The sequence below is a fragment of the Thunnus albacares genome, chromosome 7, assembly GCF_914725855.1.
Source record: "Thunnus albacares chromosome 7, fThuAlb1.1, whole genome shotgun sequence".
NCBI classification, from domain to species: domain Eukaryota; kingdom Metazoa; phylum Chordata; class Actinopteri; order Scombriformes; family Scombridae; genus Thunnus; species Thunnus albacares.
This window is the reverse complement of record NC_058112.1, coordinates 23031533-23530161: the sequence shown is the minus strand read 5'-3', so window position 1 is coordinate 23530161 and position 498629 is coordinate 23031533. Positions and strand designations below refer to the sequence as shown.

General features: G+C 40.2%; 12 protein-coding genes across 38 annotated transcripts in view; 5 read left to right on the top strand and 7 right to left on the bottom strand.

Moving 5' to 3' along the window:
- Positions 1 to 7834: 7834 nt before the first annotated feature.
- On the bottom strand, positions 7835 to 9848 carry LOC122985831 (SLAM family member 9-like). Its single transcript, XM_044356782.1, has one exon. The coding sequence runs from the start codon at positions 9675 to 9677 to the stop codon at positions 8658 to 8660; it is 1020 nt and encodes a 339-aa protein (XP_044212717.1). The 5' UTR covers positions 9678 to 9848; the 3' UTR covers positions 7835 to 8657.
- A 51907-nt stretch (positions 9849 to 61755) lies between these two features.
- prickle1a (prickle homolog 1a) lies at positions 61756 to 88488 on the top strand. 2 transcript variants are annotated; one of them, XM_044357343.1, is made up of 8 exons: positions 61756 to 62142; positions 81326 to 81529; positions 83440 to 83553; positions 84454 to 84591; positions 85295 to 85498; positions 85722 to 85908; positions 86013 to 86882; positions 86989 to 88488. In XM_044357343.1, exons 2-8 carry the CDS (start codon positions 81341 to 81343, stop codon positions 87852 to 87854), a joined length of 2568 nt encoding a protein of 855 aa, XP_044213278.1. In that variant the 5' UTR covers positions 61756 to 62142; positions 81326 to 81340; the 3' UTR covers positions 87855 to 88488. The 2 variants fall into 2 exon arrangements, with proteins under 2 accessions (XP_044213278.1, XP_044213279.1); XM_044357344.1 differs by lacking the exon at positions 61756 to 62142 and adding an exon at positions 75253 to 75495.
- A 191-nt stretch (positions 88489 to 88679) lies between these two features.
- LOC122986284 (periphilin-1) lies at positions 88680 to 106868 on the bottom strand. 4 transcript variants are annotated; one of them, XM_044357466.1, is made up of 10 exons: positions 106668 to 106868; positions 106039 to 106105; positions 104786 to 104859; positions 103303 to 103533; positions 102904 to 102965; positions 99781 to 99843; positions 99167 to 99330; positions 96299 to 96375; positions 95266 to 95400; positions 88680 to 89639 (listed from the first exon to the last, which is right to left on the bottom strand). In XM_044357466.1, coding segments are annotated over exons 2-10 (1029 nt in total). In that variant the 5' UTR covers positions 106040 to 106105; positions 106668 to 106868; the 3' UTR covers positions 88680 to 89417. The 4 variants fall into 4 exon arrangements, with proteins under 4 accessions (XP_044213401.1, XP_044213398.1, XP_044213400.1 ...); XM_044357463.1 differs by having other exon boundaries at positions 99167 to 99333; positions 106668 to 106864; XM_044357465.1 differs by having other exon boundaries at positions 99167 to 99333; positions 106687 to 106864.
- A 1067-nt stretch (positions 106869 to 107935) lies between these two features.
- Positions 107936 to 112218, top strand: LOC122986389 (YY1-associated factor 2-like). Its single transcript, XM_044357625.1, has 4 exons — positions 107936 to 108094; positions 108412 to 108537; positions 110913 to 111065; positions 111218 to 112218. The coding sequence occupies exons 1-4, from the start codon at positions 108069 to 108071 to the stop codon at positions 111456 to 111458; spliced, it is 546 nt and encodes a 181-aa protein (XP_044213560.1). The 5' UTR covers positions 107936 to 108068; the 3' UTR covers positions 111459 to 112218.
- Positions 112219 to 113311: 1093 nt separating this feature from the next.
- LOC122986190 (glucoside xylosyltransferase 1-like) lies at positions 113312 to 121530 on the top strand. Of its 3 annotated transcripts, XM_044357322.1 has the most exons (9): positions 113312 to 113413; positions 113534 to 113676; positions 114267 to 114359; positions 115113 to 115296; positions 115651 to 115782; positions 115867 to 116118; positions 116917 to 117040; positions 117201 to 117373; positions 120308 to 121530. In XM_044357322.1, exons 2-9 carry the CDS (start codon positions 113630 to 113632, stop codon positions 120458 to 120460), a joined length of 1158 nt encoding a protein of 385 aa, XP_044213257.1. In that variant the 5' UTR covers positions 113312 to 113413; positions 113534 to 113629; the 3' UTR covers positions 120461 to 121530. The 3 variants fall into 3 exon arrangements, with proteins under 3 accessions (XP_044213257.1, XP_044213255.1, XP_044213256.1); XM_044357320.1 differs by having other exon boundaries at positions 113316 to 113676; XM_044357321.1 differs by lacking the exon at positions 114267 to 114359 and having other exon boundaries at positions 113318 to 113676.
- Positions 121531 to 172648: 51118 nt separating this feature from the next.
- On the bottom strand, positions 172649 to 295135 carry LOC122986282 (PDZ domain-containing RING finger protein 4-like). Its single transcript, XM_044357461.1, has 10 exons — positions 295011 to 295135; positions 294401 to 294833; positions 294195 to 294275; positions 197722 to 197975; positions 189638 to 189740; positions 182777 to 182875; positions 180464 to 180526; positions 178411 to 178512; positions 177442 to 177570; positions 172649 to 176445 (listed from the first exon to the last, which is right to left on the bottom strand). Exons 2-10 carry the CDS (start codon positions 294803 to 294805, stop codon positions 174973 to 174975), a joined length of 2709 nt encoding a protein of 902 aa, XP_044213396.1. The 5' UTR covers positions 294806 to 294833; positions 295011 to 295135; the 3' UTR covers positions 172649 to 174972.
- Positions 295136 to 297798: 2663 nt separating this feature from the next.
- LOC122985946 (contactin-1a-like) lies at positions 297799 to 368824 on the bottom strand. 4 transcript variants are annotated; one of them, XM_044356983.1, is made up of 26 exons: positions 368654 to 368824; positions 367540 to 367777; positions 331102 to 331236; positions 328634 to 328672; positions 321148 to 321274; positions 320048 to 320226; positions 319575 to 319670; positions 318320 to 318526; positions 315927 to 316026; positions 315292 to 315473; positions 314858 to 314982; positions 314217 to 314334; positions 313744 to 313891; positions 312695 to 312822; positions 311789 to 311961; positions 309867 to 309990; positions 307782 to 307943; positions 307310 to 307459; positions 306660 to 306730; positions 305558 to 305792; positions 304376 to 304479; positions 304086 to 304275; positions 303857 to 303969; positions 303589 to 303745; positions 301875 to 301931; positions 297799 to 301644 (listed from the first exon to the last, which is right to left on the bottom strand). In XM_044356983.1, the coding sequence occupies exons 3-25, from the start codon at positions 331154 to 331156 to the stop codon at positions 301924 to 301926; spliced, it is 2991 nt and encodes a 996-aa protein (XP_044212918.1). In that variant the 5' UTR covers positions 331157 to 331236; positions 367540 to 367777; positions 368654 to 368824; the 3' UTR covers positions 297799 to 301644; positions 301875 to 301923. The 4 variants fall into 4 exon arrangements, with proteins under 4 accessions (XP_044212918.1, XP_044212917.1, XP_044212916.1 ...); XM_044356982.1 differs by lacking the exon at positions 301875 to 301931 and having other exon boundaries at positions 368624 to 368823; XM_044356981.1 differs by lacking the exon at positions 301875 to 301931 and having other exon boundaries at positions 368635 to 368823.
- Positions 368825 to 375838: 7014 nt separating this feature from the next.
- Positions 375839 to 418643, bottom strand: LOC122985801 (neuronal cell adhesion molecule-like). 15 transcript variants are annotated; one of them, XM_044356720.1, is made up of 31 exons: positions 418602 to 418643; positions 401234 to 401409; positions 400251 to 400262; positions 399569 to 399674; positions 397779 to 397972; positions 397282 to 397404; positions 396178 to 396348; positions 395581 to 395637; positions 394226 to 394337; positions 393935 to 394119; positions 393634 to 393768; positions 392476 to 392619; positions 392251 to 392362; positions 392008 to 392174; positions 391230 to 391377; positions 390988 to 391112; positions 390635 to 390664; positions 389687 to 389788; positions 388751 to 388948; positions 388401 to 388471; positions 387936 to 388161; positions 387659 to 387774; positions 387358 to 387562; positions 386260 to 386382; positions 385598 to 385774; positions 384082 to 384141; positions 383711 to 383830; positions 382836 to 382997; positions 381988 to 382119; positions 381046 to 381124; positions 375839 to 378056 (listed from the first exon to the last, which is right to left on the bottom strand). In XM_044356720.1, exons 2-31 carry the CDS (start codon positions 401316 to 401318, stop codon positions 377810 to 377812), a joined length of 3924 nt encoding a protein of 1307 aa, XP_044212655.1. In that variant the 5' UTR covers positions 401319 to 401409; positions 418602 to 418643; the 3' UTR covers positions 375839 to 377809. The 15 variants fall into 15 exon arrangements, with proteins under 15 accessions (XP_044212655.1, XP_044212657.1, XP_044212661.1 ...); XM_044356722.1 differs by lacking the exons at positions 384082 to 384141; positions 418602 to 418643 and adding an exon at positions 384613 to 384657; XM_044356726.1 differs by lacking the exons at positions 384082 to 384141; positions 418602 to 418643.
- Positions 418644 to 453815: 35172 nt separating this feature from the next.
- Positions 453816 to 476185, bottom strand: LOC122985778 (calcium-independent phospholipase A2-gamma-like). Its single transcript, XM_044356675.1, has 10 exons — positions 476010 to 476185; positions 474429 to 475753; positions 473186 to 473335; positions 471529 to 471680; positions 471101 to 471195; positions 469788 to 469959; positions 469131 to 469188; positions 468472 to 468666; positions 458680 to 458875; positions 453816 to 455697 (listed from the first exon to the last, which is right to left on the bottom strand). Exons 2-10 carry the CDS (start codon positions 475692 to 475694, stop codon positions 455420 to 455422), a joined length of 2562 nt encoding a protein of 853 aa, XP_044212610.1. The 5' UTR covers positions 475695 to 475753; positions 476010 to 476185; the 3' UTR covers positions 453816 to 455419.
- A 2055-nt stretch (positions 476186 to 478240) lies between these two features.
- dnajb9a (DnaJ heat shock protein family (Hsp40) member B9a) lies at positions 478241 to 482610 on the top strand. Its single transcript, XM_044357543.1, has 3 exons — positions 478241 to 478411; positions 479501 to 479731; positions 480132 to 482610. The coding sequence occupies exons 2-3, from the start codon at positions 479515 to 479517 to the stop codon at positions 480566 to 480568; spliced, it is 654 nt and encodes a 217-aa protein (XP_044213478.1). The 5' UTR covers positions 478241 to 478411; positions 479501 to 479514; the 3' UTR covers positions 480569 to 482610.
- Positions 482611 to 483215: 605 nt separating this feature from the next.
- Positions 483216 to 493615, top strand: dnm1l (dynamin 1-like). 4 transcript variants are annotated; one of them, XM_044356325.1, is made up of 20 exons: positions 483216 to 483451; positions 485047 to 485191; positions 485680 to 485709; positions 486435 to 486481; positions 487025 to 487096; positions 487285 to 487371; positions 487454 to 487616; positions 487773 to 487893; positions 488030 to 488161; positions 488320 to 488526; positions 488646 to 488766; positions 488852 to 489007; positions 489169 to 489258; positions 489348 to 489440; positions 489664 to 489717; positions 489923 to 489994; positions 490864 to 491040; positions 491373 to 491482; positions 491617 to 491776; positions 492697 to 493615. In XM_044356325.1, the coding sequence occupies exons 1-20, from the start codon at positions 483350 to 483352 to the stop codon at positions 492751 to 492753; spliced, it is 2196 nt and encodes a 731-aa protein (XP_044212260.1). In that variant the 5' UTR covers positions 483216 to 483349; the 3' UTR covers positions 492754 to 493615. The 4 variants fall into 4 exon arrangements, with proteins under 4 accessions (XP_044212260.1, XP_044212261.1, XP_044212262.1 ...); XM_044356326.1 differs by lacking the exon at positions 485680 to 485709; XM_044356327.1 differs by lacking the exon at positions 489923 to 489994.
- tnnt2d (troponin T2d, cardiac) overlaps positions 493521 to 498629 on the bottom strand; it is a 5230-nt gene continuing 121 nt past the window's right edge. Inside the window, exons 2-12 of the mRNA XM_044356330.1 lie at positions 497591 to 497646; positions 497463 to 497470; positions 497352 to 497373; positions 497208 to 497265; positions 497002 to 497118; positions 496845 to 496922; positions 496622 to 496732; positions 495104 to 495216; positions 494919 to 495009; positions 494415 to 494452; positions 493521 to 493703 (exon numbers count right to left, since the gene is read on the bottom strand). Of these exons, the coding sequence (XP_044212265.1) occupies positions 493658 to 493703; positions 494415 to 494452; positions 494919 to 495009; positions 495104 to 495216; positions 496622 to 496732; positions 496845 to 496922; positions 497002 to 497118; positions 497208 to 497265; positions 497352 to 497373; positions 497463 to 497470; positions 497591 to 497628 (720 nt within the window). The 5' untranslated portion in view covers positions 497629 to 497646 and the 3' untranslated portion in view covers positions 493521 to 493657. The remainder of the gene's footprint in view (positions 493704 to 494414; positions 494453 to 494918; positions 495010 to 495103; positions 495217 to 496621; positions 496733 to 496844; positions 496923 to 497001; positions 497119 to 497207; positions 497266 to 497351; positions 497374 to 497462; positions 497471 to 497590; positions 497647 to 498629) is intronic.

Sequence of the window (498629 nt, the reverse complement as noted above, 5' to 3'; positions counted from 1 at the left end):
CTTGCTTAACTTTAATTTGTGTATTTAATTTTTTTCTGAGCAATTCACTCAAGCGGTTTGTCTCCATGGCAGTAATAAATAACCTGCGAACACGCATTTTTTCCCAAAAGCTCTTATCTGTTTTGGTGATAAAGTACTTTTCAAGGCAATTTTCCAGTATAAGGCCAATGCAAAAAGCAGACCATATTTCAAAGACGTTTGAAGAAAGCGAGGCCACACAGACAGGCCATTGGTGGTGTGTTGATGCTTTTCCAGATAGACACGGCATAGCCAAAGCAAAACTTTGTGTTGTTAGCTCTCCGTCGCACCTTTACACCTCTCTCATCTTGAACTATTGTTGCATGGCCCTTCACTGACATGCCGTTATCCCTGCATGAATCCACACACACAATAAGGTTTAAGGGATCCTTTTCTCTGAGAGGAGATAGGCCTGCAGACCAAGACAAAGGCTTCAAACTATCCAAATTATCTCTTCTGGGTGTTCCTCAAAGGGTATTACAGCTATCTGGGGGAATCATCTTAAATGTGTTTGCCCTACATGTCAAAGCAAAAAGTCTTATTGTGCAAAATCATAAGCAGCAGGGTGCTGATTTTTTTTTCTTCTTTTTTTGCCAGGTTGTAATTTAATGTTGGAACACACGCACTACATCTCCAAGAATGTTACAGAAATGTTTGATCTTTGTATGAACGTTGAGTCTGTACACACAAGATGCTTATTAGAGCAGGAGGTGGAATTTTTCTTCCATCTGATTTATATCAGGTGCAAGACCATGGATGGGTAATTTGGCTGATAGAGGCATTTTTATTATAGAGCTATGGTTGTAGTGGAAATGATAGGCCTGCTTTACAGCATTTGTGGACTGGAGTTTACCCCTTTTTTGTCTACAGCTGATTCCCCTGGAATGTCTGTTTAGACTCATTGCCTGTATGGGAGATTCACCTGGAATTTGTAGCAGCACCCAAAATGGGGACAAGTTCTGAGATACACCTGGTGAGAAATAACAAACAGACCAAACAAAATTAACCATCCTGTAAGGGGTCCTTTAACCACTGTAAACATATCTCACATGATCTAAACACAGTCACATTAAGTGAAGCAATAGAGATTTGGAGAAGTAAAACTCTGAAAGTAAGTAAAAGTACAGACTTAAAAAACAGATGTGATTTTGATAGGACTTAAATGTGTTTATCTAACTGGTCCAGTGTTGACTGTATCTGGGAATCTGGGTAAACAGCCTGATTTCTGCAACAATGGTCGCATAAACCTATTTAAGAAATATATTTACAATAATAGCAACAGACAGCTAAAGTGTATTGCCGTTGCTTGCTCATTATACCAAAATGAATATAATTAGAAGAGACATAGACAGGAATTTTTATAGTTTACTGTAAGGTGATGTCAATTACAACATTATACACTTAAAAATGAGTGGGAAAATGACACTACCAGGATTTAAGGTGGCTTAAGGCAATTTAAATTAAACAGGTTGGTGTTTGCACAAACAGCTCCATGGATATCTTCACATTTTTTCCAGACAGTGCACACAAGCTTTCTAACTAGTCAGTAAGCAGTTTATTTTTTCCCTCTTGCCACCAAAAATATAGTGTCATGTTCTACACTTCTCATCTGTGGTGATTCACATGTGTAAAAAAGAACTTGGGTGTGTCGTCCCAAAAATGCATTGTAAAGTGGGAAGCCAGTGAGGGATCAAGTCATTGTAACTCCTGAAGTTACAATGTTTTGAAGAAAGAAAAGAAGACCACACTCGCATCAGACGAGGCACACAGCTTTCTACACACTTTCCAGGCCAACAGTGAAATTAGCAGTGGTGTTACTCAGTATTCCAGATGAACCCATACGATATCTTCAAATAATAATATTATAAGTATTGTATAAATGTTATTTTATTTACTTAAAGGGGATATTACATATCATACACATATCCAGATCTATATTTTATTCTCTATTCTACTGGAATATCTTTGCATGAATTACGGTTTTAAAAAACTCCTTATACTGGTCCTTTGTGAAGCCCCGAAGTTCAGCCTCTGTTTGGAAAAGGCCATTTTAGCTCCTATCTTTTTAAGGCCTCCCTCCCGATAAGACCACTCTGCTCTGATTGGCCAGTTTCTGGAAGTTCCAAAAGCTACATAAACAAACAGTAGCTGTCGGATTTCAATTATTTTTTGTGTTATATGTCAGTGGACAGTGCAAACAACCTTAGCAGTAACCTTAGCAACAAAGACTACAGGCCACTTGTGGGCATGCACGAACAATCTGATGTCATGACGAGGAGGGAGAAGAGGTAACATTGCAAATGACGTGTTCAGAGCAGGTTGAAACCTAGGCTTTTGACTTACAGGGAACATTTTTACATACGTTCACCTCAAGTTTTGGACCTTTGACCATGTTTAACATAGACGTCTGACATCATAACAGTATAAAAATAAAAGAAAATCACAAAAAGGCATAATAACTATTGAATATACAATACACATTACAGTAGTTCTTTGCTGCACTGACCTATTTATACTGAGAGCAGTGATGTTCTGTATCATGTCTGTAGACCTTGGTGCTGTCACATTCCTTCACTAGCTACAAATGGCAGCAGTGCTCCTGTCTAGGTCTGAGTCTGACAAAGGGCTGTTGTTTTCCCAGCCTTTTCTCTTTTCACACGCCAGCCCCTTTGGCTCAGAGCAGCTGCTGAGGCATTAGAATTAAATTATGGGAATATTTGTTCTACTTGCTGTCGATATGGTCTGAACATTGATTCTGTCCATCTCTTCTTCCTGTATGACCTCTGAGTCTCCTTTTCTTGGAACATGATATGGTATCAAAGTGATTTATACATGCATTCCTAACTACTGCCACAGATGCCAAATTTGAGACTCAACCAGCAATTTCTCATTAGGCTTCTGCAGAGTTGGTTCTAAGGTGATAATCGTGAATTTGCCTTTCAAAAAGCAGAAGCCATCACACAGAGGCGTACCCAAATATGCATGTTTGGATTTCTTTTCCATGACGTCTAAGTAAACCTATGAACTCAATTTTAATGAACAGTTGCCTTAGAAAGGCAGGTGTTAGATGGACTTAGCAACGAAACACAAAAATTCATCCAAAAATGTATCAAACCTTCAAAAGTAATCAGTCTCTTTTATTTTTCTCCCAAAGATTTGTTAGAAAACATGCACATTTGCAACTTTGAGTCACCCATGAAGAAATTTATGAAATTGTTAGCCTGCAGATCAGAGACATGTTGGAAGCCTATTTGTCACAGTTTCTCATGGAATCAGCCTCTGCAGGAGTCTCTTCCACCATGTCAAAGTAGACAACGATGGAGTATTTGGCAGGGGTGCAAGGAACAGACTGAGAAACGGCTCTGCTAGGGAAATCCGGTCAAAAAAATCCTTTTATAAACAGGGATTCAACAAGCCATCCCTGTGTAACCATGACAAAGAAGCACACACTACAGGCAAACTTTCCTAGGACAGGATGTGTTGTCATACAAGCTTTTGGTTTATACTTTATTTCATCCAAAATGTCAGGTGACCTCCTTTCCCAGAAGAATCTAAGCCTGTGCAAAATTTATATGAACAACATGTTATACTTTTCAGGTTCTTCAAGGACTCATACCAAAGGTTCCCCCTAGTCGGAGGGTCCCTGCTATAATCTCCCGTGATTCCAAATGCCCGCTGATAAAGACACTGGAAAATCCCTTCTGCATCTGTCCTCAAATTTCAGCTCACTATAGCTCTGACTTGTGTGCCTAGCTGTAATGTTGTTTATGCATATGATTCTTTTAAATAACAGTATCAAGTGAATCTAAACATATCATGTAAATAAATCTCTTCAATCTCAGGGGGTGGTCTCACCAACTGTTTCAAGTTCACCGGTTCAAACTGAATGGGCCTACTTCAACCTAGTTCTTACATAAGATTAGTTGTTACTACATCCATTCACTACTACATACATTTACACCCATTAACTTCCAGGAGGGTGAGGGGGTACCTGCTTCTCTCCCAGAGGAACTGAACTCCCCCTACGCTCACTTTGAGAACCACATCATGCCGGAGGTTGTGCTAGAGCAGGACAACAGCCCGCTTCAAATATCTTGGGCGGATGTGTATAAATCCTATAAAAAGGTAAACACACGCAAAGCTCCTGGTCTGGCAGATGTCTTCACAAATATCTTTAACCATTCCCTACTCCAGTTTGTGGTTCCTACATGTTTCAAGAGGATACTCTATCATCCCAGTCCCGAAGAAATCAAACATGAGTTGCCTAAACAACTATCGCCCAGTAACACTAACCTCCATTGCCATGAAGTGCTTTGAACGGATAATCAAAGCTCACATTACATCCTCCCTGCCCACCACACTAGACCCACTCCAGTTCACTTATAGGCCAAACAGGTCCAGAGACGACATGATTGCATTCACACTGCACACTGCCCACTTCCACCTGGACCAAAAAAACACTTAGGTGCAGATGCTGTTCATTGACTATAGCTCAGCTTTTAATATCATAGTGCTGTCCAAACCCATCAGGAAGCTCCAAGACCTGCACATCAATTCCTCCCTGTGCAGCTGGATTCTGGACTTCCTGATGGGCAGACCACAGGCGGTGCGGATCGGCAACGCCACCTCCTCTACACTGACACTCAGCACCAGTGCCCCCCAGGGATGCATGCTCTACCCCCTGTTGTTCTCCCTGCTCACCCATGACTGCACAGCCACACACAGTTCCAATACGGTCATAAGGTTTGCTGACGACACCCAATCATCAGCTGTATCATGGACGGTGAGAAGTCAGCCTATAGAGCAGAGGTGAGAGCCCTAACATTGTGAGATTGTGACAACAACCTCCTGCTCAACGTCACCAAGACCAACAAGCTGATCGTGGACTACAGGAGACTGCAGGGGTGTGTGTGTGTGGGGAGGGGGGCGGGGCGGGGGGGGGCAAGCCCCTAGCCACATCAAGGGAACAGCAGTGGAGAGGGCTGGCTGCTTCAGATTCCTGGGGATTAACATCAGCGAAGATCTAAGCTGGTCACATCACACAGGTGTGGCAGCAAGACAGCGGCTCTTCTTCCTCTGGTGGTTGAGGAGGTTTGGTATGGACACAACACAACACAAGGACTGAGCTGCCAGCCATCCAGGCCCTCTACAACCAGCACTGCAGGAGGAAGGCACAGTGGATCCTCTCAGACCCCAGAAATCCCAACCATAGACTCTTCATTCTCCTGCTGTCTGGCAAGCAGTAGAGGAGCATCCAGACCCGAACTAGCAGGCTCAGAGACAGTCTGTACCTGCAACTCATTAGGCTCCTGAACTGCTGACACTTTTGCTTACACACACACAATACTCACACAGTATAGTAACAATGGTGCACAATACCATGATTCCTTATTTCACGCCTCTGAAAGGTTGTGTAAAGATTGTGACTGAATGACTATTAGTTACATACTGTTTATTGTTTACCATCCATTGTTTACATTGCTTATATACACTGAATCACTTTAATTCATATCTGGACTGTGCTACAGATGTTTTCTAGCCACCAATTTAAACATTATAAAGGTCTTTAGACATAAAGATCCCCTCTAGACATGTATTAAAAGATATAAAAATGTTCTAGTTGGAACAGTAATGTCTGTCTAATATGGCTTTTCCACGAATAAAGTATAGCTAAAATCCTTAAAATGGCATCTACTTCTCCCTCATTAAAAATCACAGAAACTATGAATATGTAAAATGTCTCCTATTTCACTGTAAAGTCCATTCTCAGTGTTTGTCCACATTACGCTTGTGTAAGTTGAATATTACACCAGGATTGGCTCCAAAATAGTTGTGATGTCACAAATCATGCTTGCAGGCCCACCCCTTAAAATTGGATTTTCAGTGAGCACAGAGAAACTTTCCACTTTCAACAGATGAACACGAAAACAGCCTTCCAGTGTCAAACACTGAACATAAACCATTCTGCACAGCGAAGCTCAAACATCCAACTGTAAGAGCAAAAAGGAAAACATCTTTTTGAGTTGAGGGGAACTTTAAGTTTCAATGGTGCAGCCTGATTTAGTAAATCACTAGTTTGACACTATAGTAGTTAGAAGAACAGAGGAACAACTTAACGCACAAGCTTAGTAATGGACAAATAGATGATGCAATCCAGTTGAGGGGTGCTGCAAAGTGTGACTGAACTTGTCAGGTGAAAAGACAAATTTCCCTTGAAAGACACAATCTTTTAATGAGTCAGATTAGAGTCTATGTTACTATAGATTTAGAAAACCCCTGTGCACTAAGCACTGCTTCAGTCCCAGACATCCAGTGTCTATGAGATGCTAAATCTTGCTGAGGTCTGGAAAGTACCCTGCCTCCATTAAAAATCAGTGCAGCCTGATTCCTCAGCAAATTTGTGAAATTGATTTGGTGTGTTATAGCCAGCCACAGAGTGTGCAGAGCCAATCCACAAATTGCATGTACTGTGTGTGAAGAAAATAAGTGTGAGGTGTACAGATGGAAGAGAAAAAATAAGTAAGACCAGTGTGTTGACAGATACTGTGAATTGTATTCTTAATGGGACATTTGAAAACGGGATTTAATGCTGTTTTAATACATTGCTATGATGTGTTCAGCAAAACCACAACCTAAGCTTTCTACTTATTTTCCATACTGAATGACTTTTAAAGGCTTTTACTTTCAACAATATGGAAATCAGAGTCATAATATCACTATTTGAGTCTCAAAAGTAATTGGCCACACTGCATTTTCATTAAATTGGGAACTGATTGGAAGATTGTGGCTTTAACTAAATAAAGGTTGTCACCGCTTTGTACACTTTGAGTTTCAGAAAAAGACCTGAGGTCAAGGAGTGCTAAGTTGCCTCAAGAATGCTAATAGGTCATAATCATCTCTGTGTTTTCAGTCAAATCTGATGAAAAAGGCCACAGCGCTGGCTGACCTCTGATTTTCTGATTTGGTTTGTACTTTCCCCAGACTTGGCAGCCCGTGACAACGAGAGAACTGTAATAAGAATGATCTGACATGAGTATAAATACTTTCCATGGGTAATTGACCCTTTTCCTGGACACACACACTCCAACATCAAAAGGGTATATCCTCTAGACTCCAAGAGCCACTGATTAAACACATTTCAGAAGTATTTCCCTTCCATTTCCAGGGCAGATCTGGCAAAGGCATATGAGATGTGTTTCATTAAGTTGTATCATGAAATATAGTCCCTTGTGTGTGTGTGTGTGTGTGTGTGTACTGTATGTGAGAATACAGTATGTCTATGAATCTGCATGTGTGTTGCTCCATTTGTCTGTCTATGTATATCTTGCACTTTTTTAGCTGGTGAGGGGAAGTGACGTGGCGCATTGCCAGCTATGTCTCAGTGTTTCTCAAGAAAGACAAATGGCATTGTTCCAGGAGCAGATACCGGCTTTACTGCCAAATCCCTGCCGGCTGGACTGAAATTTCAGCCATGTAAAGAGAGCAGGAGTGGAGCAGGGCCTGACAAAAGATGACATTGGCTTGTAAGTTTTAGGCGATGACGCTCAGGGGGATTCTATTATGTGGCTGTCACACAGCATTAGGCGAGACAGCAAACACTTTCATGTGTGGATTACCATTTACCCATTGGAGATAATAGATATTTGCCTTTGCTAATCCATTCCTCTATTGATTTTTTTTCCCCTTTAATAACTTCTTGCAAGCAAGCAAATTTTAATAAGTGCAAGAATGCTGACATGTAAGAAGCAGGAACAAAGGACTGTGTTTGACAAAAATAAGCAGCTTATTATAGCTTTCCATAAAAATATGAGATATATATGATTTGTGACAACTTTATTTATTTCAAACAACATATACGTAGACATACAGTGTGATTATAATGCAGAAAATCTAATTTTTTTTTAGTACATGCAAACTGAGTTAGTCTTGAATTCAGGAAAATCTACATGATAATCTAGGAATTAGATCAGATCTATGTTGTGATACAGTATTTCTCATACCATAAAAATCATTATTACATATTCAAAAAACCTAAAGTTGTCATGCCTATTTTACACATTTTTGGTCTAAGAAAATGCTTTATTGCAATACATTCTTCCAGGTACATTTGCTCTACTGTCATAATAAAACAGATAAGATCATCAACAACATAAAAAACAGAAGAGCACCTCAATAATGCAACTCATCTAGCATGGTTTCTGTATCATAATGTGTAGCAGGGATCAGACAACCAAACTTTTATAAAACAGAACTTTAACTTTACACATGAAATTACATTTAAAGTTGATAGGAAAATACAGATGATGCTGCCCCAAATCCTCCCTCCCTGGCCCACAGCACATTATGATTAAACCCAATAATCCTTGACACAGATAGCTCCATTGTCAATATACTGTACATATAAATGCTATTGATGAAGTGAAAAAAACAATGTGGAGGTTAATAATTCAGAGAAAAATAAGGCTTTTTTTTGTACAATTTTCTCCATTTTGTTTCAGTTGTATGGCCACTAAGCTAAAAACAAAGCCATGTCATAGTTCCTGAAACATTTGCTTTTTGGGAAACAAGGTTTTAACTTCAACCAAATTAGCAAATTTCAGTGAGAACTCAGCAGGTCAGACCTCAAGCTGAACCCAGATTCAGACGTTTGGTGTCTGGGGGCCCTTCGTCCTCGGCTTTGGCACTGGTGATGGTTGTTGATCTTCAGCAGCTGTGGATAGCTTTGGAGGCCTGTTTTCAGTCTGAACTTCAGGCTGAGCAACAATCTGGTAAGAGGTTCTGGGCGAAGGCTTGGGGCTCGGGGGAGTCGAAGAATCCTCAGTCGGGTGCATAGTCTCGTACTCTGGGCAGATGGAGTCAGGTTCCTGCTTGTTTAGCGAAAGCATCCTGATCTCCCCTTTATCCCTGAGTCTCATTTTCTTTTTGTTGCATCTGTGGCAGCAACATAATATGATGATGATGATGAGCAAAAGCAGAATAAGACTTGATCCTCCTGCTAGCACTGCTACAACTGTTTTGCGTGTGAAACAAAGTGAAATTGGAGGTGATGGTGATGGACTTTTACAGGTTGGACGAACAGGGTCACTCATCTCATTGCTGACTTTGTTTGCCACACTGCATGTAAAGCTCCTATCCCCTTTCAAATGTGCCAGTGATATGCTCAGTGTTTGTTTTGTTTCACTCGATAAGATCTTTTCATCAAGGGTCCATGAGAACGACAAACCCTGAGGTTTTGCTACATGGCAATTTAGATTAACAGCACTAGACTTGAAATCACAGACATAACTGAGTTGAGGTTTTGATACCTTGTCCATCATGCAGAGACGGCCAGTCCATGTATTCGTCCATGTACTATTTGGATGGAGCACATTTGCTTCGTAAATCCCTGCACTTGAGAATTTTAGGTTGTTCAGAAAAAGAGATCCGGTCACAGAGATGTCGCCTGGCTTCCCAACAGACAATTTGTTTTGCTGTTTGTAGAAAATGATTGTGTTATTATGGGTCCATCTCAGCCCGTCTGTTTTTGCTAGTCCCCCGTTGACCAACGTCAGACTTTGCCCAACTGCACCATAAAGGTCACAGATGTCCTTGTTAGCTGCCGAGAGTTTGATGAATCCTGATAGAATGATGACTCCAAGTGTGACAGCAAAACACGCCATGATTTTTGAAATGATGTCCTCTTTGGGTAGTCCTTGAATTTTATCCAAAAATTGCTTGAGTGTTGAATTATTTTTCTTATTTTTTCATATCATCTGAATACATGCAGTTAAATAGATTCTTAGTCCACGACTTTCAAGCCCTGGTCCAGAAGCACTCCTGTCAAGATGACTTTGAACCAATAATACACGTGACATAAGTGACAAATTTAAAACCTCTCAAGAGAAGTGAATCTACAGAAAGGAGGAAACTCTATTTGTCAAGAGTCTACTTTCAGTTCTCTAAAGAATAAATAAACCTCTGTCAAAATCATGTGGCAACTCAGTGAGTAAGTCAAGGTTACATATTTAAAAATATATGACTTATATACACAATTCATTGCAACACTTCCAAGCATAACCTGGTATGGAGCCAGAACAGCGACAGTAAGATTTTGGCATCGAAAATAAAATTTGGCATTGAAAACAAAGCCTGAACTGAAAAAGGACACACTGGCATAGACCTGATGGTAAAAAAAAATGTGGTTGAAACATAGCTGAGCAAACTACTACAATCTTGTGAAACTTATTCTTCTATTGGATGGCCCCACAATGTGTCATAAATAACTCTGGTTGAGATAAATAATACTTCAGTGTGACATGTAGCTTATATTCACTCTTTGGCTTGTTAATCTTAGAGTTGTTGAAAAAAGTTTTATAATGAGGTCAGTTAGGGTTAGGCTAAAGACAGAGTAAAGGTGTGGTGTTACATAGTCAGTCATAATCATTGCAATGCAATACCAAGTAAGAATTTCAAACCAAAATGTAGAAAGAAATAAAATTATATAAATATTCAGCCAAAAAGAAAAAGAAGAGAAAAGGGGAAGATAAAGCGTTAGATAAGGTGGGGTTCGGCTGAAGTCAAGGTAGAAATTTTTGATAACTCTCCCTGCTTTGTCCATTGACTGTGCAAGGCATTTCCTGGCATATGTCACTCAAATTACGTGTGTCAGTCAAACTCTTAAACCCCTGGCAGACCCATCCAACACAGTGGATGATCTCAATGTGTTGAGTGGACTTTCTAGCACAGCTGCTGAGGGTCTCAAACTCAAGCCCATTCCCTTAAATAGTAGCTGATACTTAAACTTGTAGTATTTATTAACACTAGTGTATTATTATAAAGTGTATGTTAAAGGATAGGTTCACAATTGTCAGGTGTCCAAATGAACATTGACGGATTTCAGGATACCCACCAGATTTTACTAATCTGGATAGGTGAAGCCTCATAACAGCTTCAGATAAACAGAATACATATAGGAGTACTGTGGATTTTGTCCCGCATCCATTACATTGAAAGTGCAGTGGGAAAGGATCTCTTCATGGCTAGTATGAACAAGAAGAATGATTACAGTGAGTAAAACCTCTTTCAGAGTTTATTTGGGCACCTGACCTGACTTGAAAAAATTGTGAACCTATCCTTTCATATAATTAATACTTATAGCTTTCTAAGGTACAGATTTCTTTGTAATATGAAGCTGTAGTAGTCCTATGAAAATTACTTCCAGCAAACAAGCTCAACCTAAGTGTGCTAAGCTGGTGGCTGGTGAAGAAAATCCAGCATCGAGCAAGCGAAAGACACATTTTTTTCAGGAATATTGTATATTGTGTATAATTTTGTATATCTATCAAGTGGCCAGTTGGTTGTACATGCTGCTCTGTGTCTGTTGGCTATTTAAGAATGCAACTGTTAGCTAACATGTCAGCACAACAACTTGATAAGCCCTATATCTATATCTATATATACCTAAACATCACCTAATACAGCTTGAAATGCTAAACAACTTATGCTTTAATGTGTCATTTATGCATTAATTTAGTCTGTGCTTATTTTAAAACCTATGTGAAACTGCTGAGGTGAACACCTTCCTCATACTTACATACTGAGTGAATATGGATTTGGAAGACACCACCATGTGTTCCGCAAACAGCGCACAGCCAACAATGCACAGTATATTAAGTTGCTGAAATAATATTAAAGGAGTTTCAAGATTTATTGTCAGTCGGATATTTCCCTGCTGGCTTTTGTATTATTTGCCATGGTTATTGGTTTTTGCCTGTCAAAGAATACAAATGACTTTGATTTGTCTGCTCTCAATTGGTTTAGTCATGGCTGCCTTTTCTGATAAAGCAACTGAATAATGAGAGGCCACAGCCTCATGTAAATATCTGCTGCAAAATGTTTTGTTTTACCGTGTAGCTTAACAATAAAGTGGCTATGCCGTCAATTAAAAATTAAATGATTTCAATACATTTTCTCTTGGGAGAAGAGCTGTTGTGCAGAAAGTCACAGATAAATACAACTTTTCTTTTAACAAACAATAACTGAGGCTCCAGCCAAACCCAGTAATAGTAGGCTCACTGGTTCTAATCCATTGAAGTCTCCAAGTTACACATAACTTAGCTTATTTGCTCAGGTTTTGTATTTGGTGAATCTCAAATTGAGTTGGTATTTTTTCATGTCATTTATAAACAATTTGCTATTTAAATGTACCCCAATCATCATAATCAAGTGAGCTTTCTGTAAATCCCCTGAAGCATTTCCAAAAAACCAGAGTCATCAGTTAACATCTAGAAATACCCTCATCATTCCATAATTCATGGCATCTACAACGCTCCAAAGTACTACTAGAACTGCATTGGCTCGAACCTCACTAGAATGAGTTCATTTTGCACTCCACAACTATAATTTCATACAATTAGCAGTGATTCACAATCTTTCTGTAACTCTCTGCACCTTCAAAGATACTCACAGCAAGAACACCTGTTTCTTTTAGTTTCACCGTCATTACACTTTTTCCTACCCTGAGGGAAGAGATTGATGTAAAATGTTAGCTAGTTGGAGGGGGCGTATTGAGAGCTGAATGCAATGAATTCCTAGTTACAAATGTTGTAAAGATTATATCTTCAAGAATTTTCCCTGCCAGCTCACAAATAGGAACATGTGTGTACTGTGCTTGCATGTGTGTGTGTGTGTGTGTGTGTGTGTGTTGAGCTGAAAGCAGCAGGTTCATAGAAACTGGTAAAAAAAAAAAAAATGACATATGGTATGCTTGTGTTTTATATTATAGCTGACATGAGCCAAAGAAGGTGCCTATTCCCATCTCTCCACCTTTTTGATCAATGTCAGCAATACTGTACCTGGCAACAAAAACGTGCACAGAAACGCAATGAAAATTGTCAGCTGGAAGAGTTTCATGACCCAGCTTTTTACATTCCGCATTTCAGCACCCACTGCAATTAGGTTGCCAGGAAAAGATCAGTGCATTGAAAAAAAAGGTGTTATAGGTGTTATATAATGATCTGTTGGATCCCATTAATTGTATACATGCAATTCTGAAAAACACCTCTCCCTATTAAATCACTTCCCATTAAGGAAAACTATTCTGCAGGAGACAAAAATGTTCATGAACATGTGCAATGACATTTCAAACTCTTGTCTGTGGTTGTAGGAGCCCAAAATGTCTCTAAGTATTATTTTATTTTTTGCTAAGTGTTTCAGTGTATTGAATTTGACATGATCTTTAATTTAAGGGTATTACGCCCCCCCCTCCCTTAAAGGTAAAAAGACCTGCACAGTTCATTCAATATCAATAGCCGTTATATATGAACTCCAGAAAATCAGGTGAGAATCAGGTCCTGACATTTTCCGGAGTTGCCCTTTCAGACCCTGGGTGGAGCGAGCAGAAGTCAGGACATCACCCAAAATATGCAAGGTCACGTAGCTGGTTCGAGTCTCTTGCCATTCTTTGAATTAGTCTGACGATTTTGACATCAGCCCTTACCAACAGTTAGTAAATGACCCTTCCTCTTCACCCTCTGACGTTTGTATTCTTCCCGTTTTGTGCCAGTCTCATGACAGAATTGTCATCAACATGCTTGCTGTGAATTCTCCAGGAAATTACTTGCTGTATTCATACATGGGCTCAATCAGACATTACATGGACTTTGTACTTGGGAGCTGGCTCACATACACTACAGCTCCTCAGGGTAATGTTGGGATAATTTCAGGGTTGCAGTGAATGAGTGAAAGGGGACAATGTGAACACCCACACCGTAAAAGCTAAAAGTCAACACTTTAACCTCACAGAAATGTTTCATTTCAATGTGCTGGAGCAGAGCCAAACAATGAAAAATATATCACTGTCCTAATATTTACAACCTGCATAGTAAGAAGATAAATCCTGGACATATTATTTGAGGATGCACATGGCGCTGCTCCATGAAAGCTAAATCAACTACTCTGTGCATTCTGTTACACTACAAATGTTTTTCTCATTCACAATCTAATTAAACTAAAAGATAATCAACAACAAGGGATATAATGACCATGATTATTTTTCTTGACAGGAAAATAATGATACTTCATTTGTGACATGATTTGCTCAATGGTACCTTCTTATTATACAACATATCAAAGCACTTTGTGAGTGTCCCATGCTTGTGATCATCTCCATCTGTTAGAAGTAAACAACTGTCCTGCTTCTGTTCACTTCTGCTTGTCATTCAGTGTGTTTCCTGTTCTTATATCATCTGCGGAAGGATTTCTTCATACTAGACTGGTGTCAGAGATGGAGAAGAGGAACTGAGTTGCAGTGTCTGATGCCATAGTGCCATAAGGAGTCAAAGTGTGGCAAGTGGCAAGGTTTTCCAAGTTCAGTATACTGGAAGAAAATATTGTTGGTGCACTTGGAAGCTTTTAAGGAAACCAAAGTTCAAGTATATCCAATTATTATTGTCCAGAGAATTCTAAATGAGTTTACTATAGCTTACGGTGACAGCAATCATTGCCAAAGACAAATTGCTCCTCTTCAGTGACTCGGATTTTATGCAAACAGCACCCTCTCTGTCGGATATCAAATCAAACTCAACCGTTTTATCACCCTTTTGATTCCCTTCTGTAATATGCCCTCTTAATTGGCTAAAAAGTAAGGTCTGAATAGACTGGGCATGGGTTAATTGGCCTCAGTTCCTGGTCCCTCAAGCTTTCAGGCAGGGAGCCCGTCTGCCTAGCTGATGTTTAATTCAGGGGCCCAGATGGAGGCGTAACAGCCTGGCTGTGAGATGCTTGAGTCGCACTTTCACCAGACGTGGCTGTGGCTCTGGATGGCCTCGGGGGATGAGGGGGTCTGGGTGGCACCTCCTGCTCTCAAAAGTCAATGTAATCTGGGCAGCAGTCATTGCAATAGAATTGCCCTAAACAAAGGATTTGCATGTGCAGGCTACAGTAAGTCAATCCACACAGAGCTTTCATGTAGAGTGCAACTTTAGGGAGATTTGTGCTGCTGACTTGGAAACCCTCTTGACAGTGCTGACATTTGAGATAACAGAGAGCCCAACAGGAGTCCAAAATGGAAGTTATTAGGCATGTTAAACCATTCAATTTTATATAACCCTTCTCTGCAGAAATATAGACCTCCACACAAGAGGTTTGCATCCAGTTGTGACACAGGAGTTGGTGGTATAATATCTCTTAAATAAACAGTATCAACTTTTGTAATAATAATAATAATAATAATCTAATATGTTTGGCTAGTGCTAGCATGTTAACAGCACGCAAGCTAACAAGTTAGCTCACCAGCCTCAGTAGCATGCCAACTAGCTATGCAAGTACAGTAGTTTGTGTAACCAAACTTATCAGACATGAAAATTAATTTTGCTGTGCCACTTTATGGGCACTTGCTAGCTGCATAGTCAAGACCTCTTTATTTTATCTATACACTCTGAAAATTAAGGAGGCCCTCTCTCAGACTACCAATTTACAACTTCAAACACATTGGTATTCTTGATTCCAACTTTCTGAATATATGTGCACCTCTGTTAGTCCTGCTTTGACCAAATGAGCAAGTGTTACTATATGAGATCTTTTCTAAATGAATGATTAATTGAGAGGCTACAGGTCACAAAGTTAATAGACACATGTATGTGCATTAACATTTGCAACATAATTAACCTTATTCACCATTCAACACCAAAAGCAATCTCATCAGCCAGCAGTGCATACACACACATAATAATCATATTAGCCCTTTCATTAACATAATACTGAGTAATCCCTCACAAAGCTCTTGTGTTTGGAATATGTGAGAAGCTGAATGCTTTAAATCCTGGTCACAACAACAATTCATTCAAGTTGTTTAGACAGTCATGTGGTTATCATACAGTATCTGTGCCAACAGAAATAATGTTTGTTCCTGGTAAATGCAACCTCTAAAGTTGGATCCTTGCTCACCCCGTGTCATTCAGGCCTGTAGCACTGTCAGCTAAATCCAACGGGAAATTGTGCATCCCACGAAAATATTTGGGTAGCATCCATCCACTTTGGGAAGCATCCAGGAAAATTTCCTCCTTTAAAAAACGATTTTCTGTCCATATGTTAGGACTGCAGTCTCTGTAGAGTATTTGGCGTCAGCATCATTTAAGAAACATCTTTATTTGGGTGTTGTGTCTGTCAGCATGCTTAGTGTTGGTCTGATTTATCCCAGTTTAAGAGGGAATCTTTGACTTTGAAATTGTGGTTTTTCCAATGAAATATGTGAATCTCTGTTTCATCTGTAGGTGTTTTAAAGTTACATGGGAAATGCTCAGAGTCTGGTTCAGTCTTATTGGTTTTAGGAAGTGTATGAGCATTTTGAGTGCTGTTGTGTTTCATTGACACTATGAGTGTTTGTCATTATGGCTGATTTAAAACAAGCGCTCCATATCCCCCACACAGGCAACAGAAGAACAAGGAAACAATTTGTCACATTTTTAACTCAAGAGAGGAATCTTTTCATCATATTTATGTACAGTTATATCCTGCATAGCTCAGTACTTCCCCCATTCTCCCTTGCTGACACAGAGGCATGTTTGAACGGTGCTGGACTGGTAATCTGGCATATCGGGCATTTTCTTGGTGGGCTGATGCACCTTGGGGCCAATATAATTTTAATTTTAATTTTTTTTTTTAATCTATCATGACACCAGGCTGGCCCAATCATATTTCTTACTGGGGAGCCCCCACCAACACCCTTCTCGCCACCGCTGCCACCCCAAAGCAGTCAACCCGGGGGAAAGACTGCTGTATACTTGTATAGGCTACTGAAATTTTATTAAATAATTTGAAATTATACTTCATCCTTTAGCAGAGCTTTTCTTTTGACAATAACTTCTACTTGAGTATGGATATTGTGTACTCCACAGCCACCTCTGATCACCAGGGAGTCAGTCAAAAGTGAGTGAGTACACTTGTCCACAGCACTTACTACTCAGCTCTGTAGTGGTTTGGAGGAATAGTACAGTACAAATATTTAAGGGGACAGCAAGGATGGTGTATGAGCGATTGTGGGGGGCCAGTCTGGGCCAAAAATGCCACGGCCGATTTTTTGTCCCACTACAGCCCTGTGTTTGAATGCTTCAGCACAGAGCTGGACTGATCACAGTCACTGCAAGTTAAAGTCACTCCCACTACTTTCCCAAAATGGCTGTAGAGACAAAAGCCAGACCTTTTCTTTTGACAGAGTTCAAGAGATCACAGTTTATATTTCCTCTTGCATTACATGGGTCTCTAAATTGTCTGGTTTTGGTGGTGGTGGTAGGGGGGGATGCTGTGCTTCAAACACAATATGGGCTGGGTCTTATCATTGTTGACTGCTCTGGTGCCGCCATCAAGGAGGAAGCTGCTTATATCATCTTTGTTTTGCTCGGACCCAGCTGTTTTTGTTCACCGCGTTGACCAGCTATCTGCTGATGCAGAGGATCTTTGATGTGCGCAGGGAGGCACTGCATAGAGGGGAATCACTCCAGCACGGATGACCCCAAAACCTACCTCCCATCAGTCTGTTGGAGTTCAAGTTTAAACAACTGGGATGGATTGTTTTTGTTCCTCTTTCCCCTTTTTATGGATGCAGGGCATCTGTTCTCTGTTGTCTCCCCACACTAGCCAATGAAAACTGAGAAGAATATTTAAATTAGATATTTAGTGGCTGACCATAAACTCTGGACATGAACAACTCACAGCATTAAGTTAATGCACTTGTGTGCAATAAAGTCCAATCAGAAAAGCTACATTCCCTGCAAGTGTAAGTTTATATGTAAGATCTTTTGGTCCATCAAAGCCAATTCTAGAAATTCCATTAAGGTTGTTAAGAGTTTGCCAGACAGCTGGACAGAATGAACAAACACTTGTTCTCTGAGATTTCACAACAGATTTAGTCATTTGTACTTGCCTGAAGGTTATCCTGTGGTCTTCACTTTGCTTTTATGACTAATGAACAGCTAATCTTCCACTGATGAAACATCCCACTTGTTCCAGGTCCTTTTTTTTTGTTTTCTGTGTGTTAACAATTCTGCCAAACCTGAATGTTATAATAAACACCATTCTGCTGTTACTTTGGCTTTTGCTTCTTTCATGTACTCTTTTGCATTGCTGTGCACTTAGAGTGTAAAATTAAAATCCATTTTATGTACCTTGCTTCCCCTTTACTCTTCTCGAAAGATTTTCTCCTTTTTCTCTCTGCTTTGTTTATCACTTCTTCACTTCACTTCACTTCACTCCACTTCACTTCACTTCATATTACCCATCATAACTTTCAACACAACTGGTCACTGCACATTACCCATCCAGATATTTAAATTCCATAATTACCTGCATGCAGATTAATGCAGTCAAGCTGTTCAACTATTTTTTCAAAAGCACAGTGCACTATCAGTGATGTAGTGAAAGATGGATGTTCGGGTTGAAGGGTGTGGGAGTAAATCAGGAAGCATGTGATTAAATGCTTGAATGTATGCTTAAGTGACTGTTGAACAAGCTAAAATATAGTGTGAGTCAGCCTGGTCAAAATAGACACAGTACCAGGCTGTAAATCCCTGCACAGCTGGAGGTGAGACATAGCAGCCTAAGTGCAATGAAAAATGGATTATTTCATCGTGTTGACAACCCATAAGAACACATTGTCAGTTTTATTTATTGTTAAGGTCTACTGCACTCAAGATCTGGGACTACTGCTTTGTCAGACGGTCTGTGTAACAGTTACCTGAGGAATCCCACCAAAATTTAGCTGCAGTACTTTAGACACTTTGTTTAAGTTTGGTATAATAGTATAATTGTTGATATTTCTCTAAACAGTGGAATGTTGGGTCTTGGTTCTCTTTAAAATGGAAAGATAATTAAAAATCAAAGTGACTGAGGCATGCTCAAGATATACAGTACCGCAGCAAAATCCTGTTATTCCAGGTAGAATAAAAGGATTTTGTATCCTTTCAGGTTCCTTTCATCTCTCTAACTTTCACTTTCATTTTTTGCAGAGCTAAGCCAAATAGTGCACTGTTTAATTAGTAAAAACTGGTGTAATGAGTCACACCTGGTGGCAGATTTCAAGCACCTTAATTGGGAGTGGAGTTTAAAGTAGGGTTGTGTTTGGTGGCACCTGTTCTTTTCTTCAGGAGATCAAAGAAGACATTAGTCTCACTTTTGAAATTTTGAGATATTAGCATTTAAAATTTGTTGAGCATAATGATGGTGATAGACCCGCCATGAACCTGAGTCAAAAATATTGGGTTCCAACAATGGCTGTGGCAAAAATCACTGCCTTGTTCACTCTTTCACTTTTCCCTTCATAATAAACACTCAGTGACCCAGACTCAGTGATATTTCTGACACTTATCATTAATCATCATAACTTTGTGATAGCACTGACACTGACTATAAACTGTGGGGCACTGCATTCTCGGACTGATAACATAAATTAAAGTACATGCAATGGATTGGCATGAATGTGGATTATTTTTGTTTCATTGTTACAATTTCTGTTTGCCCTATATAGGCTTAGATCCTACATTTCATCAAATTAAGACACTAAAACAAAAAGCACAGTAGAAATAGTGCACTATACAGCATAGTCTCATGGCACAGGGAGTACCGCAGAAATAATTTGTTGCTCCAGCTAGGGAAATTTATTAATACTCAGGCTTGCAGCTATAAAAGCTACTCACAGGCTGCAATATATACTGAGCGCCATTGGAGACTATTATTCATAATTGTATCAACAAAGGGAGTCTCTCACTACTCAGCAGTATAGCAATGTTCTTGCCCTTTTTCAGAGTCTGCCTCTGACAGGCTCATTTTAGATAAACACCCGCATTCTTGGCATTTGGCGACCAATCAATCGGACAATGACAACCACATGACCGTGACAATAGTAGAGCCTGTCCTCCCAAGAAAAACCACCCTATAGGTCGCCAAAAACAACCTATAGTTACATTTGACTGTCAGACGTCATCTAGCAACTGTAGTAATTATGACCCAGAGAAGTGAGACTGTTCAGATGAAGTCTATATAATGTGACTTGCTTATTAGGAGGAGGCTGGTTGGTTGGATGACTAGATAGTTAGTTAGATGGCAAAAAGTGGACTTAGCTGCAGGAAACAACAAACACTATAGTGTGTCCTAATGTATGCAACAGCATTTCCCAGCTTTTGAGTACTTTCTCAATCACGTGCTGTCTTTTAATAGAACTTTAGGAGTATAAATTTGTAGTTGATTTTACAACAATAAGAGTCTGAGTCTGTGTGAACATAACAGAAAGATGTTCCTTAAAAAAGATCCTTATTTCCAAAAAGTGAAAATATTTATTGAAGCTTTAGATATGCACAAAAAAGACAGAGGTAAAAGTGGCTGTAATGACAGATTCTTACGCAAAGGCTGCAGTGCTCTGAATACAGGCTTCATGATTCTGCAGGTCTGGCAATGCCCCTTGCTACATCTGTACATGTTGGCCATTCATCATCTTCATTCCTCTCTGCTACTTCCGCCTGGATTAGATTAGCTCACATGAAGACAGGATGCCATATTCTCTACGCTCTTTGAATTGCTTAAATCCTTTTGATGTGGGTTCAAATGTGAGAAAAGATCAAGAGATCAAAAACCTAGTCACATCCAAGAGATAAAGCCGTCGGTCATGTCTGTCAGTTGACTCAGACCTGTCAACTCTCCTGTTCTTCCTGGGTTTCTCCTGTATTCTCCCCTCTCCTGCTGTGCTCCTGTTTCGTAATTTTCCCTGTAAATCTCCCATATTTCCCTCTTTTTATTTTTACAGTCATACACAGGGCTGTAGTGGAGACTGAATGCACATAAATGCCTTTTACCTACCTCTCAAATTTATGCAGACTTTCCATCACTTTACAGCTGTTAGTGGCTCAGACTGGCTTCCTACCACAGTTTCTGTTGTAGCTTCCCAAGCAACCCTCTGTGCTGAAGTTAGCAGGCAGACTGGAGACACTTTCATGGGACAAACAAATGAATCAGAGTTCAGAGGATGATATATCAACCAATCAAGTCTATTTGTCACATGTAATTATATAAGATACAGTCAAAGTGAAATATAATCCTTAATATAATCCCTATTTGAATAAAATAGGAATAGTAATAAATATACTGTATGTGTATGATTGGAGGGGGGCACTCTTAGGCAGTGACCTCATTTAGGATCCTTGTGGCCTGAGGGTAGAAGCTCTTCCCAAGCCCCTCAGTGCTGCACTGGTGTATTTGGTACCTTCTCCCCAACTGCAGCAGGGAGAAAAGGCCATTATCTGGGTGGCTGGGATCCTTGATGATTCTCCTAGCCTTATTCTTGCATCACCTGGTGTAAATATCGGTCCTGTTCGGTGTTGTTTCTGTACCAGGCAGTGATGTTTTCCGTCAGCATGTTCTCGATGGTGTAGAAATTCCTCAGTATTTGGGGGGATACCCAGAATTTCCTCAGGTATCTGAGCTGAAACAGTCTCTGCCTTGCCTTTCTCACCACTGAGTCAGTATGCAGCGTCTAGATCAGGCCCTTGATAATGTGGACACCAAGGTAGTTGAAGCTGTTCACTCTCTCCACCGAGGACCCACTGTTATTAAGAGGGGCGTGGTTTCGTCCCTGATTCTTCCCAAAGTCCACTGTCAGCTCTTTAGTCTTGCCAATGTTCAGGAGTACATTGTTGTCCTGACACCAGTGGGTCAGGTCCTTTGTTAGCTGTGATCAGGTACACCACAGTTGTGTCATCAGCAAACTTGATGATGGTGTTGGAGTTGAAAGTGGCTACACAGTCGTATGTGTACACGGAGTACAATAGGGGGCTTAAAACACGGCCCTGAGGTGTTTCTGTGTGAAGGATGAGGGTAAGAGGTGTGTCTGCCTACCCTCACCACCTGGTCTCCCCATCAGAAAGATCCACATGCACAATGAGGTCCTTGAGCTTTGTGACGAGCCTGGAGGGAACTATGGTGTTAAACACTGAACTGTAGTCAATGAACAGTAATCTCACATAGCTCCTAGCTTCTTGTCCAGGTGAGATAGGGTGGTGTGGAAGACGTGTGCTATGTGTGTCATTCGTCCACAATTCCTGTAATTAACACCATACAAGTTAAAGTTCTCCTTCATGCTCTGTCAATTTTTTAAAAGGAAGCCTTTTACATCTTCAGAGTGAGTGAAGGAATCAGAAAAGAGGAGACAGAAGTGGGGAAGAATAGCAGGATGTAATATTGTTGAAAGAAAAAAAAGGAGAAAGCAAAGAAGACGCAGCTGACTCAAGATTGCAATAAAAGTTTAAGGAGGAAAGAGAAACACAGAAGCAGGTGTTAGGTGATGGAGTGACATGAACAAATTCAAGGCAGGAAAACTGTAAGGAACTTACACCTGTATCTAGATGAATTACTGTTCTGGTAAATACCCTTGAAGGCACAATCTGTTTGAAAAATGTCAAAATGCAAATCCAAATGTACACTAAAGGTTATCCCCACTAACAAAAGTCAAAGCACAAGATTGAAACCTGCCATAAAAAGATTTACAGATCTTTTAATACCGACATTAGCACTACACAACAACTTGATTAATGTGTTTTCTTAAGCTGTTAAAATGTTGTTGACCTCAGTAACTGTACCTTAATTAAATAGGTGAAATGCCAAAAAAAATCTCTGGTTTAAACATATAAATACTTAGGAAACTATTTTCCCATTCCTGACAAAAGGCATGTTAGGAAACAACAAAGCGTTTTGCAAGTTGTGTAGGGTGGACTGGTAGTGTGTTGGTCATGGTGGGGAAAATGATGTTAGCCAGCATGCTAAGTCTGTTAAACATAAGCGCGCCCAAGAAGCCACAAAGAACACATCAACCATAGTTTCAATTACAGCAGGGTATGCAGTAAAGACACCTGGTGATTAGATCTCTGGGGCCGAAAAAGGAAACTATTTTCATAATGTAAAAATTATGGTCAGGTGGGGTCCCGAAAAATCTCCCTTATTCTCAAAGCTCAGTGTTGACAGGTATGGTTGACTAGATCTGACAACACAATAGAAAGGGTATGCTCTTGGTTTGGTGATAAGGTTGCAGGGATTTGGCAAGTGAACCAAGACAGTTTGGCTCGAGCGACACTTGGGTGCGGTCTGAACTGATCAAATCCGCACAAACAGCTATTTGCATACAAGAAATTCTTCAGCCAAGGGGATAAGCCAAAAGGAAACAAGTTATTCTGGAAGTGATTGTTCTCTTCCCAGTTCTTTTGAAGTGTTTGGCCAGTGTCTGCTTGTGTCTTCAATGAGCGGATGACAAGGATGGAGCCTTTTCAGAGATTAGCCAGTATCAGATTCAACAACATCCAACCCTCTCAATCTTCCTGCTGAAAGACATCCAGGCTTTTGTGGTTTTGTTTTGGCAAACTGATGGTACAAGAGGGGAAAAACACAATGGATGTATGAAGGTTATATCTAACTTTTTTTTTTTACAGTATTTTTCTTCATTTTTCTTTCCCTTTTTGAAATATTACTGGTGAAATGAGACAATTCCCTTGGATGTGATAACAACAACAACACGATAACAACATGTGATAACAGCTCCAGAAAATTAAAATTACTTTTCATATTTGGCTGCATGAAAATTGTGAAGTACTCCAAGAATTCTGAACCTAAAAATGTAATTAAATGCTATGGTTGAGTTTGTTTAACACTGGGAGCAAAAGAAAATCCTATTCCCTCACATACCCTTGCCAAAGTGTACAAACAAACTTCACAAAAATGTATCTTGTCTCAGATGTTTTTATATTTTCTGGCTTTTAAAAACAGCTATATCTCATTAAATTTTTATCACCAAACCCACAAAGAAAGAGGCCTTCAAATGGCTTCCTGTAGAGTGTGTCTTATCTTTGCTGACCAGAGATTTATTTAGCAGAGATCAAATGATTTTTTTAAAAAGATATGGTGACCAGTAAGAAGAGGTCATCCTCTTTGTTCAACCATGACACTTTCATGTAGGTTAAAGAGCTTAAAGCATCCTGGTATGGTGCCCTACTCGTGACAGCAGAGACTTGACTGTCTGTGGACATAAAGAGAGACACAAAGGGAGGTTTAATTTAATGCAGGAAGGAGGCCATTTTCTCAGTTCCTTGTAATCCTCATGCTCCTTGCCCATGGGTTGTAATCGGGTTGCAGCATCAACTTCGCCAAGCATTCCTTGAATACTGAAGCTTCTGTGTTTTAGTTGTGGGTAAAGTTAAGACAGAGGAAGAGCCATTTGGCTGCCTAAATGGCTTGAAAGAGGATAGTCTGTTGGTCCTTGGCCCAACAGAAACAAAACAGTAGGATTTCCAAGTTGCCTCTTACAACATGCACAGACTGCTTGTATGATGTGATGCACAAGCATAAGGAATCAATGGGGAACTGGTACATGGACTTGAATGCACAGAATTATCCATATTTCCTCCTTGCTCAATAAAGATCAGCTAGTCATTATAGTCTTTCTGCAAATATATTTCATCCCAAAACTTTCAGAATGTAAGTAAAATGTACAGTATGTATTTCTTAAAAACATACATGTTACAACTCCATCACAGCCCCCTCTTCATCTTTTCAGGAGTTGAATTTTCACACTAGCAAATAAACTCAGCTTGATAGGTCAAACTGATGTTAAAATATGTGCTTTTTTTGAGACTGCAGTCTGCAATCTTTGTGGAGCATGCAAAATCAAAACATCGAAAGAAACCAGACTATACATGACAAGAGTAACTTGATAGACAGATGAGTACCCAGTTTTGATGAATGAGTTATGCCTCCTCCAATTAAAGATCAATAGAACTCAATATCAATGTCTACATGGCTCTTAAAATAATTCAAGTATGGCCTACTTTCACTATAATCTAATTATGAAAGTGTATGTAAATGCACATAAAAATGAACTTTTGCTGTACCACTACAACAGTCTTCAAGTCCAATGCAAAAGAGCTGCAGCCACAACCCCCTCGTCTCCATGACAGACACTTGACTCCCCCTTGTACTCTTCACACACACCCCAACGAACAGATACAAAAACTGGGCCCATGTCAGCGCCAATAAAGGACCATCACTCAGCTGATCCAAGGCCATTTTAAAGAGGACATAACATGCACATTTCCAGGCATATATTTATATTCTGGGGTTCTACTGGAATATCTTTGCATGATTTATAGTTCAAAAAAATCCTTGTTTATCTTATACTTACCCTTTACACAGCCCCTCAGTTCAGTCTCTGTCTGAAACAGGCCGTTTTAGCTCCTGTCTCTTTAAGGCCATCCTCCTGATGAGCCCAATTGGTTAGGTCCTGGAAGCTGCCCACCAGAGACAATGTAAACAGTAGTAATCGGATTTTGCTTCTTTTTCTTGTTCTTTACTCTAAATATAGACTTCTCAAATACATACATACATGTTTGAATCCGATCCCAAATATGAGACTGGATAACGTGAACAACCTATTTAATAACCTTAGCAACAACCTTAGCAACAAAGACTACAGAACAGACGGCCGTTTGTGGGCATAGGCAAAAGATCTGACGTCAGTTTGATGGAGAAGTAGAGGTAACTTTGCAAATGGAGCGTTCAGAGAAGGCTGAAGCCCTGGGTTTTAATTGAAGGTGGCATTTTTACATATGTCCACCTCAAGTTTTGGGACTGTGACCATGTTTAACATCCACATTATAACAGTATGTAAATGAGAGGAAATCACAAAAATCATGTTATGTCCCCTTTAAAAGATTAGATCACGGAAAAGATGACATATCATCATGATTAGAGGACTAATAAGCGTTAATCTATCAAATTTCTTTTGTACAATAAACTTTAAGATATGAAGAGTAGTTAGTGATCTTACAAAAATCTACTTCATGATCAGGACATATTTTGAATTTTTGAATTCTGAATTGATACCAAGACATCTTGTAAGCCATTTTTCCCACCAAGTCTAATCACATAAAAAGGAAAACTGGAGAGAAATCATCATCTTTGACCATCATACTCTAAAAGAGACAGATGGACACAAAACAATACATTTTCACTGACAGAGGAGTGCAAAAGTGAACACCAAACATATTCCCCAACATACTTCAGCCCGCTGTAGAGCCAGAGGGAGCAAAAGTAAATGGGAGAATTTTAGTGGGTTGTACCTACAAATCACAGAGATAGTGGGCGCAATTGTAAATCTTGTGGATGGAGAGTTGAAAAATGTGACTCCATCTGCCCTGCAGTGGAATGCAGCGTTGTCTACGATAAGAGTGAGGTCTCACTGTAAAGCCTGAACATGCCATGGGGGCAGAGGCCTTGGAACCATTGCTGATCTAATGATATGCTACACTTTTACTTTGCACGTCTGCCAAAAGAGAGAGTGCTGGAGAGGAACGAAAAGTATGAGAGAGAGAAATCCCCTATTTAGAAAAGCATTATTTGCAAACATCACTGCAACAACAAACTGAGAAATGTTCATCCTAGAATAAAACATTTGTGTGCAGCAGAATTATTTTTTCTTTAGCTGCAGATATGTCCCAAAAGATCCTCGGTAGTTTTTGGTTTCAGGTCAGCACTGCTATGAAATTCAAATAAAATTTTGAATAGAAACTTCACCTGCCATTTATAATCAGAAATAATGAATTACAAAAAATGAGTGAAATCCCTCTCTAATCTGGAATAATATCATATGGGCCAACAATGTGTGTCATATGACCTATCTCGGTGTCAACCATGGTCTGCCAAGTATAGCTTACCGACCACAGGTAACATAGAGTTCAAGGATAATCTGGGGATAGCAGAGGTTTTATAAACTCCCAGCATGCTGTGTTTGTGATAACATTCCCAAAAGCCTTGACAAAATATCGCCTACGGTTCCAAAATCAGCCTGGAGCGATTGAAAGTAAATTGGTGTTTTTCTTTGGACAGTGCCAAAGACTACAGCTCTCAGGATACTCAAAATGCAATCAAATTTGGCATGTTTGTAAAGACTTGTAAAGTGATGTTGAATACTTCCCTGCAAGCAAATGCCTCTGTACTCATTACGACTTAAGGTCTTTTCATGTGGTGGTGTCTACGGCAGATGATGGAGCTTTTGAGATGCTGAATTGGGACATGACAGATACAGTATAGAGAAATCATAGGACATTGTTGACCAAATGCAGGAGAGATATATTGGAGGGCAACGTATGTGGCTGTGTGAAATATCTAAAGTTCTGCTGACTAGCCTCTGATACTCAAAGCTTAACACTTACTTCTATTATTTGACCCTACTTATTCAAATTAAGTTTATTTTCTGTCTATAGGTTTAACAGCTGTTGTATGAAAGCATGTGTTTGATGTACTGCAACCTTGTTTCTACGTCTATACTTATAAATATAAAAGTGCATCTGTTAATGTTATAGTGTTTTCTAGCTGAGTTGCACCAAGACAAGAACTTCTTTAAGCGCCTCTTTAGTCTTTTGTATTTTCTGCATGAAAGAAGTCATGTCACTGCAATTCTGTGCAAGAACCTTGTTTAAACATCTTTACACTACAGTAACACAAACTCTGTTAAATGTTGCTGCACTTTTATTTGCTGGGTAAACCTTACATATACTGTGTGTTGATTGTCTTAGCCACTTACAGACTTAAAAGTTTTTTTGTTTGTTTTGTGGGGGGTTTTTCTGAGCTATGTGTCATTTCAGTGTAGTATTGAGAAATTAAACCTGAAAAGCGTGATGACTGTTAATTTTTAGCAGAAGATGTGAATGTGATAGCATATTGTAAAAGACGACATTCACCTGCTGGACAGGCTAATTTTATTTAATTAGGGCCCGAGCACCGAGTGGTGGGAAGAGTCCACATCATCAGATCTTTCACAAAGTTCACATCTGAAGACAGGCTAATACTGAATCATAGTCATAGCACTACCTACTGGCAACAGGAAGTTATAGGACCCATACTTACTAACTTACCAACTACTCCTAGCAGGTTAACCAGATCCACCTTAAATTTGGTCCACTAAGTTGTAAGACCCTGATGATGCTAAATAGTAAAGCTTTTGAGTTTTCATCAAAAGTTGTTGCCATAATGACACATTATTCAGGAAGCTGTGTGGGTCTTAGGGTGTGGCAAGGGGGCTCTATAGTGCCCCCTAATATTTTAAATGGAGGAGTCCTCGAGGTAATATTTCACCTAGATGTACAAAATTCAGGACGCAAATGTAACATTTCCAGGCCTTAAAAAAGCCTCTGGAGTCACAAACTAAGACCAACAGGAATCAGCCATTTTGAATTTACTCCTCATAGAGAATTAACCAGAGCGACTTCAAATTTGGTCTGTGTTATCTAAAGACCTTTGCGATGCGAAGTTATCAAAATCTTGAGTTTTCATGGAACACCCTTGACGTGGCATGGCATCCTGGCCATGAAACAGGAAGTTGTTGTAACTCCATTGGCCTTTGTCCAGTCTGCCCCAAATTTCACATGCATGATAGGAGTCCAGGTCTGAACACATCTACATGTCAATAGTATCTCTTATTGACAAAGGTAATCATGGCGTTGCACTCATGTTGTACACATCAAAATCTTTTCCCAGACATGACAACTACTGCAAATTGTTTACTCATACAGTTTGTGATGAACCACTGTTAGAAGGAACTTTTCTTTATTTACCTCTAATTTTGTCAAACTGTCAGCCTTTGTGGGTTCTGTGGCAGACCAGGGTAAAAATAGAGCTATTATTTATATATTTCCTGCCACTCATCTCAGTCTTTGTGAGTTAAACCAAAACACTGTAAATCTGTTGCCAGACGATTTGTTTCCTGTTGATATGCACAATATAAGCGCTTAGGATGGGATCGATGGTGCTCAGCCAGCTGAAAGCAATAACTTTGAGAGTGAATGCAAAACATTGTAGGGACCGAATAATTATGTGGCAAAGTCAGACCCAAAGGGTTTGTTGTTTATTGTGTCAACGCTGCTTATTCACTGACAAACACTGCTGAGTTGGAATTTTGTTGGCCGACTCAAAGATTTATGAGTACAGATCTAACACAAGCATATTTAACAGAAGAAGCATGCTCTGTAAGCTGGTTGATTAGCAAGCAAAATTGGCAGGATGTCTTGAACTCAACACAGCTGGTGGCAGTTTAGGACCCAGTCCACTCTACTCTGTACAAACTAATCTTGAAGCTCAAAACATTAAAACAGATAGCAGAGTTTTTCCACAATATCACTGTCCTGACCCTCTGAATTAAGACTGAGAGTCAGTGTAACAGTGACCTGACCCTCACCACTCTAATAAAAGCCAAATGTTATCAGGCTTTCAACAGAAGCTTGGCCCTGCGATCCTTTCCTCTTCCCTGTTTACAGGTACAATGACCCTGCTCTGACCTTACAGACATTTGGTGAGTAACCCTAGTTTACCTCAGGACCAGGGTCAAGAGGGCATAGAGGTCAGCCTGTTGATTTCATGCTCCAATTTAGACTGTCACACACAGATTACAACTGGAGACAGCTAGAGAGTAAACCTAAAGCAAAGTTGTCTTTGATTTTTTTTTCTTTTAACAAGGCTTCTACATTTCAGAGAATTGCCTGTGACCCTTAGCAAAGTCATTACGCGTGCATGTAACTGTAGCTTACAACTAAGCAAAACAATTAGGTCATCAAAGATGCTCGGGCAAGGTACCACTGGAGAGAAGCTAATGTGGAACGCCTCTACTTAGCTGTAACATTTATCTGTTACACTGTTTGCTTTACTCTGCACACATGTCTTAAGTATTTTAAAGTGTTTTGATCTGTGTTTAGCCATTAATGAGAATGTGTAAGGTCCAAAAAACACTTTCTTTGTAAACTTCTACATCAACACTGAATTTACTGCCTGTTTAATAGTGTTTATGATGAAATACATGTGGTCAGATCATTCAGGAATGAAGGGAGGGTAAATACTAGGTATATATTTTACACGCAGAATATACATTTCGGAGAGATTCAAGGACTGGAACATTCCTTGAGATCGAGCTGCAAGAGATGGCACAAAGCAGAGCGCTAGGTAATCTTTGTGTTTAGGATAAACCAAACAGTTATTTTATCTTCATGTCAAAAAGTTAATGTTTTTACTGTAATTCCAATATCTGTACCTGTGCTTTTTTTATATTTCAGAATATATTGTATCACTTCAAGGATTACTTTTTGATGTTAATGTATACACTTACAAGGTCCCTCCTTTCGTAACACAAGGGTTATGCACTGAAGTAGGAAAATGGATTTGCATGCCATCTAATCAACAGAGCCTAGTATCCCAAGGAATTCCTTCTATATAAGACTATCCTGCACCTTATGATTTAGGTTGGATTGCATTGCAACATTCAGAGCCAATGCAGGAAGTAGCTAGACGGTGTTGGATGGGCTTTTAGCAGGTCTGACAGTCAGGAGGTCAGAGTTTGCACACAGACCAGCAATTAACATTCATGTTTTCATTAACCGTAACCATAAACTTTCCCTAACCTGAACCACTGTATGTTGGCATTGGATGTAAAAAAGAAAAAGAAAAAAAACGCAGTCTGGGGTTTTACAAATTCACCCAATGTCAATGTTCGAGTGTTCGATAGGGTTGTTCATGTGGCACTGGCATACATCATTTGGGATTCATTTTAAAAGGGGAACAACTAGGAAGTTATTCCTCTTTACATGAGCAGGAATATACATTTAATTAATCAATGAGATCAGTCTACACAATTAAATCATGTTTTAAAGGGATGACCATCAATATCACGCTTACAGTAACACTGTAGTGAGATAAAAACACACGTCACTAACTCGGACCAATTTTAGGTCAGTTGACTATCTCCTGAGTAAATCAATACAACCGACAAAAAAAAAAATCACCCTGAGAGAAAATAATCATAGAGAAAAGCACAGCAGAAAGATAGCATCGCATTTGATTCAGATCTGAGCCGCTCTCCACGGGCCTAACCACCCAGAGGCTTGCAGCCTCCCACTTTGGCCCACCCTGGACACTTCCTGTTGGGCCACTCCTCTCTTCTTTAGTTGTGGGGAATGCTGGATCTCAGTGGAGTCTGGCAGAGCTGTACTCAGGCAGCCCGTTGCTTGGCGTGATTGTGGCAGAGGTTGGAGGAGGTGGGTTTGATGTTATCAAAGGTCTTGGTTGGTCAGGGCTGGAGAGGGGGGGTTGTCTGGAACGTGGGCAGCACCCCTTTGTCTAATGACTCTCTGTCGGCTGGTAATTGTTGCCTTGGCTTATGCTCAAGCCTTTGTGCGTTCTAGGAGCCAGCAGTCATGATCAAAGTTGTTCTTAACCTAGCAATACCTTAATCCCCTCAGTAATAAACAAGGCTCGGTGACAGAGGCCGCTCTGGTTTCACTGTGGATTAAAGCAGCCCTCCAAAGCTTCAGCTTCTTTATTGATATCCTGTGTTGTGCCTTTAGCCAGACAGAACACTGGAACTGAAGATTAACTTGCTCAGCCCAATCAGCAATCAAGTCCCACCTGGATGTGAGCCATTTTGGCACTGTCAGTTCGCCACTCATGTCCTAATTACCAGTGATGGATACTGTGGTCAGTGGAGGGACTTCCCAAATTTACACAGAATTCCTCTCATTGACAAGATGAATGGAGCTATTCTCTTGTATATCACCTGAGACATAGTAGGACTCCTCTTAACTTAGTGGGATTACAGACAGATCAAGGCAATCTCATAAGAACTTCAACAAGCCACTTAGCCATTCCATAGATTCCTCCAGACCCCAGTACTAAACTCTGCACCACGGAGGATCGAGCCCTCTGCTCTGCTGCACCACACTTGTGGAACAGCCTTCCTAACCATCTGAGGGCAGCACAGACTCAAGTCTCTTTTAAAAAAAGGCCTAAAATCCTTTCTAATCAGGAAGGCTTTTTCATCTTAACTCTTTTTACTATTTTCTTAATGTTGTGTGTTCTATGTTATTAATATGTTTTATTATTATTAATGTTATTAGCACTTTCACTATGCAAGTGTGGTAGAAATTAAATGTATGGTTAACATCATTATTATTTATATGAAGATTGTTTCCATCAACTGGCACTGACTTTTTTAGTCTTTGACAGTCAGGATGGATCATAAATCTTATGACTGAGTAATCACGCAGACAACGCACTGAACCACTGGTTAGTAACAACTGGAGTTCTGTGGTCAAATCCCACAAGTCCCACCAGTTATTTCATGTTCTTGTACTTAAACAAACATGTCTTGTACATGCTTATACTGTTTACATGCAGTCTAATCTGTGCTGGAAAGGCAAAAAAAAGAAAAAAAAAAAGTGCAGAGTTTACGTGAGATCCTGGATGTAGAAGCATGGGTAACATGGACTGTAGAAAATCGGAAGATTAGCGATTCGAATCCCTCAGGTGACACACAAGTAACGCCATTGTCAGTCAAATATCAAACATGTTTAAAAAGGTCTTTATGAGAACGACTGGATCTGAAGACTCAAGATTAACATCTTTACACATCACACACTATGATTTTATCTCCCGACTGTCAACACTAACAAATGCAGACTGGCACCGTCCCGTTCCGACTCTGTCCAATCAGTCATCCGAATCATATTCATAATCGGCTCAAGTCGTCATGTGCATCCCTGACAGTAGCCGTTGCTTAAACACTTCTTTTCTACCAGCTTATAGTCCAATGGTGTGGGGGAAAAAAATGCACACTGTTTAGATTCTCGTGATAAAGAGACATAACCTTCAAATGCTTCAGCAGAGCTGTTTATTGGAAAACAGAGGCGAACTGGTAGCACTTGGCAGATGTAAATGTTTGTAATTGCATGAATGAGGAATATAGTAGTGCTGATAGGCAACATTCACTTTTACCCAAACACTTTCTTTTTATGAATAAAGTTTGAAACCATTTCCTTCCTGAATTCCATTATGTGATTCTATAAAAATACCCAACAATCACAAATCTTTCAGTGTCCTTCAGCACGGTCCTGTTTTCAGTAGGAGTTCAATAGATTCTCCTTTCACCAGTGTAAACATGTTATTGTGGGGACAGTGCTTCAGCAAACACATGCTCACTCACTGGCGATCCGACATGATTGACAGCGATGGTGTGAGCACAGGCGCCAATTTACGACTCTGAATGTCACACAAATATGCCACAATATCCTGAGTGTCGCCACAGTGTTTCTCTATGGGATATGTGGTCTGTCTATGTCCCATAAACCAAATTTGGCTATTGTAAACATGATTTTTGATATCTCCCATGATACCTATCAAACATTTTCAAAAAGATATTTTTAAACGAGGAGCATGTGAACAGCAGTGTCAGCAATAATAGATAGATGGAGAGATAGATACAGAAAGATGATATGAAAAATAATACACCATATGTATAGATAGAGACATACTGTAGACAGTGTATGTCTCCATACCAGCCACAGCACTGGACACCTGTTTCCACTTACACAACATACCAGTATCCACTTGCTTAAACCAATAAACAGTTTGAGTGAATTATTGTACTGTAAAAAGTAAAAGTACGAGCAGTCAGCACGCAATTTTCCTTTTTAGTGTTTGAGAATGTTAATAATTTTCCACTTCTGTGATTAAAGCTTTTGAGTCAAGACCTTCAGATGTTAAGAACTGTGTGACAGTTGTGGACACATGAATAACACAGTGAAGAGAAACAAGTGGGTTTATCTCCTGCAGAATTGTTGCCTTCTCTTCCTATTTCTGCTTTTGGTCAAATCAGAAACTGTTGTCAGGGTTTAAAGGGAAACTTCAGTATTTTTCAACCTGGACCATTCTTTCCCATCTTTTTGTATTTAAGTGACAAATGGGGACAACAGTTTTTGAAATTGGTTCAGTATTGAGCGAGAGCGCTTCAGCCGGCAGCCACGAAACAGTCTGCAATGTCCGATGGGGAACTAGCGCCCGATCAATGTACATCCACTAAAAGTGCTTGTTTTTGCCACTGACAGGCTCAGATTGTAAGTGTCTGACAACATTATGGAAAGAACCATACAGAGAAATAAAATGTTTTTCTTTACATTTTGCTTGATCCAGTCTGTTTATTGTTGTGTCTAAACAAGTCTCGCTCAAGGAGAAGTCTCACTCTGAAATCTCACAGGAGTTGAGGTGTTGTCAATTCAGCCATGACTTTGACAGTCTTTTGGATAAAGCTAAGCTACACTTTCTTTAGTACAACACAACAAACTCCTCCTAGCACTCTCTCGTGAGATTTCAGAACAAGACTTCTCCTTGAGCGAGACTTGGTTAGACACAATAACAAACAGACCAGATCAAGGTCCTTTCCATTATGTTGTCAGACACTTATAGTAACAATCTAAGCCTGTCAGTGGCTAAAACAAGCACTTTTAGTGGATGTACATTGACAGGGTGCTATTGCGCCATCGGATTACATTGCACCTTGTTTCGCAGCTGCCAACTGAAGCTGATACTGGACCAGTTTCAAAAACTGTTGTCCCCATTAGTCACTTAGACACAAAAAGATGGGAAAAGGGTTGAAAGGTTGAAAAATACCGAAGTTTCCCTTTAACAAAATAATTAAGAACAGTAGAACTTTTATGAATTCTAGTATTAAAATATACAAAGAAAACACATCATATTAACATCATTCACATCAGAAAATTTGGATGATTTAAAAAATACAACACTGTCCAGTCTACTCTAAATGCTTTGTTGTGCCATGAGTGTCTTCTTTCATCTTGCTTGCCTCAGAGCATGGTCAGTCCATATAGAGCCTGCAGTTCTTTGTGAGTTTGGTCCCGCCTCACGAGCCCGCTGTCACAACCATCATCACTCCAGAACAAAAGCCATAAACAGCAAGCTCTGTGGTATATTTCTGTGTTTGAGTTCTCATGATTTATTATCCAGCTGCCCTCAAATATGTTCCAACTTGGCAGCGACTTCTGCTGAGGATTAGCAGCAGCCGTGGCTAACAGGCAATTGAATATTTATATACTGCTGAGCAGCAGCAAACAAATCCCCTTTTGAGGGTCAGCAGTATGAGCTGTGAAATTGCTCTATTTATGCGCTTGTTTACATAACTCTTACAATATTTTCATGGCAAATGAATGCAAATTCTATCTCAATCATGACCTAGCTCAGGGGTTAAATGGTGACAAAATGCATACACAGAAAGTGCCAAGGGACAAGTCAAACAATCTATTCTTTCTACATAAAGAGCTTTGAAATAAGGGTGGTCACCCTCTGGCCATAATGACCTCTTGTGCCGGCTGCAGCCAATAAGGGCAGCAAGGGCAGCATGGTGTTTGCAAACAGCAGACAGACTGAGCAGCAACAGAGCAGGGATCCTCCTCTGGTCCCTAACCTGAAGGTGTGCGTATTAACTTTGTCTGGCTAATCCTTATGCCATAGAGAATAGAGGAGGATTAAGACTTTAACCCCATTCTGGAGCAGAGAGGGCCCTTGGCCAGCATCTCTCTGCTGGAGCTCCTCACGGACTCATTGTCCCATCACGAAGGCCAGCTGTCAGTGTCCTTGGGATGACGAGATGAATGAGGAGCCCTTGAGCTGTGCGTCTGCTCCCTCTGTTTACTGAGGGGCCTCTTGCTGCGTAAATCATGACTTCAGGGCAGAACAGGGCTTTATGCTGGAAAAAAAAAATGAAATTACTTTCTCATCTATGAATGAGTCAAAACTTACAATGCAGGATAATGCATTGTGTTTCATTGTCCATTTATTTGTATCCCCATTAGCTGCAACAGCATATTTGTTTAGGGAGAAAAACAATGGAGATTAAATTCCATTGTAATCAATATAATAAGGGAAGGTTTTTTATGAATGTATCTGCAAAGTCACAATATTTATATTTAACTTATTTAATGTGTTAGACGTTCAGTGGAAATGACTTTCATTTGTTTTCCCCACGTTAGCTGCTCCAGCAATACAATGATGACTCAAACAGCAGAAACTAAAACTATTCATGTTTTTATGGTTATTTTTAGGCACTTGGTTAAAGTTAGTGAAAGATTATGGTTTTGGTTGAATATTGAAAATGTCAAAACTAATTTGAAGCATGAGACAGGATGTGTTTACATTTCACCAAAATCATAATTTCTCCCTTCCCTTAACCAAGTACTTTTGTTGCCTAAACTAACCACACACAGGACTCCATTACCACAGCAATTTGAATAGAACGAGGAGATTAGTATCCATCATTTGACTGAAAAAATGTACATTTTTGTCTTTATTTTCCTCTTTTATGGTTATGAATAGCACATTTTATTCCAGAAGATTCAGCTACAATGTTAGTATTGTTATTGTCATATGAAGTGACCAAAAGAGCGCTGTAGCTGTTACTAGGAAAGTATTCCCAGGTATGAATATTTGTGACACTGATTAAAAGCAAAACAGGCTTGAAAATTGTGGTAATTCTTGTATAAATAAAAACTTACAAAAATCTGAAACCATCAAGAATTCTTTACATAGCTTTGTTTTTCAGTATCATTATTACTGACTCTTTCCTTTAGTTCTATTACTTAAGACGCCTTCCAATGGGAGGGGATGAGGGGCATGGGGGTGGGAGGGTGGGGGTGATATCACTTATATTGAACTGGTCACAGCCAGTAAACATATAAAAAAAAGGGGCAGACATTGTTTCATTTTAAGCTAAATGGTGGGAAACACTGTTTTTTACTATCCAGGTATTGTTGTACTTGCATGGAAATCATTTTAGGTTTAGGCTTCATTAATAATAGTATACTAAAATATGCACAACACAAAATACAGCTGAAGCTGATGGGAATGTCATTAAGGCTATTTGGTCTGAAACCAAAGCACTGAACAAATTGTAATTTTGATCTGATGATGGCAGTGGATGTTAAGGGATCACCAAAGTTATTACAATTCATCCTGAGGGGGACGTGAATGTCTATACCAAGTTACATGGCAATCCATCAAATAGTGGTGGAAACATTTAACACTGTTCCAAAGATGTCAACCTACTGGTGGCACCAGATGAAAAGTCAGAGGATCACTCATTAGAGATGAGGCATTAGGATAAGTTCCCTGGGGACCATGAATGTCTGCACAAAATTTCATGGCAATCCATCAAGCAGTTGTTGAGACATTTCACTCAAAACCATAACATCACATTGGCAGTAGAAGACAAGTCATGGATCACCAAAGTCCAACTGACCAACAGACCAATAAAACAAAATGGCCATTCATAAAGACATGCTGCTTGTGTGGATAAAATGAAAGAAAGAGGCAAAAGGAGACAGGACAAACTCACATGACTATGAGCTGACTGCTGTCTGCTGGTACGCCTACGCTGTTTATGAGGGACTGGGAGGGGAATGTTCAACAGTGTGTCCTCTCATTTCGGACTGTAGGTGGTCTGGTCCCCACACCTGCCTCTGGATCCTGGGCCTGCCAGCCGCACAGCTGCACCACAGCACTGTCGCTCACTTAACACCATGTCTTAACAGAGTTTCTGCATCACAGGTATTCACTCCCTTGGGCTTACATGATGTGGAACCTCCACTGAGTGATCAGTGATCAAAACACACTCACTGATAAGGGTGCTGGGTCAACAAGCTGAATCGTTCCACTGGGCTGCTCTAACTCAGGACCAATCAGTGAACCAACCAAGCTAATGTGTAATGTTTCGCTTCACTGCTGTGCAATTGGTGGTCTTCTTCTCCCTTACCTCCTACATGTCTTGCTTGACTTTTCTTGCTGTTCTACATCTATTGTGCCACCTGAAACCCCGCATGAGCCTGCATGATCAGACGTCTCACTGTCACTCTCTCAGGTTCAACATACGGCCAAGAAATGCCACCAACAGAGAAATTTGAGGACTTCTCAGAAAAAACAGATGTCCTGAGAAATCCCTCATGTAGGCTTCCACAGCCACCCTGCAATCATCCAAGGCCGTCAAAGATCCCATTGATGGTGTAAGCTTGAGATAACAGTAAACTGTCTGAGATAGTGGTTGTCGGTAAAGGGAGTGTCCATTTCATGTTGTTGACTCAGCTCTTGCTAAGCAGGATGAGTGACAGAGGAAGGGAGGAAGAAGAGTCCAAGACCAGCTGTTTTCCTGATGGTTACCGCAAAGGGTTGGATGATCCTTACCCATCCTGACCTGGAAGTCAGCTCTGCTGTCAACAGCTCTTGGGAACGAACATGTTCATCCCTTTAATCTTGGAAGTCTCTGTGAGATTGGCAGCACTTTCCCATTCAAGCATCTTTCAGGCTTCAATGAATCAGCAACTGTTGCCTGTGGGGGAAAGTAAGCTGATCTTGCATGTTACAAAATCATCTGGGTGGAGATTTAAATTTCTATTGTGACTGAACTTTCTTTTTATATTAACAGTGAAATAATTGACTCAACATGACAAAAAATGGTTTTTGCCCAGATGCAGTCACCCCTCCACACAATTTAACTTAACCTCCTGGAAAGCGCCTTAAGAAATGTGAGTGATATCTTCAGGATGGTTAACCATGATAGCTCCCCCTCCCCCAGACTGCCTACCCACTGTTTCCAGTGCAAGTGCTCTCCATTTGTCTCTGTGGATCAAATGTCCCAGCGACTGCTCTGTTGATCAGCAAGCCTCCTTATAAGGTCTGAGCAGAGAGAGCAAAGCCTTGTGAGAGCCCTACCAGCCCTTTCCCTTTATTTACACAGACTCTGGGTGCACACAAGCATGGAAAATCCACCCTATCTGACTTTCTGCACAAGCTCCAGGAATATCTTTATTGTTGAACATAACCAATAGCTGCAAATTGTATCCTCGTTTATGCACCAGAAGATGGATACAATTTACACTTTTATGTTAAACCATTAAACACGCCGTATGAAGTCAATGTTTTCATTGCCATTGCATTAAAAAGGGGCTGTAAATGTGTGTGTGTGGTTCAGTATTTCAACTACATATAAAATGTCTGACATGCTGCCAAACACCACTGAAAGTTTTCATCTATGAAACTTAAATGACTGATTTCATTTCATATCCCTTAAATTTATAGATTACACTCATGGAGGCCATTACAGCGCAGATCAAAATTCATTTTGTGACTAATGTAGAAACGACAGTGTCCCTCATAGCATGTGAAACAGGAATTTCCTGCGCTGGAGGGCTGTTAACCTGAATCTTAGGGTTAATCTGTCTGGAAAAGGTAATATGATTTTTTTTTTCCTGCTTAGATTTGGACATGTGACTGGTTGAGTAAACATGTATTCAGAGAGGGCCTTGTGTGAACAGTACCTGCATTCAGACCAGCGGTCTCCCGGAGTCCCTTTAAACCACTTTCTTCAACACGTGGTAACTTGGCTTTGTACTTATTTTGAGGGATTGTAGAAGGTTTTAAATACACTTTTTTTTTTTTTACATGCAAAACATGCAAGGAGTTAAATTTGAATTACTTTGTTTTCCACCACAGCTGCTATTGATTTTTTTTACCCCCCCCCCCCCCCTTTTTTTTTCTTCCTCGTTCTTTTTTATCAGCCAGGCATTTTTCCAGATCCTCTTCAGATAGTTAACATGCTTAAAGGCTCACACATGCTTAGTTTATTAGTAAACCGCTAATGGAACTTAAGGTAACGGGATTGTGGGGCTTTGCCGTAGTAGCAGCTCATTTGCTATGACTTCACATTTTAATTATCACAAGCTCCAGTCTAGCCCCAGCCAATTAAAAATGATGTATGGTTTTATGTTAAGACGAGTGCTGGCTCTCAGGAAACGCACATCCATCAAGCTAACAACACGTTCATTTACTATTTAGGCTGAGAATCGGACCGACCTGATTGGCTGATATAGCTGCTGCACTGAGACAACTGAAATCTGAAGGAAAACTGTGTGCAAGAGGGATGTTGTTGTTATTGTAATGGGGTCTCAAGTTCCACTTAATTGAAAGGATCTTATTTTGCCACCACTTTTTAAATTTTTTTTCATATTTCCCTCATGTTCTTCATGCTTTCATTCAGCATTTGCAACATTTTGTGTTGCAGTCATTACCATCACTGACATTAGATTTGTAAATTAAACAAATTCAGACTGATTTTTTTTTCTTGTAAATCCCTTCATTGCAGGAAAACAAATTCCTATGTGTATTTTAATTTGGCCTCCCAGACTCTTCCAGCTTTGTCTCCATAAGTTAATTCAGCCTTTGTTTCAATCCCCCATCATGAATCACCTGCTCAAGGGGAGTCCCAATCTAACACACACAGACATGTAGAAGCAGCACCATACATGTAGCTAGAGGCAAGGAAGTGTGTGTGTGTGTGTGTGTGTGTGTGTGTGTGTGTGTGTGTGTGTGTGTGTGTGTATGAGAAAGTCTTAAAAAATCTGACAGATGCCCAACGTGCGTGGCAATACTGTACTTAATTACGGTTATGCTAGTAAAGCAAATTTGAATTTGAATCGACAGAGAGAGACTGTTTCTCAGTACTCCATATTGTAAGCTTTTCAAATTTAATGAACATCAGAACAGGACATTTTAACCAAACCAGTGAAGCCAGACAAACGTATTCCTGTACCAAAGGTGAATTATCATGACTGAGATATTTGTCTGCATTGTGGAGACTTGGCTTGGCCACTGAGCTAAAGGTCTCAGACATGCAGTTATACAAATAATGAGGGAGTGGAGCCGGACAGAGGACAATCAGACCTGTGTGTGTGTGTGTGTGTGTGTGTGTGTGTGTGTGTGTGTGTGTGTGTGTGTGTGTGTGTGTGTAAGTATGTGGACAAATGGGCAGAAACAGTGCGTCAACCCAGCGTCAAGGCTGGCACGCAGTAACAACCACTGCAACTGACAGCAGCCTTCAGCAGTCAACACACAGAAATGAATGCATGTGTGGAGGCACAGAATCTCCAACGCTTTGCTGCAATGATTTGATTCTGCATGCATTTCTTATGCAAAAACACTGCGGATAGTCAACAGGAGTAGCAAAACTGAACACATCCATTAAAACACCTACACACTGTTTTCATTAGACAGAATCCCTCTTCTTTGACTTTTTTGAAAGTGGGTTTACAAGCCCCTTGTGTATGCACTTTGATTTGTTATTGTGGGGTAAACCTGTTAAAAAATACATGCATGTTTCTTTGTATGTCTATTAGCTAGTAAAATGAGCCAGCCAGCCAGTTAGTCAGTCAGGCAGCGAGCAAGGTCCTGGGGCAGTCTGGGTAATTACTGGCGAGTCATCAAGGCCAAATGGAATGTTTACTCTACCCTAGGGTCAGCAGGCGTTATGAGAGCGCTCTTCAAAAAGCCTTGACAAGATTTGCAATGGGCCACTTTGTTGTTGCTGTCCCTCTTTAGAAGATAATTAGCTCTTCAGCACAGATCGGTTTAAAAGCTTTGCTGTACTGTATGTGCACCTATAATCAGCTGAAGCTCTGGGATTAATGCTGTTGTGTTGATAATTTGTTGTGTAATGAATGTTTTCTTGCTTTGCTGTGACTCAGTGATTTAGTTCTTCCGAGCTTCCTGTCATTGCTGTTACATATCCTTTGTGTTGTAGTTTTAGAATAATAGGCTGTAAATTATGTTCCAGGGGCAGGACACAGGTAAACACTTAGGCCATAAACAGCTTTGTTTGACAATCCCGCCCATGCTCTATGTAAACCTCACAAATCAACTTGCAGAGTATGATCTTTCAGCATAACTGTCAGCCACTGAGGCTGTGGCCTGGCCCTGGGCTCTTGACCCTTGACCTCTAGGCACAGAGTTCACTGAGTGGTGAACCTAGTGGCTCTGAGGGCAGACCTTCCATGACTGGTTGGGAACCATGCAGGCAGACGCCTCAAGGGCCAAGGGGACACATCAGCTTCTGAGTCAGACTTCAAGTCTTTCACATGTTCGGCACTGCTGAGACTGGAATACTTGAATATGAGGTCGACCTCTCCTGTTCTGTCTGCACAGGGAGTGTTGCTCGCTGAAAAGCCAGCCAATTCTAGCATTATGATTTTTATCTGAGCCCTAATACAACTCCCCATCGTTGCTCAAGTCTGTGCTATAGATGTTATCCTTTCAAGAGTAGATACTTATTGACAAAGCTGTAGAGGGTTCATACTTTATGGGAGAATATTTTGTAGCTGAAGCACAACTCCCTTTCACTGACTTATGTACTGTGTTCATCCAACTTACAACCATATAAAACTTGCACAATTTGTTTTTAATTAAACTCAGGTCAGTAAATAGCTTGTTCCACAAGAGCCCAGGACTTGTTCGGAAAGTGTCAGAATGATCTTGTTTCCTCGGCTGAGTTGCTGTTCTTGGCAGTAAACATCTCATCACTTCCAAGCCAAAGTCTGAGCGGTTGTAATCACCCCCCCCCCCATCATTCTGAGCTGGCGCTTTTGCCTTCAGCTTGTTTTCAACAAATTGTCCAACTGATGGAGCCAAGTGATTGTTCGAAATGTATTCTTGTTAAAGGCAGAAGTAGCTCGTCTTTCACTGCTCGATACTGATGTTTTTCTTGTGGTTGGGCTCAAACTTGAACACAGTTGTTGGATGTGTTGCTGAGCTTGGTGCATTAACATGGTGTGTGGGAGAAGTTTCTTTTTACCTTTTTCACAAGTTATATTTTGCACTTTGTATCTTCTATGATGTAATGATGTGAGTCACTGTTGCCTCTACAAACAGTCAAATTAAATACATAAGGGTTAAGTTACCCCCACGATAAGGAAAGATAGGATCTGTTTCCGCTGGGCAAGGTATAGGGGAAGTATGATGGTACAGTAGCAACCAGTTCGGGGGATTTCATGTGAAAGCCCCTCTTGTTGGCTTTCCTGCTGCCCAAAATCCATGCGACAGAGATCTCTGTTAGGATAGCTGCGCTGCTTCCCACCACAACAAAGCACCCCGGGGCCTCCTGCTTAAAGGCCAATACTCCAGCAAAAACTATGCCAGCACATATCCGCTGGAAACTGAGTTGTGAATCATATCAAGATCCCGTAAGAAGAGATTGTATTTAGTTCTCCAAATGCTCTGTGGAAGAGTGACCAGGCTCAGATGTGGGGAGCAAAATGAAAAGCAGAGACAGGATTAAACACAAGCATAAGTAACTTTAGGGTCTGGCGGAGTCATGGCCTCCGGTAACCTGTTGCTGGTACAGTGGAGGCTTGTTCAGCTCATCCACAAATCACACCATCAGTGAGAGGAAACGGAACAAGGAGTGTTGTTTTGAAAGCCTGCCCCGGTCGGGGCTGTCTGTGTGGTGCTAGAATCTCAGCCTCCTGTCAGTACAGCACATCTCTCTGGTATGAGGTCATCTCTGTGATCCAGGGTGCCATAGGGGCAACCCCCCCTCACACCATGCATGCTCCATCTGGCACTGAGATATGCAGAGGCATTCACCCTTTTATCTTACCAGTAATCGCACAAATCACTATGTAAATATGTTCGTATAACACAAACACATGTCAACACAGTCCTGACAAGTTTATGACTTTCCTTGTATATGTGCTGAGAGATAATAATTAATTATATCCTTTTAAAATAAAGCAGTTTATCTGTAGAGGGGTTTATTTTTGAAGGCTTTTGGGGGACTTTCTTTTCTTCTAAATACAGAGGGGACTAATTGTTATGCAGATTTTGTGCAGATTAAATATTAATGGACCATTCAGAAACTTGGCCATTTTTAGCGTGCGTGTGTTTTGTTTTGCTGTATTGTCTGAATGCAATTCACCCACCTCGCATATCCAGTCTGTGCCAAGAAATGTAAATGGTGATAAAAAGTATAACAGACAAGACAGTAAATTCATAACAGAAATTTTCCATAAGAAATATGGCCTAATTAAATCCACATTTAGCATCAGATATCACAAATTACAACAAACTGACAAGTATAGACAGTTAATAAATGGTGGCATGGTTTGCTAAGGGCAAGAGGTGTTCAGCCAAGTCTGATTCCGGTAACAGGGCTGTGAGATGACACATCACGTTCAGCTCAACCTTCCTCAGAACTGCTGGCCAGACTCAGGATGTGCCAGAGCATGCCAAACTGCTTCCTGCTGGCTGCCCAGTCCCAGAATGTCAGAGAATGTCATCTGGATCAAAGGAAAATAGAGTCATTAGCATCAACATGCAATAACAATGGAATAATAATGAAAGCATGATGTTTGTGTTTTGTGAGTGTTTGGTCGTGATGTGGTGGTAAGTGTTCTTGTTAGCTTTACACTGTAAGCAGACGTTTAAATCCTGACCCCGGTGGTCTACTAAGGGGCAGAAAACTTAAAACTGCTTTTTGGAAAACGTGTGTAGCTTTATTTGGGGAAGGATCAAACTGAGGGTGAGTTGCCTAATGAAAAGCTAATAAATGAATGTGTGCTGAGGAAGTCTCGTGTATCTTCCATCCAGTCTGCGCTCTGATCGGGAATGTTGGTTCACTTCCTTACCTTCTGTATCTGACTGTAATTACAGGCCTTGATATTTCCTGCTCCAGTTTACAGTGCTAACAGAGTGATAGGGCCCCTCTGTGGGTGAAAAAGTCTGGTCCATAGAGCTATTTTCAACTGTACACTTGGCCACTACCTACACTAACGTCCAAGATAAATGTAGATTTCTCTGATAAATGAAGGATTAGGAAGTAGGTGTTTAATAAAGCTTCACCTACAGTTTGTTTGCTTGTCCTGTGTGCCAGAACGATTTAGAATTCATCTTATGCAGAAGAAGAAATGGTGCATATTTTTGAGGCTGTGCTGCATAATTGAAAAATATTGGGTATCAAATGAACAGCCACAATCCAGGTGTGTGTGTAAAAGTAAATGCTAGCACTTTTTTTTCAGGAATGCTGAGACTTGAGAAAACATTTTTTGTGCACCTAGCAAAGGTGGGGGAATGAAAACAACATGGAATGAATGCAGGGCCTCAGAGCGCCGTGTCCGGCATGTGCTGACGAGAGCCAGAGACCAGACCTAATCCACACTCCCGGCTTGAACGAACACAAGCACACGCAGAAAATGCCTGCTCATGCACGTGCACCCCAGAAAACTGCTAATGTTGCTCAAACTAGTCATAAGGCACACAGTGCAAAATGTGACACCAGTTTTTCAAGCTAAGCAATCAACTGCATCCAGCAATGAAATGTAACTAAGTCCATGCACCTCATACTTCTATTCAGAAATATTGTATTTTTATTTATTTGACAGCTATAGTTACCAGTTACTTTTCAGATACAAATTTTATATGTAAAACTTGTGATCAGATATGTCTTGTTATAGATTTAACAGTCAATGGAGTTGTTATAATCAGTTAAACTTCTACAACATTCAAATGCTGCTCATGCATTAATGACTCTTATAGAAGATAAATAGAATACTCTGAATGAGAACATTTTGTATAATAAGTACTTTCACTTTTACATTTAGTCAATTTTGCTGCTAATATTTGAATACAAGACTTTAACCGAGTACTTTTTCATTGATACTTTTACTTTCAGGTAAGCATTTACACCGATGTTAAGCAATGGATTAAAGTCTTTGCAATGTCTTATGAGAAACTAAAAGATGAGTTTAAACATTCCTCCAACAAAGTGAACATCTGCTGATGGTTTAGTGGTTTGGAAAGCATTCCAGCAAGGTGATGCTCGGATGATGACACACGAGGAACTCGAATATCCTTTGTGTCTGTGGGATGAAGTCATGAAATCACTCCCCTTTTTCTTTCTCCTTCGCTTTAAACCCTCTGAGCCCCAGACAAGAGTGTATCTGCCACATGCTACTGTTAAATACCCCAGACTCAAAGCAAATTGACATGTGGTACATAACAATCTCACTCACAAACCAACTTTTCATTTTATGAGACTGCTTGCTCTCTGTGGGCTTTTCAAATTGTTTCTTTTTGATTATAACAGTCTCGCTGTCTGGGATAAGCTACAGTGCTGCAGTGCATGACCGGCCAGGACCCGACGGGACCAGAGACCATAAAGCGTCCTCTTTATTCATCAGAGAAATCTATCCGTGGGTATGAGTGCGAGCTCTGGCTGGACTGCAAGCACACTGGTTGGCCTTAATTCATGGATGCTCCTCCTTTGACCTCTACATAGGCATTTTTTTTTGCACAGATGAAAAACCATTTGGTATGCAGCTTATGATAACCTGATGAGTTAAAGATATTTGGTTCAAATTTCTTCCTAAATGTGGGTAACTGTGGATCTGAAACACAGATTTTTCTGTTTTCTCACTAGGAATATCTTCAGATTCTTGATCAGACATGTTAGAGCCGCTCCCTCGGTTTCTTTTTAGCATAAGGTACTCGGTTATGTACCTCTTCTTCTTCCCACAATGAAGCGGTAACAGTCGTGCCTTCATATAAAAGTAAGCTGACTCCCCCCATTTCAATCACTGAGCAGTTCATTAAAAACCCTCCCTCACATGGATACACAGGGAATTCCTCTCCTCTGAGTTCTGTTGTGACCTAAATAGAAGACCACACCTACGAAAATGGAAACATGAGCTTTACAGAGCGCATGTAGGAAAGTATATTCCTCAAAGTGAAACCATATGACTCAATCCCTTGCTATGTTTTTAGCTGCAACATTGCCAGTCAGGGGAAAAGGTGTTGGGGAACACAGAACTATTCTCAGCACGAAGCCGACTGAAAGTTTATTATGGTCTTCACACATTTTGGAAAGCTGAGCATGGTCCTTTTCTTCTTCTGAGTTATTAATACTGTATCCCCAGATCCCAGTGTGAGGAGAGATTAGATTCAGACTACATTTTGTTCATTCACAGCCATGAGTTGGTGTATTTACATATTTCATAAAGACGTTGAAAGATTACTGTCAAACGCTGTAGAGGGGCAAAGCCACCATGTAAATTTAGCTATTGCATGAGAGGGAGTCTGTACTACATGGTTCTGAGCAAAGTCAAAATATCTGCCCATGTGCACCCAGTTGTTTTGGAAAAGGCTGTGCTGGTAGTGATAGCGGTAGGATTATTAAAGGAATAGTTCAACATTTTGGGGAATAGGCTTATTTACTTTCTTGCGAGTAAGATGAGAAGATTGATATCACTCTCTAATCTGTGCATTAAATATGAAGCTACAGCTAATTAGCTTGGCTTATCATAAAGACTGGAAACAGGGAGAAACAGCTAGCCTGTCTCTGTTTAAAGGTAACAAAAACTGCCCACCAGCACCACTAAAGCTCACTAATTAACACATTATATCGTGTTTGCTTTAACCATACAAAAATCAAAGTGTAAAATCGACAAATTGTGGTTTCACCAGGGGTTGCCAGAGTATTTTTTGGCCTGGCACAAAGGGAATAAACTGATTTCCCAAAATGTTGTCAGTCTGATTGTGGGAACATGATGTAGGGTAGTATGGTTTTTGCACAAAAATGCAAAACCATAACATATATGCTGCTCCATTGTTGAATAAATATAGATTTTAAGTCTGCAGCGCCAAAACAGCACTCTCTTTTTCAAGTAAGTCAACTGTGAAGTAAAAAGGAATTTGGCATTCAGTATTTCAGATACACTGTTTCTCATTTATTGTACACATGCACCGGTGCATTTGGGAACAAATGAGTCCGTAGTTTGCTGTGACAATCTCTCTTTTAAAAGTCTCTCGCCATTATTCATCGGTGGCATTCAATTTGTCAACGTTGTACTCCCAGTCATCTATTAATGTCTGGCTGCAGATGCTGCACAGCTCCCTGAACAGGGATTGCTTGTTTTCCCTGCTCAAAGTAGACATGGTCCCTTATCACAGCTCGCTGAGTTCACATCTATTAAGATACACCATCTGCACTGCAAAATCTCTCTTATTTCATCCAGGTTTTTCCTACAGTCTCTCCCCTGGCTCATTTTGAGGGAGAATGAAACTTCAACAAGCCAGCTTGCCCACTGAGGATGGTTTTTATTACTGGTCTCCTTTTTTTGCTCAACAAACATGCATGACTTATTTAACTTTGTAACTACAGCCAAAGAGTGCGGTTTGACCAAACCAAGAGAGTTTTTTCTTTCTTTTTTCTTTTTTTTTACACAAGCAGACATAAGTAGAACTCCACTGCTTTTGGTGACACCTTTGCAGTTATTATTTCTGCAAAACAATCAATGTTGCAAGTACTGCGATGGCCTTGTCCAGCATTTCTACTTGAATAAGTTTGTGCTTCTTCAATGCTGAAATTAAACTAACTCTTAACCACTCAAGATTAAATAAATCATTTTCTTTATTTTTCCAACCACCAACCATGTTTTACAGATTCTGAAAGTGTAAAACACCTGAGTTCATGTGCACTAGAGGACTATGACATGTTTATAACAACAAATATGTGGGTGTTTCAGGAACCACAGGAACACCTGTGTTATATGAACTAATGAAGAGAGAAAACTGACATTTCTATAAATGCCAAAAAAATCACAGATTATGACTTTAAAGCAGCAAACCTACACCAAATCTGTCTACCTTCCTATGCCTATATGAGCAACTGAGCTGTCAGGGGGAGGATGGATGGGCCAAGGGCCACCACATGTCAAAAGCAGAAGTTACTGTAGCATGGAGAGCGCGTTTGGTACACCCTCATCTGACCCCCACCCCTCCCACCAGCTCCAGCCAAAGCTCCCAGACACAGTCAGAGGGTGTGGGTTGCTTGGACACAGCTGGTGGACAGGCCACGGGCTCTGACAAAAGATCAGATTGACTCAAGCATCACTGAACCAGCCACTGGAGCCCTCCCTCCACAAAACGAAACATTAAAACCCTCCTTAGGTTTGTGTGTTGATAATAGAATAATGTGTTATTCTGCTTGATTATTATGATTTCCTGCAAGAATGACACAGTTTTGGCACTTTTTTCTTCTTCTTCATACCGTTATAGCACATAAAAGAAGAATGTTCCATATAATTCATGCTACTTCCTTGCACCACTTGGAGTGGTATTGACTGCTTGAGGGTTTGGACCATTTTGGGTTATTTCAGCTGTGGTTTGTGCTCAGGCAAAAGGGTGTAAATCCTCAGAGCGTGAACCCAACATAAATCTTTACAGACTGTCAGACCTTGTTGTGTTTCCACCAGACACTGGACACTTGATATGTGTTTTATGCACAGATATCTTGGAGCGATTGGCGCAGCAGGGGTAATTTTACATTAATCATACACAAATAAAATGACACCATATTAATTTATAGAAATACACTGTAACTCATTGGCTGCTACTTTTTTGGTGATTTGGGAGATCACTTAGACTAAACATTGTTAGTACTTTTTGATTATTTCTTCACAGTATGGTTCTGGTAGGCTTATTTGCAGTTATTTATTTAACAGTCTGCAGTATAGTCCTTAGGAAAATTTTACTAACTTTACTGTATATATTTACCCTACTGTCTGCTCTATTCTCTTCTGTTCCCTCACATTTACACACACACACACACGCAAGCTCCTCTACTCTTCCAGCCCAGAACTATATTGCTGACTATATTGCTCATCTCCTCCTTGGGCAAAGGAGGTGGTCTGATGACTATGTGTGAGAAATAACAGTGAAGAAACAGTCTGCAGGGTGACTCACGTCTCTTAAACTATGTCACTCATGACACAGCTTCAGTCCACTCGTCATTGCTTGTCTCATGCACAGTGACATCTGTCTGGCATTGTACTGTGGTATCACCATAATAACAGACTGGAACACATCACATTTTCCTCTGATACCTTATTGTTGTGTTCAGCAGAGTTTAACTGCCCTGAGGGGAAGTCATGAATAGCTGAAATTGAAAGAGTCAGCTTTTATGTATAGTTTAGTAACTGTCAAGACATGATAATCACTGGGAAGGGTTAGTGTATGTATATATATATATAAATATATATGTATACATATATATATATATATACACTATATACAGTATTTTTTTTTTTTTCAGATTCAAGATTCAAGAGGTTTTATTCTGTACCATTTATAGCTTTAATGCAACCATCTCTTCTACGTCACCGACTCCCAAGAAAAATCTTTCTGTTCTTCTGTTGTTTCACTGTGTTCAATAGCTAGTTGCTAACTTTGTCTGCTTTCTGTGGCTGGACATGAGGTTAATGAGAGTGAACTATAACTGTAAAGTTACCGTAAAACCAAAACAATGAGCTGAAAGACACTAAAACGTAGAGCTGAGGTTAATTGCAGAGTTGGGTAATAATACTCTGTGGGTTTCTCACTACGAGGGACTCATTTCGCATAGTCATTATACCAGTTTTTGATATAAAAATATTGATTAATGAAACTTTAAGCATCCAACCTTTTAGGTTAATGTATGTTGTTTTTCTGTGTGTATTGTTGACTGTACTGTATATGTTGTGTTGATATGTTTTACAAGCTGTGCAGGCCTGTGACATCATCAGCCTAAGTGATGCATTCAGCATGCACACCTGCTATTTATTAGCTGTTTTTTCCTGACACTAAACTCTTCCTGATGATGGTTTCACAGTAAAACTTCTAGTCTAAAAATAGTTTCCCTTCATGCAAGAGATGTCTTTTTAAGAATAAGATGTCTTTTTTTTATATTAAGTGCTTCTTTTAAGATGGATATTTTTTTGCAGCGTGATCCTCTCTTGGCCTGCGCTCACTCTCTGGAATAAACCGTTGCCTAATATAACACAGAACAATATGTATGCCCTGACAATGAATAATGTTTCTAGTTTACCCCGTATTTATATCTTCATACTGGGCTGATCGGCCCCATTGTCCAACTCAATTGCAGTTTCAGTGCTGGCTGAAAGAGGATAATTTGTCTACATCACAAAGTGCCTGCAGAAACTGTGAGCACTTAAACAACCTTCCTCCATCTTATTTTTCTCTCTCACGGGCATATTTTCAAATCCCATCCCATTATGATGGTGACAGACTATATCCGCAGTGATGGACACAGCTTTGACAGTCCAACCGTCACCCCCCTGCCCTGGATGTGTGTAGGTGTAGCTTTTTGTGTGTCTGTGTATGACTGTGTACATGATCCATAGCAGAGTGTCTCAAATGCCTGATGCCTGAAGCAGGGAAAGGAGGGCGATGACACTCTCTGTTACCCCCGGCTGTTGCTCAGATCACTCCACACCAGGTTGATTGTGCAGGAGACAGTGAAGGAGTGTTGGGTTAAATTGATGGATAAGCACTTAAATAGGAGAAATAAGCAGTTGACAGGGATGTATACACAGACGTCAGGCTACACCACCTGAGTGGCAAGACCTTTTGTTCCCTTGACAGCTTCTCAGACTTTGCTATAACTGATCTCCAAGTGGCCACTGCCTCTATTATATGATCTTTGTATGACACAAAACCTTAAGGTCGCTGACTCCTTGTGTTTCAGTGATTCTACAGTTACACAGTGTGTAATGTAATAATGCAGAGCATAGATTTTAGCAAGCATGTGTGATTTTCCTTAATTGTTAGAGGACATATAAGACATTGTACCCACCATCATATGTGTAACTCTAGGTGTGAATTAAATATATGAGTAGAAATCCAGGGTTTTATGTTACACATCCATTAGATCATACAGGAATACAACAGTAGAACTGACCTCTAAATGGCCTGCTAAGCAGATGAGGCCCAATATAGACTACACACAATCACATTTTTAAACAGGCTGAGATATGCACATTTGAGTCACTGACTACTTTGCAATGAGGCTTTTAGAAGTGCTGTCTATTGTTCTTCAATACAATGTTGGCCATCGACGTGGTGAAAAACTGAACCCATAACAATCAAAGCAAAATGAAATTGGATTAAAAATAAATAAATTAATTAATTAATAGGAAGAGAATATGAACTAATTTGCCCACATTCAAATATCCCATCGATATTGGACAAATCTAAACCTCACAATTTACATCCAATGCCAAAGTTCAGTGGCAATGTAGTAACTAGCAATGCAGAAAGTAAAGGTGTATGTAAAGGCTCTATACTGTAGACAGTGAGAACTTTTAAAACGTTGCATAATCTGTGGTTTTGCAGAATCATCCAGTATTGATGTTCTTGTCTTAAGATGAAGTTGGATTTTTCACAGAACCTGATTTTCCTCTTTTTTAAGAACCCAGTGATTTATTACACACTATCTAAAGTCAATATCAAATTATACTTTTCTTGAGAACTAGGCGTTTCTGCTCATACTACTACTACTAACAAACCACTCTCCAGGTTTTGACTTATTGCATGCACTTGTTAGACACTGGGAATGCTGCTTTTATATCCTAATCAATTCTTCTCTTTACGTTTTGTGTCTCAACACTTCATGTCCTTTTTATTTTTTATCAACATTTTTTAGTAGGCAAATCTTATTTTGTAGGTTTGCCTAAAGAAAGGAGCATAAAAAGACTCAAATTCAGCTCATCATGTGAGTGCTGACATACCTGGGGCTTATTGTCATGGTCAGACATTTACTAAGAAAAATTACAAGAAACATGTCATTTTCATTCATCTTCAGAGTGAAACATCAAATAATTAGGCCACCTTCATGAAGGTCACAATTAACTTTCTGAATTCAGTTGACGCAAATAGAAATCAAATTCTCTTCCTGTACTAAATGATTCAAAAGTGATTTAATGATAAGTTCAATCCTGCAGTCCCTGAGTAATGGAAAAAACAACGCAGGAAAAACTAAAACCAGCATTTGATTGATGCATTTCATCACGCAGTCACAATCCATCACTGTTTCCTCAGTCACAATCACCCGCATGTCATTTCCCCAAAAACATTTATCTAATTTTCTTGCACATGGCAGCTTTTGAGAATGAGTCATAAATATTATAATAGTGTTTGTGTCTGAACGTCACAGCAGACTGGCTGTTAATGGTCCAGCGTGACCCTCGACTCTGTGTATGTGTGTCTGTGTGTCTGTGTGTGTGTTCTTGTGTGTGTGTGTGTGTGTGTAGCCACATGCAATACCCTCCAAATACACCTTAAAATGGAACATGGTTACATGGATTTAGACACACAAACGCACGCAGAGATACATGCAGGATCAAAAGGTAACTATTGTTTCCTTGGATATCAGATTCATGTAATCCTCTGGCACAGGTGTCGGATTATTTTCCAAATCTCAAAAGGTTAAGTGTGTGTTTTTAGAAGCTGACCTCAAGGGAAAGTCCTTTTTTGGCTAATTAGATGGATCCATCCCTCAAAGGCCACAGTTTGGTTTCTTTCAGGCTAAAGAAGTAAATTATCTCTGGTGACACTTTTAACGAGCACAATGTACAATAGAAATCACACAGTGGAAATGGTAATGATGTGCTGTGTCAATCGTAATGGCTTGATCATTAAGAAAAGCACAGAAGCCGTGCACATGGTCTAGCTTTCTTTCATTGTCCCCACCTCATTAAATTCTCAGTAAGTGAGAGACACAGACCGTTGTGAAAGCAAAGACGCCCAAATGAAACCAGATGACATTCACAGATAGAAAGCATCTAATTAGGAAAGTGGTGATTGACAGGCAAACGGTCGTGTTATGCATTCGATGCCAAATTGTGTGTGTGTGTGCTTGTGCTCGTGATTGCATATGAAACAGACAGACAGCCATAGAGACAGAGAATGTCACCCGCCTCTGTTCTGGGCTCCTTCCTTCAAATCACGCGTCTGGTCGTCAGCGTTTGGTTGGCAAAAGCACATTTAGGACACCGCATTCACCACCATCAAAAATGGGCAAGGCACTCAAGCATTATGAAAGAACCAAACAGCTTAGAAGCACTATTTTCTTTTTCAAGCAGAGACTGTCCTCAGAAAAACAACACCATCGTTTGTTTGTTAAAATACCTAAAATGACCCGTGTTTGCATTTTAATGAGCTTCTTAAAGGATAATTCTGGTCTTTAACAAACTGGGTCTTATTTTTGTAGTTTTAGCCGCCATTCCTATCAATAATAACATTGTTATCACCAAGTTAATTACTTAGATATAATGATAACTTAGATGGGTCCAGAAACACGAGAAATTATACGTCTCACAGTTTACAGACTGCTCTCCTTGTTCAGTTTTACACCATATTTGTGCACATATATAATTTTCCTGTGTAATGAGGGTTTTTTTTTTTTTAACAGTTTTTGGGCGTGCTCATTCAAATAAAGTGGTTTAGATAATCTGATTAAACTGCCATTTATATACTGTACAACCTGTGTGATTGTCTGACCGCTAGTGTTTTTTGCCCCATTGAAGTTTCATTTATGTCACCATGTTCCCATATCTCAGCAATTATTTTGGTAAGTATGTTGTTGTAGGTTGTAAAAATGTAATTATCCTTTAAGTGGCTTATTTTGGCCTATTTCAGTGTTCTGATGATGTTAGTTAACAATTATTTGAGGGAAATTCATGTGAAAACAAGCAAAAGGGAATGAACCAAGCAGTGAATGGTGGAAAAAGGACGGAAAAATGAAATAACAACCAGTTGGCTTCACATACTGTGTCATGTGGTTGCTGCCAATAGAAAGAGCTGAGATGGATTAACACGTTTTATTCTCACTGTCCGTTCCAGCCTTCAGAAACCTGGGTGGCCATGTTTTCCTGGTAATGTAATGTAGATTTTTTTTGTAGTCTGAGGCCTGATTGGATGAGTGGAATTGGTCCTCTCTTGAGACTCATCCGGCCTGTTTGTCCCCAGCCCAGGGGGATGAAAGGCGACACCTCCTGACCACAGCCTTGTGTTTTATATACTGCTCAACATACTTTCCATTCACCATCACCATATAATCGCACCATCAAGGACAAGCGGGCAGTTCTGCATGTCTTCTATATTTAGCTGAGTCTTCTCCTTTGTAATGCCTGTTTCCATCAGTCTTTAACTCTCGCTCATTGCCACATTTTCTGCTCCCCTCTCTGTCTCACTTTCTCAGTGTTTTGCTCCCTCTCCCTTTACTTGTCCGACGGTTGTTTTGACATTTCCGCTGTTTATATCCTCCACAGGCACAACCATCTGTGGCTGACCCTGACCACACTGCGTTGTCCCCCAGGCACGGACCCATGTTATTATCATCCAGAGCAACATTCGTAGAGTGGAAAAGGATTGTCAGGACCACAACTACACCAGTTTCACATTAGGACTGCACATAAGAGCTGCAGAGGGAAGCACACACAAATCCCTCATCCTGGCTCAGCGCTTGGTCGGTGAAATAAAACAAAGGCAAACAGCGGGCCCATGCAGGGATGGGTCTGCTGATAAAGATCTGTCAATGGTGCATTTCCACGGGACAGAAGGTTTGAAGAGGGGAGGGAGGGAGGGAGAAAGCAGAATTTAAACCCCTTTAGAGAAAGGGGTGCAGAGCAAGGGCCTCTACTTTTCGAGAGTTGCAGAAAAACTCCTGCTGGGCATCAACAAACAAGCATCTCCAACTGAAACACGTTCCTCCAAAACAAGTTGCCTATAGTGAGGAATTTAGGGAATGGGGCAGATTCCTCTGAGAGGCTGCTACCTTCAGACTACCTTTCCAAGACAACCCCCCCTAAAAAAAAAAAAAAAAACACATTCCCCCATCAGCACGTCTTGCAGAGGTGCCGACAGAGTTGTACTGGCGCAACCCCAGGTTGACGATCCTCAGGATACTGATCTACAAGAACATGAAAAAAACCCTGCATGGAAAGACAGCTTTCATCAGAGCAAATTCCATGAATCGGAGTGTCACGAGTTGAAGTAAAATGAAGAAACTTATGCCTGCAAGTGCTGATACTACAAGCAGGAGTGTAAATCTGGTTATCTGGCTTTTTTTCAGCCTCTAACAAGTCTGTAAAAAGTAATGTGTTATGCGTAAAGTGTCGCCCAGAAGTGCGGCTGACCTCATTTTGTTAATGTATTTTTTTGTGGCGGAACAAAGCTGTTGATGGTATTTTACTGAAGCAATATGACCTGGCGCTGAATTCCACAGGCACACATTAAATTACAGCCTAGTGCCGCTGAAAGCTGCACAGGATTGCAGTTGAAGATGTACAGCCCCTGTTATGAGGGAAACAGACACTATCCACTGGGTCGGCCCTTTGCAAATGGTTCCCATTGCCAAGTAAAGAGAGGATAATGCTGAAAAGGAATTATATACACCAGAGCAAGAATTTATACAAATAGCTTCCAGGCGACATCTCTCAACCACAGCAATTCTGAAGCTTGTGTTGAGTGTATAAAGGTGATAATTTCTTCATCAGTCTCTCCCCTGGAGTTTCAATTATGCAATCAGACACTCAGTGTATCTGTACAGGAAAAATTGCCGACAGTATAATGTCAGTCTTCCCAAGTTCTTTTAACAAGGGGATAACTGCTGGGGGAGCAGTCCCTAAGGAGGTGTTGGTTGCAGTCAGGGGTGCCAAATAGCAGTGTCAAAGTGCTACAACTGTGATACAGAAACCAAACACTGGAGCCAGTGAGCTAGTTCTCATTGGGCAACGTCTGAAAACTCAAGACAGGGAGAGAGATGGAGCAAATATGCAAGCATCAGGAATCCCTAGAGAAGACAGAGGGGAAGAGGAAGGAAGGAAGACATTATAGAGCCAAAAAAGAAAGTGGATGAAAGTAGAGAGAAAGCAGAGGTCCTCTTATGTCCCTTATCTGGGTAACATAAGGAATCTTAATAGTAGTGCAGGTTGTGTGCTCTGTGCTATCTCACAGGCGACAGAAGAGCAGCCCGGGGAATGCAGCATGCCTAAAGGAGCTTCAGTTCACCGCTGGGGAATTAATAGCAGAAGCGTTGCAATGTCTGGGATAAGAATGAAAGGCTGAGGGAGGACACAAAGATGGAAAAAAGCAACGGAAACCAAGCTCTGATCCTCTGACAATTTATGTTTGGGGCATAACATTTAGAGGGACGTGAAAAATTCAGCAGGGAAGATCGCCCAGACGAACAAAGATGCAGAGCTCATCAGCCAAACCGTGTCAGGAAAGGGAAGATAATTCACTGAACTCAAATCTGTTTAGTGGCATGGCTTGAACACTCTCAGTGTTTGTCTTTTTCCCAGCTCCCTGGTTTTCCTGTCTGGAGGCCTACAAACCTACCCCGGTCAGCAAACCTAGGACTGGGAAAGCATTGTATACCATCAACTAGTGCAATCCCTTAGATTTTCCCCCTGCATGTGCACATTCCCTTCTGAAATGACCCAACTTAAAGCCACACAAATTGGCAAAACATCAAAGTCATGGTAAGGAGATGCAGAAGCACCACCCCTGACTAGCTTTAATGGAGTTTAGATGGTTGTATGACAGGTAACCATGTGTAAAGCCTGGTTTTGTATGTAAAATCAGTGCTAGACTTTACTTTTTTGGGGTATGTACTTTAATAACAGTTATTTCATCATAATTTGGTCATACCAAGCCTTATTTTAAGGTGGAAATACTACTCCGTTAAACAATATATGCTTCAGGGAGCAGGATTATTGAATATGTAAACTTCCTTCAGGATACACCAAAATCAAAGAGTGGAACTTCTGTTTGAAAACATTTTCAAGGATGCAGCTCTTTCACAAATGACTGTTGGGGAGAAAAGTTGAAGTATGATTGCAGATGGTGGATAGAATAGCAGGAAAATACATTAATTTTGAATAACTGCTGAAAGGAGCTTCTCCTGTAAGTGTGCAAGAACAGAGGAAAAGCAACCAAACATGAACTGAGATTTTATGTGTGTTTTAGTGTAACCTCAATAGATGGAGCATGGCTTCAAGGAATAGTTCAACACTTTTAGAAACACGCTTATTCACTTTTTTGCCAAGAGTTAGAATGAAAAGGCTGATACACGCTCTCATGCCTGTACAGTCAATATGAGGCTGGAGAAACAGCCAGTTAGCTTAGCTTAGCATTAAGAGAGGAAATAAGGGGGAAACAGCTAGCATGGCTGTGTACAAAACTCACTAATTAATGTGTTATATCTTGTTTGTTAAATCCATACAAAAACCGCAGTGTAAAAATAACAAGTTGGAGTTTTAAAGAGGGTTATGTGCTGTACTTTTCTTGGCCAGGCTAGCTATTTCCCCCAACTATTCCTTTAAAGATTTATAGCACAAGAGTTTCAGTTTCTATCCGAAGGGGGACAAAGAATGCATGTTCTCTTGCTACTCAAATGTGCTTTAAATGAAAGCGCACACCAAATAGTTGAAGGATTCCCTCCTCTCTGTAGACCATTAACAAACAATGATAATACTAGCAAACCCCAAAAGAGAAACAGGGATGGAGGCCAGCAGATATCATGACACTGCCATGAGCGGTTGGGCAATACTTCTACCCTGTAACAATTCCATAATTAGCATGCAGCAAGCAAACAAGCCTTCTCTTGTTTCAGTGGCTGTTTGTAGTTATTTTGGGAGAGCTACAGCAAGAGCCAATTAGAGACTACAAAGGCTAAAATGTGGCATATCAATTATAAGAGTCTGGTATTCACAGAATGCCTGATCAACAAGCCAAACAAAATGTCAATACCCTATTGTTATTTTAACAGTTCATGTAGGCCCTGGGGTCTATTACCAGATTTCTTTAGGGGACTCTACAGAAACAGTGGAAGCCAATAAGGATCTGACTCACTCATTGTATCTCCAGCTCATGCATTAACTTGTTTGTTTTAGTAATGTCATCCCATTTGTCAATCTGTGACAAGCTGCCCAACAACAAATCAAGGCATCAGACTGAGTAAAGTTGTGCCTTTTGGGGCTCTGGGATGACCAATGGTCCCTAATTGGTCAGCAGTGTTTAAGTATGGACAGCAGCCAGGTGACTGATCAAGAGGTCCAGCTGCTCCACTGCAAGGTCCCGCCTTTGCCTTCAGCCATCAGCCTCTGACCGAGTCACTTGTTTGTTTGTTTTCCTGCCTTTGTTTGGACTAGAGATTTCCTGTGTAAACTGAAAGAAACAAGAGCCCTGTTAGAGGAAGAATCCCCTCCAAATTTGTTTGAATGCACCTTAATGTGGATTTATTTTGTCTCTTTGCTCAAGTAATGTACCAAGCAACAAGCAATTATCAGATATCCCAAATGGAATTAGAGGGAAATGGAATATGTTTCAGGGCCAAACACTGGATCTCTTTATCTCATATATTCCAATATGCAAATATCCCAGTAGGTTACATGAAGTCATAACCTGCATCATAAAAAAATCTAACCATCTCTGCTAAATCAGTTTACACGTGCACAGCAGCTTCATGTTCACCCAGGCTGAGCCCAAGTAAACATGCAGCCGCACATAAAAAGTAGAGCAAACATGAAAGGCAAAGCACGCTACTTGATTAAGACCGTGCTAACACTCCAGCAAATATACTCACCCAACCTGGCAACCAGAGTTACAACTACATTACTGTTTGTGGCTTGAGGTGCTGAAAAGAGAGCCCAATTAATGCAATTTCCTGCTAAAAATCAAACAACTCTAGAGGTAAAACTTATTCTCTTGAATGTATGCCACTGTTCACTACTCAACCGGATATATTTACACTTCCTGAGTATTAATTATAGATGCAGTTGGGAATCACTATAGCTGAATGCAGAATTCCCTCAAGTTTGTAAAACTGGGTCTCCAAATCAGTGGCCTGACTTTGAGACATGCTCCATTATTGTTTCCGTGCAGCTGAAAACACAAAGGTTCACATAGGAAAATTTTCCTTTAATAATTAATAGAGGAGAGCTTCTACTGAAGGACAGATGTTCTGCAAGACAGAGACAGAAGAGTGCAAAGAGAGACAAAGAAAGTGGAAAGTCATCGCACTCTTACATGGGTCTACATACAAACAATGAACAGGACTTAATAAGAAGCATCTTCTCTAATTAAAGCAGATTTGCCGGAGAGCTCCTGTTGCAGGGGTTACAGCGCCTTAAGCTCCTAAGCTTGTTAAAGGGATTGACGATTTAGGCAACACATTCACCGCTGCTCTGTCACACAGCACGACAAATATAAAACAGCTGTGACGGGGAAAAAAATTAATTGGTTTGTTGACCAGTTGATACCCAGCAATTCACCGGGATTACATTTGATACAGGGCAATCAGAATCAAATTCTGTGTTATTAAAATCAGGGGGGGGGGGGGGGGGGGGGGAATCACATGCCACATGCAGTGAGATATGCTGGAAAGTATGCCGAGCATCTTTATGGTCTAAAGCCATGTAAGTGATGCTGCTCAGAGTTTTTTGTTTTTTTACAACAGTCCCATAAATATCTCATTAGATAGAAAGGCTTTGACTTTCAGGTCTGGCCAGTTAAACATTGTTGTCTAAGGCAAAAAGCCTCTTCAAAATAATTTACAGAAACCTGACATAAACAGCCCATTTGTTTGTAAGTGTCCTCCTCTCAGATGTTTTGCTCTACTTTGGATGCCTGTCCTCAAGATAATGCTGACTGTGTATCTTATTTTGACACTTGAGTTTGGTTTTGAAATACGAAGCAGGAAAATATAGAACAGAATAAGGTTAAATATCTCCAAATATATCTACAACTCTTGAGATTAGTCTGATGCTACAATGAAACACATTACAAATAAAGACTAGAAAGAAAAGTATTTTTAGGGTTTGTTAAGTTCTTTGTGACTGACAGAATACGTGGGCTTACATGAGGTGATGTGATGGCTTAAATGAGGAACCACTCATGTGATACTTCATTTAGATTATCTTGAATTCTATGAATTATCATCATATCTGCAGCTCCAATAAAGAAGATACACAGTAAGTGGTTGCAGTGAAATATTAGCATACTGGTCTAAGATCTGGCAAAGCACTTTTCTTAATACCAAGGCTGTGTAAAGAATGAGTGACATGTTTGATCTTGCTAAACCTGTTCTTACTTAAGATGCATTAACCCAATCAGATCTATGTGACGGTCACTGAGGTTGTAACCCAGGTCAACCAAAGATGTAGCGTCTGTTCCTGTGAAAGAGAGACACACACAGGTCGGAGGGCATGCAATTAAATCGATGCATTTGACACATTTATGTTTCATGTTTCAGTGTTTTAAAGAGAGGACAAAATTTCAAAGACATTTTCAGATGCTGATTTCACATACAACAAATGAAACAGAATTGCTTGGGGGCGCGGTGTCACTCTTGAGGTCATGAAAAGGCCTTGTTTGGGTCACAACAGGTCAAAGAACTTTTTAAAAGTCCAAAAGTTAAAAAACTTGGTTGTATTTGGATTGTCAGCACATTTGACCCACCAGGATTTTAATGATGCAGTTAAGTTACCAAAGCACTGGGCTGATTCTGTGCAAACAAAATTAAATCTACAGAAAACACCTTTTGTGTGACTTTGAGTATGGCAAAAACTGTGCTTCATCTCATCTTTACTATTGTATTATGGCCATGCACTGATATATGGGTGGTGGCCGTTCTCCTCAAATCTTTGATCATCCCTGAACATTCTGTCTAACTCAATAGACAGCGAGGCAATAGCCCCTTTTCAGTCGTTGCATATAGACTTACCTTTCATGGCCTTTCATGGAAATAGGACTAGTGTTACACAGTCTGTGTGGGAGAACATAAAGCACATTGTGAAAATTTCATATTGGTGGCAAGAGGAACAAATAGGTTTGCAAAAAAAAGATCATATTTCTACACCTGGTGACAAATTGTATGTGGGGATGGAGGCACAAAAGAGAGCGTTTGTGCACATAAAGTGATCTTTGTTGATGATTTGAGATGGTATGAATGAATTATTAGTATTATCATTATAATTAGTAGCAGTTCAATACATTTTAGAGTGCACACGGTTTTATTGGTTCATATATAGGCCAGACAGAGAGAAAAAGTCATATAATGGTAAGGGTAGGCTTTAGGTAAGGGCAACAGAGGAGGATTAACTCACTTGGTAGTTTTCAAGCACTTAAATTACGCAAACAGTTCTCTTCAAACTCCCCACTGCCGCTGCAGGAGTAAACTCACAGGAGCATTTGTCCACTGGGCTCCCGGCTGGTCCGTCTCTCCAGGATTGGTGGGGGCTGCTTGTTTAAGCCAATAGGCGGGGAGCAACGCTAATGTCATTTCACTGTGACCACTGAGAGGAGCACCATAGCGCACCGTGCGCCGCTGAAATGACTGAGATGTGGTGACAGTGAGTGAAGTCAGACCAGGCTCTCTCAGCGCTCCTCTCCAATGCAGCCAGCATCAGGGGTTTAAGCTTATCGCTTCGCACAGCTCTCGGTTCAGCTTTGCGGCACAGTGGTGCACCCTCTCTGGACTTTTCATCTTATGCCAATGAGACGCAGCGTGAATCGCTTTTCGCACTTCAGGAATATTGGTTCTGGATACTCTGTTTACCACGACTGAACACTTTGGGGGTGAGTGGACCAATTTATTCTGTGTTTTTAACAGTTGTTTTGGATATAATTTTCACTAGTGTGGACGGTTTCATAACAATATACGGATTTTTATAAGAAAATGCGAAAATTTCGACCTCAATTTTGCGATTTGATAGGAAAAACAAATGGCACGTTGAACAAGATATAGTGAGAAAACAACCTACTAAACTTCCATCAGTTGAACTGATTCTCCATAGAGTTAATGGACTACTTGTATCAGCCTAAAAAGCCACGAAAATGGCTTTCATGTCTTATTCTCGGATGCTGCTTCCCTGTTTTTACGCAGCAACATCCAGAGACACGTTTCACTTTCCCTGTGCGTATAGTGTGAGCAACCTCATTTCTCTGACGCTGAAGAAACTTGGTTAGAGACGTGAGGCGTGTGGAAGTGCGGAGTCCCCGGGGCCTCCAGATGTATGGACTCAGCTGTCGCCTGTCACTTTGGTGACAACTGGTCGGCGCTCCCTGACCGCTGCCTGTCCGCCACTGTAGGGCTCCATAGCTGTCAAGAGTGTTGTTGAGTGAGGGAGAATGTGGTCACACACCCCGGCCACATACAGTATGAGAAGTCACTCTCACTTGCTTCAACTCAAACCAAGATGGATATGGTGGGAACGGCTTAACCAAACAAAAAGAAAAAAGTGCACAGACTGCAAAAAGTGAGTTTGAGCAGTCAGTTACTTGATATTTATGCCTTTATTAAAGCAAGTTAATAGATCCAGTAACTTGTTTTGACTATAAATCAAGTTGTTTTGAGAATATTCTTGGATTAGGTTGTATTCCCTTGATACTTGATCTGCATTGTTTCCAGAGAATCATGAAACTTCCCAAAGAAAACATCTTACTCAATAGCTGCTCTTAAGACTGTGAATCAAAAATACTTATTAAGATGGACCTTTTTGCAGTGCACTCAGCTCTTTGAGTAGAAAAAAAGTCTGCAAGCTGCCTGAGTGAATTCATCACTCCTTATGGACCTCTCACAGAACTAAACATGCCATAAAGTGTTTCCTTTGCAGAACAATGACACACCCTCAAGTTTCAAACATTTCCATTCTCAGCTGTGATAGAAAGTGTTAAACCTACAAGGCACAGGAGAGCAGTTACTGTTGTATTTAACCAAGCCTGTCTAAAATAATATTTTGCTCTGAATAGACACACAGTAAACATCACCATAAGCCATTAAGTCCTGTGCGTGCCCTCCTGGGGGCTGACAGAATGACAGACCCACTTGGCTCAGTCCAAGCGAAAGAGTCAGACTGGCCTGAAATCTGTCACTATGGTCACAGCTGACAAAAACAAGAGTGCCGCTGATCCCAGGACAGTTAAGCTTGAAGCCTGTCAGCTAGGTGAGAGGAGAGACCCCAGACAAGGCATGGTCTTTATTTTGGACACATAGGTTGTGGAGGTGATTTGAGGTATTGCAGGACAATTCAAGAGTGAAAGTGGGTTTAAATAAAGTGAATTGTACATGGGAGCATTTTGGCAGTACAAAGGAGGGAGATTAACTGCAGGATTCTGCTTCATGTCAGTGATGCCACTTCAAAGTCAAACTCACCAGGTCAAAATCTTGCTGTGATTGTACCAGAAGGTATTTTCAAACAGGGTCACTTCAATCCATGATTACAGCAACACTGTGTCACTTGTATTGTTTTTTTTCTGTGGGACACTCAACAGTAAAAATGGACAGACTAAAAAGAAGAAGTGTTTTCATTGTGAGTGTTGTGTACAGAGATACAAGGAGGACAGAGCACAGAACCATGATGGTGGTGTCACCTAGTGGACAAATAAGAGGCTGACTGCTTTAAAAGTCAAAGAAACTCCATCAGTAGCAGCCTGAACTATTTTAAATTTAGACCCACGAAAGTGTAAAGTCAAAAACAAAAATCTTTTGAGGTTTCATATAGTCAAGTCCAGCTAGTATACACATAAAGCCTTTTACAGTGATTTAACCAATATTCTGTTATTGTAAGAATTAACTAAAGACTAAATGAGGGCATGTAGGTTTACATTTGAGATTCAGCTTCCAATACAAAATCAAGTGCTATGTTATCATACAATTTCTAATCAATGATATAAATGTATTGCACTGTATCAATAATGTATCAACACACTGTATATCTGCTGAAATCTGAGTCTCGTACTTCACAGCTGCAGTCGTTTAATGTTTTGATGATCTCGCAGGCAAGGCATGTGTTAGGGGAGATGTGAGCTGAGCTTACTCTCAATGATCTGCTGCAGGTGAGAATTCTCTGTGAATATTAAGTTATTTATAGACTAAATGATTTACAAGTGGTGTTTTTGGAGCGACTCCACATGTCACACGGTGCCTGTTCACGTCTCATTTCGAAAGCCTTGAAGTGAATCAAAGGTACCAGTAATAGAATCAAAATACTTTTTAAACTGTTTTGTTCTAGGTTTGTGTCTGAATGTGAGAGGGAAATAAAATAGCTGGCCTTATTATTAATTTTCTTGGACACAGCAATGGAAACAGTTCTGATTGTCCTCGGCAAAGGTGATGTTTATGAGTACTCGTGTAATAAATGTGGAATCTGTTGATGGTTTTATTTTAGTACCACAGTGCATTGTTAAAAACTGTAGGATTCAAGACTGGGCAGCTGAGAGCCCTGCTTTCCGTATGAGCACCTCGTAATGCACCTCTCAACTAGAAAGGCTATCTTTGCAGCATTGCGTTAGTGCACAGCAAGACTGGTGGAGGTGGAGACAAATCACAGACATGAAGCCAGTCTCAGACATAAACAGTGGGGCATGGCGTGTGTTTGTGTTTTTGTCCGACAGAGGCAGATGGAGAGAGACAAAGTGTTCACCTATATGTGTGTGTGTGTGTATGTATGACTGTAAGTGTCAGAGAGTGTATGCGTGTGTGGCAGACACCCAGCTGAGTGTGAATGAGCAGAATGTAAGTCCCAGTGCCTGTGTGTATATGTTTCCCACTGTTGATTTAAAAGCCCAGTACCAGTGAAATGTACACAGAGGCCTGTTTGTGCAAAGCTAGAATGAATCACCCTCGCGTCCGTGTAAATCGCCTGCAAGCCAAACACTCTGGCAGCCTTTTATCCCCAGACGTGGTCCAGCTCACCGCAGCAGGGCTAAAAGCAGAGCGGGACAGGGCCGTGTGTTGTCAGGAGCTGTCAGAGGAGGCCAGTCTTTCATGGCTCTGGATGGGGAGATGTGGCATGCAGTAGGGCTGCCATAGACAAACTCCAGAGAGCAGAGCCCATTGACTGTAAACTGTTTGTGGTAGGTTGGCAGGAGGCTGGATGAAATATGGCTTGTTTAAACGCTGGTGGTCTCTGAATCTGTGGTCAGTGGGCCTGGCTGAATGGACGGTGGCCTGGATGGTCAAATTTAGGGCACTGTTACACTGTGGTTGCAGAGAGTGGGATTACCACAGTGGATGCTGCTGTCTGTGGGAGAGATTATAACTTGCCTGCAGCAGTGGCACACATTGGATCCACATGCTAAGCATTATTCTAAAGTGATTAAAGGTAGTTAGTGATTTAGCGCTCCCAGGCACAACTCCGTTTATTAGGAGCTGCAGGATGATGTTAGAGGAAAACGGGTTTGGCTCACACGCTGGAGTTTAATGCCCCAGCAGATCTCTGGTAACCACACGGCATAATTGTGGTACTAACCATCAGACCACCATGATGATGAAAGTCATACTCGACACACATGTTTCATTATCACCGCCATGTATAGGCATGATGCTCCGCTCTGTAGGAATACTGCACAATAACCTCAGTGCGCTACTACGAAGCTGCTTATTATCGACATGTCTGTCTTTGATAAGGGGGAATAACACATGTAAAGATGCCAAATGTCAGCAACCTTGGTGATGGAGTTTTTGGAAAGTTTTTCTGACCCAGTCTGACACACAACAATGCCTGCAGGAGGGTGTGTTTTTCCCTCTGTCCTCAGCATCTATAGGGATCCATCCAAGCAGTCGCAGCATCACAGGGCTAGAAGCAAAAGAAAACATATTACACTGAGATAGTCATTAAAAAGCCCAGCTCATTTCCCCGGCACACAACAGGGGATTCAGTTAAAGCTTTCCGGACCCCCGGCTGGAAATATGCAAAACACACACCCCCCTCCCCTTCCTGTGGCTCTTGTTCCTCTTGCTCTGTTGGCATTGTCACAGGGGTGGAGTCAGTAAGCTTGGATGATATGGAAAAGGTCAACAGGGTTTAAAAATGGACTCTGCATTTTTGGACTAACAACAAAGATATTTCCTGAGATTCTTCAGAAAGGTTACGGTTACAGACAGCAGTTTCTGGATGTCTGCCAGATTTTTTTTTTTTTTTTTTTTTTTGAAACATTCACTTATTAAAACTTCTATCCAGTCATATTTTACACTGCTATTAATCAGGTTTGGAAACAAATTCATGCACGAAGTACAAGAGTTTGGCTATATTCCCAAATCACACAGTACTGAATTCAATTATAATAAAAGTATCTCCCAAAATAAATAATAAGAGGATTAACAGGAACACAAAGCAATATATCAATACATTATCCCTTTCCTGCACTCTTGGGCAAAGATTTAAAGTGTTTCTCACTTTGTTTTTCAATGGAGTTTTTAATGTGTGCTTATTCAAAGATAAATCCTTCCTTGGCTCTTCAAACTTATAATAGTGAGTGCTCTTTATATCATTAGATATACACTACAGCGTATGCTTTGTACTAATAATGAAACACTAGACCCCTTCCCATTTCATCTGAAGCATTAAATTGGTTTTGCTCCCAAGGTGTTGCACATTGGCATTATTATTATCCATTTACAGTTGCTATTAACAATCATTATGCTCTGTATGAGGGCTAGAGTTGGATATCGAAAACAGGTTTTGAATTGAAGTCATTTCTAAATTTACCAAAAAAAAGGGTTATTTGCTATAATAAATTGCATTTTGGAGCTATTATGAATCCATCTACGTTGCAGATTATGCATGCTTCAAAGTACTTGTATAATGTTTATAGAATGGCAATGAATACAGTCCATCCAACATGATAATGCATGGTAGGAATAAGACAGACATGCCTCAGAATCTGCTAATATTAGCATTTATAACTCAGGTAAAAACATGTGTAATACAGGAACCATTCAAGTGTTTCAAGAGAATATTTACTCTATTTACTCTAACCAAGATGATGTATTCATTTCATGAAGAAAATAAATATTAAGGAGAGGTAAATTGAGGTAAACCATGTAGCCCTGGACACAAATAATGCAATAATGCAAATAAATTGATCAGGAGGTCTTATTTTTGAATTTTGAATACTCTTACAGTGAGGCATTTACTGGCAGCGTCACTTTTTCTGTATATTATTATTAATTGAGACTGTATTCAAGTGCTATTTTGTTATTCTATTTGTCACATAAATCAGTTTGTGATATTGAAATTAAAAAATGTCTAGTGTATTCTCCCCCCTACATTTGGTAAAGCTATAAATTCACTGAGCTATGGCAGGTATTATTAAATTTACTATCACAGGACTTATGGAAATCATTTACTACCTGGTAATCTCACATATAATTCTTTTCTTTTGGATGTGGTCATACATCACAGTGAAGATAGATGTTCTAGGATAACATACAGATGGGTCAATATTGACAAAGGCAACTGAGGACATTTCTTGCAGAGCAGTAGCCTGAGGCCCACAATGGGCCCGCTGAGCCGACACAGAAACAGTTCGTTTGGCCACAGCAACCTGACAGCAGCTCCTAGTGAGAGGACAGTTCAAAGAGCCGGGCTTTTGTTTGCTAAGCTTGCACTGTCTTCCTGTTAGGGGCTGGGCTCCCAAAGAAAACAAGAGCAGTGGCTCACCAGATGTGTACATCTGTGAGTTTGTGTATATACTAACACACACACACTTGAACATTTAGGGAGATCATGAAATGTTTGTTGATGATTAAAGAAACTAATAAAAACTTGAAGAAAAGGCAGCTCAGATTTTATGGAAAGAATTATTATTTATACACACAGAGAGTGTGTGTGTATAAAATGTGTCACTTGTTCCTTTATGCTGGCCTGTGATGCTTACTGAAGATAGTTGGGTGTCATTAGTGACCTCAATATTAGCATCTCCAAAAATAACACACTGATGTTGACAGAAACAGACGTATTACATGCTAGGTTTCTAAGAATAAGCTCTGCCCTGGAGGACTGGTATCCTCAATTTGAGAGGGTGATAAGGCAGCCAGTTGTGTCCTTTTTTCCATTCCACACATACATTGTGCCAACACATACACACACACATAAAGTACATGCATTCACACTTACACACTGATCCCAGGCACTAATGACCCCATGTCTGGCCTGTATATCTGGAAAACTCCTCCTAAGGGCTTCAGACTGGATCTCATAAGACCTGAATACACACAAATACTGTAAATAACTTGCACATAGTCCAGCTCATGCACCTATCTTATCTGTCACAGGCGAGCTTCTAAAATACACCAACTTGCACCTCAAAATTCACATGACATATATCCTGGGTTTGAAATTGTAAAGACAGTTAAGTATACAGACCAAGTCATGTGATGCCACATTGTCATCTTTGTGCTGAATTTGTCAAATTAAGCAGATCAATTATGATTATTATCTATCATGACATGACTGATCCACATAAATACAATTTCTTTGTTAATGTTATGATATTAAGTGATTCTGCTATCAATTATATTAATTTAGTCATGGCAGGCCGTCACATTTTTAGTGCCACAGCAACCCCTGGCCTTGTGTTACCTTAATACACACAGTGAGGAAAATGAGAACGCTGGTATTGGCAGATACCCTGAATCAAAGTAGTGGAATTAGTATTGGGAGATAAAAACTTGGATGGGTGCATCCTGAGTTTAACTATTTAAGAAAGCAGAGGTCACTTATCTGAATTACATGTTCAGCACCTTAAATCCTTGGGTCATCAGGACGCCCCACTGTACGTATTCTCATAAAGGAACTTTACATGATACAAAAAGCCCAAACAGTTGACAAGACAAACAACAAACTTCTTAAATAGAGGAAGAATTCAAATTGATGTCAAGTATTACCATTTAAGTTATCGTTGAACTTGTTCCCCAGTACATGCTACCATTCTGGTACAAAAAAATGTATATTACAACAATTCATTCGAAAGTATTACAAATATATGTCAAAGCAACAAAGGGCACAAAGAAAGACAACTCAATGTAGCAAACAGATGTATAGATAATCAGATTTATTTTCAGTTTGCCTCCCAAGATGCAGGACCTCCAAACATGTATAACCACTAAAAACCTCTATGGAAATACATTAGAAATACATTTTACAACCAACAATTCTCAAAGTCAAACAAGTCCAGACTGCTCTCCTTAGTGTCTAGTCGGACATCTCATAATGAAAGGTCTACAATATCTTCCTGTACCTTTGAATGTGGGTCACATGAGGAGGTGAAAGGGTCAACAACATCAGAGCAACAGGGAGCCTTACAGGGGAGATGATTGGGCCTCTCTTCTGCTCTTTCTGCTGTTTTTACTACCACCTTAATGACTTAAATTGTGTCCAATTAAGCAGAGCTGGAAAGAAGCATCCCCGCTCTCAGTCGTCAGAGTTCCCTCTGTGCTGTGGCACTGGAGCATGTGTTTAATTAGAACACTCTAAAAAGACTGTAACGGAGTGTTTCTCCAGGAATGTTAATCATTAGTGGGATCCTGACTGAGCAGCTCTTAACTGTTTCAGAGTATTGTTGGATTCCATGGTTTGCCTTTTGAAGCTGCGCGGCTCGGGAAAATGCTTCCACGTGTGGAAATTGCCAACTTTTTCTTCTTTTTTTTTTTTTACTGCATCCTCTCCTTCTTACAATGACTTGCTCGTAGCACTCACTCCTGAGTATTGCCTGTTTTGTTACGGCGGTTTCATTCATGTGTCCGTTCAGCCCGGGGCTAGAAACACAGGAAATAGTTTTGTTGCCATATGAAGGATATACTGTTGAACTTCGAGGAAAGTTGAGGAGAAAAGCCCAGATGTGTGAGGTGTGAGGTTTAAGTGGTGTGTGTGTTCAACTCTGAAAGTGTGAGGTCATGAGCTAAAAATCCAGTGAAGTCTTAAAGGCCACAAGTTTGAACCGCGACACTGACGGAGTGCTGTTTCAACAAGTATGATCAAACCTTTTCAAATGGCATGTGAATGAAGGAATGGAAAACCCAACAGCTTTCCTGGTCATGAGGAAAATTTTAGTTTCACTAAAGAAATAAAATAATATGGTGAAGACTGAGACCTGTGTGTTGAATACATTGGTATAAAGTGTTAATAATGCTGTTTTGTAACATTATGTCTATATATCCCAGTTTGCCCAGGGAGACCACACATGGCAGGGTTTTCCCTTTGCTGATCCAGTGCTTTTGTCGGTGCAAGTGTGTAGTGTAAGAGCAGCCCATTCATCCTCGGTCCGCTCTGTGTGTAGACAGCCACAGGCTTTTGTTGAGTTATAGTGTCCTCAAATAAAGGGGCTTCCTCCCTTTAACAGCCCCAGGAGCTCTGCCGCTCCACTTCCCATTGTTACCAATGAGGTCCGGCTTTTACAACTAGGTGAGAGGGTGTCAAATTGAGGGTGAAATATGACCAGTCCCAGTCATACATCTCTGCAATGTTTGGCAAAGCAGTTAGACAGTGGTGTACGTATGATAAAGTCAAGAAACAATTGGTGTGCTGACACCAGGCTTTGTTCAACCAGTGGTGTGTAATGCAGGCTGAGATTTATGTAATGTATTACAGGGTCACTCCATGGAAACTGGACATTCAGGTTGTATTACATCATGCATGACACAACAGTGTTTCAGCAGATTAGATAAAGAAGAAATAAGTGGGTAGATAAGTAATATTTTCATATACTGCGTCCATGAAATCGGGACCATTCAACCTTACATCCTTTACTTAATAGCATTACATGCTGTATAATCTAATAATTAAACACAGACAACTTGGCTACAGATAGCTAATACATAAAATGACATGAAGTATTGTGATGGTTAGTCAGAAAATAAGATTTTCATATGTAACCATATCTCATTACCAATTTAGTCCAAGAAATCTTTCTTTTTTTCATTTTGATCTTTCCTATCCAGAGCTCTTGAGAAAGACATGATCTTGAGTAAGGTCAAGTGTCAAGTGAAGAGATATTTGTTCTTTACTTTTTACAAATGTCTCTTGTCAGCTTAGATCTAAGGTTTGCGCTCAGTTGCCTCCAGTGTGTCAGAGTGAAACAGTAAAAGGGGTTATGTGAGGGTTATAGGGCTAACAAGCCTACAGTCTGACCTGAGTTTGTCAGTGCCAATCTAGCTAAGTCAATATCAATGCGCTGACTGCTCCACCAGTTGACCTTTTCCTCCCTCTTTCAAGGCGTAAAAAGGATTGTTGTTACAGTAGAGTGATAGGCTTTTATTGGCCTTTATAACTGGAGCTTTTGTTGGGCCTGTGTCCTGCTAATACCCGTTGGCAAGTCATTTAAACCTTGAGAATGCCTACTTTTTATAAGGTAGCTCACACAGTAGTGAGAGCTATTCTCAACAATGGTCATCAATGACACTAAGTTAGAGACTGACCTTCCCTTTGCCCCTTTGGTATTCCGATTTATGGCATGTCTTGGGACTTAAGTTTGACTTGTTTAAACAGATTACATTAGGCTTGATTCATGCTGATCTTTCAAATGTTTACTATGAGATACTGCATTCAGCTGTGACTGGATGTTTTATTTTATGGGTCCCTTTCTTCAAGGACGTGTTTGGACCAGAGAAGAATGCAGGTTTATCGTCGGGCGTTGGTTCTGATGATCATCATCCCTGTCCTGTCAGTGTCAGGGCATGCTGGTCATGGACTAACTCGCCGCTAGCACAGGGCGTTTTTTTACAGCGGTGAGAAGGTGCAGACCAGGTGTGAGGTGCTGTTCAGGTCGTTGCAGCTATGACAGGGGAATGGGTCGTAAAGCCCCGGGGCCATAGATTTATGGGTCATCTGGTGCTCTCTAAGGTCAAGGGTCAGGGATGCATGACTTGTCCAACTTTATATTATTCAACTATCTGAGGTGAACCTTGAACTGTGCAACCAGCTTCTAAATATAGTTGTACAGAATGAGATTCGGGATGTTGTTATTCTGACACAGGTTCCCTGTTTGAGTGCAAGAGACTAAAGATAATCCACAGATGCCTTCAAATAGTTGTCCACACCTCAGTTCATTGTCAAAGGCCCTTGTTTCTCCTTTACAATTTCAGTCCTCACATTTGAACTTCAAAGATATCTTAGATTGCCTTAATGAACTTATAAACTTTTTTCAAAATCTGCAACTCTGAAATTAGGAGGAACTGTTTATGTAAGGACACAGTTTCCCTTGAGCTTCAAATGGGTCAAATAAAGCATGGAGTAAACATGTTTTTGAGGAAATCAGGCAAAACTCTGTTTACTCACACTGGTAACGCTGAAAAGGCTCTGCGACTTTTGTCCAGATTAGTTTACCATCTTAACTTTGCATTTCATGAATGTCCCCCCCCAAAAGGCAGGATGCTGTGTTGTCCCTCCCCTCTTAGACTTGCTAATGGAGTAAGGTGCTGAGTCTTTTGGAATTGCACAAAGGCTTGAGGTTTGCTGTGAAAGGGTGCCTCTCCTCCCTGGCCTTGGCTGCTACAATGGCTTTGTCCACACACCCACACACATCTACAGTACACACACCATGCAGGGGTTAAAGCACACTTGCTTTCAAACATTACTGAGTGAAGCTAAGCCCCAGAATAGCTATCATACATGTATTCCCTAATATTTTCCTGTTTTAGTTAGGAACATCTACCTACCTAAACTTCCTTGAGTGACGGTTGCCATTCGTCACCCACAGTGTCATATTTTAGCACATAATGAATGTGAAGTGTGTGGATGAGCAAAGGGTGTCAAAGATTGCCAGTTAGATGCTGTCAATCATGCACAGATGAGCTAAACTAGGAATGAGTGGCCAGAATTTAGCTTTTCATGTTTTGTGACTTATGTTTGATTAAAGAAATAGAAGGTGTACTGAACAGTTAGCATGCGGACAACAATGTCCTGCCATACAAAGTTTAACACATCAGCCTATGTGGCATCTGATTAAAGGAGACTTTGTAGCAAACAAGCTTTGAATATACTGTGGATTTGTCTTGAAAGATCAAATAGTTGACAGAATTCTGTATATAAATCGGCAAGTCTGTAGTGTCTGATCCATTTTTAATGTTATGATGACACATTTTTACAGCAGTTCACTGCTTCTGCTACATAACAGTGCTGGCCATTGTGAACCCTGTTAAATCAGCCCCTCCTTAAAAAACCCACAAAATGCTTCATGCATGTGTTCAAGTTCATAGAATAACATACTGACGTCAGCTCAACAAAATTAAACAGCAGCTAAAATGTTAATAAAGAAAGCAATTCTAGCTGTTTAATAGATTCCTCTCTTCCCAGTAAAATGTTCTACTGCTTTGTTTTACAGTCTTAAAGTGTGTTTACCCTATACAGCAAAACGCTGTGTTGAAAAGGAGGAACTTTTAGCGGACACAATTTTGTCTGCTATAAAGATGTCCTTTTGGGAGAAAGTAACACTTTGACATTGCAACCAAACAACAACAAAAGGATGCAAAAGGTGCAACTGTCCAGAGATTGACCAGAACCCATTCACTTTTGTTTTCTGAGGCAACAGGAAGAGCCTCATGTTCTGACATTCCTGTAAAGGTGAAGGAGAGGCAGAGGTCAACTGTGTCCTCCCCAGGGAGTTTCACTGGATGTACATTTGGTTTTATTGTACACGCCTATAATTTAAGCTCCTATGCTTCCTGTACATGGTAAAAGCAAGAAGATATCTGGGCGATTAGCAAATATTAGCCATGTAACATTGATCTTTGTCATTTTTTGTACAATTTATTTCAATACATGTTGAATAATCTGGTTATTAATGTTTGGGATACAGTACATCTAATTGAAGTTGGGCAGCCACTAATGATTATTTGCTTGATTAGTCATTTGGTCTACAAAATAGCAAAAAAAATTGAGCCCAGAGTTTCCAGAGTTGACATATTGAAATTCCTTATTATCATTATTATTTTATTATTTTATTATCAATGGTCTAAAACCCAGAGATATTCAGTTTATTGTCAGAAAAAGCAAAGAAAAGCAGCAAATTGTCACCACATTTGAGAAGCTGGAGACAGTGATTTTTTTTTTTTTTTAGCATGTCATCATAAAATGTATGCATTTGGTATGACTCAACAAAGAAAGTTTTTTGTTGAGCTGTACAATGTTGGACATTTTTAAACCTCATTGAGACAATGTTAAGCTGATAATAGCAGCTTTGTGGTTAAAGTAATTGCTTTGTATAGGGCTTCTGTGATGTTTAAGGCCTGACAGCAGGTCTCATTTAGACTTGCTGACATCATGTTAAGTTAGAGGGATGGGTTACATGAGGCTGAAACAAGATGCTTTAGCTGGTAGGAAGTGATTTTTTGTAGTGGGATAAATAAAGCATCTTTTGTTCACTCGATCCGACAATCACCCTATAATCATAAATCTGTAGTTAGCAAACAGCTCCCTGTAACTAAATGACATTTTAGCGCGCAAGAGAAGAGAGAACAAACCACCAGATAAACCAAAGCCTGACTGTAACGTTCACCACCTTTCCCACATCTTTAAGCTGCTGATAGGGAAGGAGAAAGAAGAATGTCATGTGAAAGCTGTTGTGGATATGGGGCGGTCAGTGTGGTAAAACAAGCTCTACCATCACTGATGTGCTACTTAAAAGCGCAGTTCCTGTGAGTCGGAGCTCTACCGGTGGTTCTCATTTGGAAGCATATGTTTGAAGTAAGAGGGGAGGGGTCACCGGAGGAGAGACGCCTCGCTCTGCCATACCCTGCCATGACTGGCTGCTCTGAGGTTAAGGGGCCGGGCTGAGGTTAAGAGTGTTGGGTTGGGGGAAAGAGGGGGAGGAGGAGGAGGAGGAGGAGGAGTGGTGGGTGAGAGAGACAAGGGTGGGATGACCATCTGGTTGAGCTCCTCCATGTACACGCACACGCACACACCCCTCTCAAACACTCTCTCCCACACACTGAGGCAGACATCTCCCTGACTTTTTACAGTCTTAGCTTTGATATGGGCTGTTGCTGTGCTGACAGCTCTGGTAGAGAAGGCTGACTACTTCTGTCCTGGAATTAGAGCTCTGAGGATCCTGCATAGATATGGAGCCTAGGGGCTGGAGAAGAAACTAGGACTGGATAGAGTGATAAGAGCCTTTTTCCTGCTCGTCTCAGAAGAGTTGGCCTACACTGAGGTAAGACCGCCAGGGAAATGACTGAAGACAGAAGATGTAATCTGGTTTCTATTGAGGAATGTGCTTTGGTTGTAGTGAGGCTGAAAGAAAAACTGCTTGAGGAAATTGAGATGTTAAAGAATTGCACCGGATCTATTAGATGAAACAAGCCTCTTTGACACCGATGCAGATTTGTTATGAAATGCACATGAAATCTCTTGGATTATTTAGGTTAATGGGGGATAGTTTCATTATTAATCAGGGTTTTGCATAATTTACAGACATACAGAACATCACAGGTATAGATGGAACTTTATGATCTTTGCTTCAAAGTCTGCTTTCAGAAGGTGGAGTGAAGGGTGCCGTGTTTAAAGAGTTCAATTTTAGTCTCCAGTACTGCAAACTGAATCCCCTGGGATGCAAATGTGTTTGATGTCCACTATGTGACAGCGGCACGTGTTTTCTTCGCTCAGTCCAGCCAGTGCATGCAGGTGGTCTCTCTAGTGTAGATCTCTGTGGGGATGTCACTCCCATCCATTTGGTCTTGGAAAAACACTTGCCTGAACACGAAAGGAAGCCTTCATAAGCTGACCAAACTCCAGCCATGTAGCACCTCAATACTGCATAAACCCAGCTCTTCTCTGGTTCTCTTGTCATCTGATTTCTCAGCAGCACATCCACCTTTGCATTTTCAAACTGATTGGATTAAAGTCTTCTGCAAGAAAGAAATGTCATGAATGAATGTCCTTAGTGTTTGTTTTTTAGTTCTTGGTTTTATGATGCTTGGTTAGTTAATTGGATCATTCAATTACGGTTTAACAATTAAGGTTTAACCTTAAATACTGATTTATTTAGGTATACATGTGAGGCTGCTGGTTCACACAGGGATCTAATTGTCTCATCTGCCCTGCAGTTGGATGATTGTTCATTTTTTTCACAAGGGACACAGCACATTAAGTGCCAACTGTTGACAGGCTGTCATTTGAAGGTATTTTTATGTACAGGGTGAGCATTAAAATGCTGCGTATTTTTCTAAAGTCAAGATATATCTTGTCTGACGTAAAAACAGATTTGTCTGAGTTCAAGCTCAAGTAAACAGGAACATTGAACAGAAAACCTTGTTTTTCTCTTCAAGTAGAGCCTATCCTGCGTTGCTGAGCTCACAGGAGCCAAGTTAAACATGTTGAGCCAGTCCAAACTGACAGGGAGCACTGTGTTGCGTTTTGTGCATGTCCATCATTCACTTCCTAGAGGAATATTGACAGTAATTCAGACCAGAAGCTGCTTATTTTTCTTGTGTAATCTCTCAAGGGTTGTTAATCCAAGGCTCCAGTGTCTGGATATCGGGGGACTTGTTGAATACTCTTTAAAAATGTCACTGACGGCTGTATTTATTGGTCAGTTGCGGTATGAGGTCCTGTGAGAGGTTTGTATTCCACAAAGTGATAAATAACATTGCACTGTACTTAATACATGATGCAGAGTCTGTACAGTACTTTCTTAAATCAGTGGTTATTTTATTCCTTAATGAATCAAGTTTGCCCCCATTCATTCATTGAGCTCCTGTTAAATAGAGCCTGTTGGAATATAAGCTTACTGTGTAACAAGACTATAGGAGTCATTGTGCACTTTTTCTAGAGCACAGGTCTCTTCATTCACTCAAAATATCTTGTGGGATGTTTTAAAATCCTCATTCACTGAAAACCTTACAAAGCAAACGTGTGTTCGAGCTTCATTCTTTCACCTCCCTTGACTTAAATTTCCTCTTTTGTTGAACAAGACAAATTAACATTGTCATACATGTCAGTCACCCCATTTTTGCCTCAGTCTGATAGCACCCCCACCACCCTCTGGCCCTCTGTGGGCAGATCAGTCAGATATGCAGGCCTGGAGCTCCCAAAGCCATGTTAACAAGCACCTTTACAAAAGAGTAAGGGGCTGTTAAACATTCAGGACTGCAGGGGTCTGGCTAGTGTGGGAGGAGGGCAGGGCAGGGGGAGTGGAACAGTGAGAAGGGGGAGTTCAAAAACTAATCTCACAAACCATAGGCCCCTTGTTAGGAGAAAAACTTTAAAAGCCAACACAAGTGATGAGTCAGTGACTTGGGAAGTCCGTATAAGCATGGTTAAGTTAGTTAGCTCGGCGCTTCTGTCATTAAAAAGGTTCAGGAAGTGTTCTGGGCAAAGTCAGAGGAAATGAACTGCATGACATCCAAAGGAAAAATTAGCATGCGAGCAGATGTGGTTGTATGAAAAAGCGACTTTGCCTAACACCAAGCCACGTACATCTTGTATTCCTCTTTGCAGACCTGGCTGAAGTTCAAGCCTGACATTCCTGTGAGTCAGGTTTGGCTGTGTGAGACATCCTCGTGGAGACTTGGCCAACATGTGAAAGCAAACATCTTTCTAACAAATGTAGCGCATGAGTGAGTCTCTGCCTGATAAAATGTGTGGCTGTGAAGTTGGAGTCTCTTGGCTCTTGACTGAACCTGCCTATAGTTAGCTATCTCCCACGTGAAACCCAAGCTGCTCTCAAACAAGGCCACATTTTTGCAGGTTATTTTGGTCTCATTTGCAAGTCAATAGATGCAAAAAGAACAAGAGAGTGTCTTATTTCTCACCCCACTCTCTCATCTGAAGACAGGTTATCTGGGTTTGAGGGCTTTAACTGTCATGTATATGGAGATAACGCGCCACATCTTCGGGAGAAAAAAAAAGACTTAAAGCGAGATAAACAGGCTCTTGATGCAACAAGTCTTCAGTGGATTCCTTCACAAAGGCGCCATTGTTCAGGACATCAGAGGCAATTTAATGGGACATGTCATAAGCCAATCCGCCTGACTTGACACTTTGTGGTACAAAGCAGTCACGAATTCCAAAAAAAGCCCATGAATCCGTTGCCAACACTATCCTTCACGCTTAACTCTGATGGTCTTTGACTGGGCAAGCTTGAGAAGGGCATGCCAATTGTTGGCAGTAGCAAGGCCGTGGGGAGATGAGCTGATATGAATAGCCAGTAGCTGCCTCTACTGGCATGCCCTTCGTGGAGTGTTAATCATCCACTGGAGGGTCTGGCGTGCCACTATCTCAGAAAGAGTCGTCAAACAGAAGCAGGGTACACAAGCATACAGCTGACTCTGACAGGGTGTTTATGGAGCTGGATGTGTGGACCAGCATAGAGTATATGTCTTAATGTCTTCACGTCTGCATCCATGTTGGCTTCAGTATAAATGTGTGCATTCCCTTTTCATGTATGCATAGGAGCTGCATGCTCCCAGGGGCAGCCAGGCATATATATCATTCCAGGAGAGAGCGCAGATTTTCAAGCCCCTTTACTGTCACGCCTGTGTTCAAAGGCTGCACTCGAGTGTGTCTGGTTTTCTCAGCTGTCTCTCCGCGGCCCCGGGTGCCCTTGCCGGCCATAGGGGGTGTAGGTTCGGGGGGAGGTGGTGTAAGGGCCAGGCTGCTGGACACTGGCTGGGCTCCCATTTGATCTCAGCTAGAGCCCTTGGCCTGTGAGAAATGACCACAACTGGACACACATTCATCATCGCTATGTCTGCGTTGTCCTGCAAAGCTAACAGCAGCTCAAGAAATAAAGTTAGGAGGCTTTTAAGAGTGATTTGAATAGTGACTGATGATCACTCATAAGTAGCCTATACAAATAAAGTTTTTGAATTTATTTGCTTACTTAGAACTTTCATTCATTTCATTTCGTTCATTTCCTTTTGAAGAACAAAAAGTTCTCTGTCAAATTGCAAATTTACAATGCTCTAATAGTTAAAGTGAGACTATGTATGTAAGAACAAATACATTCTTCCTCTAAGCAATTAAAAGTCTAATTCATATACAAAAGCAAGCACTCTTTTTTGCTGCTATAGCTTTACTTGGTCTGGCATTACCAGTAGCATTGTGGTTAAGAAAGATATTGCTGTTTAAGAGACAATCAGTTTGCTAACTTGATGATTCATTGTGCCACTGTTAAACTAGAGGTGTGAATCTTCATTTGCCTCATGATTCCATTCGATTACGATTCATCTATCAATGATTTGAACACACAATGATTCTCAATGCATCTTAATTTATCGCATCCTCAATTTACTATATTACTGCACATGGCTACTTTTTTATCAATTAATACAAGCAGTCAGATAAATCTGAACTACCTTTTTATTTTGAAAGTGCTTTCAAAAATCAGACTACAAGTCTATAATATAAAAAGCTTTTCAATACTGGTATCTGTTTGACCCACCTCAGTACATAAACATTACAAAAACAAAATATAAATCCTTCTGCAGTGCATTACAAGTGTGCTGTAATCTACAAAAACAAGGTTGACTCCATTACCTGGGCTTTGGTTTCAGTGTATAGTGAAGGCATAGTCGTTTCTTTAAGATGACTTTGTGATGGGAGCTTATACTGTGGCTCCAGGCTCTTCAGCAGGTGGCGAAACCCGGGGTTCTCTATGACCGAATAAGGCCATAGATCCTTAGCTATGAAAGCTGCCGCAGATTGGGTGATTCTTTTCCCTCTCTTAGAGTAGGACAGCAAAGTTGAAAGTGGCTCGCTGTACTCTTTATGGTTGCAGACATTAGTTCAGAGTCAAAACAGCTAAAGATTACTTTAATTCAAAGTTGTTGTTTTTTTGTTTTTTTTTGTATTCCATCCAGCTATGCAATGATTTATTTTGTTTCTATCTTTTTCACTACTGCAGTACAGCCATGTCAGCAAAAGTGTGGATGTGTAAAAATGCATTAGTGACTATGAGCACCACACACATAGGTCAACACTGTGCCAGTCTTTGATCTCCCTTCCCTATTTTTCTCCTTCTGTTGCATTGTCAGTATCCAGCCGAGTATCAGTCGACCCTATCCATCCACTTCCCCCTCTATCCATCCGTCCCTGTCCAACTACTTCACCTGTCTGGCATTGCTCTGTCCATCTAAAAGATGAAAGGATGATCAGACACTCACTGCAGCAGGTTGGAAAACAAACAGTCAAAAGAAAAAGGAAAGATGAAGGGAGAAACCAGGCTTGTGGACATTCCCCATATGGTGGTCCTGTCCTAATGCCAGGCCTATGTTTATACAGACCTCAGGCTCAACTGATCAAGCCAGCATCAGATCCCATGTGGTGGTCCCTCTTGAGACATAGTATGACATAGCACCTCAACAGGCTAAATTGGTGACTCATTCAGAGCTAAGCTCCACAGATAAGGTGAAACCTTAAAAATGTAACAGCCAGTGTCTTGTGTTGTTCTTGAGTTAATGGCAAACTGAATTACAGTATAGGAAAGGAATGGGCAATCTGTGCAACAAGACTGGATAAGCAATTCTGCATTCATTTTGTGTATTTATGAATAGCTAACTGCTTGTTATTGTCACCATAATGAGATTGGACGCCACCTCATGAAGTTTTGGGAATTTCCTAATGGTCTCTATATCCTCAAAAGCCACACGAGGAGGGCACATGTTTAACTGCCACCACAATGGCAGTGAAATGGTATAGTTCTCTTTATGAGTGTCTCTGTGTAGTACACTCATCACCAGAAGTGAACCAAGAAAAGCTTGCTCATATACCATAATGGGCTTTTAAGGGGGGCTGGAGCCCTCATGAAAGAGACAGTGATGGTGTGATTCAGCTGGCGGTTAACATTCACTGAAATGGCACTGACATGAGAAAACCAGATTAGATGGAGTGAGGATAGCATTATGTGGGGATTGGCTGATGTAATGGCTTGTTAACCAACATTTTGTTTCTTGTCTATTTCAATCCTCCCTCTTCTTCCTATCCTTTCTCCCATTCCTCTTTCTTCTCTCTCCCTTTGTCCTTCCTTTTTTTGCTTTGTCTAGTAAAAAGAGAGTCTGATGAGCCTGGCGAGTGCGGCAGTGTCGGCGGCTGGCTTTCAGGGTGGGGCCCGCCAGCGAGACTTGATGATGGAGCAGAAAGTCAGTAAGCTGACATCTGGCTTCCAACGCAGCTCCACCTCTGATGATGACTCAGGCTGTGCGCTGGAGGAGTACGCCTGGGTACCACCTGGCCTAAGGCCTGAGCAGGTGAGCAAAATATTGCTTACAATGGACTATTTGTGCTATCGTTAATGGTATTCATGAAGGTGCTCTGAGCTGAGCTTCAACAGGTTTGGAGTAGTTTGGATATCTCTTTCTTGCACTACAAATAAGAGTCACAATATGATATTGTTCTCTTTGATTGTGGTATATCTGTTTCATTGGTTCACAAATCATCATTTCCCCAAATCACCAAAGTGAATAATGGCGTATCCTCCTGACAGAGAATAAAAGCAGCTCTGACCTGATTCTAACTCCCTTCTTGCCCATTTGCCTGGCCCAGATAAATGCTATTCAGAACGTTACTGAATAACATACCAACTAGAGTCTCTGGATAATGGCACCTATGGGACAGACACCACATTTCATAAAAAAATTTGCTTGGTCGCTTTGTTTGAGGCAGACTTGTCAGGCTCTACCATGCAGCCACTTACAGACAGGATGTATGTACTTTTATTTACAAACTGTGGTGCGGCAAAATCTGCTTGTGATTATCAAAGATCTGTGAGGAGGAGGACTTACTGTTGCTGGCAGGATCGTGAATTGAGAGGCCGTCTTTTAACAAGCCTTCTCCTCCACAAACACAGGCAGGGCTGTTAGTTGTGTCCGCAGGGCAGCCAGTGTGATGTGGCATTTTTCCCAAACCAGCTGCGTTTTTCCTCTTCTCTCCTCATTTCTCTTTCTTTTCTTGCTGAGTTCCTCTCCTCCTCTGTATCTCTCTCCATCCCGCTTCCCCTGTTTAACAACACACATGGAAGCAATGAGAGGGTGATGGGCAAGAGGAGAAGAGGTACGCAGTAACAGAGAACCTTAAACCCCAAACATTCAGGGTCTTTTGTTTGGGAAATGCATGGGTCAACTGTAATGCCTTTACTGCAGCCATTGCCCTGAATGGGCCGTGTATTATGGGACATCATTACAGTGAAGAAACACATAGGGCCTGGGTGATCACTGACTGTCCCCCAGCCCCTAGGGAGCTGGATGAGGGGTAATAGTGGCATGAAAATGTGCATAATTTATGGTGGGGGGCAACGTTGGGGTGATTGTCAGGGTAAATTGCTGTCCCCCCCCCTCTTTAGACGACCCAAGCTGCAGGAAGTCCCCAAACACACAAGACAGGCACATCCCACCTCTTTATCTGGCTGGCTGTAATGGCCCCTCCCTCATAAAGTTAAGTTTTCAGTGGTCAGCCCCAAGGGTCAAAGTGCCACCATGACAGGCTGCTTTGTCCTGTCCCTATAGAGACAAGCATATGACTGGAAAAATACAACCTTTAAACTGATTTGACCTGTTGACCTGTTCTGACTTGTTTAGTACTAATTTATACACCAGTACCATCGTCAAGCAGCATTACTGCTATGTGCTGTCCCTTGAAATAAAGCTGATCTAGGGGTTAAGGAAAACATTTTGATTCCACAAAGTCAGTCTTCCATACATGATACACAGAGCTGTCCCAGAATGTGTCTCATCACAAATTAATGCGTTGGTTCTCTGGCTTGTTGGAAAGGAATTTATTCATAAATATGGACTGTTCTCTCCAAGATCATAACTATAATTTATTGCTGAGTGTAGATAGATGAAAATTTGAAATGCTTAAGTTCATGGGGAACCAAAAACATCCAGCTATATGTTGAGATTGATGACCACACATTCTTGAAAATATATCATTTTTAATGGGTTTTATTTCTCTTGTGTGGCGATATTATTCCTATAAAGGATCATGCAAACCTTTCATTTAAAATGAAACATGTTTTTTGCCTCAGCGTTAGTGGATAAATTTGTATTTTTAAAAAATGTTTTTCAGTACTAAAAAATCAAACCTAGTACCTGGACTTGATTCCAAATTCAGACAGCATTCCTTTGCCTAATCTCGTTTCTCCATGCTTTGATTCCCCTAGGTCCAGTTATATTTCTCCTGTTTGCCTGAAGATAAGATCCCCTATGTGAACAGTCCAGGAGAGAAGTTCAGAATCAAGCAGCTCCTCTACCAACTGCCACCACATGATAATGAGGTAAGAATATTCTGTATGCATGTGTTTTTTAAAACATGCATCATGAAACTCATCTCAGCAGGTCCCCTCATTTACACCACGGCTGCAGCAAAGATCCACTTTCCATTTTGTTTGAGTAGCTGTATCTGTTGTTGCCCACTAAACCCACAGTGTTAACAGCCTCACCATCTCCATTCCATCCCTCTAATGTAAGCTTCTGGCATTCATGTTGACATCACACTGGGGGATTTTTGTTCCACAATCTTGTAGACATGTAGTGTGGGCACAATGTGACTTTTGACTTGATGATTTTATGATGTTTGCCGGGAGCCCCCACCAGCTGGATTCCTGTCATAGCAGTGGTTTTTACAAGGACTGCTCAGCGGGAGAGAGGGATGCTGGTTGAAAGAGGCTTTATGTGATGCCACCACCGCAGTGGCACCACAGCTCGAGTTGGCTGTCTCTCTTCCTTTGTCGCCCGTCCTCTTGATTTCACTCTAAACACAGTCCTTGTTTGTGTAAACGTCTGCTTTCCCTCTTGTTAAGGCTTTGAGAAACATCAAAAAGGCCTGTTGTAAAATTGAGGTTCTCAATCAGGCACTGTGGGTGGAGATATGTAGGGGGTGTAGGAAGGGCAAGCTGGGGTCAAGAGTTGCCTTTGTTCAGCATGCTCTGGTATGCATTCTGCCCTCTCTCATACTTACCTTAGTTTATAACCTTTATTAGTGGCCGACAGTCTTGCAATTGGATCTTTCAGGGGCCGTAATATGGAAAGGTCATTTGAAACACTTGAACAGAGTTAATTTCCCACCCAGCAGTATATTTTCAGTATTAGATCTTTAAAATAAGGAATTTCTTGATTGACATTGTATGATTGTCAAAATGGCTTTCTTATCTATAACTTATCACTTTCCTTCCCAGATCCGTTATTGCCAGTCCCTCAGTGAGGAGGAGAAGAAGGAGCTACATATGTTCAGTGTCCAGAGGAAGAAGGAAGCACTGGGGAGGGGCACAGTGAAACTGTTGCCCCGCAACCTTCTGAACAGCATTTGTGAGCATGTAAGTTCCACATGTTGCATATAACATTAAAAACTGTGATCACGCACTAATTTAAACATGGAGATGAGAGTGGTTATGGTATAAAGCTGTTTTGAAGTTAAGAACCTAGCCAATATTCTTTAAAAATCCAAAAATCTATTTCAACTCTAGTATTTAAAAACTATTTGCTGCCTGTCGTCTGTGCATATCCTTCATGAGTTGAACTAAAAATTCTTCTCTGCTGTGTGGCTCAGTACAGTTTTTCATTCAGTATTTACAATGATTTTTTAGCTGCCACTGGATGACCATAAACCTTAACATGTCAAAACATAGTTCCACTGATGTAGCTTTCCTCTAGACATCTATGCTTTCTCCAAGATTGTTTTCCCGTGTTTTCTTCATTGTAACTGCCAACCTTAGTCACTGTAGTTGATTTGAAAAGTCGTATGATGTACTGGTCAGAAGACAGCCAGGAAAAAAACAAAAACAAATCGGCCACTCTGGGACTGCAGTTAACACAAGCCGATGAGCAGATGGGCCACATATTTAACCCCGTATTTAACAAATTCTGGAAATACAGCTATTGTGTTAATTATAATTAAACCAAAGTCAAATTCTCTGTATGTGTAAGCATACTTGGCCAGTAAAGATGATGATTTGATTATGAAATATAATCATTTCAGGATGTTATAATCAACCATGTGATCATGTGTGCATGTTGCAGTGTGGTGAAAACATCAATGGTGGAGAAATGTCAGTGTTCGCTTCGAGGGCGGGCCCCAGGCTGTGCTGGCACCCCGCATGCTTTGCCTGCTCCACATGTAATGAACTGCTGGTAGATTTGATCTACTTCTACCACGATGGAAAGATCCACTGTGGAAGGCACCATGCTGAGCTACTCAAACCTCGCTGCTCAGCCTGCGACGAGGTAAAACCACAAGACTGAAATACTGAGAGAAAACACTGTAGTGGAGGAAAAACATCCAAAGTCTTAAGTTTATGGCCTTTCAAAATTCCTCCGTGATAGCAATAACATTTATTTTATTTCTCCTGTGTCTTGAATAAATCCAACATGAATATATAGACTGATGACAGAAAGGGAAGCAAAAGAATGCTGTGTTTTCTCATCTCATTCTCATCTTTGTCTACAGATTATCTTTGCTGATGAGTGCACAGAAGCTGAGGGTCGTCATTGGCACATGAAGCACTTCTCCTGTTTTGAATGTGAGACAATTCTGGGGGGCCAGCGCTATATCATGAAGGATGGCAGACCATACTGTTGCGGCTGCTTTGAGTCTCTTTATGCAGAGTACTGTGAGGCCTGTGGAGAACACATTGGTAAGATGATGATTTTCTTGATTTCAAATAAAACACCAGTCATGATTGTCTAGCCTTTAGAGTAGTATTAAGTAGTAACCATCTCAACATTTCCCCTTTTCCAGGTGTTGATCATGCTCAGATGACCTATGATGGGCTCCACTGGCATGCCACCGAGAGCTGCTTCAGCTGTGTCCAGTGCAAGAGCTCTCTACTGGGCTGCCCCTTCCTGCCACACCAGGGCCGTATTTACTGCTCCAAGGCCTGCAGTCTTGGGGAAGATGTGCACGCTTCTGATTCCTCCGACTCTGCTTTCCAGTCAGCACGCTCACGTGAATCCCGTCGCAGTGTGCGCATGGGCAAGAGCAGTCGCTCAGCTGACCAGTGCCGACAGTCGCTCCTCTTTTCACCTTCCGTTAACTATAAGTTCCCTGGCTTCAGTGGAAACACTGACGACACCCTGACCAACAAGCTTGCCCACATGAACTTATCTGATGAGCATTTCTGGAGGGGACGTGCTGAGGAAACAGAGGCACCTGAGGACCAGGAGGAGGAGTGGGCTGAACATGAAGACTACATGACTCAGCTGCTATTGAAGTTTGGGGAACATGGGGTCTTCCAGCAAGCCAATGATTCCAGACCCACGGATTTCTGGATTGCAGAAACAGATGCCAAGTCGAAGCAGGAGTCCTCCAAAGCTGGCAGTGGCAGTGGAGGAGGAAGGGGGAGCTTGGCCAGTAAGAAGTACCAGGCTGACATGTACTGGGCCCAGTCACAGGATGGGCTAGGAGACTCAGCCTATGGTAGCCACCCAGGCCCGGCAAGCAGCAGAAAGATCCAGGAGTTGGAGCTGGATCATGGAGCTGGAGGAGGCTTCCAGGGAGACGAGCCACAGTGGTACAATGATTCTTTGGAGTGCATCACTGATGAGTTCAAGAAGACAGATCAGAGTGTCCGCGACTCCATGGACTCATTGGCTCTCTCTAATATTACTGGTGAGTAGAAGTGACATGATTCAACCAATTAACTAATTAATTCAACCAATAATGTAATTATTAGAGCGTGTACAAATATCCTCTATTTTTTCTCTCTCCTCTCCAGGGGCCTCAGTTGATGGTGATAGTAAAGATAGACCTTTGGTATATTCCCTGCAAGGCTTCCATGAACTTGAGACAGAAGACTGTGAGAAAACAAGTAATATGGGAACCCTCAACTCCTCTATGTTACATAGAAGTGCAAATTCGCTGAAGAGCCTTGTGTCTGAGCAGGAGGAGGAGGTGGAGGAGAATGTGCCAGAAGAAGAGGAGGTGCCTCTGCCAGAGGACAGACCCAAACCCCATGTTCCTGCCCTCAGGAGGACACGTTCACAGTCTAGGCCGCAGCAAGTCAAATTCTCTGATGACGTGGTGGACAATGGCCATTATGGAGATCTCCCAGTGCGTCAGCCCCCTATGAGCGAACGGACTCGCCGGAGAGTTTACCACTTTGAGGAACAGGGACAGGAACTTAACTCTGGGCGCCACCATCACCACCACAGGAGGCGTCGTAGTCGCAAGTCTCGCTCTGATAATGCTCTTAACCTTCTGCCAAAAGAGAGGGCCCAAATGTGCTACAAAATGGACCACAGAGGGAATGCCCTTGGACCCAAGGGGCACCAAGCCTTCCATGGACACCCAACTCCTGCCACCATGTCAGACTACGGGTTACAAGGCCCAGCCATGGGGAGGTTCTTTGGGCTGTATGGGGATGATGATGACTGGTGCTCTACGTGCTCTTCATCCTCCTCTGATTCTGAGGAGGAGGGATTTTTCCTGGGTCAGCCCATCCCTCAGCCCAGGCCCCATAGACACTACTACACTGATGACTTGCCCAGCCCTGTGGCAGGCATGTCCTCTCCCCCTTATGGCCAACGGACTAAATCCAAAAAGAAGAAGGGGCATAAGGGAAAAAACTGTATAATTTCATAGACGCTCTCATCGTCAGCTTTGGGTAATGCTCTGCCACTCACCTCTGCCTCTTATGTCCACTGTTTGAAATGCAATAACAGTGTGCCTGCTATTACATGCTTCACATCACTCAATTTACTAAGGTGTTTGTGTAAGACACAAGTCCTTATTCTGATTCTTCATAAGTGTACGCTTCTGTAGCATTACAAACTGCTGGTAAAGTAACAAAGTATTTCAGAGTAATGCATATTTATAAAAACACCATCTAAACTGACTTTATTTAACATTGCAGATATTAATGTATATATTGTAGAGTTAAAAAAAACAACAACAAAATGGCTATTTTTATACCCTTGAGTTCATGACATGCTTTGTACCAAAATGGCATTAACATTAAACTATTGGTAGAGCCATTTTTTTTCAATGAGGGTGTCACAAATTTAAATGACAAATGACTGTGACCCAAGGTCTTCAAATGTGTTTTCTTATCACTAACATAACAGAAACACTGTGTGTATCAAAAGGCCTGGTTGAGTGGTGTATTTATGGGCCATGTTGTATTGTAAGCCAATCATTGTAATCTGTATAAATGTACAAACTGGAATATAAGGCTAAGATAGATGATAATTGTAATAAAAATATCTATATATCATGATTTGTGTTGTTTTTGTCCAGCATCAAAGCATACGATGTATATTAAAAACAAGAGAAGACATCAAGTTAATTCAAGGCATCAACTTTTATTCCAAAAGTTAACCCAAAAATCTAAAAGATAAAAACAGTTTTGTTTCAACTGAAAATTTAAAAAAAATAAAATAAAAATTAATCTGTTTTTGTATAAAATAGTGCTGCACTGAAAAACACAATGTAGAGCTGGACTCTTTTATGCTGGTCCCAGAATACTTGCATTACAGTCAATGTTAGTTGCACTTGCTGCTTCCACAGAGTTTAGCACAAGTCTCCACTTATCAATGAAGACTGAGAAAAAGGTTATGATTGGAACATTTCAATATTTGACTCATTCATTCTGCTAGTGCTCTTAATTGGTGGGATTGAACAGTAAGACCAAGCTTCTAGCTGAGTAAATGATCAAACATTTCACTTATTTCCATCTCAGATGTAGTCTGTAATCAACTGAATGTAATATTTGACAGTTTGTCCTTAATGTAGCTCGTAGTAAAAACCCATCTTAAGTGTCAAACTTGAACTATTCAGGCGTTCATAGTTTTTACCTTGTGCATTTCACTCCACAGATCCCCTTTGATTTTACTCACAATACTATGGGTATTTCAGTAACAACATATTAATTTTAACAATTATTAATCTAGCTTTGAGTCTTAAATCTTGTTTATGTTTGCAAGTGGAAAAGCGCCACCACCAGAGATATTGTCTTTTGTTTCTAAAACATATGAATCCATTTTAAAAAATAAAAAGATCACTGTTCCTATAAGTTGACGGAAAAACATAATGAATAATGCATGAATAAAAGTAAAAAAAAAATATATATATAAATAGTTAAGCTTGTCAATCTCCTGGGACATTTTTCTTCTTCCTCCAAAAATAAGATTTTAAGACTCCATGTTGTCACTTGAGTGGTTTTTCACCTTTGGCTTGCGCTAAGGTGTCCGGCTGCTCTAATACCTCGTCCAGCTCCTTCACAAAGTGCCTAAGGGCATCTAGGCAGCGCTGTTTGATCTCCAATAGGTTTTCATCCAGTGAAGCTTGTAGTAGATTATCCAAACTGGGTTCCTTAGCCACCAACATCTTCACCACTGTGCGAAATGTCTCACAATCCTGTCTGTAATGCTGCACATAAAACAATAATGGCAGAAATGTCAATACTAATGATCCAAAGAAGTTTAAAAGACAGTGCCCAACATTTTTGAATTAAAAGAACATGACAGTATCAAATAAATTGTTGTACATTTTGCTCTTTAATTTAACACAATGAAGTATATATTTGAGTATTGTATTGCCTTCCAAGTTTGCAAGTTACAACATTATGCACCTTATGGCTGAGTTTGATGGTTCATTGTTTTTATTCCAATTGAACCACTTTATTCATACAGAAATAGTGTAACAAATACTGTATTAAAGAAAATGTGTTGTGTATAATTTATTAATTCATTGATATTATTTATGAGCCCATTGAAAAGAAAATTCAACTGACCTCACAAACAAGCATGTCTACGTCACAGCCTTTTGAATGCTCCTCATATATCAACACCGAACTGTGAACTTAATGAACCCATTCCTGCTAAATTGGTGTATTCCATGAAACAGGTGTGTGTGAATGTGTGTATGCAAACCTATTCAAGTGCATGTCCGCCCATGAGGTGTCAAAGTATGTAAGCGGCGCTGTAGCATTCTTTCACACCACATTGTAACAAGCTCTCACATCCCTCACGGATTTTATTGCCGACCCAAAACTAGGCTGTTAAGTTCTTTATTAGTGTCCCAGGTGCAAGCTCACAACATCTTTATCACCTGGGGAGAAAAAGCTTAATGTGTGACCCTGCCCTGAAGCCGCCTAGAGGTTTAGGGCTACACTAGCCTGTCAAAAGAGCAGTCCGGGACAACGGGGTCCTCCAGGGTTGAGTTAATGCAGGCCAGATCACGTCGCCCCTCAAATTAGAGTCACTGGGGTAGACAGAATGCTTTTCTGTGGCTTAAAAAAACCACTGTGTAGGCCAACATAAGTAAGAAATCCAATCCAATTACTAGTTTAGATTAGATACACATCGACTTACAAAAACAGGCTAATATATGTGCCCTTAGAGGACATACTGTATTGACCTCCAAGAACATTTCATCTCTAGAGATGATTAAGAGATGATTAAGCTTTATATTTTAGGATCTGCTGTCAAACAGTCACTCTTTACATCAATTTTACTGAAATGTCAGGAAATATGACAACGTCATCAAAGAGGTGATTTAATTAAATAGTTGCAGCTTCCTTTCATGTTCAGACCACATAGCCATTTTAGGAATGTGGGCTATGCAAGCCTTAGTTGTCACCCATATTTAGTTGACAGTATCTCATCTAACATTAACTGTCTGTTAAATGCAATATAACACAAGCCATCACCTTTGGTAACTTTGAAAAGAAAAATACTGCCTGTCAACTTAAATCAATGTCCGGTCTTGAGCAGAATGTGAGGTTAACCGGTTAAAGGGCTATATTCCAGGGTTCTGTCAGTTATGGGGAAATTTAAAACCACAACTGCTGTTTCTTTGCCTAGATACACATTACATAATGTGTATCTAAGCTAACTCATGATCGTGTATCCATCAATTTGTATCACGATCACGAGAGCGTTCATAAATTCATTTTATCACTGTCACACCACTTAACTATACAGTGATGGGAATTTCATGACCATTTTGAGCAATAAAAAGTGTCTAAAGTACTGTGCTACACTAGATATACTATATTGAAGGGTATAACTTTCATCACTGTGGGAGAAAAGAACAAAAATCCAATGTAGGACTGTGAGTCCACAATAAAAAAAAAAAGAAATGTGAAATTTGCCACCGTCCATATCACGAAGATCTTTATGACCAAAATGTGAGAGGGAGCTCAGCTGGGTGGGGCTTTTCACACACAGAAAAAGTCAAGGAAACAAAAATAATATGACATTTAGGTTGGAACAATAAAGATGGAAACAATTCACCACATGGGAACCGCTCACTTGTTTTTCAAGCAAAAGAAAGGTCCCACGTTAAAACAAACAAATGAAAGGCTGAGCGAGGCTACTGAGAGTACCTGCTGGGGAGAAAAAATTCCAAATGAACAATTTTAGTGTGTGTCAGACTGAGACAAAAGCAGGCTACATAAGGTAAGTAAAATAATAAAATTACACAGACGCACAACTTGAAGAAGAAAATGAAGGGTCTCCATTTTATGCTCTACCTGATCATTACGACAAAGTTCAAAAAACGGCAATGCCTCCAGCCCCTAGATGACTTCAGCTCTCCTTAACAGCTTTATTTTATTTCTCTTTCTCTCCCTCCTCCCCTGATAATTCCCCTGCTGAACTAGCTACAGCATGTTCAGATAGCTGATGAACACCCATCAGTTCATTCACGCATCCTTAACCCACATTCTGTCTTACAGTACATGGAATAGGAACGCCGTTTGCTCCAGTTTCAGGGAAAAACGCACCAAATGTTATGGTAAGATTGAATTACTGTAACAGCTATGAATGTTACGGGAACACAGGTTATTATCGGTGTATCACAACATACTCTGTACATACACAGGGGAAGGCGAGTCGAAAAACCTGACGAAAATATCCCAGACTGTGGGATATGTTTGGACTCAGGCTGATGCTTTAATGTCTGCAGATCATGTCAAGCGAATTCGCGGCCCCACATAATAACAGTCCTCAGTTTCGACCACAAGGAAGTGAGAGACTCACGACACGTGTGGCCAGCTAAGCTCAGGGTCAACTTCATTCAACAACACAGGTTTTCCTTCTCTGTCTTCATACTGTATAATATGAGCTACCACATGCCGGGCTGTTGCAAACCTTTTCTATTATCTGATCATAACTTTATATTAAACAGTCTAAAGTTCAGGTGGCTTCCTACTATCTCTTAAGTGCGGATTTCTCATTTGTACAACATTTTCACAAAGTGAGCATTATTTAGGAGAAGCAAAAATTGTTTCCAGGTTTAACGACGTGAGAGGAAACATGGGCTAAATGAGACACAAACATGTGGTGAATATCCCACAAGCCAGTACCCCTCTAATCACTTAAGACTGATTATGTTTGCCATCTTTCAAAACAAAACCTTCCTAAGCTTTTCCCAAGCTACAGCCTTTGTTGACAGTGATTACATTTTCACTTCATTATATCCTATATACACAGTTTTACACACTTGAAAGCTTCAGAGAAGGATGAGGAGAGGGGTGGAAAAAGTGGCCTTATAATGAACTATGAACTCAAATTAAGAGCTTTCCCTTTGATTGTACTGCGGCTTAGAGGACTGTAAGCTATCATGTGCGCATATGCACATGACTATGCATGTAAATTTGTGGAGAGATGAAGTGCATCGCTCCACGTTTATTACAGTACTGATCGATCGTGGAGTGACTTCAAACAGGCTGTTATTTCTGTAAAAACTTGCTCCCATGTTACTTGAACAAACAAGAAGGGTGCTTTTGACCTGAGCGTTCTCTGTGTGTTGTGAGAAAAGGTTACGGCGCGGTTCTGCCTAAATTCCCTCCCTAGAGTGGGAGCTATGAGCTGATCTTTAAGCCTGATACTATGGGGCCACACAGGACGGGAGCCCCGAGAGAAACAGCAACACTAGGGGCCTTGAGGAGGAGCCTTAAAAAGCGGGCTTCTGCCCAAATCGGATGTTTGTGGAGGTCCAAATTGTGAACATAACGACAGGAGTGTGCACTGGGATACTGGGTGGGGGTTGGGGAGTTAGGGGTCTGAGTGAGATTATACATACGGCTCTCACATGGACATTTAGTGAGGCTCTGTTCAAATGAGCACTGATGCAGGCAGGGGTCCTGCATAATAAGGGAAGTAGGGTAATGACTTGAGGGCTGGTACACATTAGGTGATATTAAAAGAACCATTTTAATCACTCAAGCTGCAAACCGGACCTCTCGATGGAGGGGCTAATAGCTGAAATGGATATGTTTCATTTGTGCTGATTGAGATGATGAATGGACTTCTCTGAAAATCACTCCCAGGCACTTAGCTGAATTTTGAATGGATATTTTCCGAGTTCCTATGTTGTTGTTGTTATTTTATATGCTCATTTGTTCTGCGGTGAATCCCCGGAATAATAAACAGCTTCTCTCTTCTCATCTGTGATTTCAGAAAAAATGGGCAATGATGTATTGTGATGAAGGTTTACAAAACAACAGCGTGTTTTTTCATTACGTCTGTAATGAAATGATTTAAACTTTCGAAGCGTGTTATGACGGGAAGTGTCATAAGCAAGAATGTTTACTGTGTCGATGAATTTGTTTGAGGTTTTCGATGTCCTTTATAACCCTGAAACACCCACAGAAAGTATGTATTACAAATTATTGGCTGAACAACAACGCTGGTGTGACAAATGAATTTTCAACAGAACCAGACTTATGCTAACAGGCTTGTACACAGTATTATGACCTTGCTGAAAAATAGACAAATGGCATATTTAGGAAATTAGGAAATGCGTTTATGTGGTGTATGAGAGAGAGTCATCTTACAACTGCTGTGCATTGGAGCAGTTCAGGAGGTCTGAGCTCAGACCAGCTTTGCCCACTACCTGATCTGCTCAGCTTGGCAATCGACAGCAGCAATGGATCAGTGTGTGTTTAACTGAGCCCGGGGCAGATGTTACAGTAAAGACACAGTAGAGGTTTTTGCCTCTCACCACGTCTGTAGAAGAAGTTGGAAATGGCAGGGTAAGCATATGTGTGCTAATGCCAGGAGACGTACCACACTGTGGGTGGGCCGCCTGCATCCTGCAGGGCAATTCCTGCCCTGCTTTAACGGGAACAGATAAGTGGTACTGTAGTGCAGAGCGATGAAGGGGAGGGAAGAAACTCCAAATAGCACGCCACGAGAGGCGTCACAACTTGAGGTATCGAGGACTTTTCTGCTGACTCATCCTTCTGCTCTACACCAAAAAAATGCCTCTCAAATACAGTGTTTCACAAATGTTATGAGTTGCACGCCAGGGCACATTTATACACCTTTTATATCAACTCTATACTCCAAGTTACAACATAATGCAAGTGAAGGACGAATCACTTCGATATTAAGGTCAGACCCATGCATGTAACACAGGACACTCAATGAAACACAATAAGGTAAAAACCCTTTAGGAACCTTGATTATGGGCCTGTATTGTCTCAGCGGCTATACAGAATGAACAAACTTGTTACCCTAATACAGTATGTGTATTGTTTAATATTGTAGTGCTCCACTTTAATCTCTCACCAACCCCCCTGACATGCTCCCTGACCTGTATAAACATCTTGACTCTGAATATTAAGGGTGGTCAGGTGTGGTTTAACAGAGTCAATCGTGGGTCAGCCTCTACTGACTGCTGTACACACACTGCTGTGCATTGTCTTGTATCAGAATCTGAAACAATGCAGAATGAAACAGACTGCTGTCCCAAAATGAATAAAATGTCACCTCAATCATAACCTCATCTGCAGTGTGTTTTAAGAAAATACGATTTTAAGGCTCAATATTAGAAAATGTCAGGTTAAGATTAACATTTTTGCCATATATAGTACAGTATAGTATAGTATAGTAGAGTGTATATATAGTAAGAGCCAGTGATTCTAATTGAGAAAGGTTCAGACTGAACAATGACAATGTTGACGTGCTAATTTATGACATACGCAGAATCAGGAAAGTAGAGAATTCACAGCAGTTGTGTTGTTTCATGGAGCAAGTCTTACTACCTTCTCAATTTCCAGAGCCTTAGCCTGAATGGCTTCCAACCGGCGAGCCTTTAAGTCTTTCTCTGGTGTCGGCTTTGGCTCCATGCTGGCAGCTACCGCGTCCTCCGTCTCCGCTGCAGATCCAGGAGGTTTTTCCTAGCAGGCCAAAGGTTAAGGGTTAGAGCTGAGGTCACCGGGTTTAGAAACTGGTTCTGATTTCAAAGTGTTTCAAATAGAGACGACTCGCGGGTGTTGAATTCTTGTTTTCGTACATGCCTCATTATGCATGCCGCATGTCAACAGTAAACAGACCCGCTGTCACAAATACATCAAAAAGTTGCACTTGCAATTAAAAGGAAACACAACCTACATGTCCATGATTCAAAGACAACATATTTTTCATTTTAGACTTTACAGTACCATACTTGTGGTTTTGCCTGTCTTAGCCCATTAACTGTGAGTCATGTACTATATATTACCTATTTTGTCAAAGTTGCATTATTATTGCTTGATAATGCTTTAGTGAACACTGTGAACACTGGAGTTACATTTATTATACAAAAACAAATATTGTAATAATATAAATCTCTAGTGGTGAGATGGTATAATGTTGTTTCCCTTATTGTTCTATTCATTATTATTATGATACTATTCCAAGTGATGTATTCTTACAATTGACCAAGTTGAATGTGTTTCATCATAAAATATCTAAAAATCTGATTATATTGATTAACACCAGCAAATATTGGTATCATACTGCAAAATTGCACACCAGTAAACCTCATAATTCTACCATTTACACTCTGAAGTTGTTATAATCTCATCCCAGGAAGAAAGAAAGGGGAGACTACAATGCACGCACCCTTAGTTTGGGCCAATATAATTATGCAACAAATTCCATTTGCTTTTCTGGGGAGTAAATTTATTCTACCAAAGTTGTTGCTATGATTGGGAAATGTGTTTACATATTCATGTGATATTCAGCCCTGTGCTGTATTTTATTTTTCTTTTGTGAGCAACGCTGGTTGACACCACATTCAAATATCAGTTTTACCTTTGAAGATCCTGAGCTGTGAGGAGACCCCTCTGCAGAGCTGCTGGGAGTGTGGCTTGTCATCACATTTGGCTTATCTGTGGAGAAAAGTATCATGAAAGATGGAAATGGAAAGTGAGTAAAAAAGCAGATAATCATCCTCATATAATTACATTTAACAAAACTATAAAAAAAAGAGGTTGACCTGAAGAATTCAAAGACTACCACAGCATTCTTCTTTTTTTTTTAATTTTGCTCGGTTTTAAAATGAACCCTGAGGGAGCACTCTGGTGGGTCAGTGGTCTGGGATGCATGCCATGTTAACTGCAGCATCCCCGGTTCAAATCTGGTTAGAGACCTTTGTTGTATTTGATTACCCTCTCTGTACACACGTTCCGCAGCTCTCTCCACTGCGCTGTCTAATAACTGCAAAATACCATAAAATAACAGATTTTTTAAGAATACCCCGAGGAACAATTACTTTCTACTTTGAGACATCAAACAAAACTCACTTATCATTGTGAACAATCGTGAAGCCAAGGCACTATGACGCAGCTGAAAAGAATAAATCACTGTGTTTTTAATACTCCCCTGTTTGAGCCTCCCACACAATAGCGGTCGAGGAGTTCAGCTGTGCCTAAATTGAAATATTGTCCTCTGCTGGCTCCTATGTGTCTAGAAAGAAACAAATATGGCCGAGTTGTTTATTTTTGCTGAAGGAATCTCCCATAGTGATTAGAGTAGGCCAAGATAAAACCTCCATCTTATTTTGAGTCCCTCAGCGGGGCTATGGAGTCCCCGGTTGGCTCTCTCTCCATGACTGAGACTGCAAAAAGGCCCGACAGACAAGATATTGCGGTTTTGAGCAAACAGACAGACAACAGTGTTAAGGTCGGGGTATGCTTAAAACAAACCAGTTAATATGACACATTGTTTAACAGCAAAAGGGTTTATAACTGTAGTGAATGGCCACAAAAAGCTTGCAATCCAACAGAGTGGCTTGATGCAATAATTATTCAAATGCACTCATCTGTACCAAAAGGAACAGATGTATCTGAGTGCATAGTTCTCACCTCTGCACATCTCTACACATGGACATTTGCTGTATAAAGTGGGCGTGCATCTTAGACTGTTCATTGCAGACAAAAATTGCTAGGCGCACCCCACCCCACCCTCCAGAATGTCTAAAAGGTCTCGGGGGAGGTGGTTCTAGACGCTGTTTGATGATCTGACAAGCACTTCATTTGAAGCATACTGACCGCTTTACTCTCTGCAAAATGCAGTAGCATAGAGGTGACTCTCTCACTCTTTGACACAGCGAACCTGAGCTGCATTTCACATTGTAAGAGCCCCAGAGGCCTTCAACTGCTCCCCTACTGCCAATTCACCTGAACCCTACACCAGGCCATGCGGGTGATAGCGGCTCCAACGTTACTCGCCAATAACAGTCATCATCAACCAAGAATTTGTAAAAAAGGCACTGCACAGAGCCTCTGTGTGCAGGACAAGGCCTAGTATACATACCCAATCACCTAAACCTTATTTCAGTGTACTCTGCTGTGCTGGCCTAATTAGTATCCCAGATGGGGGTGGAGGTGGGAGGTACAACTGTTTTCTCACAGGTTTATTGCATCTTCAAAGGGTGGTACAAGCAGCTAAGTTTTCAGCACAATAATCTACATATGCATCTTAGAAATCAAAGCACTGGTGAAATTATTGTCCACACTTCTTCCCCTCAACCTAATACTCTTGCTTAAGTCAGATCACTTCAAAACAAGCATTTATTAAATGTAAATTCATAAATTTTAGCCAGCTCAGCATCGCTAATTAAAGCTCTAAAGCCTGTAAAAGTCAGAAGAAAGCATGTAAAGTGAGGGATCCAAAGTGATTGTGAAGACATCGTTAAACCACCACATAAACTCACTGAAGAAAAGGTCAGGTTCTGAATCCAAAGCCAAACCACCACCAATAAACCCAGGGTATCCTTTTTCCCAGACTCTGAAAGTGTGTGTGGTGTTAGTGTAATTAACATCTTAACATGTTTCAGCACACCCTGACCCCTCACACTACACACCACCTTTGAAAACAGATGCTTCACCTGGAATGGCTTAATTCCTTCAGACATTATAATTATGCGTATGCTTTGGTAAAATGATGTCTATTGTTGTCACTACGGAAGGTCTAACAGCTGCAAAGACAAACGTTGTATTCATCTGTATTTTTTTGTAAGATGAGGGTAAATACTGCAGCAGTCCCACTATCTATGCTCCTTCAGGGTTTTTCATGCTGTGGTCAATCACAGTGTCAGTGTAATTCAGAGGGGGTGCTTTGTTAATGGACTTCATACTATCCGCAGGGGCAGCAGGTCAGACGGCTAGGTCCATTACTGCTAGCTCTGCGCAACAGATTTGAAAGAAAAAGGTGAAAGTCAGAGTAGGAGAGTGCAAAATGGATCTGCCTCCCTCATACTGTGATAAAATATATTTTATTTTCTTTATTTACAGTGTGCTTTTACATAGTATATAGTATAATATATAGTACTACTGCTATTATACCAGTTTCTTAATTCATATTCATGAGTAGGTGTGTAGATATTTATGAGGTTTTGTGAGGAAGCTTCCTGCTCTTCTGGTCATTTTCAGCTTGTCCGATAGAACTTCTTGTCATTCCTTTCAGCTGATCACAGTCCAAGGTCGTAACTTTTTTAAATCCATAATCTTGAGCTCAGGTGCCCATTTTAACACTGAATTGGGTTTTGCTCGCTCTGATCATTCCTCCTGTTCACGCTGGCCATTAAAAGATCCTCCTCGAATGCGCTTACAATATAAGTGATGTGGGACGAAATCCACTGTCTTTGTTTTGAGCAAAAACCTATCTTTTCATACTTACTCCTCTGTTGGTTCTGCTGATAGGTGTAGCTTTTGTCTCTGTCGGGGGAGAAGCTCCTGTTGCTACTGTTTGACCCGGAGCGGACAAGTACAGGTGGCTGGGCGTCTCTCCTTGTAGGAGAGCGATCCCGTACGTTTATTCCAGATTGGGAGTGCCTGTTTTCTCTACTGAAATAGATATAATATATAATATTAGCCATGGGGATCTATGTCACTTCCTTCAAATTTTTGGCATTAATTCTTCTTTGTGAGCAAGTCAGTTTGCTACAGGAGGGGCTTCAACTAAATAATAAAATCAGCTTTTATGCTTTTTTAGACTTTCCTAATGAGGGAGACTATAATAAAAAAAAAAACAGGTTTCTGATAAATGTAATGTGTCCTATTATGAACACCTGGCACATTGGACACTTACTTCTGTGTCAGCATGTCAATTAATACAAAAGCATCTGGTCATTGCTCTTTATAGACTAATTTTGTCAGCTTTGAAGGTAAGCAAAAAACTGGACAAGTGACTTTAAGCCCTGCTTGCTCACAGAGTTGGCAGTTTGTTACATGTATACCAGAAAACCATATGAATGTGAGGGCCTTGACTTGTCTTTTCTGGCTGGTACTGACCTTTGAGAAGGGGCTAACCCTCGACCTCTTTTTTGGTAATAAGGTCCAGCTCTGCCACTGTGCCTGGAAAACACAAAAAATGCAGACCATCAATGACTGGAAAGTCTGCTCTACAACTTGGCAACAACTGTTTGGTGAAAACAGGTTTCGGGGGAAATATGATAAATAAATCAAGAGTATATCAGGTGTAAATTCAAAGTTCATAATTTTACTGGTTTAAAAAGAAAAAGTGTTGGATATTTGTCAGTGAACGCCTTCAGATGAGCAATGGAAACAGAATAAATAGAAGACAAAACCACAAAGTTTTAAATTCAGACTTAGTGGGGCACTGTGGCACACTGATCAATTTGTGGAATGGAGGCAATCTTCCACTTTGGCACAAGCAACAATTGGACCAATTTTGGTCTTCTTTCAGTACTATCTGTCTTCAATTGAAGACAGAAGCCACGATTAAGCCTAGTATGGAGCTGCAGTCACAAAGCACCGCCACCAAATTTGTTATTCAACCGCGTAATGTAACGACCCATTTCAGAGCATTTATCTAACATGTGATGGGCCCGGCACAAGCACTGGAACGTCATTGTTCATTGCACCTTGTTTTTATGATTTTCCGGACTCAAAGCTTGTGTTCGAACAACAACCTTTAGGTCCTGAGGTATAAATGACCCAAAGGCACCTGGCTGTCACGACCTCTGGCTGAACTCAAGCTACATCTCAAACAAAGAGCAGGTCTAACAAGGCCTCGAACTTTTACGACTCTGGTCTGTTTGAAGTAGCCAAGACTCAGCCTGCCATTTGCCAAACACTGAATTACCGTCATGCAGTACAGGACACATCTAAAAAGGCAAGAAAAAAAGTTATGTAGGAGGAAACTAAAATTCCGACTAAGTCATTACACAACAAAAAACAAGAAACAACAAGACCAATGCAAAATGTTGGTGAGTCATGCAGCATAAAAATAACCGTGGGTCCCCAGAGATATAACAAAAACAACTGATAATATTTGCATTTTTATTCCCTTTGCTTTCTTTGATAACTACAAAGAGCCAAACAAATAAATTAATAAATAAATAACAGCCTGACTTTAATTAACTGGATGGATTTAAAAAAGCAGCTTCCAAAAACAAGACAGAGCTTCATTTAGGATGGTAGCCTTTGAATGTTCATTAAGAGAGTGACTAATAACTTGGAGCACTACATCAGACAGTTGACTAATTTCATGATCTGTAAGCAAAACCTCCACAAGGGAGCAAGAAAAAAGCGTTTCAAGTGTGTGTCACCAACACTCCACTGCAGAACTTCATTACAGTGATGCAGCGCTTGCTTTTAGCCCACACAGCTTAAGCTTGATTTATAGTTGAATGTTAAGGGGTTACAGAGCCTACACACGTAGCTGCACTGTTGTTCCCCATGAGTGTGAGCGCTGCTTGGGCTTACAGAGCCAAGAGTGCCTGGAGTTTCTGTCTTGCGCTAGAGAGTCATTTTATATTTGGCCCCTTGTCAACATGCCCGCTGTAGCACCTTGTACATGAAAGGGCCCTGCAGACAGACTTCCTGCCTCGCTGTCTGGGAGATAGGATGCAGGGAGAGGCGATCAGTTGCCTCTTTAGAGAAGAAGCTGAAGCATAAACTTTCCTTGAACCAAAGCGCTGTAATACTGTTCTCATAGAAGTGATGAAGCATTATTACAGGAGCGCCATTTTATTGATGATGTGTTGTTCAATAGCAGCCAGAGTTTTAATGAAACTTAGCGCAGACTGCCAGGGCTTCTATATGAATTGAAATTTTCATAATTAATGCGGTCATACCACACATATAAGTTCTTTAACATTTGTTAGGGTCAAAACTAATCCAACTTGAACCTTAAAAGTTATAATTCAATGTCACTTCCATGTACTCTGCCAACACCTAAAGCATTATGATAAATTAAAATTGGCAATCCACCAGGGTAAACATCCAAGAGCCACAAACTGAAGCAGTAACAAATTAATGATGGCTATGATGTTCAAATGCAGCGTTGCCACAAACACTTTAACAATTAAATGTGATTGACGCCTCAGAATGCCTACCGAAGCATGTCCAAAATTGTTCACGGTTGGCAAAATAAAAAGACTCTGTCTGGTTTTGAAAGTATGTTTATGAATAATGATTCAAGGTATCCAGATAACATAGTATCTACTGTCTATTAATGTATATGGGTCTAAATTTGCAGTTTAGGTGGGTAAAATACTTAATAATAGTAATATCAAGTACATCTTCACACACTAAATAATTTGACCAATATGTACCTCACTTGCTACATAGCATTACAACAACAGATAGATTATATTATATTATTATATTACAGTATACATATATTTTAATTTAAGGCAGAAAGGATATAATTGACCGAAAAAGACACAAGACGTGTTCTGCTCGGAATATCTGAGGTGTGTGTGGGTGTTTGACTGAAGAGGGAGTGGTCCAGCTGTTTTTCCTCTTAGGGTGGGGTAGGGGGTTGGGGGGTGGGGTTGTTTGGCTGAGTGAGTAGACAGTAGTGCCTTTTGTCCCCCTCTCTAGCCTGGTATGACTCCTGGAAAGGGGGGGCCCGTAAACTGTTGGTATGTTGAAGTGGCCAGGGCAAGAAGAGTGTCTGTTGATGTAGGAGTTATAACTTCTGGACTAAGCTGCTCTGTGTGGGGTTAAGCTCTTGAGCTTACCTTAAGAGCAGTGTGGTCACACATAATTAATAACAATAATATGCTTATACTTTTCTTCTTAGGCATTTGCCGAAGGAACAGTTTGTACTAATAGATGTTAAATTCTTAACTATTGAGTGGAGTTTAGGAGCAAAGAATGTGAATTTGAAAGTGATTTTACACATATAAGGTTGGTTGACCAATCTTTTCTCAATGACATTACATGCCAAGAAAGCCACAAAATATAAAGGTCATTACATGTCCATTAGCGTGATTATATTCACATTTCAAAGACAGAACTCTGCCTCCTCCTAGAGGTCAGTTTGATGCATTACAGTAAGAATTCAGCGAAGCCACTGACAGTCACCATCATCATCATCAGAATGTTAACAGAAATTGATAACAAATTTGGAACCTTTGAAATAAAATAATCAATATAAATTACCTTGAGCCTAACTGGTGCCTCAAATCGTCTCTGTTATAACGCAGCTGTGAATACGATGCCTCCTGAAAAACAAAATCACAATTACAACAACCTTAATTGGGAAATGCTGCAAATGTGGATAGTTTATGCTCATGTTTAATGGCACTGTTGGGAACTACAAAAACACCTACAAGAACCTAATTAAATAAACGTCATTTGCCATTCTGTTGTTAACTTTCTGACATACTTGTGTTGGTCATACACATTGGTATGCTATTTCCAGATGTTTCTATTTGATCAGCTAAAATAATCAGGACGATTCAACACTTAAAAAGAGACTGACCTGGCTATAGTGCTGTGATTTCTTTAATGGTGGTAACACATTTAATTTATAAAGCAATCATTCCAAGCTTGTCTTACATTACGTGGGGGCGAGGAATTTCTGCGAAAACTGCCAAAGTTGGGGTTTTCATCAAAGTATCGACGATCACTGTGTGGGTAACTGCCTTCCCCGTGACATTCTCTTGCGTCCTGGTAATTTTGAGGACCGCCATACCATTGGTCATCATTAAAGCCTCTGTCAAATTCCAACCCCGGCCGCGGCATAGAACTCCTCTTTTCAACAATATTGACAACTCGATGAACTGTCACCTGAAATGACATCATATTTTACATGAAGAATAATTAGGAATAACTTCATATAGCCAATAACATGTTCTTCAAAGTGCTCCAGAGTTCAGTGATGGATACAAAACATGCATTGTTTAAATATATAGCTGTTCTTCACAAAGAGTTTATATTTGTGGGCAGAATGTTTGGAGGCACTTCCATTTTAAAACCCTAAACCCTATAACTGTGATGAAAATCAACATTGCATTTACAATTAAAAGTGGACACAACATCAATATCTCCCTAAAGAGTGACCTTAAAAAGTGACTTCTCCTGTCTTTGATGGAGAATAATAAGTTAATGAATGAACAGCACTACCATAAACACCTACCATGGTCATAAGAAGCTTATCACAAGACTGCAACTTAAATAACAATTACAGTATCATGTTAAAAGGGATTGTTTACGACCAACCAATTCTGCTTGCTAATTACGTAAGGGCTTACTCAAATAATACATTTTGGACACACAAAACAACATTTTTCATTATATTTTTGAATAAAGAGACAGTGACCATAATAATACAAAAAAAACAAAACCAAAAAGGACCCATTTCAAAAACTGTTGTCCCCATTAGTCACTTAGACACAAAAAGATGGGAAAATAGGGTCCAGGTTGAAAAATATTGAAGTTTCCCTTTAAGGTCTCCATCCATCAGAATGGGATAATCTGCAAATTTTGCCAACACCAAGTTCAGTTTTGATTATTCTGTCCAGTGCTAGGAGCATACACATTAATTAAAGTCCATTTTTCATTTTGTAGGAGAGCTGATAAAATTATATATCTACCATCTTTATCAACTAGTTGTTTTGACAGACTAAATGATATTCTCTTTGCTATCAAAACACTGACTCCTCTAGAGGATCCACTGCCTGGTGCTGAAAAAATTCGACCCACTCATCTTTGTCTCAATTTAACTGATTCTATTTCCTTTAGATGGGTCGCCTGGGGCATTGCCAAATCACATGATAGGGATTTCAAATGTGTAATCATTTTGTATCTTATTGTTTTATTTGAGATCCCCTTTACGTTCCAGCTAATCAGATTAATATTATTTGGGCCCATTTAATTTTATTATAGACCTTACAGTTTCCTCTTTGTAAACTCTGTATCAACATAAAGGGACAGACAAGGAAAACAGAACATTATATGTAAGTACATAGACTATACAAAATATTCCGTGAGGCAAAGGAAAAATGAGCAAAATAAACAGCAAAACCACATTTTCCCTTACCTCTCTTGTGTCCATTCCTGAGAAGTGCTCTTCATACGCCTCTCTAATTGATTTTGGGCCACGTCGATACGACACTACAGGGAAAAAAATGCAGTGAGTTCAAAGTACAGCTATGAAGAAACTTTTAAGTTGTGCATAACATGAAACAAAGCTGAACGTTTTCTAATCAAAGACATTTCATATGAACTTGAATAGACTGTTCTATAGGCAGTCACAACAAAGGCCATGTACTTTCTGTGATACATGGGTGCAGAGTCTTCATTCCTGGTAAGCAGTGGAGTAGGCTTTCTACTCTCTATGCCACTTGCTGAGCCAGGAAAAACTCGGTAGCCAGTATATCATCCAGTGGAGTAGTGCCTTGACTCAAAGTGTTAGACTTCCTCTCCACTCTGGTGAAGTATGACAAGCCAGAAATCGTAGCCACAATCTTTGAAAGTTTCAACCACAACACCTCCATACATTCTCAGAGTTCCACTAACTCTGAGGCAACAGACAGGCCTTGCTCTGCTGCCAGGCTGCAGGCATCCTTCACCACTGAGGTGCTGACAGGGGATGGGAGGTGGAAGCTGTTGGCTGACCAGTTCTAGTTGTCACAAACCCAGCCAAGAAAATTCAAGTCAGTCATGGCCTTCTGGTAATGCTCAACAGGCATAAACTTGGAACAGACATCATTTCAAGTAGGGTCTACAGTTTTCTCATTCACTCATACATTGACATGATCCTCCCTTACACCTGCTTGGGCAAAAGTATCTCTTACTGGCCTATCACTCCAGTAGTCTTTTCTTCTCATTTTTAAGCTGGAAAAAACTTTGTGGCAGTTCTTAAAAGTCCTAAACTATATAATCTATATAAATTATTTCTTGAATGAACTATTTAGCATGCACTTTTTTTTTAATCACAGAGATGATTACTCATGTCAAGTGATCCTCTAAAACCCTGTAGTGAAAACAGCGCTCCTGTAAGGTTAGCAGCTCTAATGAATGTGGGAAAATCCTCTTTCACCAACTAGAAAAAATAACAATGAAGGAGCAGCAGGCTGCAGGGACAGAGTCAGATTAATCCATCCTCCTCGACATTGCCATCATAAGATGTTGGAAAATGTGCACTGCTGAGCATGTGTAATGAAAATTTCTGAATGCTTAAGAAAGTGTTACAGCCAAAACAGTCAATTTAGGGATCAAGGTCTGAAGACTACAAATTACATTGCAATAGTTGTTTAAAAAACGTGCAAAATGCAGCTCTTTTCTACTCACTGTTGAAGGTTTGATTTTGGCTGCCTGTCTGGTATGCTCAAGATGTCACAGAAAGGGAATGACGAACCTACATGATGGAAAAATGTATTAGCTTTGCACATATAAGCACATTTACCCCAGATCGTTTTGATCGCATATTCAAACACACAGAAAAAAGAGCCTTATAAACACACTCACACACAACATTCAAATGAACTCTGACCCCAGCTCCACAACATTTCTACACCATCCCCAGCCCACAATGCTACAAATAACCTCACAACAAAGCCCTAAGGGGACAGGAAAGCCTGGTTTTAGACAAACAAACACGTCTAAATTTCTTCATTTAAGCCACTTTTTTAAATATTTAATTGATTAAAACCCAGAGAATATTATATACACTTAATAGGTAATGGATCACCTTCCGGACCCTCTTTTCATAAACAGTGACTTCTGCAGAGGACATTGCTTCTCCGCTCTCCCTTCTTTCAAATGCAATTATCCAAAGTATCCAAGTATTTAAGGATCGATGAAGAATGTGAAATTAAATCTTAATGTTGTAGCTGGATGAGGAATCTGTAACGTTACTGTTGTTAGCAAATCTAGCTAGTTAGCATCATACTAACTCGGGGAGGTCGTAAAAAACTCACCAAACAATGATTTGAATACCTCTCACCACAAAGTGCGTTTTACATGCTTCTCCAAGGCCTAAAAGACCCTTATATCCAAATCCAAGTTACGCAGCAGACCAGACTTTCCCTCTTAGTGTAACGTTACAGGTGCATGTAAAACATAAACAATCATTCGGTCATGTTCCGGTCTGCTCTTCTTCGGTGGTAAAACGTGCTTCTAAAGATCAATGCGCTGCCATCGCCTGGTGGCGACTGGAGGAAATGTCTAAACTTCATTATGTTTGCCAATTGTGGAAGACGTATTCACACCTTTACTTAAAGTACTAAAATTAGGAATATCTCAGTGTAAAAAAGTTCATTTACAAGTAAAAGTACATTCATATTAGCAACATAATTTAGTGTAAGTAGCACATGGCCCCTATCAGTGTTATATTTTTCATAATCTGATTCGTGTTGCATTAGCATGTTAGCAGGATTTTAATGTAGTTTGTCAATGTGGAGAATATTCTAACCAGTGCATATGCTACTGGGAAATTTAATCTATAAAAAGGTATCATATTTTATTAACTCATTATAGATTTTCTATGTAAAATCTTAATCTGATGTGTCTAACTATAGCTGTCAGATGACTAAAGTACAATGAAAAGTAAAAGATCTGCATCTGAAATGTGCATAAGCATAAACACAGCCAATATCATTCCTTCGAGTGCAATTTTTGCATTTAATTATTTATTGCAACTTCATTATCCCCCCATTTTATTTGTGATTAATTGTATTTCAATACACTTTGTAGATTCTCTTTATGTGTGGTGTATGTAGTAAATTTTATTTTTGTTTTTCATACTTCATATTGCAGAGGCTCATAATTTGAAAGTATTCTAGTTTTTTCAAGGTTACTTATTTATACGATACATGTAACTTCTGCTGCGATGGATATATCACGTTGAAAATGGAAAATACAAGCAGGAAATACCTCTAAATTAAACTTCATTGTACATACAGTACATGCCTAAACTGCCTATTATTACAGTCACTTGTATAAACAAAAAAAGAACAAATATAAAACGATTCACAAATCACTCTCCATGTGGCAGTATATTTCGATCATAAATCCCAGAGTATTTATGGCAGTGCAGATGAGAGATACCCTTTCATTTTTATATTCAGTGTTACTTCTCCCTGCCTGCGTCTCGCACTATTTTTACAATGCTGTAAAATGTACAAAGCGCCCTCTTGCATCAGTGTTGTGTCACATTTATAGCTGCCCTCTGTTGTGATTACATTACAAGTGATTGGGTGAGCCCCTGTCACGTGACCACACTCGACAGGAGTTTCCACGACAGCTGAGTAGCAGCTAAATGCGTTTTTTCACCTGTAACATTGGCCTCGTTTAACTCCACTGAGACGAAGTTGCGTAAAATGGGAGACAAGAAGAGTCCCACAAGGTAAAGCTGTCGCTGGTGTCTTTGAATGAAGACTTTACTGGGCTATTCATGAGCAGAAAGCTGGGTCAATGGATGGAGCTGTTTTACTGAAGTGTTCATGGCGGCTAGCTAGTTTAATATGGGGCAACTGCCTGTGTAAACTGAAAGCTCCCTTTTCCTCATTGACTGACTGACCTCTGACGAGAAAACACCCTCTCTTGAGTCGTTTCTCTTCCTGTCTACATCGTCTTTATTTAACTGTTTGTTTTTTTTGCAAACAGTGTTCTCATTGAAAATTTGCCCGCTGTCGCTGTGTTTTTGTTTTGTTTTGTCTGAAGGCCAAAACGGCAGTCCAAGCCCTCCTCCGACGATGGTTACTGGGACTGTAGCGTCTGCACATTCAGAAACACCGCTGAGGCGTTCAAGTGCATGATGTGTGATGTCAGGAAGGGGACGTCAACTCGGTGAGAACAACTGAAGCTTTTTTATTTTTTAACGAACAAAGCACTGCTAAATTATTTTTGAACGGCGTCAGCTGTGTGTAACCCGCATTCATGTAACGATGTTTCTTAAAAAAAAAAAAAAAAAAAGATCCATGTCTCTTCTGTGGACTGATTTTTAATATAAAACTAAATGCACGTTCACGTGTTGAGCCAATTATATGATCGAGCATTGTGCATTCACTTAAAGGGCGGGTTACCTTTTTTTTTTTAAGTCTGTCTTAAAACAATAGTCAGCTGCACAAATGAGCATTCATTTTTTTTTCTTGCCATAATCATTACTCCTGCTCATACTGGCTCTTAAAAGATTTCTTTATAATGCACTTATATTATGTAAGTGATGGGACCAAAATCCACAAGCCTCCTTCTGTGCAAAAATGTATTTAAAAGTTTATGTAATGCTAATATGACGCTTCAGTTGTCCAAATTAGTCAAAGTAAGTAGATATATTTCAATGTTACAGTCTTTTTAGTGCCAAAGTTCCTCTTTTTATTACTATACTCCCACTGCAGGAAACACACAGAGGGAATTTTATGCTAAAAAGAATGTAAATGTGGCAGATATCTTGATATGACTAACTCAGACTGCTGAGGCCTCAGATGAAGTGTCAGATAAATTTTCTAAATGCACTTTTGCACAAAATGACAAAATGTGGATTTTTGCCCCCATCACGTACATTGAAAGCAGACTTGAAAAATTGTGAACCTATCCTTTAAAATTAATACATCATACAGAGTTCCACAAGTAAAGATATGAAAGCTTTTGCTCATACTGCTACTTGCTGGTCATAAAGAATTGATTAGTGGCTGTAGGTCATGGTTTAGACACAACACATCCACTGCATCACATTCAACCTAGTAAGGACGTGCTCATTAGATTATACAGAAACACTGGGGCAAGTGTTTATGAAAATTAAATTTAAAAAACAGGGAATCAAAAAAGCGTATACTTAATCCTAAATCCAGTCTTGTGAGCTTAGTGGTGTCTCATAATCATAAAAGATGGAGGTAAAAATAAACGTATACCTCCTTTTTTCGTTTCAATGTACATGTATGCCAGTCAAATGATCATGGCGATAGCTGCAGAGAACAGCGAACTTGAAGAGGATTCATTCTATCCATTGAACCGTACTTCAGAATAGCACTAATATATGTAATAATACAACCTCTAAACAAAAAATTAGGAGAGTCAGTCTGAAAGTTTTCATTTCCTCTTGTCTCTCACCAGGAAGTGACTTGTATGAGATGAAATGATGAAATGTGGGGTGGAAAGGACAAGGAAAGGAAAATATCATTAAGACTGTGTTATACGCATCGCACTAAGCTTTCCATAAATAAAGTATGATGAAGATTTTGTTATTGTTTCATGCTTATACATTTTAAGTCCACAAGGGCTTACAGAACACCACAAACACGATCCCCTCCAGACACGTTGTAAGATATACAAAAATTACTCTGCTTGGATTATGTGTCTAATGTTTTGGGGGGTTTTTTCCACTAAAAAAGTACGGTTACATCATTAATCCATAATCGATGAATATGGAAATTTTAAATGGACATTTTAAAAGTTTAACTGCTGAACAAAGATGTCTTGTATTTCAATGATAAGTCCATTTTCAGTGTATGTGCACTGGAGGCTTCAGGCTTCCACATGACACTTGTGTAAGTTACATACTGGACCATGATTGTCTCTAAACTACAGTAGTAAATCATTCTCATATGCCCACCACTTAAAATCTGATATTCAGTGATCACAGATAAACTTTTCCCCCTTCAGCAGATAAATGTGGAAACAGCCTTGTAGTGCCAAACGCTGCACATACATCATTCTGCACGGTGAAAGTCAAACATCAAACTGAAGTAACAAGAAGAAAAACACATTTTTGAGTGGAGGGTGACTTTAATAAATCTAGAATGTATCAAATAACACTACACAAAGTCCAGAAATAAACAATACCAATTCAGTCTGATGGTGGTAGTCGTAGCAGATAGTGTTAGCCTGGTATTTGCATTGTCCGATCTACTTTACTTCCACACTACATTTGTGCAGTGCTAGTGAAAGCTCAGTCTGATCCCACTAACATTGTGATTGTGTTTGGGGAAAAAAAGGGATCTGTGAATTTACTGTCACATCTGCAGTTCCACTTTTTGTCAAAGTTTTATGTCGTTTTGGAGATTTAAGATTCAGTCGGAAAGTTCTTCCCTTTTTTCAATTGTTAGTGTGAGTCTCCCCTTCTTCCTGCTCATATTGAATAGTCACAGATGCTAATTGTATTTACAGGTACAGTGATATAAATCTAACGATGAAGCCAATAACCTTTTTTTCTGTGTGTCTTTTAGAAAACCACGGCCTGTTTCTCAGCTGGTTGCACAGCAAGTAAATCAGCAGTTCGCGCCACCCACACACCTTAAAAAGGAGAAGAAAGAAAAATCAGAAAAGGACAAGAGCGATAAAGAACTGACACTGAAAAAGAAAAGCCATAAAAAGATGAGGTAATGAATTCACATGGAAAAGCCATGCTCGACACATTCATCGTCGGTCTTTGATCTTGTCGCTGTGCTTTGCCACCACTGAAATATTTAGTTTCCTCCTAGCACCTTTTATTAAAATCCTGCCTCTGTTTTTTTTTTTCTCTCCTCACTAGGCCCAGGTTAAAAAACATAGACAGGAGCAGCGCTCAACATCTAGAGGTCACAGTTGGGGACTTGACAGTAATAATCACAGACTTTAAGGAGAAAGCCAAACCCACGTCCACTTCAGCAAGCGCTGCCTCAGCAGACCTACACAGTCAAAGTGGCTCAAGCTCTGACAACACTGAACGAGGAGTCTCCAGATGCTCCTCACCGCGCGGGGAAGGTTCATCAGTCAATGGAGAGACTCACTAACCTTCATACTCAGTAGCACAACCCATTCCTCTGCACTCTCAACAGCCTCAACCAGAGATTAACTTCAACATGCACGTTTTTTAAAAAAAAATAATACTATAAATGCCAATATGATAGCATTCACTTCCATTCTTGGGTTGCATTTTTCACCGCTTTCCCATGACGACAAAGCATTCAGGAGTCAGGATGTATGCTGTATGCTCAATTCAAAGAACTGTCGCAGCAAAATCTGTCATGATGAACTGAGAAACAGAACAGTAGCATTAAATCCTGGATGTCAGTGGAACTGTGCCACGCGTTGCGGTGGCTTGTGTTTCAACACTTCAGTGTTTCGTCAGCATCACACAGTTGGTCGTTCCCATTACGGACTATTGAAAATATTCAGTGATAGCTGCAGAGAATACATGATGCATTATGAAAGAAATGTGAAAATCATCTCAGAATTGTAGTTTATTCTTGAATTTTGTTATCGTTATTTGCACTTGATGGTATCCTTTGTTCATGATAACATTTTTTTAACGTTATTTTCACTTTGCCATTATCAGTCAATCATAACACTGTCGGTTACTGGCCTTATCCAGCTCTCATTTTATGCCATTTGATGCAATAATTGTTTTACTGTCTAACATTTGAGTAAAAATATTGAACAGTTATTCTAAGTATGCTTCTTCTTCACTTTGTAGAGTTGAGCATGATTGAATCTATAGGATGGTTTATATTGTAAAATAATGTGAAATAAAATAAGTTTTAGATACTTGGATATGTTTTTATCCTTAATTTTTCCGCTATGAACAAGAACACTTTTTTCTCAGCTTTGTTAAAGTTGCTTTATCAGAAAAAAAAAAAACTTCTCTGATATGTATTTTCGGAAGTTTGTGGACTTTTTTTACAGTTGGCACTTCTGCATTTGTGAGCAACTTATTTTCACAGTATGACTCCATAAGGCAGGAAAAGGCAATAAGCATTAGATTCACTTTGGTTTTTGACGTGTTGTTGCAGTTGTATCATAAAGAGGCCAGTGTAGAGCAATGAATGACTTGGAACACTGTGTGTGTGTGTGTCTGTGTGTTAATATTACCCTTCACCATGCTCTTCACATTTGTTCCAGGTGAAGAAAATCTTTTTTCTCTCTGATGTTTTAAAGGGAAGGTCATAAAAGCAGTGGTGGAACTAAGAACATTTACTTGAGTACTGTGCACGAGTCCAACTTTTAGGTACTTGTACTTCTATTTCTGTATTGCCATTTTCAGCTACTCCATTACATTGCCAGGTTTTTGCATAAGCAAGACTTTTCAAACAAAACATATGATCAGCTTGCAAAATATGGATTGTTATGGATTAAACAATCCAACAGCTACATTAAAATGCTGCTTACATATTAACACACCAGTAATAATAATGATACAGTGAAACTTTTATGTTTGATGAGAACTTGCTGATAACAGCGTAAAACACAATAATACACAGTAATTTTTATTATTCTATGAAAATGTAGCTATGCCTTTTCATACCAATTAACTGCAACTTTTTACACCTTTTTATAAAAAAGAACTTGGGTATAGTATAGATTATTACAGAGAGAAAGAGAGCTACCACATGTCAATTAGTTTCCTTGAATTTGGGTCAATGCTGTTTAGATTCATTCACTTCTATCTACCAGAATGTTTGGTCGTGTGTTCCCTTCATAAACTGTATGGTTTCCATCCTGTGTGATATATTATGAATGAAATATTTACTTGTGCACCGTGCTGTGAGTTGTTGGTAGTGACCTGCGTAGAAATCCGAAAACCTATCTGTCAACTGTACACACAGTACTGACAGATGGCGGATCAAATGAAACACATGTGAAACAGAAGTGGGTGGGGCGGGAAACTGTAAACACCAACTGTGCTCTTCAGCTTACCTTCTGACTTGATTTATGAGATAGCTCAGCTAGCAAGTCAATATATCAGAAGGTCTACAAAAATGTTCCGTTAGCGCATAAAAACTGGAAACGCAAAATGCGATGCTACCTTCATGCATTTCTCCTGTGCATGGTCTTCACCTTTTTTTCACTGTTGTATGTGTTCAATCAGCTAGCCTCCACCTTGGAGGACCGAGACGAGTGGAACCTTAGAGAACAGAAGGTATCCGACAGACGTAGTCATGACACCGGGAACCTTCTCAGGAAAATGCCCGGACTGGCAGGCCGTCGAGACCGTGAAGAAGGGCTTGACAGGTAGCTTAGTTACGTTACCCATGTCACCTAATTTAATTTAACACGTAAACACATTTGTAGCAGTTAGCGCTTGTTACACTAGCTGTTGTTATTTACTAAGTTAGTGTAGGTTGGACTAAAATCAGCTAAAACATAATGTTGGTGTTGAAACGTTTACCTCAGGTGTCTTGCTACAGTCAGCTAACAAGCTAACTAACGTTAACGGCACATAACGTTACTACAGCGATAATTTATGAAACAGTTTATGTACTAGCCACCACAATGATAGTAATTTATAGTTGGCAAGGTTTATTCGAGACTATACAACACTGTTTGGCACCCACAGTCTTTACGAGTTCAAAATAGCTTGCTAATGCTATATCTCTAAATCTGACATCCATCACCTTCATACAATTGATTATCCATTAGCATTACTGCCCGCTAATTCCGTGCCTGATAAGCTTTTGGCTGGGTTTAAAGGACGGCCACATGTTTAACATCCAGATAACCCTAAGAGGCATTTAAGATCTAATCCAAAAGCACACAGTGCTAATGTCTGAGATAATAATTCAACTTTGAGGCTCCAAAAGATCATGTTTTTATTCTGTCAGGTGTAAATCACTGTCAGTCTCTTACTGGAATCCATATTGGAGACTGCCTGCTGATGTTTGTGGAGTGAACTGCTTATTGGAATCATCTTTTAGGTATGACTGATTTTGTGCATCTTTATAAAAAAAAAAAAGATACAGTGGCCTTCAATGTGTAGTAAATTTCTGCTCTCAACTTTCACTTTTTCTTAGGTCCACAGTTCAGTGTAAAGGCTGGGCCTGTTGCTGCATTCCCAGTGTGCCTTGTGACTACTCATGAGGTTTCTAAGTCATAAATTCAAGCAGTTCTCAGAAATTGAACATGCTAACACATATTTACTACTTTGGAGTAGGCTATATTGCTTAAAAAATACTAATCTCTGTATACTTGTCATATGTTGACATTCTTATATACACCATTACACTTGCCAATATGTCACTGACAGACTTTTCATCATCTCTTATCCCAGAGAATGATAATAGAAATCTTGGGGCATTATTTTGTCTGTCTTGCCACCTCCTTGTTCTATCCTAGGCTTGTCATACTATGACATATATGCAGAGATGTGATTGAAAATTGGCAGAGTGGTCCTTTAAATGTGTGACAAGGTACATTTATGATTTTCAAACTTGAAAGTAGTAGTTTACAGGGAGCGCTCGGAGGCAGCAGAAAGTATGAGTTCTACATCCATTCATTAAACCTAATGACAGTTCCAACCCTACAGGGCTGAGTACCAGTCAGCTGAGCCTGCCTGCTGATATCTTCATTACTTTGTGCTCTCCTGCACTTGTCAGTGTATCCATGCTGTTGTAAGAATAAAAGCCGGGGGGGTTAATTAATGATTAATTTAATTTTGTTTTGGCTCTTAGAGAGAGGTCAGGCTCTGCAGTCAAGAAACGTAGTGATGAGGGGAGTCACCTGGCTGTGGTGGCTTGTGGCCCCAGGCTAGAGGAGACTCTCACCATGTTGAAGTCTGCTGTTCTGTTCAGCAAAAAGCCTCTGAACTTTTACATCTTTGCAGAGGATGATCTACATGACAGCTTCAGAAATTCTGTAAGTGTTCACCCATTGTCCTCCCCAACAACACTGCATATTTTAACTTTGATTTAAATGTGTATTTATTGGTCACAGACAGTTTCCCATAGTAGTAGTACAATCTGTGCACAGAAGGCATTGCAGTATTTTTGCACAGGCTAACTGTGGGCATGATTGACCAACTGCCAGTCTGTATGCATGCATAAAACCCATAAACTCTTTCCATTAGCTTTGGTTACACAGTTAAGATGATAAGATGCATCATTCATGAAGGACAACAAATTATACCATAATGATTCAACATTTGAGTCTATTGATTACATGTGGATATTGTTGAAGCACAATTTTCTTTGTCTTCATCTTCTCTTAAAGCTGTACTCCTGGCCAAGGACGGTCCAGAGCAAGTTTAACTTTACCATCTACCCCATCACTTTTCCCAGGGAGAATGCAAAAGAGTGGAAGAAGCTCTTCAAACCTTGTGCCTCTCAGAGGCTCTTCCTGCCAGTAGGTCTAGAGTCATCTTCCACACATATGGCTTGTAGCAGTGATACATTTGTCCTCATAAAGATTCTGCTGTCTTATTTGCAGCTGATCCTAAAGGAGGTGGATTCTTTACTCTACGTGGACACAGATATCCTTTTTCTGCAGCCAGTAGAGGACATCTGGGCCCTCCTTACTCAGTTCAATGCGAGCCACTTAGCTGCCATGGCTCCAGAGCATGAGGAGCCACGTATCGGCTGGTATAATCGTTTTGCCCGCCACCCTTACTTTGGCAAGACTGGCATCAACTCAGGGGTCATGCTCATGAACATGACGCGCCTCAGGGAGAAATTCTTTAAGGTAAATGGCAGATAAATGCTTTTCTGTGACAGGCTTATGTTGTTATTTTGCTGTATGTTAACCACTGACACCTGTTGCTATGTGTCAAATATTTTGTACTTCAACCTGTCACGATATATGTAAAGTTGGAACGATTTACACCAATTTAATGTAGTCCTTAATGATGGCCGTCATGACATTAAAATACAGAATATGAATAAGTACTTGCTTATGAAGGCAAGGATTATTAAGGTGTGAAACATCTAAAATGTAAAAGTTTAAATTAAAATCTAAAATTTAAAATTAAGTTTATTATCTCCAGGTCTGAAATTTTCCCAAGTCCATGAGTATGGTGATAAGTATGGCTTTGTTGATGTAAACATAACTATAAATTTAATGTGGTAGGTTGTGTCAGTTAACATCTTTTGATATTTGTAGTGAGGAATAATCTGTCTATCGGTGAAGTAATATGTCATATTATCCAGTCATATTAAACATCAACATTTTTTACATTCAATTAATGATTGAAACATCTAGAGATGTGTGAACATTTGACATTGGAAAATAGTTTAGACAGTATTGAGGGGCACCCCAGGAACAGCTGCACTACCACAATTGACCAGTTGAGGTCACTCATGTACTTTCGTGTAAACTCTCAGAATGAGCACACTTGTTTGACAAACAAAACCGTTTCTTTGAGTTGATGTGAAGTGTTGACATGAAGATTGAAAGGGATTCATTTTCCAGAATTGCGGGTTTATGGTTTCCTGATGCAAAATGATATGAATGCTCTCTGATTGCTGTGTTTTGTCCTTCAAGAATGACATGACAACAGTTGCACTTAAGTGGGAGGAAATTCTGATGCCCCTTCTACAGAAGTATAAACTCAATATCACCTGGGGGGACCAGGACCTTCTTAATATCATATTTCACCAAAACCCAGGTTTGTGTAACTACATGCACATCATCATTTTAGTCATGGATGTCACACACTAACAAGACTTCACTGAATACATTTCTTCTTTAAAACGTTTACCATCAAATAAGTGAACAACGTGTCTAATGGGTTCTTATTAAACTGATCCACTCTCGCTGTGTTACAGAGAGCCTATATGTGTTCCCTTGCCAGTGGAACTACCGTCCAGACCACTGTATTTATGGCAGCAACTGTCACCAGGCTGACCAAGAAGGTGTCTTCATTCTCCATGGAAACAGGGGAGTTTACCACGATGACAAGCAGCCAGCATTTCGATCTGTCTACGAAGCCATCCAGAAGGTAGAGACAGGCTCAACTCTGAGCTCCCACAGTAAAATAAAAACCTGTTTACACTTAAGGGAGCTGATTTGTTACCAAACGGCTTGTCTTGCAAGTGGTTTCTAGATGGCATTTAGTATATTTTTTCTTGCAAAAGTTTTAGTTAGGTATTCTAGACACAGCTGACTGTAAAATTTTATGCAAGCTTCTGCAACAGGAGGAAAGAATAGTAATGGTTTACTGTAGTTTTTATAGACAGTCTTTACCTTTGCCTCTTTTTCTTTAAAGGGAAGTTGTGTAAGTGGACCAGACTATTTGGAAAACATTTACTAGTCATTACATTATCAATAGGCACTCCAGGCCATTGCTTTTCTCTTATGCATGCATCCGTCCACCAGTGCTTAATCAATAGCCCGTTAAACATTTCCGTCATCCTATCTTAGCTCTCCCAAAGCAGACAAATCAGCCCCACCCGGCTTCGACCAGTGGAATGGTTGCTTGGGATGGTGTCAACTGTGAGGTTTAATTTCATGGAAGTTGTTGTAGATTTAAGGCACCGTTTATAATTTGAGGCATTCATTCTAATATTTCTGTATCCTCGTTACTAATTCTAGAGTGTCGAATGGACCAAGTCAAAACAGGTCTGAATTTTACTAAGATTATTAGGGGCCCAACTTTAAATTATCTTTTAACACAGTGAATATCACCATGACCAGGAATCAGGTGACAAAAATAAATATCTTAAATCAGGGTTGTTAGGCTTATTCTGTCCATGTTTACTACTAAAGATGGATGCTTTACAATACAACAAAGATACACTTAAAATGATACATACATGCTTACTTAAGGGATAAGGCAGTTTTTATTATTGTCCACAAATCCCATGAAACGACCGAAACCAACAATGTGTCAGTCCATCTCTCAATACTTCCTGACATCCTGTCTGCAGCACTCGACCACTCGTTCTTGGTGAAGACATAAAATCTTTAAAAACAGGTCATGAATATATATGGGTTTTTTTTTTTTGTTTTTTGTCTGTAAGTAATTGATGGTTTTGGTCTTTTCATGGGATTTGTTGAAAATAATAGAGCCTTATCTTTTAATATCCTCCTCTTGGGCTTGTGTATGCCTGGTTTCACTTGGTTGGAACAGCTGGTTAGGTCTGGTTTTATCTTGACACCTTCTGTAAAATCTAAACTATTTCCGAATTGTAGCATCCTTAAATTGGTATGAAACCCCACAGAGCGCTACCAGCGCATGGCTGGCACTTGAAAATAAAGACAGAACTTGGATTTTTAAAAGTATGACATCTGTCAAATTTACTTTATACAAGTTCCAACCTTTCAGATCTTTACTGTCCACTACACGTCCGTCATCAGTGATGCAGCGGGTCAGCTGGAGAGCTCTCTCACCGCCGCGCTGGAGGCTCGCCTTCGATCTGCTCTTGTTGATTTCAGCACAGCAGTCAACATGCAGGCAGCAATCGGGGGAGTAAGGGAAGCTTCATTAGCTGGTCTCCATCCATTACCGCCACAGGGCCCAGCCTGGCCACTATCAGTGCGGGCAATGTTCTCAGCCATTAAGTAAACGAGCAGGCTTCATTATGGAGCACTCGGCCCTCATGCCTCCATCAGTCTCTCCGACAGCACAAACACGCACACAGCATCCAAGACAGCACATACCAGACTCCACCTGATTTTTAGGAGGTGGAGGAAAGCTGTGATTTGTCTCGGGTAAACATAATATGTGTATGAAGTAGATTAGTATAAGATACAAGGCTTTGTAGTGTCCTTTTATGTATTCTTCAGGTAGCTTATTAGAATAGAGACCGGTATAACTGAAGAGCATTTCAGCTTTGTTGTTATAAGCTATATTTTGTTGAAGCTTATATCAGTGCTCCCTATTGTTCCAACTCCCCGAGCCCCCTCCCAGTTTGTTCCCACTCAGTCCTTCGAGGACAGCATCCTTGCAGCCCAGAGCATGCAATTCTGGCAGAAACTCTCATTTCCACCTCACCAAGAGCTTCTTAGCCAGTCCGTCTCCCAAGGCAGGCTCTCCTAGCCAGCAGAGGAGCTTGCAATAAAGGGCACCACCATTACCCAGCCAAGCCCACAGAAGAGTTGTAAAATTTTTAGTGCTGATGCTAGTTTGAGACATCATGATGGCTGTGTGGACAACGCACCAGCAGCATCCACATAAAAATCGATAGGAGGCTGTTAATAGTGCTTTATTGCCAGCTGCAGTATATGAAAGGTAATAAAGAAAGTGTGCTTTGAGTAACCTAATGCTTGGCCAAACTGGAGTCAAATGAAATGCTGTAAAATAGTGATTTCTTATTTATTTACAAGAGAGCAGTAAAAGAACGGTGCACCTCACTATAAAAACAAAAGGTCTGCGTCTTTATTTACATACTGTACATGATGAAAGCCTTGCCTGCTAATATTAACTTGCGGTGGAGCTGGAAGGTTTCATCTTTCTGCTGTTTATTTGGTGGCATATAAGCATACAATAAAGATGCATATCTTGAACACTGCAGCTGTAGTTTTCAGCAGTGCTGTCACGGCTTACTGAGCCCATTCTTGAATAGCTGTGGTAATTGATATTCATAATCCAAACACACTCTGAATTGACAGATATGAATCAAATGCGAAATGTTATTGTGTTGAACTGACAGTGACAAATGTGGCACTAAATTTATGCGATATGAATGCAGTTTTTATTGTGCCATAATAGGAAGCAACAGGTGGAAAAAAAAACAAATCTCTGTTTAATTTTGTTTTGAGTGGTTTTTTTTGAGTAGTGTCAGGAGCAGGATTACAGCACAAATTGAAGTAGATGCAGCCACCAGAGAGACCCATTACCGTGGATGTACGACATTGTAATAAAATCTGATCTTCATTGTTAAATGTCTGAAATCAGCTATGTGACGCCTGCATATTTTTCTTTTCATCACAGTACCCGTTTGGCGAGAACATGGAGACCTCACTGCTTCAGCCACTGGAGGCGTTGCTGCGGACCACCACACATACCTACTGTGGAAGGGCCAGCCACCTGTTTACAAAGATGTTAAAGCAGAGCATCATGTCGGCTCAACAGGATGTCACATAGAGAGGATGATCAGACGCCACTGTATTACATTTCCATGATTATTATCTAATGCCTCTCTGGAAAAAGAGGCTTTGATTCAAGACACTCCACAAACGGACTATGTTCATCTGTTTACAGCTGCATATCAAGACTGTGTCGAAATGGGGAAGGATTTCATTTTCTTATTTTTTTTCAAATGAAGCCAATGTTGGTACATATCTGTCCAAGGAACACACAAATGCTGTGTCACCATGGTGGAAAATGCATTTAGTCCACTTTACCCTGCAGAGATTTTTAATTTTATAGCTTATAAGCAGGATACTCGCTGTATTCCAGACAATCAGGTTGCAATGTTTGTTGTTTTCTAGAGAGAACCTACAATCACTTTATATAGTTGTCCAAGGTCTTCAGGAAAGCAAAAAAAATCAGCAGGGTCCTTAAATACGTTATTCTTATCAAGAGTATTTTATTAGAGTTGTTTTAATATAATTTTACATACATACAGGCTTTGTCTTGGTGTTTTTGTCACTGCAGTATATCATGAAAAAGGGTTGTTTATAAGGTACTTGTTAGCTAAACAAGAATGTTCCTCTTTTTTTTTTATTTAACATGACAAGTGCTCATTAAGAATACTTTGAACTTATTAAATATCAAAATATCAGTATTTATTATAGATGGACATCTGTGACAGGAAGCACTTTTGATGTCTACCGTTACCATGACTAATGTTTTCATATTCTGGTAAGTTGTTTTCAGACAGTTGTTTAATGTACAGTGAAGTAGTTTTATAGTCATTTCATTCACAATGTTACCACTATGAACAGGTTTTCCTATAACTGGAACAATTTTATATAGAGCCTTTATTTTCCACTCAAGCTAGCTAGTGTCAAGACATTTACTTCCAGACAGATTAAGCAAAAATTTGCACTATTGATTTATAAAAACAAGGATTGTAATAATCTAAAATCATATGTGAGATTCATGTTTTACGAAGAAGCCAGCATAAGCATTCAAATGTATATCAAGTGAACTATAAACAAATATTTTGTAAATTTTGAACATTTTCAGATGATTAAAGCATTTCTAATGGGGCCTGTGACTATGTACTATATCTAAAATACCTATATTTGTGATAAGGTTAAATGAAAATGTACAGTGCTTTGAGCTGCTAAAATATTACCTTTAAATCAAGGAATTACAACAAATTATGTTTATAATGAGGTACATGTTATGTCTCTGGTGTAATGAGAATTATTTTTATTTCTAATTGAAATTCCTAAAACTTTTAATTTAATCTTTCTTTTTCTTTTAAGTTTTCTTATTAAGTCTTTTGCATCAGCCATCAGAACTGCTGTGCATAAACTGTATTTGTTGCCCACACACTCCACACAAAAAAGAGAACAGGAGCCATGTACTAGAAAGCAGCAGCAAGCTGATAGTAAGAAATCAATGTGTGAGTGTGAAGACTTCAGAAAGTGTTGTTAGATGACCAAAAAGAAGCTGATGTGTCTGGGTCAGTAGCCTCTGGCTCTTCATTTCACAGGCAGATTGACGGACGTGCCTGGAGTAGGCAATAGGTCCGTGTGATGAATTTAAAATGGTCTCTATGTTAAGAAGCTGTTAGATATATCCTCTTTTTTTTGTCCAGGAATTGTAAAGTATGCAGTGAGTGGGGGAAACATTTCCTGTATTTGAAGAAAGAATGAGCCTTTGGGAAGTTTTATAAGTTACATCTGAAGCTCTGGTAGCATTTTAAAGCAGTGCTACAATGGTTGTATTGCATTGTAACCTACTGAGCAATAATCAAGTTTTGGATTTAGTTTATTTCATTGGCAGAGGCTATAGTCAAAATGGTAGATTATTCCAAACCTTAGGGCATATTACTCTTAATAGGGGTAGGTGATATGCTACAGGCTATCAAGAAGCTTTATAAATTGGCAGTAGTTCATATTTTTATCAGAGAAGATGATACTTAAAGTTCAAAATGTGGTTTGCTGTTCGCTGCTGGTTTCAAAAAAAGCTCTACACCAAAAAAACACAAGGTCACTTCATGTCTCACATGAAGTGATTATATGTTTGCATAAAAATGCTAACTGATATTATTGAATACCGTCAAGCTTGACCTTTAATAAGACAGATGTGTACAACTTCAATGTGCAAAGCATATTCAGTTTTTAGAGGGAAAGGCTAATGCTGCTCCTGCCTGGTTACACTCCCACTGAGTATAATGGTGATTATCTCATTCTCTTTCAGTCTAACAGGAACTGCCAATGGATTATTCATGTTATTGCTTGCACCACTTGGCCTCCGTGATGTTCAATAGCAATTTAAGACACAGGCATAAATTAAAACAGTCGGAGGCAAATGGCCCAACACAGAGTAAAAAGGGTCACAAAGTAAGTATTATGCAATATTAGGCAGTTTAAAGTCATCAACATCCTCTTTATCTTAGGAAAGTATGGAGCTCACGTCAATAGCAGTTATGTAAAAAGGACATTTAGAGTTTCAAGATAGCATTATCTGTTTTTCACAGTACATTACACCCAGATGTATAAATTATGCATACTCACAAAAATGATGCACACTCATAAACTTTATAACAATGTAAAGAGCAAGTTGACTACATACAAAATATTGCACTGCTAGTCTTTTGTAACTTACCTGTGAAAAAAGAGGGAGAGATGAATATGTAACATATTAGGCTTCACAGACAGAGCTTAGGTTAAACCAGGATTAGGCCTTAATGTGTATTAGTTAACCTAGGAGTACCTAAGTAGCTTTCATGATCGTGGCTTAAATTTGGCTTAGTTAGTCAGAAACTATGGAGTCCTGGAGTAAGGTAAGTAAACCTAAATGAGAACACCTGGGTTAAGCCTCATTAGGTTAAGTATGAGCGCATGCTGTTGGTCTAATGGTGCTCATAAAATATGTACATATGAGCAATTTAGTTTTTATCGTCTAAGGCTGTAATTTATTTCATTTCATTTCAGCGCCCCTGTTAACAGGTTTGAACAGCCACACAGCCCACAAGAGTGGCGCGGCTCGAGCTCCTGAGCAGCTCATGCTGAAACTGAGCACACAATAAAGAATTGAACAAAATCCTTGAATAGTGAGTTGCACCTTTAAAACTCTAAATTAGGAGTGTATTCACCCTGAACATTGATGGAAAACTAGTTCTTATGGTTCCTGTACACCTCAGCATCAGGAGTTGATGGACACTTGATAGGAACACGACATCCATCTATACAGCCAATCACTCCTGGCAAGTTCCCATATTCATAGAATTGTACTTAATAGTTGGCTTGACCAGAAACTTGATGTAAAGACTCCTCAGTTCACAAATGTCCCTGCAGACTTTGTGAACTATTCTACACACAGTTACTTTACTGGCACCACACAAATCACCAGTTTCATGATGAAAAGATTTCAGATGCCAAAAACCTCAAAGTGATCAGAACTTGGAGAGAACTGGGTAAAGGCCTTCCTCTTTGAGAGAGAGAAGAAAGTCTAGGCTCAAGCAAAGATATTATCTCCAATGCATTTTCTTTGTACATACGAAAGCGGTCTCCAAAAGTTATTTCATCAAAGTAATTTAATGGATTACTCCTATCCACAAGCACTCATCTGATTGGCCTCTGTAGTGCATGTTGATCTTTATTTAGGTATTCCAAATAGTCCATGCTCCCTCAAAAAGAGTACTATGCAGAAGTTAAACCTGCCTCTTTGAGGGATTCATTTAAACTTCAATTAAGTCCAAGACTGACTCTAGTCCGCCCTCACCAGCTAAATCTACAACTATTTTAAGATAAGTCTGTGCTTAGATGTGACATAGATAGGTCGCTTTGAGTTAAGACAGCTCAAACAGACATTTTAGTCTGGGACTAGGCTTAAACCTTGTCTGTGAAACTGACCCATTGTGTTTTATGATTTAAATCTGTCATACCTTAACCAAAATTCAGAATTTTTCTGCTCCCATCCCCCCTGCCATAACAGAAATATGACATTAGGAGCATTACATTACTTTACTTTCATTTTGTATTAGGAATGTGGTGTAGTGGAAAAATAACACAACAATGTTGCATACAATGCTTTTAAGCTATGAAGTGATGTTTTTTTCCAAACTAAATTTAACTTTTAAATTTTTAATATTTTGTCAAAAACAACACACAATAACAAAAACACACCATTTGTTCATTGTAGTTTTCTACTTATAGAATTATGGAAATGAAACAGATAGCTCAAGGACTTCAGATTTGTATTTATATTCTACAAGGTGTCCCTGTTCCATATGATAATTATAATCAAGTCAAGTCAGTTTTAATTTAACTCTATCTTTTATCTACCAAAATATGTGTGAAGCATCTTAATTAAGCCTATGATAGGTCAGTCAAGACACTGGTGGTGGAGTAAAGCCAGCAGCAGAAAGGCCAAACCTCTCAGCTGAATCTCCCAGAACACCCCAAAGGTAACTGTGGTGATTTGGAAGTGCTAGGTTGTGCAAGAGTTGGTGTGAAAGACAGGATGGCAGGATGGCAATTATATTTGTTGAACAGAATCCAATGACTGGTTGGCTCAAGGATTATGGGCAGAAAGGTCATCGGTCAGATATGGTTTGACAACATGGACTTTGACAACATGAGAAAGCAAAGGTGACAGAAAAGATTAGAGTAGAAATTCACCCATCGAGGAGTAAAGCTCAAACATAAGAGAAAAGATCATTCTTGCTGAACTTTTACTTTAGTTACTGTGCTTGCCATACACCCAAAAGAATGAGCTAAACAAGGCTTAAAAGTCCTGTAGAGTTATGGAGTTGGGTGATGATTCTCTGTGTTTACAAAATAGGAGCAAAGTCCTTTTATTGAATATCAATATCATGTAGAGTTTAAGGAAGGCTTCATACAGTTTTGTTTGTTTTGAGGGATAATTAAGATTAAATTAAAGGACTGTTAAGGCTTCTATACATAAAACGTATTACTCAACACATGCCATGACAACATATAAGTTTCAAGGGCACTTCTAAGGAATGCTTTGTCCTCAGTCTGTTAATTTTGCAAGACAGCACTTCTCAGTGAGCATGTGACTCCAGTTAGTCAAGACACAATCCTGACTGATCATCATGTATCTTGTCAGTTTGATAAACTGAACAAAGTGACAAACCAGAGTGGTGCTGAGAGGAAAGTAAGAAGTTTATCACAGCTGAATGAACCAGGTAGAAAATCAGTTTCCCCCTGCGCAACCAATCCATCTCTCTGCTCTCTACCTTTCCTTGCTGCAGAAGGATATCATTTAACTAGTGAACATTTTGATCAATAGTACATTTGCCTGCACTGCTGAGACAGGTATAATAGTGCTGATATGTCAGGGTTTAAAACAATTAATGTAATTTACCGTTGAACATTAGCTATGCATGGATCCGTCGGTATCATGCGGAGAAATGAATTTGCCACTGTAAGCAGAACAAGATGAGAAATATGCATATGCAAATAAAATGAAATTGCTAGTTCAGTACCTATAGTCAGATATGGAAATCATGTCATATAATGAAGTTCAATTTAATCAATTTATGACACGGTAATCGTATGTGGTTTGGATGCTGACTAAGCACTTAAAACACTTTCCTCTGCTTCTTATTTGGCAAAAAGAATAGTTTTCACTCATTTAGTGATGGACAAAAAAAACTGAGATTGTGTCTAATTTCAGGTAAGCTTTGCAGCTCCGATCTTCCTCGCATCAGTGTCTAGTGTGGGATTTGGCATGTTTCATCATTTGTCTGTGACAAATTCTTTAAATTTATTCCTCAAAGAACAGAAGGTGAGCTAGATTAATGGCACATCACCTTAAGGCTACACTGTGTGAATCAATGTTTCAACAAATAATCCATACCCGGGCTACGCAAGTGTGGCGGCTCCCCTCCTCTCACTCAGCAGCCATAAACAACAGCTCAAAGAGCTTCCGCATTGACCCCCAAGGGCTCTCACCTCCACTGCCATCATGTACAAGATACCGAGGCATGTTTTATAGATGCCTAACATTCAAACATATAAAAATAAGGATGTTATTACTCAGACTCACTCTTATATTGGCTTTTTATGGCTAAGTTGGAGCAAATGTCATTGAGATTGAGCATTCAAAATGCGCAAGTAATACCATCTGTCTGTATTACTACTCATAAAAGACGGTATCAATCACTTCAGCTGACCTTTTTTTCCCCTGATAAAGTGTCTCATCAATGAGCCACATCCCACTGCCTGAGGGCTAAAGGACTATTGGTTGAAATCAATGCCATGCCAAGTATTGTTAGTGAACAATATGCCCCATGATTCAATACGCCGCACTTTCTTGATTGCATTGTAGACACCACTGACAAGCAGCATTAATGGACTGAGCATTTGATTCATGGTAACTAATTGACTGTGTGGACTATTATGGGCATCCACTTTCATGCACAAGCATGACAGCAGTATCAGTGACCATAAATTGTCTGTGACTTGGCCAAATGCCAAGAATGTGTTTGTGTTGTCTGTTTGCATGCAGACAGATGTATGGTTATGTCTGTGTCTGTTGACTTTTAGAAAACAGGCCGATGGGGCCAGCTTTGACTCACATTTTTAATTGTTTGCTGAAGTTCTCCAGGACCCCCTGTAGCCTATATGCCTTCCTCTCACCACAGTGACTTCAATTTCAGTGTTTGTTGTTTTCTTTTTTGACCCAAATTGTTCTAATTGCTTAATAATTACCTTGAACTGAGCAAACTTTGTTCTTTGCACTTGTTTTCAGTCCCATGAGTCCTCAACCTCATACTGTAGGTCATTTAATTGTCTTCCACACGCAACCACCCCTCCTTCACTGGCATTTCCTAATGAATCTATCCTCCCAAGGCCCACACACAAGAGGTTGCTTCATTGACTATTGGAGCAGCTCGACCTGTGTGTGGAACCTTTAATTGTTTTTCCCGAAGTCTGACAGCCGACGACACATGATGGATTTGCCAGAACACTTATCTCTGACACGGAAAAAGGGCAATCTCTGTATACCTTGAAAAACATTCACGGTCAAATGAGAACTTCTGCAAAATACATGATAAGTGCAATGCAAACAGATTTTTTTTAATGGATGGATTTTTAAGCTCGGTTTTAGGCCAAAGAAATCCTTCGCATTTAGATTTGAGAGTATGCTCACAAAGTAGCACAAGGAAATCCCCACGGCTAAATGGGCTGTTCAACAAACTCCACAATTTAGCACAAATCTCTCTCCACCTCATGAACTGTTGGCTTTGATAGAAGTGTTAAATGAGCTGGGGTTTCTGGAAAAAATGCAGACATGCCCCTCATGTGAAAGTTATTATAAAAACCTAATCTCAAACTAATTTAGCATTCTATTTCTTGCACTCTAAGGCATTCATACAGTAACACTGAAATAGATTAATCAGACACATTACAGCAACAATGCAATTTAAGGTTACCAAGCTGAAAAATGCATAATGAGCTGTATGGTTCCAACTGAGGAATATAGCACAAATTGCTCCAAGAAAGCCATTTTTCAGACTCCTTTATTATTTTCAAGGGCACCTTGACCACCAAAACACAGAGATGGTTCCTCATCAAAGCTCCTCAACACCATTATCATTATTTATGCATGCTCGGAGGAAGGGAGGGCCTAATTTTTCAGTGATATGACGGATAGTAGGTGGGTGTAGATTACCAGAAGACTTGCTGGAGTATTTTTCAAGAAAACCTTATTCTGATGGAAGCAGATGTTAAAGGTGAAAAACCTCAAATTAAAGCTAATCTCGTAAACAAGTAGCATTATCACATTATAAATTGTTTTATGGTCCATGGTGGCATCCTGTTAAAAAAACGGACATTCAGGATTTTACTAGCTCCTTATTCAGTTCCTACTAGAGACCAGGAAAATTGTTCACCATAGGCCAAAACAATTCCAGATTAAATGTTAACTCCAATCAGTCCAATCCTCTGACAGGACTTAATGCCAACGTTCCTCACCTTAAGGACTCATGGCTACTGGTGCTATTTGTGAGTTCATCAGTCATTTTCTCCCAAAGCCACCATGTTCCCTTAGTCACAAATTCATAATTAAATTGCTTTCTGTTCATAAAACATAATATTAACAATAAAATTAAGAGTAAAAAGCTATTACAGAAAAAGTCAGATGCCTTTATAATGGAGCAGCTGTCAAGGAAAGGGAAATGAAGGGTCAGAGAGAAAACTGCCTTTATTCAAAAAGTTGTCCATCAAGACTAGAGAATAACCAGATTTCAATTAAAGGAGAAAATCTTTATTGTCATGGGACCCAGAGCGAGTCGCTGGCATATGCCTTAAGGGTCTGACTTCACTCTTTTTCATTATCTCTCTACTGCATGCATGGATTTCCTTTTACCTTTACCCGGCAGCTATTCACATTTCGTTCACTCAATAATCTACCTATAGTTGTTCAGGAGAAATCAATTGAAAACTGTGATGTCGAGTCAATTGTAAATTGTCACAGTGAGTGAAACATTTACACATGGTGCTCTAAGTTTTTATAAATTAATCACTTTTGTTGCACTAACACCCCTATCAGACCGTTTAACCACAAATCTGGAAAATTGATGAGTCACTATTTGACACAAAACCACCAATAAATTATTTGCACTTGGCCTCATTGAAGACATATGGGATAAAGCTATACACAACCCCTGTGCCACAATACACAGACTGCAGGAGCCATTTGGCATTTCTAATGAAGGTTTGGATTTATTTTGCAGGAGAGTTGCAACTTTATATAACATGTGAATGACAATTTAATAAGAAGATTAAGTTCTAATCCTGTCTGCAGATCACCAAGCTACTGTCTGACATTGGAGGATAATCCAGGATTCTTCTCCAATGATTATCTTACCAAAACAAACTGTGATATCATAATCCTTTAAGCTATTATTGTGGCTGAGAATATATAACTGGTATACTGAGTAACTCATACATAGGCTAACAGACATCAGGCTAAACTGTCAAAGAGCCACAGAACCAAAAGGCAGCATCATTCACTAAGCACCTGGCTCCAATATTTTCTAGATTGCATGTGTAGGAATGTGCTTATTCCCATCCTATACACCAAAAAATGTCAGTCACTATTAGAAATACTATTTTTAAATACTTTTTTTTAAAGGTAGACGTCCTATCAGCCTCCTGGCAGTTTAAGTTTTAAAAGTCTTAGTCCAGAGTTTGAGATTGTTTGGTAGAAAAACAGAAATTGTCATGAGGTTACACTACAAAGTTTACCGCCATAACTTTACGTTCTGAGAAGAAGTTTTCAGTGTTTGCATCGTTATCTCGATTGGAGAACCTGAGGGCATCAGAAAATGTCAAAAGGTGCAAAACTTTTTAGAGCTGAGTATTTACTTTTAAAAGTATAATTTACACAGTTTTTTCTGGTATCTACAATATTTAATCTGTTTTCTCTGTGCAAAATAAGTGGGCATAGAAAGGGGATGGATAGATGGATGGAGCTGTCTTTTTGTCTGTTTTTTTTTTTAGGATTTTGGATTCCTCTGTTCACTGTGCATTGCAACTGTGGATGAAAGGTGGTACACAAATGCTGCTCACTAGTCTGCTGATCTGTGAAGACAGTAAATAACTGCTATTAAGAGTTGTGAGAGAAGAGAAACAAGTGAAACAGAGAATTCAAGAGCTAGTCTTCTGGAAAGAGTCTGCAGGAAGAGGGGACATCTGTTGACAGCCTCTTTCTCACTTCAGACACTGATGGCTCTGTGGCAGCAAAACCAATTCTATTGGCAAGACCTTTCTTATGATCCCTCTCACTGAATTATTTTCCTGAGCAGGCGGCAGAGGAGCTGAAATTGCATGCTGACCTTAGTTTATATTTCCCTGATTTTGGGTGAAAACAGTCTAACTCCATTTTTAAAGTGTGAATGCTGACAAGCATTCATACTTTTGTTCTTCAAATCTTTATTTATTATCCTTCCGCATGTTTTTCAATCTTTCAGCTACAGAAACCATTCAAATATCAAAATACTCAGCTCTTTAAGGACATTTATGTTATTATTATTCTTTCTAGAGTATCCCAGTGATTTGATTTTATTTTTTTTAAATATCAAAATTTATAATGGAATGTTCTATGAGAGGAATGTTTGAAAGTTGATATCTCAAAAACTAAAAATGCTGAAGTGTTCATACTTCATGTACAGGTGTCCCATGTGGAAATGCTTATCATTAAAACATGGTACCAATAGCGCCACCATGTGGTCTGTTATTACATGTTTTACATTTTGGCCATTTTGAACCATGAGGCCTATCAAAACAATATTTTGCACAGTGTATTCCTCGGACAATGTTGATTCAACTGATATAGGCCATGCCCATTTGCACCTGGAAAAATTTTCCACTATTTTGGATTTTTTTGGTAAACACATTTTTTGCTTCTGTAGGCACATATTTCATCTCATCTTCATCAAACTTGGTACAACCCATATTTAGATAACCCTGAATAAAACTTATGAGTTTGTTTTTGGATGTCATTTACCGTTTGTCTGTAAATGGTTACCAAAATTTTGAAGGCGTGGCCTGATGCACTTAATGGGCCATAACTTTTCAATGCTAAATTCGGTTGCAACCAAACTTGGAAATATTGTACATACAGCCACACTGCACAAGTATGTAACATTTGATACAATTCTATTCACACGGGGCGCTACTGTAATATTATAACATGATATTTCTACAATTCTGTTGTCTTAAATAAATGAAACTTGGTACACAAGTTCTCTATGAGAATGTGCACGACATACTGAATCATGGCACCAATAAACCCACCTTGTGGCCATTAGTGAAACACTACAATACTACTTATTAACTGTCATATCTCTTGAATGTAATATTCCATGGTAACCAAATTCAAGTTATACAGATGGGGACACTAAACAAGTCTGCAGGATTTTCAGCAATGCTTTGCAATTTATTTTAGCTGTCAGCATTCACACGCATTTTCCTCAGGAAATGCATTTTCTAGCTCATGCTTGTTTTGAGGCTTATACTGATTTTTACCTCCCTTTGTTAATTTTTGAAAAATTGCTCTTAGAAGAATAAGTGATTTACATTATGGGTGTTTTTTTCATCCAGCTCCACACCAGTACTAAAGCTTATTCACAAAGCTTTTTCATTTTTTGCACATTAGGAAAATAAGGAAGGTGAGTTGTTTTCAATGTGCTCAGCTCAGCTGTTTAAGTGACACCATTGTGTGGTGGTTACTTTGTGTAAAGCTGATTAAAGTATATAAGGAAATCTGCTACATTCACTGTTAGCAGCATGTGCAGGTGTATTAAGACCCAACAACTGATCTATCTTGCTTGTAAATATAGTTGAAAACCTTGTTTAGCCACATGATCATTCATTATAAACCAGTAATAGCAGGAAATTGTGCTCAATCATAAGGGTAAACCTTGCTAGGCCTTTATATATTAAATGCAAATTCATTGAAATTCAGATTAAAGATGTAGACATCACCTTCCAAGTGTCAGCCTAGATGGGCTTGTCATGCATGAAATGATGGCACTCTAACTGATTATGTATTATCATATGACAGTGTTTTCTGCAATCTTTCTGCCGCAGTCTTTCCTGCTTTGCTTTCTAATGAAGAGCACTTCTGAGCACCAGAGCAGAAAGTCATAAAAGTATCAGTTGGCTTCATGCTACCACATTGTGAACAACCTGTCATGCCACTGCACTTCCCTTTAATTTCATTAGAAAATGTGTAAATGGGAATAGAAGATGGGAATAGAACAACTCAGCAGGACTAACTTCTTAGCATCCGCATGCTTTTGATCTAATTATAATCGTCATGTGCCCTCCTTAGCCAAAAGATACAATTCTTAATCATCACACATTCATCTCAAGCTATTCAGGGCGCTATCTGAATACCTAATTCAATTAACATTTGAGGGAGATGCCTTCTCCTAATCATAATTACAGTATATGCGCCAGTATTTATATGGCTTGTCTACAAAGAGCACCGTCCCATTTAATCTTTCACAGCACACTGTCGTGATAGTTCCCTGACTCCAAGTGATAGCTGTAACGGAGCTCCACACAAGTGATCATTCAGCTCTTATAACATGATTGTTCTCACCATCAGCTCAGCTAAATGTATGAAATGCAGAGAACACGCAGCTGAATAGACAGATGATAATCATAGTGTAAGCTTTATTATTATGATAAGACTTATGAGCCATATATTTCTTTCTTGCATTGTGTTTAGATTTTTTATACTTGCACTTTACCTTGTTGTTTACTTTACTCTGTCCCCTCACTTGTTGCAGTTTTGTTGTGGAAGAAAAAAGGATCCACACATTTTAAGAACTCTTTTCTACCCATGTTGCCTCCTGGGAATTCACCAATCTTGCCACAATGACTAAAAGCTATAATTCCTTTTACTTGAAATACCTTTTTTTTTGTCTCTGTTGTGACAGAGTTGGTTTACAGAAAACACTCCTCTCTCCTCAGTTGTCAGGCTGTGTCATTATTATTCAGGTGTTGATGTCCCATGAGAAATCCTCCCAGAGGTTGCATCTCCGTTTTTTCCCACATACTCCTTCATTATACAGTGAATACAAATAACAATCACTATCTCTCACTGTTTTTTTCTGGCCACTCCCGCAGTCTGTGACAACAACATGCATAGTTGTTGTTGAATAGAAATCCTCCTCTATTATTGTGGAATGACAGTACCTCTGGAAGCACAGCAAATCTGTTTCAGTGCATCAGTGTAGTAACAGTGCAAGTCATCAGCTGTACCGTATTTTCCAGCTGTGCAAAGTCGTTGAACACATTTACATGCATATTAACATATGTGATTGGAATGTAACTAAGGCAATAATGCAGTAAAGTCTTATTGCAATGATGCAATATTGTGTGTAGCTGCTTCATCCTACTATTGTTATATGCAGGTAAAATTCCACTGATCAACAGGATAATGTAAACATTAATATAATGTTTACTGAAGTGATGATGTTATGTGGCACTGCCGGTGTTAACTGACAAACCTGAGCTGTACTTTCACTATTTTAACCTTGAAAAGCTGTAAGTGTAAAAAAATAAATTGGAAAGCACTGAAGGTTGCTACCATAGCGCTAAAATAAACTCACTCACTTCAACCCACATTTTTTTCTTAAAGGTTAAGCTGGCAGTATTCTATATTATCAATAAATCCCATGAAAAGACCAAAACAGCTCAATACTATCCAACTTTTCCAGCCGGTCTGTGGCTCTCCCAAGTCCCAAGCCCACTGGTTCTTACTGAAGATGCAAATCTTTAAAAAAGGGTTAATAATATATACTTTAACATATCCATTTTTCAAATGGGAGTAAATAATGCTGTCATGGTTTAGCTGATGATTTGGTGCGCTGGTGAGTTATTATGGCAGTAGGAAAATACTGCTAAATAAACTATAGTGCCCATGTTCCTGGTAATGAAGGAATATGTCACTCATTATAACTGTGGTGCTATTTGATGTGTAGTTAATAGTTTTTGGACAACAATGGAAGTATTCTGGTGGCTTATATCAGGCTTTGACTATATAGACAATATTTGATAGTAGGATTCATTGTTGTTTTTTTTACTGGATTTGTTGACATTAAGAAAAATGTCGAATATCACCAGATTTATCCTTTAAATGACACATATTCCCAAATGCATTGAGTGAAAGATGGGTAGACACCTTGGATAGGTCACCCATCCATCAAAAGGCTAACACAGGTAGGCAGACAAACATATCTAATACCTGAGGGAAGTCTGTGATCCAGCTGACCAAAATGTGTTTGGACTTTTGGATGACATCCACATAAAGAGGAGGAGACCAAAGATCCAGTCAAACACTGGTTGGAAAAGTACTAACCACTGACAACAGTACTACTTGTGGTATCAGCAATAGTCACAATTATCTGCCAATGCACACTTTAATAAATGAAAATTGGTCATATCCTCACATTTCTTTTACTGTAATCTACATGTACATTGAAATCCACTAACATTCTCCAAACAACAACAAACCTCACCCCTCCCCATCTACTTAATCCACTATTAATCAATAAAAGCATTGCCTTGCAGCAGAAGGCAGAGTCAAGCGCTAGACTTCTGACTTACTCTGTAAAATGCCTTTTTTCCCTTGTAGATGTATTCAGTGCTACAAACATTCAAAGTAGAGATAGGAAATAGTTATCTCGGTACAGATGCCTCCAAGCCAGAAAACCTTTTGTACTTCTTTTGTACTCTCAGTGTTGCTCTCTCTCAGTCATGCTCCAATGGGGATAGAAGTGTGGTGAATGAATTTTAAAAAATCTCGACAGGAGACAAAACTGACATATTAAAGCCAGAACCATTTAATGGATGTGTGGAATATCTGGGGAAAAAGTGCATAAAACAATGAAGCCGCAAGCAAATGGCTCTCCTGAAAAAGGATTCGGCATACAGAGCTTGACTGTAGTATTCAAGGTGGGACCTCTTCATACAGCAGTTTTTTCTAGAACATTTCATGCACAAATTGACTTTAGATGTGCTTGGAAATGGACACTGCAACTAACTGAGCTACTGTGAATCCTACAGTATATACAAAGCAAAGATAGCTACTGAGCAAATGATACTTTTATTCCCAGGCTCAAATCTGACTTAAACCGGACTTCTGAAATAGTAATCCTCATGTGCTGCAACAGTGAAATATTTACCAGCACATGTAAAAGTTAATGAGCAAAAAGGGAAAATAAACTTTTCATTTCATTACATTTATATATTTTCAAAATGAATTTCCCAAAACCACACAGTGGAACAAAGGTCTGCCTCATACCGAGAGGCCTGATTGTAACAAAAGAATTTGTTTCAGGCAAAATCATATTTTAACAAATGAGAACATAAGTAAAGCTGCTCATGGGGGATTTTTTCACACTCGGTTGCACTTCTAAGAACTTCAAAATGAAATAAATGTGTCTTTTCCCCCAAATTGTGTATGTATGTAAACTGTATAATATCCAAGGCACACATTTCTAGTAATTTTACAGTTAATTCTCATATTGTATTTTCCGACAGTTTTGAAATATTTTTCCTCTCCCAAAATTTGTCACTACTGAAACACAATAATATATAAAATAATAAGAAGTTTGATATTTGACCTATTAAGATTTTGTTTACATCTACCTTGCAAATATATTTTTTGCTATTTTATTGAAATGTTTCACAGGTGAATCAATAACAATTACAATTTTAACAAAATTTTAAGTGTAATTTATTAGATTCATTGTATTTTGAATCCAGTCTTTCTTTATAAAGGGCATAAAGTTGATCATACTGATTTCAAAGTTAAGGATTCATTAGTTTTAATATACATTGAACCAAACACTATCATAACATCTTAATTGATAACTCAATATACTTTATTTTTGACAAACATCCCATGTTTCGGTCATGACTGCACATTTTCGGTAGTGACAGTAATGTTTGGTAGTGACCACAATATTTTGTTTGTCACAGCTGAATCATTTTATGTTAATAAAAATAGATAATAACTCATAAATGTTGCATATATGCAGCCAGCACATATAGCAGACACACATCTGACAGTAAATATTTGAAAAGAACACAAAACAGTACTTGGATTTCAGATTACACTTCACTTAAGAGGTATTGGAGAGTACAAGTGAGAAGAGGTATGCACACACATTGATCTTTCTACCTAAAAATCAATCAATAAATAAAAAATCTTACAATGTAGACTGTTTCAGAATCACTTACATTTTTTACATATTTTTATGTTATGGCACCAACATTTTGCATTTGAATTAACCAATTTCAGATAACTCTTCAGAACCACTGAACTTGTGTGTGTGTGTGCTTGCATAAAATATTAATTTGAGGATACTTTTTTCCTTTGCTTCTATTCAACTATTTAACTTCACACACTGCTTTGAACACTGCTGGGTTGATTTGGACATGCCTACTTGTGAGTTTTTGCAGGTGGGCAGATTCAGGTGATGACCTTGTCTACCCTGTACCAGATCTTGTCCTCCATTCATGGCTAATAAAATTTGTTTCACCCAATGTTGTGCATGACTTTGACCTCCACAGAGCCTGAAGACAAATAATGGGTAAAGGACATGGCAAGTAATTTTACAAAGCATGATTCAAGTGTTATGGAATATTAGAATGGAAAATAGCTATAGAAGAAATAAGCAATGTTTGTATTAGAAATGCAATGCAATGTTTTTAAGTATTTAAGTGTGAGAAGAAAATGAACATGTCTCACTTTCATCCACGTCTTCAGTGATTTCAGGGTATGGATCATTTTCATTTGTGACAATACACCACTTCCCAATAAGGTGTCTGTTGATATCATGTACTGGACAGAGAATCCCTTCACACCCAGAGTCTGAGGCAGAATGGCTCCTATCTTCTGGGGTTGGTGGAGACACTACATTTCTTCCAGGATGTGCCTGTGGTGCAATGTTGGTGGACATTGGGTGGAAACAGGGGCAGATGGCCTCTCTGTTGCAGAAGCAAGAGAGCACTCTAGAATAGACTGTGCCTGGAGTAGTGCAGATTACCTGAATGATGCCTAGTGTGCCTTTGATGGTGGACAGCTCTTTTGGCAGGAGTGCACTTACTCTAGAAATCTGTTCTTCTCCCACATAATAGAGCCTGACTTTGGTGAGAGGAAGGAGTGTGTCATAGAGTGCTTTTGCAGTTGGTATATCAGTACATATGGCTACCTGTGAATCTTCCATTCTCTTTATGGTGGCTCCAACACCATCAGCAGGCCCTTTAACATGACCAACTTCTAGGAAACTCCAGTTTATCCAGTTTAACCCATCTGGAAAGGAGCTCATGAAGTAAAAGTTCTTCTTGCCTCTATATTGCATAGTTGGCCCATCATTAATGAAGAGGAGTTTTTGAACCCTTGGATAGTTCACACTCAGGAACTGAATAACTGGTTCAAGTTGAGCTCAAACAGTAGCAGGGTCATGTTTCACTGAGAGTGACAAGGTACATAATGTCAGTGTATTATCTGTGGTGTACAAAACAGCTTTGTGCAGTGTTGTCTATCTATGAGATGCTCCAATATGGACTTCCTGTACCTCCTTTACATATTTGCATTGTATAGTTTGTATTTTCTGAGCAACCCAGTTGTGAAAGCTCTTCTGAATGAATGTTTCTCTTTATAGCTTGCAGACTTGTATTTTTCCTTTATTTGGTGTGTAAGCGTGTTGTGAAAAAGAAGGGTCTTTCTGACATGGTAAGGAAGTATGTGCATCCATCTGAGTCTTCGATCTTGGAGAATATTTTGACTGGTCTGATGTCAACTTCAGCCTTAACCTTTGACATCACTTTCTATATTTTTCTTCCCTCCTCTGCATTACTTTGATCTTCTCCTCTAACTTCTGTAATTTTCTATAGTTAAACATTTTTGCTCTTTTAATCCTTTTTTTTCTAGTGGGAAAATATGTATTTATATATGTAAAAATGTATTTTTTTTAACTTCACTATAAAAAATCAAAAAGATCTTTTTAAAAACAACGATGGAAAAATATACAAAAATTATTTCAGTATCATTTTCATAAGTTGAAATTTAGGAGTTGAGAATTTAGGACAGCCACCTCATAATTGAGAGTACCCAATGAATGATGATTTTATATATGTATTAAGCTTACTGCTATACTTACTGCAATAAATATTAAGGTATTTTGGGTTTCAATAGATAATAGAATGATCTTAGTAAACATCTAAGATTTGCATACTTAAATGCTTTTTAAATTTGTTTTTTGGTTGTGGTATGTCCCTTTGTTTTGTGAAAATCAGGATAATCTGAAGGCTTACTGATTACTAATTTGTAGACTCCATTAAACTTGACTTGAACATTTTTTTAACCATTGGAACTATGTAAGAAAATTACATTTATTTGAGAGCTACAGATTTTAACAAACTCTTTTATTTAATTAAATACATAGTTGATGACAATTCAGTGAGCAGAAACACCTTTCTCTTTCATTTCCTAAGATCATAAATGAATTTCAAGTTTAAAAAGCATATGAATAGGCTACATCTCTCAAAGGTTGAAAAGGGATATGCCATAGCCTTAATGAGCCTGAAAGTCCCCATTAAGAGGAGAGCATATAGGCCTATATATGAATGATATGTGAAGACTATGTTCTGTTTGTGTGTGTGTTCAGAGAGCCTTTCAGACTTACACAACTAGCTGATGAGTTCATGGAAACCCCTTTCCAACTAGTCGATTGTGTTGATTGAAAACACCTGCTTCTCATTAACCCTTTTCTGATTGGCCATTTGCTGATTGTCTGGTTACAAATTCGAGCCTCTAGAGTTACATGATGTAAAAACTATATAACAATAGCAACCACTGTCTTTTTAAGGGAAATATTGTTTTCTTTGTCACATAACTGACATATCTTCCCCATTTTTCATTGAATTCCCCCAAATTGAGTGAAACAGCGCCTCTTTGGGTTGTAACAGTTAGCAAACATCAGCCAGACTGTGCGGTCAAGTAAAGAGAAGTGAGGTGAAGCTGACATCCTCTGATTAAAAAAAATAGCAAGTAACAAACAGATGCAGTTATTAATATCACGCCACTGCAAAACTGTGAACAGACAGGTCTCTGGAAAAGAAACTCTGAAGTGAATTGTGAAATCACTCATAGTCTGGCCTCACAACAAACAAAAGACAGTTGACAACATCAATTTAAAAATGTTAGCTAGCAGTGATGAAGAGAGGACTTCTGCCTACAAATGAACTAAGTGACCTCTACAGCAGCAACTGAAGAGGAACTTGACAAGGATATTTCCTCTCCATGAAAGACAGAACAATGGGCCTGGACATCAGCTAATGTGAGTCACATGTCTCTTTATCTGTCATTCTCTTCGTTGGTTTCTTTCCTGCTGGTTAAATGTTTCTCCTTGTCTGTCTGTGTGTATTTAACTCTTGGCTGCCTTCATGTTGACTGTATAGAGATCACGTGAACTTTATCTTGTTTGCCTCTGGACCTGTTGTGTTATGACGTGCCGTCTACATAGACACAGTCCTGGGGAGATGGACATGTTTTGAATAACTATGATTTTCTACATTTTTGCATTAATTTGCGTCCAGTCACCTATTTGTGAATGAGCCATCGGCAAAGCAGTATGCTTGTAAGAGGCATGTGTTTTGTGTGACTCATTAGCTTTAATGACTAGGCTATCATTTTTTTTCCAGCCATAAAAATATAGATAAGTGTGTAAGTCATGTATTTGATACATGCATTGGAACTAGGCTATTTGATGTGTGTTTTATTTATCAGTATTCAATAGTGAGCTATACTACTTGTGTCAGAATATATACTTTGTAGCTTTATTCATATGAAATGAAAATACATAAATGTATCTATGGTATGTGCATTGTTTCTGTTTGATGCGTACATAAATCTAAAGTTTATTATATGAATGTTGTGGTTTTCTTGATTATATCGCAATGGGACAGTGCAACAAATCTGAATTTTTAAACTTTAATGGTAAAACTACACATTGCCCTCCTTTACACATTATTTCTTTAGATGATCAGTCAGACGTGGCTTGTTAACCACTCCATTGCTAAAATAAGTCCTTATTTTCAGAGGTTAGGTCTGGAAATACAAGTTATTTTAGTTTTTGAATATATTTTTTTAATATTTTCTTTGGCAGTTCTTTGGCTTTTTTAAATACAAGATCTGTTTATTTTATCAGTGTGCAAAAATACAACTTCTTGAGAAAATGTAGAGCTGAGAAAAACCTGTCTTCAGTCCTTAGTTTTTAACATTAGTCCTTCCTTTTTAATAGAATAAAGACTTTCCCCAATCTTCAGACCATAATAATTCACTTCCTAATATACATTTGCAAGTCAGAGTAATTATTTCGAGGAGATTTTGGGAAGAGGGATCAATTAGAAAACGTATCACCAAGCTTTCTAAACTGAGTTGAGATGCTGTTGACCTAATGTTTTGAATACCTGAGCCATTTCCCTGAAAAGTTAACTTCAGTTGAGATTAACTCGGATCAATACTAATTTGCCCTTGGGCTGTCTGTCACTATAGAAAATTGGAAAACTCAGAAGACAAGCAAACAGAAATTTTAATTAAGATCCTTCTAATGTTTTGTTGTGCATGCTGATCTGACATAATTTAGAAGAATCTTAAACTATGAAGCTTGTGAAGATGGCTGAGCTATTTGTTTACATTTTATAAGTTTCTGAGGAGGTGACAAATGAAAATAAATGCCACTGTTTAGAAACAGCTTAATAAAGTTTTCCTCAGCAAATAGATTACAATTATTGTGGAATATTTAGCCTTTTGCCTATGTTGTAGATTAATTAGACAAAACACTTCAGGGGTAGAGGAAATCAATTTTCTCCATATTGTGAACAGTAATTACCCTCTTCCTTGATAACTTTACATTCCCCAGAGTTTGAGTTAAATGGAATCACAAAAACACAGAGGTCACAAAAGGTTAAAGCCTCATATTGATTGAAAAGATAATTAACTTGAATGAGTCTCGACAAGTAGCTTAACCAACAACAGACGTGTTCAGACGAGACAGGAAACTCATTTGATTGAGCGTTTTTACCAGGGAATGAAAGAGCACTGTGGATGATGGACAGATAGACGGTCAAACATGAATATCCAGTAATTACAAACAGGTTTTGGGCATTCTCCCTTTGACCGTAAGTGCCTTTTAACAAATGAGCATCACAAGCTCAAAGTCCCATCTCAGCCTCTTCACATAGGAATTCATCTCAGCAGTAAATCGTCTGTTTCTTTCATTCAGGTGTAACACTTATCCAATATTTTCTGTCCTCAGCAACTCCCTAATGCAGCTTGTCTAAGTCCCCTGAATGGCTACAGATTTGGAGTAAAACACTTAGAGAAGCCACTCTTTCATCTCTCCAGACATTAAAATGAACTCACCCTAGCACAGCCAAATTCTCATAGCAAGATTTAACAATGGTTGACATCAACACATTTTTGATCAATGACTCATGTTTTCATCTCAAAGGCTTGTTGCTGATACTGGATTTTACTGGATTACACTGGTTTGTGATAAGGTATTAAAAACTATTTACTTGTGGTATTTCTTGTTACAAATTGGGCATATGAAGGACATACTGTCTCTCATCTAGACAGGTGCACTCCATGTTTGAAAAAATAACACAATTAGTTTGAGATAACTTCATGGATTAACTATGAAAACTTTTTGGTGAATTAATTCTCCACCATTGCATTAGGATTAACAAAAATGGCATCATACAGTGATGTACCGTTGGTGTTAATGACATTAACTATTAAAATAACTGGAATTTCATTTCTGATTTCATCATTATGAGACATCTGTATTTAAAAAATAAGGTAGAAAAATGTCTTTTTCTGCAGAATATTGTCATGCAGGAATAATGACGTGAACTTTATCTCTTAGACACCACTATTCCCATGGTTACCTAGTAACTGAATACCGATTTGGTCATTAAAATGTAGTTGGGTTTTTCAGACAGTCTGACAGTTATGTCAGTGTTTAAAGTAATGAGGGTCTGTTTATCCTTTATAGACAGATCATGGCATAAATACTGTTGGGGTTAAGATTTGTTTCCATTAAAGGCCAGTCATTCTACAATTCTATGTCCTAACAGTATATATCATTTATCCAAAAGATGATAACAATGTCCATAGAATGGCATACTGTTACAGGCTGTACATATTGTGTGTATTTAATGACAAGTTGGATTAAAATAACATTAACATTAACAAAATAATAATAAATAATATTCTGCCCAAAGAAAATAATTCTTCTCAAATCTTACCGACACCCACAAAAATGATGCAACACACTTCTTCTCAACCACTGACAAATTCATTACCTCCTCCCCTGATGTTTCCTCTGATACATTCTCAACTGCCAAATGCAATGAATTTGCATCATGAGAAAATTCTCAACATTAAGCGCGATATTCAAATGACCAACTTTACTTTTAACTGTGACGTACCTTCACCCTTGCATATAAACAGTCTCAAGTATTTATCCACTGTAGATTCCAGGGATCCAACTGACATTGTAAGTCAACTCAAGTCCTCCACCAGCCCCCTTGATCCACTTCCAGCATCCTTTTTTAAATCTGTTTTCAATTTTTTAATAGATGACATATTGTCAATAATAAACTTCTCTCTCCAGACTGGTATCTTTCCCCACTGCATGAAAACTGTATTTGTATATCAGCAACTGAACAGCTGTCTTGCAGATAAAATATATATATATATATATATATATATATATATATATAATTCAAGTCTGGCTTCTGCACATCTCATAGCACAGAAAGTGCTCTTTTGAAAGTTGTTAATGACATGACGATCAACAGTAACAAAAAAAAAAAACTTAAGTCTAATACTATTAGACCTAAGCTCAGCATTTGACACAGTGAATCATGGGATCCTGCTGGAAAGGCTGAGAAACTGGGTGGGTCTGTCTGACGCAGTTCTCCAGTGGTTTGAATTCTATCTGCATAAACAGAGTTTTATTGTCACAATTGGAGACTTCCACTCCAACAAATATGACTTAAGCTGTTTTCACATTTGAACTCCAGACAGTATCCAGAGAATCAAGTCCCAACATTGTCCAGAGTTGCCCTTTCACACATGTTGCACGCAAAAGGAGATTGTCCTTGTCAGACGCATTTTCACCTATTGGAAATACTTTGTTTGGTTTAGGCAAGGAGTGGCGCCTGGGTAGAGCATGCAAGAGGCAGGACTTGGCGCAAAAAATATCTTGCGGTTGTAATTCTGCGTTTTTAAGCTTTTCACCATAAATGAAACTACTTTTATTTTACAAAAAGTCACAGGAAGATCTCTCTCCCAATAGCTATAGCTTCACAGCTGAGCATTCAGGCCCAGTCAAAACAATGCAGCTTAGCTCGCCTGCTGCATTTATCCAGCGCCAGCTGCATGATAGAAACATCATCAACACACCTACTTGCTTGCTGTGAATTCTCTGGAGAAAGACCTGCTGTATTCACACACAGGCTCAATTGGACATTACATGGACTTTGTACTAGGGAACTAGCAGGGTAAAGTCTGTTTAATGTCCAGTCCGAATGATTTGGTTCACACATACAGCTCCTCTGGTTAATGTCGAGAAAATTTCAAGGTTGCAGTACATGTGTGAAAGGGGTCCCTCAGGGCTCCGTCCTTGGTTCTCTCCTTTTCAACCTATGCAACCTGGCAGTGTATTCACAGCCAGTGCCAGGTAGAGCCAGTGGTAGCTCTCTCCTTGATACTCTGTTTTGTCTGATTACACAGTGCGATATTCGCTCCGACATTATGTTGTAAAGCTAGTTGTTAGTGTTAGTGTTAGTGAATCACAGAGAAACTCAGCAGCTGAAGTTCGTCTGTGTTTGGCTTCGGCTGTAGCTTAGTTCCAGTGGTTGCTTTGTCTTCCAGACTCTTGTGTCTGATTCAGCAGTGCAATATTCAGCCTTGTATCATGAAACTGGTTTTCTTTCAAATATGCTGATTATTTTAAAGTATTTAGTAGTATGATATTTTAGTGTCTGACATGCTATCAGTATACAATCCCAGCAGATCTCTTAGGTCACAAAGTGGCAATCTCCTCCATGTGCCTAGAGCATTTTCAAAGTCTGCTGAGATAGCATTTAGCACATGTTCAGAACAGTTTACCTGCTGATCTTAGACTTGCTCTGTGTTCTTTTATAAGGAAATTAAAGGCCTTCCGATTCAGTTGAGCATTTTCTTAAAGAACTCACAGTACATGTATGTATATTTGTATATTTGTATGTACAGATGTATGTATGTTTGTGTATAAAGCACTGCGTAAAGCACTTTGAACTGCCTTTGTATCAGGTGGTGCTATACAATGATAATTTGATCTGAAATTTGTTTTAAAGTAGTTTTCGTCAGTGAAATTTTACTCTCATTTTCATCATGCATTTTTAATACTTATGTCTTCTAAACATTTTTCAGCTACAGCTGTCACCATCTTTATACACTTACTGTAACATGGACACAGGTAGTGTTCTTCTCTCAAACACAACATGTACAACAAATACAACCCACTGATTCTCCTCAGTAAATCCAGTTGTCATTCCTAAAATCTGGCTGTTAAACTGCAGAGCTGAGAATCATTGAGAAGCAGGATTCACTACCCTTTTCTCTGAAATACTGTTTATTATCTGGTCTAAGCTTGACAGGAGACACTGTTTTGTTTCTGCTAATTTTCAGTGGATTGTAGATTAATTAAGTCCATAAATCGTTTTTTTTCCAGAACCGGTAACATCAGAAAACATTACTGGCAGAGGATACTGTTCTACCAATCAGAAGTTAGGCTATAGATACAGATGCATACAGGTCTTTGAGTAAATTTTGTATCAAAACAGAAATTACCACAAATAAACATGATCCATGAGCGTTCAGATGAAGTCTGCTCCCTCTGACTTGGTTGACATATCAGAGCAACAGGTAGGATTCTAATTAGCGCTCTCGGCATTAAAACAACCTTTAACCTATTAAGTTCAGCTCATAACGCCCAAGGACAGAGGTACCACAGAATCAGAAAGTAATTCTCCATTTGCATTTAGATTGTGCTTCCATAATAAAGCATGAGAATGAGCTTGCCATGGAAAGACATAATCCTACCTCTTTGTTTGAGCATTAGTAAGATCTCATAGAAGGCCACGGAAGAGGGCTTCTCTGCTGACAGGCCCTCCGGTAGTAAACAGTCAAGCAAATGTTCAGCAGATCCAAGGTCTGAATGAACTGAACTAGTTTTAAATTAAAGAACAATTATAAGAATTGCTATGTTTTTACTGCAGAGATTATATTTGATGAGGCAGAATATTTATATGGTAGAATTTGAAATATCTTGTATTTTAAAACTTTATGAATCAACCTACTCCTGTTTTTCACGTTGAAGAGCTTTATTTCATTCCCATATGACTCATTATGCTTCTTTGGTCTATCTGAAAAAAGTAGTAGTCTATAGTGTAGTCCTGTAGATAAGATGATAAACTCTTTCATGGTTTCTATATCACAGGGCCATTCTGTCCCACTAGGAGGTGTTACTCCTTTTATTAGATGTATTGATGAAAGCAGCTCTGGCAATCAAGTTGAATGGACCAGGCCATTCATTTTCATTAGCTGCTCGTATTTCTTTAGGCTTCACGGCGAAGGAGAGGAGCAGACCATCTGTGAGGCTCACAGTGGAATCATCTGTGCTACCTTTCAAAGGATTACCACCCAATTTATAGGCCAACGCTCTGCTCATTTTATCTGATGCATAGCTCTTCCAATACACACTGATACCAAAGCAGCAGGACTTTGTTGTTATGAGTCTCAGATTATCAAAGCCTTCATATTACCATATTTACTCAAGCACACCTACCTGGATGTCAGATGTGACTTGTTTATTGTCCAAGCTTTATTGGACTACCTATCTGTCTCATTACATTATCATATCAGAGTAATTTGACAGACAATGCATTTGGAGAAGATTTCTTACAGACAATGGTGCTCCTGCATTTTCTACTTCATACACGTGTTCCCTGCTCTTTTCGCCTACTGGCTCTTCTGAATATGAATAGACAGGTTGAATAAAATGATGATATCTGTGAATAGAGCCTCAGTCTCAGGGCAACGGCTGACAACAAATGATAGCGTATCCCCCCCATCAAAAGGCTCATTATTCCAGACAATTTCAGTACATTCATTATTTGCAGAGTTTCTTCATTCCCCTGCTTCTTCGTCATGTAGAGGGTTTCTTTCGGCTGTCTAGCACTCAGTTAAAATAGTGGCAGATCTATTCATGGGGGCCTTAATATTTCTCTTTCACTCACAGTCAACAAACCTGTTTCAGAGGCTTGCTAATGGGATAATGGTGTCATAATAACCCACACAGTAGCGTCTCGGGATCATTCTCACATAGTTTGCTGAACAACATGAGGAGTGACTATCTATTGAGAAGTTCATTATGAATGTTCCATGCAAGGCATATTTATCTGTAAAAACCTAGATGGCTGCCCTAATTGAGCTATGAGGTGCAAATGGATGAGCAACACTGTAAACACATGTAAAAGCACATTCTTTTCAATATCTGAAAAGGATTTCAGCAATAGATACATAAATATAAGTTTGCCTGTTGCTCTGTAAAAACACTCCTATGTGATATAGTAGTGATGGATTTGGACACTTACATTTTCTCTGCAACAACAACCCCACTGTGTTTGTCAAAAATATGCATAGTGACAGTCAGGCTAAGTTAAATATGGTAAAATTATTATTCACATCAGTGGTTAAAAAAACAAACAAACAACAACTCCCTATTACACCAATTAGAGGTCTCTAAAATTAATGTTGAGTCAGTTTGTACATACGCAGAGTGAATGTCGGACTCTGTAGTTTTCTCTAGGCCCCTGCCAAACCTGACCAGTGCGGCTATACATGTCATCATTCAACCGCTGGCTGTCAAGGTGGTGTCTAGCAAATGATGTGGGTTTTGTAGATAATTGGCCTCTGAGGAAGACTTGGTCTGATTACATACATACGTCCCACATTGGATGGAGCAGCTCTCATATCTAGAAATCTACTCAAGTTTATTAGCGGGCCAAAACCATGACGACCCAGAGCTGAGACCAGGAGGCTGAGTTGCAGTCCTACATGCTTCTCTGTGCTACTATCAGAACAGTTATCCACCCAAAACCCCAGACTGTGTCTGCCCCCCAACCACTTAAATCAATTAAATCAAAAGTAAACAGAGGAGGAGTTATACATAAAAACCTAATACAAATTAACACCACCACTGCAATAGTGCAACAAAATAGGAGAATTAAATGTGGAATCTTAAACATTATTTCTGTCATCTAAAGCTGTATTAGTAAACAATCTCATATCAGATTATCATATTGGTTTATTTTGTCTTACTGAAACCTGGCTGTTTCATGCAGAATATGTTAGCCTAAATGTATCCACTCTCCCCAGCCATGTTAATATTACATTCCTCAAGACACCAGCTGAGGAGGTGAAGTTGCAGGTATTTTTGACTCAAGCCTAATTATCAACCCTAAACCTACTATATCATAACTAATTCGAAAGCCTTGTTCTTAGTCTTTCACACCCAACCTGGAAAACATTACAGCCAATTCTATTTGTTATAGTGTACCGTCCTCCTGGCCCGTTCTGACTTTTTATCTGAATTCTTAGAGTTTTTATCAAACTTAGTCCTTAGTACAGATAAAATAATTACTGTAGGTGATTTTAATATTTATGTGGATGTCGATAATGATAGGATTTGCACTGCATTTATCTCGTTATTAGACTCAATTGGCTTCTATCAGAGTGTAAATAAGCCCACTCACCCACACCCTCGACCTTGTTCTGACATATGGCTTCAAAATTGAACATTTAATAGTTTTTCCACAGAATCCTCTTCTATTGGACCATTATTTAATAACTTTTGAATTCCTATTACTGGACTACATGTCATTAGGCAAAAATGTTTTCACTAGATGTCTATTGGATAGTTTTGTAGCTAAATCTAGGGAAGTGATTCCATAAGCATGTAATTCAATGCCATGTCTCAATACAACAGAGGACTCCTATGCTAACTTAAGTTCCTCCCAAATTGATAATTTTGTTGTTAGTGCCACAGGCTCACTGCAAATTACACTTGACTATATTGCCCCTCTAAAAAAGAAGATAATAAAACAAAAGGATAGCTCCATGGTATAACTCCCAAACCCCCAAATTAAAGCAAACATTGGGAAAATTTGAAAAGATATGGCGTTCCACAAAACTGGAATAATTTTGCTTAGTCCTATATTGCATATTACTCATCATAAACAGAGGGAAATAAAAACAGCCCTAGGTTCCTTTTCAGCACTTTGGCCAGGCTGACAAAGAGTCATAACTCTATTGATCCATGTATTCCTATAGCTCTCAGAAGTAACAGCTTCATGAGCTTCTTTAATGATGAAATTCAAACTATTAGAGACAAAATTCATCACTTCTTGCCCTCAACCAGCACCATTTACCCTCAAACACAGGAACCTTACAAACAGCTGTAAAACCTGGTATATTTTTAGACTGTTTCTCTCAATCGACCTACCTGAGCTAACTTCAATGATTTCTTCATCAACCTGTCTCTTAGACTCCATCCCAACTACACTGCTTGAGGAAATCTTACCCTTAGTTAGCACATCTTTACTAAATGTGATCAATCAGACTATGTACCACAATTCTTTAAAGTAGCTGTAATTAAACCTGTTCTTTAAAAGCCTACTCTTAATGCACGCATTGTAGCCAGCTATAGACCTATATCTAACCTTCCCTTTCTCTCTAAGATCCTTAAGAAAGCAGTCGCCAATCAGTTGTGTGACTTTCTACATAACAATAATTGATTTGAGAATTTTCAGTCAGGGTTTAGAGCACACCATAGCATAGACACAGCACTGGTAAAGGTTACAAATGACTTCCTAATTACATCGGACAAAGGACTTCTCTCTGTATTTGTGTTGTTAGATCTTAGTGCTACATTTGACACCACTGGCCATCACATCCTATTACAGAGACTTTAACATTTATTTGGCATTAAAGGAACCACACTAAGCTGGTTTAAGTCCTATTTATCAGATCAATTTCAGTTTGTACACTAACGATGAATCCTCCATGCACGCAAAAGTTAGACAGAGTTCTAAAGCAAGACTATAACATCCGCTGAGCAGCAGCAACAGCGGCCTCTGCTGCCATAAGTGGTAATTACAGGATGCTGGTGGATGTAATTCTGTTCATATCAGGGTGACCAAAAATCCGTTAAGTGTGACTAAACATTTTCATTGGTTGCACCGATGGACGTGAAATTTCTCTCCTGTGTTCCTGTTTGTACTTTCAGATATCAGCCTTATTTTACTGTGTCCTGATTGCTTTCAGCTGTGGCAGAGCCGTAGTAAGTTACTGCTGATGAAAACATGAGTATGTGTGGATGGGCCTTCAGCTAATAAGTGACAGCTGACTTATCTGATGAGCCCTGCGGATTGTAAGATAACAATCACTTGTTATCTCACCAGTACGTAACTATATCGTTATCAACAGAACTAAGATACACACTAGCATCCATCAGACTGTATTTTCCATGGTGAAGATGATGTGGATCGTAACGTAAAACAGTCAGTATAATGCTAGCTGTTAGCAACTACATTTTAGCACACAGCTACTGTGGCTTCAGATATTGACCATCATGGCATAAGATCAGCCAGAATCACAGCAAGGGATTCCACAACAGTAAGTGTTGATGTCTGTTCCCCTTCAAATAGTGTTCCCTCATGTTACATTAGTGCAGTACCCTCACTGCCAGGTTAAATAAGTTGTTTAGGCTACCTGTTGGAGATGCGCTGTTTGGCAAAAATGCACTAAGAGCCTGTCGTCTACAGCTCTTCATCAAACATTTTACTGTGGCTGTTTATGCTTGTACTGTTCTTCTCTGCAGTATTTGTAACTGATCCACTGAACAAATGGCTCCAAATATCTTTAGGATCTTGTTGTGTTGACTTGTGGTTATTTAAGAATAGCACCGCTAATGAAGCTCCGCTAACTCGATTATAAACACATTCCATTTACTGTAAGTTCTTCATAATAAAAGCCTTCCGTTAGTTTGTCAGTGGAAAGCTTTTAATATGAAGCAGCAGTAAATGGAGTTACATCCAGGTAACTACTGTTTCTGGCAGGTGATAGTACTCGCTCAACCCAAGTTATATAGTGCAAGAACAGGCATTTAGGGCACAGAGTGGGAAAGAAAGAGGTGCCATTCTTCTTATTACAAGTCAGTGTACCATCAAAATGATTTGACAGCTTCTCTACCATCTGCTCAGCAGATTAAGAGGCTTCCCTCAATTTAGATCCACACTATGTTACTTTTCATCAGCTTATATTTTTATAAAGGATATTTTCCCTTCTTTTGTCTTATTGCATTACATCTGTTGGTTTAATTCTACTAATGAATTCCACATGTGAATTTCTGTAACTTCTCTGTATTTGTTTCTAAGTTTTAAAACTACTCTATTTATTCCAAAAATTAACAATATTTTTTAACTAATTTATTGAGCTGGCATGTGCATGAACTTTAATTTATTGAACTGTCATCTGCATGAACTTCAATCTACCACACAAGCCCTACATATTATTGTGTGTATAAGAAATGCAAGTTGCGTAAATGAAAATATGTGACAATGAAGTATTTGCGCACAACTCACCATCATGGTCTTTCTTCTGACATGTGCTGTTGGTGAGCTCTATGAAGTCTGTAACGTCACTCAAATCTGCATATTGATGGGAGCGCTGATTATCCTGGTGTAATGTTTTGTCCTGACAGCAGCATTTTACATCACAAGCCTTGTCAGCAGGCAATGCCTTAATAACTCCTCCCCTGAGCTTTTTACCTGGAGTAATGCTTGATTAACAAATTTCAATTCATTAAACCCTCTCACAATCCTGATTTAATTATGCATTTATTCAACAAAATAGCAAGCTAATTATTAACAAGATGAATCAATGCAATGAGGAAAAATTAACAAGATTAATCAATGCAATGAGGAAAAATCAACTAATAACAAATGGTTGAAAGCATTTTATAAATCAAGATCATGCTTTGAAAACATCTCATTAAATTGTGGGCATGCGTTATTAATTTGTCCCAACAACAAGTTAAAGTGCACAAATTAATATTTTTGCTTTATTCAAATGTGATCTACATATTTGACTGATTTTACAAAGCTAAACCAAATTAAAGGAAACTGTCAGTCAGGAACACCCCTGTCCTAAAATTAAATCACTATGCATGAATGTTAATACAGTTTCATTTGATGGTACAGATTCTGTTCTCTATTGTGCTCCTAATATTAATCCAGGCAGCATATTCTAAAGATTCAGTGGGGGCTGCAATGAAATTCCCCAGAGATTTTCAGTACAGAATCCTGCAGTCACATGTCATTGAGATATGGAATATACGTACTGCAGAAGAGATGCTGCATAGTATGATTAATAAGAAACCAGACAGGAGGAGACTGGCGGCTGATGGTAGAGGGAGAAATGAACACAGCCACAAACAGCTGTATATGAGAGCAGGTGTAAGCAGCATAAACAGTCACAGAAGTGTAGCAGCACAGGAAACAATAACATGTAGCAGTGTGGCACGAGAAAAAAATTGATATTTCCCAAAAAAAATCTAAAGGTGTCAAAAATGACTAGAGATTGTTTGGATCACCTGATGTGTTGTGCATGAGTCACATGAACTAATAATGATTAAATAAAGTAAAACTTGAGGTGAAAGATTCCAGCTTCACTTAATCTCCTTGGTACAGGAATTAAACCCACCCATCCTTTGCCAATCTTTCCACTGAACCATGCTACATCATTATCATAAAAAACTTTTGCAGTCAGAGCTTTACTCATTTCATATTGGGAAAACATATTTCTGTCGCTTTTTCTGCTCATAATGTATCACAACATTTACAGGATGAGAAAAGATAACTTGCTTGGGTCAAGAGAACTTTTGAGTTCAGGGAGACAAGCCAGTGAAGTTGTTTTTAGTGCAGTATCTGTGCATTGCTGAATTAAGAATCTAGAGCATATATAATGGGTCACAGTAGAATCAGTATACTCCATAAAAGGTGCGTTTGAAAATGGATATGTGACTGTTGAGATCAACCTAATGTCCACAATCACTTTGACCCAGTATGCAAACTCAATTTCCCATGTCCATGTGGCACGTGCCTGTGCTGTAAGTGCAGAATAAATGTCAAAATAAGAGATTTGATATTCACAGGCCACATTTTCCAGTATTCTCCATCTGTTGTGAGGTTGTTTGTGGAGCTGCTGAGGCCCCATGTATAATTTTGACAGGTGCCTTTCCCCATCCCACATGCAGCTGCCAATGAGCCTGTCAGCAAACAAAGGAGGAGTTGGCATGTAAGAAAGAACAGCTGGTGAGTGCTAATATACAGGCCCACTGAACTGCCAAGGCCTCTGTGGTACACATATGTAATCTCAGAGACATACTCAACTTCAGACTTCAGCCCCTTCAGGACCTCCAGACAGTCTAGCCGTCTTAATCCTAAATCTGGGTTCATACCACTGCCACCTGCATTGCCATACTTTCTTCCAAGGACTGATTAAGGCAAAATATATAGCTACAGCTAGCATGTAATTGGATACTGATGACAGTATGAGGCAATAATTTTTCTCTGCAGCCAAATGTTGACAAATGTGGAAATGAGGTTACTGTGGTCAACAACAGCTAATGTTCTGGTTTTAGAGGAGAACAGTGAGGTTTCTCTAGCAGGCAGTGATGTGAATGAATACATTTTGTCTTTGAAAATGTTTAGTTGCCACGTCAGAAAAAAGAGAGTAGAGCTGCAACAATTAGTTGATTGACAGAAAATTAATCAACCACTATTTTGATAATAAAATAATTATTTTAGTCATTTTCTGAGGAAAAAATCCTTCAGGTCTGGTCTCCATCTCCTGAGTAAATATCCGTTTCTGTACCAACTAGATGCTTTACTGTGGTAACCACCTCTGCTGTTTGGTGCTAGTCAGGTACTGTACAGTGGGTTCATCAGAGCTTTGTTGTTGCTAAAGATGGCACCGCGATTGGCTGCCTTCGTGTGTCATTGTTTTGTCTCCCTCATCCCATCTGTGGAATTACTGGACATTTTAGTCAAAGGTTCGCTCACCTTTGTTAAAGCAGTGAAATACGGGAGGAGAGGGAAACATGCTCATGCGTCTCAGCAGACACAGACTATGCACTCCGGTACTGGGAATATTTATCTCTAACGTGCAATCAAACAAACTAGATGAACTTCAGCTAGTGGTGTGGAAGAACGGAGACTTTTCTTCATCTTCTGTTTAGTGCTTCACAGAAACTTGGCTGTGTGGATCGATACTGGACTCTGCGCTGTAGCTGGCAGGCTTCCAGCTGTTCAGAGCAGATTGTTACACAGAACTCTCCAGCAAAATGAAAGGTGGAGGTATTGTTTTTATACTAACAGTGGCTGAGTGTAAAGATTTGACAGTGATTCTGCAGTACTGTTCTCCTGTTCTGGAAACTTTTTTCATCAACTGTAAACCCTTCTTCTCCCCCCGTGAGTTTGCTTCATTCATTGTGGTCGATGTTTACATTCCACTACAGGACCACGTGCAGGAGGCACAGCGTATTCTCTCTGACCAGATACTGTGGGTGGAGCAGACAAACCCAGACTCTTTTGTTATTGTCCTCGGTGACTTTTTAACAAAGGGAATCTCAGCCATGAACTCCCTAAATACCATCAGCTGATTAAATGCCTGACCAGAGAGAACACTTTGTATCACTGTTACACTACAATCAACAGTGCCTATCATGCTGTCCCCCATGCTGCACTGTGACACTCTGACCTCGTAGTCCACCTGATTCCTACATACAGGCAGAAATTAAAACTTTCTAAACCTGTTGTGAGGACATCTAAAAAGTGGACCAGTGAAGCTATGGAGTATCTTCGCGCTTGCTTGGACTGTAAAGACTAGGATATTTTCAGGACTGCTACCAACAGTCTGGATGAGTACACAAAGGCTGTGATGTCATACATCAGCTTCTGTGAGGACAGCTGTGTACCATCACACACCAGGTTTAGTTACAACAACCCCAGCTCTCAGCTCCTCCTCCCATATCTCAGCAGGGGCCTGGACCTCTCCACAACTGCCCACCTCAGAGGCCTCCGCCTCCCCTGCCACAATGACAACTCTCTCTATCCTGGAGAGGGATGTTAACAGGATGTTCATAAGACAGAACCCCCACAAAGAAGCTGTACCAGACTCTGTCTCTCCCTCCACCCTGAAGCACTGTGCTGAACAGCTGTCTCCAGTATTCAGACATGTTTAACACCTCACTGGAGACATACCATGTACCAGCCTGCTTCAAGACCTCCACCATTATCCTTGTCCCCAAAAAACCAAGGACCACAGGACTCAATGACTACAGACCCGTCACCCTGAACTCCATGGTAATGAAGTCTTTTGAGCGCCTTGTATTGTCCCACCTTAATACCATCACCAACCAACTCCTGGACCCCCTGCAGTTCACCTACAGAGCCAACAGGTCTGTGTACAACACAGTAAACTTGGCCCTCCACTTTATCCTCCGGCACCTGGACTCTGCAGGAACCTACGCCAGGATCCAATTTGTGGATTTTAGCTCTGTCTTTAACACCATCATCCAAGCTCTGCTGCAGGACAAGCTCTCCCAGCTCCACATGACTGACTCCAGCTGCAGGTGGATCACTGACTTCCTGTCTGACAGGAAGCAGCACGTGAAGTCAGGGAAACACATCTCTGACTCCAGCACCAGTTTCCCTAAACAAACAACTGTATCCCCAGTCACCAGTCAATCAAGCTCCTGAAGTTTGCAGATGACACCACCCTCATTGGGCTCATCTCTGGTGGGGATGAGTATGTCTACAGGTGGGAGATTGACCATTTGGTGTCCTGGTGGGGCCAAAATAACTTGGAGCTCAATGCTTTTAAGACAGTGGAGATAGTTGTGGACTTCAGAAAGAACCCAGCCCCACCCGCCCCCATCACCCTGTGTGTCCTTCCTCACCAAGAAAGCACAGCAGGTGATGTACTTCCTGCAGCAGCTGAAGAAATCCAAAGCCAAAGCCAATGTTGGTGCACTTCTACACCGTCATCATTGAGTCCATCCACACCTCCTCCATTGCCATCTGGTACGCTGCTGCCACTGCTGCTGCCACTGCTGCTGCCACCATCTAACATGGCACGTTACATTAACACAACTATAAGTATTCTTTGTATTATTACACTTGCACATTACATATACTGTTTATACTGTGAACATTTGTACATTCCCGGTCAATATCCTGTACATTATTTTTATACTCAACAGCTCTCTTCACATAGAATATATTTCTACTTATTCATTATTGTAAAATTTTATTTATATATTTATACCACCTGTCTTTTGAGGTAGTTGTATTTTTCTCACTTTTTATAGATACTTGTTTTTTCTCTTACCTTCTAATTTTTTATTGTTATGCACCACAACACCAAGACAAATTCTTTGTATGTGCAAACTTACTTGGCAATAAATTTGATTCTGATTTGTTGTAGCTGGAAACCAGGTCATTGAGAATGGTGAGCCAAAACAGTAAAGTTGTGGGCCTTAAAACTAAAAATTGAGCTGAACAATTCTAAAACACTTTGTTAGAGTTGAGGGGAACTTCAAGGATAAGTGGTAATTCTCTGTGGGTTTGTCACAATGAGCAACACTTTTCACATTACACAGTCATTTGAGCCATTGTTACATAAAATATATATTAGAACAGCATTTAATATGACAATAGATGTAACTGACACCTGAGAAAACCTGTCAACATCAACATCCAGCTACAAATTGGATGTTGATGTTATGTGGAATAACCAAACATATCTTTTAGTGGAGGCTAAATCTTGATAGAATTCACTGTCAATGTTAGGCTCAAATCCAGCAGCAAACAGTATCATTGCTTGGTTAAACCTTACACTTCTATCAGTCACCTTCTGCTCCAGTTTTTCCCAGCCTCAATCCACCTTACCCAGATAAATCACACAAAAAACACAGATAAACAGCCAAGCTCCATCTGTATTCACTCCACTGGGGTCCTGGCCAGGTACACAACCCTGTGATGTCACATTAAAGCTGTGGGAGTCTGGGGATCTGGAAAAGAGATGGGGAGCAGGAAGTAGGACATGCAACAAGAGGTAAAATCAGCTTAGAAAATTTCCTCAAGGGGTTCTGAAGGTATCTTCACACAGACAGTTGCCACACACAAGCGCCCCCCCCCCCCCTCCCCACACACACACACACACACACACACACACACACACACACACACACACACACACAGATGCAAGGCACAATGGTGATCCATTAGGGCAATGATAAGAGGGGTGTGTGGCAGGAAGAAGACTATAGATCTCAATGCAAATTCTGTCTCCTGGCAGAATGAAAAGACTATTCTTTAGAGGAAAGAATGCTGCTGTGGCAGGAGCAGGCGGCTTCACTGGGGCGAAAGGAAGACTGGTAAACAAGAATTAAATGATGCCGAGTGTGCACCGAGGCTGCCGGCATGACATTTCTGCTCTGTGAGATTAATAATGAAGGAGATTACAGGCACCTCGATGGGGACACACAAATGAGACAAAACCCAGGAAGATTATTAGAAGGCTGACAGCCCACGTCAAATAACAGAGGGCCCCAGACAGCTGTTGTGAAATTAATATTTTATGGCCTTCCATCAAAGACCGCAAGGAGGGATCTCACTATTCACAACGAGGTTGACTTTATATCGACAAAACTGGGGTGCCCCTGTGTTGAAAGTATGTGCCGGTTATCATTCTCACAATATAATGAGGAAGACTATGACTCTACCCCAAGAAGGGAGAGAGTGTGAAATAATTCATAGAAGATACAAAGAGTTATATTGTTTCTGTAAACCTCACTGCCTTAAACCTATTTTTCTGTGAATCAAATGGGACACCGGATTTGCCAGAGGAAGCAATCAAGGCAAGGCAGCAACATCTGAGGAGCCAGGAACACATGGTAGGGGGCAACTGGAGGTGGATCGAGTTGTATGCTATATATGATAGTGAACAAAGATATTTTGTGAAGTTTATAATAAGCTACAAGTCAGAAAGAGTCAAGTCAAAGAAGAGAAATAAATGTTTTTTGCCATTTACAGCTGGCTGAAGGCAGACTAACAGTCTGAACACAGTTAGCATGCCCCGTTTATAGTCTTCAAATAACGTTGTGGTGAGGAATGTTGATGTGGGCTGACAGTGAAACAGGATCAAACAGATTTAGATTGACAGGTGAATTTAATTTGCAAGTTTTTGCCCCTCATTGAGCTCTGAATGTTGATTTCTAACAGACACATTGACGACTACTGCCTGTTCTGCTCCCTCCAAAAAGGCAGGGAAGTCGTTGTTGATAGACATCTCACAGAATTGTTTTATCTCTTCTCTGCAACAGACAATGCATTTGTTCAAGTCAAACCCAAAAGATGTCATGGTAGAGCAGGGTAACATGTTTGTTTTGCTCCACCTTAGGGGACATGATGCACTCTTGACATACTGTACGTGCATAACCAGCTTAACAGTCAGAAAAATAATGGCCTGTTTTGCAGATGTGGTAATTCCCTATGACAGGGCCTGGTGAAATGTAAGCCATTATAGTTGCATAACATCCCTGGCATTTGAGCATGAGGCCAAATGTAAATAGCTGGTGACGGTTGGTGATACACGGTTATGTCAGTCTCCATCTCAGTGTAGCTGAAGGTCATTCAGCTTTGCAAGAACTGTTCATCACCCGCCATGTTTGCGTTGTTACAATGGGAGATAGAATTCATTGCTTTTTGCCACATGCATTCCATTTCACCACACTATAAACCCCATAATGCAAATAGCAAAGCAGTGGCAAAGATGGCAGAATTTGAAGTATTACTGTACCATATACGAGGCTCCACTGACTTCACAATCAACAATAGGGACAAGCCAAAAACAATCTTTGTCATAGGTTAAGAATCTTTGAATTTGTTTAATACAAAAATATTAATACATAAAAATTGCAATTACTGCACATATTTCCAATAAGACCATACTTTCTAGCTTTGTATGCCAGTTAACAATAGTTTCACAGCTTATAGGATATTAATACCAAGCATTGGAGTGAATGGACCATGAGATATAACTGCCATCACTCTCTTAAAAGACGCAGGTGGATGTCAAGTTGTCAGCTAATATATATCTGACGACTGTGTAGTAGCTAAATTATGCCATATTGATGTCCGCTTCACACCTGTTTATCACCATATTAATCCACTCCCCCCTTTGGGAATTGCTTGTGATGTGCTTATTTACATAAAATTTTATTCAATATATTTTCACATTACGAGGTTTCACAGAGATAGCTGTCAGTCTGTCTTGAGCTGTGATGTATATTTGATAAGTTTACGGCTGTAAATTACAGCCCATAGATTGCAGTGTAATTTTGTTATAGATAAGGGGTTACCAATAAAACCTGTAATAACGCCTACTTTACAAAAATGTGTGTACATGAGGAGAAGATAAGAGGTTAGGTAATAAGTAGCAATTTTAAATAACAAAAAATAACCATTTTGTGATTGAGAGGCATGTAGAAATCAATTATATTGGTAGTATTCTAGTAATTTCAGAGAACAGTTACCGTGTAAAAAAATGAAAATGTAGGGGAAAATAACTTAAACATTTATTGTTTTATTTATTTAAAAATTATAATAAGATAAGGTTAAATTTGTGTAATAGGACACCTCAAACCTGGCACAAGTTAACAGTTTGAAACTGGTTTAACTCAGCGCTCAAGGTATATTAAACTGCACGTAATCATAACAACAGCACTTTTGCTTCATTACCAGTAACAATGGCTACATTCCATTTAGTTCCACTGGCCTCCTAATGTACATTCTGCCCCACTTATGTACACTACTAGTGTAATGCAATCAAGCCATCATTAATGTTATTGTACCTTTTTTTTGCGTGAAAAGTTCAAACATCCACTGTTAGAAAGGTGTACAGTAGTTGTACTATAGCCTATCATACTTTCTTTAGCAGCACTGTGATTGTGCATCAGAATTCGTCTGATCTGTCTTCATAATGACTCATTATGTGTCTGTTATGGTAAATCTGTGACTTTACATTTACAAAAATGTGTTTCCTGTACCAGTGTTTTTTAGTGTACCAAACATGGAAACATGAATATACTGCACCATTTAGACACCTTATATATACAGTATATAGTCTACATTCTTGTAATTGTGGATCTATAAACTGCAAACAGCAGTAAATTTCTATCTCTTCATTTATATATCATATTTCTTATATTAACATCAATATGTTTATCTGACCTTTTATGTGCTGAAATTTGTTGGGTGTACTATTCCCTGATTCTCATCAGAAACCACCAAAAATAGGAAATTAAACAGGATGTTCATATTTGAAAGAAATATTGAGCCCTTTGGATCATTGGTAGAATTAATGCAATGCATTAGTCCAACAATATGACCACACATGAATGGCTATCAGGTCCCTCTGTGTTTCTGATCATCAAAAGAAATATTAGCTAAGCTATTCAGCCTCCACTGTTGAATGGAATCCAATTTACAATATGCCTACAAGACCTTTTGATAGTAATATGAGGTGAGCATGTGCATGTGTGAGGGGGAGATAGAGGACTATGCAATAGAGTAGGAGAGAATATTAGCGAAGGATACCATTCAAATGCACTCTACAATACAAGCATATTTTAATAAATAATAATTGGATGTCGAACAGTGAACACAGCTAATCTATGCCATAAAGCCTGCAATGTCACACCCACTTGTCTTTTGTCTGAGTAGCAACATGTTATGTCGGTGTTGAATGGTGCCTGGCAAAAATAAAATAACAAAACAATAGCTGTTTTATTTTGTTTAAAAAAGTGCTCACATTTTAGCACCCAGTACAGAAATACTATGAAGTAATATAGACAGAAAACCCTAGAAAGCACGTTTCATTTTTAAGAGAGATCAAAGAAAGAATAATCAAAGCAGAGCAGAAACGTCTTTCAACTGATGTCACAAACCAAAAAAAAAGGAGAAAATGTAGTTATCTTTGTCGACACTTAATTGCTGTGTTCAGTCTCATTTCATAAAATTTCAATACATACCTACCTGCTTTTCTTCTTATTTATGCAAATGAAATGATGTGATCAACACCAAGTTAAAATATTAAACTCATAAGGAGCTGTCTACACATCAGTTTGTGCCACCTGAAACAAAGCATCTATTCACAATTATGGGTGTTTTCGACGTCAGTCAAATACACACGTTAATACATACTAGTCTAGTAGGAAGGGGGGGTTCCCATGCACCCCACTGATATATTTTTCTAACTTAGTTTTTTGTAATCCTCAAGGTGTCTAGTAAACAAATTTTCATGTTCCCAACTCGAAATATTGTCCCATGGGTCCGTCTGGCGGCCATTTTTGCGGCCATCTTGGATTTCTGGCGGAAATTGAAAATTGACATAACTTTTGAACAAGACATCATACAGAGACAAATGACCCCATTTTTCTATATAATTTTGGCATGAGGAATTGATTGAGATGGTTATTGTAGTGATTTTATCAAGTTTGTTATATTAAAACTCGAAAAATAAGAAAGAAGTTTGTATAATTTACACTCAAAATCTTGCAAAATGACTGTCTACATATGGGTGTACATATGACACTTGATAAATATATACACAGTGTTATTACACATCTTGACATAAAGAAAAATTACTAAATAATGTGATTTAATAAAATTTATGAAGCATTTTATGGGTCCAAATACCGCTTTTGTTCATGTTCCACAACTTTGGTCTTTATGTTGAGATACATAAAAATGAGCTAATTCAATTACAATATGACATTATTTCAAATGAAATATTTTCATATAAATATCACTTTAAACTTTTTGTTTAATGATTATTTATATGATTTTTTTCACCCTCACTTCTGAGTCTTTACAGCAACGCTGAACAAATGACATAGTAAAAGTTCTCACACAGGCTCTACCCTCTACTGGACTCTATAGGTAATACTCCTCCCCAATCACACACACAAAATTGCTCACTGAAATTTGCATATACGTAGCCAGCCAATCAGGACGCGCCTACCGATTCAAATATCCTGCACCCTATATAAGCAGTGTCTAGCTACCGCTCTTCTACTAGCTCTTCTTTTCTTCAGCAACGGCGAATCAGTTCACTTATCTCTCTTCTCCAGGGATGGAGTCGCCGGTACATGCTCGTTCCTTCCGTCGTGCCTTGGTCTCATCTCCGCCGGGCATCACTTCCCACTTTGAGTACCTCGGGTGGGCCTACACAGAGAGTGGCATGATACAGCCACCGCCCTGCGTATTCTGCTGAGCACTTCCTCCAGATCTATGCCAGAAACGGTGGGAACATTTTTGACGATGTGGTGTCCCATTCCGCTGTGACGAGAAATGGCATCACAGCTGCGTGTTATCGGAGTGGATGGACAAAACACTGAGACTGGGTTATTCTCTCTAGTTGCTGTGTTCCTTCTCTCAAGAGGAAATAGATTTTCTCTTCGATGAGATCCAGCACCTGTTATCAAAACAAGGTGTCGGTCATTCCCACTCATGACAGACAGAAGGGGTTTTACTCTGCATATTTCCTTTGTTCCCAAGAAGATGGGATGTTTCAAACCCATTTTGGATATCCGCATTCTGAACCAATACATTGGCAAAGACGTTCCACATGCTGACCATGAGGAGATTGCTGGAACTGATTCAATCAGGCAACTGGTTCACCACCATCAACCTGAAAGGTGTTTATTTTCATGTCAAGGTGGCACCGAAACACAGGAAGTTCCTGTGTTTTGCCTTCCAGGGGATAGCCTACGACTACAACAGGCTGCTGTTCGACTACTCCCCATCTCCCTGCACGTTCAGCAAGTGTGTGGACACAGCGCTGCAACTGCTCTGCAACTGTGGTGAGAGCGTCGTCTTCTATTTAGATAACCTCATTGTCATGGCCAGGTCCAGAGGATGGGCCATTTTCCACACAGCCAGATTAGTGTTGCACCTAACTCAGTTAGGCTTTGCCATCAACTGGAAGAAGAGTGCCAGATTCGGCCAGGCTGCGGGCTGTTCTGTCAGAACCCAGATGGACGGCACTGCAGTGGCAGTTCAGACTGTGGCGGTGACAGCTTTGACTGTCATGCAGGCATTGGGGCTCATGGCAGCGGGCCATCGAGTCGTTCCACTGGGGCTCCTGCACATATGCTGCCTGCAATGGTGGTTCAGGGTAGACTGTGAGAACAGACAACTGCGCCACAGTTGACTACATCAACAGGCAGGGTGGGGTCCAGTCCGCAGCCCTGTTGAAGATAGTGGAGAACCTGTTGGTATGGGGCTCAGAACACCTTCTGTCTCTGAGAGCCCTCCACGTTCCGCATCTGGTGAACAGGGGCACTGACGTCATGTTGAGGGGCAGCCCTCTGCTGGACGAGGTGGTGCAGCAGATTTGGAACTGGTTTTCGAGAGTGGAAGTGGACCTGTTCGCCAGTGGAAACAACACCTGCTGTCTGCTCTGGTTTTTCCTGACACCTGACAGGATGAACCACCCTTGGGGGTTGACAGGGGCACCGTGGTATGCAGAGATGACCCAGATGTTGGCGGCCCAGCCCTGATCTATTCCCCAGGTGTGGGGGGCTTTGGCCCAGGAGGTGGGCTCAATAGGCGTGCTGCCCATGTTAGGCCAACCTCTCCGGGCTTGGCTCCTGAGAGGGATAGGCTGATGAGGGCTGGACTTTAAAGAGTATGGTCTAGACTTGCTCCATGTGAAAGGTGCCCTGAGATGACTTTTGTTGTGATTTGGCGCTATATAAATAAATTGAATTGAAATTGAATTGACTGTCTGCACAGGTTGTGCAGACTATCCAGGCAGCAAGAGCAGAATCCACTATTGCTTGCTAAAAGGCAAAATGGTTGGGATTCCAACGCTGGTGCGAGGAGAGGAGGCCGGACCCCCTGACATGCAGTGGAAGAGGTCCTTTCCTTTCTACAATATCTGGGTGATAAGGGGCTGTCTCATGCCACTGTTGAAGTGTATGCAGCAGCTGTTTCCTCCTCATGAGGGGTTGGGCAACAGACCTGTCTTCGCCCAACTCCTCATGAAGCGTTTCATGCAAGGAGTCAGGAGACATTGGCCAGTGAGGCGTGTCTCCACTCCTCAGTGGGAACTGCCGGTGTTGCTCGAGGCCTAGTGAGTGATCCATGTGAGCCTCTGGAGTGCTACTCTTTAAAGGTGTGGTCATTCAAGACAGCTTTGCTGCTTGCACTGACTTCAAGTGAGTGAGTGAGTTGTGCACCCTGTCGGTTCACCTTAGCTGTTTGCTGCTTGGTGTCCGCTTCTTTGCCTGACTACCGGATATGTATATGCAAATTTCAGTGAGCGACTGTGTGCCTGTGATTGGCGAAGAGTATTACCCATGGAGTCCAGTAGAGGCCTGTGCATTGCATTTATCTGCAATATTAGCAGTTTGGTATATATATAGGATTTCCCATATATTCATTTCTTTGTGGTGGCCCGCCACAATATCAACATTGACCACCACATATTGATTTTCTATTTATTTTTTTTAACCATTTAAAATGGGTAAAATCTTATTTCATAGTAGAGCTGCATTAGGGGTGTGCCCGAATACAAATACAACCTATCCCATCCCAACCCTCATGATCCTGGACAAGGCTGGGAGAAGACTGAAGAGGGTAGTTTGGAACCAGTGTGGTCTTGTGGCCCTATCCTCCCCTCTTCCCTCATTGACTTACTAGAGAAAACTGCTGAGGAGGTGGAAGAGAGTGAAGAAGAGGAAGAGGAGCAAGAGATTGACTATGAAGAGCTTCTTAATGATGACAACTAAATATAGCACAGCACGATGAAAAAGTAGCATTGCTTAGCACCTCTGTCGCTTGTTCTGTCATGAAAGATTATACTAGGAGTGGAACACCTTCCTTTTATTTACTTGACTTATTTAACTCAAATTTGTTATTTTTACCTACTCACTGTCAATTTTAGCTGACTCCAGAGTTTGTGTGGACCGTATACTTTGGTATACATGTAGACATTGTATTTTGCAAGATTTTGAGTGTAAATTATACAGAATTTTTTCTTATTTTTTGATTTTTAATGTACCAAACTTGATAAAATCACTACAATAACCATCTCAATCAATTCCTCATGCCAAAATTATATAGAAAAATGGGGTCATTTGTCTCTGCATGATGTCTGGTTCAAAAGTTATGTCAATTTTCAATTTTTGTCGGAACTCCTATGTGGCCGCCAAGATGGCCGCCAAGATGGCCGCCAAACGGACCCATGGGACAATATTTCATGTTGGGAACATGAAAATTTGTTTACTAGACACCTTGAGGATTACAAAAAACTAAGTTAGAAAAATATATCAGTCGGGTGCATGGGAACCCCCCCTTCCTACTAGACTATACCTTTTTAAAGAAAATCAAAAGACAAACTTTGACAGTAATCTTCACCACAAAAAAATACAGAGCAGAAAAAAGAAATCTAACCAGTACTCAGGCATGAATAGGATCAGATTTGATTAATCTATTGTGTGTCTTGGACAAGTCGCCACCTTGAGTGCCCATCTCTGCCTGCTGGTATCTGATTTGTTTACCAAACCAATTAATTAATATCTGTGGTCAGGTATAAAGGACAGCAGTGGTGAGGTGGTATAAAATGAGAAAACTGTCCAAATGAGATCAAAGGAAGGTTGCTACAGGCTTGTATTAAATTCTCTGACAACGATATAAGAACGTTATGTGGAGCACAGCAGCCAGCTAGAATTCAGCAGAGATATCTTCAAACAAGAGAATGTTGCAATAACGCTGCTTGGTTGATTTATTAGATATGATTTTAGGGGCTATCAATTGTGACAGCCCCTAAAGACAGTGCATTAAAACCATGGATGTTACAAATGTTAGCCATACTTTTGATTAAACAAGCGGAGCCATAAATACATTTAGACTGCCTCAATTTTTTGTCAATTTTGTTTAGTTAATTAGTTACATCTTCCAAGTGTATCACAGTAAAATGCCCTCTGGTCTGTCATGCTACTGGAAAACAAAAGGAAATCTGCAGTGTAGACATTGTTCAACTCTGCCTTGTCCGTCTCTGCCTCATCACTCACTACACAATGACACATCATTGTGTGTTACTGCTTAAAGTGAACTATCTTTGCAACAGTATGGACTCTCACACAGCACAGCAGTCATCTATGGCTGTATTCTTATTCAGCTGGTAGTCACATCTGTTACTGTGACTAATAGCTTAATTTTCTCACCAAAGCCTGATCAGAGTCGGACTTAACCTTTCAGATGCTCATATGGAGATATTTTCCTGTAAATAGATGTTTCCTACAAATGCTGGCCTAAACAAAATCGCATGCACTTAAGATAATGAAAATACCCTACTCCATAATGGCTGTGTACACCAATTTCCTTAAAACATGACTAATACTACCCTCCAGAAGCAATTTTTATTGATTACACCGCAGCACAGCAGTGGATCCTCATAACTTTACATACTTTATGAGATGTCTTTGTTCTTGGTGTGTTCATGTCCCTAGGTGCCTAGGAGCAGAGGGCGCACCTGAAGAGTTTTAAGCTCAAGGGTATCCTATTCTCTATAATTATCGTCTGAACAAAAGCAGAACCACTGCAGCGGAATACATACACAGCCAGTGAATCAAAGTGAGATTTACATATTGCATCCAAAAAAAACGGAAGATCCAAATCCCAAAAAGCATATTTTTCATGCACATAAAAAACTTTGTTAGCATTGTGGGGGGGGGGATTCATTCTCATAGCAGCATTGTATAATGATCTAAGTGAAATGCATGACTTGTCTCATTAACCTAGTTTAACAAACAGAATTATCAGCAAAGTCGCATCTAGCTATAGGTGTCTATGCATGCTGTAGCTACCCCATGACAATAAAGCCGGAGACAAAGCCTTTACAACCAGTGTGCCATGCAGATAGGATATTCAAAAAAGGAGGATTGGGGTGACAGTGATGTATAGCCTATTTGCAATGCGGAGCGTCAGGACATTTTGTGTAGTGTGTGTGGCTCCCAAAGAGTATTCTCCTGCTCCACTTTTTGAATCTGCACTATTAGTGCATCTGCAAGGGTTGATATTATAACTAGTATCAGCATTTCATAAGCAGATGAAAGCAGATTGTCTATGATGTGTGTGTATATATAGCTCCACATTCTCTCAAAATGTGACCTTAAATTTACCAAGGGATATCTTAATAGCTGCAACTTTTTTTGTACTAATGGTGAGAAGAGCGTAAAGACAGGGTCAAGAGAGAACAGGGATATAGTTATAGCATGGCATGATATGGAATTCTGACCCATTCTGTCAGAAAGAGAGAGAGAGAGAGAGTGTCATTGTAAGGTGTCACATCTAACTTTACTTTTTTGACACCAAAGGCAATTTGAAACAAAAGCAGTTATCCTCGTGGCTATGGCCACTCCTCCGTTGTAGTCTTTTTTCATTATAAAACTCAGCACTGTCAAATGGTCTGCACAGCACTATGAAATCAGTAGCCATGAATCATAAAGCCTGCACAGACTTCTGTAACCTACTGTAATAAAGTATAATGGTGCACTCCAGCCTCAAGGTCAGTCACTGTAAGAAAGAGACTCCGTGGTGCAGTCAACTGCATCAGCCTCCTTTTTGCATTCACTTAATCCCTCAGTAGTTCACCAGTCCCCTATGGAAAGCAGCATACCTTGTTCAGCTAACTTTAAAGTCAATGCAGATTATCATTTTCAGGAGCATATTAGCCTTTTCCTGTGTACTCACCAATGATACTTTAAAAGATTAAAATTAAAAATGATAAAACAGTATATGCACATTCTAATGGAGGAGAAAGGTGCGTGCATGAATTACTAAAATACTGAGGATGTTTCGAGTTACAGAACTGATTTAAGCAGTTGATTGAGAATAAGGACTTATTTAACTTTTATGTGCTTAGTTTTCCCTGTTCATTTCCAAGCAAAGTACCACATGAGCTGAGGGCATTACCATTTCCACATTGTGAAATAACACAAGGCTGTCACTTACAGTTTTGTAAAGTTGGCCGATAATGGCTCAACAAAAACATTCAAATCAAGTAACACTGGCTAGGATTTTTTTTCTCTGTAAAAATTAACTCACTTAGCCTTAATCACAAAGTGAGGCTTCAGTAGAGAAGATAAAACCACCACCTGCGAATGTGAAAAATCACTCTAATTGGCTAAATTCTGTCCTTTGTTAAAAAAAAAAGAACTTATCACACTTGCTGGTTTGGTAAAAATTGGTGTGCTGTGTGCAGTTTACAGATGTCATGTTATGTGATAGGGAGAAATTACGGGGAAACTTCAGTATTTTCAACCTTGACCCTATTTTCCCATCATTTTGTGTCTAAGTCATTAATGGGGACAACAATTTGCAGCAGCAGTGTAATCCGACAGGGTACTTGCTCCGTGAGAGAGTTGAAGAGAGGAGTGCCGGGAGGAGTTTGTTGTGATAGAGTACAGAAAGTGTGGCTTAGTGTTATCTAAAAGATTTTCAAAGTCATGGCTGAATATTTAGATTTCAACAACAACTCAACTCTCACGAGATTTCAGAACAAGACTTCTCTTTGAGCGAGACTTAGTTAGACACAATAACAAACAGACCAGATCAAGTGAAAGGTAAAGAAAAACATTTTATTTCTCTGTATGGTTCTTTCCATAATGTTGTCAGACACTTATAATAACAACCTGAACCCGTCAGTGGCAAAAATAAATACTTTTAGTGGACGTTCATTGATGGTGCAAAATTGCCCCGTTGGACTGAATTGCAGCCTGTTTCGCGGCTGCCAGCTGCAGAGTTCTCGCTCAATACTGGATCAATTTCAAAAACTGTTGTCCCCATTAGTCACTTAGACACAAATGATGGGAAAATAGGGTCCAGGTTGAAAAATACTGAAGTTTCCCTTTTAAAGTTTAAATCTTTAAACAATTTACTCTCCCTGCCATTTGGAAGCTGTAAATGTGCAAAGTTAGTCAATGCAGCTTTAAGTAAGTTGAGCAGCACTTGCAATTTATCAATGATTCAAAAGAAGCATGGCCTACATTATAGTAAAGTCATTACTCACTGGCTAGCTCTCTGCAGATGCACTATGGCTCAGCTCAACTCGCCTGTGGCAAAGCCTGGAGGCAGTAAAGAGCTGAGCTCGGACCAGCAAGGCCTCCTGGAAAGATTGTCATTACTCACTGTGCAGGTGCTATGCAGAATGCAACGGAACAAGCAAAATTTCCTGCAGCTTGACGCTGCACTGTATCAACCCTTACAGAAATGCAGGCATATGAGTTCACTTCACACTTAATTTTTCATTAGGAAGCGCACTAGGAGCCAATTAAATCAATGTGAAGACAAGTCCGGTTATGAAATTCCTGCATGACAGGGTTACATAGTGTAAAACACATGAATATGAAACAGTAACTGATGAGCTCACCATGACTAATGAAAGACCCCTCATCTCAGCAACAATGCTGACGATGAAATAACATTGGAAGGGGGTGGGGATCAGTGTTTACATTGTGTAATAAATGTGAAATGGGCCTTATGCACTGACTCCCAGACATTATTTATTAATTCTCAAGCTCAGCAAGGCAATCACAGACAGAATCATATTAGCTATTTCTATTGGATACGGACTCTGACCCACAGCTCATGAATAAGGAAAACAGAAACTTTACTGGAATGTAAATGGGATTCATAGAGTTGATGAATGTACAATGGGGCAAGTGTTACATTTGTATACAACATTGAATTTGTATGGTTGACCACGCATGTCAATCACTTCCACCTTGGAGTTCCACGAAAACACCTGGGTGTAAGATTTTCAGTTAACCATTTTAGGAGGCGGGAGCTCCATTTGTGCAGGGTATTTTAAAATGTTTTGCATGATCTGAAGTTGAGTTTGGAAATACTAGTATAAAAGAACTGTAATAGATATTTTATGTGCTGTGTGGCTGAATGGGCAGTAACACTGAAAATATCAATTTGTCTCAGATCTGAGAACTTGTATAGATCCCACATTAACACGAGTTAGTAAAGCATGAGTAGTTTGAAAGAATGCTACATTATCGTTTTGTCATTTGCAAACATTGAAGTAAATCTATTTTATAATTTGAGTTGAGTAGTCCTAATGATTGTTGCAGAGAGATTGTTTTCACCAGTGGATATTACCCAACTCTTAAGATGTGCAATATGTGTACAGCCTTGAATAATATGCTAGAATATCTCTGGTTGGAGCTAATAGTATTACAATATGTTTAGGGAGTATTATACATATTCTAATTGCAATCCAAACAGTACAGGCTTGAGACCTTTGCAGCATGTATCACAGTTTGGTTCACCCATTTTATGAATAATGAATTGTAATTAGAGCTCTAATTATGCTCTGAAATATTCACAAGTTTTAGTTTAATTGGCCCCTTAATGCATTTGGCTGGGATGGAAATGAAACAACAAATGACACATAAAACATGGGGTGTGTAAGAAGAAAAAAGAGGTCCAAATGGTTCACAGAGGCAATGAAAGATCTCTGCCAATAATGACACACAAACACATCCAGCAGAGATTTTGAATGCACAGAGCTGTGATGGAGCAAACAGTGAGAAAACAGAAGATTAGACTTTTCAGCTAATCCTTAAAACTATTAACTTGTATAACTTTGGTATTATATTCACAGTTGGCCATACTGTAAACAGTCTTGGCTATAAACCAAGTTTACTGCATGGTGTTGTGACCCTGGAAATGAAGAGTCAACTGAATGTGAAATAAACTTTTTAATTTCATCACAAATTGCAGTTTCTTCTAAGGCCCACAGTGTTTGCATGTGAGTTTTTCTGCACTACCAACTACTGTATATGTACTTACTTACTGTGGTCTGACATGATCAACAAACAGCACTGCTTTCCACTTTTTTGCAGCTTAGGAGCAATCTCCAAAGTTCACAGTACATGTAAAGAAAGAATATCTGAGCAAAAATACCACCACTGAACATTTTACTGTGGTTTTGGCCACGCTAGCAGCGGTGGTGATCCCCTGACTTTTCCTGTAGCGCCACCATGAGGTTGATATTTGTGATTTAAAGGACCAGTGTGTAGGATTTAGTGGCATCTAGCAGTGATGTTGCAGATTGCAACTAACAGATATTCCTATGCATGCGCAGTGGCATCTGCCACTGGTACATAGGTTGGTAGCCATTGCCTTCAGGGCAAAGGAACATGTCACCCAGTGCAACAGTGTGGCTCATTAATTTGCTTTTTATAGTTTTTGGACAATAATGGAGGAATAAGATATATCAGGATTTGTATACACACACTATGCTTGTAAGTAGATCAATTCATTGTTGGTTCTGCGCATCTGATTTGTTGACAATAAGAAAAATGTAGAAAATTGCCCACCTTATTATTTAAAATACTTGTTGTCGATGTTAAGATTTTCAGGGTAGCTGCTCAGTGATTTCATGCAACATAATCCTCTATCAACAGACTCATTGTCTTCTGATTGATGTGGCCATATACATTCAGAACAGCTGGTTCAGCAGTAGCAGTCTGTCCATTGTACCCGCATACACACCACTACATCTGGCATGATGGGGCCAATTACGTCAACACAGCAGTTATGATATCAGAGATGCTACCAATTTCTAAAGTGACATCGAGGGACGCGTGATCCGAGACAATTACCAGTTTGTTACATGCGTCTGAGATTAGGAGGGAGTAGGGGCACTATGAAGTGTTACATGCTTCTGAGATTAGGAGGGAGTAGGCACTATGAAGTAGATTGCACCATCACATGTCAAGTGGATCTGTATGTCAATAAATATGGGCCTCCCTGGATGAATAATGGGAGAGAATTTGTAGTTTTTGCTGTTCAGGGAATCCTAAAGGTTATCAGCAAACATTCATAACAGAGGCAATGGCAGTGTGTGTGTGTGTGTGTGTGTGTGTGTGTGTGTGTGTGTGTGTGTGTGTGTGTGTGTGTGTGTGTGTGTGTGTGTGTGTGTGTGTGAGTGAAAGAGGGAGAGAGAGAGAGAGTGTGTGTGTGTGTGTGAGAGAGAGAGAGAGGCACTGAAGAGGTAGATGAGCCACTGCTATCTGTTTGACATTTCTGTCAGTACTGGTATTTGAACTGCTGGGTAGCTCTGACAAATGCCATGGCTGTCACAGGCTCGATTTTAATTACACCTGACTGGGTCTTTTAGGGGCTTAGGAATGAACTTAATTAGTTAGCAAGCACTCAGGCTAGTTCTGGCGTTAGTTGGTACAACCCACACAGCTTCTTCTTCTGTAGCTATTCATTGGCATTTTAATGGTCTCTGTCTATACAGAGGGAGAGAATTAACAAATGAGGATAGAGCTAATGGGCTCGGGGGATGACAGGAGTGTGCTTTTCATTACCAACTTGGATGTTAATGTTTGGTCACTGTATAGATGGAGACACTTTTAAGTGCCACAGACTATAATGGAAATGGAAGGTGTTGACCATAGAGTACAGACTCAAAATCACACCAAATGTGATACCTTGGCATCATAAAACTGTATTGTGTTAAGTAGCTTGATGGAGTTTTTCACAGGCCAGTTTGCACACATGAAGTGTTTGGAAAATATTAAGAGTAACAAAAGAAAACCAACCAGTGAAAATAAAAGACAGGGTGCTTGGCAACAAAAACGTAGATATAATATCCATGGATGACCAAGAACAATTTCTACAGTCAGGAAAGACTTGGTTCCTTTCCTATTTTATCAGTTTCTTAAAATGGAATAAGTTTTAAGTTGGAAATACAAACTAGCACAGAAGTACAGAACAGTCTTCGGGCAGTATACGTGGCACTCCAATTTCAGCTGTAGAACACTGACAACTTAAGATAATACAGAGACCAGAGTATCCCAGTAGCTCTCCCCTGCACATGACAAGGCCATAGAGATGATTAAGTGGTTGGTACATTTTAATGAACACAAAGCCATCCAAGTGGAAGGCAATTTTAATTGAAATCTCCTTCTGTTTAATAACTTAACATATTCACAGAGGGGAGAAAAAAGTGAGTCACTCATGAGGAGATATCTGAGGTGAATGGGTGTTCAGTGAACAAGTAATTCAGTTTCTCAAGCAGCTTCACAAGACTGATCTTTACCCCCAGAGTGTCTTGCTGTGTTTTTGTTGCTACTCTTTGCACTGCTTACTTTTTTTGTATGACACAATTTCCTGACACCCTCCACCTCTCCCTTTTTTATCTACTCACATTCAGCATCATCACAAAAGAAAAAAAGAACAGTACAGATGGTTACTGTGGCTCACTTTCACACCGACTAGCTTACTAGTTTACGAACCTGGCACAAACTGCAAAGAAGCAGCAGATTTTGGTTCTTTAACTGTCTGAATAAAAAAAACATGATCCTGTGCAATGTCATACCAAAAAACAATAATTTATTATCATTTCTTTTGAAAAGATCACCATTATCACACATTTTAACTGGCTACAAATTTGCCAACTACGCATTACTCGAAATTAGACCATTGGACATTGACTCAAAACAAATACAGGGATTGGTTTTAAAATTTCAAATTTACAATATTTCAGTTAAAAATGAGGCATTTGGAATGAGTTTACTTTACATGTATTTTACATGTCTGTTGATAAATGATAGCCTGTTAATTCTTCTGGTTTATTGTTTTTTTCAATGATCAAATATGCTGTGTTCTGAGTCCTGCTCAGTGGCAATCATCCTTACACAAGTTTAATGTGACTGCAAACATAATTCAGTAACAACTATACAATATCTATGAATGTGTCCAATTGGTAGAAACTCAATGTATACAATGTATGAAAAGTCTTGAATAATACCCCTCTGTTGCACACAGATATACAAAGATAGTTTGCGTGAGAAATCAGGTTGCCACACCACAATGTATCATTGATTCAGTTTTCACTGTTAAGGCTATGCTGAGTCAAAGTGTATGTGGAGAATAAAAAAATACATAAAAATACTGGTATGTAAAAGCTATGAGCAGGTCCATCTGTTGTTGAATATAGTATGGAGGACAAAATTCTAAATATTAATTAAAAATAATTACTAATGCAAAATAATTTTAACCAAAGCTACAAACCAGACAAACAGGGCTGCCACCATTAACATAAAAACAAAAAAAAACAAAAAAAAAAACGTGAAGCTGCAACACTGGCAGTGAGTCAGAACTTTTTGGACTGTATCCACAAAGATGTCTTTCATTGTCTTGCCAGTGAAGCAGCCTCTGAAGTTTTGTCTCCTTTTTTGTATATTTGTTGGGAAAGTTCACAAATTACAGAAACAACATATAAAGGAAGAATTTCACTGTAAAATGAGGTATCCAACTTTTGAAAGATGCTTTTACAAAGTTGCTGATGATAAAACTAGTATCAGCAAATGTATTAGTTGACCAAAAACTTGTGCGATTAAAATATTAACAATTTACAATGTGAAGTGATTAAAAACCTCAGAGTATATTGTTTTCCTTGCTTCAATGGATGGAATACCTTTATTACAATATTTATATATTAGTAGTAACAATGGGGTAAAAAATTTGTTGAAATACATGAAAATGTTATAATTGTATTACCTAAATTTGTTGGCATGAAACATTTGAAGTACAAAACTGTATTCTAAAGGATTATTAATTTCAAATTCATGATATTTTATGGATTTTTGCCAGAATTACTCATCTTTTTATTAGGAGCAGGCTGATTGATATGTGAGATGTCCATGTGCCTTTAAAGCTGAAATCTTATTTTAACCTTTAAACTTATTTTACTTATAATATAATTTTTGTCTGTGTATTGATACTCTGTCTCCTTGTGCTGGCAGCAGCTTGGTGTTATCATGTGATGACACTTGTGCTCCCCTTAGCTGATGAAGACCATGAGATGCAGTTGAATGTTCAGGAAAAGCTAGTAACTAAGGAACTGTGATAAGTAAGGATCTTTGAGTAGATTTATTTTGTCGCATTTGCTGCAAATAGTATGTTCAAACCTGAGCCATTGCACAGCAAGTGACAGGTCTACCATTTCTGTAGCTGCATATCAACAGCAAAACACAAGCAATGGATAAACTTTAACATTAAAATCTACAGCTAGGTATTCAGACAAATGACCCTTACCGAGCAATGAACTGGCTAATTATCATTTGTCATTGGCTAAATGCTGACACCTTCACAAGTGTGACACCTGGATACTCTTATTACATCTTTGCTGTAGTTCAAAACATGATTTAAACTACCTCTTAACAACATACAGAGGCTTACAGATTTCAGACTTGAAGGATAAGGAGAGTTGTTAATTGAAGACACGTTAAACAGTAAGTGAAAGGCATTAAACCCACTGAATCACTGTGTTTTGTAAGTGGCAAGTATGTACGTAAAACATAATATAAAAGAAAATATTTGACCTTTCTTAAGGAGTTCATACTATCTTGAGTCATATGGTTACAACATAAATATGAAAATAATGATTGAAAAGATAAACATATACAGAGCAAAGTAATAAAAATAATTCCATAGAAAAGTTTTTTTTCCCGCAGAGTGATGTGAAAAACAACTCTGGAAAACATGAAGAAAATGCTATGACACCACTGATAAATTCTTTACAAAATGCTTTTTGGGTTACAAAGTGTGAAAAATACTCCTATTGTCCTCATAAAAACGCCACATTGAACGAGGCAATTATATTATACCGCATGGGGTAGAATGTGTGTGGTTTCTTTATACAGTAGTGACTGATAAGAAGGCGTTGTGAACCTTGGCTCCCTCAGGGGCCTTAGTACCATGGGTCATCAGCTCCTGGATGGTCATCCAATTGTCCAGGATCTTCTTGTTGCGTTTCTTCATCATCTTTTTGTGGCTGAGCTCTATAATGCTGACTTCCTTGCGACCCTCGCTGCTGCTCTGAGGGTTCTCCCTCAAGCTTTCCAGCCGACTGCGCTGCATGAACTCTCGTCTTTTCCTCTGTTCCTTTGCCCTGACTAGGTGCTGCTTTCTTTCCTCTTTGCTCCAATACCTCCCCATCTTCATTTCACTCATTGCATCATCATCTGTGGTCATTCCCCCACTACGCTCTTCCTTAATCTTTAGTGCTCGCTCCCTCAGGATCTTGTCTCTCACAGGCCTCTTGGTGATGTAGCGTGTGCCGTCACTGCGGATCTTGACCTTCCACTCCATCTTGGGCTCATTAATGGGCCTCTGAGGCTCTTTGCAGACACTGAGCAGGCTGAGCTGGCTCTGGGCGTACTCTACAGCTGAACGCTGCTGGATCAGCTGCATGTAGCTCTGGTAGTGGCGGGCATGAGCTGGGATGTTGATCTGTCGATGCTGGGAACTGTGGGATGGAGAGAAGTAAGGAATCTGGGAAGCACATGGCTTTAATTTCCCCCTCCCCTCCTCCTCAGCCTGAGGTGTTTGGTCTGACTCAGAAGGATTGCTGTGATCAGGGCTGCTGCTCTTGCCCAAGACTGGAGCACGGCATCCTGGGATGGGGCTTGGGCTAAGTGAGTGGCCCGTGGCAAGGCCACTGCAGAGGTTCCTCTGGTTGGTGAGACTGACCATCCTCTGGAGTGAGTGCTCTGGGGAGCGATCCATTGCCAGGGGGGTGCTCCGTGAACTCTCCGCCGTGTTATAGGCACTGGAGCTGTCCTTGTCTGATTTTTCCAGCCTCTCGTTAATGTCTGCCAGCTTACCTCTTGTTGGCTCACCCCGATGGAGGCTTTGGTTTTTGGTGGAGGGGGCAGAGTGGCCCGTGGATGGAGACTGCTGGCCCTTACGAAGCTTGTGGGCCTGCATGATGTTCTGACATTCAAGCTCGATGCTGCGCAGCTCCTCGTTGAGCATGCGTAGCTCATGCTGTACGCCACCCTGCTCCCCCATGCTGCACTCAATGGTGCTGCGGCGGCTGTAGAACAGGTCGTACTCACCGCTGTTTCGTATCTGACACTTCAGCTCCAAGAGCTGCTGGAAACGGTCACCCTCAGTCTCCTCATCGTCCTCATCCTCTTTATCCTCCAGCCCTGTGGAGCTGGTGATACGGTGTGTGTCCCGATTGTCTCTGAGGCACTGGGACAGACGTCTCTGGATGTGTGCCAGGACATTATGCTCAGAGCTCTCCATTCTGTCTTTTATACTCAGTACACTGTCCTTATGATGAGGGAGTGTGGAACAGGTGGGCTTGTCATCATCTTCTTTCTGAAATTAATACAATAAAAAAAACCCAACCTGAAATACTTTTTTATGACTCAAAATTGTGATACATTTCTTTCCATGAATGATCCATGTGAAAATTATTTTTTATCATATTTTGCTCTGTTGCATCTAGTGAAAACTTGTAATGTGCCAGTTTTGATTTTTATCATGTATAATGTATTTGAATTCTGTAAGTATGTTTGTAAATGTCTTAAGTGATAAAACATTTAAATGTTAATGTACTTAGAAATGTACTCTAATTGTTCTAGTCTGGTTTTCTGTTTTAGATGCATTATTATGGAATGAGGACAAAATACAATAAAAAGTCACTAGAACTATTTAAGAGTTCAAGAAGTGCAAAACCTATTCTGCATTCTCCTGAAGGATTACATATGCTGTTGTGCGTAACTCGGTTGTACAGCTCTGTTACTTCAGGGATTGTTTCCTCTCTTCCAAGTCTTTGAAGTCACATTTATATGGATTTTTGTGGTATGCTAACTCCCAACAAAACAGAATTTTAAATGATGATTACTAATGTTTGGAATTTAAATGGTTCATCGCACCCCCCTCCCCCCCTTCTATAAATATTCATAATCATTACTTTGTATTCATATTTCAAAGGCCAAAGCTTGTTTTCACTCAGTTTTGTGAAGAAAGTCAATGAAGAGTTTGATTCCATCTCTGCCACCGGCTAGATCTCAAGGAAAAGGTTAATATTGACACTGAATAATAACCTAATAGAGTCAAAGCAATTACTGGTCAGTCTGATGGAATGATGTTCATAAAACACAGAGTGCTATAGTCTGTAGACAGGGGGAAGGTTAACTTTAATCTATTGCTTTTTGACTATGAAGAAACTTTTTGGGGGGTTTTATTCATACTGAACAGAGAAAATAAGAAAAAATGAGCCTTTCAGAATTTCTAGAAATCAGATCACAAAGCTTTGTCGCCGACTTGCTAATCCAGTTACACAAAGCATATGTTTTGCTGCTGTCTGACCTGTTCATTCTCCTGCTCCTCCTGAAGGGCAGCCAATTCCATCTCCTCTCTCTGCTGCTCCTCCAACATTTCCATCTTTAGCTGCTCCAGGAACTCACTGTGCTCATCATCCAGCCAGGCCTCCTCCAGCTAGAGGTGAATGAAAGAAGGCATATGGAGAGAGAGGGAGAGCGAAAGGAGCGAGTGTTATTTGTCAAGGCCTAAAGCTTGTGGCGACATGGTGTCTCAAAACAAATAGTTGGGTGTTCCAAATGGGTGCCCAAATGGGATTTTCTGAAAAAAAAAAACAAAAAAAACACCAAGCATGGTTTTGAAATAAGAAACTGCAAGCATCAGTGTGTGTGTGTGTGGTGTTTGACTGCTATACTGTACAGTATCAGTCTTTCTTAGCTAACAAAACACTACCTATTTTTAAAACATGCATTCTAATCTTAAAATTAAGTCAATGCAGTTTAATGGTCATAGGAATGTCACCTTTGACCTATTTACTCCACACCATCCATCATCTGTTTGTCTGCTCGATGTGAACCAAATGGGATCCATATCTGAAGCAGATTTACAACTGAGAGATACATTTAATTACAAAGAGTCTACTATTGCTCCTGGCTCATCTGCACTGCGGCATTCCTTTTGCTTATTCGCCATCGGCCTTGGGCCTGAACTCACTCCACATTAGCATGCCATTAGCTTTTATGGCTTACCGTTGGAAGTCAATTACAGTGGTGCTACATAAAAATAAAACATGATGAGGTGTCTCAGTTGTAGCTTCTACTGGGAGTGGTTGTGACAGTGGGGAGGGAGGAGAGGGGTCGATCTACCCCAGACTGATAAGGTTTACTCTGAGCAAATATTCTCTAAATGACAAACCTTCAGGGCTGTAATTTGTGAATTCCGTGCTTCCTTTACCCAATAGGTGCTTAAATCAGTAGCTGGAAGATACAGTATGTCAGTGTGAGTGTAATTTCTAACCTGCATCTCAGGTCTGGCAACCAGCAGTATGATGTTCCTACACTCTTCATTGGAGAGTGCAGCCATTGCTTCTTCTCTGTCCTGTACATCTTGACCATTAATCTGAAGATGACATACAAACATGATTACCACACTCACTATTAAGTCAGACGCAAGCAAACAAACATGTATTGTACACACAAATGCAAACATTTGAGCACAGGCACACACACACACATTGAGCTCAGCTTCATTCATACAAAAGCCCTTTAGAGAAAAGAAGCATCACAATAAAAGTGGCACTGCACAGTATTGTTTTCTTTTCCTGAGGAAATTGTAAATATTCTGTGCTGTTCTCTAATATGAGGCAGAACCCAGCAGTGATTATGAATGGGACAGTGGCTGTGGGCCAGCGGAGCTGTTGTATTCACCAGAGTATCCAGCAGCGTACATACATCTAGCCGTACAATTAACTGGCCACTGACAGGGGGCGTCCATCTTTTTGCAGGCAGAGTAATGGCCCTGTCACTGCTGTTTAATAGTGCCAGAGTACTAGTCTGCCTCACAAACACACACACACCCACTCTCCTGGCTCAAATCAGTCATACGAGACATGGTAGACACCAGTAGACAATTAGACCAACAGTGCTTTTGCATCCGCCCCCCTAATCTAATAATTGCTTACACAGACTATATACTTCTACCTTGACTTTATTCCTGTTTCCCCTCTCATAATGAACTCCTATTAAAACACATTTTTTTGCTTATTTGTGTCTCCATTCATAAACCTTCACAACATCTTTAAACACTTTAACAATGGATTAAAAGGCTGTGTAATGTGAAGGGTGTCACTTGTAGCGACAATCATACAAAAAATAATCAACTAATTCTGCAGTTCCACTCAAATCGATTGAGTTTTTTAGCCTCTTTTAGCTTGTTTTGGTTTTCCCAGCTGCAAACACCACTCTTCTCACCACTGTCTGCAGCAGCTGTGGCAGCAAGGAACTGTATTCTGCAAAAAACTCCTGATGAACCCACTGCACCAGGCAGCACACAAATCAGCGACTGGCAGGTGAACATAATGGAACACCTAGCAAACTATAGAGATAGAGGTAAACAGATATTTCCTTCATGTCAACGTCATTTAAAACAGCAACAGACAGCTGTTCTCAGTAAAAAAGATCAGATAAACTGCACGCTACCTGACTCAGTGACAAACTGCTAAATGGTTAACTATGTTCACCAGCTAAAGAGCCCAATATTTCCCTCAGAAACTGTTAAACTGACCAAAACAGAGCTAAAAGTAGAGGGATATTGGATTTGTGCCGCATCTACACAGGAGGTGATAACATGTGTTCTGTGTAGACATGTGTAATGAGTAAAATAGAAGGGTATCTGTTCTGTCAGACACGTGTGAGATGGACAACTGAAAAATGTGGCTGAAGCACTTTCTGTGTGGACAAGGTGTTACATTCATCAGGTCTCAAGAAAAACAACTCAAAATGAATGCTAGTGTTGCTCTGTATGCAGATTGTGTACTGACCTAATAAGGTGATAATGTGAAAAGTTTTCAGCTTGTTTCACTGCCCCCAAGTGACCAAAGCAAATCTATTAATGCAGCTTTAGCATTAAAATTAGAGGCTCTGACTCACTTACACAAAAACATTACCCACCTTACACATAGAGGCAACACTATCCAGTCCTCAGCCTAACAAATACTTCTCCTTAGCAGTAGCAGAATTCCTCTAGATCTCAGGCCTGAGGATGAAGCTAGGGGCTAATAACAGTCGTAGCCTCTCAGCTATTCCAGAAGAGGCAGTGAGCTGTAGCACAGCGCAATCCTGAACCAGAACTCTTAAAAACCCCTGTTGTTGCTGAGTCGGTAAGTAAAACAGCCAGGGGGGCATTTCTCCCCCTCTAACAGTCACAGCGGGGGCGAGCTCCTCCTTTAATGTGCTGCCATTAAAAATGAACGGGCTCTCGTGCTGGGAGACAGTGGTTGAGTGTGACAAAATAAGTGTGTTTTTATGTTGAATCTAATGAGAGCTGGTATAGAGGGGGCACCCTACTGTACCTGTAAAATGCGATCCCCCTCCCGGATGCGTCCGTCTTTGGCAGCAATGCTGTTTGGACTGATCTGTAAAGGTGGAGAACACAGCATAATGAATTTGAAACACTTTCAGTCATCATTCAAGAGACTCAAGGAGAGCATGAAAATGTTTTAACATATCATCCAGCTAGACATGTCTAGACAGTTATTAACAGTTTGAGCAACACACAATAGGTGTGCTGCCATGGGAAGACCTTCAATGTCAAACAGCTTTTCTGCAGCTTTCTGGTCAGTTTTTAAAGCCAGTTTAGCTTCATTTTGGAAGATGAACAAAAGCCACGACGAATGGAGTTATCACCTTTATCACATTAGCTCTAAGATGTCCCCGCCTCACTTATTACATTCTGGCAGGTTGATAGAGCACAAGCCTCCACATATAGTATCTATAGCTTGTAACTCAACCTGCTCCTCCTGTAACTTATGCTAGTGAACAAGGGGGCAGGACACGCTTTCATCAGCCAATCAATCGGTGTCTGGGGCCATTCATTTCACTCTGTCCCATCAGGCGGGGATCTCTGGAGATGGTGAGGTGCTGTGGCACTCCATCTTCATGATGGTCCACTCCTACACACAGGGACCACTCATTAAACTGGCAGGGAGGTCACGAGACAAGAATGGGGGTAGGACTGGAGGGAACAGAGGAAACTGAGGGCAATATTTCTGCAGTTGCTGGGAGAGCACCCAAACCTTAAATCATCCACAGCGTTTAAAAATACAGGAAAATTGAGCATTTATAGAAGATTTTTTAAGAGAGGTAAAATGATAGTGGTTACAATTTTGTCACACAGCGAGAAGATTTTGGGTTTGACTATTTTCTGTGTGGAGTTTGCTTATGATACCTCCAGGTGATCCTATTTTCTTCCCACAGTTCAAAGATGTTAGGTGGACTGAAAACCCTAAATTGCCCATTGGTGTGAATGAGTGAGTTTGTGCATGCCCTGCAATAGACTGGTGACCTGTGCAGGATGGACCCTGCCATTTTGCCCTGTGCATGCTGGGATATACTCCAGCCTCTGTTACCCTGAGTCGAATTAAACAACTGTAGAAAATGGATTTATGGGTGGACTGAGTATTCTTCTCTTGTTCTCCTGAATTATTTAAAGACTGTGCTGTGAGACACAATGGATACAAAGGCAAATAAACTTAAATAACAGAGGAAAAACACAATGTGGCCATTCAACCATAGCTATGAAGTTGGGAGATTCGGCTTGTTTTAAAGTGACCTTGTATTGTTCTTTACTGCGTGTTGACGTGTTCTCACTACTTATGCAAGATCAGAGCACCTAACACCTCTAACACACATCCTATGTACAGTGACATTCAGCCACCTCATCTAAATGCAGCACATTCCTCTTAGCCCTACTTTTTTGCAGAGCGAACACTTAAAGATGCTGCCAGGAGCCACAGACCACAGTGATTTATATTCCACACAGCTCTCAAAGTGAACACCTTGCAGGGTCCAAGTCAACTTCAAATGAATCTGAGAGAAAGTTGAGCAGAATGAAGACCAGCATTTTCTATGCTTTCAACAAGTGGGAGATTAATTGAGTGTCTTTGCTAACATCTCACAGCCTGCTTGTTGATGTCAGTTGTACTGCAAGGACTCTGGTGAACAACTTACACAAGACCTGAAAACATTTTGTTTTTCCTGTCTTGGCAATCATTTTGTGTTGTAATCATGCAGTTAGAACACTGCAAAATTGTTTAATGATGTCATTTGTGGTTGAAAAGAGTTCAATTTTAAAATTACTGTTCCCAATAGAGAAATACACTTTGCTCACATGAATACTGCAATAAATCATAAATTGGAAGATGAATATTAAATGTCACTATTGATTTAGTCTTGGAAATCTTGGAAAGCTTTCTCAGTTGTTTAGGCATTTTAACTGAGGCACTATGATCAGCTTTTTCATGATATGCAAATGGGATAATTTCAAAAGAACTGAAATATAAAGAATCTGTAGAATATGCATATACCTTTTCTCCCAAGAGTATTAATATTTTCATCTTTCAAACAGCTAGCAGTCCTAACTCTGGTGGTTGGCATAGAAAAAAGGAGGATACATGTTTTTTTGGGGTTTTTTTTACTGTATCTCCAGGAGCAAGGCACAGTGGGGAAAGATAAAAAAGAGGAGTCTGTGTTTAGAGAGTTCCTACTGCAAAAACTTAAGTATGAAAAGTTAATGCCTCCTCGTGGCAAAGAAAGTTAGAAGATGCAACACTTGCGGTCTTATATGAAGCATAGGATATCTATTCAGGATAAGTCAGGATACTCACCTCACTGACATAGATGGCCACATCCTCTTCCTCATCTGTCCTGTAGCACAGAGTTAGCCCCAACTTCTCTTGGCTGCTGAGTCGACACAATTCCACTTCCTATGCAGATAAGAGGGAAAATACAGAACATTTAAAAACACGAGTAAGTGCCCTATTTTAAATATGCAATTGCAATGAAAACACAGTGTGTTAGGTCATAGGAGCACAGACTGTGTGGGTGTCTCCAAGTGCACCTGGTCATAAAAGCACAAAAATTTCACAACAAGGTCAATTTAATAGCTGTTGTGGAGCTTTTGATCATATTACACAATCTTCCTCAGCAGATCAAGTAGGGCTGCAACTAATGATTATTTTCATTGTCGATTAATCTGCAGATTATTTTCTTGATTGATTGTTTGGCCTGTGAAAAAAAAAAAGTTAAAAAATGCAGTTTACCATTGCGAAAAGCCCATGATTATTCCTTCAGTTTGCTTGTTTTGTCTGACCAACAGTCCAGAGTCTTAAGGTATTAAATTGACTGTTATATATGTCGAAGAACAATAGACAATTCTCACCTTTTAAGAAGCTGGAACTGGATAATTTTTGGTATGTTTGAATTACTAAATGACTGAAACAATTACTCGATTATCAAAATAGTTGCCTATTAATTTTCTGTCAATCTACTACTCGACTGACTAATTGTTGCAGCTTTATGATGAAGTTGCCCGGTTGTCATGGAGTTATACATGTTCAAATTTCTATTTTTCTGCGCACTTCAAGCTAATATGGAGTAGTCCTTGGAAAATAAATTTGAACATCTCTAATTCCATGATAACTGGCCAAACTCCACTTGCTGAGAAATACTGTGTGATTCAGTCGAAAGCTCCAGAACGGGTTCTAAATGGAGCTCATGGTAAGTGTTAACTAAATAGAGCCCAGGTAAAACGGTGGTGTTGCGACAGATTTATATCCTTCAACTGACCTTGACTCAGAAACATTACATAACCTTCAAAGAAGAAACTGAAAAATAATCTAAATAATTTACATCGATATACACATCATGTATGTACTATATAGGTTACCATAAAACTAAAATTTTGCCACCATAACGGCCACACAAACACTGAGGGTCTGCTCCACTCCACGCAAGTCTCAGCCTCAGTCTCAAAAATCCAACTTGTTTTTGAGATGCTTACTGAGTCTGGATTGCAAACTCTCGTCTGAGGTTGTTGAGTCTAAAAAGTGTTTGATCATGAAAGACATTCTCTGCTCACAGGGTTTGATTGGTGGGGCTTTGATAAATGTCAGAGGACCTCAAGTGTTTTTCTTTCAAGGCGTTGCCAAGTTATAGAGTATAAGACTATAAATAAACTATAATTATGCTAATGCTGCCAGATATACATATTTGCTGCAACACTAAAGTATTCCTCATCTTCCCTTGGGGAGAGATCAACAAACTATTGACTTACAAATCAGCGGTCGTCGTATTTCCCTCGAGCCACTTGGAACATAGCTTAGTACCCTGGCATCAGTTCATAAATACAAACACACGGAAAGTGAGATTTGATTAACTGAAGCAAGAACTTGAGTGAGTGGCGCAGTCCCCCTTCATCTAATATCAAAATACATGTTGGATATGGAACCAAACGCAACTTCCGATTTCAAATTTCTCCGAAGCTTGCTGACAGTTAACATACATAAGCCATTTTGTACTCAGTTTCTCACAACAGAGGTTCAGCAAATACCAAACAGCCCAGCCTGTGCTCTGTCTTCAAATGCTGAAACATATCAAGGGTGTTGGAGGGAATCAAGTGTGAAATGGCCTCTCCTCCCAAGGTCTTCATTAGAGCAGAAACACACCGACTTCAAGCAGCAGGAGCGAGGTGGTTGAGTGGAGAGTGAGGATGGAGGGGGCAGAGAGAAATGAGGCTGCGGCGAGTGCTCTGGTGGGGCTCACAGGGGTCTCACATAGAAACAGAGAGATTCATTTCCTCTGTGACAAGTGTGTGTTGGCTGGTTACATGTGTCAGATGTGGCAGGACTTTGGAAAGGGGGATAGGGGATGGGGGGGGTGGTGGGGTGAAGTCTGATGATGGTGGGATAAGATGAGGGGCCAATACCACACCACCTGGTGCTTCTGACTACCCCTTTTAAGTCGTTTTATGACCCCCCACTTCCTCACACACACACACCTTTAGGCACAGTTCCCATTTTCTCCTTCTCCCCTGCTACTCATTCCTTCCTACACTTCTCAGAGACCTGCTGCTGCTGCTGGGCTACTCAGACTCACAGACACACACATATGTACAGTACAGAAACACAAAAGAATAATTCCTGCACAATGCCTTCCTTCCTATTCTTACACACACACACACACACACACACACACACAAGTATACTCAGCAAAGCACAAACATTCTCACACATGCAGAGAAAAAGAGCTGAAGAAAAACGACATCATCAGAGCTTTGTCGTTTTATCTTTCTCGACAGCCTCCACCTGATGGGGAGCTCAGATGTTTAATTGACTGTCTCAGAAGTGATGACAACTTCAAATCCCTGCTGATATGTAAGGATACAACGTGAAAGAGGGAAGAGCGAGCAAAGCTTCGGTGCTGACTACCTGAACACAGTGAACTTCAAAAATCCTAATCAATCACCATCATTAGCCATATTAAAAGTGTTACTAATGAGCTATCACTGTTATTGTTGGTAGATATATTATTAAAATGACATATCTCCTGATGCAATGAAGCAGTCATGGAGGTAATGGGAGCTACGAAGAAAGCACACAGTTTGCTGACATGATGAGACAAGTTGTGGGATATCTGTGGGAAATATTGAAATCACTGGCAATATCTCGGAAACATTTATCTAAAAATAAACCACACAAATTAATTGCTGATACTGTGGCAAAGCAGAGGTGTGAGCAGGTGCTACATCATCCCTATCTGGCTCTGAGAAACAAGCCTAAAGTTACTTCTGACTAATTAATGGTTAGATTTAGTTCAGAGAACCTGTGGCTAAACGATCAGAGAAAATGGATTGCTACAATTACTGCATGTTGGATGAGACATCAAACCAGCATGTGCGTGTGTTTAAAAATACGCAACACACATACAGTGTGTGTACCTTTTTTCTTTACCAGATGTTCTTTCAGTTTCTTATTTTGAGACAATATTGTGCAGAAAGACACCTACTCACACTCAGATGCCACAGTAAAAGGATGTTGTCTCCTGATCCATCACACACACAATCACCAATATCTGTCTCCGCTCTTGCCTTTTGATTTTTTTTTTCCCTCCATTTTCCCAGCAAGCTCTCTGCCTCTCAGGAGATTGCAGTGTGGCACAGGGATGAGGGCTGACAGTAAATTAATGACTTGGATGGCGTGATTTAGGGGGAAGATTGCCGCCCACCATCAAAGCACATTGGATGCTGTCATAATAATCACGCCTTTGATTACCAGTAATTGAAAAAGCAGTCACAAATGCATGGATGGCTACCACCGGCTGGAAGGAAAGGAAGGCTATCTCTGAGCTAGAAGTACTTTGCTTCTTCAGAACTCACTGGAACTAATCAAAGAAATGGCCACTAACATGGTGTTGTGGCCATATACACATCAAGGGATCCTAGGAAATGTGTGATATTTCTGTATGAAATTCTAGCTATAAGGCATGCCGTGTGTGTTTCATTAATCCTAACAAGCCAACCATCAGAAACGACAGAGGACATTATAGACTGCTCACTGTGTCAAGGGTTTGTTCAGTTTTAACCATCAGCAGCAGAAAGTCTCAAACTCTCATTACCTAGCTTGTTAAGTGAGGCAGGGCTTTTTTTAAAACAGGATTCAGGAGTTCAATCTGAGGTTTTTTTTTTTGGCTGGAGGGCCAGCCCTATAACTGGATCTGTCCGTCACTTACTCACTGAGTGACTGAGTGATGAAGGTACACCATTGGTCAGCCAAAGGCAGCCGAAGTTAAGTATCCCAGAATGCATTTCGCACCAACTGAGAGCAGTAGCTGTTGTAATTTTCACTGTAGGACTTTATCAAGTTTTAATATTTTTTTAGGTGAGAAAGATTCCCATTATGTGGTCAGGATCTGTGCGCCGTACGGATCGTCAGTGCAGCATACTGTCAATTTCTGCATGTTACATGTGTCTAGTGTCTTCTCAAAATAAAGCACTTCCGTGTTCATGGTAAATAAAATAAAAGCATTATGACAAATACATTTACAAATACAAACTTAACACACATGAAACACATTTTACTGGGGTCATTTACACTTAGCGTTCATGATTAACTTGATAGTTACTGCCTTAAAACTATTTTTCGGGTTGTGGGCATGTGAGCTAATATATAAAAATAGCAAAAATCTTGTCTCAACCCTTCTTACAACAGCACCACATTGTCTATACCCCAAATCTGGTACAATGTATTTTAAGTATTTTAATGTTTTTCATGTGTACAGCATCTTGAGTTACCATTACTGTGTGAAAAGTGCTATACAAACAAATAAACTTAAACTTAAATAAAAACAAAAATCTTAAAAATGTTGCGATGTCTGATGGTAACCAGGTGACGTACAAATTAAAAGCCCTCCAGTGTTCCATACACGGTCTAGCCATGTACTAGGTTTTGACCTAGTCTTGTTAAAGTTGCAGTGTGGGACTTTTGTCTCCCCCTTCTGCCAGTGAGAGTAATTACAAAACCAGTGTTGATATGTGCTTACATCATAGGCTCTGCCATAGCCTACTCCGTCCCTACTGGATAAATAGTTTTGCAAATGGAAAGTCTACAAGAACTGCATGATTCAATTATTTTATCCCCATTCAAGTTAGCAGAGAGCTGACTGGAAGTTAGCCAGCTCAGCTGGCAGAAGTCTGTAGCAGTATGGATGAATATCCAACCAGGGTGGGAATGTCAAACCTGACGCCAGATTAAAATCTAGGCTATACTGTGAAATACAGAGAAATTTACCTGGCGGTGATGAGCTTAATCAGCATTGTATGAACTTGTTTAGCAAGGGCTTGAATATAACAGACGTTCATTTATATGTAAAACTTCTGCACTGCAGGTTTAAATAAGAGATACGCATGCTGAGAGGAACGTAGTAGAGGAATGTGTAATGTGACTGTATACTTCTATGACATCTGGCATCTCTGCACCTCATCAACCAGTGTACTCCAGAACTCTCACATGTTGATTACCCTAAAGGAAACATCAATGTCTGCGTGTATTAGAAAGGTGAATTAGATTTAGATTCTCTGTGATGTGACAGCAAACTGCTCTCCCCCACTGTGCTTTTTCATCTAACAAAGGTAATTTAATGAAATGTCTTTCTTACATTTTCTTGAGGGATCAGGTCAACTCTGAAAGGGGCTTTTCAGCTTTCACCTACATCCCCCTTCATAGCATTTTTAGTTGACATACAGTAAGTGGGGCTGCATTAGTGTGTATCTAACTTCCCGAGCATGAAATAAAAGAACGGTGCAGGCTGCAAAGCATACACAGTATAATGGGATTTGTTAATAGCAATGAGGCATAAAGAAAGACTTTAATATATTATATTTGTTCCGATTTGACACTGGGCCTCTGTGATCCAAGTGGGTGCACAAATCTCTTTAGGATGTGAAGAAACAGCTCAAGCTCAGTGGGTGGAAGCATTCAGAACTAATTCAGATGAAACAAATAAGAGGAGGGAGTGAGCAATCATCATACATTAGACCAGCCGGAGCCCTCGCTTGCAATATGCTTGTACCTCAATGACTCGGAAATAAAGAATATTGGTCCAAAGCGGAGAGTGGAGACAGTCTCTGTTTATCTCTTCCTGTCACAGTTGAATCAGTGAATCTATATGTGTATCTTTACGTGTAGCAGATCAACTGCCTTAGAAACATCACCTATCCAGCTGTTCCTGTTACTTACGCTCCAGTAAGATGCAGAAGCAAAGAAATGTGTTTCTGTCTTTTTCTTTTCAGCACCTGCCGCACACACCTCGCTTTAATTGGTTCTGATCGAGCGCAGAGTTAGCTAGCTTGCTAGTTTTTTTTCTTTCCAGAGTTGTGAAAACAATTAGCAAATCTCAGCTATCAGTTTTTCTACTTCCTCTTTTTGTAAAAAAAAAAAAAAAAAAAAAGAAGAAGAAAGAAACAAAACAAACACAAAAAAAACCATGGTGGCATGTCATTATTGCCAGTGGAAGCAAGAGATTTTTCAAGCTGTCTGCAATGTGGCCGATCATCTGTCAGTACTGTCCCCCTGGGATCCGCCTGTAGAGTCAATTAGTGTTTGGGTCCTTCCACCAATTGTTAAGCATCATTAAATATGGACTGTTGAGGGAATGTGTGTCCATTTGTTGCAGGGGTTAGGTGGGTTTCTTGTTTTTTTGTAAAATTTTCACTTGCACTTGCACTTTGTGCCTATGGATTTTTGAGGTTGATAGATACCCAAATCAATAAGAGTTAAAATAACATCTGATAATGATACATAGGTTGACATTTGTTTTTTAACCTTACACAACATATAAACAACATTTCTGATAAGGATGCCTTAAATGTGGTTATCGAAGGAATAGTTTGACATTTTACGCTTATTCAATTTGTTGCTGAGAGTTAGATAAGAAGATAGATACCAGTCTCTCATCAGAGTGTGGTATCGATCTTCTCACCTAACTCTGTGAAAGAAAGCAAATCTGGTGTATAAACTATGTAATGTTGACTTAATTTCACTTTCTATACTTAACACACTGTATCTGTACTGAAATTTCTTACTCACAGCATCTGAAACTGATATATCTGTGAGAAGTTAAAATCATAATACTGGCCATGCCAATGAGTCCATCAGGCTCTAATTAGCAGTGGTGTTCAGTGCAATTCTTACCTCATATTCAAACTCCTCTGTCCTCTCTCCATCCGCTGGAACAGGGGAGAGGTAATCTGTTCCTTCATAGTAATCCTGGTCCATTGTATGCAGAGAATGACAGCTGTCAGGGGAGACAGACAGAGGAAGAAAGAGAGGGAAAGACAGTCAGAGAGGCAGAGAAATAGAAAAGAGGCGGAGAGTTGGGCGTAAGCAAGATCCTTTTCCTCATTTTCTCTTAAATGCTTTTTATACCTCGAAGTGACAGGATTTTCCTCGCCTTTGTCTTTGTCTCTTTGTGGAATCTGACGAATAAAGGATTTGTCAAGGGCTTTCACTGCAGCCGGAGTGTGTGTGATAAAAGTACAGCCCCTTGCTAATAACAGCATATCCACATAATTTGCTTCCTGCTCTTGACAGACAAACCCCCCCACATTGTACAGTGTAATTCTATTATGCTTCCCTCAGTCACTGAACAAAACAGCATTGTAACAGCCTAACAAGATGAGCAGCTTCAGTGCCACACAAGATAATCGCGGTAGGCAAAAACTTCAAAAGGACATTCTGTTGAACATATTGAGTGATGTGTCTGACTCTCCGATAACCCAACTGTCTCAAAACAATCTTCCACTGACAAAACCAGACTGGTAAATGTCAGAATGCTTTATGCTTTGATGCTCCAATATTACGCTTAACAACTTTTGGCAGCAGGTGAAAAGAACACAATCACAAATTTACAGTCTAACCTCAAAAATAAGAGTGACAAACATTTGTTATGTCTATAAAATCTGCTGTATATTGGATTGTGCACCTGATCTCGGATAAAAAGAAGAAAATGTGAGTTTTATGGGATACATTGATTACATTTGGGCTCGGCCTGGGGCTGTAAGTAGACCGCGAGCACGCGTTGCACTGTGTTGCCTAGTTTTTTATTAGCCCATTTGCTTTAATCACCTTGTAAACCTTCCATGAGTCAAAAATGGATACGCCAAGCAGCTGCAATTATGGCCAGAAGGCCCTGTGGGGAATTCTATGGTGATATTATGTGAGATATATACATGTGGCAATGATTTTGATTAGGTCATGTATAGTGCTTTATACAGTACCTAGCGTGTAACACTGATAACTCAAATTTTAATGATGTTTGTGATAATAGCCGATACAGATGGAGCAACTGACTGAAATTCCATCCAAGAATGTCTAAATAAGTCTCCAATGACAAAAAACAATAGAAACTCAACGACTTAAAGATGTTTATCATTGTAGAAATTAATTATCTACTGTACTGGTTTACCAAGGAAGTCCTTACTACACACTTCAGTGCTATAAAGCTCCTGTGTCGATATTTTTTCATTCCCAAGAGGTGAAACCTAGATATTACTTTATGCTAAACTTTTCTCGTTCAGTTTACTTCTCCTTTGAGATGAGCCGAATATAAGCTGAAATGCCACAAGAGGAAATAATGAACCCAGTTTATTTTGTTGTTTTCCAGGAAAGCCTCTGGTTGATACTTTAAACTCTCAAGATTTTCTTTGTACATATTTTTATGTCTCACATAATCTATAAAAACACCTCTTTGAGGTATTGTACTACCCAACATTCATTTGAGATGTGTTGAGAATTCTACTGATTTTATCATACATCTGATTATGAGCTTTTTCACTGAGTACATCTTTTCATCTCTTCTTAATATTTAGACATGCAAGCCCAACAAACACATTTAACTCAGAGGAGTTATGTTTCTGTGTGTGATAAATGCTTGTGTTAACTAATGAAAAGAAATCATAGAAATCATATATGTGCATCTGAACAGTATGTTGCTGTGTGAGAGAGAGAAAAAATAACATCTCTTTATTCTGAAACAGATCCTGCCATGTCTGTTTGGGTATAATCATGCAGAGAGTAGTCACAACAACTCCTACAGGTTGGTGTGAAACAGATTAAGAAGTATTTGCCCCGCTGTTTGGAGCTCACTCCCCTACAGCAGCTCGTATGTCTGTGCCATACTCTGAGCATGAAAGAAAATGTGACAGTACTATATCAAGAGTTGTCTCTTTCTTCATTGAAGTCAAGTGCAAGAGGTAAATTACCACAACAACATGGGGGCTCGTCAGGGATGCCAATCTCATCACTCCTTTGACTATTCTCCAAACAGGTCAAATGAAGGGACTGGTGAAGGGACTACAAGTCGCCTAAGACCCAGGAAGTCAACCTCCCCTGACGAAGGCTCGTAAACGACTGCCAGGGTGTATGATTATAGACAGCAGTTTGAATGACACAGCATCTGATATTAAATGAGGATACAGTATACTGTATAGGCCTGGACTGCCAGGGGACTTCCCGTAATGCACCGAGCTTCCTCTCTCCTCCTCCTCATCTCCATCTGTATGCATTCATGTACCATTAATGCATATTAGTTTTTGTGCTTTCTCATCTCAGAGGAAACTCCAGAGCCTGAGTTATGGCATGGTCCTGCCCTGACACCCTCTCTGGCTATTATTGCTATTATCATTACTAGTCATCTCTATTATTATTATCGTTGTTATTTTTAGTATTGTTGTTATTATGCTTCCCTGTGTATCCCCCCCCCTCCCCCCAACCCTTGGCTGCTGTCGCCAAGTGCTTGCTCATGGGGGAATTGTTGGGTCTCTGTAAATTAAAGAGTACAGTCTAGACCTGCTCTATGTGAAAAGTGCCCTGAGATAACTTTTGTTATGATTTGGTGCTATATAAATAAAAAAATTGAATTGAGTATTGAAGACCACGAAAGACAACTGAAAAGTAAAGACGTTCCATTGAGGGTGATGACCCGTTGACAAAGGAATGAATGAGTAATGTCAATTGAATGTCTGATTGAGTGATTAAGAACCCAAACTGAAATCAAAGGGTGAGATTGCGTGGGTAATGCACGAAAATGTGCGAAAATAATGAGTGATAAACATGGACCAGAAACTTGTAGGCAGTTACAGTTATGGATCAAACACTGTGGTTCCCTAAAAATAGCAGTTTTGGTTTGAGTCAAATTGAGTAATTACAGAAAAGACTTGAAAAATGTGAACGGGAAAAAGGGAAAAAGAAAGCGGGGGTGGATTGGAAGGCTTTTTTTCTGTGGAAAAATGAGGCAGAATATAGAGACAGGCAATGAAAACAAGAAAGACAGCAAAAACACAAAAACCAGGGGAAAAAGGAGGGTGTCCTCAGTTCTCTTTTCAGAAAGACTTAGACCTCCTCACAATGCCAGCTGCCTGTCAATGCCAAAATCCAGGTCTGCTTCCAGACCAGTAACCACCACAACCAGAGGCAAGCCAAGCAGACATATCCAGGCACGTAAGAAGGGGTTTGAGATGAGCTGAACCAGACAGCAATGGTAGAGTCTTCAGCCAGTTTGCCCTCAGCACCACCTCCCTCATATTCTACAGATTCAGCCCCAGAAACTGTCAAAACAAGCGAAAGCGGGCACAATCACAATATACAGCCCCCCCTCTAAACACAACAGGACCAGAGAAAGGGGAGAAATCCTTACAATGCCCATGATAGAGGTCCCCAACCCCAGAGAAGACGGTGGAGAAATAATGTTGGTCTGCCGTCCTTGGACACGTGAAGAAATGGCCTCTCTGGCAAGCGAACTCCCCGATATATGCAGTCAGGGGATCCAGGAATATGTAATTGTCCAGTGGACAGGAAGACTTGAAGACGTGTTTCATAGATGGTATGAATAAGGATATCAGCCATCAAGTACGGAAACAGTGCATTGGGTGGGAGAGAGGTTGCTTAAACACAATACAAAACCATGTTATCCATGCTGGAAAAATCCAGACATCAGCAGCAACAAGAGTCTCTTGGGGCAACGAAAGATTAACTGAGAGACTCCAGATGGCACAGTTAGAGGCCATCCACCCAGCACAGCAGGGACGGGGCAGAGGTCAAGGGCGAGGCAGATCTTCCAGGGGCCACACACCCTCCAGAGGGCCTCATTTCAGAAATGAAGAAACTTGCTGGAACTGTGGAAGCCTAGATCATTGGGTTGGAGACTGTCCACAAGAAAAATAAACAAGAGACTCAGAGGTGGATGACTTCCCAAACAGGTGATGGTGACCCAGCCACAGGGGGATCGTTACTTCGATGATTGGGCAGGGGAGGCCAACACTTCTGTTGAACACATCCCCAGCACCTCACACACACATTCAGGATATAGACAAACATTCAAATGACAGACATTTCAAAATTACCTAGTTCTGATGTAATGTCACAAATAACTGTGAAAATATGGGAAAGAGATATCATGTGTCTGGTAGACTCTGGGGCAACAGTATCAGTAATAAAACAAAGCGAGTTTCTCATTCCTCCTAAATTGATCGGTAGATAAATTTATACTGTAGGAGCAGCAGGCACTGCAGTGAAAGAGAGATATACTACCCCTTTCAGAGTCATCACAATTGAAGGAGATACACTGAAACACTCTTGTCCGTTCTCCAAATGCTGCCCGGTAAATTTAAAGAGATTTAATGTGTGCTATAGGGTTAATTCTGTTTTGCACCAAAGAGGGCAAAAAGGTAACTGGGCAACAACCAAACATGGGCCAATTTGTGCAAATGGGACAACACCTAACCCTACACGTCTACCAATGGGATCTGATATCAACTTTTCTGTGGTCTACTGTCTCTATTTCTATTATCTATTATCTAACTATTATCGGCAGCACACACACTGATTTCTGACTCCCACATATTTATGAAACCAGCTGACCTACACTGCACGGCCAGGGTGAGCGAAACAGGGGAAACAGATTTCGAAAAGAATTATTTCAGAGAGGGGCAGGAAACTGATTTGTTAAGCAGTAGTATGTTATATTGGTATGATGAAATGTGTGCATTGTCGGTAAACATGACCACTGCGATCACTAAATTCTTCCATGTCCACCGGTCACACCCACACATGTCACTGGCCACATCTCCTCACAGGAAATGAAGGATTTAGGCCCATGGATACTGGAGTGCTCACCAGAACTCAAATGTATAAATAAGGGAGAAGGAGTGCAATACTCACCCTTGCCAAAAAAATACATACACCCATTTGTGGGTTCGCTCACTGGGGTGAGATCTGTACATTTAATTCAGAGTAATAACCTCGAATTCAAATCTGTGTTTCCCCAGCTGCCTACAAATTCACCAGAACTGAAAGATGTACCAAACATCTGTTGGCTAACGGTAAATATGATGTAGGGTTAGTGAAGGGGGCACTGCCCCTCTGAGCGACACCTAAAAGCACTTACTGACAGTGTCAGTCACAACACCCTCTAAAACCGGAGGCTGTTGAGGGGATCACATCAGTGTTCAATAGCTTGCTATCAGCAGGAGTGACTGTGCCATGTCCTGACTCACCTGTAAGAACCCCTATTTTTCCAGACAAAAACATATGGCCAGAGGGTCAGCCTACCGAATGGTGGTGAAAGGTTTACAAGCAGTGAACGCAGCAGTTCATGCGTGTGCCTCCATTGTTCCTAATCCTCAAACCATACTGACACACACCATACTCACATATACATTTCTGCTGATAACTTTGCTTCTTCCCCAGAGGTTATTGTGCTTTCTCATCTCACAGGAAACCCTGGGTTCTGGGCCGAGCCTTCGCGGTCCTTCACAGTCCTGATGGCATCCTTCCCTGGCTATTGATACTTATACTTATTGTTGTTGTTATGATTGTTGTTCTTCTGTCCCCCCTCCCCCTTTCCCTCTCTCTTTCTCTCTCTCAACCCAACCGGTCAAAGCAGATGGCCGCCCACCAAGAGCCGGGTTCTGCTTGAGGTTTCTACCCGTTAAAGGGGAGTTTTTCCTTACCGCTGTCGCCAAGTGCTTGCTCATGGGGGAATTGTTGGGTCTCTGTAAATTAAAGAGTACGGTCTTGACCTGCTCTATGTGAAAAGTGCCTTGAGATGACTTTTGTTGTGATATGGCGCTATATAAATAAATTGATTGAATTGATTGATAGCAAGTGGTTTTCAGAAGTAGATCTGTCTGATGCATTTTTCAGTATTCCAGTACATCCAGACTCATAGCATTGGTTTGCATTCACATGGCAAGGTAAAACCTATACCTATATGGTTTTGCATTCCCCAGGGTTTTGTCAACTCGCCAACTACTACAATACTCACAAGTGTTACATCAGAACTTAAAAGATTTGAGTTTATCTGCAGGTAGTGTTTTGATACAGTGTAGATGACCAAATGATCTGTTCAGTTAGGAAGATCTGTTCATGAGGAAGCATGAAAAACTGACACAGTGACACTGCTGAAATATTTTATCTTAATTGCAGTCTGTATCATTCACAGTGACATTTCTTGGACATGAGATCTCAGAGAAGGGCAAATCCCTGAGCCCTAAAGTGAAGGCTATCCTAATGATTCCTTATGAATGCAGTCTACAATAATTTCTGACTTTATTGATCAAGAATAATCCAAAGGGGGGGAATGGGAGGGAAATTATTGTATGAATATGTATAAATGCTTGTGTGAACTTGTGAGAAGTTAAAATGCTTAGTGATAGTCATAGAAATCATGTTTGTGCATCTGAACAGTATGTTCCTGTGTCTGAGAAGCAAAGAACATCTTTTTATTCTGAAACGGATCCTGCCATGTCTGTTTGGGTATAATCATGCAGAGAGTAGTCACAACAACTCCTAGAGGTTGGTGGGATACAGATTAAGAATTATTCGCTCCGCTGTTCGGGGCTCACTCCCCTACAGCATCTCGTCTGTATTGAGTGTGAGTGTGCCATGTGCCATGCTCTGAGCATTAAAGAAAGTGTGCATTACTATATAGAGAGTTGTCTCTTTCCTCATTGAAGTCAAGTGTAAGAGGTAAATTGCAACAACAGCGGGTTCTGACCAGGTAAACCTGACTCAACAGTCAAACTGGGACTATTGATTTATCTGTTAATGTTTGTTTCTTTTGCATCTGCCTCTCAAACACAAACTGCTGAACCCCAACTGTGACTCAGACTGTGATGTGTTCAAGTGATGTAGGAGTAACAATTTAAATGACTTGACAAGTCCAAAGTCAATTGAGGTTGTCAAATACAAGACTAAATCTGTGGTGGACTTAAACTGTGGAGCTGCACCTAACGATTTTTTTCATGATCAATTAATCTGCTGATTATTTTCTCAATTAATCAATTAATTGTTTTGGCTGTAAAATGCCAGAAAATAATGAAAAATGCCTGTTTAACTTCCTAGAGGCTAGGGTAATGTTATCAAATGTCTTGTTTCGTCTGATCAACAGTCAAAAATCAAGATTTTCAGCTTGCTCTCATGACACAGAAAAGCTTCATATTCTCACATTTGCAAAACTGCAACCAACAAATGTTTGGCATTTTTGTTTTAAAAAGTTACTAAAACCATATTCAATTATCAATCAGTTATTATTTAATTTTCTATTGATTGACTAATCATTGCAGCTCTTTTAAATTGCTTATCAAACAGCTTTTTCTAACAGTGATACAGTGATACATTTGAGTTTTTATTGTGTATTAATAGTTATAATTAGGACCAGTTACTCTGCCATGTATTTCTTTTTTATGTACTTGGTGGCTCATATTGCTAAAAGGGATGTGACTGCTAAGACGTGAAGGACAGTGAGAGGCTCATTTATCAAACAAATCTATATTTGTCAGAATCAACTTTGCAGCAGGTTAGAGTTCATTTATATTTTACAGGCAACCTGCTTACTTGTAATGCCACTCCTGCAAACACTGATATTGCTGCTTCATAGCTCAATAGCATCTCTCGCCACTTTTTTTCTCCTTAATTAGCATCAATGCCAGCTGAAGTCAAAATAAGGTCACAAAAACAAACACCGCATTCTGCTTTGTGGCACTGTTCCAAAATAATTTGTAACTGTATCATATCAAATTAAATTAAAATAAATAAAATTATATCAAACCACTGACCTGCTTAAAACGGTCTTTTCTTTTTTCAGTCACTATCTATTATGATTCACATTCATTTGGCCTCCTTACAATGTCTTGGTAAGTGTTGTCGATGTAAAAAAAGCAAAGAACTTAAAAGTTTTTGTGTGTTTATATAAGTTCAAAATGATTCATCGGACGAACCTGTCAGAGAGCAGGAAGGGACAGACGTCAGGCACAGGGGGGGTTGAAGGCCGGAGCTTTGCCAGCGCCATGATGTGTTCAAAGGTGATGTCAGTCTGAGTGCACACATCCACCACATGGATTTCCTGAGGGGGGCCATGGGGTCGGCCACTGGGGGTCCGCCTGATGACCTGAACCACGACGGGGTCCTTGGCAGTGCGAAAGGTCTCCACAGTCTCCTCATGGCTGGACTTGGACAACTCTTTTCCATTCACCTGAGGAGGACAGAGAAAAATATATTGTACCTGTGTATATTGTATGTGTGACATGAAAACTCAATGTTGTGCATATTTTGTTGAGCTTTTGCGGTAGAAACATTTCTTGGAAGCAGAACTGCTGTTGGGTCAGATGTAATCTCACTGGTTCATCTGAGCTTCAGTGTGTCAAAATCAAAGAACGAGCAAAAATGGAAAAAGGGAAGCAAAGAGACAGATAATATTACATTTTACTCTTATTATGTTTTCCATACCAAGTGACAGAATCCAGATCTGGGTCTGAGAGATGTATGTAAAACTCTCATCTAAATAACATACTGGTTTACAGAAGTTTTACTGGAAAATTTCAACTTTATAATTATCCAAAAGGAAATTTGTTAGCCAGTCAGGCACACAGGTCACAGGAATACACTGATATTAAATAAATATATAATATTTAAAATGAAATATACCTAAATAAATACTTCAGTGACACTTTCCCACGATTCTACAACAGATCTACAGTTGTACCCGCATGGATGCAATCTGATATTTTTCTGCATGTCTATTCAAGACACATGATCAAAAAGAAATCTTTATGAATACACCATTGGAAAACATACGGACAAAAACTGTTTGATGCAACATTATCAGAATGTTAGATCAAAGCTCAAATGGCCCCCATTCGCTCAGTCCATCTTCAACCTCATCTCCACAAAATGGACTGAATTTTCTGGCAGATTAAAAACCATTTGCACTACAGCTGGCACATATAAAGAAAATCATCGCTTCATTTAGCACCAGTAATTTCTCTGGAAGAGAAACCATAGCTGTGGAATACCTCAGGGAACGCGCTTTGGTATAAATGCTGAAACCAGAGATTATAATTTAGATAACCATGGAAAGTGAGACAGAAAAAAGGTAGACGCAGAATAATTACACTTGCAGTTGTATTTAAATTTGGAGGGGAGCGTTTTGCTTGCACGGCAAACTGAAATGAGTTAAAATGATAACTAGGAAAGTGAAATAAGGCATTTATATTCTCCAGTGTCAGCTGTGGAGAAATATAGCAAAGCTGTGAAACTCTACAATGCTCTGGTAGAAATAAAAACACACAGCCTAGTTCAGGCTCTTATAAAATGACCTAAATTCATGAGCAGTCGACAGTTTCAAGTAACTCTGGCTGTGTGTGTGTGTGTGTGTGTGTGGTGCCTCTAAATGAACACTGAGGACTCAGACGCCACTGGGGAACAAGAGAGAGACCTTCAGATATTCCACTAACTGAGAAGTGAATGTGTACTATGAGACACATTCTCAGTGAATTTGACACAGCGCATTGTGAGAAATGACTCAACATGTTTTTGAGCAGCAGGAAAGAATTGATAGAACCTGACAGCACTAAATCCTCAGAAATGTCAGGCTCAGTATGGATGTTTTATTTTGTCTCGTAAACATGTGGGTCCACATATTTCTCTATCGCAGATATACTGTATAGAATGACAGTAGGTTGGTGTCTTTCAACAGCTGTCCTTCAACTCAGCAGGCTTAGCATAATGTAGTACGTGATTATTTAAGCACTATGTGAACAAATTGATTTTTTTTTAATATTACCTTGTCATCTGGGTCCTTGTGTTAGCTTATGTCCTAACTTCATTCCCTCTTAATATAATTTTACCATTTAAATGGTTGGTTCACCCAAATTATGAAAAAAAAAACAAAAAACAAACATTAATTTTTCTCATTTTTGGGTTTAGATCTGTCTCTGAGATTTCTGCCACCATCCAAGAACAATTGAGGTAAATGGAATTTTATTTGTGGTCTTTAAAGCACTAAATTGCATTTAGAAGATTTTACAATAACAACAGAAATGTTGTAGCAGAAATGTACAATAACACCTCTCATTCTGGGTTCATATCTCTCTCTTTCTCTTTGCATGTGTGTTTATATTACAGTTTTTCATTTTACTCCTCGATGTGTGTCCTAGAGACTGAGTGATGCCCTACAAAACAACAAACAATTTATTTTCACAACAATAACAGTAGCCATATATAACTCCCTTAGCTCTTGTTGTGTTCTGGCCTGCTCCCTTGCTTCCTGATGTGACCTTTGTTTGTAGCCATGTTGCATTAATCACCTGAGCAGGAGATAAACTGGGTCAACACCACTCCTGTGGAACTGCAGGGCAATTTGGAGGAAAAAAAAAAAGCACCCTTCATCCCTCCTTCCTTCACACTACAAACCCACTTTCATTCTGGTTTTTGGACACTCAGCAGTTATTAACTACTGCAGCATGTACATTAGACTTAAGTACTATATTAAAGAAACATGGGGGCACTATAATAATTAGCTCATACAGTGCAGTTCCTTTGACTATTTCTCTCCCTCTGTCTTATTTTTCCTCAGTCTCTCTCTCTCTCTCTCTCTCTCTCTTTCTCTGCTTGTCTCTTGCTCCGCAGCCTAATCCTGGAACAGGGAGCCTGGTGGAAACAAAGGAGTTGGAGCAGACAAATGAGGCAGCCTATGGCGTATGACAGTCCCGGAGAAAAATGATCAAATTTCCCAGCTCTCCCTCTGGTGCAGCCTGTCCAGTCCAGGCTCCTCCTCCTCCTCCTCCAAACCTCCCCGCTTGCTAGCCGCACACCATGACCGTAATGAAACAAGAGGAAACACGTCAGGAAAAAGGGGAGGGAGTGTTTTATTTAATTCTCTTCACTGGTTTTCATGAGAGCCAGATGGAACAATTAATCCCCAATCAACACAGGAATATTAAGTAGCCTTAACTCCTGCATGAGGGACTTTGCCATCCTTGTTCCTTGGCTGATGTCTATCCAGCTAAACACACTTCTTCTTCAGTTAGTTGTGGGGATCTGTACACCAAAGTCCTATCTGACAGATGGGCTGGGTATCAGTAAGCCTGGCTGCAGCTTGCTAGATATCCTTAGATACTCTCACACTGAAGATCTGCCTTCAGCACAGTCCTTGAGATGTCTTATGACAGCTTTACACTGTTAAATGCATCATCAGTTAGCATGCCTAAAGATGGTAAAGAAGGTGACTTCATACAGTGAGATTTCATGCAAATAATTTTTGCAATTGGCGAAATTTCATAGTAGATTTAATCTTGTCACCATTTCTTCCCACATTCACAGCCTTCATTTCTGCAGCCTCTGGGAGCTTGAAGTTTCATCACACATATTTTAATGTAGTTACACAAGCATAAACTATCCTCTTCAAGTGTGGGTGCAAAGCACACAAATACATATTAATTCATAAACACATGCTGGTAAACAAAATATGTTTCCAACAAATTATTTATCAGCTGTAGTGTTTATCAAGTGCAAGTGCTTCAAGAACCGCAAAGAGTCAACATGAGTTATCTTGTTGGTGTGGAACAAAAACAATGGTGATTATTGATGAGAGATCATTTGCTAGACAATCAGGCCAGGAGATGATGTGAAGTTGGAAAGGAAATGGGTGCTGGAATGGAGTAGCTGGACCAAGACACATGTGCTGGCTGTTTGCACATGGATATGCAGCAGCTGTAGCCAGAAGAGAAATGTGTTTTCATTCAAAGCCCCTGAGACGACCACCAGCTTTCCCACAACAAATGCACTAAACCAGCTTAGTGGAGTGTAACCAAAGGATGAAACCTCTTTTCTTTCTTTCAATTTCTCTGTGGCAGAGTCCCTTATTGACAAAGACGCTCAAAAATTGTTTTACTTGTGACGCAGCTGAGTGCATTAAGTCTCCGCTCCAGTAAATATCACCCATCACTTTAAGCTGTTCTGAGCTGTTACAAGCAAACAAGCAGGCTTACTTGAAAACTTCACCAAAAGTCACTGTTTTTACAACTACAAGCCTGCAGCTGACTACAGCAAAGCACAATCTTGAAGGTGCTCTCATCTGTGTCTCATCTTATCATTTATCCTCAAGGTATGCGGACAAGCAAGGAAGAACAACTAAGAGGCGGCTTTGCTCGACTCCTCGGGCGTCTCCTCTGTCAGTGCTTTTGTCTCATTGACTGCTGCAGCCTCTCTCCAATATCTCCGAGGACCGAGGGCAGGATGTAGTGACAGTAGTAGTAAAGTGGGGCCAGTTTATCTGTTAAGATGTCAACTTCAGCCACATCTGACACTGCTTCTGCTGAGGGACCGTTTCTGTGGCAGGAGGCACAGACACTGCCGACAGCTTGCAGGGGATTACTGATAGAAGTGATTGATGTACTTCTTCTGCAAGGAGAAAAGGCAGCCCCAGGCAATAGACTCTAATAGTCCATTAGCTTTTTTATGCTTTCGAATTAACTGCATACATTACTTTATGGCTTGCATGTAGCACGTTGAATCTTAATGAAATGTTTTTGTTTTCAATTTCACAGAGTGTATGCTGTGCACGAGGATATCGTGTCTTCACTCATATCCTGGTTGAACTGGAAATGCGCTGAAACGAATGAAGCAAGGTCATACTTTCTACTTCAGCTGCACTGACAAGTAAACAAGGCTTTAAGCTGCAGTAGAAAGAGCATCAGAGGCTCATATTTAACTACCGCATGTAACCTTGGGTTTTGTGCTTAACATCTCTCCATGCAGTAAGCCTCCGTTACACACAGTCTGTATCTCCTGTGTGCAGTCACCTGCTGGTTTGAGTGGCAGCCTGTGGGGTGTTAAGTGTATGCAGGCAGATGGAGGCAGTATAACATGTAGGTCATCCGGCCTCCGGAGTGTAGCGCTTACAGCCGTCGATTACACGCTTGTTCCATCTCCTCATCTTTTGGGAAAAGACAGCATGACCCCTCAGTGATAGAGTCCAGTCAGCTGTGCGGAGCCCTCAGATAAAAGAGCTGGAGGCGAATGAGGAGTGGTGACCATGCTAGCGGAGGTGGAGGTAAAGTAGACGGGGACATCTGGGCAAGTTAGCATGGTTTCTACAGCTGTGCTCTGGAGATAGAAGAGGGCACACTACTACTGGTCAACACTGTACTGATAGAGTAGAAACACTTTTAATTCTCATAAAATGTGCTCATGTCAACCCACTGTGGAAGACATTTGAAAAGTCAGTGTATGGATAATCCTTCTCACACAACTCAGGCATATAGAGTAGCAAAGTGTATGGAGTGCTATGAGTTTTCACCACTGCAAAGTCCAATTTCAAAGTTTTTCTCTTAATCATGTCATCAATGTTTCTCAGTATAGAAACATAGGTCTCTTCTGGATAAAGTAAAACAACAACTTGTTGTTTTTACACTTTTGTACAGATACATTGTAATGATACCGATACAGGATGAGTGGTATCTACTCATTTAACTCACAGCAAGAAAGCAAATAAGTGTTATTTCCAGAAATGTTGAACACTATCTTTAAACTACTGAATGTTGTATCAGGTTCCTCACAAAGTAGCTGCAGCAGCTGCTGTACAAAGGCAACTGAATTTCACATTCCTGGTTGGATGTTTTATACCAACAAACTAAACTTTTGGCATTTTATTCCTTTATTAGGGAGATGGCAGTTAAGAAAATGAGGGGCAAGAGATGGAGAACATGTTCATGGTCTGTGACCTAAACTCCTTGGCCACTGGGGAAACCTTTGGAATTGTGCTTTATTTCACTCCTTGTGTTTTTGTGCATAGGACTGTATCATTGATTTTTTAACCATCAACAAGATATTTTCTAATGCAGTTGTTCATCTTTTTTACTGATGATTTATGTTCATTCAAGCCTCAGAAATGCTCCAACTGCCACTCACATACCATTGTCTATGCAGAAAATGAACTTTAACCTCTGGGACCCTGGACAGTAAAAGTAACACCTCCCTCTTCGTCTGTCTATTGTCTGTTTATTTTCCCAGCTGAGTCTGTGCAACAATGCAGCAGAGGACAGTGAGACAGGAGTCCTGCTCAATGCTGACTGACACCTAAAGTCTCAAAGCACCTGCACAGCAGTCGCTACACTGCAGCTCCAACAAACAACATCAATGTATTTGCAATTCTAGTTTCGACATGTGAAACTCGATTTGCATTTTCATAAATAAAAAAGTATGTACAAGTGAGAATGGGAACACTCAGTGGAGAAGTGAGTTTAAATACTCTGAGGTAATTGCAAATGTTGGAAGACTGAGATCTGAAATGTGAGCACAACTGCCACCTCACCCTCTTGGTGAGAAAACAGTTCAGGTTCCTCTTTACACCCAAATGTCTCATTTCAATAATAAGTGTCAGAGTAAAATACGGGCCAATGTCCGCTACAGTACAGCGCTTATGACTGCATAAATCACTCCTTGACAGTCAGCGCTACTGTCTGAGCGACTCAAGAAACGCTCCAATGACATGAAACTGAGAGAGAGAGAGAGAGAGAGAAAGAAAGAGAGAGACAGAGAGAGAGAGAGAGAGCAGGCATGCCACTGGGGAAATCTGACAATCCCCTCAACATCTCTACGTAGCCCAATGTACAGGCCTCCTTTAACCCCTCCAACCACATAAAACACACTCCACAAGGCCCCTGGGCTATTTTTCACATTAAAGGCCCTGCACGCTGCTGCTGGGATTTTATGCCTGCAGAACATTTGATGAATTCTGCCAATTTTCTTCTCTGAACACCAATCTTGTGTGGAGTACTCCCTTTATTGCGCAACTCGTTCAAAGTGTATCACCTCATTCAATCTGCTCTAAAATTCATTGTCAGTCTTTTTACATATGTTTATTATCCAATCTCTTGCCGTTAACGCTCAGTGCAAGGACAACTACCATAAAAGGACAAAGGGAGAGGAGATCTTAGCACTACTAACACTTAATGTCAAAATTGTTGAGCGGCAGGGTGGGTGAAGTTCATGAATGGATTGTGCAGTGTCACCATCTACTGCCATCACCATCCCTCCCGCTCCCTATACACTCGGCCTCATCTGCTGTGTTGTGGATCATCACTGTTGCATTAATGAAATGCTGATGATGAAAGCTGCAATAGCTTCTCACACCAATACAAACACTATGACCAGAACACACAAAAGGTGTGCATACAGATACAGATACAGACAAGGCAGACACACACTCACACAGATATATAAAGCAGTGCTCACAAAGCTACACATGAAGGATTGTTGAGTAAGCATTTCATCATATTTCTTATTGTACTTGGCCCTGTTTGTCAGATGTGCGGTTTAATAATATCCACAACATCCTCCTGTTCTGCTTAAGATCATTTTCCCATGAAATTAGATCAACACAGCGTTCCATCTTCATCACTAACAGATTATGGCTGAATGCTAGATAATTGTACTATCCTGTTTTGGCTTGGATTATGAAATTCTGCGTTAGAATCTAAATATGATTTGGGACTGTTGGGGGAAACTGAGTGCTAAGTTAATCAGCTTGTTCAAGGTTAATGGTACATGCAGGGTATATTTGTTGAAGAGATTTAGAGATACGCAGTTAATCTCTGTGCTTAACTTTTAAGATCTTGCCATCTTGGAGTGAGTTTTAATGTAAAATGGAGGGAGAAAAAAATCGAATTAGAGTAAAAGCGGCACTTGGGTGGATGAATAACTAATGGATGAACAGCCTCCTCCTTGGTGATAACTGGTAATTGGTATGGGGGGTAGGAGGGGAGTGGGAAATGGCGGGGGGTGGGGTAGCTGGATAATGCTATGTGCTGTACAGATCAGCAAAATGGCCTGGCTAGCGTGGAAAGATGTTGTAAGGAGTAATGGTGCCATCCATATGCTGACTGAAGAAAATCAAGTGGGTACTGTCATGGAACACCTCTTTATGTGCTGAGAGTGAGCCAGAGAGGAGGTAAATGTTCCTGGTGGCAGTGTTTCCAACATCATAGAGGTGTAAAATACAACAAATGCTCTTTCCTGACTTGTCTATGCAACTGTAGCTCATTTATGTTGTCCCCTTGTGTACAATACCTCTTCTTACACAAGAAAAAGGGAGCCAATATGAATGTAAAAAAAAGAACATTCTGGTTTATTACAGTACAACTTGGGTTTTACTTTTAGTTTTTTTAGGCTGAATAAGAGATGGCACATGTAGATGACACAGGTAGCAGATAACACTAGCTATGCCAATGAAGGACATGGCTGGTCTTCTTCATGGTGGCCTGGGGAGAGTCTGAAAGCAGTAAATTGTTTCTTTCACGTTTAATAAGCTCATCCTAGCAGCAGAGGCAATTAACACCGGATAAGCACTATTTACATAATTCCAGACACACTCGGGATCACAACAAAGGCGTCTCGTCCGACTTCCCCATCCCCTCGCTGTCCAACTGGCTCTTTGTCTGCCAGGCTGTTGCATGGTCGCTGGTTCGGAAATGAGAACGGAGGTCAGACGGTGGCACGTGGAGCTTTGACAGTGCAAATAATAAAGTGGGAGGGTTTGAAAGGTCAGTCAGGACCCCTGCAGCTGGCCACTGATCTGCCTGTTAGCCATTAACTGGGAGCCAGGTCAGGTGGGGTGTCAAGGAAAGAAAAGAGGGAAGAAAATGAGGATAGATAGGATAATAAAAGGAAAGAAGGAGAATAAAATTCAACTAAAGGGTGTTTTATATTCTAGTCTACCTACTAAAGAAATGTCTGGAAAAAAAGATGTCACTCTAAAAAAATCATTTAGTTTTTCACATATTGTGTGTGTGATTGCAGGTATCTTGTGCCTGAGGCTGCTTTTTTAACACATTCCCCAGAGGCAAATAAAGTAATTAGTGTCCCATTACAAATGTCAACCACCACAAAGGACACTAACAATAGAACGGACCGGTGAGATCCAGACTGCCTCATGGACCGACAGCAAGCAGATCTGGTCAATTTTGCCAATGTCAAAGAGAACAAAGGATGGGATTATAGACGATAGCCTGAGGCTGTGAGGGTTGAACTCTCATTCACATCTTCATATCTTAATTCAAGCACTGGAAAGGTTTCAGAGAAAGCGAAGCTGGGTGATGTCTGGCAGGTAAATGGCTGGTGTTTTTGATGAAATGTCAGGTTTATGGAGTTGCAGGATTATAAGGCCCTCTCTGGTGTCCAATGAGTAAATACGAGGTTATTGACTTCAGAGCACTCAGCAAAGCTCAACACCATAGGGATCAAGCTAACATACTGCAGATACTGCCAGCTCTCTGATTTTTTTACAAAGAGCAGTTTTAGAAGTCCTAGGGAGTTTTGAAGTGTAATTGTGTTCACCTGGCAGCTAACAAATCCTTGAGTACAGATCTTAGAAAGCAAAGACAACCTGAAAGACATCTCTGTGTGACGGAACAGACAGCATATAGACCAAAAGCAAAAACAGATATTTAAAAGTGATTCAGAGAAGGACACACAGCAGTACATCAAAACTTCCGATGAAAGCCAGAGCTGTCCAATTAGGACGGCATTTACAATGAGACAGTGATGAAGTTGCTGATGATAATCTTATCCTTGTAAAGAGCAGCGGCACAATGCATGATTAAAAGGAAGGACATTATCTCAGAAGAGTGATCACAAGTGTAATCAATCTACTTCAAGGCTCCCTGCTGCGTTGTTCATGGCACAATGAAAGTGCCAGCAAGAGGTTAGGAGAGTCGATGTCAGTGGTTTTCTCTCAACCCACTCGAGTCTCACTCCTTGTCAGGTTCCACAGTCAATAAACAAAGGGAAGTGAGAGAAAATTGGATGCAATTCAGTGCTTCCTACTGTGTCCTGATTACACAGGTGGAACAGTGGAGACAGAATTGATGCTCAGATGAGCTACTGTATACTTAATAAAAAGAAATACTGTACCTGTTTATATCAAACAGAAACAGGGAAGGACATGAAATCCTAATCACTCATATTGACCTGATTAGTTTTTGCTCATAAATGGCCAAACATAAAGTATAGCATGTTTGGGTCACAACAGATGGACCATGAAATGAGCTGCTAATCAGGAAAAAAATATTAAAAGCCTCCTAGTGGTATGTATAAGTAGGTCAAGGGATGTTACAGAGCTTTTAGCTTTTGTTTTAGCTTGTTTCTGGTCTCTACTCATGAATACCAAAGGTATTTCAGATTCATTTAATTTAAGTTTAATTTAAGTTTATATAATTTTAGTTTATATTTGGGCAATCCAAGCAAAAGATCACATCCAAATTTGTAGTGGCATTCCACTCCATAACTGTTCTAAATAATATAAACTTATTCACACAGAAAAAAATAGGTTCTCCAACTCTCCAAAGGGACCTTAAGACACACATTCACATCAAGTATACAAGTTCAGAAGAGGTTCAGACCTAAAATATAAATATTACAGTTAAATATTAAATGGTACTATTAAATATTTCTTTCAGTATTAAAATGACAATGATACATAATGCATACTGATCACTTCACTTATATTTTACTGGCTAAACCATCCATTAATCGAGAAAATAACTGATAGTTATAGTAACTATATTGATATAGTTGCAGCCCTACTACAGTCCTGCGCACCTGCAAAGCAGCCAACCCACACTAAACTCCAATAACATCCTACATGTCAAGTCTCACAAGACTCACAAGACTGGGATTATCATCTGTGATGTCAAAACATCAGATTTCCACACAGTCGTAGAAATAAAAAGTGTGAGCCCTGGTCATAGTTCAGTAGGAAATCCCAGCACACTGAGGAGCATCTTTACTGTGTGGTGTTTGACAGCACTGTCATCTGAAGTCTTGATCACACTGGATAGCAGGAAGGGATGCCAGTGTCTGGTTCAGAAGTAAACTGGCTTAGCCAACTTAGCTAGCATTCAGCACTGGAGCACAGAGCATCAAAGCACTAAACAGAAAGACAATTAGCCTGCGTCACTCTGTCCTCTGTTTCCATCACACCATTACCACTGTAAAAGTTTATAGCTGCTGTTCTGTTGTATTCTGTTTCTCCATGCACAATGATGCAGCTAAAACAAAAAAAGTGCAGTGATTTGACAGACAAAATGAGATTCAACTCAGGGGCTTCTTGAATGATGATTTGAATCATTGACATATATGGGGCAGCCCTATCGATGTTAATGGCCTGAGCCATTTTTGGGCAAGTGTCAACAGTATTTCATGAGAGAAATGAACAAATAAAGCTTTACATTATGACCATTTAAAGCCATTAGAACACTGCTGGCCCTAAGCTGAAGAACTTTAGTTTTCAGTGGTTTTATTGTCAAATGTACGACATTATGACCAACAAGAGTCCCCTTTGTCCCTGTCTAACAGCAGGGATTAAGTAATCTCTAATAGAAAACACAGCAAACAATGTCAGCCAGTCTATTCAGAATGTAATGAAACACCTGTCAAAACATGTTCATACGACCTGAAGCTTTGCACAGTAAATGAGCTGTAACATTACCTTGCTTTTGATGGAGAATACATTAATGAAAAAATAGTCCACCTGGCACTTTTAATGTATGCAAAAAACAAGCAAACAAACCAATCTTGATTAAGAACACCTGGCACTGTTGTTGTATGAAGAGTGCATCCAGGAACGAGTGCAATGATTTACAGGCAATACACAGCAAAGTTCCTGATAAATGATTCTGCCATTTCTTGAAGTTTCTCCAAAAAGAAAAAAAAAATGTGTTGATGAACATATTGAGCTTGTGGAGGCACTCCAGAGCTGCACTTATTAGCTGGCACTTCAGAAATATTTTGACATCACAAGGACTACGCAGGCAACTGTACGGCATTCACTGATTGTGTGAGAGGGTGAGAGATTGGGGTGGTGGATAATGTGGTAATGGTATGCATGTGTGGTGGCGGTGGTGATGATGGGGGTAGGGGGGGTCTTCACACTGTCATGGGAACCATAAGTAGGCCACGTATGTGACAACTGGGCTGTGTGTTTGGTGTCCCTTGTTTCATAAGGCTCAGGCTCATGTAGCTAATGGGTGTAATAAAGGATTGTTCATGCCAGGGGCCGCTCATTTATTCTCATTCCTGAGAGTGCAAGGGGGCCGCTACAGCAATCAGCATCTACTCACTGGCTAATTCGAATGTAGATTTATAGTCCGACTGTGTAATGGATGCTCTGTGTGCACGCACTTGTGATTGTTCCTCTATGTGTGTATTTCAAACACATCCTACCTTCGCACAAAGTCAGTATTGTTTTACAAGGCTTTATCCCTACAACTGCAAGGCCAAGATTAAATTTTAATCAGCTATTAAACCCAATCACGGCATGGCTTGGATACCAATGAAGCTTACATTTATACCCGGGGCCCACACCTGGACTATACAGGCTGCAGCAGGGCTGTCATCTGTCCTGGCTCAGAGGCAGGAACAGGTCACTTGTGGCTGTAGTGGAGAGGAGAGACACTCCTGCCAGACACAGATGACAGCTGCTCTGCCTTCCCAGCACAGAGTGTGTGGTATGAGAGGTAATGAAGCCAGGAGAAGGATGTGAACACTGAAAGAGGAGGAGGAGAAGGGACAGCATGACGCCGGACTAGAAGCCTGATCAACAAATGCTACCTTTCCATTACAAATGAAATGTAATGTAACATGTAGCCTTCATCACAGATCTGTTTTTATTTCCATTGTTCTCTGCATGCTTTGGCGAAAAGTTCCTGAAACTAAATTTTGGCCACTTGGCCCCACAAGTTGACTCTAAATCCAAGTTCGAGGTTCACTCAGGCCGTGCTAGCAGTGCTGTTCATCATGACTGGTGAACACAACAAGGGCTACTACAATGAAGACAAAACAATAACCAACACTGACTGCCACATCTGCAATGACAAGTGTCACAGTGCTAAAAAAAAACAACAATGAATGCTTGAACATCATCAAGAATGATGATGTTCAAGCCTTAATAAGCATTTGGGAAGAAGAGGGAGCTGGAATTAACTATAAGAAATGAAAAGGTGTATTAGAGGATTGTGAGAACTGGGGATGAACCACATGCCAAAATAGTGCAGGGAAAAGATTAATAAAAACAAAATTATAGAAAATTCAAGGATAATAGCACAGCACACTATAAAGCCGCTCAATACACCAGTAGGCTTGTTTTGTAATGTTCCAAGGTTATGCAAAGTATCAGGTCACAGGTTGCTACATTAACCAGCAAAAGTCCTCCCCTACTGTCTATTTTCCTTATTTTTCTTTCTTTTTCCACCACTCACAGATGCTTAATTGTGGTGCAGCCGTGTCAATTGCAAGGCTCGAGAACACCAAAGCTATTAGTCATCAGGAGGTAGTGCAACGTGCTCCAACACCATCACATCCACTCCCCCTCTCTGCAGACACAAGTTCCTAAACGAGACACCACAAGCTGAGGAAGGCTGAGAAGTTAAGCAACAGCAGGGTGCAGCAGACCACTTTAACTGAAGTGGAAGTTCTTCTTTTGTTCTTGTTCGCCGGACGGTGTGCAGGGTTGGCAAGCAATTAGTTTCATTTATGCCATGGCAGCCGTTTGGCAAGGATCACCGCTCCATGTGGAGCCAATGTAACACTACAATGAGACCAAATGGCTCTCTCAATTGGAAGGCAGAGAGGGAGAGGGTGGTGTATTGGTGGAGGGCATCTGCTCAACATTTACCTAGTGTTTTATAATTAGATGAGCGCAACTGCTTGGGAGCAAAGCGTCTGTTGCACTGTGATTTTCTGATAACAATTCTATTTGTTATCAGAAAATCAGGAAACAGGCGGAAGAGGGCTGTAGATGGAGACAATTAGTGAGGGTAATAAAATATTAACCATATTGCGAGTGAAAAGGAATCTGTGTTCAAAACATACAGACTGGTGGTGGGGTGGAAGATGGTCATGACACATGTTAATTGGTCCCAAGCAGCAGTAGGGCAACCTGTTAAAGTCTGCTCTAGCACTTTTAGTTTTCTCTCTCACTCTGTTTTGCACTTTGAATTCTCTGCCAAACACCAACATTTAGCACAGGAGGATAACAGCTCAGTGGGTGGAGAAATAGAGTCCATGTAAAACGGTATGATGCTCAACAAGGAGGAACCCCCCCACTGTCTCATAGAAATGCTTGATTCACAAAAAAATGCATTTTCTGAGAGTAGGAGTAAAAAAATTCAAATAATGATATATTGGCCGATATTGTATATATTAACACAATTTTTGTAATGATCCCTCAAATATCAAACACTTTTGAGAAAGATATGTAATGGAGGCAGTATATTTTACAGTTTAACAATAAACTTTATTTTCCAAAATGACATCAGTGCACTGAGACTTCTAACTATATATATATATATATATATATATATATATATATATATATATATATATATATATATATATATATATACACAACATATACGCCAATACTGATATGTCTGGGATAGGCCTATATCGGCCGATAATATTGGCTGGGCTGGGCTCTAATTAATGACATTAATTAATGATGGCTCTATTAAGTTCAGTTGTACACCAGTAAGCACACTAGCATGTACACTACCAGCGCCCTGGAACTGGACCACCTTAATGGAGTGCAGTGATTATTGTTTAAATGATCTAAATGTCTGTTGTGATTACAATGTGGCACTGGCTTGTGCATGTATTGTAAAAACAAATACTCATTATGTGTACAAATCTGCGATGGTCACAATTTTGCCTCTTTACATCGTAATATCATTTTACATCAAGTCAAACCAAACCAAATTTGTTTGTCAGTGCCTTCCAAAACAACCCACATGACGTTATATGATATATGATACCTCATATGATATATGATACGTCATATGATGATCTGTTGTCTGTATTGTTCAGGTAAGGCAAAGTTTAGGCAATTCAAACTACAAAATCACAAAAATCATGACTGTTGGTAGGTGACAGGATGGCAGGACCACACCTACGCCAACACTTTACTTTCACTGCATTATAAGAATACTATAATAGATTCGGCTTAACAGTTGACAGTTAACAGATACGGTGAGACAAAACCATCTCATTGCAAGTTCCATTTTGTAGCTGCTCTGGACAAAAGCTCTTTTGACAAAACAGCTACTTAATGGACCTTGTGTTGAAATAATTTTGTCATCTTCTATTTCCAAGATCAAGAGTGAAATTTCAGTCTCAATTTTTAAACCAACATGGATGACAAGACTCATTATTTTAAGGTGTTTGAATTAAGGTTGATCTTTTGGACAGTTTCATTTTTTAAAAAGCTATCTGTACTAAAGTATTTGAATATTAGCCATCTGGTACCTCATGGAAAACAGCATACAGTAACCTATGTTTTGTCTTTCAGCTAATGTTTTTTAGGGACATCCGAGATTAAACAGAAGAACTGACTCTAATTGACTTTCAAATGAGCCCACCTGTTCGCCAGGCAGATACAGCATCCATTAATAAATATGCTGCTTTAGCAATTTGGGCATGCAACAACCAGGATTTGTCACTTCCGACATGTAGCTCCTCTTCTCTCACCAACCATCTAAATTTAAAGTCACCTCAAGTGTTGAACATAGTGAGGACAATTCAAGCCTCAGTTTTAAGTTGACAAATACTTTATCCTAGGTTTGCTAAAGAAAATGGCTAACCTTGAATACCATTGCCTCTGGTGGCCTTTATTTATAACCCAAGTGACCTGCATCCTAACTATAGATTTCAACTTTATTCTAGATTTCTTTGTGTATTAATATCAAACATTCACATAGCCTGCTTTTGTCACAAACATATTTTTGCTTTTCTGTAAATCTCGGCTACAAGCAACATCTGTATTTGATAATGTTTCATATACGAGATGACAGACTGTTGCAGGCTTCAGGCTTTAGTGACCATTTTCTGGCATATATATATATATATCCTGGATTCACCCGGGGCCATCGCTGAGGTGTGGACTGCAGTGTAGACATGTTGGACAAAGAAAGAGAGGAAAGCGGAACTCCCTCAGTTATGTGACTGCCAAAATTCATTCGTCTACAAAGAACAGCAAGCGTGATAGATTTTCCCCAAGCAACCAGGATATTTCCAGACTCTGTGTTTCCTGAAATACAACTTTGTCCCTAGAGCAGGGAAATCTAGTAGAGACCTGAAAAAGCATGATACGATGTTTTGGTGTGCAAACACACACACACACACACACACAACTAGAATAAACCTCCCTCTAGACTAGACAGACACGCAAACACACAGAATCACAGTGTCAAGTGGGCGCTATCTACTTGCTCCTTGTCCTCTGTTTTTACCGTGTTCTGTCAGTTCCCTGATGAATAGCAGCCCTCAGGTGGAAGAAGTTGCCCATCCTCATCCCACCCCCTTCACTCTCTCTCTCTATCTCAAAACATATTCTGCTATTGATTAATTCACAAACAGTCTAAAATGTACTCAGTGTCTAAAAACAGACATTCCTGTATTGATTACCTCAGTGCTATTCCCTCAGGCTCCCTCTGTTCCAAGGCACTCCTCTAAGGAAAAAAACTGTTTCTGAATCTAATTCACTTCTGTCTAACTGCTACTGCTATGAAATGGTGGCAATTTCAAGCCAATATCAGACCTTTTCAAGTGTATATATAACTTGGTATAAATCACAGATGTTGTTTCCAGTTAAATAAAGCATCGTTTGCTGCTGAGTATGTTTGCTGAAGCAAGCTTTGGGACTTCACTGTGGTCTTCTCACACTGATCACTGTCTTATTTTTTTTTAGGGAGCTCTCAGCGTGTCTGTGTGATGACAGCAGCCACTCCCACTTCACATTTGACAAGCGACGGAGAGAAACTGACATGGACCGATGACACAGAGTTAGTGACAAGCTGGTGACACTAATGGACTACCACTCAGTACTCCCCTGATATTATCCAGTCGCTGTCTCGTCCTTCTTAATCTGTGTCTCTCTCCCTCTCACACATACACAATTCACCCCAGAGGACAGTCGGGTCGACAAAGAAGGAGTCTGTGCATCCACAACAGTTTATTTACATGTAGATTTTTGCAAAGTGAAAGTCATAGTTGTAATTTTTTAATCTTTATGTCTATTATCTGTTTGTCAAAATAACCCTCAAATTCATATGCTTCATAGTGTATATATGTAGCCCTGTTCATCCACCCATTTTCTACCATTTATTCAGGTCTGTGTCATAGTGGTAGCATACTAAGCAAGGAGATGTAATCTCTCCATTATATTATGGGTTAGCTCATCGTCTACACCGAGGCTTTCAGGAGGTTTCCAGATCAGACGTCTGAACCACCTCAACTGGCTCGCATCAACACACCTGAGCAGTGGTTTTGCTCCATGCTTCCTCTAGATATTACCCTGTCCCATAGGGTGAGCCCACCCACCCGGGAGTGTAATCTAATTTTTATCTCATTCTGTCAGCCAACACTCGGAGCTCATGACCATAGCTGAGGGTTCAAACACACACCGACAGATAAATCGAGCACTTTTATCTTCAAGGCCATCTTTTTCTTCATCTTTAGAGTCCAGATGCTACACCTGATCTTACACTCTCTGTTGATTTGTTCCGGCGATACTCAAACTCCTTCACTTGGGGCAGCATGTAAATTGTGAATCACTACCTCATCATGATGAAGGGCATGTTGGTCCCAGTGAGAGACCAGATCAAGAGCAATTCAAGCTAAAACGGCAACCATTAGTCAGAAAGTTAATCAGAAACTATTTTGATAATTGAATAATTGTTTTAGTTATTCTTTAAACAAAAATGCCAAAATTTGCTGTCATTTTTAACTATTATCTGACATTTTATTCGATTAATTGAGACAATAATCAGCAGATGAATTGATGAAAATAATCATTAGTTACATCCCTAATTCAAACTATGAATGAGCTATGGCGGGACATTTGCCCCAACTAAAGAAACCAGGGCCCTCTTTCCTGGAGCCCAAGAGGGGAGTTCTCAGATAAGTGGCTGGTGACTCAGCCTGCAACAGTGGGACCTGGTCTGGTTCAACTGGATAGTACAGAGCCACTACTATGTGGACTTAGAAGATGTAGATGTCTACCATGTTAAAAAAAAATAGGATTAGAAAAATTTTAAAAACATAAATAAACTGTACAGTATATCTATGAATATCTATAACTTATTCTGGCAGGTAAAATATTGTTGTTGCCAAGCAAATCCCTATAATTTACCAGCCTATTGCCAGTAATATAAAATATAATTATGGTTGAGAATGCGGCCAAAATTGTGAATTTGGATTGCACCCATGCATTTTAATTGTCTATGATGAGGTTATGATGTCTAATGAGCCAAAAGTAACAGATTTTCAAGCTTTTACCAACTAAAATGCAATCTCTGAAGGCAACTTCTGCAGAACTTCTGCAGAACAAGCTGAGAAGGCACATGGCCCCCTTCTCAGTGTGTCAGTCTGCCTGCTAGTGATGAGACTGTGAGAGGATCTGGGTTGTGTAGGAGGTGCTGGGTTGACTGCCGTGCTGCGGGGGAGAAAACACAGTCGCCATTCCAACCTTGCAAGGATTGCATCTACCCCCTACTGTGAACTTCTGCTAGCTGCTGTTTCACAACAGCGTGTTGTGCTATAAAAATAGTTTCCTTTCTCTCACATGCTCATGTGACCCAATCAAAAATGACACTTTAATTTTGTTTTCTACTGCAAACCCAATTTATCATATGGAGATTACAATTCAACAAACTCTTCCATGTGAACCATTTCTTAAGAGTGTCTGCAAATCAATTAATCCACAGACCCGCTTACTTCAAATTCTAATGCTATTGGACTTTTAAATAGATTTTGCGATCTAATTAAATTACATTTACACTGAGGTTTCAACTGAAACTCACCCTACATTGATGAGGTATTGATTTCATTTGAGAAAGGCTGGAGTTTTTAAAAAGCCATTGTGATGCTCTCATTGCAAATGCAGCTCATTAAAAGCGAGGCCTTTGGAAGTGTGTCAGTGTGTCAGTGACAGCAGCAGCAACAATGAAGCCACGGCTCCGCTCGCCACACTAGACTCTCATTCAGGAAAACTGCAATCTGAAAACAGAAACCCTCAAGCTATACTTAAAAAAACACAGCTAAGGCCATGTTGACTGGTTATTATACTCTGGGAAATAATAACTGAAACAACTGGCTCCTCATGTTTTGAGTCTTGTTTGGATTTAAGCCTTTTGAAATAACTGTTTGCTAACAGATTGCTAATGTCACTGCAGCAGCCGCATTCATGGGGCTTCTTAACGCTTCCCTCCCCAGGGTCTGGCCATGCGAGCTGTGGCGCAGGGAGGTGTGAGTGTGTGTCACCCTTCTCATCAAACGGCTGTCAGGCCGGGCTTATCACGGGAACTGCAGGGGGTGCCCGCTGACCTGTGGAGTGACACCAGCATGGCTGCTTCACCCAGGGGGCTTTGTGTCACCCTGACACCCCTGGTGCCACCCCTCCTCCACCCCCAACACGCGCACAAACTGATCCCCTGACCTACGCCAGCATCAGTCGTCCGCTCACCGAGGTACGTGTGAGTATGTGTGCACGCAGTCACACACACAGACACCTGTCACAGACAGTCCACACCTCCTGAATGTCAGGACTCATGCAGAGGTTCAAGTATAAAAGTAAGAGCAATGTAAGAAAAGGAGAGAGAGAGAGTAAAAGAAAGATAAAGAGTGAAAAAGAAGCATTATAGAAAGCATCTACCACATGAACTCGAGGCTTTGTCACCTCTTTTTATCGACTATAGATCACGCGGGCAGCACCTGCCCTGACACCATCCTATTTCTCCAAATGTCAGCGGCGATGGTGGAGCTGATATCTTACGGCTTGGGGGAAACTGGATGGGGAAGATGGGGAACACATTGTATGGCGCAGATAAGAGAAAGCCTATGTATTCGGTCAGGTCCTCTCTTATTTCGCCAGCAGCAAAAAGAGGACCTTGTTTTGCTCACCATCCAGTAACCACAGTCAAAAATGGCTAAAAAGATGCAGACCTTTGATGCACAAACAAATTATGCACTGGATGTTGTCTTTATCATTCTGAGAGGTGAGAAATGAGACAATATACTATATATATTTCCAATGTGTTTGATAAAGTCAGACAGGGCTATGTGACACCTCAGTTTATTCATTTATATGATATTGTATTGTGATGATATGAACATATTGTGCAAAATGATTTTATCCAAATTCTTGATTTCATGCAAACTGTAATTGAAGAAGAACTGTCTACTGAACAACACTGGAACATACTGCATTGACCATCAATTTGATTATTTTCCAGTGATTTTGCTTACATTTGCCATCTTGTCATGTATATTGGTTGGTAAGAGTTAGAGTCACAAAGTACAAGTATTGACATCATTAAAGCACCCACCTGTAATCTTGGTTGTAAATCTTAATTATTTCTCTCTAACATTAAATATTAATGACTGACTACCTGTAAGCATATGCTACAATAATGCCTGGTATACAATTAGTGTTAATAATTTTCCTAGTCGTAACAAAAATCATTGTCCCAGTGCTGCCTGTGCCTAACATTAGCAACTAAACCTCAAAATTTTCACCACATTTTGACACCAATTTGCAGATTGCGAAATCCTAATTGGCGCTCGGAAATACCGGTTCCCCACTTCAAACCCCTGGGAGCAGCACATACAAAGCACAAACAACAGAAATCTCTAATGTGTCATAGCCAAAACTGTTCTAATTTTGGTAGAAAATTGTCTGTTCATGTAGGACCCCATCGCTCATAGCAGGAGCTGACTGAGAAAATATGTTTTCAAGTCCATTAAGTTACAGAGTTTCCTAACTTTTCAGAGTTGTTATGGTTATTACATGCATGCAGGGAATGTTTTTCTAGCTGAAATCTTCCCAGCGTACAATCCTCACTAATTGGGAGGAGAAGGGAAGATGTGTTCTTGTGAATGGCAATAAATTAATGAGGACCCTTCTGTCTGCTTAAACACAGATAATCAGCTAAGAGGCACCCTGGATGCAGATGCACAGCCCCCGTGTGCATCCCATAGCTCTTTGTTTTCACCAATGTTTGTAGTGAAAAGCACAAGCTGTCAGGTCTGTTCTCACTTTACACATAATATATACACAAACACTACTGCACGCACACAAAACAGACAGAAGTTGGGAGCAGAAACAGTCCAGAGTCTCCCATAAAAGCAACCACACACAGAGGCACACTCATTAGCATACAACACACACACACACATATATATACTTCCAGCAATCAAGCACAGACGCAAACCAATTTAGACAGAGACACAAATAATTCTGCGCGTACAAACATTTCTGTGCACACACGCATACTTCCATAAACAGTCATGCATGCACACACCAGAGTTGCGTGTGCGTAAAAATGGAAAAAAATAGCTGCTTTGAAATGCATAATGTCATGTTCTGAGTTATACTGAGGGCAACAAGTCATGGCTAATAATAATGGGGGCAGAAAAGTATGCCTCCTTTGTCCTTTGTTTACTGGAAGAGATATGGTAACAAACAAAAGACTAGGACAGAAAATATTTCATATCCCCCAAGCCAGAGTGCAATGCTGTTTCCCAGCCTTTTATACACACACACACGCACGCACGCACGCACACACACAGAAACACAACTGAGTCATCTTACACAGGGTTCAATTCATTAGATAGACGCTCTGGTTCACTGGGGATTGGCATTGAGATACTCAGGCATGTAGTTCATTTACTCCGTCGCTCCTCTAGTCTGATTGAAGTTGACGGCCTTTGATCTTGATGAGCATGTGAAAATAAAACATGCACTAAGACAAGGCTCAGCATCACTCACAGATGACGCCACGCTGATGTCATCCTCATCCACCGAAATTGAGACTTAACCGGAGTGAGATTCCTTTCATCCCAATGAATTAATGAGGTGATGGAGATGAAAAAAACAAGGTGAATCAGTTTAATAACCTCTAGGACCTTGTTTGATGCTATAATTGGTTTCTTGTTGTTTCAGCGCACGTACATTAGCTGAAGCTCAGTGCCTACATCAGCCCTCGTCTGGATACCTTCGAACCGCAGAATAAGCCCCTCACATTTGACATCCAGCGGCGAGACGTAGAGAAATCTGTTCTCTGATAAACAGCTTTGGTTCCCTCAGGAAAAAAAAGGTATGTCATGGTTTGTTTGTGCGGCTCTTCCTTGGCGGTTGCTGTGAGTGAGATGAAAGAGATCGGGGTAGAAGGAAGCACATAAAGGAGATAAAACTCATTTTGAAGAGCCATGTTCATGTTGTGCTGGAGAAGTGTAAGGAAACGAGTGGGTCCGGAGGCTTGATATGTGCCTGAAAAGGTCAGCTGGGTTCTTATTGAGATAAGAAACAGATGAAAAGGAAAAGGTCAATTCATCAGCTCCCTCTTAAATCCCCTCTGCTCCTCCACAGTGAGATTTAGTGGACTGACTGATAAAACCCATTGACTTCATGTCTCACGGCAAATGTGGCATCATATGTATCCGAGGAGTATAGCACATATCTCTAGGCCAAAATGAACGAATGTGTGAGCTGGATTTTAACTTCCTTTTTAGTTGCCTCTTATCTCAAGCAGCATTGTCTCTTAAAAACAAACTATTTGAGCTATTGCAACCTGCTATACAGACACAGTTAAGCGACTGACTGAGATTCACACAGAATTAGACGATGAAATCTTCAATTATACAGTCAGCGTGAAGCTGCGGTTATGCAACACTCTCTGCAGCGTCTTCAACTTGATAAGTATGGGAATAGCATTAGACGCTGAGTGGGGAGCTGCTAGAGTGAGGAGGTAAATACTGCTCCTTTGTAAACAGTCTAAGTGGAAAAATATCATCTCAGCATATTTAGATCTCAATTTCAGCCGCTGGGAACCCCAAGACAGACAGCGGCAAAGCTCGCAGACATCCAATTGTGTTGTAATCAAACATGGTTGGCTGACGGGTCAGATCTGGTTAGAAGCTATAGGATGAAGTGCACAAAGAGCTTTGGAGCTGAGGATGGGAATGACTGCAAAATATGGCTCTTTATATTAGCAAGGAATGAACATTATTTGTGTTTTGATGTGTTCGTCCATCTGTCTGCCTGTAAATCCAATGTGAGCCTCAAAGATATGGACCTTTGTATTCCTTGGAAATTGACAGAAAGCAGCGTTGAAAGCCCAGATTATATTTCAGGTTAATCTTTCCTGGGTGGACACAAGATCAATCAAGCAGCACGTCTTTTTTCCTCTCCTCCCCCTCTTTCCTCTATCAATTTTAATGGTTGAGGGACATCTTTCAAAAAAAACATAATGGGACAAGAAGATGGATGAGAACATTTGTAGCTAACAGTCTGGAGATAGTGCCGAGGATGTGGTGGGGGGTGAGAGCAAGGTTCAACAGCCTTAATGTACCATCAAAAGCCATCAGAGGCACATGCATACTCATACAGCAGCAGGGTGGGAGCGCCACTATTCTCAAGTAAATTCCCATTTCATAGGTTTTCTCAGTGAAAACCTCATTGTCCCTAAACATGGAAACACTGGTGTTTCCCGGATAATTTAACAATACTACAGGTTTATCATTTCAATTTCAAGTCAAAGAAATAATGTTTTTTTCCCATTGTTTTGTTGCAGCGAATGGCTCTAAATACTACGACAACCATGGGAATCGGACGCTTTTTCTACTGAGAAAAGACAATCATAGGTCCCAATCAGCAGCAAATTCACAACACTTCTGGGAGAACCTCACAATGGGATCATTAACTTTTGGTCTGATGATGGGATGTTTATGACTAAAGTGCTGTAGTTGATTTCTCTCCTCATATTTTCATGTACACAGGCTTGTACCTTTAATTATAGTAATAACAATAATATTAACTGTTTTAGTGTATCACCTTTAATGCAAAGATGCAGTTCAGAGTGCTTCATAAAACAGGATTAAAAACAATGTTAAGCAGAAAACAAAAATCATGTATAAAGAAAATAGAAAAGGGTCCAGAACACTTCTTTGAGGAACACCATAATCGATATCAAATATTTGTGACACAATATCACTTAAACTAACAATAAACTTTCTTCCATGAACAAAACCAGTCAAGCACTACCTTTAACTATTGATGATGTATTGATGATTCAACAGGAAGAGTTTCATTACCATCCAAGCCTCGGAGGTGCTCCAACTAACACCGACAAAGCAGAAAATGTACTTTTACTGTGATGCCTAAATTTGGTCCTCTCCCACTTTGCAGCTCTATACACTACAAGCACAATAAATGCCTCTGCTTACACAAATAACACAAATGTAGACTCAAACTCACATAACCCAACATCACCATCCCTCTAGTGCAGGCTTTCTGTATGTGATGATCCATGCAGCCCAGTGCGGCTTGCCAACCCTTTTCTCAGAAAGTCTGGCTCTTGTGATAGCTGCTCAACCTTTTACTGAATATCCATTACACACATGGCCAGTGGTGTCGCAGGAGCAGCAGCAAGTCAGCTGTGTCCTCTTTAGACCTTCTTCGGTCCACAGGTTTCACATCTGCTGCTACTACACACAACAGAATATCCACCCAACTGCAGGACCAAACTCCTGGGAATCGCCATTTACCATAGGAACTAATGAGTTCCAGATCTGCTTCATTTCACCTCGGTCTGTCCCGTCCTGTCAACCTGGTGACACTTTGCAACGTGACATCGCTAAACTCTAAGATTTCATTACAGTTGGCCTCCTGAGCGCTGTCACACTCTAAAATTCATGAACACAACTATCTGGTTTTATAGTTAGAATATTCACTAAGACTGTTTTTGTTTCCTGAAGAAAGATATGTGCGTGTGTGTGTGTGTGTGTGTGTGTGGGTGTGCATGCGCTGTGAGTGCCTCATTCTCATTCATATGCATCAGCAAGTTATCAGGGACTGCTGTGCCTCATTGAGCTGGGAAGCTGCTTTCCATTTATTTCTCAAATGCAGCGGAGAGTGATTCTGCTCCCGTCTAATAAAACTTACAAAACTGGCTATGCTGCTTTCAAAACTTCTACTAACAAAAAAAGAAAACTAGGCTCATTGGAAAATTACAAAACAGGATAATGAAATATGGAGGGTCTGTACTCTGCGCTGTGAAGGATGAAATTCATTACCCAACAACATTAAGTTGGCTGGCTGCTACTTCCTAGTTGTGGCTCTACATCATCGCTAACTGACACCTAAAGGAGTACTCTTTAGGAGGTTTTTATTTTGATCGCAACCGTTTTTGGAAAAAAGGGTTTTGTGATAAGATAATGCAGACCATTAATGCATCAACACTCTTGCAAACTGCAAAAATCTCGCCCTACCCACATAACTCTGAGATACGCTGTGTTGCTCCTCTCATCAACATCTGTCATCTTGCTAATTAGCCCCAAAAAAGCCACACATCGCTGGGTTTCAGCGGTGCACAGACAATGTGTGACACTCACGAGGGTAGCTCAGAGACACAATGGGAATTACAAAGCTGTGCAGGATCATACAGCGAATCAACTACAGTATGTTATTGTCTGCAAAAAAATGGCCCGAGCAGCAGCCTGATGGAGAGTGCAAGCTCTAAGAGTCTGGCTGACCGTAGAGTGAGAGCTGCTGAACTTTGGGTCAATAGGTTCAACAAGGTTTCATCCTTGTTGACCAAAAGAGAGAAAAAAACTTCCTGCTTCTCCTCCACACAGAGGACAATCACTGGAAGGTTAACTGGAGTGGAATCCAACAGAGAGCTTGTTGGAGCCAAGGTTGAAACAAATGTAATCAGAAGAAGAAGGATCAGTGGAATAAAAAAAAAGGACAAAGGAGGACAGATAGAAAGACAAAGAAAGAAAACTGCACAAGAGATGATCAGCAGTAGATATAAAAATAAGAAAGTGGGAGTTTGGAAAGCGAGGAAAAGAGCAAGGCTACAGGAAGATTCCTGTGTCCTCTTGTCCGGGCTGATACAATAAATAAAAAATGTCAGCCTCGTGAGATAGCTTTGCAGGCCAGCTGAGAGAGGTGAGCACATTTCCATGCAGAACACCTGCAGCCGTGAGAAAAGAGAGAAAGGGGGAATGAAGAGAGAGTGAGGGAGCCAGCTACTCATAAATCTCCCACAGCTAGTGGGGTCAGGCAGACGGAGAGAGTGTCAAAATTGTTTCTGGGTGTGAAGGGAATGGGAGGAAGGTGGCTAACCAACCGCTGTGACTGACTCCTGCTCCTCGAATCAACCTGCTGCAAGGCCGGTCAGTCACGCTGTGACACCAGCAAACCACTTCTACCTCATTTGCATACACACATTCACCGACTCTGCATAATCAAAGAGTAGGCTCGAACGTCGGTGTGTGTGTGTGTGTGTATTTCTGAACTGTAGACAGAAGGGGAACAAAAAAAAAAAGGAGACAGCATAAAGAACCGAGCAAGGAGGAGTGAGGATGATAGAAAAAATATGGAGCGAGGGTGAGAGCTGAGCGAACTAGACAGATCAGATGATATGGAAGGAAGAGGATTAGGTTTTCTTGTGAGCGGTGAGCGCAGCTTCCCGCTGTCACAACACACTTTTCCTGACCACAAAGACACAGTGACACACTTCTGTCGCTGCAGGGAGAGCTCTGCTACCCAGAGGAGACTCTCCTCTCTGTATGTCTTCCTATTCCTTTTTACCCATTGAGTTGCTGTTTTTATGTATTTGCTGCACTGTTGCCGAGGGTGTGTTGCTTGTTTTGTTTTCTCTGAGGACATGTGTGAGCGTGTGCATAGATATGTGCATGCAAGACTGTGAGAAGATGTAGTTTTCTGAGATATGTTTTTGTTTTTTATTAGTAAACATTAGTTCAAACCCAAAAGTCCACATGATAACTTCCCTTCCTCCCTTTTTTTTTTCTTCTCTATGCATCGGTGAAGTTTCACCTGTTTGCTCCTTTCCCTCATCTCTTTTTCACCCTTTTCCCCTCCCTATCACTTTCTATAACAACTGCGTTTCTAACAGCTTACTCTCTATTCCCATCCCAGTCTTTATCGCCCATGCTCCACATCCTTCCCACCTTCCCTCCCACAGTGGTGATCAGAAAGTAGGTGCTGATGTTGCAGCTCCCGCCTGAACCAGCTCGGTATATCAGTGGGTGGACAGACATGGCAGAGAGCTCCTGTCAACAGCGAGTGTGCCCTGGAGACTGGCCCACTTGGCGGATACTGATCCCCTCTGCTAAACCACGAGAAAAGGAGTCAACACTATTTCTTAACAAATGGTGTGAAGAGAGGCGCAAAAGCCAAGATAAGCACCAAGACAGCACTATTTTTATGGTCCTTCTGGGGAGAGGCGGGAGCTGCGGTGGCTACCGACTCATACGTCATGGTCCCTTGACAATTCTGTCTGTTTTCTAATACTAAACAGACCATTAGTAAATGCAACCTTGTTTATTGCTGATCCAGAACCCCGCAGCACAGCTTTCTCCAACCATTTGTGCATTTCCAAATCTGACCGACAACGTCCATCAAAAGAGTTTGGCAACGTCTCAAGTTGCACACAAGCTGAAAGCCACAGGCAGTGGTTAACTCGAGCTAGTTTACCTCCCCCACTTCCTCTCATACTGTCGCTTCACAAGGGTAAAGAGAGACATTTCACGTCTAATTAATGCACAGGATGGTTGTATAAAACGGCTAATGAGGCTGTGATCACAGTGGCGTGAAGGCAGGCGTTATTGGAGGGGGGGGGGGGGAGTGAGCACTACTCCACTTCCAGGAGACACTGAGCTTCACAATTATTAGCCTGTCACATGAAGAGGGCTGATGAGGAGACTGGAGGTGGTAAGGTGAATGCTTGGCTCAGTTTGTGAGATAACGCACTAAATGTCCAGAGTTCATTGTATAGTTAGACAAGAAATTAACATAAAATATGGTCAAATTCTAAAAGAGTTGTATAAATGTATGTATAAGATGCTGAGATCAAGAACATCAAGAGCAAGTGTTCTCTAAGAAGTAAAAAAAAAAAATCTGCTGGCACAACACTGAACTATCTCACAGCGACACCAGAAGCGCCAAAATAAAACTTTTATTAAAAGACCAAATATAACATATACCGAACATCATCCGAAGACTAAGAAATTGGCACAAATACACCATGTGAACATTTCTTAAAGTCCTCAGGTGCTACTATTCTATAAAAGAAACTTGCTCCTTCAGCACAGCTCCTCGGGCAGGATGAATGGGCTGCACACCAGCCGCGCTCTAAGCAACTGCTCATTACTCACAACACATCTGCTGGAGAGTAAGAAGCCTCTCTCTCCATTATGCTGCCTCACTTTCATTTTGTGTATTAATCCCTCATTCATACCTTTTCCATCTCCTCCCTAAAAAAAAGACTCCCAACAAAGCTGCAGCACTGGTTTGGAACCTCTTTCCCAAAAACAAGTAGCAGCGTCCTAGAACTGCTCTCCGCACAGCACGCATAATGAATCATACACATCACACACACACACACACACACACAATCGATGACCGCATGCCAGCGTCAACCGTGCTTCTGCTCACCTGTGCAATCTCATACAGCAGCTTGTAGTGTTCCTCTCGCTTCTGTAAAGTGCACAGATTGCAGCCCATTATAGTCGTCGTGGAAACGCCAGGCGTCCAATTCTCCCCGAGTAGTGGTAAGGACACAGAGGGTCACCCTCCACACTGGAGCGCTGGTTCTCATCAGTCACTCCTTAGCATGCATCTCTTTCAGGCATCCCATTCACACATTCAGACAGTCATAAACAACCCCAGTTTTAGAGAAAGAGAAAGCTCCAGCTGAGTCTAACAGATGAAGGTTCAGACATGAACGGTGTGGCAGCAGCTTCAGCATCAGCCGGTGTGTCTCCTCTCTCCTCTCCGGCTCCCTCTATTTCACAGACTCTCACACACACACACATACACACATACACACACTCACACGCCGGAGTTGTGACTCTCGCTCACAGAGACACTCCCCCCTGTTTCCTACTCGGTCTCGGCGCACATGACTACGCTGTTACCAGCTTATGAATAATGAGGGAGAGCGTTGTGATATTCATGAGGGAGGCGGGGGCAGGGGAGGGGACAGGAGAAGAGGGAGGAGTGTGTGAGACCAGGAGCGCTGGTTCATTAAAACTGAGGCACATTTATACAATAAGCTCCTTTGTGTGAGCAGCTCCTCTGAAGAGCCTGGGCAGGGCTGAGTGTGCCAAGGAGACACGCTGCGGGCAGAGGAGGTTTTATAAGACTTATGGGTAGCCTACCTGCATCTGAGGCTCTTCAGTGAGTGTTTATCCGCTCCATAAGAGGAGGATGTGTTGTCATGTGTATTTATTGTTAAGGAATCACATTGGTCAAGGAGATATAAAGGAATAAATATCATTATATCACATAATAGAAATAGGTTTAGTGCTAAAATGATTGAACACTTGATTAGTTGATAATCAATTATTAATTTAAGTAACTTATCAAAAATGTTTATCATTTTCTGGTTCTCAGAAATCTAAGGATTAACTGCTATTCTCAGTTTTATGTCATTATTTAAAAAAAATATCTGTTGGTTGTACAATATTCACTAATTTTTGGATATTTCATAGAGTTAAAAATGAAAAAATTGTTAGTAACAGCCATCAATAGATTTTAGCATTTCTAATTAATTTACAATGAAGTGATGATAAATTCCGCCATACAACAGGTCTACAGTATACAATAATGGACCTCTATGTTGCAGTAATGACTATCTAAATGGTGAAATATGAATTGACAGACTGCTCGGGGTGACAAGTGGCATAATATAAGAGAAAAAACAATTTATTCCATGTTTATATCTCAGTAGGCACTACAGGTGTCACCGATAATGGGGGTCCTCGCAGCAAATTGGCAATCAGCAAAGCCAGAGACTTCAGAGACAATATATCAACCACTGTCTTCCCTCAAACTGCGATAATTGCAAGACAGTAGACCTTGACTATTGTCTCAGCCGTGGAACCCCTTTCACTGGCAGGAAGCTACACTAACGAGCAGTAATTGTTAACAAATTGGCCTCCCAGCCAACAGCGGGGCTCACTGTGCAGAATACAGCTAAGAGTAGATGAGCGCTCATCAGCTGGCTACTGGGCATCCCACCCCTGGGGACTCCATAATCCGATTTTCTGGGCTTTAATTTTGCTCCACTGCCTGGAGGCAAGCCAAACAGAAACCTACATCATACAGCACCATTACGGTTAATACCATCTACCATTCTCCCTCTTCGTGTCCGCTACCCAAACCATCCTCACTACCATCCGCTCCTCATCCTGAAGAATCCACAAGGAGTGGGTTTTCTGCAGTTGCCAGGCAATATCAATCCATGAAGTGCTGTTCACTAAAGTGTCAATTTGACATCAAAGGGTCTTGTCGGGAGACTGGGGAGTAGGGATATAATATTGCATTTGATGAACAGGGGTGCTATGTTTGCTTGTGGTACAATGGATTGTGAAATAAAAATGTGAGGCAGTCTACTGAAATTGTATATCAAGGACTGAAAGCTGTGAGATGCTTGTAAACAAGAGGGACTGCCTGTCGAGTTGTCACAGATGGAAAAAGTAAAACATTGAGGGTCAAACACAATGTGCTCTCTGCATAGAAAGACAAATATAAGACTGAGAATGTGCTGACAACAACCAACATCAGTAGCGCACGTGAAGAACAGTACTCTAGGTTTAGGTCTGGATGACCATCAGATGTTACACTCAGTGACCCCTAAAGGTTAAGATGCTCATCGGTCACACAAATGGCCTTTCTCATCATCTGTGAAGCGAGACTGATACAGTAGCCTCTGCCTGCGGTCAAGCAGTACCTCTCTATGGGACATGCAGAGTGAAGGATGCTCTTTGAAGAGTGCATTAAGACTGATAAAAGCTCTCCTAAGGTGCTTTATGGCCAAAGGTTTTTTACATTGTGACAGGGTGAATTTACCTGAGACTGCATTTCCAATGCGACCTAAGGGCAAGATTGGCACATTATAGTTACATTTAGTAGAAACCATTTACTTTCTGACAAGGTGAAGCTCTACCGGATGTATAATTTGTCTTTCTTACTGTCCCCAGTAGACTGTCTCTGTGGAAGTTATGATCATTGTTAAAAAAATATAGGATACTGACTCAATAAAATGTATTGTTTAACATTTATAAGGTGAAAGTAGCTGTTGTGTATAAAGTGTGTATTTCATATTGATGACCAGTGATTCTGTCTCCTTCTCTTGTCCTTTCGACTGTCCTTTCCTACTGTCCAGCGGTCGTTTATCATCTGCTCTGCCCTTTGCCTGCTCAGGTAGAAACAAGCCCTCAATCGTGTTCATTCTCTCAGTTAATGGGCCTCACATCACGGGACATGGAGAAGCGATCTGTCCTCACCACGATGGGTGCATTTTGAGGTTTCTGCAATTGCATTTGTGACAAACTGATATTTAAGCTCACCTTTAACCTGGAGTTATAACCTTCAGCCAAGTGTGTAATGCAGGTATATGGCTGAGTTGTAAACCCTCACACCCTCAAACATGCCTACCTAATACTCACACAGGCACAGCGTTTTTCTATGTATGTCTTGTCACACATTTGCACAGTACAGGCAAGCACACAAACATCAAAATGAGCAAAACACAACCGATCAGAACGCTGCCTGTGTGGATTATGAAATCACCCACACCCACAAATATATTTGTATCGATTTCTTGTCCTTGGATAAATACCACTGACACTCACCACAGCACAAAAGTTGGATCAGTTCAATATTCCACTGCATGTGGTTCAACAGGCTGACATGCATCGCATCTGAATTACTTTTAAAATAGGGAACATGGAGTGTATTTATCATTTCCATTCTGTCGGGAACTCTTCAAGATGATTGTAGCTGCCAATCACTGCTTCTGACAAGGGAGCTCTTGGCAGCAGCTGATGTGAAAGAAGATGCTCATCTGAGACACTGATATTTCACATATAACAAATATGAGAGGAATATTATTAAATCTAACAGACTCAAAGCTCAGATTTGGGACAGAAAAGTGGGGATCATCCTAGGCTAGTGGAGGAGATGTCTTTATTCCAACACTTGTGTGAGCTTATGGTTACCTTGACAAGAAACAAGAAAGCATCTTTAAAGGGCTTGAGATTTAATAAGAAACAGTTATTGCTATGATTACTCGTCCATGGCAATGTCTGTCAGGAATATCAAGTGTCCCCACAGCGTTTAATACATAAACAGGTTTAACAGGCTAGCTCTGACACACCAGGTGGGCAGAAATCTCTTCAGTGTGAGCACTGAAGATTGAAATCCTGTTCACGTGAATGGAGAGCCGTAGGGATCTGAGAGTGGTTTGTGATGTGACGCGTGGCTCAGATCTGATCGCCTACAGCCGCTGTAAAGCAGCCGCTCCTCCTGGGTATCCATGTGACCTGATTTCGGAGTAATTAAATGAGGCCCTTTTATGAATGAATCATCGTCTCAGCCTGCTCCTCTGATGACAGCTTTGATGGGAGTTGGTCCAGCATCCACACACGAATGCACAGGTGGGTGCTTCAAAGCCAGTGTGGCCAAACTGTGGGAAGCCAACCAAAACATCTTTCTCAATGACAATAAATTATTAAATAGGCTTGAATCTTTAATTCATGTGGGAACATGACCATGGATATAAATAGCACATTGCAGTCTGCCTTGCATGATAACACATGCAATGTTGCTTTTCAAGCAATCACCATAATCGCCATCTAATTCATAGCCTGAGAAGCAATTTAAACTCATATTTCTGACCATACAAAATGTCTATGGCTTTTTTTAACAATGCAAATTACACCAATTAATTATGAATTACTGGGTTATTTCACCCTGATTAGCATGTTTAACTAATAACACGGCTGTATTGACGTATGTAACTCCCTAATAATCTGCAATGAGATATGACTAATTTAGACGTTATTTATGAGTAAAACAAAAAAATCCTGGCTGTTTCTTATGAATTTATAGTGGCATGTAAACGTAAAATTCAACAAAGTTTAGCTGACATTATTTGAGAAAGTCTGAACTGGCATCTTGCTTGACATTCTTATGAATATCATGTTTGTGGCAAATGTTAACCAAAATGCTAATGAGACTCTGCACCCAGACCTCCCACTGTCTCCATCGAGTTTTCCCTTCCCTGCAACACAAAGCAGCATGACATATGCGCACCTCACGACGCAGACGTCCTACATGAAATCTGGTGAACGCTGATGGCCCCCTGCCTGCGTGAAGATGAAACAAAGCGCACATCAGACTGGAAGCTCCAGCTTTTCTCTACTTGACTTTGAACATGCCAAGGTGGTGACATGTGCCAAACATTTAGGTAAGTCGGGGGGAAAAAAGCAAAAGACTAGAATGAAAATGTCTGTCTGTGGGATCAGGATGAAATACAAGTCAAGAGTGAGGGCTGCCTGCACTTACTGCATCAGATCTGAGATTTTGTCTGCGTCTAGGTGAAATACGCATGATTGAAATAAGGGTTGAAAAACACGAAAATATTGCACGTAATGTGAGGTGACAGAATTTTGACTTGCTATGCCTTTAATGGACCAGTGTGTAAGATTTAGTGGCATCTAGCTGTGAGGTTGCAGATTGCAACCAACCGAATACACTTCCCATCACCCTCCCCTTCCACGCATGTAGGAGAACCTACAGTGGCTACAAAACTCGCAGAAAACATGAAAGGCCCTCTCTAGAGCCAGTGTTTGCTTTGTCTGTTCTGGGCTACTGTAGAAACATGACGGTGCAACATGGCGGCCTCCGTGGAAGAGTACCCGCTACCTATGTCGAAATAAAGGGCTCATTCTAAGGTAACAAAAACACACACACTACTGAATATTAAATTCCATTTCTGCTAAGTCCGTTCCACTAGATGCCACTAAATTCTACACACTGCACCTTTAATAGCTCTGATGGTATAAAGTTATTAAGGGAAATGCTGCAAATCAATAAGCAGGACTGTTGCTGTTGTAATGGAATTTACATCAATCTAGTAAAGGGCCATAGTTTTTCAGGTTTCTTAACAGAAAGATAGTTGTGTGCATATCCTGCCCAATATTTAGGCCAAGTGGTGGATAGCAGGTTCAGTGACAGAAAAATTGAGAGTATTCACACATTGGATTTAAGCTCTGAAAAATGTATTGGAAAAAACGGCAATGTTTGATCCCTACCAGATGGTTATCAGGCGAACAGGTTGGTGGTTGCCTAACAAGGACGTTAGGGTCAAAACATTGCCTTTTTCAGCTGTAACTATATATTAGAGCTGCAACTAACAATTATTTTCATTATGGATTAATCTATTAATTATTTTCTTGATTAATTGATTAGTTGTTTGATCTATAAAATGTCAGAAAATGGTGAAAAATGTCGTTCACTATTTCTCAAAGCCCAAGATGCAACCTAAAATGTCTGGTTTTGTCCCAACAAACAGCCCACAACCAAAAGATATTCAGTTTGCTATCATAGAAGTCCAAAGAAACCATAAAATATTCACATTTGAGAAGCTGGAATCAGAGAATTTTGTCATTTTCATCAAAATAGTTTGCGATTAATTTTCTGTCATTCGACTAATCGATTAATTACAGCTCTACTACTTATACAATATTGTGATATGTAATGGTATTACTTAAATATACTGTTTTCATCACATTACAGCTGTTTACTGTTTTGGGATATTCAACAGCCCTACTCCATTTCTTCAAAATGTCAGAAATGCCTATCACATTGTAAATAAACGCTACATCAATTTAACACATGTAAGAGTAGTGACCTTTTCAGAGACGAAACATTCAGTCTGACACTTTACGCTTCAGGAGAAGAAGGGAGTGAAGGCAGCAGTGAGTGAAAGACAAGACGCTCCTGCTTCCACGTTCCTGTCTGTTTTCATATTCATTCAACCCCAGGCTGCAGAGTGTGTGGCCTCTCTTAACTGCTGCTGTGAAACACTCACAACCGCATGACATCGTGACCCCGACACCACCCGCGTAGCAGGACACCCTCAGGACATCCTGCACTATACTGCAGTTTGTCAGGTGCAGCTTGCAGCAGCCTCCCTGCAGCTCAAGAGAAATGAAGGAAAACAGAAGGGGAAATGTTGGCTCCCTTATATTTAGCCTTGGTGATTGTTGAAGTTCCTCCTGCCAACCTGTGATGAATAGTATTCCTTTCAGATGCATAAAGTGCTCGAGCATAAATAAAGCTTAGCTGAGAAGTACGCGTATATCTGTAGATCTAACAGACATATTACAGGTCCTGCTCCTGTTGCCTGAGATGTTTAATGATATTTGTGACCAGATAAAAGCCCTCTGTGCACAGGGCTCCACCCTTTATTATTTTATTATCTGACATACAGTAACAAGACCAAAGCTGTATCAACCTCCACTGGGCAGTTGTATGTAAGGTTTGTGAGATAACACAGAGATAAATTCTTATGTCTTAGGTGTTTCTAAATATCAGATACACCTACCAAGATGGGAAATCTAATCTTGTGTCTCCATGTTGAAGGAGGGCAGGAGTGTAGTAAACAGCACAGCAGGTGTTTTACATCTTGCTGTTGGTGCAGTCAGTGAACAACAAGCCTTCCATCATCCTGATTATTTATTAGCTCGACTTCTTGCCTTTAAAATACATTTTCTGTATCCATGAATTTCAATAACTGGACAACCAGAAATACATAATGCAAGTCATTTATGTTTTAATATTCAAAACATGTGTGTTCAAGAGCAAATAAAGAAGGTTAATCAATTTTGCGTATTGTCACGGAAGCTCAAGGTGGCAATTCTCACAACAAACAGCAAACATGTACAACAGGCATGTCATTGATTTTAGACTCTGCCCACTGCTGGCTGAGTACTCGTCAATATACAGTCAATACACCTTTGATTGTGGATGAGAGTTTTGTGCTCCTGAAGAGAGAAAGCAAATCTATAGAGACAATCAGCTCAGAGGGCAACTGGGTTAGGCTCCATACCAACCTGTTCTGCTCCATCTATTCTGCTCCATCTAAGTCTTATGCTGATTCTAGCATAAACAGAAAAAACCTGCAATCTCTCATTGTGTCCATACGTGAGGCCTTTTGAGGCAATGTCACAGACAGGTCATCTCATTTCAGGGACACAATACCAGTGACCTCATGTTCTTTTTCTCAATGTCATATTGAGACAAAGTCACATAAAGCACATTCAGCAGCTGTTTGACCATTTTGCTTTTCCAATTCCTGATAATATAACATTGGGATATTGTACCAAATGTGGAGAGAACATTTTCAAGCATGCAATTGTGCAACCTTAAGCTTCACTAATCAATGTTTGTATATTAACAAAGGATAAAATGATTATGTGTAATGTAAAAGGCGCTGCTCATAATGTTAAGCCACAGAGAATTATCAGAAATTTCTAAATCTCTACTGAGTGTCTCATTTTGGTTTTCTAGCCCACAAACCTACTGTACCTTACTTGTCCAGCATCAAATGGCAGACAAACAAAGTTAGCAACTAGCTGGTGAATGTAGTGGAGGGTTTAGCGGCTAAAGAGCTACATATTTTTCTCAGGAGTTGGTGGAGACCAAAACGGAGCTAAAAGGAAAAGAGTATTGGACTTGCATTTATCAGGTGGCCAGATGCACAACTCCAAATGAATGTTAACGTTGCTCTATGTCTGCCGGATGTGTAAACAAGCAACTATTTTACTTCATGAGGTGATTTTTATCTCAGATGTGTTTTTAGCTTGTTTAATTGCCTCCTTGTAGCCAAAAAAAAACCAATAAATGCAGCTTTAACATGTATTCAAGTCACTGACATTAGGTGTGTTGATTGCATGGTTTCAATCTGCAGATCACTGACAATGACTCCTGCATGTCTAACTTAACATAGTAGGTCTACAGCTGGATACCAGCCACATTATGATAGTTACAATCGAAATGAAAGAAAATCATTTGCAATTGTGTGTTTCGTGAGCTCCTGGCAACACGACTGAATCATAAAATAACATGCTGCCAGAAAAGATTAAAAAAGGAAACTAATACATTTCTGCTGAACTGTTTTATTGTACATGTTATTTTCAATCTGTGGTTTTAAAGTAATAGCACAATTTGTGGTGCATTAGTAATACGACTTTGGTATTAAGGTTTACTAAAATCAACTGATATAATTTCCTCAATTGCTGAAAAGCAGGGAGGCAAACGTAATTCAGAAAAGTTGAAAAATAAACAAAGTAAATCTCAATATAGTCAGACATTGGCAGCAGAACAGTAATTTGTGTTTGCTCTACATCGATGCAGCAGCGGGCCTCCACTGGCACCCTTCATGTACTCTATAATTTGTGTTGTGACGGGTTTGTTCATTGTGCTCCTCCAACCGCTTCAGCTGGCTTGGTGCACAAACACACCTCCATTTCCTACATGCTGTGTTTTTTGTGGCTTCTATTCCTTGTTGTGCAGGTTGGGAGAAAGTCATCAGTGTGCCTGAGGATCAGCTTAAAACCTTCACCTAAACTGCAATGCTCCAGAATGAGAACGGCTATATATCCGGTGGTAATAACAGACCTGCAGATGGATCACATGCTTGTTTTTCACTGCACAGATTAGTCTGGAATTATGATGATACCCAGGGGGCAGGAATCTTATTTTCTGTCCTCCTGATAAGAAAACAAGAGCAGACGACCACCAAAAGGAAAGAGAGGGAGAGGGAGATGTATGTGATTTAACATGCTGTGCCGCATGCTGGTATGTTGGCACTCCAATTTAGGGGACTGGATCAGATAGTGTCTGACGGGTAATGTTTCAGTGTTGGCTCCTAAAAATACAGCTTCATGTCCTGTAGCACAATTGAGTCTGCTGTGTTTGCATCCATTTGGCACTTCATAAAACCATGTCTAATTACATCTGCTGTTATCTTAAAAGCTCTTCTCACACATAACACATCTGGATGATGTGAGTGTGCACTTGTTACTATTAGCAAAAAAAGAGGAATATAAGGAATGAGTGAAAACAAGAAAACAAACTAGTGCTTAAATGATTATTCAAGCAAAAAAAACAAACAAAAAGCATTCTCTGGTTCCAGCTACTCAAGTGTGAAGATTTGCTGTTTTTCTCTGTTTTGCATCTTTGTAACTTGAATATTTTTGGATATGGACTATTAGATAGACAAAACAAGCCATTTGAAGACATAATTTCAAGCTCTAAACAGTGGCATTGGCAGAAATCAAAGTGTAGGGGGAGGGCACAGAGAAAACCAGGTGGGCCTAGCCCGTCCAAGACGATCATACTTAATAGGTTCTGAAATGCATATGTTAATCAAAATAGGCTATTACAACTATACTTGCCTGAATGCACCACAGTTTAATCATGCAAGCCTTATACATCATCAGAGGTAATGTTACACGCACCAAGACGAACATTAACAGCATCACATAGCCTGGCACGGCAGCCATATATTCACACACACACACACAGCTGACAGATGCAACAGCGCAGCGTATGGATACACCAGCACACCAGCACCAACATGCTCAGTAACGTTAAAAACCTGAATACAGCCTTGCACGGCAGCCACATAAACCACACACATATGCATGCATGCACACATACACACACACACACATATTGGTGCATGTCCCTGAAAGTGACTTCAGTCATATCCACATACACACACACACACATACATACACAGATGGCGAGCACAGCAACGTCAGCATAAAAACCAACTGTACACCCAAACAAAAACTATACCCAATAAACAATAATATTGAATTAGGCAACAGGCAACTGCAGTCCAAAACTGTACATTAGCTTACTTTCGATGAATACAGCGGGAGACAACTGGGCTTGATGTTAACATTGAAATTATTTCATTATACTCCAACGCTTCAGTCAGTTTTCTTTCAAAGGAGAGCACGGACAAAGAGTTCAGTCTGTATGTCATCACTGAAGCCCTAATGCCAGTTTTTTATCTGACTGACAGTTGAAAAGAGTCTTTCAACAGTACAGCTTGTTGCTGCTGCTGCTGACAGGGAAAGGGTTGAATTAGCAGCCATGTACATGTTGTTATTACTTGGCACTTGTTGAGAAGAAACTGGCACAGGAGTAGGTGTCTGGGTTGAGAATGAACTTGCTGAGAATGAGCTCAATTCTCCTCCTCTTGCTCCTCACAATGTCTTTTTTGTGACTGCTTTGTTTCACCATGGTTTTTATCTTAACCTACATTAAAAGCAGCTAGCTAGCGGAAAGTACGCTTCTGTTCCTCTGTGCGATATGTGGCCTGTACACTGAAACAGGAGGAGCTGCTCACAATCTGGCATTTTGCGAAACGCACTGCCACTCAAAAATTCTGACCTATCAAAATCATCATATGGTAAACAAGAAGCAAGAAACAGGAATTGCTTTATTTTTATTGGTTGCATAGTCAGATAATTGAAACGGTATTCATTGACTGCTATTCACTGGATGATCCAGCAAAAAGGAAGCCTTCTGATTGTGTGGGCACAAGTGGGTGGGTTAGGGTTAGGCCCACCTAGGCCCACCAAAAGCTACGTGGCAGGCTCTAAAATGGCATTTTCACAATTTTTACAGATTGAACAATTAATAGATTAATTGAAAAATAGATAGGTGTGCTAGACTGACCCTATATTCTAACAATGACCACACGAAAGACACGCACATGCACTTCCATTCTTTTGTGCTTTGAACAAGTCATTGTGGTTTGTCTTTGTTTGAGGAAAATGACAATTTGATAACAACATGCATTTGCATTTTTTTAAGAGTGTGTCCACAAAAGACAAGCAAACAACAATTTCACAAACCATTGAAATGTCTGATTGCAAACACTGTATTGTTTCCTGCTCCGTTATCTCTGACAAAACAAAGAGTCTGTAAATCTAAGTCTAGAGAGATTGGATCTTGATCAAAGTATATGAAATGAGGTAAATATTTCACACAGTTATAAGATTCACAATCAGAATATCAAATTGAGACCTGTCACAGTTACTTCTCACATTTATACACCGTGAAAACCACTATAATAGATTTTTTTCTTTAATTTAAAACTGTTCTTTGACATTGAGTATCCTCAATTGGACCTGAACCTGGATGTTAAAAATTATAATATCCCTGTGGAGTTGCACTTTTGAACACACAAACAAACAAACACCACTGAATCCTCAGTGTCGCTGTGTGTCTCTCCAGCGCCCTATATCCTAAAGGATTGATTTTCCAGTTATAATCAACACCAAATTATTGGATGTCAGATGATAAAGTGTTAGGGTCCACGGGCATTTCTCGACAATGGGTTTTCTGAACCTTGCTGTGTCTCCATGGCAACCCCAGCTGTTTGACAGAGCTTAAGACAAAGAACTGTTCTGCAGAAATTCATCTTAAACGGGGCCCTTTCTGCTGGAGGCAAAGCCAGGTAACCCCCCAGGCCACACACACACATACACAGACACACACACACACCAGTGGCCAAGAGCTTTTCAGTATTCAACTGCACTGTTGTGAGAACTCTGTATGACAAAGCTGGACTTTTCAACTGTGGGCCACTACAAGAAAGTTTTATGTCAGAAGAGAGTAAACCATTTGAGATCCACGAAAATGTTTGCAGTTACTCATTTGGCACAGCAGCTGAAGCATCAAAACATTTCACGGACACAAAAGCATTGATCAGGACAGACAAACCATGGTCAACAAGCAATAAAATCAGAGCTCTAAATCTAAACTGTGGATAAAAACTACAGCATAATCATATAAGGCTGTATTTCTTAGTAGTGGACACCTAATGAGATTATACATCTAAAACGAGGTGTTTTATTGATTTGTCTGTTGTTATGCTTGATGGACCTCCAGTAGCTGCAGGGCATCCTCACCTCTCATGTGGGACAACAAATCTGCTGTGACCCTGAACTGACGCATCACAAGACTTCACACCCACTTACAGATGTCTTTTGTCCAGCGGCACACCCCCAAGAAATCTGAGCTGAGCTTATTGTTGATCAGATATTGCTGTATTGAATCTACAAGGGTGACCCCATCAGTGTAGGCCTACAGCGACACACAAGGGGATAACTGACTGTGTATCATTGGATAAATGTCTATCAGGGCTGGGGAACGTGGGAGGGTGACTCATAAAAAAACCCTCAAACATGCCCCCAGATCGCTGGGCTCATCGTTTAATGGAGTCCATCTCAAGGTTTTGGGTCAACACAGGTCAACGTTTCCCCTGTTTACTTTGGTGAAGAGAAGGTCAGCGTGCGTTCCCCTGCCAAGACACTGTTAATACACAAGAGATAAATTAACAGCCCCCTCCGGCAGCCTTCTGGGAATAGTTTTCGCCTCACAGCACACAGCAGATTAAACCAAAGGGGAACAATATTCACAAATCAGCCAGTGGTTATGAGGGAAGAGGCAAAACTATCTGTCAGAGAGCTCTCTACCCCCTTTAGTAAGCTCACAGCAAACTCTCTGGTCCAAGGAAACCACTACCATCTAAATTTTGCCCACCAAGAGACATGCTGGGAGGGCTCCAATTCTTCTTTCAGGGGACGTGAAGCATTTTTCATGTCACCTCTTGACAAGGCAGGAGAGAGGGATCGTATGCTACCAAATCACAGTAATGCATGGAAGTGTTCCTGTGGAAATGTATTGTTCCTACACATGCCCATTAAATTATTGTAATATCGCTCTGTATATGCAGCATATTGATCACTGGTACCTCATTTGAATTTCAGATCCTAGTTTGTTTGTATATTGTGAACTACCATATTGGGTCGAATATAAGACGATCAATTTTTATGGTTAATTACATTTGAAAAACAATGGGTTGTATTTTATTCAAGGACTATTTCCAACTAGCAGATGTTCTCTTTAAAAAGGCTCTGAAAAGTGGTTTCCTCAATCAGCTTCTTACTCTAAGTGATGGAGTCCCACATGGGCACACGTTTTTACCAAAGATAGAACAATTGTGTTTATTTAATATGAGAGATTTCAGTATTTGTGTTTTTGTCTGAGCTTTTCTGACTGGTTTTAAGTGGATGAGCTACAACTGGGAAAAGGTAATGTTGCGTACTTTAGTTTACTTGACATTTGATTGACACCATTTGAATCCAATGTGATGACAGTTGGTAGATTGTTTACTGATGTTGACAGGCCCCTGTCAACCAAAATCTGATACAACTACACCCACATAGTCCAGATGAAGCAGATTAGCTGAGTGTTTGACTGTTAAACTCTTGATGAATAATATCTAAATATGTTTTTCCCCATTTTTTGTTACCTATTTAGTCCTGAATGTCCAATGCTACAGAGAATTATATAAATTAAGTGAGCACTAGCTCTGGTGCTGTGAGTGAGCCTCTAACTTTAAGAGGGTTGTATTATGGCTTATTTGTAGCATTGATGTTGCTAGGCTACTAGGTTCCTATCTGTCCAACTACAGTGTGTCTGCAAAAGTTGGTCAGCCAAAAAAATTGCCCAGCAAGTCCAGTTTAGCCAGTTTTTTGCTGGCTCATGTTATGAATTTTGCTGCCGCAGAAGAAATATATAAGTGTTAAGGTTCTCCTGACATCTTTCTCCAGAGAAAGACAGAAATTCATCTGTCAAGCAGCCAAGAAATATAGCGTCACAGAATGTCATGTTAGAAGGCGGTGAGCCCAAAAAGACTGCCTGAAAAACAACAGTCAGAGAAAATCTTTCGGACCACTTCCAAAAGATTGACAGCAGAGTGAATATGTGACTAGAAAACAGAATGAGGCCAGAAAGTCCAATAACAAGTTGCACTCGAAACTTGTATAAGCTGCACAAGTGAGATTTATGCATAATTGGAAGTACATAAAAATATTTTATTCTAGAAAAGGATTTACAAGGCCTTATGTACTCTACTACAGAGCAGGACAAAGTCACTACTCTAAACACTGCCATACAGCATAAAGCAGTGTGCCAGTCAGGAATGGAGCAAGCCCGCTGTGTAAACAGAGTTGTTATTCAGGTGAAAGAGTCCACTGGGTAGAGCTGATTCTCTTTCAGATGATGAAATAGAAACACTGTTTTTATTTTTGCTGGTTATTTTGTTTTTATTGATTTGTTGATTTGTTTTTTATTGATTTATTTTATTTAAATGTGAAAATACATTCAGAGCTGTTTTTTTTGTGAAGGATTTGAAACTTATGCCATCCCAATTATTTGAACGAAGCCATAATCGCATAAAAATTCTAGGGCTGCGACTAACAATTATTTTCATTATCAATTGATCTGCCAATTATTTATTCAACTGCATGATAAATTGTTTTGTCAATAAAAATAGCAACAAAAAAAAAGCCTGTTGTTAGTGATGTCTTCCTGTGCTTTCTTTTCTCTGACCAACAGTCCAAAACTCAGATAGATATAAATAGAAGATATTCAGTTTATTATCATGTATGACAAAGAAACACATTGAATAAACAAACATTTGAGAAGCTGGAATCAGGAAATGTTTGGCATTTTTTCTTGAAAAAATACTAAAATGATTATTCACAAATAGTTGCCAATTAATCTTCTGTCGATCGACTAATCGATTAATCAACTAATTGTTGCAGCTCTAACAATGTTGTATACGAGGGGGATGTATTTAAATAGTTAATATAAATCTTATATTTGGGCCAATACCATAACCAGCATTATCCTGTTTTTGTGAGTATATGTAAGATGGATGGGAAGACAGCAAATAAACAAAACTTTGTGAATGAGTTCAGTGTTCTAGCAACGCTGACACTAATTGTTTTCCCTCACAGTATTTTTCACATTTACTGTAAAGAGTTCATGTTGTGTTAACTTGCCTTGGGTCAGCAAATCCCATCCAGTTCTGTGCTGAGTCTTTTATAATAAACCTCATTATATGGTACATTTCCTATAACAGAGGGATGTTGATCTCAAAAAGCACAACAGCAGTACATTATACAGCTCCCTCGATGATTCTCTATAGGGGCATCCTTGCCCCTTGCCTCACCCTGTTCAGCTCCTCACATCATAAAACTGCTGTTAGCTAATACTGTGTGTTTAATTCCTCGTTGTGGTGCTCACCTCGGGGTGGCCCTGCCAAACCCTTCCTGCAAGAGATTTACAGTCAGCCATTTTGTGGACTAATTGCCCGGTCTTAGTGCAGGGAGGTCAGCCATAGCCAACACAGTGAGCCAGAACACACACCTGCAACAAGCCAAGCCAGGCTGAGGGCAAACCCCTCAAACAGCAGGACACACCACACGCCGCACCAGGAGTCTCCTTGAGTTGTCTAGAATAAGTCAGATGTAATTGCTTGCACTGCAGTCCATTGTTAGGAGATATACAAGTGCCAAATCTCCCCCGCCCGACCCCCACGTGACTGTATGCTGCTAGAACATAAATCAAAGTCAGATAAGAGGTGGATGTGTGATAGTGGCGATAGATCTGCTGCATGCTCTTCCTGATATGGATCTAATCTCTTCACTTTGGATCATATTTGTGATTCATCTTCTCCTTCTCCTCCACCCATATCATCAGCCTTCTGTCTTCCCACATAACTTCCTACCAATTTCTTTTTGATTGGATGGATTAGGCCGATGCTCCGACCATGAAAACATGAACAATCGAGCCAACTTGAGTTGTATTCAGAAGATCATTCACATTAACATTTCCAGCAGATCACACTTGTATTAGATCTAGTTGTCCACCTCATTGACTCCTCTTATTGGCGCTGAAGAGTTAACACTTCTCAACATTTACCACACAGGCTGGAGTGGTTCTGGGGACTAACTGACAGCTAAGCACAGTTTTGCCTTTGTCTGGTTATTTTTAATAGCTCTTAATGACTATCTATTAAAGGCTACTACAGACTTCATGTTATTCTGAGCACTCTCCCTTTATTAGCATCAGCTGACACCCCCATTATTCAGTGGTTCCCTTGACTTTATCACTGCCGTTGACCCTTCCATCTATCTAATTAACCACAATTTACTAATCACACAGGCCACTTTCCCAGAGCTGTACGCCCTCCATCAGTGAGCAGGGACAAAGGCTCGTTAACAGGGCCTCCCCACCATTACCCCTGAGAGGCAGAAAATAGGGATTCCTCAGGTCAATTTGGAATCAAGGGCCATAAGATATGCAGAGGTACTGCCAACACGCAGGTATAATGGCACCAGGCCAAAGATACAACAATATAAAAACAAGACTGTGGCGAAAATAGACCTTCTGTTTTTCCCAGGCTCAGAAAGAGAAGCATTATATAAATCACAGGCTGCAAAGTTTGTCGAGAGCTACAACCTGCAAAGTGAGAGAGGAAGGAGGGGGGAAACGATTTCAGGTTTCATTTTACAAGAGGAGGTGGAGAAAATCGATAGGCTGAATGTTGGCTTATTGCCAACTTGCTGAGGGAAAAATGAGAAGATAACCAAAAGCAGCAGGGTTTTTTTTTCCCCTTACACCACATTCGCTGCCCAGGATATTACATCACAAACACAACAACAAGATACAGCTGAGCAGTGCACCAACACACATACATTTATAGCTGGTGGAAAGACACAGAGAGGCTGATATTAGAGATGTGAGATCCAATAAATTGCCCTTTTTTTCTTGTTTTAGAGAATCCTCTGCCATATCAGAGGTGTTGGTTTAAATCATGGTGCAATATCATCTGGTATATTTTCCAAAAGGCACCTTTACTTTTTATTTATACAGCGTATAAGTTCATGCAACAGTTACATAATTAGTTGACAGAAAATTGGTTGCTTTGTTTTATTATATTTATATGATTGCAAATGAAATATCTTTCGGCTCCTTGGGCTCTGGGATGAAATGCCAAAGACATATTTTGATTTTGAGATTGATCCATTGATACAAAGAAGCTTTAGGCTGCATTTTTATAAATTTGAGACTTATTTCATCAACATCATTATAGTTTATAGGTTTACTTACTAATAATAATTTCATTTACAGTAAAGATTACTGTCTGGGATAAATGTCAGCCTCTACATTTTTCACAGTCTTCTACATGTAACATTTTATACCTTAAAATCTTGATCAAGCACAAAATTAACAGATTCATTGTTATTAAAAACATTATTTGCAGCCCTACAAGCACTTTCCCAAAACTCTACAGTAACAAAATTCAAATCAATGAGTCACCCAGAATGTACACTCTTGTTTTTCTTTTTAATGTGCGTTTCCACAGTTCAGTGAGTCTGACACGCTGTGGCTCACATTAGTGAGTGAGACCATAACCCTGTGCAGCTGCTCATGTCAGTGATGGGCATCAATAACCGGCGCCAGGCCTGTGGTTCGTAATTGTGTTGGTGGGGTCAGTGTGGGGTCAACAGGGCATTCCCTGGCCTGTCTAATGAAGGGAACACAACTCTGCCTCACACCAATACTCTGCACAGCCATCTCCAATCCCAGGGCCCATTGCCTGTGTCAATCACTCCATCAGTAATAGATATGCGGCACAGCCAAACGCCGCCAGAAGGCATACAAGCCACCAAAATATACAGTGAAATTGTGTTTCAGCTAATGCACTCTATCATGGTGGTTTACTCGACATCAGACTACAGATATTAGTTTTGATACCACAAAGCACGGTTGAATAATACTCTGAATCTATATAATTACATTGTGAACTCTTGTGAATAAATGAATAGTCTGAATTCCATATAATTAAACCGAGAACAGCTACAACAACTGATTACATCTGTGCATTAATCAAACCAACCACTCAGCCCTGGCCCATAAGTTTGAACTGGTTATTCTGAAATGAATCCAGTCAAACATATAACAGCTGTGCTTTGAGCTAAATGCTAATGCCGGCATGCTCACAGTGACAATATTAACATACTGATGTTAATCAAGTTCACAATCATAGTTTAGTGTGTTAAGACAACATGCTGCCAATGCAAAGTACATCTAAGGCTGATGGGAATGTTATAACTGTAGTTTTGCAGGTATTGAGTCATAAACTAAAGTGTTGGACAAATTGAAATTTTAACCAGATGATGGCAATAGATGAAAAGTCAGGGATCACCAAAGTTATTACAAATCATCCTGATGGTAACATTAATGTCTGTACCAAATTTCACAGTAATCCATAGACATTTAACCTAAAACTACAAATGTAAACCTCATGGTGGCACTTGAAAAAAAGTCACCAAAGTCACCAGGCGTCATCCTCTGGGAAACCAAATGAATGTCTCTACAAAATGTTGTGCCAATTAATCTAGTAGATGTAAAGACATTTCACTGGATTAGTGAAAACTTTGACTGATGGTGGCACTAGAGCAAAAACTCAAGGGATCACCAAAGTCATTAGGATTTATCCTCCGGGCACCATGGATATCTGAACCAAATTTCACAGCATTTCATCCAATAGTTGTTGAGATACCTGCCTTACCACCATGTGCAGTAGTCTTAGGTATATGCATCAGTGAGGAGGTCACTTCTTTAAAACTCCATTTTACTTATGGAGAGCCCAATACTTGATAAGGGCTTGACAATAAGGTCCACCGCCCACCCACCCAGCTCCAGCTCAGTGATGTATTACAGGTGATCCATCACCATTGGCTGGCATGCGGCAGGGGAGGGCCAGATACACCCATGTGTCAGACATACGCCAAGGGCAGGCCGGTCTGTCTTTGAACTCTTAAGTGGAGGTAACAGAGCTCATACTGGCATGATTGGATTAGACTTGAAATGCCTCCAGGAGTTGGTGCACATTAGAAATGAAGTTAAAAAGCCTATTTTGTTGAAAGCACATCTGAGTCTGCCTTATCAAGACCCAGGAGATAATGAGACGAAGAAAAACAACTGAAATTTGGTCATGCTGAGATATCCACAGTAATGAGTGTGCTTGATAATTGAAAGACAAGTAAGTAAGAAATCTAAAAAAAAAGTTGCATTATACCCATGTCCGGATTCAATTTTCTTGTGCCTCCAATTGAAGCACCAATAGATTAGGGTGGGAGTCCAGCTAGAATTGAATTAGTACAAAGTGAGTGGCTTTGGTTACATGAAGAACAAGCCGTGTCCAATCAGTGTCTCTTTTCTAAGTAAGATGCTCCAAAACATCAGTCAATTAAGCTTTGTTTGAATAGTGGGAGGCTGAAAATGTTGCAGAGGAAAAACAATAGATGAGGATAAACTGAGGATGGAGAGAGTAAAAGTGAACCAAAGGGAGAGTGTGAGGATGAATGGTGGGAGGGCAGAGTGCACATGAGGAGTGGAGATGGAGGTGGTGTAGAGACACTGAAAGAGAATTAGAGAGAATATTTGAGAGAAATATGGCTAAACATGTCAGCAAGCAGCCCAAGACGTCAGCATCGTGTAAAAATAACCTGTCCAATTATGAAGAGAAACTGCTCTCCTTTCTATCTGGGATGCTTTACTGTAGACGAACACCCTGCCTCTCTTCATATATACTGTACATCTCCTGTATATATTTAGATGCAGTCATATATTGCCTCTGATAATGTGATTCCAGAAAATAGATTGGAATTGTTCACCGTCTTTTATAAAGATGGATTGTTCTGTCAATATCCTATGGCTGGCTAGCGTTAGCTCGCCATGCAGCATATGACTTTCCATTCCCCAGCAAAAATTGTGTTTAATGCTTCCCTGAGAATGTATGCCTGCTGCTGTTTCCATTATCCATTTAACAACCTCTAAAAGGTGGATTTATTTCTGTAAATTAGCTCCTGTATAACATGAGTGTATCATGGATCATAAACTTTAAGTCAATACAGGATGGGGATACTGTGGTTAGAGGGAGAAAATACGCAACTGACCCCTTTCTCTGCAGCTTGAACAATATCCGGCAGGCCCAGCTGGGGCGGTGGCAGCTGTTCCTGATAGAACTTTATCTTATTCTTCCTCCCTCTACAAGGTTCCACAACGTCCCACAGTAGCCATTTGCTCATCAGCCTATTACTTTCAATAGGCGTTGGAGTAATTGGCTATTTCACACATGTAAGGGTTGAGCTTGCAGAGGGTAAAGGCCAGGCAACCAGCCTGTCAGTGTCCTGCACCAGAGTCATCCATCAATTATTATCAGGCACAAGGAAAGCCACTGTGGCCCTGAGCCGGCACTTTGTCAAACCTCATCCAAGGCTCCCTAGTTAATCCATGAACATGTGTGTGTGGGGATGTTCTTTACCGTGTTCTGTGTATCTCCTTGAGTGCATGTGTAGCTTTAATAAGATATTAAAAGCACTCTAGTGTGCATTGATATATATATATATATATATATATATATATATATATATATATATATATATGACAGAGTGAAGGCTTTTCAACATAACCTAGACTGTCCATCTGTCAATCACTTGTAAATGATTGGCTGCCCTCACAGAAATCCTCCACATATACAATACATTTATTTCTTTTACCAGGATTTAATTAAGTTTATTAAGCACTTTATTTTCTTGATTCAATTAATTTACTGATGTTTACAGTGATGGTTGACATAACTATATATATATAGTATACTATATATATTGCATACTTTAAAATGTTTTTGATGGGAGCTACATAACACTGTACATCTGACCTGTACCTGTTAGTAATTGCTTAGCCTGGCGTAGCACCATCTCTGTCAGAGCTTGTTGTCAGAGTAAAAGTTGTGTTGAGGAAGCTGTAATACACCAACTGTGAAATAGTACCCAGCATTACAATAACAAGTAGCGACATACAGTACATATAAAGGAACAGCTGGTTGTAGGGCTGCAACTAAAAAATATTTCTCATTATCAACTAATGTGCCCATTATTTTCTTGATTGTTTGCTCCATAAAACACCTGAGAACAGTGAAAAACCCGGATCACAGTTCCCTATAGTCGGAGGTGATGTCATCAAATGTCTTTTTTTGTCCAACCAACACTCCACAACCCAACAGATTCAATTTGGTATAATGTAAGACAAGGAAATGCAGCAAATTCTCACGCTTGAAATCCTAAAACCATCAATTGTTTAGCATTTTTGCTTGAAAAATGACTCAAATGATTAATCAATTGCCAAAATAGTTGCCAGTTAATCTTCTGTTGATTGATTAATCAACTTACCATTGCAGCTCTAGTTGGCTGACAGGCCAAAACAATAAACTGTAGTTCAAGGTGGTATTATACTACATCACAGTGTCTGGTGGTCCCACCATACAGTAGGAGCCTTCAGTGTCAGATTTGATTTATAGTTCAGTGTTGGATTGGATTGGACTTGTTGAAACACTAGATGAATATGTCATACACTGTCAGGCCATGCTGTGTTTTAATTACATACCCCAAAGTGATTGTGTTTACTTTCTTTAATTCACTTTCTGATATGAGGTGCTGATGGGAAGCTTTGCTTGTCTCACTACCAAATAGGAGACTATTGCTGTGCCATCGTTAACAGATGAAGTAATGGTGTTTACATTCTTTCAGTCACTGTGATGGAGAGCTGCGATCACCAGTGAGCAGAAGGTTTGCAGTTTACAAACCTCCATCAGCATTGGAAACTTGAGATAGAAAACACAAGCAGCTCAAGCTAACCAGTCACAACTGCAGTTCATGAAACAAGGTGGCCCTATTCTTGGCCTGCAGTACTAGCGCCTCTGATAATGGTAAGCTGAGGAAATGAAGGATGAAAAGAGAAAATGAGAAAGATATAAGCAAAGAAAATAGTGCAACAGATGGATTTTAATTGTTGTCTCGGCCTACAGAATCAGGAGAGAAGCTGGTTGGCAGGTTTCTGACTGTGGTACAACACAGTCTGTTCCTGGACACCAATGAAATGACATATCTGGAGAAGGAAGAATGTTCTTTATCTGGATTCCTCATTCACATTCACTGTGATGTTGATTTACATGTATCAGCTTCAGAGAGCATGTAAATTGCTGCGTCCTCTGCTGAAAACTGACCACTGTCTAGACAGCTGAAACATTGTTTTTTGGCATTTCCTGCTCCAATGCTACTTTTTTTCGTTAGTTCAAACATGTAATTTTGCAAACAAGGCATATTTTTATATAACGTCAGAGTCTTAATGCTTAAAAGTAGCGCACCGCTGCATTCCTCTTTATATTCATAAAAGGCAATGAGTCACTCTCTTTGCTCCCGCCATCTCTCCATCTCTCTCTGCAGTAAAAACTGGGGGTGAAGATGAAGGAGGGCAGGCTGCTGGTTGGTTGGCTAGTTGGCTGGCTGGGTCCCTGCTGACAGGTTGTGATAGGTGTCATCTATCACCTATGAAAAGGCCTGAGGGCTCACCACACCAATCACACCAGCGCCAGATGTTACAACCGAAGCACTGCGCACATACACACACACACACACACACACACACACACACACACATACACACACACATACACACACACACACACACACAAACATAAATCATACACACAAACAACAATCTGACACTCAAACACATGCAGAATGGTGCCATTGTTATTCACAATGAAACTATTCACACACTGATGCATGAGAAAAATCATACAGATTCTGTTGTTCCTTTTGCAAAGAAGCGGAAGACACAAAATTTGTAGCAGAAATATTGACACTAAATTCAAGATTAGGCCTGCTGGATAAAAGGAACATCCACTTCTGAATACCCCACACCTCACATGTAGAATAAGGCAGTGGAAAACAAAGCACAATGACTTCCCTATTGAGTTATCAGCACAGACAAAGAAGGGAAGCCCCCCCCCCTCCCTCTCTGACGGACCCATGCAGACAAAAGGGAAGGCCACCTCACTGCATTAGCAATTACAGCAACAACTTCACATGTCTCTCTTTCTCCCGAGGGGCCAGACATTATGAGCCCACCTGTCAAGTACCCACATGCCTTTCCAATGTTTCACCAGATACACACAGGAGCAGTAACTCTCAATTACTCTGAGCAAAAAGAGAATTTTGAGCCAACGCTGTCATCAAACCCTAAAAAAAAAAAACAACGCTAATTAAAGGGTGAAGATGAAAACAAAATCAGAAATTTAAATCTTACTTTGCAAAAGCTGTCTTGAGGTTAACAGGGTCAAAACAATTTTTAATAAGCTGGATGATACACACAACACACATCCATACACATGACTAAGATTGCCTAAGTCTTTTCCATCATGCTATGCTTGCTAACGAAGTCATCCAATTACTGACTGGAAATGGCCATATTAGAATATGTAATAACCCCTCTGCTAAGTGTCTCACCCCTAATTTGATTGATCGCTTTTGCTTAACCGCTGTGAGCTCGGAATATGATTCATTCACTTTTTAATCTGCGGTATAATTCTGCCAAAGCTCTGGGAGTCTGGGTTTGGTTATAGCGAGGCTTTCCATGTTATTTCTGCTGTTGTGTTTCTGAGCTGTGTGTAGAGGGAGGGGAGGAGGGGAAGGGATGGTGTTAGAGGTAATGGACCTCTTCATGCTGTGCATTCCTAGCATGGCTGAGAGGTATGAAGGGCGATTCTATGGCTGCCTCTACATCACACTCCGGGATCCGTAGAGAGTAAGGCAGCAGTAGAAATGTTAATGTTGATTTATCAAGATGAACTGTGATGGTTGTATTATACTGGGCTTTGATTTTGCTATATGTAACAATATATAGACCTAACAAATTTGAACTGTAAAATAAGATGTCAAAAATTTAAGTGTTTAATGAATAGATTGCTGGTTAAAATTCACAACACTGCAAACCCAAATGAATCTATCATGGCTGTAGATTTCTTAGGGTCTAAAATATCTGTTGCAATCTAAATAATTCATCCCCAATTTTGACGTTAAGAAAGAAGACTTTTTTTTTTAAATTATCAATTTATTAACACAAGTTACAGCTTCAACACCGTGGAAGTGTGAGACATATCCCCAGGCACAGGAAAGACAGACCTCAATAAATGATGTCGACTCGCCATTGTGGTGACAAAATAAATTTCAATTACGGCCATGTGAAATTGGATTTCCTTGGAGCATTAGGGGATTGAGAATCGTTGAAAGGTTTCACGCTTCTGCTCAGGTCCTTTTCTTCTAGACAACAGCTCGTCTTGGTCATGGGACTTGTAGCTTGTTGCTGTTGAGCTTCACCGCTGGCTTTACTAACACTCTTATGAAATCAATAAGTCACTCTGGACAGATGTGTTTTCTCTGGTAACAGCTCACACAGAATTAATAAGGATGATTACAGGCTGCAGCCCTGCTGGGTCATTTTCTTCCACCTGGTGACCTTCCATGGTTACTGGATCCTCTTGACGACCATTTTGCAGCCATTCTGTCACATTCCCTGATCAATAACATGCAAACCTGTACATATTATTGCTGTAAATAGAATTTGTGAGCTCAATAAAAATGTCGTAGATCTGCTGCAGATCCGGTTGTTTATAGATGATGTATGCACAAGAATTCTGACATCCAAATTCCACAAACCAACAAAAAAAGACGCTTTTGTTTTTCATTCTCAAAATGACTGACCGAGATCGTGGTACAAGAACCAGCACGTCTTGTATTTAAGGTTTGCTACAAAGTCCAGCAAACCAACATCTGTGATGGATTTCCGAAGGTGCAAAATGTTGATTTATATTCATAAGTAAAGATCCTGCTGTAATCTTTAACACTTTAAAGCAATTAGTCAATTAATTCTTTAGTTGACTGACAGAACAGCAATTCCAAACATTTTGATAACTGATTAATCATTTAAGTAATTTAGGCTTCTCCTTTAAAGATTGGGAAAGAGAGGCCTTTGCTAACACAAATAGTAGGGATGTCCCTAGCTGATCCTCATCGCTGTAAGGCCAGTCCAGGAATTTTTAATGGAATGGTATCAGCTAAAATAAGCCTGATAAAATGCAGATCTTTCTTAACTGTACTCTACTGTATTTTGTCCACTTCAGCCTGCAAGTATAGCAGCACTACTCCTCTTTGCTACAGCGTGAGCGTTGTTAGGTCAGGGTTAGAAAATGGTGTCACCTGTAAGAGGGCACAGCCTGACACTGTAGGATCTTATGATGGGTCAAAATAAATTTACCGTTTAACCATTTAACATTAATACTGAAAATAAAGCAAGCAAAACTGCTAAACGGCCATTGATTCCAGCTTCTCAAATACTGTATAAGGATTTGCAATGTTGTTCTGTTTTGTATTATTGTAAAAGAAATATCTATGGGCTTTTGACTGGATGAAACAGGCAATATGAAGATGCCAATTTGGCTCTAGGAAATGGGATGTGTGACATTGTATATAGACTGTGATTAAGAAGAAATCTGTTGAAATTTGTTAGCTGCACTATTTTGTTTAGCAGAGGTCTGGATCCAATCAGTGAGGACAGAAGCTCTGTTAAAACTCTGATTTATCTTTAGGGACAGGTGTTAATGCCAGCTAATTGATATACAAGAAAGTGGAATTTTGGGGCAGTCCATCTGGTCCATTTCACTTCAGGGTTAAATCCAACTACACATGACCTTCTTATCTAGTGATGCATGACCCCGGCCTCTAGGTCTTTGGAGCACTGACAACACAGTCAGTTTTCAAACAAACCCTTTGTGTATCTTTCTCTTTCAATTGTCTTTCCTATTCTTTCTATAAAGAAGATTTCACCCACATTTCAGGTGACATTTCCCTCTAAAGAGTCTTATTCTTCAGTCTGCTGCACAGTTTCACTCTTGAATGGTTTCTCTGAATGAACCTAAATGTGCCAAGCTTCACTGAGAGACTCATTTCCACAATGGGCAATAACGATAAGCAATTCACCCTTAGAGTCCTGCTAAATCCTGATGTTATGTACCATCCTGCTCGAAAGCCCTTCATGAAGCTGGGCATTACTGTCAAAGACACTCTCAGTGCTGTCGAAGCATTCATCTTCATTGGCGGTCCACTTTCCTGACAAGTGAACACGGACAAGGGAGATATACTGTTCTTTACCACAAAGTTAAAAGGTATATCAGGGCATTCTACTCTCTATGTTGCTTGCATGCAAGTCTTGGAGCAGAAAAAACAGTTAGTTGAACCACTTTTGTAGAGTGTGACTCTGCAAGATAAGGCTCCTGATACTGAGGTGCCCATCCACGCTGGCATGCTCGACCAAACTCGGTCAGCAGAATCCCATACTAGCTTCAAAAATTGCTTGAAGACCAACCTCTTTTGAGAGTACTTACTCACCTAATATGCTCATTCTCTCTCTTGCTTTCAAATATTCTCTAGCTCTTTTTAAAAAGATTTCTAAAAAGTCATTTGCTAGGTTGCTTCATGCACCTGCAAGCTTGTGGCACTTCAGTCAAGTGGAACATAGAACCGAGTGCTGAGGCACTTATTCTCAAATACTTCTCCTTGATCTACTGTGCCTTTGATTGTACCTCATTTGTACGTAACTTTGGACAAAAGCGTCTGCCAAATGACTAATGAATAGATGTAAATGTAAATGTAACGCTTGGTTCCCCACTTAAGAAGTCACAAGCCGGTCAGATGGGCCGGATATGTCAGGGTGCAAGGGGGTGGGCACAAGGGTATAATTCTTTTCCACCACTACACAGACCAATCAATTCCTGATAGCATTTGAATAAACATTAATGGCAGTATTTGTTTGGAAACTGGTGAGGGTCCACAACCTCACTGCAATAAGTGCAAAAAACACCAGCGAAGTCCCCACGAGCAGGTAAAAGGCAGTTAGCAGTGACAAGGACCACACTACATAGAGAATGTATGGTCCAAGAAAAAAGAAAAATCAAGAAGAAAATGGTGTGGACATGTCATCCATAACAACACTCACTTCCCAAAACAGCTTGGAAACTAGTGAAGCAGGTGAAGAAAAGTCTCCAACAGGCCATCTAATGCTGTAAAACAACTTGAAATGCTCTTTGAAAGGTCTGGGAATTGCTACTGACACACACCTCTATGCCTTGAATGACCTGATTTGAAAGGCTTTGTGTGAAACAGCAGAAAAATGTCAGACCACAGAAGCACTGAGCAAGAGAGCAGCAAGGAAAAAAAGGGGGGAAATGGCTTGATGTTTGTGGTCCTAATAGTTCACACTTGATGACTTTAAAAAGGATAGCAATCAGATTGTTCTGTTTTTTGGACACCGAAATTTTATTGCTGGTGGACAAGCTTGCAGTTACGATCCAAACTGCATGAATGCTTAAAAAAGAACAGCAAACGGCATCTGTCTGTCCCATACATTTATGTTAGCACATTCAGTTACTGGAAGCATACTGTTACATTTGATTACCTATTCCCAGTCATCCATTGCCCATGTGTTCAAATGCTGCAAGATGTGCTGGATATCACCGTGTGTGTGATACGTCAGCCTGGATATGAATTCCTGTCAATGACTAGACCTCATTTCCATATTACGCTCAGGCAGCTTTGATTTGAATATCACTTTTCCCAGTTCACCACTCCAGCCTTTAGAAGCAGGATTGGAGGTTGAGAGCTCTCAGTGGGGGGTACTCGAAACGTGGAGATAGAAAACTGAGTGCATACATTTTTTTTACACTCAGGACATTCTGACATTTCAACTGATAATATAAGAGCCTTTTAAAATGATACCTCCCAAAAACCTATTTTTCTAATAACCCTTATTGTCAACACCCCAAAAATATAGATGTATTTATTAAATGCAAAATGTAATCTTACAGTCTGTACATGTATGTAATATATGTGCTTTCATGTACATGAATATGTAATGGTAAGTGGTGCAGGGATTGAGTGTTGGTATAGGTTCAGATAAATCCAGGAGTGGTCCATCAAAGCACACCAGCGCCTAATTTAATTGAGACTCCGGTCACTTTATCAGGCACAACCAGCCAAGGACATGTAGGAGCTCCTTATTGCCTTCATGCTTGAATTCTTCAAGGTATATATTCAACAAGGCATATCAAAATACTATATGCTGACTAAATAATTCATTTAGATTTATTTTTCTGGTGGCACATTTAAATCCTATACCTTCTCATCCTAAAGGAGCCTTGTAGGATTGATCCAGTGTGTAGGAATTAATCAGAACAGTATAAACAACAAAACTCACTATTCAGACTTAACAACATCTTGAAGTATTTGTTTGACCAGAGACTGTGGCTGTGTAGAAATTAATCTGGTGAGCAACAATATTAAAGATCCCCTCCAGACATATCAAAAAAAACTTAAATTACAAGGTTAGAATTTTTTTTTTTTTTTTTATAAATGGCATCTCCTCTTTCTACCTCACTGAAAAATCCAAAATCTATAAATATGCAAATACATTTAGTTTCAGAAGATTGACTGCTGGACATGTCTCCTACTTCACTGAAAAGGCCACTTTGAGGAAATATGCACTGGAGGCTTCAAGTTTCCACATCACACTTGTGCAAGATGCATACTGGACCACAATTGGCTCCAAACTATTTGTGATGTCACAAATCACGCTCGTAGAAACAGGCCTTTCAACTCAGATTTTCAGTAAACACAGAGAAACTTTCCACTTTCAGCAGATGAATGTGAAAACCTTCTAGTGTCAATCTCTGCATATACATCATTCTGCACAGTGAAGCTCAAACATTCAGGTGAAGTAACAATAAGCAAAACACATTTTTAAGTGGAGAGGGACTTTAAGGATGTTGCAGTCATGCAGCATTCTCACTAGAGCCTGACTGCCACATCAGCTGTACACAGCATGTATGTCGCCCAATAAGCAACAGGAAATTAGTCAACAAACAATGTAAAGGCAGCAACATTTCTAAATTACAATACCTCACCAACATATCTTAGTCATACCTTAGTTACACTAGGCCTTTTACACAGCAGACACTTTGACTCGTCGTAATAGGAAAATCACAGGTGTTACTAATAACATTAGCAATGGCTTCTTTGTGACAGAGAGCCAGGATACACAACACCAAGACCCTGAAACCAATTAATTCTATTTAAACCTGTGTAAGTATACATTGCAAAACACTTTGTTACATTCTTAAAAGTGAAAAGTGCTATATAAACACAGTTTATTATTATTACCAATGGTGTGTGGGGCCTTTATACTTATTATTGATGTTTTATTAGGCATTCATGTTAAAAATGAATAGTCTCTACTGCAGGCAGCAGTGTAGCAGGATGATTCCACAGATTCCTTTAATGCCAAATTCTAATTATTAGCATTTTGTTACAGAAACCAGACATTCATTTGGACCAGTCAAAATGTTTCCATCCTTAAATCATCCAATTTTCATGTGACCAACTAAGCTTTGCTGTCTTCTTGTTAACTGAAAGAAGCTGACGTGATGTGGTCAAACTCATTCACTTTAAGGTCAGTCACTCATGCAGTACTATCGCTGAGCTGTTAAGTCACAAGTGTTGTTATTCTTTTATCATCAACTTCTCTCATCAGTGAGAGCTCACTGCTTGTGTGTTTTTTTCTCAATTTTCTTAAAGTTCTATATAATGCATGGTTTCTCAGCCTTTTCTGGCCCATAAGTCTAGTTTTAGATCCCCAAATATTTATTAACTAAGAAACTGGAGATGTCCTGCATTTGCATATGTAACAGGATTACACTCTTTTTCCAGCTACATGCTCCTTCCCTTCTCTTGAAATAGAATGCAATAGTACACCAAATATCAATTTATCAGCATTAGCAATGACCTGTGACCATGCCTGCATGTCAAGTGAGCCCTTATGGTGTCCTGAACCCATGCATGAGAAACTCTGCTGTGACTGTCTGATGCCAGTGGTGATACAACATTCAATTATATTCTATCCAGTGTCACATTTAATCAAACGATTTTTTGACCATATCTATATGTGCTTTAATTGCATATTACTCACTGTCTGGAAAGTATAAGTCTGTGTACCAGACACATCTGTAAATCTGTGTGTGTTTCCAATTGGTGTCAGGGCTACTGCCCATGTATAATGCATACCTCAGCCCTCACAGCTGGCTCTGATAACACCCTTCAATGGCCCCATCTATCAGAGGTTAGGTAATGGTAGCATTAGCCTGCAATGATAGTCGGTCTCTGTTACCATTCACATTTTCTCCCCCTCAGTTGAGAGGTGAAGAGGGCTCCAAACAGACAGAGAGGAGTAAAAGAAAAGAAAAGACAGGTTTACACGGCATTAATCAGTTTATCTGTTTTTGAAAGTCACGCATGATTTTGGCCATGTGCTAGATGATACATAATACCTCTAAAATGTCATAAACTGAGGGTGCTCATAAACAATGCATGAAAAAATATAAATTGTATCTATTTTAAGTGGCATAAGTGACACAAGAGCTCATTACCATACAACAGTGCATTATAAATCTGATGTTTAAGGACTCAATTTATACAAAAAAGAAAGCTAAAAACAATAAAATTGTAGGTCAGGCATGTGTCTGAATGTCTCCCACTGATGATCACTTTGATACTTAACATACTTACTACAAAGAAAAGCTGAAGATAGTTGACTGAAACTCCCCAGTGGAGAAAGTTTTGTAAACTACGCCTCAAAAAAACAAGGGTTAAGTGGAATTAGGGGTTAAGATTTCAGCGAACTGACCCTTTAAGGTTGAGTGTGGTGAAGAGTTTAGGGGACATCAAACTGAGGGAAGTGACCTTCTCTGAGCGGGCAGTCCAAAATATTATTCACAGCCAGTCTAGAAGTCTCTCCAACCACCAGGGGAAATTTAAAAAGTATCTGTTCAGACAGCGACAAAGTCTCCGAGCAAGATGTTCTGCTTTGTATGTCTCCACAGACTTCATGCAGCAATGATAACAAAATAAGGCCTCACCAGGTGTTTGTTTTCCTTTTCCTTTTTCTTCTCAGAATCCTATCACACCACCTCTTTCTCTGAATAATGATCAGATTTTAATTCCCAAAGAAACAAAACAAATCCAAACAAAGTCATCCACAAAGATTACTGCTTGTCATCTTTTCATAAGATGTGTCTCACGGCAGTTAACCACTCGAATGGCAAATCAGTGTTACACAGGAATGCCGGCAGCGGGAACGAGCCACACAGTGACCCTGAACTTGTCCCCCATCTTTTCACATGAACATACTGCATGAAAAATTTTAGCTCCTTTATTCATTTCAATGTGTCCACCGAATTTGATGCTGTGGAGGTGCCACTGTAAACGGCTTCACCAAAAAATTCTGTGTTATCCAGTGGAAACAGTTGGCTCAACTTTTGAGGAAACACAATTCAAGGTCTTCCAGCAAAATACTGAATTACTAATTAAATACTGTACATGCATATGTAGAGTCCTGCAGATTACTTTGTAACAGGAACAGGGATGTTATTCTATTTGCAGTTGTCAAAGAGGAGGATAAAATGACCGTTGCCATGATACCATACTGTCTCATAGTATCATAAACTGCAGTGCCATATTTTGGTCTTTGATAAGCTTTAAAAATGTTTCATTTTCTCACCATTATCTACACTTATCTTTACTTTAAAGTAATTCAAAAATAGGCCCAATAGAATAAGCTTCTTTGCTTTCATGCCAAGAGTTAGATGAGAAGATCAAAAGCACTCTTGTGTCTGTGCCTTGTGGAGCTGGTAAATGATTAGCTTAGTCTAGCATAAAGAATGGAAGCAGGGTGGACAGCTAGCCTGGCTCACTCCAAAGCCTCCTGGTTCCAGCTCCATACTTGGAAATACATGTGAGTGGTATCAATCTTGTTATCTAAATCTCCACAAGAAAGTGAATATTTCCAAAATGTCAAACTACGCCTTTAAGATTGGAGATTTCTAAGGTTTGTAGAGGTCTAACTTTCACAGCCCAGCTGATATCAGTTATTACGGATATATTTGTATGGGCTTACATACAGGTCCTTAATGACGTCATTACATACAGTAGTTTGTCAAGTGAAGTGCACTGATGAGATTATTTTTCAACTGTAAAACGTTTTGCTTGGTATCTTGTTCAGGGATCCCAAAAACTGTTAATTTATGTTAAGCATTTATGTAAAAGAATGGCAGATCTATTGCAAATAAACAATCTTTAAAACTCTCTCAAATATCTATATTGGTATTGGCCTAAAAAATCTGGTATCAGTTGGATCAAATAAAAGGCTATGATTCTGACTACTTCTGCTGGACTGCAATCAAAGATTTATCTGACTGCACTGCTGATGCTGGATTTGTTTAGATCTAAAATGGTAACAAACATGGCTATTATGTCGTGGAAAGAGTTGCCCTACCAGGATGTAATCAGAGGTTATCTAATGTACACACGCAGCATCTGCATTACTTGAGCATCCATCAGAACTTCTCAAAAGCCCAACGTGTCATTACAATGTCTGGTTGAGTAAAAGCGGTAACACAAATCAAAGCAAGGGCGCTGAGTGACGCCCTCTATCTGCCCCCACCCTCCTCAGAATGCATTGATAAAGGGCATGGGCGGCATAAATTTAGTGCTAAATGGCCAACTGTCATGTAGAAGGTGAAGGATCACATCACGTTGCAGGCATGAGCAGATGCCTGTGAAGGTCTAATGACGGTGACCGTGTCACCTCTGTGTGTGTCTGTATGCACATCCATGATGTGTGCATGCGCCGCAAACGTATCAGACATACAACCCACACATACACCCACACACAAACGACACACCAGACTGTGAAAGAACGCCCACAGTATAAAACCTCTAGCCTAAGTACGAGCCATCTTCTTCATTGATTTCACAGACTTCAAAATTAGTAATTCTTGTGTAGAAAAGAGGAGAACAAAGCGAAAAGCAGAGAGGACGGCACTGTTGATGAAAATCCCATTTGTCATTTAGGAGATAAGTGAAGAGCTGGTGATGGAAGCCAGATGTGATGATGTAACGCATCTGTAGATCCATCTGAGATAATTTAATGGAACCTCGCTCACCATAAAGATAACAACAAGGTAACACACACACATATACACACATACACATCAAGCCTATTAGCATTATTAGCACGGGATGAGCAACGTGGCATAGAGAAAATGTGTGAATGTGTGTGTGTGTGGGTGGTGGGTAGACTGGCCGGGGGGGGGGTGGGCATTTGTTTGCCCTAATTTGTGTAATGCACAGTGACAACAGAAAGGGACTGAGAGCGTTAATACACCATCCATCATCACGCTAACTGTTGACTTGTTCAGGCCTCAGATGGACCAGACCTGCTTCCTAATGTGAACCAGACCTTGTCTATGCATCACAGCAGTCTGTGCATCAACTGGACCTGACTCAAATTAAAAACAAAACAGCTCTTTCATTGTCCATCTGGGTGTTATGTTCTTGAAGAGTTTGAGTAATGATGGCGAAAAGATTTTATTTGTGGACTAGATTTGTTCTCACACAAACAGTATTTAGCTTTATGTAAATTTGAGTTCCATAGATTTAAAAAAAAAAAAAAATTAAGTAGGTTGATAACAAATTAATCTACATCAATTTTGATTAATCAGTACAGTTGTATTTGAAAATGTCACCTTGGGCTCTCAGAACTTGTGATGGACACATGGATTTTTTTTTTTTTTTTTTTTTTTTTACATTTTATAGACCATCATTAAGTGATTAATTAAAAAAAAGCAACCAACAGATTAATCAACAATGAAAACAATGATTAGTTGAAGCCCAGTTTGTGATTGCAATACATTTTTGGTGCCTTTCAAGTATCAGTTTTTGGAGCTTCTCACCAGCACAAGACCAAAACTTTTCATTTAAGTTTTTGGGACATTTCTAAAGTCATCATAACTACAAATACCAGTTCATTTATAAGCATGTGCAACCATAGCTAATGTAAGAATCTGCAGAAGTGCAGAAAAACTCTTTATTTGGCTGCTGTGGGTCTTGATTATGGAGTTTAATTAGTCTCAAAACCCGTGCACATCAAAAAAAACTGAACGTCCAGCTCCTTAAAGGGTCTTTTAGTACAACCAAATGCCTACACTCTGGGGTTACGTCATGGTTACGTTACCTAACCAACGTTGTGGCCGTGGTAGCGACTTGCCTGTGACAGCACCCATCTGTCACTCAAAGCTGCCACGTCCTTAATTATGCATAATTTTAAGCCTTAATAGGAAATTAGCTATAGAGACCAACACTGTTTTTTGCACCAGGCTGTAAACATGTTTATTGCTGCTGTAGAGTTCAGCATTTTAACATCAGGGTCTATGGGTACTGACTCGCTTTTGGAGCCAGCTTCAAGTGGCCATTTGAGGAACTGCAGTTTTTGGAACTTCCGCGTTGGCGTAATTTTTCAGCCTCAGAGGTTGCTGCATGGTTTGTTAACCCTGTATTGAGGGAAACTCTGGGTTTTCCATTCCAGACAAAGAGGTAACTTTTAAACTGTGGGTCAGTTATTACGGTAACTGCCTCTGTGAACCGGGACCGCATTTGTATACATGGAGCACAAATGCTCCGTCACGAGGATGCTCTTCCACTCGCGGATATTGTTCTGTGCACTCGAATCAATTAAACGCCATACTTGATCTCCTTGTTGTGGAAGCTGAGCAAATATATTTCTGAATGAGAAAATATCTTCAATCCAATAAGTCACTACGCAGACAAAGTCAGCAGAGGAGGCTTCTGCATCCTGCAAATCATGGCTTGAGGCTTTAGCATATGAGATCATCCGATACAACTTTGTACATAAACAGAGCGGTAGCTTCAGCAAAACAAACTGTTTAACCTTGCTGTGAATAGATTTGCATCCATTACAGTCAGACACAGTATTATGTGAGAGGGACAAAGAAAAAGACTGCTTTTTATTTTTTTTCCTAAGCAGAGGCAAGTGACATCAGTATCTTGGAGGATAAGCAAATTCATTAACAGCTTCTGGCAGCATGGGAGACAGGATTAACAATCCCTTTATGCTGAAATGTAATTGAAAATATGGCCTGTCTCATTTTTCACACAAATGTGATTGGATATGCTCCTGTTGTGTTGAGGTTAGCTGCAGTTAAGCCATAATTCGATTTTGAGACTACCACAGACATGGAACACCGCAGTCACCCAGCTAAGATAATGTCAAGTGATATCATTAGGATAAATTGGTGAACGATTTCACTGTAGGACAAACTACTCATTTTTTTTCTAATGAAATGACTTGTGGTTGCCTTTTCAATTTTCTACAATAAATCCACAGCTTGACTGTATATATTGCACTCTGCGGCAGTCCAAATAATTCATGCACAAATTAAACAAACACTGCATTAATATTTACATATGCACCCTGACAGCTAAATGAGAACAATTTCACAGTGAAATGTGCTGCTGTACCTTAAATAATAACACCACACACACACACAAAAAAAAAAATATATATATATATATATATATTACCGACTCATTTAAATCACAAATGAACTCTTGGCTGGATCAAGGTTTCTCACTGTGCAGGTTATGGATTGGCCGGGAGCATATTTTAGCTTACCACACATCCATCATTTTATTACGAAATCCTTTTACTAATCATGATGGACAGCAGCGATGGTGCCTTATTTCACTAGTAAGATGCACAGAGAAAAACATGCTAAGCAGCAGTATCCAATCCTAATCAATGTGACATTCAGGCATCTCTCAGCTATCGTGTTAGCAATCAGAGGTCACTATAAGGACACGTGAAATATAATGTATGACATGCAGGGTGTATTTTATTATTTGATGAGAAATGCTCCAGAAATCAATAGTGTGTCTGGGACCATGGTGCTATTAAATAACTCCGCAACCCCACCTGGCATTTCAGAAGGAGATTGTATGCTAACCAGGAAAATACAAGCCCAAAGGCACATTCCACTGACATATACAATTTTCCTCCTTTCTTCCTGGTTATAAGGCATCCAGACTGTAAATATTGGCAATATTATTACAAATCAAGATTTATGATATTTTAAACATTGTATGTCCAATTTGTTTGTCAAATCTGATGCTCAGGAGTGCCTGTGCACCCTGAATTGCATTTTCTTGCATGATTAAGCTAGTGTATGTGCACCGATTGCTGTAGTAATGGCATATGTATGCTTACTTAAGCTAACTGGTGAAGTTTTGGACCCAAACAGCACCATGCAGGCCTGAAGAATGTACATGTATCCCATTTCTCTTCACGTCTGAGGAGCTGAAGAAGAGGAGGACAAGGCTGATATGATGTGGGTGTATCAAGAAAGAAATTGCAACACTTTTTTGTGAGATAATTGCAAGAGTGCCTCTAAAAGTCACTACTTGACAGTAGTAGAGAATATATTTGAACAAATGTTACAGCATGTATGCCATCTTGATGCAGCTTTTTGTGTACAGAACATATGTATACTATACTGTTGTGTATATTATCGTATAGTATAAAAAAGTGCCATATTATTTTAATTTATACCTTTTATTTATTTACAAATTAAATAACTTCAGACAGGGGAATAACTCTTTAATGTATTCGAGTGTGAAAGCTCATTCTTGACCTAAGTTATAATAATCTTAAATCAAGGTCCACTTGCTGTCTTTTTTGGCACCTTCAACCACATATTTTGCATATTTTCATCATTTCTCTAAATTTCAGATTTTAGTTTTAAACAGGATGTCGATGCAGGGCATTTCATAGACTGCTGTGACTATTTAAAATGGATGAGATGAACCATGACAAATATTAAAAGTAATTGGATGTATCTGTATTCTGTGATAGTGGGCAACTCACCTCTACCAACAGCTATCACCCTGTTGTTAGCGTTACAGGAGGAAGGATTGCTGGATGAAGGTTCCCAGTGTGAGCTCAAAAGTTTTGATAAGATTAGAGGGATGGAGGGTTAGATTGTTAACATATTAATGTTTGGACTTTGTATGTTCCAATACTGGTTTACCATGAATTGCGCACTATGAACAACTTACCTTAAGAGTTAAAATGAATGAGACTTTAATAAAAGAAGGCCAGCAGGTACAATGTTTTTTTTTTTCTTTCATTGTGAGTTATGATACTAATATAAATTTGTTACGAGTGGCCGTCCACCACACAGCAGGTAGCAAAGACCTCTATAATGACACATGGAGAAAATAATAACTCCATTTTCAGGACTGTTATGATCGATATTTAATCCATTGAGCAGAGGGAGCCTTCAGGATGGAGAAGGATGGTTGTCTGGTTATCTCAGAAACACAAGGCTGAGGCCATTCTTTCTGCGGGTGGCCTGAGAGCTGCCTGATTGGCAGCCACTGATGGAGCACACCACGATAAGACCCCAGTATCGGTGGCTGATGCACACCCTCCCACTGACCCTCCATTGTTTCTGCCATCAAGCCTGGCACAGTGCTGATCCACTGATAAGGACACAGATTTTACTGGTGTTTTTCTCACCGAGTAGACAAAAAGAAAAAAAATACAGAAGAGAAAAGGCACCCAAATAGAGGGGGAGGAGTAACTGAGGCAAAAACCGCTTGTGTCTGTATTTATTGGCTCATGAATCAATATGGCTTTTCTTATACAAAAAAGCCCGGCTGTCATGGAGGGTGAGTATCTATCACTTCCACCTGGAGCTGGGGTGCAGTGGCAAGGTCGCTGCTGATAGCCTCACATTGGTTTGTGAGCGGGGACTGAATGAAGGGGATGACAGCCAAGCCATATGAGGAATATAACTCATATAACTCATCTTATACACAACCAATGGCAATGGCCCTGATTATAAGATGTGATTTACTGTATCCCCGGCACAGGGCTCATAAACATCCAGGCACAGGACACTGCATATGGTCCCTGTTTTATGTTGATTTTTTGCACCATTAGGTCTATTTGCTGACCTGCAGATCTGACGCGCAGTAATAAAACATGGCGTCCGTGGTTTATTAAGCATACGACGCAGTTTTTAACAACATGTGCTGAATAAACTGTATGAGAGGATTAGTAAAGGATTCTTAACTCAATTGTAGTGCCAAAACAACAACAAATAATTCAGGTCAGAGACACTTTATTCTCTCTTTTCTTGTAAGAAAAAAAAAAAAGATGGAAAGCTTTAATTCTTGTATACAGTCAGGGATCCAACTGGGGCCTAAATGTGCAAGTCTATGATTTCAAATGTATGATGTCATACTCCGAAAAATCACAAGGGGATTAAAAGTGTTTTTCTGGTTGCACTGTTCAAACAATGCATAAAATGACATGACTGGAATGACTGGAAATGTTTCTTTATCGATTGAAACCAATACTTTTAAATAATTAATTCTTGTAATCTGTTTTTAATCTAATTCAAATGTGTCAGTGGTTACATTCTAGAGCTGCAACAATTAGATGGATTAATTAATCAGCAACTATTCTGATAATTGAATAATTGGTTTATTGATTTTTCAAGGGAAAATGCCAAATATTCACTGATTTAAGCTTCTTAAATGTGAGGATTTAAAACTTTTATGTGTTATACATAAATGAAAACTGAATATCTTTGGTTTTTGGACTGTTGATCAGACAAAACAATATATTCAAAGGTCATCATGGGCTCTAAGAAATTAAAACAGGCATTTTTCACTATTGCATACACTTTTTATAAACGATTAATCAAGAAAATACTCGTCTCTTGTAGATTAATCGACAATGAAAATAATAATTAGTTGCAGCCTTATTACATGCTGTACCTTTTGTTTGTCTGAAACTATGAGATTATTTAAAACAATTTTCCAGTAGAGAATTATTTAATTGTTGTTAAACTAACTACTATGTAAACCAGAAAGATAAATAAAACAGCTTCACTACTGCTAAAGCAATTAAACATAAATGTAATGGTGACATTTAGCGACTAATGACGACAATGACGTTATTTCCTGAATGTCACCATAAAGGCATTGTAAAACACTATAAATCAAAGTATTATGGATGAATTATTTCCAAACATAACATTGAATGATGGAAAAAAATGTTTGGTTGTTTTCCTCATCATTGCCACTAATAAATTGATAAGTGGTTTCCACCCTGAATATTGTAACTTAATACAGTATGATAAATACATTTCTGTAAAGTGGCCCATTCATTTCATTTCTTTCTATTTTCTGACTTTTGGATAACCTCTTTAGATTCTCTTACTTTGCTTTCTGGAAAACACCTCTAGGAATTCTGTACCATCCCAGAAATTCCTCTGGGATCCTTGAAAGATGGCTAAGACTTGTGGGAGATAAAGCATATAAAATGCATGAAGGCAAAAAAACTCCTGCAGGGTTTCATCCCAGGCCATCTGGGGGCACACATCTTTAACAAAAAAACTTCAGCACCAGATTTTTAGCTCTCAGAAAAACATCACAAAGCTGTTTCAGATGCAAATGTCCCACTCCAAAACATAAAAGATGATAGACAAACCAATCAACTGCTCTTATAACATGGCATCTGAATTTCCCCAAGTGAAAAAAAGTACAGATAGTGAGAAGTGGTGCAGGATACTACGGCAGGGAAACGAACCAACAGTCTGTCTGTGCGGGTGCAAGAACACACACACAGACCCAATGACCTCTGACCTAAAGGCATGAGGATGTCAAGGAACAGGACTGAAAATCTTCACCTGCCTCCACCAGCCGCAGGAGGAATATGGACAGTTTTGGAAATGAATGAATTTGTTTTTCTATTTAGATACAAACATACTGCTCTAACCTGGATGGGCTGCCCTCCCTTCTTCTGCTAGCTTTCATTCTCTTTAGTCATAAATTTTGGGAGAAGCCACATTCCTTTGAGTCACTCCCACTCCTCCTCTTCTTTTTTAATGCACAATAACTGTCTGAATTAGTTAGAAAGTGCTACTTAATTTTTAAACCCTTGCCTTGTCTAACCTATGTTAATTTTTACTTTGTGTTAGAACTATTAATTAGTCTGAAATTATGGAAATTCAAATTCTGCCTCAAAATTTGTTAATTTTAAGTCACATATTATTGCATTTGATTTATTTGATATTAACAGTGTATTATTTAGCTATGGTTCGATTGCAAGGATAAAGCTTTCTTAATAGATTTAATTACAGATCAGGAAATTATGGTTCATTGATTTTACTCTGTATGTGTTTTATGTGGTTAATCAATATTGCACCTTCCAAGTGTTTTCTCACTGGTTCTCATCATGTGTCAACACTGACGACAGAATGAGTGAGTATTCAATTTGCAAGAGTGTAAAGTCTTCAAATATTCTATAGGAATAAAATGATCAGTTTTTCTCTCCATACAAAGGAATTAATTAGTAATCAGTGCAGTCCCCCAAGAGAGCACCAAGGATCCTGTTTCTTTCAAACCACGTCTCCTTGTCTATAAAAACTTTTACAACTCTTTGCCAGGTGGCTGTTGCTTCTTCTGTTTTCTCTCAACTTGTCAGCCATGATGGCCCATGTTGCGTTTAGGGCGTTTTCTTTTTCATTTTTCCCTTAGCGATACAATCTCCAGAAATTAAGTCTTAACTAAGAAGCAAAAGACAGCAAAGATGCCTTAGTCACAAGTTAAGCCATGCTGTTTGACATTGACAAGTATCTATTATTGTTGTAATCTCCTTTTTTTATTGCATAGTTAAAGTGATTTTTAAAGACTTTTTGGTAGTTAGAGTTCGGCTTCAACTCTGCAGCCTGCCACTGAATGCACCAAACCTTCCTGCTGCGTGTATCCACTATGCCGCCTCAGCTAGTCTGAGAATGGATTCATCCTCCTGAGAAGCAGTGAATCAAAGCTGTTTCACTGAACCTACTTCAATGGTTCTCATCTGGCTGTCACCCTAGCGACCCGAGGATCACCGAGTCTGCTTCGCCTTGCTCGGCACTTTCCGGGAAGTTAGCCTCATCATCAGCCCTTCATCACCACGGAAACAGTAGGAAAACCATCTTCCATGCTCCTGTCTCAGATGTTGATGCAAAGAGCTATCCAAAATCAAATGCTTATTGGCTTTACTTAGTTAATTGCCCCCTCATTGCACTTTTGACTCATTTTCGATGACATTCAACCATTAATTCATTCATTCTTCTGGCAATAACTTGTTAAATTAGATTACCCATTTAGTCATGCATTCATTCATTCATTCATTCATTCTAGTTGAGCATATGTATATATGTGACTTTCAGATATAAGACTGATTCATTTAATATTTCTCTTCAAAGCGAGGAGTGGTGGTCCATATAATTTACAAGTACTTAATATTAATTTCAAGTGTAGTGTTATTCCTACACTATCATGCATACATATTCTCATATTCTCCTTGTAAAACTTCACTCCAGTTCATCAAAGAGGGAGAGAACAAACAACATCACAGACACAGTATTTTCATTCTTATAGGGTTGTGTTATCAGATCAGGTCGATGCCAGTATGGTAGCACTACCTCCCAGACTTCCCTCCCTCAGACTGCAATTAACTGTCAAGACCGATCAGGAGGAGAGGTCCCATGTCAGAGTGTCAGGACGGTTAATTAAGAACCTTAAAGGTGTTTGAAGGGAACAAAGACCAATTCACCCTGGCAACATCTGCGACATGCGGAAACACTGCCTCTGATTAACTTCAATTAACTAAGCTCTAGAAGATAACCCTGTGGTTTTTTTTATGCTAATGCACTCCCTGGGCTGATGGATAATAAAGAACCCTCCCTTCTTCTTTGCTATGGGATTGCAGTCAATCAGAAGAGAGGGAGAGGAAATCAAACGGATGGCTGATGTTTGTTTCTCTTCCTCTGTGCATTGGGGAAATGAAGCCTCAGCCTTTGATGGCATCAGTAATATTATTATATACATATCTGTCAGTGATATTGCTTAATTACAGAGCTGTGGACATGAGATGCTATCATCTGTATTTTGTTGCGCCCGCCTGGCAGCTATTATCTCACTGAACATCAGTGAGGTAGGATATTATTCAAAGAACGGGCAAATATTTCACACACTCTCCATTTCTTTCATATTTCTCATTTTCAGCTATTCTCTTTTTTTCCCATTGTCAGATTTCATTTTTTTCAGCGTTATCATGTTCTATTAAAGTGCTTGTTTACGATTTCTTTTCCTGCCTCTCTTGCTGTGTCTGACTCTTCTCACTCCTTGTTCCCTCTTTCCACATGAATCCCACTTTTCTCTGAGTTCAAGCACCACAGTAATGAAAGACAGTGTATGTGTGTGTGTGTGTGTGTGTGTGTGAGTGTGTGCGTGTGTGGCGAGCAAGTACGGAGGCACCGTCTCATCCTGCTTGCCTGATTGCAGGCTGCTGTGACACAGCGAGACAGGACGGCTCAGTGCCAGCCCTCCTGACCCCACCCCAGAGACCACCTCCAGCCAATCAACCGTCTCATCAACCGTTGGGAGAGACAATCAGAGGGAACAGCACCACAGGTAAACATGAAGAGTCAGAGGGAAAAGGCGTGGGTGGTAAACAGCAAGAAATTAAGTATTTGAGGGAGAGTAAGAACAGAGAGGTAATCAAAAAGGACAAAAAGAGAGACTGGGAGAGAATCTCATTTAGTCGGATTGATTATTACACAAATATGCATCTAACTAGGGGGTCAATTGAAAATCAAGCAGGAAACCAAAACAAAACAGACAAAAAGCTTGCCTGTTAACTGCCATCACATGCTAGCAGATGGCTTTGCACTTTTTGGAAATGAAACCAATCTAATCCTCAATTTAAGATCCTCATCACCCTCCCATTCATAGCGCATACTGCAGCCAAGGCAAACCAGCTGGATATTGGTGTATTAGTCTCCTCCACCATGGCAACCCAAATCAACTCCATATCTTCTAACCTTCCTGCTCATCCACCCACTCCTCCCACCTGGCACCATCGCACACACTGCTTCCCCTGCCTGGTAACCCCACAGATAGGTCTCTTCCATGGCAACCCATGGCAACCCACAGCAATCTAATTTCTAATGATACCCACCCTCCAAGCTGGCCTACCAACTCATGAAAATGGGATTTGAAATTAAATGAATAACAGGCAGGTGGACTGTGGATGTGGAGTCTGCAGTCTTGTGTGGAGAGATTGTTTAGACATCATTACTGACTGTAAGATCAGTAATGAAGATCTCCAACTAGCATTCTTAGAGGATGCGCCTCTTTTAAATCTACATATTCTTTTTTTTAACAATACATTCTGTACAACTATCAGGATTAGAGCTGAGACGACTAGTCATTTAATCAATTAGTCAATCCATAACAAAGCAAGCAATGATCCGCACTAATATAGCCATTTCACTCAAACCACAATCATGTATACTGGGAAATTTGCATAACTTAAGCAGAGTATCCTCAAAGAATAAAAAGAACAAAGAAGGTAATCATGAATAACTAGATCACTTTAAATACACCAACAGTTTTAAACGGTTTTAAACAACCGAGCATCAGCACCAACCCCTGGGCAGCTCTTTTACGAGACGCTGGATGTGGCAGGCGGGATCCTCCAGAGCGGACCGGGGAAGCCGCCAAACATTCAATACACACACACTGAAGTGTAAAACAAGAAGGACTTAGCCTCATGAAAAAAAGAAAAAATTTGAACATAGCACAGTTGTGGCGCTTGCTTGCCAACCACCACGGTTGGCTTGTCTATAGCGCAGTATTGCGTTATTAATTGAAGGCTGGCTGGCAGTGGGTTGTTCGGAGGTTTACCTCAAGTTGGAGCTCGATAGCAGGTCCAACAAACCACCAATCCAATCAGCGGCCATTGTTGTTTGTGCCTGGTCCACAAAGTAAACAAATCTAGGAGGTAGTCGGCTTAACAATTTAAGTCAATTTTAGTCGACTCTCTAATTCTACTAAGCATGAGCACTTAAACTACTTGGATCTCTGAGTTCATTAATAAGCTCTGCCCATTACCAGCCAGCAAAGAGAAAGAAGGAAATCATCAACGTGAGCCTAATAATGTGAGCCTACTACTCAACCTAACACTTAGTGATCACCTGGATCTAAATTACTTCATGTTACTTACTGCTTTGTCACAACAGAAAGTGGCACAGCGAAATTCATTACAGAGAGATTGGTGCTCGGTAAGGCTTGATAACATGGTGACTACTTGCGCTCTCAGTTGCTAACTACAGAATAAGTTAACTGTTAAGTTACAGAAATGTATTTGAAATATCCACTCCTGTCTCACAGCTGACTGCAAACAAATCTCTGTTTGTGGAGCAGAATTATTACTGTAGATAATATGATTACTTGTACCACTTTGAACTCTCTGGGTCATTGTTCCCTTAAAGACCAAGATTCATCAAGGGCATAAATTCACTGATTCCAATGAAATGAACTGATTTAAATCAGACATGTTGCTGTTATAAATTTTGGTGTGGAAAATGGAGAACAATACAAATTCACCAAGTCTTAAAAAACTTTAAAAGAAGCAGTGAAGCCTTGTACATGTGGTAACATTCAGAATGCACTTTGGATACTGTTTGACTTCAGTCATTTGAAGCACATCTTTTAATCTTATTTTTAAAAGACCATTCAAGCTAAATAATGGTGCACATTTCCTGTCTACCCTCCAGAGGACAATGAGCTTGTTATATTCAGTCTCTTACATCTAATAACTCCAAGTTACAGTATCGCTGTTATAGACCCTCCCATCCATAAACATAAAGGGCAAGTCAATGACATTTCCATTGTAGGCAAGTGTTATTTCTCCAAGGACTTCAAAATAATACAGTACAATCCGGTCTCAAATGAAATCTAACGTTTCCTGGTGTCACTTTTCTGGCGTATCATCGAATGCAACATGGTCTGCTGAAATGATGGCCAAGCTCCGTCTGGTCGCTATCTCGGGTTAAGCCCCAGACTCCTGATAAAAGAGCTAATTGAAGCGTAGTTTGTGAGAAAGAGGAGGACGATCTGATGGCTCGGAAATGAGGTGACAGGATATGTGCATCTGTAATGAGGCTGAGGTGGAATGTTTTTAAGGCAAATTGGAATCATTTTAAAAATGATAAGGTGAAAGGGTGTCGCCTTTTTTTTCCTGGAAGGAAGGAGATGAAGAAGGGTTGACAGAATCATTCTTTACATTGATTTCAGAGGACATGGAAAAGGAATGACTTCCATCAGTGGTACTGAGGGCGAACAAAGACTTTTCAGCTGTGGTGCCTACGACCAGAGATAAATGTTTGACTGAAGGCTATTCTCCCAGCTGTAGGATACTAATGATCTGCAGCCGTCACACTCCCATATCTCTTGTGGTACATGAGGCCTTGTGACATACTCGACGTTCTGGTCCATCGGTCAGATCACAGCCATATGTTGTGGGTCCACCATTTCTCTGCGGGTCACAATTATGGCGCCCCACAAAAATAAAACCTATTTTGTGGTGTTTTGGCAAACAGCTCTGCAAAACACATTGATCATACAACAGCTCAGACTCTGTAATGACAGCAGAGTGTTAGGGCCTCAGACTAGGTGAGATATTATCAACATTAATATAGCAATTTATCGAACCAAAGAGGATTAATTATGTTTATCTTTTAATCCTCAAATGGAGCTGTGTGCATGCCCCTAAATAAGCAGTAGCAATACTCCTGGGCATCCAATTCTGTCAATAACAAGAAAGGTTAGCTCTCTGTCAAACAGTGTACAGTAAAATTAGCTTCTAGTGTCTTGGCTTTCTAACTATGAACACCCTTTCCCTCTCTTGGCTCTATAAATGAGCAGTAAGTCACTGCTGCCGAGCTAACTAGCCAGAGAGTGAACCTCCATTTGACTCACAATTACTGCCACTCCCATTAAAAAGCAGAAAAAATGGTCTCTGACTCAGCTACAGAAATCAAATGAAATACAAATATGAGCTTTAACAGTAACCTTCGGCCACAGTGTGCTCTCCTCTCTCTAGGCATAATATCACTTGAGCCAGTAACCAAACGATGCCAGTCATTAAAAACATATCCATCTCAATTAGGCAGTGCATTAAGACTATCCCACGTGAGGAATTTTGCACAGCTACATCTCTATTCAGACTTATGACAAAACCTGGCACAGTAAGGTAATGATCCACACACTCCACAGATGGTAAATGGGCATGCACTGCCACTGATTGCCTAATTAAAAAGAATTCTAACATAACATCCATATTATTTTCCATTATTTTGCTTCCATGCAGCTAAGCATGCACAACAGCATCTATACAATCACAGTAACACACTGACTTGATTCTGTAGTAGCACAAGTAGAAGGTCTCTTTATTTGCTTGTATTGACTGGTTGTTAAGAAAATTTACTGCACTGGCACTCTCCCAGCAGTGTGCAAAGACGACCCCGGCTACAAACTTTAAAGTAACTTCCTGGCATATCAAGGTTAACTTCGGTGGCTGTCGGCCCAGCCTCTGTCTGGCTACCCGCTCCCATTGATTTTGATTAGCCACTGTCCACCCAGTTGGCTACAGGGGGATGTCGGTAATGACAGCCCCTCAGATGTCTTCATGTCAGTGGCATAGCCATCCGTCAGCCTGCAGTACTGTGTAAAAGTGGCTGACGTGCCACCTCTGTGTCTGATAGATGGAGCCTGTCTCTGTACTGCCACCCTCTTTTATCTGCTGAGGCAGGCCAATCCCTCTGGATCCGCCTATAATCAGCTAGACCCCTTCTGATCCTCAACGAGAGCCCCGACCCCACATCTATTCATGCTTAATGTCAGATAAGAAATTGTTTGTGTAATATATAGCCTGTGTATGTGGAGAGCATTTGAAAAATTACAGGCCTCCAACCAGGCTAAGTGCATTTTTCTCTCTTTTTTCTTTGATAGATAGCTTTTTGATTGATTTGATTGCTTATTTAACCTTGATAGAGACAGCACAGCAATAGTGAGCTAGAAGTGACTAAAAATAGACTTGCTACTGTTGGTGACCAGTATGACATATAGTAGCATGGAGGGGAGATACCAGGAGTGTGTGGGAGATATGAAATTGTAGGTGGTTTTGCGTCCAAATCCTCTTGAGGAGCAATATAACCTCAAAACACTTCTCACTCATGCAAGAACGATCATTATTTATCAGAAACATGCACTTTGCTTAACATATTCCCACATCTACCACCAAACACTTATATATACTGAAATGCTACCTTCCCCACTGTGTTTCTGATTACCTTTGCTTGATTTTCTCGTGATAACACAGTGTGGTCATACATCTGGAGACACTGCAAGTGGTTAGAAGTGGAAATGGAGAACAGGGCATGCATCTCCCTGCAGGACCTTATCTAATTTTAGATCCAGCAGGTCTTTGCTGTTTGGTCTTTGCTGATCTTACCCTCCAGCGCCTTAAGGAACAGGAAGCTTCTGCTGGCAGCAAATCCCAGAGCCTCCAGCTGAAATAAGCCATAACTACCACTGCTGATTCTTGAATTAAATAGCCATATTTGAATCAAATAGGATGCAGTCTACATGTTTTCCTCTTCAGCTTCTCTTTTGTATCACTTCATGTTGTTTCAAACTAAGCAAGCAGCATAGCTCTGAGGATGGCATCATCAGTTTGTTGGTCAGTCAGACCACCACTTTGGTCCAGAATCAAATATCCATTACTGGAGGGATTACCACAAAATTTTGTACATACATTAATGGTTCCCAGATGATGTATCCTAATGACTTTGATAATCCCCTGACTTTTCTCTAATGCTTTAATGAGGTTGACATGTGTGGTTCTGAGTAAAATATCTCAACAATTGTTGAATTGACACGAAATTTTGCACACAAATTCATGCTCCGCACAGGATAAATTATAAAATCTTTGGTGCTCTCCTGACTTTTCATGTGATGCCATCCTCAGGTCAAAATCTAAATTTGTCCAATACTTTGGTCTACAACTAAATACCCGCAAAACTTATGAAATTCCCGCCTGCTTCAGATATATTTGGTGATTAGTGCTTATTAGCAAATGTTAGAATACTAACCTATAATACCTGCTTAACATGATTATTAGAACCTGATAAAATCTTCTCGCTACACAAAAAAATGACACCAAAATACATATCATGAGCTACAGAGTACACATAAAAAAAATCAATCTCACTGAGCTATCTTCAGACAAGTCATTTCCACCAAGAATGTCTTAGTCCACACACACAGAGCCACTGCCAGCTGAAATGTCAAGGGTAAGGTTTGGCACAACAGTGAGTGTGATGGCTCTGTGGGAATATGAGCTCTTCTTCTCAGGAAACGGTCTAATTTATCCCCTTGATAGCTCTTGAACTCTTAATGACTTTTCCTCAGCTCCAGTTCACGGCCCTCCATAGCCGTGTGAGCCGGTCGGCGGCTTTCTGTAGTCTAATAAAACCTTAAGTGAGCAAAAATGTCTTTCATAAAATGTGTCGGCTCAACAGCTTTATCATCCTGGCTGTAGCAAATGTCAAACGGGAGAGTTTCATTGGCACTCTATCAAAGTCTCTCGTAACATGGCCAATAAAACTTTACATGGTCCGTGAAATCATCTATTTATTACGAATGTAGTTACATTAGTCAAATGTGTGTTGTTTTCTTACACCCTACATGAGTTATTGAGAAACATACATACTAGAAATTATTTAAATCTCAGCTGTCCCACTTACTTTAGTGACTTTTGCATTGACTGAAGATATCAGATGAGTGGTGTACTGCACAAACCTTTCCTCAAACATGGACATCCATTCAGACACAAACATCAACCGGTTTTTCCATTACAGACTCAAACCTGTTAACCATAGATCAAAGCTTATTAAAAATACAAAAGAAAATGTTTTCTCCATCTTTGTTTCCTGGATAATCCTCTCCCTTTGCCCTTTTTAAGATTACCAAAAGGACACGTTAATTAGCTCTGCAACAGTTAAGACAGCTGTTAACCTGGGCAATCTCAGCGACCAGGCCTCATGACATGAAAAATAAAAACCCACACCAGTGCAACCAAGACAATAGATCATAAGAGGCATCAATAAATAATTACATTTAAATGTCTCTTAATGAGTGGAGTTTGCTGACTGGGCCAATGTTTATGGCCTCTGATGAAACTGCACACACAAGGCATCCATAATACAGAATGTCATAAAAGACTGGCCTTTTAATGGCTCTCAGTGCTCTGACTGCCATGATAACAGCATCCTCAATTACACACTGACGACATGCTACAACTAGATATGCAAACACACTGATATATCCTTTGAAATGTTTGCTGCCTCAGCATGGCAGCTTTGCATTTATTAGTTAATGTAATTATGCATTTTATTGTAAGGCATTTTGGGAAAATAGCATTTTGTTTTCATAAAAAAAAATTGAAAAGTTAAAGGATCAAATCACCCAAAATAAAACAAAACTAAGTTTTCCATTTGCCTATAGTGGTAAAATATCCGTCCCCAAGATTTCTGCCACCACCTGACACATTGAAAGTCAATGGAATTTCTATTGTGATGCTCACAACAAAAGGAAATGACATTTGAAACCAGAACACTGTTTCTGGCAAGAGATGTCGTGCCTCTCGTGACTTTGTGTGTTGCAAGATATAATTTTTCAAATCTGTGAGTAAAGCTGCAACGATTAGTCGATAAGTCGATCAACAGAAACTACTCAACTATTTTTATAATAGATTAATTGTTTTGAGTCATTTCAGTCATTTAAGAAAAAATATCAAAATTCTCTGGTTCCTTCTGCTTCTTAAATGTGAATATTTTCTGCTTTCCTTAGTCCACTATGACAATAAACCTAGTATCTTTTGTTTGTGGACTGTTGGTCAGGACGAAACTAGACATTTAAGGTTGAATCTTGGGCTTTGGGAATCAGTGATCATCATTTTTCACCATTTTCTGACATTTTACAGACCAAACAACTAATCGATTAATTAAGAAAAGAATCAACAGGTTAATTGATAATGAAAATAATCGTTAGTTGCAGCCCTGGCTGTGGGCCCAACACAAACAAAAAACTATTCACCTCCATTGTACTGGGGTGGAAGCAGAAATCTCAGACAGATATATATCTCAACTGACTGGTAAATAAAACCAAAACTATCTGCAGGTCTAATACCACTACAGCTAAGTATGAAAATGTTTTGTTGTAATTTGGGTGCTAAAAGCCACCCAAATACCATCACTGAATGTATGTAGCAGCTCATATCAAACGAACTGATTTAAATTCGTCCTTTGCAGTCTGCTGTCTGTGTGTGTGTGTGTGTGTGTGTGTGTGCACATAAAAAAATATGTCACTCTTCCTGAACCTCCTTGACACGACTGACAGACTTGAAGTCAAACGTATGACTGAGGGAACAAAGAACGTTTAATCCGAGCGTGTTCGACATAAAGGCAGTAGGTGAGACGCTCCTTCAGGTACACTGGCCTCTTATCTACATGGCTGCCTTCTTAATTATTCATCAAGGTGTGTGTGTCTGTGTGTGTGTGTTTATGTCTGGGGCACTGGGACCTGTAAGGCTTCGTGAAATGATGAGTGCGATGAGACAACATGTAACAGGTGCAGTGGCGGCACTGCACAGCATGTGTCCACACACACAGACATATAATCAGAGACATACACAAGGGCAAACACACACGCTCATGTCACTGATAGACAACTGCATGTTACAAAGCATGGGGGAGTGTATCAGTTTGATGGTGTCATGCAGGGAACGGTTGTGAGGAAATGAAAAGACAATAGGGTGGCTGCTGTTGTAGCGTTGTGGCTCATTTTTTAAATTATTATTGTGGTACAAACACACACATACATGGACGACTACCTGTAGAACAATGTGCTGTCTCTCTGCTGTCTTTTCTGTGGCATCAGCCAAGGTCTCCAGTGAAAGCAGCTGACAAGCCAAGAACATCCTGTCACCTCCAAACACACACACACACACACTCATCTACACAAACACACATGCACTCCTTTCTTCCAACATCATAGATATTTACCACCATGAATAATGAATGTGGTGCACTGGGACTGTGCTCAAAGCACTACCATGCTGGAGATTAGAGGGAAGTGCAGAGGCGTGTTTTAGTGAAAGCTCACTGAAGCAAAACAACAACAAAGTTTTTAAAAAAAGGAAAAGGATAAAAAAGGGAAATAGTTTGAATGGATATTGAACCAACTACCCACTTTACTTTAGCACGTTTACACATATTTTAAACAATATACTGTAAGTGGTTAGAGGGCAGCAACAGCCATTAAGACCAACTGTGATTCAGGGACTGAGCCATCACAATTATTTTCATTAAATAGTAGAGTACAAGTATCCAGTAAATAAATAAGAACATTGTATATGTATTTTTAAAGCGCAAGAGTAAATTTTAGACATGTTAAACACACTGTATACAGACCTCTGCATATAATGGTATAGCCTATAGCATATAAAGCATATAATAGGAACTTTGAACTGATCCCTCCCAGTGGCACACATCAGCACACACCAATTGTCACCAGGACTGTATAATTTTAAGTAATTTCGCTAAGCTGCTATAACAAGCCTGTTCAGGCTAAGGCTAGCAGCTAGCACAGCAGCAAAGCCACTTCCAAACTGAAAAGCTCCCAAAACTATAATAGCTTCTGTATTTTTCATTCTTTCTTTTTTTTTTTTTTTTTTTTTTTTTGCTCTTCTGGTGTTGCCAAAATGGAGACTTTCTTGCTAAATTTCTTTCATACAATGTGCCTGGCACCACATCTAGCGACTTTGTTGGCAGCCAGCGACTCTCCCTTGAAAAGAGTCGCCAATGCTGCCACACATTCATTCAAGGTGTTTAAAAGAGACAGTGCCGCTGTGCTCTTGCTCTTTTTCTATTTTTTCTCCACTTTCAACTCTCACAGTCAATATGGAACGTCAACTCTTGGAGAAATAGTGATTATTGTGTTCTGCTGTATAATAGGTCCATTGGTAGAGTTTTAACACTTTGGATTAAAGATTGTATTACGCAAGTTCCTCACATGATCATTTCAGCTCTACTTGTGGCCTCCACCATCTCTCACCATCACCGTCGTCTTTCTTCCTTCCCACTGCAATCATTACTGCAATCACACTATAGATGATTAGCTTCTAGATGTCACATGTGACCTGGCCTGGACCTCGGTGCTTCATCCCGCACTGGAACACTCACAGTGACAGGAAGAAGGGAGGATTAAAAGAAATATAAAATAACAACTCGGCTTACTTTTGAGACATTAATGCACAAGAATGACACTCCTACATCTGAATGCATGCTCTTATCATATCATCATACTGAAAGATCAAACGAGAAGCGCAAACCCGAAGACAAAACTAATCTTGCCATGGCTCGTTGGGTTAAAAGATGTGTTGCAATTTCCTTCACAGACACAGATTATGTTTAATGGTTTCTCATCTGCTGATGAGAGCATCACATTTCCATGCGCAGCAGGTTAACACTGAGTATATGAATTATTACAACACACCAAGAGATGTGTGTGTACATTGCTGTGGGTTGTAGGAGCTTTGCATTGTGACAGAAACACGTGCTGGGAGGATAAACTACAAGCTTGCCTGGTTAAAGACAAGAAAAGGGGTTACTTACACTTCACTCACTCTGCCAGGAAGCTTCACTCTAACACAGTGAGGCAAACCCCTCCCCCGCCCGCAACCACTGAGGAGTGAATGTATGGAAATGTATGAAAAATAGCCCTGGATCGGCCCAGACAGCAGCCATCCATCAGCACAGTGACAGAGGCGAATCTCCCACTCTATTGTCCCGCACTCTGAGTGTGTGAATGAAGATGGTCAGATTTGGGCTCAGATAACTCCAACCACCCCAGGCTTTGGCCCCGGGCACATCAATCAGTAGGCGATATAGTATCTGATCATTAGACATCCTCCCCCTACGTAGACACGAGCTGAAAGTATATCAACCAGCGGGCCCTTAGGAGAGCATCGCATCCCAGAGACAAGTACTCCTCGCAGAGTAAACAGACTCATAAAATCCCCATAGAAGAGCCAATTATGCCAGGAACCTGACATCTCTTGTCGTAAAAACTACGGGAGGCCGTAACTATCGGACAGAACGTGAAATACAGCCAGTTGTTATCGCCACCCATTTGTGGCGATTAAAAGCCACCCTGGAGACCTGTGGTACTGGGTAAAGAGGGCATTCTGAATGCCTTGCCTCACCATATGGCACAGCTCCGGGAGACCTCCGGAGGGAGCTCCCGGTGCCAAGCAATCCTCTCTGTGAATGCTGGATTTATCACCAGGCGTCCACAGCTAATGTACCAGGGTCTCTGGCTTTCCTGGTTGGCCCACGTTGATAGAAGCCGGCTTTATTATTATCGGCACTGGCATCAAAGACTGAGCAGCTTGTATTATTCATAAGATCACCCACATTTCCTCATCCAAACACGAGATACATTATGCAGAGTGCAAATGCAGGTCTGATTTACGGCCTTTTGTTGTATACAAACATACACATTGATAAGATGGAAAGATCTTTGAAGTAACATAGCTTTGTAATGTGGGGGGTGTGGGGGGGATAAAAGGGTGAAACTGGAATAAAAATTCTATGAGCACGCTACCAAAATGATGAATCACGCTGCCTCTGCCTCACAAGGCACGGCAAGTTCTCTGTCCACAGGCAGCTGACTCAAGACAAAGAGAATAGCAAATTATGGAATCGCTCAATATCACATACTGAATGAGGGTGAGAAATAAAGTCTTATTCTCTCCTCTGATATCCTCATTCGCTACTGGCCTGGCGAATTTTATGTACCACAAAACAACAGTGAATTATGGACAAAAATAAAGCAATGTCTTTCCATTCTTTCCAGCGTGTATCAGCTCAAGCCAATTACACAGCCCTAAAAACAATAAGGAGTAAAGCTGCCATCTGCAACAGGGGGCCAACTACTCACTTTGATTAGCCACAGGCCGCTAGCTGACATCGATTTTAGCCCTGGCTCTGTTGGGAAGAGGAAATTTCTGTCATTTGTATAGAAAGGAATTTTTAGAGCGAAGCCAAAGCATTATCTTGGAGAATATAATCATGCACATATATACACAAAAATGCTCAAAAATAAATATTCAAGTCATTATTCCTCACTTTCTCTTTATTGTGCTTTCTCTCTCACACACAACCATTATCTTTCTTATATCCCCCTCTCTCTCCTCCACACACACACACACACATTCACACCTAAACACCTCAAATCACTCTCATCAGTAATCTGCAAGTGTTTGAGGCTCTGATAGTCCAAGGCTATTGATTTCACAGTACAGCAGCACTCAACGGTCATTTGCAGTGATGAGGGAAGACAATTGCAGCCAAATCATCCCTGGCATTCATTAGGAAGCTAAGCGGAGGAAACCAAGTAGTGAGAGTCTATTGAAACTTAATCAACAACTGGTGCAGGCTAATGGGGAGAACAACAGACGAGTTTGTCTTTAGCTTCCCCCCAGCAGGTCAATCAGACCCGATGGAAACTGTTGAACAACTAAAATCAACACTCAAAAGTGTTTTCCATCAATAATCTATATTGTAGTTTTGTTCAGAGTTTCTCAAAAGTTATTTTTGTTGATCCAAGCCATCCAGGAGCACATGTACACCCACTTTCTGTGAAATATATAACATGAAAGGCTTGGCATGCTGTTATGTGAGCGCTATATGATCCACTTCATACAAATGCACAGAACAGAAGCAGAGTGCATAGTTCAGATGAGTCATACAGGAGGAGAAGACAAGATGAGGGAAAGCAGAGCAGCACATCACAACCAAAGCCTTTCAAGTATTGGAGAGATGGTGCTCCTCTACAATGTTGACTTAAAGGGCTCTCCTATACAGAGGAACACCAAAGACCTACAATTCAGTGCGCAAGAGAATATATTTTATAATTTAAGAAAGACATGCAAACAGAGCAGGTTCATTTATTTATGTGTACTGGTTTTAATGATTGTCAATGAAAAACACATGAGTTTAAGCCAAGTTTCACCCAGATTTTTAAGTCCCCACGCATCCAAAAGTTGTTTCCTGCTGCAAGAAGGTGTTGACCAACATGGTTCAACTGAAATCTTCTGGTTGATGAGAAAAATGGAAAGAAAATGCATTTAAATGCTTATTGTGCACCAACATCCCCATTAGTAAAACACAAGAAATGGTTGAGCCTGATATTTCATCCTTGACCAATGAAACAACATTCGTCAAAACACTCTTAGTTCAAAGTGCTCTGTTACCATGGAATTGAAGATACACGTGATATTGCTGAAACCTCCATAACAAGCAAATAAGTGGACCTTGAGTTGAGATTGTCTTGTCAAAAGAAATGGTTAAGTGTCTATGCTGTATTTAGGTGTTATTTCTGTATTATTATGTTTTTATCTGTATTTTAACCATTTTTTATATTCAAAGTGACCTCAGAAATACCACAAACCACAAAATAAGGAGCCTCACATGTGCATGCTGTCTTTCTGAGATCCAGAGTAAAAGCACAAGAGAGCAAAACACATATCCAGGCGAATCAAAAACACACAGCTGTCAGATGTGCAGCCAAACATCTAAACAAGTTCTCATGAAACAATCTACTCCTATCTATCCTAATTAGTTTAATAACTACAAAATCAACAACCCTGCCAACATCTGTAGCAAGTTGCAAATGAGTGTGTGACTGCTCATGATGTGTGCTTCCTGCCACCTGCTGGTCAGATCCTGCTGTTACACTTCCCACATGCATTCAGCTGTAATACCACTCAGGTTAGAATTTGGGTAGTGCATACAAATCGCAAATCAGTGCACCAGCACACTTGCTTTGCTCAGTTTCTACCTAATCTGCCAAACAAACGCCACTTAATGAGAAACACATGACGTGCAAAAACAATGTGTTCTCAATGTGGGGAGGCTGCAGCGAAGCCAAATCCAATCTGGAGCACTTCAATAGAATCAGATGTAGTGAGAGATTGGCGTAGCTCTTTGTTGGCGCGGCCAGATGGAGGTCTGGTACCAACACCAGTGCTCTGACCTCAACATGCTGACTCAACACCACCAGCTGTACTGTGGTCCAAGAGATCTGGCTCACTGTTGGTGGTAGACACACAAACAAACACATACACATACACACACACACACACAAACACACATGCAGATTGCTATCAGCCTTCTGCTCTGACATGGTGGAGATCAATTAGCAGGAAATAAAGCAGAGAAACACTGACTGCCCTGTGAAATCACTGCAAAGTCATTCACATGTGCTCCTTTACTAATGAACAAGTGTGTGATATTTGCAGCAATACTTCCTTTGTAGGGAAAACACTGACATTAGCTTCTCTTAAAGCATTTGCACAAGCCTCTGTGCAAGAAGCTCAATCACCAGAAATGGTGCTTAAGGAGAGCCAGAGTCACGACCATTTTCCACTTCAAAACATTTTCCTTTTTAATAATGAAAACGGTCCATGTAGTATGTTACTCAACTCTTTGCTCTCAGGTACCCTTTGGAGTTTTTGACCACTAGTAGCACTATGGAGCAATGTTTTTACTGGTGGGTCTTCGAATGTCAGTCATGCATGTGCACAAGCATGCAGCAACAATTCATTCTATTCCACTAATTGGCTGTAATGTGCCAAGAAACAGAGCAACGCACTAGCAAAGGTATGGAGGTAGAAGACTGGTAGCAAGCAAACATGAACGGAAACAATGCAGGATTCATAATGTTCTAAAAATCAGTTCTGCAAATGTTTTATGAGGAAGTACAACAGTGACCATAATGAATATTCATAGTCGATTTCTCTGAAAGCCCCAAGCCCATTTAGCTAATTAAAAACACATCCGTTAGAGCTTCCATCCAATTCCAGCAGTAACATGAAGGAGATGATTGGAATGGAATTAGACGGCTTTATCTGGCTGCAAAAATAATACACTGAGCCTGTCACTAACTAGTTCCTAAGAGGTCACGCTACACTGGGCAAACACCACTCACTGGCTATTAGAGGAAGAAGCCCACTCATTCACTACGATGAGGAAGACTTGAGATCTGATGTTGCTTGCAGAGTTTTCACTGTTGGTATTGTTCAAACTCTTGTTTTCTGGAATAATAGGATGAGGCGAGTCTTTGAGCCAGAAATAACAGAACAAATTAATATTCATGAGATAATCTCTCTGGAAGAGGACGCAGTGGTTGTTATTTTGGTTGGACCACTTTGGTTCAGACTGAAATATATCAACAATTGGATGGAATGCCATGAAATTTGGCACAGATGTCCATGGTGCGTGTCCATGGAGAGTGTGAATACTAATCTTTGATGATCCCCTGACATTTCCTCTAGCGCTACCATGAGGTTGACATTTGTGGTTTTACGTGACATGTCTGAACAACTAATGGATATATAGCCATGAAATTTGGTACACACATTCATGCCTCCCCTCAGGGTCATAACCCTTCATCTAGAGTGATCATCAAAATTTCAATTTGTCCAATAGTCTGGTTTATGACCTGCAAAACTGATTGACATTCCCATCAGCCTCAGCTGTACTTTGTGTTTAGCGATAATTAGCAGATGTTCTTTTGTTTTTTGGTGAACGTGGTAAACATACCTGCTAAACATAAGCATTTTAACATTGTCATGGAGAGCACGTTAGCATGCTGATGTTAGCATGCTCACAGAGCTGCTAGCATGGCCTAACTATCTGCATGGCTTGATATCATTAGGTATAAGTAATAATATGACTTGGGGTTTTCTGTTTTTTGAATAAACCAACCCAATTCCTATCTGTGTGAGTGGGTGTGTCTTTTGTATTTTTGCCTACATTTAGTGAGCTAATGTGTGTGTGTGTTCGGATTTCTTCCACTTAACAATGCCTGACACAAGCAAATAATGGCCTTCAAAATGAAATGGGAGCGGGGATTCAAAGGGTTAGGCTTGTTTTGATCCCTTGTCTTGGCAGGCACACAGTGCTGTGCCAGTGTTTGCTAATACCCTGGACGCACCTGGCATATTACACAGGCTTATCCCTCTCCTCAACACCTCCCTAATGTACCACACTGGTCTCCCACTATACAGTTGTTTCTATGACTATATGGCAGCCTCTGTCCAGATGTAATTAAGCCCTAATCCTCCTTTTGACAAAAGCAGAGGCGGTCTTAATTCAGTTTGCAGATGAATGTGCAGCAAATACATTCTGCAGACATGGCGCTTTGATGATGCTGCACCTCCACTGAAAGGCCAAAGGTAATGTCATGGTCTTCTCTGACAAAGGCCATGATGTGTAGCCCAACATGATCCACAGCTCAAAGACTATCTGTAATGGATCAACAGTGTGAGGCCCCAGTTCTTAATGGGTTCAGGCTTAAGTAGCAATGAACCTGCTGACAGCTCAGCAGTCGTGACCACGACTGAAACAATTAGGCTACTGAAAAAACTCAAGTAATTTGAGTATTCACAATCTCTGAATCACGATTTCTTCCTCAAAACTTTATTTCATCTGAGGACAAGTCACCACTGCACCAAGATGTGACCGAACAATCTGACTGTGCAGGTTGAAAATATGTTGAAAAGAAAAGGAGGAAGAGCAAAATTAAGAGGCATGATATTATAATGGTGTTTTTTCATTATTATTATTTCAACTACTGTTTACTGCAACTGTGAATAATAAGTAAATTATTTTGGAAGAATATTTGTTGGGTTTGTTCAAGAAAATACATGAATATTCATTTGTAGGATGTGAAAATGTCTGACTTCGACGACTCTCATTGGTAGCATCAGAAAAGACACTGAAAAACTGGCAATGCCAATAACCAATCCACCGAACTATCCAAAAAATGTTTTCACACTAGAAACGAACCGAACCATGGTTAAGTTTGATCCAGATTGAGACCACCTCTTTTCGTCAGACAAAAGTACAGCTGTTTGAGGTTTTACACCTGTAATTTTGGTTCAGATCAAACTGAAAAGTCCGAAAGTCTGGACCGAACGAGGTGTGAAAGGGCCCTTAGTCTACTTAATATTTCTTGCATTTAATCTTGTTTTTTAAAAATATACATAAACCATTCTTATATCTGATCAACCATCAAACCAATCACAGCTCAATAAAGAAAAAATCCATAGTTGCAGCCCTATTTGTCATCAATCCATGATGATGGCACTGGCTGTGTTGGTTTAACTTGGCAGGAGAGCGCCCAGGCAGGTCTAGCCACAACTTTACCTCATTACACACTCATTACAAGCCACACTGACAATCCTGATGATAGAGTGGCCACTGCTGGGTGTGTGTATATGCACACATGCAGCTGGTTGTGTATACATGTGCATGCTGACTCAGGGCTTTCACTGTAATCTCCCTGAAACAGCTGTAGGTGAAGCCACATGTTTATGAAGCCTAGAGGAGATCAGTAGGTCCGTGTGAGATCAAAAGACATCAGGTCACTGACTAACCAAACCCCCCAGTGGTGGTAAAGATGGGAATAGTGGGGGTGCCTGAATTTATATTTTACCACAGTTATTTATTTGGTGAATCAACTTCACAAGATGCCATTTTCTCATCACATGGACAGCAGAGAGCATCTGTTGCACGAGAGCTCTTGTGTGGAGTAGAGCTTTCCGGGACACCAGTAATGAGTGGGGTAGGGGGTGTACCATCTGTGCCAGCTGTGTATGAGTCTATGTATATATACTGCACATCTGTCTGTACCGAAACATGTATGAATCTTTGTCTGTGCATGAGCCTGAGTAAAAAGAGCAACTACATGTACACAATAATATATGTCAAAAATACCACTCTAACAAGTAACCTGGAAAGTGAATCAGTTTCCATTCGGCCCCCTAGTTTACAACCTCTTTGACACTAGGCTCTTTTCCAGATGTAGACTGTTGAATCTTGAGGTGTAAGCTCTCGTTTAAGTTCACAGAGAAGTCGAAGGGACCGGCAAACTACAGTCATTAAGGTGTGAATAAAGCTGAGTGTTCTCCTCTTGGGTAACTGAGATGATGAATCACTGCAGTCACTGAGTGCTTCCTGCAGTACACCTGAGGGCATAGCTATGGTATAGTATAGGACTAAGCAGTGATATATGAACATCTGCTTAACTCAAACCTTGTACAGAAAAAAGAACAGAACAGAACCAGTCCACAGAAAGCCCCAACTAGTGAAAAATGTTGATACATTGACCAATTTGTGACAAACCTACACAGAAGAAAAAGCATGTATACACACACACACAGACACATAAATTTAATCGTGTGCAAAAACATATTAGAGTTGCACAAAAGTCAACAAAGGGTCAATACTATTGAATGATATGACTGTATTTATTGTACAGGATTACAATACACTGCTCTACATACAATATCTTAGAGGTAATATTCTGTATTTTTTCTTTTTGACAACAAGTCCTGAAAAGGCCAAAACCAAAGCCAAAGCCACACATATGATATGACCAATATGACTAAAATCTCCGATCCAGATATAGGTCATTTCCACCTTTTGCATGGATTAAATTAGTACACTAAACAGAGGGCTCAGACACGCCCGCAGTGAAACACAGAAAGCAGAGAGTAGTGTGACCTTAAATGACAGCAAAACGCAGCAGAGACTCTCACACTGAGCTGAAATGAAACAAGTATTAACATAAATAAACAGTTTCTACTGCGTTTTGCTGTCATTTATGGTCGCGCTGCTCTCCTCTGCTCTCTGTGTTTCACCGTGGGCGAGGCTGAGCCCTCTGTGTGTGTGTTGCACACAGCGCAGCAGAGGAGAGACAGTGAACCAGGTGAAGCACTTGAGTTGACAACTACACTCATTACATAACAACAAAAGCTTTGTGAGTAAAAAGCCAAGAAGAGTAATTTATGAATGTAATCCGCACAAAAGATGGACAGACAGGAAATGACGAAAAATATTGCCATAAAGAGTTCCTGCTGCCATAAATATTCAACCGCTATTAATCCGCAACTGAAAACATTCTTCATCAAATGTACTATTTACTCCCATTTGAGCAACGTTTGCTAAAACTACAGTGCCTAGTCGTTTCAGGAAATTACATACAGGTACTGTAGGTCTTTTTTAAAAATAAATTTGTGAACCTTTTTTAAAAAGGTATGCTATGCAGGATCTTCCTAAGAAACAATATATAGACTCATACAAAAGTGATCCCTCTCAATCATCACTTATGACCCACTAGAAGTGTGTGGCAGTGTATTTATCTGCAGAGACCCTGCCCTCTGCCTGTATGTTCTTAATTTCTTCTTATTTTGCTGTGCTCAGGACGCTTCTGGGCATCAACCTTTGGGCAGTGGGTGTGTAGCCCCAAGCCAATACCAGCGTGCAGGGTGTGAGGTCGGGACTTGTAGCGTACCAACCAGGTTACATCACTGTCTCCATCTCTCTCCTCTGCTCCGCTCTGCTCTCTGTCTCTGTGTCATGGATGTATAAAGAGCTGCAGGTCTGCGTGTCTGCTTGACCGAGGGCTGGGCTGAGCTACATACACACAGGGCAGAAAGGCCACAGCAGACAGGACAAAGCTCTGAATTCACACAAAATCCGGCAATGTGGCGCCTTCCCACAGGGTTGTTCAGAGGCGTGAGCATGTTTATTTATGCTTTAGAATATAACCGCTGTGAAACAATCAAAAAAACATTTTATTTATCTGATTCACGGCTTTCTTCTCGCCAGCGCCACTCGCTTTCTTCATTCACTCTCTAGCTCACTTGACAACCGCTGCTCTCTCTCTCTTACTTGCTTGTTGAGCCGTGGGGGAGGGGCCAACTTTGAATGTTGTGTGTTTACATACACCAACAGACAAATCCTGCATAGTATACCTTTAAAGATTTAAGTCTTCAGATGGCACAGATGGACTTGAAGTTGAGCGTCACAAACAGGGTAGGGAAGTCAGAAAGTATTGACTAACTAATTGTTGGTTTTGGTGTTTTCATGCGATTTGTTGGCAATAAGACAAATATAGAACAACATAAGCATTATCTTTTAAAGCAAACAAAACTTCAGTGCTATGATAAAGAGCTGTGCCTAAGAGGGGAAAATTTGTGCAGTCTTAACATATGCAGTTAGACAAACATAACCATACACACACAAAGATATTGCCATAAGAGGTTTAAATTGCACTTTGCAGATGTTTCAGTAAATGTATCCAATTACAAACATAATCTGTCATCAAAGTGAGAAAATCAAAACAGTTCATCTGAGTTCAGGTCAGCAGCCTCACTGTATGATTTACTCTCAAACATCCCGCAGACCAAAACTCGCCAACATCCCATCGACATTTACAAAAGGGGCCTTTCAGCAGGTAGGGACAAATTTACCCAGTGTGCTCCTCTTTACGAGCGTGGTGGTCTTTAGTGGAACAGTTTTCTTTTTCACACCTCCTGCCTAAAACAACAGACCTGTACAGCTAAAGTAAACACATGCAAACACTCACACACATGTACACAGACATAAACAGACATACACAGCTCAGGACAAAACTCACAAAAAGGTACATGATTTATTCAACAGCCACTGCTCTTGGTTTGGTCCACAACCTTCAGGAATCTGGAATATTCTAATCTCAATATCTGCCTTATTAACTAACACAGCCACATGCCAAGAGCTTTGGAAAAACATCTTGTTTGCCAAACCAATACCTATGAAAATATTCCTTAAACTAATGAAATTCCTATAAATATGTGCAGAGATAAGCAGGGATAAGAACTTAAACATGCTGTCTAAATGCTGCTAAAGAGGCATTGAATAATTAAGTGCTTATCTAAATCTAATTTTCCTTAACTAACATGACATCATCTAAATGAATGCAGGCTCAAGTTTGTTTTAGCAGCCTGGTGTGTGAGTGTGTGAGTGTGTGTGTGTTGAATTGGAGAGGAAATAGGAAATAGTCAGCAGGGCGGTCCCTCTCATGGGCAGCTGCCATGTAAATTCTGGGTAAATGACGACCCAAACAGAGCAGAACAGGTACAGAAAACACCTCCGGAGAGCTAAACCGCACAGAACATGACAGACCCATATTCACATCCTAACACCAACCACGCAAAAGTTGAAATGGACAGTTTGATCGACTGAATTTCCCATTTTCTTGATCTGTCAGCTGTGACAGAAGCAGACAGCAAATTGTAAACCAATGACTTTATGCTATTTTGTCTGAATACAATCATTCTGGTCCATTTTCAGGAAAGTGCTTTGGGGAATTGGAGCACAAAGAGACTATAAAACTGTCTAGACAAGCAGTAAAAAGAAGTGTACAATTGTGTGCCCAACTGATGAGACCATTAGACATCTGCCTTTCTTTGTGGCAACACACAAAAAAAGATATTTTTCCATATTCCTCAGGTAGTTGTTTTTGTTTCGTAGTTTTCACTTGTTTATCGTTTTATTTGGAGGCTCAGTCTAGGCAAGAAAAAATCAAATCAACCAACATAAAATCAGAGGTCATAAATCTATCTTTTCTCATGTCGCAAGGCAATCTTTTCTTGTCATCTTTTGTTATGAAAGCAAACAAACTGGCCTGCCTTCGTCCCCGCCTGTCACGCAAGATTGGATTTTGATGACACCGATACTCGAGTTGCGTACTCTCCACTCTCTCCTCTCTGCTCCTTCCCTCCCTCTTCCCTTCACCCATTTTCTCTTGATCCGAACAAAAGAAGAATTAGCTGGAGCTACTGTACTGCTGCTCTCAGACAGGTGAAAAGGCCTCTGTGTTTCTGTCAACAGCCCCTCTCTGAAGGTAGTGCTAGTGTCACAGGCATAGTCACGGTCAACAAAATAGATTTTTACTCTGCTGTGCAGTAGACACTTTCAGCAGCTTTAGTAATGGATGATGAAAAGAACTACCCATTGTGAATTTAAATGAAAATATTTCCCTGGTCTCCAAACTTTTAAGCTGACTCTGAGTGTGGATTTTGGGGACCTTGGCTGCAGACAAGAGGAGTGGGACTGTTTAAACTCTACTGTGGTTTCATTTGTGTATTCATCTGGTTTTACACAAACATAAGGGCAAATTACATGGGCAAATGAAGACAACGGTATGTTTTTGCAATGGTGACTAATCCTGCTGCTGTTTCAGTGCTGTCTCTTGCTTCCATTATCCCTTTTCAACATAGCAGAACTGGCTGACTCACCCACAGCCACCGACTGCATTCACTGCCAGGCCAGTGAACAGACAATCAGCTGGATCTAGATCAGTACATCTCAGAGGTACATGGAAAAATATGGTGTGACTCGCATTAAGTCACAGTCGAAACTGCAGTCCACCCATCTGACAATAGTTTTATGTCTCTTTTTTCTCCGTCTTTCTCTCATTTCACACGCACAATGCAGATCTGTTTTCTACAGAAACCATCAGGATCAAGAACAACTGGCGTCTTTGAAAGAGCTTAGTTCTGGATCCATTTCCGACAGTGTGCTAGCTTAAAAAGTAGCTTCCGAGACCAAGTAGTATTTCATTTGCTAACTATATTATTCTGTAGGGTTTTAGGTTGCGTTGGAAAAAGCCCCAGTCAGGACTGGCGCATCCATTGTCCCAACTGTGTGGGATCTGGTCCTGGATGCTACTATATCAGAGTTTAGGGTAACATTAGCAGCTCTGTTCATCTCTGTATTTAGTTTGGGAACGTTAACAGTCCAGCAAACCAAGCCAAACTCATTAGGCTGAGATATCACGTTGTGTTTGCCAAACTCATCAGTTAATCTACATCCCTAGAGTCTTTTGTCTTGGAAAAGTGTCACACACTGTTTAAAGTGGGAATAGTAAAGCATTAATCTATTGCTTGCATGTTTTTTCTGTGGTAAGCATGCAAACAGGGTTATGTTAAAATTAAATAACTGATAATCAGATTTGACATTTTCCTTAACATACTGAATCATATAAAGGGATAAATTACCACCTTACAATACAAGAACAATGCTGCACCTCTATGTCCATGTCCTCTACATAGTTTGTGAGGCTGCTGCCTTGGACATGTAGCAGTAGAATCAGTCGTGTAACATTATATCATGTGTGAAGTCCGAGTTTTCAACCAACTCACAGAATAAGTTTATTATAGCTCAAGTTGAAATCTGCAAGCAATAATAAAGATTACAGCTGGCAAAATAGACAAACCCTGGCTAGTAATTGGAAGCCTGATTTTGTCTACATGAACCTCAGTTTGAAATCAACTATTGTTTTAAAAACTTTAAGGCTGCAACTCACAATTCTTTTCAATCGATTAATGTGCCAATTCAATTAAATCATTATTCACAGTTTCTCAGAGGCCATGGTGATGTCTTCAATGTGCTTGTTTTGTCTGATTAAAAGTCCACAACCTTGAGACATTCAATTCACTGTCATATATGACAAAGTGAAACAGCAAATTGTGACATTTGAGAAGTTGGAACCACAAAATGTTGGACAGTTTTGCTAGAAAAAAGACTGAAAGGACTAATAGTTTATCAGTATAGTTGTTGATTAATTTTCCGTCAATCGACTTATCCCTTAATTGATTAATCTTTGCAGCTCTACAAAATTACTCGGAAATTTGAGTGGTAAATCTGCCACCAGCACATGTGCTGGAATAGGAAGTTTGACAGGCGTAGCAACAGTAACTAAGGGGGCGGGACTTAGCAAAGAGTCAATTAGGCTTGCTTTCTAACCACATGAAGAGACCCTGAATGTGACACATCATAACTGCAACTGAGGTGTTTACAAGCCCTCCTACTCTATTCTCCATGCAGACAGAAAACCAATCGCTTTTCCAGCAAAGTGGATGTTCTACTAAACTGCAAAACTTTGAAGAACTGCAACCAAGCTCTCTCAAGTATTGGAAAATCCATTTGGAAAGCAAAAGAAGAAAACGCGCAGTGAGAAAACTATTAAAGACTCATTACAGAGGAGTTTTTAGCTGAGAAAAAAAAGAGAGCTGAAAATAGATGCTGCGTTGCTGCCCAGCACTGGCAGAGAATAGTGAACAGTTTTCCACATTAATCAAAAGTGAGTCTGTTGCTCTCACAGCATGATGTGGGCAATTAGGGAGATACTTTATGCGACCATTACCACAATGAAACCCATCCACCCTCACCGGCGGTGCAAACACAACACAGAGCCCCAGACTGGAGGGTTAACAACACAAATTTTTAAGCTACCCTGTGAGCTTACTAAAACAAGAGCTATTATTAGATTTGGCAGCCACATTGAGAGGTTTAATAAATTATTCCTTGAAATAACAATGGCTCAGAAGTAGTTAGAAACCGTGTCCATATTGGTTAGCCCATCAATTATATATTGACGTGGATGAGTTTGTAAGTAATTACAAGAAAATTGCATGCTGCCTTGAGAAAACAAATTATGCAAAAGCACAGAGGCAAACAGGCCTTAATTGGCATTTAATCCAAGCTGTTAACACGAAAAGTGAGAGTAGTTTGTTCTCTAGTAGAACTGCAACAATTAGTCCATTAATCAATCAGTAAATCCACAAAACATGTGATTATGGATTGTTTGTTGAAAAATAAAAGCCAAAACTCTGGTTTCAGCTTCTCAAAAGTGAATATTTGCAGGTTTTCTTTGTCTTTTTGTGATTTTAAACTGCTTTTCTTTTGGTTTTAGACAAAACAATGCATTTGAAAATGTCACCTTGGGCTTTGGGAAATTGTGATGAACACTTTTCACCATTTTCTGACATTTTAAAGACCAAAACAATTTATTAGTTAATGGAGAAAATAACCAACGGATTAACTGATTAGGAAAATAACAGTTACATCCCTATTCTCCAATAGTTTTTATTTTCATATGCAAATCTGTGTTCATAGAGGGATCAAGCCATTGCAAAGAGCCCCTCACTCACATACTTTCTCCATAAATAATTGTATTTCATAGGTTGTATTTAATATAGTAGATAGAAGTAGATATAGAGTGTGGAGTCAATGAAAATGTCATCTAATTACTCTACTTCCCTTTGTTTCTTTCCTCACTGTCGGTCTCAATGCAGTTGGTGCACTGCAAGCTGAAATGTGATAAGCTGTTTTGACCCCACACTCTCCAAAAAAGTAAAGACACAACCCAGACAATGACATTAGATCTGCTGAGACCCGAAGTCAAAGACAAAGCCCACTTTAGAAACATCTCTCCACCCACAAAACAGGATGAAATCTCTTCACATTAACTCTTGAGAAGTCAAAAGCTGTGATGGCAATAAGGTTTTTAAGATCATCTACTGCTTTCAAACATCAAATTCAACTAGCCGGCATTTACCTACACTGTTCATATTTCTTTAAAAACACATTCCTTGGTAAACATACACAAACTCTCACTGTGAGAAAAAGAGACTCCACCACTCCAAATGACAAACAACAGAGTACGAGGAAAGATTACCGACTATAAGCTTTCGTCAGTCAGAGATTGTTACCACTCTATAGCATTTGATGTGATCCCAAAAGTCAACATATACACAAAGAATAGTCTGGCAGTGAGGTTAGTCTGAACTGAAGCAGCAGATAAAACTGAGTAGAAAGAAGCAAAATCCTGGTGCACAAGAGGCTGCTATATTTATAAGACACTCACCCAAATCCCAAAAATCAACAACACTCCAGCAGTGATACTGACAGATAAGAGAATTAAACATATTGCACTGCATTCTCTGGGCATTTTTAGATAAGCACAAAATGCTCTGAAACTTTTATGAAAGGACCACAAAATGCCAGTGTTCACAGCAGTAGAGCTGAAAATAAGGAAAGACGCAGATACAAAGCTGTCAGCAGTATAAATGTGTGTCTCTTACCTCTTTGACCTCTTCTCCCTCTTCACATGTTGCTTTCTCTGATGTCTGGCTCTGCATGTCAGCAGTTGTCCTCAAGTCACTCTAATTAAGCCAACAAACACACAAGTTTACCAGCCTCACTTAGGCTTAGACATCCTAGTCCTGACTCATAGTGAAATCATAATTTTTCCAATGTTACTTTTCACAGATCAAATCATTCCTCTCACCTTGTAGTACCCAATGACCTGCTCTGCAATGCTGTTAATGTGCACCATGTATTGATGCAGCCTCCGTTGGTACTTGAGGGCAGCGAGTTGAGCCTCGTTCTGCAGAGTTGACACCTTGGCTAACAGAGACTGCTCCCTCCTGTTCCACCTGAGCCTCGCCATCCGGGCTTCATGCTCCAAAGTTGCACTTCTCTCCTCCAGAGCATCGGTGACCGTGCGGAGCGCGTCCACACAGCAGTGATCCCCTTTAACGACGTCTTCATCGGACAGCTGTAGCCCGCATCCTTTCTGACAAACACCTCCAAAACGATGACCGGCGTCCGGCTTCGTTTGCGACTCCATCCCGCCTGAGTTTAACACTTGGCGGATTTGGTGCTTTTCTCCGCAAGGGGTTGGGCAAATCATAGTTTGCGTGTCGCGCAGGGAAGTTTTCCTGCGCAGCACAGCGAGTTAGGACAAAGTTATTTTTACAAGTCTGAACATATGAAAGCTTGCGTGCGTGGACTAAAAAAGTTTGACCGGTGTGAGCTGAGGGGCTGCGCCTCTTCAGGAGATGTTGCTTTGCAGAGTGAAATGTATCTGAGGAGAAAACTTCACCCTGCTGACTCACCTCTGCTTTTCCTGATCAGGCTCATCAAACCTCTATGACTTTTTTTTTATAACCTTTTGTTCAAAATGTATTTAACTAAGTTTAACTTTTTACATTACCATCCTCAAAATCTAATCTTAGTTCAATTTGTGCAGTTAATTCAATTAAATGCAGGATGTGTAGTTTAAAACCTCACCAGCAGAGGTCACCTATACTCCCACATGGTTCAAGCTTGCAGTGCAGACCCCACAAACTGAGATGGAGCTGAAACAACTCAGTTTTACCTCTCTGTATCACTCATGACATGTACATGATTGGCAATTACAGTGTGGTTTTATTGTCCTCCCTCTTAATCCCATTAAATTAATTTAGTTTACTTTTGGCAGAGGTTCTGCAATCAGTGAAGAAATGTCAGAAAAACCTGTCTCAAGGGGATGATGGTCCCTCAATGGCTAAACCCTGGCTGTAACACAATATCTGCATGGAGACCTTTGCTTATAAAGCTTTCCTGCGTGAGTCCAGGCCAGTCTTACTGCCTGACACAGCATGACATATTGCAGGCATCTCGGAGAGGGCGTCACATTTCAGGTCTCCCAGAGAAGCAGTCTGGTTCTAGTCTGCTGTGCACCACTTTAAAGTATGTTTTGTGTTGTCTGAGCTGTCAAAGAACAGGTGTAGATTTACAAAGACAATAGCACAATCTGTCCTGGGACTGCACACCTGTCTGCAAAAACACATGCGCAAGGAGGTCAGGGGAATGTACTCCCCCCCCCTCCCACCCACCCGTCAGTCACTGTAAATGAAACAGTAACTGTAATATTACTTTATAATGTGACATTAAATTAAATCCGGTTAATTCAACTGCCAACAAATATCTATATTTCCAGGAGGCTGAATGACTTTAAAGTCTGGAGGATGTGATGTGGAGGAGACTGAACCAAGAAGACTCCTGGGTAACACTTGTGTGTGTGTGTGTGTGTGTGTGTGTGTGTGTGTATGTAGGGGAAAGTGTTACTCAGCCACCTGGGCTCAGACCTATCACACAGGCCATATGCTTGCACTGATAAGCCACCAGATCGCAAACAAAATCAAGAAAAAAGAAAGTTATCTCCGTCTTTTGTTCTCTCCGTGAACTGATTTCAGTGAATAACCATTAAGACCGCAGATTGAAATGGAGAGATGACCTAAGCTTTATAAGAATCTAAATCTGATTCATTTGGTCTGACCTAATCCGTGAAGAGAAGTGATATCAATCTACTTTTCATCTGCTGGATACCTGATAGAGGACAAAACTCTAACAGCTGTTCCTGCCTGAAAAACTGGACACTGACAGGGTAGGCCTTATCTGTAATGGAGGACAGATTGAAACACTATCTCTGATATACTTGATGCTGGCTTCGGAAAAAGAATAGCTTTCTCCTGGAGACAGAAATGGTAAGAAAAGGACTTGTTGCAAATAGTTGAGAGACTAATGGAAGGAACTCATAAATCATAGATGACGCTCTAGTAGTTCTCCTTTTTGATATGTGATAGCTGAAACACTGCCTTGGATATTTCACACATTACCAGTATCTGTCAAATATACTTTAATCCCAAGGTAGCAATGACTAAGGACACAAGTGATTTAAGGACCTGCTTCATGAATACCTGTTATTTCTAACAAGGCGTCCTTTTTGCTGAGATTTTTATTTTAATCCAGCTCAAGAGAATACATTTTAGCACATCTAAGAGCAAAAAAACACCTGAGGCCACCGGTTGTGCCGGCCCCAGTGGAGGATCTGTCTGAATTTCATAGCCTTTTTTACAGCTTTTGGCACATTTGCTTTGTGTGTGTGTGCGTGTGTGTGTGTTTAAAGTGAAACTGTGGATATGTTGAACTGGAAATATTCTGCTGTGGCCTCTGTTGATTCTGCTTTCATGGTTGAACTTCCAATCCTGCAGGGACATCAGTATTTCATACCGGACTCAATTCAAGGTTTAGTCAACTCAAGCTGACACACTGTAAAGTAAAACTTTTAACAGCGACTTTTGAAGAGATAGTTTGGATATTTTTCATTTTCCATTTTCTCTTTTAACTCTGCAGCTTTTGATCTATGGTGCAATGCAATTAATGATTCACAAATTCACTCCTGTGGTTTAGTGCAATGACTAACACAAGGATGATCACGTGGCATTATGGAGAGCTCCAGAACAGCTTCAAAGTGGACTTGTGGTGAAGATGTTTTCCCATGACTAATATTGTTCTACATAGGACTACCACAGCAAGCATAGGTGGTTATTTCAAAACGTAGGTTGTATTTATTGGTATAATTAGCAGTTTCCTTTTGCTGTTCATCTGCTAAAGTATTTTATTGAAGCTAATAGCAATAAAAATGACTGTTCATATATGGTTAACATAGCATATATACACAAATATCAGAATAGTTCCTATAAAGGCAGAAGTTTTTTGGCCATTCAGTATTTTAGCCATTAACATCTCCACTCACACTGAGAATCAGTGGTATTTGAGACTCTCTGACAGTGACACCAAGATTTAGATTGACACTCCAATGTGGTCTTGGATTCTAAATGTGACTCGAATGTCTTAAAGTCAAACTCACAGTCAGCTTTTATTGGTACTTACACACATACAGTACCAGTCAAAAGTTTGGACACACTTTCTTATTCAAGGGAATGGGAAGGTGTGTCTAAACTTTTGACTGGTTCTGTAAATATACACAGAACATGTATTCAGCATCATATTAATCTCACACTCTTCAGTACTCCCCAAGACTCACATGACACCCACAGAGAAAACAACAAAGCAATATAATAGTTAACTACACTTTTATTGTTCCTTGTCCAGCCAATGAGAGGTTCCAGTTTCATCCCTCACACGTGATGTTCACGTCCAGCCAAGCGCTGAACTTGAGCAAACAGCCAAACATGCCGCCACTGCCACCAGTGATGCTATCAAATCCCAACCATCATGTGCGCAAAACTGCAGGACCATTCTGAAGTTGATTGAGATTCCTTTAGTCAGTTTTAGATTTTCTCTCTAAAAACGCTCCCCCAACAACTTTATATGAGATGATTGGCTTAATGTAGCAGCTAATGCACATATTAGACTTAGATCTATTCTGTTTGTGACGTAAAGGGATGTCACTCAGGAATGGAATGTATTTTAAATGAAGCTGAGAGGTTTGGAGAAGCTATGATGTAGATTTTTTTTTTTTTTTGCAAAGTAATGAATCACTTTGTCTCCAATGTCATGCATGTAAGAATGTAGAGCCACTGTTTCGTCCAAAATGTCAAAGTTCAAGGCATTCATGCATTTGGCAACTCTTTTTATGATTCGTTGCATGAAGGGAAACTGGGAAAAGCACTTTGTGGTGGATGTTGATATAGTCACAATGTAGACGCATGGCCAGCATCAGTCACAACAGAAATGAATCGGAGGAATTCAAAACGCAGCATTTTTTCCTCCATTTGAGGGAAATAAACTTTTAAACTGTCCAACCAGAGGTGGGTCAAGACAAACATATATAATAATCATAAACAAAATGACAGCAGTTGATAATGTTTATATATCTCTGATCACATGTTAATAAAAAGACAAAAATAATGCAGTGGAAACAACGTCACGAGCTTTGGACGAGCTCTTACCGCTTACATGGATGGCTTTACTTATCTTTTGTTTATACATGTACAAGATAATGAAAAATGAAATATACTAGATTACTGTTATAGGAGCTAGGCAAGTTGTCTTATTAGAAAATATAAAGTAGCCACAGATGAATCAGACATTGCACAACTGTTGGAGGGCATGAGCATCACTACCATTCACTGTACATGTTAATAGTGACTCTCACACAAAGCCGTAAATGAGAGAGATGAAATGAAAATGTTCACACTAAATAAAATGCCAACATTCTTTACAAAGCACCAGCTGGTACCACTGAGGTCCTAATGATACAGTCAAAACAAAAATGCTTGTAGCTAAGGTTTAGTTCACTAACATGGAGCAAACTTCAGTCTCGAGATGTTGTGGCAAAGCCTTGATCACTGCACAGTTGTGAAAACATAACCAGAGGTGGTAAGCAAATTAAATTAACACTCTCACACATAGCTGGGAAATTATGCGTTTGAAACTGCGTGTCTGATATGTTGTTCACTTCCTATTGCCATGATTTGCTTTACATTCAGCTTTGCAAATGTGGATCAATGTGCCTAAAAGTTCAAAATAATGTCAGCATGCACACACCTTGCAACTGATATTCTAATATCTGTGATATCTGTGATTGTAGGTCAAACCAATCTATTTTTGTTCAAATCACGTAGAACATCCATAGCATATTAGATAGAAAACCGTATGACTTGATGAAGATTAGCTTCACAGCTGTGTGGCTCGTAACGTCAAGCTGGACTTCCTGAATTGTATTTCTTTTCTCACCAGTACCTGAAGCAACACACCCCCTAGTTAATTTATCGCAGTGTTGTTTCTGGTCTGAATGAATGCCCCCTTAGCGCTTAGCTAAGGTTATGGTTAGGTATAGTTAGATAACTGGTTGGGTTTAGATAAGATTGAGTTCAGCTTAAGGCAAGGGGAAACACATATAGACAGGAAAACAGATTTCAACACAACACACGTGTCTATGAGGCTGCATTGTTTGTGTAGCAGTTGAACTAATTTCTTGTGATGTTGTCTAGACATTAGCAACAAGGCAAGCACATGCTGTTTATTTTTGATTGGCTGAATTGGTTTTGGGCATATTTTTGGAGTTGTTTTAGGGTTTTCTATTAGCTCATGCATGCTATTTAGCTGATCACTTGAGAATACTTTGGTATATGCTTTAAAAGAGAGGAGGCCCGGCTTGCATCTAAGAGCAACATGCGTTTCTCTACATAGTCTGGATGAGACTACATTTTAGTTGCAGTAGTATCATAGCCAGGATGTTGTCTGAACTTCATCTGAGATGAGAAGGGCTAAGCTAGCATTCAGGGGAAAATTCAATATACTTGTTGTATAGATTAAGGATGGCAGATTGCATTGGCTCTGTTGTTTTTGATGAACTCCCTGCTTATAGTTATCATGCAGGGAGGATATTTTGTTTTGGGGTATTAGATCTCTCAACAGAATCCTCATTCCTGCTCGGATTCTTGAGCTCCTTAAAAGAGCAGAGCCTTTTCTGCCAAATCCAACAGTATGACCATGTGCTATAATTGGTCAGTTCCTTGACCCATGTGTGGTTGACTGAAATGAAGCATAGCGTTTGTTCAGGCAAAGCACTGAAGTCATGCAAGTATCGGCTGACTGGCAAGAGCTGTTTTCCAATAAGCATCACAATCATTAGTTCATTCAAACTGGTTCAGACGCCAGGACAGAAGCAGAGTTTTCCTGTGTTCACTGTCGGACCGCAACCAAACATCTGCTGCGCGTGCTTTTTTTTATTGCTAGTGACATAGAATGTTTTGGGTGGTACAGGCTGTGTTTGCTTGGCAATGCGAGTAAGCTATGAGGCTCTATTACTGTTAGCTATGATTTAGCTTTGCTGCCGTGCTGTTGTTCAGATTTGTGATGAGCATGAATTATTGGCATTTGTGGCTTCTGAATGATTGCAGGTGATGTGCTGTTGTGTGTTCAGTTTACTATTATGTTGCAGATTGCGCTCATGCAAACACTGATACTGCAGCTCCCTCTACCACCCTAACCTCTTCCTTACATGGTATTGTATCTGGTATTGTTCATTTAACTAAGATTTATTTTATTATGTCTCTCAGCTGAATCCTTGCTACTGCTCTGATTCTTTGAGAGCTCCCTCAAGCCTTTTCCGCCACCCTAACTGTATGACCACATGCTATAAATGGTCAATTCCTTGACATAAAGATCTCTGACTGAAGTGGATATATTATTTCAGCATGACATTAATTGCTTTTCTCTATGATGCTTGTTAATAAAACCAAGTATGAGAAGTTGAGATTTGCTTTGACTGTATCTCTGACAAAGGATGTGCTTCATTTTTAAAAGAAAATAGAATAAAATGCCATAAAGACATATTAATTAAAGAAATACATAAAGACATATTTATAAATATATACACTTATCCTTCACAGCTGCTTGTTTACCTTAAACTATGGAATGCACTGCAGGATATATTACCCAGATCAAATGAAACCTACATTTCTGAACATACAGCATCTTTATCTGTATCAAAAAGGTCGGCTTCATGATGTAAAAAGACTAAACAGCCAACCTGTGCAAAGTGTAGGTTTTGCACTTTCAGTCATGATCCATTTTAAAACAAGTTATTGTGAAAGATAAGTGCAGTCATTTATATAAGGCATATTTAAAAAGTTGACAGAACTCCTTTGACACTCCTCCAAAGAGGCTTTTTGTGGATAAATAAGGGATGTCCATTTCCAATTTTTCCATTTCTGTGTCAATTTCCACGAACATATTCCGGAGGGGAAGAGTTGGAATATGAAGTCCCAGTTAAAGGGCGGAACCAAAAGATTGTGGAAAGAGTCCCAAAGTCCTTATAGGCGTCAACCATAAAGAGTCTCCTTCACGGGCAGTGAAGACAAAGATGGCGCTACATTCAGAGGTTCAGGCAGAGGACAGCTACCAGGAGCAGGGAGAGTATGCTGAGAGACTGGGCCGCCAGGACACCTCCACCTGAGAGACACAGAAAGATGCAAGTATGTAAGTTTTAGTTTTACAAGACTAATGCCCAAAACATGCTCCGCCCAATAACACAAATGCACACGCTTTGAGCCATTGTACGCAGGACTGATTTAATGCGTTGTTGCATTCTGCAGTGTGTCGTCTGAAAATTCTTAACTCAAGCTGCAGTTTGAGTGTTGCTATAGCATGAAACAAAAAGAGTGCTCATTGTGTATGTTCACCTGGGGGCACACGTTTGGCCTGGCTGGGCCAAGCATTGCCATTTGCCTGTCAGGGGCCTAACAAGAGGAATAGTACAAGCAGAAACAACCCAAGTGAGATGTTAGATGAAGAGCTGTTGACAGCAGGCTCTTAATTCAATGTCTGTAAACAGCACAACAGGTAAACAACTTCTTTTACCTTGCCTTGACTGCTCATGGCATGCTTTGGCGCAACTAAAATCCCTGTAAGAATCTACAGTTACACTAGTAGCTATGTGATGCCATATTTAGGTATAGCAGTGCTTTGAGCTAAACGCTAACGTCAGCATGCTAACATGCTCACAATGAAAATGTTAACCTGTAGCAGGTATAATGTTTTTGTCACTAATCTTTATGTTCACCATCTTAGCTTAGTATGTTAGCATGCGAACATTTGCTAAATAGCTAATTATCCCTAAACACAAAGTACAGCTCAGGCTAATGGGGATGTTTTGCATTGGACAAATTAAAATTTTGACCTGATGGTGGCATGAAATGAAAAGTGAGGGGATTGCCAAATTACAATTCATCCTGAGGGGATGATGTGTACCAATTTCATGACAACCCATCCAACAGTTGTTGAGATATTTCTGTTAAAACCACAAATTAAATTCATGGTGGTGCTAGAGGAAAAGTCAGGGGATGTTCTCCAATAGAATTCATCCTCTGGGGGCCCTGAAGGTCTGCACCATATTTCATGACAATCTATTTGATAGTTGTTAAGATACTTCATTCTGGACCACAGTGGTGGTCCAACCAACTGACTAAAATTGCCAAGTGAACCAGACTGACAATTGAATTGGCTGCTCATTTTAGGAAAGTATCCTTTGTCTTGAGTGTCCCACTCTCATCCATCAAACTGAAGACCATATTTGGTATGTCAAGTGTGATATTATACCTCATCTGTGTGGAGATCACCTTAAATGCCCTTACATTTGTCAATGGCCTGCATTTGAAATCCCCCATGGCTTAAATTCCCGGGTCTGTGAAATCAAGCTGTCAGGAGGGTCTGGACTGAACGATAAGGGATAAGGAAAACCACAGGAGGGGTTTCCTCTACTAATCAAGATCAATTACAGAGGCTTATGGCCACCTCTAGCCAGTCAGCCTAACTGTCAGTCCATCAGCCAGTGAGGGGATTGAGTCAGCAGGCTATCAGGGCTTTAGTCATGGACTGTAAAGTTTCCCATCTTAACCCTCCAATCTAAGGTATGAAACCTGAAGTGACGGCTCTGCTCCAGCCCATGGGAACCCTCTCGCTGTGACAAATGATAACCCACCGCCATCTTTGAACCTGGTATAATCCCGCTAGCAAATGGCAGGCCGGGAATGAACAGTCATAGTATATCACTTTAGTACTATGGATTCAAAATGTGATTAGAAAACTGAAGGCTTTCTTTATTTTTATTCCACTGGTGTGAAACTAATCCTGTGTGAAGACAGCATATTATTTTTTGCAATACTTTACTCTAAACCACTAAATTTTATTTCAGTACATTTTCTAACTTAATAAAGAAAATCACATATAGCCTCAAGCTACCATGAAAATCTGTAATTAAACAGTTACTTAATAAAATGCCTTTCTACTTCAAAACTGAGTTAAATAAAAGAACAAAAGTTAAAAAGCATTAGCATTACACTAAATAATTCAGAATTGTGAATAAAGGGGAAGTAAATGCAGGAGTCTGTCTGTTACCTGTGATGTGGATTCGTGCCACAGCCCCATCTCCTCCCTCTGTGTGCGCTCGCACTTCCACCACATAGTCACCATTTGCGGGCCGGGGAAGGTCAATGTACCGCCTGCTGGTTGTGTACAGAGTGCCTGTGGAGTGGCCCTGCTGCCTATAGAGCACCTACATATACACACATATAGCTAATAAAGAACCTGGAGCTTTGTAACGTTTCACTTCAGAGAGAAAAAGTTAAATATAGCAATCTGCATTTAAATGTTGAACTGTACTCACTTTGTAACCGTCTACTGATGCCTCGTTAGCCAGTGGTTCCACATGTTCCCAGGCAATATTTACCGACTGGCCTTTTAACTTTTTACCTATTATTCTGGGGGGTCGACTTGGAGCTGGTATAAGAAACAAAAAAACAATAAAGAAGAATGATATTAAGATGACTCATGTTTGCCCACATGGATGATACATGGCCCTGGTCAATACTAAACTGCTTTAAAGGACAACATACGGGCTTTCTTGGTGTGGATCTGGAGGTACTTGCTGGGTGGCCCATATCCTGCAGAGTTGAAGCCCCGAACTTCAATAAGGTAGAGGGAGTCGGGCTTCATACCCTCCAGCCTGGTTTGGTTCTCCCTGCCGGGCACCACCACTCTCAAGGCTCCCCCCTCGCTGTCTTCCTGATTCCTCCAGTACTTCACCTAAGACACAAAGGAACAGAGATGAGATGACTCGGATCCAAAACTGGCATGGTACAACTTGGTACAAACCATATATACATATATAATTTCTTCTACTGACCTGGTATCCATCTATATTGCTCTGTGAGAGGGGCAGCCACCACACAATGGCCTCTGTGGCAGAGAGAGCTCTGCCGTCAACACTGGCAGGAGCATCAGATGGAACTGAAAAGAGACACAAGGTGGAAAACAGATTATAGTGAGAGAACCATTTTCAGGGACATGTCCTTCAGAGGAAATTTTTATACAGCAAACACAAAACTCCAACATGACACATTTCATCTGTATGAATATAATTAGTATAATATTGATCTATACACCATACATGCTAATTGATCCCTTTCTCTGACCATTAACTATTTAGCACTTCATGGTTTGTGTCTATTGGCCTTACTAATGGAATGTTTCCCTCAGTGGTGCTTAAGCATCATTTTAGTAATGTGAATTTATCACTATAAGGAACACGTGAAGTGACAGAAATCTCTCGCAGTCCACATTCCTTCACTGGGCCATCGGACACTTTTTCGTGACTTATGGGCCAGTTATACACTGTGTGTAGACTATCCCTGCCAGGAAACTGTCCTTGAATGTTTAATTGTCACACTGGGCCCTGGACCAACAACCCATCACACACTGTCATTGTGGTGAACACAAATACAAACACACATAAAACAATACTGCACTGCTAGCATGCACTCAACTACAAATGGTCCAACGCATGCCTGGGGCTCTTTATAGGTTTAACTATAAAATCATAGAGACTCGAGCAGCATGGGCTCCAAAAGTGTGTTACCATAGCAACAGGGCATCTCTGTAAACCATCATGTCTCGGTTGCCAGTGGTTATCTCAACTGTCTGTCAGTGGAAGTTAATAACTAGGCTAAATGCTTTGCATCCTTGGGCGAATTATCAGCTTTCTGGTTCATGCTACATAGATCATGATAATCCCCCCGCAAGGAAGAAGGAGAGAGAGGAGAAGATGGGTTCACTTTCAAGGGGTATTAAAATTCCTCACAACTATACATGAGAACTGCTATTAAATGGGTCCTACTCCACAGAAAACCCTGGTAGTGCTAAGTAGCTGACATTGACAGATTGAAATAGCTGAGTGTTGGCATATTGAAGAATTCCTCATTCTCTGTGATACTGAGACAAGAGCAGTATAACAAGACCAGGTTGATCTGTGACATCGTTATGAGATCAGTTTGGCACATCGATTGCTGTGAATCTCCTCACTGCTTACCATCCTGCGCAGAATAAATTAAGGCCATTAGGCTGTAGGGTCCCTCTCCTTTGCGGTTGAATGCTTTGACTTTGACTTGGAACTCTGTCGAAGGAGGGATGGAGGAGTCTTTGTGGACATAGCGCCTAGCCTGGGGGTCGGCGACTGTCACTTTCCTCCACTCATTTCCATCGCTGGGCTTGAAGGCCACAATGTAGCCAAAATTAGGCCCGTAGTAGTACCTCTGCTGTACAGGCTGATAAAAAAACAATATAAAATAATTAATGTAATGTGGCAGATTTATGTCAAACATACCTCTCAAGCTTGGGTGTCCCTAGTGTGAATGAAACTCTTAATCCTGTCAGTGTTCACACTGTGCATTTCATGCATCATCCAATTACACTTATGACATACACTAGGATTTACAGAAAGACACAAAAAGAGTTGTGACACTTTGCTGTCTCGACCCTCTCTATCTGTCCTCACGCCTCATTTCCTTTTGTTGGCACTCTGGTTTCATCATCGCACCACATGTCCAGTAAGACATGCCTGTATTTGACATTGCTAACCTCTAAACACATCACCTCATCATCCAGCTACTCAGGACTTGAATGCCCATGCCTTAGCCAAGCAAAAAAGCAATTTACCCAGAGCAGCTTATTTATCAACGGCAAGGAAATGGTGGATAATGATTCAGTTCAATCAGTGACTTTTTGTGATAACGATTGTTTTGTTTGGCATAAAAACATAGATGTTTTATGGTGTGCTGTCAAGTTTTTAAATATAGTGCTCTGTCATTAACTTAATCTGTTGATGAACTACACTGTTGTCTTACAAATGGACTGGAAAAGTATCAGTGACTTCCTCTAAATCTCTTTTAAAAACAGATTTTTATAAACTTAATTCTAACTTTGTTTTGAAAATTGCTATAAAATAAACATTATTATCATTATTACATGTTTAAAACATTTTCCCTAACCCTAAAATTCTTCCTTATCTTTTGGTTTAAGCTGTGCTAACAGCAGCATGTCTTCTCTCTGTGTGCCTTTTACATAAAGAGAATCAGATTTTCTGAGCTTGTAACCATTTTCCCCGCTTTGTCCAGTGGAAAGTCCGAACCTACCGTCCACGTGATGATCAGCTCCCTGCTTGTCCCTCCGCCCCCGCCAACGTCAGAGGGCGCCACCAAAGGAACTACAAGGAGACAGCAGCAACGAAACTCTGAGCTGCATGCTAAGAATCCACACAAATGACGCCAACCCACACAAGCTGTAACCTATCCCTGGCAGCACTCCTGAAACATCCTTCCTCTGCAAATACAATATCAACGTCTTCCCCTTTGCCAAATGCAACACCTTAATGTCAATGTGGGAACACTGCCACTAAGGGAGGCACAGAGGCAAAAGTTCTCTTGTTATGCCTTGAGTCTCGTAGCTTACTCTCAAATGATGTTTACTTTTTTTAAGAGGGCCTGTGATTTTCATTTTATAATTGAATCTTAGTATACAGTTTCACCAAAGTGCTCATTTGTTGAGGTTTGCGTGGTCAGTTTGGCAGTGTGCTTCTGCTGTAGGAAGTGCAGCATGATGGGATTTCTGCTGACTCATTCCTACAGCGATACTTAACATAAGTAAACAGTGCTATAATAGAATGACGATGAATAAATGTCAGAATGGAAAGCTGGACTGTAGAACCACATTTCCATGACCTTTCAGTTACTCTGACTCTTTATTCAATAAGTTTTATGTATGTTAAGTCAGGACATGATCTTACCTGATTCCAAGGTTTTCTCTTTACGTGACGGGCTGCTTGGCTCTCCTGTGCCCAGTGTGTTGGTGGCAATCACTCTGAACTCGTACTCGGTCCAGGGGAACAAATCCACCACTGTGGCTGTCTCTGCATTCCCTTCTACATTTGCGGGAGCTAGAAAGAAATGCACGGTTTTCATTTTGTCTGGGCTATAACACGGTAAGTTAAAACATTATACAGTACAAACTGTTCTGTCCCACAATTTGACAAAAATATCCTTAAAACAGCAATGAATTTCCATTTTTGGAACCCATTCCTATATTTTGAGTCATTGCGGCATGAAAAATTACATTTTATCCATCTTTAAGAAACACTGACCACCATGTAGGCTGACAATATCACTATGTGGCATGATCCAAATCATTATAACCTCAAAGCCAGCTCAGCACTAAGGTAGTGGTGTTTATTTGACCAAGAAGTCGGCTGGTGTTCTTACATGTGGTGGCATCCTTCCAGACATCATTCGAGTAGGAGTCCCTGTACTGAATGGTATATTTGGAGATGGGGCTGTGGTTGTCTGCTCCACGGCTCCACTGCAACGTTACACTCTTGTCAGTTTTGTCCATCACTTGCACCCCACCTGGGGCACCAGGGGGACCTGGGAGGGGGGGGATAAGAGACAAGTTAGTGTCAATGGGTGAAGAACACAAAGAATATACACCTCCTATACACTCATAAAATATAGACAGCAAGAAGGATGCTATAGTGTTATTGGAAGTGCTTTATTTCCAGTCACGCTCACGGGGAAATTCTTGGCAAAAGTCCTGAGCCCTTTAACAACTTAATATTTCAACACCAGTCTCCAGAAAGACCCCTGTTTGATGCACATGAAACACAGCACATCAAAGCCCTTACATTTACTCTTTTTAGTCCCTTCTTTAAAAGACATCTGACTGATGAATTACGGCATTAGAGTTTAGAGCCCATTGACATATATGAACTAAAGCTTAAGCAAAAGCTTTTGAATGTTTCTCTTGGTCCTACTGCTCCTCTTGATTCTTCCTTTGGAACATGAAAATGGCCTAATAGAAAACCCAGACTGCCAGAGTTAGCCTCCCAACCCACAGCCTCAGAAATCAGCCAGGATTTACTTTTTCCAAGTTATGAATATGAGCCGAGACTACTAAGGCCATGAGGCAGCCAAAGCTGGACAGCCCTTGAGCTTCCCCTCTCTGTTAAGAGTCAGGAAAGCTTAGTTCTGAAAAATCTAAAGGTTTTTTACAATTCAAAGGATGAAATATTGTGCAGATTTTCTATGTCTGTACAACCCTGTGTCATATGGACAAATGCTTAGCACAGTGTGGGTTCGAACTGAGGCTTCAATGTTAGTCGGTATTCCCAACAATCAAATTGAATCAGGTTTATGAATATTTTCCCTAATTCACACACTTCACTCATTTCACCATTGTTTTAGACTCGACTGTAACAGTACTCTACAATAATACTCACACCCATCATATGAAAACATCTCTTCTCCCTATCTCAAATCCCTACTAATAACAAGCTACAGGTGCAGAGCTGTGTTTTTAGCTCAGACAATCTCCCGAAGCAGATCTACTTCCTCATCTGCTGTGATAAATGGCTGTCTTTCATCCCTCCCTGCGCCCCGGACTGCTGGCATTTGGCACTCCATTAGGAGCAGCCCAGGGCCTGTGTTTTGGTTCCACTCTGGGAAACGTCACAGTCAGCCGCTGTGCATTCACCTGGCCATCTGTCAGCACCTGCTCTGAAAGTAGCGGCGGTGGCAGCACACCCAGGGCACAACAGGGATCACTGGCAACCAGATCACTGCTAGAGTTCTTAGGTTCCTATTTGAAGAGACCCTTTGTCCGCCAACACTGGGCCTGTTTCAAGACCTGAAGGGTGAGCTGTAAGGCAAGCTCTCACTCATCAGGAAGTAGAGGGTGAAAACAAAGCCCAGTGAATCATCCAGAAGGTGAAATACAGTAAATGACAGACGGAGCTCCGTGAAAGTGTGGCAGTGTTTATTCTGTGCGTGTTGACAGCTGTACATGTGGCTGGAAGAACAAGTACTGAAATTAGCAGCACTCCATATCAAAATACTGTGGTGAGAGATAGAGATCTATGATGTTACACAAGTTTTAGTCATCAAATACTCATCACATAGCTTTACACAGCTAATAACTATACATATACGACAGCTCTCAAGAAGACAAGAGGGAGCTGACAATCTTTTTATTCTACTTTATTTTGTTTGTATACTTCCTATAAATTCTAAATATGGGAGTGTGTGTTACCTGAGTTTGTTATCAAGCAAATGCAAATTTCCCTGCAAAAATGTTCCAAGTTACTTTACTTTATACAGTACTCGTGCTATCTGTTTCTGTTTCCTTGTCTCTCTCTGTCTCTCATTTTCATCAAGCACTCATACAATTTCTAGCTTTATATTCATGTTCCAACAATAAGGAAAAAGAACATTTTAATGATTAACTTTCTCTAAAAGTAAGATATTTTACATGAATGGCCATATGCAGGTGTAACTTCACCACTCATGACTCACCCCTGACGACCAGCTGGGCCGAGGCGGTAACGTTGTCAACGGGGGTCTGTGCGGTGCAGGTGTAGCGTCCAGCAAGCTTCAGCTGGGCGTTCTTAATCAACAGCTCACCATTTGAGCTTCCATTCTGCACAAAACATCACACCAGACAGTTAATTAACAGTGAATAAAACATCCTTTATCATAAGCCAAAGATTTCTCACTGTGTGCCTGTCGAAGCAAAATGATGATGTTAGATATTTCTTTACACAACCTGCAACTCATCTTAAAATAGTGAGAAGGAAATTTTATTCCAATTACTAAAGTAGTCCAGCAAGACCAGAGTGACTGAGATATCAACCCTGAGCATCCAACTAGATTAACTAGACATGGGCCTCAGCTGAAGAGCTATTAGTGCAGGAACAAACCCTCAAAAAGGGCCTTTGTTTTTGTTCTGCCCCTACCTAGGGTAGAACAATACATGACCTTGTTTTTGGTCATAATTTCTCTTTTACTACAAAAGTCATTAAATTCATCAATGAAGTGATTCACCACATAGTCAAAAAGAAGGAGTACCTGAGAACCATCAGTGCTAATATGAAGTATGTAAATACAACCAGTGGGTAAAAAAACATGGGATGAATTTGGTATTCCCTGTTACAAGGCAGACATTTTATGTACTTGTTTGGCTTATACTCACTGAATATTCACAATAATAGTGCTCAGTGGCAAACTATTATTATTTGTTTTTTTATGAGACTGTCAGTGACTACCTGAAATGAATTATTAGCATAATTGGGTACTGATTATAGTATTAGTCATATCTAATATATATATATTGGATTAGGATTAGAAATTAGTATTTCTCAGAAAAATTAATTGTTTGATATTTCCACCTATAATAAGGCCTTATATAAAAGGCTGCTGATTCACAATAGAACCATATTTTGACATTTTGGTTTCTCTTGAGAGTAGGGACACTACCTGTAGACCATCAGTGCAAATATGATGTCAATACAACCAGTAGGTAGAAAATTACACGGGATTAACTTGGTACTCTCTCTTTCAGGGCTGGTGGGGTTTTTTTGCACTTTTTTGCCTATGCGGTCAATCACTTCATTGATTTAATGACTTTTGCAGTAAAAAGAAAAATGATGACCATCCATTTCATAAAGGAGACATGTCAAAGTTATGAAAAAACAAGGTCATGTTTTGTTCTACCCCAGGTAGGGGTAGAACAGAATTTTGTGGGTTTGGTTCCTGCTCTATATCTTTTCCTATGAAGAAATGTCAAGCTCCTCACAGTGTTTGCTATAGTCAGCACTCTCACTGTAGAAAGGTATGACTATAATGATAATCTACTTTAAAGGGTACATGGCTGCACTGAACTCGCTGTTTAAGAGTCAAATTGGCTTTGCTAATACCACACAAACAAGATTAAATGGAACTGGACCCCATTTTTACGAGGGGAAAATCCTCCTTGTGTACAAAAATGGGGTATCATCAATCACAATCATAATATGGTGTTTGGCTAGTGGGCAGAATGACAAATGAGAAATGCTAACCACTGCTTATGGTTAGAGCCGCACTGAGAGAGAGAGCACTGTGGGTCATGTCACCAATAATGGATGTTATTTGCTATCAAACTGATATAAAATGTACTATTAAGCTAGGCTACTCAGGGAAGGAATGTGAAATGGCTTTTAGAGTCATATTCATTTAAAAGCGTGCTGTACTTTACCCTTTCAGGTATTCCAATGAAAATACAGCAAACATCAACATGACCTCAAATATGGTTTGATGTGGATGAACTCCAGGCTCAAGTTAAAGCCGTACGTCCCTGAGATTTTGTGGTTGTGGTTGAGGCAAAGAAAGCTATTAAGCAAAACTCTGATATTTCCGTTCATATGTCTTTAAATAATTAATTGATAAACATGATGTCTCACTGGGGTGCGTTCATAATGTTGGCTGTCCTTGTGTAGGTCAATAACCCGGCCATCCAAGGACCAGATGAAGGTGATGTCCAGGGAGGGGTCATGTGATGCGGCACACTGCATCCAGGCGTTTTCACCCACTTTAACGTCAGCATTAGATGGGGCCAAGGTGATCTTTGTGGACTCTGGGGAAAACGCAGGAGGATGAGGGGACATCAGTGATGAGAAAGAGGCCACTGAAAGATTCAGCCTGGTGAAAATGTATTAAAGTTATTTGGAATTACGGGGAATTTGATCATTCATTAGAAGAAAGATATGGGAAAATAACTAGAACAAAGGGGTCTCGAGCAGTCTTACAGTAGACATACTGTATCTACACTGTAGTAACTAAGATTAAAATAAAATAGGTAGAATTGGTCAATATGCACAAATGTCCAGAAGGGGGCAGAAAAGAGCTGCACATCCAGCGCCACTGGAGCTCAACTGTAAAAAAGACTAAAAATGTTTGACAGCAGAGATTGCATGTCTAAAGAATGACAAGCAATTATATCAATATAATTATTTGGTATTCAATCGAATTATCTCAACATATTCATAACTCAAGTTTTCTTCTTAACACTGAACAGGGTGAAGACCGAGCTCTTGTCTCATCACATCTGATCTAAAGCAATCCCCTCTTGCCTTTGCCCTTGGGAAACGACTGAATATCCACCAGTAGCCTGTATGCTGTCGCATTGCTCAGAGGGCCATAATTCAACATCAGTAGACATTTGGAGGTCGGGACTGTTTGATGGGGCTGAGTGTGTTGCCAGCCAAGACTGACATCAGTCACAGCAACACCAACAGTCCTGGAGACATTAGAAAAAAGAGGCATAAAGAGAGTTACTCATTAAGTATTCTTCATTAGCTGGAATTTACCTGTAACCAACAGAGAGCCTGTGCTGTTGGCCTTGCCCCGGTCATTTTCTGCAAAGCAGGTGTACCTGCCTTCATCTGCTCTCGTCACATTGAGGATCTCCAGGCTCCCATCCTCCCAGATGAACACTCTGAGGAGAAAGCAGAATTAATTCTTCACACACTGAGAGAAAGAGCTATAGGATATAAAATATTCAGCACAAAACATGAAGGTCAAAAGTCCAGCGTATGTTATTCCATAGTAATGTGGATGATGAAAAATGATGAAAGTGCTCTGAATATCTGCCAGTTCCCTAATGGATATATAGTTTTCCTAGAAAAAAAGTATGTGAACTTGAATCCACTCAGCAAGACGTAACATTAAATTGAGCTAAAGGCAAAGCAACGATGTTTGATTAATTTTTCTCTACATATTTTCATATTCATGCATGACAAATAGCATTGCGCCGGTTACCCCGTCACCACTCCACACCCTCTCTCATGCAGACAGCCACCATAGTGAGTATTAGGAGGCATACGCTGCATAGTAATTTGGCCGCTGCTCCTCCTCTGTCTGAGTCCCACTGTGGTGATTGGGGGTGTGTAGGGTGGGGGAGAAGGTTGGGGATCTCAGAGCTCCAAGATTAGGCTTGTTTTGTCAGTGAGGAGCACAAGGCAGGGGTTTACACATCCAGTCTGTCCAGGCTGATGAGGTTGAGAATGAGCTTAATGTCAGACACTGACAGACAGCAAAGGAGAACAGAAATCACTGACTAATAACAACTGCAGACTTTTTTGGCACATACAGTGGATTTAGGGGTGTAGAGCTTAATTAGATCCCCAAAACCACTAGATGTGTCTCGCTACTCCAGAGGCCATCTACTCCAGATCCTCTTCAGAGTAGTGACACATTACAGTAGCAGGGATTCTCAGATACATGTCCTTGTGTTAATATGACCCAGATGTGTCTCATAGAAAAAGGTTGATGACAATTTGCTTTAAAAACTACAAAGGAAAACCTGCCTTGCTGATGAATAAATATGCATGTGCCATCTTATTTAGAGACAGCTTACCTGGTAGAGTTGGAAAGCAATTCAGTGTCTTTGCTCCAGGAGAAGGTAGGCTTTGGGGCCGCTTTGGGTCGACATTCGATCACCACCCGGCCGTTTTTAGCTGCCAAGACTCGTTTCACTGGGTTGTGTTCAAACGTTGGAGCACAGGCTGTGAAAGGAGGGACAGTATGGATTATTCATCACAAACTTAGTAGAATATGCATTACCTGCATGCATGCATAAATTAATCTTACACATTTTACATTCATAAAAATGAGTAGTGTACTAACAGATTGAGTGTGCTACTTTGAATGAACAGTCAACTTTTTTGGAGACATTGTCCATTTATGTTTTTTTCAACTATGTAAAAGTAGCTTTTCTTAAAAAAATATGACATATATCCATGTCTTAATGAGCTCCAATTAGTCAGCTTCAAATGTGACCTTTAAATCACTGACGCAGCCAGTTGTGCTCCGGCTGTAAGTCTGACTCACCAAACACACGCAGCTCGGCACTGGCATAGATGATTCCATGAGGATTTTTTGCTGTGCACTGGTACATCCCTGAATCGTCAAATGTCAAGCTTCTAAACCTCATCTCTTTCTTGTCAAGCTGTGGAAAATAACAGGAGAGTATAGTTAAAATATTATCATCCCAAATTTTTACCATTTTCCTATAGTTCCAACTCTATTACTAAGCAAAGGATCAAAATCAAACTGTTGATTGTTGACATCTACAAAGGTTCAGATGACAATTAGTTAATTTGACTGGGAGAGGACTTCATTAATGCACAACGATGTATTCAACAGCATATATTAAAAACCCTCCCCCACTCTGCTGTCACTAGCTGCTATTCTCTTGGGTATAATTCAGGTCTGATGACAGTTGTTTCTATGGAGGGTTACAAAACCCATGCTGGCACCAGCTCAATAACACCAGGTACTTTCTCTTGACATGATGTGTACCCACAGTGCCAGCTTCCTGTCACTGCTGTGCTACAAGAACTACCCTGAGCTGCACACTGAACAAGTTCTATGACACTCACAGAGTTGCCAAATGGCTCCGAGTATTTTACAGTAATAGCTAAATTGCTTGGCTATACAAAAAAAATATGATTTATCAGTCTGAATATTACCAGTTCTCCATTCTTCAGCCAGTGGATGCTTGGTTTAGGTTTACCACTGGCTATGCAGGACATGGTGTAGTCACTACTTAAGTCTTTCTCTGTGCTGCTGATGTGCTCCACCCACTCAGGAAAAGCTGCAAATGGGGACACGAGCAAATGAGTTACAGTGTTTGAAAAAAATCTAAGAAAACTACAAAGCTGCTGAATAATATATGATATGGGGTGATACTTGAGGCATTAAAGTAGGTGTTAGATCTAATAAAAGAAAAAGCTAAGAAACTACGCTAGGCACTGATAGCAACTAAGACATGGTGAGTTTATCCCACACAGTGTGTATAGCAGATAATTTATACAGCTGATATAGACTAAGACTAAAAATATAGTGTTCCCTGTAGTGCGTCTTAAAATAAGAAGGCTGAAATGACAGATAACATACTTCTTACCTTCTACAGACACACGCGCAGTGTGGTAGTCCTTTCCTTTTGAGTTCAATGCCTCACATGTATATGTGCCGGCATCTTCAAACTGCACATTGTACAGATGCAGATGAGCCCCCGCCATCCGCACCTCGTGATTGAGTGGCAGTTCTCCATCTAACTTCTTCCAGCGGATCTCAGGGACGGGGCTGGGTAGGACAGAGGACAAAGAGAGAAAAATAATACACAAGGCAGGCTTCATCTTGCAGACCATATGCATCACTGCACTCAAATCATCATCGTTCTGAAACATGTTTTATAAAAGAGAGAGTTGTCTAATATAACCCACACCTTACTACACATTAAGGGTGAACTAATATACTGTTTTGATACTTGGGTTGATCCCCGACACTTAAATTTCTGTATTTGAGTGATTAATAGTTAATATGTATGTACTGATGTAAACTGATATGCTGCATCACTTAAATTGACCATTTTCATGCTACAATAATAAAGATAAAAAAAACCTAGCACAGTGCAGTAGATAAGACTAACTGGTTGAGACCAATATTTTTATGAAAAACATCAGTAAAACCCTACAGAGCACATTTCAAACAGCGCACTCACAGATAGTGATAACCACTGTGTTCCCTCACACTTACTTCCCCAAAGCGAAGCATTCCAAGGTGATATTCTGCCCCACCAGAGCAGTGGTGTCAGGGAACTTGACTTTAAGGTCAGCAGGGTATTTCCTGATGGGACCTGGAAGGAATAACAACAGACAAGAGTTATGACTCTGGAGACAAACTCATTTCTAGCTGCTAAGCCTTAGCCAAATAGTGTTTTTTAGTAGAAACATTTAGTATAAGGAGAGGAGTTACATCAAAAGACTTTATTTAGTCTGGCATATTGGTTAAAATGTGGGGTCTTCATCAAGGTGGGAATAGTAAAGACAGATTGCGTTCACCTGGTACTCTAAAACAGAAAATACACCAGAAATAAACAATTTTGCATCAAATAATTAAGTAAGCAATAGTTACAGAGAACACAGCTATCACAATGATATGAAAAATTAACTCCTCTGTTCTTACCTAAGAGGGCTGAATTAAACCAAAAGATACCCATGTGTGTTTGCTCTTTTAGCCAGGAGTCCTACCTTGACACACACAGTGTGCCATGGAGCTAGGCTTTTACGGGTTAGTAACACAAGGATTACATTAACATGCACACTAGTATCCCGGTTTTGGGTCTTTGACCACATTCAGGACATGAAATTTAGATAGAACGTGTGAAACCTGGTTACTTATCTAACTGTATAAATAATTCTAACACTATCCAGGTGTCTAACAGCAGAGCCTAAGTGGGCCTAAGTGGGTTAAGTCTGTCATAAATTAAACATGCAAACTTGATTTTGTCTCTGACGGTCCAGATTTTGCATTACATTGCATGGATCTAAGTATGTCTTCGCTGTCATTTCTATACCGACTGAGTTACCTCAGCAAGTAAGAATGAACCCAGAGCATTTACCACTTTGATAGTCCTCTGATATATACCTTCGTCATGTGATTAGCGAGTGAGACAGAAACAGGAAGACAGGCGCAACACTGAAATGTATCCTCTGCACTACCAGCATCGGACATTCACTCATTTCAGCCTAAATCATTAATACATAGTTTATCATCATATTTTTTGTATGAAGGACTAACTACTAATTACATTTGATGAAACGCCTGCCCACATCGCAGACACTGACACTGGTTTCTTAAAACTAGAAAAAAGGCTCATCCCCATTTTTGAAACCAGGGTATGATGATTACATACTCAAACACATAACCAGGATACTAAAAAATCTCATTTTGGTTCCAGTGTATATGATGCAGAACTTAAAGAGTTAGCAGACATAATAAATGGAACCAGATACTTTAACACATTAAAAAAAAAGTGCAGATAGGCGCAGATGGATAAGAAGTTTTTCGAGTTATTATCTTCTCACAGACACAAACACAACATAGATAAACACAGGCCATATCATACCCAGAAGGCATCTTATAATACAGGTATGCATTAGAGAGCCCAAACATTTGGTCAGCTCTGTTCCAACCTGACCTCTCTGGTGGAGCACAACAATACAGTTTCTGTTCAAAACATATCTCCCACAGGTGGAGCTAGCCAAAGTTATAACAACATTGGAATAATTAATGAATTTTGGGAATGCCCCCAAGTAAAGCGTTAAAATAGTACCTAGTTTTGTATTTATGCCTCCTACCTTGGGCCATACAAGCACACAGAGAATTAATAAACAAATGTTCAGCTTCAGTTTTTGGTCTCCATCTCTGGGACTGTTGATGTTCCTGTTCATTCTTCCTAGCAAGCACATTCTTGTGTGTCAGTCTACTTCTGAGATAATTTGTTCCTGTAAGTCTAATTTGAAGAGTCGACAACAGCGGCGTAACCTTATCGCACCAAAACCAAGCACTTGTTGTGATTAAACATAGTGCTTCTGTAGGGACGGGAGCCAAAAAATCAATGCGGTATTTTACTGCGACCATGCAGAGTTACTTCTTATCGTCAAGCTTATCTTTGAGACTCATCTCTTTCAGAAACACTTCAGGTCTAAACATGCACTTCATTTTACTGGTAGGAGTGAAAGAATAACAGCCTGAGTGCCAAGATTCATGGCAATCATAGAGACACGTGCACTTAAATGTACACATACAGCATTTCACCATTGTATTGACCTTAAGCATGTTTGTACATTCAAAAACAATAAATAATTGCATATTGAGGTGAGAGGCATTCATCTCAGTGCAATACATATCATGAAATGCTGTTCATTGCAATGTTACTGTGGCCCAGTTATCACACTGTGATCAGCCAGTAATTAAACCAACCCAGACTAGACATGGGTCATTTAAGATCGCTGAGATAATTAGGTGTAGGTGACTCATGTTTACTACAGAAAGAACTCTTACTCATGTAGTAAACTAAAACCACTACTTCCATTGAATCATCATTAACTGGAAAGAAACTGGGAAGACATAAGTGAGGTACTAACGTTCAGCCAGAGGCACTAGAGGGATGTATTTGGAGAAGACGCTCTTGGAAATTGACGGGCTGGATGCAATGCAGGAGTAGTTGCCACTGTCTGAGGAGTCCACTTTGGAGATATAGAGGTTGCCCGTGCTTTGGGAGACAAAACGCCTCTTGTCCAGTGGGATGAAGGTGGGGAATTCGTTGAGTATCCATCGGAATGACAGCTCTTCTGCACAGAGAGAGACACAACAAAACACCACCTGTCAATCAAGACCTCCGACACTTAGCAACAGCTTTAGAAAGAGCTGAAGGGATCGGATGTGAAGCTGGCTCAGTTTGAATCATCTCAATACATGCACAATAAAAATAGCACAATTCTTTGGTGCTGAGTGGGACTTATTATTCAAGCATCTATTGACCTTTCGGATAAAATCTTATAATTCTGTTGGCTGAGAGGCATAATAGAGAGATACTATAAGCACATTGGCTTGTTGAGGTAATTCTGATGCTGTAGAGAGAGAGATAGCTATGCTTTCAGACTGTTGTGTTTGATGGATTTGCATTTGCATGAATACAGGTTTTTTTTGGCTTAATAGCTATAGCTGAGCAATGCTAATAGTGAGAAGGAAAAAGTTTTGTTTACAACCAATCTATTACATTCAAAGCATATGAGATGTAAGGAGAACTAATACAATCAAGCCAAATAAAGACACAAACACACTTTAACAAACACACAAATACATATTATGCAGGAAGCCAGTCCAAGAATGGATTACAAACAATAACCTTTGTAATGACCTATTAGCTTAAAGTAGATATATACTAATGAAAATATTCTTTTACATCCATTAGGAGGTAAAAAATGTAAATCCATCATGAGGATGACTGCAAACTGTGAAACAAAAAGCCTAAAACTGATAATGAGACAGTGGCAGTCACTGGTGTCATTGTTTTTATACCTTAGAGAACATTAAGAAGGGCAATTGGATCCCAAGCCAACAGGGGAAAAATGTCTTTGGTTCATTTCATTATTTCACTAATTAGAGTCCATTACTGGGCTAACATAGCAGTTGTAATTTCATTATATACATGGGAAATTTAAAATCTTCGGTCCAGCTGACTTACAAGGCTGTAGACTGGGAGGCAGGGTCGTAAACCAAAACAGGGAACAGTTCTAGCTACTGTGCTACTGTTGCTAACAGGATGAGGGAGGTTCAATATTATCTTGTAGGAATACTTAATTAAAAGCACACTCAAGTGTCACATGCTGTATGTACCTGGATAATGTGGTGGAGGAGCGCAGAGCAGCACTGCCCCCTGTCCCTCTTTGACGTACACTGACTCCCTTTCCTCCGATGAGAAAAGATCAAGATCTGAGAAAACAGATAAAAATCTGCTGTAAGACAGTTTCAGAGTGAGGAGCTGTCATATATATTCACATTTGAGCATTTTGTACAACAAATTTTCATAAAACCTACACCAAAGGTTTAAGAGTTGTATAGAGTTCAACAACAGCTTTTGAATTGAGCTGTGGTTTTTAATAGAAAAGTACATTAGCTACGCTGGTATCATAGTTAGTCCATTCACAAATTGCACTTTGCACACCACTTAGGATTTGTCCCAGCTGCCCTTGCAATTTCAAAGCGCTTAATATGCATGAAAGTACAGCTCCAGGGCAGTTCTCTATTAAAACTGCATGGTACTGGACATCACAGCAGGCTAAATGGAGGTTCACATCTGGGCCACTTACACCCGAACTGGACAGAAGCCTCTTGGCTGATGATTGTGCCGTACATGTTGGTAGCCAAACAGGTGTACATTCCTGTATGTTGGTTTTTAATAGGGTAGCTGATGACCAGGTTGCCTCCCACTAAACTGTAGTGGCTCTGTTCTTCTTTCAAGTCAATTTCCTTGCTGCCCAGCATCCATCTGCAAGGAAAGCAACCAGGGTCAGTGAAGTACTGTAAGTGTCAAACATACTATGGCAGACTGCTGTGAACTACTATTTCATTATAATTGTTGACAAATGGTGCATTTTACATGGAGCATCACAAACATAGTGTCTGATGAAGAGACGTACAATATTTTAATTGTATGTTGTTGCTGGCGTTGGGTTCTCCACAGTACAGTACAGCAAAATCTGATTTTTCTTGCAATAAACATACTGTAAGAATTTATCAATATCCATAAACTGAGGGTTGCTCTATGTGAAAGCAATAACAAATGTAATGTTTTGAAAGGCATAGCTGTACTGTATATGAACCCTCTTAAACACTTAATACCAGCTGTGGTCAAAGCTAATTCCGTCCCCTCTGACATCTAATTCTGGGCTCTCTGACAGTGAAACCCTTTCGGGGGGGATGCAGAGCAATATCATTTACATACATTTACATCTAAATTGAAATAGATCATCCAAAATGCTTTAAATTTTGAGCAGTGAAATGAGATGGAGACATGATGGCTGTGCTCTTTGTTGTGGCGACAGGAACAAAATCTCATTTGTTATTTGGCTTTTCTGGCTTGTCATATTTTTGCATTTAAATCATTGTGAAAAAAAAATTAGCTTTAAACAAAATGAGCTGTGCAGATTGTTTGACGACAACACGATTTTGTGGGAATAGTCTGAAAATGCATAATGAAATCATGCGCTGCTGGATGGTCACACACAGACGTAGTAAACCTTGGAGGTGAGAGATGGAGAAGGTTAAAACACACATCCTCGTGACCTTGCCATTTACAGGCACTTCCTAAAACATACTGAATACAGCCTGAGAGATGGTGAGGAATGGGAGGCACACAGAATGCACAGCAGGCAGTAATGAGGCTGGGTTTATGGGGAACATATGTTACTTGTATGTGGCAGGTGGATTGGCTTTGGCCCGGCAGTTCATGGTGATTTTGGCCTCGGGTGACTCCTCGGGGTAGATGGTATCCACCGGCTGCTCCTCAAACACTGGCCCGTAACCTGTGGCTTCGTCTGTAGACGACAAACAAACGAGACCGGGGTAAATAACAACAAGCTGGTCAAAGTACAAACAGGAAATATCAAAGTCTTAAAGCTCAGCCTCTGTCTGGCAGTTCTGGGGCAGTTCCCTCAAAAAATGAGACAGCTGGGTTCACATGTAACATGAGGGGTGAAAGAAAATCATACCGACTAGACTGTGCGATTGCCCTTGTGAGGACCTGCCATTTAATACTCCGGCTTGGTTTGTGGTTTTCACAGACGCACACCCCTAACACTTAGTACTTGGTTTCAAATAAATCCTGGTTGTAGCTGTTACTAATATAATCTTTGAATCCACAAAAAAAACCTCTCTTTCAAGCATTGATGCGGAATAATAAGCCCCTGCTTTATCCCAAATCAAAACATCACGATAATTATGACAGAGATGAGCTCACTCAGGTGCCAAACCACAGTGACATATTCACCTATTACCAGTGGATATGATATTACAAGCTCATACAAATCCTGGAACTGGAAATGCTAACTTGACTTAACATAATCCAAACCCCTTTCATATTGCATGTGTCATCCTCAGTGCTGTGTAGCAGTTGCACAGGCAAATACAGGGAGAGGAGTTTCCTTGATGAAAATGCCTTCCTTGGTTCAATCTGCCTTTTACACCATCAACACACGTACAATTAGCCCCGATTACTCATTAAAACAGACAGACATCACAAGCAGTGGCATGAATAAGACATAAACACAATGCCAGGCTATGAATAAGCAATGAGGCAAAATATTCCCAAATGCTGATTATTCTCTCAGATCAAGAGTGTGTGTAGGTGACTGCGGGAATACAAATGAAATGAAGCGTGTGCGTATGTGTGTGTGCACATGTGTGTATTCCCCTGCGTCTCTTGAGTTCTAAGAGAGCACAGCTGACACCTCAATGGGGAGAAGCTTGCTCTTTCAGACAGTAATATCCTGCTTCTATCCGATCTTTCCAACTAGGCCTGCATTGGCGCTTAGGATTCACTTTGAAAATGTCATATTGACAGATAGTGTGCAACCTTTCGAAACCTGAACAAAAGAGGCCTAATTCATAATATCCTGCCACCTGAAACTGCATTCTCACTCCTATTTACCACAACAAAAACAGATAAATTTAGAATAATAAGTAAATAAAGCGAGAACCCGATACATTCCAGCAGTCGAACATTTGGTGAGCGCTTGACATCTATGTACAGTAATCTCCCAATACTGACTGTGTAATTTAACATCAGTGAACCAGATACCACTTCTGCTGTCAGGAGGTAAAAGGAATTAAAAAATGAACAGTAGCAGGTTAGTTGTACCCTTCTCGCACCAGGACGGCCAACCAGGAGGCAGCAATTAAGACATTAGGAGAATCCATTCCAACTCACACACTCTAGCAGCCAACCATGTGCAAGTGCTTGACATTGATGCAAATCCCAAGGACTCTCAATTACTGCTAGCTGAGAGAGAATTAAACATACTATAAATGGGGCAGTGTGGGGCTGATGGGAGGCAAATTAAGTGAGAAACTATGTTCTGGGAACAAGGGAGAAAGAAAAAAAAGCACAAAAAAAAGAGAAGGAATTAGGCTCACGAGGATGAGGGATATATTAGAGTAAAGGGAATATAGTGACCCTATTCTACTGTTGCACTTAAATTGCTCTGCATGAGTGTCAGATAAATGCTTTGCATGTAAATATGAAATATAAATGTGGGATGTGCTGGAGGAGGGGAGACACTGAGGCTCTGGTGCAGTGCTGAAATAGCAGTCTGAGTGTAACTAGGAGAAATGAGAGCTGGTGCCGTTCCTATCCTTCCCCTGTAATGTGGGATGTGACAGATGGTGGAGGGGAGTGTTAAAGCAGGCCACATAAGGCCCACTGCCTGGAGACACACACAGGCCTCTTCCATTCTATCTGCTTCGTTTCACTCTCTCTGTCTATCGGTCTCTAACTCGGCCTTACTTGCCTCTGTCCTCTATCCTTCTTTCTAACCTATATTCAACTGTCATGCTCTGCTTCTTTTTTTTTTTTTTTTTTTTTACCTTTCCTTGATTTCCTTCCACAACTACTTTCCCTCTAAGGATCTTGAACTCTAGTTTTTAGCCACGCTAGCCGCATGGCTCTAGGCAAGGCACTGTTGGTCTGTCTATCAGTATGTATGTCCATCACTTTGATACTGACTGAAATATCTCAGCATGTATTGCATGGATGGGCTTCAGATTCTGCATGGAAATGCATGGTCCGACAATGTATCCTACTGACTTTGTTGACCCCCTGACTAGTGCTACCATGAGGTTGACATTTTTGACATTTAATGAAATGTCTGAACAACCACTAGGAAGATTGCATTGAAATTTGATATAGATATCCATGGTCTCCGTAGACCTGATGACTTTTCATTTAGCCTCGTAATAAACGTTCATGTATCCAGTAAATTATCTCAACATCTACCTGGTGGATTGAATCCTAACATTCAATCTACCAGGTCAGGGAACTTAAGTGATCCCCTGACTTGTCTCTACAACCAAATCTTTCAAATTAGTGGGATATTTACAAAGACTACAGATGTAAATGGGGGCAGCCACAGTTCATCTGATTTGCTTAAAGTGCCTCTAAAGTTCCTCTGTTTTGGTACTTGTTGTGCTTGCTTGGAAAGTAATGATGGGCAAAAAAAGTGTAAGTAGTAGTCTATTTAATTACTGGCCACATCAATCATGTCACACTGGACTGGACCTGCTATGAGCCATTAAAAGTCAAGAAAATAAGCAGGAGGCAACTACAGGAAACAGAAAGTCGTGTGAAAACTGTCTCTAATGCTCTCATCATCGCTCTTTCTCTCTTTCTCCATCTCCCAAATCCTCCCACTCTCAGTTGCCCAGTGAATTCACACGTAAACTCTTTCCACCCTCAATCCAAACATGCCTGATATGTTTTGTCCAAAACACAGGAGATCTCTTTCCAACTCTGCACCACCCTCCAAATCTCTGTTTTATTCTCTCTCCTAATCTGTGTGTCTCTCAAGTTCTCTTCTTCCCTGCATCAAACCCTTCCTCTTATTCCTCTTTTGGCACTACTTGACTGTGGATGCACTGAGTTGACCTGTTTAACAGGCGAGTAATTATTTACACAATAGTCAATGGAGAGATCTTCTCAGATACACACACACACAAAGAAAGAAAGAGGGACAGTTACTCTCAATAAAGGCCACATCTGTATAAAGAGAGGACGGAAGATTCACACACACACACTGTAGTCTGAGGCTATGTGTCTCCAGGGTTTGCTGGAAGCGATCTTCCTCTGGACAGACTTCATTATCAAACAGACTCCTATTCAGCTGAAGAGTAGGTAAGTTTAGACTTTCATTTGAATTTGAAATACCATAGCCTGTTATTTTAGGAGCCTTCTATCTTCCCTAGCATCAGTTTATTATGAGGCATCAATTATTCATTAAGGTTTAGTTATAATTTTAGGTGCATGACAATGATTTGTTGACTTGAAACTGTATAATACTGCATAATAAAATATACAACAACTATAATCAGTCCAATTTGTTGAATGTTTTTTTTTTCTAAATTTCCAGCTGTTTCACAGTCTATAGTTCCATTTTTGTTTTAATATCTAAACAGTCACATTCTGTAATTACACACAGTCCCAGAAGAATACAATCCTATTTACTTTACACACAGCTGTGTGCTATCTGCAGCTTGGCTTGTTTGCATGACCAAGAGTGTGTCCAAGTGGGACAGATAACATATTGTTTCCTGGAGGCAACAAAAGCACAGTGTAGCAATAATTACCCACAAGCCCCTGAGCTACATAATGAGGCATTCTGGAAAACCAAATTGTCTCCAGAGTGAAAAATCTACTTTTTTTAAATTTTATATGTTTAATAAATAATATTCAATTATTCTGTGTCACTGCAACCCTAATTATTTTTGCTGAGGTGTGGACATAAGAGTGTCGGTGTCAGTCAGAGTATGCTCAGTGTAGTGCCAGCTGTGCTATCACAACTGCTGTCAAAACGAATTATTGTCTGAAATGGCAACTGCAACAGAGCAGAGGTATTCAGACAGGATACACTGTATTACGAGGTTAATCCCAAAGGTTTCCACAGGCCAAGATGCATATTAAGATTATTAATACTTGACCAAATATCAGTCTTCAGACCATCAAAAACTCACTTGTAGCTCGTTTCTTCGAGGCAAACAGCAGCCTGGACATAAGTCACCAACAATGGATTACAACTTTTCATGCCATGAAAAGTATCGAAATGTCCACGAAAACTTCTCAACAAATCAACCTGCAGCTTAATCCACCTCTCAAGCTGTTTATCCATCTGTTCAGCAGGTCCCATACACTCGTATTCTCCCCAAAGTACTATATCTAAATCTTTAAATACACTGCCAGGCAGGCACTAAAGCCATCATGCACACTTGCTCAAAAGCTCAACAAGGTCACATCTTAGGAGGTACCTGTCAATACAAAGTATTTAGATATTTAAAATCTCTATTACCACACTGCGTAGAACTCAGTGGGATCATTTATATGAAAAGAAATGCAGGGTAAGGGATTTCTGTAGAACCAAAAACTTAGTCTGTTGCTCCCTGTGACTGAATAAATGCAACTGATAGTTGAAATACTGAATTTTATTATGTAAATTCATTGAATTAATAAGGTTAGTATATCCGTCTGAAGTATTTAGTAGTGTTTGACATATGGCTGGACAGCTGAGAAGTGATTTGATGAGTCTCTGTTGACATTGTGATACTTTTTCAATGCTGTGAAATCAACTTTTTATAGCTGTTTAATCCTGTAGGAGGTGATTGTTTGGTACTGAAGAGACAGATACTGGGTGGAGTATCACTCTTACGGCAGAATGATGGGAATTAACATCGCTGTGGGCTGAACGATCACTTTTTCACTTGTAAGGAAAAAGAGGGATTCTGAGTGTGTCCCAGCTGGAAGGCTGCGGCGCCTACACAATGTAGGCACTGCGGCCTTTGAGGAGCGTGGTATTGACTATGCCTCCTCCTATGACAACGCTTTCATCTTTGTCCAAGTTTGACAAAGAGTTCAAAATTATAAATCCTATGCTGCATTTTCTCATATATTTTAGTGCTGTATGACCTTAAATACTGTTTTCTATTTATTGGACTGATGTGTGCAGCATCAAAAAACATTAGACACAGGCTCGGCTATATCATGCTGTGTTCATTCTGCAGACAAGTGGACATTATGTCGACATGTCCAGAAAATGACACTCTATGGAGACGCAGGCACTCCATACAGGTACACAGACTGCAGAGATAATCTACAGCCCATTCTTCATAGAGAAGAAAAGAGAGTGAAAGGGGTGAAAACATGTAGGAGGGACCAACAGAAAAAAAATGATTCCTCTCCTCGCTGGATCCATCAACAATTCAACCTGCATGCAGCATCATAACTTGTTCCCAAGCAACACATCAGCAAGCCTTCCTTTTTCCAATTTACCACTTGCTGACAGTCTGCCTCCACTTTATTTTCCCCCCACAGACTTACACACATTGAACAAATTTTATGCAGATAGTAAACACGGACAGTACAGTAACAACCGCTACTACAAACTAGAACAGGAAGGTACTCTGATTGATCATATCTCAATTGATTATTCAACCCATCTAAATAAACTAGTAAGACATTTAAAGTAATGAATACAGATGCAGTTTTGAAAATCAAAGCTTCAACGTGTAACATTTGATCTTTCTTTTGCTAACATACTTGACTTACCCTACGACTGTCCCCTGATATTCAAGAATGACCCGCAATAATGGATGGGTTAGTATGAAAATCCCAAAGGGTTAAAAATAAATACACAATGAGACATTCAGGGATAAGTAATTATACAAATACATTCAGAAAATGTATAAATTAGTCATGCAGCCTTATATCATCCATCTCATCCATCATACCCACATAGCCCCACAGTAGCTCTACTACAGTTTCTGGCTCTAATGACCATCCTTGACTCATCTGCGGAGTCTTGGATTTTAACCATCTCCAGTAGGATTAATGTACATCTGCAAGTTGGAGGAATACAGAAATAGCAACAGTGGAAAAGAAACATGACCTCCAAATAGATTTTCATTAGTTCTGTCCTATTGTGGAACATGAGAAAGGGAGCCGTCTGTCACTGCCTGTCCCTTAACGAGTCCTGACAGGCAGATACTATTGTCGTTTCACCACCTCAGGGGCCGCATTGGGCAGAGGCAGGGCAGAGCCGCAATTGAGGCCTATTTAGAGCTGACATACTTCTGTTATTTGTGTTTGTGTTTTTTTGGTTCTCATTGTATTTTGTAAAACAGCAGAATATTAAGGTGTAGGTGGAAATTTGGAAAGACAACAGGAAATTGTGAAACACTAAAACAGCGGCTTTTCTTTTCACTATTAACAATTGTTATGTCTTTTAAGTATTTTAAATGTCTTAAAACATATCTGAAGGAGTTCTTTAATGTCAGTAAAAGCTCTTGTGTGAGAATTGTTTTAAATTAAATTAAATTTTAAATAATACAATCAGCAATAACAAGTCACTGGCCTTACTGTGCTCAAACAGATCTAGTGGCGTAGCCTTGACCATGAATCACAGCATACTTGCTCCTCTGAACTCCAAGGTCAAAACCTCATCAAAGCTGCCTAAATAGGTGCAGCTTGTTTGTCTCTGGTTTGAACAATTAAATGGAAACAAGTCGTTGACTCATGGTGCTATCCAGGAATCACGTTTCAGGTGTTTACTTGTTTGGTCTTGGTTTGAATGAGAAGCTAGGAATCCTGTGAATTCCTCAAGGACACTTGACAAAACACGTCTGTAGACTCTTCAACATTTCTGGTTATTAAACATTTCTTTGTAACCTCTCGTAACCAGGTCGCCCTGAGCTCAAAACCTTATCGCAACTGACATACATTTCTTTGAGAAACAGACAACAGTTCAATCCTGTCCCACAAAAGAAATCTATGGACATTAACAGTGATGCAAATGAAAAAATAGTGGGTGAATGTAGGGCAAAAGCTGTGAATTGCATTTCCATTCGACTCTGACTTTGAATGAAGTGATTGGCAGAGCCTCTTGGCTAAATTGTGGTGTTGCAACACCTGTTGTACATTGTGCAACATTCAGCTGGAGAGAAATGGGAATGGCTAAAACATGCTGTGTCTATATGTGTGTCTGCTGAATGACTCACTCAGGGAATAACACTGGCCAAAACCATCTATTTTCATCATTATTGAAAACTCTGCTAACATTACAGTACAAGTACAGGAAGATTTTTTATGACATTGGAAGAAATAACAATTACTATTTGTTATTATAATCAAGTCTTACCTCCATAAAAGTCAGGTACCTCCCCATGCATCGATGCATCTGTAACAGTTAACAAAGGAAATCATGTCAGCATATTTAATCGTGACATTGCACATATATGAATGCTAATATTGATATTCTGATTACTTCCTGTGTTCTTAAATTTTAGGGTGTATTTCTCTCAATTCTCACAGGATAAATTGAAAGTGGATTAAAAGGTATGATCCAGAGGGTTTCTTCAGAGCGGGGCAGGTCTTTGATAGAATCCTTTTTAGCTTCTGAGAATGTGATGAATGGCTGGAAACTCTGCTTTTTGACTGAAAGACTACCTCGGGCTAAATGCCAACTCAGTGGAATCTACTACATCCTGTCCTTCACCATAAAATACAAAACTCAAAACAACTGTGGTTGGCCTTAGATGAATGGGTTTATACACTATGTGTTGCTGTATTCACGTAACACGCTACTGTACACTAGAAGGTAGAAAACAATCCCAGCAACCTGATGCTTCAACAATAATTGTATAGGAAACACTCACTCCATGCTTTAGTTGTAGGATCGTGTTCGCTTGACTCTTGTTTTGCTGTCATCACATTAACCATCAAACTTTTTCCTTGTTGGGGCTAAACAAAAATGTCAAGCCAATGTTCTCTACCCTCAGTAATGACCTGAGTCTGCTGTTTGGCTGCTGTCTGTTTAGATAGAACAGCCATCCAGTTCAGCCCTGTGTAGTTAGACTCTGTATACTGAGTGTATTGTATGTGTGCAATGCAACCATGTACTGTATATGGTGTTTGTGTAAAGCTAAAATTATATTTTCTGTGTCTGCGAGTCCGTGAGTCTGCGAGGGTCCGTGTGACGCAAATTTTGTCACCAGAGGGTGTACATGTAGGCTCTATGCAGACATACGCATATCTCTAACTTGTTGTGACAGCGTGGACTTGTCCACAACGGTCCACACGGTCACAACACTGTCTTCCTGTAGATGCTGGTCCACTGTGAATGTGTGGAACGCGTCCTCCAAGCAGACTCTAGAAGGTAGTATAAACAGAATAACTACCTGTCCGTGGTGTACGCGGCTGTCCATGTACGCGCTCGCTAAGGAGTATAAATGAAGCTTTAGTTTATCTGCCCAATGCTTTTCTGAAGCCGTATGTGAGTGCACTGTGAGTAGGATATCCTAAGCTTTAGCTGTAGTGCTGTCAAAACGTTTGGTGAACTCAGCAACAATGACTTAAGTATATTCCCATGGAAAAAGGGGGAAGAAAAGAGGAAAAAAGATAAATCCCTTAGATTTCAAACTCTATTTGAGAAAGATGAGTTGTGAAACCAAAAGAATTCTCAATCCAAGCTTCTTTTTTTTTGGTTCATGTTGAAATCAAATTGGAAACAAGAGAGAATAGCCCAAGGTATGAGAACACAGAGGAGGTTGTATCTTTTTTAGACAGGTCATTTTCAGGCCTGCTGTGTTCTGTCCACTTTACTTTGCTTCCAGCATAGCTGACTGCACAGCAGTTTCACAAAAAAGGAATGAAAACCTGCAAACTCGAAGCCCTCGAAGGCAGGCGATTGCCAAGCCTGGCCTATCAAATACACATAAATTTTGCAGCTTTTTCTACAATTTTTGCCCCTTTTACAGTGAGCCTTCAGATGTGTCTCATACCTTAAATGTATCTGGGTCTAATTTTGTTTTATCACATTTACATCTTACATCTTTACAGTCGTCAGTGAAACATATAACTGCCAACATCATTACATTTACTATGTCCTTTGAAGCTGGCAGTTAGCAGCTTGTTAGCGCCTTGTCTTATCTGCTCCCCATGCATGAAAGGACTGACAATTCAGTTTTGACAAGTGTGTTACTATCCAAGTTGCCTCCTACCTGTGTGAGTTTTTTATGCTTTGAGGCTATAGCCACTAATCAAAGTTTGTCTGTTTCTGTAGTTGCTATGCATACATATCTGTATGGGACATATTGCACTGAAAGTTTGTTAGCGTCAAATGAATGTCTGACAACTGGATTTTTGGACATTGATACTTGAAAGATGAAGGACATACAAGAGTCAAGCTAGCTCAAGCTCAAGCGAGCATAGTTCCTTTGATTTCTGAGTGTTGCTCAAGGGCAACATTTGAAAATAAAATTCTCTATGAGCACACTTCTACTATTGCTGAACTATTTCCACATTTTTTTATGTATCACTGATGCCAAATAAGTCAAAACTCTGAGATTCACATATGTTTATTTGAACTCTAGCTGTGAGCTGAAAAATGTAATCATTCGTCGGGTCATAAAAATAATCAAGAGCTCTATATAAAGCAGAATGACTGCCACACTAAAAAGGAGTGCAAAGTCTGTTTTTTTTTTTTAGAGATGTGAGGCTTTCATCCAGCAGTAGTAGTAACGCAGTATCTCAAAATATCTTTTAACACATTCTGAGAATTGATTTAGCCATTCCCTTTCAACTGAATGTGCGCAGCATGCTACTGACCTGCAAGGGAGAGTGAGAGGAGCAGGAGATCTAGGAGCAGGGTGAGGTGCAGCATGATGTTGAAGTGAGAACCACCTGGTGGGGTTACAGCTAGAAGCTCAGCTGATGGAACATTAGCAGGACCTCCTGTTTTTCCTTAAAAAGACAAAAAAAAAAAAGAGAGAGAGAGTCAAATGATGGAAAAATCTTTATAAAAAAAACATGTTATTGTTTGCTAAAACTGTGAATTCACAGTGTTTGCTATTTATTTAGTTTCACAATATACATTCACTTGAATGAGAAGGTGTGTCCAAGCTTTTGACTTGTACTGTATAAACTGGTTCTGCATATAGAGGCTGATGACCAGTTAAACAATGAACTGCGTGATCTGTTTTGGCTGCGTCTGTGTTGCAGGAAAACATGAATGCCTGTTTCCCATCAAACCAATATTCACATTAAAAGTCAGGAAAAAAAGCTTTTAAAGGATAAAGTCGAAATCAGTATTAGTACCAACAGAAGATATACGCCTCACATGGCAGCCTTACTATATATGTGATGTTTTCTGTTTCAGGATGTCATAGCACATGACAAGCTGTACCAGCCAATCTCTGCCTCCATGCGGACCGCAAATCGACAGTGCCACAGGCCCGCATCATCTTTGCAGTATCTCTGCTTCCTGTCAGCCCCCGAGGTACAAGCTCCTTGATAGGTTTACGCTTGATGATTGACATTTGGACAGTTGCCAGAAGAAACCCTGAGCATTCTGAGCAGGCATCCCACGGCTCATTCACTGCCCTCGAGATGTAAACACCACACCAATAAACACCAGCATGGCACCAGCTCTCAACCTCACGCCCAGTAACACAATATGAAAAGCAACAGCTGTCTGGGTGAGGAAACACCAGGAGCACTGACAGAGACGAGAGGAGAGATTATTACTATTATTTCATGATGTTCATTTTCTACATATAGTTAATATTATAAATCAGATCAAACAGAAAATATTTGAAGTGTTTAGAATTATTAGTTTTATTAAACATAACATTTTTTAGTTTTTTACTAAATAACTAACCCAGTTAATCATTTAATCATTTATAATGCTCTCAGAAATAACTCAGAAGGGAAACTAGATGGGGAAAACTGATGTGCCAGGTGCAGGTGAGATAAAAACAATGAGTGTGTAAATTCTTAGCATAACACCAAGTCTGAGAAAGAAACTCTTTTATTTGCGCCATGATTTTTGTCACCGTCATTCATTTCCAGTGCTTCATGACGAGCACTCTTTTTCAGTCAAAACTCACAACCTAATATAACACCTTTTCCTTGTATCACAGTGCAGAACAGCAGTTCAATATTAGCCAACCTGTCCATTCATTCCCAGGTTGTGCTGGATGGGTGTGTTGATTAGAGTGTAATTGAACATGAGGCAGACACTATTGATTCTTTTTGCACAGCCTGAGGTCTCAGCTGGCGGAGACTCAGAGGTGTGACAGTAGGATTGAGACCTCAGCGTTCACCAGACAAATAGAGTCCTATTACAGAAAATGGATAATGATAGAAGAGACACCGTGTAATATGTGAGCTTTGCATGACACAAACGCAATCGTTCACACAGAACTCTAAGACGCAAAAAAAATGAAAAAGACAAATGGTCAGGCGTAATGTACATGCATATAGAAACACCCATGCATCTACACCGCACGCACAATAAGTTGGACATAATGTCCGAGCTGTACAGCTGCAGGAAAGCAATACTGAGGGGATTTCATCTTCATGCTGGCCTGTATCCTAGCAACACCTTTCAAAAGGAGCAGTTTGTGTGCTGCGGGGGACCTTTTGTGACCGGCAATGAAACTATGCAAACACTCATTTTAATCTGGAACAACACTGCTGTTGTGGAACGAAGAACTACGGTGCTCTGCTGATCTATTAAAGACATTCATCTTTTGAAGTCAGAAAAAGCACGGAAAAAAAATAAGTTTATTAAAAGTCACTCACTCTTTCCCTCCCTCCATCTACTTCACTCTACAGCTATATTGCTACTGTAAGTATAATTTCTGTAACTCATAAATCAAAAATGATTTTAATAGATGCACTTAGGAGATTAGAGGAAATAGCATGGAGCCTTATTATAGCATCACAGTACATAGCGAAACAACCATGTATCCCATCTATCACATTAAGAACCGTCACTGAATTGATACACTGTAAAAAACCATCAGACCAGCACCACACAGAAAGGCAGCATGTTCTTATAATCAGTATTAATGGGGCCCCCTACCTCTCCTGTCCTATCTTAGCAGCCTGAATGCATGTGATGACAGCGCTCCAGTCATCACAGTAAATCACGAGGCCCATTTGAGACAGCCCTCAAACAAGGCCATTTCTTCTCCCCCATAAATCACACCCTAGACGCTGCCAGAGCTATTACTGCTTTTGGTTTGATTCTGGTGTTTTTTTTCTTGTCGTGGAGCTTTTTTTTTTTTTTCCCTTTGCAAGCTTTGCTCACTGAATTTCAATCTCTTTCTCTCTACTTTTACTCCCCTATAAATTCTCATCACTCAGAAATCAGAAATCATATTACGTCGCATAGAGGCTGCAGGGGGCAGATTCAGAGATTTTACCGCCGCACTCCAATGACCAATACTTTCATTTGTGCTTTTTATCATGACCCCAAAACCCCCTTAGGGCGCTATAGGCTAAGCGAAAGTGAGTGAAACCCCTCCTTTTCTGTGCTTGGCCTGATGTGCGCCGCATAATCGAGTGTGGAACTTTATGGAAACGTCTTCCCTTATCAGCTGAGGCAGATCCAGTGATGTGGGGGAGGAGGAATGAAGACAAAAGAGGATCGGGTGGAGGAGAGGATGATGGAGGGGTCAGAGTGGTAGACTTCAAAAACAAGATGTTGCACCAACAAACCCACTCATCCCCCCACCACCGCCACTACGATTTATACACACAGACACAATCAACACCACCACCACCACAATCAGTCATTAACATCAGATTTGTGATAATCCCGCAAGAGGGAAGCTAAGATGGGGTTAACGCTGGCTTGGTCTTAATCAGTTGAAGAAGGGAAAATGTGCACCACTTAGAGACAGTGTCAGCTCCTGCAGCATCCCAGTAATGTCTCAATTCCATAAGGATGTAAACGTTTCTAGCATGTAGTAAAGACAGGAAGAGCTGTTAGGAGCTAAAACAATTAGTCAATTCATCTATCAGTCAATCAACAGAAAATGAACCTGCAACTATTGTGATAAGGGATTAACTGCATCAGTCATTTATTGACCAAAAATTTAAAAACATTAATTCTTTCCAACTTCCAACTGTAAAGTAAATATCTTTGGGTTTTACATCTCCTTGGGGTTGGAGAAATTGTAACAGGCATTTTTTTCTGACATTGGAGCATAGCTTAGCATAAATTCTGGTGAGCAGATTTTGTTACCTTTGGACAGAGCCAGGCAAGCTGTTTCCCCCTATTTCCAATGATCATGCTCAGCTATGCTAACCAGCTGCTGACAATAGCTTTAGGAATAAACTGTGCAGACATGAGAGTGGTATCAATTTTCTAATCTAACTCTAGGCAAAAAAGTAAATAAGCATATTTTCCAAAATGTCAAATTTGACCATAAATTTTGGAAGAGAATCAGCTGGTTATTGTGTGATTCACTTATTTATGCCCCCGCAGGACAATTTATTAGCACTTACACTGAGACATGAGATGTGGAATCCAATATTATTATGCTATCTGATGATTACTCATTCTAAAATCATGTGATATGATACTGCAGATAAGATTTGGTATCATCCCCTAATGCTGCTGAAAAAAAACAAGCGAGACATGGACAAGAATATTGATCCAGATTAAATTAAAATGAAACTGTGAGATATTTTGTCTGACATCATTTGATGGAGGCAGCAGCGACTTAGTCTGGTTTAAGGGGCATTATTGTCCAATCTCTTTTCAGCTTTATTTATCTGAAATCTGCTGAGAACAGTTGCTGTTTTTCTGATTCACATTCATGAAATTATGTATGCGCACACCTAACAGCTGGCCAGTATAACCGCTTCTACTGGTGTCTGCTGCAGGAGTTGGGAGTCAACTGGTTTGATCATTTAATTTTCCATCCAGAATTAATTCAGTTAATAGATTTAAAGCAATTCTATTAGAAACAAGCACAGTTCTCCTTCATCCAGGCTGTTAACGTCTCGCTATTTACAGCAGAAAATCTCAGCTGTAGTGTCACCAAATATGTACTGTAGCTTCTTTACAGTTCACAGTTGGTGTAAACTTGCTGTAACCTCGTTTCAAAATGTGGTTCAATGTGATTTTCTCTTAAATGGAAAGAAACTGAAAACAGCACACATCTCGCACCTGATTAAATCAGACACCTGGTATGACTACATACTGTGTTTTTACACAAATCCCAGAATTTAACACAAGCTTTGATCCATTTCATTTTCATGCTGAATCAAGTGTTATTCTACCACGGAGTAGTGGTGATACATTTAGTCTTACCTATGAATTATTTATGACAAAATCATTGATTTTGATTCCAAAATGAGCCGGAGAGCATCTATATGACCTCAGCTCTGAAAGATACACTCTATCTACACTGGAGTGCATCTTCTATCTGTGTGGAAAATAAGCCTGGACTTCACTACAGACAAACAGGTTTATATCTCCCAGAAGTCCAACAGAATGATTCAATTAAATAAAGGATGTAGACATAGGCTATCCAAGCCTATTACACAGCAGATTGAGCAGTAACCCCAAGACACACACACAATAACACCTGCAGATAAAGATGCTCTTTACATGCTTTGAACTGCACAGGCCCCCTGTTGCTAAGCAGGAACTGCTTCGGTACTTGATAGAGAAAATAACTACTCTTTTTCAGCGTGCAACAACTTGATTTCTCCAGAATTCACTTTTCACTTTCTCATTTTAGCAGTTTGGGTGAACAGAACCATCTAAAAATGTTTTCTTTTTCAGCAGGACCAGCTGAAACCATGCTTGTCTTGTTCTTATCCTAGAAATTGTATGATTATAGATTTTTTTCTTATTGATAAAGAAAATGGCACGCTCAGAATTAGCTTTAACTTATTATGAATGACAGGAACACCTTAAAATATATTACAATCTAATAAGAAGTGCGTGCAACAAATAATATGTTTTCAATTTTTGTTACAAATGGATTCAAGACTGAATTAAAATTTTCAGGCTCTTGTTTGTTTTGTTGATGTATTACATGATGAATCGCTTTAGACTGTTAGTTATTTTTGTCCATCCCCTACAAAAACCCCTCAATGCCTCCCCAACCCAGAGAGCAGACACACTCGGTATGAACTATTATTCATGATGTAATCCAGCTGCAGAGGATCCATTCATGGCTTAGTCACTGTGTCACTCTGTCTCTCTCCCCCTTTCTCTCCCCCCTCTCTCTCCCTCTCTCTCTCTGTCTCTCAGCCAATAGAAGCAGTCATGCTAATGTAAGCTATTTATCCCGACCCCTGCAGTCAACACAATGCCCCCCAGGGCCACACAGGCTCAGCAACCTCAGCTGACCTGAATATCAATGACAAACAGTCATTCAATCCATAAAAAAATAGAGCTGGACTGTTGTATGAATTACATTAACCTCAAATCAGGTATGCAAACTATGGTATCTGCAAAAAACATTAATATCATAAGTGAGTATATGATTACACATCTCGACGTAGGTAATAAAGTTGTGATTTATACCGGTGCTCTGTCCATTTCTTTTATGGCTTGGCTCTAGGGAAGGCAATGTCGGTCCCCTACTTTGGTCCTACTTTGAAATACCTAAAGAACTATTACATGGATTTTCATGAAATTTGGTAGAAACGTCAATGATCTCCAGAGAATGAATCCTACTAACCAGTGATCCCCTTTTGATGACTTTTCATCTATCATCATGTCAAAGTTTCAATTTGCCCAATACTTTGGTTTATGACCAAATACCTGCAAAACTAATGACATTCCCATCAGCCTCAGCTGTACTTTGTGTTTAGCGCTACTTGTTAGCATGCTAACAGACTTACCTAAGATAATAAACCTGTTAAATATTACCTGTGTCATTATGAGCATGTCAGCTTACTTCAGCTCAAATCACAGCTGTGCCTATGTGCGAGCGAGTACGGCTGAGGGCTCCGAGTCCTGTTATGTTAAGGTAATCTTTCATAACGCTGAAATGTATTGACCTTTGGGAGCAACAACCATCAAAGTATGTGTTACTTTCTGTCAGGTCCAAGACAGAGCCAGCAGATCTTACTTTATTACTATTGGAAATTACATTATATGGGCTCCCAAAAAAAGGAAAGTATGTCACATCATTTATGATAAATATGCCATATAGGCAAAGGTCACAGGAGACTTGCAATCTATAAAAAAAAAGAGCACTCAATTTAATTACTTTATGCCACATCTGTTCAATAAAGATACTGGCTAAGAGGTTTCTATAGGAGAGCAGTGACATGTTTAAGAAGCTATATATCTTGGCCCCCATTCAATGATGGCCATACACTGTACTTTAAAGGACTGTAATTATTAGGTGAAGGAGTGCTGCTTACCCTTGACGGCACAGCTGTGCAGATAAGAGAGAAGTGTTCATATATAGCAATTAGTGCTTGATTTGATCTGATAAACTTTATTTTCGAATATGTTTAAAAAAACAAACATGAATAAAAACAAAACATAAACAATAATAACCCATACAATTTAACATAAGCAGTCTATGGAGTAGCTTCCAGAAGTATACTGAGAAAAACAATCACTGCCCTCAGATTGCACAAAGAAAGGTCTCAGAGGGAAAGTGTGAATACAGGGCATTTATTCTGCATAGGGTAGCTACAATAAATTGCAAATAATAGAAAGATTAATCTAAGTCTAGTCTTCTCCACAACGTTCCCCATTCATTCCCTTATTGGATTAGAGGGTGTGAATCCAACATTAGGCCACAGATTAACTTGACAAAGGGAATGTTTAAAATGGAATCATAAAAATAAGCCACAAACATCCCGCTTAATTGCCTTATGGTCAAGAGGAGGAGGAGGTTACCTATTAGAGGAAAACCATCACCACACAGAGCTCTAAGTGACACACATTGAAACAATCAGGGCACGGAGTGTGTGTGTGTGTGACTCTGCTCAGTGCTTACCTTGCTGTGGAGAGCTATCATGCCAGTGGCTATGTGACGAGATGAGCTACTTAGCAGCCTGTGTCCCCATCCCCTCCAACATGACTACCCTTCCAAGTGTCCTAAATACTCCGCTCCATTGTCTGCCTCCGAAACAAGTAATGCTGTGGGACAGAGGCACTCTCTCCAAGGTGCAGAGAGGAGGGAGGGACAATGGGAAAAGAAAAGGCTAATTCCCTGAGCAGGACAGGGAGCCATGCAAATGGGACGCCACTGAAGAAGCCTCCCTGCAGTGAGAGCGCTCCAAAGAGGGGTCTTCCCTCCTCGACTGTGGCCAGGCTGGGGTTTAATCTTTTAAGCCCTCCTGTCCCACTCACACACACTCACACATGCAGAGACACTCTAGCCCAAACACACACAATTTCACAACACCTCCTCTCTCCCTGTTCCCCCAACTGTAACCCGCCCCCCTCCTTCCCCTCCGTCCCCTCAAATACACTCTCATCATTAGCCTGGCGGCGGGCCAGACACATCATCAGCACTGTCATAATCATTATCCCCTCTACTGTCACAGGGCAAGCATTTTTTTCTCCTGGAAAAGATGCCCCTTGCTGAGGAGGCCAAGAAAACACATGCTTTGCAGGAAAAAACTTCTATCAAGTAAGTAATAATAAGACATGAAAGACTACTGCTGTGATATGGACAGCTCACTGAAAAGTTGATGTAATTCTCCCAGCCTTAAACACATTCTGTAGTTCGTTTTAATTTTGTATTTCTCTTCTCCTTTTCTATTCACCTGACTAAAGAAAGCCAAATTGAACCCTTCTTTGAAGTCCCTTTATCCTGTCTCTTTGAAAAGATACTTAAAGAAGAAGGATTACGTTAACTTTTACTTACTTTACTTTTATTAATGACTGAGCATATTCAATGTCTCAAAGCTTCCATTTGTTAAAGGTGCAATCTTTCACCCAAAGGTCACCTGAACACCTATATACAAAGCAAAGGATAGATATCTATCACTATGTTGTCACTTCTGAACTGATCTTAATACGGGGACAAACACCAGACAACTAATTCTTAATTTGTGTTGCTCTCTGATGCTGTAAAAGCTTTGTTTCCATTAGTAACAAAGGCAAACATAAAAGGAAAACAGGCTTATATTTGAAATTATGTTCAGTGGAGAAAAAAACTTTTTTCAATATATAACTCCATCCATCCATTTTCCATACCGCTTATCCAGGGAGCTGGAGCCGACACTGGGCGAGAGGCGGGGTACACACTGGACAGGTGGCCAGTCAATCACAGGCCTGACATATAGAGACAGACAACCATTCACATCTAAGGGCAATTTAGAGTTGTCAGTTAACCTAACCTGCATGTTTTTGGTCTGTGGAAGAAGCTGGAGAGAACCCACACAGGCACAGATGCAAACTCTAAGGCCCCAGCAGGCAGGTGGGTTTGAACCCATAGCCCAGTATTGGTCCAATCCAGCATTGGTTAGGCGACAATCACAAATAAGTACATTTTTACAGGAAGACTAAGGTTTTCAAAAGTTTAAAATAGAGTGGATTTTTTGACTGGAGGTTCATCGTTGCCATTTCCTGGAGTGGGAAGACAACTGAGAGGTAGAGAGAAGCTGAGAACTGCTCACAGACAAACAGTACAGTAAATAGATGATATACATTATTCAGCTGCTCCCAGTTGTGAATTCTTACTCAGCCTGTGTGGTGACATGAGGTTTAGATGGTGTCTGCTGTGTTGTGGGGACAGGAGGCAGCTACTATAATACAAATTCTCACATAGTGCCTTTGGGTTGTATTAACTGAGAAAATGCTGAGCAAGAGCTGTGGGGATTTGGTAGAGGGGACACTAGAGTAGGTTTTGGAGGGTTGGAGTCTTATAAGGCACACACAACAAATGTGTCCTTGTTTCAGTAAGCTTTAAGTTTGTATTACCACATACAGAAGCATAAATGACTTGGTATTGACTGGACCCCGCCCCGCCAGCTGACAACATGATAAATTGTGTGATAATTCTAAAAAGAAACAAAAAAGGCTTTGTGCTGGGACAACAAAACACCAGGCAATGAATTGATTGAAGTTATTGAATTTCATGCTGTTTAATCATGCAGAGCTCCCCAATCTTTCCAGCTACCGTATCCTATTACCATTTATCTTACCGGGCAATTTATGTCCAGCTGACGCTTTGAGGGAAGGAAAGGCATCTTAATTGATCTTCATTCACTCCTATGACCTAAAATTACACCAGGGCTTGGGAATGACACAGACAGGACTGAAGCATTAGGAAATACAGTTAAGGGAAAATCCTGCAGTATTATCTAAAGCTGTGAGTAACTTTGTGGGTCATTCAACTTACATAAGTGATTACAGAAAATAAAAGGGATTGTGGAGAGCAAGAGATGGAAGCAATGTGTTTTGAGTGCTGAAAGCAGACAAAGTCATTGCACTCATAATAAAATGTATCCAGTGAGATCTCAAACCTTCAAATGTCTGCACTTAACCTTCAATTCATTAAAGCTAATGGATGAGGTCATGAGAGCTGCGGATGATGCTTCAGACCGAATCCAATCTAACAGCTTTCACTTATGTCAGCTAGACTGGACACTGAAAAGTCAGAGGAATTGTGCCAAGGAGCAGGGGGGGTACCATTTTTGCCTTTTAGCGGGCACTCCGCTACTATTCATAAACCATGAACTTTCTGGCTAATCAAAAGCAATGCAATGCATATCTCTCGGAAGCATACAACATGGGGCAGAGCATAAGGCTTGTGTCTGGCTGGCTTCATTTCACTTTGATTTACAAAAGACTTCTGACTCAGCACAATCCCTCCACTGACAGGAATTAAAGAGGATCATTTCCTCTCCACTGTCTATGTTACAGAACTGCAGTACATTCAGAGCGAGTAAACAGAGTTTCACAATACCACTATGAACACAGCAGGCAAAAAAAAGCTTTGGCATTTACAGGTAATCGTTAGTGTTTGTTTCAGTTAGATATGGATTTCTATGAGTTTTGGGTACCAGTATTGGACAGTCTGCACTGACAGCTTATTGAACAAATGCATGGTAGATTAGGGAAGCATTGATTGGATTTTCCAAAACTGATACTTACCGTAAGCTAACATTTTTTTTAAAAAGTGGGGGCTGCTGATCACATTTTGAAAGTGTTCTTTGCTCAGATTCTTTTCTAACAATAGCACACTGTGTAAAAGTGCACAGAAAGCATAAACAGTAAAATATCCAATATCCCACCTGCCGTGCATGAGGAGTTTTTCATTGCCAACTTGGCATTCTGCGAACTCGTTCTAATTTGTGATCATGAGCAGTGAAATTAAAAATCATCTTCCATTCACCTATTATTTATTTACTGCATTTATCGGCCGATTATGATCCGCAGGTGATTGATTGTGCATCTAATCATGTAAATCAGTAAATCGTTAAACTCTACGCACTTTTTGCTATAACTGGTTAGAGCGAACATGAAGAATTATTGCAAATTCATTTTAAACTGGGTCTGATGACATCATAGACTAGATAAAACCATTAAACACTGTTGGAAGGCAAGTGCCAAATTTGTGATAAGTCTCTCAGTTGTCTGAAATCTGCTGTGCCCTGGTTTCCATTCCCTATGATCACATTTGATGTGGTGTTGCATGTCAGCAGCATAATGAGGAGACTGAATGCATGAGAGGAAGAACAGAAACATGCACACATACATATTCTATGACACTCCTCATGAAGCATTTCCTGTACTCAAACAGACTTTCTACAGAGACTTAGTGGTCCACAATGAATCTTTTTCATTGATTGTCCTCCCATCAGACATGCAGTTGTTGACCATGTTTAACTGGTTTTAGTCCCGCAAATAGCCTTTTGTGTTTCTTTGGCTCTGAACTGGTGCATGTGTGTGTAAATGTGTAGGTGTTAGAGCAAGCAGCAATGTGTGTATTGTTAACGCCGTCCTGCTAAATAACTAGTGAACTTTCACCTCACATACATCAGGTTAAGAACAGGTCAGTGAATCAGAGTTTATTCATGTGCCACACATGAACACATGAACTTGTTTTGCATAATGTTTATTACTGCTGTTTATGGTCGACTGATAATAGGACAGACGTGACTACACTCTCTCAGTGGCTTGAATTTAAGCCAAAGTAAATTGCCCCTGATTGTACAGATCTGATCCTTCCTTCAAAGCCTTTTACTTCTGCTCAATGAGTCAGTTGAAAAGAATAGAAGCAGAACAAGCTAGACAACCTGTGACTTGGAAGAGCCCAATTTGGCCCAACCTGCCCAAAAAAAAACGCTTTTGTCTGGATGTTAATATGAGTAGTGCTAAGAGGTCTGGGTAAATGAAGAGACCTTGAAAGGCAGTTAGCTCTTGTTGCAAGAGGACTTTTTAGAGTACGTCAGCTGGAGCATGAGGCAGGAAGTGCAGCACAATCAGATTGCTTTCATTTGCTGATAGGACAGACAAGACAAAAAAGAAAACTGATACTGAACTAATTTTACCAGCTGTGATTCATGTTTTACAACGTCTACATTATTAACACTCAATACCCAAACATATTTCTCTATTACATTAAATAGCTGTGACTAAATAAGCAACAATCAAAGTTAAAGTTGTCATCCTGGCTGGGTTGTGAATGTGTGTTCCATATTTTTATGGCTACCCATTGTAGTTGTTGAGACATTTCACTTATAGTTCACAAGTGTAGGAAAAGTCAGAGGATCACCAGTCATTGGGATACATCATGTGGGAACTGTGAATGTCTTTTCATGTCAATAGATTGACATGGAATTTTGTAAATACATTCCTATTTCCCGGATGATCTTGAAGGGTGAGATATTTCAGTCTGGATCAAAGTGGTGGACCGACCAACTCACAGACCATCATTATCATTCCTAACTAGCACTGCTAAAAAACTCATCTGCTTCATCATGACTGTGTGTTTTGATCAGATGAGATTGACAGCAGCCTGGCAACATCAGCAAACAACTCCACAACTGTCATTCAAATGTTCAAAAAACTGTTCAAACTGCTCAAAATTTGTTTTGTAGAACTCCATTACTTCTACTAAATTGCTTGAAAAAGTGGTTTTCAGGGCCTGGGCACACACATTTAGAAAATTCAAGCCAAAGTCATTTCACCTTGGGTTGTCATCTGATTTACTTCCTTGGTGCAAATTTTGTCAACATACAGTTTGCTTCTTTGCTTGAAAATTACCCATCAATCAACATGGCCTACTAATCAAAAAACCTTTTGCACATGCAGGGCTGGCTCTCATATGAATTCCTCAAAGCACAGAAAGACAGACTCTGAATTCTGAGGTTGCGGAGGAACATTTTATGCTGCTGTTGATGTTACAAGCCAAGTAATGTAAAATCATGCATAGAAAGTCATTAAATAGCCTAAAGGTCCCGTCATATGGTGTTACAGAAGCAGAGCAGCTTCTGAGCTGGAAAAACATAACACAAAGCAACATTTCTAACACTCAAGGCCTACAAATGCAACATTCATGAGAGAACAATGCACATATAGGACAGACATTATCACAGCATACATGATGACGAAGCTACACTACTATTTGCCCTGATAAGCTACACTGGGCTTATAGGACAAAATGCCTTCAAGTGAGCCTTAACATGAATAAATCACACATTGAAAATGTGACACGTCATACAGTAGTAATATAAAAAGAGATATTAAACAATGAATATAGTATGAACAGCTGTCTTGGTGGCTCAAACATGTGCAAGCAATGCCTCAAGTAAGAAAAACATCAAAGTGACAAGACTCAGAAATACTTGCATGATGCACTTACATAGAGAAGAGATATAACAGAGACACAGATATTGTGACAGCCACCACCCCTTTCCTTAATACAACCTTCAAACTAAAAGGCACACACACACACACACACACACACACAAGCACACACATATAATGCTTCAATAGGTTCATCCTTTCAGTGTGCAGCACTGCAGTGTTGAGGTAGGATGCTTTATTCTGAGAGGCAGATAATGAGCTATTCCCTCTGCAGAGGACAGAATCTCGGAGCCAGCACTGTGCCGGGAAACACACACATACACAGACACACGCTTACAATAACCCAAGAGAAGCCGGCAAACTTCCCAACTCTCCGCTCTACTCTGGCACCTCCACGTTGCACGCACACAAACCAAACAGTGAGCCCACTCTGTCACCCACCTCTGTTCCCGAGCACACAGCCCTGAGGTGCAAGCAGACGCATCCCAACACGCCTGTAGCTACGGTCCCGTTGGCGTTGGCAGCAGTGGAGTCAGCTGTATATCTCTCTGCTACAGCATGCCTCTGGATATACTGCTAGTCTGGTAGTGCTGGTTAGCAACCGCTGTCATGGCATCCTGCCCCCTTCTATCACAGGCGCTCAGTGGCACAGAAGCCCCCTCAATCACACACACACACACACACATGAATGCACCCTCACATAAACATTTAGCTGTCAAATCATAGGGCTCCCCAGCTGTGACCTCACATCACAGTGGAGGAGGAGGAGTGAGACCACAAGAGTGATGAGAGAGAGAGACAGAGGGAGGAGGGGGCTGGGGTTGCATATGTGAAACAGGGTATTGCCAGAGAGCATAGCAGCCAGAGTGGAGTGGAAGAAATAACTGCAGCGAGGAGGGATACGTAAGAACGATGGGAAGGATGCTGCTGCAAGGAGGAGAAGGAGAAGAAGAAGTGATACAAAAAAATCTTGGCAAGTTGCAGGGTTGAGAACAAGCTGTGAGTGGGCGAGAAGAAGACAATTTAATTTTGATAGCTGTGAGGGCTGTGGCCGTTCCCTCAGCTGGAAATAAACATTGCAACCAACTGGAGGAACAGCAGGAACCAGTCACATTGAGGCAGCTGAACTACAACAAAAACACAAACAGCTGCAAGGCTCGATGCCCTGCTGTAAAATATCACCTTCACCTCCTCCTCATCTTCATTTCCCCTTCTTCTCATCCCTCCTTCCTGTCCTTTCACCCTCTTATCCCTCTCATCTGGCCCTATCTTCCATCCTTTCTCTTTCCTCCTTTTTTTTTTCCATCTTTACACTTCTCCTCTCATCCATAATGGATAGTTTGGAGATATCCGCTTCCTGTAGTGGGCCCTGTGTCCCTGGAGCCAGTCAGGCTGTATTGATTCCTGCACCATTGGAGTCATCAAGGCAAAGATAATAAGGTTTAGAGTCACACTGAATTTTCTGCATCCTTCCCTCCCCCCCTCTGGGAGTCAGTCCATCTTCTCCTGTCCTCTCCTGTCTGTCCTGTCCAATGTAACATGCGTACCAACTCGACTAGAAAATGCATTCATCAGTTTAGACCAATTTTTTTTGTGTGTGTGGGGAAAAAAAAAGACAGTATGAGCAAGATTAAGCAGTGAGACTCGACTAAATCTGTGTGAGCATGTGTGAAGGTTTCATGCATGACTTTTTTTTTCAGAAGGCAGTAGTCTACATTACACAACCACAAACACACAATGTTTCAGCTTGAAGAGATCATCCAAGTACCACATAAACCCTGTTTCCTCTTGGCTAGATCTGTGTGTGCCACAGTCTGACGCATGTCGTGTCACTGGGTGCTGCACTAAGGCTCATTAGACTAGATATTTACCGTGTGTTGAGGCTTGCTCGCCCCTCTTTTGACCCAGGTCTTCATATATAGGTCAACATTGGCCTTCAAGTGACTGATATGTGCCACGCGCACAATGATGCTCTTTTTAGGACTGGACAAACAATCACTTATGCCCTACAGCGATAGCACATAACAATGTCCAATACAATAGGGATAAAACCAAAAATCTATAATGAAATCTGCTGTTCACTTAAAGCCGCACCTTCTATGGAGTTCAGAGTCTTTAGGGGAAGGGTCAGTGAGTCGTTCTCAGAGGTTCTCGAGACATTGCATCTTGAGAAGCATGGGAGGGTGTCATTAAATAGGGCAATTTTCATGCTCACTGAACAAAACACATACAATGTAAAGTGGGTGGCTAGATGCAAAGAGACAAGGGGAAATATGTCAAGAAAACAACTTTTCAAGCCAGTGTGATGAACCTCGACTGTGATGTAAAGGCGACGGTAGATCAGTATTTAATAGGTTCATATGCGATCTCGTTCAGTACTACATCTATACAACAAGTAGACCATGTGAGTAGGGGTCAGCTGTATGGATAAAATCCTCAACCAAGGTATCTGTGTTTTTACATCACAACCAAGATCGTGAAATACATTTCTGGAATTCAATAAAGATCAAATAAACAGACAGGAATTAGCACAGCTCAGTATTAGCAAACTTAAATATAGTTATATTTTAAAACCAATACCTCAATATTAATATGTATAATGATATAACATGGAGATCACTGTTAGTGCTTTAATCCTTTAGGGCTGCAACAAACCATTATGGTTAATTATGGATTCATCTTTCAATTATTTTTTCATTTAATCAATTAATCTTTTGGTCCATAAAATTACCCACAGCTCAAGTTTACATAATCAAATTGCTAGTTTTGTCAGAAGTCTATGAAAATCTGTGAATATTCACATCTGAGAACCTGAAACAAGTACATTTTCAGCATTTTTGCTTTCAAATTACTTTTTTTCCAACTAATTTTCTCAGTCAACTGATTAATCAATCAATTAACTGACTGATCGATTCAGCTCTACATGTGAATATAATGAGCAAACAAGTAGTATGATTCATTTTTCATTTTATTAAGCTAGAACACTAAAATAATATCAGATCAGTCATTTAACTGCAATGAAGTGTTTAAGGCCATCAAAGTCAACATTTAATGTACTCTACGCATTTACTATTTGTGCAAGGCGTTAAATTGACCCTAATAGGGCCTGTGTGAAACAGATCACTGAAGTCCTTACTAATGACAGTAACAGTGACATTTTAGCTTCATTGTACAGTATTGTTACATCATATAGTTACAGCTTCATGCAGTAGACTCTCTAATGATATGCTTGACTTGTATTCATACACACACACACACACAACCACGCACAAAGACATAGACCGAGAGAAGCCAGCCAACAGTAGCAAAACGAGAGTTCCCATTGCCTTCTGGCAAAATAAGCCCTAAGATATGGGATTTTTTTTCTGGAGTGGAAAAATAGGTCTGACACTTAATTAGCAAACAAGGTCACAGCACAGAACCCAGGTCCCATGTTTGTGTCTCCTACTGTTCTAGAGATTTGACACTCTCCCTCTACTACACTCAAATGCAGACGCACTCAAATACAAACATGATCTCTTTCTCTCTTACAATAGAGAGTGGGGGACTGAACACTGAACACTGTACAGCAAAGCCTTAAGCCTAATCACTGACAACAGTGCCCGACTTCAGCTAACTGCCCACTCCATCTTTTTCTTCTTTCAAAGAAGCACAAGCAATATCTCACCTCTGGGCTACTCGCTCTTCATTATCCACATCTGCTCAGTAAACTGTTTGAAGAAACTGCAGGTGAGAAGATCTGAGGGGAGGAGTCTTGAAGTGCTTTGACAACCAGACAAACCAAACAATCCTCTCATCTACACACTGCTTAATATCTGCATTTTTCTTCAGCTTTATCAGAGAAACTCAGCGACTCAAGAGTGAGTGGGTGTGGGTGGGTGAATAAGTGCAAGTCAACTGAAGAGTTCAGTGTTCCCTTGCTTTAACACTTGAGTGAATCTTTTCACTAGCAGCCTGTCTGATTGTAAAATGGCAGAAAAAAATGTACCTTCCAAGCACATGAGGATATAATGACCATTGAGAAACAATGTCAGTCAGTGACAGTCACAGGCCGAACAGGATGCTTTCACTGCGAGAGATACAGCGACATCTTTGTTGATGTGGGCGTGACGACAGCCAATCATTGACATGTATTAATCAGTTCCCTTGTGTGTTAGAATACACAGAGCAATCCCTGCAAGATGGAATCCATCTGAAGATTAATCAATGTTTGTCAGCAATACAATACAGCTCAGGTAAATCTGAGTCAGAGAGGCTGGATCAATCACACAGTATTGATTCATTAATACGGTACTGATAATTCAGTATCACTGCAGCAATCTATTGACATTATAATTAGGATGGTTAGAAGCCTCCCTTTCAAGTACTAATGTTTCCCACTGTTTCTCACAAACATACGCAGGTTATTCAGTATCAGTCCAGATGTTCACAAACCCAAATCAATTAGATTGTTATTTTTATTCCGTTTTCAAAATGTAGTTTTTAGCTTAGTTTGGAAGTGTTTTCGGCTATGCTAACTTTTCACCAACAATGAATGAAAGTCAACTTATTACCAACAGGTGCACCAAGTGGCTACCTGTAGTCAGGGGTGTCCTCAGACCTGCCTCACTGAAAACTCCACAGGGACCCTTCCCAACATTAAATCCCATGAGTCTGTCAACCAAAAACAAAATTATACACACTACATTCACAATATATAAACTACATTCACAAACTATGTAGAGATACAAGAAAACAGATATTGACATATATCAATGTGGGCCATATGGGCGATTCTAAAACTATATTTCCAACCAATATAGACGACAACAAAAACAAAATGACTACATAATGAGCAGATATATCTCTGATATACTACCATGAAAATATCTGGGCAACCATCAAATCAATGTTCTACAAATTGTTCTACATCATGCACTGAACCAGGGTCATGAATGTGGAAAAACTAAATGAGGTTCAGTCATCATTAATGTTGTTAATTGCACCTGTGCCTCTCCTGCTTTGACATGTCAAAATGTCTGCTGTGAAAAGTTCTATTGATCTTATTGTCAGCAAAGCCTATGAAAAACAACAGCGTCTTATTCATCTCAGTATTTTTTGACTAAACCTGTCTGTTTCACTCAGCCTGGAGCCCATTTGTTCCTACTTAAAGGACTAGTGTGTAGGATTTAGTGGCATCCATTGACTGTATATAAAGATGGACGCCATGACAGCTCCCCAAAAGTGAAGCCAAAACATCTTAATCGCACCCTGGTGGCTCGTGACAGTATAGGTCATAAATCCCACCCCCTCCATGTTAGCGGATGGGAAATGAGCCACACTGAAAAAAAATCAAAGTACACGTCAAATAAATTTTTCCCAAAGATGGTTTCTGTCCTTTTAGGTAGTTCTTCTTACGCTGATGTTTGCCCAAGCGCTCATTTTTCTGATGTTTGTTTTTAATTAGTTATTTGACGATATAAAAAGGGGATGTGACACCATGATTGACAGCTATGACAGCTGCTCTCAAAGCTCCGTCAGCCTCCGCCCAACTCTACTGCACAGAGATGTCACACAAGCAAGATGGCAGCTCCCAGAAATCAGATATTTTGACTTCACTTTTGCATAGCGGTAGGAAGCGGAGAAGCGTTGTCTATCTTTATATGCAGTCTATGGTGGCATCTAGCAGTGAGGTTGGAGATTACAACCAACTGCATACCCCTCCCCTCAACCCCTTCCTTCCAAGCATGTAAGAGAACGTACAGTAGCTGCAAAACTCACGACATATGCAAAGACCCTCTCTAAAGCCAGTGCTTGCTTTGTCTGTTCTGGGCTACTGTAGAAACATGGCAGTGCAACATGGCAGGCTCCGTGGAAGAGGACCCCTCCCTCTGTAGATACAATTGGCTCATTCTATTTAATGAAAACATGATTCTTACTTTCAGGTGATTACACACTAAATAACTTAAGAATATTATATTCAATTTCTGCCAATAGAGCCCTCTTAATCTGACACACTGGTCCTTTGAGGCATGAATCTTTAAAAGTGGGCCACAATTTACATATGTTCAACAGATGGGAATTGCAGTTTTTAACAAATGTTACTCAAACCAGAGTAAATAGTGTATCTGTTGGGGATTATTTTTAGCTGCAGGTTGGGTGTGCTGCTGAGTATTTATAGTACCAGAACAGTGTATGTGGGATTGACTCGAATTAAGCTACAGTGCACATGTACATTGTCATGAAGGCACATATAACCCAGCGCAACAGTGTGGCTCATTGATAAGTTTTTAGACAACAACAGAGGTCTACGACACCGAGGAGGCTAGATCAGGCTTTGGCTACATAGACAATACTTATTAGTTCGATCAACTAATTGTTTTGTCTTTTCATCGGATTTGTTGGCAATAAGAAATATACAGAGTAACTTCCGTCACAATGAGTGTTACTTGTCGTCCCCCCCCCCCCCCCCCCCCCCCTTTCCATGCCACTTTGCTTTTTTCACCCTTTTCCACTTTACCAAACAACATAAACACCCTGGACATTATTTCACCATTGGTGTTATGAGAAGCTCTTTCAGTACTGCAGTCTGCACAGACCCTTAAAGAGATATCCTCTCACGCCATGAGGCAATAAACCATTTTTATTGGTCTTGTTTGTTCACAGTACTTTACACTGAGATTTAAAATCTGACATACCAATTATGCACTGCGGATGCAATACAGCACAACCCCATATTTTGACTGCTCAGATTATAAACAAGCATAGATTTTCTTATTACCACAGCGGCTTTCTTCCCAGTCCCAGCAGTGGGCTCTTTTTGCTGATTTTCTTGTACAAAGAACACTATGTCTGGATCTGCCCAATAACCAAATCTGTCCAGATTTTCTTCTTTTTTTTCTCAGCAGTATGTCTGTCCCTAAAGAGACACTTGGCCACAGTTTTGTTCACATTCTTATGTCAAACCACACTGCCTCATACAGACTGTACGAGAACGGATGAATGGAGAAAGCAGACACGGTCAGGAGATTGATGCATGGACTGGATGTGCTGAAGCTTTGGGAATGATAATATAATTTGTTGGAGCCATGTGGCTATTATTAATGCCGCTGCAGCTTTGAAGCAACAGCAGCCCTTTTGCCGGGGGCAGCGTTGCATAATTTGCAGCTTTAAGAACTTGATCGCGAGCCCAGCAGATATTTGTTTACTTCCAGTATTTCCCATTTCAAGATTTTTCTCAAAGGCGGATGTGGATGGATGACAGATTATTCCAGGGAATGAGGAGGAGAGAAACAAATCCTCTGCCATTCAGTCTCTGAACAGCCTTGGTACATGTCTAGAATACGTTTGGATCACAAGAGATTTGGGAGAACAGTCCCTGGTGCCGCAGACACATGCCGAGTTGTTTACTTTGGTAACTTAACGATTCATTAAACCAACTCAAGCTCAATGAACTCCACATGAAACATCATAATTCCAAGTTGGTTAGAAATGTAAACACCCTATGATCTTACTGATAAATAAGTAATTAGGTAGTGAGTGAGGAGATATAATTAACACAAAATAAAGCTCCCCATATTCTATGATATGCTTTTACACGATTTAAAGATTCTCTTTCTGACATTTCTGCAGTGGCACTTTAGGGTTGAACGGTTCAAACAAAAGGCTCAGACATCTCCTCCAGAGTTGAAAGTACTCGAGACAAAGCCTGCTCTGTAAGTCCATTGACTGCCATACTGTATTAGTCTGTGCCAGTGCTTTTAAGCAGCACCATGCATATTCATGCCTACCCATTAGGACGTCTTCCTCCACTACTTGTGCCTCTATGAGCTCCGCAGTCTCTCTGAATGGGTGCATTTATGTGTAAAATAATATTTTCCCCTGTTAGTTGGCACTCGAAACTACTCCTTCCTTGAAAAGCTGCATATACAATTTAAAACTGTCAGCATGAGCTCTTATTGAAATTGCCAGAAATCTAAGTATGACAGCCAGAACAAGCAAATATTTGTTGATATATTAAAGCACGTACACACGTTTTCAAATTCACTGTTTCTCTGTTGGTTGTTTCTTGTGTAATAAACAAAACATTCTGTTAACTTGAGCATGAAGGGATATTTGTGAATCTGGACCCGGCCCTGCACTGTCATATACATTCATGTCCGGAACACAGTGTGCATGTAAACAGACCCAGTCACCTGTGTTTACTGCTGAGCACATGGCCACAGTCAGACAGCCTGTTGGAAAGCGGTGTGCGTGCCGACTGACAATGAGCGCAGCCTGTGCAAAGACCTGAGTCATACGGTGTCTCTTGGCCAAGTCACACCATGTGATCATGGCTCATAATGCAGAACAGGTGCCCACTTAAACAACGGAGAAGAACAGAGGGAGATGCGTTGAAACAGAGCACTTGGATCAGAATGCCAGGCCACGATCAACAGACTGTTGAGATAAATTTTTGAATATGATTAGGCTAATGTGCTGTATCTTCAAAAAAATGAAACACAAAATTATTATATGACACCACTTGGCTGTGTCAGCATAAGGACGTGTAGATGTATGGGAGTTTTCTGGGAATAAGATCACAAGATTATCACTTTACATAAGGAAATTATTTCTCCGCTGTCATGAAGCTGTTTGATTTGACTTTATTATCAGAATATTTTCCTGAAATGTGTCGTGTCCCATAGCCTTCACATACATAATACAATATTTAAGTAAACAACTAGACAAATATTACAAACATATTACATCAGACCAGTGTTTCCCTTACATTAATCCAGCAGCGCTGAATAACTGCTACTGCTAAACTGTGAGCGCCACTGCTAAAATTTCACATGATCGTTAATATCAATGGGCTACTAATGATTTTCACTCAAACACTGTGCAAGCACAATAACACCTTACATTATTGTGGAATTGTTTTGAGTCATTCATCTTTCTCTCTTCATTCTTCAAAGGACATATACGTGAAAGACACTTATAAGAGTAGCATAGCTCAGTGGAATAGGGGAGTGCGTAATGTGTGTGTGTGTGTGTGTGTGTGTATGTGTGTGTGTGTGTGTGTGTGTGTGCATGTGTGTGTAGTGAGTGTGCAAATGAGCGTGTGTAGTTGAGCGAGTGCAGGGAGCGAGTGGCAGAAAAGTGACGGTGAATGCGAGCGGAGCAGAAGAAAAGGTTAGCAGTAAGTTGTCAGTGTGGCAGTAAATGTACAACACTGACTACAGTGTGTCAGTTAATAAATGCTGCAGCTCCTCAAGACTATGAAATTACTCGTCTATCGAAGGGGGTTAGCCTCGAATTTAGCAACAATGAGTTAGCCTAACCTGACCAGGCTCACTTAAGGTGGACAGACCTTTAAGGTGGACCTGCAATTCTGATTTTAGCGTCAATCTCAGCCGCTCTTTAACAGTGAATGGAGAAATGTCTGGCTGATGAGTGCCTTGAGTTTTTGATAAGCGCCACCCCCGACCCCAAACCCCCCACCCCCCGGCCAACCCCCATCACCCCAAAGCAGTCAACCTAGGGGAAGTACTGCAGACATTATGAATAAGTAGCTGCAGTGCAATCAATCTCTTCAAGACACTGCTCAGATATCAACCTGGATTACAGCATTTACAATCAAGCTCGCCTTCCCTCTGGCAGCAGCAAGGAAGCTTAACTAGGTTGAGACTTTTTATATATTATGTCTTTGCTTGACTGTCTTCAGAGTACTCACAAGGCTATTTCACCGACATTCTGCTGGTTTTTATTCATGCCAAAGTACTAAGCAGTGGTTTTATAACTTTTCATAATAATTCTAAGGGGAAAAAAAAGATTAAAAAGAACAGTTAATTATTGTAAAATTTCAGATAAATTTTCTGTTTGTCAGTTTTCTTTTAGAGGAATGGGCTGACTTATTTGCTTTCTTAAGGAGAGTTAGATGAGACATCGCTCTCAGACTCATATCTGTTAGCTTAGCTTAGCATAAAGACTGAATGTAGGCTACACAAATTTGTTTGTTTTTTTTACCTATGAAAATTCTTTCAGATTTATGTTTCGTTTCATTTTTTGTGTGAAAAATATGATTCATAAATTATTTAGACTGATACTTAATATATACAATTAGTTACCATTTTTTGGCAAGCTTTTCATTTGATTGTACCGGAGTCAGATCATGATCTGATTGGTCACGGGTCAATGTGAATAACATTAAGTACTCCAGCAGTCTCTCCATACATGGAGTGGTTTCCATCCCCCTTCAGTCATATAAAGGAGCAGTGTTTTGCTTTGTCTTGTTGTCCTCTGTTGCAGAGGAATTAAGAGAAGTATAACCCCTCCTCTTTCTATCTATTGTACATATTTGTGTGTGTGTGCGTGTCTGTGTGTGTGTGTGTGTGAGCGTGCATGTCGGATGTATGCTTGCCTGACTGTGACGCTGTGCCCTTCGCTCTGTCTGTCCTCAACACACTATGCCCCTGTGTGTGCAGCATGAGTGGAGCTGTGTGTTGCAGATAACAGTCAGAGTACGGCAAAGTAGGGGGGGGGGGGGGGGGGGGGCGTGTGTGAAAAGAGCACAGAAAAAAATGATTCAGTGCTCTTTCTCGCAGTCAGATTCACCTCTGGATGCCCTTTCCTCCACTCACTGCCATTACACCTTGCTCATGAATAATCCAACCGGTGACACCAGCCACGATACAACTGTCACATTTCACCATGAAGCCCACCGGTACAGTATGGAAGGTGTACGCTGCCATGCCCTACTGAACTCTGAACAAATACTCGATTAATATGCATGCATGGCTTATTTTTCTCCATGGAATACTGTGAGAGATATTTTCAGTCAGGCAGGGAAGTGATGTTGTGATTGCCGGCGCCTCCCTCAGTCTAGACGGCCAGTAATGAGAATAATGAGGGTGGTATCTTCGCTTGCGTCTTCATTACCTGCCTGTTTACTGTTCATATAAATTCCCCTACAGTAAAGCTGAAATGCACAATGGTAGGAGAAAAAGATCTGTAATTAGGAGGCTGGCTCTCTCTTCCTGTTCTTCTCTCCCTCGACCTCCCTTTTAGCATCAGGATGACTTGCTCAGGCAGGGCTCTGACACATGATAGTTAAAAACACATAATGGTGGTGAACACCAAGATTGCATGTGTTATTTTTCATGGGGTAATTTAAGCCACTTCTTCTCGCTGTGTTTCCCCTATAATTGTATAAGCCTGAGTAGCCAAAAGGCCAACGAGGACCCCCGCCAGGCCAAAAAAAAATATTTTTTTAATACAAAAAATAACACCAAAGATCCATTCATTCAGAAATCAATAATCATTTGTGTTTGGGAGTCTTTGTACAGCGCTGTTCTGAAACACGAGTCGACCTCTGTGTCGTTGCCTGGGAAACTCTTGGTAGTGTAGTTCCTTTAAGGAATAGGGCAGTGCGTAATGTGTGTGTGTAGCAAGCAGGGGCAGAGCCAGACATTGTAAACATTCAGGGTTTTTTCCCTTTTACAGCAGTTATATGCACTATTTTTCAAGCCATTTAAATAATATAATGCCTAAAAATCTGTACATCATTTGGGAAAAACAAGAAAAAAATCATCCTGTAGAGACTACACCGTTTTTTGTATCTAATTGGTCTAATCAATCTTCATCATTCTGAAACAATAACACAACCAATATTGAGGATGACTCATTTTCACTCCACCTAAAAAAAGGCAAAAAATTGTCTGAAGTTACTATTTTTAAGTTACATAACATGCAGGATAGGAATTTGGTGTAAACAGCATTACTAATCTTGAAACCTATTTTTGTTATACCATGCTGGAGAAGAGTTTGCAGAATGACTGTTTAGCTGACAAATCTGCCACATTTGAATCCATGCCATAATAATCTGGGCTTCTCTGATAGCAAATCAAGGATCCACAACAATGCCAAGTAAATGTGGTCTTCACTACTCTGAATTGAATATTAGGCCAACAGAAGAACATTTACTCAATTTATATTAGATTTCTTTAGGGAATAGCATAGTAGGATAAACAACATGGGCATATATTATTATCTTATGGTACTTTATTTGATCTACTCCTGGTCACTCTGTTCTCCTTTCCTCCTCTTTTCTTCTTAACTTCTCTCACGCTCTCTTAGCTCACTCATTTATCCCTGGAAATGTCCTCCACTGAAAGAAGAAAATATAAAAAGTATTAAGATTTCTGATCATACACCTATGATGCAAAAAAGATTAAATGCATATCTTATTCTCTTACATCTGCTCCTGGCACCTCTGCCCTCCTTTACTCCTTTGTTCTTCACTCCTTTCTTCTCAACACATTTTCATCTCTTGTCCCTTTTCCTATTCACCTGCTTTCTCCGCAAGTTTTCACATCTCATTTCCTATTCTCTCCTTCATCCTTTTCCTCACCTTCTCTGTCCTTTCTTCTCTCCCCCATTCAAATCCAGACTTTCACTTCTGTCCTCTTCTCACTTCTCCACTTCTCTCCTTCTGGCTCTTCATCACATTTTTTTCTCCTCTTCTCTCTCTTTCACTTAACTTCTGCTTTTCACTCCTTTCTCACTCCCCTCATCATCTCTCCTCCTCTTGTCCTGCTCTTGCTCCACAGGTTTCCTCCTGTCCTTTCACTCTCTCACGTATTTCCCCTCCTGGCTCGTCCATAAACTAGTTAGCTAGCTAGTTAGCAAGCTTGCTCAAAGAGGTGACACAACTGAATGAAACACACAAGACAACAACCCCCCATGACAATGTTAGGGCGGAGCTACAGATGGCGATATTTCCCAGTAATAGAACTTTTACTCAATTGATCTGCGGGTGCAGTCTGAGAGACTGACGGGAAATGACACAAAGTTGAAATTATTTTAAAAATCTAAATGTTTGGGGTTTTTGAGAAAAACCGGGGCTGGAGTCCAAGAAGCCACCCCCCCTCCAACCCGTTCCGCCCCTTGGTAGCAAGTGTGTGGTTGAGCATAAAGCAGAAAAGTGACGGTGAATGCAAGCAGAGTAGAGGAAAAAGTTAGAAGTTGTCAATCTGCCAGTAAATGTACAGTATAGGCTACAATGTGTCAGTTAATAAATGCTGCAGCTTCTCAAGATCAAGAAAAGTCTCATCTGTTGTTTCTCCAACTGCTGGAAAAGTCGCGGGGATTAGCCCCGAAGTTAGCGACAATGGGTTAGCCTAACCTCACCAAGCTAACTTAAAGGTGACCTTTAAGGTGGACCAGCTATTCTCATATTAGTATCAGAGAACAGAGAGAAATGTCTGGCTGCTGAGTCTCTCCCAAGCTTTGCTCAGCAACCCCCTTACCCCCACCCCCACCTCCACCCACCCAGTCCCTCCTACCACCACCCCAAAGCAGTCAACCTAGGGGAATCACTGTCTCGGGGCCAATTTGCGATTGCTAAGTAAAAATTGTGAGAATAATGTCAGTAGCATGAATTAGCAGATTGTAACAAAAGCTCCTGCAGCTACAATCTGAGACAAGGAAAAGAATCTGGAGCATAATTAGTGCACAAGCCTCATGCATAAGTCAGCCAGCTTTCCTCAGAATGCTGGGTTCAGATCTGAATAATGATATGCCAACTGAAAAGAACAACTTTTGTTCAGTGACATTTTCGAGCAGTGTGTCGGAAGCTATTAGTGCTGGTGTATTGTCCTGCTAGCACTTACAGAAAACATGACGCAGGTGGTTACATCACCTTGCAAGTTTGTGGGCCACATGTGATAGTGTGACGCCAGCTAAAAACTGTTGCCCTGGCCTGTCAGTTGGCAGGGCGAGGCCTTATACAAAGAGTACACTGCTTGGACTGAAGAGGGCTACATAAGCATTCTTTGACCTCTTTTATCCGCATTCATTTACTATGCAACAAGAGGGTTGATTTGAGACCCTTTGAGAGGATCCAGAGGGAACAGGTTTGTTAGTGTGAAACGGAAAACCAACCTGTTTGTGGGTTCGCTCACACCGAATGCTAATGTTGCCCATATCAATGGGCTCTTCATGTAGAGATGCAGCCGAAGGCCCGGGAGCTCGGAGGCTGACCAGCAAAACACAAATACACCGGCAGCACAGCAAGAGAGCCAGAAGAGGACAGCGGCTGCCCACAGCTCAAAGCCTGCACCAGCCACAGCTTTTATTTCTGGTTACACTGATCTAAGGAATGAAGGGAGAGCTCCAAATGTTTTGTCCTTCTCTGTTTCTCATTACACCCCCCACACCCCCTTCTTTTGCTTCTCTCTCTACGCCTTTTCTCTCTCTGCCTTATACATAGCCAAAGAGCTGGACTGAAAAACAACAGGCATTCTAAATAAGTGTTGAATCAATACAGACAGGCTGCAGCCAGGCTCTGGTTATAATGAGCAGCATTAATATACAATCAGCTGGTCTGTAGGGGAGCACAACACAATGTTATAACTTTTAATCACTCCTACTTGTGCTAAGTATTTTTTTATTTTAAACAGTAAAAAAATTATACAATCCAAAATGACACAAGAGCAAACAGACATATGAAAAACAGCAGTAGTCACAAGCCATTTTTGAAATATTATGAGGCGTGCAGCATACAAAGCGATTCTAAGAACGCACCTCCACCTGCGTTCATAATTAGAGTCTAATCCCAGTACAAAGAGATAAGGACTTAGAGGTATATCTATTCCAAAAATATTTTCTCAATCTTGTTTTGAACTGATAGCCCAAAAATTGCAAATTTAGGGCATGACCACAGAAGACGACTATATGTACCACAGCTATTTTTACAATTCATACATAATGGAGAGTACATAGGATCATATTTACATCAAATAGCTGGGGTTACATGTAGTCTGTGAATAATCTTATTTTGGATCTCAGGATTTTTTAGAGCATTTATTTTTCTTTGTATTCATTAAAATGTTTCCCCACATTTCATCACCAAGATGGGACCCAAAATCTTCCCCCCAGGATGTTTTACTACCGATAGTAGTGATACAAACAAACATTTGATCATATATACTTATAACTTTCTTCCTTGATGAATAAGCTTTCAATAGTATCTTTTCCAAATGATTCATGTACAGACCACTCTTATATATTGGTATGGATTGGATATGATTCCTAAACTGTAGATAGCAGAAAAATTGTGCTTGAGGAAGGTTGAATTCAGTCCTGAGTTGTGAAAAGGATTTAAGAGTCCCTCCTAAAAACAGATCTTGTATTTTAGAAAAACCAGCATTCTTCCATGACTTGATTGTGCAAAATCAGGATATCATACAATAAGTGCAAAACAGAGTATTGATGTATTATCGCAAAGTGCCTACATATGTGATTCCAGGTTTTGAGAGTATTTCTAACAGTAAAGTTTCCTTTCATCCCCTGTAGTGGAACTGCATTATTTACAAATGGTATGTCTGAAAGAACAGGCTCACACCCAGTAGTTTCCAAATCAAGAAATGTAGAATTAAGGTCATTTTTTTAATCCATTCTCTGATGTATCTAATTTCTGAAGCCCAGTGACAGTACATTACATTGGGAAGTGCTAATCCTTCTTTGTCCACAGGTAATTGCAATTTCTCCAACTTAAGTCTAGGGCGCTTAAACTTCCACACAAATTTACAAATCATACTATGTAGTGATTTAAACAACTTAACTGCGACATAATTTGGCAACATCTGCATTGGAGGTAATAGCCTCTGTAAAACATTCATCTTTATAATGGCTACCCGTCCATGTAGTAATATTGATAAAGGGCCCCATCTTTGAAGATCTCTTCTAATTCCATTCACCACTGGGTCTAGATTCATTTTTATCATATCATCCAAAATAAAAGGAACAAAAATGCCTAGATACCTGAACCCATTAGAAGACAACTGACAAGGAATGTGTCCCAATAAATCAGAGCATCTTAAATTTCCAACTGGTAATGCCAATGATTTCCCATAATTGATCTTATATCCAGAAAACAACCCAAACTCATTAATTGATAATAGCTGGGACTGAGGACATGGGATTACTCAGAAATGAAACAACATCATCAGCATACAGAGAAATCTTATGTAGTTTTTCCTTGGTTTGAATACCAGTAACTGAAGTACTAGATCTAATAATTTCAGCTGAAGGCTCCATTACTAATGCAAATAATAAGGGAGATAAAGGGCATCCTTGTTTTGCACATTTACTTACTGTAAAAGGAGAAGACATTGCCCCATTAATGGAAACTGATGCTTGCTGTACAGAGTATAGCAATTTGACTTAATCAATAAAACACTCAAAGAAAATAAATTTCAAGTTCTAAACAAATACTTCCACTCTATATGATTGAATGCTTTTTCTGCATCTAATGTTACCACTAAAGCATTGAGTTTCTTAATCTTAACATACTGTAAAATGCCCAATAGTCTCCTGATGTTTGAATACGAGTCATGACATGACCGTCCTGGTTATGTACCACAATTTTTGGTATAATATGTATAAGCCTAGATGGAGGGAGGAGGAATCGATCCCTTAGTGATCTGGAAGGTTCAGGAAATGACAGCGTCAAATACATAATTTAACAATCATATAGCCACATTTTTTGAAAATTTCCACCAAATAGGAATATCACAGGATATTTATGGATGAAACTGTGTTGCAAAGAAAACGTAAATCGAAAACAATTTGATAACATGAGCGGAAAATGACTATGGGTGGTCTCAGCAGTGGCATTGCAGGTAAACAAACAGGCTGATTGAATAATGGGCAGTGCAATAGCACTTGCTGAGGCCCCTAGTGCTATGCTTCCCATCTCTGCCAAGCATAATGGGATTTCTTGGGTTTAAATGCACTTCACTCACTCTGTGGAGCCAGTAGGAAGCTAAACTATTGATCCACAAACAATTTAGCTGTCCAGCTGTCCAGAGAGAGGGAAAACAGGACGCCCCTAAATGTATAATGAGGCTTCCCAAGAGCTCGGCCTCCTCAGTATTCGCTCCACGTGCCAGGAGGCCTTCGCCTTTGGGCTCTCTCCGTGATTAGCCCTCTATCCATATACTTCTCACACATACAGACCCCTCCACAGAGGGCTAGGGGTCAGCCAGCTAAAGAACTAGTTTGCTTCTCACCAAAGATGTTTCTGATTAGTCTCAGAATCCCCTTTGACCTCTCAGTCCTTCATTATTTTAAACACACTACTGGTGGAGAATTCTTGACTCCAGTTTAGTATGCTATCACAGTAACAAGGCTGATCTGTCAAGGGTATACAGCAACCTTCATCACTATGAAGCAACAAACACTGGGTTTGCTTCTGAGAAAACAATATACACATGGAAGGTGATTGCATAAGCAGAGGAGTGTGGTTATGCTTGGGAGCCTTGAAATATGAACAAGCATGTAGATGAAATTGTGCACTTGTCTTCCACACATGCTCCAGCACCATAGCAACAGGCCTTGCTCAAAGGCCCCAGGAGTGGCTTGGCCCCAACGAGGAAGCTGCTTCTGTACCTAATTGGACAGTTTCCTGCACCATCAGGCTTGTTCTTTATCCCTGGCATTATAAGATAATAGCACAAACAGCTAAACGTACAGTAAGGTTTCACAATGCCATTATGAACACAGATATTAAATAGGATTAATTCCAAAACAATGCAGCCCATTACTGAGAACATCAATGATGAAGAATATAGAGGTAATCTAATCTTCAAAATGATGCTAAATGCTAGATTTCATGTTTAGTTTATGGAATAAAGTACTATATATCAGAGGGGGCATGGTTGTACTTTATATGCCAGCAACAAAGGTTATTATTTCTGTTATAACATTTTAATCATCCAAAATATCTCCTCTGGTCCATACAAAAGCTATCCTGTAATTTTCAGCTTGTTCAAAGGGCTTCACAAACAGTCTCTGCCATTCATTTTAATCTGGACTTTATGGCATATTTTATAACACTGTGAAAGAATCAAAAATACTTCAACATATAAGGAATTTACTTCTAAACATTGTAGAAGTTTACTATATTGCAGCACTCTGCTTGAAATCCCAGGGAATAAATCAGTCACACTCCACTGATTTTCAAATTGCATGAAATTGAACAGGACCAAAATAGCTTATAGCATTGTTTGACTGCGCAGCTTCTCAACAACACCGTAAACAATGTATCTGACTGCACCCGCGAAGGTGTAAAAACAGATGGCTCAAGACTCCCATGTGAGAAGTCAGTCCACTGTGTGTAACACAATATTTCTGCTCAGTGAAATGTTAAACAAATTCACAAGAGGTAATCTGACACTTTGAGGAGTAGTTTAATTAAGACCCATTCACATTAAGATGCTTAAAATTAACTACTTAATTAGTAAAAACTGTCCTCTGAACTTGTTAACCTTGAAGTGCTGTCACTTTTACTTGTTATCATCATTAAATACAAACCTCTTTACTAGCTAACAACGACCAAAATGCAATTAGCTATTTGATGAGCAAATAACTCTTGAAATCATTGTGGAAATTGAATGCATCCTTGTAAAGCCAGATAAGGTTTGCCCTCCTAATTAACAAACAAACAATTTTCTGTGCTGACATTGTAATGAAGGATGTGCACAAAGTCAAATATTACCAGTAAAAAGTTAAAAAGGTTGATTATGGTGTTAACTGAAATTAGCCGGTGAATGGCACACATTTGTAATCTCCTTCTAAATGAGTCCATAAATCCCAAAAGATTTACTTTGATTGTAAAGTATAAAAATATCTCAGAGAATACCAAGCGACAAATCAGAGAAAAGAAGTGAAATCTTGTTAGATGTAACCTAGTTACAGATTTTAACTGCTACTGTTAACTGTTAAAAATAGCTAATGTTACGTCTCAAATTCATCAACCTTAAGTCATTATTTTAAAAGTATCAGACACAAAGATGCCCTGGAACCAATAAAGTAAGAGGTAAGGTCCAAAAAAGGAAACATGCTGTTTCAAAACAATGGTTGGTATTGAGAGTTGTCTGTCATCTGTCATCTTTGTTAAGTCAATCTTGATGATTTCTTTCTCAGTTTCATTTCAGTTCTGGTTTTGAGAGATTAAACTCTTCAATTGCCCCAACAGGCCACTGACAAATCCTTCGTGTCACTGAACCTGTAACTTCCACCCACTGCGTGATAACACTTTGATGACATTGATCAATGTCATCCCATTTCCTCCTGTGAGTGGCAGGACGAGATACCAGACAATTCCTGAACACTACCTGCTTGTCCAGTGCACATTATCTTAATGGAAATGGATGGATCTGATTTAGAATGAGACTTTGGTAGACAGTGGAGGAACCATGTGAGTCACCAAGGAAGCTCAGCACTTTATCAACCAACAAAATCACACTGATAAAGAGAAAGGGAACAGACTAAATGTTCTAAGATAAAAGACACTTTACGTTATATCTTGAGGGGAGTTTGATTTTTGATGTTTTCACAATCAGGCTATTTATTCAAAAGAATATTTTCACTTGATAACAAATGAAAAACTTTTTTTTCCCCAGCAGCTTTAATGTTATAAATAGACAAAAAGCCAGCGGTTGCTGTATCATGTAAATCTATTTTTATCTTCAACAATGTGCTGCATTTGTGTAAATCACTAAAAGGCCATTTATAAAGGCTGTATTGTATCCTGATCATAGATATGGGAGATACAAATCATGCAGCAAAGCTAGATCAGTCACATACATGCATGTGTGTGTACACACTAAAACAACTTCAATTCGGTGTTGCTAAATAATTAATCATATAGGGTTTGGCATTAAAAGTAACTAGCCTCCTGAAGTGCTGGGAGCAACTTTTTGAGATCATTAGATTCAAGTAGGCAGCAGTGGCCCCAGAGAGAGAACATCTGCCCCGGCAGCAAAGCCTTATTCGATCAAAAAAAGAAAAAGAATGATACAAGAGGTTCTACACATATATGTAGGCTGCTTTAAAAAATACAGCTAGATACTTGAAGCTGAAACTAACAGTTATTTGAATTACCACTTAATCCGTGGAATTATCTCAACTAATTGTTTGGTCTATAAAAAAGCAAATAAATGCCCATCACAGTTTCTTCGAGCCTATGATGTCATCTTCAAATGTCTTGTTTTGGCCAGTTTGATATCACATCAGACAAGATATAAAATTGATTATCAAAATAGTTATCAATAGATTTTCTGTCATTCGACTAATTGATTAATCGACTAATCGTTTCAATTCTAAACTACATAGCTATCTTCTCTACCTGTTGGCATTACAAAGCAGAGAATTTTGAAAAAAATGATAGTAACACAAACCATTAAATATCTAAATAACATTAAGTACATTTACATTAGCATTATAGCTTAGTCTAACAGTACACAAATTAGATGGATGATCAACAAGTGGGATACAAATTCGTACTGTGCCAATAAGTTTTTCCCACTTAGCTCTGTCTCTCCACGTAAGATCTATAGGGTCACATGCCTGCAGAGAGCAGAGAGCAGACCACAGTGGGAGAATCAATGGCGGGGCTAGTGCTAGTCCTGTATACAGGCAGCCAGGGATGGCAGATGGGGACTGAGGCCCTTTCTCCTCCTCAGGCATGAACAGAGGAGAGGTCTGTCTCCAGGCAAACACAGAAGACGTCATGTCCCCGCCTAACTGCCGTACCATTAGTGGATCTCGCTATTGATCGCCGGTGTGTAAATTGCTTAGCAATCTAAAGGAAGCATCAAGATACGAGCATACATGTTTTGTCAGCAGGATAGAGAGATGCACTTGTACAGGCACTGAGGACAGCTGCAGCAATTAAAGCTGGTGTGTGTGTGTGTGTTTCTACACATAAATGTTCACGTGCAAAGGCTGCCTTTCCTTGATATATCCTATCCTACTGCATTTATTTTAACAATGACACAAGTCTACAGGACGTATTCCCTCCAGCGTGACTGACACTGAATTCAGTGCGACAGAACAAACAGTGCCTAACAAACTAGCCCTGCTGCCAAATGCCAATGCTGCCAATCAGTTTGGAGTCTTTTCAGAATCACACGTAAAATCTACCTTCCTTTGTTCAGATAATGCTTTGACTTTGACTCTTTGACTCTCCCCCAAAAATGTGTTACCCAGGGCTCGGAAGGACACAAATCTAATCTCCTAAAATGACTATAAAATTACCTTAATCTTAAATGGCAAACATCCAAGGTTCTGCTTTGAGAAACCAAATGGTGCTGATTAAATTGAGGCAGTAAAAGTCCCTGGTAAGGACATGGTGATATGGAAAAATTCTTGTCTTGCTGAATATAATAATGGTAAAAGCAATCTCTTTCACCCTCGTGCCCACGTTCACAACATTACAAAGCACTGCTGACAAAAGTGAAGTGAGTAAGGGGAGGTTGAAGACAGCTCTACTTTTTGCCTCAGGTAAGGTTACCCTGTCCACCTCAATACGTGACAGATGTGTGTGATTGAAGCTTCAAACCAAAGGAGAAGTAAGTGTACGGTTATGTTGAGTCATTTCACTGTGACACTAATGGAGGCTGAGGCTGTAGCCTTGAAATGCATCACAGAACAGTCACATCTTGCAGGGCATTGTGTTATGTAAAAAGTTCCTCATCAGGCAGCCCCCGACAAGCCGCTGTGACCCTACAGGAAATGTGCTGGCAGTGAACAACTTATTCAAAAATTCAAAGCTCTATATTCAGACGTGTTTTACTGTAGAGCAAGGGGATAAAAATGTACAATCCAGCTTTGGACGTAGTAGGTTAGCCTACTTCTGAGCAGAGTAAATTCAGTCACCTGGCATGAAGGAGACCATCTGTCCTCAGGGTGAACACAGGACAGCAGAACATGCATTAGCAGCAGCCAAGCTTACAAGATTCATAAAGTGCTCCACCTGACAGGCGGCCATTGGAATCCCTTTGACACTTTGTGCCACATTTTATGGCTCTGATTCAGTCAGTGCAATCACACAGTTGAGAATCTCACATATGGCACTGAATAGCTAAAAACATACCAAAAAAGCTTAAGATGAAGGTAAAAAATATTTAGGTCTACAGTGCGCAGAGGTTTAAATGTTCAGACCTGATCATCTGAAGATACACACATATTTATATAAATTGGATAAAGACTAATTGGCTAAGTAACAGGTGTGGGGGCACACAATAGGTTCTTAACACAATATCAATTAAACTCTTCATAAACAACATTAATATGCAATCTGGAACCAATAATCATCAATATCAGGTTCTGATTCAGTGAGCTTTGCCCTTCACAATTGAGAAAAAACAATTATAAAACTGTAAATAGCAAATAAATAGGCCTTTTAGAAGTCATATTACCCTTCTGGCTTGGTATTATTTATGAAACCATGAGTCACAATTACAAGTTCTTTAGACCACAATGAAAAGTTGTGGTGACTTCTGGTGTCTGTTACAGTGGACTAAGTCATGCACTCAAGCAATAACTGCCATTGTTCTGACAACTATTACAGTGCTTTCTCTAATTATCGACCCATACACGATCATGTGGTCATGAAGACAAACATCCTCAGTTGCAGATAGACTTCACAGTGTGCTAACTCACAGTGTCCAGAGCCACAGCAGCTATTAAATGAATACCAATGTAATATTTTTAAAAGCAAAGATTCACATTTTAGATTTTTGTAGTTCACTATAAATCAGAGCACAATTTCATGACTTGTTTGAAGGGTATGTGTGGAAAACCTCCATCATCCTTATTCACCATGTCATCATCAATAATTTTTCTACATGATGAAGGCCCTCTTCCCTCCCTCTCAAGGACCTCTCTAGGTCCCTAAACCTCACTTTGGCAACATGTAGCATGAACAATTTCTCTCCACTGAAGCCTAGTCTGGTGAGTCAGGACGCGCCCATGACACCTTCTCCAGCACCTGACATCCTGACAAAATAACCCTGGCTGCAGTGAGCCATTACTAAGCATTATGGCTCAGTCTGCCAGTAACCATGACAGAGCCGCACCATATGCCTCAATCAATCACTAACACATGGACATGCGTTTTAGTTCCATCCCAGATGAAAGTGTTTACAGTCGTCGGGTGCTTCCTAATCTCTTGGCTAGAAGGCAGGCGGCAGTTTCAATCATCGGTATGTGCGGCGCTATTAGGCGCTATGGCCTCTGGCGTGGTCTAATTAATGCTGAATCTAATACTGAAGCTTAATATTTTACGGCAGATGTGATATATATAAGGCTGAAAACATACAGATCATCTTTACATCTGCTCAGTGCATCGACTATTTTTTTGGGAGGGAAGTGCCTGCCAGGATGTTGCAGCGGATCATGCATCATCCCCACCACGCCACGACAAGTCTGATTCTGCAAGCACAGTATCTCTCTGCATCTGTCACCACGACACACACAAAATCCCGCATAAATGCAATTTCTTCGAATCCAAATCGTTAACATTTCTGCACTGCGGACGGCTGCATAAGCTCCATCCCATCCGCGCATCCATCCCACTCAGCCTCTTGTAAACAACACTGATTTCCCAGCTGTCAAAAATGCAGTTAACGGTTTATCTGCAAATTATGTCTAACAGTCAGTTTTCACTATTATCCACCCAGTGCTCCCAGTGTCCTTACCTTCTGTAGCGGGCAAACGCGTCCGTCCGTCTGCGTGTCCTTCACGATGCTCGCACCTGCTCAGCACCGCATCGCCGGGCGCTCAAGAGCGGGGAAAGAAACTGACAGAGCCGCGGTCCTGTCCCCGTGGATTGGATGAAGGGTTACGACTGTCAACTTAGGGGGGCGCTAGACGAGCTTTTTCCCCAGGACCATGAAGCAGTGGCTCAGTGAAGGTCTCCCAGAACATGAGGATGACCTAACCAACATAGGAAACAAGTTCATGCTTATAAAACAGTTCAGATGTCTCAATCTACACCTCTTAAAGTTGATTTAATGATCCAACTTTGCTTCAATATGTGAGCTAAACTGGCTGGTACCATTTAGGGGTTGGCTTTGGTCTAGTACAGATTATAATTTATAGTCATCCACTATTTTATTATAATATGAACATTTTAAAGGGGGGTTTAAAAGTAAGGTATTCTATTATAACGTTAGTTGGAAAGCTTGCTTTTTATGTCGGGGCTGTGAGCTATTATGTCTATTTTGCACTTGTCTATTATGCAGGACTGTTTTCTCTCAAGTCATAAAATCTCAAAAAGGGTTAATTGTGTCCACGGGCTCTTTCCATTTTAAGAGTTTTCTCGTGAAATAGAGCGTCCATGTTAAGCTCAATGCATGTTTCAAGTTTATTTGCCTTCATCACTCTGCTATTTTAATATCTATTCAAAGGCTAAATGTAATGTCATTAGGGAGAGAGAGAGAGAGAGAGAGTTACAGTAACTTTACATGCCATTTCCAATGTAATATCAATCATAGAAATGTATTAAACAATAAATTAAAAAGTCAGTTGTTCACACTTCTGATAAAAAACGCAGAACAGACTCTCTCTTGCTAAAACCTTTTGGTTGACAGTTACTGTTAACGTTAGCTAAGCTAAGTCACGCGCAGACGTTAGCAACTATTACCTAGCAACAACATCAATTTCAGGTTGCTAACTAGCAGTCTTGACTATTCAGTTTTTGATTTAAAAAAAAAGAGGTGAATTGCCTAAATTTCCTCCCTTGTAGCAAGAAAACATCAAACCAAGCTAATGTTAACTTACACAACCATCACCTAGAAAAAAGTTGTTTACTTTGACATCCAGCAGCAGCAGCATCAGAGAGGAGCAAATAATATTCATCGAGATCGTCTTTCTGGACCTCAAGTGAATATAAATCTAATATACATGCTCCTTTTAACTCTTGTTTAGTCTCCACCAAGCCCTCAGAAAATATCTGGGTCTTTATGATTGAGGCTCCACTGTGTTCACTAGCCATCTACTTACTTTGTCTGATGTTTTGTGTTGGGCAAGGTTCCTTTATTTATTTATCTATCTATCTATCTATCTATCTATCTATCTATCTATCTATCTATCTATCTATCTATCTATCTATCTATCTATCTATTTTGGCATTGGGAAGGGTGCTTGCAGACAGTTCATCAAGGCTTTGATGCTGAGAGCAGCTGCTAATGGGAGTTTATAATATGAGCTGTTGAAACTCAACCATTAAATAAATGTAGTCATAAAGCTAAAAGCTAGTAGTTGCCAAAAATACCCTTAGAGCCGCAGAGTTGAGTATCAATTCTCCATAATTTTACCCTTTTAGTTTCCTTTTCAGTATTAATATCAATAAGTGTCAATAAGTATAAGTGCCTGTATCTTAAACAGTGACATATCTTCACTAAAGAGATAACAAAGATGATTTTTTATAAAGAAAATGTGCATAGCTCAAAATGCAATGTTGATCATTTGGTTCTTGTGCAAAAAAAAGTCATTCTACACATGCTTTATGTCTTTAGTTCTCTTAAATTAATACCATTCAGACATTTCCTGTCCATTCCTCACCTGCTCACCAGTTATCCTCAGTGTGGTTCCCCTTCCATCACCTGACCAATCTCCTACTTAACTGTACACACCTGCTTCCCATTAGTTATCAGCCCCAGTATTACACTGTGCACCCCCCCATCAAGCATTAACCTTTTTTATCAGATGGTCTATTGTATGTTGCCTCAGCTTTTGCCCTATTTTTGCTCTCTGTCTATGCCCTCTTGACTGTTTTTAAGACATGTCTATCTGCCAAGCTTACTTCCTTTGTTTTTGCCTGATTACCTTCCCAGTAATAACTCTATTTATTTATTTTTTGGTTCAGTAAAGCATGTTTGTGCCCTTCAGCCTGTCTCACTCAACTGCCTCAGTGTACAATTAAGTTGTCATCCTCCCTGATTCTTACAAAAATACATATAAGGGATATAAAAAATGACTCAACATTGTGTTTAACAGGCAAAACTTGAAGCATATCTAAATATAAAAGTGTAAATCCCAACAGGCTCATTTAGATGTTTATTTAGATGTTTATTTTACACTACATAACAACATGTGTGCACCCGAGAAGCTCAAGCTATTTTTGAAGAATAAGATCCTATAAAAACTGTTTACAGGGATTTCTGAATTTTCTCAAGTAGCCTGAACATCTTCTTCTGGAAATGTATGTTGTTGTGAGGTTGTTTTCTCAGGCAAAGTTTTTTTTTTTTTTCAATGTTTTGAGCACCACAAAAAAAAGTAATTACATTTTTTGGTTATAGTGGCAAAACTTCCAGAGGCAGGAATCTCAAAACTTCAGCAGATAACAACAAAACTATCTGCATGACTAGACATCATTTGGTGTAAACGAGAAGCTAGTGTGACTGGAGCCTGCATGTTAAATGTCAGCCTGTTTTTCATCAGGCAGATATCAAAAGGGCACCTCCACTAATTACAACGCTGTGCCCATGTGTCAGTCTAAACATGAGACTATCTCAATCCCCTGGGATTAGATTTAAATCTTGGATGCAAACACCACACAGCAAATAATAATCTGTTGTGGTGGCGGCCCATAAATAATGCAGGAATCTTTGAGAAAGAGCAGGGTAGAATTAATTTAAGGACTTAGTCCCCTTGAATGAATTTGGGGAAACATATCAAAGAAGTACTTTTTAATGTGATCAGAAACTGACTTAACATGAAGGTTACAGCTCTATATCAAGTCGAGTGTTGCTGCTTTGTTCCCTAAGGCTGTTATTATTCTGACTTTTCATAAAATAATATTGTTTATTTTGAGTTGGTGTTCATACACAAGAAAAAAAGGCATTATTTTCAGCTCAGGGGGACGTATTTGGAAAATATGTCAGTCCACAAAAAAAAAAAGCCAAGCCAGAGGGATCCAGTAACACTGAGGAAATACACAACATCCAAATAGAGCGGCATGATACAGGGCCCAAAAGGATATTATTTTGTGTGTAGGTTATCCAAGATCTATGTGTATTCAACCCTCAGACAAACACTTTTGTTCCTCTTACAACATGCAGTGCAAATAGAGACAGATCCTGCTGGTGAATAACACTGTTACAAGACCGGTCTCTGGGGTAGATAAGAGGAACAGCAAACACCCCGCTGTCTGGAGGAAAGAATAGGTGGCTGTCATCTATCTGCGTGGCAGAAGAGGAGGAGGAAGAAGAGGGAGGGGGTAAATGTGATTTAGCCCCAATGATCTTCACAGGGGATCATGGAAAGGTAACCCCCCACCCCCACCCCTACGCCACCCCTCCCCAACCATCCATCCAACCAGTCCAAATATGCATGGGATGTGGTGGGGGCGCATGGGGAATAGGAATCAGGGTGTGGAGAGGATTATAATCCCGGCGGTGCTATCATGATAAAATGAGGGGTGGGGGGGGGGGTGGATAGAGAGTGTTAATATCAGATCGATAGAACAAAGCACACTCACTTTATGTAGCATCCATCCAAGAGGAGAGGAATGATATGTGTCACCATATCAGCTCACTGTCCCTCCCACCTCCCTTCAGCCTCTTTGGGTTGTTAGAAGTACTGGTGACGAAATGATACCTTTATACTGGAAGGGGTGATTTCCCCTTTACAGTTGGGGTGTTCAATTTCAGGCAAAAGGAACCTAAGATTCGGACTCAGAACAGCTTGGTCTTGGCAGATGTGGGTGGGTGTGTGTGTGTCTGTGTGTGTGTGTGTTGGCAAACTGTTCGTCAGCCATATGGAAATGTCACAGAGTAATCATAAACAATTATCCTCCCCAGCTCTCAGAGCATCAGAAAAGGGCAAATTTACATAAGACACAAAGGCTCTGCCACTTACATCTAAGGAACAGACGCCCTGCAGCTCAGCACACACTTAAAAAATACCAGAAACTAAATGATGGTGTTTTTCTAATACCTGCCTTTGATATCCTTCATTCTGTGTAACGTCTTATTGGGAGGCTTGTAGATACTGAAAGATCACATCCTTCGCTTGAGCATGTGGTATGCAAATGATTCGTTTAGAGAGCTCCCAGGTTGCTTAAAAACAGGACATCACAACGAGACAGTGTAACGATTCCCTCCCACTGAAAGCAGACTAGAGGTAGACATAAAATCACCAGTAGATCAATTCAAACCAGGCTTTCTGCCCAGCAGTAAATCAAGGAGCTGGACTGAGAGGAGGTGGGGGAAAGATAATGGATGTTATGGCAGACATAGAGCTGACACAGAATGAATCCACTGAGAATTGGATGAGGAATGAGAGGATGGTGGGAGGGGTCGGTATGGTGGAGCAGCAGGAAGGGAGAGTAGGGGGTTGGGTGGAGTTCATAAGGGTAATAGGGCAGCTGCTTGTTTGGTGGCAATGATCACCAATAAACGGACAAATAATGTGATTCTGTTGCCATGAAAATAAATAACCATTGTAAATGAGGGCTGGGGATGTCAACAAAGGGCCAAATAAATTCAGTTTTTCAGGCTTTTAGCTAAAATATAAGATAATTCAAAAAATTGAGATTTGAATACAGTATTTAGTGAGTTACAGTAGGTATAGATTTTGCAACTGTGGCAGATATCTCCCCTCAACATAAAGTGTAGTATTTTCATTGCAGGCTTTGTGCAACTTAAATTAAAAAATTTCAATAAATAATGTCACTGCATCACATGAGCCTGTTGCTCATTTCAGCCATTGTAAATGCCTCAGTATCACTAGGTGGCAGTAAAGTCAAGAGGGAAAACCTGTCAAACAAAAATCATCATTCAGTAGCTGAAGGTCACCAGGTCTTTCAGATCATTACTGCTGAGCATGGTTGTAATAATAAAGACATTATTCCAGCCAGCTGCAGTTCATGTCGATGCACCCAATAAAATTCTCCTTGGGTTCATTTTGGCAGAAGAAAAAAAATGTATCAACCCCAATTCATAAGTATCTGCTGCAGCAATCTATTTTTAATCGCTCCTATTATTAAATGCAAACTATCCTGTGAAATATTCCCTAACAACTTTACCCAGGAAAATGAATTAGTGTACCTGAGTGAACAGAAGGCGAAGAGTCCTTGCCAGAGGGGGAGAAAGTATTTCCAAGACACCAGATACCAGACTTACCCGCTTCCTGACACCAACACTGTGTGATAATGCACCAGATGGTGAGCCGCTCTCTCGCTATTACCCTGACAATATGACTGTAATCGAAATGGAAGTGCCGCAAGTGTGCGCCAAGAAGATGGAGTCCAACTGTCGTGTTCCATAAGGCTTTTCTATAGCTGCTTCACACTAAGGAGACTGAGGCAGGTGTAGGCATCCATATTTACTAAGTTCTCAGCTCCTGCTCACTCACTGTGCAGGGTATCATTGCTGCTCATTGCGCATTTAAAGGATGGGTTAACAGTCTTTCAAGTCTGTCTTAAAACATTATTCAAGTGCCCAAATGAACATTGAAATAGGTTTTTCTTGTCATAATCATTCCTCCTGTTCATACTAGTCAAAAAACGATCCCTTCCTGATGCGCTTACAATGTACGTGATGGGGGACAAAATCCACAGGCCTCCGCCTGTATAAGAATGTATTTAAAAGTTTATCTGAAGCTAATATGAGACTTCAACCATTCAACTTGGGCAAATCAAGTAGATATTTTTCAACGTTACAGTCTTTTTAGTGCCCATGTCAGCTCAAAAGGGAGACACTGTCCGAGGAAACACAAAGAGGGAATTTTAGGCTAAAAAGAATGTAAATGTGGCAGATATTCACTTGATCCACTCTTATAGTGTTCATATAGGTACCTGACTGTTGTTTTAAGACAGACTTGAAAACTTGTGAACCTATCCTCTAAGGAAGTAGGTGTGTGTGGTGTGTTATGCATTTTTACATTGCCCTTACCTGCCTCTGTGTTTTAAGTTTTGGAGGGCTGAAATCTGAGTATATTTGGTATCATTTCCTTCAGATCCGTATACAGTACCAGTCAAATGTTTGGATACACTTTCTCATTTAAGGGAATGAACTTTTGACTGGTACTGCAGCTCTAAATATATCTCAGGCATGTGTAGCAGGAGATGGTATCAGTCCATTGCCAACACACACACACACACGCACACACACTAGCTTGCAGCATTTCTTATTTTCTTGCTTTAAGGGTGTAAAATTATAATCGCTTCTGTGTAGCATACTGAAATGGCATGTGTTATGTAATGAGTCATTTATTCTTACATTTTCTAGCACCAAGACTGAATAACTGGCTTTTTATGACTCATCAAATCTCACGCTTGCCTGTCAACACTGGGATTTGAAAATAAGGGAAATTTTTGCCCCGGGCCACCCCACCAATCCTACCACTGTCTGCATGCCCCTTCCATTTAGACAAGGGTACACACAGTGAATCCTAAAATCATCACTAGGCAACCACTTGCTTTAAAATATCAGTGCAACAAGAACTGGGTTAACTAGTTCCTACATGAAGTAAGTGACTACAATTAGGTGGTCAGAATCAGACACGTGGTTGAAAGTGAAATGCTGTGAACATCCCTGCATTATATAAATGAAAACACAAAAGGGCATATTAATTCAGCACTTACAAGTTTATTTATGTATTAGGCTACTTGAATGAGGATATGTATACATCACTTACACATTATGCTTCAATTGTGATTTTTAAGAGAAGCTACTGAGCCAGTTGATAGGAGAGAGTGATTACAAAAATGTATGGGAGAGATAGGGTGAGTGAGAGAGCGTGAGTGAGAGGCTCCATGTGATACACTAAAATCTGTGTGGCATATTTAAAAAAAGCATGACTTTGACCGAGGTTGGTCTTCAGTAAGTACAGGTAAGCCTCCTCGCATTTGGTGAGACACTTGCACAAACTTTTAGCCTTTCTGGCAGGTACTCCATCCCTCTAACATTCATCATCCATCCTTGAGTTCTTCTTCTTCTTGTTTTATTGGCATGTGCCATTATTTTTTTACAGTCTATGGTTTGATTGAATGACTTCTCATCAATAGATGCTAATGTTCTACATATGTTACCGCCAACCCATTTATTTATTTATTTTTTTAGAAAGGTTATAGTTACTACAAGGAACTTTTAACTGGTTATGAAACAGTTGCGATGCCTCTGATGCCTCTATATAACAAAGGAGACCATCAGCGAGAAGATTGGTTATTTCTATGTAGTTATTCTAAATGCCTGCCATCGGGTCAGATTCCTTGCAAAATTAGACAAAATGATTTACAGCACACAGACCAGAAGAGCCTTTGTTTACATTACATGTAGCATTGTAGCATGAGGGATTACAAAGACTAGGTAGTGCTAGGATGAGGGGTGGACAGGGGGAGGACATTTCTCTTTGTTTGCTAACATTAAAAGTAAAGTTAGACTTGTTGTTTGCCTCCCAACTCATAGAGTGCAAGCGAGCTTAGAGCACGAGAGCGAGCAGTGGTGGTTGAGTGAGCTAGAGAGTGAATGAGGAGAGCGAGTGGCGGTGTAGCAAGAACAAAGGAGTGAATCTGAGATATAAAACATTATATTATGATTGTTTCACAGCTCTGCATAACCCTGCAGGAAGGCGCTGCATTGCCAGATTTGGTGGTGAATGCAGCCTTACATTAACCTTATATGTACTAAAACAAAGTTTACTTCGCTTCACCATCACCACCTTCTTTCACTTGCTTCCAAAACAAATGCACACGCTAGCCAAGATGTTACTGCATGGTGTTCATGGGGAATGCAGTCTTCATTCCATGAAAATACTACCCCTTTTGTCCACAGGGGCTGCTAAAATCAACATAAAATGAAAGTTTGTTGTACAACTTTAAAAATATGGGAGATCTATGGGAAAATATTTGAACAGTGGGAGAGAAGGGTAAAATACGGGAGAATTCTGAAAAAAACAGGAGGGTTGACAGGTCTGCTGATGCAATACAGAGCGTCTCTCATTTCGAGAGGGGGACAGTGACATTTTGAGTGAAGAGTCTGAAAACTGATATTAAAGCAGATAATTATTTATTCATCCATTATATTTCCAGTAGCTTGAATTTCATACTTGCACTAAAAGAGAGAGAAACTTAAATAGAGACAAAGAAAGCATTTTGTTAGTACAAATCTGTTTCTTAAATACAAAAACCATTTGCAATACTGTCAGAAAAAGAGTATCATTTTGGCAGTACTTTTACTGCGTAAAACCAATACAAATCAGAGTAATATAATTCTTTGCATCAATTAATGTTGTATACCCTACATGTTGTTGTACTATACCAAAGTTATGTAACTTCAGAAATAAACTTGTTGACAAGCAAATCAGAATACGATCAGAATTCAAATTTATGTGCATTTTTCTGTCCAGTTAGTTACAGTACAATGTACACTGTGCACAGCAAGAAAAAAAGAATATATATATATATATATATATATATATTCTCTACAAGTTATCTATATTTAATACAGTCCTATCAACAAGTTAAACCATATCATGCACAATATTGCCTCTTAGGCTGCCTTATAAGCTGCTTGTCCCTGTACAATCAATCAAGGTATTTACAAATTCAACAAATATTCTACACGTCTTAAAAAAAATAAAACTTGATGCAAGTTAAGAGAAAAGAAATCTTGATCCCATCTGAAGGCCCTCAAGTGTAGTTAGTACAAGTGAACAATTTTTGCCTAATAGAAATTGAATAATGTACCGTATCAGCACACACACAGACACGCAATCACAGATATCCATACATTCATACATTGCAGAAATATATAAGCGGGTACTCTACATGATGACTGCAGACTTTCAAAGTGCACCACACGTGGTTTTAATAATGTTTTACTTTGATCCAATGTGGGTGCGTTTAGCTTCTTGGAGGAATCAAAGCCTTTCCTGTGTCTCAAGGCATTGGGAACCGTCTTTAAAAAGAAAAAAAGATGACAAGAGTATATGAATTATTCCTCTCTCTACAAAGTCCTCTTCTCAAGCTTATCTTATCTCCTTGGGTGTAACTTGTGCAGTCCTACTACAGTCTCTGTTCCAGTCGCTGAACTCTGGAAAGAGACTTCAGAATGGAATCAGCGTTTGAAGAAAAGGCACTACCTGCTGAAGGACGACCCCAGCAGCACTGCAGGGACTGAGGCAAGCTGTCGCACCCTCAGCATTTCCCACTGGCCTTCAGATCAAGCTCAATAAGTGGAGGTCACATGCAGGGCAAAGGTTATGAGGTCATATGACATGCCATGCAGCATTTTCAGCTTCCTCCTTTATACTGTAGGTGCAGTTGGGGCATTCAACAGAGCGGTGACAGATGAGGATGTATCGATGCAGCAGTCTCAGGCATGCTGCGTGTACTGCTCCCAATAGTCAGTTTACAGACAGTTCACTTTATATATATACACTGTACATGATCTGCCTTGTGCACGGTAAATGCATGATGGAATTACACAAATGAATTACAGTATTAAATACAGATTCCTGTACAAGCTTCTGTGTTGGAAAAAAATACATGGAGTAATAGTCATTTAGACACTGATTACTATTTGAACATAGTAGATAATATAATAACCAATAACAAAAACAAATATAGTTCAGACGAGCACTGCATAGTCCATAAGAGATTCCTGGTAAAAATGCAACGCTTGTTAATCTCAAAGTGTTAATTAATATATGGTTTTAGGTCATATCAGGTAATACATGCACTGTTAAAATCAGATGTCTTGTTCAACTACTTCTTATTTCTTTCCTACTGTAAATGCTGCTTTGGCTTTAATGAGCCATGGGTTTCCAAGCTTCTCCATAAAGATTTCCAAATGAAAAGGTAGATGTCTTTAATGAGTCGTCTGCGTTTCACGTGTCAAATGTGGCACCGGGAAGGGGCATGTGATTGTGAAGCCATGCGGTGTTGGGACAGCCTTTAAGAGAGATGTGGGGATTGAGCAGTCAGCGCAGCCCCTCAAATTGGTCTGTGAGACTGATTGGCTACACAAAGGAGTTCAAGGAGTTCATGGCGTTAATAGGGGATGGGGCCTCCGAGCTCTCGTGGCCCTCAGCAGTGTCCCTGCTGGCACTCTTTCCGCTATACTGGCCGATAAACGAGCCATCCTCGTTGAACTGTCCGTCTCCTCCTTCCCCGTAGTCAACTAAACTGTCGTCACTGTCGTCTCTCTTAACTGTCCCATTAGATGGCGTGCGGCTTCCTTTTAACGGTTTATGGTCCTCATTGTCACTGAAGGAGAAAATAACATGCAGGTGTTAAAGGTGAGATGATGTGACAGATGCAACAAGGAGATTAGTGATCACTTTTTTAGATGGAGCACTGATCTGCCGATAGTTAATTTTACCACAACCTACTGTAAATGTGGTAGGTGATGGTAAAAGTGTTTTGCTGTTTAAAAATAATTTTGCTCTTCACTCATGAAAAAGTGTAAACTCAGCAAGTTTCATTAAAATGTATTCTCTGCTATGCAACAGTGAACATTCCCGCCCACAGCACGAGAAGCAAATTTGAATTTGGCTCGCTCCATGTCTAAAAAACGGTATCGGTATGAATGATTAGTTGGTTTCCATCAGGCAACAGGGGAATAAATCTCGAGCAATCATACCCTGTTCAAATTCCCCCTGAAACCAAGTACGTATGAAGTGGTAAATGTGCTGTTTGACAAAAGCATTTCCTCCCGCAAGACAGAGGTTGTGATGAAAAACAGAAAATCCAAGGCAATGATGTGAATAAAAGTCGGAAAGCAAGGTTTCAGCCAAACATCCCCCAAGGCAAGCATGATAATAATCACAAATTGGCAAAATGCATGAGAAAAATCTGCAAAGAAAGTTTTCTTTGAATATCAGATAGTCGAGAACATTCCACATACATGAGTTGTGAACGTCAATGAGATAAGGTCACAAAGCCATCACAATGTTGTAATGTTGCATATTCTTGAATTTAAATGTAATAGATAATAATTAGTCTGTAAAAGATAACAGATAAATAAGATAATTCTATGCACCGTACACGATGAAGGCTTTATGACCAAATATCAAACTTGATGACAGCCGTGAAAACCTGGGATGCTTTTATAACGAGCGTTTTTCTCCACAGTGACTTGACTATCCACCGACCCTCCACACATGCTAGACTTACAGAACAATGACCTTTAACCCCGCCCCCGCCTCCCCCACCCACACACACATCATCACCCTTACCTTTCCTGAGACCTACACCCTTGCGACCAGATGGAGAGATCCAGCTGATATCCCACACAACACAACAGTCACTCCTAGAGACAATTGCACTACGCACACACTTGAGAAGATTTCATAGAAGTGTGGCAATTTAACAGGCACGTATGCCGTGTGTGTACAGTAATGTACACAGTCTGAATTTACAGTATGCTCCTGCAGTCAAACAAGAACAGCTCAGTTGAGTTAAGTTATGCCTTTATTGACATACTGTAAAGTTTCAGCTGAGCTTAATGGAAACAGCATGGATATAAAGTATACTCTCACAAAGGCACTATAATATTTGTACACTTTGCCTTGTGATTTATTGTCTACTTTGTTTTTTGGGTCAATGTCCATTGTCCTTGCAGTGTGAAAAGGTCCCTCATTTTACCTTCACAAACTACATGAGTTTTATAGGGTAAGTCTGATGATATTCTATATATTTCTTGCCAACAAATCCCATGAAAACACCAAAACCGACAATGAATTGATCCTACTAACAAGTACTGCCTGCTGTTGTTGTCCAAAATCTGTCAATGAGCCACATTGTTGCACTGACATGTTGCTTCATTACAGTGAACATATGCACTGTAGTTTATTTTGAGTAAATCCCACATAAACCATATTGTTGCTGAAAATAACCACTAGCACAGCAAATCTGTTGCTGAAGATAGTCCCCACTAAATACACTATTAATCAGTAACATTTGCTATGAACTTGAAGTATATATTTGTCACCTGTTATAAAAGATTTAAACCCTCAGTAGGAATTTGGGTTTGGGACAGGCTGGGGAAGCTGGAAAGTATTGAGAGACAGACAGAGGCATCGTTGGTTTTGGTCTTTTCATGGATCTTGTTGTCAGTAATAAAAATGTAGAAAACCTCCAGTCTTACCCTTTAAAAATGATTACAAGTATCAAAGAATGGCTGCTGGCCTGTTATCATGATTATTAACCAACTCCAGTACACTCAGTGATGATTGCTTCCCTCAAACATGCTGATAGTTTCATATTAAATCCATATGTATCTATACACTGTATATCTATAAACAATAATTCAATTCAACACATTATTGCCTAGAGCAAATGTTCATATATCAGATCTTCACACCATGCATATCACATAATATATATATTCTACATATATATATCGATATGTATTTATCACAGCATAAAATCCATAGAACAGATTTGTGTATACATAATACAAAAAGGAATATAAAATATAAAAGCAAGACCATCTTATAAATTCACTTGTAAAAAAAAAACAATATTCCAAAATGCTAGCTATACAGGAGTAAAGTGCTTCATTTTTCTTTATTCTGCGTGCGATTGGAGAAGCAGCCTAGAAACAGGATGCTAACAAGCATAGCTGGATAATTGCTGTAAGTTAGCAGGAATTCAGTGAGTTTCAATCATATCAGAGTTGTGTATGTAAGTAGCAATACACTAGGCAAAGTGTTAATACTATATATACTGTACACATGATGTATATGAGTAGCTTATTAGTTAGAATGGGATTTGAAGCTCGGGGTCAGTTTAAGATGTGTTGCAAATGAATCTAGCTTATATATTTTCTTCTTGACAGTCTTATTTAAATTTTCAAAACACCAAACTCCTTATCGCGAGAACCTGAAGAATCCTGCTTCTCAAATGACACCGTAATGCCATAATGAGGACACACACAGTGTAGAGTCCAATACAAGTAGCATGTGCCATCCAGGACGTCCCAGAACCCAGAAAAAAAAAAATCTTGTGCTTTACGGTGGTAGAAGTTCAGATGGGGGGAGGAGGGGCACTTCTTGTTGTTGTTATGACTTTCAGTGATTGGTGATCCTGGGTCAGTTATTGGTCAGCTGTAAGGGTTGAGAGGAAGGAAGGAGGAGTGCAGAGCTCCAGCCCAGCCAGAGAGATCAGATCTGGGCAGAAAGCAGGGACGGGGCAAGGGTTGATGGGTAAAATGGGCTCTGGGGTCTCCAGAGGCTGGAGCACTTTCTCTCACCTGTATTCCCCAAAGGTACAGTCATCGTCTTTCATGGGCTGGAACTCTGGGTCTGTGTGTGCATCCTCCTTCTCTTTTACTGGGGAGAAAACAAGAAGCAAAATTAAACAAACCAGCTTATGAAGTAGAATAAGAGACAATCGCAATAGTGTGTGTCCTGTATTTATGTGTAATATTGTAAATAGTATGGAATAGTGTATGAATTAGTTTGTATTGTCTTCACTGCTGCTTATTCTTAAGTTTGAATGAGACTGAAAGCGATGGCCACCAAGAAAATATATTAGCTTAGTTTCTTGTTATAACAAGAAAATGTTCTCATTGTAACAAGATACTTTTCACGTTATGTCAATATATTTTTAAGTTATTACTACATAACAAATTGTACCTTCTTGTTATAGCAATGTATCACTTCATCTTGTTATATCACAAAACTTTCTCTTTCACAAAATCAGTGTTATCTCATTAAAACAAGGATCTTCTCTTGTTAAAACATGATATGTTGGTATCTTATAATAAGAAGAAACTTTCATATTGTTGATAAAAATGAGAAAGGTTTTCTTATTTTAATTGGATACTGTAAGTCTGTATGCTCTCATAACAAGCTGATACAAGACAAAACTACTTCTTGTTTTTGCAATAAGTTTCAAAATATGTCATAACATTAAAATAATGACTTTTATAACGTGACAAGGAGCTTGTTAAAATGAGAAAAAGAAGAACTTGAGCATTTTGTTTTTGCCAAGTTAGCAGCTATATGCTGCTGTAGAAAAGCTGTATTAATTCCTTCATATGCTTTCAGTGCATAAACAAACCTATATTCTGAAACTCGGTTAAAATATAATGTTAAAATCCTATTAAAAAGAATTGAATGTCAGCGAATAAAGCATTAAAGTGTGGGTTTAGATGTGAGTGTGCTCATGCCAGTGCTTGTGCATTACTCACCGGGGTACTTCCCTCCCTTATTCCTCTGGATGAAGCAGATAATGAGGAGGATCAGGATGAGGAGAGCGATGGCACACATGAGGCCGATGAACCATCCCTGAGTGGCAATGTCCACCTGTCTGCTCGCCACAGCTGGCCAAAGGAGGAGAGGAAGATTTAACATTTATGACCGGGCTATCTTTTCCCAGTGGGAAGGTGAAAATAGAAACAATTATCCATAATTATGAACTAAAACAAACATGTAACATGTCAGTGTTAAATCTTTTTTAAGCATTCATTTAGTATCTACTCGTTAGACTTTTCAGCTCATGAGTGGATCATGATTGCACATTGTTACTGAAAAAGATAACTTTCATGTTAGAAGAGTTAGACTGAGCTGATGATATGCGGTGTGTACATCTGTATATAGTGTAGGGAATCAGTTGTTCTCTCACAAATACGTACACAAAGAATCACAGATAAACACAGACAATAACAGTTACACACAAACATACACAGAGGTTTACTGTGGGTGATATTAGGTTGAATATTATAACACTAAACATATATGAAACTTCTATATGAGAATGATATCCACTTTCTCTAATAACCAAGTGTACAAGACTGACTTTAATTATGTTGAATTTGAACCACACAATCATGCATGCTGCTATATGTCTCTATATAACTACAGCACATGCCTCGCATACCAAGCCACCACAACACATCTGTTAAACCCATGCTTGACTGGGTTATAATTGCAAAACGGCACAAACTACTATACAATCTACACACAACACACTGCAAAGCCGGGCCAGGCCAGGCCAGGCCAGGCCAAGGCAGAGGCGGCCGCCCAGGAACTGCCTCACCTGGGACTGTCACCAATAGCTCCTTGGAGCGGTGGGGCGCCTGGTCGGAGTGACCTTTGGCCACCAAACGCACCCTATAGGAGAGGCCCTCCTTTAAGCCCTTGAGCATATAGTTCTGAGAGCCGTTCACGAGCTCTTTCTGCCACTCCTCTTCACCTTCACCTGCAGGAGGGACGTTGATGAAGAGAGGTACGTTTGATGGAGTGAACACAACTTAAAAATGGGCCACGGGGGTCAAGACAACATGGGAACTTATTGGTTGAAAAAAAAAAACATCTACTGGCATGGGGTTATACTGCAGGTACAGCTATCTATATTAGATTTAATTAATAAAGTGTGTGGGACTATGCAGTTATATAAAAACAAGTCTATGAATCAATTATACATGTGATGAAAAGCTAAATATGAAAAGTGTTTGATGATAACATGACTATGTTTTTGATAACTACATTACTGTACTCTATGATTATGATACTCCCTATTTTAATTCAATAAACAGTAGGTGTGAGAGAGCCATACAACAACAACATAGCGTTTTTCATCCTCACTGCAGGTGGATATAAATTGAGAGCACTTCAGTCAAAATCAATTGGCATAACAAGAATGTTTATGCTGCTTTTTATGATGTTTGTCTACACAAGCTCCGGCGAGATTGTCATAGGAAATTCACGCAAATCTAGTCAGTAAGAGGTCTGGGTAATTAACAATCCAATCACAGACAGCCTTGTTTATTACATCTGGGTTCACGTTTGGCAGGAGCCAGCATCAATGTGACTGCCAATATTTCTGTTCACCTGCGCAAGCCAATAATGAAGTAGGAGTCTCTTGCCACCTCTGTGGAACTGTCAGAAATAAAGGTGTGTTGCTTTGCTTACTGTTTTCTACTATGTATTCTAGATAAACGTTTTTCTCCGGGCCCCAGTACTCCCAACTGATCAGGGCCCCGTCCTCTCCCATCGAGGAGCTAACGTTCCCAAAAGGACTCACAGGCAGCGCTGAGCACACAAGAGAAAAGACAACCATCAAGATTGGTCTGTTGGTCAAAGGACAATCCAATAACTGCCAATTGATTTAATTGCGGTCCCATTAAATGTTCTGAGGATCACTGAATCTGGAGCTCGTAGCCTTACACAATAGCAATCAGGACACTAAGCCAGAAAACACAAGAATACACAAAGCTGATCATATAATCACATCAGGTACAAATCAGACATGTAGTGCGCTAAGATCACAGCAATATCTGTACCCTTGTGGGGTGGACGGCGTGGAGGAGACGGTGCAATGGGATGAGAGGTTTGGGTGTTGCCTGTAAACAACATGGAGAAGGGTAAAGACCGCACCATACGAGAGACAAACACACAAGATGCAAACACTGTCCACACAGGCAGAGACACCATAGACACTGAAGTAAATACACAATGCATGCCAAGCAAAGCCTTGCCATGCATGGGAAAGCATCACCAGCAGCCACCGTGAAAAAAGTGAGAAGGGGTAAATGTCGCCAAAGGCACAGTAAAAGAAAAAAAAAAAAGGCAGAGTGCTTTGAAAAGACTTGTCTGGTTTTATCATTTGACATTAAAAAGGCACATGTCATGTAGCATCTTTATCTGTGCGGCTTTGAACTTCTCTCAGCTTTGAACTTAGCAGCGGAGCATTTTGGTGAGTCACAGAATTTGACAGAGGCGAGGGGAAAGTGCTCAGAAAACGAGTAGTGCATGCCTGCGGTGGGTTTTTGAAGCTATGGCTGTATCTGTAAAACATGCATCACTCTAGATACCGCTGGTAGCTGTGCCCACATCTCCGTCAAGCTGTGATATTAGAGCTTGTAGAGAGAAACAGGACACAGAGAAACAACAGGACAGGGGTCAATATAGGATGACCCCACCACCCCCACCTGTGTCACTATGTATCGGTGAGACATTCATGTGGTCATGCTGTGTGATGTAGCAGTGAATTAAATATAAGATGATCAGTCTGAGAGAGGAGTTTATGACAGAACGGGTCACCTTTTGTAACAATGCAACTGGATCACACTCATGTTCCACTAAACATGGATGAGGAACTTATGTACAGTATATCATGCTGTGTAAAATGCTAAAAAAAATAAAAATGCTATGGAATAATGCACATTACACTGATACACTGTACACTGATAGACTGAGGAGGAACATTTTACACACACAGAACACGTAACAATGTCCCGACTCAACAATGGGGCCACAACAAATTATTATTTTCATGACTTATTAAGCTTGCGATTATTTTTTTTGATTGATCGATTAACCTTTTAGTCTGCCCATGACAGTTTCTCACAGTTCAAGGTGACGTCTTCAAATTGTTTGTTTTGTGCCACCAACAGTCCAAAACCCCCAAAATTTACAATGATATAAAACAGATAAAAACAGAGAATTTTTTACACTTTAGAAGCAACAAGTGTTGGTATTTTTGCTTAGAAATCGTTGTAGATTAATTTAATATTGTTAGACTAAATGATTAATCGACAGCAGTATTATACAATAAACACATAAAACACGACACTAAGCTTCACAATTAAGCAGCATTTCAGTGTTTGGAGGAATGCTCCTCAATGTAAACCAATCATATGATCTGTAGATTAATGGCATGTTTGGACACTCTTACCTGCATCCTACAGAAATAATATAAATCACCAGAAATACTCATCTAGCTTTCAAATGGAAGGAAAAATTAATTATTATTAATTTTGATCATTTTCTTCTAGATATCTGCATTTGATGACTTACCTTCATCCATGATGGTGACAGCTTCCTGTGAAATGGCTGGGCCTGCTCCCCTGACTGTTTTCGCATTCAAATAAAACTTGTAGCGTGTGCTGTACTTGAGGTTGGGCAAAGTGACTGAGGTCGCATTGGCGGGCAGGGCCAGCTCCTCCACTTGGCCCAGCTCATTGGAGTTATTGACTACAGGGGTGGAGGATGGGTGACAGGATAATGGGATGGGGTGGAAGTTGGGAAGTAGTGGGGTAAGTTGAATAGAGGTATGAGTAGGAGTAAGAGGAGGGAGGTCGTAGATGGGGTTTGAGTGTCAATAATGACAGAGGTGGAAGTGACAGTGTTTGGAGCACAGAGGTGGAGGGTTCAGGAATAGAAGGCAGGAATGACAAAAGTTGATTTGTTAATTTATGTTGTTGTAATCTAAGCAAAGTAACTAAAATGCTCTTAGACTACTCTAACCCTTTATTTTTTTTTTTATTAATTTCTCTCTTATAATCTGAGTCTGAACAGGATGACAGTACAACACATGAAAAAGAATGACATAACATGACAAAACTACAAACTACATGAACGAATGTGACATTCAACACTAGGCAAAGATATAAAAGCTCAGTTAAACTCAGTGCTATGATTCATTTACTGTCTTCTAGAAAAAAAGAAACAACACTCACCTGGCTGATATTTGAGGGTGTAGCCAGTGATGAGTCCATTACGGTCGTGAGGAGGACTCCATTCGAGGGTTAGAGAGTCCAGGTTGGGGTTGGTGATTACCAGGGAAGAAGGGGCTGCTGGCACTGCAAAGTCATTGTAAACAAATCATGAAAGAGAGACCGCATGTAAGTCAAGGGTTGTAGAAGAATTCAGTTTATGTCCTATGATAAAACTTAATGTAGTATTTACTGATGATAAGCTGAGGTTTAAAAGATGTTTTACAATGCATTTGTGCAGCCATGATGGATAGCATCAACTGTTAAAGTCACCAAAGTTTATAATATATAATATCTATCTTGCTCAGCTTAGTATTATCCAGTTTCCTGACCCTTGGACATACAATCATCTACCATTCATAATATGAAATTTAGATTTACAGTATAGTTACAATACATTCTTGTGCTGAATTGTTTGGTAGAAGGTTTAACTTTTTGTTAGCTGTTGGATCACAGATTGTGGATTTGATACTTAGGATGATGGAGTCCTGGTTGCTAAGTGACTAGCGTACAAATAAAATCTCAAATCAAAAATGAGTTTTGTTACTTCACTTGGATGTTTGAGCTTGACTGTGCAGACTGATGTATGTGCAGAGTTTCATACAGACATTTTTTTCACATTCATCTGCTGAAAGTGGAAAGTTCCTGTGTGCTCATCTTAAATCTGAGTTTAAGGTGTGTACATATGAGCATGATTTGTAACGTTTCAACTAGTTTGGAGTCAATCACAGTCCAGTAACTTACACAAGTGTGATGTGGAAACTTGAAGCTTCCACTGCACATATGGAATCAAATAATGCTCATAAATATTTGTGAATGTGTAATAAAGTTTTGCAGCTGTAGAAATATTTTGTGTATGTGTAATTAAAATTTATGCAGGGTTTTTTTCAACAGTGAGGTTCCACAAAGTCTGAGAGACGGACACACAAATTTCCCACCTAATTATTCATTTCCCAATTAATTACTCCAAGCAGAGGATTTTTATGTCTTAAAATCTGTCTGGATGGGATCTTTAACTATTTCTGTTCTGATATGAAAGAGAGAAACAGTTCCTTCTCTTACCTCCTTCAGGTGTCTCAAACTGCTGGGTGGGGCTCGGGGGGCCCTCTCCCTTGCCGTTATAAACCTTAACGTTGAATGAGTAGAGACTAAAAGCATGTAAACCAGGCAGCATGCCGTGGCTGTGGTTCCCACTGAATGTCAGGATCTGCTTCTCCACATGATGGGGGTTATGTTTGTGGAGGCTGCGCTCTCTCCAGTAGTACACCTACAAAACATAGTTTACAGTACATGTTGAGCATGTATGTCGAGGTTGGTGGGATCAGTGTTCCTGTCACGCTGCATGTAGTTCATCACAATGTACCTTATATCCTTTGAGATATCCACGAATCAATTTATGAGGCACAGGATCCCAATGCACCTCTGCCAGAGTGCTGTTCAGCACAAAGACCTGAACGTTTTCTGGAGCTGCGACTGGTACTGTACAATAGACAAGGAACACAACACTGTAACAGCTAAATATAAAAGGAAACATACTGAGTAAATGTTATAGGATACACAGTTAATGTGCAACCCCAGGCTCCCAGGCTCTGTGGCTCACAGTACATTTTGTAAAGGTCTAAGGAGTCAGAGTAACTCACAGTCCTCTCCTGAGTAGCCGTGGGAAATAGCAGGCTCAGGTCCAGCACCGTGGTCATTCACAGCCTGAACTTTTAGCTCATATGGAACAAACGTGGGCGTTCCAGACACCACAAATTTGGAGTTGTTAGCTACAGTCACTGTGGTCCACTCGCTGTCTATCGTCTTCTGCCTCCACATCACTCTATAATGAAGTCCTGGACCATTAGACTGGAGGCCTGACAGCGGCTGCGGAGGAGAATATTTTACATTTAACTAGTTTTTTAATAGTTGCAGAAAATGACTGCTTACACTTTATGCTGTGTATGGTTTTTGGTGATCAAGAAAAAAAGAAAGCTCATAAGACCAGGCAATAACAAAGTCATGCTTCACAACACAAGGAACCTTTTATGTTTCATGGTTCACTCCCTGGACAACAGTAAATGCCTCAGGATTAAAACAGATTGTTTGTTGTATTACTTTATTACCTTCCATGAGATAACAAGGTTGTCATGCTCTGTTCCATGTCCCTGTACACCTGTTGGGTTCTCATCTGGAGCTAAAAAATATATTAAGAAAGACAAAATGAAACATTATAGCAAAGAGCACCTTTCCCTGTGGATCAGATCAACATAGTGATTTCCCTTTGAAATGAGGCATCCAACAAAAGCTGATGACCATCTCCCTTTAAAGTGTTTACTTACAAAGTACAAGATAAGACATTTTGCTCTTAGAAAATAACAAGATTTATTTAAGTATTACAAAAAAAGTATGTATTCAGACTATATTCGGGATGAAACTTCACATGCGACGTTCAAACAATTAGCTGAGTGTCTACCTGCAGGGTCCGTCTTAAACACCCTGGAGGGGAAGCTGGGACGGCTGAAACCCACAGCGTTGAGAGCCAAGACTCTGAAGGTGTAGTGGACGTAGGGTGACAGTTTAAGGTGAGCTGTAGTCTTGGTTCCAGGGACTTCAGTAAGATTATGCCAGTGACCCCGATGGTGGAGTGAGTCTTCATACTGGATCAGAAATTCTGTGTGGAAAAAGACATGTGAACATTATCTGACAGTGTATTTGCATAACTGGAATAAATTCCCTCAAGGTTTTTTTTTGGACAACAACTCAAACAGTGTACTTTTTCCAAAAAATGCTATTTCCAGTAATGCTTTGAGGCTTCAGGGAAATTATGAATTGAGTCATGCTTTTGTGAAAAGATGAGTGTTTGCAATATGCTGACCATATTAATAGACAGTGGAGAAATGGATTACGCTGAAGTAGTGCTTTAAGACATTTCTATTGATGTGTTGGTGCTCCTGCTGTTAAAACCTAATAAAAATCCACTGTAACTAATGATTTGAAGCTGACCTCTGCTGTACTGAGAAACTACAAACTCTTTACCACCTCTGTCTAAGCCTACAGGGGGGAGTGTTTCTACAAAAGATGGGATGTTTCACTATAAGTTTTGCAGACTATATTATTAATTGATCCTAATTATGTAGATTCAAGTTTTAAAGATTATTCAGATTTGTTCATGCTGCCCATCCTTCTGCTTAGGAGAGCAAGCTAGATGCCAAAAGAATAAATATGTACATATATATAACAATTTTAAAAATTCCAGTCTGGTTCACTGCACATAGCAGCACAAACAGCTTCAGTAAAGAGCATAACAGACAGCCAAACAGACACAGATACATAGAAACCCCCCACCACACACACACACACATACACACACACACACACACACACACACACACACACACTTAAGACATACTCTGAATAGGACTGTTATGTTCATCCCCAGGGGTCCAAGTGAGCTGAACACTCCTCTTTTTCTGGTCTGTCAGCTCTAGGTCAGTTGGGGGGTCGGGTCGCTCTGGGGGAGATACAGCACAGAGAGCAACATCAACAACACACCAGCTTGGGATGATATTCACACTGACTTCATACAAACAGTCATAGAATTTGTGAGGTTCATGCCACAAGAAGATGCAGCAAAAACAGAGGGATAAAAGAGGATATATGGTTAAATTAATTTGCGTCTGTGATACTAGAATAACAATAAATGCCAAGTATGTTAGTTTAACCAAGCACATGTTTCCTCTATTTCTTTACATGTTCTGTTTGAGGTTGTTATTTACCCCTATGATACACATGCAGACGCTGCATCATGCATATGAAATGACTGACACTCTACTTGAGCATCTTCCATAATCACTCTGCATGAAATAGAGTCTCAGGCTCACTAGAGAGGCTAAATTGATGCTCACATTTTGGAATTGTTATGATAAAGTGGAATGCATGCTTGGAATAAATGAGTGATGAGGAAATGGTGCATTTGAAAAGATCCCAAGCGGTGCAATGGGGAGATGTTTGCTTCGCAAATTATCTCTGCATTCAAATGTGAGTGGAAATTGCTTCCACTTGCCTAAATGTTTAATGTTTGCATCAGTGATTTAATGCATGCAAACTTTATGCATTTTTACAAAAACGGAAAAACACACAGTTTATATTAAAAGCTTCCAAAAAACGCACCTGAAAGTCAAAACAAATTAATGTTAAAATCAAAGTGAAAAGAAGAACGTAAAAAAATGTTCAGCCATGGTTAAAAACAAATGGCATCTTCAGGCCACAACATGCGTCACTTAACAGAAACATTCAACAAACAACACAAGTCCATGTCAGCAGACGACATCTGGATGCTCATGTGCTGCAGGTTTACCGTAGACAACAGCTGGTGTTGGTGTGGCCTCTGCCAGGTGGGAGTGCAGCAGTGAAAGAGGGAGTTTAATGGTCAGTCATCCAGAAGAAAACAAAGAAGATTATCTGGCTTGCTAAGAAGGAAACAATCAAATATTCATGCTGCTGACATGATAGCTGACTAAATCCGTTCCGACCCTCTTAAGTAAACTCTCGCGCAATTAACCTTGAAGGGCTGAAAGGAAATCTGTTGTGTAAGTATTGGATGGATTCACTTTTCTGTAAAGACCTGAGGTAGAGAGAGGTTACACTTTAATAATTTGTGAGTTTGTTTTATGCGTCAGTGAAATTGAGCTTCTGCAAAGCGGTACATACCGATAACAGTGAGCTCAGCGCTCGCTGAGTCATGGTCCAAAGTGGTGTTCACAACACAAGTGTACACCCCCGCATCATTCTCTGTCACATCAGTGATGGTGAGGCTCTCAGGGTCTATGATTAATCTGTAAAAAGAAAAAAAGCAAGTTATTTAATTCCCGTCAGTATTTGTTATATCTCATGCAGAGAGACTGCAAACGCAGGGTTAATGCTATAGAAAGTGTCTCAAGAAGTGCTCTGACCTCTCGTCATCGGGCAGCTCTCCATCGTCTTTGAGCCAGTTCATAGTGGGGATGAGCGAGGGGTCGTGTTTCACCTTACACTCAAACACCACAGACCTTCCCCTCTGGACCACTTTGTACTCCGGCTGCTTCAGGATTCGGGTCGGCTCTGATGGGAGGGGAGGAAAAAAGGTCAGGTGCAGTTTAAATTCTATCACGTTACAGAATAAAAACAATAATAAAAATCTAGTATTTCTTAAGGTGATGTCATAAAATTGCGACTTTCAAAATCCCAGTATTTGATTTTTGGCTTTTAGTCATAAAATTATTATTTTTTTTCTTAATTTTAATTGTTTTTTTGTGTATCATCTTGCAGGTCTACAATTATTTTCCGTTGATTGTTGTTTACATGATTTATCCTTAAAAAGAGACCTCACTGATGTCATACACTACATGCATCATGCAGAAACAAGTTGGCAGCCTATTAACTACATAACATTCACCAAAAAATTCTATGTTAGGTGATACTTTTGCTGTTTTTGACCTTTGGAGTCTGTTTTTGGGTAACATGGATGTTGCAAACAGAAATGTTTTATATTTTTAATTTATTTTATTTATTTTTAATTTACATTGCAGAATTGTCATTGATTACCAGTAATTTCCTTTCAATCAAATTTCAATTAAATTTCAACTGAACTTGTCAGACATCGCACTGTAATATCACTATGTGTGTTATTAATTAGGTGTGTTTACTCTCATACTTATAATTTTAGAATCTTCACTGCAGAAAAACTCTCACCTTTGACCTCCAGGTAGACGTGATTCTCATAGATACCAAGGATGTTTCTGGCCACACAGGTGTATTTGCCACTGTTTCGGGCCTGAGCTATGTTAATCTCTAAAGTCCCGTTGTCGTGCATGTTGTAAGCTTCTCCTCCCAGGGTGCCAGGCCGACTGTCTTTGAACCTGAGACAGAGAGGCAGAAGTTTTGAGCTTTTGAAGAGACGTAATACTTACAGCTGTTAAAAGTTCATTAACTCACCATGTAATTTTAGGGATGGGTGATCCAAAGGAAGCGCAGTCCATCAGGGCCCGGTGATTTTTGATGACCTTGTAGACTACGTTGGCTGGTGTCAGCACTCTGGGCGGCTCCGCTGCAGTGAGGCAGTAGCAATTATTGTAATAATTATTACACTCCAGAAATCGATGTAAATGGAAAGCAACATTCAAATAAAAATGGATCCCCGCTCTCATATAATGAACTTACAGAGGACATTGACAAAGGCGTTGGACAGAAGGTAGCCGTATTCATTGGAGACATTACACTGGTAGACGGCACTGGATCCAGTCTGTACATCCGTGAATATGATGGTGTCATCCTCCACCTTTCTGCTGAGATCCTTAGGCGAATCTGTTCATGGACAACAGAGGTTACAGATGTAACTATCGCTCTGGGAACTCATGCTGAGAGGGTATCACAACCTTACTAACTTTTCTGTATTGATCACAATTTGCCCATAACATTGATTATTGAAAACTGTCAAGTACCGAAAGCTGGCACTGAATTCTGGGTCAGATTTTCTGTTTACTTATTCTTTGATCAGGTACTTCCTCATTTCAATCATACTTTTGGTCATATTAGATTGTATTTTACTTTCCAAAGTTCTTTTATGGCTGCTTTTTGTTAAAGCAATAGTTCATCATTTTGGCACAAACTCCTAGGTGCTTTCTTGCCAAGATTAAGAGGAGGAAATTGATATCATTCTCATGTCTGTAGGCTAAACATGAATCTACAGCCAGCAGCTGGTTAGCTTAGCTTAGCATAAAGACTGGAAACAGGGGGAAACTGCTAGCCTGGCTTGTCCACGGGTAACAAAATCTGCCAACTAGCACCTCTAAAAAATACTAATTAACATGTTATATTTTGTTTGTTCAGTCTGTAAAAAACCAAAGTGTAAAAATGACAAGTTGTGATTTTAAAAGGGGTTATAGGTGCAGTGACTTCTTGGAGTCTTTTTGCTGGTTGCCTGGACACCACATGGTGATGACAAGACTCTTGGGAAGAAAGTGAATAAATGTATTTCCCAAAATGTTTAATTAACAGTGCTTTGAGAGAAGATTGATTGAACACTGATGCAGCTGACAAGTTTTGCTTGGTTTGTGGAAGAGAAAAAACGGTGTTTGAGGAAAAACATCTTTATACTCCTCACTTTGAGCTATTCAGAAAAGTAATATCATAAATATCAATCAATATCCACCCTGTAGAGAAGAAAATGCTTTAAGGTATCAAGGTATATACAAATCTGTAAATTAAAAAATGCTGTCTCAAATAATGAAATTACACAATGCTCAGCTTATATGAAAAATGAAAAAAGTCTTATAGACTGGAAAATGAGTGTCAGTCAGAGGGACATGTTACACTAACTCTCTATGGGGATGCCATTCATCGCCCAGGTGATGGAGGGCTTGGGCGTGCCACTGGCCCTGCAGGTCAGCACACCGTTCTCTCCTGGAGCTAAGACAAGGTTCCTGGGAGAGCCACTGATCCAATATGGAGCGGCTGAAAATAGAACAGAGCACAGCAGAAGGCTGGAGAATTAATCACTGAGCACACTGCCCTGCTGGCATCTGTGCATAAATCAATTATGAGATGGAGAGAGAGGGAGAGCGAAAAGACAGAAAGAAAGAGTGACTGTGGCCCGATGGGATACTCATCACAAACACACCTTTGACCGTGACACGGATGGTGTGGTGAACCGAGCCAAGACGATTTTTGGCCGTGCAGCGGTAATCTCCTGCATCTGATTCAGACACATCCACAATACGCAGGGTCTTCTGGTAGTGCAGGAAGGATGTGCGCTTGGCCGGGAAATCGCCACTCACTTTGGTCCAGGATATATTAGGGGTGGGCCTGGATTCAAAGAGAAAGAGAGGGAAGAGACAAATATAAAGAGTGTTGATGACACTCAAGCAGGTGGGCACTTGAGGACTGAGAAGTGGCAGATTCTTTCACTTACAGTCCTTCGGCAATACACTCCATCTCCAGCACCTGTCCTCTCAATACCATCTTGGAGCTGGAGGGGCCAGATGGGATGAGGAAGGATGGCTTCCTCTCATCCACTGGGTCCTCTGCAGTTACACATAAGTAAAGTTATTACATCTCCTCAGCATTATCCCCTAATACAGTGAATATCCAGGCCTGAACCAGGACTTTCATATTCACAAACCTGCCTTTGCTGCACTCTGCGACAGATCTGCAACACACGGGCACTAGGCCACTTCATTGCAGACCGCTATTCTCATATTTTATGGTTAGATGTAAATTTTATAGCCATGTTGTGTTTTATTGCCCTGTTTTCTGTGAGTGTTCATTGCCAATTAATTGCCTACTGAGATTATAATAAGGACTAAAATTAATATAATATACATAGACTTGGGAATTAGAGAAATGAAAATCAGCTTTCTGCCACTAAATTGGTAAATAACTGCTAAACTACCTACTAGAATAGATCTTATGATGATGATGATGATGATAAACATCCTGGCATGCAAGCAGTTTGATGAGAGTCAGACTGCTTGCTGTTTCAGGTTAGACAGAATGTGGCATTTTGCAGCGTGCCATTTAGACAAAGAAACAAACCGAAGGTCTTTCAAACAATAAGAAATGAGGTGAGATGAAAATCAGTGGTGACAGAAAGATTAACAAGTATGTGTGCTCCAGAACTAGTCGGGGCAGCAGGGAAAGAGTGATTCTGGAAGTTAAGATTTGAGCTGAACGTTCGACAGAGCCAAGGGAAACAAACAAAAAAAGGATCAATTTAACATATTTAGACTTTAAGAGTCTTTAAAGAGTCATCTTTTGATCAAAGTAATTGTTCATTGTTAATGAGAATGCAATTTATAACTCCTTTTAATTATGAACTAATTAATTTTCTTCATTTTTTAATCAATTTGTGATTTATTATTTCAAAGCTCTGTTGTGATTTTCAGAATCGAACAGATGTTTCAGCTTCATGTTACACAATCAGCTCAGTCAGTAATGGAATCATCATGCAGAGCTCATTTAAGCAATTAAAAGGAGAAAGTAAGTAGTTAACAAAAGGTTTTTGATTGGAAATAGCAGGAGTGACAGAGGGATAGAGAATTAACTTGGATTTTTGGGTTTGAGGGTTAGTGTTAGTGGGTAAAGGCTACAGTTTGGAGCTCTAGGTTGGGGTAAGCACTAGGGGGTGCCAGATCTCACCACTAAATGGACCAGTGAAGTTGTAAAAAGCCCTGGATTGTTGGGTTGAAGGGTTAGTGTTAGTGGGTAAAAGCTATAGTTTGGAGCTCTAGGTTTGGGGGGTTAACACTAGGGGGTGCCAAAACTCACCACTAAATAAATCAGTGTCATTGTAAAAAGCTGCCATTGTGTCATTGATTGCATCCACTGTAACACAACAGAAAATCAAACACGCCACAAGTTTAAATCATCAAGCACATGCTTTAACAACTTAACATGAGAATGTTCAAAATAAGAACTGCTAGAAAAACTAAAAACAGATGAGGAATGATCGTCACAAAAACTGTAGTGTTAACATCCTGCTTTCATGTTAACTGCAAATACTAGACTGAATGAGAGCAGTCTTTGTTATTGGTGGAGAGTGCTATACAGAACTTCTCACAGAAGTAATAAAACAATCGCGTGCCTGGCAGATGGTAGAAAGAGCCATGAGAGCTCTGACAATATGTCTTTTCAGTCGGACGACGACCACTGGCGCCTCTGAGGATGGAATCAGATATAGGAAATGCTGTTTCCCTCCTACACAGTCATACTAGTACATACTGTACTACTGTAAATGAACCATCTCTCATGCAAACACACACACACTCAAACTCAATCACGTCATTCTATTTGTCTCAGTTATGCTAGCTGCATTTGCCTTCCATTGTCTTGTTTTCTTCTCCTCACACACAGAGTCAGACTTACGGTTGAGGACCTTGACGGTGATAGGTTGTTTCTGCTGGATGGTTTGTGTATGTGGGAAGCGGGCATAGCAGATGTAGTCGTTCCTGGAGTCCTCTCGGAGTACATTAGAGAAGTAGAGGTCTCCGTTTAGGGACTGGGACACTCTGCCGCTCTGAGGAAGCCTCTGGAAGTCTGAAATTTTCAGTAATTTCAATGAATGCATATTAAAGGTGCTATAGGCTGCCTTCCTTAAAGGGTTTCAGTGATACAACTTTCTGTTAAAGAAATAGTCCCTATTAACAGTCTGTGATTATCCAAAACAACACAAAGTTTGTGGAAAGACTTGCTGTAATTGAGGGCCACAAATCAATATCCAATCACCTCTATTGCACTGAAGTGGAGGTATAAACTTCAGAGACAGATATCTCAAAACTTGAACAAATTAAACACAACCCTGAGACTGAAAGTTTATTCTTGATCAGGATTGTATCTTCCCGTATCTTCAGTTGCCCAGAACAGCAACTGAGTGGATCTTGGGGTGAGATTGTTTGTTGTTTCCATGGTGAGTGAACATTCAGTCTCAACTTTTAAGGAAACATACACAACAATTCCTTAAAGTGCCTCCAACGTTTCTATCATAATGGGGAATCTGCTGAGGATACTCCTGTAATAGGATCAAAATTCAAATCAATATTGACTACATGGCTATACAGTATACTAGTAAAGGTATTAGAGCTCCTATTTGGGTGAACTGACCCTTTAAAATCAATACATATTGCCTAATTGACTACGATACTTAGTGAAATTACATTATCTCTACATGATATAGGTTGAGACTATTGGCAGTGGCACAGCTCTTGTGTTTCTCAACATTAAGACCAAATTTCCCATAATCCCAATGGCTCCCTGTCACAAATGGTTGCAGTTATTCATACTTCTAATATTAAAGTCTAAAAAAATTAATGTCACTATGATGTGTATATTAAAATACCACACACAGGGCCTTAACTGTGAAACACACTGACAGGAATCCTTTGACAGCAGACATAATTTTTTTCACACAGTGTCTTATAATGTGTACATCTATGCAGCTAAAACATAATCTTCTATGACTGAAGCACTCACAGTTGTCCATCCAGAATATAATGGGAGGAGGAAGTCCAGCTGGGGGTCGACACGGCAGCACCAAGGACACACCCTCCTGAACGACAAATGGCTTTATCTTCTCCTTTGACCACAAAGGGGACCCTGGATTGGTTGAGAAAGAAAATACACATCAGTGGATGAAGAGTCTCATAATTTGACATGAAATATAGGTTGCTAATGGACTGTCGCTGGCGTGATGACAGGTGACTAGGCGAGATGAGAGGGATGAGGCCCAACTGAATTACAATGTGCAAGAGGAAAAATACAAAAGGGATATTCAGCTCTAGCTACTGTTTCGTGCTGCTTTCTCCATGCAACCTTTACCTTTCAGCAGCTCTCTTAAGATGGAAAATGCAACTTAATTATTGGAAAAAGAAAAGAAATGGATGTACATATTAAGAAAGATATGCATGACATAAAGAAAATGGAAGAAAAGAAAAATGACATGTAGAAATGAAAGACTGCACTCTACTCACTGGACTGTCTTACGACGATGTTGTTGGAAACAGCAGCTCCATGCTTGTTCCTTGCTGTGCACTGGTACACTCCCTCGTAATTTTCAGCCTTCTCTCTGCTGATGTCAATCACCAGAGTCCCAGAGTGGGGCTTCATGTTCACATTTGGGTCCTGGTCGATGTCAAAGTGGGTCCCATTTCTCGTCCAGGAGAAACTGAGGAAGTAGCAAGAGCAGTGTCATAACAGTGTAGCTATTCACTGATAACATATTGTGTTATGATAATCTGTTGAAGCGCACAGCCACCATTTGCAGCGTGCTGTAATACAGGCCTAGGCTTAAGGAGGAAATGAAAAACGTTACAGGAATAGTTTAACCTTTGGGAAATATTGGCTTTTCTGCAGGGAGATAGAAGATCAATACCAATTGCATGTCTGTCAGTTAAATATGAGGCTACAGCCACGGTTAGCTTAGCCTAGCTCAGTTTAAAGAGTGGAAGCAGGGGTAATCTATCAGTACAACAACTGGACATTTTTGCACTTTGGTTTTTATACAGATTAAACAAACAAGATATCGTGTAACATGTTAATTAGTGAACTTCAGAGTTGGTGGTGGGCTTTGGACAGAGCCGAGCTAGCTATTTCTCTGTTTCCAGCCTTTATGCTAAGTTAACCTGCTCTTGGCTGTAGCTTTGTATTTACCATACATACATGAGTTTAATATCAACCAAGAAAGCAAATTAGCATGTGTCATAAAGTGTCCCCCTGTTTCCAGTTTACTATGCTGTGGCTTCATTTAGTGGACAGTGGTATCAATCTTTTCATCTAACTCTTGGCAAGAACACAAATAAGGTATGCCTACTGGTTAAGACGGATGACACATAACTGCAAGATCTGTAGTTCCATTGCAGCAGTGGACCTTTGTTGTGTGTCCAATAAAGGTATAAAAGCTCCATAAATATATATTTTTTAAAAAGCAAATAGTGCATTTCCCAAAAAGTCACACTATTATTTTGAGACAAATGTTTACTGGTTGCAGATATGGATAAATTGCTTAAAAATGTATTTGTGTGTGTATTCTGTGTTTGTGTGTGTATTTCTATCCTTGTGAGGAGTATTTTTGTTTTAGACTCTGAGAATAAAGGCTTTTTGGGAAATTAATGACATTCTGGCCGGTTCTAACTCCCCCTGTACATTTGATCTTACTACTAACACAATTACTATTAAAAGAGTACTATGATAGATTTAGGTGTGCAAACTCCTTGCCAGTCTTCACTTCTTCAAAAGGGGGTTAGAGGGTTAACTGAGGTTAGAATTACATTAAGGTAAGCTAAGGGTTGCTGTCTTGTTCCCTATTTCTCTTTTATTCTACATGGCAATGTTAAGACCACGAACAGTCTTCCTCCTGGTTGAGAGTTTAGGGCTAAGACATGTACTTTATGACGGTCTTTGCAAGCATAGAAATACAAACCTGTGTGTGTGTGTGTGCATATATGTGTGTGCACACAGTGTTGGTGCCAGGAAATGAATCAGGTGTTACACTAAGATAAATAAAGGAGGGAGGGTGGCATAATTTGGAGCAAAAGATTCAACCCCCATCAGCTAAAGTCAGCCTCTGGCAAGGACAGCGTGTGTAGAAATAATATACCTTCTCTATTTATTATAAAGTTTTTTTTTAAACAGAATTTCTGCAGACTTCCTGTCAGCTGCTGCTTCTACCTGAAATTAGACAGGTGGTGGTTGGATCCACACATGGAATATCCTCTTTAGTAACAGCATCAAGAATGCAAAATAACAGTTCACAGATTCCTACCTGGGATGAGGTTTCCCCTTCGCCTCACAGTGGATTATAATGTTCTCTCGTGGGTCGATGATGTAATCCTTCAGGGATTGGTGAGTTATGGTCGGTGGCTGCGGCACTAAAGGCGATCAGAGAGAGGGTGCTATTTAATCATGACCTTTACTGCATAACTAAGCTTTTTTCTGCTGCTGTATTGATCACACAAGCAGTCATTACCAATCACATGCAGACTCACCACTCTGAATCAAACCAGACGGCTGTTTGCTGACAGACACAAAAAAAGCTCTCATAACATGTGCAACAGCAAAAAGGCATGCAGAACACTCAGGTACATTTCACTTTATTGTAATGATCCGATGCTTAATGCATTCCCGTCAGTGCCAAGGAGATAACTAATGGACTATGACAAAACAAATGATATGTGAACTCAAGCTGTTTGCAATATTGCTCCAAAGAAAATGCTCTACCACTGCAGAAACACACAGAAAAAAAACAACAAAAAAAAACAGAAAAAAAAAGAAAAAAGAAGATCACTGCATGCAAAATATCCACTCCACGTCACACTAAGCATCTTGTAACATAAAACAGCCAAAATATAATGAAAAAATATGACAAAATATAACCCTTAATGTACAACAAAAACAGCTACTGTAGCACAACCTCTTGGGTAAATTCACACTAGTTTGAGACTTACATCCTTCCAGAACTTTGTTTCCCCCAAGAATCAGCAAACAAGAAAAAAAAACAACGTGACAGTAAAGAGAACCAGACATTAGTGGTTAAAATAAATCTTCCTGCAATAATTTCTGCTTCAAAACAAGGTTGGACAGGCCAGTTCCCAGTTGAGGAATGCCAGTCTCCTGTGGTCAACGGCTCCAACCAAACAATATGCAGAAGATCTACAGTCGCACCACAATGACATCATGCTGTGGGACTGGAAGTCAAAACAATCTTTATTTTCCACATCAGTCACAATGAGGAACACTTTGTCTAACAGTGTTTGCTTTAGATAACTAAGGCAGCAAAATATAAAGAGTCTTCTATATCAAGTGTTTAGAAGAAGAATCTTTTTTTTTTCTGTTTACAAGAATCTGACCCTACTAAAGCTGGATATATAGACAGATTACATGTCTATAGAGAGGTAGAATCAATGTGATACTGTTGGGCAGTATGGAATAAGATTATTTTCTAACCTTAAAGCGACTTCAGGAGAAATAAAAGGGGAAAACTGCATGTTAAGGGGTTAAAACCAAACTTTTAACAACCAAACTCTCATTTTGATAAAACTAGAGCTGTTATTATCATTATAGATTATAAACTGCTGATTATTTTCTAAATTAATTGATTATTGGCTGTTTCTATATAAAATAATGGAAACAACCATTATTATATCCTTGACCACAAGGTTACATATCAAAATTGTTTGATTTGTCCAGTCAACAGTCCAAAAATCATACATAATCAACTTGATTTCATTTATAACAAAAAAAACAGCAAATCCTCACATTTGAGAGGCTGCAACCAGGAAATGTTTGGCATTTTTGTTTAAAAAATGACTGAAATAATGATTTAATTATCTATAATTGACTAATAGATTAACTCAACTCAAGATAAAACCTGACATCAGTTGATTTGAATTCTTGAATGTGTTGTTTAGAGTGTGATCTGTTGCCTTACGGTCTAGCGGGACCTCCAGCGCGCCGGCGAGGTGACCCAGGAACAGCACCAGCAGTGCTGCATCCATCCTCCTCCTCTCCATCATCGGTGTGTGACGCAAAGGTCTGCCCCCAAATACAGCGAAGCGCCGCCTCTCTGCTCGGTCACACTGTCTGAGGACACGTGCACATTCACAACTAGAGGGAAGAGTGAGAAAGAAAGAAAAAGAGATAAGAGGATAGAAACGGGAACAGAGATTAGTGGGTTGAATAGCACATCCAGTTACTGCGGCTATCAATCATAATACTGAGTTTGTTCTATTTTGTGTTCATCAGCTGGTGAGAGAGAGAGAGAGAGAGAGAATGAGAGAGACAGACACATATAGCTCTGGCCACAGATCGATGTTAGTTGCCATGCACTGCATTTTGCTGGAAGCTATCTTCTTGATCTAGAGCACTCCAATAGAGACCAACGCGGCCCTCATGGGCTCATTTTGCTCAGCTAATCACTGCTGTGGCCATGATGCCATTAGGCCTCTGCCATATCGATCACATCAGCTAGCAGATGACATGCCAAGGGACAAGACAAGGGGACACTCACTTTACTTTCCATTTCACTCTCAGCTTTATCTGTTTGATTGACTGACTGTCTGACTGAGCCAGTAGCAAACTGATCTACGATGAGGTCAGATTTCAGACATTGAACCATCATTCTTTCATGAGATTACTGTAGTCGGAAACATTGTGTGTGATTGGACAAATCTTAGATCTCTGACATCTTAGTAGACGCTGTTGAATGGTGGCAGTTCAAGAGGGTGTTCAGGTTCAACTGAGGTGACTTGTTTACAGGTTTTAGCAAATTGGTGAAAGACTAATTGGCCATTGATTAACTGTTAATTAAGTAAGGATTTTCTTTTGTTACACAATTAAGCCTCCATCACAACACTTGTGTTAGATGGCGGCTGTGCTGTGAAAAGACTGGAAAGTAAAATAAAATCTATTTCCCCTTGTTTCTAGAGAGCACAGTGTTGCTGTATCACACCTTCATCCAACTACAAACAATTATATTTTGAGACAAAGCAAAAAAAAAAGCCTAATAGCAAAATGCAAAATGTTGAAGTCACTGTCAGGGACATCAAGACCAGACTGTGACCCAAGCTTCAGAGAATAATAATGAGTAACAAAACTGAAATGACTTTGCTCAATTTAATTCTGTTTTTATTCACAGTCATCTGCATAATTCAGCGCTGTCACAAAGAAATGATCGATATAATTAATTATTTTTGTATGAACGTGAGCACATCTCTAAAAATCATGATGAAACAGGACTTAGGAGGAGTCGGTTTCTGTCTTTTAACAACTGCAGCATGACCTGCTTTTATCTCGCTCTCCTGCCTGTCTTACCCAAGGCATCCACTGGCACAGCATCAAAATGTCACAGCTTAATTTAGAGCTCAGGCGGACTAATTTGCTGCGTTATCTGAAAAGCACACTATCAAATTTCTGATATTAATGCTGGTTACTGTGTGAAAGAATCAAATTGAACCTATTAAAAGTGGAGCTACATTTACTGCTCCATCCCTGTGCGTCCTTGCCTTTGGGTGTGGGGTGGGTCAAGGGGGCAGATGAGGTGGAGGAGGCTGTGTCTGGGACCAGAGGCTAGACAGACGGGCAGTCAGGCCCTGGTCTGGTCTGGTCTTCCTTGGGGAACTGATGTATTTGTTAGTGCTGCCCTACAGTCATGATTCAGTACGGGCCCCAGAGCCGGTGTCTGGTAGCATGGGGAGAGACCAAGGCCAACGTCTGCTGCCCCCGGCTTCCACTACACCTCTCTAGGGAAGGCCTGTATTATTCACCTACGGCAGCCAATCACGCTGTTGTGTACACCATTAGACAGCTCTGGCTTGGGATTTGATATAAAAAGATCCACGGGGGCAATTTCATCAAGCTCATTTGCAGGCTGCAGAAAGGGATGCTGAACTGGCACTGAGCAGAAAACCTGCAACTTGGCATCAATGTTTATTTTCAGTGTTCTCTTAGTTAGTTAGAAATTTATGATCAGATATAATTTATTCCAAATCCATTCATTGTGATTAGTTAAGTGTTGTATAGCAATAATGCCCCAATACCAATCCAATTTTGTTAATGAAAAAAAGCCATGAAAGCCAAGATCACTAGAAATTAAAAACACAGTCTGAAATTGGCAATTTCAGGTGAAGTGACAAAAACAGAAGGACAGCCTGTGACAGCGAGAGAATAAATGTGTTAATTATAAATTTTATGGTGAATCCCAGAAAGCCTGGAGATTCTTATCTGGAAAGGCGCCAGGGCTTCATCCTGGATTCATTTCCCAATTTAATGAGGTGTAGCAGCTCAGCTCCAGCCGGTCAGCATGTGTGTGTCAGTGCGTGCATACTGCAAGTGTGTGCCTGTGTGCATTTGTGTGCTATAATTATCCCTGTGAGCTGCGGTGATACGGGGCCAACCCCTCACATCCCTCTCACAGTAGGACCACAGTGGAAACTCAAGTGGGGCTCTTAAGACGAAGAGCAAACCACCAGAGCCTGAAACTACATAACTCCTGTCTTACTGAACAGTAAGCGTAAGAAAAATTAATAATATACCAGCTTTACTCTACTTTACTTTTTTAAATGAAGTTGTGGAGTATTCATGCTCCTAATTGTGTAGCATCTGGCAAAAGCTTGCATAATAAGTATTTTGAGCTTAAAGTAGCTTAAGCCTTCCACTTTAAAGGAGAAACTACGGTTTAAACCCCATTTTGTATTTGATTATACAATTTTTCGAGGGGACACTTAATGAGAAAATATCCATCACTATTGTGCAACCTTCCTATGCACCTTGTGCTGACAGAACAAGAAAAGCCAAAGTCAATAAAGCTCACTTCAGCGCAGACTGCTGAGGATGAGATAAAAGCACGGTGCTGTTTGGAGTGCTGTGCCAAAAGATGTCAGACAGCTGATAAAATCAAACAGGAAATGGTCTCTTTGAAAAAACACGACAGGTTGGTAAGGGCATTCACAGTGAAGATTTTTTAGCTATTTTTCAAATGAGATGAGGCCAAGAGGATGATAAATTGTCTCACTTAGGCAACTTTAAATGGTGCCATTTGTACTTAAATAATCCCGGCCCATTTATTAAGGAATTATGAGAACTTAAGTGGTGTTAAAGTGCATTCTGCAAGGTGCATGTCTTCTTTTTCCAAATGAGACCAAGAAGTGCTTTAAATGACAGCCATGCTAAGAACTGCTGGTTAACAAGGGATGTCATAAAATTCAAAATTAACGACACATAAACTAGAGCAAAAAAATTCAGAAACATAATTATTACACGGTGCTTTTTTCAAATCAATCTGTGCTTGAAAAGCATTACATGCAACAATAATGTGACTTAGACCATAATAATGCTAACTGTGACGGATTATCCAAATTGAGCAAGTTTCAAGAGTCTGCTAGTGGAATTTTGTATGGTTCAGAAATGAATAAAAGTCAATGGCTGCCTGTTTTGTTAAGAAAAACACATCCAAACCTGAAACACAGCAGTATGCTTTGCGAAATGGTTAGTTGTGATGTTAAGTATATTTGATTTGTATTAAATGAGCTAAAATGTGCAAAACCACTCTTAATGTCCTTTACAATTCCACTGCTCAGCCTAACTAGTCATGTTTCTTCAGAAAAAGCTGTAATGTTAATTACTGTCTACAACTACATAAGACCACCTTCACTCCGGACTTGCTTTTCTCTCTGTTCGTTTTGTCCATGGAGAAAACACTCAGCTCTTGTGTAAAAGCTGCATTGAGCTGTCTGGCCTCTCATTCAGCCAGCCTCTTCAATTACTCCATTGTCATTTTCCCATGGCCAGCTACTTCACCGTCCCAAAACTAATTGGTTTTGTGCACATGTCAGAAACGTAGCACATACAGCGACACACACACACACACACAAATCGGAAAAAGATGCATTCACGCACGCAGTCCGCAGAATGTGAGGGTCAGGACATGTCTGAGCACACAGATGGAGCTGACAGGGGCACGGGCACTGAGAATTGAAGCACGCCACGGTGTAAATGAATAGCAGTCAGTAGGGAAAAAGCCCCAATTGAATTTTCCTTACAGCACCAGATAATACTACACCATATGCTTTATGCCAACCACGGGCAGAAAAACTGCTATTGTCTGTGCCAAACAATAGTGATGCAATACTGCAACACTGACAGAATCACTGCTGTTGCATCAGTGCTATACAGTTATAACTTCTATGATGAAAGACGAGCCTTTCTCTCATGCCAAGCACCCTAATTAACTCCCATAATCAGTGCTATTGATGGCTCATGCAATCAGGGGTTTGTGAGCCTCGGTATGGCCTTAATGGAGCGGCAGGGATCCCCTACAGACAGCTGAATGCGGGTGTATAATGATGAGAATGGCTGTGCACTCAGGAAGGTGGTGATGAGAAAACGGATATGGTTGGAAGAGTTTATTTTTCTGAGGCTGCCGGGTGCTCCCGCTGCAGCTCAGGATGTCACTGGATGGTATTCGTGCCCAGGGCTGCGTGCCCATTTCTCTGTGCCATTAAACATCTATGGGGGAGTGGGAGGTCGCTTAAAAGGCCTTGCTGGAATAGCAGAAGACAGTGAGACAGTCTGTCATTTGGTTACACAAGTTTGAGAAGTCAGAAGCATGTGGGATTTCAAAGTTATCTCTCTGCTACTATAAATAGTCCTCTGTAGGTCATTTTAAAAGCTGGAGAACATTACATTTAGCAAATATCCTTTAATTTCTTCCACAAACTACTGCACAAATTCAAAGCTACTGTGGAAAGCAGGCATTAGCAGTGATATGACTTATAGCCATGATGTGAGGTTGATTGTTCAGCAGCTTTGGCTAATGCCTCTCACAGGCCTTTTATCTGCGACTGCAGGATCACAATGGAAATTCCGCGGGCCGGCTTCAGCGTGCGTTTCCCATAATCTTCTCATTAGCTTTTATAATTGGGGGACGGTATGCAAATAATTGGTGTGGTTAACATATGAATTGGGGTCCTGTTGTTCAGGGAGTCCCTGCGGCTCAAAAACACGCCACAGCCTTTCATCTGCACTGTACAATGCCTGACAAAATGTGATCTTTAATTCATCTGCTCCACTGTAAATATGTTGTTTATATCTGCACTGACTCTGACTAATAATAAACCCTCATCTATGGTGTGTTAAAGGGGCACTTCAACAATTTTTCACATCAAGATCATAAAGGTAAACTTTGGTTTGGGCTTGGAGACCACACACTTTTTAACAGAAAGCCTGTATTACAAACTGGCAATTTGAGAAATGTTTTACTGGGCAGGGGGGACCTAATGAAGAAATGCATCAGGTTGAATTATGGGAAATGTAGGCTCTAGTGTTTTTGGAGTTTATCCCATAATAGGAAATAAAAGCCAGTATATCTCAGCCTGTCCCGGGCGTGCAATATTAAATTACTGGAGAAGCACTTTAAAGATCTGTTGCTCAGTTTTCAATACTTCTCCCCCAGCTATCAATCCACTACAACTCTTAATGCTAATAGGCATCTGCTGCTAATGCAACGTGTCCGACAATTTGTTTGGTCCTCCTCCTTTCACAGAGCACTGCACATTGGCATTCACTAAGCTTCCTCCCCGTACACGCCAAAACACTCCGGGATTCGCTCTCTGTCCCCTCTGCCCAAATGCTAATCACTGCCGGCGCCGGCACTTCTGAGAGGGGGCTCCTCTTTAGCATGCAGATGGAAGCAGCACCACTAGATGGGACGGCGGTGTTAAGGAGGAAATCCCTGCCTGTTCAACCTGAATGAAACGGAAACCAGTTTTGCTTTACTCTTATCATTGCAGACCAGCTAAATATAACATATCATCTGTGAGTCACGTCCTCACATTATACTGGCGCTGCTTCTGAGAGGTTTCTTGCGATTGGGATGGTGTATGAAGCCCTCTTTTTCTCCTTAGGAGAATTGCCTGTGGCTAATTGGAGGTCTCGCCATCTCCTCACTGCTTAACAATGTAGCAAAAGCTATAAGTCATTAGTCAATAAAGTAGCAATGGCAGCAAGGTTGTAAAAGTTAAGTCCCCAAAGTGCATTTACACACTGACACCTGACATATACAGTAGCTCATTACTGGAGAATTAAGCAAGCTGAGGCACGTTTAAAAAGCATTCATTAAAATGAGATCAGGAGGGGAAGAAGCACAAGGCTAAATGAGCAACTGTGGATCTGAACTTGACCTTTATTTGATAGCTGATTCACACACTGTAATTACCGCTTAAAAGAGGACGTTCCGATATCCTCAAGCAGTCCAGCTCATGCGTGTGTGTGTTCATACTTGCTTACAATCTATTTGCATATGCATTTTCCTTGTTTATGAGTCCGCGGGTCAGTGCAGGACGTCAGGCATTAAGGATGGAGCTTCTGAGTGCGCTTGCCCTGCCACATGAGTGTGTTATGGGTGCGGTCATTCATATGCTGAGCAGAGGTTCGCTATCATGAGCAAATGCAGGAGAGTGGAAGGAAGGCATGCCGACTGGCTTCCTGAATAGCTCTGAAAACCCTCAGCATACAACATCACAAGATACACTTCAGCTGAAGAAATAGAACGGCTTTGAAAAAATAATCAACACAAAATCAATCTGTTGTGAGAAGACGAGAAAATCCTTTGAGAGAGCAAAGAATTAGAGACAAATACAGTTATAATCGTTATACAATATAATCCATAAGCCTCATCGCCTCGCTCAGCACAGACATATATTTTGATAAATGCAGGGGAACGTTTTAAAGCTAAATATAGGGGCACTCCATATACTTTTCAGCAAAGCCACTCAAATCTGCACTCCAAAAGGGCACTCTGTATCCATGGCAATCCCCTAGTGTTGTCAGATCTCCATGCCGACCAAGAGATGTCAACCCTAACGTCAAACACAGATATATTGGGGGGAAAAAAAAGCCGAGACCCATTTGTCATCTCAGAAGTAACCTTGGAGAGAAACTGTACGTTTGACATCTGCTCTGCTGAAAAACACTTCCTCTGAGTTCAACAAAAGAGGTATGATTAGAATCTCAGTTTGCCTCCGTGTCCACACCGGATGGCTTATTCCACATGTGAAGGGTCTCACAAGATGGGGCCAATATGTGGAGTTTACTTTAAGCTTAGGGGTGCAACAAAAAGAGTCTGCATGAGACAGGCAGTGGAGGAAAGACACACACACACACACACACACACAAAAAAAAACTGGCAGTCCTGATGTTTTGTAGCAAATGAATTCCTGTGGGCCATGTCAGCCGGGGTAACACAGAGAAACAGTGTCTATATATGATTGCTCAGAGTCAACAGTTAATGCAACCAGGCCTTTCTAGAAAAGCGCTACCGCATTTCAATAAACACTCTTGTGGTGGAATTTTGCTGATACAGTACAGGCAGGCAGGCAGCGATGGGTCATTTAGAGCTGTCCACTCTTTGTGTGGTACCATTCAGTCTAGCAAAATCTGCCGACAACATCAGATAACAAAGCGCGAACACTGACTGTGCGCTGGAACAATCTGTTACCATTGCATGTTACCACAACATGTAATTTGCCAGTGAGAAAGTAGCGGTGAGAAAATCCCCGGCAGGTGGACAGAGGCAGCGAGGTCTAGTGTTATTGAGTGCCACCTCTACATTCACCACAATAGAACTCTCCTGCCGCTCCCCTCCTCCTCCTCCTCCTCCTCCTTCAGCCCCTTCCACTTCACCCCACCTGTGTCTGTGAAAGGTCAGCGCAGAGGAGGGTCCTCACCCCCTCCCTGAACCCACAACTCCCACTCTGCAATCAGTCCCAACACTGGAGCCCAGTGCCAGGAAACTCAATCAAAGAGGGGCTTCAGAGGGCTCCAGACCTCTCAAAACCCTCCATTGTCTCCAGAAGGCTTCCCCACACCGCGGCCGGGTCTATATGTAACACTGTAAGAGGAGTTGCTCATTACCGCCCGTCCCCGGTTCCACTTTGTCTCTTTTGTGCAGCTGACAGAAGAATCCAGTTGCCCAACCGAGCCAATAAAAGAGAGTGCAGTTACGTAAAAAAAAAGGAAAAGAAAGAGAATGAGAAAAAAGGATTAATTTGCAATATGGATGATGACAAGTCACATATGTCGCGCGTGCTAGTGCAGCGTATTCACCTTGGTGGTTTGACGTAAGCGAGATATAACGCTGTAACCTGTTGTGTCACCGCAAGACAATTCTTTAATGGCATCTGTTTAAAATGTGCCATTCATCCCTAAAGTGAGAGAGTATTGACTGATAGACACACCACGGCACAATATGTTTGAATGTCAGTGCAATCCATTATCACATAAAGGAAGCACTATGTAGTAGCCCCCCCCCCCCCTTCTCTCGCTCTCTCTCTCTCTCTCTCTCAGCCCCTCCTCAGCTCTATTCAGATACGGCAGGTGAATACAAATCATTTCCCCTCCGCTGCTTTCCAAAAGGACTCACCATCCAATTTCAGACATAGAAGACACAAACAATAGTCCTTTCAAAGTGTGAGAAAATCAAATCATGCCCCTTTTTAAAAATGAAAGAGAATCAGGAGTTAACCCTTCCAAAATACTATGAAATTGAAAGTTGTTTTTCTCTCCTCCAAAAAAAAAAGGCAGCATCAAAAAATCTATGAGTGAAGTTAGTTGGATGTTCTGAAGAAGGGCTGTAATTAATCTGTCTTTTTTTTTTGATTAAGTGAAATTAAGTAAAAAATATTACAGAGGTGGAATATCCTGAATATTAGTTCAACAGGTCAAATCCTGAGGAAGACATATTATTGGGCAGTGGAGGATGCTGACAGAGCATAAAGGTGCAGTTCTACAGATGGAGGCTGACCACATTTAATCAAGTTTCACATTATCATTGAGTTTTTATTGGCTGAAGCAAATTGTATAGCTTAAGTTATAGTTTTATTTTCATAGATTACTCTTTATCTATTTGAGTTTTCATCAAATAGTTTTCACTGACAGAATGAATTACAGTAAGTGCTCTTAATTCTAATCCATTGTAAACTGTTTTTTATTGTCTAAATTGTGGCACTTTTAATATCTTATTGTCATGTTTTCATGGTTTTGCGTGTTTTATGCTTTTATAATTTCCTCTTGTGGGACCATAAAAACCTGAACTGAAATGAACACTGTAGTATAAAGCAGAGAAAGGCAACAAATCCTCACATTTGTGACGCAGATTGATCTGTTATCAGAACTGTTGGCAGTTAATGTTCTGTTGATGCACTGATTGATGGATAGTCATCTCAGCACTGCTTTTAAGTTCAGTATTTGAATATTTTAGCATTTCATCTCTTGTATATTCACTCAAAACGTGCAAAAAGCAGTGACCCAGTACAACAAAGAAAACATGTAATTTCTCAACCTGTCAGTGTTTAAAAACAGAATTTTAGAAAATATGTTCCACATAAGGCACATGATTCACCAAATTACAACACACCACATGCAGAAATGTTGCTTAATGTGAAAATAATGTGTGTGCCAGCTGCACAGATCCAAACACTCGCTTTCAGCCAAGTCTGAATGAGCTTTGATTACACCGGCTTGGGCTATGTCCACTCTATTTCACAAGTCAGGTTTTCATATGCTAAACTCAACAAACAACTCAGGGGAGGCAAACAATTCATCAAAGATAGCCTTGAGTAAACTCATCTGACTGTATTTGAACTGAAGAGCAACACTGTGAATTTTCATTTTAACTCTTCTCCACTCTAAAGACTTTCGATGGAATTTAATCTAATCAAGTTATGAGAAACTTGTGATATTTTACCAAATAAATGAAATTACAGGAGAGAGATAACATCTCCCATTAGTGGATGGAAGTATTTTTTGTTAGCATGTAATTGGGTGGTCTAATTTCATTTGAAGCACTGAATTTTGTGAAATTAAAGAGAATATTGGTGATTAAAGAATACAGTAGAAAGCCCCTTGTGGTAACTGACTGATGCTGACTTAGCGCCACACCAAGACTTAGTGTGAACATGTTTCTATCTGTCTCGTGGGTCTGTCTGACTGAAATATTAGCTAATGAGTATTAATGATACTAATGAAGGACTTAGACTTATCATAAAGGAAGTCCCTTCATGTGCTTCAGAACTCTCTTTGCAAGTTTATTTGAAGACATAATGTGAAAACACGAGACACCCAAACTAAAAAAAAGCTTTCCTGGTGTTATAGCTTAGAGATTTTTCCCATTACATTCATCACTCAGAGAGTTTGAGTGTGTTTCGAGTGGGTTTGGTGTTTAGCCCAGAGGGCGTCAGAGCTCAGACAAACAGTGCTTCATCCTTACAGATCGGCTGGCCCCATCAGAAATAACGACCCCGACAAGAACTGCTCCATCAGCCCTCATTTGTCAAACTGTGATTCCGGAGGAAACGTTGCTCCCATTTAACACTAACAGTCAGCCTGGCTTCCGCTAACAGCCTCTGTCCTGTGTCTGCGTTTGACGGGACGAGACTGGCGCAGGCCTGGTCGCTAATGTAAGAGAAGTGTCTGCTGAGTGTTGGATAATGGCTAGGAGAGGCTTTAGTGGAGCTTGTGGGTTTTTTTTTTTCTTTCTGACTGCCTCTATTGCTCAGTGCAGGTACAGGAAAGGTCGACACTGGGAGGTCGAGCAGCGTTGCTGGGAAAGGTGTGTGTGTGTGACTTGCCTACGAGAATGAAGACCAGGGGTGTTTGAGTGTGTTTATGCTCCCGGGGGTTGAACATGACAGAAGAATGAATTACAGTACTTCTGCTGGAACCATCTCACCCTCATCTGTCTACATGTGAAGAATGAATAAATGCATTTCATGGTCACCTACTTGTAGCTTAAACTATGTGTTTCAAAAGTAGGAACACACATGTTTTACAATCATTGATGAAATAGTGTTGGATCCCTCCACCTACTTCTATCTTATTCTTAGTCTAATGGATATCTTATAAATAATCTCTTCTGTCTCATTTTTAAATACCCCAAAAAGCAAAATACAACACATTCACAAGGTTATTTAGTATACTGGTAAATGTGTGATAAAATGTTACTTAGTTGAACATCAATCTTAACATTAAAGACTCTGCAAACCTGCACAGGTGTTTTCACTTATCCCTGCTGATTAGACTATTAGTCTAAATGCTATGTCTTAATTCCACACTAACGACCTTCAGTATGTATAATAGTAATTGTCACAGTATACTGTTTTTGCAGTTAATAAAACAAAAATTAATGTACTTTGCTATCTTGCTCTAATCTGATATAATGCTACTGCAAATTACGCTTCACAAAGACAAAGTCAAATGTTTTTCAAAGATTTAATACTTATTTTTATTTATCTCTCTGTAGCTTCCTTTATGCAGTGCATTGTAATATAATAGAGTACATACAGCAGCACACTCAAAAATCAGGTGTTTAGTAGTACACACACTAACTCTTACACATAATTTGTCACTTTTTCAGTGTCGGCACATTACATGTACTCAAAACCTGAATTAGTATGTAGTAGCGAATCGGGACAGAGCTTTTGAATTAGCAGGAAAAGCACAGGTGTAACTACTAACATTAAGGATGGCTCTGTTCCATTGAATCATCCTATTACAGCATACCAGTGTGCTACCAACATGCACAATACCAGAACTCTGAACAGGAAGATCTAATGACTGCACTACATCTTTTCCTGCTATGACATGTGAAAATGTTTGTAGTGAAAAAGGTCTTTAGGAATGATGAAGTTGCACAGTTTGTGCCGGCCCACACAGCCCTGAGAGGAGGTCTAATCAGCCAAAATAATTAAAAATCACCTGTGGAGGCTTTTAGCTATTTATAATTTTACTTAAAACCCTCTTCAAGCTAAACCTAAAGATATTCAGTGAGGAATTTGACAGGATTCAGACTCCAGACTCAGGAAATTATATGCATCTACCCAAATCATATATGCACCCAGAAGCATAATGTTTGTCATGTTGATTCAAGATCCAGCAAATTACATCTCTGAACAAGAAAAACATTTCAAAAGCATTTGGAAATATAGGTGTAATGTAATTCAGCAAGCGGAGCTAGAAATCTACAGACAAAAGTCTTCTTCAGCGTGTTCTCACATTTTATATTTGCTCGTTCCTTTACTCTCTCTCTCAACACGTACAGAGAGAGATTTCTCATTAGAAGTGGGTGAGATGCAGGTGAGCAAGGGGTGACATCTAAATTCAGCCATTTGTATTCCACCACAACACCCGGGAAGCAGGCTGTTTATATTGATGAGCAGATAGACTTGGCCTTGGACCAGGACCCACGCCTAGCAGCCACATAAATCATTTGGTTTCTTAGAGGCCCTTCCAAACAGCTGGATCCCACCAGCTTATGACTGTGTGAGGACAATCTTCTCTCTCCTGAAGCCACGTCGATGCTTGGAATCAGACAAAACAGACCTCTGGAATTCATCCACGGCGTGAAAAAAAGATTCAGAGACGTCTCAAGCAAGTGAGATGAAGAGAGTATAGATACTCTGAGGTAACTGCAAACATGTTTGGCCACTATAACCTGGCATATATTTCCTCTATTTCTTTCTAAATTTCTAAATAAAGAACAAGAACACCAAAGGCGACTACACAATCTTGTTTTTCAAGTGAGGAACATCTTGGGAACATGAAGCCAATCACTCCATTAGGACCAAGAAATGTTCTTGCAATTACAGTATATGGAAACAAATCAACTGCACAACAAACAAACAAATCAGATTATGGCTGCAAGGAATAATTATTTTTAATTTCAATTAAATTTCAAGTTCTCGTAGCCCATGGTGACATCTTCAAGTTGCTTGTTTTGACAAATCAACAATCCAAACTGAAAGATATCTAATTTACAATGATATAAAACTGAGAAGGTGGAAGCAGCAAATTTTCCGTCATTAATGACTTAAAGGATTGATTGATCAAAATTGTTGTTGATTAATTTTCTATACATTAACTAACTGATTGATTGACTAGTCATTTCAGCATTTAATAAGATTTTGAGACTTAATACTAAATTAACTGACTCGAGATGATGGATAACAGAGAGATGAATACAGAGGAATAACAAACGTGCATTCAGCAGTGCAAATAAGGAAGATCTAAACGGCTGGACCAGATAATTGCACAGAGAGGACAGGCAGCGAAGGTAGAACAACGCCTAGAGGAAGGTTGTGCAGGTGAAAAAAAAAGATGGAAATGCAGCACCAGATATAGAACAGCATCTCCTCACATTCTCCAGGCTGTCTGCTGAGCAGTTTGTGAGTCAGTTGCGCATGAAGCCGACTTTCTCCACAACCCTGGAAGATGGAGGAGGAGAGCTGAAACCCCCTCAGGAGGGGCCTCACCAACCTCTTTCACATCACTCAGCCGCTTTCTCTCCCTCACTGTCTTTGTATCCATCTATTCATCTATTTGTTTATTCATGTGCTTCTTTCTGACACTTAAGCTGCGTGTCTCCCCATCTCCCTGCCTCTGCTTCTCATACAACCAAAGAGACACTAAAAAAACACACACACACCCAGTCGTTCACATCCGTACACGGCCTCTTTCACACATATAGTTGCTCTTAAACATAACATGTGCAGACAGGAGTGTTGACAGAGAGAACTGTCAGAGAATTGTCAAGCTAGTATCAAAGAGACACCTAAGAAATATCTGGGCGCGCTCATCTGAAACAACGCGCGCTGGGAGCAGCCAAGGGGCCTTTTGTGCACGTATAAATCCCTCTTCTCTTCTGCAGCTCGTCTGATCTCTGCTCTACTGCTGCTGTGTAATATCACTGCGTTCTAACCACATGCCAGAGAGCTGATGCTTCACTCCTAGTAGACGACGGTGTTCATGCGTACTGGCATTTATGGAGGATCTCTTAGAGAAAGTCAGCAATTTGCAGTCCAGTCTTTTGCATTTTTATACGGGAAGTCGAGTTATTTCACAAATGTATCCAGCCGCTTTTATGTACAGTACAGTCAGAATATTAGACTGGGGAACTTTTCTTTGAAACTCTGATTATAAGATTAAAATGCTGACGTTCAACGTTATTTGAAGTTGTTTTCATCCTCATCACATGATATGCGCATGAATTATAATCATACACATACAGTCGCTCAATTTTAGGGGACAGAACATAATAGGACAAATTAAATTGAAAATCTGGATGTATCTCGCTTTGTAGTTTTGGCCATCATTTTTATTGGTGATAATAGCACTGTACTCACCATGTTACAGTCAGGAAACATGATGACATCGCTAGAAAGAAGTCACACTGGCTATGAAACATGTGCAGTCAAATGATCATACAGGTTTTTAAACAAACTCCCAGATTTGCCAAACTTTTTTTTGGAAGAAAACAAAAGTGAGAGTAAAATTATTACCCAAACTGTCCGTCTGTCCTTTGGTCTTTGTAAGACTAGTGGAGCTAAATCAGCAGGGATGGTGGCAGGACTACAGAGCGGGTCGTGGCATTCACATGAAGCTGCCTATCAAGCTACAGTAGTGGTTCCAGCCAATGTAAGCGGATTCAGTGTAGATGGAAGGATGGGTCGCTGTGTATCTGCTCTTTGCTTTGGTGAGGTAGGATTCAAAGGTAGTTTTGTTAGATCTGGGTTAGAAAATGGTGTCACCTGTCAGAGGATTCAGTAGATGAACCCACTGCAGGGCCTAACGATAGCTCAAAATATCATTTAACATGAATACTGGGCTTTCATATAAATGCTCACCTAACTGCTGGCACATTTCAACATGAGCGGTGATAACTGTTATTAACATTGACCTCCATTATAGCGATGTCTCCATGTTTCCGGATCTCAGCGATGATTTTGGTGAGATACAATATGAAAGATATGGTTTATGTATACGAATAATGGCCAAAACTACAAAAATAACACCCAAGTTGTAATAAAACTGATTTTTTTTATAACATCTCTTCATTTTTAATACTTGCTTAAAATCCTTAGCAGACATTGACAAGCTGAAATCTACAACCAAAGACACAGGCCAGACCGATGACATTCTGTCAGGCCTGCAGCCATCTGAACCTCCTGCTTGTTTCAGCGGCTTTTGCCTTCAGTCTGATCTCTTAAGCAAGTGGAACACATGATCAGCTAAATCAAGAATATTCCAGTGTTTGGCCATGAAAAAAAAAACTCCTTTGTTGCTCTTTCTGTATGTTTGGATCATTGTCCTGCTGTACTGTGCAAAGATTGGTGATCTAAAAAGGGACTAAAACAGGAGTCCTTCACTGTTCATCTAATATGCACCCATGAGAGGTGTGAACACAATCAAACACCTTTGAAACCAAGACTCAGCAGCTTACAGTCAGTAGAGTAAACAATGAGAAATGTATGAACTTTCTGAGCAAATACTTTCTGACTGCAGTGTATTGTGTATGAAAAGTCTGTATTATGTAATTTTGTCACAGAGATTTACAGTGAAAAGCCTTATATATGTAGAGTTAACCATATCATTGCTGTTTCTGAAGAGGCAAAGCTCTGGTTGGGTGATCCATGATCTTTTTCCCACCCTCCCCACTTGGCATCAAAACACACACAAACACAAACAATAATACCACACTCCCTGTCCATGACAGCCATGTGAGGGAAGCCTGTGAAAGACAGCACTATGGAGGTAAACAGAAACCTCTGCAGCCTTCTATTGAAGGGCCTGGGACCTGAATGCTGCAGCTCACAATGGACGCTTCACGCCTCACTGTGCTTAAAACCGCAAATTCAGTCTGCAGCTCCTAAGTGTGGCCTTCTATGACTCGGCCATTGAAAAATGTGGACTCAGCCTCTCTGGCCTGGAGCACAGCGGTATTGACCGCTGTATTCACAGCAACAACTGACTGCCACAGAGCGATGACAAGAGAGAAACGGAAAGAATGAGAGATTCAGACACAAACAGACTGACAGATAGGCAGAGGGAAAGAGAGAGATTGAAATAGGCACATAAATGGATAAACTGAGAGAGACAGAGAGAGAGAGAGAGAGAGAGAGAGAGCCCCCCCATAGGTGAAAATAAAACAACCGCAGGAACCAACAGCAGAGGCAGATGAGCTCAGAGCCGTCAGAGTCCCTTAACTCTCCATTCAGCTGTGCGTGCTGCCTCCCCGCCTGGCTTGGCCTGCTGCGAGGCTGAGGTGGGCTCCTTCCTTCACACTCCACTGGGCGGTGGACACACATCACATCGTGTCACCTCCACTCACAGAGCATTAGATCCAACTCCCCGCTGAATCACAGACGCACTTTGAGCACAGCAGAATGAGGAGATGAGCTTAAGGTTGCGGAGGGTCATTTTCGAAAAACCCTGTGTGAGCTGAGAGTCAATTCTCTGGCCTCTAATGCATCATGAGACCTTGTACTTACGGGAGCTACTTTAGCGCTTAATTGTGCAACTGCCATTAGAGAACTTTTCTACCTCTGCATGCTCCATTATGATACATTATGTGTCAATAAAGAGGGAGGCAATAGGCACAATTTAGGCTGTAAGTGCTATTTTGTGATTTCTAGTATTGACAACCACTGTCACCGCAGCGGGCGAGGATGAGAGGGTGTGTTACCTTGGCAACCATATGTATCAAACAGACAGTTGGACATTTGAAACCCTGTGTTTTTAATCCCCTGCCAAACCTTGTTGCCAAAATGGGTGCCGACACAAAAACACACTTTGCCAGTGGACAAGTGCCAGTCAAGCAAGCGGTGACCTTTGCTTTACAGCTGGAACAAAAGAGGAGGCAACACAACTGAGACTGCAGTAGTGGAAAGGCCAACTAGTCGTTTAGGGACCTATAAACTCTACAGAGTGTTCACATTAAAGGGATAGTTCTGATTTTTTGAAGTTTTATCCATAGTCAGTATATTACCTGCAGTAGATTTGGGTCGGCACGCTCCCAGTTTGGAGAAGCAGGCAGAAATAAAGACACAGAAGCTGAGCGATGTACTGATGTGGACGGGGCCAGCAGCAATAGTTTATTACTATATTATGCTGCAGCAGCACTTTCTGACCCAGCAGCGGACCCAAATCTACTGCAGGTAATACACTAACTATCTTATACAACCCCCCTTCAAAAAAAATGCGAACTATCCCTTTAATACATTCACATTCTGGCAGTATCATAGATGATATTTGGACTAGAGACACTTGCCAGGCATAGCAAACAGGCTGACATTTGTGTGTGCTGACATCCTGCGGGAGGAGAAATGCCTTTGAAAAAGAACAAGAACGTTTGCTTCTGAAAGGCCGGAAGTTCAAACTGTTTTGGAAAATGATGATGTTGGTGATGAGGGGGAAAAAAAAAAAAAGTTGAAAAATGAATTTAAAGTCTGAGAGAAATGTTTCCAACTTACCAGAGAAACCCAAATCCCCTCTCTCCTCCTCCACCCTGGCTAGTTGTCTGCTGCTTCTTCTTCTCTGGGTTTTTCTTCAATCTGGTGTAAAAAATGGAAGAGAATAACAATTCATTATTCATAATTTAGATTTTTTTTTTCTCCACCCTCTCGCTTCATTGAAACAACCGGGATTTTAAACCGACCAGATAAGAAAATCCAATCTTTCTTAATAAGGTTTCTGGGGAGGAAGTTTTGCACAGCTATGCATATTTTCTGACATCCAGTACATCAATTTGACTTCACAATGGGCCTACTACCCTAGGTTTGGTTTTACTATAATCTGCTAAAAATCCTTTTTTCGTATTGGAAGTCTCCTGCTCTGTCACAGTCACACCACAGCTTACACACCAGGATGTTCCCACATAAAATCTCTCTATCTCATCAAACGCTCGGTGTTATGAAAGCATAATCGGCCATGAGTGTGCTGACTCTTTTAGAAACATACTTAAAACACTTCCAACTGTGACAAGTTTTTGGTGGTGAAAAAGAAAGCAAATATCCAAGCTGTGTAAACCAAAGTGTGGACATGGATTTTCAGAGGCAACAGCGTGTAATCCAAACTGATAGACACAAATGCCTGTGGCTGAGAGCAGGAGGAGAGACACATCTCCTCCCCTCTTGTCTTGTCTCATCTCTATTTCCTTTTTCTCTTATCATCTTCTTGTCTGTCCTCCTTCTCTACACTTCTCCTTTCCTCCTCCCTCCTGTCCTGTCCTCCTGCTCTTGTCCTCTTTCCTCTCACCTTGTCTCCTCCTCTCGTCTTTCTCTCCTAACCCCCCTCCTGTGTTATCTCCTGGTGTCTCAATCCTCTTTCATCATCTCCTCTGCTCTAGTTTCATCTCCTTCTTTTCTCTACGGTATATTGGATTTTTCAACCTTAAGGTCAAGACCTCATGTCAAGTTGCACAATGTGCCGACAGCCTGCACTGTAGGGATGATGTAAGGATGTTTTTGTTGACATACGTGATATAACCTATGCTCTTAAAACACAAAGTATGTTTCAGATGAGAGTTTGGGATCTTAAGGTGGGGTCACAGGCCAGAATAGGCTGAGATGCCCTGCCTTAATCCTCTTTCCTCCTCATTAATCATCTCCTCGCATCACTTTCTTTCCTCCTGTTCTGTGCTTTCCTTCTTTGTTTTTCCTCAAACGGTGTCACAGTGACACACCTATTTGAATCGATGGGAAAAAATGATTGAAGAAGCCAATCCAATTTACTTCTAGCGGAGGCTTATCGACTCCGGTCTGCTGCTCTAAATAAGAGTGTGGAAGCCCCATAGAGAGACACTGCTGTTTCCACTTGGTTAAATACGAATACCCCTTTCCGCACCGCCACGCAGATACAATTGTGAACTATAGGTTTACACGAATTCTGTTTCACGCAATCACACATGTGGTTTTTGTCAGTTGTTTCTCTCGAGATCACTGTATCATCTCACCACCCAAGGTTCGACTCTGCAGCCTCTATGCACTGTACGCTTGTCTAAAAGCATTTCTGGTGTTTGTCACGCTATTCTCCCAAAACCTACAGTATTCACCTCAGCCTTTTGCACAATTCAAGGATTTCAAAAGCCTTGACACCGTAGCGTAGTCAATAACTTCTTACAGATTATTACAGCAGTAAATATCGTCTTCCCACAGCTCTGAATCTGAAAAGATCCTGACCCAGATTCTGACATACATGCTATTCTTTCACAGCATCACACCGTGTTATTGCTGACACCTGTGCTGACACCATACCTACGCACAGAACTATCATCTTGTTTAGCTCTTGCGGTACGACCTTACGGCATCATAATTTCTGCCTTGTTGTGCATTTGCAAGATAGGGGGGGGGAAACAGCTGATTACAGCTGAGATCCATGAATAAAACACCACCAAAAAATGACCTTTCCGCATCCTGTTTGAACGAGCTGAGGGCTGATCCCATCAAAAGCGGCCTCCTCCCATGACATCGAGCCAGCCGTCCTTCCACCCCACCTCTACCCTTAGACACACCGCAGAGTCGAGCCGAGCTCAGGCCAGCTCGGCTGCCATGGTGATGAGGAGAGGGACGGAGGACTGAGACTGAAAATAGCCTGAGACAGGATGCTGACAGTGGGCAGCGAGCAGCAATACAAAACACCTCACAGCGAGGGATGCACAATGCCCTCAGTACCTCAGGGAGTGCTCTCGTGCCATGAGTGCTGACAAACAAAACACCTACAGACTGAATATTTAATAGATGGAGATGGCACAACAACATGTCACAACAAGCAGAAAGGATTAGAGATAAATAGCAATTAAATATAGGAAATGTGTCCCATAGTCATCCTGAAATTTAAAACCGCTCTAATCAGTATTTTTATATTAACAATGGGCCGAAAGCCTTCGTATAATGAGAAAGGGGCTGCTCATAGTGAAGAAACCACAGAGAATCATCACCAGACTTAACAGCTCCAGTGTCTTTCAGCTTTTCTGGCTCACAATTTTACTATTTTGGTGCAGTCTCATGGCTCTCATGGCTGTTGTTTCCAGCTACAGTTGGCAGATGTTTTTAAGCAAACAAGCTCTGTTAAACTCACTGTACACAACCTGCCCAGCATCAAACAGCAGAGACAAATTTAGTGACGAGCTGGTGAACATAGTTGAGCATTTAAAAGCTGAAGGGTCAAATATTTCCCTCAGGATTTGGTGGAGATTAAAACTGAAGTAGGGCTGAAACTAATGATTATTTCCATTATCGACTAATCTGTTGATTTTTTTTCTCAATTAAATGATTAGTTGTTTGGTCTATAAATTGTCAGAAAATGCTGAAAAATGTTTCCCAAAGCCAAAGATGCAACTTAAAATGTCTTGTTTTGTCCCGACCAACAGTCCACTACCCAAAGATATTCAGTTTTCTATCATAGGGGGCCAAAAAAGCCGGAAAATATTCGAGAAGCTGCAACCAGAGAATACATAATCAGGTGGTGGAATTATTACAATATTTGCAACCAAATACATCATTATCAACACAAAAATCCCCACAGATGTGGATATGCTGACTAAACACCTGATGAATTAATGCTCTGTTCATTTAATTTAGCTACAATAGTCAGTTAAGCTCAGAAAAGTATGTCATCTAACTGTTATGCAGCTTTTAAGACTGAAAAAACACATATATAAACAATATCACACCCAACAAGACCCAATCTTGCAATATTTTTGTTAATACGTTACAGTAAAACTTGCCTCCAAGTAGATACTGTATGTCTCCATTTGTCACGTCATGCTGTTATACAAAGGTTTATGGCATAATATGACACAGAAAGTGAGATGTCCACAGGTTGAACAAGCACGGCTCACTGCAGATAACACCAGGTAACGAGGTGTCACACGATTCTGTAATGAGTTTGTTGGTTTTCTCCTCCAGGCTGAGTTGTTTTGATGTGTGTGTATGTGTGTGTGTTTTCTTAGACAGGAGAAGGGGGCTCAGCAACCAGCATAGCGGCCTGTGGGTTTAATTCTAGACTCTTGCCTAATGAGAGGGAGAATGTGGCTGTAGAAGATACCGCTCTCCCGATGAAGCATCATTACCACCAAAGAGGGAAGAAATAATTAGACCCAGAAGTCACTCTTCCCCTATCATGAGTTTACATTAGGGGACACGGATCGCAGAGACGGAGATGCTCTTTTATGCCGTTACACTGAAGACAAGCTGAGATTCAGCTGAATAAACAACAGAATTAAAATGATGTGTTGATATGCTAGTGTAGAAGAAGTACAAACGATCCAAGAAAATGTTAATAACATAATAACAGAGGAAACAAGCTTTTATGGACATTCCGCTGCAGAAAAGATTTGACCACACTGCAAAAAGTATCCTCATGACCTGACTTTGGAAGGAACCTGTTAATGCATCACAGGCTCCAGCTGCAAGTCAAAGCTCACAAAATTAGCTGTTTTAGTCTTGTTTAACAAACCATTAGTTCTGTAAAAACAAATTAAGTTGACTTTGACTCAGTATTTTTGGATATCCTGTTATATGGAAGCATCACAGGCTACAGCTTCTAAACAACAGGTGACTACGGCCTATTGTAAGATGTGATTAACAAATATACATCACCTTTATCGCTGTATCTCTCAATAAGAATAAATCCGCTCAGTGTGCGCATCCGTTGCCTGAGAGCATAGTTCAGTTGTCATAATCCCAGTGGCTGTGTATTCCTCGCTGTGTGTGCTGTCACTGACTGACAGTATAGAGAGAAGAGCTGATTCCCTCACAAAATCATCCCCCCAGCCTCCCCACCCTCTCCAACACACCCACAACCCCTCCTCCCCTCCTCCCACGTCCCTCCCCTGACCCTCCCTCCCCTCTCTCTGCCTCACACAGTGGGATTAAAACAACCTTTTGTCTCTCCACAATAGGGGTTAAACATTTCCTGGTATCACATGAACAGCTAACAGAATCCACAAAGTTACCAGGTGGGTTTTTAAATACATTTTGTATTTGTGAGCATTAAATATTCAAAAAGTTATTTGTTTTGTATCAAGGCACAACTGTCATCTGTCTGCATGAGGAGATGACAGAGCATAACATCCTGCAATATGAATTTGGCAGAGCATAAAAGCAAAATTGACACTATAATTGCATGCTAAATCAAACGACGCCCAGTGTACACTAAAATAACTGTCAGCTGCACTGATTGTGCCTGAGTCAATGCAGCTGTTTTGATGTTCAATAGAGGGTGGAGGTGGAGCAGCAACAGCAAAGCTACAGGAATAAAAGGAATAAGCCTCGAGGCACATCCTAAGGACTTCCTTTCCCATAAAATGAGAAACCAGAGAAAGTGCTCACCTACACTCAACAGATGTCCACATGCAATCTAATCTAGTTGACTCTGTGAGGGGAAGCTGGTTTATTGCCGACTCCTCACCGGTATTATTGCGACCTGTTTTAAAAGAATAGATCTGAAAAAGGCCTTTTGACGTCCGTTAGCTATGGTTGCAGAGGGCAACAATGGTAGGAGCTATCCCTTTGAAAGAGTCGCCATTCTGTAGGCCCAGCCCTAAATAATGCTCCTCTCTTTACAAAAGCACAGAAAATGTAACATAATCTCCCTCAAAGCACATTGTCCATCAAACAGAACAATGATTTAGACTCCAGCATCCAAAAAAAGAAAACATTTTTTTTTTTTTACACTTCTTTTTTGTGCTTCTCAATTGTTTCCACTGGTTTAGTGTTCCTTGTGGGTTTTGGAGAACAGCCACTTAATATTCCTACAAAGGCATATGAATTCTGTCTGCACCAGTGGGACATGCTCAGTGGCTTCACAACACGGTCATTGTTGCATGCTCCTGCAAGTATATCATTTCCTCCCACTTACCATGATGAAACCATCAGCCTACAGACAAGTCAGAGCTTCATTGGTGGTCAAGAGACCTGAAAACTGTGCGCTGGAATTCCTTAATTCACTAATGAAAAATCTCCGGTCGTCTTCTGTGTAAACATAACTCAGCACGTTAAGCTTTCTCAGCATCAAATGTCCACATGAGGGGCCATTAATTTTAAAAAAGTATTATAAATAAAAGCATTCATAGTGGCAGACATCTTTTAGAGAGATGATGGATAGCTGTGAGGTGTATGGATTATGGTATGAAATGAGTGAAAGGGCCATATTTCATGGAGCGCGGGGCGTGATCGACCAAGTCTAATGGGCATTATTTCTGCACACTGACTCCGTTGACGAGAGACACTGGGCGATCCCCGCCGGCCCATTGCTCCTTCAGACTCACACTGAGATAGGGCCGGCGCCCTCCCTGCTCTTTGTCACGACACCAATAGAAGAATAATATTTCAATGGCAACCGCATATTTCAATGGCAACTTTTAACAGAACAAAGTTCATGCTGTGGTCTAGACCGAGCCCTCATAGCTAGAACTGCACGCTGACTGCATGTGTGTGTGTGTGTGTGTGTTTGTGTGTGTGTGTCCTATCAGTGGGTGTGCATGGCAAGGACTCCTTTGGAGTTTTCTATTCAGAAATGTGAATGGGAGTGAAATATGATTGGCTCAGGGAGAGAACAAGGGGCTGGGTTCACAAGGCTATCGAGGCAGAGTAGGGAGACACTTCCCTACTGAAAGGACAAGTTTGGATGATTTAGTCCTCTTAGGTTTGCTCCTAACACATTCCTACAAGGGATTTACAAGGCTTGTTTGTTTGAATACTCCCAAGAATATTGTTTTCAGGTCATGTCGTATCAATAAACTGATCAAATGAGCTTCTCTATCAAGTAATAAACCATGACAATGTGCTGATAAGCCAGAGCAGCGGTGTCCTCTGGCAATAATTTCACTTTGTCCTCGTTCGTTTTAATTCTAGCCTTGTTAACTCTGGCTGAACTCATTACAACACAATAACAGTGAGGAGTCTGGTGTCAGAGGTATCATATAGCATGACTATCATGATAACTTGGTTAGCTATCAGAGGAGCCACAGGAAGGAATTTCACATTAAAAAAAAAAAACATTTTGAGTCAAGCTTTATTGATGACACAGGGATTGGATTCAAATCGGGGGACGACAAGGAAAACAAAAGGGGCCGGGCTCTTAAGGGAATTTACATGAATTACAGCAAGAGGCCCGTAGGAACGGCCGCGACCTCTCCTCAGCTTTTTTGAAACTAAACAAGACCCTGATCCCGCCCATCAACACACTGCCACACACACATACACACATACATGCAAACACAAAGCTGGCATACACGCACAATTACGCACTGCCACACACACACACACACACACACACACACACACACACACACACACACACACACACACACACGTACAAAGACACACTGGTGAAGAATGGTGTGACTGGTTTCCATGGTGCCATGAGGCTCACTGACAGGGCTGGAGTGTTAACATGCTCACAGACAACAGAGAGGATGATGGAGAGAAAAAGAAAAGGACAGAGGGAGAGAGAGAGAGGCAGAGGGAGCGCAGTAAAAAAACAAAGAAGGTGTAGAATAGGAGAGATTTACCACACACAGGCAGCAGACCGTCTCTGAGGTTAAGGACCTGTGGTGTCGCGTATCGTATTTCTTTTTAACTGAAAGACCATTACTGACACAATTCAAAACACACAATAGTCCAACTAAACAGAAGCAAGCGCATCACTAGTCTCTTTTTTCTGTCCACAATTTGCACTTCAATTCTTTTTCTGAAAAGTACATTTTATTCCAATTCGGGGCAAATATTCATAGCTTTGGCCATCATTCATGTCATAAAAATAATATTGTACTCACCACTGAATTACTTAGATCAAGTCAGATAATCATGCAGGTTTTAAACCTCCCCCCTAATTAGCCAAAGGCAAATGGTAAAGTTAGTGTGCAAGCTTCATCCGCTAATAAAATCTTAAAGTCCTAGATATCTGTGTGCAATCACATTTGATAAATGATCTGCTTAATATAATGCAACAAGACTGAATAACACTCTTCAGTCTAAACTACCACTTATCACGACTTTCATAATATTTTGGTCTCTTGGTTCCTCTTAACCTAAATTGCCATTTCCAAAATTACGATTTCCTTCACTCAGTCTGACGCTGTATCCATGTTAGCTGATTTCTTTTGTTTCGTTTTGTCCTAACCAATCAGTAGCGAATGAGTGGCTGAGTGGTGAAGAGCACTTGACTTTTAGAACTGTTATATCTATTTTTCATAAAGCAAGTACAATAGGTCGAAGCTGAACCAGTGAGTCACTCCGTGAACTGGTAAACTGTAGTGGACAAATGGACAGTTTGGGTAATAATTACAACCTGTCTGATTATCAATGTCAATGATGATTCGATCTGGAACGATGATTCCAGATCTCAATGTTATCAATAACAATGTTATCATAACCAATAGAACAACTTGTAATAAAACATGTTTTTCTTTTAAGGGTTAGAGATGGACATCATAAACTTTACATATACACTGGTCAAGGACAATAAGGAGCTTATGATCTACATTACTTTTGCTTGGCTGTACTGTTCTCAGAGGTCTTGTGCGTAATATCGCCAGCTTTAAGTTGTTGGTATTGTCTGTTGCCTTCTTATTTGTTATGTTACAAAGCTTTCCTGTGCAATGAGGAATTATTACTGAATTTCAGGTGCACACACTTCCAGTTATCTCCAAACAAAGTGGTTTTAATTAAACTTGTGACTTGTTTACAACCTGTCTGATCATGTGTTTCTTGCCCCATCAGACGTTGTTGTAGTGATGTTGCCTTGCTCCCATATTTCAGCAATTAATATTATCATATCATAGTAGATATAATGGCCAAAACTGCAAAAAATAAGTCCCATGTTGTAATATATTTCCCTTTAAGGATATGGGCCACCATCAATGCTTTAGAACAAGAGTAAACAAGCATCCCTCCTTCCTCGGCTATTGTTAGCTCACCAAGTACGAGCCAATAACTTTGAGTGACTTGCCAACAATAGCGATACAGTATATGACAATATGGCAACCATTCATGTGGTAATGAAGCAGGAGAGGAAGCACTACAGCGTAGTTTGATACAGAGTGTGTGTGGGGCTTGCCTCCAACTGGAGAGAGCACCAGCTGAGGACATGAAGGGAGGTGGAAGAGATCCAAGTGTTTGCTGCTGCGAGGAGAGAGAGAGGCCCACGGTGCAGGTCTCCTCCTCTATATGCTCCATACTGTCACCAGTAAGAAGATCATCCTCGGTCCAGTGAGCATGTCAACAAACACACACTGCCACACACACACTCGACACACTCTCTCTCTCTGTGCTGATCCGTGCATCCATATGTGTCCACAGAAGGTGTAGGCATGTGTGCACCTCCTTTGCTTCCCCACCAGGACCAATTTCCATCCGCCGTCTGTGTGAGAGTGCGCGATCGATGCTGCACGGGGCGCATCATCCAGCCTGTTCATTACCGTTGGCAACACAGCGGCCATAAGCACAAACAACCTGCCCCACCGATGCATTAAACTCCAGCCACACCAGATGAATGGACGGCAGTTTCGTTTAACAATGTGCAAGAGCATAAGAAAAAGCATAGAAAAAGCTGAACTTGAGTTTGCTGCTCAGCTGTCAATCCTGATTTACATTTCATTAGTTTTCATTGGTTTCATTAGCTAATCACAACAACAGCTGAGGGAGCTTCGTGTCTCTAGAAGCCATCTTTGAAGTGCATGTTGGTGGCAGCAGGAGGGGAATGAGATTTCTCTTCTTCCCTCCTTCTTCTGCTCTTCTTCATCCTCACCCACGCTGTGTGTCCAGCTCTCGCACCACCTGTCTCTTCAATACACCCCGAGCCTCCCAGGAGCGTACAAGCACGTATGTATGGTAAAACACACAAACAGAAGTAAAAAGTGTGTGTGGAAACTAAGCTTTTAAGCAAGACTATGAATATAGTTAGCATGAAAAAAGACTATCAATAGGTGTGTAGATCAACATGTTTTGAATATACAGCTTTTCTGGCCTTGGGATTGTATCAGTTTACCAACCTCCAGTGTACTGAAGCAGACTGAGCAGAGAAAGGTAACTGTAGTTGCTTTCCACAGGCCAAATAAAAGTTTTACCTTAAAGGGGACTTATTATCCTTTTTGTAATTTTCTGTTATTGTAATTATCTGTTATGATGTCGGAAATCTATGATATACATGGTCAAAGATCCAAAGCTTGAGGTAGGCTAAACGTATGTAGAAATGCTCCCTGCAAGTCCAGCCCGCCCTCACAAGAAAAATGACAGTATAGGTCTAAAATTCATGCCTGCAAAATCGACCTATAGTTACATTTACGCCATCTAGCAGCCACAGTCACAGCAGCCTCATTAGGAGGAAGCAGGTTGGGTGGATAGTTATATGAAAAAATGTGTCTGTTGCCATGATGACGAAGGTTGTATAACTTCAAGGAAGTATAAATCATGTTTCAAGTGATCATTTTAACCCAAACCATGATCCTTCCCTAACACTAACCAAGTGGCTTTTGTGCCTAAACCTAACCAGACCATAATAAAACATAATTATTTTTTAACAGTGATTTGTAACAGTTTTGGAAAGCTGGAGTGCACTACTATGGCCACTAGATGGCATAAACGTAACTATAGTAACTGAACTTTACATCTATACTGTTGGTTTTTTTTTTTTATGAGGATGTGTTGGCAAGTCAAAAGCCCAGGCTTCAAGCTGCTCTGAATGCTTCGTTTGCAACTTTTTTTTCTACCATGCCGATGAGCTGATGTCAGCTCATAGCACATGCCCATTATTGGCTGTCCGTTCTGCAGCCTTTGTATCTAAGGTTTTTCCATGTGTTGTTTGCCTTGTCCACTCACATATTTCGGATCGGATTTCAGCTCGAAAGTGTATGGATATATTTGTGAAGTTGACATTTTGAGTACAGAACTCAAAAAAAGTAGTGAAATCCTACTGTAGCTTGTTGCATAGTTTGTTGACGTAGCCTCCAGAGCCGGTGGAAGTCTCCCAAGTGGCAGCTTCTGGGAGCTGGCCAATAAGAACAGATTGGGCTCATCGGGAGGCTGGCCTTAAAGAGACAGGACCGAAAACGACCTGTTTCAGACAGAGGCTGAACTGAGGGGCTTCATAAAGGGTCAGTATGAGTAAATCAACTCATACTGAACTGTATGAACTGTAAATCATGCAAAGATATTCCGGTAGAGTCCCAGATTAAAAAAATAGACTATATATGTGCATAACATGTCCCCTTTAAACACACAACAGATGCCTTTTCTGGGATAAAACAGATGGCAAAGCAAAAGCCAAGACAAACACCTTGAACCACCTGCATCACAGAAATGCATCACATGTAGTACTTTTCTTTTTTTCATAAGCACAGAGACAAAATTATGGGCTTTTTGGCGAGTCCAAAAACTGACAATCTGATCTTTCGCCCCCTCTTCCTGCTCTGATGTAAAATCCATATTAAGCTCAATGACTCAACAGCAAACAACAGTAAAGTACCTGAGTAAAAAGAACGACTTGTGCTCCCTCACTCAAAGCACCCACTGAAGACAGATATTCCTATAAAATAAATAACTTTCACAGAAGTGAAACAAGCTTCCGACAGCTGGCGGGGTGCGAGTGTCAGTGACGTGTCGTTATGTTGAGGTGTGCTGAGCCGGTGGTGAACGAGACAGCGCTGAAGGGTTTAATCAGCCTGTCTACAGCAGACTGATGCCTACACACACACACACACACACGATGTTGCTGCAGGTGCTGAGATAAAAATGCAACGGGAGGGAGATGTGAAATATAAGAGAGGAAGAAGGTATGCCAAAAGCAGGAGCAAATGAGAGGAGCAGGCTTGAAAAGGCCAGTGAGGGTGCGGAGGTGTTGGCTAGTTAGCTGCTGTGTGTGTATGTCTACTGAATAATACAGCATATGTGTGTGTTTGTGGGAAGAGGAGGGTGTGTACATTCCTGCAACAAGAATCCATCCGCAAATGTTTGTGTTTGTACGTGTGCAAGTGTGAGGTTACATGCCTGTTTGGCATAAGAGTACATCACTGAAACACAAATCTCCTGTGTGTATGTTTGAGCTTGTGTGTACTGTAAATTCTCAAATAACAGACGAGTGAATTGCCGGCGCGAACAAATTAAGGCCAGTTCATAAACATTAAAGGGATGGTGAAACACCTGTGTACTGACTCATATGGTAAATTTAGCATCATGTACTTTTCCACAGCATTAATCCCTTCATGTTGGTAACAGTCATGCCATACTCACCAGCACTCTGTTGGCGAGTTTCTCTTTGTCATAGAAATACAGTTTCACTCACAAATTCATTTCAAGACCGATGACGCTATCATGTCTGTGCATTAAGTATGCATCTACAGAGCCAAGAGGTCATTAGCCTAGCTTGCCATTAAACAGGAAGCAGCAGAAATAGCTAGCCTTTCTCTCAAAATTCAAAACCTACCAGCACCTCTTAAATGTTGTATCTTGTTTTGTCAATGCTAAAACTCAAACATAAAAACCTAGCTGTTTTCACCTGCTTCCAGTCTGTATTCTAAGCTACGCTAATTGCATCCTTTTTATAGCTGCGCACTTAATGCACAGACATTAGACTTATATCAATGTCATCTAGGAAAGGAAAGCAAAACATTAATCTATTTCTTTAAGCCTCTGTCAATGAAACTAAACACTTCCTGCAGATATTTCACTCTCGAAGCCTACCAGGAGAGGGAGGGATTATGCCATTTGAGCTGCTGAAGGGTTTTTAATGAAATAATAATCATAATAATTAAATGTTTGTGCAGAAGGTCTCGAGTTTCATTGACAGTAGCTTAACAGCAACTGAAAGTAGCAAGGTGCCTGGTTATATGGAACTGATTAGTGATTGAAAACAGTATTTCTGTTAAAAAAAGAAAAACCCAGAACAGCAGAGTGACGAGTATGACAAGACTATAAATTTCTGTTTGGGAGATGTATATTTTCCTGAATTGAATTTGACAAAAGGTACAGTAAATATGGAGGATGTGTTGATTTTGCCATACAAAAGCAAATTTAAACATTGGCAGATCAAAAACAAAAACAGCGATGCTTCTTACTAAATTATGATCAAATATACTCATTAAACTGACTGAATTATATATTCAAGCCTGTTTGCCTCCTTTGTGGTTTGCCTCAACATAGCGAGAGGCTGGTCTTTCTCCTGGCCCAGTGGAGAGAGACCACACAGTCCTGTGTCCCTCTAACGAATCCTCCATCCCTGCCTCACCCTCTGCCTCTTTTCCCCTCCTCCCTTCTCTTTCCACCTCTCTTTTTCTCCCCCTCTCTTCCCAGACTCCCGGCTCCCTGGTGCAGGTGACAGCACAGGGACAATGGGATGATATCACTGGTCGGCTCCTAGCAGCTTGTCTGTATGCTGCACAATAACAGGCTGCTGCAGCTCGAGTGTGGCATATTGTGAAGTTTGTGAGAGAGAGAGAGAGAGAGAGAGAGAGAGAGACAGAGAGAGAGAGAGAGAGAAAAGAATATAAAGAGCAAAGAAGAGGATGAGAGAAAGATGGAAAAAGAGAGATAAAGAAAAACAAAATGTACTCTACAGAGAGACAGAAAGAAGGAAGAGGAAATACTAATTCTTCTATGTAGTATACTGTTAGTATACTGATGGTCATCTGTGTAAAGTACACTGAGCTTATAGCCTGTATGCCTATAGCTGAATCTGTGTGGGCAGGACTGCAGACTGTGCTGCCTTTTAATTATAGCACTGCTCCTTCCTCCTCCCTGACAATGTCTCACACACATACAAACACACACACAGCAAACAGCACATGGCGCACCTGCCATGAGGCAGATTGGATTTACACTGCATCAATAATTCACCCACACACACATATATCCCTCAACACACACGGATACACACAAAAACACACACCCAACACAGGTTGCCTTTCAGTAACTGATAGTATGAAGAAGAGGAAGTGGTCACAGCCTTTAGAAACAACCAGTAATACCGAGAGAAACAGGGAATAACTGTGGTAAGAGTCACATGTGTCACATGTGTCCCATTGATTGATTCGGCATCATTACAGCACAAATCACCTCTGTTATTAAACCAATAATGAGCTCTGTAAACACAGACAGTTTCTGGACTCAAACTGTCCTATTCTTAGAAACACCTGAATAAAGGTGTGGGCTTCCTATTCTCAAGATCCGTCATTACATTTCATCTGAGACGAGTTGAGTACCAGACACACTGTCGCAGACGGGGCTTTCATCTCCTCCAGTGTGTTGTGTATTAGGCAGAGTTTCAGCTGCCCTTGTTTTTTTGCAGCTGAGTACAGGACGCAAATTGGCTTCTGTTATTGTTGTTTTTCCGCTATTGTTGCCCACAGTCTGCCAGTACCTTATTATAACTCAATTCAGGTGGTGCAAAGTGGGGTGTAGACGCAGGTAATACACACCACCACAAAAGACTTTGATGATCCAGTGGCTTTTCTTCCAGCACCACCATGAGGTTGACATTTATGAAATTCAGAGCACACATTCGTTTTCCCCTCAGGATAAATTGTAATCACTTTTGCGCCACCATCATGTCCAATACTAAGAGCAGTTAACTTATCATGGCAGGGCCTGCTGGTTCAGGAAGTGTTTTTTCCCCATTCTGTATTGTTTTATTGTTGTTAGTGTGAATTTTTCTTTTAACGATATCCTCAATATTACTTAACATGGAAACACAGGAGTCTGAGTCCAGTTTCAATTCATTCAAATTTTTTTTTCTGAGAAATAAGAATACCACAATATCCATCAGCCTCAGCCTGCATTGCTATGGAGAAGAAGTCAGTCAGAAATGTGAATCAGAGCGTGATGAATTCAAAGTGCTATGCTGCTGAAGTTGTAAACAAAACATGGCGCCGTAGTTGCTGAATTCACTCAAGAGTGAACCAGAAATTAAAAGCAAACTGACTCACACTGCAGATTATAACATCAGTTTTCTCAACACTGTGATCTTTAGCTTCCAACCACCGTTAGAGGCGCATGTGACTGTGGTGATTGGCTGTTTCTTGCTGAAAATGCAGCTCAGGAGCAGAGAGCAAATTTTATATCTTGTACTTTCGGCTTTTTATCAAAGATAAAATGAGATATTTTCTAATGCAGTTGTTCACCTTTTGTACTGATGATTTAACTGGGATGGTTTCATGCCGATTCAAGCTGTAGAAGTGCTCAAACTGTGAGTCACGTAATGTTGTCTGTGAGAAAAATGACTGAGATTTCTACTTTAAATCGCTTCTCCCACTTCACAAATCTATTAGCACATGTTAGCATAGGAGCATGTTAGCATGTGCTCTAAGTGAATGAAATTATATAGTGAGGAATAAATCAGAGTGATATGATATGAGCACAAAATACAACATCCATAAACATCCTACCACAGTTCAAATGGCTCCTGGATTTAAGTGAACACTTAATGGATTTCAGTGCTCTCCTGTAAATGTGTTCAACCACCTTTGGTATTTGCAGTGGAAAAGCTCATGTATTGATCAAATGACCCATTAGCACTTTGAACAAAGGCCTTTATTGGAAACTCTTACAGTGGATTCCTTTAAAATGTTTTGTGAAAATGGATCTGCAGCACTTCTGGCATAGCTTAATGCACTCACAATGAATACATGCTTCCATTAGGACTACTATCTGAAAACCATGAGTAATGTAAACATAAACTAGAATGCTTGACCTTGAAGGGCACAATCTTAATATTCTTACTAACAGTAGTGCACTGTTGTTGTTCCAAGTGGATCCTGAAGAGGGAAGTTTCTTGAGTGTAGTAATTTATTCACTTGGATGTCAAGCACAGGAGGGGGCAGGAATTTTGAGGAGTGTGTAACAATTGGGCTTTTCTTTCCCCAAATCTGCATAATTATTGAGGTTAATTCAACTCAGAGCTTGTGCACCATTGTCTTTGAATGTGGCTGCCACTGCTTAAATGAATAAATTAGTGACAAAACGAAGCTGACAGACAAGCTCTGCCTGAATGCACGATGTCAAGAGAAAGTGGCTCCGGAGATAAGAAGATGCTGCAAGAAAAAGCCTTCACTTGATTTGCTGGAGACAACAGTCTTGTCATTTGCAGGCATTCGGGATTGAGTTCTCTCGGTGATATAATTTCTCTGGTATCTGTGCTACACGCTTAGTTATTCAAGCCAGATTTCACACTGCTCCCAATGTATGTGTGTTGTCTCCGTGGTCTGTGTTCCCTCTGCTTCATTCATGATAAGCAAAACTAACATTGCTGCAGTTGTGACAAGACACCTTGTACTCTTCAGGGAAATGATATAACAAAATAGGACAGATGCTCACTGCTGAAATAATTCAGATGACAGCATAGACAGCAGCATAAGAAGAAAATAGATGAAAGTGGTTTTTGGGTGAAAAGATCAGCATTTTTTTAAAATTCAAAAATCCACTGGAGGGGATTAGTTATGATATGAATATATATCGACAGCATGCTTAAAGTTATTACCCATTTATTTATCCACACCAGATGTCTTTTATGGACAGATTAGACAGAAAATAGATAATTGGTATGCAAGATACTGTTCTCTAAGATGCTGTGTAGCATAAAGAGTGAAAAGGGATGCATTGCAACTGGATGCTTGACACAAATTTCCATGTTTCTGCAGTAGTCAAGGAACCACAAATTACAAATTTAAGGTTAGATCAATCTCGTCAGAAAAACCTGCTGACAATAATCTACATGACTGTGACTGAGCTAAATGCTAACATCAGCATGATAGCATGCTCACACTGACAATGCTAATATGCTGATGTTTAACAGGAATGATATTTACTATGTTCATTACCTTACTCTAGCATACTAACAGTTTCTAATTAGCAGCACTATACACAAAGTACAGTTGAGGCTGATGAGGGTGCCATTACTTTTGTATTTAAGTGAGGGACAAATTTAAATTCTGACCTGATGATGGTGCAATATGAAAATGTCTGTACAAAGTGTTACACCAATCCATCTGGAAGATGCTGAGATATCTCACGGGATAATGAAAACTTTGACATGCTAGATGTGCTCGAAGAAGTTAAGAGATCACCAAAGTCAGTAGGATTTGTCCTCTGGGAACCATGAATCCAATTCTCAAGATATCTCAGTCAGGACTAAAGTAGTAGACTGACAGAAAGACAGACTGACAGACCACTAGCTTGGCTAAAAACAGTGTTGTACTGTGTTGTGTAAAACTGTTGTATGTACTGAAAAAGAAGAGGTTCAAAGCTCCGTTCAAACTGTTTTAACTCAACCCAGCAGCACTGTTTCACAGTGAGTTCAGCTACACATTTGTCCAACTGCAGCGCTATCAACTCTCTGCAGAGGCAGAAATCACATTATACAATTGGTTTATACACCCACAGTAACTTCCTTATTTCCCATAGTGACATCCCTTTTCTCTGTAGTGGGACCAGAGTTGGGTTAATGCACTTAAATGCGTCCCCGTCTGAGCTTTTATGTGCGGTGCTGCTGTTATTTCTCCAGGCTCTTGACATGATAGATGTGTGTCCTTGACATGACTGATGACCAGTCTGCAGACCTCGGAGAGCTCTTGTCAGGGAGGATAAGCCCTCTGAGTGGTGCTAGGGGGCCAAGGGGACCTAAGCTACAGGAGGAAGCCTGAGTGCTGCCTGTCTCCAGCAGGTCTTTCTAGACCCTGAAATCCTGTCTGGGTTGAGGATGAGTCAGACTGTGAAGGGTGGCTGGCCGACCGGCCTGTCTCGTTGGGTACCTCTGTCCTTTCAAGGCTCCTCTCTGCTTGAGTGCCCAATTAATGACTAGCCTTGCTGACAGACCACCAGTAAGTCCAACAGCAGTGCTGGTTCAACACTGTTTTAGTTGGTTTATAGAGGAGGGGGGTGGGGACTACATCATACAACAAGCCCTGAGGGCAGAGAACTCAGTACAAGGGGAACCTCTTCAATTCACCGACAACAAACAGCAAGACAAGAAAAGACAGGTACTGCTATTCACAAAAAGGAAGCTAATCACTTAACTGTAGAGCTTTTCTGTTCCGCCAGTTAAGCCCCTGTAGTCAAGCTGTTTTCACTTCACTTCTCAGTTCTTGATTTGTTGACTTTCTGAGCAAGAGGTCTTAAAAGATCAGTGTCCTCATCCAAAAGGACACCTGGCACAGATTCATCAAGCTGTAGCAGATCTACAGTCAGGGACTGTTGGCATGAGAAAACTAAATGATTTTTATAGCAGTAAATCATTTGGGTGATCATCTAGTTGAGGTGGACAAATACTTGAACTGCAAGTTTCCTGCCTATTTATCTGTTGTGGGTGTAACTGCTGACAAGCTCATTTCATGTCACAGTAATCTCTGTATTCTAGTATATATAAAAAGTCTGGCCTTGGAAGAATAGCCTGGATCAGCACTTTATACTGCATTTCCTCCCTCTATGCAGTGATCACAATGCCAGTTAAAGCTGCCTGCTCCTTTTCCTTCCAGTGTGTACTCATTATAGAGTGGCAAGTCAAAAAGCCCCACACAGTGGTAGGCATCCTGATCCCGGTGTGCCTTTCACATGGTAAACAGTTTCAGATGGGCCGGGCATTGTGCTGCTATAATACAGCATCTGCTTTATGGCATGGAAAAAATGCATTGTCACCCAGCGGCAGTGAAAGAGCCATTGAAGGACAGCCAGGGCTTCTCCCCGGTGCTGAAGCTTTGACCGTGACACAAGCTGGTGGGTGGTGGCCGAACGACCTGCATACTACCGTAACGCTGGGTCTGTGGTTGTGAGGAAGAGGGTCAAGCCAGAAAATGCACAAGATTCAAGTGACAAAGGAACTTTACAGTCTGGCTGAGTTTAAGAACAGAAGATGCTGCAAAAACTAGTCAATACACCGCATAACTTCAGTGGAGCTAAAAAGTCTCTAATGAGCCTTTGTATCCAGTCTCAGTGCAGCAGCAGAGTGGGGCAGAATGCTGCAGTGAGCACTGGAGCTTGGCCAGGTGGGAATGAGACACTTTGCAGACAGAGAGACAGAAGATGCCCCTTATCCCTTAACTCTCCATTAAACATTTAGAGCAGCACTCCTACACTGGGCACAGCAGAGAGTTGCTACTGTGTGAGTCTATGTGGGAAAACTTCTCAGTGTCACAGAAGTGTTCATTTATGCCACATCTACCAACAGTATCGTAAATCATCCTGCACAATGCACTACTCCGTGGGATGTTTGGCTGTGTTTTTTTTTTTTGTCTTTTTCTTCAAGAAAGTTGTGAGTAGGAGATGTGCTGAAAGAAGTTAGCAGAGGTGAAACAGAATATTATCACGACAGAAGCTATTTAAATTGGTCCATGGGAATTAAGATTTCATCTCACCGTATATTTGATCCACACACTGCCATAGCTGGGCTCAGAGGGGTTAGGCTAATCATAGTGATCCCTGCTTAAAACTAAGCCAAGTCTGACTGTCCCAAAGAGCCACTTACAATCATCTAATCAGTTCAGTGATACTATGAGAGCCAAGGCAGAGATGGAATGTAGTCCTACATACAAAAAACTAGCTTTTCAAAGGCTGGGTGATATGTCGATATAAACCATGACACAATATAAATGTGTCTCATCAGAGATTTTGCTACACCATTTATACTGTGGTAGCTATCTTAAATATCTTAATATCTTAAATAACATTGATCAACATCACTGTTAATGTGCCAATGTTAACCGAATAACTTATTTTAAACTGATGTCTTATAGTCAAATGTTAAATTATCCATTAAAACAACAATAAAGCAAGCAACATGTGAAATCAGAACAAGAGACAGCAGGCAAAGTCACGAAGCAGCTGAACAGAGATTACGAAGCTAAAATGGAGTAAGGCAAGAAATGCACAGAAGGAAATGCACAATGCAAGAAATTTATACAAAACAGAAACATGTTAAGCAGATAATCAATGTAAGCAGACAAAAAAATGACAACATATAATCAGATTATGCTTCAGATGAAGTAAATGATACCATCAAGAAAGTAGTATAAAAAAAGACAACAAACCAGAGGCACAATCTAACAAATGCAGACAGGAAGCCAAGCAAATGAGAACAGACAAGGAAAACATGCAGCGACTACAGTAGATATGGCCAGTCTGTTTGGTTATAAGCTGTGTTTTAAGGTTATATGCAAAGGAAAGGTAAGAATGTGAGGAAGTATCTTATTTGTCAGGTATTAAATTCACTTAATTAACCAAAAACAGACATTTCCTTCTGGTTATTTTATAAATTAGCAGTTTTAAAGTGTGGAGTTTCGGGACATATGGTAGCAGGTGGTCGTACTGTTATCATGAGAAAACAACTAAACCCTCTTCATGACAAGTCAGCAAACTCCATCAACTTATGGACACAAGATGTCGGTGACAGTGCCGGGAAAACCCACAAAGTGGAGCTTGTTATAAGATTTTTTTTGTCACTGCTATTTCTATGGACAGAAATGAACCTTCAAGCTCAAGTTTCTGAACTATTTTTTACCAGAAAATGTACTATGTTACAATATATATTGAAATCCAAATATAAAATTACATATACCATGATGTTATCTATATAGCTCACTCCTATTTCACATACTGAATCTCCAACTAAGATCACCTAATTCTGCTTTGCATTCAAGGAGTCAATTTCTGGCAAATATCCAAAAATGAACACTCAAACGCAATTTTCCTGCCTTATTACCATATCAAGCACATGCCTCAGATTCTGCTAATTTTAGCATTACAAAACACAGATATGTTGAGGTTGCTCCAGTTTGAATTCACAGAGGCCCAGTGGTGAATGAAGGAGGTTAGGCATGCAATTGTCCAATGTTATGTAAAAGAGCCACTTTTATACCATTTTACCATGTCTGATGTGAAAAAAGAAGTGCTGTGTCAATCAAACTGAAGTGCTATGACGAGCTGTCCTGGGTGGTTTCTCTGTGGCCACCTACTCCATTATGCTTCAGTTCTACACAATATGAGTCACAGGGATAAAAAAGGATGGTTTCACAAGACATTATGGGTAAAAATGGACCTCCGTCATAGCGGCGCATTAGATCTGTAGTAGGTGTTATTCAGACTCCTCTTTTCAGTCTTTAAACCAGCCATTTGGAAGGAATTAATTCAGCAGTGCTGTCAAGGACGTGGCCCTGCCACTGCTGCCAAAGCCGTGCTTCCACTCGAAATTCATATCCCAAGTGCCATTTCGGCTGAATCACAGCTTGGATAAACAGACCGAGTGAAACAAATTCGAGGGCTTTTGTTTTGAGGCCAAAAGAGCATTTTCAGCTCTCACTCAAGCTGCATTTTGATGCTGGAAAAAAACAACTCAAAAACAATCCCTTGAGAGGCTGAGACAAGATGACGAGCCCTTGCAACTTTTAACTTTTGTGGTGATACAGAAAAAAAAAAGCTATTGTCCATGTAAAGTCACTCACAGGAAGAAAATGGAGTAGCAGAGCCCTAATTCACTTGTGTACAGGTCAGTGATACCTTGGAGACATGAGAAAGGTCACACCGGGAGAGGAGGTATCCTCAGGCCTCCAGCAGGGGCTTTCTTTCCAGAATCAAAAGAAAGTAGCCGTATTTCAGACTTGGCTGCATCCTGGTGAGAGATGGAGCATGTCCTGGTCTTTCCAGTCTCTTACCCCATCCTGACCCCTCGCCCTCCTCACCTCTTCCTCACTTCAACTCTACTTCCTTTAGACAAACACCTGATCAATAGTGGCCCCCTGTTGAGAGTTCTCCTCTCTCCAGAAATGGACAGTTAAAGAGTGATGACCACAGTAAACATGTACTTTCACTCAAGGGACACAAACAAAAGAGTGAGTGAAAAGCAAACCCTACAATTCAGAGCGTACAGCCAACCCACATCCTAAAGTTGGAACAAAAGGGAAGATACTTTGCTGGGTTTTATTTTGTCTCAAAAGGCAGATTTGAGGTGGAGCAGGGAGGGGGTTAAGTGCTCTTTCAAAGCATTTTTTTTCTGTTCTCTAATCTGTCTGTCGTTTCCACCCATACAGACACACTTCTAATTTGACTTCAAAGCTTGGGGGATTGTGAACGATACGGCTGAAACTCTGCATGAAATCAGTTTTTATATTATTATCTCCCCAAAAACACACTGATGTTATTGTAGTTGTATGCACTATTTCCTGCTGTGGTGTCGAACGTTAACATAGACCCCACTTTGGTAAATCTCAAACTGGGATGTTTGTTTTGAACTTAATTTACCTGTTTGACTGTTTCCAGGAAGACGTGACCGACATACTAACGGATCCTTTGCTGACGTCGGTGGATTCAGTTTGCCTGGATTTCATCATCAGCCCCCTCTAGTGTGCCTTCACTTCAGATTATGGGAGTCTAGTTATCACTCTCTCCCAGGGTTGGGTTTTGGGTGAGGGGCCAGGGTAATCCTGGGGAGTTTGACTTGGGATGCCTAAGGCTTAATTAGATTTCTTCACTGCTGGTGACTGTGGAGAATCCAATCAGTCCGACCTCCATGTAGTTCCCGTATTCTGGTCTGATTAGGCACTATATCAGTGAACAACGCCTACGTTTAAAGGCAACGTGAGAAACAATCTATAAATTCATAAAATATGCATGGATGTAATGAATGCTACTAGTTTGCCTGAGGCTTTAGCACTGGTTAAAACAGCGTGAACATGTACGCTCCCTGAATTATAATAATCTAACCTAGACCCACATGATAGTATGCAATAGGGACATTTTTGGGGTCACCATAAGAGTTCTGTTGTATAGAAGTAACTAAGAATTTAGGAACAACTTTACTCACAAACCAAATAATGGAAAAAAGCTGGTTCAGCCCAGTACTGGTTTATGTAGTTAACAATAGTGAATGCAGATATGAAACATACTCTGTAAGAGATATAGAGGGAGGAGGGACAGACAGGAAGGGAAATAATCTGAGGAACAAAGAGAGGCAGAGAGTCAGTGGTAGAGATCAGTGCATAATCTGCTCTCAGGGCGGCGACTGCTCCTTTATTTAAATCACATGGCTAGAAGCTGAGATTATAAAACAGGCTTTCATAATTCCATAAGCATCTCGCATATCATGATCTCCACGGCTGGCTTTGGAAACGGAACCGCCAAGTTCAATAATTATCATTTAATCATGGAAAACTGAGATTTTTACGGTGATAGAGGTTATAACCACTATGAAAAAGCCGCGGATGTGCATTTACACTTAGCTTAAATGACATGATGCATACACAGAAGTGACAGAAATGACCACAGCAGCACACTGCAGCCCCTCGGTACTCGGTGACAATTTCATCTATTATTCCACACCATTCATATTTCATGAAAGAGTGCCCCTTGACTCTAAGTGAAGCCTTCTACATACTCCGAAACGTCAACTACAATCATGATGCTGACTTCAAAACCAGGAGCTATATGAATTCCACCTCAGTGACACATCACAAATGACCAATGAGTGAAAGTGTCCTATTTTCCTCTCACAGGATCTGTGGAGGCGTGTTCTCTGTCACGCAGTAACCCCTTTGAGTAACATGTCCACCATGGCTCCGTTCATGGAGAGATGTGGTCATTGTGCCTTGAGAGGCCCAAAAGCAGCCAACCTTGAAGACCAGAGCATTAGGTCTGCTTCAGACCAGAGTCTTTTGAACCCTTGCCAGCACAATACCAAATAAAACCAATATAAGGAATGCCATTCATTGCCAAGCTTAAAATAGACAATGGTGTAATTGTGAGTCAAAATGTACAGAAAATGAAATACATGAAAAAGACGATTTCTACTGCTGAAAATGTCCAGAAATCTGAAGATTATCATTTGTCTTTCTTTCTTTGAGACTTTTCTTTAGGTTCTTAACACCACAGGGCTTTGGCTATAAACCATGGCACGCTGACAAAGACTCATTGATATTTCCACAGACAGAGAGGCAAACACAGAGCTGAAAAAGCCCAGTATTGGTCCAGCCAGCTCTCAGCCACACTAGACATTTGATTGGGTTATCGGGCCAGCCAGCCTCAGAGGGGACCCTGATAAATGAAGTTGCCATTTGTCCATCCTCGCCTCCTCACAGCCGGGCCCAGCTAGCCCCCAGCAAGGAATTATCTTAGTGACAATTATTCTTCCAGCTCCTAAAGATGCCCCAGCTCTGAGAATCTAACAAAGGACTGACCGCGAGGAGATTATACTGATTGCTATTCCATTGCTCGCATTTGATCCTAAATTGCTCTGGAAGCCACCCTGAGCACAGTCAACTCCATGGTAGTTATCCATGGGGTTTTTCTGTTAATAAATCAAATTTGCGAGCAATTTTCTTCTCATGGTGAAAAATGATGTCCTTGATGTAAAGGGGATTGTGAAAAATGCTCAGGTCTCTATTTGATGATCTGTATTGTGGTAATTACAGGGAAAGCATGTCCTGTTGGCACACATACTGTACAGTATACAGTAAAAATATTATTAAGTTTGATTAATGTCTTTTTGTTGCACTTATTCAGCACTTTTTCTATTTTTTTCACCAGTGATACAGTTAATAATTATTTTCATAATCATCATCATCATACTCTGAAAACAATCTGTAAATTATTTTCTGAGATTTGTTTAGTTTATAAAATATCAGACATAAGATTTTCAAGGATTAATAGATTATCAAAAACAGAAGATTAATTTTTTGTTGACCGGCTAAAGATTACAAATGCTCAACTGGGCTAAAGGGCCCCTCAGGTTAGGAAAAAACAAACAAACTTTTCCTGTGTTCTGACTCTCCTTATTCCCAGCGCTAACTACAGTACATATCAACACATCTACACATCAGCATGGCAGCCTGGAAAACAAGAATTTGCCATACAGTAGCTTCCCGGCAGTGACTCAGTCTGCTGGCAAACGTGTCTGATGCTCATTGGATATTGTTATCAATGGATATAATAGCCCATTTGAACTTCCTTTAACATGTGACATCTGGATGGCTCAGCTGATTGGTGTAAAGGAAGGAAGAGGGATTGGTTTTACAGCAGCACCAAATTTTATGATTTTAATGGTTTTCTGACCTCAATCTTCCCTAATCATTCTGAAGCCCGGACAAAGATTATCTGGGCATAGATTATGTTTTTTACACAACACGTGGCACCAGGACAATAAAAACCAAAATAAAACGGCCCGCGTCGGGATTGTTTTGTGCTTTTGATACCTCAAAGGACATGCACATTTATCTTCTGCTGAATAGAGGAATCTCAGATCTACACTTGGATTTGTTTACCATCCCGTTCCTTTGTCTCCCCCTAGAGAATTTTTCCCAGGATTCCTGTGGTTGTGTTTGGGGGGTTTAAGGGATGAAAAAGAGGGAAAGAAAAGCCCATTGGTCTCAGCGCCACAGAAACAGCATCTAGAGCCAAGCTGTCATCTCACTTGGATTAAGGGCCCTTCAGTAGTGGCTGCTGGGTTGCTAACATGGTGTCTTACCCTCGGCTGGGGTGTGGGAGGGGGTAGAGGGTGGGGCACAGGGTAAGGGCATTAGAAGGCCTGGCCTAAATAAGACCTCGAGGTCAGCGAGCCTCCTGAACCATGGCAAAGCCACTTTGTGTCTCTATGTCAACTTTATTCATGAGCTGACAGCTAAGTGTCCCCCTCTTTCCTGTTGATTCAATCACTGTTGCATCATGTGCTGGGCTGACAATGATAATCTACGCCTTCACTCCGCTTATCTCAGAAGACCCTTCTTCTACAAGTTTAAAGGATATAGCATTCAACAACAGGCTGGTAAGAGTGCGGAGGCTTGTGGTGGATTTCTTGGCAGGGCCCACTCTTTAAATCTCCACCGTTATAAGCAGAATAAAGGCTGTGGGGATGTATTTGCTGAGCTATTAGACAACACAAGTAGGCTGCATCACTGTGCCAACAGAGAGTGGGATGTGCAGCCCAGTTTTTCTTAAGCTCTATGCAAATAGGAGGAAGATGGAGGCTTGAGAACAGAGTAGAAAGCATTCAAGTGCACAATCTTCCTGAAATTTCTGTAATTCTGGCGAGCGTACACCCTGCCGGTGGAGCAATGCCCACCTCCTGTTGTTTTCGGGACAGGAAGGGAAGCAGTGGTCCTTGTTATGTGCTGCCACTGGGCCACCAACTACCTCTCCAACATCTGCTGCCCATCCAAAGTTGGCCAGAGCTTCAGCAGGCCCGAGGCTGCTCTCTCCAATCCTCTTCAGCAGGAACAACAGCGTGTTCAAACAGGGACTCCAACACCCGAGTTTCTATTGTGGATCTCCTCAGGCCTAACCCTGCATCACCCCCCTACACTGCAAGAAAGAGGCGAGAACAGCCGCCCCGCCAGTAGAGACAGAGAAAACAGGCCCCCTTTGTTCCCCCTGCCCCTTCTCAGCGTCGACTGAAGTACATTATCCACCCCTCCTCCTCCCTGCAACCCCCGAAAGCTTCAAAACCCACCCTTTCCTTTCCCTCCCTCAATTTCTTCTAATGGGTGGCAGCACAGAAAAACATCCTATAAGAATTTAAAAAATATACTCTGAGTACACATCTCAAGTCTCATCTCCAAGCGCTCATATCAAGGTCCTAAACTCAAGGTTGATTGGGAGTGAGATCCAGTGGTATACAGAGCTAGTTAGCCTGTCAGGCGCTCTACTGGGGGTAGAGAGGGAACATAAAACCCACAACATTACATTCCATTATCCCAACCTAACACTTCAAAAGGGAGCTCTATTGCTGTCGGCCCTTAGCAGTTGGTTTGGACAGAAAAGAGCATCTCTAATGCTTTGTTCTCACTAAGGGGTGTAATAACCTGACATGGGCGATAATGGCGTTCCCTGGGCAACCTTGAGTGATTGGGCTTGATGACAGTCATGGTGTAAGCTCTGGTGTAATGATTTCGTCACAGTGGGTCGTCTAGGGACATCCGCACTGACCGCTACTCATTCGCCATCTGTCCACACTACCTATTGCCCAAAAAAAACAAGCTAATGTAACACTGCGGCACCTTATTTAATAGCAAGTGTCTTGAACTGAAACTGACAGCTTGGGTTAAAAGGGGACCTTGCTAAAGCAATGAAGCAAAGATCTTTCATTGTTGATTTATAGGTCAATTGCTAATTTCACTAATTCTATTAATTATTTAGTCTCTAAAATGTCATGTGAAAAACATCTTACACAAGTGCAGAATCCAAGGTGACATTTTCAAATGACAAATGAATGTTTTGACCGACCAACAGTCCAAAACAAGCTAGTCAATTCACAATTATATACAAAACAGAGAAAAGCAGCAAATCCTAACATTTAAGACACCGACACTAATCAGTGTTTGGCATTTTTGCATGATAAATGATCTAAACCATCATGTCATTTACGATCAATCATCATAATTTGTCAAATCAGTAAAGCTGTGTCGTTTCAGGAGATCAAAGAGAAAATAGCAAAGCACCTGCACATCTTTTTATATAATTACTCAGGAAACCACTCTGAGTCTGAGACATAAATCACCAAATATCCACTCATCTGTCACCATCCAATCATGATAATATAATACAGGTTTAGCATGTAAACATCAACAGTTGCAGCTGTGTGGAAGTGGATTCGCAGGAACGTGTCAATCCCCATTAGACCTGCTGCCTAACTGAGTGTGAAACTGTAATTGCACCCACCAGCTTGCAACCATTCAGGCCCCACTCGCTGAGCGGCAGAGAGAAACTGAAACGTGTGTGTGTGTTTGTGTGTATGTGTGTGTGTGTGTGTATAATGAACATGTATATCCTTCTTTGCATCTACTCATCTGCCCCTGTATACATTTGTCCAAATTAAAACCAAGGCAAGTGTTCAGGCAGCCGTGAAGCGAGGGGGACACCATTCCCTCTGTGGTCCTCTAATGAGGCACTCATCAGACCCAAAATGAGATGAACATGCTTGTGACAAGGAGGTCCAGGCCGTGTCAGTGTGCTGTGTGTTTCCACTGGGAGGAAACACCCAGACCATGGTGACACTAATGGATAGGCACAGGCCTCCGTGTGTCCCCCCTGAGATTTAGCCCCATCACAGCTGAGCAGCGGAGCACCTCTTGTCCCAACGGCTGCTGGATTGTCTCCACTCAGAGCAAGTACACGTGTCTTCAGAAGATACTCAATCATCCAGTCAATCAGCTGGAGTGACCTATGATGGCCTGTGCAATTTTACATGAATCAGAAATCATCGCGGCGCTTTATCAAAGGATTATTCCACTTTTATTTCAACTTGGACTCATTTTTTTAGTTTTAATCCCTGTAGTTAATAACAAGCTTGTACTGAATAATTTAATTGTTGAGATGTGGGAACATGGCAACTAACGTAATGCAAGTAACGATTACATTCATTATCGATTAATCTGCCAATTATTTTCTTGATTGAACGACTAATCATTTTGTCTATAAAATGTCAGAAAATAGTGAAAATTGTCCGTTATAATTTGATCTTCAAATGTCTTGTTTTCTTCTGATCAACAATCCAAAATCTAAAGATATGCAGTTTATGATCATGTACGGCACAGAAAAGCTTGAAATCCTCACATTCAAGAAGCTGCAACTAGCATTTCTTTAGCCTTTTCATTCATTTATCAAAATAGTTGACGACTGATTTTATCAGATTTTGAAGCAGGTCCCAAATTAGTCAAACTTATTTGGAATAAAAAACAAAGGCAAACAGTCAAATTATTACCCAAACTGTCTGTTGTAAACATCCATTAAAGTTTACAGTCTGCAACAACTTCAACTACTGTGCAATGGGGGATTATAACCAACAGTTTGTGTAATTCACTTCACAGTTTTCAGTGTATTCACTTTTCTAGCCCTGTTAGACTTCACTGTAGTGACATAATTGTGTTCCTAATCTCAGCAATTCCTTTGGTGAGTATAATGTTGTTATAACATGATAACATGATAGAAGTAATGGCCAAAACTCCAAAACTAAGACAGAAGTTGTAATTAGTCAGACACTTCCTTTAGATGTCGGGTCTTTTAATGCCTCACAGCAGGGAGGACTTTGATTCTCTTCTTTTTATTACACCTTTTAATGTCTGCTTCTCTGAGTTCGACTGCAATTTGTTGGGGTCATTTCATTATTCCCGTCTTTGAATTCATAGAATGGAAATTTCTAATACATAAATTACGTGTGTCCTTGGTGAAATGAATCACCGCGTAGCTCAGGTTCAAATCAGTTCTTCTAAGAAATGATGTCATCAACAACGCCACAAGTGACACTGAGCAACTCTCTCTATCTGTGAGACACTTTGTCCCGTCTGTCCGGCGGTTGGCGTTGGCTGGAGTTCACAATGCCGCAGACAGCCGCTAACAGAAGGAGCGTTGATCACTTCTCGCAAAATAGTCTGCATGTTTCTCAAGCCTACAGACTGAAATTAGTGGCATTTTCCCTCCAACACCCAAGCTTTTCCCATAGCCCCCGGAGCGGAGCTGCCCCGCCATTGGTTTTAGGTCAGCAGTGTGACTGACTGGTGCTCTCACAATAACTCCGGCCAACGTGTGTCATGATAATCCCTTAGTTATGCAAATCTCCCCGCCTAGTGCCGTTTGTGCTGAGGGTGAAAGTAAAGATGGCAGCACAATGTAGGTCACTATCTTGTCCCGATTCTCCACGTTGGTCAAATGAGCCTGAAATGTCCTGTCAGTAGAGCTCCAGCAGCAGTGGAGTAGCGGCTCTCTGGGCTAAAACAACATCCGAGGCTCACCATGTTCAAACTAAAGCGACCACCAAAAGTCTCGCAGACAGTCGGGGGAAATGTTAAAGTGGCATCACATGTTTTGCCGCCTGTTTCTCAATTAATGCAAACTAGACATAAGGCAGGGATAGAGGCGATATTGTTATCTTCTTAAACAGATTAACAATAGTCTGCCCGGAGTGAATAAACATTACTAGAAAGTGTGTCAGCCTTTTCAGAGAACAAGGGCTTCACACAATAAAGCAGGGGTCATTAGCATTGTATTAATTTGGCTATCTGAGCAGGCAGCGAAAGTGTACAGTCAAGGCATGTGTGTGTTTGGGTGTTTGTATGAGTGAGAGTGTCTGGGGATGAGCGGGGAGGAAAGGGTAGGGGGGGGATGGGGGGTGTTGTTGCATGATGGTGAGTTCCCCCTTGACTGAAGCTTTGACCAGGGGGAGACAGAGGGGGGAGGAGGGGGCACCGAGCAGGGGATTGGGTGGGAATGTGTTTTTCTTTTTTTTCCAGTGAAGCAATTGTTTGGCTAGTGAAATAAATGGAATGGGATGTAATTGGTAAATCTCGGGGGTCTATTTATAATCAGATTGAGTCTGGTGAAGGAAAATTAGACTAAACAAACTGACTGGTCTGTCAAAACAAGACAGAGTTGTGATATGAACATGAAGGGAATTAAACATGTGGGGTAACAAATCAGCTTAGAAGATGAGGGATTTATGTGTGAGGACAGCATTCCCATCAGCAAAAAACAACTGTCAAATACAGCAGATATCTATCTATCTATCTATCTATCTATCTATCTGCACTTACAGCCTACAATGTGACGACCACCGTGAAGCAAGCACAGATCATGTCAATGGCAGAGATTGGAAGATAAATGACAATGATTTCTCTCAGCATCTTTTAAACAGCACACCAGTGTCAAGCCCTGATTTGACAGTCGCGCACCGGAATACAGTATGTGCACCTGCACCTGCTTCTCTCTGATGACTATAAAGCCATCAGCTACCGCGGAATGTGTCTTGAAAAGTCCGGTGTATTTTTATTTTTTTATTTTTAGAGATTTAGCTTTGCAAACACCCGTCAGCTTCACAAGGATGTGAAGGGGTCAGTGATTTTATTGGCTGCCTCTCAGCATCCAACTCAATGCTGCAGGCTGCTTCCCTCTCCAGAAACTCCTGACAGTGAACTGTAAGCTACACGACACGTGTTTATTATGAATGAAATCATTTTTGCTCACCTTATCTCCTCCCTCGGCGGTGCGCAACGCGAAGATTGATCTGTATCTTCAGTCCCCTGCGACAGAGCGATACCGTCTGCTGTGTTTATTTACGTGGAGTCCCGTTCAGCGCCGAGCCTCTTGCACTTGTCTCCTCTGCCTCAGTTCAGTCACTGGTCCTCTCATCTCCCACCAGTTCACCGACACACACAGGCGGGGGCGCGCAGCAGCACTCCGGGGCGTGCGCACGCCCGTTGCGCGCACTGCAGCGCCGCTGCCGACGTATGGTGGCCTCAAGGCACTGAACCATTCTAGCAAATTGTTATCCAAATAGACACGTTAATAGTACTTTAGCCCCCTACAGGCTCAAAACCACAGATGGACAACAGCTGGACGAGTTTTAGGATAAAACAAGCTAAAAGTTGTCTTTTAATGCTCAGCTATGCCCTTTTCTGTTATTTAACAGCAGGGAGTGGCTTTTTTTAATTTAGTTGCTGTGTTATTATTGTTAGATTTAAGCGTCGTGAAAATGATGTTCAACACTGAAATAATTCCAAGCCTTAAAGGTTAATAATCCTGTACATTTTCATTAACCAGGCATGCAAAATGAAAAACAGTCAAGTCACATGAAAAGCTCATTCACAGACTGCAATTAGTCAAATATGAATATTTTCACCTTTTAGACAGTGGCCTTAATTGCGGCTGTTGTGGAGTCATTTGCATGCTGTGATGCACTCTGCCATTTCGCCCTGAGAGCAGGATTGCATTAATAATCATACAGTAGCCTGTGGGATCAAGCAAGACTCTGGTGGATGAGGTCATGTGACTTTAAAAGCGACATTTCCTCTCAGTTCAATCTGCTGCCAGCCAGTCAAGCACTCTCCTCTCAGTCCATGTTGCACAAATACATTATCTCAGGCTTAGCAATGGAAGCCATCTGCAGCCATCAAACACACCGGAGCAAGTGACTCAGTTATTACCACGATAAGCCTGGTTTGGCAAGAAGACGAGTTTCTGGTTTGAGTTGCTATCCAGAAGCTGGTTGACTTAGATGAGCTAAACATTAGGTTGTGGCACAGATGAGAAGATGAAGATGGGTTTCCAGCTTCTTATTTAGAAATAAGCTGAAGTTTAGTTCATTTAAAAGGCCTAAATAACTACAGTAATTATCTTTTAAATGTCTAAAAAAATCAGAATCATCCCAGTGCTCATTTACTTTTCAGATTTCCATCTTTCTTTGATATTTCTGCTTTGCTCAACAGTCTGTGGTAAAAAAAAAAAAAAAAGAAAAGAAAAAGTGACACAATTTTAGAGGGAGAGCAAGGCGTTGACATCCAGCCAAGGTTATCTGTTGGAAGTAATCCCCCGGTGTCAAGAGCACCAGTTTCCCTCATCACCAATCGGAGGGGGGACTTTTACCCACAGCTGCCTTCTCAGCACCACACTGGGAAGTATTGTAATTGTCCTCGCCTCTTGTTTCAAACCGCCTCCAGATATGTCTGCATAGCTACCTCTTGAATCTCATTAAAATATTCTCTTAATTTCCCCCATGCATATTATCCATAAAGCACTCTGAGGAATTTCCATAAGTTCAAGGATATGGCACCATGGAGACAAAGTAGTGCACTGTGCAAGTTGCAAAGTGAATCTTATCAGGTCTTGACTTTGTGTTGAAATGCAAAGACACACCAGAGAAGACCTTGTCTCCGCCTCACTGGTATCTCCAATCGTTATGCTTTTTACTGCAGTGGATCCTCACTGAGATGCAAAACTTCACACACATCATGGCTATTGTGCAGGAGAGACATAGTTATCGCTTGTTTTCTTCACTGATTCTTTGTTATTTTCTTATTCTTCTCAGAAGAAACTGGGTAACAGATGCAGCACCAGCAAGCCACCCATGAAATGACCTGGCTCCCATCAGAGGTGATGACTAACTAACCAGATTCAACACAGATCAGCAGGCTCTCAGTTCTAACACACATCAGGACGCAGCGGTCTAATTCAACATCGCAGCCAAGATAGATTCACATTTTGACATTTTTTAATGAGCCAGAAATTCTGAACATGGTGTATTAATTATGAATCAAAAGAATTCACTATCTGTTAGTCGAAGTGTATGACTTTGTCAGACAATAAGTGACATTATACATTATCCATTCAGTCTGTCAGAATTTATTTTTCTGCCACTTGTCTTTCTGTCACTTTTTTTTCAGATGTGGCAATAATATTTTGGTATTAAACCCTTCATATCTTATCTCAATATCAGATGCTTGCTGCAAAACCAATTAAGTGCTAATGAGCTGGGTTTATTTGCTGCAGTCAAATGTGAGCTGTAATTGAGAATCAGCCACCCCAAGGATAAACAGTTGTTACATAACAACAAAGCTGGGAGAACGCAGTACCTGTCAAAACCTCCTGAAGATAAGCTCTCAACATGGACTGAAGAGAGGTATTTATATGTAGAGTCTGGAGGTTTGGCCAAAGGTGCAAAAGAAATCAAATTACTGATGTGATTACTGCTGGGGGACAAGTTCATGAGTCAGATCTGTTTACATCAGAGGGGGATGCATTTCCTCTCTCAGTCTGCGGTGTAATTACATTATGACTTTTCTATATTGAGTGGGAGCAGCCTGTACTGGCTGTGTAACCGTGTTAACACCCGAGGGGCAAAAGCATGACATGAATCCACTAAATACAGCAGAGTGACCAGATATGGAACTGTTGCTTTTCAGGTACTATGACGAATATAACCGTTATTCATGTTCTTATTTGAACTCCATTGTATTTGAAAGTACTTTTCTATCAGTAAGTACTCCCTGTTCCTCGTTTCTTGTCACATATGTTGAAAAAAATGTCATGATTAAGATCGTCTTTTCTGTTAACAAGCATGGGTTTAGTTGTTGTTACCATAATTGTATTTAAAAGACACCAATCACTCACTCCGTGCATTTCTATATGTAACCCTGAAAGCCAGTTTTTAATGATCTCACACTCGGGATTGATGATTCCTCACTTTCCATGGCAGAGTATCAGTTTGTTTTGGAACAATGGGAACAAATTATATGGACTGCATCTTTATATAGCGCTCTTTTACCTTATAAGTGCTTTACAATGTGCCTCTCATTCATGCAAGGCCTGGCCATCTGAGGCAACTGCGGTTTAGTGTCTGGCTCCATGACACTTTGTCATGTGGGCCAGGGATCGAACCACAAGACCTGCCAGAGCCAGAGAGAGAAAACATGTGAAGGCAAGTGTTGAAGGCCAGCACTGAAGGTTAAAGTTATCGTGTGACGGGGTAAAGAGGAGCAAAGAAGTTGGATAGTGTGCACATCCACATTAGTTACAGATGCAGGACAGGAAGTGAGCGGGGGGAAGAGTCTTTGCTGTTTAGTGTTTTGATTAAGTGTGTTGTGCTGGTGACTGATTTAGTGAGAGGCCAAATTTCATCATCTTATTTCTTTTTTTTAAAGGAATAGTTTGCCATTTTGTGAGCTTTAAAGGTGCTAGTAGGCAGTTTTTTTTTTGTTTTGTTTTGTTTTTTTAGCTTTAGACAGAACCAGGCTAGCTGTTTCCCCTGTTTCCAGTCTTTGTGCTAAGCTAAGCTAACAGTGTTCTGGCTGTAGCTTAATATTTACTAAAAAAACAGGGGAATCTTCTCATTTTACTCCCGACTAGAAGGTGAAAACGCCCTTTTCCCAAAATACTGAATTACTCCTTTATAGTTGCTAGATAACAAGAATTTTTTTTAGTGTGGAACAACAGTGCCTCTTGATTTTCTGATCATGTCTCTCAGTAGTTATTAAAAATCAGCACCAAATCAGGGAAAATAGCTTCCTCTTTTTCAGTGTGATGAGTCTTCAATGTGCTGTACGCTTCTGTGCTTTTATACACATATTACAAAACAGTTGACATAGTTTTGTTCCTTGAAGAAAATCTCTTTATCCAGCATTGCTTATGTTATTCTCTATTATTTTGTTATACTCCCTGTAGCCAAATATCCTAATGAGCTATATATGGATCACTTCATAAAAATATCTTGGCCTCCTCTACCATCTTTTTTGTTCTACTAGTAATGAAAATATTTATGATACAGCCTTTTAATTCTATATTCAGTGAATGTCCACTTGCTCCTTCTATTTGCTCTGTAATGCTGCTCAGCTCCATAGAAAATATTTGTGAGTGGCCTTCATCCTGCACCATTTGTGCCTCAGACCACCATTGATGCGTTTTGCTGTGTCCCCTTGCCTTCTGTGGCCATCGCTGTGCTTTCATGCGTGTAAGCAGTTGGTGGGGAGCTGTGTCAGTTCATGGTGTTTATGCTGGAGGGAAATGCGATCAATCACTGGCCAGGGCTGTTACCCAGGTGCCTGAGCACAGCCTTGCAGAGTCATCTCATCTCACCTTCCTCCTGTTTATGACGGGGGAGCTCAGGGTAGGGCCTTCAAATTACCTTCCCCTGAAAAATCCACCTCTAACTTTACACACTTAGAAAAATATATTTGAGGGAAATAGATACAGTGTGTGCCTGCAATAGTAGTGATAGAAATCACAATTTTCTGCTAATCAAGACAAGCACCTTGGAAACTGAGTAGCAAAGGTGAAGATGTATATCGTTTCAGATCTCTGTAGGAATAATTAAACAGTTGTGTGTACAAGTTACCAACTTAATATCCGCATGTTTCCTCTTCCTGAGACGAGCCACAAGCTGTGAAAGAAACAGCAGCTTTCCTCAGATCACAATCAGCTAATCTTCACATAATTAGGAGGCAAGATGCAGCGAGGCTCAGTGACGGGTTTTAATTACGTACACTCTCAAACAGTTTTTTACACAGGACCAACAGGAGAACAGTGGAATTATATTAATGTGTGTCCATTTTACCTCTGGTCCTTCAGGAGTGACTGATACATCAGTTATACAGTACTTGACCAGGTTAAGCAAGAAAACGAGTGCTTTTTTTTTTTTTCTTAGCTGTACACATAGAAACACATGAAGATAATTTTCCAACTATGACAAATCAATAAGCAGCAATCTGTTTTAAACCTTGAGACAAAAACCCGCATGATTTTAACAAACATCATAATATAGCAGAGTGGGGACTGAAACACTGCACTTCAAGGTAGAAAGGGTGAAAGAGGTTTTTGAGAGGAGGCATCAAAGAGAAATAGGGCACACTGACGACCGAGCAGAAAATGTGCATAGCCTGTAGGGAAGTCATAAAACCAAACAATCAAGCACACAATGATAAAAAAAAAAAGCTTTTGAAACAAGTGAATGTAAAATACTTTGGGGCTAAAATAACATGTAAAAGTTACATCCTTATGAAAAACAGGATGTAACTTTCCATTTGGATACTTGTTAAATTTATATATATATATATCTGCTTTACATATTTAATCATTAGAATTTATCATTATATGTGTATTAGAATGAAATATTGGAATAAATCTTTGAAATGTACACTTCTCCACTAGATCTTGACTTGTCTTTGTGTGTGAAATCTTAAATTTATCATGCATTTACATACAACATATGCAATACTGTAGTGCTGCAAGTGGCCTCTCATGTACCGATGTTTGTTTTACACAGTTGACCAGTAGCTGCACTGCTAAATGTGCAAATTTTAGTCGTTGCAACTAAGAAATGTCACTTGCATTAGGTGCTCAAATTAACCTTGATTTGACCTTTACAAAAATAGAAAGGAGTTTTTTTTTTGTTATTTTTCTTTACATTCTTTTAAAGTGTTACATGTTGGCAACTTAGCTTAACAAACACTACATTTCGATAATGACACGTATCCCGTCTACTAATTTTTCTGAGAACACACACAAACACAGGTTTGTGAGATACAGGCTACTGGTTGCTACAACAAATCTTTAAAAGGACAGCAAATGGTTAAAAAGTGCTCACTTGGTAAAAACAGTCTGGAGAAAACGTTACTGGCTACCGTCGAACTTTACAGTATTCTGCTTTTTAAAGGAACAGTTCAACATTTTATTTATATAAGCTTTTTCACTTTCTTCTTCCCTCTGATTCCAGACTTTCGATTCCTTTAAGTGTACAAGATGCATTTACTGGGAAAGCTAATAGTGTTGCACATCATGACACATCTTTGAATGTAACAGAGTGCTGAATCAAGAATCAAACGCAATGCATTTTCACTGCCAAAACTGTAACACATTAACACTAAAATCACTACTAAGTGTGAAGTCTGAATGAGGAAGAAGATTGGCATGTTGGATGCATTACCTACCTGTGCGTTTACACAATGTTCTTCAGAGCAACAGGTCTTAAAGTCAATAACTACAACACGCTAATCATGGTAATATGAGGCAATTTAGAATAACAGAAGAGTTTCCATGTGAGGTAACGGTTGCTTGCGTTGGATCTAGAGCTTGGAGGAGTGAAAGGACAGACCGTTGTACATGTCAGCCCTGAGTCTAGCCCACTCTGCCATCCTCTGGACGGAGCTTTTCTCTCGGGTGAGGATGCGAGCGACCTTATTCAGCTTCTCCTCGTTCCTCTCCAAGTAGCGGATGCCCTCGGCCTGCAGCAGGTTGAGCTTCTCCTGCCGGTTCTCGTCCATGGAGATATCTTCGCTCATGTGGGGGTTGAAGCGGAAGTAAGCGTCGCGAGGGAGGAAGGCGTCAAGCATGGCGTGAACCTCTGGAGGGGAAAGATGTGGGAGGGAGGACGGGAGGTGAGAGCGAGGCCGCGAATGAATGAAAAATTACATTTTATGTACGGAGTCAAAATCATAAACATACAATTAACTTCCTAATTGTCCCAATATGTACAAACATTCAAATATTGTGTTAAGAACAGGGAATGCCAAAGCTGTCAGTGTTATGACAGCACTGCATGTGTTACAAAGCGCTCAGGGCTGAGAAGTGTGAGATAATAACGAATGAAAATATCTGCCTTGTCTGTCTGAGACATTTAAAATCAACAAAATACAAATGCATACAAACAGGCAGTGGGTTACAATAACAGGGTAAATATGCCCTAAGGATCCCAAAAAAGGTGACAACAAATTTCCCACACAGCCTGTGTTCCCACAGTAGTTCAGCAGTTTAGTCCAAACATGGATTCGATTAAAACTAGCTGCCTCTGAGGTCGTGGAGTAAAATCCCTCCAAAAAGTAATTTATGTGAATAGTTGAAGAGTTTAAGATACTTATATTTCTTGTATTTTTATAACCAGTCAAAAAACTGTATTAAAACGTCAGAGTTTGAAAAGTTATACACTGAAGAGTTAAAGTAAGATAAGTACAGCTATAAAAATCCTGAGATGAGATAAGTTTACTCATCAAATAGATAACACATGTGGTTAATTCTAGAGATTAAATATGTTTCCCTATTGTATTATAATTCATGCTGTTTCTAGTATTTACTGTGTTCAATCACAGACTGTGTGTTTCTGCTCCTATCAGCTGTCAGACTTATCAGCGGAACAAGTCAGGCGCTAACTGTTAAAAATGGATTACCATGTGGGTATTGGGATGTAATTAAAAAATAATCAAACAGCCTTTCATTCATTTTCTGCAGCTGTTCAAAATAATGACATCACAGAGTCAGTTTACACAGTGACCAGGTAAGTTATCTTCCCAATGCTAGATTCTTCCTTTTTTGATTGGCAGGTAAATATTAAGACTACAGAATGATTGTATTTCAGGGTAAACTATCATTCATTCAAATACAGATAAATTGTATGAATCTGTGCCAAAAGTCTGTGTTGCAGTTAACGATCTATCCATGAGTGCAATGGGCTCTGAATACAGGCCAGAATTAAGCATTAATAGGTTACATTTATACCGTGTTTCAACCATAAACTATACAAGACAATATTTGCAGATAATCATACAAAGCAAATGTTGTGAAATCTGGTTGTGAGTTCACAGCTGTCCCACAAGATCTCAGCAGAGATGTGACTCGATCACTTATGTAAAATCCTGGGACAGTTTTCCAAAATACATTATTGACATACTGTAGTTAACATAAGGTGAATTAAGAGGCTGGTTCAGAATCAATTCAATATCATTTCACTCCTACTGGAGAATTTTGAAACTATTTTTTTTTTTTTTAAATTTATGATCTAACATAAATATCATAATTTACAGACACCTGGTGACACGCCTTTTGATATACATGACAGGTCGTTGCACAATGCTACCAACTGTGTAAAACCTGTAATGTGCGTTTAATTGGTTGTTTAGCAATAATAACGTCAAAGAATAATGTTCTACTAGCAACTCTTTAGAGCAACAACACAAGATGTAAACCTGTAAGCTGTAAGATATACTGTAAGAGCATTTCAACAGCTTTTACTTTCCTTGCCTGTAGGTGGCTACTGTGACGTCTACATTTGCAGGTCTAAACCTCTGCTGTTGCTCTCCTTTGCTAAAGGTGGCACAGGTTGGTGGATGTAGAAGTGGTCTAGCAATGACCCGAAAGGGAAGTTAATCTGCAGCCTGCAAAGCACGACTGTGCAAGTTTGTGTGTAAGTGAGTAACAAGCCACGTCCATAAGGAGTTTTATTTGCATCTACAGTGAAACCCCATTAAATCAACTTTGTCTGTCCACGGTAACAAACCGAGCTCTACTGATACACCTACAAGAAAGTAGGAGGCTTGTGAACACTGGGACGGGAGGGAAGCTTTTGAAAAAGAGAAAATCTGTGATAAACACTCTTGCTAATCTGCTGTTTCTAAATAACAAAGCCTGCCGGAGAGCGAGAGGGAGCTTAATCCTAAATACAGGAGGAACAAGTGCAGAGTAGCATCTAGGTCACACGCTGCACCACAACTGCAGCAACAAGGAGGGGGCTGAGCCAAAATTAGGCACAGCAGAGGTGCCCAATGTCCAGAGGTGATAAGAAGATGGAGGAGGTTGCCACGATGGAGGGCCAAAATGGGATTTATCCAGACCAAAGTCAACCTGCAGTGCAGCATTTTCTATACGGATGACATTAAAACCCAATTCCTTCCCTCAGAAATAAACAGGGAGCAAAATTCATTCCACTCTTTGTGCATTATTATTACAGTTAGCAACAATTTAGTCTTTAGGAGTAGACAATAACATAAATGTAACTAAATCAACATTGCAAACAATATCAACCGGTCACCGGTTATCCATCCATCCATACCTACACTGTACATGTCTGTCATATTGGTGAATTTCAGCTTCTGACCAGTATTATACCATATAAAATACCTATAAAATAATTTTGCAATTTTACACTTCACTAGTGGTCTAGTAATGCTTTAAAACCTCACAATCAACCATATATCTAAACACTTTTGTAGAAATGTTTGTAACTGTGATTAAGTTACATTTTTCATGAGGTATTCACTTTGTCTACCCGTCTTACTGTAACACTACTATATGTTATTATTGTTGTTTTAAAAGTACATTGTGTAAAAAAAAGATATAGGATAATATAGAATAAAGAAAGATACAATTGTGTTTTCCACATGGCTTAGCTGTCAACAATTTCATTCCCCATCTCTTCTCAACCCTCATTCCCTGTCCTCTCTAATAAAAGGGCATAGAATTGCCAAAAAATGATTTTAAAAGGGAGCAAAATAATGAAGACTCATCTCCAAATCGCACAAGGTACCTTTAAGAGATTGCAGTGACTATCACTTACCCTCAGTATCTGTGGCACTGCTGATGACATTAGTGAGTTTGGTTTTGAGGCTCGTGTAGGTGGTGCTGTTCTTGCCAGGAGTTTCGAAACGGCCCGTACCGAGTGAGACCACACACTCCAAGGGTGTGTTGGGCCACAAACACTTACACTCATGGACAGCCAATGCTGTGGGGTTGTTAATGAGTAGACCTCCATCCTGTGCACAAAACAGAAGAAGTGTCATGTTATTCACTCCATTTACAGACTTTCGATGGTGTTTTCTGCCAAGACCACAGTCAGCGAAACCAATTAATTGGCATTAGAAACACTAAAACCTTTCATGGATTTTAACAGTCAATACATGACATTTTTGAAGAACATCTGACAAAACAAAAAGAAAAGTTCCAGAGCTGCTTGTAAGTCTACAAAGCACGGAGCTAAATTGTTGTTTTTTTTCCCTTTTCTCCCCCTTTCTTCACAGTTTCAGTCACACTGGCTTTGATATCGAAAAACTGCCCAGGAGTGCTTTTGCTTTGGATCCATAGTCTACCCAAGGCAATGAGGGAGTAACTGGAGAGGCTGTGGGGATTGTTGAATAGGCATGAGGCTGAGGGGCCGCGGGGCTGCAGGCTGGCAGCAGGATCAAACATACAGGGGCCAGTCCTCATTAAAGAGGCCAGGCTGGGGGGTGGGAGCTGCGGGGCCCCAAGTGTCTAGGGACACACTAGGGGGAAGAGTGCTTGTTTATGTGACTGTGGTGTATGTGGATGTTTGATCGAAAGCTCATGCCTGCTTAGAGTTAATGCATATAATAATGTGGGTAGGTGTTTCTGACAGCATATGTCACATGGATTCACACACACTGAGCCTCGATGGGGAGGGTCGGGGGGTGGGAACATCCCATCTTTCCAGTACACTCCAGCAGTGTCGCAGCCTAACGACTATTCTACAGATCTGTGAGAGCACACAGTGTGATGGGGAATATAAGGGCTGCCTACCAAGGCAGAGGTCTGCTAATCATCTGGGGAGTTGAACTGAGAAATTCATCAATCATTAATCTAAGGACCAAGAAAATAAAATTGCAAAGAGAATTGGTTATTGTAGTTAGACAGGGGGGACTACATCAAACAATAGCTCCAATGATAAGCAGGTGCTTTGTGAGTGACTTGTTGTGGCTTTTAATATAGTCGACCTCTTACAAAACTATGAGTGACATTGAGAAATCGCAGAAAATTCAGCAAAGCAGGTAACTAAATAGAAATATATCATTGTTAGATAATAGTTTAACAAGACTAAAAGTCTGCAGACATACTTGGAGCTCTATGAGGCAGTACTTAGCTAAATGCAACCATCAGCATGCCAATATGCTCACAGCATGCTAGCAATGAAACTAATACGCTTATGTTTTGCAGGCATAGTGTTTGACATGTTCAACATCTTACACTGTTTTTTTGTGTGTTAGCATGCAAACATTTACTTATTAGCACTAAACACAAAGTACAGCTGAGGCTGATGGGAATATCATAAATTTTGCAGGTATTTAGTCATAAACCAAAGTATTGGACAAATTAAATGACCGTAGAGGGTAAGTTAAGATACACACACATATATATATATATATGTGTACATAAATTTTGTGACAGTGTATCTAGTAGATGTTGAGATACGCGTTTCATTGAATGGGTGACAACTTTAGCCTGCTGATGGCACTATAGGAAAACTCAGGGGATCACCAACGTCTTTGGGATTTATCCTCTGGGCATCATTGATATCTGAATCAAACAGCAATCCATTAAATATTTGTCGAGACATTTTACTAAAAACAAAAATGTCAACCTCATGGTGGCACTAGAGGAAGTCATCGTATCACCAAAGCCTTTCAGATTTATCCCTTAGGGACCATAAGTGTTTGTTCAAATTTTCATGGCTATTAATCTCGTTGTTGTTGAGATATTTCAGTGTGGACCAAAGTGGTGGACTGACAGAACAACAACCATAGAGCAATGATTCCAATGGGGCTATAAATGGAAGAAATTACAAAAGGCAAGTGTCTCTAGTCCCTCTGAGTCACACTGCCTGATAGAGGAACTGCCTGTGATCTCAAAGAAATCATCTGATATTGTACAATATGAATCATTCAAAACATTATAGTTACTTATTAACTGGGAATCTCCTGTGAAAGCCAAAGCCTCAGAGAGCACCCATCTCACTGGCTGAGATTGAAGTCACACAAAGAGGGTTTCACTCTGCCACAAAGCATGGAGGAAATGCTGAGGTAGCTGTTTGTCCAAAGTGCGTCATTATGCGCCAGTATGGGTGTCTGGCAGACCAAGAAATGAATCACAGAAAAGGGAGAAAATGCCTGGATTGAAGTTGCTCCTAATGGAGACTTAGAGGGACTTGCACTGCAGTAAGCACCCCACGAACCCAGCTGGAAACAAAACAACTAAGCAGTTTTGTTATCGCTCACACCACTGTGAGTGACTCCATTTTCTGAACTCAGTGGCAATTATGGCAACAGGCTGGGTCCAGTTATGGGTTCTTTGTGCTGATAGCTGGGGGCGAGTTTCACCAGCACAGTGGCCGGCCTTGCACTCAGAGCCAAGGCATGCAACATTAGAAGTCAACTGCACAATGCTCTTGTGAGCTGGAAGTTGAATGCTATAACTTGTCTCCATGTCAGTGCACCTGCTTGGGCAATTCAGAGCTAGTGAACATCGAGGCCTTTACGGAAAGTCTGCTTTCTGGCAGTAAAAAAGCTTTTTGGTGCCACTGGAAGACTGGTGGGTTTTCTTTGTGTGTGGCGCCCATAATTTTTCGAAGAATTAACTATTTAGAAGAAAAAATCTTCTTCCACAGCTGTCAGGAACAAACAAGTCTCCTTGTAGGAGGTACCAGGTTCAACCTACAGTGAAAGCAGGTTGGCAGATGCCGGCAGTGCCACTTTAAAGCCACTTTTCTGTGAGATATTCATACTTGGCCCACATCCACATTCTCACACAAGGGTTTCTTGAGGCCAGGGCATATTTGGATGAGGAGTTAAGTTTGAAACAATGATCTACTTAGGACAAACTGCAAATGAGCTTTGCATACAGAACGGCCAAACTCAAGCTTTCTGTCAAACACACAGCATGATGCAAGGCAAAGGTCATTTCCATTTATAAGGATTTAGAGCTGTAATGCTGCTCGTACTTACAATGACCCAATCTCACTGTGAAAAAGTGGCATGTGGCAACGGATAAATGTCCTTAGAGGGTACAATCCTGTCAGTCGTGACCATCTGACGGATGTTTAAAAAGAGAGTTCTGATTTTTAAAATGGCAAGTTTGAATTCTGCCTTCCTGAAAGGCTTAATGATTTCCTGTGACAACAACCCTCGATTCCGGTAGAGCATCTTTGTTGATACTCCAGAGGATCATAGCCCCTCTGGCCTCGTCTTTGCCCCTCCCCAGAGGCTAATGGCTGGTTCAGAAATCAGCTCCTCATTTTCCTGTAGCTTGAATAAAGCAAATTTGCAACTAATTAAGCCTTCTACACCTATGGAAGCATGTTTCACATCTTCACATGGCAAATTAAACTGAAATCTGTCTTTAAAAAGAAACTGCTCTGACAGCGTGTTCTGAAATGAAACTACTGAGATGATATGAGCCGTGATAAATAAACAAAAAGAAGACATGCACGATTTACAGGTCCCTTGCATTGCTGTTTGAAATTTCTCAGCTGTCATTAACTTTTAGGAGCTTATCTTCATTGTGCCAGTTTAAGCTGTGTTAGAGGGGGAGTGTTGATTTGAATAGGAAAGGGGTGCTATCGTCAGGATCACTAAAAGTCATTTCACGCCCCAGCGTATGTCAGCTCCCATTAGCTGGGACAGAAAACTTCATCCTGTGTGCCTCTATATCTCTCTGCCTCTCTAACCCGTGGGTAAGCTTCAATGCTGTCTTGAGCAAGGGTCATTATGAGCGGCCACAACACAGAAGACAGCAGAGTGCTTACTTAAATCTAAATGAGGTGAGCCTTCGACGTACATCTGGTGTAGCATTCACATCACAGTTCCAATGAGCGGCTGTAGTCATTACAATTTCATCGTTGGCTTCTTTGACAAGACTGGACTGAGGGGCGCTGAGCTCTCTCATGATTTATTATGTGGCTCTGCCAATGAGGCTCCCTTCCCTCAAACGATTAATTAGGAAAGCGTTACGTAAGTCATGGACATCTGACTATGGCTGTCACAATAACCAGACTGTTTTCCAGAGATGGTCATTCAATCGAAAAAGCAGATCATTAGGCTGCTATAAAAAACTTGTGCTCTCTTGAATATCCTAAATACTTTGCATAAATCTTCAAAATCAGTCAGTGACAGTCTCAGCCACTGTCTATGTGATCAGAAAAATTAAATCTGCTCTTTGAATTCAATCAATTGCCTCGATAGCATCTAAACCACATAAAAGCCACCACTGTTATTAGCAAGGATGAGAATGACAACAGTGTTACTGTGGTGTAGGAGTGCTTAGGAGTGCCACTCCTAAATGGTGGCTAGGTCAAGTCAAAGGTCTTCATGCCATGTTATAGGATTACGTCGACCAGTTCTCCTCTTTGCCTTTTTGCTTTATAGGCCCCAGAGGTCACATTGGGGTTCAAGTCATCTTCCCAGGCTGTCAATGGAGGATGGACCCATCTGTGTGAGTGCCAACTTTGCCCCAGGCAGAGAAAGCAATTGAGATCTACTGTGCACAGTTACCTTTTCCCACACTTGGTGAATACATGACCACACATGTACAGCCAGTATTACAACAATCAATCATCCCTGCTGGCTGTAACCACTGAGATTAAACTGTGACAATTCTTTGCAGTGCTATAAATGGGCGCAGAACCCCTTTTCTCACATTTACTTGGTCTAGATTCCCTTGAGGCTTTATGTACATATTTGATGATTTCATATTCTGAAGCGTAATTTTGCTGTCAATCATCTATTGTGCAATTTACAGCTAATTTCCCTGCTGTGCAAAGGAGATGTGACTGAACACAGACTTGCATATCAATACATTGAAATGCAAGGTTTAATGCTGTGATTTATTCTGAGAAATCTCATCTGGAGTCACTGCAGTGTGCTGCTGTGCACTCTGTTAGGCAGTACTGTGAGAAGACAAGGGGGTTAGAGACAGTGGAAAAGTCGGGAAAGTCACACAGCAGTCAGTCAACATAATCAGTGGACAGGCCTAATCCCCAAACAAGTGTGCCTGTGCAATCGAGTGTGTGTGCCTGTTTGAAAACATATGTGTACAACAGAACAAAAAGAGCAGTCAGTAGAGGAAACAGAGGTAATGTGACAATGAGAGAATCTCTGTGTATGCGTTTACACTCAAGGGACAAAGATTTGTCTGAGGAGAGGAAGATGTCTGCAGCAGGGCTCAAAAAGTCTGAGCTCCATCCTCCAACAGCCTCCAGGCCGAGCTCTCGGGGCTTAACACAGGAGGAGCTAGCTGGGATGAGGAAGTGGCTAAAAGCTTAGATTTATCCTCTCTTGTTCCCTCTCTGAATCCACCACCTCTCTCCTCTCTGCTTCATCTGAGTAGCACTGCGGTGCTGAGTTTGTAATTTGTGTAAAAAAAAATGACCACTAACTTCACCTACAGTGGCCTTTACGAGGAAAAAAAAAGGTAAGAAAAAGCTGATCCAAAAGGTTACAATTCCTTGAACTACACTTTTGAAATGGCACCGAATTACTGGATAGGCTCTGTCTCTTTCTCTACTTCTCACATAGTTCAAACAGTCTGTTTTTGAGCCAAAGCTGCCATGTTTTAATGGCTCATTCTTTCCGTCATTCATTAGTGACAAAAAAGTATGGGAGTGCTGATGTGACGTACTCCATTTCTGGCTGTGTGAAGTCTCTCTGCTGAGCATGGTGCCATGTTGGGTCGCTCAAAGCTCGCACTGGGGTTGGTGGCCCAATAATCCCATGCCTCTCATCAAATGCTGGCAGAGGTGGGCACAAAACACGCTTCCATTCCTCCCCATCGCCTCAGGAGACACCATGGCAACCAGGCGGAAAAAATTGGGCCCTCTTCGCCATTCCACGCATGCTCTGGCATCCATTGTGAAATGTCTGAAGTCTTCTACTTCTGTGTTCTTTAGCGCAGAGATAGCTGAGAGAGCTTTAATGTGGAACATGCACATCCTCCTTCATCTCTTCTATTTTTTGGCTTTTTTCCCCCCCTTGTTCCCTCTCACTAAAGCATCCTCTCCATGGCTGTGGTAGCAAGTGTGAGGCTTTGATAATGCCATGGCTGCTGTGCTTCAAAGGTCTCGCTCCAAGTTACAATTTCCCCCAAGTTACCAGTCTGAATCCAGAGTTCTGGCACCGCGAGATTTCCATTCCAGCCTGCAGAATAACAGAAACATCTACAAACAATCATAACTTTTTTTGAAACGCTGCTTGAAAATTCCAGCATTCGTTCAGCACATGGTGTGGCAACTCTCTTGCACTCACCGTACAAAAGGGTGATTGTTTGAGGCTTGAATTAAGTGGAAAACTCTGTGGGCGTTCGTGGAAAAGCGAGATGACTCTCTCTCTAGGGAATCCTGACATCACACACACAGCACGTTATGCTCATGACTGGTTTTAGTGGTGCGAGTCGCCAGTAAATAACGCCATCAGGCTGGGTGGCATTCTGGAGGTGGCCTGACGTTCACATGGAAAATTAAAGTGGCTGAAAGCTGTGTGAAAAGGAACTTATTTTAAAAGATGTTCTGGGAGTTTATCCAAGATTACAGAGTCAAATTATCTTTAAAAAAAATTTAATTCAATGTTTTTCTTTTTCAATTGTTCCATTACCTCACATATTATCTTTCATATCCCTACAGATTGTTTTCCATGGCTTTGATAAGATTGTGAAATGTTCTTCACTTAAGATTTTAATTTATAAAATCCAGATGATTAATGTTTTTGAGCTACAGCCAGCAGAAGCAGAAGTTGAATAAGTTATGAAGGCAGCTCCTGACATAAACACAGAGAAATTTTGTTTCACAAAGCACAAACAACATTCCCTCTTCTGCCTCCTTGCCACACTTGCTCTATTACAAAAACCCTGGTATTAGTGTTCTGATATTCACAAGTCTGCTCATTTGGATTGAATTGAGTAATTGAACAGAAAAAAACAAAACTAAAGCTAGTTTCTCTTAAGTCATTGTGAATATTGGTAAAAACAGTCACAAATATAAAGGGGATAAAAAGTGGAACAACTGAGCAAAAATACAAATCACACCGTAAATGTCCCTCAAGGTCCCAAAACACATCCTGAAAATATTCCCCTAAGATTTACCAGCCTGAAAAGAACGAGCGAGTACGGCAAAAAGTACTTCTTACAAGGTCAGGAACACTGATTCAAATTAAATGTGTTAATTATATTAAACTACTGATGGCATCTCATATTCTCACAGTATGAGGTTTCCTGCTGCCGGCCCACTAACAGTTTGGAATACCAGTTCCATAATTAGATTGTCTTTTCATTCTAACGAGGCAGATGTACCAGTCAAACAGTTGTGTGTGATTAGGGAAGCACTTCATCGGGATAATTTATGCGTCTCAGAATAGGGTGAGACCAGCAAGAAGGCAGACTGGGGAAATCTCCCACCACAGGTGGGTTTTTCATCAACCAGTCTCTTTCATTCTCTCCCCCTGCACTTCCCCATTCACCTACACAACAAACACAGCTTCCAATTAAGAGTGTGGGAGCGTGCCGACAGAGGATATTGCCTTTGATGCAAACACATGCTCATTCACGTGTGTGTGCGTGCCATGCTGCATCTGTGTTGGGTTTCGTCGGAGTCTGTACAGTACATCTTTGCTCTGAATGTCAATTCAAGGAGATACTGACATTTTGATATGACAGGTCAAAAACAGACTTTGTCAACCAAATACTGAAGCAGGAGTGAAACATAATGACTTGTGTATGAATCTATGTCCTGTGTACCTGCATCTCTTTTCCTAAAGCATTTAACTTAAAGCAATAACTGTTTTGACCAAAATAATATCTGCTGTTTTCTGAAAGTGTACTCTTACATATGTGATTTCATCTTTCTTCTGTGCTCTCTGACTAAGCTCTTACTTGAAGGTAAGGGCAAACAGAGTAGCCACATATACATATTGATCAGTAAAATGATGGAGTGGACTGGGAGTTTGTTATGTTACTGAAGGCTAATGCATACTCGTTTAATGGAGATGGATTTAAGCGTGTCTCACTGCGACTCTACCAATCACCCCTCTGTCAAAATGAAATTGACTGGAAATAAACACTGACAGGAAGGAAATGGAGTTCCTCCCCTCCTGCTTGCTTTGCAGAGGATTTTTCTCATTAGGCTTTTCAAAATCCTTCAGACTCTCCACTGTCAACATTGACTATGCAGCATTTAAACCCAGCAGAGCCAACAATAATCTGTGTTACTGTAGCAGGGGGAATGCAGTTACGTTGTCACTAGGTGTGTAAACATACTGTGTGAATGTGTTGCAGGGTGATGCTGGAAGAGAGCCTGAGTACAAAATAACCCTTCACAGAAACAGTAAACATGAGCTATCAAGCAGAAATTGTAGCAGCCATGAAAAAGTCTTTAAGAATCACACAGTGCCCACAGATACCCCGAGGCACTGAGAATTGTTGATTATTATAATTGGTACAGCTATAATGCCTAATGCTTTCACCTCTTTGCAGCCAACTTTATTTACACATCATAGCAGAAACCTTTCAGATTATTCAAATTTAATTGAATAGAAATAATTACAGGGTGAGGAATGGAAGAGCTTTTTAGGAGAAATATTATGTTCACCAAATTGAAAATGGTGAGTTAATTAACTGAAACTGACCAAATATTAACTTGGCTCATGTTGACCCAAGGGACTCAGAAGAAAATGTTTGTTGATAGTTGAGGTGGTTCAAGAGTTTCGGGTCAATAAGTGACATCACCTTTATCTTGAGGTTAGCCCAAGAAGACCTGTACAGTAAATATGCACACACAACTACTTTGGAGACTTGACTATTGATTGAGTAGGTTTGATATGATCAGGCAAAGCAATGCAGAGATATACGGCTCATGTCCTGGTTCTGTGTCTCAGACATTAAATCCACTTCTGAACTACAGTGGGGAGTGTCAAAAGTCTGTTGACTATCCATATCCATCCACTTAGGAAAAAAACAAAACAATTTAAAATGGCACAAAAATAATGGACTTGGCAAGAATTGATGGAGCTACATTTGTTGGACTCCTCTTGAGTCAAGGAATTCAAATATGAAGTTTGGAAAAACTATGCTCCTTGATTCATAAAATGGTTTAATGAGGATATAAGCAAAAAATAGACCTCAGAGTTTGTCATATTGACTTCAAAATGTGTGTATAAATTGTAATGAAACACATGTCTTGGTTTGACCTTTACTAATATGCCAATTTTTGTAAAAAACAAACACAAAAACAGAAACTGACCCATCTAAGGGCTGGCAAAGACGCCTAAAAGACAACATTCAGCATTGAATATGTTCTGTAACTCCAACACATCCTCTTTGTCTGTAATGATGGTGAGATCTAGGAATTAAAGCTTATGTAACAGTTGTTCTCATAACAATCATCCTTTATAAAAGCATCAGCTAAAAGCTTAAAATCTAAATGTAGAACGTAAATCCACTGCCATGGGTCATAAAACTTTACCTCCTCAGTAACAAATACTGATGGGAGATATTTCGGAGATAAACTGTGTTAATTAATCATCAAACTCATCGTGTTCAGTGACACTCTCCCCCTCTCACTGTTGTAAATGGGACTGACCTGGTGGAGATCATTCCCCAAGGCAAACTCCTGGAAGTACCCAGGGGCTGCTGAGGTGGCTCGGATGGCCTGCCAGAGCTGGTGCTGGCAGCCCCCTAGATAGTGTGAGCGCACCCCGGGCAGTAGGTTGTAGTTCCTGAACACATAAGCCTTCAGAGGAGTGCCCCTGTTCACAATGGTGCTCACTGCTGCCACCTACAGGTAGAGGAAATGACATACTTGACTGTCTGCCAGTATGAGGCAGCATTTTACAACTGAAATAAAATGCTGGTTATACAAGTTTACATTTAGATGATGAAACCGTGAACAGAATATGCAGCCAATAAGCTGTGCATGTGCCAAGAATAATATCTCATACTCAACTCAAATTCAGTCTGAACAATCAAATTCAATGACAGTAGCATGATATCCGGATCAATGTTCTGACAGATCAATTTAATATCATGTCTGTTCCCTGAGGCTCAGAAGAGTCTGCTGACATATAAAATTCGACATACTTTTCCATCCACGCTGTCTTATATGGCTTTAGAGTGCATTTTTTCTTCCAATTGTCATGCAGAGGTATGCAAGACTGAGACAGAAATGGGTGAAGGCTCAGTGGTCAGTGCTAGATAGATCAAGAACAAGAGGGAAGAATGAGTCAGTCTTTTAAAACTCACCTTGGGGCATTCAGGGTTTCTCACAGTCTCCACCAGGAGGTGTGAGCCCATTTTCTCTCTGTGGAGAGGAAGATAGGATGATGTTATTATCTGGCTTTGTGAGTCGCGGATAGTAGTATGACTTCTTACAGATTTTTTCCCTGCAAGCTATACTGCATATCAGTAATTGGAGCTTGAAACCCTTTTGTGAGCAGCTTAAATCTTTAAGGACCAGGACTAATGGTTTTATATGTTTTGTTAACCCACCCAACGACAATTTCTGTAAACTTGAGCACGCAGTAGTGTTTTTTCTACAATATGTTTTTCCTAATTTTCTAATCTGCTGCCACTGCTTTCCACTCGTCTTATATAAATTTTCTTTCAATATTGTGTGACACGTGAAATTTGCTTTAGACAGGTCATCCATCACAATGTACATAAATGCACTAAATAAAACAAAATATTCACTTGTAGACTTCATAATCAAAGTCTACTATCATTTTTTCTACTTTCATACTGTAGTGAAAATAGTACAAAAATAATGGCTGACTATCTCACAAATAAAGACATTATGGCTATTGAACTGTTCTACCATGTCACTATTATGGCATTTTAACATGACTCCAGCTGATCTAGGCACATCTCCCCTCCACCATCAACAAACACAGTGGAACTGACTTGAGGATGTTCTCCCAGGCTTCGCTGTCATAGAAAGCATGGTTCCAGCCCATCTTCACGGTTCCAACAATCACGTTCTGCTTGAAAACGTCGGAGCCCAACTTCCGGTAAAGATCATCACATTCATTTAGCGGGATTTGGAATATGCCCAGCATGAACCCTAGAATAGCACCTGAGGAAAAAAACAACATAAACATTTCAAAAGGGTAAAGGGACTTAGAGGTACTGGTAAACCATTTATACACATGTGAAACAACTCAGCAATGCTAAGCTGAACTGGAGGAATCTTCTTTATTTTATGGTGATTTACTATTCATACACAAACATACTTTTGTGAACAGGATGTACCAGTATAAGAGTTTCCATCTCCCTCAGGAATGCAAACAGGGTCATCCCAGTAATGTACAGCTAGCTGTTCTGTTACTCTCAAGGCTAGCTGTGGTCTAATGCACAGTGACAGAGATGATGGGCTGCTAATTGCCTGAAGGATTATCTATTCAGAGTAATATTATCCTTGGCTGATCTATCCATAGGAAGTGCATAGGATTCACATGGTTATTACACTATAGGCAAAGACTTCAACTTTATAACGACTCTTTTCTCTTCATGATTAATGATTCCTGACTGGATTAACAAGGTACAACAGTGCAATGAGGGCAGAGATGGAGTGTACCTGAATAATGTGGGCAATCAAAACGGCCAGATGTGGCCCAGATGGGTTTTTAAATGTGTAAGCATCATTTGATCCAGCAGGGGGATTATATTATACTTTGACAACATTCACTAAATCTGAGAATGAAGTACCTCCAACTGGTGGAGAATTAAGACTGAGAGAACTGATATAAACTGGGCACAAAGAAACTTCTGGTGGTGATTAAAGGCCAATGTGCTCTGCAAATAAAATGCAGTTTTTCAATCTGCTGTGAAATGAAAACAACAAAGTGGCAGATGGAGAGGACACTTTGAAGATAGTCCACAGCACCCCCTTGTGGTGATTTTGCATACTGAAAAAAGTATGAGTCACCCTTTCTATTCCTGAAATATAACCAAATCAGTATCAATAATATAATTCTATGAATTATTTAAGAATCTGAACCTTTTTAAATGATTTACTCTGGCCCAGCTTGACTGCATATCAACAGGGTTGACATTAGAGTGGTGTTGGTGGAAATATTGAGGTCAAAACAACAGCATAGCAATAAATGGGTCAGTGTGTGATCATTGCTGCCAGTCCTGGCTGCAATGTCACACTCTGTTCTGATAATCCACAAGCATGCATACACATACAGAAGTAGGGCAGGAGGACAACACACCTGTGCTGACACCACAAATATAATCAAATAGTTTGTAAATGGGTTTGCCGGTCAGGGCTTCCAGCTTGCGTAAAGTCTGAAGGGCAAGAAGTCCCCTGAAAGTACAAAGGCAGACAAACACAAACACAAAGAGCCACAGTTTGATAAGATGACAAGCAAAGCATATAAACTGGCTACAAAGACTGATAGCTGACAGATTTAGTCTTTAATAACAAAGGCTAATGGGATATAAAGCCTTATCTTTGTAGTTGATTTTATTCTCTATGCAGAATGGAACTGGTAATAGAGGATTCACATTTTAGCTTTTAATTGCTTTTCAAAATATTTTGACATGACCTTGGCTGCAGTAAATGCTATTTTTTGACATCAGTGAGTCACGTCTTACAAAAAAGAAAAAAGAAAGAAAAAAATCAGAGCTGAGTCTGTACCTTAACCCTCCTCCATCTATGGACAGGATCCGTACGCCCCGGCCTTTAACTGGTTTTTGGTAGCCCACCAGGGCGAGGCCTTCTCTAACTGCTGCCCTCAGGTCTGGATCATTGGCCTGTTTCAGACGCAGTAGGCAAGGGATAACGTTCTCCTGAGGAACACATAAACATATAGGTGGTGGTCAGAAATGGTAATGAAAAACACAGATGGTCAGTCCGAAATTGGCCTGGCAAATTTCTTTGCACACTGTGGTAACGTGGAGGTGGGACAGAACATTGTGAGGGCAGGGTCTCGAGTATTAAGCAGATTGAGCTAGTTTAGTTAGCCATCACTTTCATCTTTCAAGCTGAAAATGATACATTTTACATGCTGTCATCTTTACACTCCATTATTGTATTTGTCATCACAGTCATGTCATTCATTTCATTACAAGTCATACACACATTTTAGGGTCAATATGACCCCTGCCAAAAGTCAAAATTTGAGGTCTATTTTTTGCTTATATCCTCATTAAACCATTTTATGAATCAAGGAATGTAATTTTCCAAACTTCATATTTGAATTCCTTGACTCAAGAGGAGTCCAACAAATGTAGCTCCATCAATTCTTGCCAAGTCCTTTGTTTTGTGCCGTTTGTGCCTACTCAGTCAATAGTCAAGTCTCCAAAGTAGTTGTGTGTGCATATTTACAGTACAGGTCTTCTTGGGCTAACCTCAAGCTAAAGGTGATGTCACTTATTGACCGGAAACTCTTGAACCACCTCAACTATCAGCAAATGTTTTATTCTGAGTTCCTTGGGTCAACATGAGCACACTGAATGTTTGGTCAGTTCCAGTCAACTAACTCACTATTTTCAATACAGTGAACATAATATTTCTCCTAAAAAGCTGTTCCATTCTTCACCCTGGCTCACTGTTTCACTCAAATTGGCTGGCTATTGACAAGTCTTACCATTTTGCAGGTGATAGTTTAATCTCAATGAACTTGGCAAAGAAAGCAAGGTAATATTTTAATTTGGGAAATGAGTGAGTATTTGTGTGATTGCAGCACTCAGGTGTTTTCAGTCACAAACACACCTTTAACACCTTGGTTATAAATAAAACATGATACTTTAAAACAACAACCAGCAGAATCTGACCCCCCCCCCTCTGCCCGCCCAAGCTTTCAAAAAATAATCTTCAAATGATATGCTGAGGTAAACACTGCTCTGGATGCTCTTGATTTTTCTTAGAGGTTTAACCTTTCTTACACTAATAAAAGTGGCCTTGGTTGGAAATAGGTTAGTACTAAATGAGGACCTGACGCCATCACAGATAAAGCTCTGACATATAGGCTATACATGCTATGCAGTCTGCATGTAGATGCCGAGCTCTGACATTAAACAGAGAGCAGCACAGAACCTGTTGTCACAGCTGACAAAATGACATTTGCCTGGCATGGGAAAATTCCCAAACACAAGCAGAAGACCATTATCTACATATTTACATGGTACAACTGTTGATCAATTCATGCCAGATATAACATGATAATGTATGCGTAAAAAACATCCTGATACTGTACAGTATCAGACATGTTGCTGACAAAGCCGCAGGATGTTAGAATTCTGGGGGAAAAAAATATTTTAAAAAATAGTGCTAGCCTGTGCAGATAACTCACCTTGACTGCAACACCACGGGTCTCTGGAAACTCCAGGAGGTGGTAGCTGAGGTCTTCCACCCTGCTGATGTAGACCCTTACATCTGATGCCCTGTGAAGAGCCTGCACCAGAGCCCGAGTTCGATTGTCCACACTAACCCTGGCAATGATCTGAGGGACGAAAAATACCAGCAATGTGCAATCAAGTTAGGTCTAGACAGTGTATGGCCCCCTATAAAAAAATAACTCTACATTTTCATAAACGATATCACACACTAAGTTATAAATATTGTCATTTACTATTCATGTTCCCTTCTAAACTGGGGTTCAGGAACAATCTGTGAAAAACATTTTAAATGTCCCCAAGAAATGTCCAATAAAACGCTGAACTAAAACCCTCACAAGGACTGACTTGAAGTTGCTGTCAAACAAAGATTGCTTCATTTATAAAGTATCTACTTTTTTTTTTTTAGCAAGGTCAAATATTCTTTGTAAAAACAAACAGATAATATATCAGTAGGACAGTCATTGCTAAGGGGCAGATTTGATACTGTAATCAATGCATGTATTTAACCACTATCCAAAAGTAAATTGGGTTATGATAACAAATGAATAAATGCCCTGAAATTCAGCCTGAATATGCTGTAACATACAAACTCCACTTCACTTATTATTACAAAATATTACTGACAGTACTTGTTACCTTGGTGGTACTGAACCCTTCTCTGACCTATGGACCCAATGTAACAATTTAACTAGCTTAGTTTCAAAAGCTGTGTTTGTGCTATTTGCTGGTTTATATATTATTAGTTTGCTCAAACCATCCTCCCCATAAACTGCATATTGGGTGTGTTTATATCTCCACAACATAAAGGTCTGTAAACACAGCACACAACTTCTGTGGACCCCAAACTCCACCAGGGAGTTATTTCTGAAAATAGATTCCCAGAACTGGGGCAGCATGTCAGCACACTACACTACCACTAGACATATTGAATAGCAAGAGCTCCGGTCAATGTGTGATCAGTGGGCACCCTGCCATAATACACCAGATACTCAGAACTATCTATGTAGGCATCATGTTAAGCTCAAACATAAACTGAGACACAAACAAACAAGGTTGGCATCAACAAAGACAAAGTGAAGAGTAGACTCTACAGTAGTAAAATAATGGTTTTGAATGCACATTCATTGGATAATTTTATTGCTGGTTACTATTTTATCGCAAATTCCTTAATAAAATATTGCGTTTTTGTAGACCTACCTTTTCCCTTTGGAGTAGAAGCTTCTTGGCTTTCTCCTCTGCAGCCTTCTGCTCAGTACTTATCGTGGCCTCAACCTGTTTCACCGGTGCAACTTCAACCTTCTTCTCCTCCACAGTGGCACTCTTGGACTCTACTGACCTGAACTTAGGGACCAAGGGTGCAATGTAGCTCCCCACAAAGGCTTGCACAGTGGGAGCTGAGTAGGATAGGTAATGTCCTAAACCCTTTTTAGAGGAAGGTGGGGCAACTGGAGCAGCGGAGTGTTGTTTACCAGACAGTGGCATGAGGTCACTAGTTTGTTGACCCTGAGAGGAAGCAGAAGAAATGTCGACATTGTCCGCTTTCTTGTCCTGAGTCTTTGTACTGCTGCCAAAGTATGAATTAATGTGATGAGCCAGGTAGTTGTAAGTTTCATCCAGGTTGACAGAAAATGAGCTGGGATGGAAAAGTGCTGTGGTTTGTTTGGAAGGCGTGATCTTGCTCTCAGTATCACTTGATGATGGTTTAGGCTCCTCTGACTTCCTGGCAGAACCAGCTCTGATGACAGGAGCAATACGCCTCAGCCTTTTCTCCTTAATTTCACGCACAGCCTGAATTGTGTCAGTGACAGTTGCTTGGGTAGAAATGTGAGGAGTTATGGAGGTAGTGGCACTTGCATCAAATGTAGCAGCAGGTGCTGGAATAGAGGGACTGACAGAGGATGAGTTAATTAGAGGTTTGGGTGTAGTGGATGTAGAAGGAGAAGCAGCAATAGTGGGAGAAGCAGCAATAGTGGAAGCAGGAGTAGGCGGGATCTCCTCAGCTTTTGGTGTTGATTCAACACTTGTCTCAACATGTTTTGCAGCCTTGAGAGCATTGGGTTTGAGTCTAGAAATTTTGGAGAGAAGTTCTGTATGTGTCCCACTCACAGCTTTAGAAACTGTGTCCAGCGTGTTCCTGACTCGCGACATATGTTGACTCAGACCAGCAGACCAACGTGAGGCTGAAGTGTTCAAATAAAGGGTGCTGGTATGAAGTCCAAGTCTGTGTCTAACTTGGTTAGCTCTACAGAGCCATCCCTTACGACCCCTGCTCCTCGGGTGGTGGACGTGCTTCCAGTTGAGATAGCCAACCTTATTGCAGTAAGGCTGTTGTACATGAACCCTGCAGTGAGAAGTACCAGAGAAGGGAAGCGGTGATGCTGCTGACTTGCGAGCATGTGTTTGCCACAAGTGAAATGCTCTGCTTACTTTCACCAAAGTGTTTGGAGCCCATCTATGACTCATTCTTATGAGTTAATAACATCCAATGGCACATTAGGTCTATGCTCTCCCTTTTCATTAACCTGGTGATGAAAAACAAAAAGTGATGTTTAAAAGAAAGAAAGAAAATGATGAAAATGACACATGAATGAATAAGTATTGTTCACCTTTCTTCACAAGCGAACCTGTTTTGTAACTGATCCTAACTGCGAGGAAAACAAACTAACTTCTACTCAGAAAAACATATTTGAACACCAGCTAGCTCCGCTAACACAGGCTACCGCAGCTAGCTAACTCGCTAGCATTCATATAGGCCACAAAAAACATAACAAACCATACCAGTCTGTTTATGTCGTCGTTTCATGAAAGCCAGGTATCGTTAAGTCCTTTCATTAAGTCACCACCCTCCGTTAACATTAAGACAAAAATATAAGGACGTACGGCGACGCATATACGGTCATTCGACCTGACAGTTGATTTCCAGAATGACGTGACATCAGTCAGAAGAAAAACAATGATCATGTGATCACCATGTGCTCTGCAATTGGCTGTTTATCATTCGGCCCCTTAAATGGAGTTTGTTGATTGGTTGAGACATTTCTCCCCACCGTTAACCGCAACAGATGATCAACTTTTTATATTTACCAGAGTACGCCGGCGTTCGCCCGGGTAGGCGGAGACAGCACTCAATATTAAAAATGTGTCCCCACCCTTTCACTGAATTTAGGCATAAACAAATGGAGCGCCACGCAGACACTTAAAAATGTGATGACATATTATTTACCCAAATGTTATAGTCAATGTAAGCAAATTGCAAGGGATAAAATTACTAAATTTGAATGTAATAAGACATGTTTGTGTTACACAATGAATCTTATACTTCTAATTGGTAAATTTCACATACAAAAGACAATATTCTCTCTTTCCCAAACATAAATGTATTTCTGCTTGAATTTATTTTGTATATGGATACTTTAAGACTTATGACAAACAAGAAAAGTGTTTGTACACTGATGTATCATGAAGAATTATGTGTTACCTTTAAACTTTATGTTGTCTTTCATTGTTATTATTGTTTACTTATTATTGGGGGTACTATTTGATTATGTTATAAAGATCTTATAAGTGTTATATATTGCTTTATTCATTAAAAATATATATATTTTACATATTTCTTATATTTTATTTACTTGCACAACAATATTTTGAATTGCCCAAGAATGCATATTTTAATTTAAATGCTGAATTTCTTCTGTATGTTCATGATGTTCAATAAAACATTCAGTTTTTTGAAATTAAAAAATAAATATCAGAACAAACATTATCAATCTAAAGAAATTAAAATACGATGCATTGAAACTCTATGAGATCACTGAGCAGACAGGCTGTTGTTCATAGTATTTACAATCTAATATTAATAGTATAACTCAATATTTATCGAAAATATTTTTTTTTTATTCAGTACATGAATGAACATAAGGTACATTTTGGGAACAAAATACCAGGGGCAGCAACATACAACACATAAGAAATAGAAAATAAAAAATTTAATTAAAAAAATAATGAAGAATAAAAATAATGAATAAAAATAAGATGTGTTTAGATTTTTTTCTGCATTTTGCTTTCAGCAATCACACAACTAAAGACATTAAAAACAATACACTCATTAACAGATTTACAGCCTGATGGTGACATATGCTTGTTTCATCCAAACAGTACATAGTTATAAATGCTATAACACACACATATAACAGGGTTTCTGTCAGACAGCTGACGAGGAGAGGATAGTATTACATTGTCCAAAAGAGGGCAGAAACATAACTATCTTCTCTGAGAATCAAACATATCACTTCAGAATGCAGACAGGATATTACCTATGAAATTTTGCCGTCTTTATATAGAATATTAGTCTAGGAATATGTGTACAGTTTCTATGGGTACCAGCTCACATAGGCATCCAAGGGAATGAAACAGTAGACCTGGTAGTAGAAAAATGGATTAAAGCAAATCAAGTAGAGTTTTCACAAAGTTTTTTCATGGAACAAAATCAAGATGCAATGGCACAGGTTATGAGATAAAGATAGACCTATTAAGGGAAGGTATTTGTATCAGATCCAGCAAGAAGTTGGAGAAGGGAAGGTCACTGGGGAAAAGTTAGTAGGACTAGACTTGGACATACCAAGTTAAATTCATCTCTACACCTCATTGGGAAGCATCCAAGCTGAACATGTGATGTCTGCAATCAAATGGAGACTGTGAATCATGTCATTCTTCTTTGTCCTAAATATGCAAATTAAAGACAGTTATTGAGGAACGACCTGTTTCACCTATCTACAAAACACAGGACTGATATTTAAAAGAACAATGTAACATGACAGTTGGTGGCGATAATGCTCCACCCGGTTGCAATTCACCATTAAAAAGACGAAGGGGAAGACAAAAAAAACGTAACTGATGCAACAAAATGATTGAGGAATGTTTGACAATCATTCATAGTGCCAATCTACTGTTACACATCCAGTCCTTTAGGTGGCGGTAATGCGCCTGTAAGCTTGTTGCCAACCGCCAATCAAAACAAAAGAAGAAGAAGAAATGCAAATGATGCTGCTGCTAACAACTGCTTGTCGATAATATTTAAAACCTAATCTAACGCTGGCATGTTGAGCACTGGTGTAAATAGTTAACGTTGATCAGTGGAAGTTCAGAAGAACAGCTAAGCAGTACTCGTGTCCCCCAGAAAGGTAAGTGATGTGAGCCTAAAAACAGGAGGATAAATGGAGAATAGCCTGTTAGCTAACGTCAGCTAGCCAGCTATCTGTAACGGTTGGTTCTACGTTATGATGACATAACGGTGAAAGAGTCAAACATAACGTGTAATTTAGCTTAGTTACATAAACATAAACATAAACATAACGTTTGCAGGGAAGTACAGTTTCTATTAATGTAGATAATGATGTATCTGTAAAGTGGCTGTTAGCTATGAGGGATCTTGTTTGTCAGAGGCGTCAATATATATTCTTAACACTCACTTCCTTAATTTATGACTGAAAATGTATTTTATTAGGATAAAACTCCTTTGACATGTATCATCTCGTTTTCAAGGGGGTCCCAAACAAACCCTCACAAAACAAATGGAAAACAAAACTGTACAGACACAGATATACACAACACAACAAAACCAACCAAACAAAAAACTAAGTAAGAAAAACAGAAGATTAACAAACCTTAGACTAGACACAATCAATAGAAAAATAATCAATCTATAAAGGAACAGTGATAACATTACTGAAAACCTGGACAATTTATTAGATAAGAAAACGAAACATTTTAAAATAAGGATATTTACTTTTTTGTTTTAACTATTTACTTATTTATTTTTTAGATACAATTAGGACCATAAAGAGGATCTGATCAGAGTATCTTAGTGAATAATTTGACGTATAAGAAACAAAAAATTGTTTTAAACAATAAGGATAGTAAAAGTTAATGCAGTTAAAACACAAACTGGTACCGGTGAAATTGACGTCTTATATTAAGAGGGAGCCATCTGAGTGTGTTTATGTCTATGTGTACATAAAATTGTACACATGTACATTTTTAACTTATGTAAAATGTCTTTGAGTACCCTGAAAAGCACTCTTTAAATAAAATGTATTATTATTATTATTGTTATTGTTATTATTATTGTTGTGCAATGGTGTGTGTTAAAAAAAAAAAAAAAAAGAACAATCTAGTATAAATCTGCAGAGTCTGTTATATTTAAGACATATAACACTTTATTGCATGCAAAAACGTCTGTACCAACTGACCCTTTTCTCTCTTGAATGCAGGGGACAGCGGAGTCATGGCCACTGCACAGTCAGCTGTAACGTTTGCAGTTTGCATCCTCATGATAACAGAACTGATACTTGCCAAGAAGGACTACTATGATATATTGGGTGTGCCTAAAGATGCCACTGAGCGTCAGATAAAAAAGGCTTTCCACAAGCTTGCAATGAAATATCACCCAGATAAGAACAATAGCCCGGATGCTGAAGTGAGATTCAGGGAAATTGCTGAAGGTACAATAGTTTTGTTTCTTTTTGGGACTGTGAATGTGTAGCTGCAACAATTAGTCAATTAATAAATCAGTCAATTGACAGAAAATTCACTGACAACTACTTTAATAATTATTTTGCTCTTTTTTTAGAGCTTCTTTTAGGCATATTTCACATGATAGTAAAGTGAATATTTTTGTCTTTTCGACTGCTAGTTGGTCAATAGAAGACATTTGAAGACATCACTTTTTCACTGTTTACTGACATTTTATAGCCAAAACGATTCATAAATAATGGAAATAATCATTAGTTGCAGCCCTAAATGTGTGTGTAAAGATGAATTGTTTCTTACCAATCAAATATTTTGTTAATTTAAAGCAGGCAGAGATTTCCCATTTACTATTGTCTTTTTATTTTTTTGCAGCTTATGAAACTTTATCGGATGAAACCAGAAGAAGAGAGTACGACCAGTTCAGGGGCAGCTCTGCATACTTCACCGGGGAGACACAAGACAGACGTAGACAGAGCGCCCAACAACCTTTCAGCTTCAATTTTGACGACATATTCAAGGACTTTGACATCTACAGCCAGAACAGGCACGCCCGTCACCGAAGACACTTTGAAGAACACTCCAGGTCCCACAAGGAGTCCCACAGCAGACACAAGAGACACTTTCAAGGAGGTTTTGGAGCAGGTATCTTTGACGACGTGTTTGACGACATAGAGAGAATGTTTACTTTTGACAGACACACCAAACAGACTGAAAGCAGGTTTCATGGTGCATCAAAACAGCACTGTAGAACAGTGACACAGCGCAGAGGAAATATGGTGACCACATACACAGACTGCACTGCATCGTAATATGCAACATAAAATGAATTCCAACTGAAAATTGCCTTAAGAGGATACAATACTATTGTACTGATTTATGTAACAGAAAGCCACTAGTTCAAATTTGAACAGTGACATTGTGAACTTATGTCCCAGCACTGAATGGCAGACAGTGAATATTCTGTTTACTTAGTATAGGTCTAAACTCAAATAAGCTATTCTTTGGTCAAGCTATTTCCTGTGTGTGCTCATGGACTCTTAAATGATTGTTGTAGTCGTTCACTTATTGTTGAAGAAAGCTGTTGACAGTATGTTTTTAAAGAAACTTCTCTTGGTAGTGGAATTTGAAAACATAGTTATTTTTCCTGTTTGGAGAAATAAAGCACTCCTGGTTAATTTTGCGCAGAAATACTTATGTCGATTCATCACTTGTTCACCAAACCCATGTTTTGTGCGGTTTTTAGTTTCCTTTGTGTAGGTTTTTTTGCCTATTGTGAGTCTCAAAACACAGCTGGAGGCAGAAACAATAGCAGCAGGTGGAGTTTTGCTTATGGTGGTCAAATGGGGAGCAATGCCAACAAAAATATGTGACCCTGCACATGTCGGCCTGTTAAAGTTTGTAGTACTTCATTTGGCTCATTTTGTACTCTACACTGCACCGTAAATTTTAGCATTTGTAGTTAAATTATTATAAATGTCCTTAAATCAGAAAACATAATTAAGAAAGAGATATAAGGGAATTGAGATGCAGTATGACTCAGATTTTAGTGGAAGTGGCCTTGATTTACAAGAGTGGACAAAATGCCTGAAAACCAGTGCAGCAGCCCTGCAATAAATCACCAAAATGTGAACTTTATTTGTTCTGTTTTGCTTGGATTGTATCAGAGAATTTTTGGTTCAACTTCTTTGGAACTTTAGAGGCACATTGCAGCCTCTAAAATCATTAAAAGTGAATCAGCACTCCACTGACACATGCTCAACAAAAATTGAGCATAATAAGTTTTACAGAGGTATTGCAGGATTATTGCTATTTGATTGCGTTATACTTCAGACAGAACTGCAGTTCGATTACATTTGATTTGGCCTGTGCTCGATTGTCAGACCTCTTTTATGTTAAAAAATGCTGCAGACCGTTCAACCTGACATGACTCACATTTGTTGCGATTTTTCATATTATGATTAAGTTGCTTCTAAATTAAAATAGTTTTTAATGAAGTATTTGATATAACTGTCAGAAGACATCTATATAGAGGCCACCTTCAGTAAAATAAAAAGTCACAAGCATTTCTGAATTGAAGTATATCATTTTTTAAATTATACTTTCTAAATGTAGGTTATTTACTACAGGCTTCCAATTACATTACTTGAAATTTAACCAAAAATCCGTAAATTAAAAAAAAAAAATGACAGCCATGTCAGTTGTAATATGAAGACTGATGTGTATGTGTAACCTAACTCTCAGTGGACCACTTGAACCATAAGCTGACTACAGAATGTACTTGGGGTTTCAAAATTGTAAATTTTTACCTGTCAAAATGTTTTTTTTATTGTTTTTCTTTTTAATGGAAACACTGTTCTGTGCAGTATGTTAAATACAGTTGGCCATTTTTAATTTCAATTGGCATTTGGCAGATTTGTGAAATACTTTATACAGTATTTTTTAAAATTAAGGTTAAGGGTAAGAATAATGCAGTACTACAAAGCTTACAAAATATTCTACAGTATGTTGTCTACTTTGTATAATTTGTATACTTAAATACAAGCATCACAGTTCATCACTTAAGCTGTAAATTTGGTGATGGCTGCTCACCCCAGTGTTGATGAGTTGGTGAAACTCCCAGTACATACTGAGAAGATGAGACATTTTTCCTAACATATCACTTGTTACTTCATTCCTGACAAATAGTTACAGTGACATGCTCCTTTGACAATGTGGTGTGCACTATTTATTTTTACTATATTGATAATGTTGTTGTAAAATATCCAGTAGCACTTTCAATTTTGTATAATTTTCTGGATATGTGTGTAGTTTCTAAAGAATGTGTTTAGAGAAATAAAAAGTTGAGACCAAACTGAGCTTCTTCCTGTTTTGAGTATTTGTTATATGTCGTATGAGAGTGATAATGTTGTGTTTATTTTAATTTTGGATAAGATAATCAGCTCAATACCTAAAACTCTGAATGTTAAAATAGACGGTGACTCCAAAATCTGGCTTATTCCATCTTTAGTGAACATTTTATAGTATTGTAGTGTGTTGTTTTGTTTGTTTTTGCTTGTTTTGCTTGAAACACAACTTCGATGCGGAAATTACCAGTGGATCAAAATCATAGACACAACACAGCTAACTGAGTTAGTTTCCCAAAAAAAATTTTTTTTGTTAAACTTTTAGATAACTGGAACATTTTTCTACCAAAATTTCCATAGTCCAGCCTATATCTATTAATTTCATACCAGTTTCATCAAACGTCGATGCATTCATTCGTTGGTTTCACATAAATATTTTGATTTCCACCTTAGTTACTGTTGCGTAGGGGAAAAATACATTTCTTTTTTTTTATTGGGTGAACACAAACACGATGTCACCCATAGGAAATGTAGTTTAGCAAAAGACAAATCCTGTCAGCAGCACTGTTGAGCGCGTGTTTCTTAAACTCAAACTCCCATAATGCAACTTTGAGCAACTGTGTGCGCAGTTAGCAGATCTAAAGCGACGCCAGTTGCTTTAGCTGAGGGACATTGAATGACTTTGTGCGGCAGGGTAAAGCAGGGTAAAGACGTCAATTTGACAGGTCGGGATCAGTATCGGAGCTAATGGAGGCCCTCATACCTGTCATAAACAAACTGCAAGATGTATTTAACACGGTCGGCGCAGATATAATTCAGCTGCCGCAGATAGTTGTTGTGGGGACTCAGGTGAGAAACGTCACTTTGCTTAAAGGCTAGCAAGTTGGTTAGCCTGCGCCAACTTATTGTTTTGCCTACTTCTGTTGTCTTCACCGCAGTTTTTCTTTCAGTTTCATGTACAGGTCGAAGAGTGGTATCTGAATAGACTGATTTAACATAAGTTTCGGCTGTTTATCCACATCTGAGTTAACCAATTCAACGTAAAACTTAAAAGTTAGCATGAACTTAGCTACATCTGATTTCACTTACAAACTCGTGTAGCATTGTCGTAGCTGACAGTTAAGAAACAAGCAAACATCAACTAACCCACAGATCATTATGCTAAAAACAAAATATAATTCTGCTTTTCTTAAACTTATTTAGATATAGATCACTAAACATAAACACGTTGCTCTCCTCATGCCTCTTACGCTACTAGCATAGATAGATAGATAGATTGTATAGCTAGATAGACTAGAGATATAACCATAAGTATAATATACTATTCGTTTAGAATACACTGTTAAAGGTAGTAAGGTGCATGATTATCAATGGATGTTAGAATTAAGTGTTCATTGATATTTTAAGAATTTACACAATTTATATACATATGTAACAGTATATACAGACAGTAGCATCTGCCTTCATGGAAAACATGGTTTGCTGTGCTTTAAAAATACTCTCCATTCACACATAATCATAAAAAACAACCTATACTCAGTTGCCAGTTTATTAGTTACCCTTAGCAAATAAAGCTTATAAAGTCTTATACAGCAGCCCTGTAGTATCCTTCCTTCAGTTTTATAATGTACAGTTTTTTTGTCGAAACTGTTTTAGAGCAGTGTTAATATATTATATGTAAATTTAGTGTTCTTTCGTTGACATGAATGGGATGGATACATTTTTTACAAACACCTCTCAGTGTATAACAGCACCACAAACAACAAGTGACCACAAAGTTCAATCAATGCCTCTCTTCTCTAATACAGTTTCACCCTGTCTACCTAACCACCTTGTGTACATACAAGAACCTAATTGGTTTAGAGTACCAGGTTTTGTCTAGCACGTTTACTTTCACTGGGCTGATAATAGGATGTGGCTGTCTCAGACCTTTGGCAGGCATCTGAGGGTGTTACAGTGAGACAAGGCAGGCCAAAGGATGGTTTAAATGCCTGGTTTGTTATGTTTGCCCTTGCCACGGCCCCACAAAAACCCAAATCTGCAAAGACCTTCAGTTAGGACAGCTGTCACTGAGACCTGATGTGAAGTATTAATAATAAGTTATCCCTGTCATGTCTATAGTTAGGTCCACCTACATCAGTCAACAAGACAGCAGTAGGACTACTTCTACAGAGGAAGTAACTTATAACATTCCCAGCCCTTATGCCCTTCTGAGGAAATCAGTCCATTAGAGAGGAATCTGCAAGCCAAGTGAGATATTTTGGTTCACCAGATCTCATTAGAGGTTATTCTACTACACATTTCTTTGAAGTAACACACAGAAAAGTAGTTAGATGCAGTCGACCTCAGTAGAATGTGTTTTGTATGTTTTTGCTGGTTGGGGAGTCATGCATATTTAAGTCTACACCTCTGGTTTTATTTTGTGTTGTTGTTATTGTCTACAGAGCAGTGGGAAGAGTTCGGTTTTAGAGAGCCTGGTTGGCAGGGACATCCTACCACGTGGCACTGGCATCGTCACACGCCGGCCCCTCATCCTACAGCTAGTGCACATCGACCCAGAAGACCGCAGGAAAACCAGTGAAGAGAATGGTAACATCACTTTACCTGCTGCTGCTGCTTCTCTATCTGTTGTGCCTTTATGGTTGTTATGAAGTACTGACATGATAACCTCTCCAAGAAACTGTTTTTAGTCATGTATATGCATTTTGCTGTCAGCTTGAAACCATATCAGGAAATGCAGCATTTAGCAGATTGACGTTTGTACACTTGTATAACAGATGCATGGGGATGTTGCAGTTATTGCAGGATTCACACAGGCAGCTAGAAAGAATCATGTAAATCTGAGTTCTGTCATTCTGCAGAGAAATGTACTGAATTTTAACTCAGAACCAACACTGATATCTTCAGTTCTGGGTGAAAAGAACAGTCGACTTAAATGTGCCAAGATCCTGTGTTTATTTAGTGCAGCCTTCTGGGAAAGACCTCAGAGTAACTCTGCGTTTCTGTAGAGTTTCATACAGGAGCTGCAGATAGCCAGGCTAACTCTTTTGTCTCCTGTCATTTCTCTTTAACCACAGAACCCAAGAAAAATGGACGCCTTTACAGAGGTCTCCTTTTACTTGTTATTTGCCTTAATGTGTTTGTATATTACATAACCTCCCCTTCTCTTTTGCCCATTCTGCCCCATCCTGCCTTGTATTTGTGTAGCTTCTCAAAAGCTGCCAAACCATGTGCCTTCACTTTATTCAGCTCATGCCCTCGCCTCCATTTAGGCTGGTCTCTGTCAGTTGAAGTTAGTCAAATAAAATTAGCACAATGCTGTTGTTCAGTTTGTACTTAGTTGTACATTTTAAAAGTCAGTAGTTATTTGAACGTCCACACCGATTCCAACTTCCTCACAATACACCGATAATGTCCTCAAATACCAGCTTCCTCTAAGATGACTAACAGACTCCACCCTTGTAATGTTGTTTCCTTGTTTTGTTGCAATTTCAATTATTGCAGCTTAAATCATTTGTTTTTGAAAGACTGTTACACTTTTTAGATCTCTGCTTCCCCAAATGCACCTTGCTTTATTTTGCTTTAGATTATCTTCCGCTTCCATCACTGTTGTGTGAAAACAACAGTTTTTCCATTGTCCTTTTTTTTTTTTTTTTTTGGTTAAATACTCTTCAGCTGTGGATCTGATGAGTTTTTCCGTCCCATCTTTGCCAAGAGAGAAATCTTCCCTTGAGACATTTAACACAGCGACAGTGATGATAACCCTGATCTCAAGGCCACATCTGTCACATCGTTAACTGAAACATCTGTCCTCAACTTTGTATTTCTGCAGGCATCGACGGAGAGGAGTGGGGCAAATTCCTGCACACCAAAAACAAGGTAGAGTTTTCAGGCTCTTGTCCTCAGCCTTGTTTCCCACAAAGTAATACTTCGGAGTAGAGTTTCCCCGCCGCTGCTGTATATAGAAACATCTGAATATTTAATAAACTGGATTGGATAGCCTTGTTCTGTATTCTGTATGATTCACTGACATTTCTGGATTTGTTACAGGAGATGATCATGTGTTTTTGTGATATGTACAAAAACATCAATAATATGTAATGAGATCAAGCACTCTTTCAATAGCTATAAATATTCATATAGCTGAAGTCCTCCAAGGTTGAACTTTGTCTTTTGAGCTCCACAAAGTTCTTTGAACAAAGAAACAATTATGATGTCTTGATAGCCCCATGGCAGTGTACAGGACTTCTCAGAAAATGTCTTTTTACAAATTATCCTCTGGTCATTTCCCATTTTTCTGTTTTTTCACCTCGTGTTGTTGTTTGATTATCAGAAACTCCAACTTATATCAGAATATAGATATTGAAATTTATGTTGCTAACATGTTGGAGTCTTAACTTTTCATGGCTTAATTGTTTTCAGATCTACACAGAATTCGAGGAGATCAGGCAAGAAATTGAAGCAGAAACGGAAAGAATGTCTGGCAATAACAAGGTATGCTAATTAAGGCCTTAAAGAGGGAACGTGAGAAGCTGCCAAAAAAAAAAAAAAAAAAGATATCCCTGGAGAAAGTAGATGATCTTTAAATGTCAACATCAACTTGAGATTTTGAATCGACCTCTCAAACAGTATCAGGCCCTAAAAATAACAGAGCAATTGATTTGTTTTGTTTTTTTGTCTAGGGTATTAGTGATGAACCCATTCACCTAAAAATCTTCTCACCACACGTTGTGAACCTTACACTGGTGGACCTTCCTGGCATTACAAAGGTAAGATATGTTTACCTTTTGCTTCCGCATATCCGAACATGTAATGTCATTGTTTGAATCTATTGTGTCTTTGTTGAAACAGGTACCTGTTGGAGACCAGCCCAACGACATAGAGATTCAGATCAAAGAACTGATTGTGAAGTACATCTCCAACCCCAACTCCATCATCCTGGCTGTTACTGCCGCCAACACAGACATGGCAACATCCGAGGCCCTGAAAGTGGCCCGTGAGGTTGACCCTGATGGTAGATGCCCTCCTTGTTTGTCTTCTTTTCTTATCTTTTTTTACTTTTGATGTGTAATCAGCACACGCCCTTATTTTTGTTTATTAAATCATGCACTCTTCGAATATCCTGCATCATTGGTATATTATAGCCAGGTGTGTACGTCTGTGTATTCAGGCAGGAGGACGCTAGCGGTGGTGACTAAGCTGGATCTGATGGATGCTGGTACAGATGCCATGGATATATTGATGGGCAGGGTCATCCCTGTGAAACTGGGGATTATTGGAGTAGTCAACAGGTAACACTGCATTCATTTGCCATGTTATCCTCTTATATCTGGTCAGTAAGTAATACAGCCACTTGGTGGGTGGTAGCAATGGTAAGACTGACAAACCACCCTGTAATTGTATTTTTGTATCTATTTATTTTCTCAGGAGTCAGTTGGATATCAATCAGAAGAAGTCGGTGGCAGATTCTATTCGTGATGAATACGCCTTCTTACAAAAGAAGTACCCCTCCCTCGCAAACAGAAATGGAACCAAATATCTTGCCAGGACATTGAATAGGTAGGAGTTTGAGTTTATGTATCAATGGAATTTGCTTATTTATGGATTAGTTTATTGACACATTATGTCTGAATCTTCTACACCGCTACAGTCTGTAGATAATCCCTCACTTTATTTTCCAATCAAAGCGTAAGCTGTTTTCTTCTATCTTGTCATAGGTTACTCATGCACCACATCAGAGACTGTCTTCCTGAGCTCAAAACTAGGATTAATGTGCTGGCAGCCCAGTACCAGTCTTTACTTAACAGTTACGGTGAACCCGTCGATGACAAAAGTGCCACGCTGCTGCAGCTCATCACCAAGTTTGCCGCAGAGTACTGCAACACCATAGAGGGCACGGCCAAGTACATTGAGACAGCTGAACTGTGAGTTACACAACTCTTGTAACTGCATGTACCTTCAGACACCACTGAGGGGTGCTGGTATCTCACTGAAAACAATTCCTGCTGGTATGTTTAATGTATCTTCCTCTGCTTTTTCTTAGATGTGGTGGAGCAAGAATCTGTTACATATTTCATGAGACGTTTGGTCGCACATTGGAGTCAGTAGATCCTCTGGGTGGTCTGACAACCATTGATGTGCTCACAGCAATCAGAAATGCAACGGTGGGTTTCTGCTACTTCTTTAACTTGTAATTGTTGTCTTAAATTAGACTTTTCTGAAGAGTTATCGTGCTGTTGGTTTCGACAGGGCCCGAGGCCTGCTTTATTCGTGCCTGAGGTTTCATTTGAGTTGCTGGTGAAGAGGCAAGTCAAGCGTCTGGAGGAGCCCAGTTTGCGCTGCGTGGAGCTGGTTCACGAGGAGATGCAGAGGATTATCCAGCACTGCAGCAACTACAGCACACAGGTGATAAATACACTCAGACACTTCACACATACCATTAAAAACTAAAACATAGAGGTGCCCTGTAAATACACGCAATTGGTGTCGGCTCTTTTCACGCGCAGGACATCACTGTATTCAAGATGCAAACAGTTGCTAATCATGATTATTGTTTATCTCTGCAGGAGTTGCTGAGGTTTCCAAAGCTCCATGATGCCATAGTGGAAGTGGTCACCTCCCTCCTCAGAAAGAGACTCCCAGTCACCAATGAAATGGTCGGGACCCTAAATACCACTCAGCATTTCAAAGAGACTTTTATTGGCGTCCTCATTTGATTATTTAATCATTATTTATTTCTTTTCAGGTTCACAACCTAGTTGCCATTGAGCTGGCCTATATCAACACCAAACACCCCGACTTCGCCGATGCCTGTGGCCTCATGAACAATAACATAGAAGTAAGAGATGAGCAGCTACTCACACAGATAGCGTTACAATTCTTTTGCATAAAAGCTGCAGCACATTCACATTCATATTAAAGTTGGGGAGCATGAAAGATGGAATATCAGAAAACTATCTTTAACTGTACAACTTTAAGGTGTGAATGCAAAAGTTTAAAAAGAATATGAAACTCTGGTGTGTTGAATGTGTGACCGAGGTGTCAAACTTAAATTTTCATAGGAGCAGAGACGCAACCGAATGAGAGACCTGCCCTCTGCTGTCCCAAGAGACAAGGTACAGTCACTCTTTATGATATATTTCTGTTTTCTGATAACATCTTGTTAACAGGTTTACTCTGTTTTCGCTGAAGAATTAACCAACTTCAAACTTCTTCCATATCAAATCTAACAGAGTCCACATTATGTGAAGCTCATGCTCTCCTCTGCCTGCCTGTCAGTTCTCTGTCCACTTTTTTCTTCCTGATGTTGTCTTTCCGTAGTCTCTTAGAGGCCCAGATGGGCAGTCTCTCTCCCTCACTGAGCCTCCTGCCCCCGAGGGCGAGGTCGCTAAGGTGTGTCCCGTTCACTCACTGCCTGTCCACCCCAAGTCCTTACTATACTCCTCTAAAATCTGGCCAAACCCCTCCCTGTTGCAGCAGTTGGTTGTGCCCTCAGTGTTCTACAAATGCAGTCGGGCAGTTTTCACACTATATAAACCTAACTGATCTGACCTTTGACCTTCACTCTGTGTCGTACATCTAACTGTGTTATTCTGCATGGTAGTTTCTTTATCAGAAGAAACACAAGAACACGTGACTCAGGTGGCATGTATTGGTTTATTTAAAGTGAAGAGAACAAGAAAAACATAATTAGCGTCGGTGAGGGTGGAAAATATGGACAAAATCTTCTATCATGGCACATGTAATTTTGTAACAAAGTGATATATATCATGATGAAAAACATCTATAAAAATAACAGGGAAGGATTGTCTGTTTTTGGCTAATCCTTTAAATAAAATGTTAATTCCAGTCGTATTCAGGATTCTGTTAAAATTCTGTAAATCCAGTATAGACATGAAGAAGTAAAATTACCCACAATGACCCAACACAACCAAAGGGGTGGCCACCCTGGTAGAAATGGTTTAGCAAAATATCTACCAGTTGAGAAATCTATTTATGCACAATGTCTGTCGGTATTTTCCACCAAGTCTTGTTCAGTTTTAGAAGAAGAATTAACAATAGTCTGGATGAACTTCTTAGTACAGTAGTGAAGTCAAAGAAGGCCCGCAGCATGCTATTATTTGCAAGTGTTATCTCTGTGTGCTGTTTTTAAAATATTGTATTAACCTTGTTGATTTAACCACTTTTCCTGACTTCCTATGTACATGATGCATTTCCAGATCCTCACCCCGCATCTGTCTCTCTGTATCTCTCGGCTGTAGGCAGCAGCCGGTGGCTCTCAGGGCGGCGCTGTCAGCGAGCAGACAGACGGTGGGACGGGGAACTGGAGGGGCATGCTGAAGAAGGGAGAGGATGGTGCACTTGGTGACAGGGCCATGCTCCAGACCACCCTCCCTGCGAGCCCACAGAAGGGCCACGCTGTCAACCTGCTAGATGTGGTGAGCACTCTGCCTTTGTAAACTCATGAGGGCAGTCAGATTTTTTTTTAATAGCACATGCACTTTTTGTGTTGGAGTTTAGAAAGTCTCACTTGCTTGGCGTATACTGTTTTATGTATTTAAAAAAAAACAACCTTTAAACCTCTACAGAAACCTTTAATATTGTTCTACAGCAGTATTGGCCCATGTCATATGAAACGAGCATGAGACATTGAACTGTGAACCTTTGCGCTGACCGTTTCCTTCTTGTTTTTACTGTTTATGAATTAATTTTCCTGAGTACATCTCATTTAGTTCATTAACAATCAGATATGACGCCTTTTCATTGGCAGCCTGTTCCAGTGTCCAGGAAGTTGTCTGCTCGGGAACAGAGAGACTGCGAGGTCATCGAGAGACTCATCAAGTCATACTTTCTGATTGTACGGAAGAACATTCAGGACAGGTACACAAACCTGCGCTTTATTCTACTCTCAATGATTAGATATAGATATATAGATATTTGCATGATTAGTCCTTCTCTTTGTGCTTTACTGTCGTGTCCTTTCTTCATTCCTCCGTGTTGTTGTTTGGCCTCAGTGTACCAAAAGCAGTGATGCACTTCTTGGTGAACCACGTGAAGGACTGCCTGCAGAGTGAGCTGGTGGGTCAGTTATACAAGACGGCCCTGCTCAATGACCTTCTGACAGAGTCCGAGGACATGGCTCAGAGACGCAACGAGGCTGCAGACATGCTCAAGGTAAACAGATTCATCAAGTGTTACTGTGGATTCCCAAAACAAGATCCAGTGTCAGTCACAGCTCATAAAAAGTGAACATTGACCTTTTTTTTTTTAAGCAGTTATAATCAATATTTTATGTAAACAGTGGATGTAATACGTAATACGGGTGTACTACATAAAAGGGCTCTTAATGATGAACCCACAGAATTAACATCTAAGTAGTCGGAGCTTTGCAGCTTCTTTCAGGTCATTGTTTTGGTTTTATGTTCCACTTTCATCAGCATTGTGTTCAGCTGTACCAGGCAGGTGTTTTCAGAGAAAAACCTACTAAAAACCTACTGCACAATACCTGCTCACCACCAAAACAGCACACAAATAACGTTACTGATTTGCTGGTGAACGCAGTGGAACATTTATCAGCTAAAGAGACAGATAGTTTTTCTCAGGAGTTTGTAGAGGCCAAATACAGAGCTAAAAATAGAGTGACTGTTCAATTTAAATTACTCAGATGACTAAAATCACGACTCTAAGTAAATGTAAGTGTTGCTCTGTATCTGTTGGATGCATAAATAGGCCTCTGTACCGCTAACAAGTTTTGCCATAAATTAAAAGGTGATAAAAATGTCAGTGTTGTGTTCACAGCTTGTTTCTACTGCCCCCAGGTGGCAACAAATCAGTTATTGCAGGTTTATACTATATTTATACATACTGTACAAGACTGTATTTGGTAAATTCAGATAACGTTGTCTCTCATTGATTTCCATATTATCAGATTTATAAGCATATAAGTGGAGAGACTTTTAAGCTTTAAGATAACTGTCAAATACTGTACTTTAAGTGTATGTCTACTAGTTGCGTACCCCCATTGGTATCCTAAAATAACAGCGTTATTGACTTTACACGCTTTCCTCCTTTTTTCATATAATTCCCGTGTACAGGCGTTGCAGAAAGCCAGCCAGGTGATAGCAGAAATCAGAGAAACACACCTGTGGTGAGGACGGCCTCTTACACGGACCCTTCCTCCTCATGGACCACTGAAACGCCGCGAAACCCTGCTGTGTCTCCCAGAAACTCGGACTGCAGAGACGAACAACTTGAAAAATGCACTGGTGTCGATATGTGTATATCCAGACATAGTTTTAATGTACAGTAAGGACTTGGATTCAATGAAGGGCAGCACATATCAATCTGTCAGCCCCCCATCATCAGCATCAACTCATGCTCATGTCCTAGATTATTCTATTTTTATGTAATTAAAACAATAAATATAGAGATAATGTTATGCATCACCACTGTGTGGAGCCTTGCTGAGGAATGTCTGCTCTTAACTTAGGGTTTGAATTAAAGCTAGAAATGACAAACTTGTGTAGGCGCTGTCTTCATCACGCTGTCATAATGCTCAATTCTTTTATTAGATGTTGACAACATAATGTGTGTACTGCTAATTTTTTCCAAAGAAATGCACTTAATGTAGATGTTTTATGTTGGTTGTCAATATGAATAGGTTTAAATACAATTTTTACACTGTCTTCTGTTTCATGTAAATAGCAGTACTACTTTTATGTAGACATTGAGCAGTACCCCATCAGACCCACATGTGTCCCTGTGTGTTTATATGTCATTATTCAACAAGAACATTTTTAGACATGTCAATACCTTCATTGAGCTGTTATTGTATTATTCTGGCTGTTGAAATGTTCTGCTGCATATGTTGGAGAGAATTACAGAAACCGTGTGTATAGTTTGCAGAGAGACAGCGGAGTCGGAAGCAATGGCTTATTTATTGACTTGATATATGGATAATTCACATGTAACCCAATACAACAGAGCAATGAATACACACACATCTGCCAATCACTGGTGTCCTGGTCTGCCACGTCCCTGTCCGATAGAGCTTCTTTACCTCAGTCGGCCTCCCATCTTGCCCTTGCCACGACCTTTGGCGCTGAAAGGGTGCAGGAAAAGGTTAATGCCCAACACCGCAGTCAGGTGGTTCAGGACAAGTGGAGGTCATGTGAATGCAGCATTGAGCAAATCAATCAACAGATCAATGAACAGGTTGCTTTGTTTGATGTTTTAACTGCCAAAATCTCTATTATGATGCTACACAGTATCCTTTATCTCTTATTCTCTGACTTTTTGCCCCAGTTATGACACAAAATAAGTTTGGCTCAAGTTAAATTTTAGGTGCAGGACTTGTCTTGCTAATGACGTTACAAACAAAAAGGAAAGTTTCTCTTTTTTTGTAGACTTGCAAGAATCTTGTTTATGCTCACAGATGGATAATTATACAACTCAAGGACATTTTTTTTTAATGCTTATCTCATAATTTCAAACTATATCACAACTTGTGTTGCAGTTAGTTTTGTTTCAGCCAGTTCTTTCTTTAAAATGCATAATATTACCACGCAGAGTCGACTCAATGCAACATAAATTACAAACAGGAACGTTTGCATGCTGTGATAATGATGGGTGGAGAATGATTTGTTCATCTGCAATTTGAGTATTTTTTATGTTAGGATTCATTCAGAATTCATCTTTGTAGTTTTAGTGAAGATTTGGAGAAGATTTTGAAGAATCAGAGAGACGAGACCAGCATCTATTCTTAATAGTAATCAAAACTACAACCACCCACCGTAGGGGTCCTTGTACTTACTTTTGGTGATCCTGGACTCGGGCAAGAAGCTGGTTAATCTGAAAGGAAACGTACATCTTGCTAAACATTTTAAAAAGCCACAGATACCTGAGACGTCCAGAAGAGATAATAAAAGAATCCTTGGAAGTGGAAAACTTTCTGTAAACTTAACATATTAAACTTATCACTTTCCTTTGGGCCAAGAACTTACCTTACATAATATGACACATTTTACCTGAGACAAACTACTGTAAATGTCGAGGAGCTCTTATTACAGCAGAAACTGTACCTTTATAACAGTCTCCACTAAAGCGCAGAAACATGACAGACTGCTACATGCTGACATAATTTTTTAAAATAATACTTTAAATAACTGGAAGAACTTCAAAAACTAAAATACATGAGCAACAATTTCAGTGATGGTTGTCTCCAGGTTTCTTCCAGGTTCTCTGTTTGTCTGACTTCCATCATGATTGAGGGAGATTCCCTTCCTATTATTGCAGAACTTGCAGTTGGAAGACTTACATCGTACTTTTGTCTTTTGAGTTTTTCACCGAGATCAAACTTCTCAGCCTCCAGCCCCATCAGCCACTGCCACAGCTCATTGGCCTTCTCCCTAAATACAAACAATCAGCATGTTTGAATCTAATGCAAAGAATGTACATTTATTTAATTTATTTTAGGAAAACATGAAAACAGCTCAGTCTTACTTGAGTTTCTCGTCATTCATATGATCGATGTTGAGAATCTTCCTGCGTTCAGCCAGGATCTTCTTCTTCTTCTCCCTCTCAGTTTGTTTCTTGGCTCCTTTTCTGCTCTCAGTCTGTGTTAGAAATTAAAAAAGACCAAGTCAAAACCTAGTTTATGGCAGGACTGTGAATGATCAGTGTGCAAAATTGTGGCCAATTTGTTACAAGGCTAGTAAGTGATAGTGTCTATAATGTGAATTCCTGGATATTAAATGTTCATCTGCAATTTTCTGTAGTGGTCCCAGTAATATTTGTTGTTAAAATGTACTTCAGTAGCATATCATATGACATGGTTAAGCTACGTTTGAGTCAAAAAAAAAAAGGTTATATACGCAATTGCAAGAACAAGACTTTCCACTTATATCTCGGGATGTTTGATTTGAAAGAGAACTTGTTTTAAATTTAATTATAACTATTCTAATGATCTGTTAACTCCCCTCGTTCTTTCATCTGTTTCACTCTGCGGATGTCTGTCCGTGGCCGGTCAAGCCAAAAAGATACATACATCAAGGTGAAGGAAACAATAAATAAAGTAGATATTGTTTTTTTTGTTATACATTTTTCTCCTACAAGTGATTGATATATGAATAAAAGAAAACTTTTGTTACTGTAAGTGGTGGAAGAAGTATTCAGATCCTTCACTTACAACAATGTAAAACAGCTACATTACAAGTAAAATTCATGCATTGAAAACTTTGCTATTATCATTATTAAGATGTACCTAAAGTATCAAAAGTGAAAATACTCAAATGACTGTTCTATTACTAAATATGTATGTTTTTTAGTTGTATATTTGGCAGCATTGCTCTTGAATAATACATTGATGTTTTGATTAATACTTAAATCTGATTTATTATTCTTACTATGACTATGTATATAGCTGTTATATTTACTGATGCATTTACAGTCTATGTTAACAGATTTTTAATGTTGAGGGAACTTTTATTATATTTTGTTGGATAATTTAATCTGCAAAGTAAACAGTGACTTAAAGTTAACGTAAAAAGTACACTTGCCTTGTTTAGCCTTTCTTTTCAAGTACATTCTTACATCTTTACTTATACTTTTGTAGGTTTTGTGCTCAAAATATTTGTTGGAAAGACAAGAATGTCAAAGTAGCTGATAGTAATGCTGCTACGGGAAAATCAGGAAGGATTTTACATTTAAGTTCGACCCTCTTTTGTTTTTTTTTAAGGCAAATTAAAGCTAGTCACCACTTTAGAGGCATCTTTCACTGGGGTTAATTGGCATTCATAATTAAATGGTGACAGTCAGACTGGCTTTTTTGGTGACCCTGTGTAAGAAAGTAAGTTAATAGAAAAAACTGCTTTTGTACGTCTACGTGTGTAGTTCTCAGCAAAAATAAAAAAAATACTTAAGCAACAGCACATCTACTTTTTTGATTTCTAATGTACTTTTTCCAGCCCTGCACATTATGTTTCACTTGTAAACACCAGAGGAAACAAGGAGTTGAATGACCTTCTGCCCAGCGCTGTACTGCTGGGTCATGTTCGAGAGAGCCTTCTTCTTCTTAGCGTCCTCATCAAGCTTCTTACGCTGCTCCTCCAACTCCTTACGTTCCTTTTCCTCCTGTATGTCAGCACAGGTGCATCAGTTAAAGGAGGAACCATTGTCTTGGTGTTGTTTGGTAATAATATGTTGTAGTTTTGAGGATATAAATTGATGTGCACTGAGACCATACCGCAAGTCTAGCCTGCCTCTCCTTCTCTCTCTCAGCCCGCTCCCTTTGCTGCTCTGCTCTCTCAGTACGACGCTTCTCCTAAAAGCCCACAAACACACACAATCATTTTTTTTAACCAACAGAGGCACACAGTTTCCCCTTTGATGGACACACTCACAATTCTGTTGACGAGGGCGATGAGCTCCTCTTCCTCTTTCTTCCTCTGGATGAAATGAGCCTCGATCAGCGACTGAAGCTCAGCGAGATCCTTCTCCTGACGCTTCCTGCTGATGTCCTGCCATCAGAAAAACTAATCAGCATCACATATTATTAAAAATTATGTCTGTTGATGTTGATCAGGATCTATTAATAAGTTCCACTTACATCAAAATCCACTTTTTCGCCATCAGGGATCTTTGGAGCCGCAATATTTGTCATAAACCTGTGGAAATGAGCAGTTTGTTATTGTATAATCTGCCCTAAATGGTGTTTTAACACCTTAACAAAAAAAAGAGGTAAGAAACTTACTTTGGTTTGGGCTTTGACTCATCTGTGACAAGAAACAGAGAATATTAGGAAATATAAATGAACTGACATGTGAGAAAGAAGATATTGCACATAAAAGGTTAGTTTTCTCACCTGTCTCTCTTCACAGGAACAGCAGTATTGGTGCAAGAAATAAGAACAAACAAAATAAATCTTACAAACAAAATCAACATGAAATAATCAAAATATTAAAAAGCAAAAGTATAGAAATGGCAACGTACTGAGCTTCCTCCTCCATGACGTCTTCTGTGTCAGACATTTTGTTTATAGATGAGCCCTGCAAAATGGATCCCTATTAGCCTATTTTTAGACTGACAAATATTTCTGATCATTAAACAGCATAGCAGAGCACGAGATGGCACCAGTTCACACGGTTTACAATGAGTGGGAGTAGTGACATGAATATCTTTGGTCACTGCGGCAGCGGTGAAATAACATACTTGAGCTATAGTTGCAATGTCACTCTGGAAAAATACTTTGTTACAAGTAAACATTCAAAACATTTACTCAGCAGTTGGTATTTAGCAGGTAAATGTACTGTGGAGTCAAAAATAAATGTTCTGAACCCATTTTTGATGCAGCCTGTCCAGGTCCAGGTGGTGCTGGAGATTGATTTACTCGTTATAAATTCATATAATTTGCATGTGAAACTACAATCTGCAACTGTAAGATAAAAGTAGCAGAATAAAAAGTATTACTTTCCCCCAAAAATGTGGCAAAATACTATAAAATAGCATCAAATTGAAATTCTCCAGTAAAGTAAAACCTCAAATTTGTACTTAAGAACAGTCTTTGAATAAATGTACTTAGTTATAATAACCTCGGGTTATTACTCTACAAATATCTGATTTATTTCATGTCAGAACAACTAAGTGCGTTAACTGTGAGTCATTGTAACTACAAATGCATCTATTAATAGCAGTGCCACTAATGAAAAGAAAATAATCTCAACCTTTGGATGAATAGTTATGGATGTAATTCAGTCACATTGGTTGAGAACAGAAGAAAATTTTGTTCTAGTGAGAAAAGACTGAAACCAAGAATGTGAAGATATTTCTTTTACATGCTGAATGTGGCTTTAAAAATCTTAACACACAGTAAATACAATTACAATTACAATTAAAAAATGAGAATAACTCTTTTTATCTCCAACTCTGGATGATCACAATTAAATGGAAAAATAAGGAAATATTTCTCAGATGGTGAATAATTACAGGATTTATGACTAAACGCAGATTTAATTGAAAGTAGCAGCACCGA

Coding starts and splice junctions, on each gene's coding strand:
- LOC122985831 (XM_044356782.1), bottom strand. CDS start 9,677: ATGGCGTGTTTTGCTGTCACACTTGGAGTCATCATTCTATCAGGATTC.
- prickle1a (XM_044357343.1), top strand. CDS start 81,341: ATGAGCCTGGCGAGTGCGGCAGTGTCGGCGGCTGGCTTTCAGGGTGGG. Junction 85,499..85,721: donor GCTGCTCAGCCTGCGACGAG/GTAAAACCACAA, acceptor CTTTGTCTACAG/ATTATCTTTGCTGATGAGTG. Junction 86,883..86,988: donor GGCTCTCTCTAATATTACTG/GTGAGTAGAAGT, acceptor TCTCCTCTCCAG/GGGCCTCAGTTGATGGTGAT.
- LOC122986284 (XM_044357463.1), bottom strand. Junction 103,534..104,785: donor CAGGAATGGACACAAGAGAG/GTAAGGGAAAAT, acceptor ATGTCATTTCAG/GTGACAGTTCATCGAGTTGT. Junction 102,966..103,302: donor ATTCCTCGCCCCCACGTAAT/GTAAGACAAGCT, acceptor TTTGTTTTTCAG/GAGGCATCGTATTCACAGCT.
- LOC122986389 (XM_044357625.1), top strand. CDS start 108,069: ATGGGAGACAAGAAGAGTCCCACAAG. Junction 108,095..108,411: donor GACAAGAAGAGTCCCACAAG/GTAAAGCTGTCG, acceptor TTTTGTCTGAAG/GCCAAAACGGCAGTCCAAGC. Junction 108,538..110,912: donor AGGAAGGGGACGTCAACTCG/GTGAGAACAACT, acceptor TGTGTCTTTTAG/AAAACCACGGCCTGTTTCTC.
- LOC122986190 (XM_044357320.1), top strand. CDS start 113,459: ATGCGATGCTACCTTCATGCATTTCTCCTGTGCATGGTCTTCACCTTT. Junction 115,783..115,866: donor CTCAGAGGCTCTTCCTGCCA/GTAGGTCTAGAG, acceptor TCTTATTTGCAG/CTGATCCTAAAGGAGGTGGA. Junction 117,041..117,200: donor CATATTTCACCAAAACCCAG/GTTTGTGTAACT, acceptor GCTGTGTTACAG/AGAGCCTATATGTGTTCCCT.
- LOC122986282 (XM_044357461.1), bottom strand. CDS start 294,805: ATGATTTGCCCAACCCCTTGCGGAGAAAAGCACCAAATCCGCCAAGTG. Junction 294,276..294,400: donor AGGTCATTGGGTACTACAAG/GTGAGAGGAATG, acceptor TGGCTTAATTAG/AGTGACTTGAGGACAACTGC. Junction 177,571..178,410: donor TTGCCAGACCTGAGATGCAG/GTTAGAAATTAC, acceptor ATTCACCTCTAG/CTGGAGGAGGCCTGGCTGGA.
- LOC122985946 (XM_044356982.1), bottom strand. CDS start 331,156: ATGCTGCACCTCACCCTGCTCCTAGATCTCCTGCTCCTCTCACTCTCC. Junction 315,474..315,926: donor GAATGCTTCGCTTTGGGGAA/GTAAGTGTGAGG, acceptor TGTCCTACCCAG/CCCCGTCCCTGAGATCCGCT. Junction 304,276..304,375: donor GCAATATAGATGGATACCAG/GTCAGTAGAAGA, acceptor TTTGTGTCTTAG/GTGAAGTACTGGAGGAATCA.
- LOC122985801 (XM_044356720.1), bottom strand. CDS start 401,318: ATGATGGAGAGGAGGAGGATGGATGCAGCACTGCTGGTGCTGTTCCTG. Junction 392,363..392,475: donor CGCCTTTGTCAATGTCCTCT/GTAAGTTCATTA, acceptor GCCTCACTGCAG/CGGAGCCGCCCAGAGTGCTG. Junction 382,998..383,710: donor AGAATACATAGTAGAAAACA/GTAAGCAAAGCA, acceptor TCCCTCCTGCAG/GTGAAGGTGAAGAGGAGTGG.
- LOC122985778 (XM_044356675.1), bottom strand. CDS start 475,694: ATGAGTCATAGATGGGCTCCAAACACTTTGGTGAAAGTAAGCAGAGCA. Junction 473,336..474,428: donor TTCTACTCCAAAGGGAAAAG/GTAGGTCTACAA, acceptor TTCGTCCCTCAG/ATCATTGCCAGGGTTAGTGT. Junction 471,196..471,528: donor ATAGATGGAGGAGGGTTAAG/GTACAGACTCAG, acceptor TTGTACTTTCAG/GGGACTTCTTGCCCTTCAGA.
- dnajb9a (XM_044357543.1), top strand. CDS start 479,515: ATGGCCACTGCACAGTCAGCTGTAACGTTTGCAGTTTGCATCCTCATG. Junction 479,732..480,131: donor ATTCAGGGAAATTGCTGAAG/GTACAATAGTTT, acceptor ATTTTTTTGCAG/CTTATGAAACTTTATCGGAT.
- dnm1l (XM_044356325.1), top strand. CDS start 483,350: ATGGAGGCCCTCATACCTGTCATAAACAAACTGCAAGATGTATTTAAC. Junction 487,097..487,284: donor GAATGTCTGGCAATAACAAG/GTATGCTAATTA, acceptor TTTTTTGTCTAG/GGTATTAGTGATGAACCCAT. Junction 491,483..491,616: donor CGGAAGAACATTCAGGACAG/GTACACAAACCT, acceptor GTTTGGCCTCAG/TGTACCAAAAGCAGTGATGC.